The 576,716-nt window shown below is 45.0% G+C and overlaps 2 protein-coding genes across 6 annotated transcripts; both read left to right on the top strand.

Moving 5' to 3' along the window:
- The first annotated feature begins 33,405 nt into the window (after window positions 1–33,405).
- Window positions 33,406–372,472, top strand: ZC3H4 (zinc finger CCCH-type containing 4). 5 transcript variants are annotated; one of them, XM_033954008.1, is made up of 14 exons: window positions 33,406–33,451; window positions 88,766–88,988; window positions 125,223–125,336; window positions 159,499–159,727; window positions 183,592–183,734; window positions 185,265–185,361; window positions 185,880–186,010; window positions 221,150–221,266; window positions 266,588–266,699; window positions 267,364–267,473; window positions 291,236–292,017; window positions 317,858–318,120; window positions 356,298–356,549; window positions 360,782–372,472. In XM_033954008.1, the coding sequence occupies exons 2-14, from the start codon at window positions 88,830–88,832 to the stop codon at window positions 362,197–362,199; spliced, it is 3,927 nt and encodes a 1,308-aa protein (XP_033809899.1). In that variant the 5' UTR covers window positions 33,406–33,451; window positions 88,766–88,829; the 3' UTR covers window positions 362,200–372,472. The 5 variants fall into 5 exon arrangements, with proteins under 5 accessions (XP_033809899.1, XP_033809895.1, XP_033809897.1 ...); XM_033954004.1 differs by lacking the exon at window positions 33,406–33,451 and adding an exon at window positions 33,495–34,342; XM_033954006.1 differs by lacking the exon at window positions 33,406–33,451 and adding an exon at window positions 33,495–34,342 and having other exon boundaries at window positions 317,858–318,111.
- A 154,466-nt stretch (window positions 372,473–526,938) lies between these two features.
- LOC117366108 (cdc42 effector protein 3-like) lies at window positions 526,939–549,722 on the top strand. Its single transcript, XM_033957234.1, has 2 exons — window positions 526,939–526,958; window positions 548,585–549,722. Exon 2 carries the CDS (start codon window positions 548,778–548,780, stop codon window positions 549,468–549,470), a length of 693 nt encoding a protein of 230 aa, XP_033813125.1. The 5' UTR covers window positions 526,939–526,958; window positions 548,585–548,777; the 3' UTR covers window positions 549,471–549,722.
- The last annotated feature ends 26,994 nt before the right edge of the window (window positions 549,723–576,716 follow it).

Raw genomic sequence — 576,716 nt, forward strand, 5'->3', positions numbered from 1 at the left:
TTCAGGATTTTGAAGGTTTCTATCATGTCTCCTCTAAGTCTCCTCTTCTCCAGGGAGAACAGCCCCAGCATTTTCAACCTGTCAGTGTACGAAAAGTTTTCCATACCTTTTATCAGTTTAGTCGCTCTTCTCTGGACCCCCTCAAGTACTGCCATGTCCTTCTTGAGGTGTGGCGACCAGTACTGGACACAGTACTCCAGGTGCGGGCGCACCATTGCACGATACAGCGGCATGATGACTTCCTTCGTCCTGGTTGTGATATCCTTTTTAATGATGCCCAACATCTTTGAGGCTGTCGCACACTGTGCCGATGCTTTCAATGTTGTGTCCACCATCACCCCCAGGTCTCTTTCAAGGTTGCTCACCCCTAGCAATGATCCCCCCATTTTGTAGCTGAACATTGGGTTCTTTTTCCCTACATGCATGACCTTGCATTTCTCTATGTTAAAACTCATTTGCCACTTTTTTGCCCACTCTTCCAGTCTCGTTAGGTCCCTTTGTAGGTCTTCGCAGTCTTCCGTGGTTCTAACCCTGCCGTAGAGTTTGGTGTCATCAGCAAATTTAATAACCTCACATTTCATCCCCGTCTCCAGGTCGTTAATAAATATATTGAACAGGAATGGTCCCAGCACCGATCCCTGTGGAACTCCGCTCGTGACCCATTGCCAGTCTGAGTAATGGCCCTTTACTCCAACCCTCTGTTTCCTGCCTGTCAGCCAGTGTTTTATCCATCGGTGGACATCCCCTTGCACCCCGTGGTTCCACAGCTTCTTGAGTAGTCGTTCGTGAGGTACCTTGTCAAAGGCTTTTTGGAAGTCAAGGTAAATGATGTCTATGGATTCCCCTTTATCCATCTGGCTGTTTATTCCCTCAAAGAAGTACAGTAGGTTCATGAGGCACGACCTTCCCTTGCAGAAGCCGTGCTGGCTTGCCTTCAGTTGACCATTGTTTTCTATGTGTTCGCAGATTGTGTCCTTAACCAGTGCTTCCATCATCTTTCCCGGGACCGAGGTCAAGCTCACCGGCCTGTATTTTCCTGGGTTTCCCTCATGGTTTGGTGCTCCTGCCGACTCCTTCATGGGCTGCCAGTCCCCGAGCCTCGTTCCGTTCATCCTCCTCCTGTGGTGTGTCTGTTTTGTCCTCATCCCCCTCCTGCAGTGTACCTATCTCATCCTCTGCCTGCATCCCCATTTCTGGATGTCCCTCTGGCTCCGGCTGTTTCCTCCTTTTCACGCTCTTTAGCTTCATTAGTTCCTTGGGCCCCTGCATTGCGTCTATGAGTTTTTTTTCAAAAAATGTCCACTCAGACTCGAGCCCTCTACCGCCTTTTCCCGGTTCAGCATCCTTGTTTGATACTGTAGTCCGATGTGTCGATGTCAGATCGACTATCGGCTTTCCCCTTGTCCTCAGTTTAAAGCCATGTCTATGCCGGTCTGGATGTTACATGCCAGCATCCTCGTCCCAGCCATGCTCAGGTGCAGTCCGTCCCTCCTGTAAAGCTTGTTTTTCCCCAGGAAGGTTGTCCAGTTCCGTACAAAGTGGAAACCCTCCTCTTCGCACCATCTCCTCAGCCAACCGTTTATTGCTTGCAGCTCGGTCTGCCTCCTTGCATCCGCCCTCGGTACTGGCAGGATCTCTGAGAAGGCTATCTTCCTTGTCCTCAGGTTCAGTCTCCTCCCCAGGATCTTAAACTGCTCGGTCAGTGTAGTCCTGTTGTAGTTCCTTCTGCTGACGTTGTTGGTTCCAACGTGGATTATCACTGCTGTCTCCTCCGTCTCAGCTCCTTTCAGGATTCTCTCGATTCTGTCGGAGATATCCTTTGTCCTCACCCCTGGGAGACATGTCACTAGTCGGTCTTCTCTGCCTCCTGCTATGTGACTGTCCACCTCTCTCAGGATTGTGTCTCCCACCACAATTGCAGATTTCCCTTTTCTCAGCTTCCTCTTGGGTCTCAGGTCCGTATCAGTGACTCGATCCTCCAATCCATCCTCCTGGTTCTGATGGGTCTCTGCCTCCTCTGCCTGCTCGGTTCCCCCGCAAGGTCCTTCTCCCCTGGCGTCTGATGGGTTCTGTCCTCCATCTGTTGGTTCCCTTCTGAATTGCTGGAGATCCTGTGCCTCTACTATCTTGCAGGCCTCCTCGATGAATCTCTTGAGCTCTCTAACCTGCTCATTGATGTGGCTCTCTCTGGTGGTATCCTCAGCTGCCTCAGTTGCCCACAGTTCCTCTACGGTGCGGAGTCCCTCCAGCTCCTGGACCTTGACCTGCAGTCTCCCGACCTCCTTCTTTAAGCTATCCAGTTCCTGACATCGACTGCATATGTACGCCTGTCTCCCGGAGGGGAGGTAGTCATACATATGACACTCGATGCAGTATACTGGGAAGCTTCGCTGGGCTTCTGCTGCCTCCATTTCTCTTTTCTCGTACCTAAAGTTCCTTGGTGTGTTGGAGTGTGCCCAGCGTGTAGCTAGCTGCTGCTGGTGTCCTCTCTCTCTTTGCCTGCTGCTGGTGTCCTCTCTGTCTCTCTCTCTCTCTCCCTGCTGGTGTCCTCTCTCTCTCTATGTCTGCTGCTGGTGTCCTCTCTCTCCGCTGGTATCCTCACGCTCTCTTTGCTGGTGTCCTCTCTGTCTCTCTCTCTCTGCTGGTGTCCTCTCTCTCTCTGCCTGCTGCTGGTGTCCTCTCTGTCTCTCTCTCTGCTGCTGGTGTCCTTTCTGTCTCTCTCTCTCTCTGCTGGTGTCCTCTCTGTCTCTCTCTCTGCGCTGGTGTCCTCTCTGTCTCTCTCTGCCTGCTGCTGGTGTCCTCTCTGTCTCTCTCTGCCTGCTGCTGGTGTCCTCTCTCTCTCTGCTGGTGTCCTCTCTCTCTCTGCTGTTGGTGTCCTCTCTGTCTCTCTTTCTCTGCTGGTGTCGGGGGTAGGCGGAGCTATCTGTTCTGCCCATTCCGCCTCTGCTCCTCTCCGCTATCTCTCTCTGCACCCCGCTCTGCTTTTACTGCTTCCTCCTCTCTGCTTTCACCTCCGATCTGCTCTCACTGCTCCTCCGTTGCCACGTGCTCGGCTCAGCCCTCCCAACCTCCTGCTGCAACCTCCTCCTGCAAGCCCGAGTTGTCCAGTTCCGTACAAAGTGGAAACCCTCCTCTTCGCACCATCTCCTCAGCCAACCGTTTATTGCTTTACTTTACATTTCTCAACGTTGAACATCATCTGCCATCTCGTCGCCCATTCCCCTAGTTTGTTCAAGTCCCTTTGCAATTCTTCGCAGTCCTCTTTAGTCCGAGCTCCACTAAATAGTTTGGTGTCGTCTGCAAATTTTATTATTTCGCACTTCGTTCCTGTTTCTAGATCATTTATGAATATATTAAATAGCAGCGGCCCGAGCACCGAGCCCAATAGCAGCGGCCCGAGCACCGAGTTAGTTAAGAAAAGGTGGATCTGTGGATGGAGACGAAAAAAAAGAAAGATGCCAGACCTCTGGGGGAGGGAAGGGAAACGGAAGGGGAGGACAGAGATGGCAGATGGATGGTTACCACGGAGAAAGAAGAAAGAAGGAGACCCTGGCATGCAAGTTATCAGAAGACAACCAGAGCCTGGGACCAACAAGATTTGAATAATGACCAGACAACAAAAGGTAGAAAAACTAATTTTATTTTCTGTTTTGTGATTACAATGTTTCAGATTTGAAATCTGTATCCTGCCAGAGTTGGTGTTAGACCGCAAACGTGAGCTAGGATTCAACAGAGAGAGGAAAAGTCTTTTTGTTTGTTTATTTTGTTTACACCACAGCGCCAGTGTGGTTAGGAGAAGGCAAAGGAGGTGAAGAGGCTATAAAATAATCCACCAGGATGTTTGAAAAAAACATCCAATTGGGCAGGAAAATCGAATCGAATTGAAAAAACAATTCAGTAGGCTGAATCGAATCGAAATTTTTTTTCCTGAATCGGGCAGCACTAATGCCTACATCACCCCATCAATTGATGACAACTTGCTATCATTATTTCTTGAATTATGCTCGTTATTGTCGACACGTAAACACTTTCTTAGCGTGTTTCAAATTCGTAGCCATCAAAATCTTCCTGGAGTCATTTCTGCAGGAAATAATATTACAGACGCTGCAACCAGGAAGGTATTTGCACAATTTACTACCCCCATAGATAGTCATGCATTCTTCCACCAAAATGCAAAAGCCCCAGTAAAAATGTTTAAAATTCCATTAAATCAAGCTACAACAATAGTTCAATCTTGCCCACAATGCACACAGTTTCATTCGGCTGCTGAGTACGGGGTAAACCCCAGGGGACTTGCAGTAAATCAAGTATGGCAAATGGATGTCACACAATATCCCCCCTTCGGGAAATGGAAATATCTACACGTTACTATTGACACTTATTCTGGCTATCTTTGGGTGACATCACAAACAGGAAAAACAACTAATCAAGTAATTAATCATATGTTACAATGCATTGCTGTTATGGGAAAGCCAAAAACTTTAAAAACAGATAATGGTTCTGCATATTCTTCCAATACTTTTTCTGAGTTTTGCTTACAATGGGATATCCAGCTGATTCACGGTTTGCCTTATAATTCTACAGGACAAGCCATTGTAGAAAGAGCAAACCGTACATTAAAATCATATTTATTAAAACAGAAACCAGTGAAACATGCTGTTCCTAATTTGAGACAGGTTCAAATGTTTTTATCCATTGTTTTATTCACTATTAACCATTTGAACTATTTTTCAGAGTATTCTGCACATGAAAAACATCATCAAAAGGCAGTTCCATTACCACAACCTTTGGTTAAATATAAACTGTCTCCTAATCCTGTCTGGCATGGACCTGCTCCCTTAATAACTTGGGGGAGGGGCTATGCCGCTGTTTCAACTCCTACAGGTGCCGAGCAGACACGTCCGACCGACTAGCGCAGCCGCTGACCCGCAGCCTGTTCCTATCTCTGAAACTACAGAAGAAGCTGCTGACAAGCGGCCTGTTCCAGTCTCAGAACTACAGAAGGGAATGTCCTGGCACCAACAATTGCAGAATCCCATTCTTGAATTCGACTTCATCTTACAGAGACCACAACAAATTATCATACCACAGCAAGACAACCGGAAAAGAAAGCATTATTCTAAGACTGATCCTGTGACTTGGGGACACATTAAAAGCTTAAGTGATCAAGCCGTTCTCACATTGATACAAAATGAAATGGACATGACTCCAGAAAATTTTACTGCTGCTATTTTTGCACAGTTAACTTATAATTCTTTAATGATTGTTATTTGCTTGTTAACTTTTCTTAGTCTTCCTTTACCTTCTGCTGGGGAATCATGGGAGCAAAGAATGCAATATAACAATTGGGAAAAAATAGCAGGTATTTTAGGTAATGACAACTTCTGCTTACAGCAGAGCATAGATGCACACATTTTATTAGGTTCTTGTTTAATTCCAGTGTGTAAAGCTCCAGGGGGAATAGGTGATATTTCCCAACTAACCAATTTTAAGATTGAAGATGAAGTATCATAAACCATATTTACATCATGGGGAAAAGTAGCCAGAAAATTACCCTGGGATGCCATGACCATTTATACCCCTATAGTAGCAAATCATAAAAATCTGTCATGTGCTAGGGTACAAAATTGTACTAGAAATTGCATTAACAGTGGACTAGCCTTGTGGAACTGTTCACATTTTGTAAATATTTCATATATTAATAATGCTCACCTTGTCCTGCCTGCAGGTTTGTTTTGGACATGTGGAAAGCGAACATGGAATTACATTCCAGCTAATTTAACACACAATACCCAATGCTGCCTGAATAGACTAGTGGCAGCCTTGGTAAATAAAAAGCAACTGATTAATCCCAGGACTACTAAAGAAAGATGCTCTGTCTCTTTAATCTCTAATAGTTACCGTATTTGCCGGCGTATAAGACGACTGGGCGTATAAGATGACCCCCCAACTTTTACAGTTAAAATATAGAGTTTGTTATATACTCGCCATATAAGACTACCCCTTCTTCCGCACACCTTCTGCACAACAAATAAAACTTAAAAGAACATCAGAATTTATTTCAACAATTTTAATTAATTCACTAAAGCTGAATAGAACAATAAACCCATGGGAGCTGCCATGCTATTTGTTTTCTAAACTGTTAACCAAACTGAAACTGTCAATGATAGAAGGAAGATAACACATAGAGGGAGAGAGCAAGTGCCGGGCAAGTCCCTAGCAAGTTTGCTGGCATGACAGTTTCCCTTTAAAAGCCTTCAAAAGCCTCCTATTTGCCCCCGCAACTTCCTTAAGGGCTAGACTCCACACACGGCCGCATGTGCGAGAGACGTAGTAAAGAGAAAAGGGGTGGGGCCAGAGCACCGCTGCTTCCCGCTGCGCAGGATGAAGGAGCTGGCACCCTTGTCACACTGATGTCCCGCCATGGCCCCGCTGATGTCCCGGCAGGTTTACTAGTACCGTAAGCACCGTAAGGAGGTAAGGAAGGAGATGTTAGGGCATGTAAAGTAAGGGCATGTAAACAGTACCCGGCGTATAAGACGACCCCCGACTTTGGGGAGGATTTTAAGGTACTGAAAAGTCATCTTATACGCCGGCAAATACGGTATATATTAGACAACCAGTGTGATAGTAATGTCGACTTGTTATCAAAAGCTGAATATATTTCTTTGGCAGTTTCTTTAGTTGGTGTACCTGGGTTAGCATTATCTATAATAATAAAATGCTAAGCATGCATGCGCACTCTTACTCCGTGTTCCCTGAGTCCTGATCTGTCGGGCCGTGGCCACAAGAGTGCGCATGCGCGCTTACCGTGCATCTCTCTCTTTCTCTCGCAGCGGGCTTCCCGGCTCCGACCTGACTCACAGCAGGTAACATGCTGCAACTCCCCCCCCCCCCTCCCCGGCGCCGACCATACCCAGCACACCCGAAACCCCCGTTGACCCTCCCAGCCGCACCTCCCACCGCGAGACGAACACAAACCTTCTGGCTCCAGCAGCGTCCAGGCACAGTAAACACGCTGCTTCGCATCCTTCTACTGGCCTGATTTCCTCTGCCGCATCCCTAATGACATCATCAGAGATGCGGCAGAAGAAATTAGGGCAGTAGAAGGCCCAAAGCAGCGTGTTTACTGTGCCTCGGAAGCTGCTGGAGCCAGGAGGTTTGTCGGCTGTCTAGCGGTGGGGGAGTCGGCTGGGAGAGTTAACGGGGGTTTCGGGGGGGGGGGGGTTAAATGGAAACATGGGAAGGAGGCAGGCAGGCTGGCTTTGGGGTGGGGGTGGAGGGGTTTAAAAGGAAATATGCTGCTCAGAGGAATGGGAGGCAGGCAGACAGGCTGGCATGCGGGGGAACAAAGTCTGGAAGATAGTAATGGGGACACGGGAAGGAGGCACTAGGGGCACTGATATAGAAAGGAGGCACTGGGGGCACTAAGGACACAGTACACAGGCACTGGGGCACTAAGGACACAGTACGGAGGCACTGGGGGCACTAAGGACATGGGAAGGAGGCACTGTGGGCATTATGGACACAGGAACATAAGAACATAAGAAGTTGCCTCCACCGGGATCCGACCAGAGGTCCATCGCACCCAGCGGTCCGCACCCGCGGCGGCCCATCAGGTCCATGACCTGTCAAGTGTTCCCTGCCCTAAAAAAACCTATCCTTACTTCTATCTGTATCCTTCAATCCCCTTTTCCTTCAAGAATTTATCCAAACCTTCTTTGAATCCCTGTAGTGTCTTCTGCCCCACCACAACCTCCGGGAGTGCGTTCCATGTGTCCACCACTCTCTGGGTGAAGAAGAACCTCCTGGCATTGGTTCTAAACCTATCCCCTTTCAGTTTCTCCGAGTGCCCCCTTGTACTTGTTGTTCCCCACAGTCTGAAGAATCTGTCCCTGTCTACCTTATCTATGCCTTTCAGGATCTTGAAAGTTTGTATCATGTCTCCTCTAAGTCTCCTCTTTTCCAGGGAGAACAGCCCCAGCTGTTCTAGCCTGTCGGCATATGAAAGGTTTTCCATACCTCTTACCATTTTCGTCGCTCTTCTCTGGAGGAAGGAGGTACTAGGGGCACTAAGGACGTAGGAAGGGGTACTAAGGACATGGGAAGGAGGCACTAGGGGCTCTAAGGACATAGGAAGGGGCACTAAGGACATAGGAAGGAGGCACTGAAGGCACTAAGGACATAGGGAGAGACACAGACAGAAAAAATAACAGACAGGCAGCATTCAAGGAGAGAGAGACAAAGAAAAAAAAAAACCCAGACAGACAGACATCTACTCTAGCACCCGTTAATGTAATGGGCTTAAAGACTAGTATAATCATAAAACTTTAGCCCGATTAGCTTGTGCATTAGCAAAAAACATTAATCATACCTCACACACACTTAGCTTGCTAAATCAAAAACAAAATGAAATACGGACAGCTGTGTTAGACAACAGAGCAGCAATAGATTATCTCTTATTGTTATATCATCACGGCTGCGAATCCATTAAGAATATGTGCTGTTTTAATCTAACCGATAACAGCAATAGTATAAAAGAACAAATTCAATAACTACATTAATTGGTTTCTCAAATGCGTCAAGATATCTTACCACAGTGGTTGAATGCTTTATGGTCCTGGCTTCCATCTGGCCAATGGTTCCGGGTCCTTATGCAATATCTACTCATTGGGATAGGTCTCTTGATTACTCTGTTGTTTTGTGCAATGCCTGCCTTCTTTGTTTACCTTAGGCATAAGGCCATGTCATGGTTGATATCGCAAATTATCCCGAGCAGATTTGCCTTACCTCCGTAAAGCCCTTAAAAATAGTAAAGTAAGGGGAAATGTAGGGATGCCATTCTGAAACAGGGCGAGATCAGCACACTGATTTCCTAGTCCCTGTGAAAGAATGCTGAATCATTCCCTCTCTCCCCCTTACCTGTCTCAAATTAACCCTTATCTTATTTAACTAGTCCTTATTTGCAAAGGATATCAGCTGACAGGCCTTGGATACATGCAGAGACTAAGGTTTTGTCTACGTGTTAATCAGGCATTGCCTATGTGCAGAGTTGAGGGTAACATAATGTAAATGCATATGACTTTGTATCCACCAATCATTAGACATATAATCGAGGGAGTTACTATGATATCATTAGCATAGAAGCATAATAAAAGGGGTTCGGAGCTAGCCACTGGCAACACCTACTTCCCAACTCATATCCTGTGTGTGTGTTCATTGTATTCCATTCCTACACTTGGGTCCTGGATGTGGAACTGGAAGCATTTCTGAAAATGCAACCCTAGAGGATCTGGATTTCAGCTTTCTACCTAAGAGCCTAAATTTGGCTTCCAAAACCCTCCCTCCACATTTTCCTATTGGTACCTACATGTACCAAGACATCTGGCTCCTCCCCAGCACCATCTAAAATCCTATCTTGACCCTGTCAAGAGAAATCTTGTATAGACACTCCTGTAACTCTGAAGCCATAGCTTCATATTGCTTTGTATTGCTTGTGTGCCATTAGACACAGAAACAGTTCTGTCTGAGGCTAAAAGCCGGCTACATTGAAAACTGATAGGGCAGAACTTCAGGACTCATGTGCTTTTCTACTGGAAAGAAGATTATTGAGGTAAGAACCTAATTTTCCACTCCAGTGCAAAAAGCACATGAATCTTGAATATGTGGGATGTATCAAAGCAGTCCCTCGATCTTAGGGTGGGATAGAAGAGCCTTCTTCTAGCACTGCAGACCCAAAATCAAAGTCAGTTTGTGCTGCCACATCCACCTATATACATTTATGAAGTTTGACAGGGATTAAATATACCAGTGTTTTATCATGAAGAATTGGAACCTGTACAGAGAACCAATTTCAACTCTAGATGGACTGTTGAAATTTACTATGTTACTATGAGAAAGAGGATGCCATACAACTAGTGTGTGTGTGTGTGTGTGGGGGGGGGTGGATTTGAAAGCAAGGAGAATGCTGGACTGCTGATGGGGAGGGGGGTTTGAAAGAGAAGGAAATGCTAGACTGCCTTAGATTTACCTTCTGGTTTTATATTTGCGGTATATTAAATAAATTGAACCTGAACTTGACAAAGGGCTTGAGAGAAGGAAGTGGAAGATGAATATCCAACATGAGAGAGTACAGCAGTAAGAGAAAAATGCTTTCCCTAAAGTTATGATGGCTTGGCTGGTAAGGTAGGCTTTTGGTGTCCTGAACCAGTGCCTCACCTGGCCAATGTCTTGAGCTGGCCTTGTATATACTTTAACTTAAAGACTACTACTGTATATATTACACACATACCTGTGGCATTTAGGTGCTAATATTTACACAAGCTCTACAGCCAGTTTAAGTGCACATGCTTAACTTTTAAGCATGTATTTAAGCAGTTACACTAGTATTCTATAAACAAATATGCTTGTTCTTTTACAGAATATGCTCCTAACAGGCACCCTCCAAGCATCTAATTGAAGGCACTCAGTTATAGAATTGTTCTCTGCACACTTACATTTGGAAGCTTCTCTGTCTCCTCCTCCCTTCACAGCTTAGTAAATTAGGCCCTAAATAATCTGTAGTAGGCCTAGGAGGGGAATGTCTTTGAAGGAGACAAAAATGGTAAGGGGTTTGAACCAAAAGAAGTATGAGAAGAGACTGGAAGACCTAAATATGTATACTTTGGAGATGAGGAAAGACATGGCAACATAAGAATAGCCTTACTGGGTCAGACCAATGGTCCATCAAGCCCAGTAGCCCATTCTCACGGTGGCCAATCCAGGTCACAAGTACCTAGCCAAAACCCAAGGAGTACCAATATTCCATGCTACCAATCCAGGGCAAGCAATGGCTTCCCCCATGTCTTTCTCAATAACAGACTATGGACTCTTCCTCCAAGAAATTGTCCAAACCTTTCTTAAAACCAGCTACGCTATCCACTCTTACCACAACCTCTGGCAATGCGTTCCAGAGCTTAACTATTCTCTAAGTGAAAAAAAAATGTCCTCCTATTAGCTTTAAAAGTATTTCCCTGTAACTTCATCGAGTGTCCCCTAGTCTTTGTAATTTTTGACAGAGTGAAAAATCGATCCTCTTGCACCTGCTCTACTCCACTCAGGATTTTGAAGACTTCAATCATATCTCCCCTCAGCCGTCTCTTTTCCACACTGAAGAGTCCTAACCTTTTAAGTCTTTCCTCATACGAAAGGAGTTCCATCTCCTTTATCATCTTAGTTGCTCTTCTTTGAACCTTTTTGAGCGCCACTATATATTTCTTGAGATAAGGAGAGCAGAATTGAACACAATACTCCAGATGAGGTCGCACCATGGAGCGATACAAGGGCATTATAACATTCTTAGTCTTGTTAACCATCCCTGCAGAGCTTTGCATTGTATGATCGTAATCCCAAGATAAAGAGCATTGCAATAGTCTAATTTTGAAATGTATCACAGTGCGAAAATCGAATATCGACATCATTGGCATTAGTCTTCTCAGCAGCTGGAACTGAAAAAAGCAGATTTTACTACAGAAAGCATCTGATCCTTCATACTAAAGGTAATGTCCAACCAGACCCCTAGTATAAGAACATAAGAAGTTGCCTCCACTGGGTCAGACCAGAGGTCCATCGTGCCCAGCGGTCCGCTCCCGCGGCGGCCCAACCCACATCACGTCCACGACCTGTGAAGTGGTTTCTGACTATTTCTGTAACCTACCTCCACTTCTATCTGTACCCCTCAATCCCCTTTTCTTTCAGGAACCTATCCAGACCCTCCTTGAACCCCTGTAGCGTGCTCTGGCCTATCACAGCCTCCGGGAGCGCGTTCCATGTGTCCACCACCCTCTGAGTGAAAAGTACTTCCTAGCATTTGTTCTAAACCTGTCCTTTTTCAATTTCTCCGAGTGCCCCCTTGTACTTGTGGCTCCCCACAGCCTGAAGAATCTGTCCCTGTCCACCTTCTCTATTCCCTTCATGATTTTGAAGGTTTCTATCATGTCTCCTCTAAGTCTCCGTTTTTCCAGGGAGAATAGCCCCAGCATTTCCAATCTGTCAGCGTATGAGAAGTTTTCCATACCCTTTATCAGTTTTGTTGCTCTTCTCTGGACCCCCCTCGAGTACCGCCATGTCCTTTTTGAGGTACGGCGACCAGTACTGGACACAGTACTCCAGATGTGGGCGCACCATTGCCCGATACAGCGGCAAAATGACTTCCTTCGTCCGGGTCGTGATACCCTTTTTGATGATACCCAACATTCTGTTCGCTTTCCTTGAGGCTGTTGCACACTGTGCTGATGCTTTCAGTGTTGTGTCCACCATCACCCCCAGGTCTCTTTCAAGGTTGCTCACCCCCAGCAATGATCCCCCCATTTTATAGTTGAACATCGGGTTCTTTTTCCCTACATGCATGACTTTGCATTTCGCAGTGTTAAAACTCATTTGCCATTTCCTTGCCCAGTCTTCCAATCCTGTTAAGTCCCTTTGCAGGTCTTCACAGTCTTCCTTGGTTCTAACCTTGCTGTAGAGTTTGTTGTCGTCTGCAAATTTAATAACCTCACAGTTCGTCCCTGTCTCCAAGTCATTTATAAATATATTGAACAGGAGTGGTCCCAGAACCGACCCCTGTGGGACTCCACTCGTGACCCATCGCCATTCTGAGTAATGGCCCTTTACTCCAACCCTTTGTTTCCTGCCTGCCAGCCAGTGTTTGATCCATCGGTGGATATCCCCTTGTACCCCATGGTTCCACAGTTTCTTTAGCAGCTCTGTTCGTGGGGTACCTTGTCGAAGGCTTTTTGGAAGTCAAGGTAAATGATGTCTATGGATTCCCCTTTATCCATCTGGCTGTTTATTCCCTCAAAGAAGTATAGCAAGTTCGTGAGGCATGACCTTCCCTTGCAGAAGCCGTGCTGGCTTGCCTTCAGCTGCCCATTGATTTCTATGTGATTGCAGATGGTGTCCTTAATCAGTGCTTCCATCATCTTTCCCGGGACCGAGGTCAAACTCACCAGCCTGTAGTTTCCCGGGTCACCCCTTGATCCCTTCTTGAAGATGGGTGTGACATTTGCTATTTTCCAGTCCTCTGGGATCTCCCCTGTTTCTAAGGAAAGGTTACATATTTGGCAAAATGTTTCTGCTATTTCGTTTCTCAGCTCTTTTAGTAACCTTGGGTGGATGCCATCCGGACCTGGTGATTTGTCGCTCTTTAGTCTATCTATCTGATGGAGGATGTCCTCCCGGCTTATCTCTAGTTTGGCCAGCTTCCCATCCCGGTCTCCATGTAAGATCTCCTTGGGTTCTGGAATATTGGATGTGTCCTCTCTCGTGAAGACAGACGAGAAGAACTTGTTTAACCTGTCAGCTATCTCTGTTTCCTCTTTCACCACTCCCTTCCTGTCTCCATCATCCAAGGGTCCCACTTCCTCCCTGACTGGTTGTCTCCCCTTCACATACTTGAAGAATGGTTTGAAGTTTCCTGCTTTCTCTGCCAGTCTCTCCTCATATTCTCTTTTTGCTTTCCTTATCACTCGGTGACATACCTTTTGGTGCCTTTTGTGTTCATCCTGGTTGCCCTTGGTTTGGTCCTTTTTCCATATTCTGAACGATGCTTTCTTGTTGCTTATCGCCTTTTTCACTGCATTTGTGATCCACACCGGGTTTTTTGTTTGGTTCTTTTTGCACCCTTTCCTAAACCTGGGGACGTACAAGTTCTGTGCTTTGTGCACCATATTCTTGAGTAGGGACCAAGCTTTTTCTACGGTCGCCATCTTCCCTGAGCTGCTGCTGAGTTTCTTTCCCACCATTTTCCTCATGGCCTCATAGTTCCCTTTTTTGTAATTGAGTGCTGTCGTTGTGGTTCTCCTCACTTTTGGTGTTCCTATTTCTAGCTTGCACTGGATCATGTTGTGATCGCTGTTTCCTAGTGGCGCTAGTACTACCACCTCCTTTGCGGGTCCCCCTAGCCCGTTGAGGATTAGATCAAGAGTGGCTTCTCCTCTTGTTGGTTCCATGACCAGCTGTTCCATGAAACAGTCCCTTATAGCCTCCAGGAATTTTGTTTCCCTTGTGCAGTTTGAGTGTCCGATACTCCAGTCTATGCCAGGGTAGTTGAAATCCCCCATCACCACCACACTATCGCTTTTGCATACCTGCCTTAACTCAGCCTCCAGGTCCTGGTCGTTTGCTTCCGGTTGTCCTGGTGGGCGATAGTACAGTCCCAATTTTATGTCTGCTCCATTTCTTCCTGGTAGCTTAACCCATAGTGATTCCAAGTTGTCCGCCCCTATTGCTGTTTCGATCCTGGTTGAAGGGATGGAGTCCTTTATATATAGCGCTATTCCTCCACCCTTCTTGTGTGTCCTGTCCCTCCTATAGAGTTTGTACCCTGGTAGGACCACATCCCATTTGTTGTCTTCGGACCACCATGTTTCAGTGACTCCATTTATGTCTTTGTCCTTCTTTCTGGCTATGACTTCTAACTCCCCCATTTTGGCTCTTAGGCTCCTAGCATTAGTGTATAGGCAATTTAAGTCCTTCCTTGTTGATTTTCCTCGTGCTTTGGTGTTTCTGCCTACCCCCTCATAGGCTGTCTGTCCCTGTGCCTCTCTTTGTTTATCCTCCTCATGTGGTGTGCCTATTTCGTCCTCATCTCCCTCCTGTGGTGTGTCTATCTCGTCCTCAGTCTTCTTCCCCATTTTTGGATGTCCTTCCGGCTGTTTCCTCCATTTCCTGCTTTTTGGTTTCAATTGTATCTTCAGTTTTCTCTGTATCACAAATGTCTGATTACATAGCCCCAACTTCTGTAGGTCAGTGTGGATTGTTTTTTCTCCCAATCAACATAATCTCTGATTTCGCAATATTTAAGACCAGTCTATGTTTTACCATCAACTCATTCACCACTCCCATGCGCACCATGCCTCCCTCTCTATCACTGTCCACTATCTCTCTTTCTCACATTCCCTCCCTTGTTGCAAAGGGAATAGAGAAAGAGAGGGAGAAAGAAGGATCTAGGGTGCATCTCTCCCACCTGCTCTACTGCCACATTCAACATTTCTCCCTCTCATCCTCCGGACCATGTGCAGCATCTTTTGTCCCTGCCCACCAGCCCTATGCCCAACATTTCTCCTTCTATCACCCCCTCTCCTTTGAATCTGTCTCACTGTTACCTCTCCACCACCATATCCAACATTTCTCCCTCTCATCCTTCTCTTCCCAATACATCTCTACTTCACTCCCTTCCTTCCCTATGCTCAACAATTTACCTTTCTTCCATTCCCGATGTGCACCATCTCATTCCCTCTCACTCATACACCCATGCCCAACAATTCTCCCTTTCTATTCCCTCCACCTCAGCATCTCTTTCCTTCTCTCCCTTCTATGTCCCAAGTTCATGCCCCTTTCCTCTTGTGTCCCAAGTTCATGCCCCTCCCTTTCTTTTGTGTCCAAACGCACTCCCTCCCTCCCTTCTGTGTTTCAAGTTTGTGCCCCCTCTCCTTCCTTTCTTCCTCTGCCCCAAGTTCGTGCCCATCCCGTGTCCCAGTGCACTCCCTTCTTTATCCCAATATGCTCGCTCGCTTGCTCCTTCCCTCCAACTGTGGCCCAACTACTCCTTGCCCCCCTCCTATGAACTGTACTGGAGCCGTTCAGGTGGGCTGACTTCTTCTTGCCTTCCAACCGCACTTGCTTCTTTGAAGGGCTGCGGGCGGTGGTTCCTGCACGCTGCATGTGACTGACCCAGAGGCCTTCCCTCTGACATCAGCTCTGACATTGGAGAGAAGGCTTCTGGGTTGGCTGCATGCTGTTTTGTGGAGGGGCAAGTGTGGCTGGAGGGCAGGAAGGAGGCATGCTGCTGAGGTAACACACTGAAACCCCTCGAGGTGCCTCTATTCCCGCAAAATCCCGGTGGAAACCCCATGACCAGGAGGGGGGGAATGACACTCCACAGGATTCCCGTCAACTCCGTTCCCGAGCAGAACAGGGAAGGCATAGTTCAGGCAGACAGATAAAACTCCTGAGCAATGTCAGCCAGAGAGGAGCACCATAGCTTACACGTGCACTATTATTATTTATTTTAAAAATTTATATACTGCTTAAAACTAATCAGTTTACATACTTTATATACACAGTATTTAAAATAAACACATAATAAAACATAGAAACATGACGGCAGATAAAAGCTAAATGGCTCATTATCTAGTCTGCCCATCCACAGTAACCATTATCTCTCTCTCTCTGAGAGATCCAACATGCTTATCCCCTGAATTCAGATAAAGTCTCTGTTTCCACCACCTCTTCCGGGAGACTGTTCCATGCATCTACCATTCTTTCTGTAAAAAAGTATTTCCTCAGATTACTCCGGATTATCACCTCTTAATTTCATCCTATGCCCTCTCATTGCAGTTTCCTTTCAAATGAAAGAGACTCGACTCATGCACATTTATATTATGTAGGTATTTAAACGTCTCTATCATATCTCCCCCTCTCCCGCCTTTCTTCCAAAGTATACAGATTGAGATCTTGTCTGTTCTCATACGCCTTATCACGAAGACCACACACCATTTTAGTAGCCTTTCTCTAGACCAACTCCATCCTTTTTATATCTTTTTGAAGGTGTGGCCCCAGAAGAGTACACAATATTCTAAATGAGATCTCACCAGAGTCTTATACAGAGGTATCAATACCTCCTTTTTCCTACTGGCCATACCTCTCCCTATGCAACCTAGCATCCTTCTAGCTTTCGCTGTCACCTTTTCAACATGTTTGGCCACCTTAAGATCATCACAAACAATCACACCCAAGTCCTGCTCTTCCATCGTGCACATAAGTTCTTCAGCCCCTAACCCCTCGGGTTTTTGCAGCCCAAATGCATGAGCTTGCATTACTTAGCATTAAATTTTAGCTGCCAAATTTCAGACCATTCTTCAAGCTTTGCCAGGTCTTTCTTCATGTTATTCACACCAGCGTGTCTACTCTATTGAAGATTTTGGTATCATCCGCAAAGAGGCAAATCTTACCCAACCCTTCAGCAATATCATTTATAAAAATGTTAAAAAGAACAGGCTCAAGAACAGAACTTTAAGGCACACCACTGGTAACATCCCTTTCTCAGAGCGAGCTCCATTGATCACTACCCTCTGTTGCCTTCCACTCAATCTGTTCCTGACTCAGCCCATCACTTTGGGACCCATCCCAAGGGCACTCAGTTTATTTATTAGACATCTGTGTGGAACACGGTAAAAGGCTTTGCTAAAATCTAAATACACCACATCTAGCACACATCCTCTATCCAATTCTCTGGTCACCCAGTCAAAGAAATTGATCAGATTTGTCTGACAAGACCTACCTCTAGTGAATCCATGTTGCCTCCGGTCCTGTAACCCACAAGATTCCAGAACCTTCACCATTCTCTGTTTTAAAAGCATTTCCATTAATTTGCTTACCGGCCTGTAATTCCCTACTCCTTCCTTACTTCCACTTTTGTGGAGAGGGAGCACATCAGCCCTTCTTCAGTCCTCCGGTACCACTCCCGACTCTAAAGAGTCAGTCACCGGAGCTATCAGAACTTCCCTACTATTAATTATTTCTATAGCGCTACCAGACATATGCAACACTGTACAGAGTGACAAAGAAGACAGTCCCTGCTTGGAAGAGCGCCTTAGGCGCCTGAGCCAATCATGGTCTTAGGCCCTGATGCCGGTGATGCACTAGGAGGAGCTTAAGGCCCCGACTGGCTTAGGCACCCGAGCCAATTTTGACCTTAGGCCCCTTCCAGTACATCCAGGATGCCTCGAGAGGGGGAAGGGCCGCCATTTTGAAGAAGCGGCCCTTCAAGGCATCCCTCCTGCATGATTTTTGACAAAAGGTATTGGGGGGGTGGTGTCGGGGGGGAGGGTTCTTGAGCTGGGTGAGGGTCTGATCCGAACCCCCCCAGCCCACTGGGATTTTGTGTAGGGGGAGGGGTGATCGGAAGGCAGGGGGCACTTGGTGTCAGAGGGGGGGATGTCAGGGGGTCCTGGTTTTGGTGGCAGGGGAGGGGGCACAGAAGTGTGCCTCCACCCTAGGCACCCTCTACTAGTGCTGCCCGATTCAGGAAAAAAATTTTTGATTCGATTCAATTCAGCCTATTGAATTGGTTTTTCGATTCAATTTTCCTGCCCAATTGGGTGCTTTTTTTCAAACATCCTTGTGAGTTATTTTATAGCCTCTTCACCCCCTTTGCCTTCTCCTAACCACACTGGCGCTGTGGTGTAAACAAAATAAACAAACAAAAAAGACTTTTCCTCTCTCTGTTAAATCCTAGCTCATGTTTACGGGCTAACACCAGCTCTGGTAGGATACACATTTCAAATCTGACTTATTGTAATCACAAAACAGAAAATAAAATTAGTTTTTCTACCTTTTGTTGTCTGGTCATTATTCAAATTTTGTTGGTCTCAGGCTCTGGTTGTCTTCTGATAACTTGCTTGCCAGGGTCTCCTTCTTTCTTCTTGCTAACCATCCATCTGCCATCTCTGTCCTCCCCTTCCATTTCCCTTCCCTCCCCCAGAGTTCTAGCATCTTTCTTTTTTTTCGTCTCCATCCACAGATCCACCTTTTCTTAACTACCCTTTCATCCAGCATCTCTCCCTCCTTCCCCACCACCCCAGGCTCCACCATCTCTCCCTTTCTTTTCTCAACTACCCTCCTATCCAGTATCTCTAACCCCCCTCCACACTATCCCTTGTGTCCAACTTCTCTCTCTTTCTGTTCCTTCCCTCCCTAAATCCCATTGTCCATCATCTCTCTCCCTCTCCTCTATTTTCAGACCCATTTCTTCCTCCCCAAAGTCCAGCATATGCATATCTCTTTGAACCCCCCTTCCCTCCCTCCATGTACTTCTACACCAGGGCCCCCTCCCCTGAAGGACTGTCCCCCCGAAGGCCTGCACCCCACCCCTAAAGGCCTGTTTTCCCCTTGAAAGCTTGTCCCCCCCCTTAAAGGCTTAACCCCCCCTTAAAGGTCTGCATCCCACCCCTAAAGGCCTGCCTGTCCCCCCTTAAGGTCTGCCCGTCCCCCTCCCTTGAAGGCCTATCCCACTCTGAAGGCCTGCCTGCCTATCCCCCCTGAAGGCCTGTCCCACCCCCCACCCCAAAGGACTGCTCACTCTCCCCCCCCCCGGAAGGCCTGCATGTTCCCCCTGGCCTCCCACTGGGGTCTGCTTCCCCCCTGGACTCCCCGCACTGTTTACCTTCGAGGAACGCCTGCAAACAAGATCGCGGTGCTAGCAATCTTTGTACTGCCTCGGAGCTGTTTCCTCTGTTGCGGTCCAACCCCTCCTCTGACGTCAGAGGAGGGGCGGGACCGCGACGTTGGAAACAGCTCCCAAACAGTACAAAGATCGCTAGCACCGCGATCTTGTTTGCAGGCTGTTCCTCGAAGGTAAACAGTGCGGGGAGGCCAGGGAGGTGGAAGCCAGACACCAGGAGGGGGGATGCCGACAGCACCACTTCCCAACTGACCCTCCCCCCTTGCCCTCTAAAGCAGGTGTGGCAGCGGCCGGCCAGCAAGAGCAGCACTGCTGCTCCTGCTTTAGGGGGCGAGGGGGGAGGGTCAGGCGAATCGGGAAGCCGATTTTTTTTTTTGTTTTAAACCGATTTGAATCAATTCACCCGAAATAAATCTGTGAACCGATTCGAATCGTGAATCGGACAGCACTACCTTCTACCCTTCGCTACGGCACTGAGAATAACAAATCCAAAATGGTGCAATGGCGCAAATCCAAAATTGGGCCAATTAACCGTTCCATGCATACATTAAATTATCAACAACTTTACACACCTGGGGTCATTTTGACCCCATCACTTATAAGCACTGAAAGTTGCTTCAACTTAATAATTTAGCAAATTCTCACTGTCATGGCACTCAAGTGAAACATTTATGCTTATAAAATGCATATTTAGGCCTACAGCACAACCAGTAATGTTCCAGTAATGTTTCAAAAATGTTTCTTCTCTTATTCAACACACTCACTGTAGAAATGTTGTAATAAATGGCTGTTAGCAGTGTTCCTTTTACAGCAAAACCTAAAATATTTTCATACGTTTTTGACTTATCGTATTTGTTGGGCATTACTTTGGAGATACATTATGACTTTTTCAGTGCTGTATTCCACTGCTGACAATGTTGCCTTCATAAACCTGTGAGGTCGATTTGACCCCAGGTGTGTATAAAGCACAGTTACTTACCGTAACAGTTGCTATCCAGGGAAAGCAGGCAGATATTCTCAACAGTGGGTGATGTCACTGACGGAGCCCCGCAGCGGACAGCCTTGAAAGCAGACTTGCTTGAAGATCTTTGTAAGAGCTTCCGAGTGCTGCACCGCGCATGCGCGAGTGCCTTCCCGCCCGAGTTAGGGCGTGCACCTCCTATGAGGAACTCAGTTCAGATAGCTAGCTAAGAAGCCAACCAGGGGAGGAGGGTGGGTTGTGAGAATATCTGCCTGCTGTCCCTCGATAACAACTGTTACGGTAAGTAACAGTTGTTATCGAGGACAAGCAGGCAGCATATTCTCAACAGTGAGTGACCTCCAAGCTAAGCATAATGGGATGGAGGGAGAGTTGGCAAGTTAAGAAAAGAGATTTTGCAAGACAGATTGGCCAAAATGGCCATCCCTTCTGGAGAAAGTATTCAGATAGTAATGAGATGTGAAAGTGTGAACCGAGGACCAAGTGGCAGATTTCCTCAATAGGAATTGATCTGAGGAAAGCTACAGACGCTGCCATTGCTCAAACTCTGTCATCCTTGACTCAACCCTGCAGAGGGAGACCAGCCTGAGCATAGCAGAAAGAGATGCAAGCAGCCATCCAGTTGGAGATGGTTCGCTTCGAGACAGGATGCCCCAACTTATTTGGATCGAAGGAGATGAAAAGTTGAGAGGCTGTTCTGTGAAGTTGAGTGCGTTGCAAGTAGAAAGCCAAGGCACGCTTGCAGTCCAAAGTATGGAGAGCTACTTCTCCAGGATGAGAATGAGGCTTTGGAAAAAATACTGGAAGAACAATAGCTTGATTGATGTGAAATTCTGACACAACTTTAGTCAAGAATTTGGGATGAGTACGGAGTCCCACTTTGTCATGGTGGAAAACTGTGAAAGGTGGATCCGCAACCAAAGCTTGTAGCTCACTGACTCTTCGAGCAGACGTGAGGGCAATCAGGAAAACTACTTTCCAAGTAAAGTACTTGAGATGAGCCTTATCAATTGGTTCAAATGGAGGCTTCATTAAATGAGCCAGGACAACATTGATATCCCAGACCACTGAAGGTGGTTTGAGCGGTGGATGAACATTAAAAAGTCCTTTCATAAAGCGGGAAACCACAGGGTGTGCAGACAGAGGTGTCCCATCAAGAGACTGATGAAAAGCAGCAATCGCACTAAGATGGACTTGGATAGATGTAGACTGGAGTCCAGACTGTGATAAGTGAAGTAAATAATCCAAAACAGCAGCCAAGGAGGTAGATATTGGCTCCATATGGCGAGTGAACACCAAGCAGAAAATCTAGTCCATTTCTGGCCATAACACTCCCTAGTGGACGGCTTTCTGGAAGCTACCAATATATCCTGGACAGACTGAGAGAACTGTAAAGAGTCCATCAGGTTGAAAGGTGCTAAGCTGTTAAGTGTAGAGTCTTCAGGTTGGGATGTAGCAAGGACCCTTGACTCTGAGTAAGCATAGAGGGAAAAACTGGTAGAAGCAGAGGCTCCCTGGCTGAGTTGAAGTAGAAGGGAGGACCACGGTTGTCTGGGCCACCGAGGAGCTATCAGAATCATGGTGGCATGTTCTGTCTTGAGTTTGACAAGAGTCTTGAGAATCAGAGGGAATGGAGGGAAGGCATAGAGAAACTGACCCGTCCAATCCAGAAGGACAGCATCTGCCTCGAGACGCTGGGGAGAATATATTCGGGAGCAAAATTGAGGCAGCTTGTTATTGAGGGGAGAGGCAAAGAGGTCTATTTGAGGAGTCCCCCAATGAGCAAACACCTGATGTAGAGGCGAGGAATTGAGTGTCCATTTGTGTTGTTGCAGAAGACGACTCAATTTGTCCGCCAGACAGTTGTGCTGACCTTGAATATATGCAGCTGAGAAAGATGTTCTGATGGAATGCCCAATTCCAGAGCTTCTTGACAAAGGGAGTGAGATCCCATCCCTCCCTGTTTGTTGACATAGTACATGGCGACTTGGTTGTCCGTCCGGACAAGGACTACATTGTCGTGAAGAAGGTGTTGAAAAGCTTTGAGAGCATTGAAAATCGCTCTGAGTTCCAACAGATTGATGTGACAAAGACAGTATCCACAGGAGTCCAATGACCTTGAGTCCGTCAAGATGGGCTCCCCATGTGTAGGTTGACGAGTCTGTTGTGAGAACCTTCTGATGAGGGAGATTGTGGAACAGTAAACCTCTGGAAAGATTGGAAGAGAGCATCCACCAGTGGAGAGACTGTTTCAACGAAGGAGTTACTGAAGTTTGTTGAGAAAGCGGGTCGGTAGCTTGTTGCCACTGAGATGCCAGGGTCCACTGAGGTATGCGAAGGTGACGTCTGGCAAAAGGAGTCACGTGAACTGTAGAAGCCATGTGACCGAGCAGAACCATCATTTGTCTTGCTGAAATTGATGTGAGATGAGACTCTTGATGGCAAAGGCGAATGAGGGTATCCCGACGTGGTGGAGGTAAAAACGCTCTGAGCTGGACAGTGTCTAGAGTGGCCCCAATGAATTGGAGAGACTTAGATGGGGTCAGCTGGGATTTTGGAAAATTGACTTCGAACCCCAGACTTTGGAGGAACATAATAGTCTGTTGGGTCGCTGCAATAACCCCTTGTTGAGAGGGGGCCTTGATAAGCCAGTCGTCCAGGTATGGAAAAACTTGAAGACCCTGGGCACGGAGGACTGCAGCTACCACCACCAGACATTTTGTGAAGACTCTGAGGGATGAGGCGAGTCCGAAAGGAAGAACTCTGTATTGTAGATGAAGATTCCCCACCTTGAATCGAAGATATTTGCAAGAGGCTGGATGAATCGGGATATGAGTGTAAGCCTCTTTGAGATCCAGAGAGCATAGCCAATCTCCCTGATCCATCAGGGAATATAAGTTTGGTAAAGAAAGCAACCGAAACTTCTCTTTGACTAAAAATTTGTTGAGGGCTCTGAGGTCCAGAATGGGTCACAAATCCCCCATCTTCTTAGGGACTAGAAAATAACGGGAATAAAAGCCCATGTCCCGTTGGTTTAGAGCAGGGGTATCCAACCCGCAACCCATGGGCTGCATGTGGCCCCGCAAGGAGTTTTGTGCAGCCCAAGCTTCTTCCTCCCTCCCTTCTGTGCCTCCTTCCAGCAGGTCTTTAGTTTTCTGCCCAGTTCCTCGCGATCGATTCGCGGCTGCTTTAAAAAGCTCTCTCACATTCCCTTACCTCTCCCTTACTTCTTTGTCTCCTGGCGAGTGTTTATTTTAAGGTTGGCTCCCTTGCTGCAATCCTCTGCGTGCGGCGTTGACTCCTCGTGCACGATCTATGGCTGTGTCAGAAGCATTCCTCTGACGTCACAACGTCAGAGAGAAGGCTTTGGAAGCAGTCGTGAATCACGCGCGAAGAGCCGACGCCGCATGCGGAGGACTGCATCAAGGGAGCCGACCTTAAAATAACACTCGCCGGGAGACAAAGAAGTAAGGGAGAAGTAAGGGAATGTGAGAAGGCTTTTTAAAGCAGCTGCAAATCACTCGAGCCGACGACGCACGCGGAGGACTGCAGCAAGGGAGCAAGCCATAAAGTAAACAGTCGCTTGGAGGCAAAGAAGGAAGGGAACGCTTCTAGTTCAGGCGCAGATCGCTGACGGCCATAAAATAAATACTCGCCGAGGCACAGAAGGAAGCCGCCGATCGCGTGAGGATCCAGCAACCTCCGCCTGCAGCTTTGACCAGAAAAATTATTGCATCAAGGGAGCTGGGCAGAAGGTAAATACTCTCCGGAGGGAGGCACAGAAGGGAGGGAGGGGACATAGAATGAAGGGAAGGAGGTAGGGGAGCATGGCCATAGGAAGGAAGAATGGAGGGAGTGAGGGAATAGAAATTGAGAATTGGGTGTCAGAGAGGGAAAAAGAGATGGTGGGAAGATGAAGAAAGAGGAGAATTGTTGGGCATAGGGAGGGAGAGAGAATTATTGGGGGAACGGATAAAACGCGGCCCTCAAGCTACCAAAGTAGCCTGGAGGTTAGGGTAGCTGTTTTGGGCCCTGCTGATCTATGTTCAAGAACTACTACTACTAGTAAATATTTCTATAGCGCTACCAGATGCACGCAGCGCTGCACAGAGTCACAAAGAGTAAGAAAACAGTCCCTGCTCAAAAGAGCTTACAATCTAAACAGGCAAGACAGACAAACAGGATTTCATGGATACAGTTAAGGGGAAGGGTTAATCAGTTGGCTGGGTTGGAGGGCAGATGAGTGGTGTTAAGGATTGAAAGCTATATGAAAAAGGTGGGGTTTCAGTCTGCTTTTAAACAAGGGAAGGGTAGGGGCTTGACATAGGGGGCAGATAGATGAAAGGATCGAAAGTATGGAATTGGCAATGGAGGAAAAGGGTAACGTTAAGAGTGACTTAATTAAGGAATGGAGTTCTCTGAGAGGTGTATAAGGTGAGAGAAGTGAGGAGAGATATTGAGGGGCAGCAGAATGAACACACTTGTAGGTCAGCAATAAGATCTTAAACTGTATGTGATGACAGATAGGGTGCCAGTGAAGTGACTTAAGGAGAGGGGTGACATGAGCATAGCGAGGTTGGTAGAAGATGAGACGCGCAGCAGAGTTTTGCACAGATTACAAGGGAGAGAGGTGACACTGAGGGATACCAGTTAGGCATAGATTGCAGTAATCTAAGCGTGAAGTTAAGAACATAAGAACATAAGCAATGCCTCCGCTGGGTCAGACCTGAGGTCCATCGTGCCCAGAGTCTGCTCACGCAGCAGCCTAACAGGTCCAGGACCTGTGCAGTAATCCTCTATCTATACCCCTCTATCCCCTTTTCCAGCAGGAAATTGTCCAATCCTTTCTTGAACCCCAGTACTGTACTCTGCCCTATTACGCCCTCTGGAAGCGCATTCCAGGTGTCCACCACACGTTGAGTAAAGAAGAACTTCCTAGCACTTGTTTTGAATCTGTCCCCTTTCAACTTTTCTGAATGCCCTCTTGTTCTTTTATTTTTCAAAAGTTTGAAGAATCTGTCCCTCTCTACTCTCTCTATGCCCTTCATGATCTTGTAAGTCTCTATCATATCCCCTCTAAGTCTCCTCTTCTCAAGGGAAAAGAGTGCCAGTTTTTCCAATCTCTCAGCATATGAAAGGTTACGAGAGCTTGGATAAGGGTCCGGGTAATGTGCTCAGAGAGGACAGGGGTGACTGGCTTAAACCAAGCAGAAATACATTTTCTGGCTATCGCTCTGGGGTAAAAGGCAGACCTCCCTTAGCTTAAGTGTGTCCTCAAATTAATTATTATTAAGACCATCAGTACAGATTTACAGTGGTGGAATGAGGGGCTAAAACACGGACCTGCAGAAATGAAATCTGAAATCTCAGCTGTCAATAAATGAAGTTAAGGTCTGTGAGGTCTGCATTTTACCCCTTCTGAATTATTGAACATGGTGGTGGGAGAGGAGTGAGGTAAAGATACATGGGAAAGAGAGATGAGAGGCAGTACCGTATTTTCACGCAAATAACACGCACCCGTATAAAACGCGCACACGTGTATAGCGCGCAGAAATCTCGATGATAAGCACAAAAACTTTGGTATAACGCGCTCACGATTATACCGCGCATGCTGCCCGACTCTCCGTTCACCCCCCTGACTTCCGTGCACTGCCCCGCCTCTCCGTGCGCTGTCCCGACTCTCCGTTCACCCCCCCTGACTTCCGTGCACTGCCCCGCCTCTCCGTGCGCTGTCCCGACTCTCCGTTCACCCCCCCTGACTTCCGTGCACTGCCCCGCCTCTCCGTGCGCTGTCCCGACTCTCCGTTCACCCCCCCTGACTTCCGTGCACTGCCCCGCCTCTCCGTGCGCTGTCCCGACTCTCCGTTCACCCCCCCTGACTTCCGTGCACTGCCCCGCCTCTCCGTGCGCTGTCCCGACTCTCCGTTCACCCCCCCCTGACTTCCATGCACTGCCCTGACTTTCCGTGCGCTGTCCCGACTCTCCGTTCACCCCCCCTGACTTCCGTGCACTGCCCCGCCTCTCCGTGCGCTGTCCCGACTCTCCGTTCACCCCCCTGACTTCCGTGCACTGCCCCGCCTCTCCGTGCGCTGTCCCGACTCTCCGTTCACCCCCCCCCCGACGTCCGATTCATCCCCCCCCCCGGCAGGACCATTCGCACCCCCACCCCGAAGGACCGCCGACTCCCCGACAATATCGGGCCAGGAGGGAGCCCAAACCCTCCTGGCCACGGCGACCCCCCTACCCCCACCCCGCACTACATTACGGGCAGGAGGGATCCCAGGCCCTCCTGCCCTCGACGCAAACCCCCCCTCCCCCCCAACGACCGCCCCCCCAAGAACCTCCGACCGCCCCCCAGCCGACCCGCGACCCCCCTGGCGACCCCCACGACGCCCCCACCCCCCTTCCCCGTACCTTTGGTAGTTGGGCCAGAAGGGAGCCCAAACCCTCCTGGCCACGGCGACCCCCTAACCCCACCCCGCACTACATTACGGGCAGGAGGGATCCCAGGCCCTCCTGCCCTCGACGCAAACCCCCCTCCCCCCCAACGACCGCCCCCCCCCAAGAACCTCCGACCGCCCCCCCCAGCCGACCCGCGACCCCCCTGGCGACCCCCACGACCCCCCCACCCCCCTTCCCCGTACCTTTGGTAGTTGGCCGGACAGACGGGAGCCAAACCCGCCTGTCCGGCAGGCAGCCAACGAAGGAATGAGGCCGGATTGGCCCATCCGTCCTAAAGCTCCGCCTACTGGTGGGGCCTAAGGCGCGTGGGCCAATCAGAATAGGCCCTGGATCCTTAGGTCCCACCTGGGGGCGCGGCCTGAGGCACATGGGCTCAACCCGACCATGTGCCTCAGGCCGCGCCCCCAGGTGGGACCTAAGGCTCCAGGGCCTATTCTGATTGGCCCACGCGCCTTAGGCCCCACCAGTAGGCGGAGCTTTAGGACGGATGGGCCAATCCGGCCTCATTCCTTCGTTGGCTGCCTGCCGGACAGGCGGGTTTGGCTCCCGTCTGTCCGGCCAACTTCCAAAGGTACGGGGAAGGGGGGTGGGGGGGTCGTGGGGGTCGGCCAGGGGGGTCGCGGGTCGGCTGGGGGGGCGGTCGGAGGTTCTTGGGGGGGGGACGGTCGTTGGGGGGGAGGGGGGTTTGCGTCGAGGGCAGGAGGGCCTGGGATCCCTCCTGCCCGTAATGTAGTGCGGGGTGGGGTTAGGGGGTCGCCGTGGCCAGGAGGGTTTGGGCTCCCTTCTGGCCCGATATTGTCGGGAAGTCGGCGGTCCTTCGGGGTGGGGGTGCGAGTGGTCCTGCCGGGGGGGGGGGATGTATCGGACGTCGGGGAGTCGGCCGGGCAAGAGGGCTTGGGCTCCCTCTTGCTCCGATCGTGGATGCGGGTGCGGGTGGGAGCGCGTGCGAGTGGTCGTTCGGGGTGGGGGTGCGAGTGGTCCTGCTGGGGGGGTGAATCGGGCGTCGGGCGGGGTGGGAACTATGTTTTAAAACTTTCGTATACCGCGCTCACGCATATAACGCGCGAGGGGTATGCGCGGTAGGTAAAAACGCGTATAACGCGCGCGTTATATGCGTGAAAATACGGTAATGTTGAATGTGGTGGGAACAGTAGGATGGATGGAAAGGGATGCAAGAGGGGCCTCAAGATGTGGAGAAGGTGGGAAGAATACTAGGATCAGAGTTACATACAAATTCAACTTAAGAATGGTTTAAAAAATGGAACCCATTCCTAACCCGGGGACTGCTTGTACTGTGCAGGTGTGGTCGGTGATGTGGGCCTGAGTGAGGGGCAATCAAGAATAATTTTACATTTAGAATGGCTAATCTTCTTAAAGTGGACCAGTATCCTGACTTTTAAATATTGTTTTACATTCCTCTTTCTGCCTCGTGCTGAATTGGCAGCCAAGGTGTGATTTGTGATGGGGCAGTTCTGCAGGTGAGGGGTAGATTTGTTTCAGTGAGATTAAGGTTTTTTTTTACAAAGTGTAAATAATAGCAGCCTATGAAATATTCAGTAACATGGAGCCATCATCATGTTGACCCTAAGCATGTTAATGAATATCTCTTTTTTTTTTTTTTAGTTCAATAATTTTATTGAATATTATAAGTAATATACAGAAAGCAGTTCAAATACATAAAAATTGAATAAGAAATAGTGATGTAGTACAAAAGAAATCATAATTGCAGTCATTTGCATATAATAGATTAGTAAGAAGAATTCAGAGTATTTGAAACTGCTAAGAAAAGAAAGAGAGGATAGAGAAGCAAAGAGGATGAAGTAAAAAGAAAAAAGAGAGATGAAGAAAGAGAGAGAAAAAGAGAGAGAAAGAGAGAGAGGCAAAAGTGTCTACAAGGCAGAATGAACATATGAATCTAAGAATGACCAAGGTGATTTATTTCGCATCAAATTTGTAGAATAACGGGATATCATGTTCTTTTCATATGCATATGATTCGAATTTGTGGTACATGCTCAAGGAGTTCCACCAGAAGGTGTAGTCTAATAGTGCGGGTGACTTCCAGTTTTTCAAAATGTGCATAAGAGCTGTCACAAACATGGTGTCAATAATGAATATCTCATTGAAAGAAATCTACTCCTCACCTGCAGAACTGTCCCATCACAAATCACAATCAGCTGCAGGAGATTTTTTTTTTTTAATAAATAACTTTTTTGCTCTTTATTGGATATTAAGTTCACCAAGGCTCTCCAAACTCAGCTGTCACACCCTCTTCAAATCTTAATAAATTATGAGTGAGCTAGGAAGGGTCATGGAAGTGACTGAATCTGATTTTTGGAACCTCTGCTATGTGCAATTAATGACAAGTGAGGACCCACTCAACACAGCAGTGTATTTAAAAACTTCCCAGTTCAAGAAACAAAAAGCAGCAATTAAATTTTCTGGCATTGGAGCTAAGATGTACAGACGGAAAGAGACAGAAAGATGGGTGGTTGATTTTCCACATTTTGGATGCCTGCAGACTGAGAAGGAAAGATAATTTTTAATAACATGAAATTGCCAATTGACTTGCACCTCAGTTATGTATGTTATATCTGTTTTTAAAGTAGACATTACTTAAAAAAAAAAGTAAAAAATATAAAAAACAATTTTAAATGGACACTGTGGAGAGGAACCCAAAAAAACAGTAATACCCTGACTGAGCGATCCTCCACGTGCGCAGCTGACAGCTGCTTCAGCATCCCTGCTCTTCAGAGGCTTGCCTGAAGAGGCTCACTGTAGCTGTTAAAGTGAATGGGAGAACCAGGCTTATGCTGTCAGCGGAACATGTGGAGGATCTCTCAGTCAGGGTAAGTATTACTGCTTTTTTGGGTTCCTCTCCACAGTGTCCCTTTAATGAAGGTTTATTATTCGATATGTACATCTTCTATATTAGTAATTGCAAATTTAGGACCTGCTCGGCCTTTTTTTTTTTGTTCATCAGCTAGCGTTAGTGTTTGTGCGGCCCCAGACAAATTTTTCTTCCAATGCGGCCCAGGGAAACCCAAAGGTTGGACACCCCTGGTTTAGAGGAACCTCCTCGACAGCTCGAAGGTGAAGAAGAGCTTGAGCTTCCTGAAGAAGGGGAAGTTGCGACGAATTGGAAGGACACTCTCTTGGAAGGCGATCTAGAGGCACCTGAAGAAAGTGAAGTGAGTATCCCTCTCGAAGAATGGTGAGAACCCAGAGATCTGAGGTTATCATCTCCCACTGGTGATAAAAATGGTGAAGACGACCTCTTATGGGCAGAAGAGAATTTTGATGCAGGGAGGTTGGCATGCTCAGACTGGGAATGTCAAAAAGACTAAGCTGGTTTAGTCGCAGTAGGAGTCTGAGCCTTCTGCTGACGTTGTTGTTGTGGAGGCTGTCTAAGTGGAGGACTGGAGAAAGCTGGTGTCGTTTTTTGGAGATAACGACGCGGTGGTTGCTTATATAGCTGAGCAGGAGGAGTCTTAGGCTTCAGCCGAATCAAGGTAGCAAAAGAGCGCTCATGCTCAGGGAGGTGCAGGGAGGCGCTTTGTAGCAGCCTCAATAGAATCATCAAAGAGTTCATTCCCCTGGCAAGGCAAGCTGGCTAGACGGTCCTGCAGATTGGGATCCATATCAACAATGTGGAGCCAGGCTAGATGGCGCATGGCTACAGCAAAGCCAGAGACTCTAGAAGAAAGCTCAAAGGCATCGTATGTGGCTTGCAGCATGAAGAGTCGAAGTTGAGACAGAGTTCTGATGATCTGTTTAAATTAAGGAAGACTCTGCTCCTCAAGAGCAGGGTAGAACTTAGGCATCAATTTGAGGAAATAGTTGAAATAAGCAGTAAAAGTGTAGTTGTAATTGAGAATTCTGTTAGCCATCATGGAATTCTGATATAACCTGCGGCCAAACTTGTCCATGGTACGGCCCTCCCTGCCTGGAGGAACCACAGCGTAGAGCTTAGATGGATGAGCTTTCTTTAGAGAAGATTCCACAACCAAGGACTGGTGGGATAATTGAGATTTCTCAAAGCCCTTGCAAGGTACTGTGTGATACCTGGAATCCAGCTTGGATGGAATGGCTGTAATGGAATAAGGAGTTTCCATATTCCTGAAGAAAGTTTACTTCAATACTGGAGTCATAGGAAGCCTCAAGGTCTCTTTAGGCGGATGAGGTAATTCCATATCGGCCAAGTATTCAGGAGTGTACTTGGAATCTGAGTGGAGATCCAGTTGAAGAGCTTGTCCCATGTCAAAAACAAACTTAGCAAAAGAGGCAGACTTCGAGGTCGAGGCACCTTCAGGAGAAGGAGTGCGAGACTTAGGAACCACCAAATACGAGGGAGAAGCCTCCCTGGAATACTGTGAAGGAGGCTCAGAGTCTAGGCGCACAGTGATTGAAGAAGCTGCACTACTCACGACAGGAGGAGTTAAAGAATGCTTGCGCTTCAAAACCCTCGATGGTGAAGTTCTCGGGGTTCGAGGAACAGAGTGGGTCGAGGCAGGAGGAGAAGAGTCCCTCAGAGGTTGTCTCGATGGGAGAGTCTTCGACCTCGATGGACTGCGAGGAGAAGCAGCTGGTGTAAGGACCTTGCGAGACTTATGCTTAAGTTTGGTAGAAGCCTCAACAGCCTTTGATAAATGAGGCATGGAAGACTCAGTATCCGGAGGAGTTGATGGTTTCTGGTGAAGAAGGGACTCCTGACTGAGCTTGGAAGCAAGATGCCTCGAATAACTCGAGGGATGCTTCGATCAAGGGTGAGGAGACTGATGTCGAGGAGTAGGTGAAGAGTCACTGGAGGAGAGACGACAAGACTTCCGAGGCTTGCCTCTAGGTGCTTCCACCGGGGTCTCAGACTGCTGCTCAGGCTGGCTCGCAGGAAGCAGGTTCGAGGACGGGAGGAGTTGAGCTATGACCGAGGAAATCTGAATGGTCAGAATGGCTTTTAACATGTCCTCAAATATGGGCACCGAGACAAAGGGATCAGGTCTCAAAGGTGCAGCAGTGCGCTCCAAGGAGGGCAACCTCGAGGTTAAGTATTCCCGATGCTTGGAGGCACGCTTAGCTGGAGGTCTCGAACAGGCTGGCAGGACCGTAGGCACGGCCTGGGATGCCTGAGACTCTGGAGGCTTCTTAGAAATGGTACCTGAAGGAGAGACAGGAGACTTACCCGTCGAGGTCTTCAGAGGAGGTGCCGCTGAGGCCTTCGAGGCGAAAGAGTCGAGGTCGAGGCCTTGGCGGAGGCAGAGGCTGGAGTCGAGGTCGAGGACTTAGAGGTCGAGGCCGTCCCCAAAGCCGAGGTCGAGGTCTTGTCAGCCGGCTGGTCCATCGTGCCAAAACGTTGAAGGAGCTTGGCACGGCGCCAACAAAGTGCCCGAGATTGGAGGGTAGCACAGCGCGAACAAGCGTCGGGACAATGTTCAGGACCCAGGCAAACAATACACTGACTATGAGGATCAGTGATTGAAAGGGTCTTGTTGCACTGGCTACACTTTTTGAACCCGGTTAGAGGCCAGGACATAGAAAAAATAAAGGCCGACATATTGAATGAGGCAAGCGGCCAGGCCTAGGCCGCTGGCCGGAAGAAAAACAAAAAGTAAAATAAAAGTTTTATTTTATTTTTTTTTACAAAAGAAAACCGTAGTAAAACGTGAGCACAGCGACTTAATAAAAATAAAAAAGCCGCGGTGAGAGAAGGCAACGAAGGCTGCAGAGCTGAAGTACAGATGACTTCTCGGCTATGCGGAAAACGATGAACTGAGTTCCTCACAGGAGACACGCGCCCTAACTCGGGTAGGAAGGCACTCGCGCATGCGCAGTGCAGCACTCTGAAGCTCTTACAAAGATCTTCAAGCAAGTCTGCTTTCGAGGCTGTCCGCTGCGGAGCTCCATCAGTGACGTCACCCACTGTTGAGAATATGCTGCCTGCTTGTCCTGGGATAATCAGTATACTCACATTAAACTAGGTTAAAGCAAAAAAAATTCTAAAGCTGTATTTATCACAGACAACAGGAAACGCGTTGTCTGTTTCTATCAAAAACAAACCTGGAATATAAAATCAAAATTACAATTTATAAGTGAGCAACTAAACTAATTTGTAAGGACACTTAGTTCATATTGCCTCACTCTCTCTTTATTCTTTCAGAAGCTATCATTTTACTTTGGGCTCCCCATCCCATTTTTTTGTGGAGGGGGGGGGGGAAATGGGGACTTGAATACCACCTTTATGTAGTTCTACAACCACTCTCAAAGTGGTTTTACATACAGGTACTTCAGGCATTTTCCCTCTCTGTCCTGAATGTACCTTGGGCAGTGGAGAACAAGTAACTTGCGCAGGGTCACAGGGAGCAGTGTGAGGTTGAACCTACAGCCTCAGAGTGCTGAAGCTATAACTTAATTTTGGTCTCAGAATTAGCAGTTTCTCCATGGCATGCCACCTCTACGTTCACATCCGCTAAGCCTACAATGCCCTAGCTTCTCCAGTACAATACACCACTAAACTGACATAAACTATAATAACATTACTGTATACCAGGGCCTACTATTCTGCAACTGAACATAACCTTAACCAAACGATCACACTCCACACTAAGAGACCAATGACGCAACCCCTTCCCAGTCACGTGCCCACCAGAGCCACAGAACTCTCTGCAGCAGCTGCGCATGTGCATACACCTCAATCTAATGATACCTTACCAACCCACCCTACGACATATGCGTACAGTCAACGTTAATCGGCGGTATACTTTCCGTAAACATCCGAAGATGACTTCATCTCCGGTAACAAACAACGAAAGAGTTCAACTAGCCACGCCCTAAATCTGATGTAACAAACAGTATGGCGCGAAGTGGGGTAGGGTGGTTTGAAGGTGCACGGTTCCGGAGATGTCCGAGGATGACATCACCTTCGGTTACGACTATCTTTTTCTCCGCCTTCTTTTTCTTGGCGAAAATAGCCGAAGGTGACATAAACTTTTCAGTCCAATGAGGGCTAGATGGAAGGAAGATAGAAGAGTGGTGGGCGAGTTCCGGAAACGACCGAAGATGACATCACCTGCCTCCAACGTCTCCTGACTGCCGGATAATCGCGGCTTGTTGTGACGTTACCACCTTCCGGGCCCGCCCCGCCCCCTTTCCGTCTCCGCCTCAGAGAGCGGTGGCCGCCATTTTATGTGAATTATTGACTGCGGCAAGGAAAAGCGCGGGGTTTGCCTCTCCTTCTTCTTCTCTCGAACTGCAAAATTATCCTTTTTTTGTATAGACAATCTGATATTTTATTCCTACTTCTTTCTACCCCTTAAAAAATACAAAAAAAAACACAAAAAGGCCAACAAAATCTCCTTAAACCCCCCAAGGACTGGAAAAAGTTTATACAGTGACCAAAAAAATATCCCCACAAATTTTATCAACGTCTTCAAAAAAAAAAATACAAAAGCCAACAACAAAAATGTCACCACCGCCAACCGAGGTTTGAATTGGTAAAAGCGACTTAAATTTTTTCGTTATTTTTGTTGGTCATCCGATTTTTTTGTTTTAATTTTTTATGTTTTTCCTGACTGGAGTGTAACTTCTTTTCTTAAATGTGAGGAAAATGGCTGTGGAAAGCACGAATGTCCTGTCCTCCCCAACATCAAACCATGAACACAACAACAACTTCCTCCCTGACGAAAGGTCGAGTAACCTGAACAAATCTCTTTATTCTTCTCTCTTTCAAATCTTTCTATTTTTTTTTTTTATCTCGTGCAAATGAAAATTTCCCCATAAAATTGGTCGTGAATATTCTTTAATATGATACTACAAGGTAAAAAAATGAAAGTGCCAAGTATTCAAGGAACCTAAAAGAAAAATATAAGGTGTCGGAGCAAAATAGTGTCCTTAACATTTTTTTTTTTACATTTTCTGCGAGGGATTATACAATATATATATTTCAGTCAGACGCCATACTGAAAGGCCTCTTAACGGGTTTCACATGCATGCCTGGTTAGAGAGTTCCTTTTATTTAGGTAGATCTATTATGGGGGGTGGGGGTAGGGGTAGCTGAAGGGTGATCAGCCGTTTTTGTATCTAGTCGCTAGATTCGTGATGAAAAATTTTACCTGTTAAGATGTGGGATTTTCCTGAAAGGGAAGTCGGGGGTAGGTAGGGGGGAGGGTAGAGTTGTGGGACAAGGGTTGTGCGTTGTTAAGTTGACCTTTGAACCTGCTCTGTTTTTAAATTCTTTTTCATAATCTCGTGCCCCACTCCATCCGCTTTGTTAGATGTGACTTAATTTTTATTTAAAAAGTGAAATGTCTAAAGTGGGCCCCCAGCTCTTTGGAACTTGTAATTTGGGAAGACTTACTTTAGGTTAAACTGTTCCTAAATATTACAAATTTAATATTTTGCTAAATGTAATATATATTTATTTAATAAACAGCAGGGTAATGATGTTTATTTTCTAGTTTGTGACTACTGAAGGGGGATCAAGTTGCCTGTTAATGTTAATGTATTAGTATGGCCTGAAAAAAGTTAAGACGTTTCCCAGTTAACCACATTTTAGTGGAATAATATATTTTTGAACATTTTTTAAATCAGGCTGAACAGCAACAATTACATTCTGAAATTCTTAATTGGTCATTTTCAGTTTTTTAAAATGTAGATCTAAAAGCGTGTGGATAAAAATTAATTGATTGCATGGTTAAATGCAAAGATTTGCTTAGTACAGTAGGCTTCCACTGCTGACTATTAACGAACCCTGACCTAAATTAGGTGTCATTAGATTGCCAAAAAGTTATAGGAGGACTGTGCTTTTTTTTCTTTTCTTAGAAAGTCTTAGTTGCTTTTTACTTATAAGAAGAATGTCTGATCACATAAAAAAATTAAAAAGGTTTTTTGTTTTGTTTTTAATTTTTTTTATTAGTTCAGTGATCTAGCAATAAATTATAAGTTACTGAAGGTCTAAATTAAGAAACTGTAAACTTGCTTTTTAAGTCAAAACACCTTTTACTCTGGCAAATGCTAGTAATCTAATACTTTAAAAAAACAAGGCTTAAGTTTGGGTAATACTGAGGTAGGCTATCACTAAAATTATTTTGCCCAGTTTTATTTAAGTAGTTTAAAAAGTAGTAACTTTATGACAATATTTTTACAAACTTCTTGATTAGTTATTTTGAAGTTGTAGGCAATTAAAAAAAATAGAGCAGGTATTAGGGTGGGCCAGACTGAAGCTTTTTCTTAATTATATCTTCTTTTCTTTTTTTTTTCCATCCATTCTATCCCCTCCAGATATTTGACCCCAGGTAAACATCTTGATCATTTGTTTGCTTCCTGTGCCATGCTTAACATGATCTCCCACATGGTTGGGAGAACAAAACTGTACCATATTGTACAGGGTAAATACACATTCAAATAATTGGTGCATATTACCTTGAGAGTTTGGTTACTTTTTTGTTTGCTTCAGAGACTCCTCATTTTACTTAATTCATGTTAAACAGCAGCATGTAATTAGTGTCCCATTTGTATAATTTCCAAACTGTATATTAAATGCTTTCTAGTGATTGTTCTGTTTGTTGAGAAAGAAATGCAATTCTTCTTTGTTTCCCCATTTCTTGTGAACCTTAATAGTAAAATACCATTGCTACTGGCAAATATATGAACGTGAAAGCAATTCAAATATTTGCTAGCAATTGGGACATTTCTAAGTATATGGGCACACTTGGGTGCTCAGTTAAGGCCCATACCATGGCATTTTATATTCCTTGTAGGGCAGTACAGTGTGTGTATGTTTTGGGATTTGTTTTCTCTTTAATTGGATAAGGAAATTATATCTTCCTTTTCCCTGCAAATCAGATATAGAGTCCCAACTAATTTTTAATTCACTGAAAATTAGCATGATTCAGTCCAATAATCCTTTGTTGATTTTTGTATTCTATGAGAAATTAGGTGTTTCAGTTGTCACGTTCTAGTCTCGTGTACAATTTTAGTTCAAACTACAGCTTAGTAAAATCATCCCCTTACAAAAAGTCCTCTTTTTCTTAAAATATCTGCTTTTTATTCCTTCTTCCTTCCCACCTAAGTGGTGTATAGAATGCAAAGTGAATGATGGTGTTGGAATTAGCTAGTGGGTTAGGCCTTTGTCCTTAGGTTTGTTTGGATATTTTCATTTATTGAATAAAAGAAATCTAAGCAAGTAGGTTGAAACACTGTGTAATTTAGAATTAGAGCATAATGTTATTAAGATTTGAGGCCGTTTTCAAGTCGCCCTTAACTAACTTTATTAAACTTGTAGCCTCCATATCAAGTGCTACTCATTAACACATATTTATATATGCAAAAACCTTTAGGTGCTCGTAATACTTGGGAGCAATTTCTGCTCGTAGTTATTTGCCTTCCTTTAGTTTGAGTTTTTTCAGTACCTGAGTTGGAATTTGTGTTTAGGATATCCCACCTTAAGTTTTAACTGCTATGTGTAGCTCAGGTTCTTTGTGTTAGACCATTTAGACTGGGTTATTTTTTTCTCATGTGACTCAACCATTATTAGAGAGCTTAAACAGATCAAGGCTTAAATATCAAAATCGATGTCAATTGAACCATAAATAACCAATGCATAAAATCAGTGCAAGCAGCTATAGAAAGATATGTACAGGTTCATATCCTCTCTTAGCGTTCATTTAAATATGGAAAGCCAGGGGTTTATGATCCCCTAAAATAAAGAAGCAAAGAAATTTGTAGTGCCACAAAGACATTTTAAGTTGTATTAGCTATGTGAAAATAGTCTATGAAGTAAAACCCTTTTTTAATGATCATAGTATATACCGGGGAAAAATTGAACTCATTGGCTCTTCTTGATTGGTAAGACATATTCTATTACTAAGAAACCTATGATAAACTTTTCACTATTTTGAAGCACTGGGAATAAAATGGCACTGTAGGACTAGACTTTTTTTTTTTTTTAAGATTTGCTCAGGAAGCATGGTATCTCATCAGTCCACAGCATGACCAGATGTTTTTGCTGATATTGTACTTCTATAATTATTGAGTCTGGCCCCCCAGATCTGCATAGAGAAGCTTCAGAACTGCCAGTACTTAGGAAAGCATCCTGACTGGATGAAATTTCATGTTTGGGCCTGAAATTCATGGAGTTCACAATACCTTTATTGGGCCAGAAGAAAAGATGATGATATATACCAGCCTTCAGGAACACATAGGTTTCTTCATATATTTCTTTTATATTTCAAAACCTATAAAAATTCCTGTTTTGTCCAGGACCTTTTAGCATATGAAGTTGCTTTAGCCTGATGGCTGAGGATTTAGGGGATTCTTTGACTTTTGGACTTTGGTTATGTTCTGAAACATATGATTTATACAGATTTATTTATTATTTAAGAAGGTGGTACTCATAGGTAGGAATGAAGACTGTTGAGGAGATAGGGTTTCTCCTCCAGAAATAGCGCATGGTCTTAAAGGAAGTGAAAATTAAGCGCCTGTTTAGCCTAGGTATTTAGTGTACTGTATATTAAAAAATTTGGCACCCTAGGCAGTTGCCTATGTTGTCGTTGTCAATGCCTATCCAGGCCTGTTGTTTGCTTGGATTTGAAATGTCTTTCTCTGCAAATTTTGCATATTTATCCAGGTAAACAGACTGCCTCAGTCTGGCTATAGTGTATGCAAGAGTTCTGAGGGGGTGGGGGAAGACAGTAAGCTAAATATGGCATTTTAACTTTTGTTGTTTCCATTGTTTTTCTGCCCAGACTATGACTGCAGATAAAGCAAGTGCAAAATCCATGGCTCTTCAGTATTTATGAGCAACTTTCAAAAGGTGTTTGTGGATACAAAGTGCCTGTAGATTGTGCATCCAACCAAATTGAAATTTGCCCTCATAGTTTTTAAGTTTTCTCTTTAGCTCGGTGTCTCCTGAACATGCATATTCCTTGTGAATATCCTGAAAATTAGATTGGCTGGTACAAGCCTGGCAATCACTATTTTAACTCTGAGTGGGCAACTTCAGGTCCTTGACTGCAACCTGGTCGGGTTTTCAAGATTTCCTCAATAAATATGCATGGGATCTGTTTTTATGCACTTCCTTCATTGTGTGCAAATAAACCTCATATTCATTAGAGAAATCCTGAAATCTTGAAGGATTGCTGCCCTTGAAGACCGAGGTTGCCCATCCCTGTTCTAGCTGATTTTTGCTATCCTGACAGATCAGCCCTAATGTTTCAGTTTATGCCACCCTGACAACAGATGGAGACAGAAACCCATTTCTTTTTCAGTGACAAACCTTGGTACGAAGGTGGTTCAATAGTTTTTCTACCTCAGTAGAAAAGAAGCGTTTTCAAAAAATGCTTGTTTTATTTTTCAGTATAGTCCCCTGATAGCTCCATACACTTCATCAACTTTTCCAGCAATTACTTTAACCTCTTTGAAAATAATTCTTCTGTTTGACTTTCAAACCAGGACATCATAACTTCCTTGACGTCTCCTGTCCACGAGGAGATTTCTTCAAAACTCAGAACAGGAAATAATTAGGAGCCAGGTCAGGACTGTAGTATGGATGGTTCAGCTTCTGAAACCCATATTCTTGGATGGCAGCCTGTGATTGTCGTGACATGTACTGGCGGATTGTCGTGACGAAGCAGAGCGCATGATGCAAATTTTCCTCATCTCCTTTATTGACTCATGCAAAGTGATCATTGTGTTAGCGTAACTCTCCCTGGTTATGGTTGTCTTGTGTAGCGTGAACACCAGAAGCAAAAATCCTTCATCATCCCAGAAAACAGTTGCTATGATTTTGCCTGGAGATTTTCTGTCTTGAACTTTTTGGGGTCGAGGATCACTTGTGCTTCCACTGTATTGACTCCATTTTGGACTCGGGATCTCTGTGGTAGACCCAAGTCTCATCTTCGGTCACCAAATAATGAAAAAAATTCACTTGGTCTTCATGGAACATCTCATAGTTCTCTTGACAGCTCTGGAGCCTCTTGTCCATCTGACATGGCGTCAACATTCTTTGAACCCATCTTGCACTATCCTTGCACATGTCCAACTTTCATGAATTATTTCTCAAACCGTACCTGCCGAGATGCCCATTTCTTTAGATATTCGGGAAACTTTAATTCATATGTCTGACAGAATTAAATCCTCAACTTTCCTTAGCGCCGGCAGCAGAAGAATCTAGAGACAAGTGGGCTAGCACACATCTACCAGCAGGTGGAGATAGAGAACTGACTCGCAGGTATATATCTTGGATGGAATCCCTCCTGGCCAGCCAGTATGCTCTTATCTCCAGCAGGTTAGATTAGTTTTCTTCAACCTTTTGACACCTATGGACCGGCAGAAATAAAATAATTATTTTGTGGACCGGCAATTGAAAAACACTGGGCTAAGTTGTGGGCCAGACCCCGCCATTTCCACCCAATCTCTTCCCCAGACCCCACCCCCATAATAGTACTAATTGTAACACCATTTTTTCCATTCATTTTTCATATATACACACACACACACACAATATAATCGTATTAACAACACATAATGGTTAACCACAAAATTAAAATACACAAAGCACACTGTATGCTTCTCAACATTCATTCCTACCAGAAAACTGATAACCCCATGCAAATGCAGGACTAAAAACTAAAAGTACTAATATTTACAAACAAACCCTAAGATGCAAGACTCTGCAAGCAGTACAACCCCAGAGGAAAAGAAACAAATGCATTTCTTCCTGAACACACAGCAGATGTAAATCAATCACTAAATACAAAAATAAAATCATTCCCCCTACTGTTGTTGTCTGTGCTGTGCCTTGCCTTCTGGCCTGCCCCCTGGTATTATCTTCGGGCTGGCTTCCTCTTCCTGAGTGTTGCGGTGCACAAAGCTGTGGGCAGTGGCTCTTTGCGCGTCCCGCGCCTCATCTGGAAGTCTTCCCTCTGATGTTGCGACGTCAGAGAGAAGGCTTCCGTTTCAGGCGCAGGACGTGTGTAGGAGCCTCTTCCCATGGCTTTGTGCACTGCAGCACTCAGGAAGAGGGAGCCGGCCCGAAGACAACGCCTTGTTGATCGCACCGTGGCCCGGTGGCTGAAGAACACTGTCTTGGGCCTGATGCACGTGCCGGCCCTGTGGACCGGCAGGAAATTTCTGTGGACCGACACCGGTCCTTGGACCAGCAGTTGAAGAGCACTGGGTTACATGACTGCTATTCCTCTAGGCTCCTGGCTTCAGCTACCGGCTTCAGTTTCCTGGATCAGAAAGGCGAAATCCTCCTGTGGCTAAGGCCTCAGTTGAGAACTCTTCCTGTGGCTAAGGCCTCAGTTGAGCTGCGGGGTGTTGGCTGAATGGTGCCAACTTTGGGGGGCAACACCTGGGCTCTCCCAGGTCCCTTCCCTCCTCACCTGAATACCTGAGGAGCTTTATTGTTTGAGGGCTTTTTTCCCATAAGGAAAAAAAAAAGGAGCCCAACTCTGGCTTTTCCGGTGGTGTTTGCATTTTGAATTCCGGAGGAGTGTGTACAGCAGTTGTGCTGGGAATGGCGGCAGAAGCGGTTAAGCGAGGTAAGCGCCGCAGACCGTCAGGAGTGGCTTCTACCGTGGAGAGAGTGCCCTTGCGAGAGCGAGCCACGGCAGTGAGTGAGCTCCGCCCATCTTCTTCGATGAGGGCGGTGAGGAATCACAGGAGGCACACAGCTCTTTTCTCCAGAGTTTATCCGGTTGCTACACAATGCTTTTTTGCTGCAATGGACAAACCCGGAGGGGAGGGCTCAGGTGGTGTAATGGCCCAGGTATCTTTGTCCCGACCTCAGTTAGGGGTGGGGGAGGGCCAGCACGGTGCCAAATGGCACAGGGTAGTGCAGGATGCAGAAGCTTTTTGGTCTGCTAACTCTGAGCTCTCGTTTCCCTTGTTTGACCCCGGGAGGCTGATAATGAACAAGATGTGGAGGTGGGAGCAGAGGTGGATGATCCCTCTGTATTGAGACTTTTTCATAAAGAGAAGCTAGCGGCATTTATCTCCAAAGCGCTAAAGTGTCTGCATATTTCTCCACCATCAGGGGTTTGGATACCCTAGGCACCCCAGAGTCAGGTGGAGAAATATGCAGACACTCTAGCGCTTTGGAGATACACTACTGCTGCTAATCATTTCTATAGCCAAAATGGGTATACGTAGCACTATACACATATGTAGGTATCTGTCCCTAGTGGAATCACAATCTAGGTTTTGTACCTGGGCAATGGAGGATTAGGTGACTTGCCCAAAGTCACAAGGAGCTGCAGTGGAAATCAAACATAGCTTGCCAGGATCATGGCCCACTACACTAGCCATTAGGCTACTCCTCTGCCTTCTGCCCCAATTGTAATTGGAGCATTGAAAAATTGATTCTCTCGGCCTTCAACTTCAAAGTAGGATGGCTTCTTGCATGTGGGTGAATGAAGTCCATGGCTATTTTGGAGACATAGTATGACTCAGCTAGTGAGGGCCTATGCCACTCTGCATTCATCAATTTAATTAAGGCCTGCAGAGTTTTCTTCAGTGCACAGGACTTCATGGTCCCAGATGAAATTTCCCTTTTCCTCATTTTCATTTTCTATTGAGTATGTGGTAGTGATACCCAAGACATTGTGCTTCTTACAGAAACCATTGAGAAGTGTCTTGGAGAATATCTGGGTACTCATCTGAGGTAGGGCCTAACCGTAAGAGACCCAGCCTGGCTAGGAAAGTGCTGAGTTGGCAAAAACTCTCAGGATACAGGTTTTCCATTGGGTTTCTTAGCAGAGGAGGAGATTGAGGAATGTGAATGCAGGTGAGGTGAAGCTTGTTTTCATGGAATGAGATGAGGCTTCAGTGGTCAAGCTGTTTTGGAAGGAAGAGTGGTTTTCGCTCATTCCCAGGCCACTAGATCCTTAAGAGTTTCTTAGGAGCCAGCAGAGGGAAAATCAGAAGGAGATTTTGGAATCTGAATTTTGGAATGGATGTAGAAATCTTCTCAGGGCCATCCCTTAGTACAAAACCATTAGAAGCATGATCATGGATGGAACACTTAAATTGAGCAAGTTCTTAGGGAAACTCTTCATCAACCTGGGAGGAGACAATACTGTACTGTAGGTTCATAAAATAGACTGATTTCCTCAGCAGACAGACAGCTGGATCTGGGAGAATGGATGCTGTCTGCCACCAGTGGTCATAGAAGATCCAGATAGCATGGCTCTTGAACATGTGGCGTTAGCACACAAAAGGTCCTCAAAGGTAGTGGCGTAGTAGTTAAAGCAACAGCCTCAGCATCCTGAGGTTGTGGGTTCAAATCCCACACTGCTCCTTGTGACCCTGGGCCAGACACTCAATCCTCCATTGCCCCAGGTACATTAGATAGATTGTGAGCCCACTGGGACAGGGAAAATGCCTGAGTAAGTGAATGTAAACAGCTTAGTTAATTTTGACAGGCAGTATATAAATACCTAAAATAAATAAATAAATACATACAATGCTTAGAGCCAAAAAGCTTACGATGGTCTTTGCTTATATTAAGGCATGGGAAACATCTCAGCACTGGTGCATTAAAGAGAACGCAGAACCATTCTCTGCTCCGATCTTGGTGCTGTTGGCTCTCCTCCAAGCTGGCTTTGATAAGTGTCTTGCAGCGGTGTCCCTCAGAGTCCAAGTGACAGGACTGTATTGTTTCAGGGCCTGAAAGCATAAAGCTTCCTTGGCATCTCATCCAGACATAGCCAAATTCCTAAAAGGGGTGCTACGGCTCACCCGGTAAAATACCTGTTTCCATTATGGAACCTTAACGTGGTTTTGCAAGGCCTCTGTCGGTCTCTATATGAGCTGCTTAAGGAAGTTTCCTTGATGGATCTTGTAAGAACATAAGAACTGCTGCTGCTGGGTCAGACCAGTGGTCCATCCTGCCCAGCAGTCTGCTCACGCTGCGGCCCTCAGGTCAAAGACCAGTGCTCTAAATAAGTTCAGCCTCACCTGCACACGTTCTAGTTCAGCAGCAACCTGTCCAACTTTGTCTTGAATCCCTGGAGGGTGTTTTCCCCTATAACAGCCTCTGAAGAGCGTTCCAGTTTTCTACCACTCTCTGGGTGAAGAAGAACTTCCTTACATTTATACGGAATTTATCCCCTTTCAGCTTTAGAGAGTGCCCTCTCATTCTCCCTACCTTGGAGAGGGTGAACAATCTGTCTTTATCTACTAAGTCTATTCCCTTCAGTATCTTGAATGTTTCGATCATGTCCCCTCTCAGTCTCCTTTTTTCAAGGGAGAAGAAGCCCAGTTTCTCCAATCTCTCATTGTACGGCAAGTGGCAACTCTTCCAGCCCCTTAACCATTTTAGTCGCTCTTTTCTGGACTCTTTTGAGAAGTACCGTGTCCTTCATGTACGGCGACCAGTGCTGGACACAGTACTCCAGGTGAGGATGCACCATGGCCCAGTACAGCGGCATGATAATCAAGATGATCTTCCTCATGGCCATTATGTCAGTGAGAAGAGTCTCGGGAACTACAGGCACTTTTATTTACAGAGCCCTTCCTCAGGATCACAGAGACCGGAGTTTCTGTGCATACGGTTCCATCCTTTTTGCCAAAAGTTATTTCAGTCTTTCATGTCAATCGGGAAGTAAGATTGCTGGAGTTCCAGTTCACAGGATCAAAGAAGAAAGATCTCAGCTTGGGAGCTGACCAGCGGCTTGAGATAGAGAACCTCTCCTGATCTAGGTACACTTAAAGGGAGCTGAAGCAGGCTGCAGCACCATTTCCCCAGCAGCATGATGTGTGAGTACAGGCTGTGACAGCCTATGGGGAAATTTGGGGGGGGGGGTGTCTTGAAAAGTATGTTTAAACTGTTTCTGCAGTTAGGTCTTTGGTTTCCCCTCCTCTAAAATCCTATTTAAAAAATTTTTTTTCAGCCCTGAAGCGTTTTGAAGCCTTTTTTGGTGCCAAAATGCTGCCTTGGTGGCCATCTTGGATTTTCCAATTTTTTTTAAGTTCTCTAACTTCTCCAAAAACGTGTTTTGCTTCAAAACAGTGGCGCAGGATGGAGGAGTGGGAGCTTCTGGCTTAGCCCCTCTACAGTCTCCTAGAACTGTAGAGAGGCAGATATCCTGTTGGGGAAGGGGGGAAAGAAATACCTTCTGGAACCCTGGGTCAGAGGTTCTGCACACAAAAAGGGAATAGATGCTTCACAGTCCAAGAAAAGGAATTTGCTCCTCCCTAAGGGGGGAGAGTTGCCCACTCAGGCTTTTACGCCAGAGTCCATTAATCTCCTCTGGCAGGCTTTTCTTCACAAGGCATAACTCTGCCTGTTAGGTCAGCTGATGAGCGAACTGCTGCTCAGGCCCCTCTAGATGCTCAGAGCACTTCTTCACTGAGAGCAGAGGCTATTCTGGATTCTCAGGGTCCCTCGGATAGAGACTTGGAGGATGAGGGATCAGATTTAATTTCTTTATTGTCCTAAAGTGAGGCTTCTGTGGGGGGGAGAGACAGCCTCTCATTTGGAGGACCAGGAGGTGATATGGGCTATAGACCAGGGAGAGGATCCCTCAGTTCTCTGCCTCTTTAAGTCCTTGGCATTGCTGGAGCTCATTACTGAGTCTCTTTGAGAACTAAAGATAGAACGTCCTCAAACCTCATCCTTCCAGTGGGGTCTTTCCCGTGGCACCACCTGGACATGGGATCGTAGCAGCAGAGCCCTGGGAAACCTCTGAAGGCTTCTTGAAGGTAGCTAAAACCATGACTAAGCTGTATTTCATGAATTGGGAAGTTCAACAAATGTTTGCTATGCCAAAGGTGGATTCCCTGGTATCCTAGGTGACCAAACACACTCCCCTGCCAAATGAGGGAGGTGTAGTTGTAAAGGATCCACAGGACTGCAGAGTGGATATGGTCCTCAGGAGGCAGTTTGAGGCTCTAGCCTTAGGAATTAAGGCTGCAAGTTTATTCAAGTTTCAAGTTTATTGATTTTTGATATCCCGATCATAAAACAAATATCTGACCGGTTAACAATTTAAAAAATAGAATTTCAAATAAGAAAGTAAGAACAAGTTATTGGTGTGTTGGAAGGAGTAACGAAAACATATTAGACATATACTGACAAACATGACTGTGAGGAAAATTTGGAAGGAGGGAAAAAGTTACATAATATTAGAGGAAATGAGATAGAGGGAAGGGATAGAACATGAAGGACAAGGGTGCAAGGTATAGATGATATGCACTGCAATGAAAGAGATCTTTTGAGAAAAGAATGAGTAAGTGAGTGGATATAAAAGATTAAGATTTATTAAAGGCATCCTTGAATAGAAAAGTTTTAAGATTAGTTTTAAATTTAGGTAAATGATTTTCATCCCGAAGAAATTGGGGGAGAGAATTCCATAAAGTAGGGGCTGTTATAGCAAAATTTGTTTTCCTTGTATAGTAAGATTCTTTTAAGGAGGGAATGAAAAGGAGTTTTTGGTCGGTAGATCGTAAGGTACGTGGAGAACTTTGGGGTATTAGTAATTTGTCCAAAAATAGGGGCAGATGTGAAAGTTTGATTTTAAAAGAGAGCAGTAAAATTTTATAAGTTATGCGGTGTGTAACCGGAAGCCAATGAGCCTCCTTAAGGAGCGGGGTAACATGTTCGAATTTACCTGATTGGTAAATGAGTTTGATTGCGGTATTTTGTATAATCTGCAGACGGCGAATTTCTTTTTGGGGTAGTCCATTTAATAATGAATTGCAGTAGTCTAGGTGAGAGATAACTAATGAATGAATGAGAATAGTGATCGAATCGGTATTTAGGGTGGAAGTAAGTGAACGAATGATACGAAGTTTAAAGAAACAAGTTTTTACAACTGTACTTATGTGATCATGGAAAGTGAGATCTCTATCTAGAGTAACCCCCAGTAATTTTATTTTAGTGCCCATAAGTAAGGGTGTGGATTTGATGTAGATTGTTCCTGGTAATGTTTCGGATTGTTTAATGGGAAAGAGTAAGCCACAAGATTTGGCTATATTAAGTGAAAGTTTATTAGAAAACAACCAATCACTTAAGATATCTAATTTAGTGTTAAGATCATTAATATCCGAAGAGTTTGAAGTATTGATGGGATAAAGCAGCTGAATATCATCGGCGTAGGCGAAAATTGAAAATCCTAGCGATTGTGCCAAAGACAGAAGAGGGGATAGGAAAATATTAAATAGAAGTGGGGATAAGATAGAGCCCTGAGGAACTCCGAAAGTTTGAGTTATTGGAGTAGACGTTTGGTTATTTATATGGACTTTGAAGTTGCGTTGATGGAAGTAAGATATAAACCAGTTAAGAGCGGGACCTGTGATGTTGCAGTCAGCTAATCTAGATAGGAGTAAAGAGTGGTCAATGGTGTCAAAAGCTGCAGATAAGTCAAGAGAAATTAGTATAACCGATTTTAGATGGTCGTGAAAGTATTGAATAGTAGAAATGAGACCTAGTAATGATAATTCAGTAGAATGAGAAGTTCGAAAGCCAGTCTGATAAGGATGTAAGGCATGAGTTTGATCAAAGAAATCTGCAGCAGCCACCTCTTTCGTTTCGCATGCCTGTCATTCCTGGCTATGAAATCAGAACCTGGCGGAGGCTGAGCCCCTTCCACAGCTTGTGTTAGCTGGAGTAGACTGTGTAGCAGATGCACTCTGATATACTCAGTCGTGGGGAAAGTCTCTGCATATTCGTTATATACTTTGTATCAGACAAAGGGCGGGTGATTCGATTTCTGAAGTAATGCTGAGCAGACTCCCATTGAGGGGACAGATGCTGTTTGGGAAGGGCCTAGATGATCTTATAGCCAGTGTTCAAGATGATCTAATGGCCATCCAAGATCTTTACCAGACAGCAAACCCTAAGCAGCCAGAGGCCAGATCCAGAGGTCCTTTTGTGGGTCACGGTGCTCTTGCCAGTACTCAACAGTAGCCTCTAACCATAAAGCCTATCAAAGTTCCAGACAGAGATTCTCCAGTAACTGTAGTAATTAAGGTTCCAGTTCCTGCTCCACAGTGCCAGCCAAACAGCCACAGTGATGCCAACCCTCAAGCCACTCCTCTGAAGATTGGAGGTTGGCTCTCGGACAAGATAGACTGGTTCATGGATTTTCTAGCGGGCCAGCCAGAGAAAGCGGAAAAAGTCTGGGTAACCTTATGAAGGTTGCTAGATATTCAAACCATAGAACCAGTCCCTTCAGGAAAGTCGAGCTCTGGCAGATACTCGATATACTTTGCTGTGCCGAAGAAAGGCTCAGAGGAGGGGAAAAACAACCTGGATCTCAAACATGTCAACGCAACCCTGAGAGTTCCTTGGTTCTGAATGGATATTGTTTGGTCTTTCATTGCAGCGGTAGAATTTCTGGCTGCCCTAGATTTGACAGAAGTTTACCATCACATTCCAATTTCCCCGGAACACAGAAAATTATTGAGATTCCATGTGTTGGATAACCACTACCAATTCTCATTGCTTCCCTTTGGGCTGTCAACTCCTTGAACGTTCACCAAAGTTATGGTAGTAGTGGCCGCTCATTTTTGCAGAGTGGGTTAGCAAGTGCCATCCGTACTTGGAAGATTGGTTTATCAGAGCACCGTCCCAAACAGTAGGAGAAAAAAGTAGTTACGACAGTTGTGGAGATGTTGCCAGAGTCTAGACTGGATTGTGAATGTTTGAAAGAGCCACCTAGTTCCGGCACAGTTCCTGGAATATCTGGGGGTCTTACTTAACATGGCAGAAAGCTGAATTTTTTTTCCAGAAGCACACAAAAAGAAGCTGTATGGTCAAATTACAGAACTGTTGACGAAGCCAGCACCTACTGTGTGGCATTATCTTCAGGTCTAATCTAATAATTCATTTCTATACTGCATAGCCAAAAAATTCAATGCGGTTTATATAAATTTTAAGAATACCATACAAAAGGATCAGTTAAGTTAAATGCTAAACAGATGAGTTTTCAATTGCTTTCTAAAATCATAATAAGACTTGTAACAAAGTAATAGGAATTTTAGTTCCTCGTCTCAGAGAGCCGCTTGGTAGGCAAACAAACGGTGATTAAATTTTTTATACCCACATCCTTTTGTTGAAGGAAAGCTAAACAAGCCATGAGCACTTTGCTAGTTAGATCCAATAATAGAAAATGAATAAAAAAGATAAGTGGAAGTCATACCGAAGAGAACTTTATAACAAAAATACCCAAACTTGAATTTAACAGAGCTTCAATAGGCAACCAATGCAATTCTCTGTAAAAGGGACTGACATGATCATACTTCCTCAAACCAAAAATCAAGCGAACCACAGCATTCTGGACTATTCTCAACCTTAAAAAATTCTTTTGAATACCTGCCAAAAGCACTATGTTGCAATGGTCTAGCTGACTCATTACCAGTGATTGAACCAGCAGTTTGAAAGATGCAGCATCAAAATATGATCTGATGCAGCTTCCATAAGGTATAGAAGACCTTCTAGACAAGGGCATCTACATGATTTTGCATCGTCAAATTTTGGTCTAGTATAACACCTAAGATCTTAATAGTAGGTTGTATTAGATAATTAAAATTTTTATCATTAAAGAAGATTCGATGGAATTATGATCTGTGGATGCTACGAAAAATTTTGTTTTTTCCTAATTTAATTTTAGTTTAAATTCTAACATCCAAGCATCAATAGTCTTCTACCTTATGTCTCATGTGTAAAATTGATTGAGAGAAAGCAACATGGTAGTAATATCATCAGCGTAAATGAACAAATTTAACCCTAAGGAAGTCAACTTTGAACCCAAATTGAACCCACATTAAACAATAAGGGGGAGAGTGGAGAGGTCTGCGGAACACCACTTGGGCTTTTCCTCTTTTCTGAGAATTCATTATTAAATTTAACCTTATAAGAACGGGTGGATAGAAATCCACACCAGTTGTAAACTTTTCCGTATATTCCAATTGCTGCTAGATATTTCAAAAGTTTTTCTTGATTCACTAAGTCAAAAGCGCAGCTCAAATCAAACAACATGATCAGGAGGGAGAGAACCAAGATGGCGGTGGAGTAAGTCGCATTTCAGGAGGCTCCCTCTTGTTGGCAAAAATAAGAGTAAAGTTTCTGCTGATTCGGGCTGTTTTGTCTGTTGAGTTTCCTGTGAAATTATGCCGAAGAAAGGAGAGAAACAGAAGGTAAATCCTCCTATTACCTCCTCACCGTGACAAACAGCTATTACTAACTTTGCTGTACCTGTTAATTGGGGTACTTCTGCATTCAGGGGTGGGCAGACCCCAGACTTGGATGACGAGATTTCGTTGAGCCCAGCGACACCAGGAGTGCCTCCACGACCCGGTGTGTCACAGGGAACTCTGACATCGCAGTGGGAGGCATTGGGAGAATTTTCGCCGATGGCTTTGCCAGCTTCTCCTTTGACACCGGAAGGAATTTCAACAGAGTTGAGCATCTTGTCCAAGACTCTCCCACATGGAGGACCTGGCTTGCAAACAATGTTGAGTGGTGGTAAAGATATGTTGGACTTCAGTTCTATTCCGGACTACAGAAATTTCCTCTATTCCACCCCCTTAAACCGTTGACAAAGTCAGCAGTAGTAGACATGGACGCATTATGGGGAGCCATTGAAAACCTGCACCAGGTATGCTCCCTGTTTATTTCCCCTATTATGGATTCTTCTAAACAGATTAAAACTTTGGAGGAAAAAATTCAACAACAATCTACTAGAATGGAATTCATTGAAAAATCGGTCTCTGAAGTGAAAATTCAATCTGCTCAACAGCTAAGGGATACAAATTTGTTAATAAGGAAGATAGAAAATTTGGAAAATGCAAATAGAAATCTTAATTTGAGATTTCTTAACTTTCCGGTTTCAAGATTACAGTCTCCCAAGGACTTGTTTCGGCAATTCCTAATTTCAGTTTTGAAATATTCAGAGACTAATATCCCACCATTACAGAAACTGTATTATCTTAATCTGGTTAAAGAAGAAGTAGTGGTTAATTTGTACTGATTCGTGTTGATTTGGATTTATTTATTTCATATAACAGTTTTAGTGGATGTGTTTTAGAAATGTTAATTTATTTGATGCTTTCAAGCTCTGCCAGTGGCGGATCTGTGAAGTGTGCTGTGCTGGGAGTTGTGTTAAGACCTGCACTAAAATATGACTGTTTGCTATCAGGCCGCTTCAGAGACTTCTATCCCTTAAATTTGTTTTATTTTTAATTTTTTATCTTCTTTAGTTATTTCTATTTTCTATTTCTTTGATTTTTGATCTTGGAAATGTATTATTACTTATTTTTAGTTTATCAGGTACTTTAGTTAGATTGTGAGCCTTCGGGACAGATAGGGTAGTTTTTCTCAAGTACCTAATTTCATTTTAGTTTGATGCATTGTAAACCGCTTAGGTCAGTAAAATGCAGGAGCGGTATATCAAATTTTACATAAACATAGTGGCAGAAGAGCCTGATGGAATAAATTTTACATGATTCTTAGAATCCTCTCAAATGGAAGTTACAGCCAGAGCCACTCTATCAGTGACTTTTGTCTTTATACAGGATAAAAAAGCAATTCTTCGACTATTCTATAGATCTGAAAAGGTTGAGTTTTTTGGCTCTAAAATAGCAATATTTCCTGATGTTTCTAAATAGACACAAATTAGACAAAATAAATTTTTAACCTTTCATCAATCCGTTTTGAATTTGGGAGCAACCTTCCAACTATGCTTTCCATGTAAATGCTGTATTTCCTATCAAAATAATCAATATGTGTTCTATGAACCTGATCAATTACAATTTTTTTATTTAGGCAAGGCTGTTTCAAGAACTCCGATAATGTTGTTAGTGTCTAGAAATCTGGTCATTAGAAATCTGGTCATTAGTATTTCTTTATGATTTTCTTATAATTCCAACTTCCCTTGGATGTGATAGTTCTCTCTCTCCCAAATTAGTGTACTATATTATAGTAATTGATATATGGTACTACTTTTTTGTTTTTTCTTTAAGAGATTCTTATTTCTTTTTCAAAGTTTGTTCTTTGATGTAAATAAAATGTAATTAAAAAAAACCCTTCATGATCAGAGCTATAGAACCCTCACAGGGTTGATGGTATAGAAGAGGTATGCAGGAAGATTGATAGGCTTAAAAATTATAAATCCATGGGACCGGATGGCATCCATCTGAGGGTAATCAAGGAACTGAAAGGGACTATAGCTGAACTGCTTCAACTGATAACCAATCTATCGATCAAATCAGGAAGGATTCCGGAAGACTGGAAGGTGGCGAATGTTACGTCGATCTTCAAGAAAGGTTCGAGGGGTGCGCCGGGAAACTACATACCGGTGAGTCTGACCTCGGTACCGGGAAATATGGTATAGGCACTGATAAAGGACCGCATCATTGACCACCTTGACGGACACGATCTGATGAGGACCAGCCAGCATGGCTTCAGCAAAGGAAGATCTTGCTTGAGAAACTTGCTGCACTTCTTTGAGGGAGTATACAGGCGGATAGACAAGGGTGACACGGTCGACATTGTATATTTGGATTTTCAGAAGACGCTCAACAAGGTTCTGCATGAACGACTAATTAGAAAAATTGCGAGCCATGGAATCGAGGGGAAATACTCACATGGATTAAAAACTGGCTGGCAGATAGGAAACAGAGAGTGGGGATAAATGGACAATACTTGGACTGGAAAAGCGTCACCAGTGGAGTGCCGCACGGTTCGGTGCTTGGACCCATGCTCTTTAACATATTTATAAAGGAAATTGGTACGACGAGTGAGGTGATTAAATTTGCGGATGATACGAAGTTATTTAAAGTAATGAAGACGTGGGAGGATTGCGAAGATCAGCAACGTGACAAACATGCTTGAGAAATGGGCTGCGACATAACAAATGAGGTTCAGCGTGAATAAGTGTAAAGTGATGCATGTCAGTAACATGAATACAGGATGTCCGGGGCGGTATTTTGAGAGACCCCCTCAGGAAAGAGATTTGGGAGTACTGGTCGACAAGTTGATAAAGCAATGTGCGGCAGCGGTGAAAAGGGCGAACAGAATGCTAGGAATGATTAAGAAGGGGATCACAAACAGATCGGAGGTTATCATGCCGCTGTACCGGGCCATGGTACGCCCTCACCTGGAATACTGCATCCAGCATTGGTTACCGTACATGAAGAAGGACACAGTATTCTTCGAAAGGGTCCAGAGAAGAACGACTAAAATGGTTAAGGGGCTGAAGGAGTTGCCATACAGCGAGAGATTAGAGAAACTGGGCCTCTTCTTCCTTGAAAAGAGGAAGCTGAGAGGGGACATGATAGAAACATTCAAGATACTGAAGGGAATAGAATTAGTAGATAGAGATAAAGGTCGTTCACCCTCTCCAAGGTAGGGAGAACGAGAGGGCAGTCTCTAAAGTTAAAAGGGATAGATTCCGTACAAACGTAAGGAAGTTCTTCTTCACCCAGAGAGAGGTAGAAAACTGGAATGCTCCTTCCGGAGGTTGTTATAGGAGAAAACACCCTCCAGGGATTCAAGACAAAGTTAGACAAGTTCCTGCTGAACTGGAACGTACACAGGTAGGCCTGATTTCAAGGCACTGGTCTTTGACCTAGGGGCTGCCGCGGGAGTGGACTGCTGGGCATGATGGACCACTGGTTTGACTCAGCAGCAGCAATTCTTATGTTCTTATGTACTTAACAATTTATGCAGAGTCCTAAGATCAAAGTTAAGGCGGTTTCTGTGCTATAAATTGTTTGAAAGCCCGACTGAGAATCGTGCAGAAGAGAATGAGATTCCAAATAATTCAACAGGGTTGATGGTGTCCATGATAGAGTTGGTGCCTTTGCACTAATAAAGACTTTGGATCCAATTACTGTATTTTTCACTCCATAAGACACACTTTTTTCCCCACCCAAAAGTGGGTGGAAATGTCAGTGCATCTTATGCAGCAAAGATATAAATTTTTAGCTTTTTTTTTTTTTTTTTTTTTTTTAAACCCCGCCCTGTCCTACCATTTAAAAACAACCCCCCGCCTCTTTGAAAACCCTGGGGCTACCAAGAACTAATTGGTGGGCGAAGCTGCTACTCACTGCTCCATGCAAATTTATTTTACGCCTCCGGCACTCAGTTGTGAGCTACAGGTGATTGACAGGGGCCCTGCATGGAAGTGGCGGCCAGTTGGATGTGGGAGGTGACTGGCATTTTGAGTGACACTTGCACTATCCATTCCTAGTGCCAGGAGAGAATGTGAGCGGGGACCGGCTTCCGCTGTGGCTAATTAGTGAGCGGTGGCAACAGGCATCAGGCATCCAGGTCTGGAAAACGGCGGAGGGAAGTGGCTTCGCTGGAGTTCTTGCCTAGACTTTGTTCTCATAGGAATGGAGTAAAAGATGGCAGGCAAAGGCCTGCAAGACCCACCCGCTCATCCTCAAGGCAAGTCGGACCAACCAGCCAGCTGCTCCTGCACATTCTTGCATTATACTTTCTGAGCCCCACCAGCAGAGGGCTGCCCCCACCCTGGGCTAGGCCTGATGAGAGCAACATGCTAGAAGGTCCGCATATGTGCTCCTGTTCTATCCTGCCACGGATGGGAAGCAACCAGATCAGAAAGTAAGGTGGGGCCTCTCACCTCTCCCAGGGCTGATGACCTCTTCACCCACAAAACACAGGCAGGCCTTAATGGATCCCCAAATAGAAAGAGAAAGACGAAAATTGAATCCAGCAAGTACTGCGACACTGGAGAAACAAAAGGTACGGGGTTCTTCTGAGGGGGAAGGGGGGTTCTTCTTCTGAAGGGTAATGCAGACTGTTGTTATTCATCATCTGTGTTTTTTTATGTTGCATTGTATTTTATGCTTGATGTCCTGATGAATATCTGTAGTGTTTCTTTTTCTAAATAAAGAATTGCAAAAAAAAAAAGGGACGGGGGTGTTTTTAAACGGTACAGGGAAATTTATAAAGGTACTGGGGGGGACAGGATGCAGAGCCTGGCAAGGAGTGTGGGGTTGGGTGCAGAGCCTGACAGGGAGTGAGGGGGGCTATGTGCAGAGCCTGGGTTCAGAATGGTTTTTTTTTCTTGTTTTCCTCCTCTAAATCTAGGGTACATCTTATGGTTGGATGTGTCTTATGGAATGAAAAATACGGTAATTTGTACTTATAAAGACTTTGTGGTCCATCCATTAGGTCCAATTGATTGATACTAACAAAGACTTTGGGTCTTAACTAATTTGTGTTTACAAAGACTATTGGGGTCATCCATTTGTATTAATGAAGACTGTATTTTACGAACAAGCCAATACTACCTATATTTCCCAGTTGAAGGATCTGAAGTACTCCACTTTATCCTAGGACAAGCAGGCAGGTATTCTCACTAGTGGGTGACGTCATCCAACAGAGCCCCAATGCGAACATCTCACAAGCATACTTGCTTACAGAAACTTTTTGAAGTTTCGAGATGCCCACACCGCGCATGCGCGAGTGCCTTCCCGCCCGATGCACCGGGCGCGTCTCCTCAGTTCTTACTCTTCCACGGAGCTGAGAAGTCCGTCTTCGACTCTCTGCGCGAAGTCCCTTCACTTGTGCCTTCTGTGTCCGCGGTTTTGAGTTTTCTTTGCTCATTATCATTGGTTCACGTTGCGTTTTCTTGTTTTTTCAAAAAAAAAAAAAAAATTTATTTCGTTGGTTCGACTGGGCAGGCCGTGTGGCTGTGGCCCCGCGGCTTCGATCTTACGGCGGAGCTTTTTCGGCCTATGTCCCAGCCTGTCACTGGTTTTAAAAAGTGTGTCAAGTGCCAGTGCGCGATTTCGTTGACGGACCCTCACCGACGCTGTATTCAGTGTCTCGGGCCTCAACATCGTCCGAAATCGTGCCGGACTTGCTCCACACTTACAGCACGTGCTTTTAAGCGTCGCCGCATCTTGTGGGAGTCGCTGTTCAGCATGGAGGCGTCGCCGGAGCTGCCCTCCTCGCAGAGCGCCACGCCTTCGACTTCCGCTTCAGCCTCTTTGGCATCGAGTCTGCTTAAGCCTGCCTCGTTCGTGCCGGCTTAGACTCCGACGCCTGCTGCGGTGCCTTCCGCTGTCTCCTCAGGTCAGGTAACGCAGCTTCCCATTCCTCCAGTGGTGCCAAGGTGCCCAAGGCTTCTAAGCCCAAGCCCCCTGGCAGCCGAGTTAGCGATGTCCGTGCTGGAGGTCCCATTGCGGATGCGGATCCCTCTTTGCCGGCTTCGTTCCATGCTATGATGGAGAAGTGATTTGTCGAGCTCTTTACTAAGATTGGGCTGATGCTTCTCTCCCAAATCCAGCCTGGGCATGCGGAAACCTCCCGCGAGGTCGAGCCGCCTCCGGTGCCTCCTCGATGCACACTCTCGCTGCTGGAAGCAGAGTCTCGGCGAGTGTCTGGTCTGGCTTCGGGGCATGCCTCGCAAGGAGCAGAGTCTTTGCCCATGCCACCTTTGGAACCGATACACTCGATGCATGGCGCTGAATCCTCCACCTTGCCTGGAGCAGAACCTTCCTCCTCGAGCCTTGGGGGGTGCCTCGAGGGTTTCGTCTCATCCTTCTCTGCTTCGATCCACAGCCTCCAGCCTCATCTACTCGCTGGATGCCTCGTCTGGGTCTCGCTCGCCTCGACGTTCGAGGCCTGCTTCTAGACACAGTTCGGGTCGTCACTCGAGACATTCATCGAGGCATTCTTCGAGGCATACCTCGCCTTGTCGTAAGCAGCCCTCCTATGCCGGAACTCGAGGACATCGTGGGATCGTTCTCTCCCTGCCGGTCCTCGGCCTCAGTGGATCAGGATGCCTCGACTTCTTCAAGCTCGTCTCGAGGCCCGGCCCTGGCTGACCAATTATCTTTCTCATCTTTCCTGCGGCAGATGGCGATTGATCTGAATATTACCCTGGATTTGGGGTCCAAGTTTTCTAAGGAGTATTTGGAGACGATGCAACTTCCCCAACCTCCTGCTGAGTCTCTCCGTCTGCCTCTCCATAAGCTTCTGGACCAGACTTTCATGAGATGTTTCGAGACTCTTTACTCCATCCCCGCTGTCCCCAGGAAGTTGGATGCCAGGTACCGCACGGTGCACCATAAGGGCTTCGACGGTGCACAGCTCTCTCACTAGTCCCTCTTAGTTGAGTCCTCCTTGAAGCGGTCTCATCCCTCCCAGGTCTATGCCTCCACTCCTCCTGGCCGGGAGGGCAAAACCATGGACAGATTTGGCAGGCGCATCTACCAGAACTCGATGATGGCCTCTCGAGTCCTGAATTATAGTTTTCATTTTGCGACCTACTTTGAGTTTTTTCTCTGAATTCTACAAAAGTTTTTGCCATATCTAGACTCTCAGGCTCGCTTCGAGTACTCAGAAGTTCTGGCGTCGTTGTCCCAACTCCGCCTGCAGATGATGCAATCATCTTACGACGCTTTTGAACTCTCTGCCAGAGCTGCTGCTTGTTCAGTGGCCATGCAACGCCTGGCGTGGCTCCGGACCATTGATATGGACCCGAATCTCCAGGACAGGCTGGTGAACGTTCCCTTTGCGGGAGCAGACCTTTTCGACGAGTCCATCGAGGCGGCGACGGAGAAGCTGTCGAAACATGAAAAGTCTTTTCAATCTATTCTCCGCCACAAGCCCAAGCCTGCTATTGCTCGTCCGTCTCGCCCGCCTATGTTCTATCATTGGCGCTACCCCCCCCGAAGCAGGCGCACCCATCTGTCAACCTGTGAAGAGGCAGCACCAGCAGAAGCCCCAACAAAAGCCTCAGCCTTCTGCTGTCCCCAAGGCTCCTCAGCCTTTTTGACTGTCTCGTAGGGAGCATAACTTCCATCGTTCTGCTCTCCCCGTTTTTCCCCATCGGAGGTCGTCTCCATCATTTTTATCATCGATGGACGACTATTACCACCGACCTCTGGGTCCTTTCCATCGTAAGAGAGGGATACTCTCTTCAGTTCCATCAAGTTCCTCCGGAACATCCTCCAAGAGAGTATCCTTCCAACTTAACCCAGAACGCCCTTCTTTCTTCTTCAGGAAGCTCAGGCTTTGCTCCGGCTTCGTGCCGTCGAGCCGGTCCCTGTGGGCCAACAGAACAAGGGTTTTTACTCCCGGTACTTCCTTGTTCCGAAGAAGACGGGCGACCTGCGTCCTATTTTGGACCTCAGGGTGCTCAACAAGTTTCTGGTCAGGTAGAAGTTTCGCATGTTGACCCTGACTTCTCTCTATCCCCTGCTCGAGCAGAACGACTGGTTATGCTCTCTGGATCTCAAGGAGGCCTACACTCATATTCCCATCCATCCAGCCTCCCGTCAATACCTCAGATTTCGGGTGGGACATCTTCATCTTCAATACAGAGTGCTCCCTTTCGGCCTGGCTTCATCACCCAGAGTCTTCACCAAGTGTCTGGTTGTAGTGGCCGCAGCACTCAGGAACCATGGTCTTCAGGTGTTTCCCTACCTCGACGACTGGCTCATCAAGGATTCCACGTCTCAGGATGTCATCCAGGCGACCCAGAGGACCGATCTGGTTTCTGCAGAGTCTGGGATTCGAGATCAACTTTCCCAAATCCCATCTGCAACCTTCCCAGACTCTTCCCTTCATCGGAGCTGTTCTGGATACTATACTCAGAAGGTTCCTTCCTATTCGACACCTGGCAGCTCTTCTTCATCTTTGTCGCTCAGTCTCCTCTCGCCCGTCCATCTCGGCGAGACACATGATGGTGGTTCTGAGCCACATGGTCTCTATAGTACACGTGACTCCTTTTGCCAGACTTCACCTGCGGATTCCTCAGTGGACCCTGACGTCTCAATGATCGTTGATCTCCGACCCTCTGACTCGACACATTCAGGTCACTCCTGCTCTGCTACAGTCGCTTCACTGGTGGATGCTCTCTTCCAATCTCTCCAGAGGTTTGCTGTTTCACATGCCTCCCCATCAGAAGGTCCTCACGACCGACTCCTCGAACTATGCTTGGGGGGCTCATCTGGACGGGCTCCGCACCCAGGGCTATTGGACGAGTGCGGATCGTCTGTGCCATATCAATCTACTGGAACTCAGGGCGATTTTCAATGCTCTCACTGCTTTTCAGCATCTGCTTCACGACATGGTGGTCCTAATTCGCACGGACAATCAGGTAGCCATGCATTATGTCAACAAGCAGGGAGGCACGGGATCGGCCTCCCTCTGTCAGGAAGCTCTGAAAGTTTGGGATTGGGCGATTCGACATAACACCTTCCTCAAAGCTGTCTACATTCAGGGGGCGGACAATGCCTTGGCGGACAACTTGAGTCGTCTTCTCCAGCCTCACGAATGGACTCTCCATTCCACACCCCTTCATCACATCTTCTCCCTGTGGGGAACGCCTCAGATAGACCTCTTTGCAGCTCCCCACAACTTCAAACTGTCTCAGTTCTGCTCCAGGATCTACACTTCTTATCGTCTCGAGGCAGATGCTTTTCTTCTGGACTGGGGGAATCTCTTTCTGTATGCGTTTCCTTCATTTCCTCTCATTCAAAAGACTCTGGTCAAGCTCAAGTCCGACCGGGCCATATGATTCTGATTGCTCCTCGGTGGCCCAGGCAACCTTGGTACTCCTTTCTTCTGCAACTCAGCAGCAGGGAGCCCTTTCTTCTGCCAGTGTTTCCATCTCTGCTTACGCAGCTTCAGGGATCTCTGCTTCATCCCAACCTGCAGTCGCTACACCTGACAGCTTGGTTCCTCTCAGCGTAACTCCCCTTCAGTTTTCACAAGCGGGATGTGCGGGATATTTTGGAAGCTTCAAGGAAGCCTGCTACTAGACAATGCTATTCCCAGAAACGGACTAGATTCTCTACTTGGTGTTTTTCTCATCACAAGGAGCCTCAACATGCCTCCTTGTCCTCTGTTTTGGACTACATTTTGCACCTGTCTCAATCTGGCCTCATGTCTACATCGATCAGAGTCCATCTTAGTGCAATTGCTGCTTTCCATCAGCCTCTTCAGGGGAAACCTCTCTCTGCACATCCTGTGGTTTCCAGATTCATGAAAGGACTTTTCCATGTCAATCCTCCCCTCAAACCGCCTCCAGTGGTTTGGGACCTCAGTGTTGTTCTTTCCCAGCTTATGAAGCCTCCATTTGAACCTCTTAACAAGGCTCCTCTGAAATATCTCACTTGGAAAGTGGTGTTTCTCATTGGCCTCACTTCTGCTCGTCGAGTGAGTGAGCTTCAAGCATTGGTTGCGGATCCACCCTTTACAGTGTTTCATCATGACAAGGTGGTCCTTCGCACTTATCCCAAATTCCTCCCCAAGGTGTTCTTGGAATGTCATCTGAATCAATCCATTGTTCTTCTTGTGTTTTTTCCAAAGCCTCATTCTCATCCTGGAGAATCAGCTCTTCACACTCTGGACTGTAAATGTGCTTTGGGTTTCTACCTGGAACGCACCAAGCCTCACAGAACTGCTCCTCAACTTTTCATCTCCTTCGATCCGAACAAGTTGGGACGCCCTATCTCTAAGCGCACTATCTCCAACTGGATGGCGGCTTGTATCTCTTTCTGCTATGCCCAGGCTGGATTACCCCTTCACAGTAAAGTCACAGCCATAAGGTCAGAGCAATGGCAGCCTCTGTAGCTTTCCTCAGATCGACACCGATTGAGGAGATTTGTAAGGCTGCCATTTGGTCCTCGGTTCACACCTTCATTTCTCATTATTGTCTGGATACTTTCTTCAGACGGGATTGACAGTTTGGCCAAACAGTATTACAAAATTTATTCTCCTAAGTTGCCAACTCTCCCACCATCCCATTGTGGTTAGCTTGGAGGGCACCCACTAGTGAGAATACCTGCCTGCTTGTCCTGGGATAAAGCAATGTTACTTACCGTAACAGTTGTTATTCAGGGACAGCAGGCAGCTATTCTCGCATCCCACCCACCTCCCCTGGGTTGGCTTCTCTGCTAGCTATCTGAAGTGAGGAGACGCACCAGGTGCATTGGGCGGGAAGGCATTCGCGCATGCGCGGTGTGGGCAACTCAAAACTTCTAAAAGTTTCTGCAAGCAAGTATGCTTGTGAGATGTCCGCATCGGGTCTCCGTTGGATGACGTCACCCACTAGTGAGAATAGCTGCCTGCTGTCCCTGGATAACAACTGTTACGGTAAGTAACATTGCTTTTTGTGCTGTTTGACTTTCTATATGGAGATTAGTTTCCTTATACAAGCAGTCCCCAGGTTAAAAATGGGTTTCGTTTTTTAAACCATTCTGGTGAATTTGTATGTAACTCAGATCCTTGTATTCTTCCCAACTTCTCCACCTCCTTGAGGTCCCTCTTGCATCCCTTTCCATCCATCCTACTGTTTCCTCTCCACCACCACATCCAACATTACTCCCTCTCATCTCTTTCTTCCCCATGCATCTCTGCCTCACTCCCCTTCCAACACCATGTCCAATAATTCTCTCTCTCCCTATGCCCAACAATTTTCCTCTTTTTTCATATCCCCAAGTGCACCATCTCTCTTTCCCTCTCTGACACCCAATTCTACCTTTCTATTCCCTTATTCCCTGCATTCTTCTAGCCTATGGCTCTTGCTCCCCTCCATCCTTCCCTTCATTCTGTACCCCATGTTCATGCTCCCTCCCTGCTTCCTTCCATCATTTGTCCGAAGTTTGTTCTCCCTCCAGAGTCCCAATGTGCACCTCTCCCTCCCTCCCGCCTTCCATTCTATGCCTCAAGTATGTTCCTCCCTCTGGCGGGTGTGGCCAGCTCCCTCCTCCTTGCTGCCGCAGTCATTTCTCTGCACAAAGCCACGGGCGGTGTGGCTCCTATGCGCATTCTGCTGCTGAGCCAGAAACATTCCCTCTGACGTTAAGGTAAACACCCGCTGGAGGGAGGCATGTAATTGAGGCACAGGATGGAGGGAGGGAGAGGGGCGTGTTGGGACTTGGGAAGGAGAGGGGTGTGTTGGGACTTGGGAGGGAGAGGGGTGCGTTGGGACTAGGGAGGGAGAGTGGTGCGATAGGACACCGAAAGTAGAACAGAACCCCTGTTTGTAAGTACGAGTCTAATGTAAGTCTGATGTTCATAAAACATAGACTGCCTGTATATTTTTCTTGCATATGTGTCACCTCCAGGACACGTGGTTTCGCTGATTGCATCAGAGAGACTCCTTGCAAGTTCCACTCCCTTGGACAGCGGCAGCCCAAAGAAGCATGAGCTGGTGGCTTCGTCCACAGTCTCTAGTGAATGGAATCTCACTCCAGATTGATTCCTGGGTCACCCTAGCAATGGATTCCAGCTTGGTTGGCTGGGGGCTTATTGAAGTGGTCACCCACGCCAAAGACAATGCCAATGCCACAAAGACAATGCCAAAACAGACGGATAAGTTAGAGTCTCTATGGGTCAAAATTCCAGGAACAAATGGACCGGAAACGAGGAGAGGCATCTACTACCGACCCCCAGGGCAGTTGGAAGAAATTGATGAAGAAATGATGGATGAGAGGAAGTAATTGCAGAATCCACCGTTTTAGGATTTAAGGGTAAACTAGATGCACATCTCCTTAAGAGTGGTATAGAGTAATATGGGTAAGGGTAAATTAGATGCACATCTCCCTTGAGAAGCATACAGTGATATGGGGACTAAAACTATGCCAGGGTAAACTTGGTGGGGCTTCCGCGTGTGCGGATCACCGGACTTGATGGACCCAGGGTCTGATCCGGAGATGGCAATTCTTATGTTATGTTTTTATGAGATTAAACGCAACTGCAAAGGAGGCAACACAGTTATCATGGGCGACTTCAACTATCCAGGGATAGAATGGAACCTCGGCACCTCCGCCTGTGCTAGAGAGACCAAGTTCCTGGAAACTGTAGGTGACTGCTTGTTGGAACAACTTGTCAAGGAAAACACGAAAGGAAACTTAATTCTAAATGGGCTGCGAGGACCGGCACAGGATGTAGAAGTAGAAGGGACACTAGGAAACAGCGATCACAATATAATCCACTTCAAATTGGAAACAGGGACAAAACATCGGTCCAGAATAGAGGTCTGCAAGGGAACGGGGATTCCCCCCCTAACCCACGGGACTCCCACGGGGACCCCCCTCTGGCCCACGGGACTCCCATTGGGATTAGAGAGCTGCACGGGAACGGGGATGACGGGAATCCCGCGGGACCCGCGGGTTCCCCCTTTGAGTCACGGGGATCCCGTGGGGACGCCCCCTAGGGTCGCGGGGATCCCGTGGGGACGCCTCCGAGGGTCGCGGGGTTCCTGCGGGGTTGGATCGCAGTGCACTCGAGCCGCGAGGGTAGTCTCCTTCTCCTTACCTGCCCTGTCGCAGCACACAGCTGAACGGAAATCTTCCCGATGTCAGCGCTGACGTCGGAGGGAGGGCTTAAGCAAAGCCCTCCCTTCCTCCGACGTCAGCGCTGACATCAGGAAGACTTCCGGTCGGCTGTGTGCGGCAGGGCAGGTAGGGAGAAGGCAATGGCGTACGAAAGAGGGGGGAGGGGGCGGTCCGCCCCGAAGAATGTGCACCCGATCGACCGACAACAGGCCCGGCCGACAAATCTCCCTGCCCTGTAGCCGTGAATCTAAATTACCTCTTACAGCAGCTTCACTACTCCAGCTGCTGTAAGAAGGTAATTTAGATTCACGGCTACAGGACAGGGAGATTTGTCCGACCGGGCCTGTTCTGTTGTCGGTCCGGTGCAAAAGCGCCACAAAGGTGGAGGCAGGGAGGGAGGAAAGGTGGAGTGGAGAAGAAAAGACGCTTAAGGGGGGAGAAGGCCGCTGAAAGCACTGGGGAAGACAAAGGGGTGGAAAAGAACGCTGAAAGGACATGGGGTAAACGGGAGGAAGGGGGGGGGGAAGGACCCTGAAAGGGGTGGAGAATGCCACTGAAAGGACATGGGGAAAACAGGGGTGGAGAAGGCCGCTGAAAGGACATGGGGAAGACAGAGGGGGGAGAAGGCCGCTGAAAGGACATGGGGAAGACAGAGGGGGGAGAAGGCCGCTGAAAGGACATGGGGAAGGCAGAGGGGGGAGAAGGACACTGAAAGGAAATGGGGAAGAGGGAATGGGAAGAAGACGCTGGCAGGGAAGAAGACAGAGGTGCCAGACTATGGGGGGAGCGGAGGGAAAAAGATGGGTGCCAGACCAATTTGGGAGGGGGGAGAAAGGGAGAGGCACAGTAACAGAGCAAATGGAAGACACAGAGAGAAGAGAGGCAGTGGATGGAAGGAATTGAATGAGAACATGAAGAAAGCAGAAACCAGGCAATAAAGGTAGGAAAAAAATTCTTTTTTTTTTTTTTTTTTTTGCTTAAGGATAAATTAGTATATTAGTTGTGTTGATAAAAATTTATAAACATTAGAGGTTCTGGTAGAAACCCGTTTACAAAGTATGTATTCTTCCCAATTAATATTTCCAAATTAATAAAGTCTTTTTGCTTATTTTTAAATGGGTTTCTACCAGAGCCTTTAATTCAGTAGCATAATTAAATGAAATAACTATTTCTGTAGTTTATAGGGACAGGCGGGGACGTAGGGGATTCCTTGCAGGGACGGGCAGGGACGGAGGGGATTCCTCGCGGGGACGGGTGGGGACGGAGGGATTCCTCGCGGGGACGGGTGGGAGTCTTCACGGGGACGGGTGGGGACGGGTGGGACTTTGGCGGGGACGGGTGGGGACGGGTGGGATTTCTGTCCCCGCGCAACTCTCTAATTGGGATGGAAGGCTTTGGAAACAGGGTTCGTCCATATAATATAATGGACACGTCAGCCTTAGTAAAAGAGGGGGTTTATAAGTTAATTACCTGAACAGAAAACAAAAAAAGGATTCCACCAAAGAGATTCCACAAGAAACAGCAGCGCAAACACAAAAGAAACTGTGGAATTGATGATCCTGTCGGAAGTAATTGCTGCTTTTTATGGGATGGGTATGGAGGTAATTCCTTTCGGGGACGGGTGGGGACGGAGAGGATCCTGGCGGGGACGGGTGGGGACGGAAAGGATCCTGGTGGGGACGGAAAGGATCCTGGTGGGGACGGGTGGGGATGGAGAAGATCCTGGCAGGGACGGGCGGGGATGGGTGGGATTTCTGTCCCCGCGCTACTCTCTAGTCCAGAACGACGGCCATGGTGCTAAACTTCCGAAAAGGGAATTATGAAGGGATGAGACGCATGGTGGGGAAGAAGATTAAGAAGAAGATAAACACTATAAAGGCGCTAGAGCAAGCTTGATCTCTTTTTAAGGATACAGTCACCGAGGCACAAAATCTATATATACTGCGTATCAACAAGGGATCAAAGAGGAAAAAGAATAAATGGACAATATTCAGACTGGAAAAGCGTCACCAGTGGGGTGCCACAAGGCTCGGTGCTTGGACCTGTGCTCTTCAACATCTTTATAAACGATCTGGACATAGGTACGACGAGCGAGGTAATTAAATTTGCAGACAATACAAAGTTATTCAGAGTAGTGAAGACGCAGGGGGATTGCGAAGATCTGCAACGTGACATAATCAGGCTCAAGGAATGGGCATCGACATGGCAGATGAGGTTCAATGTGTAAGGTTCAAGTGTAAAGTGATGCATGTCGGTAACAAAATTCTCTTGCACGAATACAGGATGTCCGGGGCGGTACTTGGAGAGACCTCCCAGGAAAGGGACTTAGGAATTCTGATCAACAAGTCGATGAAGCCGTCCACGCATATGCGGCGGCGATGAAAAGGGCGAACAGAATGCTAGGAATGATAAAGAAGGGGATCACGAACAGATTGGAGAAGGTTATCATGCCGCTGTACCGGGCCATGGTGCACCCTCACCTGGAGTACTGCGTCCAGCACTGGTCACCGTACATGAAAAAGGACATGGTACTACTTGAAAGGGTCCAGAGAAGAGCGAATAAGATGGTTAAGGGGTTGGAGGAGCTGCTCTACAGCGAAAGATTAGAGAAACTGGGCCTCTTCTCCCTCGAACAGAGGAGATTGAGAGGGGACATGATCGAAACATTCAAGGTACTGAAGGGAATAGACATAGTAGATAAAGACAGGTTGTTCACCCTCTCCAAGGTGGGGAGAATGAGAGGGCACTGTCTAAAGTTGAAAGGGGATAGATTCCGTACAAACGTAAGGAAATTCTTCTTCACCCAGAGAGTGGTGGAAAACTGGAACGCTCTTCCTGAGTCTGTCATAGGGGAAAACACCCTCCAGGGATTCAAGACAGAGTTAGACAAGTTTCTGCTGAACAAGGACGTACGCTGATAGGGATAGTCTCAGTCAGGGCGCTGGGCTTTGACCAGAGGGCCACCGCGTGAGCGGACTGCTGGGCATGATGAACCACTAGTCTGACCCAGCAGCGGCAATTCTTATGTTCTTATGTCTGTCAACCCAAAGGCTGACAGGCATCCAAAAAGCAATTTGGAGAAGCATAAACAGACAAACAGTAGGCAGGCACAGGAAGGACTGAGCGGGAGTCTAGAATGTCTCACCTATCTACTGGAAAAGAGCTTTGTAGCATAATCTCTTCAGTGTTCTCCCTAGGGCCTTTTAGCTGGGCGGTCCGCCCAGCTAATTTAGACGAGTGCCCGGCTATCACCTGCTGCTGCCGCGGCTGCTGAACATTAAAAAAAACCCCAAAAATCCGGCTTGGAGATTTCAGCCCGTAGCGAACTTATGCTCCGGGGCTCTATTGGGGGAAATGCTGCCGGGTCCTGTCTTTGCGGAAACAGAAAGTAGGCAGGACCCGGCAGCAAGAAGAGCAAATGCTTCACTAACCTGTCTCCTGCCTTAGCCCGTAGCGAGCGCTTGCTTCAGGGCTCTCAACATGTGCGTGCCGGCTTCCCTTCTCCCCCCCCCCGGACATAACTTCGGGTTTCGAAGGGAAGCCGGCATGCACATGTTGAGAGTCCTGAAGCAAGCGTTCGCTACGGGCTAAGGCGGGAGACAGGTCAGTGAAGCTTTCCATTTGCTCTTCTTGCTGCCGGGTCCTGCCTACTTTCTGTTTCCGCGAAGGCAGGACCCGGCAGCATTTCCCCCAAAAGGTCGATTGCAATTTTGGGCCGATCAGCCTTCCTCTCCCCGACGGCAGAATTGACGTCGGGGAGAGGAATGCTGGTTGGCCGAAGCAGGGAGAGCTTGGGGCGGCATCGGCTTTCGGTCCTGTTATTGGTGGCGGTTTGGGTCCTGGTCCCCGATGGCAGTAGCAGTAGCTTGGGGGAGGGCAGGGAGAAAGAAAGAAAAAGGGCAGGCAGGGAGACAGAAGGAAAGAAGAGAAATAGAAAAAAAAGAAAGGGAGGCAGAGAGAAAGAAAGGGCAGGGAGGGAGGAAGGAAAAGTTGGGGGAGGGAATGAGGTCTGGAGGAGAGGAAGCATACAGGCTAAAAGAAGGGAAGAAAGATTGGATGCACAGTCAGAAGAAGAAAGTGCAACCAGAGACTCATGAAATCACCAGACAAGGTAGGAAAAATGATTTTATTTTAAATTTAGTGATCAAAATGTGTCTGAATTTATATCTGCTGTCTATATTTTACACTAAGGTCCCCTTTTACTAAACTGCAATAGAGGTTTTTAGCGCAGGGAGCCTATGAGCGTCGAGAGCAGCGCTGGGCATTCAGCACAGCTCCCTGCGCTAAAAACTGCTATTGTGGTTTAGTAAAAAGGGAGGGGGTATATTTGTCTATTTTTGTATGGTTGTTACTGAGGTGACAGTGCATAGTCATCTGCTTTGACCTCTTTGAAAAACCCTGGAATAGGAATGATAATTAACATTTTCTATGCGTACAGTGTGCTTTGTGTTTTTTTAAAATTTTATTGTTGGTAGATTTGGTTTGACTTGGTCATTTTAAAAGTAGCTCGCAAGCCCAAAAGTGTGGGCACCCCTGCTCTAGAACATCGCTCCTTAGTTTTATCAAGTGGTGCAGTGACGGGCCAGCACTTTACATCTTATCACCTCATTCTTTCTTTTTTTCTCCTCATGTACAGCATGGTTCTTTATGCTAAGCAGCTCTGGCACTAACAGTACTACGGGTGCCTTATGCTACTTTCACTACCACTTGCAGTCAGGTTCGGCATTTTATCATGGTTTTGGTTTTTCATTTAGTTTTTCACCAGTATTTTCATTTATTTATTAAAGCAACCTTTTTTAACAGCCCGATGCCCCTCCTCTATCAGTGTGCATTCAATCCACTGCCGACACTGTTTTGGCGCCTCTTTCAACAGATCAAATATCATAGCCCCACTGTCGCGTGTTCACATTTATTCTGCGTACGAGTTTATCTCATCAGTGCAGAGACCTTTTCGTTAAATCCATTTTACTCTCCCTTTTTTGGGCTTGCGAGTGCTGTGGTTTTATTCTTTGGTTTTAATAGAAGCTCATTTGAACAATAATTTAGATCTTTCCCAGGTTTCACTTTTCATCTACCCTGTCTTTTCTGGTTTCCTTTCTATAGCCTGCTTTTCGTCTGGAGTCTTTTGAGTTTAAAATTACATTTTATGACATATTTTTGTGGTTATAATTGTATGATATGTTTAAATCGGTCAAGTTATCCATTCTTTGTCCCCTCATACAGTAGCAGACCGCCCCGGGTGCCAGCCTTAGGGGGGTACACAGCCGGCTGGATCCAGAACCTTCTGAGCTGCTCTAAATGGCACCTACACCTCAGCGCGGCTGCCGTACTTATTCCGAAGCAGAGTCGGCAGCCACACTGAAGTGCAGGAAGGTCCTGCGATGACTGCATTTGCCGCCTCTGCCTCCGGAAGACGTAAGTGGCGTTGGAAGGGGTGGACTGGCAGCTGCAGTCATTGCAGAACCTTGCCACAACTCCCTGCGTCTGCCGGCCCACCCCCACCAACATCACTTACATCTTCCAGAGGCAATAGAAGCAGTCATCATGGGACCTTGCTGGTTTGGAGGGAGAGAGGAGCATAGAAGGGTGGTAGAGGGAAAAAAAGGGGGTCAGGGTGGTATGGAATGGTGGTGGAGGGAAAGAAAGGGGGCAGATGCTGATGGAATTGGTGTGCAGAGAAAGGAGAGAGAGACATAAGGGGGAAGGATACTGGATGGAATTGGGTTGGAGGGAAAGGGGGCAGATGCTGATGGAAGTGGGGGGAAGGGAGAGGAGAGAGTGAAATGCCAGACCATGGGCGTGTGGGAGAGGGAAGGGAAGAACAGGAGAGAGATGCCAGACCATTGGAGGAGGGAAGGGAAGAAGAAGGATGCAGAATAATAGGGGTAAAGGGAGAGATGGAAGGGGAATACAAGGAGAGAAGATGCCATATAGAAGGGGCAGAGAGAGGGTAGACAGTGGATGAAAGGAAGAGAGTGACAAGACTATGAGGAAAGCAGAAACCAGAGAAGACAATGTAGAAAAAAATAATATTTATTTTTTTGCTTTAGGGGAGATGCATCGCTGTTTCTGTGGTGTTGCATTGTATACAGAGTCCAGCTTATTGGTGGTTCAATTTAACCTTTGTCTACGTTTTTCTATTTTATTCCCCCTTTTACAAAACTGTAGAGGTTTTTTTTAGCACCGGCCATGGTGGTAATTGCTCAGAATTCTATGAGAGTCTGAGCTGTTACCACTATGGCTAAAAACCACATTAGAGTTTTGTAAAAGGGAGAGGGGTTATTTTGTGATTACATATTCCATACTAGGCGAAGGTGTTTTCTGTGTTCTGTGTGTTCGAAAGACATGGTTTTCAGTTAGGATTGACTGTGTAGGATTGATCTGTACTAGTCTGGCTTGTTTAGTTTTACAGTGGGTGTATTGATGTTGTACTGCTCACTGCAGTATGTAAGATGCTGCCTTTTCCTAGGTACACTCTTGTGTGATGTGTGGATTATTACTAAAAATCATGTTTTTCATACAGATAGGGGGGGTGTAAAAAAATGATGGGCCTTGGGTGTCACATATGCTATGTACACCACTACCTTCATAGTTTATATCTAATCTACAAGCCTGCTTTTAGGACCTTCAGGGTATATATCCCTCTGATTCATGACAATTTCACTTCTCATGTTATCTTATCCATTCTTTTTATTATACAACTGCCCAGATAAGCATCAGTCTTTGACGTGATTGGACCTTGAAAACTAACGGCAGCAATGTTCTCCCCAGAAATTTTTTCCAGCCATGAAAACTATTTGCTGCATTTAGTGTGCCACAAAAAACATTTGCTCCGTTTAGTGTGCTGGAGTTAAAAAAGTTTGAGAGACGCTGCTCTATACCATTTGAAAGAGGGCAAATATCTAATTATTCACTTCTAGAATTGGATACTTCTTAAATTTAATAAAAAATTATGGAACAAGTGTCAAACCTTAAGAAAGGCTGCCATATTGAGCATTGGAAAATAACTAATAATAATTAACTAATACAAATAGTACACCTTTAGGGCTCCTTTTACTAAGCTGCGCTAGCGGTTTTACCACGCGCTTAGCTCGCGCAGAATTGCCACACGTGCTAGACACTAATGCCAGCATTGAGCTGGCGTTAGTTCTAGCCGTGTAGCGTGGCAATTCTGCACGTGCTAAAAACGCTATTGCAGCTTAGTAAAAGGAGCCCTTAATTTTCCCCACCACCAAATTTCCCCGTCCCGCCCCACCCGGCTACTTTTTCATGCCACCCAGCTGGAAAAAATTTCTGGGAGAACACTGCTCTTTTTCCAGCATAATCTCTTTTTCCAGTGCAGTAGATGAGACATTCTAGACAGATGAAATGTACAAAAGCAGTCCCCAAAAAGCCAGGCGAGTTTGCTTTGCCGGCTCTTAAGACCAAGGACCCGAAGACAGAGTCTTGTCTTGCTGCCACATCCACTTTGTAAAACTTGGCAGTATCCTCAAGGGAGACAGCTCTAGCTTCAGCCCACGAAGAAGCCACACTCCTGGTAGAATGCACCTTGAGAGAAGCAAGGGACTTTTTCCCAGAAAAAATGTATTATGATAAATTGGCCTTATGGATCCATCTGAAAATCGTGGTCTTGAAAACAGGAGTGCCCCACTTAACTGAATGAGTCAGCACTAGAGAATGACACAGGGACAAATTTTTCCCCGTCATAGAAACATAGAAAATGACGGCAGAAAAGGGCCACGGCCCATCTAGTCTGCCCACACTAATGGCCCACCCCCTAACTACCTCCATGAAGAGATCCCACATGCCAATCCCATCTTTTCTTAAAATCTGGCACGCTGCTGGCCTCAATTACCTGTTGTGGAAGATTATTCCAGTGGTTAACCACCTTTTCGGTGAAGAAATATTTTCTGGTGTCACCATGAAATTTCCCACCCCTGATTTTCAACGGATGCCCTCTTGTTGCCGTGGGTCCTTTAAGGAAAAAGAGATCCTCTTCCACCTCGATACGGCCCGTGACATATTTGAACATCTCAATCATGTCTCCCCTCTCTGCGTTCCTCGAGTGAATACAGCTGCAACTTACCCAGTTGTTCCTCATACGGGAGATCCTTGAGTCCTGAGAAAATCCTGGTGGCCATTCGCTGAACCAACTCAACTCTCCACACATCTTTTTGATAATGCGGCCTCCAGAATTGTACACAGTATTCCAGATGGGGTCTCAACAAGGATCTGTACAACGGCATTATGACTTCGGGCTTACGGCTGACGAAACTTCTACGGATACAGCCCATGATTTGTCTAGCCCTGGATGAAGCTTTCTCCACTTGATTCGCTAATAATCACCCTCAAGTCACGTTCTGCTACAGTCCTTGCTAGGATCTCACCATTTAGGGTGTAAGTCCTGCATGGATTTTTGCTGCCAAGGTGCATGACCTTGTATTTTTTGGCATTGAAACTTAGTTGCCAAGTCTTTGACCAATGTTCCAGCAGGAGTAGGTCCTGCGTCGGAACGCAATTTTTCCGTCCCTGCGAGTTTTGTCGTTGTCCCTGTTCCATTCATGTAAGCTGTGCCTTAACTGCACAAGCCTCAATCAAACACTTATGATTTTAAAGTGTTTAAGGCTTGTGCAGATGAGGATGGAACTTGCAGGAATGGGACAGGGACAGGAAAATGAATTCTGGGGATTTGGAAAAATTTGTCCCTGTGCCATTCTCTAATCAGCACTAACAGAAGGTCAAAGAGACAAAAGTCGTTAGTGACCTCCAGATAATGCAGAAGCACTTTGTGCACATCCAGTTTCTTCAACAGGTGATCTTGTGTCCTGGAACCAGTAGGCTGAAAGGCAGGCAAACACACTTCCTGATTATCGTGGAAAGTCAAAACCACCTTCTGCAAGAAGGAACCGTCCATAGGGAAACCCCAGTCTCCGAGATACAGAGAAATGGCTATCTGCAAGAAAGAGCCTAGAGTTCTGACACATGTCATGCCGAAGTAATGGCAACCAGAAAAACGGTCTTCAGCGTCAAGTCCAAGAGGGAAGCCTCTCAAAGGAGCTCAAAAGGAGTCTTGGTAAGGCTAGACAGCACCAGGTTAAGGTTCCAGGAAGGGAATGGTTGTTTAATTAGCAGCTAGGCATACTGAACAGCCGTGTCAAGTCCCGACAGTAAAAAAGGCTGCCTTGCCAGGCTAGCTGAGCATTTAGTCACCTGCTTCAATAGGGGAGAGGCTAAGCTTGACACTGCTGCCTCCCCCGGCTAAGCCATGCAGCACGTGATGCAAGGATGCTCTGAAAGCACTAAATTTCCGCAATCCTGGCAAGAATCCACATGAGGAGAGCCCAAGAACTTCTTCGTAACAAGTTTCTAGCAAAATTTGCAGTTTTGAAGAAGCATGGAGCTTTAGAAAAAAGATAGCAAAAATCCAAGATAGCCACCAAAATTGTTACTTTTTTTTACACTTTTCAAACACAAAAAATGGCAATTTTAGGATTTTAAAGGTGGGGGAACACAGGGGAGCAAACAGAAACACTGAAAACCCCACTTTTCCAACCTCCCTGATTCACCTCACAGGCTGTAACAGCCTGTGCTCACTGTGACCTGTTTGAAGATCTGTGCTGCAGCCTGCTTCAGCTCTATAACAGTGGCCTAATGAGAGAATTACTGCCTCATGCTGGGAATGCCTCTGCAGAACTGATCTCCTGGATGCCAGTCAGACCATAAGTCATAACCCCGCAGACCAATGGAGGCGCATCGGGACAGGCGGAGGCGAGTAGATGCAGCCAGCACTCTGTGAGACACCGCCAAGTCTCCTAAGGGCGCCCAACAGCCTGAGCTCAACCCCTGCTTAACAGAAGGTGAGACCGCTTCAGAGATGGCCCTGAGCTCCAAAGAAAACTAGTAGGCTGGCTAACAATTACCCACTGGGCTTGGCCTGTCAGCTACAGACCATAGTCTGTGTGTTCTCAAAGCAGGCAGAGCTGAAAAAAACGCTCCAAGCACTGGAAACCCCGAAAAAGGGACAAAAAGTACACCAAATAATAAAATGGGGAGAGCAGAACAAACACTCCTGAGGCATGCATGCAGAGGGAAAGAACTGCAGGTGGAGCTAAGGAGTCCAGTGAAGAACAGCAGAGGTAAAAGGAAAAATCCAAAGTGGATTCCTTCTGAAGATGTACGTGGCTACAGGGATACTAGCCATTTGTCTAGAATATCTCGCCTATTGCATTGGAATAACTGTCTTAAAAACACAAACCAGGTCTTTATTATCATTGTTACTTTAACTGCAGATTGTTCTCCCCTGACAGAAGAGCATGCCAGCTGGGCATTCCATTGCTACTTTTAATTTATTTCGGCATTAACAGAGCAGTGCTCCCACCTGGTATAACATGATGAAGCAAACACCTTGATCTCAAAGTCTCATTAGTAATTTAAAAAAATAATAATTAAATAGCACAGGCAGGTGCTGTGGTGCTAACCATTGCTATGTTTAGAGTTTATTCCTCTGGTTATGGTAATGTGCTTGATGAACAGATTCCTGGGGCAGATTCCTACCATATTTGAAATTAGAATTTATTTTACTACTTACAATGAATATATTTGAAAATTATGTTGTCCTCCCACTATACCTAAGAGAAGATAGGAATATTGACCACTTTAAGAGTAATCTTAAAAGCTTCCTTTTTAAGGATGCCTATAATTGCTAAATCTCCTAGGGTAGCATTCCTTCCTAGGACTTACGTACTTTAACCATTTTTAACAATATGACTACAATTTTTATGTAGTGCTATTCCTTTATCAATCCGGTTTTAGACCTTTGTTCAGTACTGAGACAGTAATTGTGGCTATCTTAGATAATCTGCGTCTCTTGTTCAGCAAGGGCCTTAATGCCCTGATCATGCAATTTGATATGAGCTCTGCCTTTGACCTAGTGGACCATGGGAAAATGCTACAATGCCTAGATGCAATTGGTATTAGGGAAGAGGTGTTGGACTGGTTTTGAGGCTTCCTTATGTCCCATACCTATCAAGTATGTTTCAATTATCTCTCTGATACCTGGAGCAATCCATCTGGTGTTCTGCAAGGGTCACTACTATCCCCATTGCTTTTCAATGTCTACATGTCCTCACTAGGTGAGCAATTGACCCAGGTGGGGATAAAATTATTTAGTTACGCAGATGACTTTACGATCATCATCCCATTTGCTAATTCTCTCTCGGAAGTTACTCCCAAGGCATCAGAAGCACTAAATTTGATGGAGCAATGGATGACTGAATTCAAACTGAAACTTAATTCAGAAAACACAAAATTTTTTGTAGCTTTGCCACACCCGCTTGACACCAAAACATCACTATGCATCAATAAACTTAGTTATCCTATTCAGACTACTATGAAGGTATTGGGTGTAACACTAGATCAGTGCCTAACCATGAAAGACCAAGTAGACTCCTTAATCAAAAAGGTTTTTTCACTCTGGAAACTTCGATCCATTAGAGCATATTTTGATATGTCAGCATTTAGAATCCTAGTATAATTCCTCGTACTGAGTCAACTTGATTACTGTAACATCGCCTATTTAGCAATTTCCCAAAAGAATAAGCGACGATTACAATTAATGCAAAATGCAGCGGTCAAACTGATTTTCTGGCTAAAGAAGTTTGATCATGTGACACCTTATTACCGACAGCTGCATTGGCTACCAATGAAGGCATGCGTAAAGTTTAAGTTCGCCTGTCTCTGCTTTAAAGTACTATACGGTCTAGCCCCTAAATGCATAACTGACCTTTTCTCCTTCTCAGTCAACAGACATAAGAGAAGCTCACATTTGAACTTCGTTTCCCCCCCCAGTTAGAGGATGTAAACTCAAAAGACACCATCAACATCTTTTTTCACATCAGGCAGCATTATGGGGTAAAGATCTAGAACAATTGCTTACGTCTACTACTTATGAGGAATTCAGGAAATGCCTAAAAACATATCTATTCCTGAAGTATCTAGACAGCTGACCCGTACAACTCTTTATCCCAGGACAAGCAGGCAGCTATTCTTGACTGATGGGTGACGGCACCGACGGAGCCCCGGTACGGACAATTTTAGAGTGATCTCACTCTAAGAACTTTTAGAAAGTTCTAGCTCGGCCGCACCGCGCACGCGCGAGTGCCTTCCCGCCCGACAGAGGCGCGCGGTCCCTCAGTTTCTTAGTTTCCGCGGAGCTAAGAAGACGCGTTTTCAACGGCTGTTGAAATTTTTTCTTAACTTGCCTTCCCGCTCGCGTAAACGTTTGATTTCTTTAACCTTTCTTTTATTTTGATTAAAAAAAAAAAAAAAAAAACACAATCTTATATTTTTTTTCTTCAATTTCGGTTTTTCCCCGGCGGGGCCTTCTGCCACCATCGAAGCCTCGGCCTTCGATTTGGCGGAAGCCGTTTTCCCTTTCATGCCCCCTCAACCGGGTTTTAAAAAGTGCCAGCGGTGTGCTAGGCCTATATCTCTCACGGACCCACACAACTGGTGCTTGCAGTGTTTGGGTCCTGAGCATCAGGCCTCTTCTTGCACCCGCTGTGCTACTTTAAAGAAAAGAACTTTAAAAAATCGCTTAATTCAACAGCGTTTGTTATTCGGTGCCGAGATGTCCGACCCCGTTCCTTCGATTCCGGCTTCGGCACCGCTTCAGTCGGCACCCTCGTCTTCGACGCCGCGTGATTCCACACCGGCATCCCAACAGTCAGGTAAGCCGGCTAAGAAGCCTTCCCCGCTGGAACGTCTTCCGGCCTCGAGTGCAGTGAGCCCAGTCCTGCCGCCGGTTAGACGCCAGCGGAAGCGCTCCGCCCCTATTGAGGTGAGTCCCTCGACATCGGGCTCCTCATCTCCGGGGCGTAGAGCGGCACCGCAGGTACCGCAGAAGAAAAAAGCGGTACCGGTGCCATCCCTCGATGACCGCATTACGGCCATCCTTCATGTGCAGCTTAAGGAGCAATTAGAACGACTCCTTCCTGCTATAATGACACCGAACCTTCCGGTGCCAGTCCGCACCGAGCCATCGGTACCGGTTGTACATCAACCCGTGTCGGTACCGGTTGTCGAACCTGTCTTACCTGCTTCTACTGTCTCGGTACCGCTTCACCTAACTTCATCGGTATCGATGCCAGTCCTTGCACCGGAGCCGACAGCTCACCATCAATCGGTACAGACTTCGGCACCGGTGCGACCGATAACATCGCCTGACTCGGTATCGATGAGGTCGGGTAAGTCGGTACGCAAAACCCGACACATGCAAACATCGACACCTGAGTCTCGGGACCATTCTTCCCATGTCCGAGACCCTGATCTGTGGGGGGACTCAGAGGAACCCTTTCTTTCTGAAGGAGAATGTTCCTCAGAGGAGGAGGATTCGGCTCTCCCTGACCCATCCTCCAAACAGACCACTTCCTCTTTCTCCAATTTCTTGAAGGAGATGTGTGAGTCTTTGTCCATTCCTTTGGAGGCTGAATCCAAAAAGTCTAAAGCTTTTTTGGATGCCCTTGATTTTGATCAGCCTCCAAAGGAATTTTTGAAGCTTCCCCTTCATGACATCTTGAGGGAAACTTTCTATAAAAATTTAGAGACTCCTTTAACTGTTCCAGGGGCCCCACGTAAACTGGATTCTCTATACAAGGTAATTCCCATTCCTGGGTTCGACAAGCCTCAACTTCCACACGAATCCTTATTTGTCGAATCCACCCTTAAAAAGACTTCAGGAGCCAGTGTATATGCATCTGTCCCTCCTGGCAGAGAAGGAAGGGCCATGGATAAATTCGGTAAGAGGCTCTACCAAAACGCTATGTTAGCAAATAGAGCTAGTAATTATGCTTTTCATTTTTCTTTTTATTTAAAGCATCTCCTTACCACCATGGCTTCCTTCGAGAAGTATCTTCCTTCAAGAAAACATCCATCTTTTCACTCCTGCTTGTCGTCTCTATTCCAACTTCGTAAGTTTATGGTTAGGTCCATATATGACACCTTTGAACTTACATCCAGAGCGACAGCTATGTCGGTGGCTATGCGCCGTTTGGCCTGGCTTCGGGTATCCGAGCTTGATGTTAACCATCAAGATCGGTTAGCCAACGCCCCATGCCTAGGGGATGAGCTCTTTGGGGATTCCATGGACTCTACCACCCAAAAGCTCTCGGCTCATGAGACGCGCTGGGATACCCTGCTCAAGAATAAAAAGAAGCCTCCTCCACCAAGACCATACCGGCAGCAATCGGCTTATCAACGCCGTTTCACAGCCCGTCCATTACCTACCACTGCTCAACAACCTCGACGTCAGAGGCAACAGCAACGTCAGCCTCCCCGACAGCAGCAACAGCAGCAACCTGCGAAACAACCTCCTCAGCAGAAGTCACAGCCCTTTTGACTTCATTCTCCGCAGTATAGCCAGTATCCCTGTTCCTATTCTCCTGCCTCAACCAATAGGAGGTCGACTTTCTCTGTTCTTCAGCCGGTGGGAAGTAATCACTTCGGACCAATGGGTCCTCAACATCATCCGCCACGGCTACTCTCTCAACTTTCAGACTCTTCCACCTCAAAGCCTGCCAAAAGAGTCTGCTTTGAACAGTCCTCAATCAGCCCTCCTTATTCAGGAGGTCCAATCCCTCCTCCTTCTGAACGCTATAGAGGAAGTTCCTCTAGATCAAAAGGGGCAGGGATTCTACTCCCGTTACTTTCTAGTTCCCAAAAAGACAGGAGATCTCAGACCCATCCTGGACCTTCGCGATCTCAACATTCATCTAGTAAAAGAAAAATTCAAGATGCTTTCTTTAGCCATACTTTATCCCCTTCTAAATCAAAACGACTGGCTATGCTCCCTCGATCTCAAAGAGGCTTACACTCACATACCGATCAATGTAACCTCAAGACCATATCTCCGATTCATGATCAATCATTGTCATTACCAGTACAAGGTGCTGCCCTTCGGTCTTGCCTCATCTCCAAGGGTATTCACCAAATGTCTCATTGTGGTGGCGGCTTTTCTGCGCTCTCACCACCTGCAGGTATTTCCTTACCTGGACGATTGGTTGATCAAAGACACTTCTGCCCAAGCGGTCCTTCTGGCCACCAACCAAACCATCCAGTTTCTGCAACTTCTGGGATTCGAGATCAATCTACCCAAATCTCATATCATTCCCACTCAGAGACTTCAATTCATTGGAGCGATCCTAGATACACTCCTCATGAGAGCTTTCCTGCCATCCAATCGACTTCAGACCCTTCAGTCTCTATGTCACCAGGTACTTCCTCTGCCGTCCATCTCAGCAAGACAAATGATGGTGCTCTTGGGACACATGGCATCCACAGTTCATGTCACACCTCATGCCCGTCTTCACCTGCGCACTCCTCAATGGACCCTTGCGACCCAGTGGTCCCAAGCGTCGGACTCTTGCTCACGACACATATCTGTGACATCATCTCTTCGTCAGTCTCTGCAATGGTGGTTGGTATCCTCAAATCTATCCAGAGGTCTTCTGTTCCATCAGCCTCCTCATCAACTAGTCATCACCACCGACGCCTCTCTGTACGCATGGGGAGCTCACTTGAACGAGTTCCAGACTCAGGGTCTTTGGTCAGCCCAGGAAAAGAAGCATCAAATCAATTTCCTGGAACTCAGAGCGATGTTTTACGCCCTCAAGGCCTTTCAACACCTTCTCTTTCCTCAGGTCCTTCTGTTGTGCACAGACAATCAGGTTGCGATGTACTACATCAACAAACAGGGTGGGACAGGCTCTCGCCTTTTATGCCAGGAAGCCCAGAAGATCTGGAATTGGGCCATAGATCATCATCTCTTCCTGAAAGCTATTTACATTCAGGGGAAACAGAATTCATTAGCGGACAAACTCAGCAGAATTCTCCAGCCTCACGAGTGGACACTCGACCCTGTAACTCTACAGTCTATCTTCACTCAATGGGGCACTCCTCAGATAGACCTCTTTGCAGCTCCTCACAATCACCAGCTGCCCCGTTTCTGCTCAAGACTTTACTCTCCACACCGTCTCACAGCAGATGCTTTTCTCCTCGACTGGTCGAATCTGTTCCTGTACGCCTTCCCTCCTCTACCTCTCATGTTGAGAACCTTGTTCAAGCTCAAGAGGGAACGAGCCACCATGATTCTGATTGCTCCGAGGTGGCCCAGGCAACATTGGTTCTCCCTTCTACTTCAACTCAGTTCCAGGGAACCTTTTCTTCTTCCTCTGTTTCCTTCTCTGCTTACGCAACAGCAGGGAACCCTTCTGCATCCCAACCTCCAGTCTCTACACCTGATGGCTTGGTATCTCTCGGGCTGAACTCGACTGATACTCTTTTGTCTCAGCCCGTTCGTTCCATTCTGGATGCCTCCAGGAAACCAGCCACTCTACAATGTTACCATCAAAAGTGGACGAGGTTTTCTTCCTGGTGTCTTCTTCATCATCTTGATCCCACTTCCCTAGCGGTGGAGACGTTGTTGGATTATCTTCTTTCCTTGTCTGATTCTGGCCTGAAGTCCTCTTCCATCAGGGTCCACCTCAGTGCCATTGCAGCTTTTCATGAGCCAGTCCATGGAAAACTTCTTTCAGCTCATCCCCTGGTATCCAGGTTCATGCGTGGGCTTTTCAATGTGAAACCACCTCTTAAAGCCCCTCCGGTTATCTGGGATCTCAATGTGGTTCTTTCCGCTTTAATGAAACCTCCATTTGAACCTTTAGCTACCTCTCCTTTCAAATTTCTCACTTGGAAGGTACTTTTTCTTATTGCCATTACCTCTGCCAGGAGGGTCAGTGAGCTTCATGCACTGGTTGCAGATCCACCTTTTACGGTTTTTCACCGTGACAAGGTGGTTCTGCGTACACATCCAAAGTTTCTCCCCAAGGTTGTTTCTGAATTTCATCTCAACCAATCCATTGTTTTACCTGTTTTCTTTCCAAAACCTCATTCTCATTCTGGGGAACAAGCTCTGCATACTTTGGATTGTAAAAGGGCTCTTGCTTACTATCTGGAGCGTACGAAACCCCACAGATCAGTTCCCCAACTCTTTCTGTCCTTTGATCCGAATAAATTGGGACGTCCTGTTTCTAAACGTACGTTGTCTAATTGGCTTGCAGCGTGCATTTCATTCTGTTATGCTCAGACGGGACTGACACTGGAAGGTTCTGTCACAGCCCATAAAGTCAGAGCAATGTCAGCATCTGTAGCTTTCCTCCGTTCCACTCCTATTGAGGAAATCTGCAAGGCTGCTACTTGGTCCTCAGTTCACACTTTTACATCTCATTATTGTCTGGATACATTCTCCAGAAGGGATGGTCACTTCGGCCAATCTGTTTTGCAAAATTTGTTTTCTTAATGGCCAACCTTCCCTCCATCCCTCTTTTTGTTAGCTTGGAGGTCACCCATCAGTCAAGAATAGCTGCCTGCTTGTCCTGGGATAAAGCACAGTTACTTACCGTAACAGGTGTTATCCAGGGACAGCAGGCAGATATTCTTGCGTCCCACCCACCTCCCCGGGTTGGCTTCTTAGCTGGCTTATACTAACTGAGGGACCGCGCGCCTCTGTCGGGCGGGAAGGCACTCGCGCGTGCGCGGTGCGGCCGAGCTAGAACTTTCTAAAAGTTCTTAGAGTGAGATCACTCTAAAATTGTCCGTACCGGGGCTCCGTCGGTGCCGTCACCCATCAGTCAAGAATATCTGCCTGCTGTCCCTGGATAACACCTGTTACGGTAAGTAACTGTGCTTTCTCTTCAATAACTGTTCCCTTGAGCTGTTTCACCTCTGTTAAGTTCAATCAATTTGTACCATCTTTTAATCTTTGTAAACTGCATAGAACTTCGCGGTCCTGCTGTATATAAACTGTTATTATTATTATTTATTTCTTCTTTCCGTTTTTCCCTGATGTACTTACCTTATTTGTTACTTTTCTAACAAAGATTGTTTTTCTTCCTCTTTTGTGCCTTATGTATCAGTTTGTCACATACCCCTGTCAGTTTTAAATGTTTAATTTATGTTTTAATTTGTATAATTATTGGATTGTTATTCGCTTAGTAATTCCAGATAAGCGATTTTTCAAATTTTATTAAACTTGAAACTTAATCATTTTTTCCATGCTATAAAAAAGCCAGGGTTATATATATCCTCCACCAGCTTCTAAATGTACATTTCTTGCACCTGAATCTCTACTACAAATCATGAGAAACCACAGAACTGAGAAAGCTCTTGAATAACATTGTACATTTCTAATACCAGCACCACTGAGGTACTCAAAACATTCTTTAATGAATTACAGCAAGTAACAAAAGATTAGTTCTTACCTTTGCTAATCTTTGCACGACAGAAGAGCAGGACTTGGGTGTGATTGTATGTAATGATCTTAAGGTGGCCAAACAGGTTGAAAAGATGATGGTGAAAGCTAGAAGGATGCTAGGTTGCATAGGGAGAGGTATGGCCAGTAGGAAAAAGGAGGTATTGATGCCTTTGTATAAGACTCTGGTGAGACCTCATTTAAAATATTGTGTACAATTCTGGATATAAAAAGATATAAAAAGAATGGAGTCGGTTCAGAGGAAAGCTACTAAAATGGTGTGTGGTCTTCATGATAAGGCGTATGGGGACAGACTTATAGATCTCAATCTGTATATTTTGGAGGACAGGTGGGAGAGGGGAGATATGATCATTTAAATAAATAACTACATAATCTAAATGTGCATGAGTCGAGCCTCTTTCATTTGAAAGGAAACTGCAATCAGAGGGCATAGGATGAAGTTAAGAGGTGATAGGCTCTGGAGTAATCTGAGGAAATACTTTTTTACGGAAAGGGTGATAGATACGTAGAACAGTCTCCCGTAAGAGGTGGTGGAAACAGAGACTGGGTCTGAATTCAAGAGGGCGTGGGATAGGCACATGGGATCTCTCAGAGAGAGAAATTGATAATGGTTACTGTGGATGGGCAGACTAGATGGGCCATTTGGCCTTTATCTGCTGTCAAGTTTCTTTCTTGTAAATCTATTCCTGGACTAGTGGGTTATTTTGCCAGAGCTTGTAGGAAGCCTCATTACAGAGTCTTGAGCCCTTCCCCTCTTACCTCAGGATTGCCCCCCAGGAATCCAGTCTGTGACAAAGTAGCCAGAAACATCTGTAGAGGACACAGGGAAAAAAGAGGGGTATGGGGACACACCCTGACAAATAAGTCTAATCTGCTCATAACAAGAAACATAGAACAAACAGCAACAATTGAAACAGGCCATTAAACATTAGGAATGTAAAAAACAAAGCTACAAGGAGACACAGCCTGCACTGTGAGAAGGGGGAGCCTAAACTACTCCTCTCGCCCCCCAACCCCCAAATACTAAGTGCTAAACCCATTCTGCTGGTCAGAAAAAAGAAATCCAGCTTACCAGTACTTGTAAAGGCAGACAGTCGGTGAATCAGGAAATCACAGGGTGGATTTACAAGAAAGAAGATTAGCAAAGGTAAGAACCTAATGTTTCCTTCTTGTACAATCCCACGCTATTCCTGGACTAGTGGGATGTAACAGAGCAGTCGCGGAGAGTCAGGGTGGAACTGATGAGTCTGCTGCCAAGACACAGGAATTAAAAGCAGCATCCTGCTTGGCCGCCACATAGATCCTGTAAAACTTGGTGAAAGTATGCAAGGAGGACCAGGTAGCAGCCCTGCAAATCTCCTCCAAAGAGATCGCTGATAACTCTGGTAGAATGAGCCTGCACCAAGAGGGGGGCTTTTTACTGGCCGCTATATAAGCATATAAGCAATGGCCATACAAATCCATCTGGGAACGATGGTCTTGGAAGCTTGCCTGCCAGTACAGGTATACCTGATGAGCCAGCCTGCTTTGGTTTTCTTCGAGGCTTAAGAGTCCGCTCACCTTCTGATTTATTAGAGGCTTGAGCGCAGGCTGTGGGGCCCCTGTCTGATTCCTCTTTAAGCAGACTGCCCTTCAAAGGGCAGATGCTATTTGGTAAAGACTTAGATGACCTTCTGGCCGGCAGATTGCCAACCTAAATAGTTGCCAGACAGCAGACCTCACTGACCCGCCAGGGGAGGCAGAAGCAATTCTCGTTCCTCACAATGTTCCCACCAGTACTATGAGGCTCCTCTGCTCAGAGATCTTATCAGGGATCCAGACAGAGATTTGGCAACTCCTGACACCAACAACCCTCAAGAGTCTCATGCCAGTGCAACCTCCAATAAGTCACAGTGACATCAGGTCTGCAGCTGCACCCCCGTGCATTGGCAGGAGGCTATCAGCACTCTGGAGGGAGTGGGAACAAATTTCCTTGGATCTCTTTGTCCTAGATCTTATTCAAGAGGGTCATAAGTTCAAAGTCTTCCGCCCTCCTTCAGATCTGTTCATCTCGCCATTCAGATGGCTAGAAAAAAGACCAGGGTCCGAGCAAAGGCTTTTGGACATTCAAGCCATAGAACTAATTCCTAAAGAAGAATCGAGCTCTGGTAGATACTCCATATACTTCATAGTGCCCAAGAAAGGCATAGAAGACTGGAGACCAATCCTGGACCTAAAGTCTGTGAATGCGTCATCGAGAATACCACGCTTTTGCATGGATATGATTCAGTCATTGCAGCAGTGGCACCAGGGGAATTCCTATCCTCCTTAGATCTGACAGAAGAGTGCCTGCATATTCTCATTTTCCCAGACCATGACCTTCAAATGCATTTTCAGTTTGCAGCTCTACCTGCAGGTTGGCAACAACCCCACACACCTTCACCTCCATAGGATGGGTATACAAGTACACCCATACCTAGATGATTGACTGATCAGAGTGCCATCAAGGCCAGAGGGCGAGCAGGCAGTGAGATAAGTTGTGGATCTCCTACAGGATCTGAGCTGCATTGTCAAGTTCAAGAAAAGTCATCTAGAACATATCCAATGCTTGGAGTATTTGGGAGTCTGCTTTGACATGGCAAAAGGACCGTGTCTTTCATCCTGAGCCACGCAAACAGAAATTCAGGAAGCAAATTTCAGAGCTCATAACAATGCCAAATCCCATCCTGGAAGTAGCTCCCTGGTTGAGGACACATATGCGCTCCTCCCAGGGATTCCCTGCTCTCCAGGTGGTCCCCACAGTGACATTCTCTCCATCTGCAGTTTCCCTGTACAGAGGAAATGAGGAAAAGCTTTCGCTGATAGCTCTGAGGAACTCCTTATCGAAGGGTATGCCCTTACGAATCTCCTCTTAGGCAACCCTGTTTTGCTGCAGGGCCCATTACAGTGGTCATCCGGTGCAGGACCAATAGACCCTCCTGCAGAGAAAGTTGTCCATAAATCATCTGACATAAGAACATAAGCAATGCCTCCGCTGGGTCAGACCTGAGATCCATCATGCCCAGCAGTCCGCTCACGCGGCGGCCCATCAGGTCCAGGACCTGTGCAGTAATCCTCTATCTATACTCCTCTATCCCCTTTTCCAACAGGAAATTGTTCAATCCTTTTTTGAACCCCAGTACCGTACTCTGCCCTATTACACCCTCTGGAAGCGTATTCCAGGTGTTCACCACACGTTGGATAAAGAAAAACTTCCTAGCATTAGTTTTGAATCTGTCCCCTTTCAACTTTTCCGAATGCCCTCTTGTTCTTTTATTTTTCGAAAGTTTGAAGAATCTGTCCCGCTCCACTCTCTCTATGCCCTTCATGATCTTGTAAGTCTCTATCATATCCCCTCTAAGTCTCCTCTTCTCCAGGGAAAAGAGTCCCAGTTTCTCTAATTTCTCAGCAAATGAAAGGTTTTCCATATCTTTTATCAGACGTGTCGCTCTCCTCTGAACCCTCTCGAGTATCGCCATATCCTTCTTAAGGTACGGCGACCAATATTGGACGCAGTACTCCAGATGCGGACGCACCATCACCCGATACAACGGCAGGATAACTTCTTTCGTTCTGGTCGTAATACCCTTCTTGATTATACCTAGCATTCTATTTGTTCTCTTAGTGGCCGCTGCGCACTGTGCCATCGGCTTCATTGTCATGTCCACCATTACCCCCAAGTCCCTTTCTTGGGTAGTCTCATTCAGTAACATCCCTCCCATCGTATAGCTGTACCTCGGGTTTCTGCTTCCCACATGTAGTACTTTACATTTCTCAACGTTGAACTTCATGTGCCATCTCGTCGCCCATTCCCCTAGTTTGTTCAAGTCCCTTTGTAATTCTTCGCAGTCCTCTTTAGTCCGAGTTCCACTAAATAGTTTGGTGTCGTCCACGAATTTTATTATCTCGCACTTCGTCCCTGTTTCTAGATCATTTATAAATATATTAAATAGCAGCGGTCCGAGCACCGAGCCCTGCGGAACACCACTTGTGACCCTTATCCAGTCCGAGTAGTGGCCCTTCTACCCTCTGTTTCCTACCCGCCAACCAATTTCTGATCCATCTATGTACGTCTCCTTCCACCCCATGGTTCTTCAGTTTCCGGAGTAGGCGTTCATGGGGTACCTTGTCAAAGGCTTTTTGGAAGTCTAGGTATATGATGTCTATGGGATCTCCTCTGTCTATCCATTTGTTAATTCCTTTGAAGAGCAATAAGTTCATTAGGCACGATCTCCCCTTGCAGAATCCATGCTGGCTGTTTATCAGAAGTTCGTTTTTTTCAAAATGTTCATCGATGTTATCTTTTATCAGTGCTTCTGCCATTTTCCCCGGAACCGGGGTCAGACTCGCCGGTCTGTAGTTTCCTGGGTCACCTCTTGATCCCTTTTTAACGATGGGCGTAACGTTGGCTATCTTCCAATCCTCCGGGATCATGCCTGTTTTCAGGGATAGATTGCAAATTTTCTGCAGTAGTTCCGCTATTTCCTCCTTTAGTTCCTTCAGAACCCTTGGATGGATTCCGTCTGGACCCGGGGATTTGTCAGTTTTTAATTTTTCTATCTGCCTACGTACGTCTTCAAGGCTCACTTCCATGGATGTTAATTTTTCTGCTTGATCTCCATTGAAGATTTGCTCAGGTTCCGGTATGTTGGTTCTGTCTTCATGTTAAGTCTTTCTGCCACTTCTTTCTCCTCCTTCACCACTCCAGAGCTTACAAGCTATTCGTCTAGGGTTGAGGGCATTGGAGAAGTCCCTGGAAGAAAAAGCAATCCTCCTTCACCACTCTGGAGCTACAAGCTATTCGTCTAGTGTTGAGGGCATTGGAGAAGTCCCTGGAAGAAAAGGCAGTCAGAGTGTGGTGCAGTGGTTAAAGGTACAACCTCAGCACCCTAGGGTTGTGGGTTCAAACCCACACTGCTTCTTGTGACCCTGGGCAAGTCACTTAATCCCCCTTATTGCTACAGGTACATTAGATAGATTGTGAGCCCGCCGGGATAAACAGGGAAAAATGCCTGAGTACCTGAATAAATTCATGTAAATCATTCTGAGCTCTCTTGGGAGAATAGAAAAATGAATGAATTAATAAATAAAGTATTCTCTGACATTGCCACCGTGGTAGCTTATGTGAACAGACAGGGAGGCACCAGAAATGCTTCATTATATCTGAAGCCCCAGATGATGTTCAAATGGGCAGAAGCTCATCTTTAGGCACTCGCCACAGCTCAGGTAGCGGGAATGAAAAATATACTGGCCAGCTTTCTCAGCCAGCAGACTAGACCCAGGGGAATGGTCACTGTCCTAAAGAGCGTTCAACCTCATTTTCCAGCATTGGGGAAGACCATCAATGACTTATTAGCCCGCTTTTCTTCCTATGGGTTTGACTGAGCAAAATAAGATATTACAGAGGCTGGATGTGCAAAGAGTTTTTCTCCACTACCTGGAAAGTACCAATGATTCTTGATTTTCCGACCATCTTTTTGTTCTTAACAGTCAGTCAAGATGAGGCAGACCAACCTCCAAGGCTTCTTTCGCCAGATGGATTCACATGGTAATTTTGTTGATGTACATTGGCTGTGGCAAACAGCCACCTATTTCTCTCGAAGCTCATTCAACCAGAAGTGTGGCATCTTCATGGTGTAAATCAAAGATAGAAATTTCAAGCCACAGAATGTAGTCCTGGGCAGTTCATCCGAAGAGATATGTAGAGCAGCTACTTCGTCTCCATACCTTTACAAGGTTCTATAGAGTGGGTGTTGCAGCTCGAGAAAGTGCTACTTTTGGATCCTTGGTTTTGCAGGCAGGCTCCTCTGTCTCACTGTAGCTGTATGACACTGCCAGATCAGTAAATAACAAATACATCATTCTAAAAGACCTCATAGATAAAAACTGGGACATTTTCCTGTTTACTAAAACCTAGATTAAAGATAGTTACACTAGGAATATATCCCTTAGGCCAGGGGTGCCCAAAAGGTCGATCGCGGTCGAGCGATTGACTCGCTTTGCCTTTGCATTCTGTCTTTTCCCCGACGTCACAACAGGCCAGCAGCGACTACAGAAGTGCTGGGCAAGCCGGCCTCCCCCCCCCTCCCTGAAGTCAGAATTGACATTGGGGGGAAGGCCGCTGGCCTGTTGCGGCGTCGGAAAACAGGGAGAACTCAGCGGCAATGTTGGCGGTGGTTTGGGGGCCTGTTCCCAGATGTCGGCAGTGGCTTGGGGGGCCTGTTTCCAGACGACAGCCCGGGTGGTGTCTTGGGGAGAAAAAAAGGGGAGACAGAAAGACAGGGAGGAAGAACAGGGAGACGGAAAGAATGATAGGGGGGGCATGGAGACAAAGAAAAAAGGGGCAGGGAGGCAGAAAGAAAGACAGCAGAGAGAAAGAAAATAAGAAAGGGGGGCAGGGAGACAGAAAGAATGAAAGGGGGTGCATGGATACAGAAAGAAAGGGGGCAGGGAGACAGAAAGAAAGCAGAGAGAAAGAAAGTAAGAAAGGGAGGCAGGGAGACAGGAAGAAAGGGGAGGGGGCAGGGAGAGAGTAAGAAAAAGTTGGACTCATGGAAGGACAGAGATGCTGGTTGGGGAATGGAATGAGGTCTGGAGGAGAGACGAAGCATGCAGGAGGTAGAAAGAGGGAAGAAATATTGCATGTACAGTCAGAAGAAGTGCAACCAGAGACATGAAATTACCAGACAACAAAGGTAGGAAAAGTGATTTTATTTTCAATTTAGTGATCAAAATGTGTCCATTTTGGGAATTTATATCTGCTGTCTATATTTTGCACTATGACCCCCTTTTACTAAACCACAGTAGTGGATTTTAGCGCAGGGAGCCTATGAGCGTCGAGAGCAGTGCGGGGCATTTAGTGCAGCTCCCTGCGCTAAAAACTGCTGTCGCGGTTTAGTAAAAAGGGAGGATTAAGAATATTTTGTATTTACTTTTTTGTGTGTGTGTGTGGGGGGGGATCAGTTTCCTTCTAGCCTAGTCAGAACCAAGGCAGAGATCCATTACCTTGAGTCTTCATAGCTACCCAGTGATTGGTTTTTTGGGTTGTTTTATTTTTTCTTTTGTTTTACTGTAATCCGCTTTAAATAAAAGCAGAATATAAATAATAAACTATAATCTATATCCCATCCCAACTCCTCTAACTCAGTCATTTTAGCAATATTCTTCAGTAAAGGCTGTGCACCTGGGCTCTTTCTGAAACTTGGTAATTAAGGGCTGTAAATTTGGCCATTAGGTGTTGCACCTTGGTCCTCTTGTGTGGCAGTTTTAAGCCACCAGCCCCAAAATTCTTGAAATACCCCCAATCCTGAACAATTTTTTGTAATAAAAGCCATTTTCTTGGATGAAATCTCACCCACAGTGGAGCAACCATATATTTGCTTCAGTGTAGTGAGTATTAAATAGGACAATTTATCATTTCCCTCTCTTCCTCCCAGCTTTTGACGCATTTATTTCACAAGATTAAAAATGTCTTTGCCTGTCTTTATCTCCAGGGAGGATGGTGAGCTTGAAGAGGGAGAACTAGAAGACGATGGGGGTGAAGAGGCACCCCAGGATATGCCAGAGCCACAAGAAAAGAGCCAGAAGGATAAGAGTGAGAAGCACCACAGTGATTCAGATGAAGAGAAAGCCCACCGCAGGATGAAACGAAAGCGGAGAAAAGAAAGAGAAAAGGAAAAGAGGAGAGCCAAGAAGAAACGGAAATCCAAGCACAAAGTAAGCATGATCCAGATCAAGGTTTTTGTAATGTTCTATGTCGTCCTTTCCTCCTCCTACTGATTGTGTGGGCCTGAGTTTTGTGTCTTTTTATGGCATTATTCAGTTAAAGATTTAGTAGGACTAATTAGCTTATAATAACATAATAATAATAACTTTATTTTGTATACCGCCATACCCAGAGAGTTCTAGGCGGTTCACAACAATTAATTAAGATTACAAACGAAGATAACATTGGAATTAACAATTTTTGGAATGTACATGTCATTGAAGTTGACAGGAATTAACAATTTTTGGAGTGTATAGGTCAATGAATTTGACAGGAATATACAAGAGTGTACAATAGGAATATACAAGAGTGTACAATAGGAGGGTAAATTTTTTTATTTACAGGGAAAAAATACCGGTCAGAGAAGTTAATTGGTTTAGTGGGTACAGTAGGGGTGGAAGGTGGAGGTTCATGTGTATTGAAGGTACAGTAGGAGGGGAAGGTGGAGATTCATGTGTATTGAAGGGAGTAGAAGCAGCGAGTGGGAGTGTTACGGGTTCTGTCTGTGGAATAAATGAGTTTTGAGTTTTTTTCTGAAGTCAAGGTAGGTGGGGGCGTCAAGTACAATTTGGGCAAGCCATGGGTTTAGTTTGGCCGCCTGGAAGGAGAAGGTTTTGTCAAGGAACCTTTTGAGGTGACATAATTTTAGGGAGGGGAAGGCGAACAGATGAATTCTGCGAGAGTTCTTATTGTTATGATTTAATTTAAAGTGGGGGATGAGGTAGCTTGGGGATAGACCAAACACAGTTTTGTAGCTGAGGCATGCGAACTTGAATAGTACTCTGGATTCAAATGGTAGCCAGTGCAGTTTATGGTAGAAAGGGGTGATATGTTCCCATTTGTTTAAGCCAAATATAAGTCGGACGGCAGTGTTCTGAATCAGTTTTAGTCTTCTGGTGGTTTTCTTCATGGAGCCTAGGTAAATGATGTTGCAATAATCCAGGATGCTGAGAATGGAGGATTGTTCTAACAGTCGGAATGAGTTGTCGTCGAAGTATTTTTTTTTATGGTGCGGAGTTTCCAGAGCACCGAGAAGCTTTTCCTGACGGTAAGATCAGTGTGCTTCTCAAGGGATAGGTGTTTGTCTAGGGTGACTCCTAGTATTTTTAGGGTTTGTTCTAGGGGGAAGTCCAATCCATTCACTTGAATTGAGGTATCTTTGATTTTATCGTTGGGGGAGGCCAGAAAGAATTTAGTTTTGTCTGCGTTTAGTTTTAGTCTATAGGATAGCATCCAGAGTTCTATCTGCCTGAGTAAGTGTGATAGAGTTAAGCAGCTCTATGGTGAAACTGGTTAGTGGGATGATTATTGTGATATTGTCTGCGTAAATGAAGAATTTGAGGTTGAAGCTGTGCAGGAAGTTTCCCAGGGAGACAAGATAGACATTGAATAGGGTGGGGGATAGTGGTGAGCCCTGAGGAACCCCACAGGAATTGTCCCAGCTGTGGGAGAAAGAGTCGTTCTTGATCACTCTGTAAGATCTATTACTTAGAAACCCGTGGAACCAGCTGAGAACCTGTCCGGAGATGCCGATGTGTGCAAGGCAGTTTAGGAGTGTGGTCAATGAGGTCGAAAGCACTGTTTAGGTCAAGTTGCAAGATTAGGGCGCTGGAACCCTGGCTGAAGAGTGAGTGCAGGTAGTCGAGTAGAGAGGCTATGATGGTTTCGTTGCTATGGCCAGAGCCAAAGCCCGATTGGTTGTCATGTAAGATGTCGAATTTGTCCAGGTATGTGGTGAGTTCTGCATTTACCGCCCCTTCAGTTATTTTGGTGACTAGCGGGATGCTGGCGATAGGTCTGTAATTAGATGGGATGTTGGGAGGTTCTTTTGAGTTTTTTATAATTGGAGTTATCAAGATGTGGCCTTGCTCTGCTGGGAAGTTTCCGGCGGATAGTAGAGCGTTGACCCATGTCAGCATGTTGGCTTTGAAGTGGATTGGGGCAGTTTCCATGAGATTTGCGGGGTAAGTGTTTAGTCTGCAATAGGAGTTATTATATTTGTTGTAGTATTTGTTTAAAGGATTGCCAATCTATGGATGTGAAGTGGTTCCAACTTAGGTCGGTTCTGGACCCTGGATCAGTTGGATGTGTTTGTGTCATGGAGGATTGGAAAGTACCTGTGGGGATTGGTAGGGGCAGTTATTGATGATCTTAATTTTTGTATCTTGGAATTGAAGAAGTCTGCTAGGGTGCTGGCTGTTAGAGTGGATTCCTCCTGGGTGTTAGTGAGTGTCTCGAGGTTGTAGAGGTCGTTGACCAGGTTGAAAAGGTTTCTACTGTTGTTTGTAACGTTTCCTATTTTTTGGGCGTAGAAATTTTTTCGTTTTTCCTTGGAGAGGTTTTTGTAGATTTTTACTTTTGACCTCCACATAACCGTGCTCCTGAGTACCAGATTTAGTCCATAATCTTTCTGACTTTCTTAGGTCTCTCTTTAGCAGTAGTAGCTCAGAATCAAACCATCCCTCTAGATTTGTGCTTTTAATTCTGCGGATTTTTAAGGAGGCAATTTTGTTTAGAATGTTAGTGCTGTCTTTAGTCCAGGAGGACATGAATTGATCTGTTTCTGCATTCTGTATAGTGATATTCTCATAGTGGGACCAGAATTCTATTGGGTCGATCTTACCTCTGGAAGTGTGGGTTTTATTAGTTCTTGTTTTATTGTTTATGTTAGTTCTTTGCTGGCAGTCAATAGTGAAGTTACATAGTCTATGGTCGGACCATAAGGAATCTGACCAGACATCTGCAAGCATATTAATCACTAATGTTTCATTCTTGATTCCAAGATATCTTTAATAGAGAGGCTAATATAAAAGTGAGATTTGTTAATGCGATGTCTGTGCCTTTTTGCAGGCAACACCAAACTATTGATCAATTTCTAATATTCCTTTCCTTGTTATCAGCAGTAGATAAATCCAGAGACTTGTAGGTTATGACCATCTACCATCAGGTGGAGATAGAGAACATTAAACTAAACTCTTGTCACAAAGTAAGGCATGTTCCTTAGCCAATATTCTCTATCTCCAGTAGACAGATAGATGGTCTCTCACAAGCTCCTGGTCTTCTTTGCTACTTTGCTCCTGGTTCTGAGTTTCTCAGTTCAGTTGAGTTGCAGGTGTTTAGGCTAAGCGGTGCCTACTTTAGAAGGTACAATTGTGGCGCCAGGTCTCTCCCCTTCCTCCCTCCATGCCGCTGTCCTATTATCCTTCCTCATGGAATAAAAAGAACATTTTTTGGTATCTTCTAAATGCTTGTGGCCACAGTTTAGAGGGAGTTGAATTGATTCTAAACCACTGAAAACTGCTTCAGGTCTGTTATCCCTTTACAGTGGTGAGCACACCTTTTCCTTCCTGTCTTGACTGAGACTGTTGAGCACTGTTCCCATGCTGGGACGCAAAGAGCAGCAGTAGGGCACGGTTCAGGATGTTCCTCAGTGTCAGAGCCTTCAGATTTGGTGGTGGTGATGGGGCCATCAGATACCCGTGCAGTCTTGTAGCTCAGTCACCGGCACCCGTGGCCATTTTGAAAACCTGCTTTTCAAGCTCTGCTGGTGAGAGCTGTCCCTGCTCTTTTCTCATCCAGCTAGTTTCAACGTGTGCACAACTTGCTGTGCCTCTTTCTCCTATGGCTAATATTACTGCTCCTCCCTTGAGTTTATTTTTTTAGCTTCAAGTTTATTTTTATTCAGACACTTCTGCTTGGGCTTTCAGGGTTTATGTCAAAGCATCTTTTTAAGGTCCTCTCCTCCAAGGAGATGCCTGGATTCTGTTCTTGAGCTTGATATTTTGCTGTCCCTTTCCAGTCTCTTTCCAGAGATTCCTCTTGATATTTCCGTCAGCCAGTGTTTCTGCATCTAGTTATGCTGCCTGACTAACTCTGGACCTTTAAAATAATAATGAAACTCCCTAAGAGAGAAAGGATAATTTTTTTTTTTAATAAATCTTTATTCATTTTTCATCTTACAACAAATACATATATATAAAACATTTGTCAATGAATACATCATTTGAAATTCTATCATTTATGATACTAATAGATTAAAAAAATTTTTTATCCCATCCCTCCCACCCTTCCAATCTTACATTCAATCAAATATATCACATAAATAATCTCTAGAAAACTAATCATTAATAAATTCAAATTCCCCTTCCCATCTCTTCTACCTAAAATTGTATCTATAATGTAAAATGGTATCTACTCATTGCAATATTTTGTTAATGGCTCCCATATCTCTTTAAATTTATTAAAATTCCCTTTTTGCACAGCTATTATCATCTCCATTTTGTAAATATGACATATCGAATTCCACCAGAAGTTATAATTGAGTCTATTCCAATTTTTCCAATTACTTGTGATCTGTTGTATGGCGACTCCTGTCATAATCATTAAACGTTTATTATTCTTTGATGAAATTTGGCTTTTTTTCCTCATTGACATACCGAATAAAATCGTATCATAGGATAATGCCACATGATTCTCCATAAAACAATTAATTTCGGGCCAAATTGATTTCCAAAAGGCCATAATAAAGGGACAATAAAATAATAAATGATCTAGAGTCCCTGCTTCAAGATTACAGTGCCAGCATCTATTAGACTTAGAGGAATCTAACTTTTGTAATTGAACTGGGGTCCAAAATGCTCTATGCAACAAAAAGAACCAAGTTTGTTTCATAGATGCGGACACTGTACATCTCATCCTCCAAGACCAAATTCGTGGTCATTGAGACGCATTGATTTGATGCTTAATCTCAATGCTCCAAATGTCTCTAAGACCTGTCTTTGGTTTTTTATTCATATATCCAGATATCAATTTATACCACTGTGCAGCCTGGTGTCCCAGGAAGTCCACCTGAAAGCACAAGAATTCCAAACTATACTGATTATTAAGATTTTTCCATTCAGGGAACCCCTCCTGAATAGCCTGCTTCAGCTGCAACCATCTAAAACAGTGTTTCCCAAACCTGTCCTGGGGGACCCCCAGCCAGTCAGGTTTTCAAGATATCCCTAATGAATATGCCTGAGAGAGATTTGCATATAATGGAAGTGACAGGTATGCAAATCTCTCTCAGGCATATTCATTAGGGATATCTTGAAAACCTGACTGGGGTTTGGGAACCACTGTTCTAAAACTTTGTGATTTATTAAGGCCATATTTATGTTGCAACTTGAAAAATCAAGCAGTTTACCATCTGAAATGACATCACCTAAAATCCGTATACTTGCAATAATCCAATGCTTCCAAACGACTTTAAATCCGCCAATTCGAATCTTGGAGTTTAGCCAGATCATTTGATTTATTGATTTATGAATTGGTATAGGTGATAAATTACTAACAAAGTGTAATGTTTTCCATGTATCTATTAATATTCTATTCTCTTTATATAATAATAATAATAATAATTTTATTTCTTATATACCGCTATACCCTAAGTTCAAAGCGGTTTACAATGAGAGTCATGTTGAGAGAGCAAGCAGTGTTTACAATAGGAGACATATGTTTACAACAAGATACATATGTTTGGAGCAGGATTTAAGATACAAGCTTTTGGAATCAGAAATCTAGGATACATAAGTTTTGGGATAAGATATCTAAGATGCATAGGCTTGGAACCAGAAGTCTTGGATACATTATCTTTGGAATAAGATATCTCAGATACATAGGCTTGGAACAGGGTACATCTGGATGTGAACAGGGTACATCTGGATGTGAACAAGATATTTACAATGTGAGTAAGATTTTTACAAGATATTTACAATGTGAATAAGATACAGGGTATTACCATGTGAAAGATACAGGAAGATTTTACAAGATACAGGATAATACGATTTGAAAGATAGAAGAGATCAACGCTGTTTACAGGAATAAATTTACCATGTGAATAAGAGAGGATAATGGCAATATACTACGAAAGGGGAAGGGCAGGGGATGGGCTTTCGGGGGGATTACAATTGGGAGAGGAGAAAGACTTAGGTAGCGTTAAAGAGACGTGTCTTCAGGGATTTTCTGAAGTCAGCGTATGAAGTGGCCTCGAGTATTGGTTTTGCTAGCCATGTGTTTTGCTAGCTGCCTGGAATGATAGCATTCTGTCTAGGTACTTCTTGTAGTGACATGATTTCAGTGAAGGGTAAATAAAGAGGTTTGTTCTGTGAGAGGTCTTATTCTGGCAGTTGGTGAAGAGTTGGGAAGCTAGGTAAGTTGGTAGCATCCCGAAGATCACTTTGAAGCTGATGCAGGCAAACTTGAAAAGTATTCTGGATTCAACTGGCAGCCAGTGGAGTATTTGGAGATATAGGGAGATATGATCCCATTTTTTTAGTCCGAAGATGAGTCGGGCTGCGGTGTTTTGAATTAATCTTAGCTTGTTAAGTGACTTTTTGTAGGCTCCCAAAAATATGATGTTGCAGTAGTCCAGCATACTCAAAATGGAGGCTTGTACTAGTAGTCGGAAGGATGATTCATCAAATAATTTTTTGATGGTGCGGAGTTTCCATAGAGTAGAAATGAATTTTTTGAATATTAGATCTGTATGTTTTTCTAGTGTTAGGTGTCTGTCAAGGGTAACCCCTAGTATTTTTATAGATTGAGCAATTTCGTAATCTCTGCCGTTCACGTGAATCTTGTTGTCTTTTATCTGCTTGTTGGGAGAGGCCAGGAAAAATTTTGTTTTTTCTGTGTTCAGTTTGAGTTTGAAGGCCTTCATCCAAAGTTCTATTTGGTATAGGATATTGGATAGGAGATTAATGAAATTAGGCGACATATCAGATAGTGGTAGCACGATGGTGATATCATCAGCGTAAATGTGGAAGGTGAGATTTAAGCTCTGTAGTAGGTGTCCCAATGAGATGAGGTAGATGTTAAAAAGGGTCGGTGACAGCAGGGAGCCCTGGGGGAGTCCGCAGTTGTTATTCCAGCTGAAAGAGAGATTGTCTTCTTTAAGTACTTGATAGGATCTGAGTTCAAGAAATTCCCGGAACTAAGTGTGAGTGTTTCCTGAGATGCCTATTGATTCCAGACAGTTCAGCAAGATGGAGTGGTCAACTAGGTCAAAGGCGCTGCTTAGATCCAGTTGTAGAATCAAAGCATTGGAGCCTTGACTGAGAAGGGAATGTAGAAAGTTTAGAAGAGAGGCCATTATAGTTTCGGTGCTGAAGCCGGGTCTGAAACCAGATTGGTTAGGGTGCAGTAGGTTAAATTTGTCTAGATAGTTGTTTAGATCAGCATTTACCAGGCCTTCCATTAATTTTACAACCAGAAGGATGTTTGCGACAGGTCTGTAGTTGGAGATGATGTTGGATGCTTCTTTTTTGTTCTTTTTTATAGGAGTTATAACAATTTGGCTCAGGTCTTCAGGGAACTTTCCAGTGGATAATTGTAGGTTAATCCAGTTTAGAAGTTTGGTTTTGAAGATAATAGGGGCAGATTTCATCACGATTGGGGGGCAGGGGTCTAGTCTGCAATATGATTTGGCGTATTTGTTGTAGTACTTGGTGAATGTTAGCCAGTCAGTTTCCTTGAAGTATGACCAGCTCATGTCGGCTTTTGAAGAGGAGTCAGGGGGATGGCGTAGTTCCAGTGGGAGTCTTGTGTGCTAGGAAGGGCATGTCTTGAATTAGATATTTTTGAGTTGAAAAAATTGGCCAGGTCATCTGCTGAGATCGTGGAATCTTCTACTGGGTTTGTGTAAGGGTGGGTATCGAACAAGTCGTTGACTAGTTTAAATAGTTTGTTGCTGTTTAAGGAGGTGTTACCTAGAATGTTGGCGTAGAAGGTTTTTTTCTTTTTTTGAGATAGTGTTTTTGTAGTTAGATAGCTTTTGGCGCCAGGCGTCTCTAGACTCTGGTGTTCCTAACTTTGTCCGTTTCCTTTCTAATCTTTTTAGTTCTCTCTTTATCCCAAGGAGCTCTGGGTCAAACCAGCCCGATAGGTTTCTAGGTCTGATCCTTCTTTTCTTCAGAAGGGCCATTTCGTTTAGGATTTGGGTGCTGGTGGAGATCCAGGAGTTCATGAAGAGGTTAGGGTCCTCGTCGTGGTTGTGGGTAATGTCGTAATGGGACCAGAATTCTACGGGGTTCAGTTTGCCTCTGCTTGTTTTAAATAGTGTGGGTTTGTGTTTAGCTTTCCTTGTGGTTGATATCTGTTGCCATTCCAGCTCGAAGTTGCATATTTTGTGGTCAGACCAGGTTTCTGATATCCATCAGATCGTAGGGTTTGATGACTGTGATTTAGTCAGTAATACAATGTCTAGTTGGTGGCCTTTTGAATGGGTTGATATTGGAGGGGAGTGAGGAAAGCCTAGAGAGGTTAGAAAGGACCAGAATTCGGTGGTCTCAGGTAGATCTGGATTCTCTAGATGTAGGTTAAGATCTCCGCAAAAGAGGTTGTAAGGACCCGATATATTCTAGGCATCTTAATGCTGAGAACATGACATAAACATAAAGGGAACATGAGTCGCTATTCCAACCGTAGCCAATTTGGAGTATCTTCCATGAGCTCTGGGAAGACCCAATACATACCCTGGCGTAAAATATAGGCTTAATGATACCTATAAAAATTTGGAAAATTTACCCCATCCTCCGTAATTGGTTTTTGTAAAGATACTAAAGCAATTTTAGGCATTTTACCTAGCCAAATAAATTTTGTAAGAATACGATTTAATTTTTTATAAAAGGACCCTTGGAAAAAAACTGGTAACATACTCATTTGATAACAAACCACAGGCAATATCATCATTTTGATTGTTTTAACTCTCCCCCACCAAGAAAGATGTAAAGGATTCCATTGCTCACACATTTCTGTAACTTTCTTTAATAAAAATTTTTCATTCTCTTTCATTGTGTCCTCCAATGTATTTTTAATCCAAATTCTTAAATATTTTAATCCATCTTCCTTCCATATAAAAGAGAATGATTCAAACAAGCCCTTTGTACAATGTACATTAAGTGGAAGAATTTCTAATTTACTCCAATTTGATTTGAGACAAAAATATAATCTGTTCTTGAAAAAGATTTATGAACTTGTGAGCAAAATGAAAATTCCCAATCATCAAAATGAAGTATCAGCCATATATCTTTCAAATCACAAGATTGCACTAAATTATCTAATCCTAATGATTTCATAATTTTACTTGGTTTTTTATCCATAAATGGATCCATTACAGCATTAAAAGCTCCAGCCACTACTAAATTAGAAGCAGTGGGAGAATTATTTGTTGCAATTCTTTGAAAAATTCACCTTGACTCGAATTTGGGGCATACAAATTAAACAATTCCAGGGTATTATTTCCCATGCTCATTGTCACATGTATCCATCTACCCCTTAGATCAGCATCAATCAATTGAAAATTAGCTGTACATTTTTTGTTTATTAGTATGGCAACCCAGCTTTTTTCCCAATTGCAGAGGGAGAAAAACATTGCTTCACCCAACCCTCCCCCCCTAACTTTTTTGATTCTATAATATATATCAGCATTCTGTTGCTTTAAAAAGGCCAGCATTTTTTTCCTTTTTATTTGATGGTTAATACCATTAACATTTAATGAAAAAATTTTAATCTCCATTATAAATTTTTATTCCCAAAAATATAGTCCAACATGAAAATTTAAATTTATTTAAATTACAATGAATAGACACCATTACCCAGCTTATAAATTTTTTAAAAATAAATATTTCCTTACAAACTCCCCCCAAACCCTCATTTAACCAATCCCCCACCCTTTTCCCTCCCCCACCTCCCACATATATTGACTGCCTTGGAACACACAAAAGATTAATAATCACAATACCCCCTCCCCCAGGCAAATTTATCACATCCTTCCCTTATCAATACTAAAAATTAATAAGTTTATACTCTAATTGTTACATTCAAATACTCTTTCATTACCCACCCATACAACAATAAAATCCCTATTCATTCATTTTAAGAAACATTTCATAAAGCCCTCTTCCTATTAAATCATTCTTATATTAAAAAAAATTGAATAAATAAGTTCATAGAGCATTCATTTTCCCATTAATTGTTATTATCACAATGTATTTCTTCCTTCCCAATATATCATCCTAAAACCTTTTAATATTTAAAATTAAGAAACTTCATAGCAAGTCAAATCAATTAAAATTCCCCTTAGAAAGTCTAAGTTAATCATTAATATTTAAAATTTTATATATTACTTCCTAGAAATTCATATATTTCTATTTTTCCCTCCCTAGATCAAAACTATATTAAATATTTAATAAAGGTCATCTTTATATCTTTATCTGAAATTAATATCTCATCTTTTTTTTTTTTTTATTAACCATATAGTCACAATTAATCTATAGTTTCAAGTTTTATCCCAGGACAAGCAGGCAGCATATTCTTGACTGATGGGTGACGGCACCGACGGCCGGTACGGACAATTTTAGAGTGATTGCACTCTAAGAACTTGGAAAGTTCTAGTAGGCCGCACGCGCGAGTGCCTTCCCGCCCGACAGAGGCGCGCGTTCCCCAGTTTCTTAGTTTCCGTGGAGCTAAGAAGACGCGTCTCTTTCAACGGCTATTGAAAGATTTTTTTCGGTATCGCCTTCCCGCTCGCGTAAACCTCTGAGGAAATAATATTTCCTTCATTTTATTTCTTCTTTTCTTTTAAAAAAAAAAAACAACAAAAAAAACAGTTTTTTTTTTGTTTCTTTCGGTTTCGCCCCGGCGGGGCCTGTTGCCACCATCGAGGCCTCGGCCTTCGATTTGGCAGAAGCCGTTTTCACGTTCATGCCCCCCCAACCCGGGTTTAAGAAGTGCCAGCGGTGTGCACGGCCCATTTCTCTCACCGACCCACACAACTGGTGCTTACAGTGTCTGGGTCCAGACCATCGGGCGTCCACCTGCACCCGCTGTGCCACTTTAAAAAAGAGAACTTTGAAAAACTGTCAAATCCAATAACGGTTATTATTTGGTGCCGATATGTCTGAACCTACGGCACCGACATCGGCTCCATCTCAGTCGGCACCCACCTCGTCGACACCGCACCGGCGTCGCACCCTTCAGGTAAGCCGGCTAAGAAGCCTTCCCCGCTGGAGCGTCCTCCGGTCTCAGTAGCAGCGAGCCCAGTCCTGCCGACCTCGAGGCGCCCGCGGAAGCGCTCCACCCCGATTGAGGTGAGCCCCTCGACCTCGGGTTCCTCATCCTCGGAGCGTAGAGCGGCACCGCAGGTACCGCAGAAGAAAAAAGCGGTACCGGTGCCTTCGCTTGACGAGCGGATTGCTGCCGTCCTGCAGGTACAACTTAAGGAGCAGTTACAACAGCTCCTTCCTGCCTTACTGACACCGAGCCTTCCAGTCCCAGTCTGGTCTGAGCCACCGGTACCGACAGTGGAGCAGCCTTTATTGTCCGCGTCCACTTTGTCGGTACCGGTACATTCTGCTTCCTCGGTCTCCATGCCGATCCTGGCACCGGAACCGAGATCTCTACACCAGGCTGTGCAAACTTCGGCACCGATACAGCCCTTAACATCTCCCGGTACCGTTTCTCAGAGGTCGGGTAAGTCGACACAAAAAACCCGACACCTGGAACCCTCCACACCGGAGTCCCGGGACCGCAGCTTCCAAGTTAGGGATCCTGATCTGTGGGGTGACTCCGAAGAACCTCTTCTCTCTGAGGGGGAGTGTTCATCTGGTGACGAGGATCCTTCTGCTTTAGATCCATCCTCTAAGCCAGATGCAACCTCTTTCACCTCTTTCTTGAAGGAGATGTGTGAATCTCTTTCTATCCCCTTGGAGGCTGAGTCCAAAAAATCCAAAGCATTCCTTGATGTACTGGATTTTGACCAGCCTCCAAGGGAATTTCTGAAATTACCCCTCCACGATATCTTGAGAGAGACTTTTAACAAGAATCTGGAGACGCCTTTAACCATCCCAGGAGCCCCTCGTAAACTGGACTCCTTATATAAAGTCATCCCCATTCCTGGTTTTGACAAACCGCAACTTCCACATGAGTCTCTCTTAGTGGAATCCACACTAAAAAAATCCACGGGAGCTAGTGTGTACGCCTCAGTCCCTCCTGGCAGAGAAGGTAAGGCCATGGATAAATTTGGCAAGAGGTTGTATCAGAATGCGATGTTGGCTAACAGGTCAGGGAATTATGCTTTTCATTTTATCTAAAGCATCTCATTCAAAATCTGACTGCTTTTGAAAAGTACCTCCCTGACCGCAAGAGATCTGCGTTTCGCCAAACTTCTTCATCTCTCCTACAGCTTCGCAAATTCATGGTCCGGTCGATCTACGACACATTTGAACTGACCTCTCGAGCCACGGCCATGTCGGTTGCCATGTGTCGTCTGGCATGGCTCAGAGTCTCAGAACTTGATGGCAACCATCAAGATCGACTAGCTAATGCGCCTTGCTTAGGCGATGGGCTCTTTGGAGAATCCATGGACTCCACTACACAAAAACTCTCTGCTTATGAGACTCGGTGGGATACTCTTCTCAAAACTAAAAAGAAGACCCCACCTACCAGGCCTTTTAGGCAGCAATTGGCCTACCAACGCCACTATGTGGCTCGTCCTTTACCACTGGCTCCTCAACAGCCTAGACGTCAGCGCCAACAACAACGGCAAACTCCTAGGCCAGCACAGCAACAACAGGTAAAGCCTCCTCCACCACAAAAGTCTACCCAACCCTTTTGACTTGGTTCTCCAGGGCATAGCCAGTATTTTACCATCTGCCCATCTTCCACGACCCATAGGAGGACGTCTTGCTTTTTACATCAGCCGTTGGGAAATCATCACCTCGGATCAGTGGGTCCTCAACATCATCCGCCACGGCTATTCTCTCAACTTCCAGACTCTTCCTACCCAAAGTCTGCCAAGAGAGTCTGCTTTGAACACTCCTCAGTCTTCCCTCCTTCTTCAAGAGGTTCAATCCCTCCTCCTTCTGAACGCCATAGAGGAGGTTCCTCTAGATCAAAAGGGGCAGGGATTCTACTCCCGTTATTTTCTGGTCCCCAAAAAAACAGGAGATCTCAGACTCATCCTAGATCTTCGCGATCTCAACAAATGCTTGGTCAAGGAGAAATTCAGGATGCTCTCTTTGGCCACTCTTTACCCTCTTCTCACTCAAGGCGACTGGCTATGCTCCCTCGATCTCAAAGAAGCATATACTCACATACCGGTCAATCTGGCCTCCAGACAGTACCTCCGCTTCATGGTCAATCATTGTCATTACCAATACAAGGTGCTGCCCTTCGGTCTTGCCTCCTCTCCAAGAGTGTTCACCAAATGTCTGATTGTGGTGGCTGCTTTTCTACGCTCTCACCACCTTCAGGTCTTTCCTTACCTGGACGATTGGTTAATCAAGGCCACTTCCTCTCAGACAGTGTTCCTGGCCACCAACCAAACCATCCTGTTTCTACAACTTCTGGGGTTCGAGATCAATCTACCCAAATCTCATCTCATCCCCACTCAACGACTTCAATTCATTGGAGCGGTGCTGGACACAGTCCTCATGAGAGCATTCCTGCCGTCCAACCGTCTTCAAACTCTTCAATCTCTATGTCAGCAGGTGTTTCAACATCGTTCCATCCCTGCCAAGCAAATGATGATACTTTTGGGTCACATGGCCTCGACAGTTCATGTCACACCCTTCGCACATCTTCACCTGCGCACTCCTCAATGGACCCTAGCTACCCAGTGGTCCCAAGCTACGGATCCTTGCTCACGACACATATTTGTGACATCATTTCTTCGTCAGTCTCTACAATGGTGGTTGATGTCCTCAAATCTCTCCAGAGGTCTTCTGTTCCATCTACCTCCTCATCAACTTGTCATCACCACCGACGCCTCCCCTTATGCCTGGGGGGCTCATTTGAACGAGTTCCAAACTCAAGGACTTTGGACAGCCCAGGAAATGAAGCATCACATCAATTTCCTGGAACTCAGAGCGATGTTTTATGCCCTCAAGGCCTTCCAACATCTTCTCTTCCCTCAAGTCCTACTACTGTGCACAGACAATCAAGTTGCGATGTACTACATCAACAAGCAGGGTGGGACAGGCTCTCGCCTCTTGTGCCAGGAAGCCCAGAAGATTTGGGCTTGGGCCAAAGATTACCAATTATTCCTGAAAGCTATCTACATTCAGGGAGAACAGAATTCCTTAGCGGACAAACTCAGCAGAATTCTCCAGCCTCACGAGTGGACTCTCGATCCTTTAACTCTACAGTCCATCTTCGCTCAGTGGGGCACTCCTCAGATAGACCTCTTTGCAGCTCCTCACAATCACCAGCTGCCCCTCTTCTGCTCCAGACTCTACTCTCCTCACCGTCTGGCAGCGGATGCATTTCTCCTCGATTGGTCCAATCTGTTCCTCTATGCTTTCCCTCCGCTACCTCTCATGTTACGAACCTTGTTCAAGCTCAAGAGGGAACAGGCCACCATGATTCTCATCGCTCCACGATGGCCCAGGCAACATTGGTTCTCCCTTCTACTTCAACTCAGTTCCAGGGAGCCTATGCTTCTTCCACTGTTTCCTTCTCTGCTTACACAATATCAGCAGACCCTTCTACATCCCACCTCGTCTCTGCACCTGACAGCTTGGTATCTCTCGGGCTGACTTCGAATGATACTCTTTTGTCTCAGCCCGTTTGTTCTATTCTGGATGCCTCCAGGAAACCGGCCACTCTGCAATGTTACCATCAGAAGTGGAAAAGATTTTCTTCCTGGTGTCTGCTTCATCATCATGATCCTAAGTCCCTTGCAGTGGAGACCTTGTTGGATTACCTTCTTTCTTTGTCTGACTCTGGTCTCAAGTCTACTTCCATCAGAGTCCACCTCAGTGCTATTGCTGCTTTTCATGAGCCAGTTCATGGAAAACTCCTTTCAGCTCATCCTTTGGTTTCCAGATTCATGCGGGGTCTTTTCAATGTGAAACCACCTCTTAAAGCTCCCCTTGTAGTCTGGGATCTCAATGTGGTTCTCTCCACCTTAATGAAGCCTCCGTTTGAATCTTTGGCTACGACTCCTTTCAAGTTTCTCACTTGGAAAGTGGTCTTCCTTATTGCTCTAACCTCTGCCAGGAGGGTCAGTGAGCTACATGCACTAGTTGTGGACCCACCTTTTACAGTCTTTCATCATGACAAGGTGGTTCTGCGTACACATCCAAAGTTTCTCCCGAAGGTTGTCTCTGAATTCCATCTCAACCAATCCATTGTTCTCCCTGTCTTCTTTCCGAAACATCACTCTCATTCTGGAGAACAGGCTCTGCATACTTTGGACTGTAAGCGGGCTTTAGCTTACTATTTAGAGCGCTCTAAGCCCCACAGATCATCTCCCCAACTCTTTCTGTCCTTTGATCCGAATAAATTGAGACGTCCTGTTTCTAAACGTACGTTGTCAAATTGGCTTGCAGCGTGCATTTCATTCTGTTATGCTCAGTCCGGACTGACACTGGAAGGTTCTTTCACGGCCCATAGAGTTCGAGCTATGGCAGCATCTGTGGCTTTCCTCCGTTCCACTCCTATTGAGGAAATCTGCAAAGCTGCTACTTAGTCCTCAGTTCATACTTTTACATCTCACTATTGTCTGGATGCATTCTCCAGACGGGATGGACACTTCGGCCAATCTGTTTTGCAAAATTTGTTTTCCTAATGGCCAACCTTCCCTCCATCCCCCTTTTTGTTAGCTTGGAGGTCACCCATCAGTCAAGAATATGCTGCCTGCTTGTCCTGGGATAAAGCACAGTTACTTACCGTAACAGGTGTTATCCAGGGACAGCAGGCAGATATTCTTGCGTCCCACCCACCTCCCCGGGTTGGCTTCTTAGCTGGCTTATCCTAACTGGGGACCGCGTGCCTCTGTCGGGCGGGAAGGCACTCGCGTGTGCGCGGTGCGGCCTACTAGAACTTTCCAAGTTCTTAGAGTGCAATCACTCTAAAATTGTCCGTACCGGGGCTCCGTCAGTGCCGTCACCCATCAGTCAAGAATATCTGCCTGCTGTCCCTGGATAACACCTGTTACGGTAAGTAACTGTGCTTATTTGATTAAACGCCTATCCAAAATACTAAGCGTTGTACAATAATAATTAAAACATTAACAAAAGTACACAGAGACTAACATCTTAACATACTTCGGGTTTTTTTTTGTGTGTGTGTTAATCTACAAGGACACAATAGGAAAAAAGGGGGGAGAACTACAATATTTATTAAGAAAAGATACAGCAAAGGAAAGAACAATGGGAGGGGAAATCAAGAGTTGCTGGACTTAAAACGAATAGTCAATTGTAGGCATCTTTAAAAAAGAAACATTTTAAACTATTTTTAAATTTCTGTAAATTGTGTTCAGATCGTATATATATAGGAAGAGAATTCCAAATCGTGGGGGCAGTTACTGAAAAGATTGTATTACGTCGAGTACCTATTATTCTTAAGGATGGGATATTAAGAGTATGTTGTGAGGTGGATCTTAGAGCTCTCGGAGGGTCATATGGAATAAGAAGTCTGTCAATAAATGCTGGGACATGTGTTTGTATTGTTTTGAAAGTTAGAAGTGCTATTTTAAATGTTATTCTATATATGACGGGTAACCAGTGGGCTTTTTGTAGAAGAGGAGTGACATGATCATATTTATTTGAACCTGATATAAGTTTGATAGCTGTATTTTGAATCAATTGTAAACGTTTTATATCCTTTAGGTTTATCCCTTTCAGTAGAGAATTACAGTAATCCAATTTGGATATCACAAGGGAGTGAATTAATGTAGTAAGGGATTTGGCATCGAGAAGGGGGGCCAAAGATCTAATCATCCTTAATTTATAAAAACAGTTTTTGATTAGAGCACTAATTTGTGAGCGAAATGTGAGTTTATGGTTGATTAGCACATCTAAAATTTTTATAGTAGTGGTTGGTTTAAGTGGAGTGTTATCAATTGAGATAGGAGCAGTTAAATGTAACCCTTCTTTCCATGAGAATAGCATGATGTTAGTTTTAGTAATGCTTAGAGAAAGCATATTTGTATTTAACCAGTCATGAATAATGGATAATTTTTGATTAATAGAAAGAATGTCATTTGGACTTGCAGGGTCTATGTTGTGTAATAGTTGTAGGTCATCGGCGTAGGCATAAGCTGTAAATCCGATTGATTGACAGAGAGTTAGAAGGGGTGCCAGATAGATATTAAACAGTAAAGGAGATAGAATAGAGCCTTGAGGAACACCGAAGTTGGAAGAAAATGGTTTTGAAATGGAATTATTAAAATGAACTATGGAAGATCTGTCAGTGAAATAAGATCTAAACCATTCTAGAGCTTGATCAGTTAATCCAATGGAAGCAAGTCTTTGTAGTAGCAAGAGGTGATCAATAGTATCGAAAGCAGCCGCAAGATCTAAAGAAATTAATAATACACACTTGTGTTGGTCAAGGTTGTACTGTATAGTTGTTGTGAGGCCCAATAAAGAGTGCTCTGTAGAATGATTTTTACGGAATCCTACTTGATTAGGATGCAGTACCTGTGTTTTATCAATGAAATCCGATAATTGCTGAAATACAAGTTTTTCTGTTAGTTTGGCTAAGAACGGGAGATTGGCTATTGGACGATAATTTGAAGTTTCTGTGGGAGAGTTTTTTGAATCTTTTATCTGCGGGAGAAGGATTGAGTGCTTCCAATCTGGTGGGAGACTTGCAGTGGAAAGGCATTTATGAATAATTTGAAGAATGTAAGGTCCCAGTATAGAAAAGTAGCGTTTATAGAAAAAAGGGGGAAGAGGTTCAATATTAGAACCTTTGATATTGATGGATTGGAGGACGTTTTCTATATCTTTTAAAGAGGGAAGAGAGAAATTAGAGCATGTAGAGTTTAGTATTGAAAATCCAGTCTCTTCTGAATTTACGGAACATTGTGGAGAAATAATTTTACTGATGATGTTGGATCTTATTGATATTACTTTGGTTTGGAAGTAATCAGCCAAACTTTGAGCGGACGGAGCATTATTTTTAGGAGTACCAGGTTTGCGTTTAAATATTGTTAACTGTTTAAGAATTTTTAAAAGAGTAGATGAGTTTTTTGTTAGAGAAATTTTTTTGAGTAATATTGTTTCTTTGCAGTATTAATTGATTGGCGATAATGGTTAAATTGGTTCTTATAATTATCCAGGTTAGTTTGAGAAGGTAGTTTACGCCATTTGCGTTCAGCAGAGCGCAATTGGCGTTTCAATAGTAAAAGTGAAGAATTAAACCAGGGGTTTCTTTGTTGTTTAGAAGAGATTATTTTAGTAGATAAAGGTGCTATTGATTCTAGTAATGATTGACATGCTTTATCCCAAATGGCAAGTTGTTCAGTTACAGTTAGCGAAAGAAATGTTTTGGAATCGATAGTAAGAGCCGATGAGACAAGGGACTCATTAATGTTCCGAAAGTCTCGTATGAGAATAGTTTTAGTAAGTTCAGGAGGTATTGAAGTAGTTTGTAGTGTATAAATTGATTGGATAAGACTGTGATCAGACCATGGAACATCAATTATTTTCGGTTTAGAAAACTGCGGGAAGAGTTCATTGGAAACAAAGATCATATCTAATGTGTGGCCTTTGATGTGTGTAGGGCCAGAGTTTAAAGCAACAAAGTTAAGATCATTAAAATAAGTAAGTGCTTCAGATGTATATGAATTAGATAGATCATCAAAGTGAAGATTAAAGTCTCCCATAAAAAGGGGAGATTGAGAAGATATAGTAAAATCAGAGATAACAGACAGCAGTTAAGAAATTGCAGATTGATTTATTGGTGGCGGGATGTATAATAATAGTAAATCGATAGTTGGGTTAGTATTAATTTTTAGTTGTATACTTTCAATAGTGTTATTAGAAATAGTATTTTCTACAACAAGGAATAAAGCAGACTTATAGATGATGGCCAGGCCACCTCCCATTTTGGCTTTGCGGTGGTTATAGCAAAAATTATAGCCTGGAGGGCTAGCAAAGGTGAGGTAGGCCTCGTCTCCATCGGTAAGCCAAGTTTCCACAATACAGAGAAGATCTAAAGAATGATTTGTTATAAGATCTTTAACAGTGTGATGTTTCTTACGTAATGACCTAACATTGATTAGGCCTATATTAAGTGTTTGAGGTCGTGTAGTGACTGAAGAACTGGAAACTGTATCAGAAGAAACTTTAGTCAAATTACTTAGTTTTGAACCGTTTAAGGTGACTATTGGTGAGGGTCTATACCCATAACTACTTTAAATATCTATATGTCTATATCCAGTATGACAAACAATTCATATCAATAACCAAGAAATAAATACATATTTAAATTTCTTTCTTGTAATGAATGAAGAGACCATATATCAATTCCCAACATCAACTTAAATGTTTTAATAATGAAATTCAAATATTATCAATGACAAATCTAATTAATAAAACCTACTCAGGTATATTTGATCTAGAAATTCCTGTCAGAACGAGAAGTAGAACGAGACTTAGGGGTGATTGTCAGTGAGAACATGAAGACTGCCAATCAAGTGGAGCAAGCTTCATCCAAGGCAAGGCAAATCATAGGTTGCATACGCAGGAGTTTCGTCAGCCTGAAGTCATTATGCCATTGTATAGATCCATGGTGAGGCCCCACCTGGAATACTGTGTGCAATTCTGGAGGCCGCATTACCGTAAGGATGTGCTGAGACTGGAGTCGGTCCAGAGAATGGCCACCCGGATCTTTTTCCCCATCTAGATCCCCGTCCTCATTGGATGCAGAAGCCTCAACATCCTCGGGCCCCTCTCGAGGCCCTGCTTTGGCTGATCAGCTGTCTTTCTCTTCCTCGGTCCAAATTTTTGAAGGAGTATCTCAAGACAATGCATCTCCCTCAACCTCCTGCTGAATCCCTCAAGCTTCCTTTTCATAAGCTTCTGGATCAGACCTTTGTCCGCTGTCTGGAGACCCCCTATTCCATCCCCGCTGTTCCGGGAAAGTTGGATGCCAGATAACGCACGGTTCATCATAAGGGGTTTGACGGTGCCCAGCTTTTGGTGGAATCTTCATTGAAGCGGTCTCACCCCTCCCAGGTATATGCCACTGTTACACCTGGCAGGGAGGGCAAGACGATGGACAGGTTGGCAGGCGCCGTTTACTTACTGTTTTAACATAACGGTTTGTTGCATCCTGTATGGTGGCTTTCAAAGTCGACCACATTTCTTCCACGTTATCGGTTTCTGCTTGGCTTTGTAGCGCCTGGTGAACGAAGTCTCCCATTTTTTTGAAGTTTGTGTCCAAGGTCCTCAAATTCAAGGACACAAACTTCAAAGAAATGGGAGACTTCGTTCACCAGGCGCTACAAAGCCAAGCAGAAACAGATAACGTGAAGGAAATGTGGTCGACTTTGAAAGCCACCATACAGGAAGCAACAAACAGCTATGTTAAAACAGTAAGTAAACGGCGAAGGAACAATAAGCCACAGTGGTTCTCTGCGGAGATTTCAGACCTCATCAAGGAGAAGAAAAGAGCATTCATCTCTTACAAACAATCAGGGAATCAGGACTCTAGAGAAGTATATCTGGCCAAATCAAAAGCCGTCAAAACAGCAGTTAGGGAGGCCAAATTCCACATGGAGGAGTCACTAGCGAAGAACATCCAGAAAGGAGATAAAGCCTTCTTCAGGTATATCAGTGACAGAAATAAGAACTCAGGCGGGATGGTACGTCTTTGGAAACCAGACGGGGACTATGTAGAAACGGACTCAGATAAAGCCCAACTGTTAAATGAATACTTCTGCTCAGTCTTCACCCGCGAGGCGCTGGGACTCGGCCCTCAGCTACAGACAAGGGTTGACGCAGTTGACCCGTTTAGTAATTTTGAGTTTACACCCAGCGGTGTCTACTGCGAACTGTCAAAGCTTAAGGTTAACAAGGCAATGGGGCCTGACAACCTACACCCCAGGGTGCTCAGGGAGTTGTGTGATGTCTTGGCGGAACCGCTATCCGCACTCTTCATCTCTCCCTTAGTACGGGTAACGTCCCGTTGGACTGGAAGTCGGCTAACATCATTCCACTCCACAAGAAAGGCTCCAAGATGGAGACAGCAAACTACAGACCGGTGAGTCTCACATCAATAGTGAGCAAACTAATGGAAACTCTAATCAAACGCCAGTTGGATACAATCCTGAATGAAGAGAATCTACGGGATCCCCGTCAACATGGATTTACAAAGGGGAGATCCTGACAATACAACCTGATCAGCTTCTTTGACTGGGTGACGAGGAAGCTGGATGCCAGGGAGTCCCTGGACATCGTATACCTGGACTTCAGTAAAGCATTAGATAGCATACCACACTGCAGGTTGCTGAGCAAGATGAGTTCTATAGGATTGGGCGACACATTGACGAAATGGGTTGGGAACTGGCTTGGAGGTAGGCTTCAGAGGGTGGTGGTGAACGATACCCCCTCCAAAATGACTGAGGTGATCAGTGGAGTGCCGCAGGGCTCGGTCCTGGGCCCGATCCTATTCAATATCTTTATAAGAGACTTGGCAGAAGGGCTGCGAGGTAAAATAACATTATTCGCTGATGACGCCAAACTAAGCAATGTAGTGAGCAAAAACACAACAGACATAAATTCTATGCCCGACAACATGATGCACGACCTACTCCTACTGGAGCGCTGGTCTAGGTCCTGGCAACTCAGCTTCAATGCCAAAAAATGCAAAGTCATGCACCTGGGCAGCCAAAATCCATGCAAGACTTACACCCTTAATGGTGAGACCCTAACAAGAACTGTAGCAGAACGAGACTTAGGGGTGATCGTCAGTGAGAACATGAAGACTGCCAATCAAGTGGAGCAAGCTTCATCCAAGGCAAGGCAAATCATAGGTTGCATACGCAGGAGCTTCGTCAGCCGTAAGCCTGAAGTCATTATGCCATTGTATAGATCCATGGTGAGGCCCCACCTGGAATACTGTGTGCAATTCTGGAGACCGCATTACCATAAGGATGTGCTGAGACTAGAGTCGATCCAGAGAATGGCCACCCGGATAGTCTCGGGACTCAAGGATCTCCCGTACAAAAAACGGTTGGATAAATTACAGCTATACTCGCTCGAAATCGCAGAGAGAGGGGTGACATGATCGAGACATTCAAGTATCTTGCGGGCCGCATCGAGGTGGAAGAAGACATCTTCTTTTTCAAGGGTCCCGCGGCCACAAGGGGGCATCTGTGGAAAATCAGGGGCGGGAAACTGCACGGGGACACCAGGAAATTCTTTTTCACTGAAAGGGTGTTTGATCGCTGGAATAGTCTTCCACTTCAGGTTATTGAGGCCAGCAGCGTGCCTGATTTTAAGGCCAAATAGGATAGACACGTGGGATCTATTCACAGAAAAAGGTAGGGGAGGGCCATTAGGTGGGCAGACTAGATGGGCCGTGGCCCTTATCTGCCGTCTATTTCTATGTTTCTATGTTTTTATTTACCAAAACTCTATGATGACGTCCAGAGTTCTCAATTTTCATTTTATTACCTATTTTGAATTTTTCCTGTCTGTCCTTCCCAAGTTCATGCCCTACTTGGATTCTCGAGCTCATTTTGAATTCCAGGAAGTCCTGGCTTCTTTGTCCCAACTCCGGTTGCAACTGATGCAGTCCTCATACGATGCCTTTGAGTTGTCTGCTCGGGCTACTGCTTGCTCGGTGGTCATGCGACGCCTGGCGTGGCTCCGGACCATCGACATGGATCCCAATCTGCAGGACAGACTGGCTAATGTCCCGTGCGCTGGTACTGACCTCTTCGATGAGTCTGTTGAGGCGGCAACCAAGAAGCTTTCGGACCACGAGAAGTCTTTCCAATCTATCCTCCATCCGAAGCCCAAGCCAGCTCCTCCTCGTCCTTCACATCTGCCTTTGATTTACCAGCGGCGTTTTCCACCTAAACAGGCTCCTGCCATCCGTCAGCCTGTTAAGAGGCAGCATTCACATAAGCAGCAACAGAAGCCTCAGCCGTCTGCTGTCCCCAAGGCTCCTCAGCCTTTTTGACTGTCTCTCTCAAAGCATAACGTCAGTCGTTCTGCCTTTCCCCGTTTTTCCCCCTATCGGAGGTCGTATCCATCATTTTTACCACCGATGGACGACTATCACCTCCGACCTCTGGGTCCTTTCCATCGTAAGGGAGGGATACTTTCTTCAGTTCCATCAAGTTCCTCCGGAACATCCTCCAAGAGACTATCCTTCCTCCTCTGCCCAGACTGCCCTTCTTCTTCAGGAACCTCGAGCTTTGTTGCAGCTCCGGGCTGTCGAGCTGGTTCCTTTTGCTCAACTGAACAAGGGTTTTTACTCCCAGTACTTCCTTGTTCCGAAGAAGACAGGTGATCTGCGTCCTATTTTGGATCTCAGAGTGCTCCACAAATATCTGGTCAAAGAAAAGTTTCGCATGCTGACCCTGGCATCTCTGTATCACCTCCTCGAGCAGAACGAGTGGTTATGCTCTCTGGATCTCAAGGAGGCCTACACACACATTCCCATTCATCCGGCCTCCCGTCAATACCTCAGATTTCGGGTGGGACATCTTCATCTTCAATACCGAGTGCTTCCTTTCGGCCTGGCATCGTCACCCAGAGTCTTCACCAAGTGTCTGGTTGTGGTGGCCGCAGCGCTCAGGAACCATGGTCTTCAGGTGTTTCCCTACCTGGACGACTGGCTCATAAAGGATTCCACGTCTCAGGGAGTCGTCCTGGCGAATCAGCGCACTATCTGGTTCCTGCAGAGTCTGGGGTTCGAGATCAACTTTCCAAAATCCCATCTACAACCTTCCCAGACTCTTCCCTTCATCAGAGTTGTTCTGGATACTATCCAACTCAGAGCGTTCCTCCCTCCGCAACGTCTGGAAGCTCTTCTCCATCTTTGTCATTCAGTGTCCTCTAGCCCATCCATCTCGGCGAGACTCATGATGGTTCTTCTGGGCCACATGGCCTCTACAGTACACGTGACTCCTTTTGCTAGACTTCACCTCAGAATTCCTCAGTGTACACTGGCATCTCAATGGACGCAGGTTTCCGACCCTCTGACTCGGCACATCCAGGTCACTCCTGCTCTGACAGTCTCTTCGCTGGTGGATGCTCTCTTCCAATCTATCCAGAGGCTTACTTTTTCACATCCCCCCTCATCAGAAGGTGCTCACGACCGAATCTTTGACTTGCGCTTGGGGGGCTCATCTGGATGGTCTCCGTACTCAGGGCTATTGGACCAGTACGGATCGACAATGTCACATCATTCTCCTGGAACTCAGGGCGATCTTCAATGCTCTCAATGCTTTTCAACATCTGCTTCACGACCGTGTAGTACTTATTCGCATGGACAACCAAGTCGCCATGTATTATGTCAACGGGATCAGCCTCCCTCTGTCAAGAAACTCTGAAAGTTTGGGATTGGGCAATTTGCCACAACACCTGCCTCAAAGCTGTCTACATAAAGGGGGCAGACAATGCCTTAGCAGACAACTTGAGTCGTTTTCTCCAACCTCACAAATGGACTCTCCATTCCACACCCCTTCATCACATTTTCTCTCTGTGGGGAACGCCTCAGATAGACCGCTTCACAGCCCCCCACAACTTCAAGCTGCCTCAGTTCTGCTCCAGGATCTACACTCCTCATCGCCTCGAGGCAGATGCTTTTCTTCTGGACTGGACGAATCTCTTTCTGTATGCGTTTCCTCCATTTCCTCTCATTCAAAAGACTCTGGTCAAGCTGAAGTCCGACCATGCCATCATGATTCTGATTGCTCCTTGGTGGCCCAGGCAACCTTGGTACTCCCTTCTGCTTCAACTCAGCAGCAGGGAGCCCTTCCTTCTACCAGTGTTTCCATCGTTGCTTACACAGCGTCAGGGATCTCTACTTCATCCCAACCTGCAGTCTCTCCACCTAACAGCTTGGTTCTTCTCAACGTAACTCCTCTCCAGTTTTCGCAAGCTGTGAGGGATGTTTTGGAAGCTTCACGGAAGCCTGCTACTAGACAATGCTATCACCAAAAATGGACTAGATTTTCTACTGGGTGTTTTTCTCATCATCAGGAGCCCCAACATTCCTCCTTATCTTCAGTTTTGGACTATCTTTTGCACATTTCTCATTCTGGTCTCAAGTCTACATCGATATGAGTCCATCTTAGTGCAATTGCTGCTTTCCTTCAGCCGCTTCAAGGGAAACCTCTCTCTGCTCATCCTGTGATTTCCAGATTCATGAAAGGACTTTTCCATGTCAATCTTCCTCTCAAACCGCCTCCAGTGGTTTGGGACCTCAATATTGTTTTCTCACCTTATGAAACCTCCATTTGAACCTATTGACAAAGCTCATCTGAAGTATCTCACTTGGAAAGTTGTGTTTCTCATTGGCCTCACTTCTGCTCGTCGAGTTAGTGAGCTTCAAGCATTGGTTGGGGATCCACCTTTTACAGTGTTCCATCATGACAAGGTGGTTCTTCGCACTCATCCAAAATTCCGTCCTAAAGTTGTCTCGGAATTTCATCTCAATCAATCCATTGTTCTTCCTGTGTTTTTTCCAAAGCCTCATTCTCATCCTGGAGAATCAGCTCTTCATACTCTGGACTGTAAGCGTGCTTTGTCTTTCTATCTGGAACACACCAAACCGCACAGAACTGCTCCTCAACTTTTCATCTCCTTTGATCCGAACAAGTTAGGATGTCCTATCTCTAAGTGTACCATCTCCAACTGGATGGCGGCTTGTATCTCTTTCTGCTATGCCCAGGCTGGATTACCCCTTCACAGTAAAGTCACAGCCCATAAGGTCAGAGTAATGGCAGCTTCTGTAGCTTTCCTCAGATCTACACCTATTGAGGAAATTTGTAATGCTGCTACATGGTCCTCAGTTCATACCTTCACTTCTCACTATTGTCTGGACATCCAGACGGGATGGACAGTTTGGCCAAACAGTATTGCAAAATTTATTCTCCTAAGTTGCCAACTCTCCCACCATCCCGCTGTGGTTAGCTTGGAGGTCACCCACTTGTGAGAATACCTGCCTGCTTGTCCTGGGATAAAGCACAGTTACTTACCGTAACAGTTGTTATCCAGGGACTGTTATCCAGGCAGCTATTCTCACATTCCACCCACCTCCCCTGGGTTGGCTTCTCTTCTAGTTATCTGAACTGAGGAGACGCGCCCTGCGCTGGGCGGATAGGCACTCGCACATGCGCGGTGCGGGCGACTCGAAACTTCGAGTTTCTTCAAGCAAGACTGCTTGTGAGGCGTCCGCATCGGGGCTCCGTTGGATCACGTCACCCACTTGTGAGAATAACTGCCTGCTGTCCATGGATAACAACTGTTACGGTAAGTAACTGTGCTTTCCCGGGTCACCTCTTGATCCCTTTTTAAAGATGGGCGTAATGTTGGCTATCTTCCAGTCCTCCAGGATCATGCCTGTTTTCAGGGATAGATTGCAAATTTGCTGCAGTAGTTCCGTTATCTCCTGCTTTAATTCCTTCAGAACCCTTGGATTCTGTCTGGACCCGTGGATTTGTCCGTTTTTAGTTTTTCTATCTGCCTGCATACATTTTCAAGGCTCACTTTCATGGATGTTAATTTTTCTGCTTGATTTCCATTGAAGATTTGCTCAGGTTCCGGTTATGTTGGATGTAATGTAATGTAATGTAATGTAATTCATTTCTTATATACCGCTACATCCGTTAGGTTCTAAGCGGTTTACAGAAAATATACATTAAGATTAGAAATAAGAAAGGTACTTGGAAAATTCCCTTACTGTCCCGAAGGCTCACAATCTAACTAAAGTACCTGGAGGGTAATAGAAAAGTGAAAAGTAGAGTTAGAGGAAAAATAAAAATAAAATAAACATTTTAAAAAGACAGCATTGATCTAAATAGTTTGGAAGGTAGAGGAGAGGAGAGAAAGGAATAGAAGCAGAATGGGTCAGCGTCAGTGATGAAGTGGAGCAAGTAAGTTTAGGAGGAGCGATTGACGTATCCAGAAAGGGCTTCTTCAGGGAAGAGACTTGGCCGACAGTCCCAGGATGCCTATGTCTCCTCCCCTGCGATGTTCTCCCATCCATGCATTCCCTCCCAGACACACTGCCCGTGCCCCAGCCGCTCCAAGGAGGCTGCCCCAGATGAGGTCCACGGTGAATGCAGGATTCTCTCCTCTGCGGGAAAGCCGTGTCTTAATTTGTAAATACAGATGAAAAGAACATGTTAAGTCTTTCTGCCACTTCTTTCTCCTCCTTCACCATTCCCTTCCTGTCTCCGTCATCCAGCGGTCCCACCTCCTCCCTCGCCAGTTGCTTCTCTTTAACATTTCTAAAGAACGGGTTGAAATTTCGTGCTTTCCTGGCTAGCCTCTCTTCATACTCTCTTTTAGCTTTTCGAACCATTCAGTGACATTCTTTTTGATACTTCCTGTGCTCTTTCCAGTTCCCCTCAGTTTTGTCCTTTTTCCATTTCCTGAATGAGTTTTTCTGATTGCCTATCCTTCCTTCACTATTTTAGTTATCCACGCCGGGTCTTTTGGCATACTCTTTTTTCACCCCTTTCTGAATCTTGGGATATGATAGAGGATAGTTTCTCGAGGGTGGAAGGGATCATGATTGGGCAGACTAGTTGGGCCGTTGGCCCTTTTCTGGTGTCATATTCTATGTTTCTATATAGATTTTGCACCTCGCTCACCGTGTTCTTGCGAAAAGACCAGGCATGTTCTATCGTTTACCATTTTTTGGAAGTGTTCCTAAGTTTCTTCCTTACCATTTCTCTCATTGCTTCGTAGTTTCCTTTCCTAAAGTTGAAAGTTGTCGCTATGGTTCTCTTTCCTTTCGGTATTCCTACCTCAACCTTGAACTTGATCATGTTATGATCGCTGTTTCCTAACGGTCCCACTACCTCTACTTCCTTTGCAGGTCCCCTTAACCCATTTAGAATTAGATCCAGAGTGGCATTTCCTCTCGTTGGTTCTCTAACAAGCTGCTCCATGAAACAATCTTGTATAGCCTCCAGGAATTCTGTCTCCCTAGCGCATTTTGAGCTTCCAAGACTCCAGTCTATCCCGGGGTAGTTGAAGTCTCCCATAATAAGTGTGTTACCGCTTTTGCATTCTCGCTTCATCTCGGCTTCCTTTTCTTCATCGATATCTCCGGTTTGCCCGGGTGGACGATAGTATAGGCCCATCTTTATTTCAGGCCCTTTCCATCCCGGTATTTTAACCCATAGCGATTCCAGCTTCTTGGTCGTCTCTGCTGTGTCCATTTTTGTCGATTGTATGCTTTCTTTTATGTATAGGGCTATTCCACCTCCTTTCTGTCCTGACCTGTCCTGGCGATAGAGCTTGTACCCCGGCAGTGCTGTATCCCATTTGTTTTCTTCATTCCACCACATTTCAGAGACTCCAATGATGTCTATGTCCTCTGCATTGGCCATGGCTTCTAATTCCCCCATTTTGTTTCTTAGGCTCCTTGCATTAGTATATATGCAATTTAGATCCTGGTATTTTCTTGTCTTCATTTCCTTTCCCAGTGCTTCAGTCTTTAGTTTCTTCTCTTTTGTTACATTCCTTCTAACCTCCTCTTCTGGGTTAGTCGACTCCTGTAATTTGTCCATTGTTTCTTCCCAGCCTTTTTTCCCCTCGGTATCTTCACGGGATACCTTCTTCCGAATCGTTGACGCTTGGTCGACTGTCGGCTTTCCCCTTCTTCTTAGTTTAAAGCCTGTTCTATTCCTCTCCAAAACAGGCGGGAACCTTCAGAGTCCGGGTTGGGTTCTTATATCTGGACTCAGCCACTCCCCACCCTACAGAAAAATCCCCCTCCCCACCCATCCCACCCCTAACCTACTGGCAATGCGGTTATGTTATTTTAACTTGTAAACCGCATAGATGTTATTACCAATGCGGTATATCAAATATAAATAAAACTTGGAATAGACGTGGCCCAGTGGGATTCTGCATTTGGATTTGCGATTATGGTAGCAGGCTCATCGGTCCCACCCTAAGTGTAAGGGACTGTTGTGTTACGTACAGAAGGTTCAGGAATAATGTGAGATTGTACAAGAAGGAAAGATTAGGTTCTTCTGTAATCTTGTCTCTTGTAAACCCTCACTCTGTTCCTGAAGCCCACCCTCTCAGCTATAAACATGTCTGCTTCCATAGGTAGCAGCAATTTGGACTTCTTGTTTCTTTGTCTAGCGTTAACAATCAGCGTATTCCACATTGTTCAATCTAAGGGGTATCTATTCAACATTCTCCCATACTTTTAGGGCAGGTTGAGCTCTAATTGTTAAATTGTTTGTTCTGTTTTCTTGCAAATGTTTGAATTTAGTTATTTGTTTTGATGTGTGATAATATGAGCAGATCAGATGTGTTTCTCAGAGAGTATCTTGTGTCCTCTTCAGGTATAGCGGTCTGCTTTGTTACGTACTGAGGAGTTGAAGGACAGCCCAGAGGTAAGAGAGGATTAACAAAAGTATAGTGGTACCTTGGTTTAAGAGCATAATTCGTTCCAGAAGCATGCTCTTAAACCAAAACACTCGTATATCAAAGCAACTTTCACCATAGAAGATAATGGAAACTTGAATAATTCATTCCACGTTCCACCAACCCCTCCCCCCCCCCGAGGCTACCGGCGCTGCTCCATCTCCCCCTCCCCCCCGCTCTAACCGGCATCGCACCCCCCGAACCGGCATCGCAACCCTCCCCCCCCCCCCGTGAATGCCCCCCCGCGACAACCGCAAAGCACCCCCATGCTGAAAGCGGCATCCGCCCGCCCTTCCTCCCAAGCACGGTCCTTCTGCTCATTGTAAGGGTGAATGCGAGCTCTTGCCTGGGCTGGGCCTTGAGCATCTGCGGTTAGAGCGGGGGGGAGGTGCTCGTACACCAGAACATGCTCGGTTTGCGAGGCAAAAGTTTGCTGAGTGTTTTGCTCGTCTTGCAAAACACTCGCAAACCGAGGTTCCACTGTATATAAATGAAGCTTCCTACAAGAGTTCTTGCGAGAAGGAATTTTACTACCTGAAAGTTCAGGAATAGAGTGAGAGTTTACAAGAAAGAAGATTACCAAGGTAAGAACCTAATCTTTCCTTTTAGTAATCTACCTCTGATCATTGTCACAGGGGGCAGATATCCTTGTTATCCCAGGACAAGCAGGCAGGTATTCTCACTAGTGGGTGACGTCATCCAACGGAGCCCCGATGCGGACATCTCACAAGCATACTTGCTTGTAGAAACTTTAGAAGTTTCGAGTTGCCCACACCGCGTATGCGCGAGTGTCTTCCCGCCCGATGCACCGGTCGTGTCTCCTCAGTTCTTTCTCTTCCGCAGAGCTGAGAAGTTTGCTTTTGAAACTCTCTGCGCGAAGTTCCTTTTTGCGCCTTCTGTGCCCGCGGGTTTGGGTTTTTTGTGCTCATTCCTGTTGGCTCACGTTGCGTTTTGTTGTTTAAAAAAAAAAAAAAAAATGTTCGATTGTTCGACCGGGCAGGTCACATGGCCGTGGCCCCGCGGCTTCGACCTTGCGGCGGAGCTTTTTCGGCCTATGTCCCAGCCTGTTACCGGTTTTAAAAAGTGTGTCAAGTGCCAGCGCACAATTTCGTTGACGGACCCGCATCGACGCTGTCTTCAGTGTCTCGGGCCTCAACACCTTCCGAAATCGTGCCGGCCTTGCTCCACGCTTACAGCACGTGCGTTTAAGCGTCGCTGTATTTTGTGGGAATCGCTGTTTAGCAAGGAGGCGTCCCCGGTGCTGCCCTCTTCACAGAGCGCCATGCCTTCGACTTCCGATTCTACATCTTCGGCCTCGAGTCTGCTCAAGCCTGCCTCGTTCGTGCCGGCTTTGACTCCGACGCCTGCTGCGGTGCCTTCCGCTGTCTCCTCCGGTCAGGTAGCGCAGCCTCCCATTCCTCCAGTGGTGCTTAAGGTGCCCAAGGCCTCCAAGTCTAAGCCCCCTGGTGGCCGAGTGACCAATATCCGTGCTGGAGGTCCCATTGCTGATGCGGATCCCTCCTTGCCGGCGTCGTTTCACGCTCTGATGGAGAAGCGATTTATCGAGCTCTTTACCAAAATTGGGCCGACGCTTCTCTCCCAGATCCAGCCTGGGCACGCGGAAGCCTCCCGCGAGGTCGAGCCGCCTCCGGTGCCTCCTCGGCGCACACTCGCTGTGGGAGCAGAGTCTCGGCGAGTGTCTGGTCTGGCTTCGGGGCATGTCTCGCAAGGAGCAGAGTCTTTGCCCATACCACCTTTGGAACCGATACCCTCGATGCACGGCTTGCCTGACCCGGACCCTTTCTCCACGATGCCGGGCCTCGAACCTTGGGGAGCGCCTCGGGGGGGCCTCATCTCAGTCTCTGATGCTTCGATCCACAGCCTCCAGTCCCATCTACTCGGTGGCTACCTTGTCTGGGCATCACTCACCTCGTCGCTCGAGGCCTGCTTCTCGACACAGCTCCGGTCGTCGATCGAGGCACTCATCGAGGCATTCATTGAGACACGCCTCGCCTCGTCGGACGCATCCTTTCAGGGAGTATTCCCCGGAGTACTCGCCCCCTCCTCCTATGCCAGAACTCGAGGACTGCGGGGGTTCGTTCTCTCCGTGCCGGTCCTCGGGATCGGCGGACCAGGCCACCTCATCATCTTCGAGCCCGCCTCGAGGCCCGGCCCTGGCGGACCAGTTGTCATTCTCGTCCTTCCTGAGGCAGATGGCGGTGGATCTGGATATCACCCTGGATTCGGGTTCCAAGTTCTCAAAGGAGTATCTGGAGACGATGCATCTTCCTCAACCTCCTGCCGAGTCTCTACGCCTGCCTCTGCATAAGCTCCTGGACCAGACTTTCATGAGATGCTTCGAGACCCCATGCTCCATCCCGGTGGTCCCAGGGAAGTTGGATGCTCGATACCGCACGATGCACCATAAGGGCTTTGACGGGGCCCAGCTTTCACACCAGTCCCTCTTGGTGGAGTCCTCTGGTCTCATCCCTCCCAGGTCTATGCTTCCACTCCTCCTGGCCAGGAGGGCAAAACCATGGACAGATTTGGCAGACGCATCTACCAGAACTCGAAGATGGCCTCTCGAGTCCTGAACTACAGCTTTCATTTTGCAACCTACTTTGAGTTTTTTCTATCCATTCTTCAAAAGTTTCTACCCTATCTGGACTCTCAGGCTCGCTTCAAGTACTCGGAGGTGCTGGCGTCTTTGTCCCAACTCCGCCTGCAAATGATGCAATCGTCTTACGACGCCTTTGAGCTCTCGGCCAGAGCGGCTGCTTGTTCGGTGGCCATGAGACGCTTGGCATGGCTTCGCACCATTGATATGGACCCGAATCTCCAGAACAGGCTTGCGAACGTTCCCTGTGCGGGAGTGGACCTTTTCGACGAGTCCATCGAGGCGGCAACGGAGAAGCTATCCAAACATGAAAAATCTTTTCAGTCTATTCTCTGCCAGAATGCCCAAGCCTGCTATCTCTCGTCCGTCTCGTCCTCCTATGATTTATCAAAGGTGCTACCCGCCGAAGCAGGCCTCCGCCATTCGGCCGCCAGTGAAGAGGCAGCAGAAGCCCCAACAAAAGCCTCAACCTTCTGCTGTCCCCAAGGCTCCCCAGCCTTTTTGACTGTCTCGTTGGGAGCATAACTTCCATTGTTCTGCCCTCCCCGCTTTTGCCCATCGGAGGTCGTCTCCATCATTTTTACCATCGATGGACGACTATTACCACCGACCTCTGGGTCCTTTCCATCGTAAGAGAGGGATACTCTCTTCAGTTCCATTATGTTCCTCCGGAATATCCTCCAAGAAAGTATCCTTCCAACTTAACCCAGACCACCCTTCTTCTTCAGGAAGCTCAGGCTTTGCTCCGGCTTCGTGCCGTCGAGCCGGTCCCTGTGGACCAACAGAAGGTACTTCCTTGTGCCGAAGAAGACGGGCGACCTGCGTCCTATTTTGGACCTAAGGGTACTCAACAAGTTTCTGGTCAGGGAGAAGTTTTGCATGTTGACCCTGGCTTTTCTGTATCCCCTCCACGAGCAGAACGACTGGTTATGCTCCCTGGATCTCAAGGAGGCCTACACTCATATTCCCATCCATCCGGCCTCCCGTCAATACCTCAGATTTCGGGTGGGATACCTTCATCTTCAGTACAGAGTGCTTCCTTTCGGCCTAGCTTCGTCTCCCAGAGTCTTCACCAAGTGCCTGGTTGTGGTGGCCGCAGCACTCAGGAACCATGGTCTGCAGGTGTTTCCCTACCTCGACGACTGGCTCATCAAAGATTCCACGTCTCAGGGGGCCGTCCGGGCCACTCAGAGGACAATCTGGTTTCGACAGAGTCTGGGATTCGAGATCAACTTTCCCAAATCCCATCTTCAACCTTCACAGACTCTCCCCTTCATCGGAGCTGTTCTGGATACTATTCAACTCAGAGCGATCCTTTCTCCTCAGCGCTTGGCGGCTCTTCTTCAGCTTTGTCACTCTGTCTCTTCTCGCCTGTCCATCTCGGCGAGACACACGATGGTGCTCCTGGGCTATATGGCTTCTACGGTTCACGTGACTCCTTTTGCCAGACTTCACCTGCGGATTCCTCAGTGGACCCTAGCTTCTCCGACCCTCTGACTTGTCGCATTCAGGTCACTCCTGCTCTGCTGCAGTCGCTTCGCTGGTGGATGCTCTCTTCCAATCTTTCCAGAGGTTTGCTGTTTCACAAGCCTATCCATCAGAAGGTCCTCACGACCGACTCCTCGACCTATGCTTGGGGGGCTCATCTGGACGGGCTCCGCACCCAGGGCTATTGGACGAGTGCGGATCATCGGTGCCATATCAATCTCTTGGAACTCAGGGCGATTTTCAATGCTCTCACTGCTTTTCAGCATCTACTTCAAGACATGGTGGTCCTCATTCGTACGGACAATCAGGTAGCCATGTATTATGTCAACAAGCAGGGAGGCACGGGATCGGCCTCCCTCTGTCAGGAAGCTCTGAAAGTTTGGGATTGGGCGATTCGCCACAACGCCTTCCTCAAAGCTGTCTACATTCAGGGGGCGGACAATGCCTTGGCGGACAATTTGAGTCGTCTTCTACAGCCTCACGAGTGGACTCTCCATTCCATGCCCCTTCATCAAATCTTCTCCCTGTGGGGAACGCCTCAGATAGACCTCTTTGCAGCTCCCCACAACTTCAAACTGCCTCAGTTCTGCTCCAGGATCTACACTCCTCATCGTCTTGAGGCAGATGCTTTTCTTCTGGACTGGGGGAATCTCTTTCTGTATGCGTTTTCTCTGTTTCCTCTCATTCAAAAGATTCTGGTCAAGCTCAAGTCCGACCGGGCCACCATGATTCTGATTGCTCCTCGGTGGCCCAGACAACCTTGGTACTCCCTCCTTCTGCAACTCAGCTGCAGGGAGCCCTTCCTTCTGCCAGTGTTTCCATCTCTACTTATGCAGCATCAGGGATCTCTGCTTCATCCCAACCTGCAGTCGCTACACCTGACAGCTTGGTTCCTCTCAGCGTAACTTCCCTTCAGTTTTCACCAGCTGTGCGGGATGTTTTGGAAGCTTCAAGGAAGCCTGCTACTAGACAATGCTATTCCCAGAAATGGACTAGATTCTCTACTTGGTGTTTTTCTCATCACAAGGAACCTCTACATGCCTCCTTGTCCTCTGTTTTGGACTACCTTTTGCACCTGTCTCATTCTGGTCTCAAGTCTACATCGATCAGAGTCCATCTTAGTGCAATTGCTGCTTTCCACCAGCCTCTTTAGGGGAAACCTCTTTCTGCACATCCTGTGGTTTCCAGATTCATGAAAGGACTTTTCCATGTCAATCCTCCCCTCAAACCACCTCCAGTGGTTTGGGACCTCAATGTTGTCCTTTCTCAACTTATGAAGTCTCCATTTGAACCTCTTAACAAGGCTCCTCTGAAATTTCTCACTTGGAAAGTGGTGCTTCTCATTGGCCTCACTTCTGCCCGTCGAGTGAGTGAGCTTCAAGCATTGGTTGGGGATCCGCCCTTTTACAGTGTTTCATCATGACAAGGTGGTCCTTCGCACTCATCCCAAATTCCTCCTCAAGGTGGTCTCGGGAATTTCATCTGAATCAATCCATTGTCTTCCTGTGTTTTTTCCGAAGCTGCATTCTCATCCTGGAGAATCAGCTCTTCACACTCTGGACTGTAAGCGTGCTTTGGCTTTCTACCAGGAACGCACCAAACCTCACAGAACTGCTCCTCAACTTTTCATCTCCTTTGATCCGAACAAGTTGGGATGCCCTATCTCTAAGCATACCATCTCCAACTTTATGGCGGCTTGTATCTCTTTCTGCTATGCCCAGGCTGGATTGCCCCTTCACAGTAAAGTCACAGCCCATAAGGTCAGAGCAATGGCAGCCTCTGCAACTTTCCTCAGATCGACACCGATTGAGGAGTTTTGTAAAGCTGCCACTTGGTCCTCGATTCATACCTTCACCTCACACTATTGTCTGGATACCTTCTCCAGATGGATGGACAGTTTGGCCAAACAGTGTTACAAAATTTGTTCTCCTAAATTGCCAACTCTCCCACCATCCCATTGTGGTAAGCTTGGAGGTCACCCACTAGTGAGAATACCTGCCTGCTTGTCCTGGGATAAAGCAATGTTACTTACCGTAACAGTTGTTATCCAGGGACAGCAGGCAGCTATTCTCACGTCCCACCCACCTTCCCTGGGTTGGCTTCTCTGCTAGCTATCTGAACTGAGGAGACACGCCCGGTGCATCGGGCGGGAAGGCACTCGCGCATGCGCGGTGTGGGCAACTGGAAACTTCTAGAAGTTTCTACAAGCAAGTATGCTTGTGAGATGTCCGCATCGGGGCTCTGTTGGATGACGTCACCCACTAGTGAGAATAGCTGCCTGCTATCCCTGGATAACAACTGTTATGGTAAGTAACATTGCTATCAGGGAAAAGTTGACCATATAGTATGTTTCTTAAATATTAAAAGGAAGATGTCCCACACGCTCTAGAAGTCGTGGCCATACTGAGTCAGCAATTATACCTTTCTTGCACAGTGTCATGTTTAGTCAAGTTCTTACATGGCAAAATCTGAGAAAAAAGAAAGTTATTAAGAATATATTGTAGTAGTTTTCAGTCTGTCATTGTGAGCCTGAAAAAGGTTTGTGAAGAGAACTGATAATATTAACTTTGAAAAGTAGTTATAGCTTAATAATCACCTGTCTTCAAAATAATTTGTTAAAAGATTTAAACAGGTGAAGAAAAATGTCTGACTGTTTTCTTACCGTTATATTTCAGCGTCATGCTTCTTCAAGTGAAGAGTTTTCTGATTATAGTGATGACTCTGACTTCAGTCCTAGTGAAAAGGGACATCGGAAATACAGGGAATACAGTCCCCCTCCTTATCCTCCGGTGAGTATCTGTTCCACTATAACAGGGGTAGGCAATTCTGGTCCTTGAGAGCAGGAGCCAGGTCAGGTTTTCAGGATATCCACAATAAATATGCTTGAGATAGATTTGCATCTCAAGGAGGCAGTGCATGCAAATCCATCTCATACATATTCATTGTGGATATCCTGAAAACCTGATCTGGCTCCGGCTCTCGAGGACTGGAATTGCCTACCCCTGCACTAGAACATCAGGCATTTACTTAATCTTATAGTTTGTGATGAAAAAAACACCCTTTGCATAGAAACACAGACATTAGCTATAATGTATATTTGCATAGACATTAGATATAAAGACTGCCAGGTCAAGTTAGTAATCACCTGCAGTTTGCAGATCCATTTCCTTCACTTCCCTCTCTGTGCTTTTCACAGCCTATCATCAATTCTAATACCATTTTCTCTGAGGACAAGCAGGATTGCAAGTCTTTGAAAGTGGGGGACCTTGTTGATGGAGCCTGGCACGGGAAAAGGCTCTAATAGCTTAGAAAAAAAATCTGGAAGCTTTATGCAACACACCATACATGTGCACCACTTCATATGTTTCATCATTTCAAGCGCCTCCTCATTCTCTTCATTTTTCTGCAAATCCATTAAGATGCTTTTCTCTTGGCAATCTTTTTTTCTTCAATTCATGTAATTATGTACAAGAAATTGTGTTGCGTACTTTGGCTTCTTTCACCATTTTTTCACATTCACCTTCTGTTACCCTCTTTAAGGCTCATTATTTTTCCCTCGGTACCAATCCCATTTTATTTTGGTACCAGTGAACATAGACATCGTTCTCAAGCAACATCTTGATGGTCAACATGAGAAACCTTGCCAAGCGTCGTCGCATCCATAGCATCGAGTCACTTGATGCATGCTTTATAGTGACACCATCATTCTTCAATGCAGGCTGTCTCTTCTGAAGCATGCCTCTTTCTTGAGGTTACCAATGCTTTGACACCCTGCTTCATCTTATGTGCCAGCTTCTTAGCATACCGTTCCAGTGCATCCACTTCAGCATGTATAACAGAAGTTGTACTGAGGAGGGCAGGCCAAAACGCTGCAATGCTTATTTTTTTCTCTTTCTTTGCTCATTGCCACTTTCCTTACGGTGGGGCCTGCGTTCTCACCTCAGCCTTTGACTTTCGATTTTGGCTGAGGCGGTTTTCCCTTCCATGTCCCATCCATTGACTGGCTTTAAAAAATGCGGCAGATGCCAGCACACTATTTCGTTGATAGACCTGCACAAGTGGTGTATTCAGTGCCTTTGCCCTGGCCACTGTGTAGAGTCTTGTACGTGCTGTTCAACTTTACAGAAGCGATCTATCAAACCGCCTTATTCAACAAAGACTACTTTTTGGTACCATGGAAGGTTCACAGGTACCACTGACACCGTCCAAGCCAACAACGTCGAAGGCATCACCATCGTCTGAGGTACCTAAGTCCATGTTGGTGTCACAGACCATAGCTCCATCAGGTAAGCTAGCTAAGAAGTCACCAGCTTCCCAGACGGTGTCTCAGGCCACTAAGGTATCAAGTCTAGTCGTACCAGCCATTGAAGAGCTGTTTCTTCAGGCTGAGAATGAGGCTTGGAAGAAAAATCGATTGAGATGAAACTCAGTGACAACTTGGGACCATTGATGCGGCTTGCTTCAACTTCAAGGGGTGCATCTTAATCCATGTCATCCTTTCCGGAGTGCGCCATGGTTCCGTTGATACTGGCGTTAGTGCAAGCTTTTAAGGAGAAGCTCGATTCTCTCTTTCAATTGGAGTTTGGGGACATGTTCCAACTGGTTACCCCCATGTTGGCTCCTTTGGTACCGGCCCAGCCTGAGCATTGCTTCATGCGAGATGCTTCATCGGTACCGCGTCATTCTCAGCACCAGTCATCATCATCCAGCCATGCCTCCAGACATCGCTCTTCAAGGCACCGTTCTCCTTCTCAGACTCAGAAGCGTTATTCTTCTGGACATTGTTCCAGTCATTCATGTCATTCTTCTCCAAGGCTGCATTCAAATAAATCTGGCAAGCACTCTTCCAAGTCAAGGCACATCTCTCCCAAGTTCTCAGACAAGTGCAAGAAGTCTCTCTTGCGTACTCTAATGGATCAGTACCGAGCCAAGCGCCAGTACCGTTCTTCAATTTCTGTGGATTCAAATCTTCATCTTAATTCTCCTCATGCTGCCTCTCCTTCCAAACATTCTCAAACCACTTCTCACAGTGAACCATCTGCTTCTGAGCCGGTCTCTCTTACTCACTTTATAAGGCAACTGAATAAAGGCATGGCTGTTAAGTTGGAAGCAGATTCTAAGTATTTGGAAGTATTTTGAGAAATTTATAGAGACTATGGACTACAAACATCCTCCTAAAGAGCTTATTAAGCTTCCTTTACATGGCATCCTAAAGGAAACTCTCTGAAAAAATTGAGAGTCTCCTTATTCCATTCCGGCTATTCCTAGGAAGCTTGATTCTCAATACAAAATCATTCCCAATCCTGGTTTTGATAAACCTCAACTTTCATATCAATCAGATTTCGGGTGGGAAATCATCATTACCAATACAAGGTTCTGCCTTTCGGTCTCGCATCATCTCCCAGAGATTTCACCAAGTGCCTTGTGGTGGTGGTGGTGGCAGCAGCAGCTTTGCAGACTCACAGTTTTCAAGTCTTTCCCTATCTAGATGATTGGCTCATCAAGGATCCTTCATCTCAGGGGGTTATTATAGCGACACAACATATTTTATTGTTACTGCAAAATTTGGGATTCGAAATCAACTCCCCAAATCTCAACTGCAGCCTTTTCGGACTCTTCAGTTCATCGGAGCTCTCCTAGATACTGTTCAACTCAGGGCGTTTCTTCCTCAACAACGTCAAGACGCTTTGATAGAACTTTGCCATTAAGTGACCCTCCTTCCTTCACTCAGCAAGGCGCATGATGGTTCTTCTCAGTCACATAGTCTCTACAGTTCATGTGACTCCTTTTGCCAGACTTCACCAATGGATCCCTCATTTGTCGCTGGCTTCTCAGTGGCTACAGGCTCTCAATCCGCTTTCCCAGCATATTACAGTAACATCTTCTCTAAGGCAATCTCTTCAGTGGTTCATGCTCTCTACCAATCTTTCCAGAGGTTTGCTGTTTCAAATACCTCCTCATGAAAAGGTTTTCACAACAGATTTGTCAACCTACACTTAGGGAGCTCATCTAGATGGTCTCTGCACTTAAGGTCTGGTCTTCTAGAGATTGTTGCCATGACATAAATCTGTTGGAACTCAGAGCAATTTTCAATACTCTCAAAGCTTTTCAGCATCTTCTTAAAAATCAAGTCATTCTCATCTGTACAGACAATCAAAAAGTTATATACTATGTGAACAAGCAGGGAGAACAGGATCTCTTCTTCTCTGCCAAGAAGCTCCAAAGATTTGGTATTGGGCAATTCTTCACAACATCTTCCTGAAGGCTTTCTACATTCAAGGAGAGAAAAATTCACTAGAGGATAAACTAAGTTGCATTTTTCAACCTCACGAATGGATGCTGAACTCAGCAACTCTCCATCCAATTTTTTCTCATTGGGGAACTTCTCAGGTAGACCTTTTTGCGTCTCCCCATAGCAACAAGCTGCCTCAGTTCTGTTCCAGACTCTATTTCCACTAATTCTCAAAACGCTTGTCAAACTCAAACAGGAATCTGCCACCATGATTTTGATAGCTCATCAGTGGCCCAGACATCCTTGGTTCTCCCTTAAACTAAACTGAACCTTAAGTTTGTATACAGCATCATTTCCACAATCGTAGGGCTCGGCACGGTTTACAGGAACTAGTATAACGAAGGAACTCCATAAGAAGGGTTACAGGAACTTTGTATAAAGAGGGAACACCATAGAGGGAAGGAAGTGTTACATTTTTGAGAATAGCCAAGTTTTCAGATGTTTTCGGAATAGTTGGAAGGAACCCAGATTCCAAAGTGGGGTAGTAAGGTTGTTCCATAGCTCTGTGATTCTGAAAGAGAGAGATGTCCCTAATTTTCCTGCATGGAAGACGCTTTTTAACAAGGGGAAGGATAGTTTGAATTTTTGGGTGGATCTGGTGGTATCAGGACTCGAGGAATTCCAAGATAGTGGAATTAGGGAAGGAAGGATGCTGTGTAGGATCTTAAAAGTTAGGCAGGTACTTTTAAAGTGAACTCTGGAAATTACTGGAAGCCAATGAAGTTTGGACAGAAGCGGGGAGACTTGGTCAAATTTACTTTTTGCGAAGATTAGCTTAGCCGCAGTGTTCTGAATCCGCTGAAGTCTTTGAAGGCTTTTCTTGGTTAGACTTAAGTAGATGGAGTTACAATAGTCCAGTCTGGAAAGGATGATAGATTGTACAAGGACAGCAAAATGTTGTTGTCAGAAGCAGGATCTCACTTTCCTCAGCATGTGAAGGCTAAAAAAGCATTTTTTTTACCAAGGAGTTGAGATGCTCATTAAAGGAAAGTGTAGAGTCAGTGATGATGCCCAGAATTTGCTTGGGAACTCAAGCTGCAATGTGGCACCAGAAGACAATGAAATGGGTAGCTGATCTAATTTTGGGCCGAGCCAAAGTAGTTTTGGTTTGGACTTGTTCAGTTTCATTTGTACAGTGAGGGCCCAGGATTGGAGGTTCGTTATACATGCTGTTATGTTCTCAGAGAGATTAGTAAGGTTTGAAATCAGATGGAAACTACGCAGAATCTGATACTACCAAAGCAGAACTGCTAAACGAATACTTCTGCTCAGTATTCACCTGTGAAGCACCGGGAGATGGTCCGCAACTACAAATAAGAAACAGCCAAAATGACCTGTTTCGGGATTACGAGTTTACACCTAGTAATGTCTACCACGAACTTTCAAGACTCAAAGTAGACAAAGCCATGGGACCAGACAATCTACACCCCAGGGTACTCAGAGAGCTGAGTGAAGTTCTGGCTGAACCACTATCCGTACTCTTCAATCTTTCCATGCGCACGGGAATAGTACCCCTAGACTGGAAAACAGCTAACGTAATTCCACTCCACAAAAAGGGCTGCAGAACGGAGACAGGAAATTACAGACCGGTGAGTCTTACATCCATAGTGTGCAAACTCATGGAAACACTGATCAAACAGGAACTTGACAAAATTCTAGATGAAGAAAATCTACGTGATCCACATCAACACGGATTCACCAGGGGAAGGTCCTGCCAATCTAATCTGATTGACTTCTTTGATTGGGTGACCAGTGTTCCCTCTAAGCTGCGCTGGCATGCGCTGGCGCACAAAATATTAGGTCGCAGCGCACAAGTTTCTCGTCACAGCGCAGGACCGGCAAGATTGACTAATTTGAACTTCCTGCCGGTCCGCGCAGGACCGGCAAGATCAGCATCGGAAGCGTGCGCTGGGCCGGAGAGATCTTGGGGAGCCTCCGACAGTGGCTTTCTCCCCTCTCTGCAGCTCTCCTTTACTTCCCAGCACAGCGATTCACGAAGGCAGCCTCGGGGCTTTTGCTGAGTCGCGGCTGCCTCTGATGATGCAACTTCCTCTTTCCTCAGAGGCGGCGCGACACAACAAAGGACCCGAGGCTGCCTTCGTGAATCGCTGCGCTGGGAAGTAAGAAGAGCTGCTGGGAGGGGAGAAAACCACTATCAGTCTGGGAAGCTGCTGGGCAGGGGAAAAAAGGGACAGCTGCTACTGGAAAGGGAGAAGGAGAGATGCTTCTGGGAGGGGAGGAGGGAAAGGAATCTGGGAAGCTGCTGGGCCAGGAAAAAAAAGGGACAGCTGCTACTGGAGAGGGAGAAGGAGAAGGAGAGATGCATCTGGGAGGGGAGGAGGGAAAGGAATCTGGGAAGCTGCTGGGCCAGGAAAAAAAAGGACAGCTGCTACTGGAGAGGGAGAAGAAGGAGAGATGCTTCTGGGAGGGGAGGAGGGAAAGGAATCTGGGAAGCTGCTGGGCAAGGAAAAAAAAGGGACAGCTGCTACTGGAGAGGGAGATGGAGAGATGCTGCTGGGAGGGGAGGAAGGGAAGAGAGTTACTGCTGGACAGGAGGCTGGGAGAAAGAAAGAAAGGGGGCAGGCAGGGAAACAGAAGGAAAGAAGAGAAACAGAAAAAAAGAAAGAAAGGTCAGGGAGAGAGGAAGAAAAAGTTGGGGGAGGGAATGAGGTGTGGAGGAGAGAAAGCATACAGGCTGATAGAAGGGAAGAAAGATTGGATGCACAGTCAGAAGAAGAAAGTGCAACCAGAAATCACCAGACAAGGTAGGAAAAATGATTTTATTTTAAATTTAGCAAAGTGGAGGCAGTATTACCACAGTTTTCAAAGGAATTTGCCCAAATAACTTAATAGTTAACTGGGTAAATTCCCAGAGATGAAAACTTCCCTTCACTTACTATGCACAGTTCTGAATTTATATCTGCTGTCTATATTTTACAATATGGTCCCCTTTTACTAAACCGCAATAATGGTTTTTAGCGCAGGGAGCCTATGAGCGTCAAGAGCAGTGCTGGGCATTCAGCGCAGCTCCCTGCGCTAAAAACTGCTATTGTGGTTTAATAAAAAGGATGGAGGGTATATTTGTCTATTTTTGTATGCTATAAAAACCAAATACAGAGAGAGACTGAGAGCTGTTGACGAAGAGCTACGTGTGTGTCTTTCTTCCATTCCAGCCAGAATATCAGCTTTGTGTTCAGCCAAACAGGCCCAGGTTTCGCACTGAATAAAGTATTTTATAATTTTTATAATTTTTATTTCATAATAAAGTAATTATAAAATACTTTCTTTGTGTTTATTTGATTCCTATTCAAGAGAATTACTTTATATATAGTCAATATAGGCAGAGAGTTAAATTTTTTAACATTTTCTAATGGTGGTGTGCCTCGTGATTTTTTTCATGAAACAAGTGTGCCTTTGCCCAAAAAAGGTTGAAAAACACTGGTCTAGAAATTGAAAGCATCAAACGTATTGTCTTCTGGACTGTTTTTAATTTACAGTTTACACATATGGATGTAACAGACATAACTACATTTGTTGTAAAACATTTATTAAGATATCATTTCATCCCTACAATTTCTGTGTTCTTAAAAATATTATTTAACGTTATTTAATTTAGCGTGTAGGCCTAAAATTCCTTTGAATACCTCGTCCTCATGTATCAGCAACTTTGACAACATATTTATTTGGCTCATAACTTGCTGGCGCCCGATATTTTTAGCTCACAGTGAAAAAAGTTTGCTCACAACACCCGCCCGCTTAGAGGGAACACTGACCAGTCATCTGGATGCCGGTGAGTCCCTTGACGTGATATACTTGGACTTCAGCAAAGCTTTTGATAGCGTTCCACACCGCAGGCTGTTGAACAAACTAAAATCGATGGGATTAGGGGATACATTCACAACATGGGTAAGGGATTGGCTAGATGGTAGGCTTCAAAGGGTGATGGTAAACGGTACCCCCTCCAAAACATCAGCAGTGATGAGTGGAGTACCTCAGGGCTCCGTCTTAGGGCCGATTCTATTCAATTTATTCATAGGAGATATGACCCAAGGACTTAGAGGAAAAGTATCACTGTTTGCCGACGATGCCAAACTATGCAACATAGTTGGCAAAAGCAGTGTGCCTGACTTTATGACGCAGGACCTAAGACAGCTTGAACAGTGGTCATCAACTTGGCAGCTGGGCTTCAATGCTAAAAAATGTAAAGTAATGCACCTAGGCAAAAAAAATCCACACAGAACTTACACACTAAATGGTGAAATCTTGTCCAGGACCACGGTGGAACGTGATTTAGGAGTGATCATTAGCGACGATATGAAGGCTGCCAATCAAGTAGAGAAGGCATCGTCCAAGGCAAGACAAATGATGGGCTGTATCCGTAGGGGTTTTGTCAGCAGAAAACCTGAAGTCATAATGCCGCTGTACAGATCCATGGTGAGACCTCATCTCGAGTATTGTGTTCAATTCTGGAGACCACACTACCGAAAAGATGTGTTGAGAATTGAGTCGGTTCAGCGAATGGCTACCAGGATGGTTTTGGGGCTCAGGGAACTCACGTATGAAGAAAGGTTAAAAAGACTGCGGATGTACTCACTGGAGGAGCAAAGAGAGAGAGGGGACATGATTGAGACCTTTAAGTATATTACTGGGCGTATAGAGGTGAAAGATGATATCTTCAGTCTTACAGGGCCCTCAGTAACCAGAGGACACTCGCTGAAAATCAGGGGAGGGAAATTTCAGGGTGATGCGAGGAAGTACTTCTTCACTGAAAGGGTGGTAGATCATTGGAACGAGCTGCCTCAGAGGGTGATTGAGGCCAGCAGCGTGTTAGATTTCAAGAGAAAATGGGATATTCATGTGGGATCTCTAGGAGAGTAAGAATCAGGGAGTGGGTCATTGGTATGGGCAGACTCGATGGGCTATGGCCCTTTTCTGCCGTCAATTTCTATGTTTCTATGAGTCGGTCTCGAGGAGGACAAGGATGTCATCAGCATAAGTGTAAAGTGTTTCAAGGGGGGATAAATAGAAAAGTTTCAGGGAAGACATATAGATGCTGAAAAGAATAGGGGATAGAGGTGAATCCTGCGGGACTCCACATATCTGTTTCCAAGGAGAAGACGTGGTACCATTCATGTTAACAGTGTAAGAGCGGGATCGTAAGAATTTTGAGAACCAGGAGAGAGGCAGGGGGGGCCCAGTGTACTTGGGTGCCTAGGGGCCCTCGAAGAATTAATCCTGCCCTGATCAGAGGAAAGACTTAACATCTACTCAGGGAAAAAGCTTAGCGTGTATAAGTTTCCTGTATACAGAATTAAGTCAAAGTAAGACTTAGTACTTGATTGTTTCTTGTAAGACATAAACAGAGGTAAGACTTGGCACCTATTCAAGGGTAAGCCCTAGCTCCTATTTGATTCCTGTATAAAGACTTAGTCAGGGGTGACACTTAGCACCTGTTTGTTCATTGTAGAAACTTAATCAGAGGTAGAACTAGTTGCCTATTTGGTTCTTGTTGAGTACATAATAGTAGATGGCTTAGGACTTGTTTGTTCTCTGAATAGCAGCTTAAATCAGATGAAAACTTAGCACCTAATTGTTTCTAGTAAAACATAAACGGAGGTAAAGCTTAACATCTATTAGTTTCATGTAAGAACTTAATCAGAGGTAGCATCTATTCAAGGTAAAACTTAGCACCAAGCCCGATCCTTCCTGCACAAGCGGTGTTGGGCGGAGGAAGGAGGGACAAGATGGAGGGAAGCTTCCTCCTTCCTCTGCCTTGAAGAGTCACTGGGGGAAAAACTTTTGGCGGCCCTCAAATGGGCTGAAGAGGAGCAGGAGTTCTGACGTGGGTGGAGCCAAGCCCGATCCTTCTTGCACAAGTGGCATCGGGCGGAGGAAGGAGGGGCCTTCTTGGTCGATCAATGTCTTGGAGACCAGAGCCATCCGTCTGGTGTTGCTAGTCCAGTCCTTTCTGATGGGCAAGTCATTCTAGGTTCTGTCGGACAATACCACGGTGGTAGCCTAAGTCAATCATCAGGGGGGCACCAGGCACTTTGGTGGCGCAGGAGGTGACTCTGCTCATGGTCTGGGTGGAGTCGCACATTCAAGAAACATCAGCTTCCCACATAGCAGGAGTTGAGAATATTCAAGCGAACTTCCTCAGTTGTAACATGCTAGATCCTGGAGAGTGGTGTCTCAGCCCAGTGGCTTTTTAGTTGATAGTGCAGTCTTGGGTCAGCCCCTCATGGACTTGATGGCCACAAGTGTCAATGCCAAAACACCCTGCTTCTTCAGTCATTGCAGAGACGGTCAGGCCGAGGGCCTGGATGCTCTGGTTCAACCATAGCCAACAGAGGGGCTGTTGTATGTGTTCCCTCCATGGCCATTAGTGGGCAGAGTTCTTCTCCACATAATTCGAACATCTGTGCCTCGTGGTTCTGGTGGCTCCGGATTGGCCTCAATGACCATGGTACGCGGATCTGGTGAGGCATCTGGTGGCGGATCCTCTTCCTCTGCCTCTCTTGGACGACCTTCTGACTCAGGGCCCCATGCCAATGTTCGATCCGGGTCCCTTCTGTCTTACGACTTGGCTCTTGAAAGGGGTCGCCTAGGTAAGAAGGGTTATTCAGATAATGTGATCTCAACTCTCTTGGGGTCCTGGTGGCTGTCCACCTCTCGGGCTTATGTGAGGGTTTGGCGTCTCTTTGAGGAGTGGTGTGATGTGCATGGAGTGGTCTCTCTTCGTGCTTCCCTGCCTAACATCTTAGAGTTCTTGCAGGATGGCCTGGACAGGGGACTGGCTTGGTCTTCTCTCCAGGTTCAGCTTGCGGCCTTGTCAGCCTTTCGTGGGCTGTTGATAGGTCAGCGTTTGACTGCCATTCCTGATGCGATTCGCTTTGTGCGGGCGGACAAATTGCTTAGGCCTTCCGTTCAACCCTCTGTTCCATCTTGGGATCTGAATCTGGTTCTGCCTGTTCTAGTGTGCCCACCTTTTGAGCCATTGGGCGACTGTTCTTTGAAGGCCCTTACTCTTAAAGCGGTCTTCTTGGTGGCCATTACTTCAGCTAGAAGTATTTCTGAGCTGCAGGCTTTCTCATGTAGGGCTCCCTTCTTGGAGTTTTCTAGGGAGCGGGTTGCCTTGAGGCCTGATCCTTCCTTTCTGTCAAAGGTAGTTTCTCCTTTTAATGTCAATCAGGCAGTGGTCCTCCCGGTGTTGGGTAGCCGGGAGGGCTCTTCCGAGCAGAGAGAGTTGCGAGAGTTGGATGTTAGTCGGGTCCTTTGTTCTTATGTGCAGAGGACCCAAGAGATCCAGAAATCAGATCATCTCTTTGTCCTCCTAGCGGGTCCTCGTCAGGGGGATGGCGCTTCTAAGGCTACTATAGCAGGATTTACCTTCTCCCTCGAGGGAGACCCCTCGTCTGCCTCTTAATAAAGTCCTCCATCAGACCTTCCTGAGGAACTTGGACTCCCCTCTTACAGTCACAGCGGTTCCATCTAAAATGGAGTCGAAGTACCGTACCATCCCATGTAAGGGCTTCGAGAAGGCACAACTGTCTCACCAGTCGTTGCTGGTGGAGTCGGCGTTAAAGAAGTCCCAGCCTTCTAGGGTCTCCGCTGCGGTCCCTCCCGGGCGGGAAGGGCGGACTTTGGACAAGTTTGGTCGCCACCTCTATTCCAATTCCATGATGGCGGCCAGGGTCCTTAATTATGCTTTCACTTTTTCATCTTATCTGAGGCAGATGGTGAAGGCATTACCCCGTTATCATGGGGTCATGCGAAGGACCGTCTTTGTCACATCAATGTGTTGGAGCTTCGCGCCATTTTTCTGGCAGCTCGAGCGTTCTGCCATCTGCTGCGCAATCAGGTAGTCCTGGTACGGACGGACAACCAAGTGGCAATGTATTATGTAAACAAGCAAGGGGGGACGGGCTCTTGGTCCCTGTGCCGGGAAGCCTTGCGCCTTTGGGAATGGGCGGTCTCCCAGAACATCTTCCTGCGGGCGGTTTACATTCAGGGAGAGAAGAATTGTCTGGCCGACAAACTCAGTCATCTTCTCCAGCCGCACGAGTGGTCGCTCAACTCCCGAGTTCTGCGAGAGGTCTTCGACCGCTGGGGGACTCCTCAGGTGGATCTGTTTGCCTCCCCGGAGACTCACAAACTCACCTGCCCTTTTTTGGTTGGCTTGGAGGTCACCCACATGTGAGAATATCATGCCTGCTTGTCCTGGGAAAAAGCACAGTTACTTACCGTAACAGGTGTTATCCAGGGACAGCAGGCATATATTCTCACAACCCGCCCTCCTCCCCGGGGATGGCTTCTTTGCTGGATATGGAACTGAGGACCACGAGGTGGGGATGCGCCTTCTAGTGGGCAAGAAGGCATGCACATGCGTGGTGCAGCATAGCAAACTTGAAACTTCAATCAAGTTTGCTTGAAAAGCTGTCCGCGCTGGGGCTCCGTAGATGACGTCACCCACATGTGAGAATATATGCCTGCTGTCCCTGGATAACACCTGTTACGGTAAGTAACTGTGCTTTATAAGTATTGGTTGTTTTTTCCACTCCTGTTCGGAGTGTGTTATACTGTTTTCAGTTGAAGTCTTTTCTAGGTTCTGCTTGGCTATTAGGCAGACTGAGTTGCTGGACAGATTCTAACCTGATATACAAGTTTGTGCTCAGTCTCCACCTGCTGGTAGCGGTGAGGCATATAACCCATTCGCAAGGACTATACCAGTCTACAAGCTAACAGAAAGAAAATTAGCAGGTAAGAAACTAATTTCTCCTTCTCACATGTGGGTGATGTCATCCACAGAGCCTCGGTACGGACACTTTAAAAGTGCATCGTCACTACAGACTACACCTCTCTTGTGTATTTGTGGAAATTGCTCCTTTCTACCAGGTATGAGAGCTGCCAGATTTCTGGCGGATAGGAGGGGATACCTTTCCTATTTGTATCAGATCCTTACTGATGAGGGTACTCTACCAACCTTTTCCCAGTTGCGCACTGCTTATGATTGGACCAGTTTGGATGTCTTTTATACCTACAACTCAGGCATTATGTGACCTCTTTGCCTTCTTTGGCATTGCTCATTAAAGTGTACAAATCCCTGTCAGATGTTTATTGGTTAGATGCCCAGCTGATGGTGCCCTTAAATATTTTCACAATTCCTTGTTGGAATTCTCTCCTCCCCTGGACTATGCCAAAGTGGCCCAGGCTTGGTGTACAGAATTGAAGATTAAATTGCAGGGCCCTCACATTCAACGCTTCTTGAAATTGCTTCATGGTCTTCTGCCTGACATTTCCTATTCTGAAGTGGGCTACAAGTTTCTTTGTATAATATACATAGCACCTTGGCGTGCTTATAGAGCAACACTCATCTCTGCGGGCTCTTGCCTAAAATATGGTCACCCTAAAGCCACCCTGTCTCACATGTTCTTGGATTGTTCCCTGGTGCGCTATTTTTGATCTGCTGTCTTCTCCAAGGTCAGTTGTATGTGACACCCCAGATGGCACTGTAATGGTTATAGTCTGTTTTGGCTTTTTAACCTTCAGCATCCTATAACCAGATGCCTTAAAGGCTTTCTTCAACGAGCGATTCTCTCAGGCCTGAAGGTTATACTTTCCTTTTGGATAGGACTTATGGTCACTGGCATTCGCATATGCTACACCTCCTGACTATGGAAAACATGTATCTGTCTGACTGGGACACTAAACAGGGATGAGTGTTGCTTTCTTTATCCCAGGACAAGCAGGCAGCATATTCTCAACATGTGGGTGACGTCACCGACGGAGCCCCCTAGCAGACGTTTTTGCAAGCAGACTTGCTTGAAGACCTTCAACTTGCGATTGGCCCGCGAATGTGCGCGTGTCCCTCCCACCCGACCTAGGGCATGCGTCTCCTCAGTGTGGCCTCAGTTCTCTGTTTTCTGCGGAGCCAGAAGCATTGCTCTCTCTCTTCACACAATCTCGTTGTTCCTCTTGCACCGCGGCTTTTTTGGTTAGTTTCAGTTGAGTCGCTGTGCCTGCGTCTTTGTTTTCCTTTCTTTTTCGTTTTTTCAGTTCGTATATTTTTGACCGGGTTACCCGGTCTTACTCTGGCCGCCTGGCCTCGGCTGTATTTTTTCTTATGTCCTGGCCTCGTTGCGGCTTTAAAAACTGTACTAAGTGCAACCAGGTTATCTCCATCACCGACCCTCATCGTTGGTGTGTGGAGTGCCTGGGTGCAGAGCACCGCATTGATTCGTGTCCCCGTTGTGCGACTTTGCAACTACAGGCTCTTTGTAGGAGGGTGGCCAAGATTCTCCAACTCTTTGGCTCCATAGATCCTGCGGGACAGGCCTCAAGCTCGGCCTCGGCACCCTCATTGGATGCCGAGGCTTCCTCGTTAGGTGCCTCGGCCTCGAAGTCCCTGTTGGCCTCGAAGGCTCCGGCCTCGGGTAAGTCTCCTCTTTCCTCCTCAGATATGCCGGCAAAGAAGCCTACCTCAGAGTCTCATGTTAATGCCGCCTTGTTGGCGTCTTCGAGACATCACTCTAAGCGTGCCTCCTCACGTAGGGAATACTCTTCCTTGAGGTCACCCCCGAAGGAGCGCACTGCTACACCTAAGACCCAACCACCTTTGGTCTCGGTGCCTATGTTCGAGGACATGCTTAAGGCTATACTTACCACGCAGCTTTCATCGGTGGTGAGCCAACTGGTCCCGACTTCGACGCCTCTGACCTCGGTCTCGACCCAGTCTCGGTCTGACCAGCCTGAGCGTCCCCTCATATCTCGAGGCCATGCCCGCAAGACTCGCCAGGTTTCCTTGAGCGATTCTTCATCCCCCGAGTCACCTGTGACTTCCCCGGGGCCCTCTTCGGCGACTCGGCAGGGGCAGCGATCAAGACAGGCTGCTGACGTCGGGCATTCCCTCTCTGAGTCTCGCCTATTTTGTTTCAACTTCCTGTTTCCGCATAGGCGAGACTCACAGAGGGAATGCCCGACGTCGGCAGCCTGTCTTGATCGCCCGAGGCTGGGAGGAAAGGAAGATTTCCGCGAACACCACCGGGGCAGGAAATTTAACGGTGTCCATCTCGCCAGCCCTGCGCGGACCGGCAGGAATTTTCTGCGGACCGGCATCGGTCCGCGGACCAGCGGTTGAAGAACTGCTCATTTCTTCTAATATTATGTAACTTATCCTCACCTCCCCACTTATCCTCACTTTCTAGTTTGTCTGTATACGTTATATATGTTTACTCTAAATATTCAATACACCTAACTATTCTCCCTTCTACCTATTTTAAATTTTATTGTTAACCGGTCAGATATTCGTTTTATGATCGGGATATTAAAAACTAATAAACTTGAAACTTGAAACTGTGCTCTATTTCATCCCAACCTTCAGTCTCTACACTTGATGGCTTGGTTCCTCAAGACTTAATGCCCTCATTCCTGTTCTCCTAGCCCGGGGGTCGGCAACCTGCAGCTCCAGAGCCGCATGCGGCTCTTTTCCACCTTTGCTGCGGCTCCGGTAGTGTGTCACGCAGGCATGCAGCTTACAAGTCCGGCGTCGCGGCAGGAAATAGCCATGCTGAGCAGTGAGCTCAGCACATACACAGATGAAAGCCTTGCTTGCTGATTGGTCCGGCGGCCCCGCCCCGCCGTGCCGCCGGACCAATCAGCAAGCAAGGCTTTCATCTGTGTAGTGCTGAGCTCACTGCTCAGCATGGCTATTTCCCGCCGCGACGCTGGACTTGTAAGGTGCACGCCTGAAAAAGAAATCATCCTGGCCGGGGTCGGTGTCATGCTCCTGAGATCTACAGCCTTCCTATCTCCCTCTCCCTTCTACCTGCTTCCGGCCACATCCCCTGCTCCGCGGCTCTCTTCGGCAACTCAGCAGCAGCGATCGACACAAGCTTCTGATGTCGGGGCCTACCCTCTGCGAGTCCCGCTTGTTTCAACTTCCTTTTTCCACAAAGGCGGGACTCGTAGAGGGAAGGCCTCGATGTCGGCAGCTTGTCTTGATCACTGCTGCTGACGAGTTGCTGAAGAGAGCCGCGGAGCAGGGGGGTGTTGCCAGGTGCAGGTAGAAGGGAGAGGGCCAGATGCAGGACTCGTGGGTGAGGGAGGAGAAGAGAAAGAGAGAGGGGAGGGAAACAAAAGGAAATATTTCATACTGGGCTGGGCCGGAGTGGAGGGAGGGTGGAAAGATTCTAGCTACAGGGTGCAGTAACAAAGGAAAAGGGGGGAAAGCTGAAAATGGAGATAGTGACACAAAGAAGAGAAAGGGTAAGCAGGACCTACTGAATAAGGATAGAGATACAGAGGGGACATGAAGAGGAGGTGAAATAGAGACATAGAAGTAATGCTGAAAAAGTGTGTGGGGGGAGATAAAGACATTGAAAGGGCAAATGGTGAACATGGCGTAAAGATAAGGACAGAGACAAATGAAGATTCTGAAAAAGTGGTGAGATAGGGATATAGGTGAGATGGACACAAAGAAGGGTGATGCTGGAAAATAGGTGGAATGGTAATTCTGACAGACACAGAAGGGAAATGCTGGATCAAGGAGAGATGGGGCTCAGGCTGGATGGAATGAGGAGAAATGCCTTGTTGGCCCGGAACTTCCTCTCCTACGTCAGAATTGACGTCAGGGAGTGGAATGCTGGTCAGCGCAACACTTCTGCAGGGAAAGCTTGGGACGGCGGTGGCTTGGGGGCTGTTCCCCGATTGCGGTGGCAGCAAACCGAGTGGCTTGGGGGACGGCACGGAGACAGAAAGAAGGGGGAACAGGGAGACAGAAAGAAAAAGTTGGGGGAGAGAATGAGGTCTGGAGGAGAGGAAACATACAGGAGACTGAAAGAAAGGAAGAAAGATTGGATGCACAGTCAGAAGAAGAAAGTGCAACCAGAGACTCATGAAATCACCAAATAGCAAAGGTAGGAAAAATGATTTTATTTTCAATTTAGTGATCCTGTATATAGCATTAAGATAAGAAACAATATATGCAGTGTTAGATTTGTTTTATAATGGTTTTGCGGCTCCAAGTTTTTTTTTCTTTTCGAAAACGGGTCCAAGTGGCTCTTTATGTCTTAAAGGTTGCAGACCCCTGTCTTAGCCTGTGCTGGATGTCCTGGAGGCATCTCGGAAGGAGTCCACTCGCCAATGTTACCATCAGAAGTGGACCCGCCTCCTTATCTGCTGTACTGGACTATCTGTTACACTTGTCTGGCGCTGGACTCATGTCCTCTTCAATTCGAGTCCACCTTAGTACCATTGCTGCTTTTCATCAGCCGATTGACGGGAAGCCTAGCTCTGTTCATCCTGTGGTTTCCCGCTTCATGAAAGGCCTTTTCCATGTTCATCCGCCCCTTAAACCTCCTCCTGTGGTTAGGGATTTTAACGTGGTCCTTGCTCGCTTGATGAAACCCCCGTTCGAGCTGCTAGTGCTGGCTCACTTTAAGTTTCTTACTTGGAAGGTTGTGTTTCTTACTGCTCTAACTTCTGCCCGTCGGGTCAATGAGCTTCAAGCCTTGGTAGCGGACCCACCTTTCACTGTCTTCCATCATGATAAGGTGGTTTTCCGTACCCATCTTAAGTTCTTGCCTAAAGTTGTTTCTGAGTTTCACATCAACCAATCCATTGTTCTTCCTGTGTTTTTCCCGAAGCCCCATTCTCACCCTGGAGAAGTGGCTCTGCATTCTCTTGACTGTAAGTGTGTGCTGGCCTTCTACTTGAAGTACACCACTCCACATCGTTCTGCTCCCCAGCTGTTCCTCTCTTTCGATCCTATTCGCTTGGGTCGCTCTGTTTCTAAGCGGACCATTTCTAACTGGTTGGTCGCTTGCATCTCTTTCTGTTACACTCAGGCTGGTCTCTCCTTGCCGGGTCGAGTCACCGGCCCCAAGGTCAGAGCGATGGTGGCGTCTTTTGCTTTCCTCCGCTCTACTCCACTTGAGGAAATCTGTAAAGCTGCCACTTGGTCCTCGGTTCATAGGTTTACCTCACATTACTGTCTAGATACTTTCTCCAGACGTGATGACCATTTTGGCCAGTCTGTTTTGCATAATCTGTTCTCCTAAAATTGCCAACTCTTCCTCCATCCCATTCTGGTTAGCTTGGAGGTCTCCCACATGTTGAAAATATGCTGCCTGCTTGTCCTGGGATAAAGCACAGTTACTTACCATAACAGGTGTTATCCAGGGACAGCAGGCAGATATTCTCGCAACCCACCCAGCTCCCCGTGGTTAGCTTCTTTTCTAGCTATCTGAACTGAGGCCACGCTGAGGAGACGCGCACATGCGCGGGCCAATCGCAAGCTTGAAGGTCTTCAAGCAAGTTTGCTTGCGAAAACGTCCACTAGGGGGCTCCGTCGGTGACGTCACCCACATGTTGAGAATATCTGCCTGCTGTCCCTGGATAACACCTGTTACGGTAAGTAACTGTGCTATTTGGCAGCCCTTTTTGGACACTTTAACCCTGCATGCTCGTAGTCGTGTCTTAATTGGCAGACCCTGACTTGAGTTTTTGGTGTTCTTTGTCTTCACAGTCCTGGGATGGAGGGGGGGATGGGTGTTACGATGGAAAGTTAAATGCACTGATGATCTTTGTCATACTGTTTTGGTGAGTGTTTTGTTCTCTTTGATAGCTTTAATACTGTGCTGTATTGTACTTGACTGTATTTTGGTTGAGTGTTTTGTTCTCTTTGATAGCTTTAATACTTTGCTGTAAACTAAACTAAACTAAACCTTAGGTTTGTATACCGCATCATCTCCACATTAGTAGAGCTCGGCACGGTTTACAGGCGATGAGATAGAAAGGAACTACAATGAAAGATAGAGGTTTACAGGAGATGGGAAAGAAAGGAGCTACAATGAAGGGTTAGAGGACCAAGTATGAAGTGTTTTTTGATAGAGAATGACACGGTGGCGGTTTACCCGCGGCTACCGCATTTAGCCGCGGGTAACCCGCCGAAACGGTGAAAGAAATATAGCAGTGGCTGCGGGGACGGGGACAAGGCCATTCACCACCCCGTGGAGCGGTGAATGGTCTTTTCTCCGCAGTGAGGCATCAAGGATCGCGCGATCCCCGCAGCCCCCACCCGCCCGATGGTAGCGTTTAGCCCGCTCCCTCCCTCCAGCTCACCTTAGTTTGCAGGCTTTCTTTTTCGGCGACCTGCACGTTTTCAAAGAGCTGCGCACGCGCGGCTGCTCAGTATTGAATCTTCTGCTCTGACGCAACCGGAAACAGGAAGTTGCAGCAGAGCAGAAGATTGAACACTGAGCAGCCGCGCGTGCGCTGCTCTTTGAAAGCGTGCAGGTCGCTGAAAAAGAAAGCCTGCAAACTAAGGTGAGCTGGAGGGAGGGAGCGGGCTAAACGCTACCATCGGGCAGGCAGGGGCTGTGGGGACCGCGCGATCGCTCGTGTTACTGCCTCTGTTTAGCATTTCTTGTAGGAGTATGTTGTCCCATTTTGTTGTTTTATTTTGGTCAGATTGGTGATCTGATTTTTATAACCCCCCCAATGATTCTGTAATCCTATAATTCCTTCTCTGACCTTCATCCCTCAGCCTGACAGCAGTATTTGTTTTTTGTTTTTTAAATTGTGAAATAGTTTTATCTAATCAACGTGCTCTTTATAGTGGTGAGACAAGGGTTCGAGCAGAAAGCAGGAACAGGCTTTCCTCATTTAGGTCCTGAACCAGGCCTGCTCAAAGATCTGTTAACCAACCTTAGCCAACACCTCAAACAAATTAGTTATTTAAAATATTATATTGTCAGCCAGTTCCAGCTCACACTGGAAGGAGGGAGTGAAAGGGAAAAGAGGGAAAGAAAAACTCACAGCAGGAAAGAAAGGGGAGGACAGGCAGGTGAGCCAGATGCTGGAAGCAGGGGGGGAAGAAAGAGGGAGAGAAGCTAGATGGGGTTGAAAAGCAGAGACACACTGGTATGGAAGAGGAAGATAGGGGAAATCTGGACACAGGAAGGTAACAGAAAGAGGGGAAATTATGTGCATGGGGCATAGGGACAGAGACATAAAGGGGACATGCCATGGGGATGGTATATGAACACAGGGGGGGGGGCAATGGCACATACATAGGGGAGATATTAGAAATGGGGAAAATAGGAGCACAGAAGCGAGATGGTTTGTGGGGATGGGACAGGGACCGAGCTCGCAGGCTCCAGTGGCTTGCACAAATTACATTGTAACGTGCCACGAAAATAAGAGTGAGGAAGGTAGATAGATAGGCCACACGAGAGGAGCTGTAGGGTGGTAGAAAGGAACAGATGGTAAAGGAGAGAGGGAAGGGTGGTGGTGGAAAGGAATAGAACAGACATTGAAGGAGGGTGGAGAGGAACAGACCCTGAAGGGAAATGTGGAAGACAGAGTGGGGAGAAGATGCTGGAAGGGAAAAAGACAGATGCCAGACTATGGGGGAGCTGAGGGAAGAAGATGGGTGCTAGACCAATTGGGGGGGGGTGTGAAGGGAGAGGCACAGTAACAGCAAATGGAAGACACAGAGAGAAGACACACAGTGAATGGAAGGAATTGAATGAGAAGATGTGGAAAGTAGAAACCAGACAACAAAGGTAGAAAAATAAAATATATTTATTTATTTTTTTTTTCTTTAGGATAAAGTAGTATATTAGTTGTGTTGATAAAAATTTATAAACAAAGCCCTACCAGCTGAACATCTCTTTCTCTAGTTTAGCAGCAGGAGCTTTGATTTATAAGAAAGGAATAAGCTAAATATTACAGTACTAAGGCTTATATGGATGCTGCGGGGACGGTGACGGGGCGGTGAATGGGATGGCAGTGGCGGTGACGGGGCGGTGAAATGGATGGCGGTGACGGGGCGGTGAAGGGAACGGCGATGACGGGGCGGTGCAGAGGATGGGGGGACGGGGACAGGGCGGTGACGGGGACAGATTTTTTCCCCGTGTCATTCTCTAGAGGCTTAGGATATTATAAATGGAAAAAGAATCAGGTTTTTGAGAATAGCCAGGTCTTCAGATGTTTGCGGAAAAGTTGGAGGGAGCTCATGTTCCGTAGAGGGGAAGAAAGGTTGTTCCAGAGCTCGGTGATTCTGAATGGAAGGGAGGTCCCTAGTTTTCCTTTATGGGAGATGCCTCTTACTGAGGGGAAGGATAGTTTTAATTTGTGGGTAGATCTGGTGGTATTAGAGTTTGAGGAGTTCCAAGAAAGAGGGATACATGAAAGGAGGATCCCATGTAGGATTTTGAAAGCTAGACAGGCGCATTTGAAGTGGACCCTGGCGATTATTGGTAGCCAGTGAAGTTTGGACAGAAGCGGAGAGACATGGTCAAATTTACTTGCGAAAATCAGCTTGGCCACGGCATTCTGAATCCGCTGGAGTCTATGAAGGTTTTTCTTAGTTAGGCTTAAGTAGATAGAGTTGCAATAATCCAATCTGGAAGGGATGATGGATTGGACAAGGACGGTAAAGTGATTTTGATGGAAACAGGATCTAACTTTCCTCAGCATGTGAAGGCTGAAAAAGCATTTTTTTACCAAGGAATTGAGGTGGTCTTTGAAGGACAATGATGAATCAATAATGATGCCCAGAATATTGCTTGAGAACTCAAGCTGCAGAGTGGAGCCAGAGGGCAGAGAGAAGGAGGAGGGTAGTTGGTTAAGTTTTGGACCAAGCCAAAGGAGTCTTGTTTTGGACTCGTTTAGTTTCATTTGAACAATGCGGGCACAGGATTGGAGGTTCGTTATACTGGAGGCTATGTTCTCAGAAAGGTTGGTGAGGTTCGAATCAGTCTCCAGGAGGACGAGGATGTTGTCAGCATAAGTGTAAATAGTTTCAAGGGGGGATAGGTGGAGGAGTTTTAGTGAGGTCATGTAAATGTTGAAAAGGATGGGAGATAGAGGTGAACCTTGCGGGACTCCACATAACGGTTTCCAGGGGGAGGATGAGGTGCCATTCATGTTGACAGCGTAAGAACGAGAAGGTAGGAATTTTGAGAACCAGTCAAGGACTGTGAAGTTAATACCTACCTCAGAGAGTTGGTATACGAGAATGTCATGATGGACAACGTCGAAGGCGGCGGAAAGGTCGAATTGTAGGAGAACGGCAAACTTATTTCGAGAATGAAGTTGTTGAACCTTTGAGATCAAGGAGGTCAATAGGGATTCGGTGCTGAAGTTGGGACGAAAGCCATATTGGTAAGGGAGAAGAATAGAGAATCTCTCTAAGTATGATGAGAGTTGGGTAGATATGATAGACTCTAGCATCTTGGTTAAGAGAGGAATATTTGCTATTGGGCGATAGCTGGATGGTGTGGAAGGGTCTAGGTCAGATTTTTTCAGTAGAGGGGTCAAGGCAATATGACCCATTTCTGGGGAAAAAAGGCCCGAATGTAGGGCGGAGTTTATGAGTTTGGTAATAGCAGAGATGGCCAGTGCGGGAATTTTCTCGTATAGGTAGGAGGGGAATGGGTCCAAGGAACAGTTGCAGGATTTCAGTTTGAGGCAGAGTTTGAAAACCAGGGATTCAGATATGTGCTCAAAGGTGGTCCAGGATCTGTCGGCTGGGATAGAGTTGGAGACCGTTTGGGTAGAACTGTAGTCGGCGGTTATTAGGGAGTTGTAGGAGACTGAAGGTGGGAAGGAGCATCTCAGGGTAGAGACCTTTTCGTTGAAGAATTTTGCCAGAGCATCAGCTGAGGGAGAGGAGGGGAGCAAGGTGGGACCTTTTTTGGAGGTTAAGGAGCGCCAGATATTAAATAGTGTACTACTCTGGTTGTTGGATCTGGAGATTTTTTCGCTGTAGAAGTTCTTCCTAGCTTTTTTTACCACTGTATTGTACAGCTTAATATTGACTCTCCAGGACTGTCTATCTATAGGGGATTTAGATTTTTTCCAAATGCGTTCCAGGGCTCAACATTTTTGCTTTAGTTCTCTGTGATATGGGAGGTACCAAGGGGCCTTGCGGGGGTAGGAGATGGATTTAGTGGAGAGAGGGGCGAGGGAGTGGTAGGTGGACTCAGAGAGAGCAACCCAGTTATGCCAATTAGCTTCTGAGTCTGCAGGCTTAGGAGCGGAGGAGAATAGGTTGAGAAATTTAGACCAGAACAGATCGCTTATAATTTTTTTGCGGTAGGTAATGGAATTGGAACTGCGGGGTGGAGCCCCAAGGTGCGACATGAAGATGGGGAGACAGAAAGCCCCTAGGAAGTGGTTGGACCAGGGGACATGATCCCAGTGGATGTCATCGGCTGAAGTTTTGTAAGTGGTAAGATCGAGGAAACTAATGAGGTCTAGTGTGTGTCCCTTTTCATGGGTTGGGGATGGAGCAGGGGGGGAGGGGAAGCCAAGGGAGGTGAGGAAGCTAATAAACTCAACCGTATTCTTGCTGGTGATGTCATCTAGGTGGAGATTGATGTCCCCAATGATCAGTAGTCTTTTGAAATTTGAGGAAGGCATTTGTTATGGTCTAGAGGACGAGATTGGAGGATTTGTTCCAAGGTGTAGGTGGGCGATAAAGAAGCAGGATGCCCAGTGGGTGAGGGTGGAATTCATCATTGACAGAGGCTAGCATATATTCTAGTGAGGTGTGGCTATCCTTTTCGAGGAGCTGGACATCGAAGAAAGATTTGTAGAGAAATGCTAGGCCACCTCCTTTACGGTTAGTTCTGGGTGAGAAGAGGCCTTGGTAGCCGTGGGAGCAGAGTTCGTTTTGTGTAAAAAGATCATCTTTTGAAATCCATGATTCCGTGATGCATAGGAATCTGGGGTCAGAGTCCTCGAGAAGATCCTTCAGAATTTGAATCTTGTTGCAAGCGGATCTGACGTTGCAATAAAGTGTTGGGACTAGGGTGAGAGAGTCGAATGCGAGGTTGGGGAGATTGGCAGGGGGAACAGACTTTAAAGAGGCATGGTTAATTCTACGAAGGTTTTTTTTTTTTGGAGGGATGAGATCTGGTGCGAATCAGAGTGGGGATTTTGAGGCCAGGCCAGATATTATTGAAATTCGTGGAATCCAGGAGGTTGGGAGATGGAGGTATTAAGCAGAGAGTGGTGTTACGAGAAGAGCACAGTAGAAGGAGGAAGAGCCAAGAGGGGGGCTTCATGGTGAAAGAAGGGGAGCTTTGGGGTTGGGGGGGTTTGGTGGTTTTTTTTGTTTGTTTTTTAGGGAGAGCTTGAACGGAGGAAGGACTAGGCGACTTGGCATCTGAGCAGGGAAAGGCTAATGCAGGATCCGATCCTTAGTGGTGGAATCACTTTAGTATATACATTGTTTTGTGGGGGGACCTGGGAAGGACGTCAGCTCAAGGTGAGGCTAGGGCTAAGCTCAACTGATATCTGGTGGTTTCGAGAGGGATCAGGGTCGGGAGGGATCTAAGCGACTAGGTAGGGAGAGGACTAGACACCCTTAACAAAGCCAGGGGAACTTATGGGTAAAGGAGAAAACTTATACTTAGCAGGTGGATAGAGTCATGTAAGAAACATAGAAAAAAGGTCAAGTATAGCATCAGATCCCGGGGGGTAATTCAGACAATCCTTCGGAGGAAGGAGAGAGCAGGATGGAGTTGAGTTTCCTCCTTCCTCTGCCGTGGGAAATTGTTGGGGAGGAAACTTTCGGCAGCCCAGGGCTGAAGAAGGATCAGACGCTAAGGTAGAATCCGACGCTGGAACAAGTAGAGTCAGCCTGAGCAATCCTGCGAGGCAGGAAGCTTTTTCTGCAGTCTCGGTGGGCTGGAGGGAAGCAGGGGCTCTAAGAGAACAGAGGCAGAGCCTTCCTGCTTGAGCGGCACCAGGCGGAGGAAGGAGGGACAAGATGGAGGAAAGCTTCCTCCTTCCTCTGCCTTGGAAAAGTCGCTGGGGTGAGACTTTCGGCGGCCTTCAGAGGGCTGAAGAAAAATCCAATGCTGATGAATCCAATGCTGGAATGAGCAGAGTCGGCCCGAACAATCCTGCAAAGGCAGGAAGCTTTTTCTGCGGTCCTGGTGGGCTGGAGGCAGCAGGGGCTTTCTTGATTTTGGCTTTCGTTTGCAAAAGCAGAAATCTAGGGCTGCTCGAGGGAAACCAGCGGAGGAGGAAATTGCAAGAATAAAAACTTTCCCCCCATCACAAAGTTATTCTAGGCAAATGGTCGTTTGGATTTCCATACAGGTCGTAGGTTTGCAGCTGATTTTGGCTGTATTGTTGTACTTGACTATATTTTCTTGCAAATTTAATAAATATGATTGGAAAAAAAAAAAGTGCATCGCCACTTTAAGATATTTAGAAAGTTTGCGATAGCCCGCTGTGGCTCCCAGAAAATAGGACTCTCTGTACAAAATCATTTCTTCTCCTGGGTTTGACAAACCAGCAGCCTCAGCATCAAATTGCACGAGAGAAACAAAATTCCTGGAGACGGTGAAGGACTGTTTCATGGAACAGCTGGTCACAGAACCAACATGAGGAGATGCCACTCTTGACCTAATCTTCAACGGGCTAGGGGGACCCGCAAAGGAGGTGGTAGTACTAGCCCCACTAGGAAACAGCGATCACAATATGATCCAGTGCAAGCTAGAAATAGGAACATCAAACTTGAAAAGAACCACAACAGCACTCAATTTCAGAAAAGGAAATTACAAGGCCATGAAGAAAAAGGTGGGAAAGAAGCTCAGCAACAGCTCAGGGAAGATGGAGACCATTGAGGAAGCCTGGGCCCTACTCGAGGGCACGGTGCACGAAGCACAAAACCTATACGTCCCCAGGTTTAGGAAAGGGTGCAAAAAGAATTGAACCAAAAACCCGGCGTGGATAACAAATGCAGTGAAAAAGGTGAAAGTGACAAAAAAACATCTTTCAGAAAATGGAAAAAGGACCAAACAAAGGACAACCAGAAGGAGCACAAAAGGCACCAAAAGGACTGTCACCGAGTGGTTAGGAAAGCAAAAACAGAATATGAGGAGAGACTGGCGGGGGAAGCAAGAAACTTCAAACCATTCTTCATGTATGTGAAGGGGAAACAACCAGCCAGGGAGGAAGTGGGACCATTAGATGATGGAGACAGGAAGAGAGTGGTAAAGAAGGAAAAAGAGATAGCTGAAAGGTTAAACAAGTTCTTCTCGTCAGTCTTCACGAGAGAGGACACATCCAATATCCCAGAACCGGAGGAGATCATAAACGGAGACCATGATGAAAAGCTGGTCCAACTAGAGGTAAGCAAAGAGGATGTCCTCAGACAGATAAACAGACTGAAGAGCAACAAATCACCAGGTCCGGACGGTATCCACCCAAGGGTACTAAAAGAACTGAGAAATGAAATAGCGGAAACACTTCACCAAATATGAAACCTATCCTTAAAAACTGGGGAGATCCCAGAAGACTGGAAAATAGCAAACGTCACGCCATCTTTAAGAAGGGATCAAGGGTGACCCAGGAAACTACAGGCCAGTGAGCTTGACCTCGGTTCTGGGAAAGATGATGGAAGCACTGGTTAAGGACACAATCTGCAAACACATAGAAAACAATGGTCAACTGAAGGCGAGCCAGCACGGCTTCTGCAAGGGAAGGTCGTGCCTCACGAACCTGCTGTACTTCTTTGAGGGAATAAACAGCCAGATGGATAAAGGGGAATCCATAGACATCATTTACCTTGACTTCCAAAAAGCCTTCGACAAGGTACCTCACGAACGACTGCTTAAGAAGCTGTGGAGCTACGGGGTGCAGGGGGATGTCCACCGATGGATCAAACACTGGCTGGCAGGCAGGAAACAGAGAGTTGGAGTAAAAGGCCATTACTCAGACTGGCAATGGGTCACGAGCGGAGTTCCACAGGGGTCAGTGCTGGGACCACTCCTGTTCAATATATTTATTAACGACCTGGAGACGGGGACGAAATGTGAGGTTATTAAATTTGCTGATGACACCAAACTCTGCAGCAGAGTTAGAATCACGGAAGACTGTGAAGACATGCAAAGGGACTTAACGAGACTGGAAGAGTGGGCAAAAAAGTGGCAAATGAGTTTTAACATAGAGAAATGCAAGGTCATGCATGTAGGGAAAAATAACCCGATGTTCAGCTACAAAATGGGGGGGATCATTACTAGGGGTGAGCAACCTTGAAAGAGACCTGGGGGTGATGGTGGACACAACACTGAAAGCATCAGCACAATGTGCAACAGCCTCAAAGAAAGCGAACAGAATGCTGGGTATCATGAAAAAGGGTATCACAACCAGGACAAAGAAAGTCATCATGCCGCTGTATCGTGCAATGGTGCGCCCACATCTGGAGTACTGTGTCCAGTACTGGTCGCCGTACCTCAAGAAGGACATGGCAGTACTTGAGGGGGTCCAGAGAAGAGCGACTAAACTGATAAAAGATATGGAAAACTTTTCATACGCTGACAGGTTGAAAATGCTGGGGCTGTTCTTCCTGGAAAAGCGGAGACTTAGAGGAGACATGATAGAAACCTTCAAAATCCTGAAGGGCATAGAGAAGGTAGACAGGGACAGATTCTTCAGACTGCATCTTAAGGGGTAGGGAGAGACCTTGATCAAAGGGAAGATGAAATGGAACAGATGAACTGGAGGGGGAGAGGGAAAAGGGGCTGCTTTGGGGGGAGGGGTGTGCTGGGAGGCAGACAGCTTTGCTTGGGAGGGAGAAGACAGAAGGGGGGCCACGGAGAGACAGTCAGGGAGGAACTGGAGGGGGAGAGGGAAAGGAGGCTGCTTTGGGGGAAGGGGTATGCTGGGAGGCAGACAGCTTTGCTTGTGGGGAACCACAAGTACAAGGGGTCACTCGGAGAAACTGAGAGGGGACAGGTTTAGAACAAATGCTAGGAAGTTCTTTTTTACCCAGAGGGTGGTTGACACATGGAACACGCTTCCGGAGGTTGTGATAGGCCAGAGCACATTACAGGGGTTCAAGGAAGGTTTAGATAGGTTCCTAAAGGATAAGGGGATTGAGGGGTACAGATAGAAGTAGAGGTAGGTTATAGAAATGGTCAGAAACCACTTCACAGACAATAGACCTGATGGGCCGCCGCGGGAGCGGACCACTGGGCGCGATGGACCTCTGGTCTGACCCGGTGGAGGCAACTTCTTATGTTCTTATCAGTCCCTGGTGGTAGAATCAACTTTGAAAAAATCGTCTCCATCCAGAGTTTTTGCCTCGGTACCCCCAGAACGAGAGGAGCGCACTATGGACAAGTTTGGCCATCGCCTATACCACATTGGCTAATAGAGTCTTCAACTTCAATTTCTATATTTCATGCCATGTCAAGCATTTAGTTAAGAAATTGTCTTCTTTTGAAAGATACATTCCTTCAAGCAATTGCAGAATTTTCATCACATTTCTCGTGCTCTTGCCCTGGCCAGGAAGTATATGATGAGATTGGCTTATGATGCCTTTGAATTGTCTTCCAGAGCCTCGGCTATGTCAGTGGCAATGAGATATGTAGCATGGCTCAGAGTTTTTGATATGGATTTCAACCTCCAGGATAGATTGGCAAACATTCCATGCTTGGGTGATGAGCTATTTGGTGACTCTGTTGAAAATGCCACTCAAAAGCTTACGGATCATGAAAAACATTGGCATGCTTTAGTGAAATCCAAGTATAAGCCTTCAACTGCCAAGCCTTTTAAGTCTTCCTATCAGAATATTGTTTCTTTTTATACTTTAATTAAATAAGTTCAGTATAAAATCATAACTATTTGAGGCTTGTGCGGATGAGATCAGACGGTTTGTGGGGACGGGGCGGGGACTGAGCTTGCAGGGATGGAGCAGGGACAGGAACTGAATTCATGGGGACAGGAACCAAGCTCGAGGGGATGTGGACAGATTTTTCCCCCGTTATTCTCTATTATTAATCACTAGTGTTTAAGCCCGTTACATAAACGGGTGCTAGAAAGCAGCCCCCTTTCCCTCTCCCCCTCCAGTTCCTCCCTGACTGTCTCTCCGTGGCCCCCTTCTTTCTCCCCCCCCAAGCAAAGCTGTCTGCCTCCCAGCACATCCCTCCCCCCAAAGCAGCCTCCTTTCCCTCTCCCCCTCCAGTTCCTCCCTGACTGTCTCTCCGTGGCCCCCTTCTGTCTTCCCCCCCAAGCAAAGCGGTCTGCCTCCTAGAAGACCCCTCCACCAAAGCAGCCCCTTTCCCTCTCCCCTTCCAGTTCATTCCTGACTGTCTCTCCATGGCCCCCCTTCTGTCTTCCCCCTCCCAAGCAAAGCTGTCTGCCTCTCAGCACACCCCTTCCCCCAAAGCAGCCCCCTTTCCCTCTCCCCCTCCAGTTCATCTGCTCCATTTCATCTTCCCTTTGATCAAGGTCTCTCCCTACCCCTTAAGATGCATTATCTCTCACCTCCCAATTCTGGCCCCCGTAATTTAGCATAGCTGTCTCATTACCGCCACAGCTCTCTTCCCCTGTCCAGATTTTTTCCCCTTGTCTTTCTTTGGTTAATCCTCTTCACTCAGGAAAAAGATCGGCACTCTTCCTTGCTCTTCCCTCAATTTCTCTCCACTTTGGTCCAGTATTTCATACCCTCTTCTCCCCCTCCCCTTTCGCGGGTCGGGCGTCATCCTTACATTGTCCACTCCCCGCTGGTATGCAGGTCGGCGAGTCACTGGCAGAGCCAGCAAAATACAGGCTGCTTCCGGGAATCATGGAAGAGAGGCTGCCGCTGTTCCTCCTCGCCTGCCTTTGTGTCCCCTTGCTGCTGGACGGCGGCAGCGCCCTGGAGCTGCACTTTTTGGGCCTCGAGGCCGAAGTGGCACTCAACCTGTCGCTGAGGGCGGACTGGACACGAAATTTGTGGTGTCGGAAAGGCTCTGGACGCGAGCTGGGAGGAAGAACGGCAGTTGCTGAGGCTGCGGCCTCCCGGAAACTGCGCTTAGCTGCCCAGGAACCCCGTTACACTTTCGGTGCGCCTCCGGGTCCACATGCATGGCCCGCACTGCACACTCCAAAGAGGGGAGCAGAAGGAACGGCGGCAGCAACAGCGGTTTGTTTCGCAGTGAGAGAGGGCAGGAGGGGGGAGAAGCTCACTGCCGCCGCGTTCTAAAATAGAATCCGGCCACGGATCACAAAACACAGCAGCAGGGAACACGAAACCCTAAGTGCGCATGTGCGCTTAGGATTTTATTATATAGGATTGTTCTATTTTCTGAGTTTAAAAGCAGAGCAGAATATATTGCTGGGGGAGTTCCCGTGCCTCTCCTTCTCTTTTCTTTCGTTTCAGTGGAGTTCGATTGCTTTGGTACCAACTGAGAAGGATGCTGTTCTCTATTGCAGAAGGAGAGGAGTTTCAGGTTCTTAAAGTGATACGCACCTGCAGTTCATGGGAAATGGGAATCAACAGCTCAAGTAGGGACTCCTGTGTATCCTAACAGAACCCAGATTATAGATATATTGAAAACCAGAGCAACTTTGGGGTCTCCAGAATAAGTTTGGGAAATCCTTTCTTATATCTAAAAAAGTCTTCAGGGATCCAAGATGGTGGCCGCATCAGCGTGAGTGGTAGCTTGCCTTTTACTTTTGGATTTTCCTCTTGGGCAAATGTAAAGGTGTTTAGCAGTCATCAGTAGTTCGTTAGGATGATTATTTTCTGAGGCAGTGGAGAGACAAGTAACTCATCCAGAGTGTAGCCCTCTAGAACTGTTGGCTATTGGAGGAGGCCTGGGATATTGAGACCTGATGAGCCCATGTGGAAGGAGCTCACCAGTGGAACCAGTAGCTGTAAGTTCCCCAGTTGGTGCAGATGGGTTTCCATGGTTGAAAGGGACCATGGGAAACCGGCGCAGGGAATGAACATCAGTGTGAGAAGAAGCACTGGGTAGAAAAGCCACAGAGCTATCAGCAGGTGCAACTGGAGTAGAGCAGTCTGAGAAGTAGAGGCCCCCAGAACAGCCTGAGAAAGAAACATAAGTAGGCTTTGATGTGCTGAGTGATGTCATAATCAATTTGGCTATCTGTCTCTGATTTAGCCAAGACTGTTCTCCCGATAATAAATATATCACCCCTCAAGTTAAAAGTTTGGAATCTAGAATGACAGATAATGAATCTTTTTGATGGAATTACCTACTGCTGCAGAGAGAGACTTACAAAGCCGCGCTAGTGGCTGCCTTGCGCTAATGGCCCCGAAGCCCATAGAGATTTAAAGGGTTTTGGGAATGTTGCTGCGCGGCAGCTGCTAGCGCGGCTTTGTAAAAGAAGCCATTAGATTAGCAGCAAGCTATATCTGAATTGCAAGCTCTTTAATCTTCCCCTGTTAAGGATATTCCTGGGTAAAGTTTAAAACAGAAACTTTAGAAAAATATATGAGACTTTTTTGCATATTTTTATTAGACTTTCCCCATGTTGTGAAGAAATCTTAGAAGGAAATGCTATAGCAGTATTTTATTCCAGAACAAGCAGGCAGCCTATTCTCACATATGGGTGACGTCATCCACGGAGCCCGGATGCGGACAGCCTTGCAAGCAGATTTGCTTATAGAAACTAGAAGTTTTGAGTCAGCCGTACCACGCATGTGCGAGTGCCTTCCCGCCCAGCGCAGGGCAAGTCTCTTCAGTTCTCATTTTCTGCGGAGTCGAGAAGTCCGTCTTTGACTCTCTGCGTTTAACTTTGTTACTTTGTGCCTTCTCTCACCACAGTTTGTGTTTATTTTCTTCACGAATCGCCGTGTTCTTTTATTTATTTCTTGTTAAAAAAAAAAAAATTTTTAATTTAATTTCTTCAGTTCAACTGGCGGGGCAGGCCGCTTGGCCGCAGCCCGTGGGCTTCGACTTTGCGGCGGCTATAATTCCTTCTATGTCCCGGCCAGCAACAGGCTTCAAGAAGTGTAGCCAGTGCCAGTGTACGATTTCCCTCACAGATCCACACTGTTAGTGCCTCAAGTGCCTTGGGCCGGACCATCAACTGAAGTCGTGTGAGCGCTGTGCTACTCTTCAACCTTGAGCCCTTAAAAGTCGTCGGATTTTAGTGGAGAAGCTTTTTGGGATGAATTCTTCAACCACAACCTTGACTTCGAAAGCAGCCTCGGTTCCACCTTCGACCGAAGGTCCTCCTGGCTCCACAACTCCAACTTCGAGTCTCATCAGACCTTCCTGGTTTGCAGCAGCTCTTTCCTCGAGTACACCTGCTGTATCTTCCCCTGCATCCTCAGGTCAGATAGCTCAGCAGAAAGTTCCAGCAGTGGTAATCAAGGTTGCTAAGACTTCCAAGTCGAAGCACATTTCCACTGCCACTTTGGAACATCCAGCCAAAACAGGTGGTCCAGTTTCAGACGCGGATCCATCCTTGCCGGCTTCTTTCCAGACCATGTTAGAGAAGCAATTTATTCCGTTCCTAACTAATATGGGACCGAAGCTAGCTACTCTAATCCATCCTGGGCATTTTGCAGACTCCCGCAAGGTCGAGCCTCTTCCTATGCCTCAGACTGAAGCTACACACACTATGCAGGGAGCAGAGTCTCTGCGAGTGTCTGGTCTGGCATCTATGCACTTGAAGCAAGGAGCAGATTCTTTGCAAGTGCCTTGACAGGAATCCTCACACTCCATACAAGGATCAGAGTCTTTGGGAGTGCTTCGAGATTCCTCCACCAAGCCTCATGAGCTTCGATGGTCAAATACTTGGCAACTGAGTTTTAATGCCAAAAAGTGTAAGGTTATGCACCTTGGTAGCGGTAACCCCTGCAAACATACACCCTGAATGGTGAAACCTTAACAAGAACTGTCGCAGAACGGGACCTGGGTATAATCATTAGTGAAGATATGAAGACTATCAATCAAGTGGAGAAAACTTCAACCAAGGCTAGACAAATGCTGGGTTGCATCCGAAGAAGTTTTGTCAGCCGAAAGCCTGAAGTTGTACCGTTGTACAGGTCCTTGTGAGACCTCATCTGGAGTACTGTGTTCAGTATTGGAGGCCACATTATCAAAAGAATGTGAAGAGAATAGAATCGGTTCAGCGAATGGCCACTAAGATGGTCTCAGGACTCAAGAATCTCCCATATGAAGAACGTCTAAGCAGGCTGCAGTTATGTTCTGTCGAGGAACGCAGAGAGAGGGGAGACATGATAGAGACGTTCAAATATCTTTTAGGCCGAGCTGAGGTGGAGGAAGATATCTTTTTCCTTACAGGTCCCACGGCAACAAGAGGGCATCCGCTCAAACTCAAGGGTGGGAGGCTTCATGGCGACATCAGGAAGTATTTCTTCACCGAAAGGGTGGTTGATCGTTGGAATAATCTTCCACGCCAGGTAGTCGAAGCCAGCAACGTGCTCGACTTCAAGATGGGATAAACATATGGGTTCGCTCCAGGGAAATGCTTAGGGGAGGGTTCTTTGAGTGGGCAGACTTGTTGGGCCGTCGGCCCTTTTCTGCCGTCATACTCTATGTAATCACATTGACATCTGTACATGCGCAAAGGACCTTCAGATAGGCCCCGAGACGCCAGTGGGACATGCCAGCAGGGAAGAGGGCCTGGAGAGAAGGAGGCGCGCTGGTGCAAGCTGATTGCCTACAGGACGTGCCTCTTGCCACAAGAGGCACATCCTGTAGGCAGTCAGCCGGCGCCTCTCCTCCCCAGTGTGCCGTGGCACACCTGAAATCTCAGGAGGCACACAGTTTGCAATACAATGTCCTAGAGGAAAGGAGAGACGGGGAGATATGATTTAGATGTTCAAATACTTGAAAGGTATTAATGTAGAACAAAATCTTTTCCAGAGAAAGGAAAATGATAAAATCAGAGGACATGATTTGAGGTTGAGGGGTGGTATGGAGAGGGTGGTTGATGTCTGGAATGTGCTCCCAAGGGAAATGGTGGAGAAGAAAATGGTGACAGAGTTAAAAAAAAGTGTGGAGTAAACAAAGAGGATCTCGAATCAGAAAATAATGGCATATATTGAAGAACTAAGGCCAGTACTGGACAGACCTGCATGGCTATGTATATGGCCATTTATTTGAGGATGGATGGGGAGTTTTAGGTGGGCTGAAATGAGCTTTGATGGAGAATTCAGTAGATGGAACCTAAGCACAGTACTGTGCAGAGCTTTGGGTTCCAGCCTAGAAATAGCTAAGAAGGAAAATTTAAATTAAATCAGTAATTTTAAAGAGAGGGTAAGGTTGGGCAGACTGGATGGACCATTTGGGTCTTTATCTGCTGTCATCTACCGTGTTGCTATGCTATTCACTTATCTAAAAGGTACTGATATCCTACACACTGTACACTACACCTGGAATAATTTATTTATTATTTATTTAAAGTGCATTCAAAATGTTGACATCTAACTCATAATGAGGTGCAATAGGATGTACTTCAGCAATTGGTTAAAAGAGCAGATGTTCCTTCTTCTGTTTTATAACAAATGATTAATCACCAGCCATAGAGGAGCAGTGTATGAGGCATCTCTATCACAGAGTATAATCGCAGATACTGTAACAGCTGCTAGACCTCTCTGTCACTGCCCATTTTTCCTTCTCATACAATACTACAAACCCTGTTTGACTTTGGGCCATGCGATGATCTTTGACTAATGATTATTTAATTTCAGTTGAAACATTTTATAACTATACATCTATAAATTGAAAACTATCCTATTAAGTGATGTTACCTTTCATCTCTGCAGTAGATCTATTGTTGTCTTCATGCTTAAGAACTTCATTGATGATTTCTTTTGGATATTATAGAAGACTTTGTCCTCAGTAATTTTTTTTTCTTTTTCTTCAAAGTCCCACCAGCAATACCCTCCTCCCCCACCACACAATGCTCCATTAACGAAGAAGGGGTATGCTTCCATGGACAACAAGGGCTATGGCATGTATGAGGAATATGAGGGGGACCAGTATGGCGAGTATGAAGGCGAGGAAGAGGAAGAAATGGGGAAAGAAGACTATGATGACTTTACAAAAGAGCTGAACCAGTATAGAAGAGCCAAGGAAGGTACCAGCAGAGGGAGAGGTAACATCCTTTTAGAGGTCAAGGTCTATCTGAAAAGAAATGCTCAGGGTCAGAATTAAATCAAGCAAAAACATAAATTTATGTGTTTCAGTTCTTGTACAATAACCTCTGGAAGTTTCACGATAGGATTGTGTAACTCTTTCAGCCTTGACTGCAGGGAATTCACAATCAAATTCCAGCCCCTCCCTCTGAGGTCATATCCCTGTACACTCCCCTGGACTTCTAGTCTAGTTTCCTGCAGCCCAGCTGCAGGGTCTTGTTTCTTCTGCTTGTGATTCATTTTCAATTTCTAATCACTTTAATTTGTTTTTGGCGCAGGTCTTGCTTTTGTGTTGTAGATTCATCCTGCGGAGACATCCTTTGGCGGGAGATCGCAGTCTCTTATGTTTAGATTGTCTGCTTCTGAGGGGTTATCTGTTAGTAAAACTGCAGTAAGCCTCCTGGACAGCCTGCAGGACAGATCAGGGCTCCGATATCAGGAGCTAACTCACCCCGGGTTTGTCCGCTATGGGGAAGAGTGCAGGCTGCATAGTTCTGTGGAGTCTGGATCGGGAATTGCCGCTGCTGGATCAGACCAGTGGTCCATCATGCCCAGCAGTTCGCTCATACGGCAGCCCTCTGGTCAAAGACCAGTGCCCTACTGAGACTGAGACTAGCCCTACCAGCATACCTCCTTGTTCAGCAGGAACTTATCTAACTTTGTCTTGAATCCCTGGAAGGTGTTTTCCCCTATGACAGACTCCGGAAGAGTGTTCCATTTTTCTACCACTCTCTGGGTGATGAAGAACTTCCTTATGTTCGTACGGAATCTATCCCCTTTCAACTTGGAGAGAGTGAACAACCTGTCCTTATCTACTAAGTCTATCCCCTTCAATACCTTGAATGTTTCGATCATGTCCCCTCCCAATCTCCTCTGTTCAAGGGAGAAGAGGCCCAGTTTCTCTAATCTTTCGCTGTATGGCTGCTCCTCCAACCCCTTAATCATCTTAGTCACTCTTCTTTGGACCCTTTCGAGTAGTACCGTGTCCTTCTTCATGTACAGTGACCAGTGCTGTACGCAGTACTCCAGGTGAGGGCACACTATGGCCCGGTACAGCGGCATGATAACATTCTACGATCTGTTCGTGATCTCCTTCTTTATTATTCCTAGCATTCTGTTTGCCCTTTTTGCCGCCGCTGCCACTGCACATTGTGTGGATGGCTTCATCGACTTGTTGATCAGAACTCCCAAATCCCTTTCCTGGGAGGTCTCTCCAAGTACTGCCCCAGACATCCTGTATTCGTGCATGAGATTTTTGTTACCGACATGCATCACTTTACACTTGTCCACGTTGAATCTCATCTGCTATGTCGATGCCCATTCCTCAAGCTTGATTATGTCACATTGTAGATCTTCGCAATCCCCCTGCGTCTTCACTACTCTGAATAACTTCGTATCGTACCTTCCCTTTTTTTTGGGAGGTCCGAATAGTCACTGACTGGGGTGACCGGGCAGGTGAGGCAGTCAGAATAAGTTAAAAATCCAGTTTTCCCAGCTTCCTGAGGTAATAGATCTCCGTTCTTGCTTGTTAGCTTGCCTGCCAGTTCTGTTAATTGCAACACAGACACATTGAGTCCACTGCATGCATGTTTGTATTGGTGATTTTGGGGGTCTCCAAAAGTGGGTTTTGGGTGTTACCTTGCATGCCCTAACCCCCTCCCTCCTCTAAAAAAGCAAAATCGCTGTTTTCCCGGATTCCTTTTGTTTTTCCTTGGCTGTTTTAGGGTAAAATCGGCACCTGCGGCGGCCATCTTGGATTTTCTTCAAACTTTTTAAAAGTATATTTTTTGCACTTAGGAGCTTCGTTTTCGCAACAAACTTCTCAGATGGCCTCCTTGGGACTTGATGGCATGAATTTGTGCTTCATTTGCAGCGGATAGCTGGCGGTTTTGCAGCTGTGTATCATGTGCGCCGCGGGCCGTGAGGGGGGCGAGGTGTGAGTGTTTCTGCGCTGCGCTTCCCTCCTCCGGAGAGGCCCCCCTTGCCTCCTCTTCTACAGGAGACGAGTTTAGCACATCCGTACACCTCAAAAAGGGTGCGAATGGTGCAAAGAAACATAAGCGCAGTTCCAGGGGATAATCTCATACTTCTGCTAAGCACTCTAACCTGAGCCACGCAGAGCGTCCCTTGCCGCCAATGTTTATTTTCCACCTGAATTTGTAAAGTGATGTTTCAGGCTTTTCTGGTTAAAAAGTCTGTGCCTGCTTCTTCCACTCAGAATCCTGGGCAGCAGATGTGATCTGCCCCACCTCTGGATTCCTGCCTGTCTGGATGACCTCATGGCCAGTGTTCAGAACCTTAAGGCAAGGGTACTACACAGTTCTAAACCTCGCCCATCAGTTTGGGATAGCAGAATTTTTGGCCCTGTTGACGCCCTCACCGGGCCTCTGGCGAAAGGCTAACAATTAGATGCCCCCTCCAGACCTCACATTGGAGGTCCAGTACGACAACACTCTTCCAACATAACGTTGTCCTGCCCCCTTTAAGAAGCAGTTCTGACGCCAAGATTCTGGCGCTTCTCCCTTGTACTGGGGAGCGATTTTCGGCCTACCTACGAGAGTGGCAGAGGGTGACTTCGGACCGATGGGTCCTTGAGGTGCTCAGAAAGGGCCTCCAACTGCAGTTTTATCCATCCCTCGTTGGATTTCTTCCTGACTTCATCCACGGGCACGAAGTGTGCGGGCCACAGTTCGTAGATTGCTAGATCTGGCAGCAATAGACCCTGTCCCAAAGATTACTTGGACTCAGGGGGGATAATCATTATACTTCTTCGTGCCAGAGAAAGGCTTCACAGTTTGGAGACCTATTTGGGACCTAAAGGCAGTGATTGTCTTCCTGCAAATTCCGCATTTTTGGATGGCACAGGTGCGTTCAGTTGTAGCAGCAGTGGCGCCTGGGGAGTTCTTGGCTTCCTTGGATCTCACGGAGGCATTCCTCCACATTCCAATCTTTCCGGAACTCAGGAGGTTCCTGAGCGTCCATATGCTTGGGCAGCATTTCCTTTCGCAGTGCTGCCCTTTGGCTGGCATCAGCGCTCAGATCCTTCACCAAGGTCATGGTGGTACTCGCAGGGTGTGCTAGTATAGTACCGGGCCATAGTGTACCTGGATGACTGATCAGAGCTCCCTTGCTAGAGGAGGGCTGCAAGGAAGTCCACCAAGTGGTTCATCTGCTGGAGCGCCTCGGCTGGGTGATCAATCTGAAGAAGAGCCACCTCAACGCAGGAATTGGAGTATCTGGGAGTCTGGTTCCACATGGGCAGGAACCAGGTGTTTCTGCTGGACTCCAGGAAGTTCAAGCTACGGAGTACCATTCGGGCCATGTTGGAGGTTCAGGCTCTTTGGCCTGGGAGTACCTGCAGGTACTGGGTCTCATGGTTGTAAGTCTGGCCTCTTCAGCTGTCCCTCCTGACTCGATGGAATCTCCAGCGGGATTCGCTGGGTGTGACTCTGCTTTGGTTGGTGGTAGCCCACAGCAGCATGCTGTGATGGCTGATTCCTGTGACTCTGGACAGAGGGTTTCCTCTGCGAGTCTTGGTCTGGATGACCCTGACAATTTACGTAAGTCTGTCCGGCTGGGGGGCAGTTTGCAGATCTGTCCCGGCGCAAGGCCAATGGGCTGGGCTGGAGAGCAGATGGTCTTTAAATCGCCTGGGACGTCGAGCGATCTGCTTGGCCTTGTTGCAAGTTCAACAGTGTATTTATCCATCGGCAGGCTGTTTGCGTCTTCTCAGACAATGCGATGGCTATAGACTGTTATCTGTCAGGGGGATGTAAAGAGTCCGTTGCTGAGTCTGGAGGCTCAGTTGCTATTTTCTGGGGTGGGGGAAGCTTCTAGTGGTCTTGTTCGCTGCCCACAAGGCAGGTGTAGACAAAGTTCAAGCAGACTTTCTAAGGCCACGGATTCTGGACTGGGGAGAAGGGTCCTTGTCCAGATTGCCATTCCAGACAATCATCCGGTGGTGGGGCCATCCATCCATCACTGTGATGGCGTCAGTCAGGAACTGGAAGGAAAACTGATTCTTCAGCTGCCCCAGATAGGTCGGCAGCGAAGGACTGGATGTTCTGGTCCAATCTTGGCCCAGGGGGAGCTTATCTATGTTTTTCCCCCATGGCCCATGATAGAGTGTGTTATGAGCCGGATGGCCCTCATGTAGGCCTGGTGATTCTAGTGGCCCTTAACTGGCCCACTAGGCCATGGTCTGCAGACCTGGGGCAGTTGAGCATAGAGCAGGGTCTGCAGCTTCCCGGTCCTTAGCGGTTGCTCAGGCAGGGCCCATAGCGCTCCAAGGTCCGGACTGCTTTGGTCTTAGGCTTGGCTCTTGAGCGCATGGCATTGTCAACTAGGGGCTATTCTTCTGCGGTCCTCCCTACGTTTCTTCTGAGTAAGCGGTAATCGACTGTGTCAGCCTATGCGAAAGCCTGGAGGTGCTTTCAGGCTTGGTATGAGAGGGTTCCGGTGGATCTCTTGGCCCCTCCAGTGGCACAAGTTCTGGACTTCTTCAGGCTGGCCTCAGGATGGGTCTGGCGGTTTCTTCGCTCTGTGTTCGGATTGCGGGACTCTTGTGTTTGGGTCCTGCTGCTGCTCTCAGGGGTTCACTGGCATCTCACCCGGATGTTGTCCTCTTCTTGCGGGTGGTAGGGACACTATAGCCTCCTTTGCAGCTACCTTGTCCAACGTGGAACTTGAACTTGGTTCTCCATTCGCTGGCTAGCCTGCCCTACGAGCCCCTGGATCAGATCTCTCTCAAAGATATTGCCATCAAGACTGTTTTCCTTGTGACGGTCACTTCTGCGCATAGAGTGTTGGAGCTCCAAGTGCTTTCGTGCAGAGATCAGTTTCTCTGCATTGCAGCTTCTACTACCCGGTTGACTTTGTATATCTGGATTTTCACAAACAAAGCAGGTGCCATAAGGCAGTAAGAGGGGCCAAAAGAGACTATGAGAAAAAAATAGCCAAGGAGGCAAAAAACTTCAAGCCGTTCTTTCGATACATTAAGGGGAAATAACCCGCGAAGGAAGCAGTGGGGTTGTTGGATGACCATGGGATAAAGGGAGTGCTAAAGGAGGACAAAGCCATCTCGCCAAACTGAACACATTTTTTTGCGTCTGTATTTACAGAAGAGGATATACACAACATACCAGAAGCCGGCAGGCTTTACACGGGAAACAAAGACGGGAAACTCACTGGGTTGACGGTCAGTCTAGAAGATGTACGCAGGCAGATTGATAGGCTTAAAAACAAATCCCCTGGATCGGATAGCATCCATCCGAGGGTAATCAAGGAACTGAAAGGGGTTATAGCTGAACTGCTTCAACTAATAACCAATCTGTCTATCAAATCAGAAAGGATTCTGGAAGACTGGAAAGTGGCGAATGTTATGCCGATCTTCAAGAAAGGTTTGAGGGGATTTCCGAGAAGCTACAGACCGGTGAGTCTGACCTCAGTACCGGGAAAGATGGTAGAGGTGCTGATAAAGGACTGGGGACGCTACATCAAGGATCACCTTAAACGGACGTCTTTTCAAGGGCCAGCTTCTTGTTGGTATAGGTCTGGATGACCTCTGTATAGGTGTTCCGAGTGCTGTCCTAAGTCACTCCCTGTGTACAAGTTTTACCGGATGTCGGGAGGGGGTCGTAGTGCCCTTCGTTCTTCCCGCAGGTGTCGTTAGGGTTAAACAGATTTTTCCTCCCAGAGACATTCCCAGGGCTACACCTGCGTTACAACAGTTCCAATTCCAGACGTCCTTAGGTTCCAGGGCAGTGGCTGTGCCTAATAAGCCCGATGACGCCAGGGGTCGTAGGTGTGGCTTCCACATCTCGAAGGCTAACCTCAGTTTTATCAGGAGTGGATTCTACTTTCATTGGACTCTAGTTAGTCCTCCTTTGCCCACCTCCAGCTTGGTTTATGAATTCCAGTAAGTCGACAAGAACAGAGTCCAGGGTCCGTGATTCTCTGCAATGCTTCTTAGACATCAGGACGCTGGAACCTGTTCAACACGAATCAGGCTATGGCAGATAATCCTTATGCAGTAGAACCTTGGATTGCAGGTAACTTGATATACAAGTGTTTTGCAAGACAAGCAAAACATTTTATTAAATTTTAACTTTATATACAAGCAGTGTCTTGCAATACATACATACATCACAACATCATAACTGAGATGATGGTTCTCTCTCTGACACTGCAAGAGTGTAGTGACTGTTCTAAACGAGTGAGGTCTTGCAATACAAGTACATACAGTATTTTGTTTTAAAGTTTTTGGGTTGTGGAACGAATCGTCTGAGTTTCCATTATTTCTTATGGGAAAATTTGCTTTGATATACGAGTGTTTTGGATTACAAGCATGGTTTCAGAACAAATTATGCTCGTAAACCAAGGTATTACTGTACTTCATTGTACCCCATGGTGGCTTGGAGGATTGAAGACCCATTCTGGATCTGAAGTCGGTCACCCGCTTCTTGTGAATTCCTTTTTTCCGAAACGGAGTACACAGTGATAGGTGCTGTCTCTCCAGGAGAGTTTCTAGTGTCCTTGAATCTCCTCGAGACTTACCTCCATATTCCAATCTACCCGGAGCATCACAGGTTTCTGTGTTTCCTTGTTCTGTGACAGCATTTCCAGTTCGTAACTCTGCCCTTTAACCTTGCGATGGCACCCCGCACTTTTGCCAAAGTGTTTGTAGTTGTGGCGGCTTTCCGCTAGCAGGGAGTCCAAGTCCACCCTTACCTGGGACAGCTGGTTGATCAGAAGTACAAAAGTGGAGATGATAGTGTCTCTGCTTTGGCAATTTCAGGAAGAGATGCTTGGCGTCCTCCCAGTCCCTGGAGTTTCTGGGCCTTTTCTTCATCTCTAGACAGGATCATGTATTTCTTCTCAAGACACGGAGACAGAACCTTTGACAACAGATCAGAATTCTGTATCATCCGGCTCCCTTGGCCTGGTTTATCTGCAGGTTCTGGGATCTCAGGAAGCGATCCCCTGGGCCAGAGTGCCCATGTGCCTTTTACAGGAGTTCCTCCTATCTCAGTGGTCTCCAAAGAGTTTTCCACATCAGATGCTGCTCCCCTGGACTCTGTCATCTAGCAGTACCTTGAGCTGGTGGCTTCAGGGGGAGGCTCTTTGCCAGGGCTGGCTTCTTCGGATTTCCAAGCAAATGATTCTTATGATGGATGCAAGCCTGTTGGTTTGTTGGCTCATTGTGGGGCCCACTCCATTCAAGGGTAGTGGTCTCTTAGTCCAAAACATTGGTTGATCAATCATCTGGAGCTTCGGGTAATTCGGCTGGTGCTACTCGCTCTCCAGCCCCTTCTGAAAGGATCAGTGGTTCAAGTTTCTCCGACTATGCCATAGTGGTGGTGTAAGTACAGCACAAAGGGGCTCTAGTGCTCTCTCTCTTGGGCCAGAAGGAGTTCATGCGCTCCACTGGGTGGAAGCACATCTTCTGTTTTTTTCGGCGGCACATGTGGCCGGAGTCGACAATGTTCAGACAGGCTTCTTCGGCCTACAGATCCTGGACCAGGAACATGGTCCCTCTCACATGAGGCATTCCATCTGATCGTATAACGCTGGGGTCAGCCCTAGATGGACTTGTTGGTTTTGGCAGAGAACTCAAAGGCTTGGCGCATTTTCAGTCGATGAATAGTGAGGAAGCTAGGGCAGGATGCCTTAGTTTGGCCCTGGTTGGCTCACGAGCTCCTGTATGATGTTCCTTCTATGACCTCTGGTCGTTCGGGTCCTCTGCCGGATAGCAACACATCCTTGCCTGGTGATTCTAGTAGCTTCAGACAGGCCTCATCGCCCATGGTATGTGGATCTCGTCCGTCTTCTGTGGGTTGAGAGACTTAGGCCCCTTCTTCATCGATATTTTCTCTGTCGGGCCGGTGCCCATGAAGAACCCATGGCGCTTTGGTCTTACGGCATGACTTTTGAGTGCTCAGCTTTGATGAAGCGCGGTTTTTCAGTTGCGCTTGATGAAACCCTCTACTATGATGTCTTATGTCAAAGCCTGGAAGACTTTTCAACAGTAGTGTGCTAAGAATCACGTGGAGCCTGAGAGGGCTCCCTTTTCGGTGGTCCTGGTTTTTCTTCAGGCGGGCCTGAACCCCCCAGAGAAAACCAAATAAATGCATTTCTTTCTGAATAGACAGCAGATGTAAAATCACTAAATAAAAAAAATAAAAGCATTTCTCCTACCGTTGTTGTCTCTCTCCCTCCATGTGCCTTGCCTTCTGGCCTGCCCCCCCCCCCCCAATGTTAGCTTCAGGCCGGTCCACGGTGCGATCAACACAGGATCTTCAGGCCGGCTCTCTGAGTGCTGCATTGCACAAAGCTGTGGGAAGCGGCTCCTCGCGCGCGTCCCACGCCTCATCAGGAAACTTTCCCTCTGACGTTGCGTTGTCAGAGAGAAGGCTTCCGGGTCAGTTCGCAGGCCGCGGGTAGGAGCTGCTTCCCACGGCTTTGTGCACTGCAACACTCAGGGAGTTGGCCCAAAGACACCACATTGATCGTACCGAGGACCGGCGGCTACAGAACAATCTCTTGGGCCCGATGGAGGCACCGACCCTGTGGACCGGTGGTTGAAGAATGCTGGTCTATTTGTCCTGACTGCTGCGCCTCGCCATGGTCGGCTAGCAGCCAAGGCTTCGATCGCTCAACAGATTCGAATGGCCATTTCCATGATATTCATCGCCCACGGCAAGCACCCGCCGAGTTTGCTTAATGCCCACTCGACTAGAAGTGTGGCTGCGTTGTGGGCGGAGTCTCACATGATTCCTTCTGATAAACTTTGCAGGGCGGCTACTTGGTCCTCTCTTCATAATTTTATCGTTCTGATGCCGCTGTTTGAGAACTCTGTGTTGAGGGTAGGCTCTTCTGTCCCTCCCTAGATGTTACCATTTCTTTGGTGCGTCACTTAACATATGAAATCTGGGTCGGACATAACAGAATGGAAGAGTAGGTTTACATGTTCAATAATCTTCTTTCTGTTAGTTCCTGTAGGATTCCATGCAACCTGCCCTCTCTGTATACACTCAGTTTGAAATGGCCTGCTTTCCACTCAGTTGTTTGAAACAGCCTGCTTTCCAGCCAGTTGACAGATCCTGTGGAGCGTTTTCTGTGAGTATACGCATTACTAAAGGCCTTTCGGGTGCTCGTTGCACACAGCAGATTAGTTCTACATTGTTTCTCAATGTTTTTCTGGGTTGCCTTTGTGCCTGTTTATAGCTTGTTAATATTTTGCAGAGCAAACCAGTTCAAAAATTACTTATGTTTCTGGGGATCCTCCCCTGTACCTCCTTGTCATGGATTTGTTCAGGTATGTTGCTTGGCTTTGAAACTTACCTGGATATGTTTGCTAGCTCTCAGGCTAAGGGGGTGGAGCATACGCTCAGAAAAGTTTGTGGATTTCCTTCCGCAACTCCTGGATTGTGGGTTGGGATTGAACACCTAGCGTATGGAATGCTACAAGGACTAACAGAAAGAAGGTTGTCAAAAGTATAAACCTAATCTTACATACTTTTCCTTCCCTTCCCATCTATCCATGCGCATAGGGCATAGGATGAAGTTAAGAGGTGATACGTTCAGGAATAATGTAAGGAAATACTTTTTTACAGAAAGGGTGGTAGATGCAAGGAACAGTCTCCCAGAGTGGAGACAGAGACCGTGTCTGAATTCAAGAAATCTTAGGATAGGCATGTGGGATCTCTTAGAGAGAGGAAGAGATAACGGTTACTGCAGATGGGCAGACTGAATGGACCATTTGGCCTTTATCTGCCATCATGTTTCTCTCTCTGCCTTTCCCATCATCAATGTGTGCCCTTTCCTTTCTCTTTCTTCTCCCCTATTCCCATCTATCCATAAAGAGCATTTTTTCCTTCTTTAAGTCTGTCCCCATACGCCTTATGACGAAGACCACACACCATTTTAATAGCCTTCCTCTGGACCGACTCCATCCTTTTTACATCTTTTTGAAGGTGCGGCCTCCAGAATTGTACACAATATTCTTATAAGGTCTCACCAAAGTCTTATACAGAGGCATCAATACCTCTTTTTTCCTACTGGCCATATCTCTGCCTATGCATCCTAGTATCCTGCTAGCTTTCGCCCTCACCTTTTCAACTTGTTTGGCCACATTAAGATCATCACATACAATCACACCAAAGTCCCGTTCTTCTGTCATGCACTTAAGTTCTTCACCCCCTAAACTGTACCGTTCCCTCAGGTTTTTGCAGCCCAAATATATGACCTTGCATTTCTTAGCATTAAATTTTAGCTGCCAAATTTACCTTTCTTATAACTTCGCCAGGTTTTTCTTCATGACTCAAATGGGGCACTGGTCTTTGACCTAAGAGCCGTCGCATGAGCGGACTGCTGGGCACGATGGACCACTGTTCTGACCCAGCAGCGGCAAATCTTATGTTCATGTTATTCACACTATCCAGCATGTCTACTCTATTGCAGATTTTGGTATCATCCACAAGGAGCTAAATCTTACCCAACAACCTTTCAGTAATATCATTTATAAAAATGTTAAAAAGAATAGGCCCAAAAACAGAACCTTGAGGCACACCACTGGTAAACATCCCTTTCCTCAGAGCAATCTCCATTGATCACTATTCTCTATCGCCTTCCGCTCAACCAGTTCTTGACCCAGCCCATCACTTTGGGACTCATCCTGAGGGCACTCAGTTTATTTATTAGATGTTTGCATGGAACATTGTCAAAGGCTTTGCTAAAATCTAAATACACCACATCTAGTTCACTCTCTCTATCCAATTTTCTGGTCACCCAGTCAAAGAAATTGATCAGATTTGTCTGACAAGACCTACCTCTAGTGAATCAATGTTGCCTCTGGTCCTTTAATCCACAGGATTCCAGAAACTTCACCATTCTCTATTAGCGTTTCCATTAATTTGCTTACCGGCCTATAATTCCCTACTTCTTACTTACTTCCACTTTTGTGGAGAGGGACCACATCCATCTCCACAAAAGTGGAAGTAAGGAAAAAGTAGGGAATTAAGTCATGTAAATAGTGTGCCACCAATACCTGTGCCAGCCTTGTAACCATGATTTATTCCAGGACAAGCAGGCAGCATATTCTCACATGTGGGTGACGTCATCCACAGAACCCCAGTATGGACAGCTGCTAAAATGTTCATGCTCTTTAAGAACTTTAGAAAGTTTGCGACTGACTACACCACGTGAATGCCTTCCTGCCTGATGTAAGCGCGTGGCTCCTCAGTTCTCCGCGGAGCTACGAAGTCGTGTGTGAAACATTCTGTGTTTTTTCTTGCCTCCCCGCTCGTGCGTTTTTGTCTTTTATTCTATTTTTCTTTCTATCTTCTGTTCTTAAAAAAAGTTTTAAAAAAAACAACTTATTTTTCTATTTTTTCACGACCAGTTTTCTTACGGTGGGGCCTGCGTTTTCGCATCATCCTTCGGTTTTCAATTTGACTGAGGCGGTTTTCCCTTCCATGTCCCATCTGTTGACTGGCTTTAAAAAGTGCCGCAGGTGCCAGCGCACTGTTTCGTTAACAGACCCACACAAGTGGTGCATTCAGTGCCTTGGCGCAGACCATCGCGTAGTCTTTTATGCGCTGTTCAACACTGCAGAAGCGGTCTATCAAAAGCCACCTTATTCAACAAAGATTACTTTTCAGTACCATGGAGGGCTCACAGATACCTTCGACACCGTCCAAGCCAAGTAACCTGTTTCCATGTCAGTGTCGCAGACTCTAGCTCCGTCAGGTAAGCCAGCTAAGAAGTCACCAGCTTCCCAGATGGTGTCTCAGGCCACTAAGGTATCGAGTCTAGTTGTAACGGCAAAACAGAGACCATTGATGCGGCTCGCTTCAACTTTAATCATGTCATCCTCTCCGGAGCGAGCCGTGGCACCGTTGATACCAGCGTCCAAATCACAGGCGTCAGTGCAAGCTTTTAAGGAGAAGCTCGATGCTCTCTTTCAATTGGAGTTTGGGGACATGTTCCAAATGGTTACCCCCATGTTGGCTCCTTCGGTACCAGCCCAGCCTGAGGATCACTCTATGCGAGATGCAGGAACCACCACTGCTTCATCGGTACCACATCATTCTCGGCACTGATCATCGTTGAATCATGCCTCCAGATATTGCTGTTCAAGACACCGTTCTCCTTCTTCAAGGTGTCACCATCAGAAGTGTCATTCGTGTGGACATCGCTCCAGTCATTCATGTCATTCTTCTTCAAGGCTGCACTCAAGTAAATCTGATAAACACTCTTCCAAGTCACAGCACATCTCTCCCAAGCGATCAGACAAGTGCAAGAAATCTGTCTTACCTACTCCATCGGATCGGTACCGAGCCAAGCGTCGGTATCGCTCTCCTTCAATTCCTGTGGATTCAGATCTTCGTCTTGTTTCTACTCATGATGTCTCTCCTTCTATTACAGAGGCTTACAATTCTCATGCAGAGCATTCTCCTCACACCACTTCTCACAGAGAGCCATCTTCTGAGCTGGTCTCATTTACTCGCTTTATCAAGCAAATGAGTAAAGACATGGCTGTTTAGTTGAAAGCAGATTCCAAGTAATCGGAGGAATTTATAGAAACTATGGGCTACAAACATCCTCCTAAAGAACTTATTAAACTTCCTTTACATGGCATCCTAAACGCTCCAAAAAATTTGGGAGTCTCCCTTTTCCGTATCCAGCTACTCCTAGGAAGCTTGATTCTCAATACAAAATCATTCCCATTCCTGGTTTTGATAAACCTTAACTTTCACATCAATTTCTCATGGTTGAATCCATTTTCAAAAAATCTGCTCCTTGTAAAGTCTATGACACAGTTCCTCCAGGTCGAGAAGGGCGATCGATGGACAAATTTGGTAGATGTCTCTACCAAAATGCCATGCTGGCCAATAGGGTCATTAATTATAATTTTTATTTTACCTGTTATCTCAAGCATTGGGTAAAACAAATGCCTAACTACTATAAGTATTTTCCATCCCATCGAAAGTCAGAGTTTCAACATATGTTTCATACTCTCACTCAACTCAGATAGCATATGATACAATCTTCTTATGATACCTTTGAGCTGTCTTCTCGGGATTCTGCAATCTCTGTGGCCATAAGAATGCTGGCGTGGCTTAGGATAACGGACATGGATGTTAATCTCCAAGATTGCTTAGCCAACATTCCTTGTCTGGGAGATGAACTTTTTGGGGACACTATTGCAAATGTAACTCAAAAACTCTCATAGTAACAGAGTAAATTATGGCAGATAAAGACCTGCATGGTCTATCCAGTTTGCCCAACAATCACATTCATTTGAACCACCAATCAAGTAATTATTCATTTTACTTGCTAAGTTCCCATTTAAGATGTCTTCCCCTCCCCCAAAATGTAAGGCCTGTACTCAGACGATATGAACGTGGTATAAGATACACATACTTGCTCCTGATCTGTCTTATCACATATGGATACAGACTGTAGAAGTTCATCCGGCATCAGCTACACCACCCCACTGCTGGAGTCACCATGAAAGCTAAATTCAGCCTGTCCCGATCCATCTTATACTGGACGCAGACCGTATAAGTCTGTTCAACATCATATTTGCTTCCACATTGCTGGGGCTTCAATTTAAGCACTGCTCCTGCCCCACTGCTGGAGTCACCGTCAAAGATAACTCCAGCCGTCTCAACCTGTCTTGCCATATACTGAACACAGAGAGGGGCATAATCAAAAAATACGTCTCAGCACATGAAAAGTCTTTCAATTCATTGCTTAGACCTAAGCCTAAGTCATGTACTGCTAAACCTTTTAAACCCTCTTCTTCTTATCAAAGGCATTATACATAATGTGAAATACACTGAATCAAACAATGGATAAAGTCCTTTTCTCAACAAGCAATTGCAAACAAGGACTTTGAAAATATATCATCAAAATAGATGCAGGTCTCTTAAGCTCTCAGACGCCTGCGTTAGCTTTATCATTGTCTATAGGCCAACATAGCAGACATAATGGTATCTTTCATCGAGCTGTAAAGAGTTTTTAGCGTTGTTATAAGTATTTTACAATTTTTAAAATTTTTTACTATGCAAATAAAATTTCATGCATCGAATTAAAAATGCATTGAGAGGTCAAAAACCGGCACTTAGCTTTAATGTGATGTTCGCCGGTGTAATCCTCTATTAATCACCCAACGGGCCCCGTTTCACCCAAACAGCGGGCTTCATCAGGGGTCGGATTACTGTTCTAGAAACATACAAACAAATAATTAATATCCACCCTTCTATCTTAACAATAACTAAAAAGCTGTCGGGTACTTACCGAGCTGTTAAGGCTCGTTATGTTAACTTGTGAAAATGGCGATTGCACCAAAGCAACGCCACGCATGCGCTTTATATCACATTCTTTTTGCATCACCTTCTTTTTTGCGCATGTGTAGATCTTTAAATCGGATTTTCTTAATGAAATACAACAATGTCAAAAGTCTGACTCTTTCTTATAATGTTGTTATGCCTCCACGAGGGCTTTAGAAAAAAGAATTCCATTCTATAACAGAATTTAAACCCTTAGGTTTTAACGTGTTGAGGCGGAAAATCCAACGGGATTCTCTTTGTAAAAGTTTTCTTTTTCTATCTCCACCTCTGGGATTCGTATTTTCTTTATCAATACAAAAGAAACGAAGATCAGAGAAACTATGAGATTTCAAATTACAATGTTCCACCAAGGGGGCATTCGGTCTCTGACATTTAAGGCTGGATTTATGCTCTGCAATTCTTGTTTTAAAGGAACGTGTTGACATACCTATGTAAAGCAGCTTACATGGGCATATGATCACATAAATTATATAACTAGAGTCACAAGTCAAGAAGTGTTTAATGTCGTATTTTTTACCTGTTTGTGGATTTTGGAAAGTTTTTTGTGTGATGGTAAGATGACAAATACTACAATGTCCACATTTGTAGAAACCTTCAGGTAAAATTGCTAGGGGTTTTTTTGTGATCGGAACCACTGCTGGTGACAAAAGATCTTTGAAATTACTCCCTCTTGCAAATGCTATTTGTAAATCATGTTCCTGAAACAATGGGTGAGTTTGAACTATTTTCCAGTTGTTTCGGAGAATATTCGCTACATCATTCCCATAGGAGGAATACCGTAGTGTGCAAGTACATTTATCAGAAGGGTTTTCTGCTTTCTGCTTTTTTTGTAGTAACCATTCTCTTTGATAATATTTTGATCTTTTAAATGCTTTGTTAACCACATCTTTTGGGTATCCTCTGTCATCTAATTTTTTGCATAAAACTTTTGCATGTTTTTTAAAGGTTTTATCGGAGGAACAATTTCTTTTTATCCTTAGAAATTGAGAAAAAGGTAAATTTTTCTTTAGACTCAGAGGGTGACAACTTTTGAAATTCAATAGAGTATTTCGATCAGTTGGTTTAGTATACAATTCAAAATCAAAGTGATCACTATTCTGGATGATGAGCAAATCCAAAAACACTAGTTGTTTACTTGAAAAATTCATTGTAAATGATAGATTAGGATCACAATTGTTAAGCCAAACATTAAAGTTTTTCAAATCTTCTTGTGTGCCCTTCCACAAAACTAGAATGTCATCGATGTAACGATACCAGCACTCAATTACGGACTCAAATGGAGAATGTTTAATCCAATTGTCTTCAAAATCTGCCATGTAGAGGTTTGCGATGGAAGGTGCAAACACAGCTCCCATTGCCACTCCTTTTAGTTGCTTGTAGAACTTATTGTCATAGATGAAGAAATTTTCTTTCATCGCGATTCTGGCTAATTGTAATAAGAAAGATGTAGGAATCATATGTGGTCTCTCTCTGGTGTCCAGTATTTTCTTGATGATAAGTAACGCTTCATCCTGCGGGATTGACGTGTACAAGGATGTCACATCAAACGTGACTAACAAATAAGGAAAATCTTTGATTGTATTCTTCATAAGTTTTGAAATTATGTCTCTTGAATCTTGTATATATGTGTCAGTCTTGACTACTTCATACTTTAAAAATTCATCAATGAATTTTGATAGAGGTTCTAATAAAGAACCTCTGGAGGACATGATAGGTCTTCCTGGAGGGTTGATTGGATCCTTATGTATCTTCGGGAGTACATAGAACACTGGAACTATAGGTGCATATTTATTAAGAAATTTATGGTCTTTGATCGTCAAGAAACCATCTTGTCTCCCTTGATTTGTTATTCTCAAAATCTGTCGTTGGAGTCGTTTTGAAGGATCTAAAGCTAATTTTTCATAGGTATCTATTATGTTTAATTGCTTTAGTATTTCTTTATGATAATTCTCTTTCCCCATTATAACGATTGCTCCACCTTTATCCGCTTTTTTTATGATTATAGATGTATCATTTTTCAGGGCATCAATAGCTAATCTTTCATCTTTTCTTAGATTACTGAACGATCTTATATCAGTTTGTTGCCACTCCTTAATGTCTTGTAATACACAGTTCTTAAAAGCGTGTATAATCATATCTAAAGGAGTAGGTGGAGACCAACTAGATTTAGGACACAAGATGGTACGGTCATTCTTATTTTCTCTTTCACCAAAGAATGTCTTCAAATGTAGTTTTCTTATGAATTTTTCAAAATCAATATGAAATTGAAATTCGTCAAACCTTATAGAAGGCACGAAAGAAAGTCCCAAAGATAAAACTTTCAATTCAGTTTCACTCAAAACTTTTTCGGAAAGGTTTACTACCACTGATTTTTGCGTGTTTGCGACCTGGTCGTTGGTCTGGATCGTTGTATCGATCTGTAACCTCTTGTTCTGCCTCTGCGGCTGTTTTGACCTCCTCGTAAAAAATGTGGATTAATATTTCCACTTTTACCACTGCTAGATGACGAAAACGAGGAAATATCAGAATTGGAACTTTTGTCTACATTATTGTCTGTCTGATCAAATGAGGACATCCAAGGATACACCTTATTATTCAAATAGTCCTGTTCATCTCTTTTGAACTTTTTTAATTTATTTTTCTTTAACCCTTCCTTGAACTTATCCATGTTCTCATTGAGATCTTTCAAATTTTTACTGAAGTCATTCTCTGACAGTTTTATTTTAAGGTCATTGATATCTTTATCCAATTGTTCTTTTTGTTGGTTGATGGTCTTATTACTATTATCAATAATTAAAAGCATAAGATCCAAAGAACATTTATTTAGAATTTTATTCCAAGTATCAAGAAACTGGCTATCCTCTTTGAAAATTTGGGGTGCCTTGTTAACACGTAACCCCCTGGGTATTCGTTCTTTTTTGCAATATTCTATGAGGATGTGACTATTAATCTCCATCCCTATCATTGATCTAAAGTTCTTAGTAATATTGGCCCATTGTGAGGTGTCATTATCAATAGATTGAATCGAGTCAAACTGTGTAGATACATCTAAAAGTCTTCCCACACGCTCTGTGGTAAAACTAAAAACACTCTTCCACCCTTCAGCTGCCATGACTTTAAAGTGAAATACACTGAATCAAACAATGGATAAAGTCCTTTTCTCAACAAGCAATTGCAAACAAGGACTTTGAAAATATATCATCAAAATAGATGCAGGTCTCTTAAGCTCTCAGACGCCTGCGTTAGCTTTATCATTGTCTATAGGCCAACATAGCAGACATAATGGTATCTTTCATCGAGCTGTAAAGAGTTTTTAGCGTTGTTATAAGTATTTTACAATTTTTAAAATTTTTTACTATGCAAATAAAATTTCATGCATCGAATTAAAAATGCATTGAGAGGTCAAAAACCGGCACTTAGCTTTAATGTGATGTTCGCCGGTGTAATCCTCTATTAATCACCCAACGGGCCCCGTTTCACCCAAACAGCGGGCTTCATCAGGGGTCGGATTACTGTTCTAGAAACATACAAACAAATAATTAATATCCACCCTTCTATCTTAACAATAACTAAAAAGCTGTCGGGTACTTACCGAGCTGTTAAGGCTCGTTATGTTAACTTGTGAAAATGGCGATTGCACCAAAGCAACGCCACGCATGCGCTTTATATCACATTCTTTTTGCATCACCTTCTTTTTTGCGCATGTGTAGATCTTTAAATCGGATTTTCTTAATGAAATACAACAATGTCAAAAGTCTGACTCTTTCTTATAATGTTGTTATGCCTCCACGAGGGCTTTAGAAAAAAGAATTCCATTCTATAACAGAATTTAAACCCTTAGGTTTTAACGTGTTGAGGCGGAAAATCCAACGGGATTCTCTTTGTAAAAGTTTTCTTTTTCTATCTCCACCTCTGGGATTCGTATTTTCTTTATCAATACAAAAGAAACGAAGATCAGAGAAACTATGAGATTTCAAATTACAATGTTCCACCAAGGGGGCATTCGGTCTCTGACATTTAAGGCTGGATTTATGCTCTGCAATTCTTGTTTTAAAGGAACGTGTTGACATACCTATGTAAAGCAGCTTACATGGGCATATGATCACATAAATTATATAACTAGAGTCACAAGTCAAGAAGTGTTTAATGTCGTATTTTTTACCTGTTTGTGGATTTTGGAAAGTTTTTTGTGTGATGGTAAGATGACAAATACTACAATGTCCACATTTGTAGAAACCTTCAGGTAAAATTGCTAGGGGTTTTTTTGTGATCGGAACCACTGCTGGTGACAAAAGATCTTTGAAATTACTCCCTCTTGCAAATGCTATTTGTAAATCATGTTCCTGAAACAATGGGTGAGTTTGAACTATTTTCCAGTTGTTTCGGAGAATATTCGCTACATCATTCCCATAGGAGGAATACCGTAGTGTGCAAGTACATTTATCAGAAGGGTTTTCTGCTTTCTGCTTTTTTTGTAGTAACCATTCTCTTTGATAATATTTTGATCTTTTAAATGCTTTGTTAACCACATCTTTTGGGTATCCTCTGTCATCTAATTTTTTGCATAAAACTTTTGCATGTTTTTTAAAGGTTTTATCGGAGGAACAATTTCTTTTTATCCTTAGAAATTGAGAAAAAGGTAAATTTTTCTTTAGACTCAGAGGGTGACAACTTTTGAAATTCAATAGAGTATTTCGATCAGTTGGTTTAGTATACAATTCAAAATCAAAGTGATCACTATTCTGGATGATGAGCAAATCCAAAAACACTAGTTGTTTACTTGAAAAATTCATTGTAAATGATAGATTAGGATCACAATTGTTAAGCCAAACATTAAAGTTTTTCAAATCTTCTTGTGTGCCCTTCCACAAAACTAGAATGTCATCGATGTAACGATACCAGCACTCAATTACGGACTCAAATGGAGAATGTTTAATCCAATTGTCTTCAAAATCTGCCATGTAGAGGTTTGCGATGGAAGGTGCAAACACAGCTCCCATTGCCACTCCTTTTAGTTGCTTGTAGAACTTATTGTCATAGATGAAGAAATTTTCTTTCATCGCGATTCTGGACGCAGACCGTATAAGTCTGTTCAACATCATATTTGCTTCCACATTGCTGGGGCTTCAATTTAAGCACTGCTCCTGCCCCACTGCTGGAGTCACCGTCAAAGATAACTCCAGCCGTCTCAACCTGTCTTGCCATATACTGAACACAGAGAGGGGCATAATCAAAAAATACGTCTCAGCACATGAAAAGTCTTTCAATTCATTGCTTAGACCTAAGCCTAAGTCATGTACTGCTAAACCTTTTAAACCCTCTTCTTCTTATCAAAGGCATTATACATAATGTGACCATTTATTTTTTCCCTCAAGACAGAACCCCCCCTCCCCCCAGACCCTCCTGCCCGGTACCTTTTTTTAATCCCGGTGGCTGCCTCCTGTTCTGATGTCTTCTGGCTGCACACGAGGCAGGCATGAGCTTTTTGCGCGCCTGCCTGATCCCGTGCCGCTCACTGAATGGCTGCCCTCAGTTCTTGTGGGACTCGCAAAAACTGATGGCAGCCATTCATTGAGCGGCGCAGGACCAGGCTGGTGCGCCGCTCTGCCACTGCCTGAAGATAGGACAGGGGGCAGCTGCTGTGATTAAAAAAAGGTACCGGGGGGAGCTGTATTTGCTACAGTACTTGTTTCTTCAGGAGGCCCCTGAAAACAGGACATTTGAGCATCCCGAAGCTGTACTTGGGAACAACGGGGCAGGCTACCTATAAACGGGATGGTCCTGTTCAAAACGGGATGTATGGTCACGATAGTTATACAGCAAAACCCCTGCCTCCTAGGCCGCAGCAGAAAAAACAGCAACAACAGTGTCCTCAAAAGTCTCAGCCTTCTGCTACTCCCAAGTCAAATCAGCCTTTTTGACTGACTACTCAAGAGCATAACTTTAATTGAGGTAACTATGCCTCTCCCTCTTCCTATTGAAGGTCGTCTAAAACATTACCATCATTGGTGGCTCTTAATCACCTCCGACCTCTGGGTTCTTATATCATTCGAGAAGGTTACTTGCCATTTTTCAACATTCCTCCAGATCATCCTCCAAGAGAGTTTACTTTCAACCCTCTACAGTCCTCTCTTCTTCTCCAGGAAGTCAAATCTCTGCTCATTCTCAATGTCGAGTAGGCTCCTTTAGATCAGCAGAACATGTGGTTTTATTCCCGATATTTCCACGTCCTGAAGAAGACGGGAGGTCTTCGGCCAATATTGGACCTCAGATCTCTCAACAAATTTCTTGTCAAAGAAAAGTTTGGATGCTTCCTCTGGCATAGGTGTACCCCCTCCTGGATCTCAACGATTGGTTATGCTCTCTGGATCTCAAGGAAGCTTATACTCATATTCCCATTTAAACAGCCTCTCGCAAGTTTCTTAGATTTCAGGTGGGAAATCATCATTACCAATACAAGTTTCTGCCTTTCGCTCTCACATCATCTCCTAGAGTTTTCACCATGCTTGATGGTGGTGGTGGTGGTGGTGGTGGTGGTGGCAGCCTTGCGGATTCATGGTTTTCAAGTCTTTCCCTATCTAAACAATTGGTTCATCAAGGATCCTTCGTCTCAGGGTATTATTATAGCGACACAGCAGACTATATTGTTCCTGCAACATTTGGGATTCAAAATCAACTCCTCCAATCTGAACTGCAGCCTTCTCAGACTCTTCAGTTCATCAGAGCCCTCCTAGATATTGTTCAACTCAGAGTGTTTCATCCTCAACAATGTCAAGACGTTTTGATAGAACTTTGCCATCAAGTGTCCCTCCTTCCTTCACTCTCAGCAAGGCGCGATGGTTCTTCTAGGTCACATGGCCTCTACAGTTCACATGACTCCTTTTGCCAGACTTCACCTATGGATCCCTCAGTGGTCGCTGGCTTTTCAGTAGTTGCAGGCTCTTGATCCGCTTTCCAAGCACATTACAGTAGCATCTTCTCTACGGCAATCTCTTCAGTGGTGGTTGCTCTCTTCCAACCAATATTTCCAGAGGTTTGCTGTTTCAAACACCTTCTCATCAAAAGGTTCTCACAACAGATTTGTCAACCTATGCTTGGGGAGCACACCTGGATGTTCTCCGCACTCAAGGGCTTTGGTCCACCACAAATTGTCGCCATCACATAAATCTGTTGGAACGCAGAGTGATTTTCAGTGCTTTCAAGGCTTTTCAGCATCTTCTTCAAAATCAAGTCATTCTCATTCGTACAGACAATCAAGTAGCTATGTACTATGTGAACAAACAGGGAGGAACAGGATCTCTTCTTCTCTGCCAAGAAGCTCAAAAGATTTGGAATTGGGCAATTCTTCATAACATCTTCAAGTTTCAAGTTTATTAAATTTTTGATTAATCGCTTTGTCATATTTTCAAAGCGATGAACATAAATACAAAGTAATAGAAGTGAATATAAAAGACATGAAGGCTGTTTACATTCAAGGAGAGAAAATTCAATAGTGGACAAACTAAGTCGCATTCTTCAACCTTATGAATGGACGATGAACACAGCAGCTCTCCATCCAATTTTTTCTCAGTGGGGAACCCCTCAGGAAGACCCACAACAACAAGCTGTCCCAATTCTGTTCCAGAATGTATTCTCATCACCTGGAGGCAGATGCTTTTCTCCTGGACTGGACGAACAAGTTCCTCTATGTGTGTTCAACATTTCCACTAATTCTCAAAACGCTTTTCAAACTCAAACAGGAATCTGCCACCATGATTCTGATAGCTCCTCAGTAGCCCAGACAACCTTGGTTCTCCCTTCTACTTTAACTCAGCATCAGGGAGCTACTTCATCTACTAATTTTTCCATTTCTTACACTTTTCTTCAGTCCTTACACCTGACAGCTTGGTATCTCTTGAGCTGACTTCATCTCACCTTCAGTTATCTCAATCTGTAAGGGACATCTTGGATGCTTCTAGAAAACCTGCCACAAGACAATGTTATACTCAGAAATGGACTTGGTTTTCTACTTGGTGCAATCTTCATCATCACAAACCACAATCCACCTCCTTATCTTCAGTTCTAGATTTTCTTTCCCATTTATCTCAGTCTGGCCTCAAATCCACTTCCATTAGAGTCCATCTTAGTGCAATTGCTGCTTTTCATTAACCATTGGATGGAAAACCTCTCACTGCTCACCCTGTGGTTTCCAGATTTATGAAAGGACTATTCAATGTCAAACCACCTCCAGTGGTTTGGGATCTTAATGTTATACTTGCTAAACTGATGAAACCTCCATTTCAACCAATGTCTTCAGCTCATCTTAAATATCTTACTTAGAAAGTAGTTTTTCTCATTTCTCTGACTTCTGCTCATAGAGTCAGTGAACTTGAAGCTTTGGTAGCGGATCCACCATTCACTGTTTTTCATCATGATAAGGTGGCACTTCACACTCATCCGAAGTTCTTACCCAAAGTTGTCACTGAGTTTCATCTCAATCAATCAGTTGTTCTTCCAGTATTTTTTCCCAAGTCTCATTCTCATCCTGGAGAAACAGCTCTTCATACTCTGGACTGTAAACGAGCATTGGCCTACTATTTACAACAAATTAAATTGCATAGATCGTCTCCACAACTTTTTGTATCCTTTGATCCTAACAAGTTCGGGCACCCTGTTTCCAAGAGGACAATTTCTAACTGGTTGGCTGCTTGCATCTCAATTTGTTATGCTCAGGCTGGGCTGCAACTGGAGGGTCATGTCACAGCCCCCAAGGTTCGAGCTATGGCAGCTTTAGTAGCTTTTCTCCGCTCTACTACTATTGATGAAATATGTAAAGCTGCTACTTAGTCCTCGGTTCATACCTTCAATTCTCATTACAGTCTGGAATCTTGTTCCGGACGGGATGGGCACTTCGGCCAAGCAGTATTACAAAATTTATTTTCTTAAAGGCCAACTCTCCCACCATCCCATTTTTTATTTAGCTGTGAGGTCACCAAAATGTGAGAATATGCTGGCTGCTTGTCCTGGGATAAAGCACAGTTACTTACCGAAACAGGTGTTATCCAAGGACAGCAGGCAGATATTCTCACAACCCACCCACTTCCCCTGGTTGGCTTCTTAGCTGGCTATCTGAACTGAGGAGCTGAGCGCCTACATCAGGCGGGAAGGCACTTGTGCATACGCAGTGCAGTCAGTTGTGAACTTTCTAAAGTTCTTAAAGTGCACAAACACTTTAGCAGCTGTCCATACCAGGGTTCCGTGGATGACTTCACCCACATGTGAGAATATCTGCCTGCTGTCCCTGGATAACACCTGTTACATTAAGTAACTCTGCTATTTTGATCCACAGGGTCAAAGTCTGCTGAGAAGTCATTTTAGACATTTCCCTGTTGTTTTTTAATGTTTAGTTTTAAAAATATTAAACAAGTCCACTGAGAGACACTTCTTGTGAAAGGAAGGGCAATTTGTTAATAAAAATTTTGATTCAGCAGGTTCGCGAGGACGTGGAAAGAGCTACAATGGCCCAATGAGAGGAAGAGGCTCAATGAGAGGAAGAGGTAGAGGAGGAAGAGGGCGGGGTTCGATGGGAGGAGAGCACCATGAGGATGACGACATGTATGGAGAAGAGGAGGTAAATCTGCTGTCTGGCCCACCTTCACCTGTCTTTTGCTCTTCTTTTAGTGTCAAAGCTGATCCAGAGCCTGACTATTCTGCTTTGAGCCAGCAGAAGGATAGGCAAGGTGCAAAGCTATCTCTCTGCCCTTGCAGGAAATATGTGCCTTCTCCAATCCAGCATTGAAGCTTAATTCTTAAAGTTCCTGAGCTCAGGCTTGCTTTAAGTGTACCGTACATTGATAATTATTTGCCACTTGAATTACCTTAAGAAAAAAACTGGAGTGAAGAAGGAAGAAAATCTTTTGGTTCTATTTTAATGTTACTGAGGAAAGCTAATAGTAATCTATGTCATCTTGGGGAGAAGTGCTAAAACATCATAGTACAGTGGTGCCTCGCACAGCGAACGCCTCGCACAGCGAACGCTGCGCACAACGAACTTTATGTCTTGATTCGTACAACGGACTTCGTTTCACACAACGAAGTCCGGGGTTCCTGCGGGGTTGGATCGCAGCGGGGTTGGTCGAGCCGCGAGGGTAGTCTCCTTCTCCTTACCTGCCCTGTCGCAGCACACAGCCGAACGGAAATCTTCCCGATGTCAGCGCTGACGTCGGAGGGAGGGCTTAAGCAAAGCCCTCCCTTCCTCCGACGTCAGCGCTGACATCAGGAAGACTTCCGTTCGGCTGTGTGCGGCTGCGGCAGGGCAGGTAGGAAGAAGGCAATGGCGAACGAAAGAGGGGGAGGGGGCGGTCCTCCCCGAAGAATGTGCACAGCTGGTCAGGTCCCCCGATCGACCGACAACAGGCCCGGCCGACAAACCTCCCTGCCCTGTAGCCGCGAATCTAAATTACCTCTTACAGCAGCTTCAATAATCCAGCTGCTGTAAGAAGGTAATTTAGATTCGCGGCTACAGGACAGGGAGATTTGTCCGACCGGGCCTGTTCTGTTGTCGGTCGGGTGCAAAAGCGCCATAAAGGTGGAGGCAGGGAGGGAGGAAAGGTGGAGTGGAGAAGAAAAGACGCTTAAGGGGGAGAAGGCCGCTGAAAGCACATGTTGGAGCAGGGGATGAGAGGGAGGGAGAGAAGGGGAAATATTGGACAAGGGCAGAAGGGATGCTAAATCATAGGGTGACAGGCAGAGAGAACAACAGGAAAAAGAGTGGAAGCAATCTTGAACCCTGAGGGTGAGGGCAGAGAGAGGTGGTGAGATGATTGATCATGGGGAGAGGGACAAAAGGGAATAGAGATGGGATAGGAAGATAGTGGAAGTAAAAGGACAGGGAGATGTATGTTTTTAGATGTATCTAAATAAAAATAATAACAAAAAATTTATCTTTTTTATGTCATCTTAGCATATTTTATGCTGCAGAACGAATTATTTTTTTTTACATGTATTCCTATGGGAAAACGCGTTTCACATAACGAACGTTTCACATAACAAACTTGCTCCTGGAACCAATTAAGTTCGTTGTGTGAGGCACCACTGTACTGACTTTTTAACTATTCTTCACCATCCACCTCATTAATAATGTCTGTTTAATTTATCACAGTACTGGGAAAATGAGGAGCCACTGGGAGAGGAGGAATATGATGATTATTCCAAGGAATTGAACCAGTACAGGAGGTCAAAGGAAGGCAGAGGACGAGGTGAGAGATGCCTGAAGAATACATTTCTACAGGCTGTGCTCTTAGGTTCACTGTGGTTTTCTAGCCCCTTTGGAGGGTTGTCTTTAAAATATAGTTACAATGCAATAAATGTCTTAAAATTAAGTAAACTAAGAACCAGATTGATAGCTTTGGAGTGCCCCACAGCTAGTCTGGTTTTCAGGATATCCACAATGAATATGTATGAGATAGATTTGCATAGATCAAAGATGAAAAAAGCAAATCTATCTTGGCATGAGAAATATTGTTCTAATTACCCTGTAATGAAATGCTGATTAGAGATATTTTGGGTGTTTGTGCTACTCTTTAGGGAATAAATTTTAGCCTGAGACTAATTCAATTATATAAAATTTTAGTGGATAAAAGAGACATCCTGACAAATGGATCAATTTCACAACTTTCTCTGCTAAGCTTCAGCAATGTTACATGATCATTCTGATAATTGGACCTTATGGAACAGAAATGTAATTTTTTTTCTATTGCCAATTTTTTTTCTGCAGGATTTGGTCGAGGCCGTGGTCGTGGCCCCCGAGGAAGAGGTTTCAAGGGAATGGGAAGAGGCAGGGGACGAGGTGGCCATAGAAGTAAAGGAGGAAATGACGAAGAAGACTTTTGTGATGAGGACATAGGAGTAAGTTGCCACTCCCACTTCTTTCAGTTTACCTTTAAACAGATTGATAAGAGCTAGCCAATCAGTTTGCAGCTCTCACTAGTAGTATCGAGCAGTTCTATCTGTTATCCCAGGACAAGCAGGCAACATATTCTCACATGTGTGTGCCCTCATCTCGGAGCCCTGGTACGGACACTTTAAAAGTGCATTGCCACTTTAAGATTTTTTTTGAAAGTTCGCGATAGCCTGCACCGAGCCTTCCCGCCCAACGTAGGTGCACGGCTCCTCAGACCTTAGTTTTCCGCAGAGCTAAGAAGTCATGTTTTTGAACATTGTTCAAAATTTTGCCTTTGCCTTCCCGCTCACACGTATTTCTTAGTAGTATTTTTTTATACTTGTATTATATATGTGTTTTATTTATGTATATCCACACCATCCACTCTACTGATAACCACCCCAGACTACAAGATGTTCAGAAAATAAATAAAAACTATACTCTTCAAGAAATCCCTGAAACAGTCTTAACATCACAAATACCTTCCTTCCTCCCACCTTATTCCTGCCCCACAGATACTACCTGTCCTACTTCTCTAGAAATCACCAATTGATCTTCTATTGTAACCCTCCGTTTATTACTCTTTTGTAATCCGCCTTGAACCACAAGGTAATGGCGGAATAGAAATTTGTAATGTATATTAAAAAAACACAAAAACTAACAATTGAGGTTATATTTTTCTTCACTGTTCTTCCCTTGCGGGCTTTGCCTTTCGAGGCCTCTCCTTTTTCCTCAGCCATTGAATTCAGTTTGGCTGAGGTGGTTTTTCTGTTGATGTCTCAGCTATTAACTGGTTTTAAAAAGTGTTGCAGATGCCAACGGCAAATTTCCATCACTGACCTACATAGTTAGTGTTTACAGTGCCTTGGCCTGGAACATCATGTCGAATCCTGTGCGCGATGTTCTACCCTGCAAAAACGTACAATCAAAAGTTGAAAACTTCAACAAGAAAAGTTGTTCGGCATGGCCACCGAGATGACATCACAACCTTTAACATCGAAAGCGTCGGCGCTGGAAGACATCGCATTGGGTAAGCCAGCTAAAAAGCTACCAGCTTCCCAACAGGTTTCACAGGTCGACCAAGCAACGACCGCCCTTATGTCTTGCCTCTCCTACATCAAGGTGTGCATCCTCTTCACGATCATCACCCTTGCCGAGGCCAGATAGGGCACCAAGGGCACCTGCAGAACACCAAACAGTACCGGTGCCCTCGTACTTTGAGAAGCTCGAAGCGCTTTTCCAAGTTAGTGACATGTTCATGCTTCTTCCTCTGACACTGGCTCCATCGGTACCAACCCAGCCAGAGCATAAAGCCACTAGGTCCTGTAGTACCGATACTGGATCTCCGGTTCCACGCATAAAAGCATCGATGCTTTTCCTCACGATGTCGATCCAGCTCTTCAAGACATCAGCGTTCATCGTCATCATCTCGACAATCCAAGTCTGCTCAGCATCGTTCATCTTCAGCTACTTCGAAGTGTAAACACTGATTTCCTTCCCGCTCTTCTACGCATGAAAGGAAATCATATTCATCATCATCTTCATTAGATAGACACCAGTCTCACCATCATCAATCCCGACACACTCCACCAAGGGGCTTTTATGATTCGGACTTACAGTCTGACTCAGCAGATGATATCCCTGAATCTATTACAGAGGCTTATGGGCCCGTGCTCTTCTCATATTTATAAACAACCTGGAAATTGGTATGACGAATGAGGTGATTAAATTTGCAGACGATATGAAGTTATTCAGAGTAGTGAAGACGCAGGAGGATTGCGAAGACCTGCAACGTGACATAAACATGCTTGAGAAATGGGCTGCAACATGGCAAATAAGATTTATTGATTGATTTATTTATTTGATTTTTAGCCCGTCCTCCCAAAGGAGCCCAGAACGGGTTACAAAGTACATCCATAATAATCCAGACAGAGCAGAGATGACAGTTTACATAAATTACAATATAGACATGACAATAAAACATATGTACTAAGTAGCATCTGGTGAAATTAAGTGACATAGGTGCATTGACTGGGTGGCATTTCAGGGTCAATGACTTTAAGGCGCTGGGTTAGTAAAGAGGAAGGTTTTCACGGCCTTCCTGAAGTTCCAGAGTCCATCTAGTGATCTGACAGATGGAGGGATTGTGTGCCAAAGTTTGGGTATGAAATGTGAGTAGGAACGTTTGCGGGCAGTTTCAGTTTTGAGGGAGCGGCCAGAAGGTATGGTCAGTCGTTTTTCTCCTTGGGACCTTAGTGGTCGTTTTGGGAAGTAGATTTGTAGTTTAGTTTTCATGTAGTACGGAATCGTTTCATGGAAGGTTTTGAAAGCGAGGAGCAGGGCCTTGAAGGTGCAGCATTTTTGAATGGGCAGCCAGTGCATGGAAGTTAATGCAGGGGTAACATGGTCGCGGATGCCTAGGTTTTTCAGAAGGCAGTGGATAAGTGTAACGTGGATAAGTGTAAGGTGATGCATGTCGGTAACAAAAATCTTATACACAAATACAGGATGTCCGGTGCAGTACTTGGAGAGACCCCTCAGGAAAGAGACTTGGGTTGACAAGTCAATGAAGCTATCTGCACAATGCGCGGCAAAAAGGGCGAACAGAATGCTAGGAATGATTAAGAAGGGGATCATAAACAGATCAGAGAAGGTTATCATGCCGCTGTACCAAGCCATGGTAAGCCCTCACCTGGAATACTGTGTCCAGCACTAGTTGCCATACATGAAGAAGGACACAGTACTATTCAGAAGGGTCCAGAGAAGAGCGACTAAAATGGTTAAGGGACTGGAGGAGTTGCCGTAAAATGAGAGATTAGAGAAACTGGGCCTCTTCTCCTTGAAAAGAGACATGATTGAAACATTCAAGATAATGAAGGGAATAGACTTAGTAGCTAAAGACAGGTTGTTCACCCTATCCAAGGTAGAGAGAACGAGAGGGCACTCTCTAAAGTTAAAAGGGGATAGATTCTGTACAAACGTAAGGAAGTTCTTCTTCACCCAGAGAGTGGTAGAAAACTGGAACAGTCTTCCGGAGGCTGTTTTAGGGGAAAACACCCTCCAGGGATTCAAGACAAAGTTAGACAATTTCTTGCTGAATCAGAATGTACGCAGGTAAGGCTAGTCTCAGTTAGGGTACTGGTCTTTGACCTAAGGGCTGCCGCGTGAGCGGACTGCTCGGCACGATGGACCACTGGTCTGACCTAGCAGCGGCAATTCTTATGTTTTTAAGTCTCCTCGAAAGTCTCCACAAAAGCTAAGTCTCCTACTGAAAGACTGTCTTTCACAAAATTAATCGGGCAAAGAGCTTCCAGTCAAATTAGAAGCTGATTCTGATCATAGTGCTGAATTTTTGGAGGCTTTGGATTATGATGAGCCTCCTAAAGAACTTCTTCGTCTCCCTTTACATCAGTGGTCTCAAACTCGCAGCCCGCCAGGTACCATTCAAGAAGTGTAGCTGGTGCCAGCAGGCTATCTCCCTCACTGACCCACACAAGTTGTCTGTATAGTGTTTAGGACCTCACCATCATCTGGAGTTGTGCGCCCGCTGTGCTACACTTCAAACTCGAGCCCTTAAACGTCGTTGAATTCAGGTAGAAAAAATATTCGGAGGCATGGATCGGCCTTGACCTAAGGCCCTGACCCCGATTCCTTTTTTTTTTTTTTTTGTAAATAATTTTTATTGATAAAGCAGCCAACAGCAATACAAGAATCAGAGTCGAGAGCCCTGTAACAATCAATAAACAAGAGGTCTAGGACAAGACAGCATGTCCAAGAAGGCTTCAGACATAAACTACCAATAAGCAATAGGAACAGAGATTCAAGGGCAAACAGGTACACTCCCAGAAGAAAATACAACAACAGAGCCTGGATGCTAAGAACAATGGCCTCCCAGCAGTGAAAACAAAAGAATAGAAAAATTCTCTCGTGGGAGAGCAAGCCATGGCTGCAATAAACATTTAAAATATGTCAACCCCGGAACAGCCACACCACACAACCAAACCACTACCATGCACCACCCAAACATACCATAACATACTAGTCACAGCACAGGAAACCCATACAACTCCCCATGCATCCACAGTCGTACCAACCCATGCATACCAGCTTGATAGTGGAGACAGGAAGCACCATTGCCTAAGAATCAAGAGAACTGAGTCAGGGAGAGGCAACAGAAACAACCGCCTTTGCCGCCAGTTTGGCCACTCTCCACAAGGAAACATAAGATCTGTGGTCACCAAAAAGGGCATTCTGGTAGATTCGTATTTCGAAGGAAGCAACTTCTTGCAGTCTCCGGAGCCACTGAGGAAAAGAGGTAGGAGTCAACGTCACCCAGTGATGCAACAGAAGCCTCTTCACTAACAATAGCGCAGAATACAGAAACTTCCTTTGCGGGAGGGAAAAGCCACCAAGAAGAAGGTCCCTCTGGTCCCCCAATAACAACAAGCCGTAATCCCGAGGCTTTGCTAGTATGGCGGCCAACAATTTAAAGCAAAACTCAAAAGTTTCTTATTTGAGGATGCTTTCGGTTAAAACTGTCCTTTTCAGGACTAAACTATTTGTTATCTTTCTCCCTACCTATTGTTTTAGCCCTTAAATGTGCTTTATTTTAAATGCTGTAGTTCTTCCCTTTTCCCTATTTGTGTGTAGTTTATCTCCTTAGTCTCAGTCTATGGTTTGTTATTTGTTGCTTTTAAATATTGTCTTGTTTTTAATATATCAATACTAATTTCTTTAGTTATTTTTAATATTTCAATACTAATTTGTTTTGTTATTTTTAAAGTCCCCTCTTTTATTATTGCTGTACACCGCCTTGAAATTTGTATAAGCGGTATAACAAATTTTTTAATAAACTTGAAACTTGAAACCCTTCTCCCAACCAGGTCATCCAAAAAGGGGAGGACCTGGAGCCAAATAGCCAAAAACATGTGAACCAGGGTGCCCGAGGCCTTCCGGTAGTGGGAACAAAGATTGGCCTCCCTTAGACCCATAATCTTGCCCCTAGTTCTGGAGATATAGGCACGATGCAGGATTTTGAATTGTATCTCTCGAAGATCAGCAGACCCCACCAGGAGAAAAATGTTGGCAAAAAGATCCAACACTTGGGCCCCAGTGTATTCACTATCCAAATCCCGAGACCACAGGCCAGCCACCCTCTCCAAATAAGGCACTGTAGGGGCGAACTTGAGGACCCTGTACCAGGTGGCCAACCGGTTCAAATGCGCTGGTACCAACACCAATTGGGCATCCCAGCTACCCAAGGACTACTGCGTCCCATTGGTGCTCCAGGGAAGAGCATTAGTGACGCGCCTGTAAATAGGCCCAGAAATTAGTAGTGGGAAGGTCCCAACTGGTCCTGAGCTGATCAAAGGTGGGGAAAACCCCCCTGCCCGCCTCATGAATATGGCGTAAACTGACACAGCCCTGGGCCTCCCACAGCTTGAATCCCGAGGCGCATATCCCCGGAGGAAAGGCAGCATTTCCCACCAAAGGAAGAGAAGCCTGAGGGGTACGGCACTGTCTCTGGTGCCACTACCTCCACGCCATGCGCAAAGGATGTAAAAAGGCGAACCGAAGACCCGCCCCCAAAACCCTCCGCTACTCCACGTGCAGCAGAGAAAGAAAGGAGTGGGGCTCGCACCATGCTAACATCCATCCCATAGGGGAAAATCTACAGTCTCCCGTGATACCTTCGTGCACGAACCGCATCAAAAATGCTACATTGTACAGGCGGATATCCGGCATATTCAAACCCTCCAGCCTGGTGTCCAGGGACAAAGTACTGGAGCTAATTCTGGCCGCCTTGTTCCGCTAGATAAAAGAGCTCAAGATAGATTTAAAAGCCTGCTCGTCTTTAGTAGTGATCCACAAAGGAATAGTCTATAAGGGATATAACAGTTTAGGGAGCAAAACCATCTTTAACAAAGCCACCCGCCCCCATAAGGTCAGCGACAAATCTTTCCACTTGATACAAAGGGCTCGGATAGCCTCAAGATGGTGAAGAACATTACAGCGATACAAAAGAAAGGGTTGGGTACTCAAATAAACCCCCAAATAACGCTTGGGCTTCCGTAGAGGAGGGATGGGGAGCCCATCATACCAATGTTCAGGGCGCTCGGAAGCCAGGGGGATCAGCTCTGATTTGGCACAGTTGACTCTAAGGCCCGAAATGTTCCCAAATGCCTGAACAACCTGTAGAGCCAGGGGTAGATGGAGCGGAGCATTATCAAAATAAAGGAGAATGTCATCTGCAAAGAGATTGAGGCGGGCCTCTTGCTCTCTTATCCTTATGCCTTGAATAACAGGATCCGATCGAATCTTAACCGCCAAAGGCTCAATAGCAAGGAGAAAGAGAATTGGGGATAGCGGGCAGCCCTGGCGCATCCCCTTCTCCAGAGGGAAAGGGGAGGTAAGATGACCATTAACCAGAAGCCGAGCCCGGGGAAAAAAGTAAAGACCACACACCCACTCCAAAAAAGCGCTGTCCAGTCCATAGTGTCCCATAACCCAAAAAAGGTACGACCACGAAATGCTGTCGAACGCCTTTTCCATATCTAATCCCACAATAGCCGCTCTACTGTCTCCCCCCCCCCCCCCCCAAGAGTGAATAGCCATGAGCTCCGGGTCAAATTCATAGAAGTGTATCTACCAGGCACAAAGTCCACCTGATCCTCATGGATGAGGAGCTGCAGAAAAACATTCAAGTGCTTTGCAAGTATGGCGGCCAACAATTTCGCATCTTGGTTAAGAAGGGATATGAGCCGATAGGCGCCCACCTGGGATGGGTCCTTGCCAGGTTTGGGCAGTAGGACAACATGGGCCATATTGTAACTGTCGAGGGCTCTCTGAGAATGTGTATTATTATAAGCTGCTCTTAGAGATGGCGCGATGACATCCGATAGAATCTTAAACTAAACTAAACCTTAAGTTTATATACCGCGTCATCTCCACGGAAGTAGAGCTCGGCACAGTTTACAAGAACTTAAAAATGAGAAAGGGTAGGAAAAGGTTTACATAAGTTTATAGATCGAGTGGTAAAGTAAGGGAAAAAATAAATTACATGTTAGAGAAGAGCCAGGTTTTTAGTTGCTTGCGGAATAAGTGGAGGTTATTCAGGCCCATAACCGTCCGGGCCTGGAGATTTGGTAAGTTTGAGCCGCTTGATACCAACTGACACCTCCAAGCTCATAATAGGAGCGTTCAGCTGCTGGATCTGATCCTGCGTGAGCTTGGGAAGCACGACATCCTGGAAAAACAAATCTTTCTCTCCTACCTCAAAAGGTCGATGGGCGTACAACTCCCGATAATAATTCACAAATTGTTGATGAATAGTAGCTTCAGTGGTATACGTTCGACCCTGCGAATCAGTAATAGACGTGATCACCTGCCTCTTACGTGATGGTCGGATTAAGCGTGCCATCAAACTACCCGCCTTGCCTCCCCAGCGATGAAGGCGATAGCGATGGAAGTAGATATCCCATTCTGCTTGGGCCGTGAGAATAAGATCAACCTGCTGCCGAAGTTCCTGCAATCTAGATTTGTCTGTAAGGGATAAACTACTCTGATGGCTGCGGCGCAACTTTTGTCGCCGCCGCTTGCCCACAGTATATGCTATGATAAAACCCCAGATAACAGCTTTGGATACCTCCCAAAAGAGGCTCGGATCAAGATCTGGTGTGTAATTGTGATCATAGTACACCAACCACTGATCACGGAGATACTGGTGAAATGCAAGATCCTTGTACAGGTAACAGGGGAATCACCATGTTCTATCCGCAGGGTCCGCCGTAATCTGAAGAGAAAGCAGTACCGGAGAATGATCCGACAAGGGTGTGTCTTTAATATCAACGTCGGCGACCACCGGGAGCAAGGAGGGGGACAACAGAAAATAGTCTAAACGAGTATAAAGATTATGGGGGTTAGAAAAAAAGGTATAAGTGTGTTCCGTAGGGTTTAACAATCGCCAGATATCCAAAAGCCCGAGCTGGTTGGTTAGAAAATTCACCCCTTTACCATCGTGGCCCCGCGGGAAAACCTTCGAGGAGCACAGTCCAAAGTTGGATCAGCAGTAATATTAAAGTCCTCTCCAAGCACTAATCGGTAGCCCGGGTACTGTGTCAGCCGTGCCAGCAACCCTGAGAAGAAACGGTGAGTGTAAATATTGGGTGCATAGATATTACAAAACAACAGTTTATGTCCCCCAATACCAGCACAAATCTACTGTCCCCATCCTGAATGACCTTATGCAAGTGAAAGGATAGCTGCCTGTGGACCAAGATAGCGACCCCCTGATGATGGTTGCAGTAAGAAGAAAAATAGACTTCACCCACCCAGTCCCGTCGTAGTTTCTCATGTTCAATGGTGTTAAGATGTGTTTCCTGCAGGAAGGCAATATCAACATGTGCCTTACGCAACCAGGTCAACACCTTCTTCCGTTTGATATGGGAGTGAATCCCATCCACATTAAAGGTGGAAATTTTCAATTGAACCATACTCTATGCGCTCATGGTGGTAAGAGAGAAAAACAGTTCCATCCCGCAGAAAATTGGAGAAAGACCCCCCAGCCAGGTCCCTCCCCCACAAACAAGTAGAGAATCAGACATTCCAGGATCCTCAGAAAACTACAAGGCAGATCCGTAAAGGAAACAGAACTCCATACTCTCAAGCCATCAATCATACATTCCCCATGCACACTTCCATGCACACAGCCCCATACATACTCCCCCCTCCTGCCCACAATCCTAACCCCCTCCCAAAAACACATCAGCTAAATAGGCCACCGTCCACCCTATGTATTCAAAATACTACAAAAAGTCCCCCTCAGCCCCCCCCCCCCATCAACAGAAATCAGGGGCAAGATATCCAAGCTTGTCAGCATACAATAGGTCCAGCACTGGAGAGATGTCTGCAGGGTGGAACAACTAAGAAGCCCAACAGCCAGATCATACATAGCTATCCGCCCCGGAAGCGAGGACCTAAGATGTCATCAGGCCAGACTGTCCCCAAACAGTAAACAGGAAAGAAATCCCAGCCATGCTGTAGAAGTCCGCAGCAGTCAGCTAAGAAAATGTAAGTGCCCAAAACAGGGCTCTACAATGAAAGCTGGTGCCAGGAGATTCGCGCCCATTCCGGCTACACAGTCCATGGTGTGCACAAGGGTCCCCAGTTAGGGCACAGGCAGCTTAGCCAGAAAGGATTGACGATCCTCATGGTTGTCCAAGGTGACCGTCCCGTTGTTGTGCTGAATACGAACTTTAGCAGGATATTGAAGTGCGAATCGAATCCCCCTAGAATGTAGTTGAGAGCAGTATGGAGTAAGGGCTCGGCGACGTTCAGAGAGCTAGGCGAAGAAATCCTGGAACAGCAGGAGCCGAGAACCGTGGTAAGCCGAAGTGCGGGTCTGGCGATAGGCTTCCAGGATTTTTGCCTTTGTGGCATAATTGAGAAAACATGCTATCACCGGCCTGGGTCATGCACCGTCCACCCGCGGTGCTCCGATGCGATGGGCCCGTTTCACCTGCACCGGGCTCAATGTTGCGGCTAAGCCCAGGGTCTGCTCTCAGAGCTCTCAACAAATTTCTTGTCAGAAAAATTTTGGATGCTGTCTCTAGCATCCTTATATCCCCTTCTGGAGCAGAACGATTGGTTATGCTCTCTGGATCGCAAAGAAGCTTACACTCATATTCCCATTCATCCAGCCTCTCGCAAGTTCCTCAGATTTCGGGAGGGAAATCATTTTCAGTACAGAGTGCTACTCTTCGGCCTGGCATCATCTCCCAGAGTGCTCACCAAGTGCCTTGTAGTAGTAACAGCAGCTGTGCGCATCCATGGCCTTCAGGTTTTCCCGTACCTGGATGATTGGCTCATCAAAGACTCAACATCTCAGGGGGTTATTGTAGCGACCCAACGAACTACTTGGCTTCTCCAAAGTCTGGGGTTCTAAATCAATTTTCCAAAATCCCAGCTCCAGCCCTCTCAGACTCTACAATTCATTGGTGCTATATTGGACATGTGCAACTCAGAGCATTCCTTCCTTAACAACGTCAGGATGCTCTCATCCAACTTTGTCAAAAAGTATTATTCCTCACTTGACTTTCAGCGAGGCACATGATGGTTCTCCTCGGTCATATGGCCTTTACTGTTCACATGACTCCTTTTGCCAGACTTCACCTCAGAATTCCTCAGTGGACCCTGGTATCTCAGTGGGCGCAGGCTTTCGACCCACTCTCTCAGCACATTACACTGACACCTTTGTTGAGACAGTCTCTCCACTGGTGGATGCTCTCTTCCAATCTCTCCAGAGGTTTACTGTTTCACACGCCTCTTCATCAGAAGATCCTCACGACAGATTCCTTGACCTACGCTTGGGGGACTCATCTCGATGGTCTCCGTACTCAAGGCCATTGGTCCAGCACAGATCGTCAGTGTCACATAAATCTGTTGGAAAATTTTCAATGCTCTCAAAGCTTTTCAGCATCTTCACGATCAAGTAGTCCTCATTCGTACAGACAATCAAGTCGCCATGTACTACATCAACAAGCAGAGAGGAACAGGATCTCTCCCTCTGCCAGGAAGCTCAGAGGGTTTGGAATTGGGCAATTCTTCACAATACCTTTCTGAAAGCGGTCTACATTCAAGACTGTCTGGCGGACAAATCGAGTCGTCTTCTGCAACCTCATGAATGGACACTCAATTCCTCGCCCCTCTATCATATTTTTTCTCAATGAGGGACTCTTCAGATAGATCTCTTTGCGTCTCCCCACAACAACAAACTGCCTCAGTTATGCTCCAGGATATACTCTCCTCATTGCCTCGAGGCAGATGCTTTTCTTCTGGAATGGATGAATCAGTTTCTGTAATTCCTCCATTCCCTCTCATTCTCAAGACACTCGTCAAACATGCCATCATGATGCTGATAGCTCCTCGGTGGCCCAGACAACTGTGGTTCTCCCTTCTTCTTCAATTCAGCAGCAGGGAGCCACTACTTTTTCCTGTTTTTCCTGTAAGGTTTAGCCACCCAAATGTAAGGTTTGGAGGGGTAATGTTGAGGCAGCCTTACAATCTGACAGGTCCCGGGTTCAATACCCTCGCAGAAGATTCAGTAGGAAGTAAAATCAAATGACAATCACAGCCAAAATTGATTACATAGAGAATATAATGTAGAAATAAGCTTAATATTACAGAAAATCAAGATTCATAAAGATACATCAAGCATTACATTATATTACATTACATTAGTGATTTCTATTCCGCTTGTACCTTGCGGTTCTAAGCGGATTACATTAGAAGATGGCTGGTCATTTCCAGGCGATGACAATACAATACTTTACATTACTTTACAAACTTTGCATACCTTACTTTACATAACTTTTCATACATTACTTTACATAGCTTTACGTAGATTTACTTTGCATTACTTTACATTACCTTACAGTACTTACATAACTTTACATTACATTATTTTACATAGCATGACTTTACATTACAGAAAGCTAGATTCAGTTTATAAGTAGAGGTATCGGACGTTTTGAGATATTTAGTGGTTACAATGTTTCCGGGTATGTATTGACGTATCGTCATAGAGACTTGATTAGATGTTGCCTGAAAGGGAGGAATTAATGAGAGAGAAAAGACAGTTTCCCTTACAGAGTCCAGAGGAAAGACAGAGATGAAGGTGGTGATGTTCCAGACAGAGAGAGATGTTGCAGAGAGAGTGGGGGAAGGGGGAGTTCTAATCTCCCATATTTATACATTTGAGGCTTGTTCTAAAAATAGAATCTATTGAAATTAAGTACCCCTATCTTTTGTTAACTGTTTGAAACAATGGTGAGTGAGGTGTGAGAGACTGGAGAAGAATAGAGGGAGAACATGTCCCTTACAGACTGGAATCAAATGTAATTTCCAGTATGCCTCTGACAATGGTTTCTGATTACCATAACTATCTGTGCTAGAACATGCAGCTAAGTTTACTGTATATCTTAAGCTGTTCATCTTAAGCACCAGACATTAACACATCTTAGCACATCTTGGCTGTCTTTAGCACCTCTTCGCTGTACCAAGGTCCTTTGTTACCTTTAAGCACTGATTTAATTTAGGCTGGGGCAATCTGAGGCTGTTTGCCCTGACATACCCTAAGATCAGACATGAATGATATGATCTCCCTTAGGCCTTTGCTGACATTGGTACAGCCAGCAAGTTAAGGCAGGGCTGACAATAATACTCCAAGTGCGGCCTCACCAATGACCTATATAGGAGCATCAACACCTCCCTTCTGGTGGTTACTCCTCTTTCTATACAGCTGGCATTCTTCTCGCTACATCCACTGCCTTATCACACTGTTTACATACCTTTAGATACTCAGAAACAGGGGGCGTGGCTTAACGCGAACACGAATGGACGTGTGATCGCGAAGCTCCTCTTCATCTAGGCAACGGAAGATAAAAATATAATTCCCTTCTTGATGATTTCATCAAAAAATAATTACTAACGACGCTGAACTCATGAAAGATAGATATTACCCTCTTACGCCGAAGTTGATGTGAAGCCTGAGAGAATAGGAGCGGAGAAGTCAGAGCGCCGTTTTTCCTCAGTGCTGGAACGTGGCGGTGTTGAGGCTTGAATCGTTGATTCGTGAGGGATATAAGTTTTAAAGGATCTTGGAGTTCACTGAAGAGTGAAAAAGAGGTACTGCTGAGATTCGGGTGAAGTCTGGTGGAGGAAAGTCAAGAGAAAAGGTCTGTTTCTCTTTTGCCGGTTTTTTCATGACAGGATGATGACTGTTGCTGGAGCGACGAGGCATATTTGAAAAAAAAAAAAAAAGCTCACAGCGTGAATGACACCAGCATGATATTACACCTTGCCAGACCTAGGTGGGGTACTGAGAAAAGAGAAGCTAGAAAAATTAAGAGCGTTGTTATTTCTCTGTGCTGAAGGTTTAAACTGACTAACTTTGAAGGGAAAAAGTTAGAGAGAGACCGATCTCGTTGTGAGGCTGCTGGCAGTTGATTTATGGAATTGTGGCGGTTTGTTACAACCCTCTCTTGCCGGCGCTGAGTCGGAGCCCGGAGGGTGGAGAGTCAAGGAGATCAGTTAATCCTTCACCGGCTTCTTTTTGTGATATAAAAAAAAAAAAAAGTCTGAAGGCAGACAATTGAACATTAAATTAGCCAACAACAGAAAAGAAAGGAAAAAAAAAAGTTTCTCCCTTCAGACTGATTTTGGTGGAGGGATGGTGTCTGCCAAAGATAAAAATATGGCAGTTTGATGTAGTCCTCCCCTGCCGGTGTTAAAGCAAAGCCCTGAAGATAAAAAACTAATTGTTTTTCTTCTGTGCTGAATGACATAAAAAATAAAACAACTGAGGAGAAATAAAACCGGCGAAAACTGTGGCAACTGATACTACCCTCCACCTGACGAAATTAAAATAAAATAAAGCTCTGAAGGAATAAAAGCCAAAAAAGAAAATTTGTTATTTTCCTCACTGGCAAAACAGAGAAAAGAAAAATTAAGAACGTTTTTTTCTCTCAATTTAATCTAATTTTGGTGAGAAGACAATGCCTGTCAGTCTGTAATTAATGACAGCTTGAAATAGCCCTCATCTGCCATTTTTGAAGAGAAATCCTGAGGGTAAGGATCTGATTTTTCTTTGTGAGGAAAAAAAAACAAAAAAAAACTGGTGAAAATAGTGCCAATTAAAATCACCTTCCAAGAAAATTAGACAATAACCCTGAAAGACAGGGATCCAAAAAAGTTTGCTATTTCCTCAACAGCATAACATCGAAGGCAAGCTATAGTACATTGTTGTGGACAAAAATCTCATTGAACATAAAGATTGTGGAAAAGGTAAAATCAGTAAAAATATAAAACAAATTCAGGAAAATGGCAAGTACCAGACAAAATAAAAATGAGGCTGGTACGTCAGCAAAAAGACAGAAACAGGATCAAATTACACCAAGTAAGATCCCACTTCCTGCTGAAGAACCTGATATATTGAGTAAAGCAGAAGTTATGGAAGAATTGAGACAAATTAAACAGATGCTTAAGGAAACTGTGACCAATATGGCTGAAATGAAGGAAGAGATACTGAACATCCACAGACAAATGGAAGTAAATAATAAAAGAACAACTGTATTAGAAACCAAAATGGAGGTCATAGAAGGTGAAACAAACAGATGCAAAAATGACAGTCTGGAATTGAATAAATTGAAAGATCAACTGGAAGACTATGAAAATCGAGGAAGAAGGAAAAATATTAAACTTTTTGGAATACAAGAAAATTTAGAAGGAAAAAATGCTATACATTTTCTAGAAAACTTAATTCCAAAAATACTACAACTGGATTTAAAACAACCACTAGAAATAGAAAGGGCGCATAGGATCCCAACAAAAAATGTAGAAAATCAAGGCAGACCAAGACCACTAATATTCAAAATGCTTAGATATCAACAAGCATTAGAAATATTAAATGCTGCCAAGAAAGACAAAAATCTAAATTACAAAGGATCCAGAATATGGTTTTTGCCGGACTTTGCTAAAAACACAGCAAATAAAAGAAAGAGATTATTAGACATGAGACCTCAACTAAAAGAAAAAGGTTTTAAATACGGATTATATTATCCGGCAAAAATGAGAGTATCATCTGGAGACAAATCTTTGTATTTTGAAGATCCAGAAAAACTAAAAGTCTTTCTTTCAAAATCAGAACCTATGTCGTTTTAATATAAAATATCAAGATTGATTTTGATGATATTGTGAAAAACTTTAAAAATATGAGATATTGAAATACTGAAGAAAGAAAAACATGAACTAAAAAAAAAAAAAAAAGACAATAAAAATATAAAGAGAGAAAGTATAAGATATAGGAAAAATAACAATACCATTTTAAATACATGTTTAAGATAAATTTTTATGATGTAAACTATAATACTAGGGAAATATAAATTAAAAATTGATGAATGGATAAAAGATACATTAATGAAATGTTTAGAAGTAAAAAAAAAAAAAAATGACTAAAGATATTAAAGGTTAATATAGATAGTTAGAAGGGGATATTTGATAGAATATTGGTTGCCTAGAGGGGAGGGGAATGTTCGGGTTGCTATTCCAATGTGTGTCCTTAAGCAGTCATTAAATTGGGTGGGAAAGGGAGGGAAAAAGATGAGATTTACTAGAATGATTAAGGAGAAAGTAAATAAGGGATTGGATACTTCAAGGGTAAATATGTGTGTCATAGAAAATATTTTTTGGATTTTAAATATAAAAGAAGAAGGGAAAAAGATTACACTGATAAGTTTTAAAATATATAATGTCTTTTAAGATATATTCTATTAATGTCAATGGCCTGAATCATGTAATTAAAAGAAAAAAGGTATTAGCATTTTTAAAAAAGCAAAATGCGGATATTTACTGTCTGCAGGAGACCCATCTTAATACAAAAGAATCACAGAAACTAATGGGTGGGTGGGTAAAAGAATGTTTTTTTGCTCCAGCAGAGGGTAAAAAAGCAGGGGTAGCAATTCTTATTAATAAAAAATGTATGGCCAAGATTAAGGTAATAAATTCAGACCCACATGGAAGATGGATACATGTTGATATAGGTATGGGAAATAATGCCCTGACGTTGTTTAATATATATGCCCCTAATTCGAATCAATCAGAATTTTTTAAAAAATTACAGAATATGTTATTACCATTGGCTGCTTCTAATTTAGTGGTGGCTGGAGATTTTAATGCTGTAATGGATCCATTATTGGATAAAAAACCAAGTAAAAGTATAAAATCTTTAGGTTTAGATAATTTGGCTCAATCATGCGATTTAAAGGATATATGGCGTATTCTTCATTTTAATGATCAGGAGTTTTCATTTTGCTCACAGGTTCATAAATCATTTTCAAGAATAGATTATATTTTTGTTTCAACAAATGAAGTGCAACAGGTGATTAAAGCTTCCATAGATCCTATTATTATTTCGGATCATGCGGGAATATGGATAGAATTACAATTGGATAAATTGGAAAAGGGTAGACCTCTTTGGAGATTTGATAATACACTGCTTGTGGATGATAAATTTTTGGAAAATTTTAAAACACAAATTAATGATTTCTTTCAAATGAATTTAGTGGAGGATACATCTATTGAGAATGTATGGGATGCATTTAAAGCAACTATGAGGGGTAATATTATATCATATTCAGCTTTTATTAGGAAACAGAATAAAATTCAATATATAGAGTTAGAGAAAGAAATCAAAATATTAGAAGCTAAATTGATAAATAAATGGGAAAATGAGATATTGCAAGCTCTTTTGAAAGCAAAAGGTAAATATAATGAATTATCTTCAAAAATGATAAGAAGAGATTTGTTTTCCAAACAAGCAGTGTATTATGGAAATTCTAATAAGGCGGGGAGATTATTGGCAAATTATCTTAAAGCAAAAAAAAGGAAAACTAATGTTAATGGGATAAAAGATGATAATGGTACAATAACAAATCAAACAGATAAAATTTTAAAACAATTTCTAAAATTTTATAAAGATCTATATTCTTCCGAGCCTTATTTGGAGAGACAAAAAGATGGTAAAAATTTTTTAGATTTAATTAATGGACCTAAGGTTCCTGATCATATAAAACGGAGTTTAGATGAACCTATATCATTAAAAGAATTAGAAACAGCATTGAGATCTCTTAGAGTTGGATCCGCTCCAGGTGGTGATGGTTATACAGTAGAATTTTATAAAACATTTCAAAATATTCTTTCCCCACATTTACTAAATTTATATCAAACACAACTTATAAAAGGTGATATTAAAGGTACTATGGCTGAATCAATAATAATTGTTCTACCTAAGCCAAATAAAGATCCTACTTTGGTTTCGAACTACAGGCCTATATCTTTAATAAATGTGGATAATAAACTTTTGGTGAAAATTTTGGCGTTAAGATTAGCCAAAGCTCTCCCACATATTATAGATATGCATCAGACGGGTTTCGTTGCTAAAAGACATTCCTCTAATAACTCTAGATTATTGTTTCATATGTTAAATTTATCAAAAAAAATAGATGAACCGACTTTTACAGTTTCCTTGGATGCAGAAAAAGCGTTTGATAGGGTAGAATGGAATTTTATGTATCAAGCTTTAGAATGGTTTGGTATAGGTTCTGGATTTATACAAATGGTAAAAACTTTGTATAGCTTCCCGATTGCAAGATTAAATATTAATAATATGATATCTGATGGATTTCAATTGCGGAGGGGAGTTAGACAGGGTTGTCCTTTATCTCCTTTGTTATTTGATGTTATATTAGAACCCTTATTGTTAGCAATACAACAAACGGGGGAGATACAGGGTATTCCATATTCAGATATGGAATATAAAATTTCAGCTTATGCTGATGATATTTTGCTTTATTTGAAAAATCCAGAATCTACCTTATCTTCTTTATTGGAATTAATTGATAAGTTTGGTAAATTTTCAGGTTATAAAATTAATTGGAATAAATCTGAAATTATACCCTTAAATGTTCATTGTGTAAAAGGACTATTTAAAGATTTTCCATTTATATGGAAGGAAGAAGGATTTAAATATCTTGGCATTCAAGTTAAAAATACAATTGAAGATACTGTAAAAGAAAATGAAAAATTTGTATTAAAAAAAGTTACGGAATTGTGTGAGCAATGGAACCCTTTACATATTTCTTGGTGGGGGAGAGTTCAAACTATTAAAATGATGATGTTGCCTGTAGTTTGCTACCAAATGAGTATGATACCTATTTATTTTCAGGGGTCCTTTTATAAAAAGCTTAATAGCATTTTAACGAAATTTCTTTGGCTTGGTAGAACACCTAGAATAGCTTTAGTAACTTTGCAAAAATCAATCAAGGAGGGAGGGGTAAATTTTCCAAATTTTTATAGGTACCATCAAGCCTATATTCTACGTCAGGGTATGTATTGGATCCTCCCAGAACTTATAGATAATGCACCTGATTGGTTATATTTGGAATGGCGCCTTATGTTTCCCCTAAATTTAGTTCACCTTCCAAGTATTAACATGCCTAGAAGATACAGAGAAAATAAAATTTTAATGGATACTTGGAAAACGTTGAGATTTATAAGTAAATTAACACCTATCCCAATAAATAAATCAACTAATCAATCTTTATGGATAAACTCCAAGATCAAAATTGGCAGAGCTCAAATCCTTTGGAAGAACTGGATTATTGCAGGCATTAGATCTTTAGATGACGTAATTTCAGAAAGTAAACTGCTGGATTTTTCACAATTGCAACATAGATTTGGTCTTAATAAAACACAAAGTTTTAAATGGTTGCAATTGAAGCAGGCCATTCAGGTTGGGTTCCCTGAATGGAAAACATTGAATAATCAATATAGTTTAAAGTTCTTATGTTTTCAAGCAGACTTCCTAGGACATCAAGCCGCATTGTGGTATAAATTAATATCTGGATATTTGAATAAAAAACCAAAAAATGGTCTAAGAGATATTTGGAGCATTGAGATTAAGCATCAAATTAATGCATCTCAATGGCCACTAATTTGGTCTTGGAGAATGAGATGTACAGTGTCAGCATCTATGAGACAAACTTGGTTTTTTTTATTACATAGAGCTTTTTGGACCCCTACACGTTTGCAAAAATTAGACAGTTCTAAGTCCAATAAATGCTGGCACTGTAATCTGGAACCAGGGACATTAGATCACTTACTGTATCATTGTCCCTACATTAAAAGTTTTTGGAATTCAATTTGGCCACAAATTAATAAATTGATGGAAAATCATATAGCAATATCATACGATACAATATTATTTGGAATGATGATGAGAAAAAAAAGTCAAATTTCACCAGAAAATAACAAGCTTTTATTGATTATGACAGGGGTGGCCATTCAGCATATAACCAATAATTGGAAGAATTATAATAACCTAAATTATACATTTTGGTGGAATACAATATGTCATGTATTTAAAATGGAAAGAACAATAGCAATACAAAGAGGGACATATACTAAATTTATAAAAATATGGGGGCCATTGACAAAATACTGCAATGAATAAATAGCAGGATTTTTCTTCTTCTTTTCTTCTTTTAAATATCTTTTTTGTGACACACATAGAGGGGGGGTAATGAAAATAATTTCTACATAATATGTTATAATATGTTATACAATATGTAATGTATGAATGAAAAATAATAGAAGGGTAGGGGAGGGAGAGGGGGAAAAACATAGTTAGAATATGATGTATTAGATATAAAAGTGATATTTTGTATTTATCAATTATATTATAATATTTTGTACACTTTATGTAAAACTTGAAAATAAAAAATAATAAGGAAAAAAAAAAAGATACTCAGAAACAATCACCCCAAGGTCCCTCTCTCCATCTGTGCTTATCAGCCTCTCACCTCCCAGCACATATGGTTCCCTTGGATTTCTACCCCCCAAATGCATCACTCTGCACTTCTTCGCTTTGAATTTTAGTTTCAAGACTTTTGCAGATCCTTTTTCATGTTTTCCACTCTCTCTGGGGCAGTGGTCTCAAACTCAAACCCTTAGTGGGGCAACATTTTGGATTTGTAGGTACTTGGAGGGCCGCAGAAAAAATAGTTAATGTCTTATTAAAGAAATGACAACTTTGCATGAGGTAAAACTCTTTATAGTTTATAAATCTTTCCTTTAACTGTTAAAGGAAAGATTTATAAACTATAAAGAGTTTTATCTTATGCAAAATTGTCATTAACTATTTTTTCTGCGGCCCTCCAAGTACCCTATTTTTTCTGCAGCCCTCACATTTAAAGTTTAATATCTTTCCTTTCTCAAAACTGACACATTTCAATCACTATATTGAAAATAAAATCATTTTCCCTACCTTTGTTGTCTGGTGACTTTATTTTTCTGTGCATTTAACTGTTTCCAGGGTCTTCTTGTCCTTTGACTGTTTTTCTCTCCGTCTTCACTTTCTACCTTGCATCCATCTTTGGCATTAACTTAATATTCAATTTTTCTGCTTTCTTTTCAAAATCTGTTTCCATGTCTTACCTTCCCTTCTATCTCTCTCTTCTTCTGTCCCTATTTCCATGGTCTGACATCTCTTTCTTTCCTTTCTCTCCATCCCTCTTTCCTTCCTTTCCCCTGGTCTGGCATTTGTCTCTATCCCTCCCCCAACTTTTTATTTCTGTCACCCTGCCCCTTCTTTCTTTTTCTCTCTATCCATGCCCCCATTCTTTCTATATGTCTGTCTTTCTCTCTCTCTCTGTGCCCCCTTTCTTTCTTTTTTTCTTTCTCCATGCCTGCCCTTTCTCTCTCCATGCCCCTTTCTGTCTGTGTCCCGTTTCCCTTCTTTCTTTCTGTCTCTCTGTCCCCCCCCTTTCTTTCTTTACTTCTCCCTGCCCTCCCCCAAGCCACCACCATTGGGAAACAGGCCGCCACCGCCGCAATCAGGTAACAGGCTGTCACCGCCGCAATCGGGGAACAATCTGCCGCCACCACAATCGGGGAACAGGCCGCCATTGCCGCAATCGGGGAACAAGCTGCCGCCGGCCCAATCGGGGAACAGGCCAGTGCCGAGGTCTTAGCTCTCCCTGCATATCTTCCCCAGCTCGGGGCCAACCAATTCACGCCACCCGACGTCAATTCTAACGTCGGGGAAGAACTTCCGGGCCAGCCAGGCAGCAATTGGCTGGCCTGGAACTTCCTCCCCGACATTAGAATTGAACGTCAGGTGGCGAGAATTGGTCGGCTCCGAGCTGGGGAAGATATGCAGGGAGAGCTAAGACCTCAGGCGCTGGCCTGTTCCCTGATTGCGGTGGCTTGGGGGAGGGCAGTGGGAAGGGAAGCAGATTGGGGACCCCTGCTTTAGGCAAGGACAGATTGCGGGCCGCAAAATAGTCCCTGGGGGGCCGCATGCAGCCCATGGGCCGCGTGTTTGAGACCGCTGCTCTGGGGTGTCCACTCTGAGTAAATCTTGGTATCATCTGCAAAAAGGTTAACCTTATCCTCTAACCCTTCAGCAATGTTGCTCACAAATATATTGAACAGAATCGGTCCCAGCACTGAACCTTGAGGCACTCCATTACTCACCTGATCCTCCTCTGAGCGAATTCTATTTACCACTACCCTCTGGCGTCTGTCCGTCAACCAGTTTCTAATCCAGTTCACCACTTTGGGCCCTAACTTTAGCCCATGAAGTTTAAGAGCCTCCTATGAGGAACCATGTCAAAGGCTTTGATGAAATCTAAGTAAATTACATCTAGCGCACGTTCTTGATCCAATTCTCTGGTCACCCAGTCAAACAGTTCAATCAGATTTGTTTGGCACGATTTACCTTTAGTAAACCCATGTTGCCTCGGATCTTGTAATCCATTAGAGTCTAAGAACTTTTTTATTATGTATGTAAACTTGTAACCTGTGCTGAGTTCTTCTGGGAGGACGGGATATAAATCCAAATAAATAAATTCACTATCCTTTCCTTCAGCAACGTTTCCATTATTTTTCCAATAACTGAAGTGAGGCTTACTGGCCTGTAGTTTCCCGCTTCATCTCTACAACCACTTTTGTGAAGAGGGACCACATCTGTTCTTCTCCAGTCCTGTGGAACCTCTCCTGTCTCTAAAGATTTATTGAACAAATCTTTAAGAGAACCCACCAGAACCTCCCGTTGCTCTCTGAATATCCTGAGATGAATCCCGTCCGGTCCCATAGCTTTGTCCACCTTCAGTTTTTCAAGTTGTTCATAAACACTTTCTTCTGTGAATGGTGAAGTATCCATTCCATTCTCAGGTATAACTTTTCTGACCAATTGCAGTCCTTCTCCATGTTTTTCTTCTGTAAACACCGAACAGAAGTATTTGTTTAGCACATTTGCTTTTTCGTACCTTCTTTCAGTCTTGTAATTCCATTTTTTGTCTTCCTCCTTTCACTAATATATATGAAAAAAAATTTGTCTCCCTTTGTTATATTTATAGCCATTTGCTCTTCCGCTTGCGCTTTCGCCAGATGTATCTCTCTCTTAACTTCTTTCAGTTTCATCCAATATTCCTTTCTGTATTCCTCTTCTTGAGTTTTTTTATATTTCACAAATGCTAATTCTTTTGCCTTTATTTTTTCTGCCAGTAGTTTGGAGAACCATTTCGGTTTCCTTTTTGTCAGTGACTCTTTTTATTGCACCTTTCAACTTGGACCACAGTTTTTCCACTTCCCTTATGTCTTTCCATCCAATCAGCTCTTTCTTCAGGTACTCTCCCATGGTACTAAAGTCCGCAACGTTTGAAATCCAGGACTTTGAGTTTTTTGTGGCCATCCTCCTCTTTGGCTGTTATATCAAACCAAGCCAAACCGTATAATGATCACTACGTCCCAGGTGGGCCCCTATTCGGACATTAGAGACACTGTCACCATTTGTGAGTATAGATCCAGTATTGCTTTTTCCCTCATGGGTTCTGTCACCATTTGTCCGAGCAACTTGAAAGGCATCCAAGATTGCGCTACTTTGTTCCGATTCTGCAGACGGAACTTTCCAGTCCGCATCCAGCAGGTTGAAATCACCCAGCAACAGCACCTCTCATTGGCCTACTATTTGCAGAAAACTCAATCTCATAGAACATCTCAACTTTTTGTCTCCTTTGATCCAAACAAGTTGGAACGTCCAGTTTCCAAGAGAACAATTTCCACGTGGTTGGCTTCTTGTATCTCTTTCTGTTATGCTCAGGCTGGGTTACAACTGGGAAGTTGTGTCACAGCCCACAAAGGTAAGAGCTATGGCAGCTTCAGTTGCTTTTCTTCGCTCCACTCCTATTGATGAAATATGTAAAGCTGCTACTTGGGCCTCAGTTCACACATTCACATCTCATTACTGTCTGATTCCAGATGGGATGGTCACTTCGGCCAAGCAGTATTGCAAAATTTATTTTCCTAATGGCCAACTCTCTCTCCATCCCATTCTAGTAAGCTAGGGAGTCCCTAGTGTTATCCAGGGACAGCAGGCAGATATTCTCACAACCCACCCACTTCCCCTGGTTGGCTTCTTAACTTGCTTAACGAACTGAGGTGCCGTGCACCTACATCAGGTGGGAATGCACTCCTGCATGCGCGGTGCAGGCTATCGTGAACTTTCTAAAAATCTTAAAGTGGCAATTTACTTTTAAAATGTCTCTACCGGGGCTCCGAGGATGACATCACTCGTGTGAAAATATCTGCCTGCTGTGATATAGTGGAGATATTTGTGGATATAGTGGAAATATCTGCCTGCTGCTTTATGATATAGTGGAGATTTTCCATGCAAAACTTTCTCCCCATTACCCACCCAAATTGTGGAATTGCCTGTCTAGAAGAATGTTTATTTACTTTTCTTTGCCTCACTCATGTGCTCTCTGAATTCTGTTTCTAGTGCAATGTGTCTGGTTCTGAATGCTAGGGTCTTATATCTGAACTAGCAATTTGCTTGCAGAAAACAGTCAATAATGTTTTCCAACTTCACCTCCTTCCCAGGGAGCTGCTCCTGCCCCCTCAGTTTGTTTTCTGAAGGCGAGTTGCTCAGAAGTGTTGTTGATCTGCTCTGCAGTTTTATTATTTTTGGGTATATTTTCTTAGTATTCTTTGGAGGCTCGGTGCCCTGAGATTCCCACTTGGTGGGACCTCTGCCTGGTTGAAGACACAGACTTGCATGGCAGAAATCTGCTAGCAGGATCAGCCACTCGGAGACACCTAGCTAGCCAGCCTGCTGGTATATTTTAGAGCTCAAGAGCTGTCCCTTGTGTAACTGCTCGTATCTCTGGTTCAATCAGGAGCTTGAGTGCAGACTGTTTGGGCTCTTCCCGGCTCGGCCGGGACTAACAGTGGGCTGGCTTCCCCCTTTCACGCACGGTTTTCTGGCGGTTGAAGTTCAGTCCTACTTTGGTCCAACTGACAGCCAGAAGACCAGGTTTATTCAGCGAATCTGTGAAGCAGATTTCTTCTCCCTGGATTCTAGTTGAAATCCTTTGCTGAAGCAGGCAGGCACTACATGGCATAGTGAGTAAGGCTATTGAAGTCTATGGGGAAAATCAGGGAGGGGGGTCCTAAAAGTTGAATTTGAAGGTTTCTTTAGCATCCCTCTAGACCCAGCACATTAGTACAAGAGGGCTGTGCAGTCCCATCTACAATAAGTCTGTTCTCAGTCTCCAGCAGGTGGAAGTGCTAAGCCTGGTCAGTCTTTCCCTTTGATAGTTAGGGCCTGTTGGATCTGATTAGTGACCTTTTTATTGTCCCCTTTCAGAAGTTCCGTCCGACCTCAGGGGTGCCACACTCGACAAGTTGAGTCTCTCCCCCCATTTCCCCCAATTTTATTTCTTTTGAAGAGCCTCAGCTGTACGCCTGGCTACCCCTCAGGCACAGACTACAGCTTTGAGAGCCTGTGGGGTCTGCTCTCTTATCCTTTACATCTGTTTACCGTGGGAAAAATCGAAGAAGAAAAAAAAAGGCCCGAGGCAGCCGGTCTAAAGGAAGCTTTGAATTGGCTTTATTTGTTTTCCTTTTTTCTAACCAGTGGTTTTGTGCATTGGTCTCCTGTGTGTACACTATGAGCACTTTTAAAAAGCAGAAGTGTGTTTTATGTGCGCACCAAGCAGTGGATTCGGCTGGCATGTGCACGAAGTACTCCGGTTGCTATGAGGGGGAATCTGCTTTGGGTGCAGGTGTCCCCTTTGTGCTTGCACCGCTCGTTGACTGTGGGTGGTGGAGAAGCCTGTGATTCCTCTGTGGCCCACGCCAGGGTTTCCTTAGCCGCCGATGGTCAGGGAAATCAGGTTACCCTTGCTGCCAATGGTGCTGGGGATTCCCTTATCACTACAGTGGCTGTGGCTTGTGGTTCTGGTTTAGCAGCTTGGTCTAGTCGGGCCTTGTTGCCGCTCCTGGCATCGGGAAACAGTTTATCATCAAGCTTTCCTCCGGTTTTGGCAGGAAGCTCTGCCATTTTGCCTGTGGCCTCAGGTGACCTTCCTCCTGTTTTAGAGCAGCAGGAACAGGTCCTAGCTTGTACTTTGGCACCTGAAGTGAGTTCTGTTATGCCACCGGGTTTTTTTTTGCCCTGACTTTGTTTTAGCCATGCACAAGGCTTATTTGCAGGCAGCTAAGGGTCCTCCTTCTTCCCTGGGGGTCTCCGGGTCTGCTGGGGGGTCTCTACCTTCCACATCTGCCCCTGTCCAGTCTCCCCAGCCATCATCCAGCTGACTGCGAGTGTCTTGGAACAAGGAATTTTTTGGCTTACCAGGTTTCTCGGGATGAGGACTTTGTTCTTGGGGTGGACCCCCAAGATCTTTTAGGGGGGACAGATGATGTGGACTGGAGGCACTGGTTGACGAGGATGTGTTGGTTGTGTGCATTTTTCACTGGAATGAGTTACAAGAGCTTATTCTCCAGGTGTCTTCAGTTTTGCATTATGAGGAGGAAGCTAAGGACTCCCCTCAAATTGTGGACCCTGTGCTTTGGGAGATCTGGTCAGCATCCCACTCTTTTCCTATACATCAGGATATTCAATTGTTATCCCAGGACAAGCAGGCAGGTATTCTCACTAGTGGGTGATGTCATCAGAGCCCCGGTACGGACGTCTCACAAGCACGTGTTGCTTGTAGAAACTTAAAAGTTTCTAGATGCTCGCACCGCGCATGCGCCGGTGCCTTCCCGCCCGGAGGTCCGGGCGTGTCTCCTCAGTTCTTTTCTTTCCGCGGAGCTGAGAAGTTCAACTTCATCATGCGCTAGCTGAATTCAGTTAAATTTGCCTTCCTTGTCCGCGTTTTCGCTTTCTTTTAATTACAGTTAACAGTACTTTTCTTTTTCAGTAAAAAAAAAAAAAAAAAAAAAAAAAAAAAGAAGATTATTTCCTCCGGCGGGTCGAACGGGCCGGCCACGTGGCTCAGGCCCACTGGCTTCGACCTCACGGCAGAGATTTTCCGGCCTATGTCCCGGCCAATCACCGGGTTTAAAAAGTGCAGCAAGTGCCAACGCGCGATTTCACTCACGGACCCTCACCGGCGCTGTTTGCAGTGTTTGGGCCCTGACCACATTCCGAAATCGTGCAGGCCTTGCTCTACCCTTACGGCACGCTCATTCAAGCGGCGTTGCCTATTGTGGGAATCGATGTTCAAGATGGACGCAGCTAAGGATCCCTCAGCCTCCACTTCATCTGATACCTCCCCGGTTCGGGCGAAACCGGTATCGACCCCTCCTGCATCGAGTGTGGTGAAACCGGCATCGTTCATCCCGACACCATCCACGAGCTCGACGTCGGTGCCTGCCCCGGTCTCCTCGGTTCAGGTACCTCTTCCTTCCACAGTGCCACCAGTGGTCATCAAAGTGCCGAAAGCTACTAAGCAGAAGCACTCGGCCTCGAAGGAGCGTGATGACCGTGCAGGAGGACCCCCTTTCGGTGCGGATCCCTCCTTATCGGCTTCGCTACGGTCCGTGCTGGAAGCTCAATTCGTTGAGCTCATGCAGACCATCGGACCCGGGCTCATCACTGCCATACAGGGTGACCTCCCGGTACCGGTCCAAAGGGGCGGTCCGCCCCCTCCCCCTCCTCCACGCCGTTCGACCTCGAAAACCGACGAGGATGAACGGGGGAGGGCGGCGATGCCCATGCGGCAAGCCTCGCTTACCGATATGCCGCCATTAGAACCCATTACGCCTCCGCGCCAACATGGGACCAGACCTCCGATCGATACTCAAAGCCCTGGGCATAGTCAGGAAGAGTTCTTCCGTACTCCTTACCAGACTTGGGTAGCATCGCAAGAATCCGCATCGCAACCCCAGTTGCGATCCACCGCTTCCAGCCCTATCCACCACTTGGGGGCCTCGGGAGACCATGCTATGCACAGACGATCCCGATCCCCGTCCCGCCACCGAGACGGGCACCGATCAAGACACTCATCCTGGCACTCTTCACGCCATTCGGAGGTGTCACCGCAGAAAAAACTGCAACGTAGGGGATACTCCTCATCAGAGGTGTCCCCTCCGAAGGGCCCGGAGTACGAGGAGACACCGGTGCCCGATTCTCCTTGCCACTCCCCGATGTCCATGGACCCGGAGGCCTCCTCCTCCTCCAGCCCGTCCCACAGACCGACGCTGGCGGATCAATTGTCCTTCTCATCATTCCTCCGACAAATGGCGGATGATCTGGATGTGACCCTTGACACGGGCTCCCGATACTCCAAAGAGTATCTGGACACCATGCATTTACCTAACCCTCCAACGGAGTCGCTTCGGCTCCCCCTGCATAAATTGCTGGATCAGACCTTCATGCAGTGTTTCGAAACACCGTACTCCATACCGGCGATTCCCAGCAAACTCGATGCTCGATACCGCATCGCGCACCATAAAGGGTTTGAGGGCCCTCAACTCTCCCACCAATCCCTACTGGTCGAGTCCTCTCTTAAACGCTCTCATCCCTCCCAGGTCTACGCCTCTGTACCGCCGGGCCGAGAGGGGAGAACGATGGACAAATTTGGTAGAAAATTCTATCAAAACTCCATGATGGCGTCACGGGTGCTGAACTACAATTTCTTTTTCTCTTCCTATCTGGAGTTCTTCTTGCCGGTGCTCCGCAAGTTCACTCCGTTCATAGACAACCAAGCTCGATTCGAGTTCGAGGAAGTGGTAGCCTCCCTCTCCCAATTACGCCTCCAGCTGATGCAATCCTCCTTCGATGCATTCGAACTCTCGGCACGTGCTGCCGCAAGCGCGGTAGCCATGCGTCGCCTGGCATGGCTCCGTACAATCGATATGGATCCCAACCTCCAGGACAGACTCGCCAACGTACCATGTGCTGGAGCTGACCTGTTCGATGAGTCTATCGAAACTGTTACCAAGAAGCTGTCGGATCATGAAAAATCTTTTCAATCCATCCTGCGGCCCAAACCCAAACCTCAACAGTCTCGACCTTCCAGGCCACCCCTGATTTACCAGCGGCGTTACATGCCCAGACAAACGCCTGCTGCGAGACAACCTGCGAAGAGACAACCTCCCCAGAAGTCTCAGCAAAAACCTCAGCCACCGGCTGCACCTAAGGCTCCCCAGCCCTTTTGACTCCCCTCCCGGGAGCATAACCGACACCGTTCTGCACTCAGCCTCTCCCATAGGGGGCCGCCTCCATCTTTTTTACCATCGATGGGAGGCCATAACCACGGACCTATGGGTCCTTACCATCATAAGAGAAGGATACTCCCTGCAATTCCATCGGGTCCCCCCGGACCATCCTCCAAGAGAGTATCCTTCAAGCTCGACGCAGACCGCCCTTCTTCTTCAGGAAGTCCAAACCTTACTTCAGCTTCGGGCTGTCGAGCCGGTCCCGTCAGACCAATTGAACCGAGGGTTTTACTCCCGGTACTTCCTCGTCCCGAAGAAAACGGGCGACCTGCGACCCATTTTAGACCTTCGGGCCCTCAACAAGTTTCTGGTCAAAGAGAAGTTTCGCATGTTGACTTTGGCTTCTCTATACCCCCTCCTCGAGCAGAACGACTGGTTATGCTCCCTGGATCTCAAGGAGGCCTACACTCACATCCCCATTCACCCGGCCTCCCGAAAGTTCCTCAGATTTCGGGTGGGAAATCTGCACCTACAATATCGAGTGCTACCATTCGGCCTATCTTCGTCCCCCAGAGTCTTCACAAAGTGCCTGGTGGTAGTGGCCGCGGCACTCCGGGACAGGGGTCTACAGGTGTTCCCATACCTCGACGACTGGCTCATCAAGGCCCCGTCAGCCCCAGAGGTCACTTCGGCGGCCTTGGCTACAACCTACTTCCTCCAGAATTTGGGCTTCGAGATCAACTTTTCCAAGTCTCATCTACAACCCACCCAGTCCCTCCCCTTCATCGGAGCGGTCCTGGACACCACCCGACTCCGAGCATTCCTGCCTCTGCAACGCATGGAGTCTCTTCTTCATCTCTGCCAGTCGGTGTCTACTCGCCAAACCCTACCGGCGAGACAACTGATGGTGCTCCTGGGCCATATGGCCTCCACAGTACATGTGACACCCTTTGCCAGACTCCATCTCAGGATCCCCCAGTGGACCCTGGCATCACAGTGGAATCAGACGTCCGATCCACTATCCAAACACATCTTAGTCACACCTGCTCTTCGGCAGTCTCTACTTTGGTGATGACCTCTTCGAATCTATCCAGAGGTTTGCTGATGCACTCTCCCCCCCATCAGAAAGTTCTCACAACCGATTCGTCGAATTATGCATGGGGGGCCCACCTGGATGGTCTCCGCACCCAAGGATTCTGGACCAGTGCGGAAAGACTACACCAAATCAATCTACTGGAACTCAGAGCCATCTTCAATGCGCTCCAAGCTTTCCAACACCTACTTCACGACATGGTAATCCTCATTCGCACAGACAATCAGGCCGCCATGTATTATATCAACAAGCAAGGAGGCACGGGCTCGGCCCTCCTTTGCCAGGAAGCTCTACGAGTCTGGGACTGGGCGGTGCGCCACAACGCCTTCCTCAGAGCAGGCTACATTCAGGGGGAGAACAACGTCTTAGCAGACAAACTGAGTCGTCTACTACAACCGCACGAATGGACTCTCCTTTCCAGCCCCCTTCACCAAATCTTCACACAGTGGGGGACGCCTCAGATAGACCTCTTTGCGGCTCCCCACAACTCCAAACTGCCTCAGTTTTGCTCCAGGATCTACACCCCTCATCGCCTCGAGGCAGATGCTTTTCTACTGAACTGGGGGAAACGATTTCTATATGCGTTCCCACCATTCCCGCTGATCCAGAAGACTCTGGTCAAGCTGAAACTCGAACAGGCCACCATGATCCTAATAGCTCCTCGGTGGCCCAGACAACCTTGGTTCTCCCTCCTACTTCAACTCAGCAGCAGGGAACCAGTACCACTTCCAGTGTTTCCTTCACTACTTACTCAACATCAAGGATCACTGCTTCATCCCAACCTGCAGTCTCTCCACCTGACAGCTTGGTTCCTCTCAACGTAACCCCTCACCACTTCTCTCAAGAAGTGAGGGAGGTCTTGGAAGCTTCCAGGAAGCCCGCCACTCGACAATGCTACTCCCAGAAATGGACTAGATTCTCCTCATGGTGTGTTTCTAAATCAAAGGAACCTCAGCGAGCTTCCTTATCCTCCGTGCTGGACTATCTCCTACACCTATCTCAATCCGGGCTCAAGTCTACATCCATACGAGTCCACCTGAGCGCTATTGCGGCGTTCCACCAGCCCCTACAAGGGAAACCCCTCTCGGCCCATCCGGTGGTCGCCAGATTTATGAAAGGACTCTTCCATGTTAACCCTCCTCTCAAACCACCCCCAGTAGTTTGGGACCTCAATGTAGTCCTTTCCCGTCTCATGAAGCCCCCGTTTGAACCACTCAACAGGGCCCCTCTTAAGTATCTCACCTGGAAAGTGCTTTTCCTGGTAGCCCTTACGTCCGCTCGCAGAGTCAGCGAACTCCAGGCACTGATGGCGGATCCACCATTCACAGTATTCCATCATGACAAGGTGGTCCTCCGCACTCACCCGAAATTCCTGCCTAAGGTGGTCTCAGAATTTCATCTCAACCAATCCATTGTACTTCCAGTATTCTTCCCTAAGCCCCATTCTCACCACGGAGAATCGGCCCTTCACACTCTAGACTGTAAACGTGCGCTGGCTTTCTACCTGGATCGCACCAAGCCACACAGAACCACTCCTCAACTTTTTGTCTCCTTCGACCCTAATAAGTTGGGAAGACCCGTATCAAAGCGCACCATCTCTAATTGGATGGCGGCTTGTATCTCTTTCTGCTATGCCCAGGCTGGATTATCACTTCCTTGTAAGGTCACAGCCCATAAGGTCAGAGCAATGGCAGCCTCAGTAGCATTCCTCAGATCAACACCAATCGAGGAAATTTGTAAGGCTGCCACCTGGTCCTCGGTTCACACATTCACCTCACATTATTGTCTGGATACTCTCTCCAGACGGGATGGACAGTTTGACCAAACAGTATTGAAAAATTTATTCTCTTAAGTCGCCAACTCCCCCTCCATCCCACTGAGGTTAGCTTGGAGGTCACCCACTAGTGAGAATACCTGCCTGCTTGTCCTGGGATAAAGCAATGTTACTTACCGTAACAGTTGTTATCCAGGGACAGCAGGCAGCTATTCTCACGTCCCACCCACCTCCCCTGGGTTGGCTTCTCAGGCTAGCTACCTGAACTGAGAGACACGCCCGGACCTCCGGGCGGGAAGGCACCGGCGCATGCGCGGTGCGGGCATCTAGAAACTTTTAAGTTTCTACAAGCAACACGTGCTTGTGAGACGTCCGTACCGGGGCTCTGATGACATCACCCACTAGTGAGAATAGCTGCCTGCTGTCCCTGGATAACAACTGTTACGGTAAGTAACATTGCTTTATGAGTGCTGTTTATTGTATCAATTTGTTGTTAATCTGTTGCACTTTATGTTGGCTTTTAAAACAAATAAAGAATTGGAGAAAAAAAAAGATTAATAAATTAAAATTAATTAATTTAAAAAAATAATAAAATTAAATAAATTCCAGTCAGATACTCCAGTCCAGTGGAGACAGAGGCCTCTCGATGCTGCCATGGAATGTAGCCGTTAACAGCCAATAAAAAATAACAGAAAATAGAACAAACAAAAAATGCTTTCCTAATAGCGTTTCATCAGACTCTTTTTCACTCCGGTCTATTGTATGCTAAAATGTACAGCGATGCTTATGCCTTTTCAGCGCTATAGAAATAATAAATAGTAGTAGTAGTGGTACCTGGCGGGCCGCAACTTTGAAACCACTGGTGTAGAGGTATTCAGTGATTTACTTACCTGAGTGCTTATATTCACCTGGGGGCTTTGATCACCCTGCCTGGGGGCTTTGATCACCCTAGTTTAAAGCCCTTTTCAGTAGGTTAGCCAGCCTGCTGCCGAAGACACTTCAAGGTTTTATTAAAATTTGATTTAATCGCTTATCTAATTTCTAAGCGAGTTTACAATATATATAAAAAAAGAGCATGAACATAATAAAAATGCCATTAACAATACCATTAATAATTAATAATTTATGTATTTAAGATGATAATAGAAAAGAATTTTAAGTGATGTGTATGATTCAATTGATGTAATATTGTACACTTGATGTAAGATGAAAAAATGAATAAAGAATTGGGGAAAAAAAATTACAAAGAAACATCAACTAATAATTGGCATATTAAAAAGGGATAAATGAGACAGACAGACGGGAGACAAAAAGAAATAGAATTAGAAATACAATTTGGATAGGAACGAAAGACAAATAAGGAAAAAAACAAAAGGAAAGGGCTCGTTGCTGCTTAATTCCTTAAGGGAGTTAAAAAGGATACTGTAAAATTTAAATCAAATGTTAAAAGCTTCTTTAAATAAATGACTCTTGAGTAGGCTTTTGAAACGTTTGAGATTAGCTTCTTCTCTAACAAGAGCTGGTAAGGTATTCCAAAGTTGAGTGACTACGATTGAGAAAATGTCATGCCTTTTGGTTCCTATTATATGAAGGGAGGGGACCATCAGCAATTTACGATTAGATGATCTAAGACTGCGGGGTGGGTCCTTCTTTGATAGATGCACACACCATCCCTACTCAGCAGCCCTTGGAAAATCATCCCATGGTCCAGGTAGCCAAAACGTTCTCAACAAACCCCCTGAAACAAAAAAAAAAAAAATATTGTTATACTGTAAAATGACAGCCAACAATAATTTGTTGTCCAAGTATATCATGACCAACTGGGCAGTACACAAGTGCTCTTCGGACCACCAGCAACGTGAGTGAAGCTTTCCATTTGCTACTGCTTTGTGCCTAAGTGGGACAAGGAAGCAGTAGCAAATGGAAAACTTCCAGCTGCGGAAGGCAGCGTGTTTACTTCACTCACACTGCCAGCGGCCCGAAGAATGAAACAGTGGCTGCAGTAATGGATCCTACCATCCCCAGATCCACCATCTCTCCTTTTCTCAACTACCCTCTCATCCGGCATTTCTCCCTCCTTCCCCACCACCTCTCCCTTTCTCTTCCCAACTATCCTCCTATCCAGTATTTCTACCCCCGCCTCCACCCCATCCTTTAGGTCCAACTTCTCTCCCTTTCTTTTCCCTCCCTCCCTCAATCCCATTGTCAACCATCTCTCTCCTTCTCCTCTGTTTTCAGACCCATTATTCCTTCCCCTTCTCCCCACACTCAATCCGGTATATGCCCCTCTCTTTGGACCCCCTCCCTCCCTCTGTGTACTTCTAATAGCTACACCAGAGGGCCCCCCGAAGGCCGGCATTTTTTTTTTTTAATAATTTTTTTTTCCACTTCAGTGAATCGATTCATTTTCTTAAAAAATCTGATTCTCTTATTCAGTGACCAATCCTCCTCCCTGCATACCCTCGGGCCTCCTAAAGCAGGAGCGGGAATGCTCTGGCAGCGAAAAGCCTGTCCTAAGCGCAGCCTCTTGCTGGCCGTCCACTGCCTCTCCTGCTTTAGGAGGCCCGATGTCAGATCACACGGTGGGGGTAGGGAGAGGGGGGGCGGTCGGGAAGTGGCAGCATAGGCGCCAGCGCTGTGGGTACCCTCAGCGCTACAGCTTTAGAGGGCTCCCCGAAGTCCGGCATGTTTCCCCCTTCTCTCCACCATCGTCCGGCGTTCCCCTGGCCTCCTGGTCTCACTTTAAAAACTAATTACAGCCTGCAGAGGATCACCAGTGCAGTAACGATTCTAACATGCAGCTGTCGGCCTCCACTGACGTTCCCTCTGCTGCGGTCCTGCCCCTCCTCTGATGTCATATCCTGTTTTGGTCTGGGACAGACCACAGCAGAGGGAACCTGCAGTGGAGGCCGACAGCAGCCTGCTATAATCGCTACAGTACTGACAATTCTCTGCAGGTCGTAATTAGTTTATAAGGTGAATGGAAGTCGGTGACTCCAGGGAGTAGTTGGCCCCATACATGGTCAGCGGATCAGCAGCGGCACCCAGGAGTATATGGAGGTCAGTGGCTGGGGCTTGGAGGCATGTATTTTGAATATTAACTTCATTGAGGGGGGAGTGCTACAGAGCAGCTCAAGTGGGGGGGGGGGGGGGGTTTGGCCTGCAGCAGGAGGGTGATGCAGGAGTTCATTGGGAAGCAGGAGGACAACCGGTGCTGGTAGTCAGGTGGTGGCTCGAATATAAACCGAGACCCCCATTTACGGTAGGTAAATCTTCATGACCATACAGTCTGGCTTAAGTGTCTTCTTGATAGCAGGTCATGTGAATAGCTACAAGCTCTATACATAAGTAGTGCTGGTTGCACAAGTTTCAGTGTTATGTTATTTCCTATGAGGATTCTTGAAAGCTAAGTTTTTCTGCATATTACATTCTATGGAGAAAACTGTTATATTTAAGAACTGTTAACATGTTTTCACTGATACACTATTGACTTACTTGATTCCAAACTTGCACTTGGCACTTTATTATTTATTGATTGTTTTATATATGAAAGACACTTTGATATTTAAAAAGGTTCATGTGGAGACTGAAGGTGATGTTTGTGGGTATAATCCTGGAGGGCACTTCTTGCGTTCATGTGCTGAGGATACTCCCAGGTGAACTCCTTTGGTGCTTTTTCTCTCAGGGAACTTCCTGATTAGTCTCCCTGTGTTCACCATTATATAAATTTAATGCTTCTCAATTCTTTTTGAATAGAGTGAGTGCTGGTGCATAGTTGGAATGCAAGGAACTGAAGCAGGTCTGTGAGAGTGGACTATATGAAATTGACCCCTTCATATGAATATAGAATTTTAGGCTTTTTGATATTTTTGAATTTCCTGTGTTTGCTACAGAGCAGAACCAAATTTAGTGTCTGAGATTTTTCCCCGTTTTCCTCCTTCCTGATATGCTTTTTATTTGATTGATTTTGTACAAACTGAAGGGGCAGGAGTAGCTCCCTGAGAAAGGAGGTGGAGTTGGAAAACATAATTGACAGTATTCTACAAGCAGCTTGCTAGTTCAGATATAAAACCCTAGCATTCAGGACCACTAGACACATCTACAAGAAAGAAGATTACCAAGGTAAGAACCTAAACTTTCTTTTTTGTTCATTCTTTTTTCTATTCATACTAGGATGGCGGAGGTGGAAGTATGTACAGAAGAAATGACCATGATAGATCACATCATCACCGCTCAGATAAGAAAGGGAAGGTCATTTGCAAATATTTTGTGGAAGGTCGATGTACCTGGGTAAGAAAAAATTGAAAATGTCTACAAAACTGCAGTGCATGTTTGCTCAAGAAAGTTTCAGATAAACTGAATTAATGTTGTTTTAGCATTTTCTACACATATGAATTATAGACACGTAACCTCTGTTTTATCCACTTCACATTCCAAATCTCAAATGGGTCACATGGATTGTGAAGATCTCTATGGTCACACTGATGGTGGTGTCATTGGGGCTGTAACCAAATTAGGATTAGCTCAAAAAACTCTGAAATAGTTCCTACACTCCTGCTTGTGATAGTTGCCATCAGTTATTATTTATCCACTGTCACAGTTAATCAGAACTTAGTGCTCCTCCCAGACTGGATCAGACTGATGTGTTTTAAATGTCTACTGACTGAGAACATAGGAGCCAACTTTTCAAAATGATTGGGGGTACTCAACTCGGCACACATTATCATATCTGTAAAAAGGAAAGCAAGGTTTCCTTAGCATCAGCAGCAGATGGATCCAGAAGTTAGCTGGCCATGATCAACTTTCAGAAGAGGCACCTCATTTCGATGCAAGAGTTGGAATATTTGGGAGTCCATTTTGCCATAGGAGTGACAAAGTATTTCTTCTGGAGGCACAGAAGGCGAAGCTTCTCATACAGATCCGAGCTTTTTAGCGCTCACCCACTTATCAGGAGACCATGATTTGGGGGGATTCGCTCTGCATCCCACTCTTTTCCCAAGCATCAGGATATTCAGGATATTGTCCTGATACAGTGGAAGACACCAGAGGTGCCTTTTCATTTTGCGCCCTCCATGGCTCATCTGTATCTCAGCCCAGAAGGGGATAGGGATACCTTGAAGTCGCCAGTGGTGGACGCAGTGGTCTCAGCTATCGCCAAGTGGCATATGGTGCCCATAGAGGGCGGCTCAGCCTTACGGGACTCTGAGGAGCGTAATTTGAAGGCCCTTTTTAAGCAGAATTTTGATGTCTCTGCCTTAGGGGTCTAGGCAGCCATATGTGGTGGTCTTGTGGCTCCTGCCGTGTTTCGGTGGGCCAAGCGTGTCCTTGACTGTGAGTCTGATGACTGGTCCTTGGTAGATGGGGAGGTGGCGAAAATTGAGATGGCTGCCTCTTATCTTATGACTTGTTGCGGACATCGGCCAAGTCCATGTCTCTCGGGGTGGCCATATAGAACAGAGAAAGGGCGGACACTGGATGGAAAGGGCAGAGAGGGTGGACAGAGAATGCAAGGGGCAGAGAGAGGGTGGACAGTAGATGGAAGGGGTAGAGAGAGAGAGGGCAGAGGCTGGGTGGAAAGGGCAAAGAGAGGACAGATGTTGCATGGAAGGGAGCGAGGATAAACGCTGAAGAGAAGATAATTAAAACAGAAACGACAAAAGGTAGAAAAAAATTTTTTTTGTTGCTTTACGTAGAATCAAGTAGTATTGTAACTGTATTAATTAAAGTTTATAAATAGGAAATTGAAATAAGGCAGTTTTTTTTGGGACTAAACCCCTTTCCTCAGGTCAGGACAGGATACCATAATAGCAGGGGTGCCCAAATGGTCGATCGTGACCAACCAGTATATCACAAAGGCAATGTGAGTCGATTGCGTTGCCTTTGCAATCTTTTTCTTCCTGCCTGCCCGAGCCAGGCCAGGCGCCAGACTCACAAGACTTCACCTCTGATGTCAATTCTGACGTCAGTGAGATAGTTCTGGGCCAGCCAATCCCTGCCTGGCTGGCCTGGAACTTCCTCTCCGACGTTAGAATTAACGTCAGAGGTTAAGTCTTGTGAGTCCGGCGCTTGTACATGCCTGGCCTAGCTCAGGGAAGCAGCAGGGAGAAATCGGCGTGGTGGCTTAGGGGGTAGGGAAAGAATGGGGGAAGTGGAGAAATCGACGTGATGGCTTGGGGGGGACAGGGGGAGAGAGAAAGAAAGACAAGGCAGGGGGAGAGCGAGAGAGAAAGAAAGGCAGAAATAAAAAGGGGGCAGGGGGAGAGAGAAACAGGCAGTCAGGGGGGAGAGAGAAAGAAAGAGAGACAGAAAGAAAAGAGAAGTGGCAGAAAGAAAGAAATATTGGATTTACAGTTAGAAGAAGGAAGTGCAACCAGAGACTCATGAAATCACCAGACAAAAAGGTAGGAAAAATGATTTTAGTTTCAATTTAGTGATCAAAATGTGTCCATTTTGAGAATTTATATCTGCTGTCTATATTTTGCACTATGGCCCACTTTTATTAAACCGCAATAGCGGTTTTTAGTGCAGGGAGCCTATGAGCATCGAGAGCAGTGCAGGGCATTCAGCACATCTCCCTGCGCTAAAAACCACTATTGTGGTTTAGTAAAAAGGGAGGGGGTATATTTGTTTATTTTTGTACAATTGTTCCTGAGGTGACATTGCATAAAGTCATCTGCCTTGATCTCTTTGAAAACTCGTGGAATATAAATGATAATTAACATTTTCTCTGCGTACAGTGTGCTTTGTGTTTTTTAAAATTTTATTGTTGGTAGATCATTTTGACTTGGTTATTTTAAAAGTAGCTCGCAAGCCCAAAAAGTGTGGGCACTCCTGCTGTAGAGCCATTCTTGTATGACTGGATGAGCAATATTTATCTTTTTTTTTTAGTTGTTTAAATTCATGCAGAAATAAATGGCTAAATTGAACCTAATGACTTCATTAACGCCTTTCCCTTTTTTAAACCTCTATACCAGGGGTCTCAAAGTCCCTCCTTGAGGGCCGCAATCCAGTCGGGTTTACAGGATTTCCCCAATGAATATGCATGAGATCTATGTGCATGCACTGCTTTCAATGCATATTCATTGAGGAAATCCTGAAAACCCAACTGGATTGCGGCCCTCAAGAAGTGACTTTGAGATTCCTGCTCTATACCATTTGAAAGAGGGCAAATATCTAATTATTCCCTTCTAGCATTGAATGCTTCTTAAATTAAGTAAAAATATTCTGGCACAAGTGTCAAACCTTAAAAAAGGAAGTCATATTGAGCATTGGAAAATAATAATAATTAACTAATAAAAATAGTACACATTTAGGGCTCCTTTTACTAAGTTGCTAAAATGGTTTTAGCATGTGCTTAGCGCGCACAGAATTATCACACTCGCTAGACGCTAATGCCAGCATTGAGCTGGCGTTAGTTTTCCCGTGTAGCGCGGGAGTTTGCGCGTGCTAAAAATGTTAGCACACCTTAGTAAAAGAGGGGGTTAATTTTCCCCACCACCAAATTTCCCCATCGCGTCCCACCCGGCTACTTTTTCATGCCACCCGGCTGGAAAAAATTTCTGGGGAGAACACTGCACTATGTATTTCACTTGGTAGATGATGATGGGAAACTTAAGTCCTTCGCACAGTTGCGAGAAGAGTTTGACCTCCCGCCCACTGATTATTTTGCTTATCTGCAAATCCAGCATTATATTTCTTCATTACCCTCTAGTTCATTGCAAGTCTCCTGCCAGGAGTTGCTATCCACGGCTTTTACCATTGGTTCCCAACTACCGATCCCCCTTAAGTTCCATCATCGCCATTTGAAGGATGAGTCCCCTTTGTTTGACCATTCTAGGTTGCGAGATGTTTGGTCCCGTGATCTAGCTGTAGAGTTGCCAACTGATGTACTGTTGCAGGCTGTCCGACAGCTGCCTGCCTTTCGAAAATACACCACCTTTTGGGAGCAACATTACAAGTTGATTTTTCGTTTGTATGTTTCTCCTAAAAGGGCTTATTTATCACGCTTCCGAGAGACTGCTGCCTGTCTTCGCTGTCAGGCTCCGGAGGCGGGCTTGGGACACATGTTCTGGTCTTGCTCTGCTGTTCAAGACTTTTGGACTGCTATTTTTAATAATAATAATAACTTTATTTTTGTATACCGCCATACCCAAGGAGTTCTAGGCGGTTTACATTTGATTAACAAAAAAAATTACAAGTGGTTTAAAAACAATTGAACACTATTAGAAGCAAGCAATAAATTACAAGTGGTTCGAAACAATTGAACAATATTAGGAGCAAGGAAGTAGTTGAAGTTAGAGAGAGAGGGGGGAGTGTAGGTCGGGGGGGGGGGGCATTTGGAATATTACCATTCGCCGCTCCCCTTTGCTCTTATTTGGAACTGTTCCACATTATTTTCCTCGTGCAAAGGGAGTTGCAGCTTTCCTCAAGTGGACACTTCTGGTTGCTCTGAAATGTATTTTGTTGAAATGGCTTGAGGCTGATGCTCCGGACTATTCACTATGGAGATGTCAGATGATCACTCTCCTAATGTGGGAAAGGAAGAATGTGAAGGATCTCTCTTCTCTCCCAGGCCGCATTTTTCAGCGCACTTGGGAACCTTTTTGGACTATCTTGACTCCTCTGGCTCACAGCCGAGTACTTAACTGTTGAATTTTTGTTTTGTGACTCATTTTGTTCTGATTGGTAATCCTAATTTCTTTGGTGTTTCATTGGTTCTGATTGTTTGGATGGAGGACCCGGGGGGGGGTTTGTTTGGGTTTTTTTAGGGGCGGGGGGGAGTTGTTAGGGGGGTTTATGATCTGTGGGGTTCGGTTTGCCTTCCTAAAATGTTGAGCTGTCTTGTTCTTTGCATCACTGCTTTGTTGCGGTTTTTGTTTGCTCAATAAAATATATTTGACATATACCTTGCCCTATATTCAGCGACCCAAGGTGCTTCTTCTTTCCTTCCATGATATTTTACCGGAGATTTTTTTCCCAATCTTTTGAACCACTGGGGATGTTTCAGTGCATCTCTACTGGTAGAGTCAACTCTACAGGATAGGGTGTAGGCCTCTGTCTTTCTGGGCAGAGTGGGCAACGCGATGGTCTGGTTACCCTAACGGTTTATCAGTATCCTATGCTGCCTAACTGGTCCAGTAACCAGTTTACTTGGCACACATCATTTGCCATGTTCCATGTTGCCACGTTCCACTTTTCTCTGCTGCACGTATGGTGCTTGTAATTTCCAGCAACTCTTTGCTGTCTCCTGGACCTACTCTGTCTTCGAGTGTCAACATCACCCACCAATTTGGGCTAGCAAACATGCTTTGTTTGGGAGGCCACCTCTTTGGTGCTTCCATGGACACACTGGGACATGCCTAATCGGCAGTTGTCTGTCCACTAGACCAGGTGGGACACTCTGGTCAAGTCCAAACAGCACTTACTCACTCTTCTTCTCAATGAAGATTTGGGGCTCAACTTTTTTCCTATCTTCAAGACATAGTCAATGTCAACGTTCTTCAGTCTGGTCCTCATCCTTTTGGAGGCCATCTTCTGTTTCTCATGCAGTGCTGAGAGCTCCTCACTTTAGCTCTCTGGTTTCTCACCTTCATAAGGAGCATCTGTTTTGGGCTGTCCTTCCTTCTGCTGCTTGCCATCACAGAGTCCTCCTCGATTAGTGGAGTCTGGGATTCTAATCCCTTTTCTACTTGGTTCCCAAGAACACCGGGTGACTGAGTTTTTTTCTTGGCTCTCAGAGCTCTCCTCTTTTTCTAGTTGAGCAGTTCTTCAGGACTCATTTCTCCTCATTCAGACCGACTGGCTATGCCCCCTGGATCTCAAGGAAGCCTCCCCTTATCCCTTTTTTCTCCGACTTCCAACAATACATCAATCACTGTCATTAGCATATATGGTCCTTCCTTTCGGTCTGGCATCTTCTCCCAGAGTCTTCACGAAGTGTTTGCTTATGGTGGCCGCATCTCTCCGGTCTTTCCTTTTCTGGATGGCTGGTTGATCCAGGCTGTTTTTTCTCAGGCAGTGATCCAAGCAACATCTCAGACCATCTCCTTTCTTCTAGTTCTAGGCTTCGTAGGCAAATTCCCCATGGCCTTTCCATTGGGGTAATCCTAGCCACCATTCTCATGAGAGCGTTTCTTCCTCCAGATCGCCTTCAGGCTCTCATCTGTCTGTGTCAGCACCATTTCTACCTGACACATGATGTTTCTCTAGACCACAGGGCTCCCCCTGTTCATGTCACACCACTGGCAAGACTATATCTTCACACTCCTCAGTGGACCCTTGCTCCCCAGTGGTCTTAGGCGAGGGATAGTCTTTCACAGCTTATATATCTGTCTCATCGCCTCTTCTGCAGTCGCTTCAATGGTGACTGACCTTTCATCTATGCAGAGGTCTCCTTTTTCACTTGTCCCCTCATTACAGGGTCATCACGACACACATCTTCTTATGCATGAGGGGCTCATTGCTCAGGTCAAAGCTTTCTGCCCCTTCTGGATGAGTCTCTGCGTTCTTCTGATGCAACTCTGGCTGTCCAGGCTTTTACCCATGACCTGCTTGGAAGGCAAGTGTTCTGTTCAGATATCTTTTGTAACAGCAGGCCTTTAGTGATGGATGGTTAAACAGGTGAACTCTGCGTGTGGGTCTGGATGAAGTCCTCCTCCTCCTTTGCACAACCAATAGCAATGTACTAACTCAAAAAGCAAGGAGGTACGGGCTCTATCCTGTTGTGTCAGCAGGCCCAGAACATCTGGACTTGGGCGACAGCTCGCAATTTGTTCTTGCAGCCTATCTGTATTCATGGGAGCAGAATTCCCTAGCAGAAAATTTCAGCAGAATTCTTCCACTTCACGAATAGACTCTACAACTCTCCAGTCCATCTTTGCTCAATGGGGCACCTCACCAGTGGACTTTTTTGCGTCTCTTCACAATCACCAGTTGCCCCACTTTTGCTCCAGACTTTACTCCCCTTTCCATCTGGCAGAAGCTGCTTTTCTCCTGGATTGGACGGGACTGTTTTCTCTAGGCATTCCCTCCTCTCCCTGTCATGTTGTGACCTTTATTCAAGCTCAAAAGAGCAGCAGCCACCATGATTCCCTTTACTCCATGGTGGTCCAGGCAACATTGGTTCTCCTTCAACGCAGCTTCAGAGAATCTTTCCTACTCTGTTCACTCAGACTCAGAAATTACTGATACAGCCCAATTTGTGATGTTTTTTCCTGATTCCGTGCAGTGCTGGACTTGAGGAAATGTTTAAGAACATAAGAATTGCTGCTGTTGGCCGCTTGCTGCTGCTGAGAGGACGCTTAGGAGTGTCTTGCTTACCTTTGGAGAAATGCCTAAGAGAAGGGGAAGAAGCGTTGGTGGAGCCTCCCGACGCTCGGAGACCCCTTTGCCCGCAGTGGATGCCATTTTCAGGCGTCTTTTGAATGAGCAGGTTTCGTCGGGGAATCGCCCGCTGGGAGCGCCGGCAGAGAGTAGTGCCGCGGCGAACTCCCTTGGGCTGGAAGTCTCGCTGAGCCCCGACGTGAGGTCACCGCCCCTACAGCCGTTGCCGCTGGGAGCAAGCTCACCGCGAGAGGAGAGCACACCGGAGGAGGAAGTGTTTTCCTCTCGAGAGGCCAGTATGTCGGAGGGCTTGCTACTGAAGACAGCTGAAACTGAAAGTGAATTATTCCTTTCAGAAAAACCGGCGGCAGGAACAACTTTAGTTAAAGGGGATCAAGGCTCCAGAGAGGTAAAACAACCAAGTGGACATTCATTAATGACACAAGAAATTTTTGTTTCTCCTGTTAGACCTTCTGAAGTCACTCTAGACTCTCTTTGGGATTTAGTATCCAATTTTGGAAATGCCCTTAACTTACAGGTAAAAAATTTGGATAAAGAAGTACAAATCCAGAAAGAAGAGATAAAAACTTTAAAGGATGAGACTGTATCACTGAAATTAGATATCCAAGAAGAAAAGAAGAATTTAAAAACAATTAAGAGTAATCAAGAGTTATTTGTTAAAGATAATACGATTATGAAGAGAAAATTGGAAGCTTTAGATAACAATATTCGGATTAACAATTTGCGTTTAATTAATTTTCCTAAAGTATTATCAATTTCTCCACGAGATATGATAAAGCGGTACTTTCTGGAAATCCTTAAGATACCTGAAAATTCCTTACCACCTCTTACAAAGGTTTATTATTTACCTATAAGAAATCAGGATCCTCAAAAGAAAGAAGATGAAGAAATACCACAGAAAGAACCCTTGGACGTTTCCACTTTGTTAGAGAAATCAGATAGAGAACTGGCTACTCCAGCCACTCTCTTATTGACTGTGGCTTTGGCCCCAGACAAGGATTGGATTCTTAAACTTTTCTTTAAAAATAGGGCCAAGGACTTTCTGGGTTTCCACATCCAGATATTTCCTGATGTCTCGAGAGAGACTCAGAAGAGAAGAAGGGAATTCTTAATGTTAAAATCAGGAGTGACTAAAATAGGGGGTTTATTTTTTCTTAGGTACCCTTGTAAATGTGTCATAAGATATCGTTCTTTGAAATATGTATTTGTAGAACCAGCTCACTTGACTGCTTTCCTTTCTGCGAAACGTCTTGAATTTGTAGAACCATCAGTACCATTGTGATAATAATTAGCTCATTTCCCAGTAGCAGTTTAAGCGATCTTTCGTGTTAAAATGTTTTTTTCTTTAAATTTCTACTCTTATTATTAACCTTGGATCCTAAATTGAGGACTAGTGTGTGATTAAGTTATGATGAATATCTTCTTTTATTTATTATTTTGAATTACTTTCAGGTTGGAGAGTAAATAATATTATGTTTTCTTGATCTCACTTTCTGTACAAGATTATGCTTGATAATAAATGTTTAAAAAAAAAAAAAAAAAAAAAAAAAGAATTGCTGCTGTTAAGTCAGACCAGTGGTCCATCATGCCCAGCAGTCCACTCACGCGGTGGCCCTTGGTCAAAGACCAGCGCCCTAACTGAGACTAGCACATGTTCTGCATATGTTCTGGTTGAACAGGAACTTGTCTAACTTTATCTTGAATCCCTGGAGGGTGTTTTCCCCTATTACAGACTCCGGAAGAGCATTCCAGATTTCTACCACTCTCTAGGTAAAGAACTTCCTTACGTTTGTACAGAATCTATCCCCTTTTAACTTTAGAGAGTGCCCTCTCATTCTCTCTGCCTTGGAGAGGGTGAACAACCTGTCCTTATCTACTAAGTCTATTCCCTTCAGTACCTTGAATGATTCGATCATGTCCCCTCTCAATCTCCTCTGTTCGAGGGAGAAAAGGCCCAGTTTCTGTAATCTTTCACTGTACGGAAACTCCTCCAGCCCCTTAACCATCTTAATCGCTCTTCTCTGGACCCTTTCGAGTAGTACAGTGTCCTTCTTTATGTACAGCGACCAGTGCTGGACGCAGTATTCCAGGTGAGGGCGCATCATGGCAGCATGATAACCTTCTCCGATCTGTTCGTGATCCCCTTCTTTATCATTCCTAGCATTCTGACGACAACGCACTTTGCATGGACGGCTTCATCGACGTTGATCATAACTCTCAAGTCTCTTTCCTGGGAGGTCTCTCCAAGTACCGCCCCGGACATCCTGTATTCGTACATGAGATTTTTGTTACATACATGCATCACTTTACACTTATTCACGTTGAACCTCATCTGCCATGTTGTTGCCCATTCCTCGAGCCTGATTATGTCATGTTGCAGATCTTCGCAATCCCCTTGTGTCTTCATACTCTGAATAACTTTGTATTGTTCCCAAATTTAATCACCTCACTTGTCGTACCAATGTCTAGATCATTTATAAAGATGTTGAAGAGAACGGATCCAAGCACCGAGCCCTATGACACCCCACTGGTGAAGCTCTTCCGAGTATTGTTCATTTACCCCCACTCTCTGTTTCCTATGATCCAGCCAGTTTTTAATCCACGTTAATATTTCACCCTCAATTCCATGGCTCGCAATTTTCCGAAGTAGTCGTTCATGCGGAACCTTGTCAAACGCCTTCTGAAAATCCTTACACCAAAAAATCCTGGATTCAACTCCTTTGACAGGATGTTTGTCTTTACTTACATTTTTCTCAGCCTGTTTGTTACCTTTTGGCTATCTCCAGGGAACCAGCCACTTTCCACTGTTACCATCAAAAATGGCCTCGCTTTTCTTCCTGGTGTCTTCTTTATTTTCAGTGGAATTGATCTTGGCTTATTTTCTTCTCTTGTTTGACTCTAGTCTTGAGTCTATATCTCTCAGACTTCTTTTCACTGATCTTGCAGTTTTTTCCTCTTAGGCGAGGGTCACCTCTTCGTGTTTATCCTTTGGTTTCCCAATTTCTGACAGGGGGTTTTACTGTATAACCACACCTCATGCCTTCCCCTGTCGTTTGGGATCTCCTGTAGTCCTTTCCTCTTGATTTTCAGGTCTATGATATGATTTTTTCTCTGCAACCACCAGTCTCCACATGTCGTTTGGGTCCTTACTGTAGTTCTTTCCAGTTTGTTGCAGCCACTTTTTGAACCAATGAACATACCTCATCTTCAGTTGCTTACCTGGAAAGTGGTCTTCCTTATTGCTCTCCCCTCCACCTGGAGGGTCAGTGAGTTCCACACATTAGTAGCAGATTCACCCTTCCCAGTCTTTCATCATGTCAAGGTGGTTCTGCGTACACGTTCAAAGTTTCTTTCTTTTTTTTCAAAATTCTTTATTCATTTTTCCATCTTACAACAAGTGTACAATATTACATCAATTGAATCATATATATCACTTGAATTTCTTTACTAATATCATCTTCAATACATAAATTAAGCCCCTTCCCCACCCTCCCTTTCCACAAATATTATAAATCAAACATATCTTACATATAATATATTCAAAAATATTGATTAAACCAATAATATAGCTATATATCCCCCCTTACCCATAATTATAATTATACTTTTAGTGTAAAAAGGTGTCTAATCATTACAATATGTTATCAATGGCCCCCAAATCTTTTTAAAATTATTATAATTCCCTTTTTTATGGCAATTATTCTTTCCATTTTGTATATATGACATAACGAATTCCACCAGAAAGTGTAAATGAATCTGGTGTAATCTTTCCAATTTCTGATGATATGTTGAATGGCAACTCCTGTCATTATTAATAAAAGTTTATTATTACTAGATGAAATTTGACTTTTTATTCTCATGGACGTCCCAAATAGAATTGTATCATACGATAGAGCTACATGGTTTTCTAATAAACAATTAACTTGAGACCAAATTGATTTCCAAAAGGCCATGATACAGGGACAAAAATATATTAAATGATCTAGAGCACAGTTCTTCAACCGCCGGTCCACAGAAAATTTCTGCCGGTCCGCACAGGGCCGGCGAGATCAAGTCGGCAGTTAAATTTCCTGCCGACTGCAGTTCTTCCCGACTATGGTTCCTGCTGACTAATGTTCCTCCCAGCCTCAGGCGATCAAGACAGGCTGTCGACGACGGGGCCTTCCCTCTCTGAGTCTCCGCCTGTTCGGAAACAGGAAGTTGAAACAAAATAGGCGGGACTCAGAGAGCGAAGGTCCCGACGTCGGCAGCCTATCTTGATCGCCGCCCCTGCCGAGTTGCTGAAGAGGGCAGCGGGGAAGTTGCGATTAGAATGGAGAGAGCTGCAGATTCAGGTGCAGGTGGAGGGAGATGGTCAGCGTGTGCGAGCAAGATCCTGGGGAGCCTTCATAGTGGCTGTCTCCCCTCCCACCAGCTTGCCTACTTGCCAGGGCAGTGCTTTACCGGCAACTTCCTGCAGGCAAGTACTGAGAGCTGCTGGAAGGGGAGGAAGCCACTGTAGGAGGCTGGGAAGCTGCTGGATAAAGGGAGAGCTGTTACTGGACTTGAAGGGAGTTAGAAGGAGAGATGCTGCTGGGAGGGGAGGAGGGAAAGGGATGGAAAGAGAATTAATGTTGGATAGAGGGAGGAGGGAAGGGAGAAGAAGGAGAGATGCTGCTGGGAGGGGAGGAGGGAAAGGGATGGGAAGAGAATTAATGTTGGATAGAGGGAGAAGGGAAGGGAGAAGGAAAAAAAGGAAGGAGGGAAGGGAGAAAGAAAAAAGGAAGGAAACAGCTGGCAGGGAGATTACAGAAGGGGAAGGGGGTCAGGGTGGAATGGAGAGATCAGATGAGGGAAAGGGGAGAGAGAGGAATGAGAAAGTAGAGAGACATTGATGCTGGAAAGGAGGTCAGCAGAGAAATGAGAGAGGGATAAAGATGCTAGATCTGGTGTAGGAGAGATAAAAATGAAGAAGGCAGTGAAGCTGGAATGAATGATGTAAAAAGGAGAGAGGAGGAACAGGCTGGATGGGCAGGGAAGAGGGGCATAGAAAGAAGTCAGATACATATGGAAGGGGAAGAGGGCAGACATTGGATGGAACGGGCAGATGCTGGAAGGAAAAGAGTGAAAAGAAGATGAAAGCAGAAACCAGAGACAACAAAAGATAGAAAAAAATAATTTTATTTCTAATTTGTCATTAGAATATATCAGATTTGAAATATATATCCTGCTAGAGACATAACTGGGGACTGTAGTATTTTGTTAGCATGATATTTCTATGTAGCATTCTATAATAACTTGGCTTGTTCAGTTTTCTTGATAGTAGAGGGGATATATGTGAAGGGGAGGGGAGACAGGGGTTTTGTTGGTCCGTGCTCTGTATATTTGTATTTATAAAATCACAATTGTTCAGAATATTGTTTCTTTTTATACTTTAATAAAATACGTTCAATATAAAATCATAATTGCGGCTTGTGCAGATGGGATCAGATGGTTTGCGGGGACCGAGCTCGCAGAGATGGGGCGTAAACAGGGTTTTTAAATTTTAGTCCTAGTAGTTTGCCGGTCCACAAAATAATTCTTTTATTTCTGCCAGTCCACAGGTGTAAAAAGGTTGAAGAACACTGATCTAGAGTCCCTGCTTCCAGATTACAGTGCCAGCATCTATTAGACTTAAAGCTATCCAACTTTTGTAATCTAACTGGGGTCCAAAATACTCTATGCAACAAAAAGAATCAAGTTTGTCTCATAGATGCAGACACTGTACATCTCATTCTCCAAAACCAAATTCGTGGCCATTGAGATGCAGAAATTTGATGCTTTTTTTTTTTTAAAGTTCTTTATTCATTTTAAATTTCTTACATCAAGTGATAAATATATAATACATATAATTTTCAATATACACTTGAATATCCATCAATATATATTTTAATACAAACATATATAAAGACCCCTTTTGCAATAAATTATAAATCATCTGTTATTATAATATTGTACCCACCCTAACCCCTATTATATGATCTATCCTTGTGCTATGATATCTGATCTTTAGAAAAAAGAGCCAATGGTCCCCATATTTTATTAAATTTTTTAATATAACCATGTTGTAACGCTATTGCTTTTTCCATCTTATATATATGGCAAATAGAATTCCACCAAAAAGTGAAATTTAATTTTGTATGATCTTTCCAGTTTTGAGTAATTTGTTGTATGGCGACCCCTGTTAATATCAATAAAAGTTTATTATTGTTTGCTGATATTGGACTCTGTGTTCTCATTGCTGTTCCAAATAAAATTGTGTCATATGTAAGTCCAACATGATTTTCTAATAATATATTAATTTGGGGCCAAATTGTTTTCCAAAAGGCATTTATACAGGGACAAAAATAGATTAAATGATCTAATGTCCCAATTTCTACCTTACAATGCCAGCATCTATTAGATTTAGAACTATCTATTTTTTGTAACCGAGTAGGGGTCCATAAAACTCTATGTAATAAAAATAACCATGTTTGACTCATAGATGCTGACATTGTAGTGTCCAGGACCAAAATTTTTGCCATTGAGTTGCAGAAATTGTCTGTCCTATCTCAATACTCCAAATGTCCCTAAGTCCTGTTCTTTTTTTTTTATTTAAAAATCCATATAATAATTTATACCATTTTGCGGCTTGGTGTCCCAAAAAATCTGCCTGAAAGCAAAGGATTTGCAAACTATATTGAGTATTAAGATTTTTCCATTCAGGGAACCCTTCCTGGATGGCTTGCTTCAATTGCATCCATTTAAAATATTGTGTTATGTTCAATACAAATTTCTGTTGCAATTGTGAAAAACTAAGCATGGATCCATTTACTATAACATCATTTAAAGACCGTATACCTGCAATTATCCATTGCTTCCATATTATTTTGAATCCACCAATTTTGATCCTGGAGTTTACCCAAATGGATTGATTTAACGATTTAGTTATTGGATCTGTTGTAATATTACTAATAAATCTTAATGTTTTCCATGTATCTAATAAAATTCTGTGATCTTTATATCTCTTGGGCATTGTTATACTTATAAGATGTTCCGGATATAATGGAAACAGGAGTCGCCATTCTAAATATAACCAGTCTGGTACATTCTCCATGAGGTCTGGGAGGATCCAATACATACCCTGTCTTAAAATATAGGCTTGATGATACCTATAAAAATTTGGAAAATTTACCCCTCCCTCTCTAATTGTTTTTTGTAATGTTGCTAAAGCGATTCTTGGCCTTTTCCCAAACCAAACAAATTTTGTAAGTATTCTATTTAATTTTTTATAAAATGACCCCTGAAAAAATATCGGAATCATACTCATTTGATAACAAACCACAGGTAAGATCATCATTTTTATTGTTTGAATTCTTCCCCACCATGAAAGATGTAAAGGATTCCATTGCTCGCACATTTCTGTTATTTTTTTTAATAAAATTTTTTCATTTTCTGTTACTGTATCATCAATTGTATTTTTAATAACAATTCCTAAATATTTTATTCCTTCCTCTTTCCATTGGAATGAATATGAATCAAATAATCCTTTGGTACAATGGACATTAATTGGAAGAACTTCAGATTTTTCCCAATTTATTTTGTATCCAGAAAATTTACCAAATTTATCTAATAAATTTAATAAACATGGAATGGTATCTTCCGGTTTCTTCAAATATAAAAGAATATCATCTGCATATGCAGATAATTTATATTCCCAATTTGAAAATGTGATCCCCTTTATTCCCTTAGTTTGATTTATTGCAATTAATAAGGGTTCAAGAACAATATCAAAAAGTAAGGGAGATAAAGGACAACCTTGTCTAACCCCCCGTAACAAGTTAAATCTTTCTGAAATGTTATTATTTATATTTAATCTTGCTCCAGGAGAGCTATACAATGTTTGAATCATTTTAATAAAAAAGGGACCTATTCCAAACCATTTTAAAGCTTGATACATAAATTTCCACTCCACTCTATCAAATGCTTTCTCTGCATCTAACGATATTAAGAAAGCTGGTTCATTCATATTTTTCGCTAAGTTTAAAGAATGAAGTGCCAGTCTGGTATTATGTGAGGAATGTCTTTTAGCAACGAATCCTGTTTGGTGTACATCTATAATAAAAGGAAGAGCTTTTGCCAATCTTAATGCTAATACTTTAGCAAGCAATTTTTCATCTACATTCAACAATGATATGGGCCTGTAGTTTGAAACCAATGTAGGATCCCTGTTTGGTTTTGGTAAGACAATAATTACAGAATCTGCCATAGTACCTGATATATTTTCATTATGTATCTGATATTGATATAAATTTAATAAATAAGGCAATATAATATTTTGAAATGTTTTATAAAATTCAACAGTATATCCATCTCCACCTGGAGCGGATCCAACTCTAAGATTTCAATGCTAGTTCTATTTCTTTTAATGATATATGTTCTTCTAAACTTCCTTTTATATGTTCTGGAATATTTGGTCCAATAATTGAATTTAAAAACTCTAAGCCATCTTGTTCTTTATTTTCACAAGAATCTGAAGTATATAGACTCTTATAAAAATCAAGAAATTGTTTTACAATATCTTTAGTGCTGGTGTGTGTATTACCTTTTGTATCTTTTATTGCAATAATTTTAGTTTTTCTTTTTTTTGCTTTAAGAAAATTTGCTAACATTTTTCCAGCTTTATTTGAGTTTCCATAATATCTAAATTGCTGACAGAACATTTATTTTCTAACAAATTGTGAAGAGAGTTCATTATATTTAGTTTTAACTTTTAATAGTTTTTGTAATACTACATTTTCCCATTTAATAATTAATTTTTTTTCTAATGATTTAATTTCTTCCTCTAATTCCATAAATTGTTTTTTAAGCTGTTTTTTCATAAAAGCCGAATATGATATAATGTTACCTCTCATTGTCGCTTTACAAGCATCCCATATAATTTCAATATTCATATTGTCTGTGCTATTAATTTGAAAAAACTCTTTCATCTTTACTTTTAGGTCTGTTACAAAATTTTCATCAGCAAGTAAGGCATTATCAAATTTCCAAATTGATGTAAAATTTGTTTTTATATCATTTTTTAGATCAATCCACACACCAGCATGATCAGAAATTATAATAGGATCAATAACTGCTTTCATAACTTTTTGTGCTAAATTACTAGAAACAAATATATAATCAATTCTTGAAAATGATTTATGGACCTGAGAACAAAAAGAATATTCCTGATCATTAAAATGAAGAATACGCCATATATCTACCAAATCACAAGATTGTATCAAATTTTCTAGCCCTAATGATTTTATAATTTTACTAGGTTTCTTATCCAAAATAGGATCCATAACAGCATTGAAATCTCCAGCTACTATCAAATTTGAAGTAGCCAATGGTAGTAATATCTGTTGAATTTTTTTAAAAAACTCCATTTGATTTGAATTAGGAGCATATAAATTAAATAAGTCCAGGGTTGTATTTCCCATTATCATTTTGATATGTACCCATCTTCCTAATGGATCAATTTTTATAAGTTTAAAATCAGCAGTACATTTCTTATTAATAAGTATGGCTACTCCTGCCTTTTTCCCTAAGGCAGGAGCAAAAAAACATTTAGATACCCATCCCCCAATTAGTTTATTAGATTCATTCCCTGTAAGATGTGTCTCTTGCATGAAATAAATATCCGCATTTTGCTTGTGAAGGAAACCTAACATTTTTTTTCTTTTTACTGGGTGATTCAGACCATTGACGTTAATGGAAAAAATTTTAATTGTCATTTAATAATTTGAGTAAAATTAAATATCTTCTTAATAATAAAATTTTGATCAGATATCTGCACTTTTCTTTAATTATTCTAGATTTAATTATTAATTTTCCCCTCTTCCTATTCCCATCCCCCACCCCACCCTCCCTTTTAATTAAAAATTGTGTATACTTGGTAGCACGCATCTTAAGTCGATAATAAAGCACTCCATAAGACCTGTTCTTATTGTATTCTATAAATTAAAACATTTGTTATTTAAATGAAATATAATATAATTTAGCCATGTTACACACATATATATATATATATATATATATAATATTCAAAGCATATTATATTGTTAATTTATCTAAATTGTTATTTTTGTAATAAATATATATCAATAAATAATCCCTTATTTGTTTTATTTTAAATAATATGGGAATTCAATGATATATAATTAAGTATTTTATGATCAAAAAATCCCCCTCCTATGGAGGAACCCACCGTAAAAGCACATCTCGATTTCACATATATATTTCTTTTACTTTTATGTTAGTTGAATCCAGAAGAGAGAATAATTTCAATACAAACTCATTTCCTTCAAGTATATCTCAGTCCACCTTTATTCTTGATTGTAGTTTTCTATTTCGTTTTGAATTTTCATTTTCTCTTCTTTTCTTCTTTTCCCAATGTATGTAGTTCTTCTCTTTATATGATCAATACGATGCAACAACAAGATCTGTCCATAAGTTCAACGGTTATACAAAAGTCTTTCTTTATAGTTCCGGTGTCTGCTCTGTCCATCACATGTAGTTCCCTCGCTTTGACATCTGGGAATCTGAGTCTTTATTCTCTCCTCTGTATCTAGTGTTATATATGTTCGAGATGCATCCCCACTGCGCATCCCCCCATGGAGGAAGATCTTTACTTTATATTGTATTAAATTAATTAAAATTATAAAGTAGTCTTTCAAATATTTTCTATTTTTCTAAAAATGAAAATCATTTATCTGAAAATTATTAATTAATATTGAATGTTCCTGAACATCTTTCCTTATAAATTCATTCTTTAATATTATATTATATTTTCCTTTAATACATTCATATCTTCCTTTAATAAACTTAGTTCATGTTTAAAACATTCACTTATTCCCTTAATAGAAGTTTTTTTTTTTTTTTTTTTTTTTTGGAATTTTGATTTCATTTGAATTCCATTTTTGAATATCGTTAGTGTAGAATATTTGAATTGATTTGAATATATTACATTCTATATAGTTTTTCCAAATCAATTTATAATACCTTTTTATCAAATTAGTTATTTAACTATATTCAGTTATCTATATATAGGAACTAAAATATGATAAACAATTTAAGAAGACATTGGTACTTCCTGGTTTTGAATAAATTTTTCTAATTTCTCTGGATCATTGAAAGATAAAGTTTTGTTTCCAATTGTCACTTTCATAGTAGCAGGGTATACCAATCCAAACTTCGCTCCTAATTCTCTCAGCTTTGGTCTTAAATCCAATAACTTCTTTCTTTTTACAGCTGTATTTTTTGCGAAATCCGGCACTAGATGTATAAAAGCATCCTGATACTTCAAACCTTTATTTTTCTTGGCCAGTTGTAATATTTCTATGGCCTGTTGGTGTCGCAATAGTTTAAAAATAAAAGGTCTTGGTCCTTGCTTGTTTACTGCTCTTTTTAACGGCACTCTATGTGCTCTTTCTATTTCTATGGGAAATTTCGTTTGCAAAGGAAGTAGCTTGGGAAGTAATTTTTCAATGAAGGTGACAGGATTTCCTATTTCTGCTCCTTCCGGCAAGCCAATCAGACGGATGTTACTTCTTCGTTCACGATTCGAAAAATCTTCCAGGTCTTTAATAAGTATTTCAATTTTTTTCCTGTCTGCTTGGCTATAACAGATTTCCTCTTCAACTGTCAGCATTCTTTCTTCTAAGTTGTTAGATTTCAATTCAAGCACATCCATCTTCTTATTTATATTTGAAACCTCTTCTGTTAAATCGGTAACTTTTTTAGTAATAATAGAAAGCATTTCTTTAATTTCTTTTAACTCTTTCATAACTTCTGTGTCTGTCAGTTTTAAACTGCTCTCCTGCTCCGGTTTTGCCCTTTTGCTACTTCCTGATACAGCGAAGTCGTTTTTATTCTGTTTACCAGTTGCCATCCTTTTTTTTTATTATTCATAGGACCAGTGAAATTTTAATATATCTTCCGTTTTCATTCAATTTATTTAATCTTTCAAGGTCTTTTTAACGGAGCTCTTCAATTACACGACTTTCTTCATGCGTGTCCAAGCCACGCCCCCAGAAATTTGATGCTTAATTTCAATGCTCCAAATGTCTTTTTATTCATGAATCCAGATATCAATTTATACCACTATGCAGCCTGGTGTCCCAAGAAATCTGCCTGAAAGCATAAGAATTTCAGACTATATTGATTGCTAAGATTTTTCCATTCAGGGAACCCCTCCTGAATAGCCTGCTTTAGCTGTAACCATTTAAAACTTTGAGATTTGTTTAGACTATATTTATGTTGCAACTGTGAAAAATCAAGCAGTTTACCGTTTGAAATAACATCATTTAAAGTTCTTATACCTGCAATAATCCAATGCTTCCATACGATTTTAAAACCGCCAATTTGAATCTTGGAGTTTAACCAAATAGATTGATTTGTTGATTTGTGTATTGGGTTAGATGATAAGTTGCTGACATAACGTAATGTTTTCCATGTATCCATCAAAATTCTATTCTCTTTATATATTCTAGACATTTTTATACTGAGAACATAAGAAAGATGTAAAGGAAACACGAGTCGCCATTCTAAATACAGCCAGTCTGGGATGTTTTCCATGAGATCTGGGAGGACAATTATTACTCCCACTGGCTACTTCTAATTTAATAGTTCAAAGTTTCTTTCAAAAGTAGTCACTTTTCCTCTCACTCAGTCACTTGTTCTGCCTGTGGCTTTTCCTATGCCTCATTCTCATGCTGGCGTACCTGCTTTGCATACTTTGGACTATAAGCAAGCTTTGCCCTTCTACATTGACCGGACAAAGCCACAGTGCAACGTTTCCTTTCTTTTGATCCAAATCAGTTAGGGCGCTTTGTATTCAAGCAAATGATTTTCAACTGGCTGTCTCCCTGCATCTCGTTCTGTTATGCTCAGACTGGACTGGCACGGGAGAGTCATGTCGCAGTCCACAGAGTTCGAACTCTGGCAGCTTTTGTTGTTTTCCTTAGATCTCCACCTTTGAGGAATTCTGTCAAGCTGCCTCCTGGTCCTCAGTAGAGAGTTGCGCGGGGACAGAAATCCCACCCGTCCCCGCCAAAATCCCACCCGTCCCCGTGAGGAATCCCTCCGTCCCCACCCGTCCCCGTGAGGAATCCCTCCGTCCCCCCGAGGAATCCCCTCCGTCCCCACCCGTCCCCGCGAGGAATCCCCTCTGTTCCCACCCGTCCCTGCGAGGAATCCCCTCTGTCACCATCCTTCCCTATAAACTTCAGAAATAGTTATTTTATTTAATTATGCTACTGAATTAAAGGCTCTGGTAGAGACCCATTTACAAATAAGCAAAGAGACTTTATTAATTTGGAAATATTAATTGGGAAGAATACATACTTTGTAAATGGGTTTCTACCAGAACCTCTAATGTAAATATAAAATATAAATACTCAGCTGATGAGAACCCACAAACTGTCAGCTGAGGACTTCCTTTGCAGTTGGCCGGGGGTCCCTTTTGCCAAGCTTGGCAGGCAGCAGTAGCGTCCCTGAGTCACAGATGCTGGCACCTCAGTGGCTCATGGATGCTGCCAGCGACTCCTGCGCTTGGTGGAGGGGAGTTCTGGCCATCTCTAGAGGAGGTCCTCTGCTGGCGGTGCTTGGGGATCCCCACCAGTCACAGCAAGGGTCAACAAGTACTTCAACACTGTAGAAATAAAACCAGAAATGTATTTCCTTTTCTTTTGAACACAAAACAAAGACATCTGCCATATACATTTCCCAAAGCTAACATATTTTAGTCAATAAATTCCGTTTTTTACCTTTGTTGTCTGGAGACTTATTTTTCCATAAAGTTGGTCCCAGTTTCTTTTTTCCGCTTTCCCATCTTCTGTAAATTCTTCTGTTGCTGTCCATTGGTTCCCCCTACCATGGTCCAGCATTTATCTCTTTCTCATCTTTCGTGCCTGCCCACCAGCCCCATGCCCAACATTTCTCCTTCTATCACCCCTCTCCAACACTATGCCACATCTCTCCCTCCATTCCCTTCACCACTGTCCAATATTCCTCCCTCTTGCATCCCTTTCGATCTGTCCCATTGTTCCCTTGCCACATTTCTCACTCTCATCTTTTTCTTCCCTATCACATTCTGTACCTTCCTCCCTACGACCAAAAATTCTCCTCTTTCTTCCATTTGCCATGTGTACACAACCATCTCTCTTTCCCGCTCTTTGACACACCCACACCCAATTCTCTCTTTCTATTCCCTCCCCCACCTCAGCATCTCTTTCCCTCCCTTCCTCTCTCCCCAGTTCATGACTTCTGTGTCCAAAAATGCATTCCCTTCCACCACTTCATTCGAGTCCAGATAACAGCAGGGGTTGGAGGCAGCCTGCAGCAAGCCATATGTAGCCGACCTAGAAGTCTTCCCCTGAAGTCAGAGCTGACATCGGAGGGAAGGCTTTGCATCAGTCTGGCGGTGGCTGAGGTGTCAGGTGGGAGGGGATAGATACTGGATGTAGGAGGTGAGAGGAGACAGACTGTAGATAGAAATGGGGAGGGATCAGCCACACTGGATGAAAGGGGAAAGATAAGACAAGCTGGAATGCCTGGGGAGAGAGAAAAAGACAGATGATGGATGTAAAGAAAAGGAGAGGAGGAAGACATTGAATGGAAAGGAGGAGAAGGGGAGGATACGGATGGAAGGGAGGAAAGAGAAAGATGGAGCACACACTGAATAGAAGGGGGAGAAAGAGAAATGAAGCAGATGCTGGGCTGAAAGGGGGGAAAGATGGGCAGATGCTGGATGGAAGGGGGAGAAAGAAGGATGGATGGGATGACAGAGGGGGCAGAAAGGAGGAAGAGAGGAGACAGATCAGATGCTGGGCAGAAGCAGCAGACAGAGGGGCAGATGCTGGATGGAAAGAGGAGGAGGGGCAGATGCTGGATGGAAAGGGACCTCAGGTCAGCATCTGAATGGCCGTGCAAGTCTACATGGGTCCAAATGGTGCCACACACTGCTAGACCCCTCCCCCCAGTCCATTGTGCTTTCTAGAAGCCAGTATTGTGGTGCAGCCTTGTCCCTGCTAGGTTTTCTCCCCCTAGATTGGGACAGACTGTGCTTTTGCCAGCAGAGGCAGAGTGGTGAGCCTGCACGATGGCGCAAACTAGCCCCCCTCCCCACCCCACCCCACAAGTGTCCTCCACCCAGAACAGGGCCGAATCTGGGTTCCCAGTGGCTGAGCAGTGAGCCTACCAAGGCATCCCCTACCGAGAATGGAACCAACTCTGCATTCCCGGCCTTTGTATGAGGGAGGTCTGGTGCCCCAGAGTAAGAAGACTTAGAGCAGGGGTGCCCACACTTTATGGGCTTGCGAGCTACTTTTATAATGACTAAGTCAAAATGATCTACCAACAATAAAATTTAAAAAAAACACAAAGCACAATGAAAGGCAGAGAAAATGTTAATTATTCATATTCCGGGTTTTTTCAAAGAGGTCACGGCAGATGACTATGCAATGTCACCTCTGTAACAAAATACAAAAATAGACAAATACACCCCCTCCCTTTTTACTAAACCACAATAGTAGGTTTTAGCACAGGGAGTTACGCTGAATGCCTCGCGCTGCTCTCAATGCTCATAGGCTCCCTGCGCTAAAAAACGATATTGCGGTTTAGTAAAAGGGAGCCATAGTGCAAAATATAGACAGCAGATATAAATTCTCAAAACAGACACATTTTGATCACTAAATTGAAAATAAAATCATTTTTCCTACCTTTGCTGTTTGGTGATTTCATGAGTCTCTGGTTGCACTTTCTTCTTCTGAATGTGCATCCAATCTTTCTTCCTTTCTTTCAGCCTCCTGTATGTTTCCTCTCCTCCAGACCTCATTCTCTCCCCCAATTTTTTCTTTCTGTCTCCCTGTTCCCCCTTCTTTCTGTCTCCCTGTCTGCCCCTTTTCTTTCTTTCTCTGTGCCCTCCCCCAAGCCACTCGGTTTGCTGCCACCGCCATCGGGGAATAGCCCCCAAGCCACCGCTGTCCCAAGCTTTCCCTGCAGAAGCGTCGCGCTGACCAGCATTCCGCTCCCTGACGTCAATTCTGACGTAGGAGAAGAAGTTCCGGGCCAACAAGGCATTTCTCCTCATTCCATCCAGCCTGAGCCCCATCTCTCCTTGATCCAGCATTTCCCTTCTGTGTTTGTCAGAATTACCATTCCACCTATTTTCCAGCATCACCCTTCTTTGTGTCCATCTCACCTATATCCCTATCTCACCACTTTTTCAGAATCTTCATTTGTCTCTGTCCTTGTCTTTACCCCATGTTCACCATTTGCCCTTTCAATGTCTTTATCTCCCCCCCCCCCACTTTTTCAGCATTACTTCTATGTCTCTATTTCACCTCCTCTTCATGTCCCCTCTGTATCTCTATCCTTATTCAGTAGGTCCTGCTTACCCTTTCTCTTCTTTGTGTCACTATCTCCATTTTCAGCTTTCCCCCATTTTCCTTTGTTACTGTACCCGGTAGCCAGAATCTTTCCACCCTCCCTCCGCTCCGGCCCAGCCCAGTATGAAATATTTCCTTTTGTTTCCCTCCCTTCTCTCTTTCTCTCTCTCTTCTCCTCCCTCACCCACGAGTCCTGCATCTAGCCCTCTGCCCTCTACCTGCACCTGGCAACACCCCCCTGCTCCGCAGCTCTCTTCAGCAACTCGTCAGCAGCGGTGATCAAGACAAGCTGCCAACATCGAGGCCTTCCCTCTACAAGTCCCGCCTTTGTGGAAAAAGGAAGTTGAAACAAGCGGGACTCGCAGAGGGTAGGCCCCAACATCAGAAGCTTGTGTCGATCGCTGCTGCTGAGTTGCCGAAGAGAGCTGCGGAGCAGGGGGTGTGGCCGGAAGCAGGTAGAAGGGAGAGGGAGATAGGAAGGCTGTAGAAGCTCCAGAGCATGACACCGACCCCGGCCAGGATGATTTCTTTTTCAGGCTGCTGCTGCCGCTGCCACCCCCCCCCCCCCCCCCCGAAATGACAAAAACAGCCTAATGCCTGCGTCGGCGTCTTTGACATCGGGGAGAGGAAGGCTGATAGGCCCGGAAGATCGGGACGGCAACACGAGTCTATCACGGAGCCCGGGATGGGCTCTACGGTCGACTCACGTTGCCTTCCTGAACTACCGGTTGATCGCGATCGACGTGTTGGGCACCCCTGACTTAGAGCCATAGCGCACGAGAGAGACTCCCACGGGGATGAAAACAGCCTACCTAAATTCTGGCGATGCAGGCATGCAGCTTACAAGTCCGGCATCGCAGCGGGAAATAGCCATGCTGAGCAGTGAGCTCAGCACGTACACAGATGAAAGCCTTGCTTGCTGATTGGTCCGGCGGCGGGGCGGACATACATTCACTTCTCACTACTCTCCAGATTCTTTCTTCAGACGCGGTGAGCACTTCGGCCACTCTGTTTTTCAACATATATTTTCTTCGGCCAACATTCCCACCTTCACATCTCTGTTAGCTTGGAGGTCACCCATACGTGAGAATATGCTGCCTGCTTATCCTGGGATAAAGCATAGTTACTTACCATAATAGGGTGTTACAGGGACAGCAGGCAGATATTCTCACAACCCACCCACCTCCCTGGGTTGGCTTCTTAGCTGACATATCTTAACAGAAGGACCGCGCACCCTCATCGGATGGGAAGACACTCGCGTATGTGCGGTTCGGTCTATCATGAACTTTCTAAAACTCTTAAAGTGGCGATGCACTTTTAAAGTAGTCCGTACTGGGGCTCCATCGGTGATGTCGCCCATACGTGAGAATATCTGCCTGCTGTCCCTGGATAACACCTGTTATCCCAGGACAAGCAGGCAGGTATTCTCACTAGTGAGTGATGTCATCCGACAGAGCCCCGATACGGACATCTTGCAAGCATGTCTTGCTTGAAGAAACTCAGAAGTTTTGAGATGCCCGCACCGCGCATGCGCCAGTGCCTTCCCGCCCGATGCTCCGGGCGTGTCTCCTCAGTTCTTTTTCTTCCGCGGAGCTGAGAAGTCTATCTTCAATTTGCGCCCATTGAATCTCTTTTTTTGCCTTCTTTTTTTGCTGCGGGTTGAGTTCTTTTGGCTCTCCTGTGCATTTATTTCTTTCTTTGATTTCTTTAAAAAAAAAAAAAAAAAAATTTTTCCTTCCGATACCGGGTCGGCCGCGTGGCTGGGGCCCCGCGCCTTCGACCTTGTGGCGGAGCTTTTCCGGCCTATGTCCCGGCCGATCACCGGTTTTAAAAAGTGTAGCAAGTGCCAGCGCGCGATTTCGCTCACGGACCCTCATCGACGCTGCTTACAGTGTCTGGGACCGGATCACTTCCCGAAATCGTGCCGGCCTTGCTCCACTCTGACGGCGAGAGCGTTTAAGCGTCGCTGTCTGCTGTGGGAGTCCATGTTCAAGATGGAAGCTTCATCGGATCCTGCAGCTTCGACATCGACAGGTGCTTCGACTCCTTCTGGGAAGCCCTCTGCCTCCCCGGCTGCTTCGGGCCTCCTGAAACCGGCGTCGTTCACACCGGTTTCGGCCCCGGCTTCGGCGCCGGTGCCTTCATCCGTCTCCTCGGAGCAGGTATCGACCCCGACAGTTCCTCCGGTGGTGCTCAAGGTGCCGAAGACTGACAAGCAGAAGCACGTAGCACCCAAGGAGCGCGGAGACCGTGCGGAAGGGCCCCCTTTTGGTGCGGATCCCTCCATATCGGCTTCGTTGCGGTCCATCCTGGAGGCTCAGTTCGTGGAGCTCATGCAGACCATGGGGCCTCGGCTGATTGCCACCATCCAGGGTGACCTTCCAGCTTCGGCTTCGAGGGGCGGACCGCCCCCTCCTCCTCCTCCTCGCTGCACTACCTCGTTACTCGGCGAGGAGGAGCGGCGAGCGGTGTCCGGGTCCTCGAGGAGGTCCTCCGTTAGCGCTGTACCTCCTTTGGAACCGATTTCCTCGAGGAGGGCCTCCCTTAGTGATATGCCTCCCTTGGAGCCCATCCCCTCGAGGAAAACCTCGTTTAGTGACCTGCCTCCCTTGGAACCGATTACTCCGCCCCATGACTCAGTGTGGCGTCCACCTTCGGGGCCACCCAGTCCTGGGCATAGCAGGAAGCAGGACGAGTTCTTCCGAACCCCCTATCAAACCTGGGCGGCGTCGGGGGAGCCTCAGACTCTGCCGCCTCTGCAATCGACGGCATTGAGTCCAATCTGCTCCTTGGAGGCGTCTGAGCCAGTTTCTCACAGACGGGCTCGATCCACTTCCAGGCATCGGGAGGGGCATCGATCCAGACATTCTTCGAAGCATTCCTCTCGACACTCGATCGTCTCGCCTCAGAAGAAATTGCCTCGGTTGGGGTATGCTTCTTCGACTGGGTCTCCTCCTCCGGGGCCGGAGTTCGAGGACCCCGAGGTTTTCTACTCGTCCTGTTGCTCACAGGCCTCTCTGGAGCCTGAAGCCTCTTCTTCTTCTAGTCCGTCTCGCAGACCGGCGACGGCAGACCAACTGTCCTTTTCATCGTTCCTCAGGCAGATGGCGGATGACATGGACATTACTCTCGATGCTGGGTCTCGATATTCCAAAGAGTACCTCGATACCATGCACTTGCCTCGTCCTCCGGCAGAGTCCTTGCGGCTTCCCCTGCACAAGCTCCTCGACCAGACCTTCATGCGATGCTTCGAGTCTCCTTACTCTATCCCTGCGGCCCCTGGCAAATTGGATGCGCGGTACCGCACAGTGCATCATAAAGGCTTCGAGGGTCCTCAGCTTTCTCACCAGTCCCTCCTGGTCGAATCCTCGCTCAAGCGGTCTCATCCTGGCCAGGTCTATGCTTCAGTGCCTCCGGGCCGCGAGGGCAGAACCATGGATAAGTTTGGTCGACGCATCTATCAGAATTCGATGATGGCGTCTCGAGTCCTGAATTACAATTTCCACTTTGCAGCCTACTTGGAATTTTTTCTACCTGTGCTTCGGAAGTTCACGCCATACATCGAATCCCAGGCTAGGTTTGAGTTTGAGGAAGTGGTTGCTTCGCTGTCCCAACTTCGGCTTCAGTTAATGCAATCTGCCTATGATGCGTTCGAGCTCTCCGCCCAAGCGGCGGCCTGCTCGGTGGCGATGCGCCGGTTGGCCTGGTTGCGGACCATTGATATGGACCCGAATCTTCAGGACCGCCTGGCGAACGTCCCGTGTGCTGGGGCGGATCTTTTTGACGAATCCATCGAGACTGTCACGAAGAAGTTGTCTGACCATGAAATGTCCTTCCAATCTATCCTTCGGCCGAAGCCGAAGCCTCAGCAGTCTCGACCTTCTCGTCCGCCGTTGATTTATCAGAGGCGTTATCAGCCGAGGCAAACTCCTCCTGCGAGGCAACCGGCGAAGCGTCAGCCTCCCCAGAAGGGTCAGCCTAAGTCTCAGTCGCCTGCTGTCCCTGAGACCACTCAGCCTTTTTGACTGTCTCGTCGAGGGCATAACCAACCTCGTTCTGCCTCCCCCTGTTTTTCCCATCGGAAGGAGCCTCCATCATTTTTATCATCGCTGGGAGGCCATAACAACCGACCTCTGGGTCCTTACTATCATCAAGGAAGGATACTCTCTTCATTTCCATCGGGTCCCTCCGGACCACCCTCCAAGAGAATATCCTTCCAACTTGACTCAGACCGCCCTTCTTCTCCAGGAAGCTCAGGCTTTGCTCCGGCTTCATGCCGTGGAGCCGGTCCCGACGGACCAACTGAACCAGGGGTTTTACTCCCGGTACTTCCTTGTTCCGAAGAAGACGGGCGACTGCGACCCATTTTGGACCTCAGGGCCCTCAACAAATTCCTAGTCAAGGAGAGGTTTCGCATGCTGACACTTGCTTCTCTCTACCCTCTCCTCGAGCAGAATGACTGGTTATGCTCTCTGGATCTAAAGGAGGCCTACTCTCACATTCCCATTCATCCGGCCTCCCGCAAGTTCCTCAGATTTCGGGTGGGACATCTACATCTGCAGTATCGAGTGCTTCCATTCGGCCTGTCCTCGTCTCCCAGAGTCTTCACGAAGTGTCTGTTGGTGGTGGCCGCTGCACTCCGGAACAGGGGTCTTCAGGTATTTCCATACCTCGACGACTGGCTCATCAAGGCCCCGTCAGCTCCAAAGGTCATTTCGGCGACCTTGACCACGATCTGCTTCCTGCAGAGCCTAGGCTTCGAGATCAATTTTCCCAAATCTCATCTGCAGCCTACCCAGTCCCTTCCCTTCATCGGGGCGGTACTGGACACCTTCCAGCTTCGAGCATTCCTTCCTCCTCAGCGCATGGATGCTTTTCTTTATCTCTGCCAGTCTGTATCTTCTCGCCAGTCCATCTAAGCGAGACACATGATGGTCCTCCTGGGCCACATGGCCTCTACAGTTCATGTGACGCCCTTTGCCAGGCTCCATCTCAGAATTCCTCAGTGGACCCTAGCTTCTCAATGGACTCAAGTGTCAGACCCGTTGACTCGACACATCATAGTCACTCCTGCTCTTCGGCAGTCTCTACTTTGGTGGATGACCTCTTCGAATCTATCCAGAGGTTTGCTGTTTCACACTCCTCCTCATCAGAAGGTTCTCACAACCGATTCCTCGACCTATGCCTGGGGGGCTCATCTGGATGGGCTTCGCACTCAGGGATTCTGGACCTGTGCGGACCGACTCCATCAAATCAATCTTCTGGAGCTCAGAGTCATCTTCAATGCTCTTCAAGCTTTTCAACATCTGCTTCACGACATGGTGGTCCTCATTCGCACCGACAATCAGGTCGCCATGTATTATGTCAACAAGCAAGGGAGCACGGGCTCGGCCTCCCTCTGCCAGGAAGCTTTCAGAGTCTGGGATTGGGCGGTTCGCCACAATACCTTCCTCAAAGCTGTCTACATTCAGGGGAAGGACAATGTCTTGGCAGACAAACTGAGTCGTCTTCTCCAGCCTCACGAATGGACACTCCACTCCAAGCCCCTTCATCAGATCTTTGCTCAGTGGGGAACGCCTCAGATAGACCTCTTTGCGGCTCCCCACAATTTCAAGCTGCCTCAGTTTTGCTCCAGGATCTACGCTCCTCATCTCCTCGAGGCAGATGCTTTTCTGCTGGATTGGGGGAATCGCTTTCTGTATGCGTTTCCGCCATTCCCTCTCATTCAAAAGACTCTGGTAAAGCTGAAGTCCGACCATGCCACCATGATTCTGATAGCTCCTCGGTGGCCCAGGCAACCTTGGTTCTCCCTTCTACTTCAACTCAGCAGCAGGGAACCTTACCTACTTCCAGTGTTTCCTTCACTGCTTACTCAGCATCAGGGGTCTCTGCTTCATCCCAACCTGCAGTCTCTCCACCTGACAGCTTGGTTCCTCTCAACGTAACTCCGCACCAGTTTTCCCAGGCGGTGAGGGATGTCTTGGAGGCTTCCAGGAAGCCTGCTACTCGTCAATGCTACTCCCAAAAATGGACTAGATTTTCTTCATGGTGTATTTCCAATTCTAAGGAGCCTCAGCGAGCCTCCCTATCCTCTGTTTTGGACTATCTTTTACATCTGTCTCAGTCTGGTCTCAAGTCGACATCTATACGAGTCCACCTGAGTGCTATTACGGCTTTCCATCAGCCTCTACAAGGGAAACCTCTCTCTTCTCATCCTGTGGTTTCCAGATTTATGAAAGGACTTTTTCATGTCAATCCTCCTCTCAAACCGCCTCCAGTGGTTTGGGATCTAAATGTTGTCCTTTCTCAGCTTATGAAACCTCCTTTTGAGCCTCTGAGCAAGGCTCCACTAAAGTTTCTCACTTGGAAAGTGGTTTTTCTGGTGGCCCTCACATCTGCTCGCAGGGTCAGTGAGCTTCAGGCCTTGGTGGCGGACCCACCTTTCACAGTATTCCATCATGACAAGGTGGTCCTCCGCACTCACCCGAAATTCCTGCCTAAAGTGGTCTCTGAATTTCACCTCAACCAATCCATTGTACTTCCAGTGTTCTTTCCAAAGCCTCATTCTCATCCTGGAGAATCAGCTCTTCACACTCTGGACTGTAAATGTGCTTTGGCTTTCTACTTGGATCGCACCAAACCACACAGAACTGCTCCTCAACTTTTCGTCTCCTTTGATCCAAACAAGTTGGGACGACCTGTATCGAAGTGCACCATGTCCAACTGGATGGCGGCTTGTATCTCTTTCTGCTATGCCCAGGCTGGATTACCCTTTCCCTGTAAGGTCACAGCCCATAAGGTCAGAGCAATGGCAGCCTCTGTAGCCTTCCTCAGATCGACACCGATTGAGGAGATTTGTAGGGCTGCCACTTGGTCCTCGGTTCATACGTTCACCTCTCATTATTGTCTGGATACTTTCTCCAGACGGGATGGGCAGTTTGGCCAAACTGTGTTACAAAATTTGTTCTCCTAAGTTGCCAACTCTCCCTCCATCCCATTGAGGTTAGCTTGGAGGTCACCCACTAGTGAGAATACCTGCCTGCTTGTCCTGGGATAAAGCAATGTTACTTACCGTAACAGTTGTTATCCAGGGACAGCAGGCAGCTATTCTCACGTCCCACCCACCTCCCCTGGGTTGGCTTCTCTGCTAGCTACCTGAACTGAGGAGACACGCCCGGAGCATCGGGCGGGAAGGCACTGGCGCATGCGCGGTGCGGGCATCTTGAAACTTCTGAGTTCCTCCAAGCAAGACATGCTTGCAAGATGTCCGTATCGGGGCTCTGTCGGATGACATCACCCACTAGTGAGAATAGCTGCCTGCTGTCCCTGGATAACAACTGTTACGGTAAGTAACATTGCTTTACGGTAAGTAACTGCTTTTTCTTCTAGCCCACTCGATTAGACATGTTGTTGCCTTGTGGGCGGAGTCTCGAGTGTTTCATCCAGATGAACTTGGCAGGGAGGCTACTTGGTCCTCTCTTCATACCTTTGTCCGGTTTTACCGAGTGAATGTGACTGTTCGCTCTGAATCTGCTTTTGAGACTTCAGTGTTGTGGGCAGGCTCTTTTGTCCCTTCCTAGACACTACCATTGCTTTGGTACCTCACCTAGAGTATGGAATCCAGAAGGGAAATTACAGATGGAAGATTAGGATTTATCCTTTGATAATCTTCTTTTTGTCAGTCCCTGTAGGATTCCATACGACCTGCCCTCTGTGTAAGCTCAGTTCTTCTGAATCACCTGTCTTGGTGATTTTCTCCTTACAAGCTTTAGGATTTTCCAACCAGTCGACAGATTTTGTGGGGAGTTCGCTCTTCTGTGAGTATGTATCTTGCTAATGGCTGTTTCTTATGGGTGCTCATTGCACACAGCAGGTTAGTTCTTCATTGTTACTGGTTGGGGGTTCTGTGTTGCCTTTTGCCTGTTTATTACTTGTTTTTATATTTTGCAGCGCAGACCATAACAGAAATTGTTTATGTTGCCAGGGAGGTTCCACTGTGCCCCCTTATTTGTCATGGGTTGGTGTCTTTGGGACTGAACTATAGAGGGCTCTAACTCTCTCTCTCTAAGGTAGGAGGAGCACATGCTTAGAAAAATGTTTGGATTTCTGCAACTCCCATATTGTAGGAATGGATTGAATACCTAGATTATGGCATCCTACAGGGACTAACAGAAAGAAGATTTATTGATGGTAAAAACCTAATCTTCCAGTATCCTCATTGGTAAAGACTTAACCTAACCCTCCAAACTGATCCAAATGCTTGGGTTATACACTTCTACCAGAAATGGAGACTGAGAAGTTGACTGCAGACTACCCTATAACTATCCTGAGCAGTCTGTCTAGTCAGTATTTCTCATTCTCCAGCAGATGATAGACATAATATGCCTATGCAGTCAAATTAGGTGGGGGGGGGGGGGCTGGCTGGCTGGCTATATCAATGGTTACCTTTGACTCACTGTTTGATTTAAATCTCTCCCTTTCAGTGATTCTGGCTTACCCAAGGCACTACCTTGTGTGGCAGATATCTGCAGGCTCTCTCTTGCTGAGGGTGTGATACTTGGGTGATTGAGTCCCTCATCTTTCCTTCATTGCTATCCCCTTGCTTAGCAAAGCCCCCCCCCCCCCCCAAGGCAGGCGAGCATGGTCCTCAGGATTGTCTCATCAGTCCCTTCTGGTTGAGTCTTCTTTGAAAAGATCTCACCCTTCTCAAGTGTATGCCACTGTTCCTCCGGGAAGAGAAGGTAAAACGATGGACAGATTTGGTCGTTGCATCTACCAGAATTCGATGATGACCTCCAGAGTCCTCAATTATAATTTTCATTTTATCACCTATTTTGAGTTCTTTCTGTCCATTCTTCCAAAGTTCATGCCTTACCCGGACTCTCGTATGCACTTTGAATTTCAAGAAGTCCTTGCATCCCTGTCACAACTCCGGCTGCAGCTTCTTCAGTCGTCCTATGATGATTTTGAGCTCTCTGCTCGAGCTGCTGCTTGCTCTGTGGCCATGCGACGTCTGGCTTGGCTCCGTACTATCGACATGGATCCTAACCTGCAGGACCGGCTGGCGAATGTTCCTTGTGCAGGCAATGACCTCTTTGACAAGTCTATAGAGGCAGCCACCAAGAAGCTCTCAGACCAAGAAAAGTCTTTCGCTTCCATCCTCAGGCTAAAGCCAGCTCCTCCTCGTCCCACACGCCCTCCTCAAATTTATCAGCAGCGTTTCCCTCCAAAGCAGGCTCCTATTCGTCAGCCTGTCAAGAGGCAGCATCCCAGAAGCAGCAAAAGCCTCAGCCACCTATTGTACCTAAGGCTCCTAAACCTTTTTGACAGTCTAGAACGGAGCATAGCCTTAGTCGTTCTGCCATTTCCCGTTTTTCCCCCTATCGGAGGTCGTCTCCATCATTTTTACCACCGATGGACGACAGTTACTACCGACCTCTGGGTCCTTTCCATCATCAGAGAGGGATACTCTTCAATTCCATCAAGTTCCTCCAGAACATCCTCCAAGAGAGTATCCTTCCAATCCCTCCCAGACCACCCTTCTTCATGAAGCTCAAGCTCTCCTTCAGCTTCGAGCTCTCGAGCCAGTTCCTCTGGCTCAGCAAAACAAGAAGAAGACGGGTGATCTGCTGCCTATTTTGGATCTCAGGGTGCTCAACAAATTCCTAGTCAAAGAAAAATTTTGTATGTTAACCCTGGCATCTCTTTATCCCCTCCTCGAGCAGAACGACTGGTTATGCTCTTTGGTTCTCAAGGAGGCCTACACACACATTCCCATCCATCCGGCCTCCCGTCAGTACCTCAGATTTAGGGTGGGGACTCTACATTTTCAATACAAAAGCGGAAGTGTGGTGGTGATGGGGGACTTCAACCACCCGGGAATAGACTGGAGCATCGGGCACTCAAACTGTATGAGGGAGACCAAATTCATGGAGGTCACGAGGGACTGTTTCATGGAACAGCTGGTCACGGAACCAACACGGGGAGATGCCACTCTTGACCTAATCTTCAACGGACTAGGGGACCCGCTAAGGAGGTGGCAGTACTAGCCCCACTAGGAAACAGCGATCACAACACGATCCAATACAGGCTAGAAATTGGATCATCTCCCGTACGAAGAAAGATTGAGCAAATTGCAGCTCTACACTCTCGAAGAGCGTAGGGAGAGGGGAGACATGATTGAGACTTTTAAGTACATCACGGGACGGGTCGAAGTGGAAGAGGATATCTTTCTTCTCAAGGGACCCTCGACCACAAGAGGACATCCGCTCAAACTCAAGGGAGGGAAGTTTCGTGGAGACGCCAGGAAGTACTTCTTCACGGAGAGAGTGATTGAGCATTGGAACAAGCTTCCAGTACAGGTGGTCAAGGCACGCAGCATCTCAGACTTCAAGAACAAATGGGATACCTATGTGGGATCCCTACGAGGTCATGCCAAGGGATAGGGTCACTAGGACTTGAATAAGCGGGTCAGTAGAATGACAGTATAATTATTGTACTTTAGGGGTCAGTAGACTTAAGAGGGTGGGTAAATGGTGTGGGCAGACTTGATGGGCTATGGCCCTTATCTGCCGTCATCTTTCTATGTTTCTATGTTTCTAAAGGTGAAAAGAACCACAACGACAGCACTCAACTTCAAAAAAGGAAATTATGATGCCATGAGGAAAATGGTGGGAAAGAAACTCAACAATACCGCAAGGAAGATGGAGTCCGTAGAAAAAGCCTGGACCCTACTCAAGGGCATGATGCACGAAGCACAGAACCTGTGCATCCCCAAGTTCAGGAACGGGTGCAAAAAAAATAGAACAAAAACCCCAGTGTGGACAACAAATGCAGTGAAAAAGACGATAAGTGATAAGGCATCATTCAAAAAATGGAAAAAGGATCAGACAGAGGACAACCAAAGAGAGCATAAAAAACACCAAAAGGAGTGTCACCGAGTGGTTAGGAAAGCAAAAAGAGAATATGAAGAGAGACTGGCAGGGGAAGCAACGAACTTCAAATCATTCTTCAGGTACGTCAAGGGGAAGCAACCAGCTAGGGAGGAAGTGGGACCCTTGGATGATGGAGACAGAAAGGGAGTGGTAAAGGAGGAAAAGGAGATAGCGGACAGGTTAAATGAGTTCTTCACGTCAGTTTTCACGAAAGAGGACACAACCAACATTCCGGAACCCGAGGAGATCGTAAAAGGATATCAGGATGAAAATCTGGTCCAACTAGAGGTGAGCAAGGTGGATGTCCTCAGGCAGATAGACAGGCTAAAGAGCGACAAATTGCCAGGTCCAGACGGCATTCACCCAAGGGTACTCAAGGAACTAAGGAACGAAATAGCTGAGCCACTTCGACAAATATGCAACCTATCCTTAAAAACTGGAGAGATTCCGGAGGACTGGAAAATAGCAAATGTCACGCCCATCTTCAAGAAAGGCTCAAGGGGAGAACCAGGAAACTACAGACCTCGGTCTTGACCTCGGTCCCGGGAAAGATGATGGAAGCGCTGATTAAAGACAGCATCTAGGATCACATCGAAAACAATGGGCAGCTAAAGTCGAGCCAGCATGGCTTCTGCAAGGGCAGGTCATGCCTCACGAACTTATTATACTTCTTTGAGGGGGGTAAACAGCCAGGTGGATAAAGGGGAATCCATAGACATCATTTACCTTGACTTCCAGAAAGCCTTCGACAAGGTACCACACGAAAGACTGCTAAGGAAGCTATGGAACCACGGGGTGCAAGGGGTGGTCCACCGATGGATCAAAAACTGGCTGGCGGACAGGAAACAGAGGGTTGGGGTAAAGGGCCATTACTCAGATTGGCAATGGGTTACGAGCGGAGTTCCACAGGGGTCGGTGCTGGGACCGCTCCTGTTCAATATATTTATTAACGACGTGGAGGTGGGAACAAAATGTGAGGTTATTAAATTTGCAGATGACACTAAACTATACAGCAGGGTCAAAACCACGGAGGACTGCGAAGACCTCCAAAAAGATCTGACAACGCTGGAAGAGTGGGCCAAAAAGTGGCAAATGAGCTTCAACATAGGGAAATGCAAGGTCATGCATGTTGGAAAAAAGAACCTGATGTTCACTTACAAGATGGGGGGATCACCGCTAGGGGTGAGCAACCTTGAAAGAGACCTGGGAGTGATGGTAGACACAACACTGAAGGCGTCGGCGCAGTGCGCCACAGCCTCAAGGAAAGCGAACAAAATGTTGGGTATCATTAAGAAAGATATCACGACCAGGACGAAGGAAGTCATCCTGCCACTGTATCATGCAATGGTGCGCCCGCACCTGGAGTACTGTGTCCAGTACTGGTCGCCGTACCTCAAGAAGGACATGGCGGTACTCGAGAGAGTCCAGAGAAGAGCAACTAAGCTAATAAAGGGTATGGGGGACCTCTCATATACTGACAGACTGAAAAAGCTGGGGCTTTTCTCGCTGGAAAAGCGACGACTTAGAGGAGACATGATAGAAACCTTCAAGATCATGAAGGGCATAGAAAAAGTGGACAGGGACAGATTTTTCAAACTATGGGGAACTACAAGTACAAGGGGGCACTCAGAGAAATTGAAAGGGGAGAGCTTTAGAACAAACGCCAGGAAGTTCTTTTTCACCCAGAGGGTGGTGGATACATGGAACGCGCTACCGGAGGATGTGATAAGCAGAAGCAAGCTACAGGGCTTCAAAGAAGGTCTCGACAGGTATCTGGAGGACAAAGGGATAGAGGGGTACAGATAAGAGTAGAGGTAAGGTTATAGGGATAGGATTAGAGGTAATTTATAAAATTTAGTCAGAGACCACTGTTCAGGCAGTGGGCCTGATGGGCCGCCGCGGGAGCGGACCGCTGGGCGAGATGGACCTCTGGTCTGCCTCAGCGGAGGCAACTTCTTATGTTCTTATGAGTACTTTCTTTCGGTCTGGCCTTCTCACCCAGAGTCTTCACCAAGTGCCTGGTTGTGGTGGCCACTGCTCTCAGGAACCATGGTCTTCAAGTATTTCCATACCTCGACGACTGGCTCATCAAAGACTCCACATCTCAAGGCATCGTTGTAGCGACCCAACGGACTATCTGGTTCCTGCAAAGTCTGGGATTTGAAATCAATTTTCCCAAATCCTATCTACAGCACTCTCAGACTCTTCAATTCATCGGAGCTGTTCTGGACACAGTCCAACTCAGAGCATTCCTTCCTCAACAACGTCTGGAAGCTCTTCTCCATCTTTGTCATCCAGTGTCCTCTCACCCATCTATCTCGGTGAGACACATGATGGTTCTTCTGGGTCACATGGCTTCCACAGTACACGTGACTCCTTTTGCCAGACTTCACCTCAGAATTCCTCAGTGGACCCTGGCATCTCAATGGATGCAGGTTTACGACCCTCTGACTCGACACATTAAGGTCATTCCTGCTCTGACACAGTCTCTTCGCTGGTGGATGCTCTCTTCCAATCTATCCAGAGGCTTACTTTTTCACATGCCCCCCCATCAAAAGGTTCTCACGACCGATTCTTCAACTTACACTTGGGGGGCTCAACTAGATGGTCTCCGTACTCAAGGCTATTGGACCAGCACAGATCGGCAGTGTCACATCAATCTACTGGAACACAGGGCGATTTTCAATGCTCTTTCAGCATCTACTTCACGACCGTGTAGTCCTCATTCGTACGGACAATCAAGTCGCAATGTATTATATCAACAAACAAGGCGGCACGGGATCTGCCTCCCTCTGTCAAGAAGCTCTGAAAGTTTGGGATTGGGCGGTTCACCACAACACCTTCCTCAAAGCTGTCTACATTCAGGGGGCGGACAATGGCTTAGCGGACAACTTGAGTCGTCTTCTACAGCCTCACGAATGGACTCTCCATTCCACGCCCCTTCATCACATCTTCTCTCAGTGGGGAACGCCTCAGATAGACCTCGTTGCAGCCCCCCACAACTACAAACTGCCTCAGTTCTGCTCCAGGATCTACACTCCTCATCGCCTCGAGGCAGATGCTTTTCTTCTGGACTGGACGAATCTCTTTCTATATGCGTTTCCTCCATTCCCTCTCATTCAAAAGACGCTGGTCAAGCTGAAGACCGACCATGCCACCATGATTCTGGTTGCTCCTCGGTGGCCCAGACAACCCTGGTACTCCCTTCTACTTCAACTCAGCAGCAGGGAGTCATACCTTCTACCAGTTTTTCCCTCTCTGCTTACACAGCTTCAGGGATCTCTGCTTCATCCCAACCTGCAGTCTCTACACCTGAAAGCTTGGTTCCTCTCAACGTAATTCCTCTCCAGTTTTCTCAATCTGTGAGAAATGTCTTGGAAGCTTCCCGAAAGCCTACTACTAGACAACGCTATCACCAAAAATGGACTAGATTTTCTACTTGGTGTTTTTCTCATCATAAGGAGCCTCAACATTCCTACTTATCTTCAGTTTTGGACTATCTGTTGCACATTTCTCATTCTGGCCTCAAGTCTACATCAATACGAGTCCATCTGAGTGCAATTGCTGCTTTCCATCAGCCTATTGAAGGGAAACCTCTCTCTGCTCATCCTGTGGTTTCCAGATTCATGAAAGGACTTTTGAATGTCAAACGTCCTCTCAAACCGCCTCCTGTGGTTTGGGATCTCAATATTGTTCTTTCTCAGCTGATGAAACCTCCATTTGAACCAATGGACAAAGCTCATCTGAAGTATCTCACTTGGAAAGTGATATTTCTCATTGGCCTCACTTCCGCTAGACAAGTCAGTGAGCTCCAAGCCTTAGTTGTGGATCCATCTTTTACAGTGTTCCATCATGACAAGGTGGTTCTTCGCACTCATCCAAAATTCCTTCCTAAAGTGGTTTATGACTTTCATCTCAACCAATCCATTGTTCTTCAAGTGTTTTTTCCAAAGCCTCATTCTCATCCTAGAGAATCAGCTCTTCATACTCTGGACTGTAAACGTGCTTTGGCTTTCTATTTGGAACGCACCAAACCACACATAACTGCTCCTCAACTTTTTGTCTCCTTTGATCCAAACAAGTTGGGACGTCCCATTTCTAAGCGTACCATCTCCAACTGGATGGCGGCTTGTATCTCTTTCTGCTATGCCCAGGCTGGATTACCCCTTCACAATAAAGTCGCAGCCCTTAAGGTCAGAGCAATGGCAGCTTCTGTAGTTTTCCTCAGATCTACTCCTATTGAGGAAATTGCAAAGCTGCTACCTGGGCCTCGGTTCATACTTTCACTTCTCACTATTGTTTGAATACTTTCTTCAGACGGGATGGACAGTTTGGCCAAACAGTATTGCAAAATTTATTCTCCTAAGTTGCCAACTCTCCCACCATCCCACTTTGGTTAGCTTGGAAGTCACCCACTTGTGAGAATACTTGCCTGCTTGTCCTGGGATAAAGCACAGTTACTTACCGTAACAGTTGTTATCCAGGGACAGTAGGCAGTTATTCTCACATCCCACCCACCTCCCCGGGTTGGCTTCTCTGCTAGCTATCTGAACTGAGGAGACGCGCCCTGCGCTGGACGGGAAGGCACTCGCGCATGCGCGGTTTGGGCGACTCAAAACTTCGAGTTTCTTCAAGCAAGTCTGCTTGTGAGGTGTCCGCATCGAGGCTCCGTCGGATGACGTCACCCACTTGTGAGAATAGCTGCCTGCTGTCCCTGGATAACAACTGTTACAGTAAGTAACTGTGCTTTATGAGCAGCCACCTAAGGGTTTTCTTCGGCTTCCCCTTCATGACATCTTGTGGGAGATCTTTTACAAGAACTTAGAAACTCCTCGCAAGCTGGATTCACTATATAGGGTGGTACCCATTCTGGGCTTTGACAAGTCTCAGCTCCCCATAAGTCTTTCCTGGTGGAGTCCACACTTTAAAAATCTGCTGGAGCCAGTGTCTATGCTTCTGTACCTCCTTGCAGAGAGGGTAAGGCAATGGACCGTTTTGGCAAACAATTTTATCAGAATGCCATGCTTGCCAACTGGTCTGGTAACTATGCTTTCCATTTCTCCTTCTATCTCAAGCATTTAGATACCCAAGTGGCTACTTTTCAGAAGTACTTACCTGTCGCAAATTACCAGCTTTTCAAAATTATATTTCTGACTTGCTACAGCTGCGCAAATAAATAGTACGCTCTATCTATGACACTTTTGAGCTAACATCTCGTGCTACGGCTATGTCGGTAGCAATGTGACGCCTAGCCTGGCTCAGAGTCTCGGAGCTTGATGTTAACCATCAAGATCATCTTGCTAATGCTCCTTGTTTGGGCGATTAACTTTTTGGAGCTTCCTTAGATACAACCACCCAAAAGTTATCAGCTCACGAAACCAGGTGGGATACTTTGGTTAAAAACAAGCAAAAGCCTCCACCTGTTCACCCTTTCAGACAACAATCTTCATATCAACATCGTTTTGCTGCAAAGCCTCTGCCGCCATCTCAGTCTCAACCTCGCAGGCAGAGGCAGCAACCCCGTCAACCTCAGCAAAAACAGCAGGCTGTTCTACCTAAATCTACACAGCCTTTTTGACCTGTTTTTCAGGAGCATAGCCAATCTCAGCATTTCTCAACCTTTGCCTCAGCCCATTGGAGGTCGTCTTCAGCTTTTCATCAGTCGTTGGGAACTCATCACATCGGACCTATGGGTCCTCAACATCATTCGTCAGGATTACTCTCTCCATGGTCACAGCTCATCTCAAGTTTCTTACCTGGAAAGTGGTCTTCCTTATTGCTCTCACCTCTGCCAGGAGGATCAGTGAGTTACAAGCATTAGTAGCAGATCCACCTTTCACAGTTTTTCATCATGACAAGGTGGTTCTGCTTACACATCCAAAGTTTCTTCCAAAAGTTGTCACTGAATTTCATCTCAATCAGTCAATTGTTCTACCAGTGTTTTTTCATAAACCTCATTCTCATGCTGGAGAAACTGCTTTGCATACTTTGGACTGTAAGCAGGCTTTGGACTACTACATTGACCGGACAAAGCCACAACGAACATCTCCCCAACTCTTTTGATCTAAACAAGTTGGAGCATCCTATATCCAAGAGAACAATTTCCAACTGAATGGCTGCATGCATTTCGTTCTGCTATACTCAGACTGGACTGGCAGTGGAGAGTTATGTCACACAAAGTTAGAGCTATGGCAGCTGCTGTTGCTTTCCTTAGATCTACGCCCATTGAGGGAATCTGTAAAGCTTCCACTTGGTCCTCAGTTCATACATTCACTTCTCACTATTGTCTGGAATCTTTCTCCAGATGTGATGGGCACTTCGGCCAATCTGTATTACAAAATTTATTTTCTTAGCCAACACTCCCACCATCCCATCTCTGTTAGCTTGGAGGTCACCCATTCGTGAGAATATGCTGCCTGCTTGTCCTGGGATAAAGCACAGTTACTTACCGTAACAGGTGTTATCCAGGGACAGCAGGCAGATATTCTCACATCCCACCCACCTCCCCTGGTTGGCTTCTTAGCTGTCTTATCTTAACTGAGGGACCGCGCACCCTATGTCGGGTGGGAAGGAACTCGCGCATGCGCAGTTCGGGCTATCGCAAACTTTCTAAAGACTTAAAGTGGCGATGCACTTTTAAAGTGGTCCGTACCAGGGACTTTAATTAGTTGACTTTAGTTGGTTTTGGAAGTGGAGGAGTAAGCCAATGTGTGGCGGTGGCCAACAAAGCAAATAGGATGATAGGAATTATTAGGAATGGGATGGTAAATGGAGAAACAAGATGGCCGCGATGTAGAGAGGACGCTGAGTTGCGCTCTCCTGCGAAATACTAATTTCCTACCTTTTATCGGGTTTATTCCGTTGCTTACATGCCGAAAAGACGAGGCAGAGCGGCTGCTTCAGCCCGGCAGACGGGATCTGCCTCAACGAGGCAGGAGGAAATAACTCGCTTCTTCACATCTTCGCCCCAGGGCATGCCGGCTGAGCCGAATCGGAGAGAGATTTCGGCTCTCGGGAGCGAAGTCTCGCTCATCTCCGCGGGACCTCCATCTCCTCTGCAGCCGCGAGACTGGGGAATAGAGGCGGTTCCACAGGGACGGATGGCGTCGCCGATGGAGCTGGAGGGCTTGCCTAACCCTCAAGTGCTCTCGGCAGGAACAACTATATCGGAGGAGGTGGCTGATATTTCAGCAATTGAAGGACAAGCTTCAACAGTCCTTCCATTGGTAAGACCTGCTGAAATAACTTTAGAGTCTATTTGGACTGTGTTAGACTCTTTGTACAAATTATGTGCAGGAACCCTTCCTCAGGTGACTCATCAAGAAAGCAGATTGGACAAATTACAGGAGGAATTGAAGGATCAGGAAGGGAAGGTTAAAAATTTGGATCAGAAAATTCAAAGTTTACAAGCTTCTCAGATTGTTATACTGCAGGATAGACTACTCTACACTAGGAAAATGGAAAACTTTGAAAATTATATGAAAATGCTGAATTTAAGAATTCTTAATTTCCCAAAGGTGTTAACAACACCTCCTAAGGAAATGTTTTATATATTCTTGAAAGAAATATTTAAATATCCTGAAGCCGGACTACCTCCTTTACATAGAATATATTATTTGCCACCATCAAAACAGAAAATCTCAGGTCCAGAAGTTTCTTCTGAACCTCCTAAACCTTTGAATTTAACAGAAGTCCTTGAAACTTCAGTGGATGAAGTAATCTGTCGTACTACGCTTGTGGTGGCGTTTGTTTTTCAACAAGACAAAGAGGCACTTCTTAGACTGTTTTTCAGGTTGAAAGAAGTGACCTTTTTGGACAGTAAGATCAGTATGTTTCCAGATGTCTCAAAAGCAACTCAGACCAGACGGAAGAGGTTCCTTGAACTGAGACAGTTTGTAATACAGTTGGGGGCTAAATACCAATTGAGATACCCTTGTAAATGTAAGATCCTTTTGGATCAACATTCATACATATTCTTTGAACCCTCACAATTACAATTTTTTCTCGAAGGAAAGGGAATAACAACTTCAAATATCTCTGAAGGGAATGTAGGATCAATCCCATAGTAATGTAAGAAGAAGATGTACTCTACAAATATGGTTTATTGAATTAATTAATTATATATCTCTCACAAATGTGAATTGTTTCTCCTCCAGAACCCAGAATGTGGACTAACTTAAGAGCGAAATTTTGTTTAATTATGAAATGGACAGTATCCAGATATATTTTTCCTTTAAAAAATATGTGGAAGTTCTCTCTTTATTTTCTTATACAAGCAATGTATATGTATCTATATATAAAATGATAAATAAAAAATGGAAAAAAAAAAAGGAATGGGATGGTAAATAAGGCCAAGAATAATATAATGCTTCTATCACTCGATGATGTGGTCTCACCTTGAATGTTATGTTCAAATCTGATCGCCATATCTCACAAAACATATGGCAGAATTAGAAAAGGTTCAAAGAAGAGTGACCAAGATGAAGAAAGTCTAAAGATGTTAGGACTCTTCAGCTTGGGAAATTAAACAGCCAAGGGAAGATATAATTGAGATCTACAAAATCATGAGTGATATAAGGGTACAAGTGAATTGATTTTTTTGCTCTTTCAAAAATTACAGACTAGAGGACACACAATACTTTTAAAACCAATTGGAGGAAATATTTTTTTCTCTCAAAGAATAGTTAAGCTCTGGAACTTGTTGCCATTGGATGTGGTAACAGAGGTTAATGTAGCAACAGAGGTTAATGTAGCTGGGTTTAAAGAAATGTTTGGACAAATGTTTAGAATGTTGCTTCTATTTAGGTTTCTGCCAGGTACTTATGACTTGGGTTAGCCACTAGGAAACAAGATACTGAGCTAGAAAGATTATTGGTCTGACCCAGTATGGCTATTCTTATCTTCTTATGTTCTTATGATTAGTGAGTGGACTTAACACTTGGGACAGAGAAAGTGCCTGAATACAATATATAAACTGCTTTAATTACACTACATAAAGGTGGTAAAGAATCAAACTTTTAAAAAATTGTGAAAGTCCATTTAAAGATGTACAGATGTAATTCTTTGATCATTTGCAATTCACTTCCAGTGTTCCCATGCCCTGTGAAACAAAAAATCAAAAGCTTAAAAGGAGAGTAAAATTGAAAGCACCTTTCTTCAGGCCTCATCTAAAGCAAAGAATATTGGTGTGCATGAGCATAAATGCCAGTAGAAACCTACTATAGCGGGGGTGTGACAAGATGGCGGGGTGGGGGGTGTGACAAGATGGCGGCGGTGAGTGAGTTACAGTGAAGCGGGGAGCAGGAAGATCGGGATGATTGCAGGCTTTTTTCTTCTTACCTTTTCCTGAGCATAGATGCCGCCGAAGAGGAAAGGGGCGTTCCCTCGCCGGCCCTCTCTTCGACACCCATGCAGCAAGCCATCCAACAAACGGTTGACCGCTTTTTTGCGGCTCAAACGACGGCAACCCGAACTATAGGAGGAGGTGACCCGGTTTTGGGAGAAGGCGGTGGAGAGTTTTTCCCCCTTTCGGGGAGCGAAATATCTTTGTCCCCTCCGGATCCATTCACCCCCGTGTGTCCAGCTACTGCCGGAGTTCAGCTGCGGGAGAGCCATGACCACGGAAGGGAATCCATGGGGCTGCCCGGTGAGGGCGTTGAACCAGAACCAGCAAGTGCAGGGAAGCTGAAAGAACTAACAACAAGTACATCTACACCAACATCAACGGAGGCTTCCTTGGGAGACATTTGATTGCTTCTACAACGTATGGAGGCTTCTATGGCTAAAAACACTGAGGAGGTAACAAATATTAACTTTAAGATTGATACTTTAACTAAAACTATTGACTCAGTTAAATTGGATTTCTCAAGCCAAAACAAACAGATACATGAGGATATACAGCAGCTTCAAATGTTTAAAACAGCAATAATTAAAGATAATTCCTCTATACATAGGAAATTAGAGCAATTTGAAAATTATAACAGGAGATTGAATCTTCGTATACTGAATTTCCCAACTTCACCTGGTATTCCGCCTATTGATTTCTTCAAAAGATATTTGATTGAGAACTTGGGAATTTCTTCTGAAAACATTCCTCCTTTAAATAAGATTTACTATTTGCCAAACAAAAAAATTCCTCTGGAAAAAAACATTGGACAAGAGAAAAATAATGGACAAGAGGAACAGATTGATTTTGCTAATGTTACTGCTCTTTTAGAACAAACTCTGAATCCAGATACTGCGAGAACTACGCTTCTAATATCTTTTATTTTTGAGCAAGATTTAAATATGATCTTAAGATTATATTTTTAAAACTCTCAAAAATTATTTGGAGTACAACGTATTTGGATTTATCCAGATGTCTCTAAAGTGACTCAGGAGCGAAGGAAAGATTTTCTTTCCTTACGACAAGTAACTCTTAAATTGGGTGCTACATTTCTACTAGCTTACCCTTGTAAATGTTTGGTAAGGTACTTGGGAGTCAAATATGTTTTCTTTTCTTCCGAACATTTAAAGGAGTTTCTAAGAGTTAAAAAGATTACTAAGAGTTAAAAGACTACCAAGGTATGATGTAGAATGGAATATAATATAATTAGAGGGTAGCCGTGCCTCACTAAGCCTTTTCCTCTGAATTAAATTCTTTAATTTATGTCTCCAATATTATATGATTATCACACCCCTTTCATTGTGGTCTAAGGAAAGGATAAAATATTTTATTTCAAATTTGAAATGTTTTGTTCAAATCTGATATATTATTTTGGTGAAATCTGTTTTCTTTCTCTGTATTGCATGGAACAAGATTATGCTTGTGAATTGTTGTTTAAAATTTAAATAAAGAATTAAAAAAAAAAAATTTAAAAAAAAAAGAAACCTACTATAACCTAGCTTTCTTTCATCCTCTACCACAGGGAGATCATTGTAATTTCAGCCATGATATTGAAGTTCCACGAAGAAGAGGACTCTGCAAGTTTTACGTGACCGGATTTTGTGCCAGAGCTGAAAACTGCCCATATATGCATGATATCCTGTTTCTCATATTTCTGCCTGCTTGAGTATGGGGAGCTGTGCATTAGTGATATGCAAAATGTGTGTGTGTAGGGGGGAGAAATAGTGCCTCTCGTAGTGTAGAGCAATTGTTTTTATTTTTAGATGGCATACAGTATCAGGCAGGGTTAGAGTGTGAGTTCTGGTTGATTGGTATTGGGGAGGGGGGCGGGGAACCTGGAATAAGTTTCAGACAGAAGAGGGAGGGAGAGAGAAGGGGTCTGCAAAATTAGGAGAGCTTTGTGTTGAACATGTGGAATAGAATGGGTCTTAAAATCTGGGTATCATATAAGAACAAAAGTAGAAATGATTTTGTCTCCCCCCAGCAAAATATGTATTGTTGAAGAATATATTTAGTATAAGAAGTTGGTCCTCTGTGGCTCTGTATACAAAAATTGTTTTCCAAATCTCAAAATGACTAAAGTGGGATTAAAGTATGCTTCCCTAGAGAAAGGAAAAGGATGGGATAGAGCACAGACTAATTCAAATAGTGGTACCTGTGGAATCCTGGCACCTTTTAGGAAAATGCACATGTATAAGGAGCCGCTCCACTTAACTGTGTGAAGAAGAACATAATTTATGCCTGTATTAGCATTCCTTGATCGTTACAAATCTGTTTTCTTTAACACCTACTTCTTACGTGAATTTCCCTGTAAACTATTCCATACGACCGGAAACTGTGTCAATGGAGATGATTGCATGTTTTCTCATGAGCCTCTCTCAGATGAAACCAAGGAGCTTCTGGACAAGGTAGGTGTGACAGTAGTCATGGAAGGTAACTAATCATTCTGTTGCAAAGACATAGGATTCTGTACTGAAGCTGTTGTCTTTTTTTTAGTCTTGAACTTTGCAGAAGGATGTCACTCAAAACTCTCAACTCCTCCCCTTCAGCAGTGGAAAATAGCTCCCTCTTGAGTTTTTCCTTCTGCAATCGAGCTGAGAAAGTGTGTTGTGATCTGTTCTGTTTTCATTTTATTATTTTCAGGTATTTTTTATCCATCAGGTCCTTTTTTTCTTGCGTGGCTTTGGTGCGTGGAGGTTCCCTTCTTGGGTTTACTCTGCCAGGGAAAGGACGCAGACCCAAGAGAGCTGTCTGCTGCTCGCAGACTAATCTCTTCAAAGTACCTGCTTTGTGGTCCATCGAGAGCTCGGGGTCTGTTCCCCTGGGATCTTGCTCGCCTGCTGATTTATCAGAGACTTGAGCGCAGGCTGTGAGTCCCCTGTGTAACAACCCTTTAGGTATCAGGGAACTGGCTGCAAATTTTCTCCCCCAATGCGTCACGTGGATTTTCAGGGTTCGGAGTCCTTGGTCAGGGTCCGCCTCACAGGCATTCAGAAGAATTCCAGTGGTGGATTGGATCCCAGCAGTTTCTGAGGCTGTAATCCTTTCTCTGCAGATAGGCTGTGTCAAGCTGACAGACAAGCCTCAGAAGTCACAGTGAGTACACCTATTAATCCCTAGGGGGAATATTGGGGGGGGTCTGTAAAAGGTTGATCCAAGGGTTTCTGGGGTTAGAATTAAGTTCACAATAATCAATACAGCTGCAGGTGTTACTATTATAATAGTAAAAAGCAAAAATCACCAGTGTGAGCTATCAAACAGATGCACAGCATGAAGGGGAAAAGACCTCAGAGACCTTTTAAGGCAACATTGCTTCTTGTCTTTAGCAAATGTAGCAGGTAATGTCTCAGTCACTGGTTAAAACCTTAAATGCTGGAGGGCTGGGGATGGAAGCTGAAATCGGCAAGGGGGATGGAAGCTGAGATTCAGCAGGGGGGCTGGTGAGTCTTGGGGGCTGGAAGCTGAAATCGGCAGGGGGGCTGGTGAGTCTTGGGGGCTTGGGATGGAAGCTGAAATCGGCAGAGGGGCTGGTGAGTATTGGGGGCTGGGGATGGAAGCTGGGAATTGGAAGGGGGACTGGTGAGTCTGGGGGGCTGGGGATGGAAGCTGGGAATCGGCAGAGGGGGCTGGTGAGTCTGAGTGGCTGGGGATGATTTTTGATATGATATTGCCTTGGTTAAATAAAATGTTTAAACTTAAAAAGCTGTGTCGTTAACAGTGAATCAAATTGAATTGAAAAATCGATTCAACAGGGTGAATCAAATTGAATCGAATTGAAATATTTTTCTCTGAATCGGCAGCACTAGCCCTGATTGTCCGGATTTGGAGGTGCTGATTCTTCTTCACATTTTCAGCGGGCCTCTGTCCACCTCTTTACAGAGCTGAAAGAGCTCCATTTGGATTTTCCATTTTCCCATTCTCTGGATTCGGTCCTGGTCTATTCTGTACTTTTTTCCATTCAGTCCACAGATCCTTGGTCTGACTTCAGAACACTGTGATTCCCGGAAAGCTTTTTCCGCTCTGCTAGAGCTATGTCTATGCTTTATCTCCTGAATCCTGATTTTTGGCAAGTCTGATCAGCCTGAGGTAGATTCCACCGTGGTGCAGGTTTCCCAGTTTCCAGCCCCCCCTCCCCCAGTGATGGGGGAATGAGGTTTCAGGCCTCTCAGAATCACAGGGTAGATGTTATTTTAACAAACTATTCTTTTCCAGCATCCTCAGGTAGCCAAGTGGCGGTAACCTCTTCCTTTATGGTGTGTGCCTATTATTCCGGCCTGCGCAATACGTCCTCTGTCAAGGTGCATGTCTGTCCTCCACTGGTGCTGGTTTGGTGTGGAAGCGCCATTTATGTTCTCATTTGAGTTCTTAGTACGTTCTCTGATGCAGTGTCTGAGCACCGAATTCCTTGGATTCGTCTTTGGATGAGGAAGCTGCCTCGGAGATCACCTTCAGCGGCTGCCTTTTTAAGGGCCAGATTCTTGTTGATATAGGTCTGGATGTCCTCTACTAAAGTGTTGCGAAGTACGTTCTCTGATGATGCAGTGTCTGAGCACCGAATTCCTTGGATTCGTCTTTGGATGAGGAAACTGCCTCGGAGATCACCTTCAGCAGCTGCCTTTTTAAAGGCCAGATTCTTGTTGATATAGGTCTGGATGTCCTCTACTAAGGTGTTGCGAACTCCACTCTATGATGCTCCCTGTGAACCTGTTTCACTGGGTGTTGGAAAGGGATTGTAGTTCTCTTCGTTCCTCCTGTGGGTGTCGTCATGAATACTCAGGTTTTTCCTCCTAGACACGTTCCAAGGGTTACGCCCACATTTTTACAGTTCCAATTCCAGACGTCCATAGGTTTCTGTGCAGTGGCTACGCCTCACAAAAAAATGAAAGCGCCAATGTCACCAGGGGTCAAGTGTGGCTTCCTCATTTGCAGGCTGTCTTCTACAGTTTTGTCAGGAGTGGATTCGACTTTCATCGGATGCTTGTTAGTCCTCCTATGTCCACCTCTGCCTTGGTTTAAGGACTCCGGCAAGTCGACCGCAACATGTCTGCGCTACTCTACAATGACTCTTAGTCTTCGGGATGCTGGAACCTGCTCCAGACCACGGATACTCTTGATACTTCCTTTTACCAGAAAGGCTCAGAGGATTGGAGACATATTCTGGATCTACAGTCAGTCACCCACTTCTTGCAAATTCTCTTTGTTCAAATGGACAAAAAGTACATGGTGCTAGCTGCTATCTCCAGGGGAGTTTCTTGTATTCTTGGATCTCACAGAGGTTTCCTCCCTTTTTCAATCTGCCCAGATCTTTACAGGTTTCTGCGTTTCCATGTTCTGCAGCAGCATTTCCAGTTCACAGCTCTGCCCCTTGGGCCTCAAGATTGCTCCTGAACTTTTGTCACTGTGATTGTAGTTGAGTGGGCTTTCCGCCAGCAGGAGGATCCAAGTCCACCCTTTCTGGGACAGCGGGTGATCTGGGCTCTGTCTCGTTGGGTGTATGAAGGTGCGGTGGGAATGGTAGTATCTCTGCTTCAGGTTGGCTTGGCTTCCTCCCAGTCCCTGGAGTTTCTGGGGCTTCTCCTCGTCTCCAGTCAGAGTCGTATGTTTCCTCTCTGGGAAAGTGGACAGCACCTTAGTCAACAGATCAGAATTCACTTGGACTGTCTGGCTCTCTCGGCCTAGTTTTATTTGCAGGTTCTAGGGTCTCAGGCAGCCTCCTTGGAAGCAATACCCTGGGCCAGAGTGCCCCTGTGTCCTTGACAGGAGACCATCTCCTATCTTGGTGATCTCTGCCGATTTTCACCCTTCAGATGCCACTCCCTTGGATGGAGCCAGCTAGCTGCAATTTGAGCTGGTGGCTTCAGGGGATGGCTCTTGGCCAGGGCTGACTTCTTTGGATTTCCAAATGGATGCCAGCCTGTTGGGTTTCGGGAAAACTGCGGGGCCTCCTTCATTCAGGGGCAGTGGACCCCGGTCCGCAACGTTGGTTGACCTACCATCTGGAGCTTCGGGAACTTCGGCTAGTGCTACTCGCTCTCCAGACCCTTCAGCAAGATCAGTGGTGCAAGTTTTTTCGACTCCACGGTGGTAGCATATGTGATCTCTTCCCCCCCCCCTCTCTTGGGCCAGAAAGATTGATAGCGTTCCACTGGGCGTAAACGCATCTTCTGTCTTTCTTGGGGGACCATGGGGCTGGAGTTGTCAATGTTCCGGCAATCTTCCTCGGCCGACAGTTCCTGGTCTCAGGAGCATAGTCCCTCTCGCAAGAGGCGTTATATCTGATCTTACAAGATCTGGGGTTTGCTCCAGAGGGTCTTGGCTTCAGCAGATAACTCAAAGTCCAGGTGCTTTTTCAGTCAACGAACAGCGCGGAAGCTAGGGCCTGATGCCTTGTTTTTTTGCCCTGGCCTGCTCACGAGTTCCTGTATGATGATCCCTCCTTAGCCTCTGGTGGTTGGTCGGGTCATCCGCTGGACAGCGACACATCCCAGCCTGGTGTCTCTAGTGCAGGGGTGTCAAACTCAGGCCCGCGGGCCAAGTCTGGCCCTCAGTGTAATTATATTTGGCCCGTGAGAAAATACCAAATGTCTACTAGAGCTGGCCCACTTGGTATGTCAATTGGGTTTTAATTCATCATGTGACCATCGATTTATTTAGCGTCCAACCTTTTTATTCAGATCTTTGGGCATTTTTTTGTGCCACTTTTTGCTTATGATACGGTTGTGACTATGGCACTTGTCATGTGACAAACCCCCCCCCCCCCTTTTTAAATTGACGGCATTTTTCAATCCAGTTTTGCTTTCAGTTTGCTCAGCTCAGAGCGCTACAGATTGTCTCTACTAGGAAAGAGCCACCATTGCTTTATTTAAGAACATAAGAATAGCCTTACTGGATTAGACCAATGGGCCATCAAGCCCAGTAGCCCGTTCTCACGGTGGCCAATCCAGGTCACTAGTACCTGGCCAGAACCCAAGAAGTAGTAATATTCCATTCTACTAATACAGAGCAAGCAGTGGCTTCCCCCAGGTATTTCTCAATAACAGACTATGGACTTAAGAACATAACATAAGAATAGCCTTTTTTAAACGTGCACATAGTTATTTTAAGTTATCTTAAAGTTCCCAAAAATATTAGTGATGGTTTTTATGTTTTCTATAGTCTATTATCTTTATTGGATCACAGCTTTTACTTGGCTTACAAACTTGTATGTTAAAACCTAATAACACACTCTCAGCAACATTGCATAGATTCAGCTTCCAATAATCTATGCAATGTTGCTGAGAGTGTGTTATTAGGTTTTTAACATACAAGTTTGTAAGCCAAGTAAAAGCTGTGATCCAATAAAGATTATTGTTAATTCATCACAGAGTACTAGAAAATTTATCCCTACTAGTAGTTACATTCTATAGTCTATTGCCACACTGCAACATTTGTTAGTACAGGACAGCTACACTTTTTTCACGCACTGCAGTAGAAACTTTTTATTTTTGCATTTTTAATCCTTTCCACAAGCAATGTTTTGTTATTATTTATTTTTCACTATTTATATTATATTTTTTATGTTGTGTTTTAGTTTATTATGTGCCCGTGATGCTTCTTTGGCCACTTTTATGTTTACACTCTTTTAGTTTCTTTTGCCGAACCTTGTCCTTAAACATGGTTATGACCACGGCACATGTTTTGTGCCCCCTACCCCTTTCTTTTAGAGCGCTGAAGATTGTCCTCACCAGGTAAAGGTAAATATCAAGGTTGGCCCGCGACTTTGTCCAAGTTTTTAATTTTGGCCCACTGTGTATTTGAGTTTGACACACCTGCTCTAGTGGCTCCGTATTGACCTTGCCACCCTTGGTATGCAGTTCTCATACATCTTCAGCAGGACAAGAAGCTCTGGCTCCCTTTTCATTGATATCTTCTCAGTCAGGGACCAGTGTCTATGGAGAACCCACGGCATTATGGTCTTATGGCATGGCTTTTTAGCTCTCAGCCTTGATAATACACAGTTATTTGGAGGTAATTTTCTTGACTCTTTTTGCTCAAGTAACCCTCTGCTATGGCTGTTTCTGCCAAACCCTGGAAGGCTTTCCTACAGTGGGGTCCTAGGAAGCAGGTGGATCCTGAGAAGGCTCCCAGTTAGGTAGTCTTGGCTTTACTTCAGGAGGGTTTAGACAAAAGTCTGGCAGTGGCCTTCCTGAAATGTTCAGGTTGCAGGCTTTTTGTATTTTCGAGCATGCAGAGGCGCTAGTTCGCAAACTGCTCTTCGAGATGTGATCAGGTGTACAAAGGAGGTTCTTCATCTACGTCCTCCCTTGTGTCTTCCTTTCCCTTTGTGGAGTCAACATCATTTTACAGGGCCTTGGTGAAGCTCTTTTTGAACCACTCCCTTATGGATACCGTCAGACAACACCTTAGTACAGGGAAAAAAATGCTTCTCATACAATTGGACTTAACTGCGGCATTCGACTTAGTGGATCACAACATCCTTCTACAGATCTTAGACGCAATAGGCATCTCAGATAAAGTATACTCTTGGTTTGAAGGATTCCTAAAACTCAGAACCTACAGTGTAAAATCAAACAAAGAAAAGTCAGAATCCTGGTCAAACCCCTGCGGCGTACCACAAGGATCTCCACTATCCCCCACCCTCTTCAATCTCTACACTGCTTCTCTAGGAACGCATCTGGACAATATGGGCATAACCACCTATAGTTATGCTGATGACATCACCATCCTCATCCCATACGATCATTCTAAACCTACCATGACAGACAAACTTCACCAAACACTTGAAACAGTCACAACCTGGATGAAAAATCACAAACTTAAACTCAACCAAGACAAAACCAAATTCATCCTTCTCGAAAATGACAAGATCCAAACCACAACCAACTTAGACATAAACGCAATCAAATATCCCATCCAAACCACCATAAAACTACTTGGCATGACCATAGACAGATGCTGTACTATGCAACCGCAAATAAATAAAACAATTCAGAAATCATTCGCAATCATGAGAAATCTGAGACAAGTCCGAAAATTCTTTGAAAGAACACAATTCCAACTTATAGTACAATCCCTAATACTTGGTATATTGGACTACTGCAACATCCTCTTCCTTCCTTGCCCTGCAACTACGATTAGACAACTCCAAACAATCCAAAATACAGCTTTGAGACTCATCTACTCATTGAAAAAACATGACCACATCACTGAAGCCTTCATCAACTCACATTGGCTTCCAATCCAAGAAAGAATCCAATTCAAATTCTACTGCATATTATTCAAAACCCTACACGGAGACAGCCCATCATACTTGAACAATCGCCTCATCCAAGCACCCACTACAAGACAAAGAAAAACGCACGCCCCATTCATACCCCCCCCAATCAAGGAAGTAAAAAGAACAAAACTACACGACGGCCTCCTAGCCACCCAAGCCGCAAGGCTGGACAACCAGATCTCCAACCTCTTGATGACCACCCCAGACTACAGGACGTTCAGAAAAGAAATAAAAACCACACTTTTCAAGAAATTCCTGAAGCAGCAATAACATCACGACCGTTTAGTAACTCTAAAACTGACACTTGATCTACCCATTACTGCACTAATAATAACAAAAGAACTTCCACTATGACCACCTATTAACTCGTTTACAAACCACCTCACCCTCAACAACCTGCTAAATGTTTATAAGATCTACAACTTACCTCTCTAGCTAATCATTGTAACTCTGTTTTTTTTAAACTAACCTTTTGTAATCCGCCTTGAACCGCAAGGTAATGGCGGAATAGAAATCCCTAATGTAATGTAATGTAAAGGATGAATTTCTTCTGGACCTAACGATCAAGATGTTTTTTTCTGGTCGCTATTGCCTCTAGTTTTTTCATTGAAGCATTGATGAACATCAAGATTTCATGCAAGTGAGCATCATCATGGTATCGATTCTCCTTCCCCCTTGCCGTCATTGGTCCGGTGCTACCATCATCGAAACAATCCTTCTCAATGCTTCTCAATCCTGAGGTACTAGATTTTTATTCTGACCTGTCTTCACACTGAGTGTGAGCCTTTATTATCTACCCCAGAATCATATGGAATCCATCTTCTCCTTCTTTTTCCTATCTATATCAGACAGATGGTGCAAAAGCTCTTTATCAAATTGGACTGAAACTAAATCCAGAGCAGAGCTCCTTGATGCCTTAGATTACGATGAGCCTCCTATGTAGGGATGGGACACAGCAAACACACACGTAGGCTAAGGAGCTCCTTTTATTATGCTTCTATGCTAATGACATCATAGTAACTCCTTCGATTGTATGTCTAACGATTGGTGGATACAAAGGTACATGCTTTTACATCGTGATCACCCTCCCTTTACCTCGTGATCACTCTTCAACTCAGCACTTAGACAATACCTGTGTTTTTGCACATACTCAATGCCTGTCAGCTGATGTCCTTTCTAAATAAGGGCTGCTTAAATAAGATAAGGATTAATATGTAACAGGTAAGGGGGAGAGAGGGAATGATTCAGTATTCATTCACAGTGTGCTGACCTCGCCCTGTTTCAGAGCTGCGTTCCCTACACTCATACAGAACTTCTTAAGTTGCCTCTGTACTCTACTTAAGGATGCACTTTTTAAGAACTGGGAAACCTCTCTCTCTGTTACTATTGCTCCCAGCAACATTAACTCTCTTTCGAACTTCACACCTTGTTAAGAGCTTCTGGACTTCCAGCTGTGGATACTGATCTTACTAACCATACCATTGCATCAGTTCATGGACTTTTCCACGTAGTTCTTCGCTGCGCATACATTAACAGCACCACTGAGAACTACTGGAGGGATCCACCATGGGTGTAGATCCTGTAAAGTGGGATCCCCTTCTTTGTTCAGTATAACAATTCATTAACCAGAGGTGTTCTGTATGGATATAGCACCTATTAAGCATGAAACGATTTCTGTTATCACTAAACACACTTTCAACTCTACTACTTATATTACCAGAACTCTGACGGTGAGATCCATTCTGGGTGTAGAGCCTGCTAAGTTGGATCACCTGCAATTTTCCAGAAGGCAACCACTATCAGTGTAGAGCAGTGTTTCTCAACTTCTTCAAGCCAAGTACCCCATAAGCCTAACAAATGCCAACCGAATACCCTCACCCAAGCTCCGCCCAGACCTGTCCAAGCTCGGCTCCTGACTCCACCCCATAATAATAATACTAATTGTAATGCAATTTCTTCCATCCATTTTTCATATATACACAATATAATCTTATTAATACATAATGGTTACCACAAAATTAAAAAAAAACACAAAGCACTCTGCATTGTATGCAGAGAAAATGTTAATTATCATTTATATTTTGGGGGTTTCAAAGAGGTCAAGGCAGATGACTTTAAAGTATACAATGTCACCTCAGTAACAACTATAGAAAAATAGACAAATATAGTGCAAAATATGGACAGCAGATATATTCTCAAAACTGACACATTTTGATCACTAAATTGAAAATAAAATCATTTTTCCTACCTTTGTTGTCTGGTTATTTCATGAGTCTCTGGTTGCACTTCCTTCCGACTGTACATCCAATATTTCTTTTTTTCTTTCTGCGTCCTGCATGTTCCCTTTCCTCAAGACCTCGTTCCATTCTCCAACCAGCATCTCTCTAACTCCATGAGACCAACTTTTCTTCCTCTCTCCTCCTCCCCTATTGACAAGTCTCCCTCTCTCTCTCTCTCACTATCCATCTGTTTTGAGAGATCTAGGCATCTCTCCATCCCCTCTACTGCCACATCCAACATTTCTCCCTCTCTCATCCCCCAGATCATGTGCAGCATTTTTTACCACTGCCCACCAGCCCCATGCCCATTTCTCCTTCTGGCACCCCTTTCCAACACCATGTCACATCTCTCCCTCCATCACTATGTCCAACGTTCCTCCCCCTTGCATCCCCTTCAATCTGTACAAACAAAAAAGCGTTCCACTGCCTATGGCACTGACTAACCTTTCTTGCTTCTAAATAAAGACCCATGAAGCAACTCTAACTCACAGGCACATCACCTCTTTACATTTCTTTTATCCTCAGCCTCAATTCTATGGTGTTACATCACCTTAAGTTAATATTTCTTGGCTCCGGGGTACACTCTAATAATTTGGATTGCAAGCATCCATGCTCAAATTGCAGATCACTTCTAATAGTAAATTAGACACATGCAGGGCCGCCATCAGGGCAGTACTACCAGTCCTGCATTCAGGGGCCCGGAGCTGACAGGGGGCCCGGGCTCCCCCAGGGTCCTAGGCAGTGTTCTAAGGCAGGGGCGCCAGTAGCTCGCCAAGGCAAAGTGAGTCGATCACCCAGGACTCACTTTGCCTTGGTGATTTATCGGGCCGATCAGTCTTCCTCTCCCCGACATCAATTCTGCTGTCGGAGAGGAAGTTCGGGCCAGCCAATCGCTGCCTGGCTGGGCGGAACTTCCTCTCCGACGGCAGAATTGACGTCGGGGAGAGGAATGCCGGTCGGTTCGAAGCAGAGAGAGCATGTGGCGTCGTCGGCGTTATCAATTGGTGGCGTTTGGGTCCTGTTCCTCGATGGCAGTGGCAGAGGCTTGGGGAACGGCAGGGAGAAAGAAAGAAAGGGGGCAGGCAGGGAAACAGAAGGAAAGAAGAGAAACAGAAAAAAAGAAAGGGGGCATGAAGAGAGGAAGAAAAAGTTGGGGGAGGGAATGAGGTGTGGAGGAGAGAAAGCATACAGGCTGAAAGAAGGGAAGAAAGATTGGATGCACAGTCAGAAGAAGAAAGTGTAACCAGAGACTCATGAAATCACCAAAGGTAGGAAAAATGATTTTATTTTAAATTTAGCAAAGTGGAGGCATTATTACCACAGTTTTCAAAGGAATTTGCCCAAATAACTTAATAGTTAACTGGGTAAATTCCCAGAGATGAAAACTTCCCTTCACTTACTATGCACAGTTCTGAATTTATATCTGCTGTCTATATTTTACAATTTGGTCCCCTTTTACTAAACCGCAATAGTGGTTTTTAGCGCAGGGAGCCTATGAGCGTCAAGAGCAGCGCTGGGCATTCAGCGCAACTCCCTGCGCAAAAAACTGCTATTGGGGTTTAATAAAAAGGATGGGGGGTATATTTGTCTATTTTTGTATGGTTGTTACTGAGGTGACAATGCATAGAGTCATCTCCCTTGACCTCTTTGAAAAAAACCCAGAATAGGAATGATAATTAACATTTTCTCAGCGTATAGTGTGCTTTGTGTTTTTTAATTTTATTGTTGGTAGATCATTTTGACTTGGTCATTTTAAAGTAGCTCACAAGCTCAAAAAGTTTGGGCACCTCTGAGCTAGAGCGTTGAAACTGTGTATTTCTATTTTATCACCCCTTTTACAAAACTGTGGAGCGTTTTTTAGCGCCAGCCGTGGTGGTAGCAGCTCTGATGCTCAGAATTCTATGAGTGTCAGAGCTGTTACCACAGTAGCTAAAATCCACACTACAGTTTTGTAAAAGGGGGAGGGGTTAGTTTGTGATGACATATTCCATACTAGGCGAAGGTGTTTTCTGTGTTCTGTTTGTTCAAAAGACATGGTTTTCTGTTAGGATTGACGGTGTAGGATTGATTTGTGCTGGTCTGGCTTGTTTAGTTTTACAATGGGTGTATTGATGTACTGCTCACTGCAATATGTAAGATGCTGCCTTTTCCTAGGTACTCATGTGTGACGTGTGGTTTGTTACTAAAAATCATGTTTTTCTTACAGATGGGGGGGGTGCCAAAAAATGATGGGCCCCGGGTGTTACATATGCTACGTACGCCACTGTATGTAAAGATACCAGAAAGCTGGCGTAGCAAAAACTTTAAGTAAATTGTTATTCTTCTAAGTTTTGAGTATTTAACCCTCCCACAATCTCACGGGCACTAGTTTCAAGTTTATTGAGATTTTGATTTAAACGCAATATAAAATATTTTCAATGCGTATAACAAAAATAAATTTGGGGAAATAAATAAAACCATTTGAACAATAAACATACAAACATATCCATAGATGATTAAAATTACATAAGGAGTACAAGGATAAACTACATTTGTTTAAAAATGCGTTCTCCGTGCCTGCTCATAAATTTGTTGACTGGAAGGATCCAGCAATGTGGCCAGATATCATTCAGGAGAAAGACAGAGAAAGAATTGTGCAATTTGGATTAATGATGGAAGATGATTTAAAGCAAATGGCACAGTCTATGAGTAAAGATCTTGACGGACGTTCTTTTTATGAATATCTCCTCTATGCCAAATCACCCAATGGACGTGAGAAGATTTTAAAGGACTGGCTTAGGTGGAGCATTAGCAGAAAAGTATGTGTGTATTCGGTTCATGGAAGAAGGGGGGGTGTCGGGGGGGGGAAGGGGTGCGTGGGGGGCCCAATAGGATTGCTCAGTAAGGGGCCCAGAAATTTCTGATGGCGGCCCTGGACACATGAGTTCACATCCAGAAGACTGCCTTTACTATCTGCCTTTACTATTCTCATGTTTAAAAAAAATAATGAGAAGAGACTGGAACTGTCCTCCAATCATTCTGCAGTTCACTTCCATTGGTACACGTGTTTTTTCTTGCTGTACTTCTCAACCAGATTCATGGTAGCTCTTCTTTCCACCATGCCTTTCTTTAATTAGGAAACGGTCCTATCTCTCTTACTTGATCTTCAAGTTTCTAAGCTCACTACTCTCCTCTTCTTTTCAGTAGTAGATGAGGCCAATTTCTGCATATAACTTTGCATATCTCTCTTTGCTTTCCTTCCCTGTGGGGATATCCAACATTTCCATTCCCCGTTCACCATTTCTTTACTGACCTTCTTTGCTGGTTTCCCTTTTTTCCAGCATATCTCTTCAGAAGTACTACTTCCTCTTTGCAAGCCTTGCACTGGGCTTTGCCCCCAGTCCATCTCTATTTCTTTCCATTTATTTTCTATAATCTAAAGTATTGACTTTTTCTCCTTACTAAGGTGTTTTTTTCCTATAAAACTATTTTATTCAATGGGAGACATGCTGTCATTTTACTTGGCAATATTCCCTTTCACTAGCCATCTTGTCTACCTGAGACATGACTTATTTCAACTGCTCTTTTTGGTCTGGTCATCCATATATGTACACTTGCCAGTATCCATTTATTCTTTTCTTCTTGAATCTTTATGGCATCTCCTTCGCCTATGCTTGGATTCTCCTGCCGCTATGAGGTCATTTATTATTTTACAACCTCCATATAGTTTTCCCTGGGTTTTTACAGCCTCCATACATAAAGTTTTCCTGGGTTCTTCCTTTTTTTTCTCTTGTTGAGGACTGGTTTCTTCTAATTACTCTTTATTTCTTTTCCTTCTCTTGCCGCCTCCTTCTCATATCAGATGGTATATCTGATTTTCTTGCGAGGCAACAAGTGTTTGTTTCCTTAGAGGCCAACTCTCCCTCCATACCCTTTACTAAAGCTAGAGAGTCCCACATGTGAGAATATGCTGCCTGTTTGTCTAAGGATAAAGCAAGTTATCTACCATAACAGGTGTTATCCAGGGACAGCAGGCAGATATTCTCACAGCCCACCCACTTCCCCTAGTTGACTTTTTCACTCGGCCATAGAACTGATGACCTCGAGAGCCGGCATCGGGCTGGAAGGCACTTGCGCATGCGCAGTGCGGACAGTGTCGAAGCGTTGCAAAAAACTTAGTGATAGTACACTTTACCACTGTCCGTACTGGGCTCCATGGATGACGTCACCCACATGTGAGAATATCTGTCTGCTGCCCCTGGATAATACCTGTTAAAATAAATAACTGTGCTTTCTGTTATAAGAAATAGGATTCTCTATGGTCCACCTGTGCAGAATTCTGATTCGCCTGTTTACTGCCTTGGACTTGCTGATCTCCGTTACAGGATTTCTTCTCCTGTCATTTGGATGAGTGCAGACAAAAAAAAATGAAAATAAAAAGCTTTTCTCTTTACCTTTGGGGTCCTTATAGGATAGTGCTTGTTGCACATAGCAAGTTGATTCCTCGATACTCCTAAGAGTTCAAGTTCATGTTATTATTTATTGTTGAAAAGACAAACAGGAGAAACTGCCTTCACAACAGTGAGGGGCACAAAAGCAACAACGAAGGAGACCAGATGGTGCTCGATCCTTTTAATTATGAAACAGACTCAACACGATCGTTTTTCGGCCCAAGAAGGCCTACCTCAGGAGTCTAAGAAATGAGACGATTATTAAAATTATACAATTATATCAAGAAACCTTCACATAAATCAAATACATCCACATAAAACAAATGAGACGATATGTATGATTTGGTTTTTGTGGAGGTTTCTTGATATAATTATATAATTTTAATAATCGTCTCATTTCTTAGACTCCTGAGGCAGGCCTTCTTGGGCCAAAACATAATCGTGTTGAGTATGTATCATAATTAAAAGGATCGAGCACCATCTGGTCTCCTTCGTTGCTGCTTTTGTTATTACTAATTGTTAACCATGGTTTTTGTCTCATGAGTTACAGAGCAGAATAGAAATGTAGTTTGTCTCAGGAAATTCCCCGTACACCTCCTTCTCTTTTCTTCTGTTTCAGTGGAGTTCGATTGCTTTGGTACTAACTAAAAAGGGAGCTATTTTCTCCTGCTGAAGGGGAGGACTTGAGAATTTTGAGTGGCATCCTTCTTCAAAGTTTGCGACTAAAGAAGGACAACAGCTTCAGTACAAAATCCTATGTCTTCTAACAGAAAGAAGATTACCAAGGTAAGAACGTAATCTTTCACTTAGACAGCACTGTTCTTCAACCGCCGGTCCGCAGACCAGCGCCAGTCCACAGGAACTTTCTGCCGGTCCGCGCAGGGCCGGCAAGATTAAAGTGACCATAGGTCCGTTTTCAGACCTCCTATTCCGTTGTCCCCACACACAGCTTCGGGACATCGTCCCAAAGCTGTGCTCGGGGACAACAGGACAGGCGATCATTTCCTGTCCCTCCCTCCTTCCTTTCCCCGGGTCCCCTTCTCTTACCGCCCTGCCGCTGCTGCTAAAGCCGACAGGAAGACTTCTTTCCGACGTCATTTCTGACGTCAGAGTGGACGTTCTGGGCCAGCTAATCACTGCCTGGCTGGCCCAGAACGTCCTCTCCGAAGTCAGAATTGACGTCGGAAAGAAGACTTCCTGTCGGCTTTAGCAGCAGCGGCAAAGCGGTAAGAGCAGGGGAAAGGAAGGAGGGAGGCTTTTTTTTTTTTTTTGCGGGGAAGGGAGGGATAGTGGTAGCCAGACAAGCAGGCTGGCTTTGGCCAGGGAGGAAGGGAGAGAGGTAGACAGGTAGGCAGGCTGGCTTTGGGGATGGGGGTGGGACAAAGTGTGGAAAGCAGTGAGAGGGACATGGGAAGGATGCACTGGGGGTGCTAAAGACAAGAAGGGGCACTAAGGACATGGGAAGGAGGCACTGGAGGCACTAAAGACATGGGAAGGAGGCACTGGGGGCACTAAAGACAGGAAGGGGCACTAAGGACATGGGAAGGAGGCACTGGGGGCACTAAAGACATGGGAAGGAGGCACTGGGGGCACTGAAGATAGGAAGGGGCATTAAGGACATGGGAAGGAGGCACTGGGGGTACTAAAGACAGGAAGGGGCACTAAGGACATGGGAAGGAGGCACTGGGGGCACTAAAGACATGGGAAGGAAATACTGGGGGGCACTAAAGACATGGGAAGGAGGCACCGGGGGCACTAAGGACATAGGAAAGAAAGAGGGAGGGAATAGAAAGGGACAGTTCTTGGGCCTGAGTGCAGAAAGAAAGAAATGAAAGAAAGGATACACAGACAGAAGGAAACGCAACTTGAGACTCATGAAATCACCAGATAGCAAAGGTAGGAAAAATGATTTTATTTTCAATTTAGTGATCAAAATGTGTCAGTTTTGAGAATTTATATCTGCTGTTTATATTTTGCACTATATTTGTCTATTTTTCTATAGTTACTGAGGTGACCGAGCTTGCAGAGATGGGGCAGAAATGGGGCTTTTAAATTTTAGGTCTAGTAGTTTGCCGGTTCACAAAATAATTCTTTTATTTCTGCCGGTCCACAGGTATAAAAAGGTTGAAAAACACTGGTCTAAAGTAAAAAGGTTCAGATCCCAATACTGCCTCACACACATACTCTGTCGTTTCTGGTACCGATGCATCGGGGGGGGGGGGCATCTCATTCGAAAGAAAAGAACACATATGCAGTTGCATGGCCAAAGAAATGTCCTGTTTATTCAGAGTACTGCATACATATTTATAACATTTTTTAGCATAAGTCTGTAGGAAAGACCATATTTGGTAACAGGATACATAAAAGCAGCTAGAAAGTAGTAGCAAACATAAGTGGGGGGGGGGTTAGTGGGAAGTTTCCATAACTATGGCATATAATACTGTCTTGTTTGTCTAAATTCTAGCAAATGTTTCTTTTTTAACAAATGTTTCTTATCAAAACAAGTCAACTACAGAGCAAAATGGGGACACAGAGCTCAGAACACAAAAAGAAAAGACCTTGTGGTTTCCTGGCAAAATGAAAACTGTTTCAGTAGTTCCTTTTTTTTTTATATGCTACACAAGCAGGAATAGAAAAACTTACAAAGAATATGTACCTCTTCAATCCCCTCTTACGTCATGAAAATGATGTCATAAGTGCATAGCATGAGCTTGGAGAGATATTCCAGATATGTCCTCCGATATATATTTCAATAAGAAGGTGTTTAACCCATCCTTGCATCCAGCTAAAGTATTGGTCCCAAGGATTAAATAACCCAGAATTACGTTTGAGCTCAGCAGAGAGGTCCTCCAATTTAAGGCGGGAGACAACACATGAACAGGTGGAAAACAACATAAGCAATGAGAATACAAATAATGAGAGAACTATAAGTAATCCAAGCAACATTGGCTTGTACCTAATCCTCGGCCTTGTACCCATCGGGGACCCCTCTTGGGACACCGAGAGCAGCAATATAGACATGGGGGTCAAAACTTCCGGGAAGGTTGGGGGTCTGTGGTTGGGACCGGTAGGTGCTAACCAGGGCTGCAGTAGAGCGATGAACAGCAGAGTTGACTGTACTATTTAATCACAGGGACCAGGCAGGGCAGGCAGCCAAGAGCTAGAGAGTCAGTCAGCAGGGAGGCCACACAAGATTCGGAGAGAAACATGAGCCAGTTTGGTGATGCGATCCACATCTTCCTCGAGCATGGTACCATCATCATCAAGGTCAAGGCAGCAGTTACAGAGATGGAACTTGCCACCGACGCCACCCTCCACAGCCAGCAAGTAATCTAGGGCCAGGCGATTCTGGTACATGGCAGTGCACCTTTTTTTTTTTTTTTTTTTGCATAAATAAGTTAAAGAACAGCCTGCAAGCTAATTATGCAGTTGAGCATGTAGATTGGGGTCCGATAACCCCAGGAGCCATCTTCGGCCCACGTAGCAGGTCCATAAGCAGCAATGATCCGTTCAGCAGGCCAGTTGTCACCCCATTTTCCAATCCGTATGGGATGGAGAGTGCTAACCGCTTTTGGTGACCCCTAGTGTCAAACACAGGGGCTCCCAGGCGTTCGCCGTCGGCCAGCAGTAGCAGGAAGGAGCTGGGTTGGATCATACCAAGTACAAATGTACCAGTCCGGTTAGCAGGCAGCCAATGGTAAGCAAACAGGCCAAAGAGCCAATATCAACCATCAGGAGCTAGCCATCGGGCGTAGAAAGTTCCATGGAGCAGGTGCTGAAGAGGAAGTCCTGGTAAATTGAAGATGCAATAATGTAAGTCCGCAAGGCCCACAGTAGAAGTTGTGGGGTTGATGTGAAAGAGAGGTGCTGTGAAGGCAGGTCTAGTATATCCAGCTGTGTTCATGGCCACTGTTCTCCCATACCGGTCCCACCACAGACAAAACAATTGCTGACATTAAGAGTCTGGTCTATAGATTCAGCAAATTGTATAAACAGATGGCTAGTGGTGACAGGATAAACAAAATCTACTTTCATATGTGCATAAAAACAGGGGAAACACAACAGAAAATAGCACATGAGACACATTCCCATAAAGGACAGGCTCCATCATGAGTGAAGGTTTCCTCATAGGGGCATTGCTTGAAAGACATTAAGCTATATAACACATTTGATATAATAATGCTGCCAATCGAGGAACAGTATGAGGGGCAGTACCAGGACCGTAAGCAACATCAAATAACATGCATGCATCACAATACAAAGGCGCTGGGCGAGAAGGATAATGAGGGGGCCCTCAGCAGCTGCTAAACTAGGTGGGGATTGCGATAAACTACAAGCTGCCAGTTACACTCAAACACTTGTAAACAATTCCGGTCCAAGAAATTAAAAGGTCAGGATGTGGCGTTGCAGGTGTATCAGTCTCTTTAAACTGGTAAGGTGCATACTCAGAGAGAAAGATGTCTGCACAGACAGGGAGGGACACACCAGCTTGAAGTCCAGGGAGGTGAGTCAAAGGAGGAAATTTACTTGGTATAAGTACGGAAATGAGAGACAATATGCAGATACACAATGTTCATAAGAAGACAGGGTGATAAGTTTGTGTGGGTTGCGCACAACTAGTAAGGCATTCAAGAGAGACAATAAGAATATACTCAGTGTAGGGCACAAAAAACCCCCCATTATGCCAGAAATGTGTGAATTGATCATATCCAATGAGCACCATGGAATAAACACTGTATAAAACCTTTGTCTTAAGAATATAACCCCTAACTAAGCAGCGCTCAGGCCATGGAATACAAGAACTAAAAAAGAAATTGTGCAATTTAGATAGGAAAAAGCAAAAATGGGGATAAAAAAACACCAAAAATGGCCAATGGTATGTCTTCCTGGATACCCCACAAACCAAACAGACAACACAGAGATTACATGGCACAAACAAACAGAGAGCTCCAGTAGGCCTTAAACTGTCTTTCATCCATCATGGAGTCAGGGCAGAACTTAAATCTGCAAATAAACACAGTTATACAAAAGGAGGAAGGAAAACAACATCATAGAACCATACATATATGTGTGCACACATTAGCAAAGTAAATTTCCTGAGAACACATGGCACAACAATCAATAATCAGAAAAGGCATAATCAACTGGTCTAGAGTCTAACGTCTGTAAGAGAAAACAAAAAATAGAGTCAATGGGCTCCATTGTCAGGCATAGGGCATGTCATCAGTCAAGTCACACAGTCAGAGGAGAGAATGCAATCAGCTAGTCTGACCAGGTAAAACAGATCTGACTAGGTAAAGCAAGATACAGTGTACAGGTTGAGGTACAGAGGTAGTTTGAAGTATTACAGTGTCAATGCTAAGAGGCAAAAGAAACATTGTAAATCTTAAAGTACAAGGGCATTTCAAGGTCACTTTAGGCACAACTTTTTCTTCTTTGTTATTTCGTTTCGGTTCAGCAAAAAAATTATTTGTGCCAAAACTGGTCTAAGATAGCTGTGCATGTATACCAACTGACTGCTAAGAGAGAGAAGAAACATTTCAAATCATCATCATAAGGAAACGCAGACTCTTTGGAAAGAAAAAAGTGATAGGGGAAACGCCCCTTGCCAGATACCGGTGGTAAATTGGCTGCCAACAATCGGCATCTCCCAGACCTGTTAAAGAGACTTGTACAGAGTACTGTGAAACAAAAAAAAGTGAAACACTACAACAAGGATAATGCAATCCACTGGTCTTAACCTAGTAAATTATTAAATTACACTTTCCACTAGAACATATGACGGTGCTTTATACATTTCCCAAAGAGCTTACCTAAACAAAAATAACTGAGAACTTTGCGCACACCCGCCTATTCCAACTAGAATATACTTTCAAACACATGACACATACCCTGTTTATCAACGTACGCTATCCTGTCTGCAACGTTCGGCAACAATCATGCTTTCTTGCTTCACCAAATCCACATTAGCCACAAAGCAAACCTGAATCTGCAACCTTTCCCATGTTTCCAAACCAAATTATTTTTCCATCTCCCCTGGTAATTTCTCAACATCACCAATTTCTCTTTCTCTGTATCTTGTCTTGTTTCCCCAGTGCTTTCTTGTTCCAAGTTTCCAAATTTGTTAAAAAGTTGATGAACTTCCAAATACTAGATTCACTCGTGAAACAGAAATATGAATTTAAAAAAACATTCAGGAAACTTCTATCTAGCTAAATTATCACACGGATTGTGGGTTCTTTTTTTCCCTTTCTACTCAAACTCATTCAACATTGATGCTCCATAATTACCCAAGTAAAGATTGCATTGTATTGTATTGTCTTCTGCAAGCCTGTCGTAACTGGCAGGGTTGAGAGGTTTCATATCATGATTAAAATCAGCACGATGTTCGATATATATTCCCCCGTCTTGTAAGAAGAAAAAGAGGGACAGGCTGGAATGCTGGCCAGGGGGGTGGAGGGAAAACAGAAAATCCCCTACAAATACGGTATGCATGCCACAGTTAGAATAAAATCAATTTCCTTTTGAAATCACAGGGGTAATACTAGTTGAAAACTAGTAGAAGTCAGAAAAATGCTAGGATCCAAAAACGTGAACTGACCTCACATTCAAAATAGTAACCTAACCATGGACAATGACCAACAATTTCTAAGTCACTCAGAGACCCCTAACCCTTCATAAAGCTAAGTCACTATGTCATAACTTATTCATTATTCATTTCAAAGTGATGTTTGTTTGACAATATAAGAAAGAAAGAAAGAATCTTCACTCAAGTATTTGAAAGACTGTAATAATCTTTATTTATTTATTTATTTATTTTTGTAACCACCCTTGGAGCGTGACCAGCATTGAAACAGTTGCAATGACTGGAAGGCAAACTCTGGTTCACCACTAGGGGGGTGCGGTCCCCCCTTGAAGAGTTTCACGTTTCTGAGTGACTTAGAAATTGTTGGTCATTGTCCATGGTTAGGTTACTATTTTGAATGTGTGGACAGTTAGAATAAAGGCACATAAGAACAGTTCCTCTAAATATAAATTTGTTAAGAGAAGGACCTGCAAATTCCTGACACGGGATGAGCATTGTGCTACTGCATCAGAGCAGTGTGTTCTAATAATTCCCTGTGCCCTTCTGCTAAGCACAACACAAACAAAATAATTGACAATCTCCTTTCAAATATGCAAAAGGGGTCCTAACTACTGGTAAAAGGAATTGAATTCCAAAGCAAACACTATCTTCCTTGCTTTTGGAAATTCTGTTCGTATTAGCTCAACTACTAAAGCTTTCTTTCTGTCTTCCTGAATCTTATGTGTTTCAGCTTACTACTCACAAGTCCTATTCTGAATTTGAGAAAGTGTAATAAGTATCAACTCTAGTCAGAAGTGCAGTATAGATTCTGACTTTTAACATCTAAATGAGTGAATGGTTTCTCCCCCCTGGTTCTGGCCGAGGAGAAGCCATTCAGCTCCTCCCATCTCTGTTTAAGGCACTGTCTCAAAGTATTGTCCTATGTAACTAGACACACTGTCATTATCACTGCAGGATCCTCTCTAAGGGGCTTTTCCAAAGGATTGCTGTCCGGGGGGGTCTCTACCACCTAGCTTTTTACTCCCCATTCTGTCCCCTCTTCCATCTCCCCTCCCTCCCAGAGAAAAAAACTCTGTGGAGAAAAAGGGAGGTGGCCAAAAACCCGTCTTCTGGAAAAGGAGGAGGGGGTGAAAACTCTCACTGCCGCCCAGAGGCATAGCGTGGGGAACTTGTTTCAAGTGAACAAAAGAAAATCCAGATGGCATTTTTTACAGCGAGCACAAACAGAGTTAAAAGATACCAAAACTGCAGTTTTTGATGGGTTTTTATCCCATTTCTTTTTTACAAGGCTCGTCTTTCTTAGGAATGGGAGGATTCTTAGTGCCTGTCTGACCCAGAACAAAGCAAATCTCGCTTACCGTACCTTATAAGCAAGACATAGGAATATACAATACAATACTCGTGATGCCCTTCTTTATCATGCCCAACATCCTGTTTGCTTTCTTTGCCGCCTCTGCGCATTGAGCCGACGGACCCTGAAACCCTGAGGACGTCATAATGCCGCTTTATAGAGCAATGGTCAGACCACACTTGGAATACTGTGTCCAACACTGGTCTCCCTACCTAAAGAAGGATATAACCCTGCTGGAGAGGGTGCAGAGACGAGCCACGAAGCTAATAAAAGGTGTGGAGAATTTGAGCTACAAAGAACACCTCGAAAAACTGGGATTGTTCACCCTCAAGAAGAGAAGGCTGCGAGGGGATATGATAGAGACTTTTAAAACACTAAAAGGTTTCGACAAAATAGAGCAAGAAACTTCGTTATTCACATTGTCAAAAGTGACTCAAACAAGAGGTTATGGACTGAAACTGAGGGGCGGCAGACTCAGGACTAATATCAGGAAGTTCTGCTTCACACAGCAAGTGGTGGACGCTTGGAATGCTCTCCCAGAGGAGGTTGTGACAGAGACCACCATTCTGGGATTCAAGGGCAAGTTGGATGCACACCTTCTTGCAAATCACATTGAGGGATACGGGTGAGCAAGGTGTCCATCAGAGAACACCTAGCTTAGCCTCTGCGTGTGCGGGTCACCGGACAGGATGGACCTAAGGTCTGATCCGGTGAAGGCATTTCTTATGTTCTTATGATACAAAGCTTATACTTCAAACCTTATCTTCTAAGCGATAGACAGATTAAGCACATGCAAAGCTTTTACCCCACAGACGACAGAGCAGGCAGGCATGTCTGTTAATATCGTTCTTCCCAAAAGAACATGTGACCACATACTACAGGAGTTCCCTAAACTCCGTGAGCAACAGGAGTTCCCTAAACTCCTTGAGGCTTGCCAAAAGCCTCAATAATCATATAAGGGCTTGGAAGAGGATAGAGACACCAGTGAGAGTCAGAAATACTCACTGGGGTCCCGGCACCGTCTCCATCCCGGACGAGGTCCCCAGCTGAAAAGGTTCAGATCCCAATACTGCCTCACACACATACTCTGTCGTCTCTGGTACCGATGCATCGGGGGGGGGGGGGGGGCATCTCATTAGAAAGAAAAGAACACACATGCAGTTGCATGGCCAAAGAAATGTCCCGTTTATTCAGAGTACTGCATACATATTTATAGCATATTACATGGGTCAGTTTTTTCAGCATATGACTGTAGGAAAGACCATATTTGGTAACAGGATACATAAAAGCAGCTAGAAAGTAGTAGCAAACATAAGGGGGGGGGTTAGTGGGAAGTTTCCATAACTATGGCATATAATACTGTCTTGTTTGTCTAAATTCTAGCAAATGTTTCTTTTTTAACATATGTTTCTTATCAAAACAAGTCAACTCCAGAACAAAATGGGGACACAGAGCTCAGAACACAAAAAGAAAAGACCTTGTGGTTTCTTGGCACAAAACTGTTTTATATAAAACTGTTTTATATGCTACATAAGCAGGAATAGAAAAACTTACAAAGAATATATGTGCCCCTTCATAAAGCACAAACATAAAAATAACTATTTTATCTGAACAGATGACTTCTTTGTATAAGATAACATGGTTGTGCTACATTCCTTTTTTTTTTTTTTCAAAGTCTGTCATAGACTTGGAATGACCTGGAACTCAGTTCCACTACTTTTTTTTCAGAGTTCAGAGTAGCAGGGGTTCTTCCTCCAATCCCTTCCTTTATAGTCAACCCACAGGGAAGAAGAAGGGAGGGGGATGAGCCTAGGGAGAGCAAAAAAATCAGTCACTATTCCATAGTCCAATCCATCTTCTCCTGTTGCTTCTGCCCCTGGCCTTCTGCCTTCTCCCCTGGCTTCATAGTTACACTTTGTTTCTGTCTACAAATTAAGCTTTGGTTAACACAATGCTAGCAATTCCACAGATGGGATTACACTCACTACTTGAGATAATTGCAGCTATTCTGTATTTCAGAGATGGTGCCATGCCCTTAGCAGCAAAATTGATACAACTACATTTTTCCATATATAAGCATTTAAGCCAGCCTTTTCAACAAGATCTTTTTGTGACTTGTCACTTCAACTGTTGTGAGGCTAGTATGACTGCATACCTTTTTGTCTGCTGAGAATAGTTAGTTATTTCTTGGTTGTAAAGAATGAAGTAGTCACATGTTTATCATGTATTTCTTTTTTATTACATTAGATGTTAGCTGAGGATGCTGAAGCAGGAGCAGAGGATGAGAAAGATGTGGAAGAGTTGAAGAAGCAGGGCATCAATCCTTTGCCAAAACCTCCTCCTGGAGTTGGTCTCTTACCTACACCTCCTCATCCTCCTGGGCCCCCGGGGCCACAGGGGCCTGCAGGACCACTCCCAGCTCCAACATCACCTAATAGCAGGCCAGGTCCCGGAGGTCCGATTCCTGGGGGTCCTGGTCCCAGCCCTGGACCAGGCCCTGGCTCCAACCCCAGCCCCGGAGGTCCAATTCCGGGGGCTTCTGGCCCTGGAGGTCCAATCCATGGAGGTCAAGTCCATGGAGGTCCTGGGCCTGGAGGTCCAATTCCTGGAGGGCCTGGGCCTGGGCCTGGACTTGGGCCTGGGCCTGGGCCTGGGCCTGGACCTGGACCTGGGCCTGGGCCTGGGCCTGGACCTGGACCCGGGCCAGGTCCAGGTCCAGGTCCCAGCCCCAGTGGTCCAATTCCTGTAGGTGGCCCAATTCCTGCTTGTTCAATTCCTAGTGGAGGACCAATTCCTGGAGGTCCAATACCTGGGGGTCTTCCACCACCACCACCTCCTTTTCCAATGCCTCCCCCATCTGGACCCATGCCTCCTTCACAACAGCAACAGCCACCACCTATACCACCACCACCACTGCCACAACAGCAGCAGCAGGACTTACAAGACCAGTTGTGTCAGAAGAAAATTCCATCTCTATTTGAAATTGTGGTCCGCCCCACTGCACATCTAGCACACAAACTGGGTGTCAGGTATATACAAAACATTTTCTCTTTATAATAACTACTAGAAAGAAGGATTCTTGTAGATGAAGCATTTATTGCCAGTATAAAGCATAGTATTAGAGAATGTTGCTACAGGGCAGATAATACTGGGTTAAATACTTTATCCCAGAACAAGCAGGCAGCATATTCTTGACTGATGGGTGACGGCACCGACGGAGCCCCGGTACGGACAATTTTAGAGTGATTGCACTCTAAGAACTTGGAAAGTTCTAGCAGGCCGCACCGCGCACGCGCGAGTGCCTTCCCGCCCAACGGAGGCGCACGGTCCCCAGTTTCTTACTTTCCGCGGAGCTAAGAAGACGCGTTCTTTTCAACGGCTGTTGAAAAGATTTTTTTGTATCGCCTTCCCGCTCGCGAAAATCCTGTGAGGAAATATTTTTTCCTTTTTCTATTCTTACTTTATTATTTTCAAAAAAAAAAAAAATCCTTTTTTTATTTCGGTTTCGCCCCAGCGGGGCCTCGGCCTTCGATTTGGCAGAAGCCGTTTTTACTTTCATGCCCCCCCAGCCAGGGTTTAAGAAGTGCCAGCGGTGTGCACGGCCCATTTCTCTGACCGACCCGCACAACTGGTGCTTACAGTGCCTGGGTCCAGATCATAGGGCTTCCACCTGCACCCGCTGTGCCACATTGAAAAAACGAACTTTAAAAAACTGTCAAATCCAGCAACGGTTACTTTTCGGTGCCGATATGTCTGACCCTGCGGCATCGACACCGACATCGGCCCTGTCTCAGTCGGCGCCCACCTCTTCGACACCGCGCCGGCGTCGCAAAAGTCAGGTAAGCCGGCTAAGAAGCCTTCCCTGCTGGAGTGCCCTCCGGTCTCAGTGGCAGCGAGCCCAGTCCTGCTGACCACGAGGCGCCCGCGGAAGCGCTCCGCCCCTATTGAGGTGAGTCCCTCGTCCTCAGGCTCCTCATCCTCGGGGCGTCAAGCGGCACCGCAGGTACCGCAGAAGAAAAAAGCGGTACCGGTGCCTTCGTTGGACGAGCGAATTGCGGCCATCCTCCAGGTGCAGCTTAAAGAGCAGTTGCAACAGCTCCTTCCTGCTCTATTGGCAACGAACCTTCCAGTCCCGGTCCGGTCTGAGCCCCCGGTACCGACGGTGGGGCAGACTCTATTGTCCGCTTCCACCCTATCGGTACCGGTTCATTCAGCTTCCTCAGTCTCCATGCCAGTTCTGGCACCGGAGCCGAGAGCGCTGCATCAGGCTGTTCAAACTTCGGCACCGATACAGCCTTTGACTTCTCCTGGTACCGCTTCTTTGAGGTCAGGTAAGTCGGTACGTAAATCCCGGCACCTTGAACCTTCCACACCGGAGTCTCGGGATCGCAGTTCCCAAATTAGGGACCCTGATCTGTGGGGTGACTCCGAAGAGCCTATTCTCTCTGAGGGTGAGTGTTCATCGGCTGATGAGGATCCATCTGTCCCAGATCCATCCTCTAAGCCAGATTCTGCCTCTTTCACTTCTTTCTTGAAAGAGATGTGTGAATCTCTTTCTATTCCTTTGGAGTCTGAGTCCAAGAAATCCAAAGCGTTCCTTGATGCACTGGACTTTGACCAGCCTCCAAAGGAATTTCTCAAATTACCCCTCCATGATATTTTGAGAGAAACCTTTTATAAAAATCTTGAGACTCCTTTGACTATCCCAGGAGCTCCGCGTAAATTGGACTCCTTATACAAGGTCATCCCCATTCCTGGATTTGATAAGCCGCAGCTTCCACACGAGTCTCTTTTGGTGGAATCTACGCTTAAAAAGTCTGCAGGAGCTAGTGTGTACGCCTCCGTCCCTCCTGGCAGAGAAGGAAAGGCCATGGATAAATTTGGCAAAAGATTATACCAGAATGCTATGTTGGCTAACAGGTCAAGGAATTATGCTTTTCATTTTTCCTTTTACCTCAAGCATCTCATCCACACCATGGCTTCCTTTGAGAAATACCTCCCTGACCGCAAGAGACCTGCTTTTCACCAGTGTTCTTCCTCTCTTCTCCAGCTTCGTAAGTTCCTGGTCCGTTCAATCTATGACACGTTCGGACTTACCACCAGAGCCACGGCCATGTCTGTTGCCATGCGTCGTCTAGCTTGGCTCAGAGTGTCGGAGCTTGATGTCAATCATCAAGATCGCCTGGCTAATGCTCCATGCCTGGGGGATGAACTTTTTGGTGATTCCATGGACTCTACCACCCAAAAACTATCCGCCCATGAGACTCGATGGGATACTCGTCTGAAAACCAAGAAGAAGACCCCACTTACCCGGCCTTTTCGGCAACAATCTGCCTACCAACGCCGCTATGTGGCTTGCCCTTTACCACCAGCTACTCAACAACCTAGGCGTCAGCAACAACGACAAACCCCTAGGCCACCACAGCAGCAACAAGTGAAGCCCCCTCCACAACAAAAGTCTACCCAACCCTTTTGACTTCGTTCTCCAGGGCATAGCCAGTGTTCTACCATCTGCCCACCTTCCTCAACCCATAGGAGGTCGTCTTGCTTTCTTCATCAGCCGTTGGGAGATCATCACCTCGGATCAATGGGTCCTCAACATCATCCGCCACGGCTACTCTCTCAACTTTCAGACTCTTCCTGCCCAAAGTCTGCCAAGAGAGTCTGCTTTGAACACTCCTCAGTCTTCTCTCCTTCTTCAGGAGGTTCAATCCCTCCTCCTTCTGAATGCAATAGAGGAAGTTCCTCTAGATCAAAGGGGGCAGGGATTCTATTCCCGTTACTTCCTCGTCCCCAAAAAAACAGGAGATCTCAGACCCATTTTAGATCTTCGAGATCTCAACAAATGCTTGGTCAAGGAAAAATTCAGAATGCTTTCTCTAGCAACTCTTTACCCTCTTCTCACTCAAGGCGACTGGCTATGCTCCCTCAATCTCAAAGAGGCATACACCCACATTCCGGTCAATCTGGCCTCCAGACAGTACCTCCGCTTCATGATCAATCACTGTCATTACCAGTACAAGGTGTTACCCTTCGGTCTTGCCTCTTCCCCAAGAGTGTTCACCAAATGTCTGATTGTGGTCGCTGCTTTTCTACGCTCTCACCACCTTCAGGTCTTTCCTTACCTGGACGACTGGTTAATCAAAGCCACTTCCTCCCAGGCAGTGCTCCTTGCCACCAACCAGACCATCCTGTTTCTCCGACTTCTGGGGTTCGAGATCAATCTACCCAAATCTCATCTCATCCCCACTCAGAGACTTCAATTCATTGGAGCGGTCTTGGACACAGTCCTCATGAGAGCGTTCCTGCAGTTCAACCGTCTTCAAACTCTTCAAACTCTATGTCAGCAGGTGCTTCCACAACGTTCCATCCCTGCCAAGCAAATGATACTCTTGGGTCACATGGCTTCGACAGTTCATGTCACACCCTTCGCACGTCTTCACCTACGCACTTCTCAATGGACCCTAGCTACCCAGTGGTCCCAAGCGACGGATCCTTGCTCACGTCACATATTTGTGATATCATCTCTTCGTCAGTCTCTACAATGGTGGTTGATATCCTCGAATCTCTCCAGAGGTCTTCTGTTCCATCTACCTCCTCATCAAATAGTCATCACCACCGACGCCTCCCCTTATGCCTGGGGAGCTCATTTGAACGAGTTCCAAACTCAAGGTCTTTGGACAGCCCAGGAAAAGAAGCATCACATCAATTTCCTGAAATTCCGAGCAATGTTTTATGCTCTCAAGGCTTTCCAACATCTCCTCTTCCCTCAAGTTCTACTACTGTGCACAGACAATCAAGTTGCAATGTACTACATCAACAAACAGGGTGGGACAGGCTCTCGACTCTTGTGTCAGGAGGCCCAGAAGATTTGGTCTTGGGCGACAGATCACCACTTATTCCTGAAGGCTGTCTACATTCAGGGAGAGCAGAATTCCTTAGCGGACAATCTCAGCCAAATTCTCCAGCCTCACGAGTGGACTCTCGATCCTTTGACTCTCCAGTCCATTTTCACTCAATGGGGCACTCCTCAAGTGGACCTCTTTGCAGCTCCTCACAATCATCAGCTGCCCCTTGCTCCAGACTCTACTCTCCTCACCGTCTGGCAGCGGAAGCATTTCTTCTGGATTGGTCCAATCTGTTCCTGTATGCTTTTCCTCCTCTCCCTCTCATGTTACGAACCTTGTTCAAGCTCAAGAGAGAACAAACCACCATGATTCTAATTGCTCCATGGTGGCCCAGGCAACATTGGTTCTCCCTTCTACTTCAACTCAGTTCCAGGGAGCCTGTTCTTCTTCCATTGTTTCCTTCTCTGCTTACACAGCATCAGGAGACCCTTCTGCATCCCAACCTCCAATCTCTGCACCTGACAGCTTGGTATCTCTCGGGCTGACTTCACATGATACTCTTTTGTCTCAGCCCGTTCGTTCTATTCTGGATGCTTCCAGGAAACCGGCCACCCTGCAATGTTACCATCAGAAGTGGACACGGTTTTCTTCTTGGTGTCTTCTTCATCATCATGATCCCACTTCCCTTGCAGTGGAGACCTTGTTGGATTATCTTCTTTCTTTGTCTGAAGCTGGTCTCAAGTCTACTTCCATCAGAGTCCACCTCAGTGCTATTTCTGCTTTTCATGAGCCAGTTCATGGGAAACTTCTCTCAGCTCATCCTTTGGTTTCTAGATTCATGCGGGGTCTTTTCAATGTGAAACCACCTCTTAAGCCCCCTCCTGTAGTCTGGGATCTCAATGTGGTTCTTTCCACCTTAATGAAGCCTCCGTTTGAACCTTTGGCTACAGCTCCTTTCAAGTTTCTCACTTGGAAAGTGGTCTTCCTTATTGCCCTCACCTCTGCCAGGATGGTCAGTGAGTTGCATGCACTAGTTGCTGATCCACCTTTCACAGTCTTTCATCATGACAAGGTGGTTCTGCGTACACATCCAAAGTTTCTCCCTAAGGTTGTCTCTGAATTTCACCTCAACCAATCGATTGTTCTGCCTGTATTCTTTCCGAAACCTCATTCTCATTCTGGAGAACAGGCTTTACATACTTTGGACTGTAAGCGAGCTTTAGCTTACTATTTGGAGCGTACTAAGCCCCACAGATCAACTCCCCAACTTTTTCTGTCCTTTGATCCAAATAAATTAGGACATCCTGTTTCTAAACGTACGTTGTCCAATTGGCTTGCAGCGTGCATTTCATTCTGTTATGCTCAGTCCGGACTGACACTGGAAGGTTCTGTCACGGCCCATAGAGTTCGAGCTATGGCAGCATCTGCAGCTTTCCTCCGTTCGACTCCTATTGAGGAAATCTGCAAGGCTGCTACTTGGTCCTCAGTTCATACTTTTACATCTCATTATTGTCTGGATGCTTTCTCCAGACGGGATGGACATTTCGGCCAATCTGTTTTACAAAATTTGTTTTCCTAATGGCCAACCTTCCCTCCATCCCTCTTTTTTGTTAGCTTGGAGGTCACCCATCAGTCAAGAATATGCTGCCTGCTTGTCCTGGGATAAAGCACAGTTACTTACCGTAACAGGTGTTATCCAGGGACAGCAGGCAGATATTCTTGCGTCCCATCCACCTCCCCGGGTTGGCTTCTTAGCTGGCTTATCCTAACTGGGGACCGCGCGCCTCCGTCGGGCGGGAAGGCACTCGCGCGTGCGCGGTGCGGCCTGCTAGAACTTTAGAGTGCAATCACTCTAAAATTGTCCGTACCAGGGCTCCGTCGGTGCCGTCACCCATCAGTCAAGAATATCTGCCTGCTGTCCCTGGATAACACCTGTTACGGTAAGTAACTGTGCTTTCTCTGAGTACAATTAATGGGTGTATCACTGACAGAGCTTTGGTGTGTGGAGACCGCTACCCAGTGTTCTCTTTTCAGAAGATTTTTGAAGTAACCAGCAATAAATGTGCGTGTCTTCCTGCCCATCATCATCATATGGGACCAGGTCAATCTTCAGTTTTTCCTGTGGTCTAGTGAAGACACTATTTTAGTACTTCTCCTTAGCTCATGTCCAACTTTCTGAGGTGGTTTGTCTTTGATTTCATCTCAGTTATTTTTCGGATATGTCCCTTAAAACTCCTTAACTCCCTACTTCTCCTGTTTATTTGATTAGATTGTAAGCTCTACTGAGCAAAAACTCTCTCTTGAATGTTTTAATGTACAGAGCTACGTACTTCTAGCAGCACTATAGAAACAGGTAGTAGTAAAAAGTGCATCTGATGCAATGTAACAGTATAATTGATGTTTGCAATGCCTGGGGCCTGACTATAATCCCTCTTTATCCCAGGATAAGCAGGCAGCATATTCTCACATGTGGGTGATGTCATCCACGGAGCCCCAGTACAGATAGCTTTAAAAGTGCATTGCCACTTTAAGAACTTAAGAAAGTTTGCAAACTACCCGCATCGCACATGTGTCTTCCCGCCTGACACAGGCTCGCGGCTCCTCAGTTCTTAGTTTTCCGCGGAGCTAAGAAGTCATGTCTCTGAACGTTGTTCAGTTTTTTGCTATTTGCCTTCCTGCTCACATGTTTTTCTTTCTTAATTTGTGTTTATTTCTTTTTAAAAGCAAAGAGGAGGAACATTTTTTCCTTTGTGGCTTCGGCTGCCGAGACTTTCATTTTCCTTAACCATTGATTTGGCTGACACGGTGTTTTCAACCACTTTTCAGGCTGCTAATGGGCTTAAAAAAAAAAAAGTGTATTCTTCCTGACAGTTGGTGCTGCAGGTCTTTTTCCCCAGACCACCATGTGGGACTTATGCCCAGTGTACTACTCTGCAGAAATGTTCAAGAAACTTCAACAGGAAAGATTGTTCGGGACTGGCATGGGCATCGATCAGAAACCTTCGTCGGTGAAGACATCGACACCGGCGTCGGGAGACATCGCTCCGTCTAGTAATCCAGTTCAGAGGCCGCCAGCTTCCCAATCGGTGTCGCAGGTCGCTTTGCATCGAGTCTCTTGATACTGACTAAGCAGCAATGACCACTTTCTGGTTTGCCTCAATCTCGAGGTATGCATCCTTATTAAGGTCATCCTCTTTGAGGCAAGCCGCGACACCAATGGTACCTGCAGATAAGCCAGAGGTACTGGTGCTTTCCTTCTGGGTACAGCTCGAAGCGCTGTTCTGAAGGGACTTGGGTGATGCATGTAAACTGCTTACCTCAGTATTGACTCTCTCAGTGCTGGTCCAACCTAAGTACAGGGCTACCAGGCCTTACGGCACCACAGATGGTTTCTCTGGAGTGACATCAACAGGCCATGTCTAAGTATCGAACCTTTCACCACCAGTCCAGTTCTTCATCGACAATCCAATGAGCATTGTTCCTTCTCGGATGCTTCAAAGAATAAGCACCGCTCCCTCATGTTCTTCGAAGAGAACAGCATCCTACATCTTTCTAGCATTGCATCGGTACTGGTCTCGAAGTAAGCATCGATCTTCTCAATGGATTTGTTCATCAATACCTTCATATCCCTCGGACTTACAATCTGATTCAATTCAGAACCTCTCTGAGTCTGCAACAAAGTTCCCACTCAACTGTCCACCAATGGCTAAATCTTCTTCTGAAATACTTTTTATCACTATATTTATTAAGCAGTTGGGGAAAGAGCTACCACTCAACCTAGAAGCTGGTTCTGTCTACAGTGTTGAATACTTGGAGGATTTAGATAACGATCAACCTCCTAAAAGACCTTCTTTGATGTTCCTCTTTCTCAGCCTCTTTCTCAATTGCTCGGGCTTGGATCCAGCTGTATGATCCTCATTGTCTTTATATGTAACCAGTCACAAGTAGTAGAGTTGATTTAAAATAATTAAATAAATAACTTTACACCATCGAGACTCTATACCTCAGTGCCACCAGGATGTGAAAGACGCACTATGGGCACATTTGGCTGTCCCTTGTACCAGTACTCCATGTTGGTGATCAGAGTCCCAAATCACAGTTTCTATATCTACTGCTATGTGAAGCATCTTGTTCGGAGATTGCCTTCTTGTGATGGATACCTTCCTTCTCAACATCTACAGAAATTTCAGCATATCGGGCTGGATTCATTTATCCAGTCACAAAAAGTCACCATGGTCTAAGGAAGAATCTAATAATCTCTCACTGTATGGCCATTGACGCAACAATAATTTTGGCCTCGTTTTGCGAGGTCGCTGAGCGGTCTTCGGAGCGACCTGCAGGATCTTTTGTTGAGATTATTTTGGATTGCTTAGTTGGAGTCGAGTCCTTTTTCTTCACGATGGATTACAATCATCGGTTGATTTGAAGACTTGGTGACTTTTTGTGACTGGATAAGTATTGAAGAGATGCCTTAAATAGTAGTGAAAAACTTAACTACCATTTATATATACCCTTATGTGCTGAAACTTTTTTCGTATTCTTCCAGGATCCTCAGCGGCACCAGTTGGAGCTCAATTAGATCTCATTGCTCCAAGCTTTATGTGTCAACTCGTCATCAGGTCCTTTTCTTATGTTTGAACTTATTAATTTCTCTTTGCTTTTGTGAATTAATTTATAATTTAGTACATAATTAAATATTCATTTATAAGCATTATACTTAGCTTTATCGCGTGGTCTCTGGCTAGGGATTGTTATACCAACATGTTTCGCTGTTATAGCTTTATCAAGGATTGACCCCTAACTGTTTTACCGCCAGAAGCTGTGACCACTATGTCCTCAGAACAAGTGGTGCCGCTGAGGATCCTGGAAGAATATGAAAAAAAGTTTCAGCACATAATGGTATATATAAATGGTGGTTAAGTTTTTCACTACTATTTAAGGCATCTCTTGGATAAAGCACCCTTGTGAAGTTTAGTTGGTTGTGGATAAGTATTGAGTCATCAAGCCTGGATGGTTCAGCTGGCCAGCTAAGTAATGTTATATAAAACTTTTTTGCAATCATATATTTTTTTTAACCCTCTATTTGATTAAGCCTTGTGCTGGATAGACTATTTGGATTTGTGGTTTAAATACGTTTTTTTTGTGGCATGACTGATTTTTTTTTCTCCTTGGTGATTTCAGGGGAGTTTTTTACTTCATGCCTTTTTACTTATGGCCTGTGATATTAGAAAGACTCTTAACTTGAGCCTTGAGCTTATGGTGGAGCAGTATCCTTTGGATTTTGAGGCCATTGTTGTAAATGTGTTGGTTTACCGGTGGTCTTTTTGGCACAAGACTTTTTGCTTAAGACACATGAAAGTTTCCTAGTCTACCCATCATAACAACTTGGTTTCTCACCATAACAAGCTTCTGTATAGAAGGATCCACTCAGGGCATAGAGCCTGTTAAGCTTGGATCTTCTTGTCTATTTTGCAACAGTTTTCACTCTGGTGTAGCCCCTATAAGTGGATTACTTTGTTTTTCACAGTTCTCTGCCTCAACAGCTCATTCATACCATCACTGTTACTATCTTTATCAAATAGATCAATAGGAGGTTCTCCATACTTTATTGAGGATTCTAAACTTCCCTAAAAACAAAAAAGACAAAAGAAGAAAACCTCAATTCCTTCGTTATTCTAATGACCTTGGAGGTCTGGGAGTGTCTGTAGGGAAGGAGGACGCCACTAACACATCCTATTAAGGATATTACTACACTTTTCAAACCTCATTTGCATTCATTTTGGTCTACCTGCAAAATTTCTAGTCCTTGCTTAATCCTCTGATTATTCCTTAGTAATGTACTGTAGCTCACCAGAGCTGGTTTTTTTTTGTTACTGGTGTATGGGGCTCAAGTTCCAATCCCTTCAAGGGTCAATCCTTATATTGCTAATAAAGGAACTTCATCTGTTTAGTGTAGTTACTTGCATCTATTATGTCGCATGTCGTACTACTATCTTTACAGTTTTCTTCATTCCTCTTCTTTTTACTATCAGGAATGGCTGTTGTGTTATTTCTAGTTCAGACCTTTTCTCTATCTGTCTGTCATATATTATTCTGCTTCATGGCTCACTATTATGTATAGCCAGCATTATTCACAATTTTTTTTATTACTCTGAGGAAATAAAAACATCCTCACCCCAGATGGGTTGTGTGCCTCACTGGTGGAGCTGCTGCCCCTATGCAACTGGGTCCCACTACTGCTCCTTGTGACTCTATGATGTCATGGTCTCACTGGCAGGTCTCAAATGATGTCATGCGCTCACTGGCACCTTTTCTCTTTTATTCCTTCCAAAACAGTCGAGTTTTTTTCTCCTTTACATTTCTTCCTGCAATGCATTCTATTCTTTCTTGCTGACCCTTTCATTACTTTTGCCTATGGCACTCCATTCTCTGGAACCTTCAGCAAACCCAATATTTGGTACAGTTTCCATTGGTTAGAGGATGTAAATTTAAAAGACATCATCAACATCTTTTCTCATATCAGGCAGCATTATGGGGTAAAGATCTGAAACAATTACTCATGTTTGCTAATACTTATGGGGAATTTAGGAGACACCTAAAAACATATCTGTTCCTAAAGTACTTAGTAGCTGATTTGCACAATCTTTCCCAAAATAACTGATCTCTAGACTTAACTCTGTTAGTTCTACTCAATCTGTAATATTTTTAATCAATGTAAACCGCATAGAACTTCACGGTCCTGCGGTATATAAACTGTTATTATTATTATTATTTCTTTGACACTCTAGAGCACAGGTGTCAAAGTCGGTCCTCAAGGGCCAGAATCCAGACGAGTTTTCAGGATTTCCCCAATGAATCTGCATGAGATCTATTTGCATGCACTGATTTCAATGCATATTCATTGGGGAAATCCAGAAAACCCGACTGGATTCCGGCCCTCGAGGAGGGACTTTGACACCCCTGCTCTAGAGTAATAGAGTTCTTTTTTCCCTGTTGTGGCTATTTAGGCCTCTGACTTTTTCTCCTACCTATCTATGTACTCCTTCATGCTTACAACCTGCCATACATTCAGTGGAATAGTGGTCTAGTGCTTAGACCAGCTGCCCTCACCACCCTGAGGTTCTGAGTTTAACTCTCAGTGCAGCTCCTTGTGATTCTGGGCAAGTCACTTAACATTTAAAAACTGCCCAAATAGTTATTCCTATGTACTTCTTTTTCCAAATTTCCAGCAACTGCTATGTTGGATTTTAATTTCTATGGTGCTGTTTTCTATTCTTCAAACACACAACATACTTTCTTTCCACTAGTGGCCTTCATGTTCCATCACCACTATTTTTCTCTTCTTCATTTGGGTATACCCACATTCTCCTTTCACCACAGCCATTAGGATGGCAAAATGGTTTAGGTGCTCATCTTTTATAAAAATGTGTTCCCATGGATTTGAGCTGTACTCCTAGTAGCATTTAAATTTCCCTTATGATTGTCAGGTATTTATAACTTTTCTAGTTCTTCACAGCCACCTACATTCTTTGGTGGCCTTGACCTCCTTTCTCGGAGAGAGGTGGGAGCCAGAAGGCCTTGAGCATGCGCAGATGCTCAAGGCCCAGTTGGAGAAGAGGCACGATCTTCTGGCACCGGAACCTCCTGTGGGTTGGTGCTGCGTGCCGGTGCCATATTGGGGGGGTAAGCTTTCAGTTTGGGCGGGTGGGGGAGGCCAGTTTTCACGGGGGGGGCAGGTGTTCGCAAGGGGGGGGGCGATACCGGTTCACAGGGGGCAGTGTTTGCGGGTGGGGGGGAGATGTGGAGGTGCACCAGTGTTCTCGGGAGTGGGGGGGTCTTTTGGGGGTGGGGTGGGGTGAAGCAGCGCCAGTGGCCGGGGGGAGAGATGGGAGGTGGAACGAATCAAGTGAGTTTCCCTTACTTTCTATGGAGAAACTCGCTTTGATATACGAGTAAATTGGTTTACGAGCATGCTTCTGGAATGAATTATGCTCGTAAACCAAGGTTCCACTGTATTATGAAAACAACTGTTTCTCTTCTGTTTTCTTCCATTTGCACTGTTCTCCTTACAAAACATTCCAGAGCTCTTACACAGACTGCTGGCAGAACTGTTCATATATGACTTATTCTTCAGTCAGATAGTCTTTCTTTTCATTTCTCTTCTAACACCCATAGTACAGAATTTCTTTCCTTTTCTATGCTTTTGTTCCCAGTTTCATCCTACAATATTAGTCTATTCAAAGGGAACCATCCTTTCTTTTTCCAGTTTTTTTTTGGGGGGAGGGTTCTTCTCATTTCTTGTCTTCTCAAGAGGAAACGAATTGGCTTTCTGGGATTTTCTCATTTGGCACTTCTATATGTGCCATTTTTTCTCTTACCCTTTCTATTTTTCTCCTGCAGTCCTTTTGGTGTCTTCCTCGCCTGCCGTTCTGAAGTCTCTTCTTGTTAGAGCCTCCCTAAACGTTGCTATTCTTACCTTCGTGCCTTTTCCTCTCGGAGGATGGGTTGTATGCATCTTATTCTCATTTCTTTTTCTTCCCTTGCTGTACCTACTCGAATGGGACAATATATATATGCCCAGGTAAGTAAATCACTGAATACCTCTACACAGATGGCAAAAAGGGAGCACTGTTTGGAAAGCAGTATATACTAATGCTCAAAGTATGGGAAACAAGATTCTGGATCTAGAAGCTGTGATGGACGAAGAGGAGTTGGATATAGTGGCGATCACGGAGATGTGATTCACGGAGAACCATGACTGGGATGTAGTTATACTGTTAAGGAAAGACAGGGTAGGAAGAAAAGGAGAGGGAGTAACATTATATGTTAAAGACCATATTAAAGCCACACAATTGCAGGATCTGCAGGGCAAGGAAGAGGAACTGTGGATCAATTTGGAAAGAGGGAATGGTGAATATATTTACATTAGTGTGATATACAGGCCTCCTTCATAGACAGAAGAAGTAGATAGAGATTTAATAGTAGATATTCAGAATATATCTAAAAAAGGGGAAGTTTTGCTAATAGGAGATTTTAACGAGTCATGTGATGTGTTGAGCCGAGCAGGACGTCCCTAGCTCGAGCTCCTGGGCCCCACGATGCTTCCCGCCCCATCTAGCCTGCATTCGTTCTCTGCTTTTCCTTCCCGGGGCTTGGATCAGTACATGGATCGGTTCGTATACCCCACTAGCCCTGCTATGAGCGGACAGACCACACGCAAAGACAAAGATAAGGAACCACGGCCTCCTAAACCTGACGCCAAGATGGCGACCGCGGACTCGGGTTCCACGCTGCCTCTCTCCGAAGCGCATATTGAGGCCCTTTCGGCATCGGTGGTTCGCGCGCTTGATTCGCGTTTTGAGGGTCTGTCTGGGCAGCTTACATCGCTCGAGTCCCTGCTCACAGAAACCACGAGGCGCATGGGGGAGCTCGAGTCGCGGGTGGCGCTAGTGGAGGAGGCGCACACTTCTTCAGCGGCTGACCTCCTCTCCCTTAAAGATCTTGTGCAGTGTCAGGCAGAGAAACTTGACGACCTGGAGAACCGGTCGCGCAGGGATAACATCAGACTGATCGGTTTTCCAGAGTCTGTGCCCGATCCTCGCCTTCTGCCTACCCTTGAAGCCTGGCTAAATGCAGAATTTCCCTTGCCGGCAGGGATGGGGCCTGTTCGTTTGGACCGGGCTCACCTGTTGGGCCAGCGCTCTGAAGATCATACGCGTGCCAGGGTCACGATTGTGAAGGTACACAACTCTGCACACAAGGCTGAGCTGATGCGGGCTTACAAGCAGCGGCGCAATACCCTTGCAATACCCAGACCTCCAAGGTCATTAGAATAACGAAGGAATTGAGGTTTTCTTCTTTTGTCTTTTTTGTTTTTAGGGAAGTTTAGAATCCTCAATAAAGTATGGAGAACCTCCTATTGATCTATTTGATAAAGATAGTAACAGTGATGGTATGAATGAGCTGTTGAGGCAGAGAACTGTGAAAAACAAAGTAATCCACTTATAGGGGCTACACCAGAGTGAAAACTGTTGCAAAATAGACAAGAAGATCCAAGCTTAACAGGCTCTATGCCCTGAGTGGATCCTTCTATACAGAAGCTTGTTATGGTGAGAAACCAAGTTGTTATGATGGGTAGACTAGGAAACTTTCATGTGTCTTAAGCAAAAAGTCTTGTGCCAAAAAGACCACCGGTAAACCAACACATTTACAACAATGGCCTCAAAATCCAAAGGATAATGCTCCACCATAAGCTCAAGGCTCAAGTTAAGAGTCTTTCTAATATCATAGGCCATAAGTAAAAAGGCATGAAGTAAAAAACTCCCCTGAAATCACCAAGGAGAAAAAAAATCAGTCATGCCACAAAAAAAACGTATTTAAACCACAAATCCAAATAGTCTATCCAGCACAAGGCTTAATCAAATAGAGGGTTAAAAAAAATATATGATTGCAAAAAAGTTTTATATATGAGGGTTCTCCGATTCGGCTATTTCAAGATTACTCCCCAGCTCTTCAGGATCGTCGGAGACGCTTCTCCAGGGTGTGCTCGGCCTTATTTGACCTCAAGCAGCGTTTTATGCTTCAGTATCCGGCACACCAGAAGATCTGGACCGGCACTGGATGGAGGAGCTATGCCACCGTGGAGGATGCTCAGGCCTTTTTGGATGCGTTGCTGGCTGACCCGGATCCAACCTCGGTGCCCTGATTTTGCCTTTTGTGGGACATGACTCTTTTGGTGATCCTCTTTGGGAACAATTGATCTTCAGCTTTAGCGTGCCTGTCTCTAGCTTTGTGGACTATGGCTCTGCTTTCTCTTGTCTACTCCTTTTACTCCCTCAAGTGGGAGTGGTATGGTTTATATGGGGTTTGATTGGATCTGTGGTTGGATGCCTGTGGGTCACTACTCTTTGGATGTTCTGGATTTGGTGAGACTGCGGGGTGGGGTTTGAGGTTCGCTGGGGATTGAGTGTTTGCTGTTGGCCAATCAGACCTTAGACTTAGTGGGGATGGGCAGACCCACTATGCTTAAGGCCTGATTGGTCCAGGCTTCTAGAGCCTGGGCCAATCAGGCCTTAGGCTTCGGCGGGATGGACCGGGAAGGGGCGAACCCGCCTCATTTCGATGAGGCGGGCTTACCGGCTAGATGGGCAAGAACCGTCTGGCCTGAAGAACAGGTTAGTTTGGAGGTTTGGGGGTTGTTAGCGCCGGGGGGGGGGGTGCATCTTCGGGCAGGAGGAATTGGATACTCTCCTGCCAGCGATCGGTAGTGTCGGGGTGGGAGGGAGATCGGTAATATCGGGGGGGGGCGGTCGATAGTGTCGGGGGGGGGGTCGGTAGTGTCGGAGGGGGGCATCCGATCGGACAGGCCGCGGCCCGCTATACTTATAGCGGCACAGAGATCATTTGTCGCGATAAGTATAGCGGGCCGTGTCTAATCTAACCCGATTCTCTAACCAGCGTCTGTAACATGGACGCCGGTTACAGAATCGGGGTTTTAGTGTAGGCTGATTCTGAATAGGACGCCTCTCCCTGGCGTCCTATACAGAATCATGGCCTAGGTGTCTTGCGGGCCTCGCCTTCAATATAGGCGGCCTGCCTGGGGAGCATTTTTTTTTAAAAACGTGCATCCCGATTGGCTGATTAGACAGCTGTAGGACGCCTACAGCTGCCTAAAATCGGGACACAGTTTTGGAGAATCAGGGCCTTAGTGCTTACAAACGGGGAAAGTATTTCTGATGTTACATAGTAACATAGTAGATGACGGCAGATAAAGACCCGAATGGTCCATCCAGTCTGCCCAACCTGATTCAATTTAAATTTTTATTTATTTATTTATTTATTTATTTTTATTTTATTTTATATTTATTTTTTTTTAATTTTTCTTCTTAGCTATTTCTGGGCAAGAATCCAAAGCTTTACCTGGTACTGTGCTTGGGTTCCAACTGCCAAAATCTCTGTTAAGACTTACTCCAGCCCATCTACACCCTCCCAGCCATTGAAGCCCTCCCCTGCCCATCCTCCACCAAATGGCCATACACAGACACAGACCGTGCAAGTCTGCCCAGTAACTGGCCTAGTTCAATATTTAATATTATTTTCTGATTCTAAATCTTCTGTGTTCATCCCACGCTTCTTTGAACTCAGTCACAGTTTTACTCTCCACCACCTCTCTCAGGAGCGCATTCCAGGCATCCACTACCCTCTCCGTAAAGTAGAATTTCCTAACATTGTCCCTGAATCTACCAACCCTCAACCTCAAATTATGTCCTCTGGTTTTACCATTTTCCTTTCTCTGGAAAAGATTTTGTTCTACGTTAATAGCCTTCAAGTATTTGAAAGTCTGAATCATATCTCCCCTGTCTCTCCTTTCCTCTAGGGTATACATATTCAGGGCTTCCACTACATTGGGTGATCATCTGGCATCCAGTGATCACTGCATGGTATGGTTTAATATTAAGATAGGTATAGAGAGGGCTCATTCAAAAGCAAAGATTCTAGACTTTTAGAAAACTAACTTGTTCGGATGGGGATTTACGTCAAGGAATTGTCTTGGAGGGAACGTCTGGAAGGAGTGGAAATGGGGCCAAAACTGAAAGGAGCAATTGTAAGGGCGACAAACCTTTTTGTGAGGCAAGTAAGTAAAAGTAAGAGGGAAAGAAGGCCATTTTGGTTCTCAAAAGTAGTAGCTGAGAAGGTAAGGAATAAGAGTTTAGCTTTCATAAACTACAAAAGATCGCAGAAAGAGGAAGACAGGCAAAAATATCTGGAAAAGTTAAGAGAAGCTGGTCATGTAGTCAGGAAAGCAGAGATGTAAATGGAAGAAAAAATAGCTGACAGGGTAAAACGGGGATACAAGACATTTTTTAGATATATTAGTGATAGGAAGAAGTGCAAAAGTGGCATTGTGAGACTCAAAGGTGAAGGGGAGGAATATGTAGAAGCTGATAAAGAAAAGGCCAAATTACTTAACAAATATTTCTGTTTGTGTTCATGGCTGAAGCGCCGGGAGCAGGACCACAGAAGACAAACGTGAATAGGGATGGGGGAGTAATAGACACTGATCGTTTTTCAGAGGGTTGTGTTCATGAGGAGCTAGCTAAAATATAGGTAGACAAAGTGATGAGGCCAGATGGTGTACATTCAAGGTTGCTGAAGGAATTTAGGGAAGTTCTGGGTAGCTCCGCTGACTGACCTTTTCAATGAGTCTTTAGAGTCGGGAGTGGTGCCGGAGAGGAACCACATCCGCCCCTCTCCACAAAAGTAGAAGTAAGGAAGAAAAAGGGAATTACAGGCCTGTAAGTCTGACTTCTGTGGTAAGCAAATTAATGGAAACGCTTTTAAAACATGGAAACACTTTTAAAACAGTCAAGTTTCTGGAATCCTGTGGATTACAGGACCGGAGGCAACATGGATTCACTAGAGTTAGGTCTTGTCAGACAAATCTACACAGAGACATAGCAAACATAAGGTATGGAGGGCTATGTACGTTAATGCCCACAGTTTGGGCAATAAGATTCTGGAAAAAGAGACGGAAATGAGGAACGCCGACCTAGATGTGGTGGCGATATCCGAGACTTGGTTCACGGACTCCCATGGTTGGAATATGGCTATACCGGGATACAACTTACTTCAGCGGGACAGAGAGGGCAAAATGGAAGGAGGGGTAGCACTATACACTAAAGAGGACATCAAAGTTACCAAAATTGCAGATGTCAAGTACACCGTGGAATCCCTCTGGGTGAATTTGGCTAGGGGGAAGGACAAATGCCTGTATCTTGGTGTAGTATACAGACCTCCAAGACAACAGGAGGACATGGATATAGAATTAGTCAAAGACATTGAGAATATCACTTTGCGTGGAGACACAGTATTGTTAGGAGACTTCATTATGCTTGATGTGGATTGGAACACACTTTCCGCTACGACCAGCGGCAGCAGGAAGCTATTAACCTCTATAAAGGGAGCGAGACTCAGACAAATGGTATTAGAGCCCACTAGGGATTGGGCGATACTAGACCTAATACTCACCAACATAGAAAGTGTCACAGAGGTCTCGATAGGCGATACGTTGGCCTCCAGTGACCACAACATGATATGGTTCAACCTCAGGAAAGGTTTCACTAAGTCAAGCACATCAACCAAGGTCCTCAACTTTAAGGGCACAAACTTCAAAAGCATGGGAGATTTCGTCCATTGGGCACTGCAAAACCATGCCGAAACAGATAATGTAGAGGTAATGTGGTCAACTCTGAAATCAAACTTACATGAAGCAACCAACCGCTACGTCAAATCAGTAAGTAAACGGCGTAGAAACAATAGACCGCAGTGGTTCTCTGAGGAGATCTCAGACCTCATAAAAAAGAAGAAAAGAGCATTCATCCTCTACAAACTATCAAGGAAGCGAGAATCCAAGGAAGACTATCTGGCCAAGTCAAAAGCAGTCAAAACGGCAGTCAGGGAGGCCAATCTCCGAATGGAGGAGAACCTTGCGAAGAACATCAAGAAGGGCGATAAATCCTTCTTCCGGTATATTAGTGACAGAAAAAGAAACACAGATGGGATAGTACGCCTTAGGAAATCCGATGGAAACTATGTAGAATCGGACTCCGACAAAGCCAAACTTTTAAATGAATACTTCTGCTTGGTCTTCACTTGCGAGGCGCCAGGATCCAGCCCTCAGCTGCCGACAAGGGAAAACTTGGAAGACCCGTTTCGAAATTTCGAGTTTACGCCCAGCAGTGTCTACGAGGAGCTATCAAGACTCAAGGTGAACAAAGCTATGGGACCGGACAAACTACACCCCAGGGTGCTCAGGGAGTTGAGTGACGTCCTGGCGGAACCGTTATCCGCACTCTTCAATCTTTCCCTAGTACAGGAAGAGTCCCGTTGGATTGGAAAATGGCTAACGTCATTCCACTCCACAAAAAAGGATGCAGGACGGAGGCTGAGAATTATAGACCGGTGAGTCTCACATCGATAGTGAGTAAACTTATGGAAACACTAATCAAATGCCAATTGGATACGATCCTGAATGAGGAGAATCTACGAGATCCCCATCAACCTGGTTTTACGAAGGGAAGGTCCTGCCAATCAAATCTGATCAGCTTCTTTGACTGGGTAACAAGAAAGCTGGATATAGGGGAGTCCCTGGACGTCGTGTACTTGGACTTCAGCAAAGCATTTGATAGCATCCCACACCGCAGGTTATTGAGCAAGATGGGTTTGATGGGACTGGGTGAAATATTAACCGCATGGGTTTAGGGACTGGCTTAGAGGTAGACTTCAGAGGGTAGTGGTAAACGGTACCCTCTCCGATACGACGGAGGTGATCAGCGGAGTGCCGCAGGACTCGGTCTTGGGCCCTATCCTATTTAACATCTTCGTAAGAGACTTGGCTGAGGGGCTTCGAGGTAAAATTACATTATTCGCCGATGATGCCAAACTATGCAACATAGTAGGCAAACGCACAACAGATGAAAGCACAGTGCCCGACAAAAGCTCAATGCCCGACAGTATGACGCAGGACTTACTCCTGCTGGAGCATTGGTCAAAGACTTGGCAACTAAGTTTCAATGCCAAAAAATGCAAGGTCATGCAAAAATCCATGCAGGACTTACATCCTAAATGGACTTACATCCTATAGCAGAACGTGACTTGGGGGTGATTATTAGCGAAGACATGAAGACTGCCAATCAAGTGGAGAAAGCTTCATCCAGGGCTAGACAAATCATGGGCTGTATCCGTAGAAGTTTCATCAGCCGTAAACCCGAGGTCACAATGCCGTTGTACAGATCCATGGTGAGACCCCATCTGGAATACTGTGTACAATTCTGGAGGCCGCATTATCAAAAAGATGTGCGGAGAGTTGAGTCGGTTCAGCGAATGGCCACCAGGATGGTCTCAGGACTCAGGGATCTCCCATATGAGGAACGACTGGAAAAAGTTGCAGCTGTATTCACTCGAGGAACGCAGAGAGAGGGGAGACATGATCGAGACGTTCAAATATGTCACGGGCCGTATCGAGGTGGAAGAGGATCTTTTTTCCATGGCAACAAGAAGGCATCCGTTGAAAATCAGGGGTGGGAAATTTCATGGCGACACCAGAAAATATTTCTTCACCGAAAGGGTGGTTGACCGCTGGAATAATCTTCCACAACAGGTAATTGAGGCCAGCAGCGTGCTAGATTTTAAGAAAAGATGAGATTGGCATGTGGGATCTCTTCATGGAAGTAGTTAGGAGGTGGGCCATTAATGTGGGCAGACTAGATGGGCCGTGGCCCTTTTCTGCCGTCATTTTCTATGTTTCTAATTTCTATAACTGAGTGACCAGAGAATTGGATAGAGGATGTGCACTAGATGTGGTGTATCTAGATTTTAGCGAAGCCTTTGACATTGTTCCACACAGACGTCTAATAAATAAACTGAGTGCCCTTGGGATGGTTCCAAAGTGACAGGCTGGGTCATGAACTGGTTGAGTGGAAAGCAACAGAGGGTAGTGATCCATGGAGATCGCTCTGAGGAAAGGGATGTTACCAGTGTTGTGCCTTAAGGTTCTGTTCTTGGGCCTGTCTTTTTAACATTTTTATAAATGATATTACTGAAGGGTTGTCAGGTAAGATTTGCCTCTTTGCGGATGATACCAAAATCTGCAATAGAGTAGACACGCCGGATGGTGTGAATAACATGAAGAAAGACTTGGTGAAGCTTGAAGAATGGTCTGAAATTTGGCAGCTAAAGTTTAATGCTAAGAAATGCAAGGTCATGCATTTGGGCTGCAAAAACCCGAGGGAATGTTACAGTTTAGGGGGTGAACATAAGTAATGCCTCTGCCGGGTCAGACCAGGGGTCCATCGTGCCCAGCAGTCCGCTCCCGCTGAGGCCCTCCAGGTCCTTGACCTGTAAGTTCCCACCACCTGAATTGTTTATGCCCTAATCCTGAAGTACCCTGTATAGTACCCCTCTATCTATACCCTGTAATCCCTTTCTCCTTCAAGAAGTCATCCAAGCCCTTTGTGAAACCCATTATTGTACTCTCTTATCATCTCTCCTAGAAGCGCATTCCAGGTGTCCACCACCCTTTGAGTGAAGAAGTACTTCCTAGCATTCGTCTTGAATCTGTCTCCTTTCAGTTTTTCCAAATGCCCTCTTGTTTTTGATGTCCCCGCTAGCCTGAAGAATCTGTCCCTCTCCACCTTCTCTATACCTTTCATTATTTTATAGGTCTCTATCATGTCCCCTCTAAGTCTCCGCTTTTCCAGGGTAAAGAGTCCCAGTTTCTCCAGCCTTTCGGTATATGCAAGGTTTTCCATGCCCTTAATCATTTTTGTTGCTCTTCTCTGGACCCTCTCGAGCATCACCGTATCCTTCTTAAGGTGCGGCGACCAGTACTGGACGCAGTACTCCAGATGCTGGCGCACCATTGCTCTATACAGCGGCAGGATAACTTCCTTCATTCTGGTAGTGATACCTTTTTTGATAATGCCCAACATTCTGTTCGCCTTTTATGAGGCCACTGCACATTGTGCCGCTGGCTTCATCGGAGAAATGGCAGATGAAGTTCAACGTGGAGAAATGCAAGGTAATGCATTTAGGCAGTAAGAATAAGGAATATGAGTACAGAATGTCAGGTGCAAGTCTGGGAAAAAGTGTACAAGAAAGGGATCTGGGTGTACTGATAGATAGGACCCTGAAGCCGTCAGCACAATGCGCGGCAGCGGCAAAGAAGGCAAATAGAATGTTGGGCATGATAAAGAAAGGAATCTCGAGTAGATCGGAGAAAGTTATAATGCCGCTTTATAGGGCAATGGTCAGACCCCACTTGGAATACTGCGTCCAACATTGGTCTCCCTACCTAAAGAAGGATATAAAACTGCTGGAGAGGGTGCAGAGACGAGCAACCAAACTAGTGAAGGGTATGGAGAAACTGGTATATGAGGATCGACTTAAAACACTGGGATTGTTCTCCCTTGAGAAAAGGAGACTGCGTGGGGATATGATCGAGACCTTCAAAATACTGAAAGGAATCGACAAAATAGAGCAGAGAAGATTATTTACATTGTCCAATTTGACACGGACAAGAGGACATGAAATGAAGCTAAGGGGGGACAAGTTCAGGACTAATGTCAGAAAGTTCTGCTTCACACAGAGAGTGGTTGGCATCTGGAATACTCTCCCAGGGGAGATTATTGCAGAATCGACAGTCCTAGGCTTCAAAAGCAAACTAGATGCATATCTCCTTGAGAGAGGCATATAAAGTATGGTTGGCTATAAAATAAACCAGGTGTATACCTGGCAGGGCCTCCGCGTGTGCGGATCGCCGGACTTGATGGACCGAAGGTCTGATCCGGAGATGGCGCTTCTTATGTTCTTATGTTGTATCCACCAATACTCCCAAGTCTTTTTCAAGTTTGCCTTCCCCCAATACCCTCCCTCCCATCGTATAGCTGTACATCGGATTCCCTTTCCCTACATGCAAGACTTTACATTTCTCTACATTGAGGCTCATCTGCCATCTTTTTGCCCACTCACCCAGCTTGTTCAGGTCACTTTGTAGATCTTTGCATTCCTCAACAGTTCTGACCCTACTGGAGAGTTTTGTGTCGTCCGCGAATTTTATAACTTCACACTTCGTCCCTGTTTCCAGGTCATTAATGAATATATTGAACAGCAACGGTCCCAGCACTGACCCCTGTGGGACACCACTCGTTACCCCTTTCCAGTCAGAGTAGTGTCCCTTTACTCCTACCCTCTGCTTCCTGTCCGCCAGCCAATTTTTGACCCATCTGTTCATGTCCCCTTCCACCCCGTGGCTCCACAGCTTCTTTAGTAGGTGCTCGTGGGGTACCTTGTCAAAAGCGTTTTGGAAATCCAGATATACAATGTCTATAGGGTCACCTCTGTCCAGTTGTTTGCTTATCCCCTCAAAGAAATGCAGTAGTTTCGTTTGGCATGATCTTCCTTTACAGAAACCATGCTGGCTTGTTCTCAACAGATTATATTTTTTCTATGTGCTCATTAATACTTTCCTTGATCAAAGATTCGGCCATTTTCCCCAGAACTGAGGTTTAAGCTCACCGGTCTGTAGTTCCCCAGGTTGCCTCTCGATCCTTTTTTGAAGATAGGCATAACATTTGCTATCTTCCAGTCCTCTGGGATTATCCCTGTTCTCAAGGATAGATTACAAATCTGTCGCAGTAACTTTGCTGTTTCGTCTCTGAGCTCTTTCAGTATTCTTGGGTGGATTCCATCTGGGCCTGGAGATTTGTCAGTTTTTAATTTATCTAGTTGCTTGAGCACGTCTTCGAGGCTTACCTCCAAGTATGATAGTTTTCCAGAACTTATGTGCACGACAGAAGAGCGGGACTTAGGCGTGATTGTATATGATGATCTTAAGGTGGCCAAACAGGTTGAAAAGGTGACGGCGAAAGCTAGCAGGATACTAGGATGTATAGGCAGAGATGTGGCCAGTAGGAAAAAAGAGGTATTGATGCCTCTATATAAGACTTTGATGAGACCTTATTCAGAATATTGTGTACAATTCTGGAGCCGGGAAAAAGGCCTCAGAATCGGAGCCTACACACAGTCTTACTCACAGACTGAAGGTGTCAGCGTAGTTTTTTTAGCTCCTTAGCTCAAGTCATTGGCCAAAAAATCCAAGAATATATTTTAAATATTTTTAAATAGTTTTTGTAAATATTTTTAAATACTTTTAAATAGTTTTCAATAAATATTTTAAATAACTTAGTCTTAAATAAGTAGATGCAACTATTCCTCAGTAATGAAAAACACCAGCAACTGAGCACTTATCTTGATCTTATGTATTGCCTCAGCTTTAGATGTTGCATTGTTTGCAGGGTTTGAAAAACGTCTGGTGGCTTGAATAATGCCTAATGCTGTTGCTGTTGGCCCTGAAGCAGTGGAGTAAAATACTGTATCCACGAAACGGCAATTTCACAGCAAACAATGCAACATATAAAGCTGAGGCAATACATAAGATCAAGATAAGTGCTCAGTTGCTGGTGTTTTTCATTACTGATGAATAGTTGCATCTACTTATTTAAGACTAAGTTATTTAAAATATTTATTGAAAACTATTTTAAAGTATTTAAAGTATTTAAAAATATTTACAAAAACTATTTAAAAATATTTAAAATATATTCTTGGGTTTTTTGGCCAATGACTTGAGCTAAGGAGCTAAAAAAACTACGCTGACACCTTCAGTTTGTGAGTAAGACTGTGCGTAGGCTCCGATTCTGAGGCCTTTTTCCCCGAGTCTATTTTCTATAAAAACTGATGTTAGTGGAGGCACTGTTCGTATTAAGTGGTATGTTTATGCATATTGAATAGGTTTAATCCTTTGAACCACTTCGGGTGATAATTTTTGAGTTTTTTTGTACAATTCTGGAGGCCACACCTTCAAAAAGATATAAAAAGGATGGAGTCGGTCCAGAGGAAGGCTACTAAAATGGTGTGTGGTCTTCGTGATATGGCGTATGGGGACAGACTTAAAGATCTCAATCTGTATACTTTGGAGGAAAGGCGGGAAAGGGGAGATATGATAGAGACGTTTAAATATCTACGTAATATAAATGTGAGTGAGTCGAATCTCTTTAATTTGAAAGGAAACTCTGCAATGAGAGGGCATAGGATGAAGTTAAGAGGTGATAGGCTCCAGAGTAATCTTAAGAAATACTTTTTTACAGAAAGGGTGGTAGATGCGTGGAACTTTCTTCTGGAAGAGGTGGTGGAAACAGACACTGTCTGAATTCAAGAGGGCCTGGGATACATAAGTGGGATCTCTAAGAGACAGAAACAGATAATGGTTACTGCATATGCGCAAACTAGATGGCCATTTGGCCTTTATCTGCCGTCATGTTTCTGTGTTTTGAGCTGAGACCTTCCTATTTGTGTTTTATTTAGAGGCCAACATTCCCTCCATCCCATTTCGTAAGTTTGGGAGTCCCACATGTGAGAATATGCTGTCTGCTTGTCCAGGGACAAAGCACAGTTACTTACCATAACAAGTGTTATCCGGGGACAGCAGATAGATTTTCACATCCCACACACCTTCCCTAGTTGGCTTTTTCACTTAGGCATAAAACTGATGACCTCGCTAGCCGGCGTCAGACAGGAAGGCATTCGAGCATAGGGAGGCAGTTTTAAAGCTTCTAAAGTTTAAAGTGACCATACAATTTTACACTGTTCATACCGAGCTCCGTGAATGACATCACCCACATGTGAGAATATCTGTCGGCTGTCCCCGGATAACACCTGTTATGGTAAGTAACTGTGCTTTATGAATGGGAGCCAACCAACAGAACAAACCAAAATCTATACCTTCTTGTTTCTCAAAGTGAAATAAGTTTTAAAAGGTATGGGACGCTCCTCCTAATTGACTGTCTTCTTACCTTTTAGAGTGGAAGGCTAAAAAGAAAAAGTTAATACTATGCCACCTTGATGACTGATACTGTGCATGTAGCATAAAATAATGAACCGAAGATGGAGAGTCAATATACTCATTAAGTGTTCCCAAATGGTAGCTTTATTGATGCAAGACAATTCTTTATTTAAAGGAGCGACTCAAGACGATTCGTGAGACCTGCCTCAGGAGTATAAATGTAGATGCTCACTGTTAAATCATTCAGGTGCTTAATGGAGAATATAATTCATTATTCATCCGCTCAAATAAATGATCAAAACTAAGTCCAGAAAAGTGGCTGTATGAAGCAGGCCTCTCTGTAACAAACACAAATCATCTCGAGTCGCTCCTTTTAATAAAGAATTGTTGTTTTGCATCAATAAAGCTACCATTTTCTCTGATGATCTGTTCTTTGCTTGCTATTTTATGGAGAACTTTCTTTTCTCTCTCTCTCTTTTTTTTTTTTTTTTGCATAAAATAGCAATAAACTCAAGGATTTCTTGAAAGGAGGAAGTATTTACCTACTATGTCTATGTAAAAGCTAGCATCAGTATTCACTTTGTGCTTTTGAAAGTTTATTTACCTGAGTGTGCTTTCTCCTAGGCAACCAGGTGCACCTCCTCCTAGATTCCCTGGGCCTGGCGGATCTCCAGGGCACCCAGGCTCTGTGCCTCATGAGATGCCTATGGGTCCTGGAATGAATCAAGGACCGCCAATGAGCTCAGGCCCCCCAGTGATGCCCTTCGATCCAGACGATCCAGCAAACTCAGGAATGATGCCACCGGGCCCTCCAGAACAGAGCTTCTATGATGATTTCTACCAAGATCCAGGCCTGGAAATGGACCCAGAAATAATGGGTAACCCAAGTGTGTTTCCCTGCCCTTTTTTCTGGACTTTTTGCTACTTGACAAATTTTCAAAGAAAATTGCTGTGCTGGTTCCCTTTGAAAATCTGTGGCCAAAAGTACTAACAGAGCTTGCAGATTGAGACATCTATACATACTTTGTTGGGACACTTTTGGCACCATCCTTTATCCTTCTTTTTCTTTTAGTGCATAGATACCCATTATCCCAGGACAAGCAGGCAGCCTATTCTCACATATGGGTGGCATCATCCACGGAGTCCGGATGCAGACAGCCTCGCAAGCAGACTTGATTGTAGAAACGTAGAAGTTTCGAGTCAGCTGCACCACGCATGCGTGAGTGCCCTCCCTCCCAGCACAGGGCGAGTCGGAGCCCAAGAAGTCTATACTTTGACACTCTGCGTTGAACTTCATTCGCTTCGTGCCTTCTCTCACCACGGTTTGTATTCTTTTTAGTCACGAATCGCTGTGTTACTTTCTTTGTTTTCTATTTAAAAAAAAAAAGAAGACTTTATTTTATTTTCTTCGTCGACTGACTGGCAGGGCAGGCCACGCGGCCGCAGCCTGTGGGCTTCGACTTCGCAGTGTCGAAGCCCATCTATCCCTCCTATGTCCCGGCCAGTCACGGGCTTCAAGAAGTGTAGCCAGTGCCTGCTTGCGATTTCTCTCATGGACCCAAACCGCTGGTGCCTCAAGTGCCTAGGGCCTGACCATAATCCTAAGTCGTGCGAGCGCTGTGCCATTCTTCAACCTCGAGCCCTTAAACGTTCTCAGGTTATAGTGGAAAAACTCTTCAGGATGGACTCTTCAGTGACACGCTCGAGTGCTACCTTGGTCCCACCTTCCACAGAGGGTCCTCCTGCTTCCACGACTCCGACCTCGAGTCTCATTCGACCTTCCTCGTTTGGATCATCCTTAGCCTTGAGTGCACCTGCTTTATTTTCTCCTGAGTTCCCCTCGGGTCAGATACCTAAGCAGAAGGTTCCGGCGGTGGTCCTCAAGTTTTCCAAGACCTCCAAGTCGAAACACATCTCCACTGCCACCTTGGAGCTTTTAGTCTCAGCAAGTGGTCGGGTTTCAGATGCGGATCCACCTTTGCAAGCTTCACTCCAGCAATTTGTTCAGTTATTGAGCAAATGTGGTTCTGCCTCGACGCTGCTTTCTGTAATCCAGCCTGGGCAATCAGCAGTCTCCCGCGAGGTTGAGTCCCTGCCTGTGCCTTGAGCTCAAGCTTCACACTCTATGCAAGGAGCAGAGTCTTTGCAAGTACCTGGTCTGGCATCTACCCACTCTGTGCAAGGAGTAGATTCTTTGCGAGTGTCTCAGCAGGAATTCTCACACTCCATACAAGGAGCAGAGTCTTTGGGAGTGCTTCGAGATTCCTTGATCCAAACCACTGAGTTACGATCTACAGCTTCTAGCCCTATCCATTCATCAGTAGCATTGCCTGTTTCCATACATAGGGCAAAGTCTCTTCGATTCTTGAGACCTGCTTCCAGACACCACTCTCGTCGTCGATCAAGGCCTTCATCGAGACATCCATCGAGGTGCAGATTTTCTTCTATAGAGCAGCCTTCTTCATCTAGGCCTCATTCTAGACCTTCCATCTCTTCGAGGCCTCCAACTCCTCGTTCGAGGTCACAGCTTCCGGACCCTGAGAAATCAGCTGCTTCCATTGCCTCCTCTAAATCTCCATATTCTTTTGGAATGCTACTTCTCCAGAGAGGCTTCACCTTCATTCTCCACCCGAGACGCCTCGAGGTCATCGAGTCCCTCTCGAGGCAGGGCCTCGGCGGATTAGCTGTCTTTCTCTTCCTTCCTTCGTCAGATGGCTGATGACCTGGAAATTCAGTTAGATCCTGGTTCTAAATACTCTAAGGAGTATCTCGAGGTCATGCATCTACCTCATCCTCCTGCAGAGTCACTTAAGCTTCCTCTTAACAAGCTTTTGTCTCAAACTTTCAAACAATGTCTGGAGACTCCTTATGCTGTACCTGTTGTTCCAGGCAAATTGGACTCGAGGTATAGAACTCTGCATTGCAAAGGGTTTGAGAATTCGCAATTATCTCACCAATCCCTCCTTGTGGAGTCCTCTTTGAAAAGAACCCATCCTTCCAGGGTCTATGCTATAGTTCCTCCTGGAAGAGAGGGTAAGACCATGGGCAAGTTTGGATGTCATCTATATCAAAATGCTATGATGTCCTCCTCCAAAGTCCTCAATTACAACTTTGTCTTCATTACTTATCTCAAGTTCCTCATTGATCTTCTTCCAGGCTTTCTGAAGAACCTGGATCAACATAGACATTTTGAGTTTCAAGATGTCACTGCTACTCTGTCACAACTCAGATTGCATCTTTTCCAGTCATCTTATGATGCCTTTGAGCTGTAAGCTAGGGCCACTGCTTTCTCTGTAGCAATGCGCCCGCTTGACCTGGCTTCGCACCATTGACATGGATCCTAATCTTCAGGACCATCTGGCTAACATTTCTTGTCAGGGCAATGACCTCTTTGATGAATCCATAGAGGCTGCCACTAAGAAGTTGTCTGAACATGAAAAATCTTTTGCTTCCATTGTCAGACCAAAGCCAAAACCAGCTCCTGCAAAACCTACACGCCCTACTCCGGTTTTCCAGAGGCGTTATACTCCAAGGGTGGCTCCTTACACTCGAGCACCTCCCAAGAAACCGCAGCAGCAGAAGCAACAAAAATCTCAGCCTTCTGCTGCACCTAAGGCTGCGTAGCCTTTTTGACTGTCTAAAACAGAATATAACCTCCATCGTTCTGCCTCTGTCCTCCCTTCCCCCCATAGGAGGTCGTCTCCATCATTTTTACCACCGATGGGAGACCATTACATCCGACCTCTGGGTGCTGTCAATAATCACAGAAGGATACTCTTCATTTCACTCAGGTTCCATCAGACTTCCTCCAAGAGAGTATCCTTCCAATCCATCCCAGACTGCCCTTCTTCTTCAGGAAGCTCAAGCTCTGCTTCGTCTCTGTGCCTTCGAAGAAGTTCCTTTGGAACAGCAGAGAAGGGGGTTTTACTCCCGTTACTTCCTAGTTCCGAAAAAGATGGGCGATTTGAGACCCATTTTGGATCTCAGGGCTTGCAACAAATTTTTAGTCAAAGAAAAATTTTGCATGTTGTCCCTGACGAACCACTCTCTCGACATATTACGGTCACTCCTTCGTTGAGACAGTCTCTCCATTGGTGGATGCTCTCTTCCAATCTCTCCAGAAGCTTGCTGTTTCAAACGCCCCCTCATCAGAAGGTCCTCACAACAGATTCCTTGGCCTACACTTGGGGAGCTCATCTCGATGGTCTCCTTACTCAAGGCCACTAGACCAGCACGGATCGTCAGTGTCACATCAATCTGTTGGAACTCAGAGCGATCTTCAATGCTCTCAAAAGCTTTTCAACATCTTCTTCATGACCAGGTAGTTCTTTCTATTTCAACTCAGCAGCAGGGAGCCATACCTTCTACCAGTTTTTCCGTCTCTGCTTACATAGAGTCAAGGATCTCTACTTCATCCCAACCTGCAGTCTTTGCACTTGATAGCTTGGTACCTCTCAACATAACTCCTCTTCAGTTTTCTCAACCTGTAAGAGACGTTTTAGAAGCTTCTAGAAAGCCTACCACTAGACAATGCTACCACCAAAAATGGACTAGATTTTCTATGTGGTGCATCTCTCATGATAAGAAGCCTCAAGTTTCCTCCTTATCTTCTGTTTTAGATTATCTTTTGCACTTATCCTCCTCTGGCCTCAAGTCTACATTTATCCGAGTCCATCTCAGTGCAATTGCTGCTTTCCATCAGCCTATTGATGGAAAACCCTTCTCTGCTCATCTGGGGGTTTCCAGATTTATGAAAGGTCTTTTCAATGTCAAACCTCCTCTCAAACCACCTCCAGTGGTTTGTGATGTCAATGTTGTTCTTGTTCAATTGATGAAGCCTCCATTTGAACCAATATCTACGGCTCATCTGAAGTATCTCACTTGGAAAGTGGTGTTTCTCATTGCCCTCACATCTGCTCAATGAGTCAGTGAGCTGCAAGCATTAGTTGCTGATCCACCTTTCACAATTTTCCATCATGACAAGGTGGTCCTCCATACTCATCCTAAATTCTTACCTAAAGTGGTTTCAGAATTTCATCTCAACCAATCTATTGTACTTCCAGTATTTTTAACAAGACCTCATTCTCATCCTGGAGAATCAGCTCTTCATATTCTGGACTGTAAACGTGCTTTGGCCTTCTATTTGGAACGCACCAAACCACACAGAACTGCTCCTCATCTTATTGTCTCCTTCGATCCAAACAAGTTGGGACATCCAATCTCTAAGCGTACCATCTCCAACTGGATGGCTGCTTGTATCTCTTTCTGCTATGCCGAGGCTGGACTACAACTACAGAGTCGAGTCACAGCCCACAAAGTCAGAGTTATGGCAGCTTTGGTAGCTTTCCTCAGATCCACTGCTATTGAGGAAATTTGCAAAGCTGCTACTTGGTCCTCGGTTCATACTTTCACCTCTCACTATTGTCTGGATGTTTTCTCCAGACGGGATGGCCATTTTGGCCAGAGAGTATTACAGAATTTATTCTCCTAAGTTGCCAACACTCCCACCATCCCATTCTGGTTAGCTTGTAGGTCACCCATATATGAGAATAGGCTGCCTGCTTGTCCTGGGATTAAGCACAGTTACTTACCGTAATAGTTGTTATTCAGTGACAGCAGGCAGCTATTCTCACAACCCACCCACCTCCCCTGGTTGGCTTCTTTGCTAGCTATCTGAACTGAGGAGACTCGCCCTGTGCTGGGCGGGAGGGCACTCACTCATGTGCGGAGCGGCTGACTCGAAACTTCTACATTTCTACAAGCAAGTCTGCTTGCGAGGCTGTCTGCAATCGGGCTCCGTGGATGGCATCACCCCTATGTGAGAATAGCTGCCTGCTGTCCCTGGATAGTAACTGTGCTTTTCCCTGCAAAGAATTTCTTTGAAAATTGACCTTGTAATATTTAAAATTATAAGATCCTTTATTATTAAAGCTTTTATTAAAGGTGTTTCAAGGTCTCTGGAAAGAGGATGAGGAGTTAAGAAAGGGCTGCTGATCTACCATTTTGCCAGCAAGCATTTTGAGGTCACCCTAATAAGAATTGCCGTTGCTGGGTCAGACCAGTGGTCCATTGTGCCCAGCAGTCTGCTCACGTGACGACCCTTAGGTCAAAGACCAGTGCCCTGAGTCTAGCCTTACCTGCATACATTCTGATTCAGCAGGAACTTGTCTAACTTTGTCTTGAATCCCTGGAGGGTGTTTTCCCCTATAACAGCCTCCGGAAGAACGCTCCAGTTTTCTACCACTCTCTGGGTGAAGAAGAACTTCCTTACGTTTGTAAGGAATCTATCTCTCGTTCCTCTCGTTCTCTGTACCTTGGAGAGAGTGAACTACCTGTTTTTATCTACTAAGTCTATTCTCTTCATTATCTTGAATGTTTCGATCATGTCTCCTCTCAGTCTTCTCTTTTCAAGGGATGAAAGGTCCAGTTTCTCTAATCTCTCACTGTACGGCAATTCCTCCAGTCCTTTAACCGTTTTAGTCGCTCTTCGCACAGGAAATGCCAAAAGGAATGCCACCGAGAGGTTAGAAAAGCAAAAGGGGAATACGAGGAGGGGCTGGCCAGTGAGGCAAAAAACTTCAAGGCATTCTTCAGTTACGTAAAGGGGAAGCGACCAGCGAGAGAGGAGGTGGGGCCGTTGGATGATGGGGATAGGAAGGGAGTGATTAAGGAGGATAAAGAGGTAGCTGAGAGGTTGAACACATTCTTCTCGTCGGTTTTCACGAGTGAAGACACATCTAATATACCGGACTCAGAGGAGCTCATGAGTGGGGAACAGGCCGAAAAATTGGAGCACATAGACGTAAGTAAGGAGGATGTCCTCAAACAGATAGACAGGTTAAAATGCGGCAAATCACCGGGCCCAGACGGGATCCACCCAAGGGTTCTGAAGGAATTAAGACAAGAAATAGCGGGCACAATCCAGCATGTTTGCAACCTATCCTTGAAAACTGGAGAGGTACCAGAGGACTGGAAATTGGCGAATGTCACACCTATCTTCAAGAAGGGATCAAGGGGTGACCCCGGGAACTACAGGCCGGTGAGCCTGACTTCAATTATAGGGAAGATGGTGGAAGCTATGATCAAGGACGGCATTTGCGAACACATCGAGAGGAATGGCCTACTGAGAACTAGCCAGCACGGATTCTGTAAGGGAAGGTTGTGCATAACGAACCTTCTGTACTTCTTTGAGGGAATAAGCAGTCGGGTGGACAATGGGGAACCCATAGACATCATTTACCTCGATTTTCAAAAGGCTTTCGACAAGGTGCCACATGAAAGGCTGCATAGGAAGCTGTGGAACCACGGGGTGGGAGGGGATGTGCACAGATGGATCAAGCACTGGTTGTCGGGTAGACTGCAGAGGGTCGGAGTAAAGGGCCAATATTCTGACTGGCGGGGAGTCACGAGCGGTGTGCCACAGGGATCGGTGCTGGGGCCGTTACTCTTCAATATATTTATCAATGACCTGGAAAAGGAGGCAAAGTGCGAGGTTATAAAATTTGCAGACGATACCAAACTGTGCGGCAGAGTTAGGTCCAGGGAAGAGTGTGAGGACCTGCAAAGGGACCTTGACAAGCTGGAAGACTGGGCAAACAAATGGCAAATGCGCTTTAACGTGGAAAAATGCAAGGTCATGCATATAGAGAAAAAGAACCCGTTGTTCAACTACAAATTGGGGGGGGCATTGTTGGGAGATAGCAGACTAGAGAGAGACTTGGGTGTGCTGGTGGATGCATCACTGAAGCCATCTGCACAGTGCGCAGCAGCCTCAAAAAAAGCCAACAGGATGCTGGGCATCATAAAGAGGGGCATAACAACCAGGACGTGGGAAGTCATCTTGCCATTGTATCGAGCGATGGTGCGTCCACATCTGGAATACTGCGTTCAGTATTGGTCGCCGCACCTCAAGAAAGACATGGCGGTACTTGAGAGAGTCCAAAGGAGAGCAACGAAACTGGTAAAAGGGCTGGAACACTGCCCATACGCTGAGAGGTTGGATAGGCTGGGGCTCTTCTCTCTGGAAAAAAGGAGGCTCAGGGGAGATATGATAGAGACCTTCAAGATCATGAGGGGCATAGAGAGGGTGGATAGGGACAGATTATTCAGACTGAGGGGGACAACAGGTACGAGGGGGCATTCGGAGAAACTGAAGGATTCGGAGAAACCGCTTAGATAACCTTGATAGGCGGTATATAAAATCCTAATAAACTTGAAACTTGAAGGGAGATAGGTTCAAAACAAATGCAAGGAAGTTTTTCTTCACCCAAAGGGTCGTGAACACTTGGAATGCGCTACCGGAGGAAGTGATCAGGCAGAGTACGGTATATGGATTCAAACAGGGATTGGACGGATTCCTGAGGGATAAAGGGATCATGGGATACTGAGAGAGGTGCTGGGATGTAACACAAGTATAGAAAGCTAACCAGGTAATAAGTATAGAAAGCCAACCAGGTCGTGCATGGGCAAGACCAGAGGGTGAGGACTTTGATGGGAAGATAGGACTTTAATGAGAAACCAAGGTGGCAAGGGGCCCCTTCTGGTGATTCAGACAGGTCGTGACCTGTTTGGGACGCCGCGGGAGCGGACTGCTGGGCAGGATGGACCTATGGTCTGACCCGGCGGAGGCACTGCTTATGTTCTTATGTTCTCTGGACCTTCTTGAGTAGTACCAGTCCTTCTTCATGTACAGCGACTAGTGCTGGACGCAGTATTCCAGGTGGGGGGCGTACCATGGCCCGGAACAGCGGCATGATAACTTTTTCCGATCTGTTTGTGATCCCCTTCTTAATCATTCCAAGCATTCTGTTCACCCTTTTCGCCGCTGCCGCACATTGCACAGACGGTTTCATTGACTTGTTGACCAGTACTCCCAAGTCTCTTTCATGGGGGTCTCTCCAAGTACTGCACAGGACATCCTGTATTCGTGTATATGATTTTTCTTACTGACATGCATCACCTTACACTTATCCACGTTAAACCTCATTTGCCATGTCGCAGCCCATTTCGCGAGTATGTTTATGTCACATTGCAGGTCTTCGCAATCCTTCTGCATCCTAATTACTTTGAATAACTTTGTATCGTCTGCAAATTTAATCACCTCGCTCGTCGTACACAACTAAACTAAATAAACATGAGTTAATTGTAGTTGTATGCCTATAGCAGTATCCCATATCCACACAGTTGGTGATATCATTGAATGACAGTGCCAGATCAGGTTTAGTTTCTAAAGCCCAGAGAGCTCTAAAAACCTGTGCAGGAATTCCCATGTTGCTGTCAGTGCCTGTTAATGGCTAGCCTACTTCAGTAAATGAATCCAGAAACCTCAATTTCCCTATACACAGTGGTTTTACATTGTGGATCCCAATGTTTTTTAACAAAACAGCAACTTCACTCTGTTTTCCATTGATTTGTAACCCTGAGCCTTTTGTTTGTTGGATTTAGTGGCCAGTGTCTGTTCAGGAAGCATGCGATAGCAAAGTCCTGTATTGTCGCAATTGTAAATTTGCTGTGGAACATAATCTCTTCTTCTTATGATAGCTTTTAATTTGGTGGATACTCATCTGCTGTCTGAGTGTTGGCCAATTTAACTTCTGCAGATGCTGTGCCTCTTTATAAATCAGATAAGCCCACCCTTACTTGCTTCAAATTCCTTTTCCTCTACTTGTAGCCCACGCTGGTGGTCAAGTTCCTTTTTTAGTTTTTCTTCTTGACTCAGTTATTTCTTCAGATAGTTGTTCCTTCTGTTCTTTCTATGGTAAACCAAGTGAACACTGCTTTATCCAGGGGGCTATCAATTGCTTTAGCTGTTTTTTTTGGAGACCTTCATAAGCATCAAAATCATTTTTTGTTTCTCATAACTTTGATTCTTGTATGTCTGGTAGCTTCTGCTGCAGGGCTACTAAAACTTGATCCCTCCCCTTTGGGCTACCTGCCTGTGAGTTTCCTGTCATGCTCAGTTTTTTACCTGCAGCTTCACTGCATGGTTGAAATCAGTCTATTCTGCTCATGATTTGTTTTCAATTCCTAGTCTTTTTTTATTTATTTTGCGGGTTTGCCCACGTGCTGTGGATCAACTCTGTGCAAGTGATCCTTCGGCGGGAGATCGCAGACAATTTAAATTTTGTCTTCTTCTGGAGGTTGCTCTGTAAGCTTGAAACTGCAGTAAGCCCTCTGGACAGCCTGCAGATTGGATCGGGTCTCCGGGATCGGGAGCCATCTCTCCCCTGGTTTGTCCATAAAGGGGTGAAGCGCAGGCTGCTGCAGTTCCGTAGAGGTACGCCGGGATCGGAACTGCACCAAGTGTCTTCCCTGATTTCTCTGAGCGGTCCTGGTGGTGGTGATCTGAGGTGACAGGGAAGGTGAGGCGGTCAGAAGACCTGAAAAAATCCAGTTTAATCGGCTCCTGAGGTACTGATCTCCTTGCTTGTACTGTGTATTGCAGCACATTGTCTCTGTGGTGTCTGTGAATCATAGAGTTTGCCGGTTTTAGGTGGTTTCCCTGCATGCTCTGGTCCCTCCCACTTGTAAAATCCTAAGTTTTTCGCATTTTCCTGCGTTTTTAACGGGGGTTTACAGGCAAAATTGGCACCCACAGTGGCCATCTTGAATTTTCTTTAAAGTTTTTAAAAGCATATTTTTTGGTCTTAGAAGCTTCGTTTTTGCTTCAAACTTCACAGATGGCCACCTCAGGACAGGATGGCATGGATTCATGCCGTAAATATGGCGGATGGCTGATGAATTTGAGCCTTGTATCACGTGCACCGCAGCCCGTGAGGGGCATGAACTGTAAGTGGATCCTGCACTATCCTGCGGGGAGGCCCTGCTTTCCTACGATTCCGCAAGAGACACGATTCCAGCGTCCGGGACGCCAAATTTGGGCGAGGAGGGTACTTCCGTGAAATGCAAGCGCAGTTCCAGGGAAATGTCTCATAAGTCTTCAAAACATTCCAAATCTGAGTCCCGCAGATCAGCTCTGGCTGCCGGGGACTATTTTCCGCCAGAATTTGTGGATATGATGTATCAGGCTTTCATGAGAAAGCGGGCTATGCCTGTATCTCCCTCTCAGACTCCGGTGCGGCAGTCTGCGCAGCCTTTGGATTCCAGCATATCAATCTGCTCCTTTGCTGGTCCGCCTGAAAGCTAGCAGCAACTTCCCGCTATTGCTTCGGTGCCTGCATCAATTTCTATGCCATTGCTGTTGCACAGCTCTTTGGCAGGCTCCGCTGACATGACTAGCCTAGCAGATCTCGGGGATTCCCAGAACACTGATATCCACGATTTGGGAGAGGATCAGATGGTGCGCAGTCTCTTTTAAGTCCAGTCGCCTTCCTGATCTTATCTCTGAATCCCTGCGGACATTGAAACTTGATTCAGACTCGGTGGTTCAGGCGGAATGTTCCATCATGAGTTCCAAGTTCCCGCTTTCTGCTGCATTGCCAGATCACGCGGATTTGGCGGAAATGCTCTTGGAAGTTTGGGAGGCTCTGGAGGGTCCCCTGAAGTGCGCTAGGGCCATGGCTAAATTGTATCCCATGGCTTTGGAATTTTCCAAGTGCCTAGTCCCGCCGAGGGTGGATTCGGTGGTGGCTCATATCACTAAACGTACCTCTTTGCACTCGGATGAAGGAGTTGTCCTGAAGGATGTCCAGGACCGAAGACTAGATTTTGTCATGAAGTGTCTTTTTGATTCCGCTGCGACGGAAGTGCGAGTTGCAGCAGCCACTTCCTTTGTGGCCCGGGCATGTCATACTAAACTTTGTCAGGATCCTGAGGAGGTTGTCCTTCGGGATCACGACTTCCTGGTTTCTGGAGTGAATTATTCGGCAGACGCACTCTATGATATTTTGAAAGTTTTTGCTAAGCTCAGCTCTGGAACAGTCTCCCTTCCCCTCTCCGCAATTTGAGCCCCCTTCTACCATTCCGTAAGCTTCTGAAGACCTGGCTCTTCTCCAAAACGTAACCCCGTCCCTTTCCTGGCACTCTCACACCTAACCTCTCTTCTCTCTTACTTATATAATTCCACTGGAGTTCCGTTCCTTCCCTAACCATGTAAACCGTGTCGAGCTCCATCTGCGGAGATGATGCGGTATATAAACCCAAGATTTAGTTTTAGTTTAGTTTAGTTTAGTTTTTGCTAAGCTGGGAGTTTCAGCTAGGAGAATGTTATGGATTCGCCAGTGGTCGGGTGATTCTTCATCCAAGGCTACACTGAGCAAATTACCCTTCAAAGGTTTGCTCTTATTTGGCCAGGGTTTGGATGACCTGATGGCAAGTGTGCAGGACTGTAAGCCTAAGGCGCTTCCTGGCTCTAGCCCTCGTCCGACCAGGGGGATGGGACGACCGAATTCTGAAGAACCTCACAGTGCACTGGATCCCCTGCAGTGGGACAGCGTTTCGGAGCGTCCTACAGACCTTGCTTTGGAGGTGCAGCGCACCAACAGCCTTCCAACTCTAGACCTTTTGTCCCTTCTAAGAGAAAATTTTGATGCCAGATCTCTGGCGAGGTCCCCCCCCCCCCCCGAATTGGGGGGCGGCTTTCGACCTTCCTTCCGGAATGGTTAAAGATAACCTCGGACCAGTGTGTCCTAGAGGTACTCAGGGACAGTCTTCGACTGCAGTCCTTTAGCCGCTGCCGGACTTCTTCCTGTCCTCTCCTGAGGAGATTTGGCGGGCGGCCAGTGGGCTTCCCTTCATACTTTTTCAGGTTTTATCAGCTTGATGTGGTGATTAAGGGTGATACAGCTTTTGGCTCATCGGGCCCCTCCTGAGATTTGGGACTGCTTTGATACATATGAACATAAGAATTGCCACTGTTAGGTCAGACTTGTGGTCCATCAAGCACAGCAGTCTGCTCATGCGGCGTCCCTCTGGTCATAGACCAGCACCCTAACCAAGACTAACCTTACCAGCGCCCGTTCTTGTTCAGCAGGAACTTGTCTAACTTTGTCTTGAATCCCTGGAGGGTGTTTTCCCCTGTGATAGACTCCGGAAGAGCGTTCCAGTTTTCTACCACTCTGGCTGAAGAAGAACTTCCTTAAGTTTGTTCGGAATCTATCCCCTTTCAACTTTAGAACGTGCCGTCTCGTTCTCCCTACCTTGGAGAGGGTGAGCAACCTGTCCTTATCTACTAAGTCTATCCCCTTCAGTATCTTGAATGTTACGATCATGTCCCCTCTCAATCTTCTCTGTTCGAGAGAGAAGAGGCCCAGTTTCTCTAATCTTTCGCTGTACGGCAGCTCCTCCAACCCCTTAACCATCTTAGTCGCTCTTCTCTGGACCCTTTCTAGTAGTACCGTGTCCCACGAGTTCACCCTCCAGAGGGATTGTACAAGAATGAAAGATTAGGTTTCTTACCTCTGCTAATCTTCCTTGTAAATCTCCTCTGGAGGCTGAACTCACACTCATCTGTTTTGTCTGATTCGCAAGTCTCCTCTTCAGTAACTGGTAAGCTGGATTTCTGTCTTTGATCAGCCTCACTAAGATTTACATGCATATTCCCCTTTATAAGGTTTAAGAGTTGGTGGGGTTCCTAGGGAGTGCCCCTTCTGATCTTCAGGCTGTGTCAACGTTCCATAAATTTCCTATGTTTTGCAGTTTTATAATGTTTGCATTATGTGTTTGATTACAGTTGGCCTTTTTTGGCCGTAGTCTTTAGTATAATAATTTCTTGAGCAGAATTGACTGGTAGTAGGAGTTCCCGCGCCCTCTCTTTCTTTTCTTCTGTTTCCTGTTGTCATAGATCTACCTGGCTTTTCTACTATCTGAGCATGATAGGAAACTCACGGGCAGGTAGCCCAAAGGGGAGGGATCAAGTTTTAGTAGCCCTGCAGCAGAAGCTACCAGACATGCAAGAACCCATGAGTTCAGCCTCCAGAGGATATTTACAAGAAGGAAGATTAGCAGAGGTAAGAAACATAATCTTTCATTCATCATTGATCCACCCCTCTTTAGAGTGGACTCACCAACACCCTTGTGACCGCATACCTCCACTTGTGTTTTAACTGATTTTCTGTATTGCCTGGTAGACCAGTATAGTTTCTTTACGGATGGGTATTATACCTCACTGCTACCAGCAGGTGGAGACTGAGATCAAACTTGTATATCAGTATAGCTTCCCCTCTACTAATCCAGTATTCCTCAGTCTACAGTAGCAGGTGGTAAGGTTTTTCGGCTCCCCTCTTAGCACTGTTGGAACTTTGTTTTTGGACTCCTGGTTCCCCTTTTGTGCCGGATAGAGCGTGGACGGATCCTGTTGGGGATCCATCTGACCTCGGGGGTGTTACACCAGGCGGGTCTCATGCTGGGTGTAACACCCCCTTCCTCCGCCTCCCCATATTTTTGTAGAGGTGCCTCAGCGGGCGGCCTGGTCCCCTGTTTGGTCAGCCCTCCAGCTTGAGAGCTGTGGAGTCTGTTCTGATTGGGAAAAAAAAAAATCCTGAGGTGTGCCGGTCTACAAGGCTCATTTCCCTGTGAAACTGCCTGTTTATTTGTATTTGTCTCAACTAACCGTCACTTTTTCTTTCAACTAGGGCGTTTTCTGGCACAGTGAGCACTTTTAAAGGGAAAAAGTGCTCATTGTGATCCATACGCGAGGTACTCGCGGCCGGCATGTGGAAGCATTGTCAGGCCAGAGCAGTAGGGCAGCCTCTTTGGCAGCAGATGCCAGCGGCCATGGTGCCCCACTGATGGTGCCTCGCAAGTCGGCTTCAGATTACAGGGAAGCCTGGGCTTCCCCCAATGCCCTTGCGGAGGGTTCCCCAGCCGCCAACAGTCCAGGAGAAAGGATTCCCTTACTGCCGGTCTAGCTGGGGATTCCCTTTTCGCGTCAGTCGGTTCCTCGGCCTCAGCATCAGGAAAGTCCCAGGCTTTTCAGATGCGGTAGGCCGCAGGAACTCCTATTTTGGCGGTTTAGGGCCCATTTTCGGCAGGAACCTCCTCCTTCCTCTCATTTACCTCAGGTGACCTTCCCCCTGTTCTGGAAATACAGGGGCAAGGTTTGGGGCAGGGAGTCCCTTGGGGCCGCCATGGGTCTATCCCCCTGATTTTATGTTAGCACTTTGTAAATCTTATGTGCTGGTGGCAGAAGGTTCTGTGTTCACTCGGGGGGGGGGTGGGTTACCCTCAAATTCTTCCCCGGCATGGCCCCACACAACGGCAGTTTTGCCCCCCTCTACTCCTTTCTCATCCAAACGCCTGAGGGTCTCTTGGGATGAGGATTTTTACCTAGAGGAGCAAGATGTTATTGATGAGAACCTGGACCCTTTGGGAAGAATTCCAGGATCCTCTTGGGGGGTCGGATTCCGCCAGTGAGGGGTTTGAGCACCCTCCTAGCTGGCGAAGATGAATCTGTGGTGCGAATTTATCAGTGGGACGAGCTTCATGAATTAATTCTTCAGATTTCCTCGGTGTTGCACTTTGAGGAAACTGTGTCGGAGCCCCTGCGTACGGTGGACCTCTTGCGTAAGGGGATCCGCTCTTTTCCTATGCATCAGGATATTCAGGATCTTATGCTTGCACAGTGGCAGGTGCCAGAAGCCCCTTTTCATTTTGCGCACTCCATGGCCCGCCTGTATTCCATTCCTGAAGGAGTTAGGGTCACTTTGAAGTCACCCGTAGTGGACAAGTGGTCTCGGCCATTTCTAAGAGGCATACCATGCCTATTGAGGGCGGTGCGGCCTTGAAGGACCCGGAGGAGTGTAAGTTGGAGTCCCTCCTTAAACAGAGTTTTGATGTGACAGCTCTGTCGGTCCAGGCGGTGATGTGTGGTGGGCTAGTGGCTCAGGCTTGTTTTCGTTGGGCCCAGCATGTACTTGACAATAAATCTGAGACTTGGGACTTGCTAAAGCAAGAAGTTGCCAAAATTGAATTGGGTGCTTCTTATCTCTCGGATGCCCTGTATGACCTCTTGCGAGCTTCTGACAAGCCATTGGCCTTTGGAGTGGCAGCACGCCGTACCTTGTGACTTCGCACTTGGTCAGTAGCTTCGACGTCCAAAGTTAAGTTGACAAAGTTTCCTTTTAAAGGATCTTTCTTGTTTGGTGAGGACCTGGACAAGTTGGTTCAGGCTCTCACTTATTCCAGAGACCGTTGCTTGCCTGAGGATAGGCCTAGGCCGCTGGCTTGAGGTGGCGCTGCTCATGGGTGTGATTTCTGCCGCTTCCGCCCTGGAAGAGGGGCTGCCTCTTTTTTCCATCTTCTGGGTTCTCTAGAGGCAGATTCTTCCAGCGCATGCAGTCCTTTCGTGGGGCCTGCTAGGGGGCTGGTAGTGCCCCTGCTGCCCATCCTGCCCAATGACTCCTTGCCGGCGTCTGTCTTGGTTCTGGTGGGCGTACAGCTTCGATAATTTTATCCAAAGTGGGCAGACATCACATCCGATCAGTGGGTTCTGGGAGTGATCCAGGCAGGGCAGGATTAATTTGTCGAGGGCCCGTAGGCACACAAGTATACTGGGCCCCTGCCCCGCCCGACCCCACCATGCACCCAGGCAGAATCAGGAAGCTGCATCAAAGGGAAGCTTTGGGCAAGCAGCACCACTTGCACAATTACAGTTCCCGTTGCCTTTCTTACCCACATTGCTTGCTTGTCTTACTTTCCGTCGATGGGGGGTTGCCGATCGGGGTGGGGCCTGCGTTGCTGATTGATGCTGGAGGGGCCCATCACCATTTGGAAAAAACAATGTTGATGCTTTCCTTCATCGGGCCCCCCTGACCATTTCGGGCCCTAGGCACATGCCTACTTGGCCTATTGGTTAATCCTGCCCTGGATCCAGGACGGCTATGCTCTGGAGTTCGCCCAGTCCTTGCCAGACCGTTTTCTAGCTTCTCCCTCGCAGGTGGCGTGGAAGCAGCAGGCCTTTCGCCAGATCCTACAAAGATTGTTAGCTCTCCACACGTTAGATCCAGTTCCCCTGCAGGAGTGGGGCACAGGTTGGTACTCGATTTACTTTGTGGTGCCAAAGAAAGAAGGGACCTTTCGGCCCATCCTAGATTTGAAGGGGATCAACAGGGATCACGTGCCTTCCTTCCGCATGGAAACTCTACAGTCTGTAATTCTGATGGTTCAGCCAGGGGAGTTTCTGACCTCTAGATCTGACTGAGGCCTACTTGCACATTCCCATTCGAGCCTCCCAAAATCACTTCCTGCGCTTTGCGATCTTGGGGCAACATTATCAGTTCTGTTTACTTCCCTTTGGTCTGGCCACGGCTCCGCAGACGTTCACCAAGCTGATGGTGGTCGTTGCGGCAGCATTGCAAAAAGAGGGCATTCTTGTTCATCTCTTCAGTGTAAACCACCCAGAAATCGTCTGATTGTGGCGGTATAGAAGAATAAAGTTATGTTATGTTATGGATGACTGGTTGATTTGAGCGAAGTCGTTCCAGGAGAGCACTCGGGTCACGGCTCAGGTGGTGGAGTTTCTGCAGTCATTGAGATGGGTAGTCAACCTTGCCAAGAGCCAGTTGTCACCATCTCATTGCCTGGAATATCTAGGGGTCTTGTTTGACACCTCCTTGGGGAAGGTCTTCCTTCCGGAGGCCCAGGTAAGCAAATTACAATCTCAGATTCGCCTGCTTATGGTGTCCCGGTATCATCGGGCGCAGGATTTTCCTCCAAGTCTTGAGGTCGATGGTGGCTTCCCTCGATGTAGTGAGGTGCTCACGGGCCCACATGCGTTCTCTTCAGTATGCTCATTGGAGGTGGTCACCTCGGAGGCACAGTCTGGATCACCCTGTTCCGCTTCTGGGCTTAGCTTGGGGCAGTCTTCATTGGTGGTGCCAGGCCCACCCCCCCCCATCTTGTACAAGGGGCAAGTCTGGACCAGCCGCAGTGGACGGTGCTGCTCACGGATGCCAGTCTTCTCGGTTGGGGAGCTCAGTGTCTAGGTCACTTAGCTCAGGGCACTTGGTCCACAGAGAAGGCTTTTTGGTCGATCAATATCTTGGAGACTAGAGCCATCTGTCTGGCATTGCTGGCTTTCTAGTCCTTTCTGATGGGCAAATCAGTCAGGGTTCTGTTAGACAATGCCACGGCGGTGGCCTATGTCAATCATAAGGGGGGCACCAGGAGCACTTTGGTGGCACAGGAGGCTACTCTGCTCATGGTCTGGGTGGAGTCGCACCTTCATGAAATATCAGCATTCCACATAGCCGGTGTGGAGAATGTTCAAGCGGACTTCCTAAGTCGTCACGTGCTAGATCCCGAAGAATGGTGTCTAAGCCAGGTGGCTTTTCAGTTGATAGTGCAGTCTTGGGGTCAGCCCCTCATAGCAACAAGTGTCAACGCCAAAATTCCCCGCTTCTTCAGTCGTCGCAGAGACGGTCAGGCCGAGAGCCTGGATGCTCTGGTTCAACCGTGTGGTAGTTGGAGAAGGCGGCGGTTTGAGGAAGGAAGGGTGAGGTAAGAGCAAGAGGCAGCAGGAAGAAAGAGGGAAGGAGCCGGGCCGGCAGCGGCGAGGAGCGGGCAGCGGCGAGAGTTAGCTCCGGCTACCCGCACCATGTCACCAGCGGCATCAGCGCCCAGACTCCCCCTTAAAAGGGGGGGAGCCAACGGTACGCAGCCGCTTGCGAAGAACCTTAAGAAGGGCCGGGCCACTGCATCCAAGAAGACAAAAAACAGGTAAGCCCAGGGGGGACAGCACCCAAATAAGAGCAAAGAGGAGCGGCAGGCACAGAAGGTAAGTAGCAGGAACCGAAGATAGGAGAAGGGTAGACCCAAGAGGTAGTATACACACACCTCAGCAGAAGGGCAGCAGCAGAGAGATAACACACAAGCAAAAAAAAAAGAGAACACACACAGACAGAGAGAACACACACAAGCACTAAGTAACGGAAGAGGGTTAAGGAAAGGTAAACTCAAGAGAAAAAGCACACACATACACAAGCAGAAGGTACTGGCAGGCACAGAGGGTTAGGAAGAGGAGGACAATGCGACGCACAAGCGGAAGGAAGCAGAATACGAAGAGGACTAGGAAAAGTCAGGAACAGGAGGGAACACACAAGCAAGGAGTACAGGAATTTCTAGAAGGCAGACAAGAATGGAGGCTGCAGGAGCCCAGGGGTTGAGCTTCCCAGTGTACTGCACGGGCTGCCACATGTACGACTACCTCCCCTCGGGGAGACAGTCGTATGTGTGCGGACGATGTCAGGAATTGAAGAGCTTGAAGAATGAAGTCAGCCATCTAAAGCACAGGATCCGAGAACTGGAGGGACGCTACACCTCAGAAGACCCTCTCCAGACATCCGAATACCCTATAAGAGAGGTGCATCGAGGAACAGGTCAGGGAACTCGAGAAGTTCATCGAGGAATCCTACAGGAGAGTGGAAGAACAGGAACACGAGCAGCACAGGAACGAGGAGGATGCACTAAACGGAGGACAAGAACCATCTGACACCTAGACAGTAGGATCCCATGGAGGAAACGCGCAAGAAGAAGAGGCAGGATCCTGCCAGCGCTTTGAGGGAGAAGTAACGAAAAGCACCATGGACACTGATCTGCGACCACAGCGGAGGCTGAAAAAGGGGAAATCTGCAGTCCTGGTGGGAGATTCGATCCTAAGACAGGTGGACAGTCACATAGCAGGAGGGAGAGAGGATAGGCTGGTGACCTGTCTCCCAGGAGCAAGAACTAAGGACATCGCCGACAGAATTGATAGGATCCTGGAAGGAGCAGAGACGGAGGAGACAGCAGTGTAAGTCCACGTCGGGACAATGTCTCCAGGAGAGACTACAAAAGGAATGCACTCACCGAACAGTTCAAGATCTTGGGAAGGAAGCTGAAGATGAGGACACAGAGGATAGCGTTCTCGGAGATCCTACCAGTACCGAGGGCTGATGTGAAGAGGCAGTCGGAACTACAATCAATTAATGTGTGGATGAGGAGATGGTGCGAAGAGGAGGGTTTTCACTTCATGAGAAACAGGACAACGTTTTTGGGCAAGAACAAGCTCTTCAGGAATGATGGACTACACCTGAGCACGGTGGGAACTAGACTACTAGCAAACAATGTCAGGAGAGGAATAGAACAAGCTTTAAACTAAGAAGAAGTGGAAAGCCGTCAGTCGACCAGGCGTCGATGATTCGGAAGACAGTATCCCAAAAGGATACTGGGTGGGAAAGTGCTGGGAAGACACCGAAGACACAAAACAGGTGACGAAATACCAACAGAATCAGACGAATCATGAGGAGGTTAAGAGGAGTCTACTACAAGGGGAGGACGAAAAGAAACAAGAGGAAGGGAAGGAACAAAAGGAGGAAAATAAGAACGTATCACAGGGGGATAACATAAGTGACAATGAACAAGAATCTGCAGGACAGGAAGGGGACTGCAAGGACAACAAACCGCAAGGGAAAGTAACAAAAAAACAAAACTATCAAGACTTAAATTGTATGTACACTAACGCAAGAAGCCTGAAGAACAAAATGGGCGAACTAGAAATCATGGCCAAAGATGAGAACCTAGATGTCATAGCAATAACAGAAACATAGTGGAACGAAGCAAACAAATTGGACATAGTACTGCCAGGGTACAAGCTCTACTGAAGAGACAGGACGCATCAGAAAAGGGGAGGAGTAGCACTTTATATAAAAAATACCATTCACTCGACCGGAGTGGACACAGCAGTTGGAAATGACCAACCGGAATCAATAGGGGTTAAAATACCAGGAAGAAAGGGAACCGAGATAAAGATAGTACTGTACTACCACCCACATGGACAAACAGAGGCAATGGATGAAGAACTGAGGGCCGAATTGAGACGAGAATGTAAAAACGCAAACGCCATAATTATGGGAGATTTCAACTATCCCGGGATAGACTGAAGCCATGGAACTTCAAAACGTTCCAAGGAAACGGAGTTCCTGGAGGCTGTACAGGACTGCTTCTTGGAGCATCTTGTCAAGGAACCAACAAGAGGGGCAGCTATACTGGATTTAATCCTCAGCGGGCTGGAAGGATCTACCCAAGAAGTGGAAGTAGTAGGACCACTGGGAAACAGTGGTCACAACATGATCCGATTCAAAGTGAAAATAGAAATGCCAAAGGGGAGGAGAACCTTTGCAACAACATAAGAACATAAGAAATTGCCTCCGCTGAGGCAGACCAGAGGTCCATCTCGCCCAACGGTCCACTTCCGCGGCGGCCCATCAGGCCCATTGCCTGAGCAGTGGTCTCAGACTATCCCTAAAACTACCTCTACTATGACGCCATGAGGCAAATGGTAAAGAGAAAACTTAAGAACAGCTCCAGGAAAACACAAATGGTGGAGCAAGCCTGGACCTTATTCAAGGATACGGTAAACGAGGTGCAAAACCTGTATATACCCAGATTTAGAAAAGGGAGCAAAAAGAATCAAACAAAAGACCCGGCATGGATAACTAATGAAGTTAAGAAGGTGATAGGAGACAAGAAAAAATCATTCAAGAAGTGGAAAAAGGATAAAACCGAGGAAAACTGGAAAGAGCACAGGAAACATCAAAAGAATGTCACCGCGTAGTCAGAACAGCGAAAAAAGAGTATGAGGAGAGACTTGCCAAGGAGGCACGGAATTTTAAACCATTCTTTCAATATGTGAAAGGAAAACAACCGGCGAGGGAGGAAGTGGGACCCCTGGATGAGGGAGGCAGGAAAGGAATGGTAAAGGAGGTGGCAGACAGACTAAACACGTTCTTCTCGTCAGTCTTCACAAAAGAGGACACATCCAACGTGCCGAATCCGGAAAAAACCTTTAGGGGGGATCAAGAGGAAAAATTATTATCAATAGACGTGAGTCTCGAAGACGTACTCAAACAGATAAATAGATTAAAAACTGACAAATCGCCGGGACCAGATGGAATCCACCCAAGAATACTGAAGGAGCTCAAAGACGAAATAGCGGAGTTACTACAGAAGATTTGCAACCTATCCTTGAAAACAGGGGTAATCCCGGAGGACTGGAGGATAGCGAATGTTACACCTATCTTCAAAAAGGGATCCAGAGGCGACCCGGGGAACCACAGACCAGTGAGCTTAACCTCAGTTCCGGGAAAGATGGCCGAATCATTAATCAAGGACAGCATCAATGAGCATATAGAAAGAAATAATCTGATGAGAACCAGCCAGCATGCTTTCTGTAAAGGAAGATCTTGCCAAACGAACCTGCTGCAATTCTTCGAGGGGATAAACGAACAATTGGACAAAGGAGACCCCATAGACATCATAAATCTGGACTTCCAAAAAGCCTTTGACAAGGTGCCCCATGAGCGCCTGCTAAGAAAACTGTGGAACTACGGAGTGGAAGGGGACGTGCACAGATGGATCTGTAATTGGCTGGCGGACAGGAAGCAGAGGGTAGGAGTAAAGGGATACTACTCTGAATGGGAAGCAGTTACGAGCGGTGTCCCACAGGGGTCAGTGCTGGGACCACTGCTGTTCAATATATTCATTAATTACCTGGAAGTAGGGAGGAAGTGCGAAGTTATAAAATTTGCGGATGACACAAAACTCTCCAGCAGGGTTAGAACTGTTGAGGAAATTCTAATAAGGCGGGAAGATTATTGGCAAATTATCTTAAAGAAAAGAAGAACCAACATTAAAGCAATAAAAGATGTTAAAGGTATTATTAATAATCAAACTGATCAAATATTAAAGCAGTTTCTGAAATTTTATAAAGACCTGTATTATTCTGAGCCTTATATGGAGAGGCAAAAGGATGGTTTAAATTTTTTAGATTTAATTGTTGGACCTAAGGTTCCAGATCATATAAAAAGAAGTTTAGATGAACCTATATCTATAAAAGAATTAGAATCAGTGTTGAAATCTCTTAGAGTTGGATCCGCTCCAGGTGGTGATGGATATACGGTAGAATTTTATAAAACATTTCAAAATGTCCTTTCACCTTATTTATTAAATTTATATCAGACACAATTTATAAAAGGTCATATTAAGGGTACTATGGCTGAATCATTAGTAATTGTTTTGCCTAAGCCAAGCAAAGATCCCACTTTGGTTTCAAACTACAGGCCTATATCTTTAATAAATGTGGATAATAAGCTTCTGGCGAAAATTTTGGCTTTGAGATTATCTAAAGCTCTCCCTTATATTATAGATATGCACCAGACTGGGTTTGTTGCTAAAAGACATTCCTCTAATAACTCTAGTTTAGCGTTCCATATGTTAAATTTATAAAAAAATTTGGAAGAGCCGGCTTTTGCTGTTTCATTAGGGTAGAATGGGATTTCATGTATCAAGCTTTAGATTGGTTTGGTATAGGTTCTGGATTTATACAAATGATGAAAACATTGTATAGCTTCCCTGTTGCAAGATTAAATATTAATAATACGTTGTCTGAGAGTTTTCAATTGCGGAGAGGAGTTAGACAAGGTTGTCCTTTATAGTATTAGAACCCTTATTGCTAGCTCTGCAACAAGCAAAGGGGATACAGGGTATTCCTTATTCTGATATGGAATATAAGATCTCGGCATATGCAGATGATATTCTGCTTTATTTGAGAAATCCAGTGCCTACCTTACCTTGTTTGTTGGAATTGATTGATACATTTGGTAAATTTTCAGGTTATAAAATTAATTGGAATAAATGAGAAATTTTACCTTTAAATGTTTATTGTCTAAAAGGATTATTTGATTCTTTTCCATTTATATGGAAAGAGGATGGATTTAAGTATCTTGTTATTCAAATTAAAAGTACAATTGATGATACAGTAAAGGAAAATGAAAAATTTGTATTAAAAAGAGTTACGGAGTTATGTGAGCAATGGAATCCTTTACATCTTTCTTGGTGGGGGAAGAGTTCAAACTATTAAAATGATGATTTTGCCTGTGGTTTGTTACCAAATGAGTATGATATCGATTTATTTTCAGGGGTCCTTTTATAAAAAGCTTAATGGTATTCTTACAAAATTTCTTTGGCTTGGTAAAATGCCTAGAATTGCTTTAGTGTCCTTGCAAAGGTCAATTGAGGAGGGCGGGGTAAATTTTCCAAATTTTTATAGGTACCATCAAGCCTATATTTTACGTCAGGGTATGTATTGGATCCTCCCAGAACTCACAGACAATGCACCAGATTGGTTATATTTGGAATGGCGCCTTTTGTTTCCTTTGAATTTAGTTCATGTTCCAAGTATTAACATGCCTAGGAGATATAGGGAAAATAAAATGTTAATGGATACTTGGAAAACGTTGAGCTATACCAGCAATTTAACACCTATCCCAATTAATAAGTCAACTAATCAATCCTTATGGATAAACTCCAAGATTAAAATAGGCGGAGCCCAAGTCCTTTGGAAGAACTGGATTATTGCAGGCATTCGAACTCTAAATGATGTTATTTCGGATGGTAAACTGCTTGAATTTTCACAACTACAACATAGATTTGGTTTTAATAAAACACAAAGTTTTAAATGGTTGCAGTTGAAGTAGGCCATTCAGGTAGGGTTCTCTGAATGGAAGACTTTGAACAGTCAGTATAGTCTGGAGTTCCTATGCTTCCAAGCAGACTTCCTAGGACATCAAGCCGCATTGTGGTATAAATTATTATCTGGATACTTGAAGAAAAAAACAAAGAATGGTCTGAGAGACATTTGGAGCATTGAGATCAAGCATCAAATTTCTGCATCTCAATGGCCACGAATTTGGTCTTGGAGAATGAGATGTACAGTGTCAGCATCTATAAGACAAACTTGGTTCTTTTTGTTACATAGAGTGTTTTGGACCCCTGTTCTTTTACAAAAACTAGATAGTTCTAAGTCCAATAAATGCTGGCACTGTAATCTGGAACCTGGGACATTAGATCATCTACTTTATTATTGTCCCTATATTAAGATATTTTGGAATTCAATCTGGTCTCAAGTAAACTCATTATTGGAAAATCATGTTGCACTTTCTTACGATACAGTGTTATTTGGCATAATGATGAGAAAAAAGAGTCAAATATCATCATATAACAACAAGCTTTTATTAGTTATGACAGGGGTTGCCATCCAACATATAACCAATAATTGGAAAAATCACAGAAACCTTAGTTACACATTTTGGTGGAATTATTTATGCCATATATTTAAAATGGAACGAGCAATAGCAATATAAAGAGGGACATATACTAACTTTATAAAAATATGGGGGCCATTGGCAAAATATTGTGGTGAATAGTCATCAATTCTTCTCTTCTCCTTTTCTTTTTCATTTTTAGCACACTAAGGGGGGGAGGGAGTAGGGAATAATTTTACATAATATGCTATATAATATGTGATGAAGGGTGGGTGGTTGGAGGGGGTTATTGCTTCACTAGATTTTTATGTGGTAGATATTAATGTGTTATTGTGGTATAATTTGTATAACATATTCTTTTGTGCACTTGCTGTTCAATTTGAAAACGAATAAAGAATTATTTAAAAAAAAGAACTGTTGAGGAATGTAAAGAACTACAAAGGGACCTGAACAAACTGAGCGAATGGGCAAATAAATGGCAAATGTGCTTCAATGTAGAGAAATGCAAAGTCTTGCACATAGGGAAAGGAAACATGATGTACAACTACAAGATGGGGGAAATGGTATTGGGGGAAAAGCAACCTAGGAAGGGACTTGGGGCTTTTGGTGGACCAAACAATGAAGCCGGGGGCACAATGCACAGCAGCCTCCAAGAAGGCGAACAGAATGTTAGGCATTATCAAAAAAGGAATCACTACCAGAACCAAAGCAGTTATCCTGCCGCTATATTGGGCAATGGTGCACCCGCATCTGGAATACTGCGTTCAATACTGGTCACCGTACCTTAAGAAGGATATGGCAACACTCGAGAGAGTCCAGAGAAGAGCAACAAAAATGATGGGCATGGAAAACCTTCCATATGCTGAGAGGCTGGAGAAACTGGGGCTCTTTTCCATGGATAAACGGAGACTTAGAGGGGACATGATAGAAACTTACAAGCTCATAAAGGGTATAGAGAAGGCAGAGAGGGACAGACTCTTCAGACTGGTGGGGGAAACAAGAACAAGAGGGCACTCAAGAAAATTGAAGGGAGACAAATTCAGAACGAATGCTAGGAAGTTCTTCTTCACGCAGAGGGTGGTGGATACCTGGAATGCGCTTACAGAGGAGGTGGTAGAGCAAAGTACGATTTTGGGTTTCAAGAAAGGGTTGGACAAGTTCCTGAAGGAAAAGGGGATTGAAGGGTATAGTTAGAGGGGTACTACACAGGACAAAATGTCTTAAATAAAGGATCACTTACCGGTCACTGACCTGGGGGGCCGCCAGGGGAGCGGACTGCTGGGCACGATGGACCTGTGGTCTGACTCAGCAGAGGCGATGCTTATGTTCTTAACCATGGCCAACGGAGGAGCTAAGAACATAAGAAGTGCCTCTGCTGGGTCAGACCAGAGGTCCATCGTGCCCAGCAGTCCGCTCGTGCGGCGGCCCGACAGGTCCAGGACCTGTGTAGTAGTCCTCTATCTGTACCCCTCTATCCCCTTCAGAAAATTGTCCAATCCCTTCTTGAACCCTAATACCGTACTCTGTCCTATCACGCCCTCTGGAAGCGCATTCCAGGTGTCCACCACCCGTTGGGTGAAGAAAAACTTCCTAGTATTGGTTTTGAATCTGTCCCCTTTCAACTTTTCAGAATGCCCTCTCGTTCTTGTAGTTTTTGAAAGTTTGAAGAATCTGTCCCTCTCTACTTTCTCTATGCCCTTCATGATCTTGTATATGTCTATCAGATCCCCTCTAATTCTCCTCTTCTCCAGGGAAAAGAACCCCAATTTCTCCAGTCTCTCAGTGTATGAAAGGTTTTTCATACCTTTTATCAAACGTGTCGCTCTCCTCTGAACCTGCTTGAGTATCGCCATATCCTTCTTAAGGTACAGCGACCAATATTGGACGCAGTACTCCAGATGCGGACGCACCATCGCCCGATACAACTGCAGGATAACTTCTTTCATTCTGATTGTAATACCCTTCTTGATTATACCTAGCATTCTAGTCGCTCTCTTGTCTTGTCCACTATTACCCCCAAGTTCCTTTCTTGGGTACTCTCACTCAATAACATCCCTCCCATCGTATAGCTGTACCTCGGGTTTTTGCTTCCTACATGCAATACTTTACATTTCTCTACATTGAACTTCATCTGCCATCTCGTCGCCCACTCCCCTAAAGAAAGGCAGAAGAAGCCCCCGGGCTAGACCTGAGAAAAAGTGGCCCTAAATACATGCTTAAAAGATTTAGTTATAGCTCCACACTACACCCTTAATAAACCAGCCTTTAATGTCCCTTGCTCACCATGATGAGAAGTCGTTCCCGGCCCCTGCACGCGCCCCGCCCATCTACACTGTTGCAGTATACGATAGCGGCCCATTACATCTCCAAGGCAAAAGGACACGAACCAAAACATGCGCGCGCCTGTTGTATGTTTTCCCATCTTGACCATTAGTGGGCAGAGTTCTTCTCTGCATAAATCACCATCTGGGCCTCGTGGTTCTTGTGGCTCCGGATTGGCCTTGACAACTGGTACGCAGATCTGGTGAGGCATCTGGTGGCGGATCCTCTTCCTCTGCCTCTCTTGGATGCCCTTCTGACTCAGGGTCCCATTCCAATGTTTGATCCGGGTCCCTTTTGTCTTACAGCTTGGCTCTTGAAAGGGGTTGCCTAGGTAAGATGGGGCATTCAGATAAAGTGATCTCAACTCTCTTGGGGTACCGGAGGCTTTCCACCTCTCGGGCTTATGTGAGGGTTTGGCGTCTATTTGAGCAGTGGTGTGATGCGTGTGGAGTGGTTTCTTTTTGCGCTTCCCTGCCTAACATCTTAGAGTTCTTGCAGGATGGCCTGGATAGGGGACTGGCTTGATCTTCTCTCCGGGTTCAGCTTGCGGCCTTGTCAGCCTTTTGGGGGTTAGTGTTTGACTGCCATTCTTGATGTGATTCGCTTCATGCGGGCAGCCAAGTTGCTCAGGCCTCCCATGCAGCCCTCTGTTCCTTCTTGGGATCTGAATCTCGTTCTGTCAGTTCTAGTGCACCCTCCTTTTGAACCGTTGGGCTACTGCTCTTTGAAGGACCTTACTCTTAAAGCAGTCTTCTTGGTGGCCATTACTTCAGCTAGACGTGTTTCTGAGCTGCAGGCTTTCTCTTATAGGGCTCCCTTCCTGGAGTTTTTCTAGGGAGCGGGTTGTCTTGAGGCCTGTTCCTTCTTTTCTGCCAAAAGTAGTTTCTCCTTTTCATGTCAATCAATCTGTAGTCCTCCCGGTATTGGAGGGCTCTTCTGAGCAACGCCAGCTGTGCAAGTTGGCTGTCAGTCGGGTCCTTCGCTCTTATGTGTAGAGGACCCAGGAGATCGGAAAATCAGATCATCTCTTTGTCCTTCTAGTAGGTCCTCATAATGGGGATGGTGCTTCTAAAGCTACTATTACTCGCTGGATCAAGGAGACTATTGCTTCGAAAACATGTTGCCTGTACTGAATGTAGAGAGAGAGAAACCAGGTTGCCTGTACTGAATGCATAGAGAGAGAGAGAGACTAGTTGCCTGTACTGAATGTGGCAACATGTAACAATATTAATGCATTTATAGTTATGGCAAAAGACAGACAATAATCAGGTACTTAAGGTTCTTAATCAGACATTTCAAAAAGATATGTTTTTTTGTGTGCTGCATATAACTATTATGGCAATTCAGAGAGACCATAATTCTGTATTGAATGTATTTAAAAAATTATGTCAGAAATGTGTACTGAATGGTTCATATCAAGTGAGCACCATAGAATATAGATATAGAATAAAACCTTTTCTTAAAATATAACCCCTAACTAAGCTACATTTAGTATATGCAAATTATAGGGAAAAAAGAACATTGCGCAATTTGGCTAGTTAAAAAAATTGGGGAAAAGAGCTAGCTTTAGAAATGGCCAATATTATATATCCTGGGGTACCCCCTAAACTAAAACAAGTAGACAAAACACAGACCACATGGCATAGACAAAACACAAAACACATAGCTCTAGGCTTCAAACTATTCTTCCATCGGTCAAGTGTTCGGAGCTGAACTTATCTCTGGAAATAAACACATTGTTATAGAAAAACAAAACAGAGATGAAATGCATATCATAGCCATCTCATATTTAGAAAAGCTAATGTCTCTTTGGATCGTCTTTATCTCAATACCGAAACTCTGTGGGTGATATGGGAGATGAAATTTCCACTCAATGCGGAATGCGATAGCTAAATCTTTGCATACTCTGGCAGTGAAAGCAGGACCATTATCTGTTGATGTGTGTGGGACATCCCCACCTAGGGATGATTTCGCGAAGTAAAATGTTTACCATAGTCTGAGCAGTTTCATTTGTAGTGGGAAAAAACTTCAGGTTATCGGGAGAACATGTCAACAATAACAAGGGCAGCTGGTATACAGGGTTTCCCCTCTTTGCACCAAAGTCCGTCCGAAGGGCGGCTTTGGGCACCGGCCAGATGGGCATTGATTAAGCCAGTGACCAGGGTCTCCGCAATTAAAACATCCAGTACTTCTAGATGGATTATTACCATCTCAATCGGAGACAGGGGCCCGCCCGTTACGAAACCCGTGACCCCTTCTTCCGCGAGGAGCGGACAGGCGCGGTCCCCAGGTAGGTAGCTGGCCCTAATAATGCAGGATTTCCCAAGGCTTAGAGATCTCAAAGCGTAGGAGAGTGTTGCGTAGTGGTTAGCGCTACAGCCTAAGGAACCTGAGGCTTGGGGGTTCAAACCCTTCACTGCTCCTTTTTTCAATCTGAAATTATGCACGAGAACTAGTGGGCCATTCTGAAATCATTTGTTTGACCAGAATCTGCAAAGGAGAACGGAGGTTAGAAAGGAAAGTCTGAATAAGTAGGGAATCCATATTTGCATGGGCACTAAGACTCATTAAGCCTCTTCCACACCTATCAAGCTCTGTCTGCAATCCTAATCGAATCACATTGGATTCCTGTTACTCATCGCATTACCTTTAAAATCCTACTTTTAGTTTTTAAAACACTGTCTCTGAACAAACCCCAATTCATTAATAACTATTTATTCCCCATAGTATATCACTTTCTTTAAGATCCATTAATCAAAAACTCTTAACAATTCCATCACTGAAAGTAAAATAGGTAGGTAAATTCATTCTGAATTAGTTCTCCCACTGAATTAGCTCTTGGCACCTGGCACTTTGGTCTGTAGGAAAATTTCTGTTTAGTTTCTGGACTTCCCTTCTATCTCAGGGGTGAGTGTGCCACTTTTCTCACCAAGATATAAACTTGTAGGATTAGAAACAATTATAAAAAATTATTGAAGAAGAAAATGACCTAAACCATTTTAAAAGCAATCTGAAGAGCTTCCTTTTTAAAGACGCCTTTAATTTATTTATTCCCTATTCCTATTGCCCTCACCATTCACGTCTTCCCTTGTGTTCTATTAATACAATTGTAGTTCTGCCCTTTCTTCCTTATGCATCTGTTAGTTTGTATGTCAATATGTCAGGCTCATGTAATTTACTATAAATAAGCATATGTGTACACCTTTTGTTTTTTATGATCATATTAGCATTATAATTAAATCTACATTTTACAGATTACGTAGGATACGATCTATTGCAAAATTCCTATGTCAGAACATATCCATTAAACTCATCACTAAGTCTAGAAAATATGACCACGTTACACCCCTTTTGATAGATGCACATTGGCTTCCAGTTAATTTCGGATAACGTACAAACTCTGTCTGCTTGTTTTTTAAATCTCTTCTTCATAAGACCCCAGCATTCATATTTAAACATTTAATTCCTTATCATTCAAACAGAACCCTGAGGTCTAATGAGCAAAACTTATTAACCATTCCATCACTTAAAATTATTAACACTAGACGTCAATTTATTTTTTTTCTGTAATTGCTCTTCAAACTTGGAACGATCTTCCCATTTATCTGCGGAATGAGCAGGATTTAGGAAAATTTATTTTACCCAATGTTATTATTTAAAGTTTGTTTTTGTATTGTATTGTCCTTATTTGACTATATAATTTGATTAAGCGATTAATCAAGAAAAATAATAAACCTGAAACTTGAAACTTGATTTGTAAATCGCTTAGCAAATTAAATTAAGCTATTCAATAAGTTAAAAATAAACGTGAAACTTGAATCTCACAAATTTCCATATTTTTCTTGCTCTATCTGTAAAACTAATTCTGGCCCCTGTATTAATTAAAGTTAATTTATCCTGACCCTCTTTAAGACAATTGCCTCCAAATTATTCAGAATACTGCCATTAAAATCATTTCACCTTAAAAGCTCAAAAATTTGATCATGTCACACTACTTTTGATTAACTCCCATTGGCTTCCCATAGATCATTGATTTACTTATAAAATAATGTTACTGATACATAACAGCACAAGAAAAGGCAGAAATTTAAACCTATAGGCAGTGCAAACACATACGGGAAAGACAAGTGCTGAAAAGTTCTCAGCCGGCCTTTGTGCTGAAAAGTTCTCAGCCAGCCTTTGTGCTGAAAAGTTCTCAGCCGGCCTTGGTTCACTCACATTCAATTCATATTAAGTCCTACAGGGTTCACCACTTTCACCTACCCTATTCAACATTTACATATCCTCTCTAGGACACCCACTGCAAAAACCAAACCTGATCCAATACATATTGTGACAGGGAAGTGCCTGTCAGCAGTTTAAACCCGGTTTTAAACCCTGCCTTGCAAAGGGCTGTCCCTATTCCTAAGCCCAGGAAACTGCCTAGTAACCCTGTGCCTATCACTAAGAGCCAACAGGCAGGGCAAGGCAGAGAGGCAAGGACAGAAACCATAGCCTCCCTTAGTCTAACTGTGAACTAGTATGAATAAATTACTTAGAGCCTGAGAGGAAAGCCGGAGGTGAGAACCTGTAATTAACCTCTCCCGAAAGCTTGCACGGAACTTAGAGTCTCGAGAATTCTTAACCCTTAAGAGCAGTCTGAAATGGTTGGGTAATAAAGTTCCCTAACCCTACCCTGGGAGTTTGGGGTAGTGGGGGCATTGGGCTTCAGGTGGGACAGTGCTAAAGCCTCCTAAAGATTTCTCAAACAGAAAAAGCAAAATCAGGAGAAAACGTTTTTGGTTTTATTTTTTTTGGCTTTTCTGCCTGGACAGCAGGCTGGACTGTATGAAAGTATGCTTTTGTCCAAGTCTCCTCAACACAGAGGGACTGCTGGAACCCCAGTGCTGCAAAGTGAGGGAAATAAAGAAAAGCTGAACTTTACCACTAACGCAGCCTCCACTAATTATTTCACTGTTTCCCAGTGGGAATCCTCCTGGGAGCGCCTGGTCCCCACGCCTGGGGCGGGAGCTGGGTTGCCAGCGCTAGGCTTAACCCCGGCCCCGCCACAATATATGCAGACGACATCTCCATCCTAACAGCATAACAAATGAAATCTCAAAATACATTACTCATATAATGACTGAAATAGAACATTGGACAAGCAACTTCAAACTGAAACTTAACACAGAAAAAACAAAAATCTTCCTTGCAAGCCCAACGGATAAAATTACCAATTCAACGCTACATATAAAAGACCTTCGTTTAGATTACTAGTGCAATCACTAGTGCTTTCTACCCTGGACTATTGTAATATCGTTTATTTGGGTATCATTCAGAACTCAGCTGTCCGCTTGATATATGGATTAAAAAAAGAATGACCATGTCATCTCCCATCACAAACCACTGCACTGGCTGTCAGTCGAGGCAAGAATATTATTCAAGTTCTCCTGCATATGTTTCAAGCTAGTCACATTAATAAAGCCGAACTGACCTACAATGCCTTTAGAAAACTCATAAAAACTACCCTATTGGACAGATACGTCACCTAAACAGAACCTCACCAAGTACTCTTTTTTTTTTTTCACATTGCTCTCTGAAATCCTAATTCTTGCTGTTTCTGAATCTCTAAACAAACTGTACATTGTAATTTTTTCCCTTTTTTTTTTTTTTCTCAGGAAAGCTGTGATTTTTCTTTACAGGTCAGCTCCGAAATTCTTAGCAAACATTATATTTTGTAATTTCGATTCCCAATAGTCTGTGTACTCTGTACTCCCTCTACATTTTGTAAATCGCTGAATGTTCAGCTCTCTTAAATGCAAACCGCCCAGAGTCGCAAGATTGTGGCGGTATAGAAGAACAAAGCCATTACCATTATTATTATTATTACTGAAGCGAACAAAGTCTCATCTGTCTAGGAGGTGGAAAATCCTAAGTGTCTTTATGACCCATTAGAAAAACAATATCACAATGCAGGAATTTTTTCAATAAAAAAAAACAATGTAACAATGCAGAAATTTTCGCTTACCTTACCTTATAAGCGAGGTACATTAATAATATACAATATAATCTTATACTCTATAAAATCTTATCTAAGCAATAGACGAGAAAGCGCATGCAAAGAATAGCACAGATGACAGAATGCGCAGACGTTTCTATAAATCCACAATAGAGACTTTCCAAAAGTCTTCACTTAATTTCATTCTTCCCGAAAGAATGGCAGCTGCTTATTTTCGCGGCAGGAATTTACCGAAAACTCCACATTAATATTTGTCCTTACCAAAAAGACAATAACCGCGGCGGGTTTACCGAAAACCCTGCAATTTAAATAAAGGGTTGGAACATGATGCCAATACCTGTGAGTATTAAAGAACAGAATTCAAAATTCAGAAATACTCACAAAATATTGGTAATGTCAAGTCCATCACGGACAAGCCCCCAAATTGAAACGGACAAGATCCATTTTTAGGTCCCGAAATCGTTCTGCAAAAGCATTCTGTCATCTGGAGGCAATTTCCCCCAGAAAGAAAGATAGATAGCCAGTTTTCTAAAGAGATTTTTGCCTGATTTATTATGAGTCTGCAAAACATTTATATATCTGTTACATGGGTCAGTGGTAACTATCACAACAAAAGGGGATGGACAAGAGAGGGGAAGGGGTGCGTGAGCAGGATATGTACTTCATTGTTTAAATCTTAAAGGTGTTAAGAGCTGTGGGGGGTTGAGCCTTCCTGTCTCAGACAACTAACCTAGTTAACATAAATTAAATGACCTCTTCCCAAACCATTAAGAGAGTAAATACCCAACATTCTACATTTGATTACTTCCAGCACAGGCAGGAACAAAAGACATAAAATATGTGTGTCCTTTTCAAATGTGTCCTTTCATAGACAGAGACAGAAAATCTATCCTTTCATTACACCGCTTATCTTCTGAAGCAGAAGCCTGTTCCAGACTTTCTCAAGGCTCATTCCACTAGGGGTCAGGCAGCTTCTTGGACTGAGTCTTCTCTAGTGCCTCCAGTGGATATTTGCAAGGCTGCAGTTTGGTCTTCTCTGCATTCCTTTGTCAGACACTACCATGTGGATGTTCAAGCGTATCGGGACACAGTATTCAGTGAGCATGTTCTGGTGTCAGCCCTTCGGGAGTCCCACCCTTGATGGGTACTGCTTTGGTATGTCCCATCCGTAAAGGAACTATATTGGTTTACCAGGCAATACAGAAGGAGAAATTAGGTTCTTACCTGCTAATTTTCTTTCTGTTAGCCTCTAGACTGGTATAGTTCCCCACCCTATCTGTCTTTGTGTGGTGAATGCGGGTTTTTGATCACGTGCAGATTTTGAATTTTTCTGCGGGTTCTAGTATTTTTCTAGGGCCAGGGAGAATTAAGAACAGCGGCATTGGCTCAGCTAGCTTAGCTAGTGAGCTGTGGGGATGTTTTATTTTCCAGGATAAAGTTCTTTCTACACAATTTCCAACAGTTGTTTGCAGATGTTTGTTGTTTTTCCACTCCTGTTCGGAGTGTATTTTACTGTTTTCAGTTAAGAATTTTCCTAGGTTCTGCTTAGCTAATTGGCAGACTGGATTAATAGAGGGGAAGCTATACTGATATATAAGTTTGATCTCAGTTTCCAACTGCTGGTAGCAGTGAGGTATAATACCCATCCATAAATGAACTATACCAGTCTACAGGCTAACAGAAAGAAAATTAGCAGGTAAGAACCTAATTTCTCCTTCTAGTTCAAAAGCCATATGAATCTTGAACCAGTAGGTTATTCACCTCTACTTGAGAGTTTGTGTAGAAGGCGTCATCTACATTTTTCAGCTCTGCTTCCTCTGACCCTGCTCTGTGCCCCTCAGTTTCTCCTTCTAATTGCGAGTTTAAGGTATCATTCTGATTTGCTCTGTTTGGTTTATTATTTTATCTAGGACAAGCAGGCTGCTTATTCTCACATATGTGGGTGATGTCATCCATGGAGCCCAGTACGGATAGTATGAAAAGTGATCTGTCACTTTAAATTTTAAGAAACTTTGCGACTGCCCACACCGTTAGCATCTCTCCAGATCGGTACAGTTGACTGATGGTTAATAGCTCACTATGACTAGCAGGTGGAGACTGAGACAAAATGTTTATAATACTAATAGCTGTGCTTCCCTCTAGTCTAACCAGTCTGTTCTCAGTCTCAGCAGATGTGCCAGCCTTTCCTTGGTTAGTGTAGGCCTGTTGGAAGTTGTATAGTGGATATAATAACACTTTCACTTAGACAAAGCAATATGAAGGAATACAACTACAGCACAAGCCAGAAATAAACCCAAATGGGAGGAAAAAGCCTCAGAAGAGAGCCCTCCCACCGCCACAAAAGTGACTTAAGGTGTTCAGGCAAAAAAACCTCAAAAGCATAAAAAACCTCTCCTGGGAAAATAAAAAGCTCTGTGTGGTGCAATGAAAATTCAATGTGGTTAAAGTGAAATGAACTCAACTTATCTCAAACCACGATCGGTACACCAACAGTGGCCAGCGTTTCATATTTCTGCTGCCTCAGGGTGTAACCAGTCCGATTGTAAGCATTTCATCATGACAAAGTGGTGATTCGCACTCATCCAAAGCTCCTTCCAAAGATAGTCACAGAATTCCATCTCAATCAATCCATTGTGCTGCCAGGCTTTTTTCCCAAGCCTCATTCTCACCCTGGAGAAACAGCTCTTCAAACTTTGAACTGTAAACGAGCTTTGGACTACTTACAGTGTACTCAACCTGATAGGACATCTCCTCAACTCTTCGTTTCATTTGATCCTAATAAATTGGGACAACCTGTATCCAAAAGAATTATTTCTACCAGGTTGGTTGTTTGTATCGCCTTCTGTTATACTCAGGCTGGGCTACAACTAGAGAGTCGAGTCACAGCCCATAAGGTCCGAGCTATGGCAGCTTCAGTTGCTTATTTACGTTCCACTCCTGTTGATGAGATCTGTAAAGCTGCTACTTGATCCTCAGTTCATACATTCACATTAGAGAATGACACGGTGACAAAATTCATCACCGTTCCTGTCCCCGCGGATAACCGCGGGAAATAATCCCATGTCATTTTCTAATGTCTATTTCAACCTCGGTCCTTCTACACCAGCATTCTTCAAAGCAAAGCTTGCAGGTCAGTGGTTGTGGCCATTCATACTCTGATTCTTCCCTCTCTCTTTAAAGAATGACATGAAGATGGTTTCCCGCGGTTATCCGCGGGCATGGGAACGGTGATGAATTTTGTCACCGTGCCATTCTCTAATTCACATCTCAGTACTGTCTGGAATTTTATTCCAGACGGGATGGTCACTTTAGCCAAGCAGTATTATAAAATTTATTTTCGTAATGGCCAACATTCCCTCCATCCCATTCTAGTAAGCTAGGGAGTCCCACATGTGAGAATATGCTGCCTGCTTGTCCTGGAATAAAGCACAGCTACTTACCGTAACAGATGTTCCAGTGCAATAGGTGAGACATTCTAGACCATACGATTATTTCCCTTTACCTGCATGGACTGCAGAAGAGAACCATTCCAGGTTTTCCACTCTGCCTCTAGAGTACTTCACAGGCTAGTTTAGCTCCTCCCATCAGTCTTTCACTTCTACATGCATGGCTGCAGGTGTTAGAGTTCTGCTCTCTCACATTTATTATTTTTAATTTGGTGACGTTTTGTTCCCTTTTGCAGTTCTTTCGTGTTTCAAGCAATTTTAACAGGCTACCTGCTTGAGAATTCACAGACTTCGGTCTGTTAGCCAATCTGCTTAGTCTTCCTTGGAGTTCAGGGCCATCCCTGATCTAGTCTTACTCCCTGTTAAGCGGGGGATCAAGCGCAGACTGTGTAGCGCGCTTAGGAGACTCAGCAGTGTTCTGCAGCGCACTGTCAGCATTTTTGCACCTATGCCCATCCAGATGCACATCCAGTGGTCCGCAGGGGTGGAGGCATAGTCAGACAGGTGTGTTTGACTAGTAGCCCGAAGATCAGCTTGAAAGATGAATTTCCAGCAGTGTGGAATTGAATTCTAAACCGGCCATTGAAAAGGCTGGAGGAAAGCAGCAGGCTGTCTGTGTCTCTGTAACTGTGAGTAAAGTGGAGCAGACAAGCTCCAAAATCGATTTTTAAAAAAGTAATTTTGAGGGATTTTGTAGGTTTCCTGGTGTTCCTTCCACAAATGCAAATCACCCTACTTCAGAGTGTCAAATATAAGAAAGGGAGGGTAAAGGGTCTCAGAAACCCGCTTGATTGAACAAATAGATGTGTAATATCAAGACTAAATGGGTTAAAGTCCTAATCATTGACCCATATCTCCACCTCCTTAGTGTTTTGCTTAAATCTTACTGTTATTGATTTATTATATAATTAACTTTTAATAACAGTAAGTATTTTGACTTATCTTTAGTGTACAGTCATTAGCCTGCCCCGACGGGACCCGTTTTTCCATACACAGGCTTTGTCAAGGGTTCTAAAGGAATGGATCAGGTTTTGGTGGTGTGCTCAGAGAGGAAAGGTCAGATTTTGGTTATGTTGTAGAGAAAGAAGTAATAGGCTTTGGCAGTCTGTTGGATTTGCACAAAGGTGAGAGAAGAGTCAAAAATGACACCAAGGTTGCAAGCTGATGAGACCTGGAGAATGAGAGTGTTAGCCACTGAGATAGAGAGAGTGGGGAGGAGGAGATGTACAAGGGTTCTTCAAAATGTTTTCACACTTTCATATTTTTGCGAGAAGTGGTAAGAGGGTAAAATGTATTGCAAAACAGGGTGATTATGTGGAAAAGTGATGTAATTTGCTTTTGAGGTGTTTAAAAAATAAAAGTGCAGAAACTTTTTAAAGATCCCTCATAGGTTTGGGCGGAAGGATAAGTAGTTCAGTCATGGTCATGTTTAGTTTTAAGTGACTGCAGAACATCCAGGCAGCAATGTTGGACAAGCAAGCTGAGATTCGGGCTTGAATTCCTGTAGAGATTTCAGGTGTAGAGGTGGATCTGGGAGTCTTCAGCATAGAGGTGATATTGAAAACCATGGGAGGAGATCAGGGCACCAAGGGAATGAATATAGATGGAGAAGGGAAGGGATACTAGGACAAGAGCCCTGGAGTATTTCAATCAATAGTGGGAGAGTAATGGAGGAGGATCCACCATTGCAATCACTACAGGTGCAATGTGAGAGATAGGAAAAGAACCAGGAGAGAACGGGGCCCTGGAATCTACATGAGGACAGGGTATCACCAAACAGAGATTCTTAACAGGGTGATAACATTGTTTCAGTAGTTCTCAGTCTCCATCTGCTGGTAGGAGAAGATAAACCCGTGGTTCTGGATTGTCTAGTAAGGAAAATAGCAATGCTACTGGTTATGACAGTATAATTACTTTTCAAGGAAAATTCATAGTGCTTTTATGTATAATTTTGGCCATTTAATTTTCAAAATGGTCAAAATTTTATATTTAGAAAAGGAGTATGGTTTGTGAAAAAAGTTAAATATTCAGTAGTTGAATTCAGCTACTAAACATTTAACTTACACATCCAAGTTCATGATGCCTAAATGGCAGGTCTAACTTTAAACAAATAGTTATATGCTTAAAGTTATTTGTGGATTTTCAATCTGGCACTTACATGTATTTATTTTCAGCAGCATTGTTCCTATAACTTTAAATATATAGGTGACATGTTTAAAGTTAAACAGCACCTACACTGCTGAATATTGTTGTTTTGACTGTGCAGTGCTATCTTTCTACATAAACTTAAGGGTAGGTGATTCTTTTTTTTCCTGCTACAGAGAACTATGGAGACTATGAGGAAATGGAAGAAGTTACCGGAGGCTCTCAGTTCCCAGAACTTCCTCTGGAGGATGAAACCATATTGGAGGAAGGTGTTACAGACACACAGAACCCTGCAGGGAATATTCCGGACTTTTTACCCTCTGCACAGCGTGCACTCTTCCTAAGGATTCAACAGAAACAGCAGGAAGAGGAGGAGAGGGCCCGCAAACTGGCTGAAAGCAGCAAGCAAGAGAAGGAGAATGAGGAAGGTGAGTAGGTATTTCTGAACTTATTTATAATCATAGTAACATAGTAGATGACGGCAGATAAAGACCCAAATGGTCCATCCAGTCTGCCCAACCTGATTCAATTTAAATTTTTTCAATTTTTTCTTCTTAGCTATTTCTGGGCAAGAATCCAAAGCTCTACCCGGTACTGTGCTTGGATTCCAACTGCTGAAATCTCCGTTAAAACCTATTCCAGCCCATCTAAACCCTCCCAGCCATTGAAGCCCTCTCCAGCCCATCCTCCCCCAAATGGCCATATACAGACACAGACCGTGCAAGTCTGCCCAGTACTGGCCTTAGTTCAATATTTAATATTATTTTCTGATTCTAGATCCTCTGTGTTCATCTCACGCTTCTTAGAACTCAGTCACTGTTTTCCTCTCCACCACCTCTCTCTGGAGCGTATTCCAGGCATCCACCACCCTCTCCGTAAAGTAGAACTTCCTAACATTGCTCTTGAATCTACCACCCCTCAACCTCAAATTATGTCCTCTGGTTTTACCATTTTTTTTCTCTGGAAAAGATTTTGTTCTACGTTAATAACCTTCAAGTATTTGAACGTCTGAATAATATCTCCCCTGTCCCTCCTTTCCTCTAGGGCAGTGTTTTTCAACCTTTTTACACCTATGGACCGGCAGAAATAAAAGAATTATTCTGTGGACCGGCGGTTAAAGAACACGGGGCTAAGTCGTGGGTCAGACCCTGCCCATCTCTACCCAATCTCCACCCCAGACCCCGCCCCCATAATAGTACTAATTGCACCTTGCAAGTCCCGTGCCTCATCTGGAAGCCTTCCCTCTGACGTTGCAACATCAGAGAGAAGGCTTCCGGTTCAGACGCAGGATGCCCGTAGGAGCCACTGCCCGTGGCTTTGTGCACTGAATCAGTTAGGAAGAGGGAGCTGGCTCGAAGATAACGCCGCATCGATCGCACCGTGGACCGGCGGTTGAAGAACACTGTTTTGGGCCTGATGCACATGCTGGCCCTGTGGACCGGCAGGAAATTTCTGTGGACCAGCACTGGTCCATGGACCAGTGGTTGAAGAACACTCTCTAGGGTATACATATTCAGGGCTTCCAATCTCTCCTCATACGTCTTCTGGCGCAAGCCTCCTATCATTTTCGTTACCCTCCTCTGGACCGCTTCAAGTCTTCTTACGTCCTTCCCCAAATACGGTCTCCAAAACTGAACACAATACTCCAAGAGGGGCCTTACCAATGACCTGTACAGGGGCATCAACACCTTTTTCCTTCTACTGGCTACGTCTCTCTTTATACAGCCCAGCATCCTTCTGGCAGCAGCCACTGCCTTGTCACACTGTTTTTTCGCCTTTAGATCTTCGGACACTATCACCCCAAGGTCCCTCTCGCCGTTCGTGCAAATCAGCTTCTCACCTCCCACCATATACGGTTCCTTCTGATTATTAATCCCCAAATGCATTACTCTGCATTTCTTTGCATTGAATTTTAGTTGCCAGGCATTAGGCCATTCCTCTAACTTTTGCAGATCCTTTTTCATATTTTCCACTCCCTCTTTGGTGTCTACTCTGTTACAAATCTTGGTATCATCTGCAAAAAGGCACACTTTTCCTTCTAACCCTTCAGCAATGTCACTCACAAACATATTGAACAGGATCCAGCACCGAACCCTGAGGGACTCCATTACTCACCTTTCCTTCCTCCTAGCGACTTCCATTAACCACCACCCTCTGGTGTCTGTCTGACAGCCAGTTTCTAACCCAGTTGACCACTTTCGTAGTGGTGAAATCAGTAGTGAAATAATGGTTTAAGTCTAAAATGTTGTTTTAATTAGCCATACTACTTGGATACATATCATGCCCTTCAAATTTGAGTAAGTAATGTAGAAAAGACTGGTGTCTGATAATAAGAATTAGTATATAAAATATTGAAAGAAGGGCTAAGGGTTATTTGTGTACTAGTCTTATAGCCCGTTACATTAACGGGTGCTAGAATATATGTGTGTGTGTCTCTCTTTATTTCTTTCTCTCTCTCTCTCCTTAGCCGCTTTCTTTCTTTCTGTCTTTCTTTTTCCTTGGCTGTCCATCACCACCCCTTGCCTGCTCCCCCTGTCCATTCTCCCTTCCTTTTACCTCCCCTGTGTCCACCACCACCCCTTCACAGCTCTCCTTATGCAGCAGCAGCCCTTCTCCCTTTGTTTTACCTCCCCCCCCTGTCCAGCAGCACCTTCCTTCTCCCCCTGTCCAACATTAGGCCTCCGTTCCTTTTTCTTCACTCCCCCCTGTCCATCAGCACCTCTTTCCTTCTCCCCCTGTCCAGCAGTAGGCGTCCCTTCCTTTTTCTCCCCCTCCTCCTTCTTATCCCTATGATACACTTACCTTGCTCTGCCCCTGATCAGAGGTTCCCGACAGCCGCCCAGTTGCACCCATTGGAAAAGTTCCCTCTGCGGCATCCCGCACCCCTCCTGATGCGACTCCCGCTGTCTTTCTTTCTGTCTGTCTCTGTCCCTGGCCCCCTTTGTCTGTTTGTCTTTCTGTATATCTCCCTGCCCCTGTGTCTTTCTTCTTTTCTTTATGTCTCCTTTCCTCCCTCTGGCTGGCTGTCCGAAGCAGCATTCTCTCCCCCTCCATTTCCCTCCCCCCACACCAGTTCCCTGTGCACCTGCCCCTGTGTCTTTCTTCTTGTATTTCTGTCTCCCTTCCTCCCTTTGTCTGTCTGTCCGAAGCAGCATTCCCTCCCCCTCCATTTCCCTCCCCCCACACCAGTTCCCTGTGCACCTGCCCCTGTGTATTTCTGTCTCCCTTCCACCCTCTGTCTGTCTGTCCAAAGCAGCATTCCCTCCCCCTCCATTTCCCTCCCTCCACACCAGTTCCCTGTGCACCTGCCTCTGTGTCTTTCTTCTTGTCTTTCTGTCTCCCTTCCTCCCTCTGTCTGTCTGTTCAAAGCAGCATTCCCTCCCCCTCCATTTCCCTCCCCCCACACCAGTTCCCTGTGCACCTGTCCCTGTGTCTTTCTTCTTGTCTTTCTGTCTCCCTTCCTCCTTCCTCCCTCTGTCTGTCCAAAGCAGCATTCCCTCCCCTTCCATTTCCCTCCCCCCAAACCAGTTCCCTGTGCAGCAGCATTAGCGTTTCCTCTACCCCCTTTCCCTTCCCACAGTCGCGACTACAAACGCGGGCCCGAGTCCTTTGCCGCCCCCCCCCTCCCTTCCCGTGGGCCCGACTACACATGGCGATTCAAGCAGCATGTGCAGCAGTCTTCACACGCTGCTTCGGGTCCTTCTACTGCCCTGATTTACTCTGGCAAGTCCGGAGCAAATCGGGGCAGTAGAAGGGCCCGAAGCAGCGTGTGAAGACTGCTGCACACGCTGCTTAAATCGCCAGTCGGGCCCGCGGTAAGGGAAGGGGGAGGCGGCAAATGACTCGGGTCCCGGGCAGCGGAAAGTTGCTGGGCTCCTCCGTGGGGGCGCTGAGTGGCCGCGATCTCTCTCCTCCCAGACCCCCTCCCCCCCCAGAGGAACGGAGATCGGCGGCTACAGCCGCTGGCTTCGGCGTCTTCTATCCACTGCGACCAACCCTAGTGGAAACAGGAAGTAGTCAGAGAGGGCGGGCCGCAGTGGACAGAAGGCAGCAAAGCCAGCTTTAGCGCGGTGCAGCGCTTTTCTCTTCATTTAAAAGCGGGTGAGCCAGCAAGAAGGAGGAGGTGGTGGTTTTGGCAGTGAGTGAGGGCGGGAGGGGGGAGTCGCCGGCTGTGCTGTGCTTTCCCGATCTGTCCGCCGCATACGCACTCTGACCACGGACCTACGGATAGCAGATCAGGGATCACAAATCACGCAGGTCTGAGTGCGCATGCGCGGCTAGCGTTTTATTATATAGGATGTACCTGGAGAATATTAAAGGACTGGAGAATACTAGTTATCATGATAGAATTTGCTTTTGCCGGGTTCTAAAAGAAGCCATAGTTTTTCTCACAGAGCCAGAAGAGTGCTGCCATTGCCAGAGTAGACAGGAGGGGACTAAGAATTATGTCTACCAAATTTTACTTAGAAAAGCACTGTGTTCTGTTTTCATGGGCCTTATGTTTGGTACACACACAGAGGAATCTGCTCTAGTCACCATTAAGGGCACCTCAGTGAATACCATTAATTTACAGCATTACTGGATGCAGAATGCATTTTTGAGTTTGCTGTTTTCCTGTCTTGGTGCAGATTATTATTCCCTGTAAATATTTTTTCTATAGGTGACACTGGGAACTGGTATTCAAGTGATGATGATGAAGGTGGAAGCAGTGTAACTTCAATTCTAAAAACCCTAAGGCAGCAGACGGTCAGCCGGTCTCAGCCACAGCCCCATCCAGTGGAGCAAAACAGCACCACTGTCTCTGGAGCACAGGGGGTTAATGATCCTCGATTGCAGAAAGGGGGTAACCGACCCACAGATCCACGCCTTTCACGAGATCCTCGATTGGCTCGGAACCAAGATGTAACCAATACTACCTCTGTGGTCAGCACCACAGGAGACATGGGGACTAGCAATCCTAGACAAGCTCGCCAGGTCCCCACACCCAAAGTGGATATGCCTCATGCCAGTCAAAAGACTGGACTAGCATCTGAGGAGGAAGAGGGTGAACGGGCACCACGGGATAAAGCAGTTAACATCCCTCTGGACCCCTTGCCGGGTGTCCTACTGAGAGACCCACGCTCACAACTTCAGCAGTTTAGTCACATCAAGAAGGATGTGACCCTGCAGAAGCCCAGCTTCGCCCGTATGGTGCTGTGGAGCCCAGAGGATCTCATTCCTTTACCTTTCTCCAAGCAAGAGTCTGTACCAATCCCAGCTGCTCTCCAGGTGTTGCCTCCACTGGACCCACGCCTGAACCAGCTAGCCCCTATAGGTTCTTCTGAACTGAGGCAACGTGGCCCATTGCAGCAGCCAGAACCATCTGGTGGAGGTAATGTTCCAGATTTGGAACTGCTATCTCGGATATTACAGACTGTAAATGCAGCCGCTGGAACAGCTACAATTCCAAGTGAGAAGCCCAGTGATCCCCGGGTGCGCAAAGCACCAGCTGACCCTAGGCTACAAAGGGTTGCAGACACTGCGACCCCCCGAACCATCTCTGAGAGTACTCCCACCACAATTGCTCCTTATGACCCCAGGCTGCTAGCAGCTGGTGGACTCAGCAAAGCAAGCGGCAGTCCAAGCAGTGTCCTGAGCGGTATTAGTCTGTATGATCCCCGGGAGCCCAGCAGTGATGGAGGCAATATTCAGCCTAAGGGCACAGATAGCGCCAAAGGCAGCAAAGCTAAGGAGCCCTTATTTGTTCGCAAATCTGCCTTGGAGCAAACAGAGGCTGAGCCAGCCATGGACAGGTACAACAGCTACAATCGCCATCGTGCCAAAACAACTGCAGCAGCCACAGTGGCACCTGCTGCAACACCGTCCCATGAACCTGGCCTACAGCAGCAACCACAAGCAGGAGTACACAGCCTCCCTGTCCCCCCTGTATATGGCCTAGTAAAGCAAAGCACTGCAAAGTCTGGAGCCAGCAGCCCTTTCACAGGCAGCAGCCCTGCCCAGGACAGCCAAGAGGATGCCGGCTCCCTGAAAGACGTGTTTAAAGGTTTTGATCCCACCGCCTCTCCGTTCTGCCAGTAACAGTGAAGAACTGCAAAGGACCTTTTTGCATTCAACAGCAATCGTACAGTGTTGAAAACCTACATTTTTAAACTATTTCTTCCATTAGTGTTCATGTCATATATGTATATATGTATATCTATATATATACATATATATATGTATACATACACTCATATAACCCTGTAACTTGTACATAAAACCACAGTTCCATGTCTCTGCTATACTTGCCTATAATCTGACAAGATCTGTTTTTAATGAATAATCAGAGTCCTTGTGTGGTAACAGCTCATGGATTATTTGTTTTGTTCTAGGTTGGGGGGAGCAATTTTGACCACCCAGCACCTCTTTTTAGCATGTACACAGTGAACAGAACTGAAATCAGTCTTGATAAAACAAATCCTTTTTCCATTTTGTAATATTTTCATAATATTGATTTGGGTAGGTTATTTTTCAAAACTTCCTAATGCTTGCCCCTCTTTTTGTGTTGTAAATAGATTTTGTAAAAAAAACAAAAAACCCAGGGACACTGTCCTGTTAATTTCATCAGAAAAAAAAAATGCTTCAGAAAATCTTGGATTGTGATTTGAGTTCTTGATAGTTTGGAGAATCACTCTTGCCAGTTTTTGTTAAATGTGGGCTGTCAAATTTCAGTTCTGCAGGGTCACAGACAACTTTGATTTTCAGTCTAGCCATAAAACAAGGCTTAACATCTGTGTCTCTTAAGAGACTGGAGTTTGAAATCTCATTTTTCTATTAGTAGAACAAAAAAAAATGTTTTAGGAGTGCAGTGTGACACTAACCTGGAAAGACACTGTTAAAAAAAAATCTGACAGTGATGGTGAAGCACAAGTCCATAGTCTCACTGACTACAAGTAATACTTGTTGCAAACTTATGTTTAATTTCTATCTCTACCCAAAAATATGTTGTAATTTTCTGCCTAAATGAACTCTGGTGTGCCTCAACTTTTTGTCCTAATTTTGTCATTATTCAGTTTTGTTTTTTCCTCCTCAGAATAATTTAATAAGTAATTTATTGAAATTGTGAAGATGGGAAGAATGACCAAACTAAAGGGGAGATGCAATCATATTTCTAAAGCATGAGAAAATAAAGCATTTGTAGGGATGATCAAAATAGAAAGTGACATTTACTGATTACTTCGATTATAAATTCTTGGGAAGTTTATTTTTCTATTAACAAGCAGGTTAATATCAGCCACTCAAATGGATGAAGTCATCAAACAGTACTGAGACGGATTAGCTTCCTTAAAGCTTCAAAACATCAAGAAAAATTTTCTGAGTATTCATTCCTGTGCATTCCAGTGCTACTACCTGCCTTGCGAGCCTTCTCAGTCAATTTTTATCCACTGAAGTAAATAAATATGTTGGATCACTCACTACCTCACTTAATAGTTTTGGCAATGCTTTTCTTTTTCCTTCTTCAGGCCAATCCATTTTCCCCTCTTTTTTCAGTGTTTACTGGTCCTGTGTTTTACATATTTAAAAAAAACAATTTCCTTTCTTCTAGAAATTTCCTTCATTTCTTCTCATTATTGAATTCAGCTTCACCCTTCTGGAAAGGAAGCCTGATATTAAACTGTGTCCAAACATAACTGCAGGATGGCCATAGTAGTCACACTTGATCTCTGTGTGCACAATATGGATTTATGTCTCATCATGTGAAAGAGGCACATAGATTTCCCCAAGGACAAGGAGAATATGTTTTTATATGAATGAACATTCATGGCACTAGATCCCACCTGATTCTGACTAAGCTGAAAAGAAAATAAGCATGAAAGAATTGCCTGGTGGTAAGAAAAAGAAAGTATTCCCTCATTCTATTTGAATACAGATATCCAGTCTATCTTTACAAATAACTGTTCTTTTGATGTAGATAATGGCTCAGATTACTCCAGTACATAAGAACATAAGAATTGCCGCTGCTGGGTCAGACCAGTGGTCCATCACATCAGAGGTAGTAAATATCTCCCAAAGAGGGATCCAGTTTTAGTCCATACATTCCAAATCTCCATCTGAAAATAAAGCCCTGAAAGTCCAGATTTCCTTTTTAAAATGTTGCAAGAAATCATAAAAGAAACTACAAAGATAATATGATTCCAGGAATGCCTTAGACACCTAAAATTAATTTTAGAATCCTATAATATAGCAGAATACTTTTTGTCCCAGACTAAGACCTCCATTGATTCATTCTCAGAAAGATGATTTTACTTTAAAAAGATTATGAAAGCAATCTACATGAATATCATTGTTCCTACTATGATGCTTCTGCTTCATGATGATATGACCAGCATAGAGATTTCCCACAGATCCCCTCAAATTCATCATCACCACAGCCTCAGAAAAACTCTCTTGCAGAAAATATAGTGCATTCCAAATTTCTGAGAGAGATTTCAAAGAAGGAACCAGAAGAACCAGATCCGAGATGCAACATTTTTGGGATTTGTACATCATACCTCAAAAGGATTTTGATAGCTGTACTGGTCCATCTGATTTTCCAGCAATCTCATACAAAGATCTGGCAAACATCCCTTTCCATATATTTTGTATCATAAAAGTTGGAAAGTAAATACAAGATGCAGTCAGCCTCTGGGCATATGATAACTTCATTATCAGTTTGTTCTGGTAGAAGCAGCTATGAAGAATCTCAAGAGTTTTTGAATTTACTTCAACATTTAGCTAACCAGTGGACACTGGTGATTTAAAAGACCTTCCAGGTGATGTTGAATGTTGCCACTAATTTATACAAATGATGTAGGACTACCATTCTCTGATACAAGTATAATTTTTACTGGAAGCCCAATTCTCCAAACCCCTGTTGGAGATGGTTAATGTGGAATGCACATCCACGCAGTAGCAGTATCCATAACAGCTAAAATTGGTTCAGAGCCTTAGAGGAGATGTACATGATAAACTGGCAGATGTTTATGTTTATTTCATACTTAATATACTGCCTTTACTGAGAAAAAAGCAATCTTTTTGGTGAAAGTAATCATCAACATAATAAGACTACTGAGCCACCTTAAAGCCACCCACTACTGTTACAATGAAGCAAATTTCAGCATCTTCGGGAGAGGGGATCAACACTTTCAATATAAAAATCCCTTCTACTTTGCCACGCATTGGTAGCAATTTATATTCTCTCATACCAAAATCAGGGATAAAACAGTATCAACAGCAAAGATAAAGCTCTAGAAAAAGAGAAAGGGATGCAGCAGACACAACCTTGCAGTAAAAAATATTCCCAGCTTGTGACGATTATTGGGCAATGGCTATTCCGGTGGGTTGCTGATTGTTCTGCTTCAAGGAAGAGTGGCCAAAGATTATTTCACACAAATGGATATCAAGGATCTACCCTTTCCCTAAATCATCCATTTGTTTTCACATGCAAGAGAGAATAAGTTAAGATTTTTTCAGCAAAACTCCAGCTACAGCTGTTAGCCAATACAATAGAACCAGGCTAAAAGGGAGAAATGCCAGATATTTTACTCCAATTATTTTCTCATTAAAGTTCAAGATGAATTCTTTTGGCTCCTTTCTGCTTCTACTGAAAAACAATTGGTCAGGTGCTTTATATCTCAAAGATATTTACATACACATCCTAATCTATCCAGTGCAGAGGATATAATTTGTTTTATACGCAAAAGAAGATGAACACTACAGCAGACAAACAGAGCTTGATCCTCACAAATGGCTGCTGGATTTGAGTGGGGAAATACCTGAAAGAGAATTATCCATAGCATTCAACAACAATAAACTTCCTCTGTTTTACTCAGTAAGACCACAGCAAACATCGTAGCCTTCAGGGTCTGTCAGATACACCAGGAAGAAAGGCTTAATTGCCTAACCTTTGAATGATTCAAATCCTGAAACATAGGACAAGGCCCATCTAATATTGATTGTTCCATATCTGTTTTATCAGAAATGGTTTTAATTGTTAATATTACTAGCTCTACAGGATCCAGTCAATATTCAAGTTGCACCCCAGTCCAAACACTCAACAGGATGGACAAGCTTTATAACCCTAATCACTAGCTCTGTCGGCATGGAGGTTGAAAGGCCATTAACCCTCAAACTTGCAGCTTTCACAAGAGATATTGGGCAGTCTCCTAGAATCCAGAAAGATTTTTAACAGATGATCATACGTTTTTAAGGGGAATAGATTCATAACATGCTATGTTCAGTTATGATCCTTTAACTTGCCCAGTGCAAGTGCTTCTTGAATACTTATTATTATTTTCTAGGTTGGATTCAAGATTACTTCAGTTAGTCTACTTAAGTTCCATAGTGGCTTATTATGTGTGAGTATATGGAGGATGACACTTTATTTAACCTATAAAGCTTAGATCAGTGGTTCCCAAACTTGTCACAAAGAAACCCTAGCCAGTCAGGTTTTCAGCATATTCACAATATTTATGAGCTACATTTGCATGTACTGCCTCCATTGCATGCAAATCTAACTCAGTATATTCATTGTGGGCATCCTGGAAACCTGACTGGCTAGGCTTTCTCCAGGACAGGTTGGGAAACCACTGGCTTAGATTAATGAAAGGCTTCATGCACACAAAACCACAACTATTTAGACCACCAGAAGCATGGGATTTGGAATATTGTTCTAGCACAGTTAGTGAAATATCTTTTAAACTAATAGAGACCTTGCTCCTGAAATTCTAAGATGGAGGACCCTCTTTCTGGTGGTAATCAAGGTAATCACAGCTTCAAGCCCTAATAATTTTCTCCACTTTACATACATTTCCCAAAACAGTGTGCTAAGAACAAATCCCAAATTTCTTCTGAAAGTGTTAACTGAAATTTTACATTAATTAGTCAATAGTTCTTTCCAAACTGTTTCTAAACATTGCTGGGCTATCCTCTACTGCAGAGGTCAAAGCTTCATCAAAAACCGCAGAGAGTGTTTTGTCTTTTGACACAATTTAATTTAATACAAAGTCCTTATAGTGTGGGTTACAAAAGCTACAACTATGATGTAGAGACTTCAAGAAAATGTTATCCGAGGATTCCAGATTGTATCACTTTCTGTTACCAACAGGCTCAAATTCACCTGCCTAAAAGAATAAAAATTAATCAGTAAGCTACAATGAGCTTGCTTTCCTACAGAAATATGAAAGTGGCCATAATATCATCTCTTCACACATTTGGCCAGGCAGTCCTAAAATTGTGTTCGGTTAATAACTTCAGAGAAACAAAAAAGTAGGGTAAACAAGATGACCAAGAGATGTTTCTTCAGAACACTTTGCCAAGAGATGTTTCTTCAGAACACATTATATTTCCAAAAAGACCCAACATGGATCCACATTAATGCACAATCGGGCCTTCATCAGGGATAGACAATAAAATCTGCAAAGACAATAGCAGGATGCATCAGACATCTGTACATATAAGTTGATATTGTATCCCTTAAACATTAGACTTCTGTATATATATGAAGAAATAAAATAAAAACCAAAAATGTAAAGAAGAAATAAACGTCAAGATTGAAACGATGAGGAAAAAGACTAAAAACAGGCAAAATAATAAAGTTAATAACTTCAACCATCCATTTATTCCTTCTCAGAGTTGTTGATCTGGATCAAGGTGGTTCAGTTTTCAACCAAGAAGCACCCCTCAGCTTGAGAGACTCTATTTGTGTGGCTGATAGGATCCTGCTTACCAGCAAAGTTGCTGACCTGTAACAGTGGTTCTCTGTAGACAGTGGGATAAATTATCCACACAATCCCAACCACCATCAAACAGTTACTTACAGAAATGACTGAGTGGACTCACAAGACAAGTGATAACCTATGCACTTGCTCATTAAAACATTTTTTTTTGTTTTTCTGAACTTTGCGAGAATTAATCTGTCTCTGCATTGTCAAATGGCATCATCTAGTTGTACATCTGATTTATGTTTTGTTTATGGAGAAGCTATGTTATAAGTAACAAGTTTTGCTTCATTTACAAAGAACTGGTTTTCTCAATTTTCAGAGATATGTTCTGAAAATGTATTTACAAGCAAGAAAATAGCAAAGCACTTGTCTATTTCTGTAGGGATGACTAGAGCTTAGCAGGTGAGCATGTTTAACAAGTATCCTAAAGGCCTGGTCGAACCAATCTTCCTGACTAAAGCAATGACTTTTACCCCCAAAACAAGTCATTTTTCTCCCATGAAGAATTAGTGTAATCTGAATGGTAGCTAAAGGTGCTTTCAGCATACACAAGCCTATATTTCCAGGGTTTCTTTGCCTCTAAATTATTTTTATTTTCATTTGTACATTTCAAAAATCAGTAATACATAAATTAATTCCAGCTTGTAGTGCCAGCCTGCATGTACCAATTATTTCCAAGTTAGAAAAATAATCCTAGCTTCTCTGAACTGAAATGGTGTGTGTGTATGTATATATATGTATATACACAGTCATACAAATTACAAATTCTGGTGGGGAGAAATATATACATTTATTTCTCTATATAGATATATTTCTCCTGACCAGTTTCTGTCCTTAGTTTCTGTGAAACTTGGTTGAGAATTAACTGTCCTCTGTGTATTGAAGAGCTATTTTAAACTAGCCAAATTGCTGGAATGCTGTATAGAATACAGCAGAGAAAGAGCTGTAGGTAAGGTAGGAGTGTCTTTGTTGGTGGGGTTTTTAATTAATTTATGATAGGAAGGGAAATATTAAAAAAAAATCATCCTAATTCATTGATGCTATGCACATGTTTCTTGAAGCCTCCAGAGCCTTAGCAGAAACTCTTGAATTTTAGCCTCTTTAAGTTATGGATTTTGTTCAAGATCATGCTCTGATTTACATTTTGTGGGCACTTGTACTTTCTGGAAGCAATAGTAGTAAGCCTTGAGATGCAATTGTAATTTATCCCAATACAGAAAAAAATACAGAGATAGTTTGATAACAGTTTATTTCATTTTTATTTTATTTATTAATTTGAGGCATTGACTATTGCTAGCATAAGGTGAGTTACACAAAGCAATCACATTAAAAATGTGAATGAAAACAATCATATTTCAATACATTTTAAAACTTCACCTCCTGTAACAATTTTCCATAATTCATATGATTTATTTTATTAAAAAGCTATTAATTCCGTTCTACCACCTACCTATTCACTTTTCCAGTGCAAACAGCATGAGTCCGGATTTGTGGGTTTATGCATCTTCACCCACAAGGGCTTGCTGAAGGCATCATCTACTTTTTCAGTTTCGACTCCATGGGTCACTGGCATTGCCCTCTCTCCTCACTTTTTCTTCTGCATGCAAAATGCAAAGGTGGTAGTGATGTCTTTTCATCTGCTCTGCTTCTGAATTTTTATTTTTGGGTTTTTAGTCCAAAGTTTGTAGACAAGGCCTGACCATCCCAGGTAGATACGTGCTGATACCTTCCAGAGGCCAGGGTTGTGGTATTTAGATATCTTGTGGTGATGCAGCAGTGCCACCAGGAAAGACAGGTGTGACTTATTCACACTCAAGCAAAAATACTTCTGCACACTTTTGTGCATAGGCCTGGTGATTTAGCACTATGCATATCATGCAGGGCAGGGGGATAACAGAAAATTATTTTCCTTTTATTTTTATGTTTCTGGGTTTATATAAGTAGTTGCAATTCTGTCTTACCCCTCCCTGGCCATGATTTTTGAAATCTAAATTTTATAATCCAGTAGCCTTTATTATAGAGAAAAAGGCAAGTTTTCAAATTTTTAAAGTGCCAGAGTTAAAAATACACACATATATATCATATACACACACATATGGTTAAAAGGACATACTATATGTAGAATAGTTTAAAGAGCTACCACTAAGACAAATTATAAATATATGTAAGTATTTTACTGAAAACAATTGGTCAGGTGACTTTTCTAAATTTCTGAATTTTTGTATAAGGTGTAACTGATACACTAGGGTGACTGCCTCTTGTTTTTCAGGACAAGCTAATGTGGTCCTGGTTTTACCCCTAGTTCACGCATTAACATATAGTTGCTTCTTGTTTTAAAGGAAATAAGAATTCTAGGTCCCTGTATGCAGTGGGACAAAATCAGGACTGTGTGAAAATATTAAGTTAATTGATAGCTCTAATCTGAACTGCTGTCCTTCTGTTTCCCTGCTCCATTCCTCTTGTGTTCATGCATAATATGGCTTGTGGCTTCATAGCCATTTCTGGATGGCACAATGTGACATACATAGAGGTATAAGGATGACCTAGTAGAGGGAATAAGAGAGAGAAGTCAGATCTACCACCAGATGGAAGAAACCAGAGAGGGGTTAGCACAGTGGTTTACTTTCTGAAAGCCAGTACATCTCTTTAGCTGCCTCAGAAGTGCTTTGTTTTACAGAAAAATAAATTACAGGTGCTTTATAGAAATTTTAAAAATTTAAATATGATAGAATAGCCCTTGCACACTTCTGTAATTAGGTCAGTTATTCCAGAGTCCGATTAGTCTATTAAGACATAATGTAACCAAATAACTCCACTGCAGACATGAACTTGCATTTCTGATTTCCCTATAAAAAGCCATAACTGTATCTTCATGCATGTCCAGGAAGGGGCATCCAAAATCTAGACAGTCTCAACCTTTCCTAGATCATTTGGGGTTATCTGGTAAAAACTCCTACCGCCATGTTTACATCAAGTAAAACATTTCTTGCCTTTTCCTTACTCTGTCCCTGTAAAATAATGCCAGTGTTCTGTGTAGTCCTGTATTCAGGATTGTTGTAAAGGAATGTTTCCCTAGTGCCTGAGTAGAAGTGGATTCTGGTTAGAAGTGATTTTGATGTTGCTTGGTACGAGCCATGGGTGCTTCATTTTCAAGCTGAAATCTTTCTCCTCTACACCCAGTCCACTTATGCGGCTAAACTCCATAATTGTTGGAGGGAAGAGAATCAAGTTGATCTCTCTATCTCCCATAGTGCCCGGACAGTTATGAAAATATTCTGCCCTGTTAAAGTACAAAAAGGCTCAGGAATTTGTTAGAAACTGAGCAAAGCCATTACACTTGGACTAAGATTTGGTTACTCTTCTGACACAGTGGCAGGGTTCAGATTTAACCTTGTCTGATCTCCCATCCCAAATTGTGTCTTGTTTTTAATAAGAGATATTTAGTCTATTTGTCTTGTCTTATTATACCACTGCATAAATATCTTTTTAGCTAATGTGCTTATAATGCTTTCCCATGCTTTCCAGCTCAGTTTATTTGGTTCAAATAAACTATTTCATGTGGTTTGTTACTGTACTGAAAAGACAGCCACTGTTGCCAAGGCTGTGTTCATTTTGTGCCCAATATCGCTGGCCAGTATGATCATGGCACAGAATGACCCAGTGTGAGTTGGGTGCCTACATGCTTTGAGGGCCATACAAGTTATGGTCCCCTTTCACCTCACTGCATTGCTATAATACAGGGGTTCTCAATCCAGTCATTGGGGCCATCAAGCCAGTCTGGTTTTCAAGAAAGCCACAAAGAATATACTTGAGACAGATTCAAATATAATAGAAGCAGTGCATGCAAATTTTTCATGCATATTTATTATGGGTATTCTAGAACCCTATGTGGCTTAATGTGTCCCAAAGACTAGGTTTAGAACCCCTGCTATAATACAAACAAAAATTGCCACTTCTGCTGACATGGCCATAGTAAATTCTAAAATACTTAATATAAATGGAGTACCCATTCCAGAGTGAAAAGATATTTTGTATAGTTCTATTTGGGAGGAGAGAGAGACAGCAGATAAAACTAGGGAAATATTTGCAATCTTTAAATTATAAAGCAGAAAAATACTAAACACTTTTTTCTTTTATTTGTAAGGTGACAGTGTCATGAGGGACAAGGCGATAAATTGGACCCAGATGACAATTCTTTCGGGATAGACTGAAAAAGTCCAGTTTTATCACTCACTGTAATTATGGACTTGTAGTTTCTACCTTTCTCAGGGAAAATGGAGCTACAAGGCATAGGGCCTTGGTCTTCTCTCCCAGTCCTTGAGGACTGCCAACAGATCAAGTTTTCAGAACATCCCAAATGAATATGCATGAGAGTTGTGTGCATACTACTTGTCGCAAATATTTTCCATGCATTTTCATTAGGAGTATCCTGAAAGCCTGACCTGTTGGCAATACTTGATAACTGGGAATGAAGACCAAAGCAGTAGGGCAAAAACCAGGACTAGGTCAATATAGCCCTGATGATAGAAGTTTATCTGTTTACCTTATTGATTTCCTATCTTGCTAATTTTTAGCACTAATTGATTCTTCTGGTGCAATCAGTGCACCAGGCACCATATTACCTCCTACTGTGTATGTTCGGAGGCTTTCAAGATGCAGTGTGCTATGAATTTCTCGCTTGGTATATGCGATGAGTTAGCTGGTTTAACTTTTTTTAAGGGAAAAAAAAGCCTTTAAATGAGAATTTTGCATTTATTGTGGGATGTATATTAAGTAGTATTTTGTAAAATAAAGTGGGTTTTATAATTTCAAAAATATAAAAATAATGGAGGACCCAGTTCAAACATCGGTTGTAGGGACAGCATTACAAGCTGGAAATGCCACCAGTTGGGGGCCCCTGAATAGTTAGAATTGGGATCCTGAAATACATCTGTATAATCGAATCCAATTCAGTATGAGGAAGGTAGGGGGTGGTAGGTGAAAATAACTTTCCCCTGCTCTCTGTTTCTTAGGTGTGAGGGAAGAATGTATAGCTCATTAACATCTTTTCTTCTTTATCATGCCAGAGTTTTTAAAACAATAGCTCTTTATTTAAAAATAAAGAAAAATTAAAAATAAAACATTGTAAATATAAATGCCTAAAGTATATTGAAGCCGCAAGTGCAAATGTGTATATGTTGTACTGGTATTTTTACAGCATCTTATGTTGCATGCCTTTTTAGATTTATGATATATATATATATATATATTTTTTTTTTTTTTTGTATGACACTATTTGTCTTCCGGATACATTGTTCTGCTGTCAAACCCCGTTATTCTTCTGTAATTGTGTAAAACAGTGTACAATTGTATTAAACAGTGCTGTTTCTTTTTAATGGTTTCTGGATTGCTCTGATTCCCCTGCAGTGATGAAATAATTTAAGACTCCCAATTCTTGGCAGTTTGAGCTATCCTGGATTTTACTGTGATCTTAATGAGCTGCGCTGAAATTCCCTGCCTGACCAGATACAGCTTAGGGTCATACTTTAAGCTATCAGTAACACCCAAATGAGCTGAAAGTGCAATGATGTGACCCAAAACAACATCCTGCCTGATCAGATACAGCTTAGGGTCATACTTTAAGCTTTCAGTAACACCCAAATGAGCTCAAAGTGCAATGATGTGACCCAAAACAGCATCTGGCAATGAGGTAACTTGTACCAAGAGGCAGTTACAACCTCAAACAGCAGTGGTATGACTTTATCAGGTTTCCATGATAGCTGGTGTAACCTGCCCAGAGAGACCATGGTTAAAACCCAGATGTTAATGGGACACTGCAGTTTTTGAACAAATGCCTCACTAATTTTGCTGGTGGTGGGAGATTATTACAAAACCAGGTTATAAGACATGGATCAAAGCCTGGATATTGGTATAAGTATTGGTCTTGTAGTAATCAAAGTTGATCCTGACAAGTCCAGAGGTAGCCTCCTATGAAGGTGGTTGAGGCAAACACAGTAATACATTTTTTTTGAATGTTTGGAACACTTGGAAGGCAGAAGGGGGTAAATGGGTTGAGAAGTCAAGTAAGAAGAGGTGGCGCTAGGTGGCATAGGAATATATTTGTATATGCTTTTGTATAAAAAGCGAAAAAATTTCAACTAGGCAGCCAAGATGAGCTAATTTGGTCTTCTGTGTCACCTGATAGACCGGAATAGTTAAATCTTCACAGATCGGTTATATCTCACTGTAACCAGCAGGTGGAAACTGAGACCAAATCTTGTATATTAGATGAGGCTCCCCCTAACCATTCAGTCTTTCTCAGTCTCCAGCAGCGTGGTAAGACTAATTTGGCTCCCCCTGTTAGGGCTGTTGGAATTTGTTTTAGGACTCCTGAATCCCCTTTAGTGCCGGACGGAGCTTGTACGGGTCTTGTTTGGGGATTCGTCCAACCTTGGGGGTGTTAAACCCGGCGGGTCACATGCTGGATCCTTCCCCCCACCTTCCTCCACCGCCCCATATTTTTGTAGAGGTGCCTCAGCTGACAGCCTGGGCACCGATACCGGTCAGGCCTCTAGCTTAGAGAGCCAATGGAGTCTGTTCTGAAAAAAAAACTCCAAGGCTGTGCTGGTCTAAAGGGCTGTTTTTGCTGTATTTTCTCATCTAACCACTTTTTTTCAGCCAGAGCGGTTTTCAGCACAATGAGCACTTTGAAAGAGAAAAAGTGCTCATTGTGCTTCAGAAGCGAGGTACTTGCAGCCGGCCTTTGTACAGGCTGGAGCGGTGGGGGGGATCCTCGTCGGCCGGGTGCCGGCGGCCAGGGAACCCCGCCGCAAGTACCTCGTGAGTCGGCTTCGGATTGTGGGGAATCCCAGGCTTTCCCTGACAACCACACAGGAGGTTCCCCAGCCGCCAATGGTCAGGGTAAAAAGGATTCCCTTACCTCCAGAGCAGCTGGGGATTCCCTTACTGCGATGGCAGGCTCGTTGGCCTTAGCGGCAGGAAATGCCCAGGCTTTTCAGAGGCTGCAGGCTCTGGAACCCCAATTTTGTCTGGAAACATGTCCATCATTTCAGTATCCTCCCTGTATTGGAGAAACGGGCAAGGTGGCGCTGGGTCCCCTGCTGTGACAGGGAGCCCTTGGGGCCACCAGGGGTCTTCCCCCATAAATTTATGTTGGGATTTGCCCTCGACGTCCTCTCTGGTTTGGCCCCAGACAGCGTCGGTTTGGCCCCGTCTACTCTCTCGGCCAAGCAGCCTCGTGTCTCTTGAAACGAGGATTTTTGTCAAGAGGAGCAGGATGTGGTTGATGAGAACCTGGACCTTTGGGGGGGGGGGGGTTGGATTCCGCCAGTGGTGAATTTGAGCGCTCTCCTGCTGGTGAAGATGCATCCATGGTGCGCATTTTTCAGCGGGACGAGCTTCACGAACTAATTCTTCAGGTCTCCTGTGTGTTGAAATTTGAGGACACCCTGTCGGAGCCCCCGCATACAGTGGACCCCTTGCTCCAGGGGATCCGCTCTGTTTCCCGCTCTTTCCCTATACATCAGGATATTCGGGATATTATGCTCGCATGGTGACAGGTGCCAGAAGCACCCTTTCGCTTTATGTTTTCAATGGTTCACCTATGTCCCATCCCGGAAGGGGATCGGGACACTCTGAAGTCACCACTAGTGGACGTGGTGGTCTCGGCCATTTTGAAGCAGCATACCGTCCGTGCTTGTGGAGGGCAGTTCTGCCTTTGCGGGACCCTGAGGAACGTAAGTTGGAGTCTCTCCTTAAGCAGAGTTTTTATGTGATAGCTCTAGAGGTCCAGGCGGCGATGTGTGGCAGGCGGATTGCTTAGGCGGGTTTTCGTTGGGCCAAGCATGTCCTTGACCATGAGTCTGATAATTGGGACTTAGTAGAGAAGGAAGTTGCCAATATTGAGATGGGTGCTTCTTATCTTTCAGATGCCATGCAGGACCTCTTCAGAGCTTCTGCCAAGTCTATGGCTTTTAGAGTGGCAGCACACCGTAACTTGTGGCTTCGTGCATGGTTGGCGGATGCGGCGTCCAAAGCTAAGCTGACAAAACTCCCCTTTCGGGGTCTTTCTTGTTTGGTGAGGATTTGGACAAGTTGTTTCAGACCTTAACAAATTCTAAAGTGCCTCGTTTGCCTAAAGATAGAGCTAGACTGCTCGCTCCGGATGGTGCTGCTCACGGGTGTGGGCGTGATTTCCACCGTCTCCACCCTGGTTGAGGGGCCCCTTTTCAGACCCCTGGGCTTTCCAGAGGCTGGTACTTCAAGCGCATGCAGTCCTTTCATGGTAGTGCCCCCGCCAGCTCCTGTCCAATGACTCCTTGCCAGCACTTGCTCTAATTCCAATAGGCACCCAGCTGCGCGACTTTTATCCAAAGTGGGCAGAGATCACGTCCGATCAAGTGATTCGGGACGGTTACTCTCTGGAGTTCGCCCATTCATTGCCAGATCATTTTCTTGGTTCTCCCAGTCAGGCAGCATGGAAGAAGCAGGCCTTTCACCAGACTCTGCAAAGATTGCTAGATCTCAAAGCTATAGTTCCAGTATCCCCTCAGGAGTGGTGCACAGGCAGGTACTCCATTTACTTTGTGGTGCCCAAGAAAAAAGGGACCTTTCGGCCCATCTTAGATTTGAAAGAGGTCAACGGGCTCTCAAAGTTCCGTCCATCCGCATGGAAACTCTGCGGTCTATGTTTCTGGCTGTTCAGCCAGGGGAGTATCTGACTTCTTTTGATCTGACGGAGGCCTACTAGTATATTCCAATTCGGGCTTCCCATCATCGCTACCTGCATTTTGCGATTTTAGGGCAGTACTATCAGTTCTGTGCGCTTCCCTTTGGTCTGGCCATGGCTATGTGGATGTTCACCAAGGTTATGGTGGTCATCACAGCGGCGTTGCGCAAAGAGAGCATTCTGGTTCATCCCTATCTAGACGACTAGTTGATTCAAGCAAAGTCGTTGCAGGAGAGCACCCGGGTCATGGATCGGGTGGTGGTTTCTGCAGTCCCTGGGTTGGGTTGTTAACCTGTCAAAGAACCGATTGGCCCCCCTCTCAGCACCTGGAGTATCTAGGAGTTCTGTTCAACACCTCTTTGGAGAGGCCCGGGTAACCAAATTGCAATCTCAGATTCGCCTGCTTATGGTGTCCCGGTGTTCTCGGGCACAGGTTTTCCTCCAAGTCCTGGGGTCGATGGCTTTCCTAGATGTTGTGAGGTGGGCTTGTGCCCATATGCGTCCTCTTCAATATACTCTTCAGAGGTGGTCACTTCAGAGGCACAGTCTGAATCATCCTGTTCCTCTGAGGGGCTTAGCTCGCTGCAGTCTTCGTTGGTGGCTCCAGACCTCCTATCTAGTGCAAGGGGTGAGTCTGGATCAGCCACAGTGGATGGTGCTGCCAGTCTCCTCGGTTGGGTAGCACAGTGTCTAGGTCACTCAGCTCAGGGCACCTGGTCCACGGAGGAGGAATCCTGGTCGATCAATGTTCTAGAGACCAGAGCCATCTGTCTAGCGTTATTCACCATCTGGTCCTTCCTGATGGGCAAGTTAGTCATGGTTCTTTCTGACAATGCCATGGCAGTGGCCTATGCCAATCATCAGGGGGCACCAAGACCGCTTTGGTGGCACAGGAGGCGGCTCTGCTTATGATCTGGGCAGAGTCTCAACTTCAGGACATTTCGTCCTTTCACATAGCAGGCCTGAAGAATGTGCAGGTGGACTTTCTGAGTCATCACGCCCTAGACCTAGGCAAGTGATGTCTAAGCCACGCAGCTTTCCAGTTCATAGTGCGGTCTTGGGGTCAGCCCCTCATGAACCTGATGGCCATGAGTGTCAACACCAAAACACCTCGCTTCTTCAGTCATCACAGACAGGCCGAGGGGCTGGATGATCTGGTTCAACCATGGCCAACGGATGGTCTGTTGTATGTGTTCCCTCCATGGCCATTAGTGGGCAGAGTTCTTCTCCCCATTGTTTGACATCCAGGCCTAGTGATTCTGGTGGCTCTGGATTGGCCCAGGCATCTGGAACGCGGACCTGGTGAGGCATCTTGTAGTGGATCCTCTTCCTCTGCTTCTCTCGACTGATCTTCTGTCTCAGGGCCCCATTTCAATGTTTGATCCAGGTCCCTTTTGTCTTATGACTTGACTCTTGAATGGGAATGCCTAGGTAAGGAGGAGTATTCAGATAAGGTGATCTCAACCCTATTGGAGTCCTGGAGACTGTCTACTCATCGGGCTTATATGCGGGTTTGGTGTATTTTTGAGGAGTGGTGTGCTGCACGTGGAGCAGTGGCGTACCAAGGGAGGGGCGGTCCGCCCCGGGTGCCAGCCCTGAAGGGGTGCTCCCGGCCTTGCCGTTCAGTCCCCCCACACCCCCGAAGGACCGCTCGCCCCACTGACCTTCCTGCACCACCTGTGAAGCAGCAAGCAGCAGGATCGCGAGATCAACTATCCCTGAGCTGCTTGGGCGCTGCTTCCTGCACCGCGGTCCCGCCCCTCCTCTGACGTCAGAGGAGGGGTGGGAACGCGGCGCAGGAAGCAGCGCCTAAGCAGCGCAGGGATAGCTGACATCGCGATCCTGCTGCGGCTGCTTCATAGGTGGTGCAGGAAGGTCAGTGGGGCGAGCGGTCCTTCGGGGGTGGTGGTGGTGGTGGGGACTGAATGGCAAGGCCTGGAGCATAGGTAGTGCTGCTTCATAGGTGGTGCGGGGAGGCCAGGGGGGCGAGCGGTCCTTCGGGGTGGGGCGGGTGGGCAGGCAGGCAGGCATTCAAGGGGAAGGGGGGTGACAGGCAGGCAGGCCTTCAAGGGGGGGGACAGGCCTTCGGGGGGGTGTGCAGACCTTCAAAGGGGAGGGACAGGCCTTCAAGGGGGGGCAGGCAGGCCTTCAAGGGGGGGGCAGGCAGGCCTTCAAGGGGGGACAGGTCTACAAGGGGGTGGGCAGGCCTACAAGGGGGTGGGACAGGCCTTCAGGGGGGGTGCAGGCCTTCAAGGGGGGGGACAGGCAGGCAGGCCTTCAAGGGGGGGACAGGCCTACAAGGGGGTGGGACAGGCCTTCAAGGGGGGGACAGGCCTACAAGGGGGAGGGACAGGCCTTCAAGGGGGGGGACAGGCTTACAAGGGAGTGGGACAGGCCTTCAAGGGGGGTGCAGGCCTTCAAGGGGGACAGGCAGACCTTTAAGGGGGGACAGGCCTTTGGGGGGGACCCTGGTTTAGAAGTACACGGAGGGAAGGGGGTGTTCAAAGAGACGTGCATATGCCAAACTTTGGGGGGGGATGAAGAAATAATGGGTCTGAAAATAGAGGAGAGGGAGAGAAATGATGGACCATGGGATTTAGGGAGGGAAGGAACTGAAAGGGAGAGAAATTGGACACAAGGGATGGTGTGGAGGAGGGATAGAGATACTGGATAGGAGGGTAATTGGGAAAAGAAAGGGAGAGATGGTGGACTCTGGGGTGGTGGGGAAGGAGGGAGAGATGCCGGATGAAAGTGTAGTTAAGAAAAGGTGGATCTGTGGAGGGAGATGAAAAAAAGGAAAGATACCAGACTTCCTGGGGAGGGAAGGGAAATGGAAAGGGAGGACAGAGTTGGCAGATGGATGGTTAGCACGCAGAAAGAAGAAAGAAGGAGACCCTGGCAAGCAAGTTATCAGAAGAAAACCAGAGCCTTGGACCAACAAGATTTGAAATATAACCAGACAACAAAAGGTAGAAAAATTAATTTTATTTTCTGTTTTGTGATTATAATATGTCAGATTTGAAATGTGTATCCTGCCAGAGCTGGTGTTGGACTGCAAACGTGAGCTAGGATTTAACAGAGAGAGGAAAAGTCCTTTTTGTTTCTTTATTTTATTTACACCACAGCGCCAGTGTGGTTAGGAGAAGCCAAAGGGGGTGAAAAACCTATAAAACCCACCAGGAGTTTTGAAAAAAATCACCCAACTGGGCAGGAAAATCGAATTGAAAAACCAATTCAATAGGCTGAATCGAATCGAAATTTTTTTCCCTGAATCTGGCAGCATTAGTTTGCGCTACTGTCTTAGACTTTAGGACCTGGGATTGGGGAGAGATGGCATCCTCAGTACTTTATAATGCAAGTGAAACGAGGATTTGGTCAGACTTTTGAAGGGTCTGCAGAAAAAAAATATTGTATAGGCCGGGGACATGAAACAGCAGGAAATGGGAACTTTTCTTCCTTCTATTTTTGTGAATGGAAAGGCTGAGGATGTCAGAGAGTTCAGTTAAAATATGTGCTTTATAAGAAAATATAATAATGTGTTTTATAAAGTTTATAGCATAGCTGGCCTACCCAGTGAGGTGTTTCTAGTGGTGGTGGTGGCAGCGTGTCAATGTGTTGAGAGGAAGAGGTGGTCTGGGAAATTCTGCTGAGCAAACTCCGGGCCCATTTCCACCCCCCAGTTAGTCCACTCCACTCAACTGGTTCACACACTGAGTGGGTCTTTGGGTGTTGTATTGGGATCTCTTCCAGTGGTTTATCAGTATCTCCTTCTGGTCCAAGGAAGGAAACTTTGTTATCCTTAGCATTGACCTACAGAATATGTTTGTAACAGCGCTGCTTGTGTGGCATTAGGCTATGTAGTGATCGAAAGAAAAAAACAGACCTTTGCACATTTTTGCACTATATGGTAGGTGTATGAGGAGATTCACATTTCCTGCACAGCTAAGTCCATGTGAAGTTACCTTGTGCTGTATTTGACATCTAGCAAGGTCTCTGTTTGAAAGGAAAGATCTAAACTTAAAAATGAAGTGGCCAGAAGTTATGGTAAAAGCAGATAGTGTAGCTGGTTTTAAGAAAGATTTGGACAAATTCCTGGAGGAAAAGTCCATAATCTGTTATTAAGACATGGGGGAAGTGTCTGCTTGCCCTGGATCGGTAGCATGGAATGTTGCTACTCTTTGGGTTTTGACCAGGTATTAGTATCCTGGATTGGCTACCATGAGAATGGGCTACTGGGCATGATGGACCATTGGTCTGACCCAGTTAGGCTATTCTTATGTTATGTTCTCATCTGTAGGGGCCTTTGTTTTCACTTCTTATTTTAATGTATTTTTTTTCTGGGAACTTATCAGTGTTTTTTATAATGGGAACAAAAATGGAAGAGAATTAATGTGTGTGGGATGAGGGGGTAACTGATTTCTTCAGCTAAATAATTCAATCCACTTCAAACAGACATAGGAGAACTCACGCACCATTCACACACCCTCCAACCAAAAACGTCAAAAGAAAAAAACTGTTCGACAACCTCCTAGCCATTCGAGCTACAACACTCGACCCCCAACCCTACAACCAATTGACATCGACCACATACTGCAAAACCTTCAAAAAGAAATAAAAAAAAAAAAACCCTTCTATTCAAAAAACACATAAAACCGAACTAACACAATCAGAACTGTCCCAAGCATCACCTGCAACTACTCCATATGTACTTCTGATGTCATGACAATTCAGACATAATTTATGTTATGTTATGTTTGGAATATAAGAAAATTTTCACTGCCTGTTTCTATTCTGACCATTTATTCCGTTTCATGGTCATTACAAAAAATATTTTTTTACATGGGGGGGGGTCAAAAAATGATGGGCCCCGGGTGCCACATACCCTAGGTACGCCACTGACGTGGAGTGATCTCTTTTAATGCTTCCCTGCCTAACATCTTAGGAGTTCTTACAGGATGGCCTGGACAGTGGCCTGGCTTGGTCTTCTCTCCGGGTTCAGCTTGCGGCCTTGTCAGCCTTTCGTAGGTTGTTACGAGGTCAGCATCTGACTGCCATTCCTGATGTCCGCTTCTTGCGAACGGCCAAATTCTGTCTGTTCCTTCGTGGAATCTGAATTTGGTCTTGTCCATGCTGGTGCGCTCACCTTTTGAGCCTTTGGGTGCCTGCTTGTTAAAGGACCTTACTCTTAAAGCTGTCTTCTTGGTGGCTATTACATCTGCTAGACGTGTTTCTGAGCTGCAGGCTTTCCTCTTGTAGGTCTCCTTTCCTGGAGTTCTCTAGGGCAGTGATTCCCAACCCTGTCCTGGAGGAACACCAGGCCAATCGGGTTTTCAGGCTAGCCCTAATGAATATGCATGAGAGAGATTTGCATATGATGGAAGTGATAGGCATGCAAATTTGCTTCATGCATATTCATTAGGGCTAGCCTGAAAACCCAATTGGCCTGGTGTTCCTCCAGGACAGGGTTGGGAACCACTGCTCTAGGGAGTGGGTTGTGTTGCGGCCTGTTCCTTCATTTCTGCCAAAGGTAGTCTCTCCTTTTCATGTCAGTTGTCCTTCCAGTGTTGGGTAGTCGGGAGGGATCTTCTGAGCAGAAACAGTTGCGCAAGTTGGATGTCACTCGGGTCCTTCGCTCTTATGTGCAGAGGACCCAGGAGATCAGGAAATCAGATCATCTCTTTGTCCTAGCGGGTCCTCATAAGGGGGATAGCATTTCCAAGGCTACCATTGCGTGCTGAATCAAGGCAACTATTGCTTCCACTTATCTTCTGAAGCAGAAACCTGTTCCAGACTTTCTCAAGGTTCATTCCACTCGGGGTCAAACAGCTTCTTGGGCTGAGTTTTCTCTAGTGCCTCCAGTGGATATTTGCAAGGTTGCAGATTGGTCTCTGCATTCCTTTGTCAGACACTACCGTGTGGATGTTCAAGCGCATTGGGACGTGGTATTCGGTGAGCGTGTTCTGGTGTCAGCCCTTCGGGAGTCCCACCCTTGATGGGTAATGCTTTGTTAAGTCCCATCTGTGAAGATTTAACTATACCGGTTTATCAGGCAACACAGAAGGAGAAATTAGGTTCTTACCTGCTAATTTTGTTTCTGTTAGCCTGTAGACCAGTATAATTCCCCACCCTATCTGTCTTTATGCGGTGATTGTGGGTTTTGCTCGTGTGCAGATTTTGTTTTTTCTTCATGATCTAGTATTTTTCTAGGGCCAGGGAGATATAAGAACAGCAGCTATGGCTCAGCTGGCTTAGCTGATGAGCTGTGGGGACATTTTTCTCTGCAGGATTTCAGTTCTATATATGTTCCAACAGTTGTTACCATGTGTTTGTTGTTTTTATCTTCCTGTTCGGATTGTTTTTACTGTTTTCAGTTAGTTTTACTAGGTTCTGCTTGGCTATTCAGCAGACTGGATGGTTAGGAGGAGCCTCATCTAATATACAAGTTTATAGTCTCAGTCTCCACCTGCTGGAAGATTTAACTATATCAGTCTACAGGCTAATAGAAAGAAAATTAGCAGATAAGAACCTAATTTCTCCTTTATCTGAAGACAAACATGATATGATGTCCTCACAGATAGATGAAATCATCCAGTGGTGATGGAACAGTAAAAACATGCAAAGATCCACAAGTTTGTAGAATTTGATCCTCACATGTTTAGAGCTTTACACATCAGTATGGCTGCACAAAGCCACCACAATCCCTGTTCCATTGCAAAGACATAGGATTCTGTACTGCAGCTGTTGTCCTACCTTAGTCACAAACTTTGCAGAAGGGTGTTGCTCATATCTTTCAACTCCTCCACCAGTGAAAAATAGCTCCCGCTTCAGTTTTTCCTTCTGGAAGTGAACTGAGAAGGTATATTCTGATCTGCTCTGCTTCATTTTATTACTTTGGGGTATTTTTGTCTGCTGTTTCTCTTTTTCTGCTTGGCATTGGTGGCCAGATGTTTCCTTCTTGGGGTACTCTGCTGGGGCAGGCTGCTGCTCGCAAACCAATCTCTTGGAATACCTCTGGAGTCAGCCTACTTTGTGGTCCATTCCCCTAGGAGCTTGCTTGTCTGCTGATTTATCAGAGGTTTGAGGGCAGGCTGTGAGGCCCCTGTAAAACAACCCTTTGGGTATCAGAGAGCCAGCTGTGTATAATCTCCCCTCATGCCACGTAGATTTCTGGGATTTGGAGTCTTTAAATTAAGGTTTAGTTTAGTCTTTGGTCAGAGTCTTCTTGGCCAGCAACCAGAAGATTTCCAGTGGTAGAGTTGTTTTCCAGCAGTTTTCTGAGGCAGAAATCCTTTCCTTGCAATACAATACAGTGGAGGATAAGCGAGTGTCTATAGAGAGAAGAGATATGTCTTAATTTTCTTCCTAAAGTCAAGGTAGGTGGTGAGTTGTCTTAGGTGTGTTGGCAATTTGTTCCAGATGAGGGTATTCAAAGGTAGCCTCAAATATCTTCTTCTGCCATACTTGTTAAGGTGATGGAAAGGGTAGATTGGAGCATTACGATGCACATGAAATCAAGGAGGAGTGTGGGACTTTCTGAAGTTAGTCCCATTGAGTTTTCTCCATAGATCGCTTTGTGAACCATGCAGGCTATCTTGAATTGGATTCTCTCTTTCATCGGCAGCCAATGCAGTTGCTCTAATGGTGGACTTGCCCTTTCATATTGATTCCTTTTGAGAATTAGTCTTGCGACCGTGTTTTGTAGTAGTTGTAGTCTCTTGTGTTCTTTTTCTGTAATACTATAGTATAATGAATTGCAATAGTCCAGGTAAGGTATTAGGACAGGTTGTGCTACTGTCCTGAAACTGGTCTAATTGTCCTCATTTGTCTCATCTTAAAGGAGAATTTTTTCACTAGAGAGGTGACATATGTGTTGAAGGTTAAGTTCGAGTCTAGTGTAATTTGGAGGAATTTTCTATCTTTAGACTCTCACCTGTGGACAGTTCTAGTTCTGTGCTAGGTAGTGAGTTATAATCTCACCATAATATTTTTGTTTTAGATTTGTTTAGTTTGAGGAAGTTTCTCATCGTCCATGCACTTAGGTTGTTGGTAGTATTTTTCATAAGAACATAAGAAGTTGCCTCCACTGGGTCAGACCGAGGTCCATCTTGCCCAGCGGTCCGCTCCCGCGGCGGCCCATCAGGTCTGCACCTGTGAAGTGGTTTCTGACCACTTTTATAACCTACCTCAAGTTCTATCTGTACCCCTCTATCCCTTTATCCTCCAGGAACCTATCCAAACCCTTCTTGAACCCCTGTACAGAGTTCTGGCCTATCACTTCCTCCGGAAGCGCGTTCCATGTGTCCACCACCCTCTGCGTAAAAAAGAATTTTCTAGCATTTGTTCTAAACCTGTCCCCTTTCAATTTCTCCGAGTGACCCCTAGTGCTTGTGGCTCCCCTCAGTTTGAAGAATCTGTCCTTATTTACTCTCTCTATGCCCTTAAGGATTTTGAAGGTTTCTATCATGTCCCCTCTAAGTCTCCTCTTCAGGGAGAACAGCCCCAGCATTTTTAACCTGTCAGCGTATGGAAAATTTTCCATACCTTTTATCAGCTTAGTCGCCCTCCTCTGCACTAAACTTTCAGATAGTTTAGGGTGCTATTAAAGGATTCTTTGGCTGTACAAAGAACGAAGATATCTGTGTAAGAGAAGATGTGATCTTGGATCGAAAGTAGGTTATTTCCCAGTGCTCTTAGATAGATGTTAAATAGCACAGGTGATAGTGGTAAACCTTGTGGAATACTGCAGTTGGCCTTCCATTGTTGGGATCTCTTGTCATCTTTCCAAACTATTTTTTAAGACCTGTGAAAACCATTGTACCACACCTTGTACTTTAATTTCATTTAATTTGAATTGAGAGATGCAACTGATCCTTGAGATAAAGGCATGGAAAGGAACTTCCAGTCCTGCTCTAATTGGTCACAGATGATTCAAGCCAGCATGTTCCGAGGCAGGGAAAGCCTTCTTAGGAAGGAATTATCCCTGTTCTGCTGCTGGCGCACTCATAGGTAGTGCAGTGCTCCCCAGGCACATCAGGCTCGCCACAAGAGACTAACGAAGTCTGAAAAACCCTGAACAGGTGACAAGGCATCAGAGAAGCCACAGTGAATACTCCCATTATTCCCTATGGGGAAAATTGGAGTGGTCCGAAAAAAGGTAGAATTAAGGGCTTCTGGGGTTAGGATTAGGTACCCAACTTCTAAAACCACTTTTTCAGAGTTGTTTTTTTTTAGTCTCAGGGAAGCTGCCACAAGCCATTGGCACGATTTTACTGACAGTGACCATGTTGGATTTTCAGCTATCTTTTTTTTCAAAAGCGTCCATCTGCTTCAAAGCCCCTTCCATCTGCCTCAAAGCCCCTCAACAGAGATCACCTGTAATGGATTTCTCAGACTAATCTACCCCTCTATCATGTTCTTTTTGTGCAGTTTTGTTGACAGAGCAGCCACGTTTCACATGCCACAGCATGCAGGAGCTTTGGGCTCATCCTCCTTAGAATCCTCCAGGGTGGGAGAACCCCAAAAAGCCCAGCCAACTGGGCAGAGATTCCACTTAGAAGCCACATATAATGAGAGTGCAAAACTCAAGTGCGTGGAGGCGGCGGAGTTCCAACAACCACAGTCAGAGGTCCTGCAAAGGCCCTTGGGGGCCACCTGTTCAGGGTATTTCAGATTTGTCAGTCTCTTGTGGAGAGCCTATTTGATGAACCCAGGGAGTGCTATGCTGCTTCCAAGCACACCAGCACCAGAACAGGGAGAGTTCCTTCCTAAGAAGGCTTCTATGCCTAGGAACAAGCGAACTCCAAGCATCGGTGACCAATTGAAGCAGGACTGTGAGAACTGGAAATCCCTTTCCATGCCATTATTATCTCAAGGCTCAGCTACATCCTGGATGATTTAGGGTTCCTGTCCGGTGCTGGAGGTCAGGAGGCTGTGGCTGCTCTCAACCAGGGTGATGATCCCTCAGTGCCCCATCTTTTCAAGTCCACAACTATTTCACATGTTATTTCAGACACATTCTGTGAGTTGAAGTTGGTCCCTCATCAGCCCTCCACCTCCCAGTATTCCATCATGAGCGGCACAAACACACAGACTACCTTCTTTCCAGCAGATCTGGACTTCACCTAATTGGTCACCGATCAATTGGAATCCCAGAAGTCTCCCTAAAGGTGGCAAAAGCTATGTCTTGGCTTTACCCTATGGCTCTGGAATTCCAACAGCTGTTTTCTCAGTCAAAGGTGGATTCTGTGGTAGCTCAAGTGAGGGAGGGGTGATGCTGAAGGATGCACAGGATTACAAAGTGGACGTGGTCGTGGTCCTTAAAAGACAGCTTGAAGCACCAGCTTTGTGAATCAAAGCAGCAGAGGTGCAGTCCAACAGAGCTGGAGAGTGCCTGTTCACACTTGATTATGGAAGGAGTGTATTATGTGGCTCTTTATGATATCATCAGAGTCATAAGCAAAGTATGTGGCTCTATGACAACAGAGTCATGAGCAAGGTATTGGTGTATGCTGTTTCTGCCCACTGGATGCTCTGGATTCAGCAGTAGGCAGGCGATTCAGCCTCCAAGACTACTCTAAGTAGATTACCCTTTAATAGGCAGATGCTTTTTGGCAAACACTTGGACAACCTCAGCTTGGAAAAGAGATGGCTGAGGGGAGATATGATTGAAGTCTACAAAATCCTGAGTGGAGTACAAGTGGATCGATTTTTCACTCCGTCAAAAATTACAAAGACTAGGGGACACTCAAAGTTACATGGAAATATTTTTAAAACCAATAGGAGGAAATATAGTTTCACTCAGAGAATAGTTAAGCTCTGGAACATTTTGTCAGAGGTGGTAAGAGTGGATAACATAGCTGGTTTTAAGAAAGGTTTGGACAATTTCCTTGAGGAAAAGTCCATAGTCTGTTATTGAGAATGACATGGGGGAAGCCACTGCTTGCTGAGAATCTTTATTATGGAATGTTGCTACTCCTTGTGTTTTGGCTAGGTACTAGGAACCTGGATTGGCCACCCTGAGAACGGGCTACTGGGCTTGATGATCCATTGGTCTGATCCAGTAAGGCTATTCGCATGGCCAGCGTGGTGGATCGCCTTCCCAAATCTCTACCAGACAGCAGAATTTGACATTCCACTGGGGGCGGCAGAGGCAATTTTCATTCCTCTTGGAGATCCCACCAGTTCTATGATTCCTCTTTTCCCAGAGACCTTTCCAAGGTTCCAGACAGAAATTTGGTCATTAAAGATTCCAACAATCCTTGGGGTCACATGGCACAGCCGCCAAAAAGCCATAATGAAGTCAGGTCAACAGCAACAACTCCTCGCATTGATGGGAGACTGTCAACTTTCTGGAGAGAAAGTGAACAAATCTCAGACCACTGGGTCCTGGACATCATTTGAGAGGGTCACAAGATTGTTTTCTTGTCCTGCTCCAGATCTATCCCTCAACTCCCCTGCTGGACACCCAGAAAAGGAGGCCAGGGTCCAAGCGATGATACAACTTCTCTTGGACAGTCATGCTATAGAACCAATTCCCAAAGAAGAAATGGGCTCCGGCAGATACTCCATATACTGCATAATGTCCAAAAAAGGCACAGAAGACTGGAGACCTATCCTGGATTGGAAAGGAGACCTATCCTGGATTGGAAGTCCATAAATGCAGCACTGAGAGTCATGATCTTCTGCATGGAGACAGTCCGGTCATTCATTGTGGTGGTGGCTTTGGGGGAATTCTTAGCCTCACTGGATTTAATGGAGGCATATTTTCACATTCCCATTTTTCCAGATCACAGAAAATATCTGAGATTCCATGTTCTCCAAAGACACTTTCAGTTTGTGGCACTGCCTTTTGGATTGGCCACAACCCCACACACCTTCACTAAGGTGATGATGGTAACACTCAGCTTCATAGGATGGGCATACAGATTCATCCATTCCTGGACGATTGGCTATTCAGAGCCCCTTCAAGATAGGAAGTCAAGCATTCAGTGAAACAAGTGATGGATCTCCTCCAGAGACTGCTGGATAGTCAGCTTCAGGAAGAGTCAGCTAAAGCCGATTCAGTGCTTGGAGTATCTGGGAGTCCGCTTTGACACAGTGAAAGGCCGTGTCTTCCTTCCTGAGCCATGCAAACAGAAGTTCAGGAAGCAGATCACAGAGATCTTATGTTTTTATGATGACCTGGCACTACCTTTAGGTGCTGGGTTCGATGGCAGTCACACTGGAAGTCATCCCCTGGACAAGAGCACATACGCTTCCATTCCAGGATTCCTTCCTCTCCAGGTGGTCCCTGCAACAGCATTCTCTTAAGATGCAGCTCCCCTGGAGGCAAGTAGCAACTTATGTTGGTTTCAAGTTTTATTAAAATTTGATGTACACGCAATATCGAACGTTTCAATGCGTATTACAAATTAAAAAGGGGACATACGATAAGACAATTTATTACAAAAAAAAAATGTATATATATATATATATATATATCTTCATACAAACATATCTATACAAAAGGAAAGGGAGATGAACTACAATCATTGAAGAAAAGAGACATCTATGGGTAACACATCAGGGGGAAACGACAAATGAAGAAAAAGAAGGAAAGAAAAGAAAAAGGAAAAATAAGGGAATAGGATTTGAGTCCTGAGAATAAGGGTTGATTGAAACTGTGGATGACTCTAAGCGAGTTATCTATGTCTCAAATGCATCTTTATACAAGAAACTTTTCAAAAGACTTTTGAATTTTTCCAATGCGGGTTCAGCACGCAAATAATTTGGTAGATTATTTCAGAGCTGAGGAGCTACAACCGAAAAAATAGTAGATCTTATACATATTACTTTTGAGGCGGGGATAGTCAGCAACGCTGTTCTATAGATCTAAGTATCCTAAATGGAGTGTATGGTATCAAAAGACGGTCCAGAAATATTGGTGCATTAGATTGTCGGATTTTAACAGAGTGATTTTGTATGTAATTCTGTGTGAGACTGGTAACTAATGTGTGTTTTGCAGAAGTGGTGTTACGTGGTCATATTTGGTAGCTCTAGAGCAGGGGTGTCCAATGTCGGTCCTCGAGGGCCGCAATCCAGTCGGGTTTTCAGGATTTCCCCAATGAATATGTATGAGATCTATTAGCATACAATGAAAGCAGTGCATGCAAATAGATCTCATGCATATTCATTGGGGAAATCCTGAAAACCCGACTGGATTGCGGCCCTCGAGGACCGACATTGGACACCCCTGCTCTAGAGGGACTGCTTATTGAAGGGCATGCCCATCAGAATCACCTCATGAGTGACTCCAAGCTGAGCAGCTGGGGAGCACATTGTTGTGGCTGCCTGCTCCAGGGCAAGTGGACGCCAGTTGTTGAATAAGTTGTTCATAAATCATCTGGAACTGAGAGCCATTCATTTTTATTTTATTTATTTTAAAAATTTCTATACTATCTTAAACCTAAATGTTAAGAGCTTTAGTGACTTCCCTAGTAGGAAAGGCGGGCAGAGTATTCTTTGACAATGCCACTGCAGTAACTTATGTGAACAGATAAGGCACTAGAAGTGCCCCATTGTGCCTGGAGGCACAGATGTTCAAGTGGGCGGAAGCTCACTTATAGATGCTTCCTGCAGCACACGTAGCAGGAATAATGTCTAGGCTGACTTTCTTAGCTGGCAGACTCTGGATCCAGGGGAGAGGTCCCTGTCCCAGGGAGCGTTTGACCTTATTGTACAGTGCTGGGGAAGACTGGAGATGGATCTCAAGGCCTCAGCTAAGAACAAGAAGGCAAATCACTTCTACAGTTGAAGAACCGCACCAGGAAGTGCAGGGCTGAATACCCTAGTTCAGCCCTGGCTCACAAAGAGTCCCCTCTATGTTCCCATGGTGGGCCAGATCATCCACAGATCATGAGCCACCAGGATCTGGTAATACTGGTAGCTCTGGACTGGCCTTGTCGGCCTTGGTATGCAGATAAGAACAGCCTTACTGGGTCAGACCAATGGTCCATCAAGCCCAGTAGCCCGTTCTCACGGTGGCTATTCCAGGTCACTAGTACCTGGCCAAAACCCAAGGAGTAGCAATATTCCATGCTACCAATATAGGGCAAGCAGTGGTTTCCCCCATTTCTTTCTCAATAACAGACTATGGACTTTTCCTCCAGATCTGGTGCGACTACAAAGAGGCAGGTGTTTCATGCTGACAATTCATATAGGGATCCTCAGTCAGGGTCCAGTCCCCATGGCGAATCCGGAGTGCTCTGGTCTTTCAGCATGGCTTTTGAGTGCACAGCCCTAATACGTAAGGGTTACTCGGAAGTAGTTGTTGCAATTCTACTTAGAGCAAAGAAGCCTTCAACGTTTACAGTTTATGCTAAGTCCTGGAAGGCTGTCCAGCTATGGTGCGAACAGGTAGAGCCTGGTAAGGCACCAATTCCTGTAATCCTGGCATTTCTGTAAGCCAGGCTAGAAAAGGCCCAGCGCTGGCCTCCCTCAAAGTACAGGTGGCAAGCCTCTCGTGCTTTCGGGCTTGAAGAGGTAAGCGGTTGTTGGTGTCTTACCCAGAGGTCACTCAGTTCTTGAAGGGGGGAGCTCAGATTGTGTCCTGCATTGCGCTGGCCTTTCCCGTCTTGGGACTTTAATATCATTTTGAAGGGACTCTCTGTCCCTATATGAGCCTCTACAAGATGCTTCTCTTTTGGGCCTTACAGTCAAGATGGCTTTTCTGGTGGCCATAGTCTCTGTAAAGCCAATCTTAGAATTACAGGCACTCTCCTGCACAAACCCCTTCCTCAGATTTACAGAGGCTGGTATTTCACTATGGAAGGTACCTTCCTTTCTACTGAAGGTAGTGTCAGTCTTTCACGTCATCCAAGAGATATGTTTGCCCACTTTTCACCCTATGGATTCAGCTAAACAGAACAGGATTTTGTAGAGGCTGGATGTGTAAAGAGTTTTACTTCACTATCTGGAAAGGACCAATGATTCACGTCTCTGACCATCTTTTTGTGTTGACCAGTAAATCAAGACAAGGCAGACCAGCTGCTAAGGCTTTGATTGCCAAATAGATTTGCATGGCCACCTATTTCACAGCACATTCAACTAGAAGTGTTTCCGCCTTCTGGGTGGAGTCCCTGGGCTGTTCCACCCAATGAAATCTGTAGAGCAGCTACTTGGTCTACGCTCTATACCTTTACAAGGCTCCACAGAGTGGATGTGGTGGTTTGAGAGGATGCTGCATTTGGGGCCTTGGTGCTGCGGGCAGACTCATCTGTCTCTCCCTAGATGTCTGGCACTGCTTTGGCATGTCAGCTTCAGTACAGAATCCTATGTCCTTAAAACAGAATGGAAGATTTAAATTTTTACCTTGGTAATCTTTCTATTATAAGACATAGGATTTTGTACAGCCCGCCCTGTGCAGATTTACAATTGGCTTGTTTGCTGCCTCGGACAATGCTGGGGGTCTGTCATGAAACAACTCCTGTCATTTGGATGAGCATGTTAAAAAAAAAAAAATACCCCCCACGCACACACATGAGGAAAGAGTTTATTAAGAGCAACACTATTTTTACTGAACCTTGGGGTTTCTTATGTGATAGTGCTAGTTGCACACAGCAGGTTGGTTTCTAGATACTTCTAAGTTGCAAGTTCATGTTGATTATAGTTCTTTTTTCATGAAATAGAACAGAAATGTATGTTGTCTCTGGGGAAGTTCCTCATGCCCCTCCTCTGTTCTTCTGTTTCAGTGGAGTTCAGTTGCTTTAGTACTAACTGAAGAGGGAGTTATTCTCCACTGGTGAAAGGGAGGAGTTGAAATATATGAGTGACACCCTTGTGCAAAGTTTGCGATTAAAGGAGGACAACAGTTTCAGTACTGAATCCTATGTCATATAATAGAAAGAAGGTTGCTAAGGTAAGAACCTAATCTTCCATTTCTAGACCTCTTAGAAAGTGCATATGTGTTCAAATTGTGGCAATCAGACTTCTAAAAAACCTTCAGGCCCACGACCCTATCTCTGAAGCTCTTTTTACCCAGCACACTGGCTACCCATAACCAAACGCTGTGTCTTTCAGAGTTTGATGCTAGTATACAAATTCCTAAACAACATGGCGCTAAACTAAATGTCAGCCAAGTTTCCTCCATATGTGCCAGACCACTCCACTTCTGGGAAGAAACATACCTCCAAACTGCCCCTGATCATGCCTTTCAACTACAGACCGACAGATGACAATCCTCACATTTCTTGCCAAGCTACTGGAATCAACTACCCCCGCGGATCAGATCCCTCAAAAGACTCCTGAACAGGGCCGGATTTTCCTATAGGCTAACTAGGCTTTAGCCTAGGGCCTCAAGATCAAGAGGGGCCTACATTCAAATTGTTAGCAAAATTAAAATTACACTATTCTAAAAACAGTGAACACTAAAACACTGAACCGAAAAGGAGAAATTCTACGCTTTGGGATCGGGGAGGGAAAGACGTCAGTCCAGAAATAGCTGGGCAAAGCCCAGCCCCGCGGGGAGAGAGGCAAAACATGGATCCATCAGGACAGGGCGGCCCAGACTGGCATCGGAGGGGGGTGGGGGGGTTTAATGGAAGGCAGGCAGGCAGGATGGCATGGGGGTGTTCAATGGAGGGGATGGGAGGCAGGCGAGCATCGGAGGGGGAGTGAGGTGAGGAAGGATGCACTGGGGGCACTACGGATATAGGAAGGGACAATGTGTGTTATGTTTGATTAGTTATTGTTACAAGTAGTATATATGGTGCTGAGAATAAATGTCCAAATAAATGTTCTCGACTTTTTTTTATTATCCGTGTCACATTTTTTATAAAGGTTAGTACCAATAACAACATGTTTCATTTAACATATTGATATATATCACAGTAATGATGTATTTTATTATCTCTCATGTAATTTACAAACTTAAAAATGGGAGGTGAAAGGGCCTCATAAGTGGAATAGCCTAGGGCCTCTTTTCATCTAAATCTGGCCCTGCTCCTGAACTTTAAAACGGCAATTAAAACCACTTCACCTGATCCTCTGCCTATTGGAACAAGATACTCTGTAAAGATCAGTTAGGATAAACACATTGTATTGTAAATATGGCAAAATGTACGATAATCACATTGTATATATGGCAAAATGTAACCCATTTGTAGTTTACCTTATATATGTTATCCTGTAACCCATTCTGAGTTTGGGAGAATAGGATAGAAATGAATTAAATAAATATCCAGGCAATATAACCTAGGGTTACCATATGGCTCCAGAAAAAGGCGGCAGGATTGAGATATCCGGGTTTTACTTCCATTGAAAGCAATGGAAGTAAAACCTGGATATCTCCATCCTCCTTTTTTCTGGAAGCCATATGGTAATACTAGTATAACCTCTTGCACATCAGCATGCACAATAAGTCTTTGTTTTTTGAAATTTACTTTATTGAATAAATGTAGCTAACAGGCCCAGATACACTAAAAGTAGAGCAACACACCTACTAAGAAAATATAGTTATATAACTACTCATTCAGAAACTTTACATATACAGTCAAACCTCGGTTTACGAGTGCCGCAGTTTGCGAGTGTTTTGCAAGACGAGCAAAACATTCTCGCAAATCGTAACTTGCAAACCGAGCATTGACTCGATTTGTGAGTCCCCCGCCCGTGAACTGGCATGGCCCCCCCCCCACAAATGCCGCCCCCCCCCTGTGAACCGGCTTCCCCCCCACCTGCGATCCGGCATCCCCGCCTAAACTGAAGGCTTACCCCAATGAGGCACCAGTATGCAGCATCAACCCACAGGAGGTGCCGGTGCCCGAAGAGCATGCCTTTTCCCGGTCTGGGCCTTGAGCATCTGGTTCCCGCCTCTCTCCGAGATTCTTGGAGAGAGCAAGAGTCAGAAGGCCTTGAGCATGCACAGATGCTCAAGGCCCAGTCCGGGAAGAGGCACGATCTTCGGGCATTGGCACCTCCTGTGGGTTGGTGCTGCATGCCGGTGCCACATTGGAGGTAAGCCTTCAGTTTGGGTGGGCAGAGGATGCTGATTCACGCAGGGTGGGGGGGGGGGGTGCTGCGTACTGGTGCCTCATTGGGGTAAGCCTTCAGTTTAGGCGGGGATGCCGGATCGCAGGTGGGGGGGAAAGCCGGTTCACAGGGGGGGGGTGGCATTTGTGGGTGGGGGGCCATGCCAGTTAACGGGCGGGGGCAGCGTTTGTAGGCGGGGGGGCGATGCCGGTTTGCGTGGGGGATGTGGAAGCACACCAGTGGCCTCGGGGGTGGGGGGGTCTTATGGGGATGGGTGGAACAGCGCCGGTGGCCAGGTGGGATGGAAGGGAGATGGAACCAATCAAGGGAATTTCCCTTACTTCCTATGGGGAAACTCGCTTTAATATACGAGTAATTTGGTTTACGAGCATGCTTCTGGAATGAATTATGCTCATAAACAAAGGTTCCCCTGTATATATACATATATATACTGTCTTATGTAATTTTTAAATTGTTACAGTTTTTTACTTCTCACATCCAGTTCTCATGATGTAGAAGTAGAAGGGACCCTGGGAAGCAGCGATCACAATATGATCCGCTTCAACCTGGAAATAGAGGCGAAACATCAGTCCAGAATGAGACGCATGGTGGGGAAGAAGATTAAGAAGAGGATAAGCACTGTAAAAACGCTAGAGCAAGCTTGGTCTCTTTTTAAGGATACGGTCACCGAGGCGCAAAATCTATATATACTGCATATCAACAAGGGATCAAAGAGGAAAAAGAATAAAGAACCAGCGTGGCTCACTGTAGAGGTAAAGGAAGTGATCAGAGACAAGAAAAACTCATTTAAGGAATGGAAAAGATCAAAAACGGATGAAAACTGGAATAAGCACAAACAACATCAACGCAGGTGCCATAGGGTGGTAAAAGGAGCCAAAAGAGACTACGAGGAAGAAAATAGCCAAGAAGGTGAAAAACTTCAAGCCGTTCTATCGATATATTAAAGGGAAACGGCACGCAAAGGAAGCGGTGGGACCGTTGGACGACCAAGGAATACAGGGAGCACTAAAGGAGGACAAAGCAATCGTTGACAGACTGAACACGTTTTTTGCAAGATATACACAGCATACCGGAACCCATTAGGCTATATGTTGGGAGTGAAAATGGAAAACTGACAGTAGCCCACAAGAGAATTTATGCCACCACCCCCTCCTACATACAATCCAAGCTTCCCATCTACACCCCCACTCGCACCCTCCGCTCAAAATCGGAAATACGCCTATGCATTCCCCCTGGAAGGTCCCTCCTCTCAGAAACTGCCCGCAAACGATCCTACAGCCACTTCATCCCACATCTCTGGAATCAACTCCCCCCCCAACTCAGGCAACAGAACTCTTTATTGACATTCCGTAAAATGGTAAAGACCCTCCTCTTCAACTAAAGGTCTCCCTCAGTCTACACCCTCCTTAAACCCCACCTCTCTCTTCTCTCCCCTATTTAACTTCTCCCAAAATTTCAGTATAGTCCTCTCTTAGTCTGTACTCTGATAAATTGTCTGTACTCTGAAAAATTGTTTGTACTCTGATAAATACTGCACAGTCTTGTATGTCCAAGCATCTAAACCTATTGTACATCTTATTTGTCTAATTACTTCTACTGTGTATGTTTACTTGTAGACTGTTCTGAGCTACTGGGAGGACGGGATATAAATCTAAATAAATAAATTGACGGTCAGTCTAGAAGAGGTATGCAGGTAGATTGATAGGCTTAAGAGCGATAAATCCCCAGGACCGGATGACATCCATCCAAGGGTCATCAAGGAACTGAAAGGGACCATAGCTGAACTTCAACTAATAGCCAATCTGTCGATCTTATCAGGAAAGATTCTGGAGGACTGGAAAGTGGCGAATGTTACGCCGATCTTTAAAAAAGGTTTGAGGGGAGACCCGGGAAACTACATACCGGGAAAGATGGTAGAGGCGCTGATAAAGGACCGCATCATTGATCACCTTGACGGACATGGGCTGATGAGGACCAGCCAGCACGGTTTCAGCAAAGACAGATCTTGTTTGACAAACTTGATGCACTTCTTGAGGGAGTAAACAGGCAAATAGACAAGGGCGACCCAGTCGACATTGTATATCTGGACTTTCAGAAGGCATTCGACAAGGTTCCGCACAAACGACTACTTTAGAAAATTGCGAGCCATGGAATCAAGGGTAAAATACTCACGTGGATTAAAAACTGGCTGGAGCATAGGAAACAGAGAGTGGGGGTAAATGGACAATACTCGGACTAGAAGAGCATCACCAGTGGGGTGCCCCAGGGCTCAGTGCTTGGACCTGTGCTCTTCAACATCTTTATAAACGATCTGGACATAGGTACGACGAGCGATGTGATTAAATTTGCAGACGACACGAAGTTATTCAGAGTAGTGAAGAAGCAGGGGGATTGCGAAGATCTGCAATGTGACATAATCAGGCTCGAGGAATGGGCATCGACATGGCAGATGAGGTTCACTGTGGATAAGTGTAAAGTGATGCATGTTGGTAACAAAAATCTGCATGAATACAGGATGTCCGGGGCAGTACTTGGAGAGACCTCCCAGGAAAGGGACTTGGGAGTTCTGATCGACAAGTCATTGAAGTTCGCGTAATGTGCGACGGCGAAAAGGGCGAACAGAATGCTAGGAATGATAAAGAAGGGGATCATGAACAGATCGGAGAAGGTTATCATGCCACTGTACCAGGCCATGGTGGGCCCTCACCTGGAGTACTGCGTACAGCACTGGTCGTCGTATATGAAGAAGGACACTGTACTACTCGAAAAGGTCCAGAGAAGAGCGACTAAGATGGTTAATAATAATAATTTATTTTGTATACCGCCATACCGAGGGAGTTCTAGGCGGTTCACAGCAGTTAATCAAAAATACATACAGTAAAGTCATTGAAGTTAACAGTTAGAAGGGCAACAAAATAAATTGGCGGGAAGGATTACAGGTCATAAGGGGATGGGATAGCAGTCATAAGGTAATGATGAGGGAATAATAATAACAGTTTATATACTGCAGTACCTTGAAGTTCTATGCGGTTTACAAAAGATTAAAATAAGGTACAAATTGATTAAACTTAGGAGGGGTGTAAGAAAGAGATTAATAGGTCAAGAAAACCATTGTTGAGGAGTAAGAGATATATGGGTCATTTGTCTAGATACTTCAGGAACAGGTGTGTTTTTAGGCGCTTCCTGAATTCCTCATAAGTAGTGGGCGAAAGCAATTGATCTAGATCTTTACCCCATAATGCTGCTTGATGTGAGAGAAGGTGTTCATGGTGTTTTTTTCAGTTTACAACCTCTAACTGGGGGGGAAACGAAGTTCGAATGTGAGCTTCTCTTGTGTTTGTTGGCTGAGAAGGAGAAAAGGTCAGTTATGTATTTAGGGGCTAGTCCGTATAGTACTTTAAAGCAGAGGCAGGCGAATTTAAACTTTACACGTGCTTCCATCGGTAGCCAATGCAACTGCTGGTAGTAAGGTGTCACGTGATCGAATTTCTTTAGCCCGAAGATTAGTCTGACCGCTGCATTATGCATTAATTGTAAACGTCACATATTATTTTGGGAAGTTGCTAGATAGGCGATGTTACAGGATTCTGAATGCTGACGTATCGAAATAAGATTTAATGGATCTAAGTTTCCAGAGAGTGAAAAAAACCCTTTCTGATTAAGGAGTCCACCTGGTCTTTCATGGTTAGGCATTGGTCCAGAGTTACACCCAGTATCTTCATGGTAGACTGAATAGGCATAGTTGTGTTTTGGTGTCAAGCAGATGTGGCGAAGCAACAAAGAAATTTGTTTTTTCTGAATTAAGTTTGAGCTTGAAGTCTCATTCATTGCTCCATCACATTTATAGCTTCTGATGCCTTGGGAATAGTTTCCAAGATAGAGTTAGCAAATGGGATGATGATCGTAAAGTCATCTGCGTAACTGAATAATTTTATACCTAGCTGGGTTAATTGCAAGCCCAGTGAGGACATGTAGACATTGAAAAGCAGTGGGGATAGTGGTAACCCTTGCGACACACTGGATGGATTGCTCCAGGTATCGGAGAGATCATGATAGAAGCGTACCTGATAGGTACGGGATATAAGGAAGCCATGAAACCAGTTCAACACCTCATCCCTGATACTGATAGCGTCTAGGCATTGTAGCATTTTCCCATGGTCTACCAGATCAAAGGCAGAGCTCATATCAAATTGCATGATCAGGGCATTGAGGCCCTTGCTAAACAACAGGCGCAGATTGTCTAGGATAGCCGCAATTACTGTCTCCGTACTGAATAAAGGTCTAAAACCGGAGTGAGTTTCATGTAGGAGAACTGATTAAGATATTCCATCAATTGGGTGTGTACCAATTCCTCAATGATTTTTACAATGAATGGAATGGAAGCTACTGGTCTGTAGTTGGTTACTAGAGCTGATGATTCTTTATTAATTTTTAGGATTGGGGGTTATTATTATGTGACCATTATTAGTGAGGAACTTCCCATATTGCAGCAGCGATAGTTTAAATTCTAATGGCGCCGCTTTCATAACTTCTGGGGGGCATGAGTCCAGAGCGCAATAAGATTTAGAGTATTTGTTATATAGTTTGGTATAATTATTCCATTCTAAGTCTTGAAAGGAACTCCAGATCATGTCTGCTGGTATTTCATTTCCTCGTTTGTTAACTATTTGATGATCACAAGGGTCGTTTGTTGAACAGTTGTTTCTTAGGTTTTTAATTTTCGAATCGAAATACAGAGGGTAACTTAGTGTTGTGTACGGGTATAGTGTAGCAAGCGGTGGTCAAATAAATTTGTGATCAGGTTGAACAGCTCTTTTGTATTGATTCCTTTTGAGCCATTGCATGATGAGTTGATCATTCGCAGAGGGTAACTTAGTGTTGTGTACGGGTATAGTGTAGCGAGTGGTGGTCACATAAATTTGTGATCAGGTTGAACAGCTCTTTTGTATTGATTCCTTTTGAGCCATTGCATGATGAGTTGATTTTAGTAGAGTAGAATGCTTTACGTTTGTCTTTTATCAGTTGTTTGTAGATTTTTATGTTAGCTTTCCATTTGTTACGGTCTGCCAATTCACCTATTTTTTTCCAAATTCTTTCCAGTCGTCTGGCTAGTTTCGTTTTTAGAAGTTCGGTGTCAAACTATTTGTTGTTTTTATTTGCATTGCTTTTGCTATTACGTTTAGGGGCAATTTTATCTAAAATGGAAGTGCTGGTTGTCGTCCAGTGATCCCAGAAATCGACTCCTTCTTCTATCTCCACTTGCAGTATATATTGTGACCATTATTCTTCTGGATTAATATAACCTCTTGTGTAATGTTCTCTTTTTGATATTGGACGTGTTTTAGATTTTCGATGGGACCAGCAGGGCCGCCATCAGAAATTTCTGGGCCCCTTACTGAGCAATCCTATTGGGCCCTCCACGCACCCCTTCGCCCCCCTGACCCTCCCTTCTTCCATGGGCCGAATACACACATACTTTTCTCTGTCGCCACACTCTTTGACCAAAAGATTTGTAAGCCTGCAACCACGTCAAGCTAGACTCTTTCAGCAGCTCCCCTCCCTCCCCCTTACCTTTGTGGCCAAGTTAAAATGATCTACCAACAATAAAATTTTAAAAACACAAAGCACGCTGTACGCAGAGAAAATGTTAATTATCATTTATATTCCACGGGTTTTCAAAGAGGTCAAGGCAGATGACTTTATGCAATGTCACCTCAGTAACAACTATACAAAAATAGACAAATATTCCCCCTCCCTTTTTACTAAACCGCGATAGCAGTTTTTAGCGCAGGGACCTGCGCTGAATGCCCCACGCTGCTCTTGAAGCTCATAGGCTCCCTGCGCTAAAAAACGCTATTGCGGTTTAGTAAAAGGGGGCCATAGTGCAAAATATAGACAACATATATAAATTCTCAAAACGGACACATTTTGATCACTAAATTGAAAATAAAATCATTTTCCTACCTTTGGTAATTTCATCAGTCTCTGGTTGCACTTTATTCTTCTGACTGTATATCCAATATTTCTTCCCTTCTTTCAGCCTCCTGTATGCTTCCTCTCCTCCAGATCTCATTCCCTCCCCAAACTTTTTCTTTGTTTCACTCTGCCCCTTCTTTCTTTTTCTCTCTCTCCATACCCCCTTTCATTCTGTATGTCTGTCTTTCTCTCTCTCTCCGTGCCCCATTTTTCTTTGTTTCACCCAGCCCCCTTTCTTTTTTTTTTTCTGGCTCCCTGTCCCCCCCTTTCTTTCTTTCTCCTTGCCCTCCCCTGTGCCACCACCATTGGGAAAATGCTGCCACCGCCACTGGGGAATAGGCTGCCACTGCCGCTATCGGGAACAGGCCGGCGCCGAGTTTGCCCTGCTTCTCTTCCCCGCAGGGCCGACCAACTCTCGCCACTCGACGTCAATTCTAACGTCGGAGAGGACGTTCTGGGCCAGCCAGGCAGCGATTGGCTTGCCCAGAACATCCTCTCCGACGTCAGAATTGATGTAGGTGGCGAGAGTTGGTCGGCCCCACAGGGAAAAGCAGGGAGAACTTGGCACCGGCCTGTTCCCAATGGTGGCGGTGGCACTCAAGTGGCTAGACGCAGTTTGCCAGCCTAGGGAGAACACTGGAGGGTGGCCAGCTGTGCACCACCTTGGGGCGTAAACCCGAGGCAGACCGCCCGCATCCCCACCTTGTTATGCCACTGTCTGTACCTCCCTCCCTATGACCAAAAATTCTCCTTTCTTCTATTCCCCGTGTACACAACCATCTCTTTCCCTCCCTTCCTCTCTCCCAAGTCCATGCCTTCTGTGTCCAAAAACCCACTCCCTCCCCCACCTCAGCATCTATTTCCCTCCCTTCCTCTCTCCCAAGTCCATGCCTTCTGTATCCAAAAACCCATTCCCTCCCCCACCTCAGCATCTCTTTCCCTCCCTTCCTCTCTCCCAAGTCCATGCCTTCTGTGTCCAAAAACCCATTCCATCCCCCACCTCAGCATCTCTTTCCCTCCCTTCTTCTCTCCCAAGTTCATGCCTTCTGTGTCCAAAAATGCATTCCCTCCCCCACCTCAGCATCTCTTTCCCTCCCTTCCTCTCTCCCAAGTCCATGCCTTCTGTGTCCAAAAATGCATTCCCTCCCACCTCAGCATCTCTTTCCCTCCCTACCTCTCTCCCAAGTCCATGCCTTCTGTGTCCAAAAATGCATTCCCTCTCCCACCTCAGCATCTCTTTCCCTCCCTTCCTCTCTCCCAAGTCCATGCCTTCTGTGTCCAAAAATGCATTCCATCCCCCACCTCAGCATCTCTTTCCCTCCCTTCCTCTCTTCCAAGTCCATGCCTTCTGTGTCCAAAAACCCACTCCCCTCAGCATCTCTTTCCCTCCCTTCCTCTCTCCCAAGTCCATGCCTTCTGTGTCCAAAAACCCATTCCATCCCCCACCTCAGCATCTCTTTCCCTCCCTTCTCTCCCAAGTTCATGCCTTCTGTGTCCAAAAATGCATTTCCTCCCCCACCTCAGCATCTCTTTCCCTCCCTTCCTCTCTCCCAAGTCCATGCCTTCTGTGTCCAAAAACCCATTCCACCCCCAACCTCAGCATCTCTTTCCCTCCCTTCCTCTCTCCCAAGTCCATGCCTTCTGTGTCTAAAAACCCATTCCATCCCCCACCTCAGCATCTCCTTCCCTCCCTTCCTCTCTCCCAAGTTCATGCCTTCTGTGTCCAAAAATGCATTCCCTCCCCCACCTCAGCATCTCTTTCCCTCCCTTCCTCTCTCCCAAGTCCATGCCTTCTGTGTCCAAAAACCCATTCCATCCCCCACCTCAGCATCTCTTTCCCTCCCTTCCTCTCTCCCAAGTCCATGCCTTCTGTGTCCAAAAATGCATTCCCTCCCCACCTCAGCATTTCTTTCCCTCCCTTCCTCTCTCCCAAATCCATGCCTTCTGTGTCCAAAAATGCATTCCCTCCCCCACCTCAGCATCTCTTTCCCTCCCTTCCTCTCTCCCAAGTCCATGCCTTCTGTGTCCAAAAACCCACTCCCCTCAGCATCTCTTTCCCTCCCTTCCTCTCTCCCAAGTCCATGCCTTCTGTGTCCAAAAACCCATTCCCTCCCCCACCTCAGCATCTCTTTCCCTCCCTTCCTCTCTCCCAAATCCATGCCTTCTGTTTCCAAAAACCCATTCCATCCCCCACCTCAGCATCTCTTTCCCTCCCTTCCTCTCTCCCAAGTTCATGTCTTCTGTGTCCAAAAATGCATTCCCTCCCCACCTCAGCATCTCTTTCCCTCCCTTCCTCTCTCCCAAGTCCATGCCTTCTGTGTCCAAAAACCCATTCCATCCCCCATCTCAGCCCTTCCCTCCCTTCCTCTTTCCCAAGTTCATGCCTTCTGTGTCCAAAAATGCATTCCCTCCCCCACCTCAGCATCTCTTTCCCTCCCTCCCTCTCTCCCAAGTCCATGCCTTGTGTCCAAAAATGCACTCCCTCCCCCACCTCAGCATCTCTTTCCCTCCCTTCCTCTCTCCCAAGCCCATGCCTTGTGTCCAAAACGCACTCCCTCCCCCTTTTGTGTTCCCCGTTTGCCTCCCAGCCCATCTTAGCAACTTTCTCAGCAAAATGTAGCTCGAGCCGCGTAGGCTTGTCTTCTATTTCCTGCCTGTCCCGTCGCGCACACATAGCCGACCAGAAATCTTCCCCGACTTCAGCGCTGACGTCGGAGGGCGGGTTTTGCTTAAGCCCTCCTTCTGACATCAGCGCTGACGTCGGGGAAGACTTCCGATCGGCTGTGTGAGCGGCAGGGCAGTCGGAGTAGAAGACGAACCTCGCGGCTCGAGTTATATTTAACCCCGCAGGTCCCCCATCGTCCCCGTTCAGCTCTCTCTCCTGTGCACCCCCTTGGGGCGTGCACCCGGGGCGCACCCGGGGCGCACCTCCCCCCCTAGGTACGCTACTGGTCCGGGCCCCCTGTCAGCTCCGGGCCCCTGAATGCAGGACTGGTAGTACTGCCCTGATGGCGGCCCTGGGGACCAGATTAACTTGAAATAATAAGTAAATGGTCAGACCAGATATCATGGCACCAGGTGCCTTCAGGTAGAGAGATGACAGGGTCTAGGATATCCTTTGTGGACATGGCTACCACATCTAAGTGATGGCCTTTTTTGTGTGTTTGTGTGGGTACAGGGAGGTTGTAGTTAAGTAGGGATAGAAAGTTTTTTAACTCTTTCGTGTTTGTATTGTCCTCTTCATCTAGGTGTAAGTTTATGTCTCCTGCGATGATATTGTAGGAAGGACCAATTGAATTGTGTAGGACAAATTCACAGAAGTCCTCTTTGGCTTTTGGCCAGCTTTTTGATGGGACATAGAATAATATGCAAGATAGGGATTCTTCTAGTTGACTGTTACTGATTTTACAGGCTAAAATTTCTAGTTGGTTGGTCACTTTGGAATCCAGTAGTTCGAACTCAAATCCTTCTTTAAGAATAATTGCTAATCCTCCTCCTTTTTTTTCCGTGAGGAAAGGGAGTAAAAAGATAGTAGTGGTACAATGCATTAGGAGTTCATTCTGTGGAGTTGCTGCCGTAGTTGGAGGAGCTGCTGTACAGCGAAAGATTAGAGAAACTGGGCCTCTTCTCCCTCGAACAGAGGAGATTGAGGGGACATGATCGAAACATTCAAGGTACTGAAGGGGATAGACTTAGATAAGGACAGGTTGTTCACCCTCTCCGAGGTAGGGAGAACGAGAGGGCACTCTCTAAAGTTGAAAGGGGATAGATTCCTTACAGAAAGTGGTAGAAAACGGATAGATTACGTACAGTGGTAGAAAACTGGAATGCTCTTCCGGAATCTGTCTAGGGGAAAACACCCTCCAGGGATTCAAGATAAAGTTAGACAGGTTCCTGCTGAACAAGAACGTGCGCAGGTAGGGCTAGTCTCAGTTAGGGCGCTGGTCTTAGACTGGAGGGCCGCGGCGTAAGCGGACTGCTGGGCATGATGGACCACTGGTCTGACCCAGCAGTGGCAGTTCTTATGTTCTCAGAGTTGCATTACGAGTCATACAGGGAATTTCTCCAAGCTCCTTTTGTTTCTTTCATTGGCATAAAAACTTCCTCTGGCACCATGTCAAACCAATTACAGTAAAACCTTGATTTGCGAGCATAATTCGTTCTGGAAGCATACTTGTAATCCAAAGCACTCGTATATCTTAGCGAAATTCCCCATAGGAAATAATAGAAATAGACGATTCGTTCCACAACCCAAAAACTTTAATACAAAATATTGTACTGTATAAAATAAAAATATATACAGTAAAACAAATAACCTGCACTTTACTTTTGAATAGAATCTTGTCTGGTGTGAGGGAGATGAGAGAGGAGAGGATGAGGGTTATTGTGTAGGATAACTTTCACTATAACTAACAGAATCATTGCTCACTGAAATATTTCTATGTGACTTGAACAAGGAACCTATCCAATGATAGTTGCTTCTGCCTTCTTTTGAGGATTTAGCAGAAATGTGACATTGCATTGATTGCACTGCTACAGCCTTATTTGGGTGGTGCTTTTCTACAAAATTTTGCACTCTCCCATATTTTAAACATCTCTCTAATCTCATTTGAAGTGAGAGATTCCTCTGTTTATTTACATTACATTACATTAGAGATTTCTATTCCGCCATTACCTTGCGGTTCAAGGCGGATTACAAAAGAGTTATAAACGAGGGTTACAATGGAAGATCATTTGTCATTTCTAGAGAGATAAAGATGAGATCTCCTCCATAACCTCTTGCTGTTCTGTATGATGCAGATCCATCAGTTCATCAGTGGTCAGCTTCTGGCCATGTTCCTTCACCAGCTCTTGGATGTCATCCTCATTCATCTCTAATCCCATGGTTGTCCCCAAGGATACAATTTCATTGACAACTGGTGGCTCCTGTTCTTGAGCAAACCCCTCCAAGTCATAGTCAAGAACGCAATCAGACCAGAGTTTTCTCCAAGCAGAATTGAGGGTTTTCATGGTGACCCCATCCCAGGCTTTATCGATGATCTTGAGGCAATGATGTGGAAATGATTTTTCCAAAACTCGGAGGGTAAGGTTTGTTTCATCGGTTACCTCAAAGCATCACTGAAATAGTGATTTTGTGTAAAGCTTTTTAAAGTTCGAAATGACCTGCTGGTCCATGGAGTCGTGTTGGGAGGAAGGAATTTGACCTTAATGAACTTGAATTCCTCCAGTAAATCATCAAGGCCTGGAGGATGAGCAGGAGCATTATCCATAATAAGCAAGACTTTTAGTGGCAGATTCTTTTCTAAAAGGTATTTCTTCACTGCAGAACTGAAGACCTCGTTGATCTACTCAACGAACAAGATACAAATGACCCAAGTCTTGCTGTTGGACCTCCACATCTAACTGGCTTTTCTGCAACTTGCATTTCTTGAAGGCTTGTGAATTTTTGGAATGATACACAAGCAGGGGCTTGACTTTGAAATCCCCACTTGCATTAGCACAGAACAAGAGGGTGAGACGATCTTTCATGAGCTTGTGACTGGGCATTGCATTCTCTTCTGCTGTAATGTAGGTCCTCTTAGACTTTTTTTTTTTTTTTTTTTAATCTTTATTCATTTTTAAAACTTATAAGTGTGACAGCAAATAATAACATTTTAACTTAAATACAATACTTAATATTCTTCAATAATCCATCTTAAAACTTATCTCCCCCCTCCCTCCCATTCCATTATAAAATTATTAACTCACATAAAAGCATACAATAAATTCCCTTCTTAACATTCCTTATAATTATACAGAAACCAAAATCTACCCTTCCCCCCCTCCCCCAACCTTGGACATAAACAATTAAAGGAAAAAAGGTTTTTACTCATTACAATATTTTGTTACTCATTACAATAATTTGTTAAAGGCTCCCAAACATCCAGAAATTTTTTTAAATACCCCTGCTGTGTAGCTATTACCCTTTCCATTTTATATATATGACACAGAGAATTCCACCAGAAACTATAGTTTAGTCTATTCCAATTCTTCCAATTATTCGTAATTTGTTGTATGGCAACCCCTGTCATAATAAGTAAATCTTATTTGATGATATTTGACTCTTAGCCCTCATTGACATGCCAAATAATACAGTATCATATGACAATGCCACCGGATTTTCTAATAAACAATTTATTTGATCCTAAATTGATTTCCAAAATGCCAAAATGAATGGACAATAGAATAATAAATGATCTAAAGTCCCTGCTTCGAGATGACAATGCTAACATCTATTAGACTTAGAGCTATCCAACTTTTGTAACCAAACTGGGGTCCAGAAAGCTTTATGTAATAGAAAAAAACAAATTTGTCTCATAGATGCAGACACTGAACATCTCATCCTCCAAGTCCAAATTTGTGGCCATTGAGACGCAGTAATTTGATGCTTAATCTCAATGCTCCAAATATCCCTAAGACCAGTTTTTGGTTTCTTTTTTATAAATCCAGCCATCAATTTATACCACTGAGCGGCCTTATGTCCCAGGAAGTCCACCTGAAAGCACAAGAATTCCAAACTATACTGATTATTAAGATCTTTCCATTTAGGGAACCCTACCTGAATGGCCTGCTTCAATTGCAACCACCTAAAATTTTGTGATTTACTAAGACCAAATTTATGTTGCAACTGTGAAAAATCAAGCAGTTTACCATTAGAAATAACATCATCACAAATACGTATACCTGCAATCATCCAATACTTCCAGATAACCTTAAATCCACCAATTTGAATCTTGGAGTTCAGCCATATTGTCTGATTCGTTGATTTGTGTATTGGAATAGGTGTTAAATTACATACATGTCTTAAAGTTTTCCATGTATCCACTAATATTCTGTTTTCTTTATATAACTTAGGCATTTTGATACTAAGAACGTGGCATAATCGCAGAGGAAACATGAGTTGCCATTCCAAACTCAACCAATCTGGGAACTCTTCCATGAGCTCTGGGAGGATCCAATACATACCCGGACGCATAATATAGGATTGTTGATACCTATAAAAATTTGGAAAATTTACCCCACCCTCTGTAATTGGTTTTTGTAGAGATACTAAAGCAATTATAGGAATTTTACCCAGCCAAATAAATTTTGTAAGAATACTATTTAAATTTTTATAAAAGGACCCCTGAAAAAAAACTGGCAACATACTCATTTGATAACAAACCACAGGTAAAATCATCATTTTAATAGTTTGTCTTGCCATTGCTTCCAGTTCCCCCATTTTGTTTCCCAAGCTTCTGGCATTCGTGTACATACATTTGAGCTCCCTTTGCACATTTGTGTACACACAATTGAGTTCTCTTGGGGGAACCTTCTTGGATTTTTTAGTCTTCTCATCCCTTTTTGTATCCATTTGTGTAAATAGGTCATCTTTTTTAATCCATGATTAAATCCTGAACCTATACCAAACCAATCCATTGTTTGATACATGAAGGCCCATTCCACTCGATCAAAGGCCTCTGCATCCAAGGAAACAGAAATGGCCGGATCTTTCATGGCTTTTGTTAAATTCAACATATGAAAAGCCAACCTGGTGTTATTAGAAGAATGTATCTGAGCAACAAACCCTGTTTGGTATATACCAATCATAAAAGGGAGAGCCTTAACCAAGCGTAAAGCCAACGTCTTAGCTAAAAATTTTCCATCTACATTATTTAACGAAATAGGCCTGTAATTTGAAACCAATGTGAGATCTTTATTTGGCTTCGGCAAAGCTATAGTTAAAGATTCTGCCATAGTACCTATAACGCAATCAGTTGAGCCTGATATAAATTTAACAGATATGGTAAATAGGGTATTTTGAAATGATTTATAAAACTCTAAGAACATAAGAACATAAGAAATGCCTCTGCTGGGTCAGACCTGAGGTCCATCATGCCCAGCAGTCCGCTCACGCGGCGGCCCAACAGGTCCAGGACCTGTGCAGAAATCCTCTATTTATACCCCTCTATCCTCTTTTCCAGCAGGAAACCGTCCAATCCTTTCTTAAATCCCAGTACCGTACTCTGCCCTATTACATTCTCTGGAAGCGCATTCCAGGTGTCCACCACACGTTGGGTAAAGAAGAACTTCCTAGCATTTGTTTTGAATCTGTCCCCTTTCAACTTTTCCAGATGCCCTCTTGTTCTTTTATTTTTTGAAAGTGTGAAGAATCTGTCCCTCTCTACTCTCTCTATGCCCTTCATGATCTTATAAGTCTCTATCATATCCCCTCTAAGTCTCCTCTTCTCCAGGGAAACCATCACCATTTGGAGTGGATCCAACTCTAAGGGACTTCAACACTGTTTGCAATTCTTTTCTAGACTTCCTTTTATATGTTCAGGAATTTTCAGCCCCATAATTAATTTTAAAAATTCTAAACCATCTTTTTCCTTGTCTAAATAAGGCTCAGAAGACTATAAAGTTTTTTTTAAAAATTAGGAATTGTTTTAAAATAGGTCCAATTTGAGAATAAGTATTAACTTTCTCATCTTTAACTGCAAAATTTTTGTCTTTCTTTTATTTGCTTTGAGATAATTTGCCAATAATCTTCCCACCTTATTTGAATTCCCATAATACAGTCTGCTGAGAAAACAAATCTTTCCTTACCAATTGTGATGAAATCTCATTATATTTACATTTTGCTTTTAAAAGAGCTTGGAAAATAGATTGTTCCCATTTATCGACTAATTTTAATTCCAAAACCATAATTTCTTGTTCCAAATTAGAAAATTGTCTTTTAATCTGCTTCCTAACGTATGATGAATATGAAATAATTTGTCCTCTCATGGTTGCCTTAAAAGCATCCCATAAGGTTTCCATGGAAATTGATTCAATTTAAATTTTTAAATTTTTTTTCTTAGCTATTTCTAGGCAAGAATCCAAAGCTCTACCCGGTACTGTGCTTGGGTTCCAACTGCCGAAATCTTTGTTAAAACCTACTCCAGCCCATCTACACCCTCCCAGCCACTGAAGCCCTCCCCAGCCCATCCCCCACCAAACGGCCATACACAGGCACAGACCGTGCAAGTCTGCCCAGTACTGGCCTTAATTCAATATTTAATATTATTTTCTGATTCTAGATCCTCTGTGTTCATCCCATGCTTCTTTGAACTCAATCACAGTTTTACTCTCCACAACCTCTCTTGGGAGTGCATTCCAGGCATCCACCACCCTCTGAGTAAAGTAGAATTTCCTAACATTGCCTTTGAATCTATCACCCCTCAACCTCAAATTATGTCCTCTGGTTTTACCATTTTCCTTTCTCTGGAAAAGATTTTGTTCTACGTTAATACCCTTCAAGTATTTGAACGTCTGAATCATATCTCCCCTGTCCCTCCTTTCCTCTAGGGTATACATATTCAGGGCTTCCAGTCTCTCCTCATACGTCTTCTGTCGCAAGCCTCCTATCATTTTCGTCGCCCTCCTCTGGACCACTTCAAGTCTTCTTATGTCCTTCGCCAGATACAGTCTCCAAAACTGAACACAGTACTCCAAGTGGGGCCTTACCAATGACCTGTTCAGGGGCATCAACACCTTCTTCCTTCTACTGGCTACGCCTCTCTTTATACAGCCCAGCATCCTTCTGGCAGCAGCCACTGCCTTGTCACACTGTTTTTTCGCATTTAGATCTTCGGACACTATCACCCCAAGGTCCCTCTCCCCGTTCGTGCAAATCAGCTTCTCACCTCCCACCATATATGGTTCCTTCTGATTATTAATCCCCAAATGCATTACTCTGCATTTCTTTGCATTGAATTTTAGTTGCCAGGCATTAGACCATTCCTCTAACTTTTGCAGATCCTTTTTCATATTTTCCACTCCCTCTTCGGTGTCTACTCTGTTACAAATCTTGGTATCATCTTCAAAAAGGCACACTTTTCCTTCTAACCCTTCAGTAATGTCACTCACAAACATATTGAACAGGATCGGCCCCAGCACCGAACCTTGAGGGACTCTACTACTCACCTTTCCTTCCTCCGAGCGACTTCTATTAACCACCACCCTCTGGCGTCTGTCCGGCAGCCAGTTTCTAACCCAGTTCACCACTTTGGGTCCTAACTTCAGCCCTTCAAGTTTGTTCAACAGTCTCCTATGAGGAACTGTATCAAAGGCTTTGCTGAAATCTAAGTAAATTACATCTAGCATATATCCTTGATCCAGCTCGCTAGTCACCCAATCAAAAAATTCAATCAGGTTCGTTTGGCACGATTTACCTTTTGTAAACCATGTTGCCTCGGATCCTGTAACCCATTAGATTCAAGGAAGTACACTATCCTTTCTTTCAGCAACACTTCCATTATTTTTCCAACAACTGAAGTGAGGCTCACTGGCCTGTAGTTTCCTGCTTCATCCCTGTGACCACTTTTGTGAATAGGGACCACATCCGCTCTCCTCCAATCCACTGGAACCACTCCCGTCTCCAGAGATTTGTTGAACAAGTCTTTAATAGGACTCGCCAGAACCTCTCTGAGCTCCCATAGTATCCTGGGATGGATCCCGTCTGGTCCCATTGCCTTGTCCACCTTCAGTTTTGAAGGAGAGATGTTCCTGCCGTAAGCAGGTTGTACAAGAGTTGCGCAGATTGAAGCATAAGTGGCTTAAAAGTGCATCATTGTCAGTATATCGTGATTCTCTCAAGGTTTATAAGAGTGTGACTTTAGATGCTAAAAGAGAGTATTTAAACCGTAAAATAGGGATAGCCACTAATTCATCGTGGGAGTTTAAAGCTGTCAACAATCTTACAGTGGCTCCATTGACATGTGATGAATGTGCTTTTTCTAGCCAAAATTTGTTACAATTTTACACTTCTAAGGTTCAGAAGCTCTCACTAGAGTTCTGTAATTTGCAGTTATCATTGATAGAATTTCCTCAAGAGATGTTGTGGATTGAATTTGAAGTGGTAATGGAATTGGATGTGAAACATATTATTCAATGTTTAAACAAGGCAACCTGCTTGCTCGATCCTTGCCCAATAGGTGTATTGGCTCTATGATGGATTCAATATCGCCATCAATTTTACAGATTGTTGTGCAATCATTGGTGACAGGATGTGCTCCTTCTCGACTTAAGAAAGCCATTGTTCAACTGTTATTAAAAAATCATATGAATGGGACAGTTTTGGAACATTTTCGCCTGATCTCGTCGTTAAATTTGTGGCTAAGGTCCTAGAAAGGGTAGTGTTAAAGCAATTGCAGGACTTTTTGGATAGACATAAGATCTTGCACTATTTTTAGTTTGGTTTTAGATCTAAGTATTCAATAAAGTTATTGTTGCTCTCTGTTCTTGATATTGTGTGTTATGGGTTGGATCATGGGGTTTCTTAATTCATGATATTGCTGGACGTTTCTGCAGCTTTCAGTACAGTTAATCACCACATTTTGTTGGCAAGGCTGGATATCAGAGGAGTAGAATTAGATTGGTTTTGATTATTTTTGGAAAATAGAATGTTTTGTGTGGAGTTAGGTTAGGAGAAGTCCAGTTGGTCCCCATTAAAGTTTGGGCTACCGCAAGGGTCAGCATTGTCTGTGGATTGTTTAACATCTATTTGCTACCTTTGTGTAAGAAGGTGAGGGAACTGGGTATAAGCTTTCATCTTTATGCAGATTCCCATGGACAAATCAATGACTGAGGCTTTGGGATGCCTTCACAATTGTTTGCAGGTTATTCAGGACTGGATGCAAAATTTTGTGGCCAAACTAGCAATAATGCCGAGTAGCATTATTGCTAGTATGGCCACAATATTTCACACACAGTATATTGTTTTGCTTATTTGCATTGCATTTCCTATGGTTAATATCAACAACGGACCCTGGAAGAAGGTCTTATGTGACCGAAACACAGGCCATGTTGGGTCCATACTACAATTCTTTTACTATGTTGTTTTTGTACTGCTCCGCATTATTGCTAGTTTGGCCACAATATTTCACACATGGTAAATTGTTTTGCTTATTTGCATTGCATTTCTTGTGGTTAATATCAACAGTGGACCCCGGAAGAAGGTCTTTTGTGACCGAAACACAGGCCATGTTGGGTCCATACCACAATTCTTTTACTGTGTTGCTTTTGTACTGCACTTTGTATACTACATTGGTTGAATAAAAGACTGTATCAAGAACATCGGCTCCACAGTTCTCCTTGGTTTTGCTCTCCAAAGGATAGAGTTGCCAGATTTCCTCTTTATCACTCCCCTCCATCTCTTAACTACCTATGTTCAATCTGCTCACTTTAATTTAGAATCACATATGTAATCCTTCTTGCTGTAAGCAGCAATGATTCCCTGTCAAAAATTGTGGGATATTAGAACATAAGAAATGCCTCCACCGAATCAGACCTTTGATCCATCCAGTCCGGTGACCCGCACACACGGAGGCCAATCCAGGTGTTCCCTGTTTACGACCTAGGTGTTCCCTGATGAAGACCTTATTTTCCCGTATCCTTCAATGTGATTTGCAAGGAGGTGTGCATCCAACTTGCACTTGAATCCCATAATGGAGGTTTCCATCACACCACTCGCTGTGTAAAACAGAACTTTCTGACATTTGTCCTGGGCCTGTCGCACCTCAATTTCAGTCTATGACCTCTCATCCGAGTCACATTTGACAACGTCAATAATGATGCATCTTGCTCTATTTTGTCAAAACCTTTTAGTATTTTGAAAGTCTCTATCATATCCCCTCGCAGCCTTCTCTTCTCGAGGGTGAACAATCCCAGTTTTACGAGGCGTTCTTTGTAGCTCAAATTCTCAATACCTTTTACTAGCTTCGTGGCTCGCCTCTGCACCCTCTCCAGCAGGGTTATATCCTTCTTTAGGTAAGGAGACCAGTGTTGGACACAGTACTCCAGGTGTGGTCTGACCATTGCTCTGTAAAGCGGCATTATGACTTCCCCCTATCTACTCGTAATACCCTTCTTTATCATGCCCAACATCCTGTTCACTTTCTTTGCCGCCGCTGTGCATTGTGCCGATGGCTTCAGGGTCCTGTCTATCAGTACCCCCAGGTCCCTTTCTTGTTTGCTCTTGCCCAATGTCACACCTAACATTTTATAATCATGTTCCTTATTTTTCGTACCCAGATGCATCACTTTGCATTTGTCTATATTAAACTTCATCTGCCACTTTTCCGCCCATTTCTCCAGCTGGTTCAGATCTCTCTGGAGTTCTTCAATGTCCTTTTGTGATCCAACTGATCGACATAGTTTCGTGTCATCTGCGAACTTGATTATATTACTCGTCGTTTCCTCTTTCCAGGTCATTTATGAATATGTTGAATAATATTGGTCCAAGAACTAAGCCTTGGGGCACACCACTTGTCACCTTTTCCCAGTCTGAGAACTTCCCATTTATGCCTACCCTCTGCAATCTGTTCTCCAGCCAATTTTCTATCCATCTTAGTATATCCCCTTCAATCCCATGGCTTTTTAGTTTCCTCAGAAGCCTAGCGTGTGGAACCTTATCGAACGCCTTCTGGAAATCCAAGTATATTATATCCACCAGGTCTCTGCTATCAATTTGTTTGTTCACCTTCTCAAAAAATTGAAGTAAATTTGTCAGGCATGACTTCCCCTTCCTGAATCCGTGTTGACTAGCTCTCATCAGGTCATGATTCTCCAGGTGTTGCACTATACTATCCTTGATTAATGCTTCAACCATCTTCCCAGGAACCGACATAAGACTCTATAGTTGCCCGGTTCTCCTCTCAATCCTTTTTTGAAGATTGGAATGACATTTGCTATCTTCCCGTCGTCTGGTATTCTTCCGGTTCTAATTGACAAGTTAGCTAGGGTTTGTAAAAGCTCTCCGATTTCTATCTTAAGTTCCTTTAGCACTCTCGGGTGAATTCCATCCGGTCCAGGGGACTTGTCACTTTTTAGTCTATTGATCTGATAGTATATCATGTCCAAGTCCACATCCACTGTAATGAGGCTATCCTCAATTTCTCCCCTGAATGTTTTCCCTGGTTCGGGCATTGATGTAATGTTCTCCTCGGTAAAGGCAGATGGCGAAGAATTAATTTAACCTATCCGCAATCCGTTTGTCTTCCTTGATGCACCCTTTTACTCCTTGGTCATCGAGAGGGCGCACTGCCTCCTTTGCTGGTTTTTTCCCTTTTATGTATATTAAAAAGGGCTTGAAGTTTTTGGCTTCTTGCGCTATCTTTTCCTCATAGGCCTTTTTTGCGTCTCTTACCACCTTGTGACACTTCTTCTGATTGACCTTGTGACTGTTCCAGGCCTCCGTTGTTCCTTCACGTTTCCATTTTTTAAACGAGTTCCTCTTTTCCCTTACCATTTCCTTCACCCCTTTAGTTAGCCAAGCTGGTTCTCCTTTGTTCTTATTTTTCCTTCCTTTGGATATCTGCGGAATGTAGAGAATCTGCGCTTCAGTGACGGTATTCTTTAGTAGGGACCCATACTTGGTCGACCGTTTTGATTTTGGCTGTCATTTTCTTGGGTCAGTTTTTTTTACCATGACTCTCATGCTGTCATAGTTCCCTTTTTTGAAGTTAAAAGTTGTGGTTTGGGTCCTGGTTCGCTTCCCCTTCCCGATGCCAATTTTAAAATTGATCATGTTGTGATCGCTTGTTCCCAGCGGGACCGTGACTTCCACGTCTGTTGTCCTTCCAGTTATGCCATTTAGGACTAAGTCCAAGGTTGCGGTTCCTCTTGTCGGTTCTCCCACCAATTGTTCCAGGAAGCAGTCCCCTATTATTTCCAGGAACTTTGTTTCCCTGCCGCAATTTGAGGTTCCTAGGTTCCAGTTTATCCCCAGAAAGTTGAAGTCTCCAATGATGGTTACGTTACCTGTTCTACATTCATGGTTGATTTCCTCTATCATTGCTGTGTCTGCATCTTCCGTCTGTGCTGGGGATCGATAGTAGAGGCCAATTTTTGTGTCTGCTCCGTTCTGTCTTGGAATCTTTATCCAGAGGGACTCTAGTTTTTCCTTTCCTTCCGTCTTCCCTTCTCTGATGGACTCTACTCCTTCGTGGACATACAGGGCAATACCTCCCCCTCTTTGCCCCATTCAATCTCTTCTGTATAGTTTGTATCCCTGCAGTACTGTGTCCCATTCATTCTCTTCATTCCACCAAGTTTCGGTTATTCCAATGATATCTAGTTCTTCTCGTCTTGCTAGTGCTTCCAGTTCCCCCATTTTATTTGATAAGCTTCTGGCATTCGTATACATACATTTGAGCTCCCTTTGTGATGTCTTCTTGGATTTTTCAGTCTTTATAACTCTTTTTGTTTCATTTTGCTATGAGAGCAATGGTAAGGAAAAAACTCAGAAAGAGCTCAAGAAAAACAGAAACCGTAGAGCAAGCCTGGTCTCTATTCAAGTGTACAGTGCAAGAAGCACAACATATGTACATCACCATATTTAGAAAAGGGTGCAAAAAATACCGAGCAAAAGATCCCGCATGGATAAACGATGAGGTGAAGAAAGCGATAGGAGACAAGAAAAAATCATTCCGGAAATGGAAAAAGGACCAAACTGAGGAGAACTGGAAAGAACACAGGAAAAGTCAAAAAGAGTGTCATCAAGTGGTTAGGAGAGCGAAAAGAGAATACGAAGAGTGGCTGGCCAGGGAGGCAAAAATCTTCAAATCATTCTTCAGATATGTTAAAGGGAAGCAACCGGCGAGGGAGGAAGTAGGACCTTTGGATGATGGAGACAGAAAGGGAGTGATAAAGGAGGAAAAAGAGGTAGCCGACAGGTTAAACAAATTTTTCTCGTCAGTCTTCACAAGCGAGGACACATCCAGTGTACCAGAACCCGACGTGATCTTCCATGGAGACCAGGAAGAAAAACTGTCAACAATAGAGGTGAACCTTGAGGATGTCCTCCAACAGATAGATAGATTGAAAAGCGACAAATCACCAGGCCCGGACGGTATCCACCCTAGGGTACTAAAAGAACTAAGAAATGAAATAGCGGGAATACTCCAACGAGTTTGCAACCTATCCTTGAAAACTGGAAAGATCCCAGAGGACTGGAAGATAGCAAATGTTACACCTATCTTTAAAAAGGGGTCAAGAGGAGACCCGGGAAACTATAGGCCGGTCAGTTTGACATCGGTTGCGGGCAAGATGGTAGAAGCACTGATAAAGGATAGCATCTGTGAGCACATCGAAAAAAATGGGCTGATGAAAGCGAGCCAACATGGCTTCTGCAAGGGAAGATCGTGCCAAACAAACTTACTGCACTTCTTTGAGGGGGTAAACAGTCAATTGGACAAAGGGGAACCCATAGACATCATTTACCTCGACTTCAAAAAGGCCTTTGACAAGGTACCCCATGAGTGGCTACTTAGGAAGCTGTGGAACCACAGGGTGGAAGGGGATGTGCACAGATGGGTCAAACACTGGTTGGCAGGCAGAAGGCAGAGGGTTGGAGTGAAGGGTCACTACTCGGACTGGAGGAAGGTCACGAGCGGAGTTCCACAGGGGTCTGTACTCAGACCGCTGCTGTTCAATGTATTTATCAATGACCTTGAAACGGGGACGAAGTGTGAAGTTATCAAATTTGCGGATGACACTAAACTCTGTAGAAGGGTTAGAAATGCGGAAGAGTGTGAGGACCTACAAAGGGACCTAAGCAAACTGGAGGAGTGGGCGAATAAATGGCAGATGGACTTCAATGTAGGGAAATGCAAGGTCATGCATTTAGGGAGAAAGAACCCGATGTTCAGCTACCAAATGGGGGGATTAGTGTTAGAAAGAAGTAGCCTTGAAAGAGATTTGGGTGTACTGGTGGACACAACAACGAAGTCAACAGCACAATGCGCCACGAAGAAGGCAAACAGAATGTTGGGTATTATTAAGAAGGGTATTACGACCAGAACGAGAGAAGTCATACTGCCGTTGTATTGGGCAATGGTGCGCCCGCACCTGGAGTACTGTGTTCAGTATTGGTCACCGTATCTTAAGAAGGATATGGCAATACTTGAGAGGGTCCAGAGGAGTGCGACACGAATGATTAAGGGCATGGAAAACCTTTCATACACTGAAAGATTGGAGAGACTGGGGCTCTTCTCCCTGGAAAAGCGGAGACTCAGAGGAGACATGATAGAGACCTACAAGATCATGAAGGGCATAGAGAGGGAAGAGAAGGACAGATTCTTCAAACTTTCAAAACATAAAAGAACAAGAGGGCATTTGGAAAAGTTGGAAGGAGACAGATTCAGAACGAATGCTAGGAAGTTTTTCTTTACCCAGCGTGTGGTGGACACCTGGAATGCGCTTCCAGAGGACGTAATAGGACAGAGTACGGTACTGGAGTTCAAGAAAGGATTGGACAATTTCCTACTGGAAAAAGGGATAGAAGGGTATAGATAGAGGGCTACTGCACAGGTCCTGGACCGTTGGGCTGCCTCGTGAGCGGACTGCTGGGCACGATGGACCTCGGGTCTGACCCAGTGGAGGCATTGCTTATGTTCTTATGTTTTCCGTCACTTTCAATTTCTGCATGATCTTCCCATTTATCTGAGCTGTTATTTGTAGATCCATCTTTGGGATCACCTTATGTCCGAGCCATCGACAGGATGTCGACTGTCGGCTGTCCCCTGTTCCTTAGTTTAAAGCCTTCTCAAAGGTCTTCTTCATGTTTCAGCCAAGACTCTTGCTCCTTGCTTGGTGAGATGTAGGCCGTCGTTCCTATAGTATCTGCTTCCCCAGAATGTCGTCCAATTGCGCACAAATTGGAACCCTTCCTCATCGCACCATCGTCTCATCCAGGCGTTGATTGCTCGCAGCTCCTCCTGCCTCTTTCCATCTGCTCTCGGTACTGGGAGGATTTCTGAGAAGGCCGCTTTCACCTCCCTGACCTTCAGCTTTCTTCCGAGTGAGTAGAGTTGTCCCTTCATTTCTTCCCTGTTGTACTTCCGTCCGCTCACATCATTGGTTCCCACGTGGATAATCACAGCAGTGTCCTCTCCTCCCACGCTGTCTATGATCCTGGTGATCCTGCTGGCCACATCCTTCAACCTAGCGCCAGGCAGGCAGGTGAACAGTCTATCTTCCCTTTCTCCTGCGATGTGGCTATCCACATTGCGTATGATGGAATCTCTAACGATGATCCCTATCTTCTTTATTCGGAGGTTCTTAGGAGGACGCAAGTCTGTATCCAAGGTGTAGGACCTGTCTTCTCTCTTCTGTGGTGGATTCCCAGACGGGCTCTCATATCCGCTAAGTGTGTGTTCATCTTTTACCTCTGCTTCAGTCTCTTCATCTGATGTAACGGTGCCTCCTTCCATATCGCCTGGGCCCTCCACTTCAGTCTTTTCTTCAGTTGTAGCAGAGCCTCCTACCGTATCGCCTGGGCCCTCTTCCATGGTTGCTGGGATCTCCAGTCCTGGGACCTCCACATGTTGCTGGTGGGCTTCCTCGATGAATCTCTCCAATTCTACGATCACTTCACTGGTGTTGGACTCTCCTAGCAACTTCTCCTGCAAGCGGTTTTCTTCTCTCTTGGCAAGGAGTTCTTTCAGCTCTATCACAGTTCCTTCCAGTAGCCGAACTTACAGTTTCAGGCTGTCCAGCTCCTTGCATCGGCTGCAAAAGTATGCCCTAGTCCCCGAGGGGAGGTAGTCATACATTCCGCAGCCGGTGCAGAAGACTGGAAAGCTCAACTTCTGTCTTCTGTGGGTGTACATATCCTTTTCTCCTTCTTAGTTGTGTGACCTGATCTCCTGTTATCTGTCTTTCTGTTGGTTGTCGGTTTCGAGTTGTGATGATGCTGCTGAGTTGATTGCGAGTTCTTGTCTAGGTGTGTGTTGTGCCGCTAGATAAAAATAAAACAACAAACAAACCAGAATGTTACTTACGTTTTGGGGCTCTCAGCTTCCTGGCTCCGTCTCCAGGCTCCTTCGCAAAGGCGCACTCGCTAAGGCGAGCGCCTTTGCCGCCGCACGCCGAATGGCTGCGCGCCATTGGCCCCTCCCCTTTTAAGGGGGAGTCCGGGCGCTCTGGTGATGATGCTGGCGGTGACAATGGGGGTGGGAAGAGCTTCCTCTCATCGCTACCCCACGCTGCCTGCTTCCTTCGCTGACTGCTCTGGCTGCTCTCTTCTCTCCCTCCTGCCGCTGTCTTCGCCGGTGCCTGCTGCCTCCCGCACCGGCTGAAGTTGTAGCAGTATTGTATTGTAAAAAAAAAAAAAAGAGGACACCTTTCCCTGCCTCATTCCATCCCCAGTCCTTCCCCATTCCACCCCAGCCCCACCCCCACACATACCTCGTATCTGCTTCCCCAAGCTCGAGACTGCATCTGGAGTATATCTGCGCATGAATGGATGTCAACTCATTGACATCCCTTGCATCCATGTGATGTCCTCATGTCAACATTGCACGTGCGCAGACATCTTCCAGACGTGGCTTTGAGCTTGGGGACTTCTGAAACCTGGACAAACTGCCGGGTTTGGGAAATTCCTCCAGGCACCTGAACTGTCCTCTAAAAAGAGATGTCTGATAACTATACTAGAGAAAAGAGAAGCCCTCTACTACAAAAGAGGGCTGTTAAGTATTTTCCCACATGTGATTTCAGCACTGCTGACCAGCGTGTGCCAGTGACATCCATCCTCACTAGCCTACATCTCTCTCAAAAGAACACCTATACCAGCCCTTACACCACAACTCCCTACCAAACCTTCCCCACCCGGTACCCGCTTACCACCAAATTCCTTGTCTGACTCACTTTCTCTCAATCCCCAACTTGTAATAAAACCAAAAGTATCTCTCCCCTCTCCCCCTCCCCAAGCAAGCATCAAGCCAGCAACAAAGATAAGGAAAGTTGGTGCTTGAACTGAGCTGGCTGTTGCTTCTTGGAGCAGACAATCTACAAAGCCACTGGAGGGACCTGTTGTGACAACTGCGGTCCCAAGGACAGAGGCAAAAGACCAAGCTACCACAAAAAAACAAGAGACATCCACAAAGCACACCACGTGGAGCATGTTCCTGGACACAGGAGTATAAAGTTTAAATCTTTATTTCAAATTCCAAACTGCATCAATGAAACTGGAGCCTAGACCCAACATGAGCTGTGTTTCGGGGGTCTATTGAAGGTACAGAAATCCATTACAAAAAACAAAAGTAAAAGAATAATAAATAAAGGTAAAATCATCAATGATATAAAAATCAAGACACATTACTCCACAGGGCTTTAAACTAGGTAAGTCGGGGGAGGGTACAGGCACAAACAACATACCAGGCGAACTAAATTGCCAATACATTTATGAGGCTGAGGAAAGTAGACACCGAAATTCTGGGTCAGGGGTGAGTGCACACACTTTTGAGTCGGGAGTAGGGTCACATCATATTTATGGGTCACATTGTAATTCCGGGTCTAGGGGGAGTACACACTGTAGTTCTGGGTATATGGGGAGTACACATTGTGGTTCTGAGCCTCAGGAAAGCACAAATAACACAAACAATGCTAAAGGTGTTCAAATAGCTCAAACAGGAATATCCCCACTGAGACATAACAAAAATATAACATGGAGGGCTATGTACGTCAACGCACACAGTTTAGGAAACAAGATCCTGGAATTGGAAACAGAAATAAGGAATGCCGACCTGGATGTGGTGGCGATATCCGAAACCTGGCTCACAGACTCCCACGGGTGGGACATGGTCATACCGGGTTACAACTTGCTTCGCCGGGACAGAGAGGGTAGGAAGGGAGGGGGTGTAGCATTATATACTAAAGATGACATTAAGGTCACGAGAATCTCAGATGTCCAGTATACTGGGGAATCCCTTTGGGTTAATTTGGCCAGAGGGAAGGACAAATGCTTGTATCTTGGCATAATTTACAGACCCCCAAGACAACAGGATGACCTGGATATGGAAATAATCGAAGATATAGAAAATATCACCTTGCGTGGGGACACAGTATTGCTAGGTGACTTCAACATGCCTGATGTGGACTGGGTTACACTTACCTCTGCTTCCGGCAGCAGCAGGAGGCTATTAAACTCTATGAAAGGAGCAAGCCTCAGGCAACTGGTGTTGGAACCGACAAGGGATCAGGCAATACTGGACCTGATACTTACCAATGGAGAAAGTGTCACAGAGGTCTCGGTGGGCGACACATTGGCCTCCAGTGACCACAACATGGTATGGTTCAATATCAGGAAAGGTTTCACTAAATCTACTACACTAACCAAAGTCCTCAAATTCAAGGACACAAATTTCAAAGAAATGGGAGACTTCGTTCACCAGGCGCTACAAAGCCAAGAAGAAACCGATAACGTGGAAGACATGTGGTCGACTTTGAAAGCAACCATACAAGAAGCAACAAACCGCTATGTAAAATCAGTAAGTAAACGGCGAAGGAACAAGAAGCCACAGTGGTTTACTGCGGAGATCTCAGACCTGATCAAGGAGAAGAAAAAAGCATTCATCTCTTACAAACAATCAGGGAAGCAGGACTCTAGAGCAGACTACCTGGCCAAATCAAAAGCCGTCAAAACAGCAGTCAGGGAGGCTAAATTCCTCATGGAGGAGTCTCTAGCAAAGAACATCCAGAAGGGAGATAAATCCTTTTTCAGGTATATCAGTGATAGAAGAAAAAACTCAGGCGGGATTGTATGTCTTAGGAAATCAGACGGAGACTATGTGGAAAAGGATTCGGAAAAAGCCCAACTATTAAATGAATACTTCTGCTCAGTCTTCACCCGAGAAGCGCCAGGGCTCGGCCCTCAGCTACAGACAAGGGTTGGCTCAGTTGACCCGTTTAGTAACTTTGAGTTTACGCCCAGCAGTGTCTACGGTGAGCTGTCAAAGCTCAAGGTTAACAAAGCAATGGGGCCGGACAACCTGCACCCCAGGGTGCTTAGGGAGCTGAGTGATGTCTTGGCGGAGCCACTGTCCGCGCTCTTCAACCTCTCCCTTAGTACAGGCAGCATCCCGTTGGACTGGAGGACGGCTAACGTCATTCCACTCCACAAGAAAGGCTCAAGATGGAGACAGCAAACTACAGACCAGTGAGTCTAACATCGATAGTGAGCAAACTAATGGAAACTCTAATCAAACACCAATTAGATAAGATCCTGGATGAGGAGAATCTACGGGATCCCCGACAACATGGATTTACTAAGGGGAGATCCTGCCAATCCAACCTGATCAGCTTCTTTGACTGGGTAACGGGGAAGCTGGATATTGGGGAGTCCCTGGACATCGTGTACCTGGACTTTAGCAAAGCATTCGATAGCATACCACACCGCAGGTTACTGAGCAAGATGAGTTCTATAGGATTAGGTAACACATTGACGAAATGGGTTGGGAGCTGGCTTGGAGGTAGGCTTCAAAGGGTGGTGGTGAACGGCACCCCCTCCGAAATGATGGAGGTGATTAGTGGAGTACCACAGGGCTCAGTCTTGGGCCCAATCCTATTCAACATCTTTATAAGAGACTTGGCAGAAGGGCTTCGAGGTAAAATAACATTATTCGTCGATGACGCCAAACTGAGTAATGTAGTGGGCAAATGCACAACAGACGAAGATTCAGTGCCCGACAACATGATGCACGACCTACTCCTACTGGAGCGATGGTCTAGGACAGGGGTGCCCACACTTTTTGGGCTTGCGAGCTACTTTTAAAATGACCAAGTCAAAATGATCTACCAACAATAAAAAAATTTTAAAACCCCCACAAAGCACACTGAAAGGCAGAGAAAATGTTAATTATCATTCATATTCCGGGTTTTTTTCAAAGAGGTCAAGGCAGATGACTCTATGCAATGTCATCTCAATAACAACCATACAAAAATAGACAAATATAGCCCCTCCCTTTTTACTAAACCACATAGCAGTTTTTAGCGCAGGGAGTTGCGCTGAATGCCCCAAGCTGCTCTCGATGCTCATAGGTTCCCTGCGCTAAAAACCGCTATTGTGGTTTAGTAAAAGGGAGCCATAGTGCAAAATATAGACAGCAGATATAAATTCTCAAAACAGACACATTTTGATCACTAAATTGAAAATAAAATCATTTTTCCTACTTTTGTTTGATGATTTCATGAGTCTCTGGTTGCACTTTCTTCTTCTGACTTCTTCTCACTTCACTCTGGCTGCACTTCTTCTGACATCTTCTGATTTCAGCCCACTCCTTCTTTCAGCCTCCTATATGCTTTCTCTCTTCCATACCTCATTCTCTCCCCCAACTTTTTCTTTCTTTCTCCCTGCCTCCTGTTCTTTCTTTCTCTCTCTCTCTCTCCATGCCCACTTTCTTTCTGTCTCCCTGCTTGCCCCCTTTGTTTCTTTCTCCCTGCCCTCCCCCAAGCCACTAGGTTTGCCGTCGCCACCGGGGAACAGGCCTCCAAGCCACCGCCCCCCAAGCTCTGCATGCAGAAGCCTTGCACTGACCAGCATTCTGCTCCCCTTCAATTCTTACATCGGAGAGGAAGTTCCGGGCCAGCCAGGCAGCGATTGGCTGGCCCAGAAATTCCTCTCCGATGTAAGAATTGATGTCGGGGAGAGGAATGCTGGTCAGCGTTAGGCTTCTGCAGGCCCAAATCTCTGGATCCCCAGGGCCGAGGAAATGAAAAGAAAAAAGCCAATCTTCCATGAGAGCCGTTCCAGTCTCTTTTTAGCAGGACACAACTTCACATTTTCAGGCTCAAGACGTCAGAGCAGCAGCAGCAGCTCCGGCATTTTTGGGCAGAGCACCTCCTGCTCCCGACCACCTTTCTCCAGTCTGGCTTGTCAATTCCGCCAGGGGCAGCCGGCGCTCAGCTCTCAAGAGTCGTGACTTCCCTAGACCTCCCTCCCGCCTTCTCCCAAAGGAAGTGACTTCATCCCCCAGTCGGAAGACGGGTTCTGGCAGTCGGGCAGGAAGGGCGCAGCAAGAATGAGTGTGCGTGGGGAACCTTGGGGAGATTCCGGTGGGGAACCTTGGGGAGAGGAAGGCTGATCGGCCGGCCGATTGGAACGGCAACACGAGATCGACTGGCGTTGCCTTCCCGATCGACCGGTCGATCGCGATCGACGTGTTGGGCACCCCTGGTCTAGGACATGGCAACTCAACTTCAATGCCAAAAAATGCAAAGTTATGCACCTGGGCAGCCAGAATCCATGCAAGTCTTATACCCTTAATGGCGAGATCCTAGCAAAAACGGTAGCAGAACAAGACTTGGGGGTAATCGTCAGTGAGGACATGAAGTCTGCCAATCAAGTGGAGCAGGCTTCGTCCAAGGCAAGACAAATCATGGGCTGCATACGAAGGGGTTTCGTCAGTCGTAAGGCGGAAGTCATTATGCCATTGTATAGATCCATGGTGAGGCCCCACCTGGAATACTGTGTGCAATTCTGGAGGCTGCATTATCGCAAGGATGTGCTGAGACTGGAGTCGGTGCAAAGAATGGCCACCCGGATGGTCTCGGGACTCAAGGATCTACCATACGAAAAATGGCTTGACAAATTACAGCTATACTCGCTCGAGGAGCGCAGAGAGAGGGGGGACATGATCGAGACGTTCAAGTATCTTACGGGCCGCATCGAGGCGGAGGAAGATATCTTCTTTTTCAAGGGTCCCACGACAACAAGAGGGCATCCGTTGAAAATCAGGGGCGGGAAACTACGAGGTGACACCAGGAAATTCTTTTTCACTGAAAGAGTGGTTGATCGCTGGAATAGTCTTCCACTACAGGTGATTGAGGCCAGCAGCGTGCCTGATTTTAAGGCCAAATGGGATCGGCACATGGGATCTATTCACAGGGCAAAGGTAAGGGACGGGACATTAAGGTGGGCAGACTAGATGGGCCGTGGGCCCTTATCTGCCGTCTATTTCTATGTTTCTATGTTTCTATTAATATGAGAACAATTCTATAAACATTGATACATTATAATTAAAAACATTCACAAATCTCATTGGTTTAAACATAGTAATAAAACATAACGAATGCAATATAATAGTAAACATATAAACGTCAAAACATCATGTGAAAAAAAGAGAAGGTAAAAGATAGAATAATGAATAATAAAAGATAAAGGTGTAACCATAGAGGCAACCATTGAAATAAAAAGAGGTGAACCACCAAACAGAAACCAAAGTAATGGAGCAATACATGAAATAAGAAAAGAAATAATAGAGAAGTGAGAGGACACCAGTAGAGTTGCTAGATAGACATTTCAGAAGTCAACCAACAAAAACCTTTTGCCTTACATCCCCCCTCTTCAGGATCACCGAGCTGTGGAACAGCTTTACGGCCCGTCTTCGGAGTTCGACCTCCCTCCAACATTTCAGAAAACATCTGAAAACCTGGCTTTTCTCCAAAATGTAACTACACCCTCCCTCTCCATTATTCTAAGTACCCTCTTCCGTCCTTGTTCACCTTGCCTCTCTCTCCTTCCATTGTAGTTCCTCCTCTTTGTTTTTAATCCCTGTAAACCGTGTCGAGCTCCACTTCCGTGGAGATGACGCGGTATATAAACTTAAGGTTTAGTTTAGTTTAGTTTAGTTTACTTTGAACAATACAAAACCAAGGACAGCTAGAGGCAGACCATGTCAATTAAAGCTAAAATAGAGCACGGACTTAAAACGAACCTGGGACATTGGATAATTTATTATATTATTGTCCCTTGATACATCAATTTTGGAGATCCATTTGGGATCAGGTAAACAAAGTAATGGAAAATCCAGTGGCACTAACATATGACACTGTTCTATTTGGCACTATGATGAGAGCTAAAAGCCAAATATCATCTTACAATAATAAACTTCTCTTTATTATGACAGGGGTTGCCATGCAGCTTATTTTAAGGAATTGGAAAAACTGGGATAGATTGAACTATACCTTTTGGTGGGAGTCTCTCTGTCACGTTTTTAAAATGGAATGTATTATGCCTATACAACAGGGACATTACAAAAAGTTTCAGAAGATTTGAGAGCCATTGACAAAATTTTGCAAAGAGTGATTGTTGATTTTGCTCTTTGGTCATACACGTCCAGGGTGGGTTGGAATATATTTTTAATTTCTTAATTTGAGTGTACTTTTTGAATATAATCATGGGGGGAGGGGTGATATATCTATTTGTCATAGATTACAATTTTAATTGTATTTAAGTGCTTTTATAGTGTAATATGATCATTGTATTATATATTTGATAAAATCCAGCAAGATGCATCGTTATTCACGTTGTCAAATGTGACTCGGACGAGAGGTCATGTACTGAAATTGAGAGGCGACAGGCCCAAGACAAATGTCAGGAAGTTCTGTTTCACACCGAGTGGTGGACTCTTGGAACGCTCTCCCGGAGGAAGTTGTGACGGAGATCTCCATTATAGGATACAAGGGCAAGTTGGATGCATACCTTCTTGCAAATCACATTGAGGGATACAGATAAACAACGTCTCATCTGGGAACACCTGGGTCTTCATTAGGAAGCACCTAGTTGGGCCTCCGCATGTGCGGGTCACCGGACTGGATGGACCAAGGGTCTGATTCGATGAAGGCATTTCTTATGTTTCTTAATTGAGAGGCACAGTTGGAGATGGTTAATTTTTAAAAAAAGAAAAAAAAGTAAGCAATGTTAATATTCTATCATAGATTCCTAGCCCTAATGCCAGTTTTCAACACTCCCTATTGGATATAAAGATCAGTACGTGATTGGATTTGGGAGCTGTCAATCTCTAGAAGACTATGAAGTCAGGAAAATGGGGGTGGATAATATAATGGAAGTTTACTGCAGATGCCTTACTTTAGTGTGGTAATGTGGTATCCAACTGTACAGAGCAGCTTTAAAGAATCAATAATGTGAGTTTAGTGACATCACCCTGGATTAACTATGGCTAAAAATACTTGGTTTGTGAGTGAGGCTTGGCAAGTGGGTGTGGAGCAAAGATTCCCCTGAGTTCTACAGTGTAGCTGAGGACTGACTGTGTACAACTATGAGACTATGTAACATGTACAACACAGAGAGAGTGATTTTATCCCAGGACAAGCAGGCAGCATATTCTTAACGCATGGGTGACATCACCGATGGAGCCCCGGTACGGACACTTTTACTAGAAAGTTCTAGTTGGCCGCACCGCGCATGCGCGAGTGCCAACACAGAGAGAGTGATTTTCTGGTCTATAGTCAACTTGGCCATAATGTGTCTGCAGTACAAGTTTACATGCTGAGGAGTCTCTTTGAAGACAAGAGGAGCCACTATGGTCAGAACACCACCTGTAGCAAAGAAAAGAAACCAGAAGAGAACAACTGCTGCTTGTCTCTAATATCACTTTGCTGGAACAGTCTCTTATCAAAGTTTCTGATTATATATAACTTTGTACAGAACTACTAGGTTTCTGTGCATAAGCTCATCTTCCAGCAGACAGTGGAATTGTACCGTGCTTACTTTGTAATGGTTTTCTTAGGGAGTATGAAATCCTTGCAGTATCTGAACATCAGAGGAAACCAGGTAGGCAGAATGAGGGAGCTGCAGAATTTGGGCTGTCTGAGAGGACTGCGGGCCCTGGCAATGCAGGATAACCCCTGTACAGAGGCCGATGACTATAAACATGGAAGCCCTAATTACAGTGCCATAGCTCAATCGCCTTGACAAGGACTTCTTCCAAGAAGAGGAGAGAAGAGCAGCTGATGAGAAGCAGGCTTTGCGCCTGGAGATGGGAGAGGACGAAATCAAAGGATCTGTAGATCTAGAATCTTTGCTGGATGTGTGATTCTGCGGTTCCTCTATACCCTCCTGTCTGTGGTTCCTCTATACCCTCCTGTTTCTTCCTCCTCAAACGGCCAAAGCCCAGACTGCTAATATGTAAAAATGTTTTGGTGGCGGTTCAGTGTATAGCCACCAAGATGGTCTCAGGACATAAGGATTTCCCATATGAAGAACGTCTAAGCAGGCTGCAGTTATATTCTCTCGAAGAACGCAGAGAAAAGGGTGACATGATAGAGACATTCAAATATCTTACGGCCCGTATTGAGGTGGAGGAAGATATCTTCTTCCTTAAGGGGCCCACGGCAACAGAGGGCATCCGCTCAAACTCAAGGGTGGGAGATTTCATGGTGACATCAGGAAATACTTCTTCACCAAAAGAGTGGTTGATCGATGGAATGGTCTTCCACACCAGGTAGTTGAGGCCAGTAACGCACTTGACTTCAAGGGATGATGGGATAAACATGTAGGTTCGCTCCGGGGAAATGCTTAAAAAGAGGGTTCTTGGAATGGGTTTGCTCTGGGAAATTCTTAGAGGGAGGGTTCTTCGAGTGGGCAGACTTGTTGGGCCAACAGCCCTTTTCTGCCATCATACTCTATGTTTCTATGTAAACCTCTGATGTATTATTCCTACCCGCTGGCTGTTAAAAGGGGAACTGGCATTTTCCTAATTAAGGGAAGGAGTTTAATATTATAAAATTGTACAATTGAAAGCTGAATATAGTTTATGTAAGAAAGGGGGGGTGGAGGTTTGTCTGATATAAAGTTTGGGTATTGGCTTTATCTCAGAATGGAGTGAATGAGTTGAATGGTTGTTTAAGGATAAGGTACCAAGACTTCTGGAGGCATAAGGGTAATTGGATAATAACAGGGGAAAAAATGAGGGAAAAGGAGGGCAGGGGGGAAAATATGTTATGCTATTTTTCTGTATAAGAAACTAATAGTATAATAGTTGTGGATTATAATATACAGTAGTTGGAGGGGTTTCATATTTGCAAAATATAGACAGGATATGATATATGTGAATGAGAGGCAGATATATTGATATATATAAGATAGGAGGGAAAGTTAAGGAATTATATTTTGAAATAATAATTATTCTGTAATTCTTGTTTTATATTCTTTGTTTATGTTTCTAAGTGATGCTGAATAAGAAAGATTTGTGTTGGATAGATGTGCCTGAGGGGGGTTGGTAGTGGCTAGTCGTGATGCACACTCCCAAGTCTATGAGGTATTTTAAGGAAGGGTTTTGGGAGGGTTGGGGGAAGGGATTTAATTTGGGTTCCTGGATGTGGGGGGAAATTATATCTATTTATGTGTTTAAAGGGAAAGCAAGGAAATATTGGGCTGAATGGTATAATCACTTGCAATGGATTTAAAAATATTCTCGTTGAATGTCAATGGCCTTAATCATCCAATCAAGAGAAAAAAAGCACTTAAATTTCTAAAACAACAGGATGCGGATATTTATTATATACAAGAAACACACTTATCAGCAATAGAATTGAGAAAATTAGAAGGGGGTGGGTAAAGCATTATTTTTTCGCCCCTGCGGTAGGTAAGAAGGCTGGGGTGGCTATCCTGGTTCATAGGAAATGTTTGGCTGTATTCAATCAGATTTCCGCGGATCCTGCGGGCAGGTGGATTCAAGTGGATATGAGCTCAGAGAATAATACGGTGGTGCTCTTCAATATATATGCCCCTGGACCCATGCCTAGGAAGTGACATCAGAGGAAGTGCGACAGCAGCTTGGGGGTTGCTGCTCGCACCAGGAACGTCACAGAGGTATGGGGGAAGGAAAGTGGCACACATGCGGCAGGAAGGGGCAGGGAAGGAGCGTGTGGAGGTGGGGGGGAGGGTGGAGGAGGGATGCCACTGTTCCAGGCACCTCTCACCCTCACTACACCACTGCTAAACATATATTAACCCCATACCTAGACTATCTTGCTGCATAGTGTGTAACTTAGAGCAGGTCCTCATATATTGTTTTATACATAGAACTTGCCTGAATTTAGCAACCCATCTATTTATCCCAATTGACTTTGTTCTACTCATCTTGTTTCCATCTATATATATTGACCCTTATCCCTTGGTTACATACAATGGCATAGCGAGGGTGAGAAGTGCCTGGGGCTGTGGCGCCCCTCCCCCACCCTCATATCCACACCTTATTTTCCCCCAATACCCCCTGCCATGCACACCCCCTTCCCTCATACTTCTAGTCATTCTCCGCCGTGAGCAACAAGAACTTCAATGTGCTCCTTGTGACCCCATCGGTTCTCCCTCCGTCACTTCCTATGTGTGGCACCTGGAAGTGACATCAGCGGGAGAGCACATTGAATTTGTTGCTCATGGCGGTGACCAAACTAGAGGTATGAGGGAAGGGGTCCTGAGTGGGGAGAGGTGGAGTGGAGAGGAGGACGGGTGCCGGCGACCCCACCAACATGGTGCCCAGGGCGGACCGATTCCCCCTTACTAAACTACTGGTTACATACTAGGATGTCTCATTGTGTTGTAAGAGCATTATTAGCATCATATCTATGTTATCTGAATATTCTAATGTATGCTTATTAAGTTTTCCATTGTTGTTTTGCTGACATCTTATTATATCTATATTATTTAAATGTTCTTTCATGATGTCTATTATAGTATTGTTTGTATTGTACTGACATTTATTATATTTCTGTTAGGTGATTGTTCTGCAGTGCTCTTAAATATTTCTGTTACATACAATTTGCCATTTCCAAGTTTACCTCATCTATTGAATTTGGTCAATTTATTATTGTTATGCTGATACCAAAATTGTAAATTTTATGTTAAACTGTTCCTTCTGTACACAACCTTGAGTGAATCGCTTCATAAAGACAGTTATTAAATACCAATAAATGGTTTATCATATCTAATGCTGTATGGAATATTCTTATTTGATTCGGCTACATATAGTGCACTGAATACATCAGCGTAGTGAGGGAGGTTGGCATCCCACATTGCCATGCCGTGTGCCCCCCATTCCTTCCCATTGTGCCATGTGCCCCCCACTTTCCCCACCAATTGAGTGGCCCCGCTTCCACATACCTCTTGAAATATTCACTGGTGTGAGCAACATCTCCCACTTGCTGCTCACATCGGCCTCGGCTCTCTTCTGACGTCATGTCAAGTTTGTTTTAAGTTCAAGTTCAATATATTTAATATACCGCAAATATAAAACCAGGGATAAAATCTAACCAGTTTACAAACTCATATAAAAGGAGGGTTAAGAAACAAACTAATACCAATACAAGGACAAAAACAACCAACACCAAATAGGAACATGAGGAGAGAATGAGAGGTTAATTACAATAAAATCTGAGGTGTGGAGAAGGGAAAAGGTTAAAACATCAGGCTAGGGAATAAAATGAGTCCCTATTTATCTTGGTTTATTATTATTTTTTTGTTTGTTTTTGGATTTTAATATGCTCTGTCAGATTCTGAATGAAAGGCCTGTGAGAAGTAATAAACTTTTTCAGTTGTGCCTTAAATCTTGAAAACGAAGTTTCATTGCAGATGTAGTGTGGTAAGGAGTTCCAAAGTGTAGGAGCCATGACCAAGAAAGAAGAGTTCATGTGAGTATCAAGAAATAACTGTCTAAAATAAAGTATCATATCTCCCCATCCCTCCTCTCCTCCAGAGTATTTCAAGAGGTACGCAGGGGGGCATAGAGGCACTGGCCCCAGCACACCTGTGAAGACGGCGCCTGGGGCAATCCACCCCACTCCCCTTAATATGCCTCTGCCTGAATACATTATTTGTATTCAACCAAATAGTGATTTAACTTTGAATATGGATTATCCAGAGCTCTGATTTGATCTCTGATTTCACACAACTTCTTTTATTATTTGTAATGCTAAAGCTCAGTACCCATTATTCATATTTGGTATTCGGCTGAATAATATTTTTCATTATTCATATTCAGCCAAATTTGGGGCAGCTCCATTTATATTTTCCTTCAGTCATCTCTTCTCCATGCTGAGCCCTTACCTCTTTAGGCTTTCCTTCCATCTCCTTTATCATTTTTGTCTCTTTTCTCTGCACCTTTTCTAATCTAGCTATAGCTTTTTAAGGATGCAGTGACCAGAATTGAATTGTAGCAGTCCTGGCTAGGTGACGCTCAAGGGACACAAAAATGCTATGAGTCAATAGTGTATTTGATTAAAGACCTAGTCTCGTGTCTCTGGGCCATGGAATACCGGCCCCAGTTTTGCTCCCTCACAGCCCACTTAATAACAGAGCAGGTTTTACCTTCTATTTTCTACCAATGCTCAGAGAGACTGGTTTTATTAGGATGTTGTGTCCTCTGAGAGTTGATCATTTACCTGGCAGGGAAAGGACCCAAGCTTGGTCATATGAAATAGATATGCTTAACCATAGAAATTACAGACTATCTAGGATGCATATAGGTTTATGGTTGAAATCTAACAATTTTTCACCAAGAGAGGTGAAAAAACTCCTTTTTCTTGCCATTTTTCAAGGATGCAAAGTCATATGCCATCACTAAAATCTTTTAAAAACAATATTGCTTCTGTGACTCAAGTGTCACTAAATCCTGGTATTGACTCATAGTTCTAGATATGATAGATAATGCAGTGGAGATCTTTGCCCTAGAATCAGAATGAGTTCTTTTCCATAAAACAATTATAACCATCCCCCCACCCCCATAGGAGGGATTGGAAAAGTAGAGAGACTATATATATCCATTATTTTATTTTATCATTTTTTATTGTTTTAATTGTACTATTTTTTTTTAATGCTACTTTGTATAATCTTATTGTTGTAATGCTAATGTATAATTTTATTTTATGTAAACATCACTGATTGTCCAGTTCTTCTCTCTGAATAATAATAATAACAATTTATATACCGCAGGACCGTGAAGTTCTATGCGGTTTACAATGATTAGAAATGTTACAGATTGAATGGAATAAACAAAGTACAGACTTAGTGATTGATAGTTCTAGAGATCGTTTGTTGAGGACTAAGATTGTATAGGTTGGTTTCCTAAATATTTCAGGAACAGATGTGTTTTTAGGCATTTCCTGAATTCCCTATAGGTAGTAGGCACGAGTAATTGTTCTAGGTCTTTACCCCCCTAGTGTTGCTTGATATGAGAAAAGATGTTGGTGATGACTTTTAAATTTACAACCTCTAACCGCCTGGATCCTCTTTGGGTAGGCGGTAGAGGTCTGCATGGAAACAGGGATTGCGGGAATCCTGCGGGTCCCGCGGGGGTTCCACGGGAATCCCCCCTGTCCCACGGGATTCACACGGGGACCCCCCTCTGGCCCACGGGACTCCCACAGGGACCCCCCTCTAGCCAACGTGACTCCCACGGGGATGGAAGGCTTTGGAAGCAGGGCTCGTCCATATAATATAATGGACACGTCAGCCTTAGTAAAAGAGGGGGTTTATAAGTTAATTACCTGAACAGAAAACAAAAAAAGGGTTCCACCAAAGAGATTCCACAAGGAAAACAGCAGCAGAAACACAAAAGAAACTGTGGAATTGATGATCCTGTCAGAAGTAATTACTGCTTTTTATGGGGACGGGTGAGGATGGAGGTAATTCCTTGTGGGGATGGGTGAGGATTGAGAGGATCCTGACCGGGACGGGTGGGGATGGAGAGGATTCTGGTGGGAACGGGCGGGGATGGGTGGGATTTCTGTCCCCATACAACTCTCTAGTGGGCGGTATACAAGAATAAAAGTTATGTTATGTTATGGTTTGGGAGGAGAACACATCTTTTTCCTGAACCCTAAGAACCAGAATGATAAAGTATGCCCTAGAAACTAATACAAAATTGCTTTGTTTACTTCACTTAGCAGGGCCTGGAATTAGGAAACACTATCCCCCTCTTTTACAAAGGTGCACTAAGCTTTTTAGCGCATGCTAATGTATGTATATTATCCAATGGACGTGTTAGCACATACGTTGATTTAGCACGCGCTACATCCATGCTAAAACGCTTAGCACGCCTAAGTAAAAGAGGGCCTATGTTACAATAAGAGAAGGAAGAGTAAGGTGGCTACTTAGCTTTGTGATTTTACCTGGAAACTTTGACTTGGCTCTCACATCTAGCTCAGCATTACTCCCAGTGCAGTGTGGAAAAAGCTGAGTGGAACCTAAGAATTGCCATATTGCGACAGACCAAAGGTCCATCAAGCCCAGTATCCTATTTCCAACAGTGGTCAACCCAGATCACAGGTACCTGGCAAGATTGCAAGGAGTAAAACAGATTTTATGCTACTTATCCTAGGAATAAGCAGTGGATTTCCCCAAGCCATCTCAATAATAGCCTATGGACTTCTCTTTTAGGAAATTATCCAAACCTTTTTTTAAACTCTGCTATGCTAACTGATTTCACCACATTCTCCGGCAACGAATTCCAGAGTTTAATTACACACTGAGTGAAGAAATATTTTCTCCAGTTTGTTTTAAATCTACTACTTAGTATACTGCTTAATTGTATGTCCCCTAGTCCTAGTAATTTTGGAAATAGTAAACAAGCAATTCATATCAACCCTTTCTACTCCACTCACTATTTTATAGACCTCTGTCATATCTCCTCCGAGTTGTTTCTTCTCCAAGCTGAAGAGCCCTAGCTGCTTTAGCCTTTCCTCATAGGGAAGTCATCCTATCCCTTTTATCATTTCCGTTGCCCTTCTCTGTACCTTTTCTAATTCTACTCTATCTTTTTTGAGATTCAGCCACCAGAATTGCACACAGTATTTGAGGTGTGTGGTCTCTGAGCTTGCAAGGAGTAGAGACAAAAGAAAAATAATGAAAAAGGTACCTGGAAGTCCCTATATATCCCAAATTCAGGAGAGGAAGCAGCATTAGAGCCTCATGTAGACCTAGTTCCAAGTGGGAACTCCTACAACTCATAAGGGAAGAGGATCCTATGCCAACTAACTGAACTAGATCCTGGAAACTGCCTGTAATGCCCAAAAAGGTGTGAGTGAAGGAGTTAGTGCAGCAGAGTTTGACCTAGTGAACTAAGTTCAGTTCCCACTGTGGCTCCTTGTGATCTTAGGCAAGTGTACAGTGCTGTGTACGGCTAGTGGTATTATAAAAATGATTAGTAGTGATGATTTGTCATCAATTTCTGTATGGTACATTATCCCAGGACAAGCAGGCAGCCTATTCTCACATATGGGTGACATCATCGATGGAGCCTGGATGCGGAAGCCTCGCAAGCAGACTTGCTTGTAGAAACTAGAAGTTTTGAGTCAGCCGCACCGCGCATGTGCAAGTGCCTTCCCGCCCAGCGTAGGGCACGTCTCCTCAATTCTCAGTTTTCCACGGAGCCGAAAGTCCGTCTTTGACTCTCTGCATCTAACTTTTTCACTTTGTGCCTTCTCTCACCACGGTTTGTTATTTTCTTCATGAATCGCTGTACTTACTTTATTTCTTTTATTTCTAGTTTAAAAAAAATATATTATTTCTTCCATTCGGCTGCCGGGGCAGGCCGCTTGGCCGCAGAACAGGGGCTTCGACCTTGCAGCAGCTGTTTTTCCTTTTATGTCCCGGCCAGCGACAGGCTTTAAGAAGTGTAGCCAGTGTCAGCGTGCGATTTCTTTAACGGACCTACACAGCAGGTGTCTCAAGTGCCTTGGGCCACAACATCATCCAAAGTCGTGCGAACGCTGTGCTACTCTTCAACCTCGAGCCCTTAAATGTCGTCTACTTTCAGTGGAGAAGCTCTTCCAGATGGATTCGACCACTTCTTCAACTCCGAAGCCGACCTCAGCCTCGCCTTTGACGGAGGCCTCTCCTGCCTCCACTGCTTTGACCTTGAGTCTCATCAGACCTTCGTTTACAGCGGCTCTTTCCTCGATGACGTCTGCTGTTTCTCCTCCTGTATCCTCAGGTCAGATAGCTCAGCAGACAGTTCCACCGGTGGTACTTAAGGTGCCTAAGACTTCTAAGTCGAAGCACATTTCCACTGCCTCGGTGGAACCTCCAGCCAAGGTAGGTGGTCCGGTTTCAGATGCGGATCCATCCTTGCCGGCTTCTTTACAGACCATGTTAATCAAACACCAATTAGATAATCAAACACCAATTAGATAAGATCCTGGATGAAGAGAATCTACGGGATCCCCGACAACATGGATTTACTAAGGGGAGATCCTGCCAATCCAACCTGATCAGCTTCTTTGACTGGGTAACGGGGAAGCTGGATATTGGGGAGTCCCTGGACATCGTGTACCTGGACTTTAGCAAAGCATTCGATAGCGTACCACACCGCAGGTTACTGAGCAAGATGAGTTCTATAGGATTAGGTAACACATTGACGAAATGGGTTGGGAGCTGGCTTGGAGGTAGGCTCCAAAGGGTGGTGGTGAACGGCACCCCCTCCGAAATGACGGAGGTGATTAGTGGAGTACCACAGGGCTCAGTCTTGGGCCCAATCCTATTCAACATCTTTATAAGAGACTTGGCAGAAGGGCTTCGAGGTAAAATAACATTATTCGCCGATGACGCCAAACTGAGTAATGTAGTGGGCAAATGCACAACAGACGAAGATTTAGTGCCCGACAACATGATGCACGACCTACTCCTACTGGAGCGATGGTCTAGGACATGGCAACTCAACTTCAATGCCAAAAAATGCAAAGTTATGCACCTGGGCAGCCAGAATCCATGCAAGTCTTATACCCTTAATGGCGAGATCCTAGCAAAAACGGTAGCAGAACGAGACTTGGGGGTAATCGTCAGTGAGGACATGAAGTCTGCCAATCAAGTGGAGCAGGCTTCGTCCAAGGCAAGACAAATCATGGGCTGCATACGAAGGGGTTTCGTCAGTCGTAAGGCGGAAGTCATTATGCCATTGTATAGATCCATGGTGAGGCCCCACCTGGAATACTGTGTGCAATTCTGGAGGCCGCATTATCGCAAGGATGTGCTGAGACTGGAGTCGGTGCAAAGAATGGCCACCCGTATGGTCTCGGGACTCAAGGATCTACCATACGAAAAACGGCTTGACAAATTACAGCTATACTCGCTCGAGGAGCGCAGAGAGAGGGGGGACATGATCGAGACGTTCAAGTATCTTACGGGCCGCATCGAGGCGGAGGAAGATATCTTCTTTTTCAAGGGTCCCACGACAACAAGAGGGCATCCGTTGAAAATCAGGGGCGGGAAACTACGAGGTGACACCAGGAAATTCTTTTTCACTGAAAGAGTGGTTGATCGCTGGAATAGTCTTCCACTACAGGTGATTGAGGCCAGCAGCATGCCTGATTTTAAGGCCAAATGGGATCGGCACATGGGATCTATTCACAGGGCAAAGGTAGGGGAGGGACATTAAGGTGGGCAGACTAGATGGGCCGTGGGCCCTTATCTGCCGTCTATTTCTATGTTTCTATGTTTCTATGTTAGAGCAGCAATTTGTTCAATTCCTCACCAAAATGGGACCGAAGCTAGCTACTCTAATCCAGCCTGGGCATTCTGCAGACTCCTGTAAGGTCTAGCCTCTTCCTATGTCTAAGTCTGAGTCTACACACTCTATGCAGGGAGCAGAGTCTCTGCGAGTGTCTAGTCTGACATCTAAGCACGTGAAGCAAGGAGCAGATTCTTTGCAAGTGCATCAGCAGGAATCCTCACACTCCATACAAGGAATAGAGTCCTTGGGAGTGCATCGAGGTTCCTCCATCAAGCCTCTGGAGCTTCGATCCACAGCCTCCAGTCCTATCCATTCTTTGGTGGCATCGGCTGCTTCCCTCTCCGGGGCGAAGTCTCCTCAATCTTCGAGATCTGCTTCCAAGCACCATTCTCACCGACGATCAATACCTTCATCTAGGCATCCTTCTAGGCATAGTTCTTCTTCAACTAAGCCTCGATCTACACCTACTTCTACTAGACCGCTGACTCCTCATTCGAGATCTCCACTTCCACACCTCGAAGACTAAGCGATTTCGATTGCCTCATCCAAGTCTCCCTATTCTTTCGATGCCTTTTTTCCAGCCGAAGCTTCATCTTCGACCCAGGCTGCCTCGACGACCTCGAGTCCTTCTCGAGGCAAGGCATTACCGTTCCAGCTATCTTTCTCCTCTTTTCTTCGTCAGATGGCTGTAGACTTGGACCTTCAGTTGGATGCTGGTTCCAAATACTCTAAGGAGTATCTCAGAGTCATGCATCTTCCTCAACCTCCAGCAGAGTCACTTAAGCTTCCTATTCACAAGCTTTTGTCTCAAACTTTTACCAGATGCCTGGAGACTCCTTATGCAATTCCAGCTGTTCCAGGCAAATTAGACTCCAGATATAAAACTCTCCATTGTAAGGGATTTGAGAATTCACAGTTATCTCACCAATCCCTACTTGTGAAGTCTTCCTTAAAAATATCCCATCCTTCCAAGGTTTATGCTACCGTTCCTCCTGGAAGAGAAGGGAAAACTATGGACAAATTTGGACGTCGCATCTATCAAAATGCCATGATGTCCTCTAAAGTCCTCAAGTACAATTTCCATTTTGTCACTTATTTTGAGTTCCTGATTGCTCTTTTGCCTAAATTTCTTACTCATTTAGATACTCAAAAGCACTATGAATTTCAAGAAGTCATTGCTTCTCTATCACAACTGAGATTACATCTACTTCAGTCTTCTTATGATGCCTTTGAGTTGTCTGCCCAGGCAGCTGCTTGTTCTGTAGCAATGCGCCGCCTTGCCTGGCTTTGTACCATTGACATGGATCCTAATCTTCAGGACCGCTTGGCTAATATTCCTTGTGCAGGCAATGACCTCTTCGATGAATCTATCGAGGCAGCCACCAAGAAATTGTCTGAACATGAAAAATCCTTTGCTTCTATTGTCAGACCTAAGCCAAAGCCAGCTCCTGCCAAGCCTACACGCCCTCCTCCCATTTACCAGAGGCGTTTTGCTCCGAGGACGGCTCCTTACACTCACCCTCCTCCTAAGAAACAGCAGACTCAGAAGCAACAGAAATCTCAACCTTCTGCTGCACCTAAGGCTACCCAGCCTTTTTGACTGTTTAAAACAGAGCATAACCTTCACCGTTCTGTCTCTGAATTATCTTCCCCTTATAGGAGGTCGTCTCCATCATTTTTATCACCGATGACAGACAATTACAACTCAATCAAATGGTATTAGAGCCCACCAGGGAAAAGGCAATACTGGACCTGGTACTCACAAATGGAGACAGTGTCTCGGAAGTATCAGTGGGAGACACGCTGGCCTCCAGTGACCACAACATGGTTTGGCTCAACCTCAGGAAAGGCTTCTCTAAATCAAACTCAGCAACAAGGGTCCTCAACTTTAGGGGCGCAAACTTTGACCATATGAGAGACTTTGTCCATCAGGAGCTGCAAAATCATGCAGAAACTGGCAATCCGGAAACTATGTGGTCATATATAAAATCCATTCTGAACGAAGCATCTAACCGCTACATAAATACAGTAAGCAAACACCGGAGAAACAAAAAACCACAATGGTTCAGCAATGAAATTTCTGGCCTCATTAAAAAGAAAAAAGAAGCATTTATCACCTACAAACATCTTGGAAAAAAGGAGGCAAAAGAAGACTATCTGGCCAGATCTAGAGCTGTCAAGAAAGCAGTCAGGGAAGCCAAACTTCAAACAGAAGAAGATCTAGCACGGAATATTAAAAAGGGGGACAAATCATTCTTCAGGTACATTAGTGACAGGAAGAGAAACAAAGATGGGATAGTACGCCTTAGACAATCAGACGGAAACTACGCAGAATCTGATAATACCAAGGCAGAACTGCTAAACGAATACTTCTGCTCAGTATTCACCTGTGAAGCACCGGGAGCTGGTCCACAACTACAGCAAAGAGACATCCAAAATGACCTGTTTCATGATTACGAGTTTACACCCAGTAGCGTCTACCACGAACTTTCAAGACTCAAAGTAGACAAAGCCATGGGACCAGACAATCTACACCCCAGGGCACTCAGAGAGCTGAGTGAAGTTCTGGCTGAACCACTAGCCGTGCTCTTCAATCTTTCCATGCGCACGGGAAAAGTACCCCTAGACTGGAAAACAGCTAACGTAATTCCACTTCACAAAAAGGGCTGCAGAACAGAGACAGAAAATTACAGACCGGTGAGTCTTACATCCATAGTGTGCAAACTCATGGAAACACTGATCAAACAGAATCTTGACAAAATTCTAGACGAAGAAAACTTACGTGATCCACACCAACACGGATTTACCAGGGGAAGGTCCTGCCAAACTAATCTGATTGACTTCTTTGACTGGGTGACCAGTCATCTGGATGCCGGGGAGTCCCTAGACGTGATATATTTGGACTTCAGCAAAGCTTTTGATAGCGTCCCACACCGCAGGCTGTTGAACAAACTAAAATCGATGGGATTAGGAGATACATTCACTACATGGGTAAAGGATTGGCTAGATGGTAGGATTCAAAGGGTGATGGTAAACGGTACCCCCCTCCAAAACGTCAGCTGTGACGAGTGGAGTACCTCAGGGCTCCGTCTTAGGGCCGATACTATTCAATTTATTCATAGGAGATTTGACCCAAGGACTTAGAGGAAAAGTATCACTGTTTGCCGACGCCGCCAAACTATGCAACATAGTAGGCAAAAGCAGTGTACCTGACTTTATGACGCAGGACCTACGACAGTTGGAACAGTGGTCATCAACTTGGCAGCTAAGCTTCAATGCCAAAAAATGTAAAGTAATGCACCTAGGCAAAAAAAATCCACACAGAACTTACACACTAAATGGTGAAACCTTGTCCAGTACCACGATAGAACGTGATTTAGGAGTGATCATTAGCAATGATATGAAGGCTGCAAATCAGGTGGAGAAGGCTTCGTCCAAAGCAAGACAAATGATGGGCTGCATCCGTAGGGGTTTTGTCAGCAGAAAACCTGAAGTCATAATGCCACTGTACAGATCCATGGTGAGACCTCATCTCGAGTATTGTGTTCAATTCTGGAGACCACACTACCGGAAAGATGTGTTGAGAATTGAATCGGTTCAGCGAATGGCTACCAGGATGGTCTTGGGGCTCAGGGATCTCACATATGAAGAAAGACTAAAAAAACTGCGGATGTACTCGCTGGAGGAGCGAAGAGAGAGGGGGGACATGATTGAGACCTTTAAGTATATCACGGGGCGTATAGAGATGAAAGATGATATCTTCAGTCTTACAGGGCCCTCGATAACCAGAGGACACTCGCTGAAAATCAGGGGAGGGAAATTTCAGGGTGATGCTAGAAAGTACTTCTTCACCGAAAGGGTGGTCGATCATTGGAACGAGCTGCCTCAGCAGGTGATTGAGGCCAACAGCGTGTCAGATTTTAAGAGAAAATGGGATATTCACATGGGATCAATAGGGGAGTAAAAGTCAGGGAGTAGGTCATTGGTATGGGCAGACTCGATGGGCTATAGCCCTTTTCTGCCGTCAATTTCTATGTTTCTATGTTTCTAATTACATCCGACCTCTGGGTGCTGTCCATCACTCAGGTTCCACCAGAGCTTCCTCCAAGAGTGTATCCTTCCAGTCCATCCCAGACCGCCCTTCTTCTTCAGGAAGCTCAAGCTCTGCTTCGTCTCCATGCCATCGAACCAATTCCTTTGGAACAGCAGAACAGGGGCTTTTACTCCCGTTACTTCTTTGTTCCGAAGAAGATGGGCGATCTGCAACCCATTCTGGATCTCAGGGCTCTCAACAAATTTGTAGTCAAAGAAAAATTTTGAATGTTGTCCCTAGCATCTCTTTATCCCCTTCTAGATCAGAACGACTGGTTATGCTCTCTAGATCTCAAGGAGGCCTACACTCATATTCCCATTCATCTGGCCTCCCGTCAATATCTCAGATTTCGGGTGGGGCCCTTTGGCCTCGCTTCCTCTCCCAGAGTGTTCACCCTCTGCCTGGTAGTGGTAGCAGCAGCTCTACAGAACCATGGTCTTCAGGTATTTCCCTACCTAGGCGACTGGCTCATCAAAGATTCAACATCTCAGGGGGTTATTGTAGCGACCCAACGGACTACGTGGTTCATACAAAGTTTGGGATTCGAAATCAACTTTCCCAAATCCCAACTTCAGCCCTCATAGAATCTACAATTCATCGGAGCTGTCCTGGATACTGTCCAACTCAGAGCATTCCTTCCGCAACAACGTCTGGAAGCTCTCCATCAACTCTGTCATACAGTGTCTTCCCGCTCTTCCATCTCAGCGAGACACATGATGGTACTCCTAGGTCAAATGGCCTCCACAGTACACGTGACTCCTTTTGCCAGACTTCACCTCAGAATTCTTCAGTGGACCCTGGCATCTCAATGGACACAGGTTTGCGATCCACTTTCTCAACACATAACAGTCACTCCTACATTGAAGCAGTCTCTCCGTTGGTGGATGCTCTCTTCCAATCTCTCCAGAGACTTGCTTTTTCAAACGCCCCCCCATGAGAAGGTCCTCATGACAGATTCTTCGACCTACACTTGGGGCGTTCATCTCGATGGTCTCCTTACACAAGGCCACTGGACCAGTACAGATCGTCAATATCACATCAATCTGTTGGAACTCAGAGTGATTTTGAAGGCTCTCAATGCTTTTCAGCATCTTCTTCATGACCAGGTAGTCCTCATTCGGACGGACAACCAAGTCGCCATGTATAACATTAGCATTCGCATTCCTGTCACCTGCAACTGAAAGCTGATCACCATCAATCAATAATCACACAACTCAGTTTTATTGGAATAAATATTTGGCCGCAGCTTTATTATCTATCTGAATATTATCTTCACTTACAATACAATCTGTGTCCAAAAATCAACAAACTCCCAATGCATATTCACACACCCCCAGGGAGCTATTCGGTGTCGAAACCAGCTCCCGTTAAGTCTTTAAATTTATAACATTCCCCCAAACATGGTCCACGGTGATGCAAGGCCATGCTTCCCCTCCCATCCCCCCAAACATGACCCACGGTGACGCAAGGCCATGCTTCCCCTCACAGCTTATTGAAGGTAAACCTCTCTGCTCATTCAGTGGTTTCCAGATTCATGAAAGGACTTTTCAATGTCAAACCTCCTCTCAAACCGCCTCCTGTGGTTTGGAACCTCAATGTTGTTCTTGCTCAATTGATGAAGCCTCCATTTGAACCAATGTCTGCGGCTCATCTAAAGTATCTCACTTGGAAAGTGGTGTTTCTCATTGTCCTCACTTCTACTCGAAGAGTCAGTGAGCTGCAAGCTTTAGTTGCTGATCCACCTTTCACTGTGTTCCATCATGACAAGGTGGTCCTCCATACTCATCCTAAATTCCTCCCTAAAGTGGTTTCAGAATTTCATCTCAACCAATCCATTGTTCTTCCAGTGTTCTTTCCAAAGCGTCATTCTCATCCTGGAGAATCAGCTCTTCATACTCTGGACTGTAAACGTGCTTTGGCCTTCTATTTGGAACGCACCAAACCACACAAAACTGCTCCTCAACTTTTTGTTTCTTTCGATCCAAACAAGTTGGGACATACGATCTCTAAGCGTACCATCTCCAACTGGATGGCTGCTTGTATCTCATTCTGCTATGCCCAGGCTGGATTACACCTAAAAAGTAGTCACAGCCCATAAAGTCAGAGCTATGGCAGCTTCAGTAGCTCTCCTCAGATCTACACCTATTGAGGAAATTTGCAAGGCTGCTACTTGGTCCTCGGTTCACACTTTCACTTCTCACTATTGTCTGGATGTTTTCTCCAGACAGGATGGCCATTTTGGCCAGAGAGTATTCCAAAATTTATTCTCCTAAATTGCCAACGCTCCCACCATCCCATTCTGGTTAGCTTGGAGGTCACCCATATGTGAGAATAGGCTGCCTGCTTGTCCTGGGATAAAGCACAGTTACTTACCGTAACTGGTGTTATCCAGGAACAGCAGGCAGCTATTCTCACAACCCACCTACCTCTCTTGGTTGGCTTTCTCTGCTAGCTATCTGAACTGAGGAGACGCGCCCTACGCTGGGTGGGAAGGCACCCGCGCATGTGCGGTGCAGCTGACTCAAAACTTCTAGTTTCTACAAGCAAGTCTGCTTGCGAGGCTTCCGCATCCGGGCTCCGTCAATGACGTCACCCATATGTGAGAATAGCTGTCTGCTGTCCCTGGACAACACCTGTTACGGCAGTGGTCTCAAACATGCGGCCCGCCAGGTCATATTTTGAGGCCCTCGGTATGTTTATCATAATCACAAAAGTAAAATAAAACAGTTTCTTGCTCAAATGTCTCTTTAGCTATAAATTACAATATTATTATTAAGACTTAGCCAAAAGGAAATATGTATAAACTATAAAGAGTTTTACCTCATGCAAAATTATCATTTCTTTAATAAGACATTAACTATTTTTTCTGAGGCCCTCTAAGTACCTACAAATCCAAAATGTGGCCCTGCAAAGGCTTTGAGTTTGAGACCACTGTGTTACGGTAAGTAACTGTGCTATTCCTGAACTCTTTAAGAGTAAGATGGCTAATTACCAACCAAATAGATCATTGCACTCTGAAATTTCAGCACTATTAAAGGCAAATGTCTACCCAAAACACATAGAAACCAGCGCAATGACCTTTTGTTGTGCAGAGGTATAATTGTAGAACTCACTTGTGGGGCAGATATGGAAATGTGGTAATAGAGTTGCATTTAGGAAACCACTCAAAACACAATTGTTTGTAAAAAGCCTTTTTTTAGGCATTGATTTTTCCTGATTGCTGATTTTCTGAGGATCTGATTATGTTTATTTGTTTTTTTATATATTGTCTTAAAACTTATGTATGTAAGATTTTGTAAACTGTTTAAGCTATAGACGGTATAGAAATTTTTTTAATTAAATAAATAAATAAATAAATAGTAGTATAAGCAGGGCTAGCTCAATGGACTGTGATGCCCTGATCAAACCTTTGCATTGGCACCGCCTACCCTGACAAACTAGTATCTCTCTCATCCCCCTAACCTGTGATCTAGTTTCTCCCCCTACTCTCTCTCGTCTCCCCCCTCCTGCTGGATCAGGTGAGGCACTGATGAAAAAGTGTGTCAAAATCCCAGTCCTGCATCTATCCCTCTAGAAGTCTGAAGGTGGATAAGTCTGGGATTTTGGTGACTTTGTCACCATCACTCTGGACCAGGGCCTCACCTGATCCCTAAGTTGAATCGGTCCTTGTCAGAAAAGGAGAATAAAGCTGTTGAGTAAACTACCATACATTTATAGAAGACACTGAAACTACTGTACCTCAAGTTCTACTCGTCTTGAATATTGACTTCTATGAATATGACCCCTATTAGATAACTATTAATTTCAGAGTTGTAGTTACCTAACCGTGGAGTTGATTCATTTACAGTAACACCCTCTCAAGGTGGAGAGCAGAGTGATAACTAAAGACCTAGAAGGCTATAAAGAGTATGGGCCTTCAAGATAATTCTTTCCCCTACCTTATAGGACTCATCATCTTGTTGTTTGTGTAGCTCCAGAGGATGCTCTTGACAGGGGTCCATCTGGTATATATAGCCTTTCTCTGGGGCCTCTTCAATCATAAACAGGTCACAAAAATATTTTTATAAAAAAGATCCCCCAAACAATAAACATATCCCCCATACTACAGCTTTTTACTAATGAACCACATGGTCCAACAAAAAAAATAGTCACTCAGTGGCAGAGTTGACATTGGGTCAATGGTTCAAATGGGTCAACAATATTGGTTGGGTCATGCAGGTCACAGTCCAGTGTCCTTGACCCACTGACCCACAATAAAATTTATCCGCAGCAGTTTGAAATTTTAATATAATGCTGAAAATAATCATATTTTTCTTCTGATTTCAGTGTAATAAAATGCAAAATGCTGCAGAATTATTTAGGCATACTTACTTATCTCTAGGATGATAGACCGATAAGTTTAATTCTATGTGTACATGTTATGACGTGCACATGACCATTTTGACATCACATTGTTGATCGCCATTCTAACATTAGCTGTGTAAGAGTAATGAAATATCAGTCAAGATGTCTAAGAATGATTGACTGTAGCAGCCTTATCTGATGCGTCTGGATCCAGGAAAATGCAACATGGGTCATGGGTACAAAGGATGGCTCACTGCCTGCCCAGTGGTAAGACTTAGGGTGCATGATTACTGGGCTCTCAAAAGTCCCCTAGTGTAAAGCCCTGCCATGTTTTGCTCCTTCCCTCCTCTTGCAGAAGACTGCCACTGGGCTGGGTCAGTTGGGAAGTATAGAAAATTAGGGAGTAAATCCCCAACTAATTGTGAATGAAGATTTGTGGCACTGGATCCCAGCCCCAATACTGATTAGTTACAGGCCCAAAGTTGTAGGAGGAAACTGCCTATTTAATTTAAAATCTCTTTTATTGAACATAAGAACATAAGAACATAAGCAGTGCCTCTGCCGGTCAGACCATAGGTCCATCCTGCCCAGCAGTCCGCTCCCGCGGCGGCCCAAACAGGTCACGACCTGTCTGAATCACTAGAAGGGGCTCCCTTGCCACCTTGGTATCTCGTTTAAGTCCTGCCTTCCTATCGAAGTCCTAGCCCTCCAGTCTTGCGCATGCACGACCTGGTTGGTTTATACTCATTACCTGGTTAACATTCTATACTTGTGTTACATCCCAGCTCCTCCCTCAGTATCCCACGATCCCTTTATCCGTCAGGAATCCGTCCAATCCCTGTTTGAATCCCTGGACCGTACTCTGCTTGATCACTTCCTCTGGTAGTGCATTCCAAGTGTCCACGACCCTCTGGGTGAAAAAAAACTTCCTTGCATTTGTTTTGAACCTATCTCCCTTCAGTTTCTCAGAATGCCCCCTTGTATTTGCTGTCCCCTTTAGTCTGAAGAATCTGTCCCTATCCACCCTCTCTATGCCCCTCATGATCTTGAAGGTCTCTATCATATCTCCCCTGAGCCTCCTTTTCTCCAGAGAGAAGAGCCCCAGCCTTTCCAGCCTCTCGGCGTATGAGCAGTGTTCCAGCCCTCTTACCATTCTCGTTGCTCTCCTTTGGACTCTCTCAAGTACCGCCATGTCCTTCTTGAGGTGTGGCGACCAATACTGAACGCAGTATTCCAGATGCGGACGCACCATCGCTCGATACAATGGCATGATGACTTCCCGTGTTCTGGTTGTTATGCCCTTCTTTATGATGCCCAGCATCCTGTTGGCTTTTTTCGAGGCTGCTGCGCACTGTGCAGATGGCTTCAGTGATGCATCCACCAACACACCCAAGTCTCTCTCGAGTCTGCTATCTCCCAACAATACCCCCCCCAATTTGTAGCTGAACAACGGGTTCTTTTTCCCTATATGCATGACCTTGCATTTGTCCACGTTGAAGCGCATTTGCCATTTGTTTGCCCAGTCTTCCAGCTTGTCCAGGTCCCTTTGTAGGTCCTCACACTCCTCCCTGGTCCTAACTCTGCCGCACAGTTTGGTATCGTCTGCGAATTTTATAACCTCACACTTTGCCTCCTTTTCCAGGTCATTTATGAATATGTTAAAAAGCAACGGCCCCAGCACCGATCCCTGTGGCACACCGCTCGTGACTCCCCGCCAGTCAGAAAATTGACCCTTTACTCCAACCCTCTGCAGTCTACCCGACAACCAGTGTTTGATCCATCTGTGCACATCCCCTCCCACCCCGTGGTTCCACAGCTTCTTAAGTAGCCTTTCATGTGGCACCTTGTCGAAAGCCTTCTGAAAATCGAGGTATAAAATCGAAGTATAAACCACCAAGAATAAAATGCAATTCACAACTTTGAGCAACACATCCATTAACATTCTAAAAGAGAAGAACTTCCACCCGAAATACATTTCATAGCCCCTCTTCTCTTTAATTGTTATCTAATCAAAATGGGTAAAAGATCCTGTGTTTTGTGAATCTCCTTACCACATTGCGGAAATTCCATTTCACATCCCTATTCCCTCCCTCCCATCATCTTTTACCCACCTTCCCCTCCTCTTTCCTCCAGGGATTTTAATGGCTGGATAGTGTCAGCAGCTGTTATTCATCATCCTTCCCATCTGTTTGTCATCTACCCAGCCTTCCATCTCTTGCAGCTTAAGGAGAAGACTTCTTGCCTGTGGCGTTAGTGTGATAATGTAGGTTTCCCAATAGAAAACCCTTTTTTCTTATGGGAGATTGAAATGCTTCCTGTCTTTCTGTCATCATCAGGAAAAGTAGGTTATTTCACCAGTGCCAGTAAGTTCAGGGTTCCTCCAGTATCCTTTATTGCAAAATGCAGTGTGCACTTGATATAATTGCTTTCATAATGAATAGTCTTTCTCCTCTTCCCACAATTCTTAATTTCTTTGTGTGTCAAAAACTAAACCTAAAGGGTTTGATTTTTTTCCAATGTTTTATCAAACAATTCTTCCTAATTAACTCACCAGTCAACCAAGAAATCTCTAAGTAGTTCCAAATTAAAGTATTTAAATTTGCCTTTGGATCTTTTGCCTTTTAAACACATCTTTGCTGAAGTGCGGTGTGCATTGGAGCTAGCTCTGTGGGTGCTTTAGGTTTCAAGTTTAATTAATTCTTGATATACAGGCAGTCCCCGAGTTACAGATGCCCAACTTCAGTACAACTTATACTTAAGAATGCAGTTGCGGCTTCATTTGATTTCAGTGGCATAGACTCCTACACTTCTGTAGCAGATTCAGGAATGATGCATGGTCACATTAAGAACACTGTGTGGTTGTGCATGCTGTACCTTAGAGAGAACAGTGGTAGGGACAGTTGGCCCTTTTGTCAGCTGGGAGCAGAGGTAGGGTTACCAGATGTCCTTTTGAGGACATGTCTGGGGGGTCCGGACGACTTTTCAAACCCCGGCACTTTGTCCAGTTTTTGAAAAGCTTCCAACCTCGGGACAGCATCCACGAACACATGGATGCAACGCGGTGATGTAATGCGCACATGCGCAACATCATCGTGTCACATCCGCTCAAGCACGGATGCTGTCTCAATGCACAAACAGGTTAAGGGGACGGGATGGGGCGGGACGTGGATAGGACTGGGGGTGTGGCCATGGTCTGGATTTTCCTTCGGGAAAATCTGGTAACCCTAAGCAGAGGTAAGCAGCAAGAATCTTAAAATATACAAGTTCTGAGTTGCATACAAAACTCATTGGGCTGCAGTGGGGGTATGCAGTGCTGCTACTGCTGCTGGTGGAGGCCTGAGTTCTTCTGCCTGCTGCAGGATGTAGCTGCCTGCTGCTGCAGGGAGACAATGTACAGTGGTGCCTCGCATAATGAACGCCTCGCACAGCGAACGCTGCGCACAACGAACTTCATGTCTTGCTTCCTACAACAAACTTCGTTTCACACAACGAAGTCGCCCGAGCTGCATCCTTCCGCGCAGGCACTGCGCTTAACTGCCCTCTCTCCGCCTGGCTCCCTGTGCAGTGGCGAACCGTTGGCTCGCAGGGGCCCGGCGCCTACTGCTGATGCGTTGGGGGGGCGGAGCTACTCTCGCCGCTTCCCCGATGCTAGAAAAAAAAAAAAAAATGAACAGTTAAGTCCCAGTTTTTGCCGCTGAGACTCTGCCCTCTCTCACTGTAAAATTAGACTCTACTTAGTCTGTCTTTAAATTTAAAAAATGTGTGTTGTTTTAAAAAACAATTATGTTTTTAGATGTATCTAAATAAAAATAATAACAAATTTATCTTTTTTTATGTCATCTTAGCATATTTTATGCTACAGAACGAATTATTTTTTTTAACATGTATTGTTATGGGAAAACGCGTTTCACATAACGAACTTTTCGCATAACAAACTTGCTCCTGGAACCAATTAAGTTCGTTGTGTGAGGCACCACTGTACTTTGGATCCCTGAAGCTGCAGTGGGAAATGCCTGCACAAATTAGCTGCACTGCGGCGAGAAAGAAAACTGTGATGAGACAACTGAGCAGGTACAGCCCAGCTCTGACATGGACCCCCCACTCCCCAATAAAAACAAAACGCCATTTCTGTGCACTGTGTATGTCTTTATGTTTGAATACTGTTCTTTTAAAACTACTAGGTTCTTTTTTACTACATCATGCAAGAGCTTCTTACCGCAAGCCGGTGAGGTAAATGCTCTGACGCTCATTCAATTCCTATGAGCATCGATTTACCTCGCCGGCCCACAGTACGAAGTTTTTCCGTGGTTTAGTAAAACACATCGACCGTTAGCTACATTCTTATGGAACAAGAAAACTCCAAGAATCGCCTTAAGCAAACTAAAATTTCCCACAAATAAAGGTGGAGTTAATCTTCCACATTTTAAATACTACCACTCTGCCTTTAGCAGTGCTGTACAGTAACTAAGTAAATATAATTAATTACTATACTTAGAAGTAAAATCTTATTACTTTTACTTGTAAAGAAGTACAGGATAATATTTGTTACTTTTACTGAAGTAGTAATTTCACCAATTTTCACTACTTGTACCTAGTTACATCTTGCAGTTAAAAGTAAAAACAGAAGCAAGATGTAAATGATGATTCTTCAGTAAATCAAATGAAACGGCAAAATCTGGAACAAAGAGTTTACTTCCAGCTCCTCCTGCCCAAAAGAAGGACTATGTTCTCTTCTTCCTCCAAGTGGTAAATGGAAAGCTACCGATTCAGATGAACTTTTTGTAAGTACTTTAAATTCCATCTTCAATAAGTCTACAGAGGATCTTGAAGCCATCTTGGTAAGTTGAAAAATCTTAAATAGACATTGAGTGGAGAATTAGCTTAATGGTTAGAGAATCAGGCTGAGAGCGAAGGAATCCCAAATCTTGGGCAAGTCATTTAACCCTGCATTGCCTCAGGTACAAACTTAGGAGATCTTTTACAAAGCTGTGGTAGTGATACTGCTTTGGTACATGCACCAAAGGCCATAGGAATTGAATGGGCTTCAGTGCATCGCTACCATGGCTTTGTAAAAGGGGCCCTTAGCTTGTGATCCCTCCAATTTATTTATTTATTTAGCCTGTCCTCCCAAAGGAGACTAGAACAGGTTACAAAGCTTTTGGGCTTGTAGGTAGTATATTTAAAAAAAAAAAAAAAAAAAAAGCCTTGTTTGCTTTTCTAAATGGCCTGATCCACCCCCTGCACCAAGTACTAGTTTCAGTTCCTCAAGAACTCTAGTATGGGTTTGTATGAAGGTCTGATACTGGGTGGTTTTCATCCAAACTGCTTCAATACACTTCTCCCTCCATATTCGCGGTTTCAGCAATCGTGATTTTGATGATTTGTGGTTTTTAGCTTGCTGGCTCCTCCCCCCAAATTACATCAGCTTGCAAAGAGAAATCACCGATTCTAAGCGTTTACAGAAAAAAATCTCTGATTCCCAGCACTTTCTTCACCGTGTTTTGCCTCTCCTTCAGGCTGAAATCTAAAACAGGCTAAGTCGTGGGCCAGATTTTTTATTAAGATACTTACCCTCTCCTTTGCTGATGCACAGCACGGATCCCAGCGCCAGTGACTGCTCCGATGCTCACAAGACTTCTGTGAGCATCAGATCAATTGCTGCCACCGCCAAAACCTACGCTGCGTGCCAGTAAAGGAAGGGGTTAGTCTTAGTAGAAGTATAGGGATATAACCTCTCCAACCCCATGCTAGCTATGTGTTACATACAAAATATCCTCACTTTTAGGTCCTAGTTCATGCTTGCTGTCTAACCAGCTCTGGCAGGATACACATTTCAAATCTGACATTGTAATCACAAAATAAAATTATTTTTTCTACCTTTTGTTGTCTGGTCATTTTGCTTTTAGTTCCAGTTTCTCTTTCTGATTTTGTCTATCTTCTAATTCTTTTTCCAGTGTCTGCTGTCCATTTTTTTTCTCCTCTTCTCTTTTGCTCCAGTCCCTGTCTCCAACATATTGATTTTTCTCCTTTTTTTCTTTTCTGCCTCTGTCCACTCAAATCTCACCCTCTGTCTCATCCTTCTCCTTTTTAAATTTTCAGCCCTATCAATTTTCCATCTCCAGATCCAATTTCTCTCCTTTTCACTAACCAACTTCCCCCCATCCCATCTCTCCCCTTGTCTGCCTGCCTGCCTCCCTCCCCCCCCCCCCCCCCCTCCGCTCAGGTCCACCATTTCTTCCTTTCTCTTCCCAATGGTTTTCACTTCAAGTATCTTTTTTCCTCTACCTCCACACTACCCCAGGTCCAATCTCTCTCCCTTCTTGTCGCTCTCTTCACAGCGCAGCATACCTTTCCCTCCAGCCTGGCATATCTTTCCCTCTGGCACCGGTCCAATGTCGCTGCTAAGCCGAGGAATTTGCCGGCCTCAGTGATTTGGCAGTGTTGTACGTGGCTCCCCCTCCTGCTTTTCGCCTGCCACAGTCTGTCTCCAATGATGTGCAATTTCCTGTTTCCACCCGGGTGGACCGCAGCAGACAGAAGGCAGGAGGGAGAGCCACGGACAACTCTGCCGAATCGCAGATGAGCTGGAGACCCAAAGAATGCATACTTTTTCATGTTTTCTTCAGCTGTCTGGGGAACAAGGCCATAGCGAACTATGTGTGGACAATGCAGGCAGGAGCTCCAAAACTGAGTCCTTTCCAGCAGACTTTCCAGCATGATGGCGATGGACCGGCGTGGGAGTTCATGCTGGCCTGTGAGAAGGGGAAGTTCGGGAGCATTGCCGCGGGCCGCATTCAGCCCACAGGACTTGTGTTTGACACATGTGGTCTAGAGCCCAACCAGAGATTGTGAGCAGAGAAGGATGTGCTAAAGCTATTTATACCAAAGCACAACCAAGGTGGGAAAACTTAACATTTTGTTACCTGCTCTAATGTTGCAGTTCTTCCAAAGAGAGAGTCTGAAATCATGCTTTGTTAACATAATTGCCTCTCCAACTCCAGACTTGCAACAATGCTGTTGTCCCTTGTTGGCCACATTGAGGGCCAGCCTTCTGTAGCCTCGCATCTTTTCAAAAGCTAAGGGTGTCCCCACAAGTCCTATTCTTCCCTTTTTTTTATGTTTAGTGAAGATTTTCTGTACTGCTCTAGCTGATGAGCATGTTAGAGCTGTCTACAATAAAAATTTCTGAAAAAGCAGAAAATGCCAATTTCCAGATAAGACTGAATCTATTCTATCATACCTTCATAAAAGATAAACAAACAAAGGCATAGATTAAAAGCATTAATTAAAACTAGTAGCAAGGACATGAAGAAGCCTCCCTCTATTTATCTGTCTTTAGCTCTAGGGTTGCCAGTTGGCTCCAGTTTGCTCAACAGGGTTGATCCAGACCTGGGTTTACCTCATTGCATGCAGGGACTTGTAGTCCTGCTTTTCTTTCTTTTTTTATTTAAGAATTTATTGCATATGTGTGTAAAGGATAACAGCTATATTGGGACTAGACATTAATTTTGTCACTGAAATTCATTACAGTAAAACCTTGGTTTACGAGCATAATTTGTTCTAAAACCATGCTTGTAATCCAAAACACTCGTATATCAAAGTGAATTTCCCTATAAGAAATAATGGGAACTCAGATGATTCGTTCCACAACCGAAAAACTTTAATACAAAATACTGTATGTACTTGTATTGCAAGGCATTGCTTATATATCAAGTTTAAAAATGTAATAAAATGTTTTGCTTGTCTTGTAAAACACTTGCATACCAAGTTACTTGGAAGCCAAGGTTTTACTGTATTTGGAAGTCCTTAATTCTTTCAGCTACTATTCCACAGTCTACAAAGAGTGTTTTATATATATTTTTTAATTATTTATTTAGTATTTATTTCTTTACAATCAAGTATAATACAACTTGAAACAGATCCATAATTTCAAAGAAAATACAAAGAAAAATGAAGAAATAACTACTCCAGTATTTAGTCCACAATATTGTGAGAGAAGTCAAGAAAATTAAAACATAGGAAATCTAAATATTCAAATGAGAAACAGCAATGCTCAACGTATCCTACAGCCGGTTTATGACAATGTACCAGCCTCTCTTGATTCTATAAATTCTAACAGCTGTTTGGGCTAAAAAAAAAAAAAAAAAGAGGAAATTCTTAAGTCTGATAAGTAATAAAACATTTTACAGGAAACTTCAACAAGAAAATTCCTCCCAAGGCTAGGACTCCTGGCTTTAACGCCAAGAACTCCTTTCTCCACCTTTGGGATCTCTGAGACATATCTGGAAATATACAATCGTTAGAACTGATCATTTATATGTCGGAAATACAATCGTAATATATATTCGCTATCGCTTTCCAAGGCTAAGGTTATCAGCAGAGTTCTTCTCTCTGTTATAACCTGAAGTGAACTTTCCAAAAAAGTTGATAAATTAATTTCTATCAGCATTAATTTCATTCTGAAGGTAATTAGCCCTTACTATAGCAGGTAAATTTTATGATGGTATAGCAAGAATTTCTTTAAAATATTTGCTAACCATCTCCACTGGTGAAATTAAAGGACATTTAGGAAAATTTAAAAGTCTCAAATTATTTTTTCTTAGTTGGTTTTCAAAACTTTCCATCTTCCTTGCCACAAAAGATCTTTCTTTCACCAGTTAAAGTTCTAATGCTCTCATTTCAGAAATTTTTTCTTCCTGTTTCTCCAACCTTTCATTTACCTTTCTTAGAACCAAACCCTGTTGCTCAACTTTCGAAAAGATAGTCCCAGTGGCGTACCTAGAGTATGTGACACCCGGGGCCCGTAATTTTTTACACATACCCCCGGCCCATCATTTTTTGACACCCCCCCTCGACCCATCATTTTTTTGACACCCCCCAGCCCATCATTTTTTTGGCATACACCCCCGCCCTTGGTACGCCACTTGCTACATTTTGAAAAAGGCTAAGAAGCCAGCGGGAGCGGTGAAAGTGTCCTTTAAGGAACACCTTCCCAATCTGGCTCTATCCCGCCCCCTTCGTGATGCCACCGGACAGCATTCTCAACCATTGTTCGACCTTGCCTGGATCAACCAATGGCTGAGAATGCTGTGGCATCATGAAGGGGGCGGGATAGAGCCAAATCGGGAGGGTGCTCCTTAAAGGACACTTTCGCCGCTCCTGCCGGCTTCTTAGCCTTTTTCTTGGCCGCAGGGGTGGACCGGCAGCCGCGCTGAAGTGCAGGCCCCAGGAGGTTCTGGACCCGGCCGGCTGTGCAACCCCTTGGGCGTGCACCCGGGGCGGTCCGATCCCCCGCCCCACCCTTGGTACGCCACTGGATAGTCCCATAGTCAGTACTCAAAGTTAAAAATGACAATTTGAGGTTAGCATCCATAACCAATTTGGCTTGCCATAAAGCTTCTAAGTCAATCTTTACTGGCTTCTCCAATACACCAAATTGGATGGTGTTTCCCCCTGAAGCACCCCTCACCTCTGTCCCGGTATAGGGTAGATGTAGTAATGCTCCTACTGCTCCTTCTCCAACAGGGGTTAGAGCAGGGGACCCTCCATCGCCAAGGCTCGGCGTTTCCACTCTGGGCTCCACTACCTCAGTCTTTCCTTCCACCGGCTTGCTTCTGGGTTGGGGCGGGACAAGCTGCTGATCCAGGCTCAATGATGCTTGGTCAGACTGCACGCTGGATTCACCCACAGACATCAGGCTCTCCCCCAAGGTAGGAATTGTGAGAAAAAGCTCCGGACAAAGTCATCTGCCTCAGCCGCTAAGAAGGGGTCACTGCTGCCGGAGGGATAGAACGCGGGACTCCCTTTCTCTTTCCTATGACAAATCAGGGAAAAAGGCTGTTACACAGTGATCAGAAAGTCGGCTGCATGGAGCCTCCCTCTCAGGCGTCTGCACTCAACACCATCTTGAATTCTCCTTCGTGATTATAGTGCCACTGTAATTGAAAAAAAATATATAAAAAGACTATATATATTTTTTCAATTACAGTGGCAATATAATTTATTGTAAATCATTGGAAGGGTAATAGTGATATATGTATGTTATTCTGTGGTGGCAATGGGTCTGTTTATTTAGAAAGTATGAGAAGATAATAGAGGAAAGGGGCTTACTGGGGCTTACTGATACCTAAATGAAAAAGCAAGTTTGAGTTGGGAGAATCACACAGAAAGCATGAGAAGTCAAGATAATATTGCAAACATATGTAGTAAATAAAAAACACAGGCACTTAAACTATTAAAAAAACCATTTCAATAAGATCTCTCCCGCCTAACTTACTGAACCACATTTTTACTCTGAATAGTAGATTTATTGAAAAAGAAATTATCCAAGGGTGTAGGATCCAAAAAAGTATAGAAATTATTTCCATATGCGATCAAACATTTATTTACAGGGAAACTTTAGGAAAAAATGTTGCCTATTTTGCTAAAGCTTTAGGATTTAGCTTCAGAAAGGCTTTTAATTAAGTAAGTTTGACCACATCTGGAAATAACATTATAGCCACAAAAAGGGCAAATATTTGTTAAAAGAATAAGGTGGTTATTTCCAAAGCTCTATTCCTGTTTTGGACATCTGAAAAACAGCATTTCGATGTCCATATTGCAAGGACATCCAAATCTTGATTTTACAATGAATATGGACATTTAAAACTTCAGTGCATTCATAGGGCAAGTGGGCGTGGTCTAGGTGTGTGTTTGGTAGGACTAGGGATAAGAGAAAAAAATGGAGGTGCAAATCTGATTGCAGAAGGGGAAGGGGTGTCCATGTTAAAAAAAAAAAAAGATGTCCATATATAGACCTGGTACTTGGCTAAAAAGTGCTGCTAAAGTTTACTTTAAATACTTTATATGCCGCTTAGCTAAAGTACAAGATCAAAGTGGTTGCCCCAAATAATCCCTAAATCAAATTGAAAAGGATTCCACCGAGATAGACAAGATCACATGCAACCACACAGAATTATGAAGATGCATCACAGGACAGGCTCGAGGGAACTGCATGTATTTCTGTAGGGGGTGGGGGAGCAGCCCCCTCCTGATCCAGACTACAGGAGCCAACTTTTCCAAAACTCTAAACCCTAATGGAAATGACCTTTGCCCGGGCTCAAGCAGCCACAAAGCCTACCCCTCTGCCCCGGTAAGCTGACCGGTGCACTTACTGCCTGGGCAGCTGCAGTGCCAGTGCACACCTCCTCTGGAAGACCCCGTCCACGAAGATGCTGTTCTTGCCCAGGCAGAACAGGTAGAAGTGCGACTCCTAGAAGCTGAGCTGTGGTGTGATATGAAGCTCAAATAACTCATGTTCATGTCCACCGAGCCCTGGCTCGAATTGCGGCCTGATCACCACTAGCTGCCGCATCAGGGCTATTTAGTGTTGGCGCTCTTCTCTTACCGACGGCGGCACAGGTCTTTCTCAAAGTCAAAGGTCCCGCCGCCAGAATTTTCATTGGCTCAGCTAGGGTGCAATGGACCAATCGCAAACGATCTCAGAGTTCTAAGGTCGTTTGTGATTGGCCTGTTGTGCTGCAGCTGAATCAATGAAAAAAAAAAGCCCCTCAGCTATAGGAGTTCCGGAACTGGCCAAAGAGTAGCCCAAAAAATTGCAGAGATTTGTGAGCTTCTGTAATGAGAACTGCTGTAGTCTGTCGACTAGATTTTGGAAAGGTAATTGTTGTTTCACTATTTAACAAGTGCCGCTCCAGACTGTCTGTCTGAAATTCACACCGGGCGCTCACTTAAATTAGCTGGGCGGAGCACCCGGCTGAAAGTCGCTAGGGAGAACACTGAATAGAGTTCTCTCCTATCAATCAAATTATATGAGGATTTTAAGTAAAGGCCAACTAACTTTCAGTTTTGGTTTTAGATTTGGCACTGAAACCGACCTGAAATCTGGGTTTGGGTCCTGTGCGTTTTCAGTGGAAACTTGAAACAGTAGCCCTGCTCCACTACTGTCGCAAGCCAACCTCCCTCACAGCAAACACCCTCCCCCCCCCCCAGCTGCCCACCATTCCCCCCTCCCCCCCAGACCTACCTTATAAAGGTCCTTCTGGTCTAGTAGTGTCTTTGGGACGGGTGCATCTAGAGTTCCTCCTGCCCCCATCAGCTGCACTGGAAAAATGGCAATTGTTACTTCCTGCTGCAGCCTCATGAGACACCTGCGGGAGGTTGTGGCTGCTATTTTGGAATTGGGAATGGACTGAGCAGGAACTGCTGTTGAGGCTATTTGCAATTACAAAATGGCATCCACAAGGAGGCTGCCATGGGAAGTCCCGTCTACCATTGTAAGAGTGCAAACCATGGGGACAGAAGCAATTTGGGATGCTCCTGACCCAAAGACCATCAGGGCCTTTACAAGGTAGGCCTAGGGATGGCCTAAAGGTGGAAGGGATGAAGGTGGAATGGCCCAAGTGGAGGGGAATATGTTTTCTGTCAGGTGTGGGGGAGGTTGACTTGCAGCGGTGGTGGTGGAGGCGGGGCAAATTTCAGTTACAATTCTGGGTCTGGCCAAAACCAAGCTGCACATTTGGTTTTGGCCAGAACCAAACTCGCCTTTTTCTGTTGGCCTCTAATTCTACAAACCTAGAAGCATCCAAATTATTGGTTGAATTCATTTGAATCTAATTCTTCTTCCTGATTCACTACTCATGAGGCAATTGGAAAATAACAAATGCTTCCAATTACCAATGATTCTGGAGAAATTTGCATAATGATATTAAATACATTTTAAAAAGCTCAAGAGGAGCTAAATAGTTTCTAGCTGGGAAATTCATAAGTCTTAAATTCCCTGCACAAAATACGTTTTCCAGATCTTCCAGTTGGAGATGAAAAGCTAAACTGTCTTTCGTAACAGTGAAAGATCACTTTGGGCAGCCACAAAACTTAGAGACTTGAAGAAAGTACAGATGTTTATTAGCATATATATGCGACTCCTGAGCTCCAAGCTGGCTTCAGAAGTCCTGAAAACAGGAAGTTACAGAGATATTTATACATTCTTCTGGCTATACAACTGAATTCTAGAAAAAACTTTTCACGTGTTACTTTTCTTAACAATCATTGGTGCTAAGCTCACACTAGCATGTCATTAGCAGGTCACTTATCTAAGCCCTGCAGTCTTTCTGTTACATGTCGTTTATGCTGAGATAGCCATAAGAAGTTAGAATGTCCAAGCTAACACCCAGTACAGGCAGCTAGAACATGAGATAAAGTTAGGTCTGCAGCTAAACATAATTCAGCATTTTATTAAAGAGAAAACTTAGTTCAACACTTAGGAAAACCAGTCCCAGACTCCTTCAACAGCTGTAACAACAGATAACAAATTAGAAACATGAGCAGGGCTGGATTAAAGGGTAGGCCCAGTAGGCACGTGCCTCGGGCCTGAAAACATCAGGGGCCTCACCGGCGTTAGGGGAAGGCAAACAGGGCAGCTGTCTGGGCATCTCTTCCCCTTCCCCTCACCTTCATGATGCTTTTCCAAGTTCTCTCACAGAGGGGCCCTCACTAGTTGCATGCGTGCGGCTGATGCAAAGCTTCTCCTCTGATGCGATCTTGCAGAAACCGGGAGTTGCATCAGAGGAAAAGCTAAGGGGGAGCCGCATACATGCAACTTGTGATAATGGCTTCCCCATGAGGGCCCGTCTGAGAGAGAGAACTTCGGTTTTAGAAAGCAACTGTGAAGGTGAGGGGAAGGAAAGGAGATGGCCCAATAACAGGAAGAGGTTGAGTGGTGCTTTAGGTTTAGGAGGACAGACACTGAATGGAAGTGGGAAGAGGGTGAGAGGGGGAGCAGACCCTGAATGGAAGTATGGGGAGTGGGGGAGGGGGGACAGGCATTGAATGGAAGAGTGGGGGAGGGGGGACAGGCATTGAATGGAAAGGGGGATGAGAGAGGGGAATAGATGCTGGAATTAAGTGGGGAGAAGAAAGAAAAAAGGTGCATGCTGGATTGGGGGAAGAGGATAGAGTTAGATACTGGAAGGGGTGAGTGAAAGAGGTGGCAAGCTGTAAGTAGACACAATGAAGGAGGGAAATTGAGGACTGAATAGTAAGAATTTAGACAGAGGCAAAAAATAAATTGAGAAGGAAAACCGGGGAAGAAAAGGAGGAAGGGAGGGGAGAGAGAGATGCCAGAGCATGAAGGGAGCGGGAGGAGACAGATACTAGACCTGGGAGGAGGAAAGGGGGAAGGAGACAGATACCAGAACTGAGGGGAGGAAGGGAGGTGAGAGAGATATGCTAAAATCTGCTGGGAGGGAGAGATGGAAGGGAGAAGCAGACAGTTTCTGGAAGAGGCATAGAAAGAGAGAAGATGCCATATGGAAGAGGCAGAGAAAGGGCAGTCAGTGGATGGAAGGAATGATGAGATGAGGAAAGCAGAAACCAGACAAAAAAGGTATTTTAAAAAATTCTATTTGTTTTATTTATTTATTTTTTCTTTAGGATAAAGTATTATTGTAGCTGTGTTGATAATCATTTATTAATAGAAAATGGAAATAAGGTGATCTTTTTTATTGGACTAATTTTAATACATTTTTTACTAATTCAAAGACCAAAACTCCCTTCCTCAGGTCAGGACAGGGATACTGTAACAGCAGTATAGTTTACTGACCTGAAGAAAGAGGTTTTAACCTCTGAAAGCTAATTGAGAAATGTATTAGTCCAATAAAATGGCAAACACTAAATTTTCTTCCTGCCATGCCCCATGCCTCCTACCCAAATGCAAAATATAAATTGGTGGAAGCAAGCATAGATACTGTAACACTAGGAGGTTTTTTGAAGCCAGTGAGGTGATCTCCCTTTCAAGTATAGCCTGCATACTTATGGGTGTCTGAGTCTTTTTCATCCTATAGAAATAGGTCACTTAAAAGAGAAATGTGTTTACTGGTGGCCTTAGTTTAATGGTGTTAAAAGACATACAATATTAGAAGACACTATAGAGAAGAAGAATATACTTACATTTGATTTCTCATAGAAGACACATTTTTGAATTTATCAACTGGGAGGTTTGTAGTGGTGGTTGATTATTCTCTCAGAATCCTACATATATAATTTGTGATTTGGAACCCCACTATTTACCCTTTTCATTGAGAATATTGACCATTTAAACCCACTCTCTGTTTTCTGTCTTTCAATGAAGGCATCTGAAACAAAGACTTCTATGACATACACAGATTTCTAGAGGGAACATATCCCTCCAATTTATCCAAAAGATAAAATGAGGCACCCATATGAAGAGTCTTTAACTACCAGGCACAACACAAATTAAATGCAGTTCCTGCAGCAATTGGAAGTCAATGTAACTTCATGAGAACAGGAGTCACATAGTCAAATTTATTTTTCCCAGTATTAAACTGGCCCCAGAGTTCTGAACAAACTGAAGCCTTTTCAGACTATTTTTGGGCAGCCCTTGATATAATGAATTACAGTAATCCAATCTGTTAGTAATCAATGCATGAACCATTTTTACCAGATTACAGAATATAAGAAAGAATAATTTTTAGATGAAAAAAGCAAGAACAAACCACAGAGTTTATTTGAGATTAAAATTCATTGAGGTTATCTAATAGGTTTAACTGTTAAAAGCTTATTTTTTCCTAGATAACCACATTGAAGATGACTTATGTAAATTCAGAATCAAATCATAACAACCAATTAATGTATACAAAATACCATTAAAACTGGACATAGCTTCCATCTGATCATCCTTCATACAAATCAGTGTCATCTGCAAAAAGTTGAAAATCTAAATCAAGGGTGGGCAACCATGGTTTTTCAAAGGCTACAACTCAGTTGGGTCTTCAAGGTTTACACAATCAATATTCATGAGATATATTTGCATACAGTGGAAGCAATAACTGCAAATAGATCTAAAGCATGTACTTGTTAATACTTTGAGGCTGCTGTTATAGGTTGTGGTGGCAGCAATCTTAGAATACCTACGTAACTTATTTAGTAAGGGCCACAAAGCCTTAGTGATGCAATTCGACATGAGCTCAGCCTTCGACTTGGTAGATCACAAAAAACTACTACAATGTTTAGATTCAATCAGCATCGGAGGCAAAGTGCTGGACTGGTTCCGAGGTTTCCTTACGACCCGCACCTATCAAGTCCGCTTCAATTACAATCTCTCTAAAACATGGAGAAACCCATCAGGCGTTCCACAGGGGTCCCCACTATCCCCACTACTCTTCAACGTCTATATAGCTTCACTAGGCACGAAGCTAACCCAGCGAGGCATAAAAGTATTCAGCTATGCAGACGACTTCACAATCATAATCCCGTTTACAGCATCCCCCTCCGAAATCACCCCCATAGCAACTGAAGCGCTAAACACAATGGATCAATGGACCACAGATTTCAAACTGAAGCTCAATTCAGAAAAAACTAAATTCTTCATAGCCTCGCCACACGCACAAAATACGACAATATCATTACACATTAACAATCTAAACTACCCCATTCAACCAACGATGAAGATTCTAGGAGTAACACTAGACCAAGGACTAACCATGAAAGACCACATAGACTCCTTAATCAAAAGAGGGTTTTTCACTCTCTGGAAACTTAAGTCCATTAAGGCGTACTTCCACACTTCAGCATTCAGAATCCTAGTACAATCCCTAATACTAAACCACCTGGACTATTGCAACATCACCCATCTGACAATCCCCCAGAAGCAAATGCAAAGACTACAACTGATACAAAATGCAGCAGTCAGGATGATTTTCGGGCTGAAGAAGTCCAATCACATAACCCCTTCCTACCGACTCCTACACTGGCTGCCGATGGAGGCGCGCACAAAGTTCAAGCTAGGATGTCTCTGCTTCAAAGTATTAAATGGTCTAGCCCCAAAATAGAAACATAGAAACATAGAAATTTAGAAATTGATGGCAGAAAAGGGCCATAGCCCATCGAGTCTGCCCATACCAATGACCCACTCCCTGATTCTTACTCTCCTAGAGATCCCACATGAATATCCCATTTTCTCTTGAAATCTAACACGCTGCTGGCCTCAATCACCCGCTGAGGCAGCTCGTTCCAATGATCTACCACCCTTTCAGTGAAGAAGTACTTCCTAGCATCACCCTGAAATTTCCCTCCCCTGATTTTCAGCGAGTGTCCTCTGGTTACCGAGGGCCCTGTAAGACTGAAGATATCATCTTTCACCTCTATACGCCCAGTAATATACTTAAAGGTCTCAATCATGTCCCCTCTCTCTCTTCGCTCCTCCAGTGAGTACATCCGCAGTTTTTTTAACCTTTCTTCATACGTGAGTTCCCTGAGCCCCAAAACCATCCTGGTAGCCATTCGCTGAACCGACTCAATTCTCAACACATCTTTTCGGTAGTGTGGTCTCCAGAATTGAACACAATACTCGAGATGAGGTCTCACCATGGATCTGTACAGTGGCATTATGACTTCAGGTTTTCTGCTGACAAAACCCCTACGGATACAGCCCATCATTTGTCTTGCCTTGGACGAAGCCTTCTCTACTTGATTGGCAGCCTTCATATCGTCGTTAATGATCACTCCTAAATCACGTTCCACCGTGGTCCTGGACAAGGTTTCACCATTTAGTGTGTAAGTTCTGTGTGGATTTTTTTTGCCTAGGTGCATTACTTTACATTTTTTAGCATTGAAGCCCAGCTGCCAAGTTGATGACCACTGTTCAAGCTGTCTTAGGTCCTGCGTCATAAAGTCAGGCACACTGCTTTTGCCAACTATGTTGCATAGTTTGGCATCGTCGGCAAACAGTGATACTTTTCCTCTTAAGTCCTTGGGTCAAATCTCCTATGAATAAATTGAATAGAATCGGCCCTAAGATACATCACAGACCTCTTCTCATTCCCAACCAATAGACATGAAAGAAAAACACACATGAAATTTGTCTCCCCACCGGCTAGAGGGTGCAAATATAAGAGACACCATCAACAACTGCTATCATATCAAGCAGCCATATGAGGTAAAGACCTAGGAAAACTAATTGCGCACACAAACAACTATGAAGAATTCAGGAAACACCTAAAAACTTACCTATTCTTGAAATACCTAGGTAACGAACCGGAACATCAACCCCCCTCGTAACATCACCACATACCCAAACTTGCAAACTGTTAACCCCAACCCCTAATCACTAAATATGAACACTCTATTCAACTTACGGAACATTTCTACTTCTGTGTAAACAACTTGGCACTTCCTGGCCTTGCAACACACAAACTGACGTTAACATTATTAATGTTATCAGATGTACATTGCTATACTCTTTAATTCGTTGTACGAGATATTAACTGCTATACTCTTCAATTCGCTGTACGTAAAGTTTCTCTTTATTTTATTGTATTTACAGTTTCTTTTATTGTAAACCGCCTAGAAGTCGCAAGATTGTTGGCGGTATATAAGAATAAAGTTATTATTATTATTATTATTATTTTGAAAAAGCAGCTGAGACAGAAAGGAGTGAGTGGGCATTGTTCCTACCCTTTGGATCCCATTAGACTACTAGGATTCTACTAGATTGGCCCAGTGGGGGGGGGGGGCTTGCTTGGCTCTTCTTTACATCAGAAGTGAGAGAAAGGGGGATTGAGATAATGGAGGAGGGATATGTAGATGGTGATTAAAGATAAAACAGAATTGCTGAACAATTATTTCTATTCTGTATTTATAGCTGATGAGCCAGGAACAGGACCACAGAAGACAAATGTAAAGAGTAATGGAGTAATGATTTTCAGAGGACTGTGTTTGCGAGGATCTAACAAAACTATAAGGCTTTCACATTCTTTGGTATTTACTATGGAGAAAATCTGGAATGATCTTCCTTCAGATATTAGAACTTTCTCTTCGTTGACTTGCTTTAGAAAAACCTTGAAAATGTATATGTTTAAGAAATATCTCACTGATAACTGAAAGAACTTTCTAGCTGATAACTGTATGTTGATATTTACTGATCTTTCTTCTATTATTGTTCATCACTGTTTCTTACGATTAAGTTTTGTTAACCGGTTCGAATTCCTTAGGGGAATGAGGCTAAAGATTAGATTAGAACAAAGCTAAGGGGCCAGATGGCATACATTCAAGGTTCTGAAAGAACTTTAAAAAAGTTCTGGTGGCTCCACTGGCTGATCTTTTAAATGCTTATCTAGAGCTGGGAGTGGGCCTGAAGGACTGGAGAAGGGAAGATGTGGTTCCTCTTCACAAAAGAGGAAGTAAGGAAAAGGTTAGGAACTGCAGGCTGGTAATTCTGACTTCTGTGCTAGGGATACCAGATGTCTGGATTTGGGATGTGGGAGTGTGTGGCACAGTGGTTAGAGCTACAGCCTCAGCACTCTGAGGTTGTGGGTTCAAATCCCTCGCTGCTCCTTGTGACCCTGGGCAAGTCACTTAATCCCCCCATTGCCCCAGGTACACTAGCTAGAGTTTGAGCCCGCCCGGACAGATAGGGAAATATGATAAAGTACCTGAATGTAAAACCACTTATATAAATTTTTATAAAAATACTTTTTTTAGTGGACTGTCCAGGCGTTCAGATGGGTTTTCAAAAGCCAGCAGTTTGTCCGGGTTTTGAAAATCATTGAGCTTGGGGCCAAGTCTGGAGGGCATCTGTGCATGCATGGAGGCAACATGATGATATCACACACATGCTCATGATGTTCTCACAACACATTTGCGCATGCATGGATACCCTCCAGAATCAGCTCTGAAGAGACAAGGTTTGTGTGAAGCCCGGGGATGGTTGGCAGAACAGGGAGGGGCTGTGGGTGGAATGGGGCGGGGCCACACATCTTCTTTCTTTTTTTTTAATATGGTAACCCTAGTCTGTGGTAAGTAAATTAATGGAAACACTTTTAAAACAGAGACTAGTGAAGTATCTGGAATCCAGTGGATTACAGAACCTGAGGCAAAATGAATTCACTAGAGGCAAGTCTTGTCAGACAAGTTATCTTGTTGTTACAGCCACTGGTGTTCAAGACTAGCCACAAGGGGGAGGGGTCTGCCTACCAGGGAGAAGGCAGGATCTGTATGGGTAGTTGGTGGGGGAAAGCACAGGAACTTTATTTCTTTGCATACAGGTACCACCACATGAAATCCAGTCAAACTATGGGAAAGGGTTCTATATTTCTAAACCCTTCCTTTACTCTCGGGTGTTAATACTTCATTACTTCTCTCTCACCTCAGAAAAATGCCACCTCCTCTTCCATCCCTCATTTCCCAACAAATGATCTTGCTTCCATCTGCAGAGGTGCAGCCCCGTATTGTGACACAGACACATGTAAGAGCACTGAAGAAGGGCTAAGAGAAGAGCTTCCATAGTTGGCATGGGCACATATGGCAGTGGGGTAGATGATCCATATGGAGTTAACAAAATTGAAAATGAAAAAGCAATGGCATAACATAACATAAAAATGTATTTGTATTCTGCAATACCTTCCAGTTCTATGTGGTTCACAATTTGAAAAGGCTGAACAAATTCAGAGAAATCCAAATCTTATTCTTATAAAAATTTATCAACAATTTCCTAAAATGTTGATAAGATGAAGAATTAACAATTAAATAACTAAACTCCTTATCTCATTGCTGCTTGGAATGAAAATAATCTAAGAAAGTATTTTCTCTATCGACAATCCTTGACTGGAGGAAAGGCAAAAAATGTAAGAGAATGTTGAAAACGTCTAGAGTTGACAAATATGATCCAATGGACAGACAGAATATATCCCAGGACATTAAGAGGATCATTTTCATCTCTTGGAGCTCCCCAACCCCCAGTGCAGTGGGAAGAAACCCCGGCAACGTCTGCAGCATCAGCACAAATACCACTTTGATCAGCCCCTGGAAGCATCTGAATTGATTGCCCAATATGTCATGTGATGAGGAGAAAAGCCCCACCCTCCAATGTAGGTGGTGTTGTGTGGAATTTATCAGAATAAGAGCAAGAGTTCAAAAATTGTCTATGTGTCCCAGTAATAATGTTATCTTTTAATCCCCTATTTTATCAGATATGTTTTTATTAAATTTACTAGTATTTTAGCCCGTTACATTAATGGGTGCTAGAATATATGTCTGTCTGTCTTTCTTTATTTCTGTCTCTCTCTCCCTCCCGCTGTCTTTTTTTTCTGTCTGTCTCTCTCCCTGGCCCCCTTTGTCTTTCTGTGTCTCTCCATGCCCTGTGTCTTTCTTCTTTTCTTTCTGTCTCCCTTCCACCCACTCTCTGTCTTTCTTTCTATATATCTGTCTTTCTCCCTGCCTCCTATGCAGCAGCATTTCTCTCCCCCCACTTCCCTATGCAGCAGCCACAGCAGCATTCCCTCCCCCTCCATTTCCCTGTGCAGCAGCATTTCCCACACCCTACTTCCCTGTGCAGCAGCAGCATTTCGATCCCCCCCACTTCCCTGTGCAGCAGCCACAGCAGCAGCATTCCCTCCCCCTCCATTTCCCTCCCCCCATACCACTTCCCTGTGCAGCCGCAGCATTTCCCCTACTCCCTCTTTTCCCTTCCTGTGGTCTGGCCGGCTCCCTTAGTCCCTTGCTGCCCCCCCTTCCCTTCAGGCAGCCCCTACAAATCTGCCTACTCCAGCAGCGTCTGCAGCACTCTACACATGCTGCTTCAGGACCTTCTACTGCCCTGATTTACTCTGGCACGTCCCTGATGACATCATCAGAGACGAGGCAGAGCAAATCAGGGCAGTAGAAGGCCCCAAAGCAGCGTGTGTAGAGTGCTGCAGACGCTGCTGGAGTCGGCAGGTTTGGAGTCGGGACTGCGGGAAGGGAAGGGGGCAGCAGCAAGGGACTACGTGAGCCGGTCAGACGTCGGGAAGGGATGGGAGGGTCAGACAGCAAAGAACTTACTTTTTTAAGTTTAAAGGTGTTGCCGCGGCTCCTCTCGATCCCCGCCAGCGTCAGAAGCCTTCTCCGACGCTGGCGCAGCTCGTGAGAGGAGCCGACACCGCGATCTTGTAGAAAGCAGGGAGCCTAGTGTTGGCGGCCAGTCCTGCCGGCGAGGGTATTTAGGTGCTGTAAGGCTGGGGGCTCGCGCCTGCGCACTCCTGCGGCCACAGACCTACTGATCACAGATCAGAGATCACAGAAGCACGCAGGTAAGAGTGCGCATGACGTAATGATAGGTGATATACCAAATAAATAATAAACTTGAAATTTGAAAAGCTATCCTAAAGTTGGCCACCAGAATGATTTGTGCATAGCGCACATCCTATAATGGCAATTGCACGCACAATATAATACTAGCGTAAGTCTGCAATTTCGCATGCTTAACTGTTAGGTGCTGGCATGTACACCAGCCAAATGGTTGCTGTAAATGCTGACCCGTATAGATAGTTATACATGCAAATGTAATTATTCTATTATTTGCATGTGGTAAGCATGCCTCTCCCAAGTCCATGCCCCTCCCAGGTAGAGAATAACACAGGGACAAAAATATGTCTCTGTCTCTGTGGGATCTATCTCCATCCCTGTCCCGCCCCCGCAATTTCTGTCCTTGTCCCATCCCTGCAAGCCCTATCCTCGTCTACACAAGCCTTGAAAAGTTTAAAATCATAAATGTTCGAGGCTCGTGCAGATGAGGACAGAGCTTGCCGGGATGGGACAGGAACAGAACTTGCGGGGACGGGAAAGGAGATAGATCCCACAGGCAGTGGCGTACCTAGCATATGTGACACCCGGGGCCCATCATTATTTGACTCACCCCCCCCCCCATCTGTACGAAAAACATGATTTTTAGTAACAAGCCACACGTCACATATGAGTACCTAGGAAAAGGCAGCATCTTACATACTGCAGTGAGCAGTACAACATCAATACACCCATTGTAAAACTAAACAAGCCAGACTAATACAGATCAATCCTGCAGTCAATCCTAACAAAAAACCATGTCTTTCGAACATACAGAACACAGAAAACACCTTCGCATAATCACAAACTAACCCCTCCCTCTTTTACAAAACTGTAGTGTGGATTTTAGCCACGGTGGTAATAGCTCTGACGCTCATAGAATTCTGAGCATCAGAGCTGCTACCACCACGGCTGGTGCTAAAAAACGCACCACAGTTTTGTAAAAGGGGGGATAAAATAGAAATACATAGATAAAGGTTAAATTGAACCAGTAAGAAGCTGGACTCTGCATACAATGCAAAACCACAGAAACAGTGACACATGTCTCCTAAAGCAATAAATAAATAGAAAATTTTTTTCTACCTTTGTCTTCTGTGGTTTCTGCTTTCCTCATCTTCTTGTAACTCTCTTCCTTCCATCCACTGTCTGCCGTCTCTCTTCCCCTATATGGCATCTTTTCTCCTTCTATGCCCCTTCCAGAAACTGTATGCCTCCCCCTTCCATCTCTCCTTTCACTCCCATTGGTCTGGCATCTCTCTCCTCTCCTTCCTTCTCCCACACCTCTCCTCTGCAATCCCTTTCCCTTTTTTCCCTCATTTTCCTTTTCAATTTATTTTCTGCATCTGTATAGATTACATTCTTACTACCCTCTCATCAATGTCCTTTTTTACTGTCTACCTAAAACTTGCCACCTCTTTCCCTCACCCCTCTAGTGTTTCCCTTACTCAATCCTTTTCTCCCTATCATGTGCCCTCCTTTTATTTATCCCCTCCTTCCATCATGTACCCTCTTTCTCCAACCCTTCCATCTAGTACCTTCTCCTCTCTTTGTCCACTTCCATCCAGTGTCTGCTCACCTCTTTCTCTCCTCCCATTTCCTTCCTGCATTTGCTCCCTTATCTCTCCCATGTGCACTTCCATCCAACATAGGCTCCCCACTACCATCCAATGTCTGTCATTTCTCTCGCCATCCACCCCTCTTCAATCAGCACCTGCCCCCTTTCTTTCCCTCCAATATCCTTCCCCTTATGTCTCTCCCCTTTCTCTGTACATCAATTCCATCAGCACCACCTTTCCATACCATCCTTCCCCCTTTCTTTCCCTCCACCACTCTTCCATTCCAGTAGTCCTGCTCCTTTCTCTCCCTTCATGCAGCAAGGTCCCACGATGACTGTAGCTGCCGGCTGCCAGTCCACCCCACTCCGACGTACTTGCTCTGGAGCGGACTCAGCAGCTGCATGCTGGAAGGTCCCACGATGACTCGTCTGCTGGCTCTGCTCTGGAAGAAGTAAGTTATGTCGGAAGGTGTGGACCCGGCAGATGCAGGGAGTTGTGGCAAAGTTCCGCAATGACTGCGTTAGCCGGGTCCACACCCTCTGACGTAACTTACTTCTTCCGGAGCAGAGCCAGCAGATGAGTCATCACGGGACCTTCCTGCACCTCAGCGCGGCTGCCGACTCTGCTGCAGAGAAAGTAAGTCAGAGGTAACGTGACCATTTATTTTTTTCATCAAAAGGGGACATCTATTAATTGACTGTGTATCCTTTCATTTTTTCTTTCTGCACTCAGGCCCAACAATTGTCCCTTTCTATTCCCTCCCTCCATCCTTCCCATGTCCTTAGTGCCCCCAGTGCCTCCGCCCTGTGTCCATAGTGCCCCCAGTGCCTCCTTCCCGTGTCCTTAGTGCCCCCAGTGCCATTGTCCTGTGTCCATGGTGCCCCCAGTGCCTCCTTCCTGTGTCCATTTTGCCCCCAGTGCTTCCTTCCTGTGTCCTTAGTGCCCCCAGTGCTTCTTTCCCATGTCCTTAGTGCCCCCAGTGCTTCCATCCTGTGTCCATGGTGCCCCCAGTGCCTCCTTCTTATGTCCCCCCCACTGCCTTCCAGATTTTGTCCACCCCCAAAGCCAGCCTGCCTGCCTACCTATCTCCCTCCCTCCCTGCCGCGAAAAAAAAAAAGCGACTCTCTCCTTCCTTTCCCCTGGTTTGTGCCGCTGCAATCTTACCTCCCCACTGCTGTTGCTAATCGCCAACAAGAAGTCTTCTTTCCGATGTCAATTCTGACATCGGAGAGGACGTTCCGGGCCATCCAGGCAGTGATTGACGTCGGAAAGAAGACTTCTTGTCGGCGATTAACAGCAGCAGCGGGGAGGTAAGACTGCAGCAGCACGGACCGGGGAAAAGGAAGGACAGGAGGACCTGGGTAGTAGGGCAGGAGGACCTGGACATGGCTGGCTGTGCACCCCCCAAGCCATGCACCCAGGGTGGACTGCCCCTCCCCTTGGTATGCCACTGCCCACAGGGACGGGGACAAATTTGTCCCCATTTCCTTCTCTACTCCCAAGCCCACACCCTGAGCAGCCTACACCCCTCCCAAGTCCATGCCCCTAACCATCCCATGCCCCTCTCGGGTTCATACCCTGAGCAGCCTATGCGCCTCCCAGGTCCATGACCCAGACCAGACCATGCCCATCCCAGGTCTATGGCCCTGACTAGTCCCTGACCCAGTCCAGACCCCTGATTATCTCATGCCCCTCCGAGGCCCATGCTCTTCCCTTTTCCATGCCCCTCCTAGGTCCATGCCTCTCCATGGCCCACACCCCTCTCCAGCCGATGTCCTTCCTAGGTCCATGCACCTCCCAGGTCCACATTCTTGACCAGCCCATGTCCCTCCCAGGTCCATGACCCATTGAAATTTTGAACTCTAGAATTTGTGCACATGGGTTATAGATCACCAGCTAGTGGCAGTGGAGCACATAACTGCTAATTAGTCAATTAGTGCCAGCCAGTGGCGTACCTAGGGGGGGGCGGGCCGCCCCGGGTACCAGCCCTAAGGGGGTGTTCCCGGCCTTGCCGTTCAGTCCCCCGCCACCCCCGAAGGACCGCTCGCCCCACTGACCTTCCTGCACCACCTGTGAAGCAGCCCGCAGCAGGATCGCGAAGTCAGCGTCAGCATCCCTGCGCTGCTTCCTGCGCCGCGATCCCGCCCCTCCTCTGACGTCAGAGGAGGGGCGGGACCGTGGCGCAGGAAGCAGCGCAGGGATCGCTGACGCTGACTTCGCGATCCTGCTGCGGCTGCTTCATAGGTGGTGCGGGGAGGCCAGGGGGGCGAGCGGTCCTTCGGGGTGGGTCGGGGCATCAGGCCTTCAGGGTGGGGCGGGCGGGCAGGCAAGCAGGCTTTCAAGGGGGAGGGGGTGACAGGCAGGCAGGCAGGCCTTCAAGGGGGGACAGGCCTTCGGGGGGGGGGGTGCAGACCTTCAAGGGGTGCAGGCCTTCAAGGGGGGGGGGGACAGGCCTTCAAGGGGGGGTGCAGGCCTTCAAGGGGGGTGCAGGCCTTCAAGGGGGGGAAAGGCAGGCAGGCAGGCCTTAAAGGGGGGACAGGCCTACAAGGGGGGGACAGGCCTACAAGGGGGTGGGACAGGCCTTCAAGGGGGGGGGACAGGCCTTCGGGGGGGTGCAGACCTTCAAGGGAGTGCAGGCCTTCGGGGGGGGGGGGGCAGGCCTTCAAGGGGGTGCAGGCCTTCAAGGGGGGGAAAGGCAGGCAGGCAGGCCTTCAAGGGGGGGACAGGCCTACAAGGGGGGGAGAAGCTACAAGGGGGTGGTACAAGCCTTCAAGTGGGGGACAGGCCTTCGGGGGGGGGTGCAGACCTTCAAGGGAGTGCAGGCCTTCGAGGGGGGTGGTGCAGGCCTTCAAGGGGGTGCAGGCCTTCAAGGGGGGACAGGCCTTCAAGGGGGGAAAGGCAGGTAGGCAGGCCTTCAAGGGGGGACAGGCCTACAAGGGGGGGGGGGAGAAGCTACAAGGGGGGGGGACAGGCCTTCAAGTGGGGGACAGGCCTTCGGGGGGGGGCAGGCCTTCGGGGGGTGCAGACCTTCAAGGGGGGGACAGGCAGGCAGGCCGTCAAGGGGGGGACAGGCCTACAAGGGGAAGGGACAGGCCTTCAAGGGGGGTGCAGGCCTTCAAGGTGGGACAGGCAGACCTTTAAGGGGGGACAGGCCTTTGGGGGGGGACCATGATTTAGAAGTACACGGAGGGAAGGGGGTGTTCAAAGAGACATGCATATGCCAAACTTTGGGGGGGGGAAGAAATAATGGGTCTGAAAATAGAGGAGAGGGAGAGAGATGATGGACCATGGGATTTAGGGAGGGAAGGAACAGAAAGGGAGAGAAATTGGACACAAGGGATGGTGTGGAGGAGGGATAGAGATACTGGATAGGAGGGTAATTAGGAAAAGAAACGGAGAGATGGTGGACTCTGGGATGGTGGGGAAGGAGGGAGAGATGCCGGATGAAAGGGTATTTAAGAAAAGGTGGATCTGTGGAGGGAGATGAAAAAAAGGAAAGATACCAGACTTCCTGGGAAGGGAAGGGAAATGGAAAGGGAGGACAGAGTTGGCAGATGGATGGTTAGCATGCAGAAAGAAGGAGACCCTGGCAAGCAAGTTATCAGAAGAAAACCAGAGCCTTGGACCAACAAGATTTGAAATATAACCAGACAACAAAAGGTAGAAAAATTAATTTTATTTTCTGTTTTGTGATTATAACATGTCAGATTTGAAATGTGTATCCTGCCAGAGCTGGTGTTGGACTGCAAACGTGAGCTAGGATTTAACAGAAAGAGGAAAAGTCCTTTTTGTTTCTTTATTTTATTTACACCACAGCGCCAGTGTGGTTAGGAGAAGCCAAAGGGGGTGAAAAAGCTATAAAACCCACCAGGAGTTTTGAAAAAAATCACCCAACTGGGCAGGAAAATCGAATTGAAAAACCAATTCAATAGGGCTGAATCGAATCAAAATTTTTTTTTCCTGTATCTGGCAGCATTAGTTTGCGCTACTGTCTTAGACTTTAGGACCTGGGATTGGGGAGAGATGGCATCCTCAGTACTTTATAATGCAAGTGAAACGAGGATTTGGTCAGACTTTTGAAGGGTCTGCAGAAAAAAAATATTGTATAGGCCGGGGACATGAGACAGCAGGAAATGGGAACTTTTCTTCCTTCTATTTTTGTGAATGGAAAGGCTGAGGATGTCAGAGAGGTCAGTTAAAATATGTGCTTTATAAGAAAATATAATAATGTGTTTTATAAAGTTTATAGCATAGCTGGCCTACCCAGTGAGGTGTTCCTAGTGGTGATGGTGGCAGCGTGTCAATGTGTTGAGAGGAAGAGGTGGTCTGGGAAATTCTGCTGAGCAAACTCCGGGCCCATTTCCACCCCCCAGTTAGTCCACTCCACTCAACTGATTCACACACTGAGTGGGTCTTTGGGTGTTGTTTTGGGATCTCTTCCAGTGGTTTATCTCCTTCTGGTCCAAGGAAGGAAACTTTGTTATCCTTAGCATTGACCTACAGAATATGTTTGTAACAGCGCTGCTTGTGTGGCATTAGGCTATGTAGTGATCGAAAGAAAAAAACAGACCTTTGCACATTTTTGCACTATATGGTGGGTGTATGAGGAGATTCACATTTCCTGCACAGCTAAGTCCATGTGAAGTTACCTTGTGCTGTATTTGACATCTAGCAAGGTCTCTGTTTGAAAGGAAAGATCTAAACTTAAAAATGAAGTGGCCAGAAGTTATGGTAAAAGCAGATAGTGTAGCTGGTTTTAAGAAAGATTTGGACAAATTCCTGGAGGAAAAGTCCATAATCTGTTATTAAGACATGGGGGAAGTGTCTGCTTGCCCTTGATCGGTAGCATGGAATGTTGCTACTCTTTGGGTTTTGACCAGGTATTAGTGTCCTGGATTGGCTACCATGAGAATGGGCTACTGGGCATGATGGACCATTGGTCTGACCCAGTTAGGCTATTCTTATGTTATGTTCTCATCTGTAGGGGCCTTTGTTTTCACTTCTTATTTTAATGTATTTTTTTTCTGGGAACTTATCAGTGTTTTTTATAATGGGAACAAAAATGGAAGAGAATTAATGTGTGTGGAATGGGGGGTAACTAATTTCTTCAGCTAAATAATTCAATCCACTTCAAACAGACATAGGAGAACTTGTGCACCATTCATACACCCTCCAACCAAAAACGTCAAAAGAAAAAAACTGTTCGACAACCTCCTAGCCATTCGAGCTGCAACACTCGACCCCCAACTCTACAACCAATTGATATCAACCACAGACTGCAAAACCTTCAAAAAGAAATAAAAACCCTTCTATTCAAAAAACACATAAAACCGAACTAACACAATCAGAACTGTCCCAAGCATCACCTGCAACTACTCCATATGTACTTCTAATGTCATGACAATTTAGACATAATTTATGTTATGTTATGTTTGGAATAATGGTTACATATATGAGGTTCAATAAAAGAAAATTTTCACTGCCTGTTTCTATTCTGACCATTTATTCCATTTCATGGTTATTGCAAAAAAAAAAAAAAAAAATTTTTTTTACATGGGGGGGGGGGGGGGGGGGTGTCAAAAAATGATGGGCCCCGGGTGCCACATACCCTAGGTACGCCACTGGTGCCAGCTAACACCAATTAAAGTCAATATTTGATTAATTAAGTTAAACAAGCAACTGATTCTATTCCATAAATTGTACATGCAATTTTATAGAATTAGAGTGAAAGGGGGGCCGAGAGAGATTTTGGCAAGTCTGCTAGCAAATCTGTTCAATAGATATTTTTGAGACAGGAGTGGTTCATTGGCCACTGGTGAATGTGAATATCAGGCTGTAAGGTCCTTTAACACATTCTGCTCTGAACCAGCAGAGGCTGGGCAGAAACATTAAGGGTTAGATTCACTAAGCAAACCGATCGTGTACCGATCGGTTTGTGACCTGATTTTCCTCCAACCTGAGTCACTAACCTCTCCTCCGATCCAATTCCGATCCTTGCATGCAAATGAGGGGAAACGGCATGCAAAATAGGAAGGACGCGATTCACTAAACATTTTGCTGGCACACCAACTGGTGAGGACCGGTCGCTTGTGCAAAAACCCTGCTCTCAGCCCTGATCTCCTGCTCTCTGCCCCGACTCTCCTGCCCTTCCCCTCAGTGCAAGACCGTGGTTTTAACCTGCCCTTTAAAACCACAGGCTGGCAATGAGCTTTTGCAGAATATATAAAAAAGGAATTCTTCCTTTTTTTATATATTCAGCAAAAACCTACCCCCCACGCTGATGCCCCCTGCCGATGACCCCCCACGTGCCACTGCCTGCTGCCATCACTGCCTATGGCAGGAGGGATGCCAACTCCCTCCTGCCACTCAAGGGAGTCAGCCTTCCTCCTGCCGTTTGTTTGTTTTTATGGGGGGGAAGTCGGGAGTGGGACTGGCTGCGGTGACGGCAGGGCACATTTTTTGGGGGGGTTCGGGTAGGGAGGTTAGACAGGGCACTTGTTGGGAGAGGGGGGGGTTAATTTTTTTTAAAATTGGGCTGATATTTTGCGTGTGTAAAACACACAATATATCTGCCCGATTAAAAAAAAAATTTTTAAAGCCAGCATATATAAATTCTCAAAACGGACACATTTTGATCACTAAATTTAAAATAGAATCATTTTTCCTACCTTTGTTGTCTGCTGATTTCATGAGTCTCTGGTTGTACATCCTTCTGACTGTGCATCCAATCTTTCTTTCGCATCCAACATTTCTTTCACAATCAAGCCCCATAAGAACATAAGAACATAAGCATCGCCTCGGCCGGGTCAGACCGTGGGTCTATCATGCCCAGCAGTCTGCTCCCGCGGCGGCCCCCCCAGGTCCATGACCTGTAAGTGATCTTTTACTTAAAATATGTTATTCCCTAATCATTTAATATCCTGTATAGTAACCCTCTAACTATACGCTTCAATCCCCTTTTCCTTCAGGAAATCATCTAATCCCATTTTGAAACCCAAAATTGTACTCTGCCCTACCACCTCCTCTGGAAGCGCATTCCAGGTGCTCACCACCCTCTGAGTGAAGAAGAACTTCCTAGCATTTGTTGTGAATCAAGTTTCAAGTTTATTAAGTATTTGATTAATCACTTACTCAAATATCTAAGCGATGAACAAATCATTCAATTTACAGATAATACAGGGGTGATAAAAGATGGACACTAAACAAAACATATTAAATTAACGACTAACAGAATAAACAAATCTGTCTCCTTTCAATTTTTCTGAATGCCCTCTTGTTTTTGTTGCCCCCGCTAGTCTGAAAAATCTGTTCCTCTCTACTTTCTCTATACCCTTCATGATCTTATAAGTTTCTATCATGTCCCTCTAAGTCTTCGCTTTTCCAGTGAAAAGAGCCCCAGCTTCTCTAGCCTTTCAGCATATGAAAGGTTTTCCATGCCTATTATCATCCTTGTTGTTCTTTTCTGGACCCTCTCGAGTATCGCCATATCCTTCTTAAGATACGGCGACCAGTATTGAACGCAGTATTCCAGATGTGGGCGCACCATCGCTCGATACAGTGGCAGGATAACCTCCTTCATTCTGGTAGCCCCATCCCCTTTGGATCCAGGTCTCTCTCTCTTTTCCCTCTGTTACCCTCCCTAGATCCAGTGTCAGTTCTCATTTGTACTTTTGTTCCAGGTCTCCCTTTCTCCCCCCTCCTCTGTTATGATCTTAAATCTCCCTGTTCTTCCCCAGGGTCTCTCCCCCTCTGTCTGAACCTCCCATAGTCCTGCATCTGCCTCCTGTCTTTCCCCTTTGGTTCAGGCTTTTCTCTCTCTAGTCTTTCTAATCTGCTTACAATCCCCCCCTTTCTCTGCCTCTTTCTCGCCTCCCTTCCTCCCTCCCTCCTTCCCTCCCAGCAGATTTTAGCATATCTCTCTCCTCCTTTTCTCCTCTCAGATCTGGTATCTGTCTCCTTCCTCTTTTCCTCCTTCCAGGTCTGGTATCTGTCTCCTCCCCTTCCCCCCTGCTCAGGCATCTCTCTCTCTCTGCTCCCTTCCTCCTGTTCTTCCCTGTTCTTCCTTCTCAATTTATTTTCTGCCTCTGTCTAAATTCTTTCTTACTATTCAGTCCTCAATTTCCCTCTTTCATTGTGTCTACCTATAGCTTGCCACCTCTTTCCCTCACCCCTTCCATTATAACTCTATCCTCTTCCCTCAATCCAGCATGTGCCCTTTTTTCTTTCTCCTCTCCACTTCCTTCCAGTGTTTACTCTCCTCTCTGACCCTCTTCCATTCAATATCTGTCCCCCTCCCCACACTTCCATTCAGCACCAGTCCCCCCTCTCTCTACCCCTTCCATCTACTGTTCACCCTCTGTCTCGCCCCTCTCATCCACTGTCCTCTCTGCCCTTTCCATCCAGTGTCCACCCTCGCTCTCTCTTCCATATGGCAATTTCCCTCTTTCTATGTCCCTTCAATAAGCTGTCTGTCCTGTCTCCCTTTTCTCCTTTGTACATGATTCATTTCAGCTTCACCCCTCTTCATTTTTCTGTCTCCACCCTTTCCCCTATGCTCTGGCATCTCTCTTCTCCTTTCCTTCCTTCCTTCCCACTCAACCCCATGGGCCTGGCATCACACACCTTTTTTCTCTTCTACCCCCCTCCCCCTCCATGCTCTGGCATCTCCTCTCCTTCCTATCCCTCTGGTCTGGCATGTCTCCTTAGTTTCCCTTCCCTTATACCATGGCATCTCTTTTCTCTCCTCTTCTATCTCTCCTTCCCCCTCCATTATCTGGCATTTTCTCTCCTTCCTTTCTCTCCCTCCCTCCTTCCTTGCCCCTGGTCTGGCATCTGTCTTCTTCCCCCTCCATGTGCAAGTGATGGGTAAATGCAGATGCTTAGTTAGAGAGTTGGCCTTAGAGTGCTGGTAAAAAAAATTGAAAAATAGGACTTTAGAAGTCCTTTGACAAGGTACCCCATGAGCGCCTGCTGAAGAAACTGTGGAACCATGGGGTGGAAGGGGACGTCCACAGATGGATCCAAAATTGGCTGGCGGATAGGAAGCAGAGGGTAATATTAAAAGGACACTACTCTGACTGGAAAAGGGGTCACGAGTGGTGTCCCACAGGGGTCTGTGCTGGGACCGCTGCTGTTCAATATATTCATTAACGATCTGGAAACGGGCACGAAGTGTGAAGTTATCAAGTTCACGGACGATACAAAACTCTCCAACAGAGTAGAAACTGTTGAGGAATGCAAAGAATTACAGAGCGACCTGAACAAACTGTGTGAATGGGCAAAAAGATGGCAGATGAGCTTCAACGTGGAGAAATGTAAGGTCTTGCACATGGGGAAAGGGAACCCCATGTACAGCTATACGATGGGAGGAAGGGTGCTGGGGAAAGGCACCCTAGAAAAAGACCTGGGGGTAGTGGTGGATACAACAATGAAACCACCGGCGCAATGTGCAGCGGCCTCAAAGAAAGCAAACAGAATGCTGGGCATTATCAAAAAAGGTATCACTACCAGAACGAAGGAAGTTATCTTGCCATTGTATCGAGCAATGGTGCGACCATATCTGGAGGACTGTGTCCAATACTGGTCACCGTACCTTAAGAAAGACATGGCGGTGCTTGAGAGGGTCCAGAGGAGAAGCGACTAGGATGATAAAGGGAATGGAGAACCTTTCATATTCCGAAAGGTTAGACAAACTGGGGCTCTTTACCCTGGAAAAGCGGAGACTGAGAGGAGACATGATACAGACGTATAAAATCATGAAAGGCATAGAGAAGGTGGATAGGGGCAGATTCTTCAGACTAGCGAGGACATCAAAAACAAGAGGTCATTCAGAAAAACTGAGAGGGGACAGATTCAAAACGAATGCAAGGAAGTTTTTCTTCACTCAGTGGGTGGTGGACACCTGGAACACGCTTCCAAATGAGGTAATAGGACAGAGTACAATACTGGGTTTCAAAATGGGGCTGGATGACTTCCTGGAAGCGAAGGGGATTACAGGGTATAGATAGAAGGTTACTCTACAGGTCATAAGCGAAAAGCATATGACAGTTTTAGGGTATGAGCACTATCAGGTCTTGGACCTGAGGGGCCTAAGCGTGAGCGGACTGCCGGGCTTGATGGACCTCCGGTCTGACCCGACAGGGGCAATTCTTATGTTCTTATGTCCTTTGAATACTGGCTACACTTGTAAGAGAGCCCATAAAACCCTGGCTTTGTAGAATGGTCAGTCACACTGGATGCTAATCGTTTTGAATCCTTCCTTAAGGTACATAAATAATTCTTACAGGAAGGAGAAAAAGAAAATCAAAAACGATTAGCATCCAGTGTGGCTAATTAGAAGTCGACTGCTTGAGTCTTGTACAGTTGAGTCTTGTACGCTTGAGTCTTGTACAGTTGCTGTGGCCCTTGCGGTGTAGCGGGCAGTCTGCTACCCTCACGAGCTCTCTCTCCGGTCTGGGCCCATCTCCGTTGCCCGGTAACCCCAGTGGAGAGACACTGAGACAGGTAGTGGGCGGGAGATGGGAATTTACTTACTATGCTGTCTCCATAGTAAGTAAATTGAACTCAAGCCACGGGGCTCTAACACGGCACGCACTGGCTTCCCTTCTCCTCCAAAACAGGAATGACATAAGGGAAGCCAGCACGCGCAGTGTTAGAGCCCCGTGGCCTGAGTTCAGTTTGCTTGCAGTCGAGAGGGTAGTGAGGTAGTAGAAGGGAGGGAAGAAGACTTCACCAGACAGTCGAGGGGCCCCTGCCCTTTTTGTTTTCCCCCCCTAATGCTGGTCATGGGGCAGGGAGACAGCCCATTCTCTTGCGATCCCCTGTCCCGTTGGCCCCACACACAGCTTTGGGACGCCGTCTCTGAAAATGGGACAAGCATGGGGACAATGGGACAGGGGATCTGAAAAAGGGACAGTCCCGTTCAAAATGGGACGTATGGGCACCTTAAGCATAGACCACGGTGAGAAGCATACATGTGCGCATGTGCCGGGAAAAGCTATGCCGTAGGCACACATATTGTGTGCATGCCTTTTTGGAGCATAATATATGTGAACGTCAACAGCAAACGCTATGTCACTGTGTCAATCATTGGTATGCCAGCGTTATTGGATGAAGGGGAAGGGAGGGGAGGTGCAAGCATCGCCTTCAACAAGCACACATAAGACACGCCTTTAATACAAGCGTTCGAGAAGCGTGCTTTTGAGATCTTTTTCCCCCCAAAAAACTACTATAATTAATGTGAATGGTATATTTTTTTTTAAAGAAATTTATGATGAGCCACAGCCAGAAACACATACTTGAGACACACTTTGCACAGTACTGGCACCCCTGGTCCAGCCGGTAATATTTGGTTGTCAAAAGCTGGCACTGCACTTGGGGAATCACCCGGCAATGATAGAGAATCACTCAGAGTGCTCCTTGTTATAATACATTTGTTGTAATACATTTGCATGGCAGAGTTGGAGTCTGCCAGGAAGCTTGGAAAGGACCATGGTGAGCTGTTCTGATAATTGGCCGGTAAAATTCCGCCACACTAAACCGTCTGGAGATGGTTTAGCGACCATCGTTAAAGGCACGGTAAGTTTTGAGAATCTTCCCCTGAGTGTTCCTTTAATACATCCTGCTCTGCCTTTAACAGGGACTGTGCAGAAGTGATAAGTGTTCCTGTAACTTTTTTCAAATACGTTTCTCCTGCAGAATTCTGTTTAAATCTTTATTGATTTTCAAACTTTGATAAATTGGTAATTTGGTAAATTGGTAAATCATAAATACTGCATAAAACGCACTAATAACTATACAATTATTACATTAAACAATAATTTACTTCATCCTCATCTTAATTATTAATATTAATAATACATATGATGTGATTTCAATATTATCCTATATAATAAAACTCTAGCCGCGCATGCGCACTCCTATCTGCATGCTTCCGTGATCAGTAGGCCTGTGGCCGCAGGAGTGCGCATGCGCGACTCCCCAGCCTTACTTCCCAGCATCCGCAAACTATTGTTTTGTTTTTCTCCGTCCCCTTCAGTCCCTCTAAGCTGCACAAGTGCGTTGGATCGAGCTTTGGACTAAGGACCACAAAGCCGCCGTGGCTCCTCTCATCTTCCGACGCAAGTGCCGCTCATGAGAGGAGCCGCGGCAGCGGCGGCTTTGAAACCGGCTCCCTTGCGGCGCTTTACAGAGAGTCACAAAGGCGACAGTCCCCCGACAGATATTCTCGGAGTGCCCACCCCCACCTCCTTTTTTTGCGATCCATCGAGAGGCTCCCCATCCTTCTTCCAACACCTACCGAGCCCCCAGCGCTGCTTTCAGCTCCTCCTGCATGGGGCCCAAGCCGAGCCAGCCAAGCCGAGCCAGCGATACAAACAGCTGAAAAAGGAGGCCACTCTTCCCCCACCCGAAGCCCTACGCCCGCTGCTCACATATGCCAAACTCCCACACAGCCGACAGAAAGATCTAATAAGATCAGCATAGGCTTTCAAATAGCTCTTTTAGGCTGCAGTTCAGTTCCTCTTTACAAACAATCTGAAAAGCTGCTGTCATGGCAATTCCTCTACCATTCTTCAAATAGAAGACGTAAAAAAAAAAAAAAAAAAAAAAAAAAGAAACAAAGCGGCTAATGCTGCCCCTCCCCTGCTGGGGAGAACAGGAAGCAGGTATACAGACGTTGGCCACATGAGAGCCTGCCCTGCCTCTAAAACAATATCCTCCAGTAGCTATTACTGCCCGGTAAGTCCCTCTCGAGAACCCCAATACCCCACCTCTTACAATCCCAGTATACAATACCCCCTCCCACCTGGCGGTTTAGTAAAAGTTTACTTTCACTTAATATTGTGTTAAGAGAAGGGAGGGGCCGAACGGAGCAGGACAGCTCGCGGTAAGAGAAGGGAATGGGGGTGGGGGAAAATGCTGCTACTACTTCACAGGGACCTGGAGGGGAAGGGAAATACCGCTGCTGCTTCTGCAAAGGAAAGTGGGGGGGGGAGGAGGGAAATGCTGTTGCTGCTGCACAGGGAAATGGGGTGAACATGCTGCTGCACAGGGAAAAGGAGGGAAATAATGACAGACAGACAGCGGGAGGGAGGGAGACAAAAAGAAAGGAAGAAAGACACAGGGGCAGGGAGAGGGACAGTAAGACAGACAGAGAAAGGGGGCAAGGGAGAGAGAGAGACACAGCAGGAGGGAGAGAGATAGAAAGACAGACAGACATATATTCTAGCACCCGTTAATGTAACGGGCTTAATGACTAGTAATTAAATAATTTAACTCCTCAACGTACATTTCCCTTCCCCCACCCACCCTCCCTGGATGTGTAAAGCAATCTAATGAAAAGGGAAGAAACATGACCCTTACTGTAATGCAACAAAAGTAGACAATGGACTCCATACATCATTAAAGGACTCACTAGTCCCCAAACGTTCCGCCAAGTGATGTATTGTATAAATTGATTTTACAGTAATGTTTTTAAGTGAAAGCTTCTCAGCACACAAACTGTCATTTTTTAATTCCATGGTTCCCCTCTTTACTAACAGCTAAATTCACTTATACCCTAGGGAGACAAGGCTTCAAATTTCTGCAGAAAGAATTTTTTTCCCATGGAAATCTATTTTCTCTGTAAATGTTTTTAAGTGGAAGTGAGGGAGGGAATGATTTAGACTGGAAAACTGCTGCCAAGATTTTCAGTGTGGTACAGTGAGAGGCGAGAGGAGGCCGGGAAAGAAGGAGCTGGAGCAGGGGCCTATTCGGTGGAGAAGCAGGATCAGTCATCCTGCCGTTGCCACAGATGGGTAACTTCACTGTTCCTCACCCATCCTGCTCATCATAGGAATTTATTTTAAAATTTTCTATCCCACTTATCAACTAAGCGGGTAACAATTAATACTTACATAGAAGTAACAAACATTACATATCAATTAATATATTATCAAATAAAAACCTCAATAAGAACCGCCAGCTTTTCTTCAAATAATATAGGGATCTACTAGCATCTAATCGATCAAGGAAGGAAGAATCTCACAAAAATAACCTCATTATCCTTCAACAAACCTGCTGTTGTTTTCACAGGTAGACAATCTCTCTTGCTCTCAGCCATCCTGCTTTTTTTAAAAAAATAATTTATATTTCACATATCCTACAATTCTATGCGGATTGCAAATTATTCAGCTATTCAAGCATTATTCCCTAACTGTCCCAGCGGGCTTCCACTCTATCTAATGTACCCAGGGCAATGGGGATTAAGTGACTTGCCTAGGGTCACAAGGAGCAGTGCAGGATTTGAACCCACAACCGCAGAGTGCCAAGGCTGTAGCTTTAACTACTGCACCACACACTCCCACACTCCCAAATAGGTAACCTCACTGTTCTTCAACCAAACTGCTGTCTTCTGAGAACCCCCATTACAGATGTGGCATAGGAAGAACTGATTTTTTGGTGGGGAGGGAAATTTACATGGAGGGGCACTAGGGCATACCAGTCTGTCTTATTCTGCACCACCATCCCTGCCCCATTCATGCCATCCCCCAAGCCACACATCATTACTTTCACCCGCAGGAACCATCAAGCCAGCCTTGCCACTAGGTGATCTAGGCATCTATCTAGGTAGCAGAATTTGTGGGGCAATGGTGTGGTCCTTAATGCAGGGATTGGGCAACCATGGTCCTCGCGGGTTACCACCCAGGTGGGGTTTTAAAGATTTCTGCAATGAATATGCATGATAATCTATTCCCTACAATGGACATGGCATGTGCAAATCAATCTAATGCAGTGTTTTTCAACCTTTTTATACCTATGGACCGGCAGAAATAAAATAATTATTCTGTAGACCGGCATCAGTACGTGGACCAGCGGTTGAAGAACACTGGGCTAAGTTGTGGGCCAGACCCCGCCCATTTCTACCCAATCTCCACCTCAGACCCAGCCCCCATAATAGTACTAATTGCACCTTGCACGTCCCGTGCCTCATCTGGAAGCCTTCCCTCTGACGTTGCAACGTCAGAGAGAAGGCTTCCGGTTCAGGCGCAGGATGCCCATAGGAGCCACTGCCCGTGGCTTTGTGCACTGAATCAGTGAGGAAGAGGGAGCTGGCTCGAAGATAACGCCGTATCGATCGCACCGTGGACCGGCGGTTGAAGAACACTATTTTGGGCCTGATGCACGTGCTGGCCCTGTGGACTGGCAGGAAATTTCTGTGGACCGGCACAGGTCCATGGACCGGTGGTTGAAGAAGACTGATCTAATGCATATTTATTGCAGACATCTTGAAAACCCAACTGGGTTGTGGCCACTGTTCCCGCTAAGCTGGGTAGGACTCCTCCAACTGCATTGTTGCCACTGGAGGGCAGTGCTTCAATATTGCATCTTCCATCCCTAGGGACAGGCAAATTCACTGGAGTCTTACAGAACTTGCCTGTTTCTCACTATTAAAAATGTGATGGTGAACCAGCACCTCCTACTGGCAGGACTATAGATGGAGGACTCCTCCTTAGCTTAGAGGGGACAGTGGTTGTGGCCCTTGCAAATTGTGGTTGCCCATCCCTGCTCTTTTACTTGGAAGAGCCTTCCCTCCTGCTGCTGCCGCCCCCTCTGCCTCTTCCTATGCCAATCATGAACTTGTAGGGCTAGATTCACAAAGCAAAACGATCATGTACAAGTACAAGGGGGCACTCAGAGAAAGCAAAACGATCATGTACAAGTACAAGAGGGCACTCAGAGAAATTGAAAGGGGGAAGGTTTAGAACAAACGCCAGGAAGTTCTTTTTCACCCAGAGGGTGGTGGATACATGGAACGCGCTACCGGAGGATGTGATAAGTAGGAGCACGCTACAGGGCTTCAAAGAAGGTTTGGATAGCTACCTGGAGGACAAAGGGATTGAGGGATACATAGGAGCACGCTACAGGGCTTCAAAGAAGGTTTGGATAGGTACCTGGAGGACAAAGGGATTGATGGGGTACAGATAGGAGTAGAGGTAGGTTATAGGGATAGGATTAGAGGATTAGAGGCAGTTACAAAATTAGTCAGGGACCACTGTTCAGGCAATAGGCCTGATGGGCCACCGCGGGAGGAACCGCTGGGCAAGATGGACCTCTGGTCTGCCTCAGCGGAGGCAACTTCTTATGTTCTTATGTACCAATCGGTTTGTGACTCCTTTGCGACCAGATTTTCCTTCTGCACTATTCACTAACCTCTCCAATGATTCGTTTCAAATCCGTGCATGCAAATGAGGGGACACGCATGCAGAGTAGGCAGGGACACAAGTCACCAAACAAATTTGGGACACCGATTGGACTGGCTGATCAAGAATAGAAGCGACTGCTGGGGACCAGTCGCACACATCTCTGCCGACTCTCCTTCTCTGTTGCCCTGCTCTCTGCCCTAATGCTATGTAGGAAGAAAGGTTTGCAGAACTGGGGGAATAAACACATTCCTCCTTGCGGCTCCTGTCCCTGCTCTGCTCTCTGCCCTGAGCTCTGCCCCGATCTTCCAGCCCTGCTTTCTCCCCAAACTCCTACTCCCTGCTGCCTTCCCTGCAGTGCGAACCTGCGGGTTTAAAGCAGGGCTGCATGCCGCAGTGCAGGAGATTCTGGGCAGCAAGAGCAGGGCTTGGCTGGAAGGGGAGAGTTGGTGCGCGTAAAAAAACAAACCAGCAATTTTTTAAAAACCCGGACACAAAACGCATGTGCAGACCATCTGCAGGGAGAGCAGATGGTCTGCGCATGCGTGGGGATCGCACACCAGCGATTCGTGCCAGCAGATGGGGGCGTTCCTCCGATCGCCCTCATCTGCATATTGAAGTTTCAAAAATTTGTCGGACCTGCCCGAATCGGACACGGAGTGGTCCCGATAGGGCAGGTTCGTGAATCTAGCCCCTAGTAGCACCTATAGACAGAAATATTTGAGGTGGCAACTGGGGGCAAGCGAGGTGTGACAAGGGGCAAGCCAAGGTTACATTTCTGCACCCACCATCATCAAGCGGAGACTCAGAGGAGACATGATAGAGACATATAAGATCATGAAGGGCATTGAGAATGTGGAAAGGGACAGATTTTTCAGCCTACAGGGAACTACAATAACAAGGGGGCACTCGGAGAAACTAAAAGAGAACAGGTTGTGACATTTCCGCTCCCCGAGACGGTCATGTCAGAGTGAAACCCCGGTCTCAGTCTCTTACTCGAGACCAGACTCTCCCTGAGAAGGATCAGGAAGAAGATCCTGAAAGCCCAGCTGCCTATCCTGAGCCTTCTAACCTAGAGCAGTACCCAGAGTATAGGTTAACTCCATGGCCCAGAAAAGCTTCCAGTCACACTAATAGGTTTAATCAATCTCCCAGTGGTATTCTGCCCTGTAGCCTGAGGGGGAGCCCAAGAACACACAAACTAGGCACACAAACACCCAGTGTAGGGCGTGGCCCTAAGCCTTTTAAGCAGCTCTCCAGAGCATTAAAGGAGGCTGCCCAAGAGAGTCTGGCAGAGAGAGTTCTCCGGGCCAGGAAAAGGCCAGACCTCACTCCAGAGCCAATGGAGTGTGAGGCTTCAATGCCTCAGGAACCAGCAGAGCAGCTGGATACACCAGAAAGCATGGACCTGGATGAAAGGTGTATGCCAGAGACCATTATGGAAGAAGCCTTGGATGTGGGCTTAGCAACTTTCCACTAAACAATGCAGGTACGAGGCTGTACAGGAATAATAGTGGAGAGGAGTTTTTGAAGAACTAATTTTGATTGTTTGTGCTGTAACACAAGCTTAGAGCAGTGCTGCACCAGCTTGATTATCTGGCTACACTGCAGCTGTGCAGAAGCTCAAGAGAAGCCAAAGGACTGTGAGCTAATCAGGGCTGGAAGTTTAGGAGCCTGCAGTAAGGCTTCAGTTTTGTCTTTTGTTCCGGCTTAAAGTTTACTTTTTTTCCAAGAATGTAAATACCTGGTGAAGAAACTGGACTGTGTTAATTGGTAAGCCCAGGACTTCAGCTCAAGGCTGGATAATTTCTTAAGAGACTAATTATGCTGTGTTTTTTTTAGAGACTGTGTGCCCAGGTAGAACAAGCCCTAAAACCTGGACTGGACTTATACCTGATAGAAAGCTTGCTGTGTTTTCACTGGACTGGGGGAAAGTTAAAAGTCTTTTTATTTGCTGTTTTTTCTTTCTTTTTGCCCTTGTTTGGGAAGAAAGGAAACTTGGACTATAATAATATCTGATATGATTTATAGTTTTGTGTGTTAAGTGATTAATTAAACTTTACACATTATTTTTGGTTCAACTTGACTCATGGTGCTTTATTTTTAGCAAAGCCCAAGATAGTGAGACACCAGTGAGGTCTTCCCCTTTGGGAGCCGCGTCGAGAGTGTGCTACCCTCTACCGGGGGTCCTCTTAACCTTACCGAGACCCCGGCAGGTGACAAGGTTTAGAACCAATGCCAGGAAGTACTTCTTCACTCAGAGGGTGGTGGATACCTGGAATGCACTTCCAGAGGGTGTGATAGGACAGAGTACTTTACAGGGTTTCAAAGAGAAATTGGATAAATTCTTGGAAGAAGAAGTTATTGAGGGATATAGATAGGGAAGATATAGGATGAAGAAGGGTACAGTTAGAAGGATATAGACAAGGTAGAAAAAAAAAAAGGATTGAAGGGATAGAGGGGTACATACAGAAGACTACTATGCAGGTCCTAGACCTGATGGGCCGCTGCGCGAGCGGACTGCTGGGCACGATGGACCTCTGGTCTGACCTATCAGAGGCACTTCTTATGTTCTTATCACTTCACAGCCCACTCCTCCATCTGTTTTGAAACCCCCTCTTTTATGAAGCCACGTTAGGGTTTTTTTTTTATCGCTGGCCGCAGTGGTAAAAGCTTTGACGCTCATAAGAATTCTATGAGAGTCGGAGCTTTTGCTGCTGTGACTGGCAATAAAAAACCCTAACGCGGCATCTTAAAAGAGGAGGTTGGGGGGTAAATTAGCAATATAAGATACTTCAAGAAAAAAGTACCCAGGGCCTAGGAATAACCCTTCCTACAGTTTCATCACCCAGTTAAACTGCCATTATAATTAATAGCTTTATGGAACCGTTGCGTTTAGGTGGGAGTGATCTTTGGATTCTCTTCAGGACTGGATAAAATCTCAATAAAAGCTATGACTCTCTAGTTCTGTAATACCTTATCTATTTCATATTTGTTTGCAGAATTTCTTTGTTTTTCATGTGTATTTTTTTTCACATACTCATTTTAATTGTCACTTGCATCTAAATCTTTTACATGTTGTCATCAAATGAATCTCTGCTCTTGTCTGATAACTAAATGTCAGTGTATCAGATCTCGTCTGGTTAGGGTTTCCAGGCATCCAGATTTCAGTGGACATGTCCTCCTTTTCGAGGGCATGTCTGGGGTCCGGACGGCTTTTCAAAACCCAGAACGCAGCTTCAAAACCCTAACACGGCATCATAAAAAAGCGGGGTTAAAGACAGATGGTGGAGTGGGCTGTGAAGTGATGATGGTGGGTTTTGAAAAGCTTCCTGTCAAAATCACTTCGAGAAGGGGCATCCACGCATGCACAGATGCAATGTAGTGACATCACGCACGTGTGCGTGACATCACTGCGTCACATCCGCACCTGTGTGGGTGCTGACTGGGAGCAGGGCCACTGCTTCTTGCCTTCGTCCCAAAGTCAATTTTGATGTCGGAGAGGAAGTTCCGGACCAGCCAATCACTGCCTGGCTGGCCCGGAACTTTCTCTCCGACATCAAAATTGACGTCGGGAAGAAGGCAAGAAGCAGCGGTGGTGGCTGGGGTTTGAATTGGCGCAGCAGGGAGGGTGGTTGGGCAGGCAGCAGCGGTACACGGACGGACGGTCGGGCAGGTGGGGGGGATTTGAATCTGTGCTGGGGGGTTTGAATCATGCACTGGAGGGAGGGAGGGTAGGAGGTAGGTAGGCAGGCTGGCTTCGGGGGAGAGGTGGGACAAAGACTGGAAGGCAAGACATAGGAAGGAGGCACTGGGGCACTATGGACATGGGAAGGAGGCACTGAGGGCACTAAGGACACAGGACAGAGGCACTGAGGGCACTAAGGACACAGGACAGAGGCACTGAGGGCACTAAGGACACAGGACAGAGGCACTGGGGGCACTAAGGACATGGGAAGGAGGCACTGGGGGCACTAAGGACACAAGAAGGAGGCACTGGGGGCACTAAGGACACAGGACAGAGGCACTGGGGGCACTAAGGACATAGGACGGAGGCACTGGGGGCACTAAGGACATAGGACGGAGGCACTGGGGGCACTAAGGACATGGGAAGGAGGCACTGGGGGCACTAAGGACACAAGAAGGAGGCACTGGGGGCCCTAAGGACACAGGACAGAGGTACGGGGGGCACTATGGACACAGGACGGAGGCACTGGGGGCACTAAGGACATAGGAAGGAGGCACTGGGGGCACAAAAGACATAGGAAGGAAGGAGGGAGGGAATAGAAAGGGACAATTGTTGGGTCTGAGTGCAGAAAGAAAGAAATGAAAGAATGGATGCACAGTTAGAAGGAAACACAACCAGAGACTCCTGAAATCACCAGACAGCAAAGGTAGGAAAAATGATTTTATTTTCAATTTAGTGATCAAAATGTGTCAGTTTTGAGAATTTATATCTGCTGTCTATATTTTGCACTATATTTGTCTATTTTTCTATAGTTACTGAGGTGACATTGCATATTTTAAAGTCATCTGCCTTGACATCTTTGAAACCCCCCCCCCCCCAAATATAAATGATAATTAACATTTTCTCTGCGTATTGTGTGCTTTGTAGTTTTTTTTTTTTAATTTTATGGTTACCATTATGAATTAATAAGATATTACGTGTACATGAAAAATGAATGGAAGAAATTGGGGGTGGGGCTAGGGTGGGGTTGGGGGCAGGACTGACAATTAATAGATGTCCCCTTTTGATGAAAAAAATAAATGGTCACCTTAATCTAGCCCTAAGTGACTTGCCCAGAGCAAATCTTGAAGCAGCACTTTATAGACAAAAACTACAATGTTATCTTGGGATGCAGTTCATGGATTGGATGTGAATTTCATGTTGGATCTGTTCATTCCCATGTAGCTTGCCTGGCACATGCTGGGTTAACACAGCCATCTAACTGCATCTGTTAACTGTTAAACAGAATGTGTTTGCAGAAGGTTTAATATCTTGCTTACCCTTTTGTGTTAGAGAACCCTCCTGTTGGGTAATCTTAAGAATGTGGGACTGGGTGAAGCTTTGGTCCTCTTTACGCTAAAGGGCCATGTCTCTGGTCAAAGAAGCCTCTTTTGTCTCCTGTATCTTCAGAGTTTAGCACCTTTGCTAAAATAGTCGATCAATAACCTTTAGGGCTAGATTCACTATGCTTACCTTTGCTGGGCGATCCGTGGCCAATCCTGGGCGATCGATTTAGCAAGCCTCCTCATGCAAATTAATGCAATTGGAGGCACGCCCCACAGTGACTGAATGGATCGCTGCAGAGCGATCGTGACACATGCGCAGACCATCTTCTTTTCCTGCAGATGGTCTGCACATGCATTTGCTCTCAGCACAAGCGTGGGAGGGAGAGGGGGGCATCGAATTGTACAGTCTTCTACTGTAAGGAGACATCTAAAAACACATCTGTTCCAGGAGTACATAGGCAGCCAATTTGTACAATCTTTCCCACTGTAATTGATCTCTAGAGCCGCTATTCACTAGTTTTACTTGTCCGTTCTACTCAATTTGTAGCATTTCTAATCATTGTAAACCACATAGAACTTCACGATCCTGCGGTATATAAACTATTGTTATTATTATTATTATATTGATAATAATGCTGGGAGCGGAGGCTTTTTTAAAATACAGGCATACTTGGAGAAACATAACGAAGCCCTCCCTAGTCTTCCTCCCTGCCCCATAAACACATGTCGGTTACCCTAGAGTGGCCATGCGACTCTTCTCACGCTAGGGAACGGGGAAATGCCAGGTCAGGGCATCGTGACACCGCACGCTGAGATCAGCCGGGGCTGGTGGCGAGAAGTGCAGCCCCACTTTTAACCCGTGGGTTACAAACACGGGTTCGCAGAGAGGCAGGGCGGCATAGTGGAATAGAGCAGAGAGGAGAGCGGCAAAGAGCTGGGAGGCATGGTGGAATAAGGGAGAGAGGCAGGGCGGAAGAGAGCAGGGCAGCATGGCGGAAGAGAGCAAAGAGGAGAGCAGCAGAGAGCAGGATGCTTTTTTGATGGTTTCAGGGCTGCAGGGCTGGGATTTCAGACAGAGAGCAGGACAGTCGGAAAAGACGTGAATGACTGGTCCCTAGCAGTCGCTTCTTTTGATCAGCCAACCCAGTCAATGTTCCTGATTTTTATTTTTAGTGAATCGCTTCCTTCCTACATTTGCATGCCATTCCCCCTCATTTGCATGTGCAGATCGGATCGGGAGTAAGGTTTGTGAATTGGGCCAGGGTCGCAAAGTGACCTCGTTTCCGTGAACGATCTGTGGTCGATCCATGCAGGCCCGACCAATTCACAACACAAAAAAATTAAAATGAGGGCAATCAAAGGAACGCCCCCTCTGACCACATGGATCGCTAGTGTGCGATCCTGACGCATGCACAGACCATCTGCTTTATCTTTATCTTTATTTAAGTTTTTGATTAAACGCTTATCCAGGAGTACAAAGCATTGTACAAAATATTTAAAAATAGCTGGAAGATAAACATTTCCACTTATTAGACATATATAAACTATTTATTGGACAAACATGAACAATGGTCTGCGCATGCGTTTTGGCTTGTTTTTTAAGTTGGTTTTTCTTTTTTACTGGCCCTGAGTCTCCTGCTCTGGAAGGGCGGTCCCTGGCGCTTAAAGCAGGCAATTTTTGACTCTCCTGCTCTCTGTCACCCTTCCCCGCAGTGCAGCCCCGCTTTAAAACCACAGGCCCGCACTGCGGGGAAGGGCAGCAGAGAGCAGGAGAGTCGGGGAAGCCAGAGAGAGTCGGGGCAGGCAGCAGGAGAGTCAGAGGAGCCAGAGAGAGCAGGAAAGCCGAAGAGCCAGAGAGAGAAGAGTCGGGGCAGGCAGTACTCCGAGTGGAGCCTCACCAAAGACAGAGCAGTTTTTTACACAAGCGACTGGTCCTCACCAGTCGCTTGTTCTTGATCGGCCAGCCAGTCGGTGTGTCAGGAAAAAAGGGTAGTGAATCGCGTCCTTCCTGCTTTGTATGCTGATTCCCCTCATTTGCATGTACGGATCGGGATCGGATCGCTACACAGGTTAGTGAATTGGGTCGCAGGGAAATCAGGTCGCAAAGGGCTTGCAAAGGGCTTGCAAACCGATTGGTACATGATCGGTTTGCTTAGTGAATCTAGCACTTAGTTAGGTATCTTAACAGTGAAGAGATCATTTTCAGACCTCTCTTGCAAAGTTTTTCCATTGGAGAGAAATCCTAACAATCTCCCTAGAAACACAAACACATAAACCCTGATTCTATAAATGGTGCCTACCAGTGGGCACCTAAATCAGGACGCTTATTGAGGTAGGTGCCTAACTTACCCCCTCTTTTACAAAACCGTGCTAGTGTTTTTAGCGCTGGTCATGGCGGTAGCAGCTCTAATGCTCATAGGATTCCTATGAGCGTCGGTTTTGTAAAAGGGGGGGTTGATTATTTAATTGGTTCAGTCGACACTGTTAATTAAACAGTGCCACTAAAAATTCAAAAATAGGCGTCTAAACCAAGGCGCCTACTGGCACCAAGAACATAAGAATAGCCTTACTGGGTCAGACCAATGGCCCAATCCAGGTCACTAGTACCTGGCCAAAACCCAAAGAGCAGCAATATTTCATGCTATCGATCCAAGGCAAGCAGCGGTTTCCCCTGTGTCTTTCTCAATAAAAGACTATGGACTTTTCCTCCAGGAACTTGTCCAAACCTTTCTTAAAACCAGCTACATTATCCGCTCTTACCACATCCTCTGGCAACACGTTCCAGAGCTTGAGTATTCTCTGAGTGAAAAAAATTTCCTCCTATTGGTTTTAAGAGTATTTCCCTGTAACTTCATCGAGTGTCCCCTATTCTTTGTAATTTTTGATGGAGTGAAAAATCGATCCACTTGTACCCGTTCTACTCCACTCAGGATTTTGTAGACTTCAATCATATCTCCCCTCAGCTGTCTCTTTTCCAAGCTGAAGAGCCCTAACCATTTTAGTCTTTCCTCATCCGAGAGGAGTTCCATCCCCTTTTTCATCTTGGTCGCTCTTCTTTGAACCTTTCCTAGCGCCACTATATCTTTCTTTATAAATATTTAAATGTACAAAAAGCTAATTTCAAAATAACTTAATCCATTTATTATACATCAAATCCTAATTTTATAACTTACCATTTACATCATATCCCACCATACATTCATTTTGAAATTATATTTTTGTATATTTAAATATTTATATATTTTTTGAAGCTAATGAGATGTATTGAAAAGTCCCAAAAGGATAGTAATTTCATCTTTCTTGAGGTAAGACCAGAATTGAACGCAATACTCCAGATGAGGTTGCACCATGGAGCGATACACCCCAAGATCCACACATGATCTGCTCCTAACTATGCCCACTTTCTGGTGCTTCAGTCTAGATGTCGATCTGGAAGTTGTAAGTGCCTACCAAGTTAGGCACCTACAATTTAATTAATATTTTTAAATTACAGGCTACAGGTTACAGGTTTATTTATTTAATATGCTGCTATGTCACTTTACAGAGAATATAACCAGTTTACATTAAAATTTATTTATTTTAAACTTTTCTATTCCACTTATAGACTAAGCGGATTACAATATTCACATACATAACTTGAAATAACATACATTTACCCCCTCCTTTACAAAGCCACGCTAGCATTTTTAGCGCAGGCAGCCACAGTAACAGCTCCAACGCCTTAAACAACCTGAGCCAATCAGAGCCTCGGGCCCCTCCACGGATGCATTGGGAAGGGTTCTAAGGCTCTAATTGGCCCAGATGCCTAAGGCCCCCTCCTATAGGGTGTCCGCATCAATCAGAGTCTTAGGACCCTTCCAGATGCACCCAGGGAGGGGCCTGAGGCTCTTATTGGCCCAGGTTGTTTAAGGCCCCTCCCACAGGATGTCCCATAGGAGGGGGCCTTAAACAACTTTGGACAAACAGAGCCTCAGGCCCCTCCCCAGTGGGAGCCACCAAAGTCTCGCCCAACCCTCCCCGCCCAACCCCCCTAGAATAGAGATGAGATAGAAGAAACCAAAAAGCAGTGGAGAACAGAGTAGACTTAAAGCAAATTCAAAATTTGGCTGCGCTTTTGAGGTGGTAGAGAATTAAGATAGGGATCCCAAACAGCTAAAAACTGCTAAAAACCTCATGCATCCTTAGCCTCCCAACCCAATAACTCAAGGATAGCCAGTCTCCAACCCCAATATGAAGGGGGATCCAGTGAGGTCCACTCTTTCAAAATCGCTTTCAAACCCAAAATACCAAGCTTCCAAACCCACAATCAAGTTCCCTTCCCTCGAACCCCACAGGAACCCAAGCAGCCCAAAAGGAGCACCTCAGGAGAGAGCAGCAAAGGCTGGCCCAGAATGTGTCTAATAAAGGCTCCAGCCCGCTTCCAAAAGGTTTGCACAGAGGAACAATGCCAAAAACATGAAAGAAAGTGGCCTCTGCCATGGCACATTTCAAACAAAGAGGATCTGGGGCATAGCCCATTCTATGAAACTGGGAGGGGGTAATATAGTCCCTTTGTATGACCCGCAAGGCACATTCCTGTAACGAGCACAACTGACTTCAGAGGGAATACGCGATATACTAAGCTGAATCTTCCAGGTAGACACCGCACTCCCATCGACCACGGAGCGGCAGGAAGTCCTTAGCAGGACTCAACGCCAGCAGTGCCTTGTGAATAAGGGAAATAGAGAAGAGTCCCTCAGAGATCGGATCAAAAAACTCACGTAACCGCTCCCCCAAAGGAAAGCTCTGCACCGTCTTATCCAAGGAAAGGTAATAATGTTTAAGCTAGCAGAAAGCATTACAGTTCCCCCAGGTAACCTCTATCCTGCGAGAAAAATCAGTATAGGGAAGCAAGGTCTCCTCCCGGCCCGTAAGATGTTCAAGCAAGGTAATGCCAAACTCCTCCCAGCGCTGAAAAGAAAATAAGATTAAATATTGAACTAAGGCCAGTACTGGGCAGACTTGCATGGTCTGTGTCTGTATATGGCCGTTTGGTGGAGGATGGGCTGGGGAGGGCTTCAGTGGCTGGGAGGGTGTAGATGGGCTGGAGTAAGTCTTAACAGAGATTTCGGCAGTTGGAACCCAAGCACAGTACAGGGTAAAGCTTTGGATTCTTGCCCAGAAATAGCTAAGAAGAAAAAAAAAAAACAAAAATTGAATTGAATCAGGTTGGGCAGACTGGATGGACCATTCGGGTCTTTATCTGCCGTCATCTACTATGTTACTATGTTCTCCCGTCCCGGCAAAAAATCCACATTGCCCCTAATGGGCAATAAAGACGAAATCTGCGGATACCAAGTCTATTGGTGGTTTAAAGTAAAAGCATTGAGAATTCAGGCAAACACTCCTCACTGTTGAATTCCTCGGGTTAATCACAATCCTGTTGTGTGAAACCAATATTATGACAGCTTTCAGCTCAACCCAGTGCAAGTAGATTGGAAATCAATCTTGATTGCTTCATCCTTTTGTAAAGAATATGTTTTTAACAGATATGGGGGGGGGGTTTGGTTTTTTTTATTTATCAAATTTTATATTTTACAGATCAAGTATCCACTTGTACAGAAAGTTGAAGAAAAGCAAGCAAATAAAACTCAAGAATTAAAATACATAATAATCAAATAACATAAATATTTAGCTTAAATTCAGCTCAAGTCCTCCATTTAGATCCAAGAAAAAATAGGCGAACATTTTAACAAATATTAACAAAATATTTGAATCAAATATATAAGAAAAGAAGATCCCTTTAGCTGAGAGAGGATACCATTAAATTCAATTTGCACTTCACTTTTATTTCCCTTAATCCAGTCGAGTTCCTGCCAGAAAGGCTGTCAACTGGAAGGGCTCAAAGAAAACATATTTTTTCATACGATATTGTATTAAATATTTACAAGGGTGCCGTAGAAAAAAAGTCCCTCCAAGGGATGTAACCCTGGCTAGATATGGTTTTTGCTGTAAAAAAAAAACTGCAATTATTGCAAAAGTTGTTTAAACTCTATTTGTGTTCTGTAACTGTTCTCATAGATCTCGTATTTGCTTCACAAAACTCTTTCTCCATAAAAAAGCAACTTTCAACGTCCTTACTAAGTCCAACTTCACCATACTCCTTTCCCTGCTGGAAATGAGATAATACAATCCATAAATTGAGTGTAGGGTGTGGGGGGGTGGATTTAAATTGCATATCAAAAACACATTGAGGGAAACCCACAGGCCACAGACCATAGACCGCAAAATAAATTCAAAGTAGCAGTCTGGAGACTCTGCCAGTAACATCTTTATCCATTTTTATCTTTATGGGAAACATTTATACAACACATTATTAACAAAGAGTCAAATCAAGTCGGTTTACAATTTAAAACATATACAAAATCAGAAACCAAATCTTTTTTATGTCATCTGTCATGTCTCCCTGATGTACCACTGACTTTTCCTATTCAGCAGGAAACAAGTAGGTTGTACATTGCTTATATTTTTTCCAACCATAAACGGTGCTTATGAAAATTTAATTATATATAAATTTCTCATATAATCATAGCTATATATTATTATAGTAATTGTGAGTGGCTCAGTAACCCAGCACACACCGGTCATGTGAAATAGAGACCAATGATTCAGAGAACCTTCATTGCTCCACTCTGTTCTCTTTAATCCTCACCAAGGCCCTGATTCTATAAAGGATGCCTAAGCGTGCCTAAATCCCGCCTACAGTTAAGCGGAACTTAGGCAACCAAACTAAGTAGTTAATGAGCAATTTAAGGGTCTTAACAAGCGATAATTGGCACTTGGACGTCCAAAGAATGTGGACGCCCTTCGGGAAAAACTGTACCTAACTACATAGGCATGGGAGAGGCTTCTATGTGGATGTCTGTTGACTAATTTACATGTCGTTGAGCGTCCTTGTGCATCCATCTAATGCTTACATTGTAGGTGAATGAAAATCAGGTCTACTTTTCAGCATGGTTAGGGCTTCAGATAGACGTGAGTTAGCTGGACGGGACTTAGGTGGCTTTGGATGTACTTAATGCGACCTGCTAAATAAGTTTCTACATTTTTATTTTTGCTTTATTAAGTTCAAAATACATTTAATAAGCCACCACATAAAACGAAAATAAAAATCCAGAAACCTATTTAGCAGATCGCATTGGAAACATCCAACGCATGCCTATGTCCCGTCCACAGAACTCACGTCTTTCAAACTCACGTCTATTTGAAGCCCAAACCACACTCATAAGTAGACCTCCTTACAATGCCTATAAGACCTATGCAGTTTGTTAGCTTACTCTGTAGCACACTGGTTAAACCTACAGCCTTCTACCCTGAAAGCATTTGAATATTGACCTCAGAAGTGTTTAATGAACTGCTGTACTCTACTACTATGAATTATTTCTATAGCGCTACCAGACACACACAGTGCTGCACAGAGCCACAAAGGATAAGAAAACAGCCCCTGCTTGAAAGAGCTTACAATCTAAACAAGCAAGACAGACAAACAAGATGTCATGGATACAGTTAAGGGGAACGGTTAATCAGCTGGCTAGGTTGGTGGGCAGAAGGAGTACAGGACAATCTAGCCATTGTGACATCACTGATGAGGTTATCTCTTATTGGTGGAAGGAGGCATTATGACATCACAATCTCAGCTCTGCTCCCCATAGACAAACAGGATGTCATGGATACAGTTAAGGGGAACGGTTAATCAGCTGTCTGGGTTGGAGGGCAGAGGAGTAGGGTTAAGGATTGAAAGCTATATCAAAAAGATGGATTTTCAGTCTGCTTTTAAACAAGGGAAGGGAAAGGGCTTGATGGACAAACTCAGGTAATTTATTCCAGGCATAGGGGGCAGCAAGATGAAAGGAACGAAGTCTGGAATTAGCAGTGGAGGAGAAGGGTAACGTTAAGAGTGACTTATCTGAGGAACGGAGTTCTCTGGGAGGTGAATAAGGAGAGAGAAGCGAGGAGAGACATTGAGGGGCAGCAGAACAAACACACTTGTAGGTCAGCAATAAGATCTTGAACTGTATGCAATGGCAGATAGGGAGCCAGTGAAGTGACTTAAGGAGAGGGGTGACATGAGCGTAAAAAGGTTGGTAGAAGATGAGTTGAGTTTTGCACAGATTGCAAGGGGGAGAGGCAACACTGAGAGAGACCAGTTAGGAGTAGATTGCAGTAATCTAAGCATGAGATTACGAGAGCTTGGACAAGGGTCCGGGTAGTGTGCTCAGAGAGGAAGGGGCAAATTTTGGCTCTAAAACTCAGAACAGGCCCAAGAATCCTTGAGGCACACCCTGGTAACATCCTTTTCCTCAGAGCAATCTCCATTAACCATGATCCTCTGCTGTCTTCTGTTCAACCAGTTTTTGACCAAGCCCGTCACTTTGGAGCCCATCCCGATGGCACTCAGTCTATTTATTAGACATTTGTGTGGAACATGTCAAAGGCTTTGCTAAGATCTAGCGCACTCCCTCTACCCAATTCTCTGGTCACCCAGTCGACCTACCTCTAGTGAATCCATGTTGCTTCTGGTCCTATAATCTACCAGATTCCAGAAACTTCACTGTTCTCTGTTTTAAAAAGTGTTTCCATTAATTTCCTTACCACAGAAGTCAGACTTACTGGCCAGTAGTTCCCTACTTCTTCCTTACTTCCACTTTTGTGTAGAGTGACCACATTCGCCCTTCTCCAGTCCTCCGGTTCCACTCCCAACTCTAGAGAAGCATTGAAAAGATTTTTAAATCCAGACACATTAACTTTTTTTTACCACTTGCTCCTGTAATGAATTCCAGAGATTGACCCCAAATTATATATATGGTACCTTACATTGTGAGCCCATATTGGTGTGAACAGCTAATTTGCGCACACAACTCAATTGTTTAACAAGCCTAATCGGTGCAGCTAATTGGAAATTAACACCTCATAATTGTCACTAATTAAGTTATACAACCAACTTAGGGCTAGATTCACAAACCTGCTCGAACAGGCCCAATTCGGGCCCGATCCGGGCAGATCCGATGAATTCTCCAAAGCCCAATATGCAGATGGGGCGATTGGAGGAACGCCCCCATCTGCCTGCCTGGATCGCTCTAAAGTGATCCCAGCACATGCGCAGACCATCTGTAGATGGTCTGCGCATGCGCTGGATCTCCGGGCCTGGCAGAGATTTCTTTTTTTTTTTTTTTTTTTTTTTTAACAGAGCCCGTGGTTTTAACCCGCTTAAGCCTGCGGATTAAAACCACGGGCTTGTACTGTGGGGAAGGGTGAGAGAGTTGGGGCAGGCAGGCGATCGGGGCAGTTCAGGGCAGGCAGGAGATCAGGACCATACAACAGTCGCCCAACAAAATGTTAACCCAGTGAGATCTACCAGTGGATCATGGACCTCTTCCCTTTCTACCGCCAGAATCAGCAGTGGTGGCAGAACTCCATCCGCCACTCCTTATCCTTCAATGACTGTTTCCTCAAAGTGCCGAGGTCTCCAGACAAGCCCAGCAAAGGCTCCTTCTGGAACCTGCACCCGGACTCAGGGAACATGTTTGAGAACGGCTACTACCTCTGCCAGCAAAAGCGTTTCAAGTGTGAGAAGCAGCTCTCCCTGAAGGAGAGCGGCAAGAAGCTCTCAGAGGGGGCCTCCAGCGTGGGCTCGGCCACCACCAGCAGAAGCTCGGACAGCCCTGGGGGCAGTGACTCCCTCCACTCTGGCTCCCCGTGCCAAGAGCAGAAAAGGGCCTTGATGGACCTGAAAGCGAGCAGTTCGGGGTAGGCAGGAGAAGAGAAGCTTGGGGGAAAGCAGACAGGAGAAGAGCATCAGGGCAACAGAGAGCAGGGCTTCAGAGAGTCGGAAAGATATTTTTGACTAGTCCCCAGCAGTCATGTCCTGGGAGGATCGGCCAGCCCAGTCGGTTGGTGAATCACGTCCCTGTCTACTTTGCAAGCGTTTCCCCTCATTTGCATGCACGGATTTGAAGCAGATCACAGGAGAGGTTTGTGAATTGGGCCGGAGGGAAATCTGGTTGCTAAGGGGTCGCAAACCGATCGGTACACGATCGGTTTGTTTAGTGAATCTAGCCCTTAGTATGTGTATGCTATAAAGTGCTGTGCTCCACTTCCAGAGTACAAATCAGAAAAAACTCTCAATCCACTCTCAACCCACTATTTTTTGAAGGGTAGCGCATGTGCTTCGAACAGTGGGTTGAGAGAGGAAGTGATTCTCCAATCACAGTAGTTTTAGAAATGTCCGCCATTGGGTTTTTATTGCGCATGTCTGGCGTCCTATAGTCACCGGCGCCATTTTTTTGAAAGTTAGCATATGAGCTGCAAACAGCGAGCACTACATTGTTTAAGTCTACAGTTTAACAATTTGAGAGTTATGTTGAATATAATTAAATGTATTATCATTTTTCATAGTTTTCAAAGACCCCCGAGGAAGCCATTATTCTTTGGGCTAAACTATACCACACACTATTGCATTTTATAATGAAATTTTAAGATGAGTGCATTTTCATATATTTATTGATTGCTTATGTTATTTTAAAAAGTTTTTTAAAACCTAACAAAAAAAGAAGTGAGAGGTGTTTTGGTCGATGAGTGAAAACCTGACCTGCTTAAGCTTTTCAAATGATTACTCATTGAAAGCGCAGGAGTTCTGAGACTTTTTCCTCTCATTATTTATAAACACTTGAATTTTTGTTATTGAAACCTGTTTTTTCATTGTGTGACTTTTCATTTCGTTTCTTTGAAATGAAAAGTGTTGAATAACTTGCAAGTTTTATGGCTCCACATCATTCTCTTCATGGTTGGGCTGAGAACTTTTCAGTGACCCCTCATATTGTGATGTCATAATGCCGCATTCCACCAGTGCCTATGAGCCAACCTCATCAGTGATGTCACAATGGCTTGGTTTCTCTATACTTGTGTTTATTTACTAGATGCATTTGCCTCATTGAAACGAAACATGTCAAGAAAAGTGTGGAATAACTTGTAACTTTCATGGCTCCGCATCATTCTCTTCATGGTTCCGCATCATTCTCTTCATGGTTGGGCTGAGAACTTTTCAGTGACCCCTCATATTGTGATGTCATAATGCCGCATTCCACCAGTGCCTAAGAGCCAACCTCATCAGTGATATCACAATGGCTTGGTTTCTCTATACTTGTGTTTATTTACTAGATGCATTTGCCTCATTGAAACGAAACATGTCAAGAAAAGTGTGGAATAACTTGTAACTTTCATGGCTCCGCATCATTCTCTTCTTGGTTGCGCTGAGAACTTTTCAGCGACCCCTCGAATATGGTGCCCAAAACTGGGTTCCGATCCAAGCTGTGCGCCCAATTGAATTGTCTAACAAGCTAATTAGTGTCAATAATTAGATGCTAATTGGCAGTAATTGACACCAATTTGAATTTGCACAAACATCTTGCTAAACGCTATTCTATAACAATGTGCATCCAAATCCCATAGCATGCAACTCAAAAGGGGGTGTGGTCATGGGAGGTGCATGGGCAAGTTAGGGGCATTCCTAAAATTCACGAGCAGTTCTTTTAAACATCATATATTAAATTCAGTCCCATTTGGGTTATTCTTCCCAGTGTGCATCACTTTGCATTTGTTCACATTGAATCTCAAGGGGAGCCTCAAGGGGAGTGTGTGGCATAGTCTGGTCACTAGAATAAAGTCTGTGATTCTCCACTGTAACCTACTTGTTATCACGGCGAGTACTCTTCACTGTGACCAGTCTGGGCTCTAGAATAAGCTCTGTGATTGTCTACTGTAACCTTTTCAAGTTTCAAGTTTATTAGTTTTTTAATATACCGACCATCAACAAATATCTGGCCGGTTAACAATAAAATTTTAAAAAGAGAAAGAAAGAAGAAAAATAAAATAATAAATATTTGGAAATAAATAGAGTGAACATCAAAGACATTAACTGGACAGACTTGAAAGTGAGGGTAAAAGGGAATGGAGGGGAAAAGTTACATATTTGAGAAGAAGAGGAGAAAGTAGGAGTAGGATAAAACATATTGGGTAGGGTTGCTTTTTTAAAGCGGTTGGTTGCTTAAGAGAGAAAAAGAAAATGAAAAAGAAGAGAATAAACAAAAAAAAAAAAAAAAAAAGGAGAAGAGAAGATAAGTCTAAACACAAGTGAATGCGTCACGAAATAAAAAAGTCTTCAGGCTTATCTTGAATTTGTCTAGATGTTGTTCATCTCGGAGTTGCTGTGGCAGAGCGTTCCATAACGTTGGGGCGGATACTGCAAAGTTTATTTTCCGGGTGTAATAGAAGTCTTTTAAGGAAGGAATTAGCAGGAGTTTTTGATCTGTTGACCTTAGAGTACGTGAAGAACATTGAGGAATGAGAAGTTTATCAAGATATGAAGGCTGGTGGGAGAGTTTTATTTTGAAGGTCATGATTAGTCTGTCTTCAAACGATTGTGAATGTCAATTTGTAACCCGTTCTGAGCTTCTGGGAGAACGGGATAGAAATCAAAATAAATAAATAGTGGTTAGAACTACAGCCTCAGCACCCTGAGGTTGTGGTTTCAAATCCCATGCTACTCCTTGTGACCCTGGGCAAGTCACTTAGGGCTAGATTCACTAATCTTACTAAAGCGTTCCAATCCATGGCCAATCCAATTCCGGGCGACCGATTCACAAAAGACTGCATATGCAAATGCTCTAATCTCAAACACGCCCACAAGTGAGCCCACAGGTCACTGCGGAGCGATCCTGATGCCTGTGCAGACCATCTTCTTTGCCTGTAGATGGTCTGCGTATGCGCTGGCTCTCCTAACTTCCCTCTCGTTCCCCGAGTGCAAACTGACCAACTTTAACTGCCACCTCTGCAGCCCAGAAGTAGAAGGCTGAGCTCGGCTTCCATCCCGAAGACTAACATTTGCAAACAGGCTTTCAGAGCATCGGGGAAGGAGGAGGGGGGGGGGAGCACGTGCAGGGCAGCAGAGAGGCAGTTCCTTTTTTATAAAAGCTTTATTGTCGCGAGCCCGTGGTTTTAACCTGTGGGTTAAAACCACAGGCTTGCGACAATAAAGCTTTTTAAAAAAAGGAACTGGTAACTTGCTTTCCTCCATCCTTCCTCAAGGCGTGTTCTTATTAAACCATGGGCTCCCGAGTATGGCTGCTACAAGAGTAGGGCATGGTGGCAGTTGGAAAGGACGTCAGCGACTGGGCCCCAGCAGTCGCTTCTTTGTTGATTGGACAGCCCAGTCGGTGTTCCATATTTTGGTTAGTGAATTGCTGCCTTGCCTATTTTGCATGCCTATTTTGATCATCCTCCAATCCTCATTTCCATGCGTGGATTGGAGGATGATTGGCACACAGGTTAGTGAATCGGGCCGGAGGAAAATTCCACATTGCCCCAGGTAATAATAATAACAGTTTAATAATAATAATAACAGTTTATATACCGCAGGACTGTGAAGTTCTATGCGGTTTACAATGATTAAAAGGTATTACAGATTGAGTGGAATAAACAAAGTTCAGAGTTAGTGAATAACAGTTCGAAGATCATTTGTTGAGGACTAAGATTGTATAGGTCAGTTACCTAAGTACTTCAGGAACAGATGGTAGAGTGTGAAACCACTGGGACAGATAGGGAAATATGCCTGAGTACCTGAATGTATCACATATCTCAGTATTATTACAGATTACACTGGTTGACAATAGAAGCCAGAATAGTTTTCAAATTTGGTTGTGTATGTTTTAAGGCTTTGAATGGACTTTTGAATTGTTTCAATTTTGCTACTAGAAAGCATTCGCGTATGATACGATTTTTTTGACTTACCATCTGTAAAGAGATGTGTTTATAAACAATTCCTTAGTAAAACTTTGGCATATTTGGTAGTTTTGTGGGACAAACAAATTAGCACTACTTATATATCCGTCTCAACCCCTTATCTAGTCTTTAGAAAATCGCTGAAAACCCACTTGTTTGGTAAATATTTTGATTCATTTATTATGATTATCCTAAAAAGGGTGACTATCTCTTAGCTATTAACCGCACTGAACTGCAAGGTAGCTGCAGTATATAAGAATTGATATAATGTAAACACTAATAATATGTTCTCCTGCAATTTTTCACAATCCCCATGTGATGTAACAGCTTTGAAAAGTTGTGTGTTATCTTCAGATTTGATCACTCATTGTTTCCATTTGCAGATCATTTATAAATGTGTTCAAAAACACCCATCTCAGCACACATCTCTGGGGTACTCCACTATGGTGTCAGGTCAAAACCACGGAAGACAAAGGCGCGCGCCGATAACCAAGCGCAGCGTGGAGGCGCGCGCCGAAGAAAATAACTGGTTTTAGGGGCTCCGACGGGGGTGTGGGGGGGGAACCCCCCCACTTTACTTCATACAGATCGCGCCGTGTTGTGGGGGGATTTGGGGGGGTTGTAACCCCCCACATTTTACTGAAAACTTCACTTTTTCCCTAAAAACAGGGAAAAAGTTAAGTTTACAGTATAATGAGGGGGGTTACAACCCCCCAAACCACCCACAATGCCGCTGCGATCTGTATTAAGTAAAGTGGGGGGCTCCCCAACAGAACCCCCCATCAGAGCCCCTAAAAACTGTCATTTTCTTTGGCACGCGCCTCCGTCTTGCGCTCAGTTGTCGGCGCACACCTTTGTCTTCCGCGGTTTTGTCTATAAACCCGCCACTATTTACCTTCCTTGGTTGTGAGAATTGGTTTTTCACTTTGCTCTGAGTCTTTTAACCAGCTCCCAATCCACAACAGAACACTTCTTCCTATCCCAAAACTTTTTATTTATTTATTTGGTTCATTTTATATCCCGTCCTCCACAATGAGTTCAGAACATATAAAACCAGAAAAAATAGAAACATGATGGCAGATAAAGGCCATATGGCCAATTTAGTCTGCCCATCTGCAGCATCCACTATCTCTTCTTTTCCATATTGGCCAAGGCTCTTAACATTTGCATCTCCTCTTTCTATAGGCTAAGACTCTTTGCACCTGCATTGTGAGGTCATAGAGCTGCCCTTCCGCAGTAACCATTATCTCTTTCTCTCTCTGAAAGATCCCACGTGCCTATCCCAGGCCCTCTTGAATTCAGACAGAGTCTCTGTCTCCACCACCTCTTCCAGGAGAATGTTCCACGCATCTACCAACCTTTCTGTAAAAAAATTATTTCCTTAGATTACTTTGGAGCCTATCACCTCTTAACTTCATCCTATGCCCTCTCATTGCAGAGTTTCCTTTCAAATTAAAGAGACTTGACTCATGTGCATTTACATTATGTAGTTATTTGGTTTCAGGGGTTCCTACAAAATAGATCATACAAGGTACTCAAGAATAACTCTTTCTCATACTGCTGGGACAACACCTGCGGGGTCCCACAGGGCTCCCCCCTATCCCCCATCCTATTCAACATATACCTAGCCTCACTAGGTAAACTCTTACACAACCTAAATCTCAAATTCTTCATTTATGCAGACGATATCACAATAACCATCCCATTAACCAACTTTTCACAAGAACTACTCGACCACATCTCAAACACTCTCAACCAGATAGAACTCTGGATGCTTTCATTCAGACTGAAATTAAACCCAGACAAAACAAAATTTTTCCTAGCCTCCCCCAAAGATAAAATTAAGGAAACCACAATTCAACTAAAAGGAAAGACCTTCTCCCTTGATCCGACCATAAAAATTCTGGGAGTCACGCTGGACAAAAACTTATCTCTAGATAACCATACCGACCTCATAATTAGGAAAAGCTTCTCGGTACTTTGGAAACTTCGCACCATAAAAAAACACTTCTATGACAATGCATTCCGCCTACTTGTACAATCCTCCATCCTCAGCATCCTCGACTACTGCAATATCATCTACCTTAACGCCACTAAGAAAACTACCAGGAGACTAAAAATAGTCCAAAATACCGCGGTGCGCCTCATCTTTGGCCTAAAGAAATGGGAACATGTCACCCCTTTCTATCACCAACTACACTGGCTACCATTTGAATCTAGAATTCTTTTTAAATTTGCATGCTTCTGCTACAAATCGGTTAACGGCTCCTCCCCAAGTTACATAAACACACACTTTAACCTTTACTGCAGCAACAGGACATCACGGAGAACTCAATTGTTCGCCTTCCCTTCGCCTAAACACTGTCCTCTCAAAAGATTCCTTGATAGAACTTTTGCCTTCCAAGCAGCCAAGTCGAACCCATGGCTAGCACAGATGATACTCGAGGCCCCCACTTACCTATCATTCAGAAAACTACTAAAAACGTACCTTTTCAGCAAACACGACCCTTAATAATCCATTCACCTCACATGACACTTACCCCACCCCTGCCCCCTTCCTCCTTCACCAGTCCCTCCCTCCCCCACTCTCTACCTCCCCTACCTAGCTCGATCAAACCTGCAATTTCTGTAATATTGTTGTAAACCTGCCCTCTTTGCAGACAGTTAAGAATCGCTGTAATTTCACGGCTGACTGCGGCAAATCACTGTAATTTATCGTAATTCAGCCTGCAATTTGCTGTTAAAAATACTTCTAATTATGCTGTAAATCTGCTTATAATTTTGTAAACCTACTTCTAATTTTGTTGTAAATCTGCTATTCAATGCAGATCATTTGCTAATTGATGTAAACCGCCTAGAACTCACTGGGTATGGCGGTATATAAGAATAAAGAATAATAATAATAATAATAATTTAAACGTCTCTATCATATCTCCCCTTTCCCGCCTTTCCTCCAAAGTATACAGATTGAGATCTTTAAATCTGTCCCCATACGCCTTATGATGAAGACCAAACACCTTCCTCTGGACCGACTCCATCCTTTTTAAAAACATAAGAACATAAAGAATTGCCACTGCTGGGTCAGACCAGTGGTCCATCATGTCCAGCAGTCCGCTCATGTGGCGGCCCTCTGGTCAAAGACCAGCACCTTAACTGAGACTAGCCCTACCAGCGCCCATTCTTGTTCAGCAGGAACTTTTCTAACGTTGTCTTGAATCCCTGGAGGGTGTTTTCCCCTATAACAGCCTCTGGAAGAGCATTCCAGTTTTCTAACACTCTCTGGGTGAAGAAGAACTTCCTTACATTTGTACAGAATCTATCCCTTTTCAACTTTAGAGAGTGCCCTCTCGTTCTTCCTACCTTGAAGAGGGTGAACAACCTGCCCTTATCTACTAAGTCTATCCCCTTCAGTACCTTGAATGTTTTGATCACGTCCCCTCTCAATCTCCTCTGAGGGAGAAGAGGTCCAGTTTCTCTAATCTTTCGCTGTACGGCAGCTTCTCCAACCCCTTAACCATCATAGTCGCTCTTCTCTGGACCCTTTCGAGTAGTAACGTGTCCTTCTTCATGTACGGCAACCAGTGCTGGACGCAGTACTCCAGGTGAGGGTGCACCATGGCCTGGTACAGCGGCATAATAACCTTTTCTGATCTGTTCGTGATCCCCTTCTTTATCATTCCTAGCATTCTGTTTGCCCTTTTCGCCGCCGCACATTGCATGGAAGGCTTCATTGACTTGTCAATCAGAACTCCCAAGTCCCTTTCCTGGGACGTCTCTCCAAGTACCGCCCCGGACATCATGTATTCGTGCATGAGATTTTTGTTACCGACATGCATCACGTTACACTTATCCACGTTGAATCTCATCTGCCATGTCGATGTCCATTCCTCGAGCCTGATTATGTCACGTTGCAGATCTTCGCAATCCCCCTGCGTCCTCACTTCTCTGAATAACTTCATATCGTCCGCAAATTTAATCACATCGCTCGTCATACCTATGTCCAGATCGTTTATAAAGATGTTAAAGGGCAGGGGTCCAAGCACCCAGCCCTGCGGCACCCCAATGGTGATGCTCGTCCAGCCTGAGTATTGTCCATTTACCCCACTCTCTGTTTCCTATGCTCCAGCCAGTTTTTCACCCTCGATTCCATGGCTCGCAATTTTCCGAAGTAGTTGTTCATGTGGAACCTTGTTGAATGCCTTCTGAAAATCCAGATATACAATGTCAACCGGATCGCTCATGGCTATCTGTCTGTTTACTCCCTCAAAGAAGTGCAGCAAGTTCGTCAAACACAATCTGCCTTTGCTAAAACCGTGCTGACTGGTCCTCATCAGCCCGTGTCTGTCAAGGTGATCAATGATGCTGTCCTTTATCAGTGACTCTACCGAGGTCAGACTCACAGGTCTGTAGTTTCCCGGATCTCCCCTCGAACCTTTCTTGAAGATCGGCGTAACATTTGCCACCTTCCAGTCTTCCGGAATCTTTCCCGATTTGATTGACAGATTGGCAATTAGTTGAAGCAGTTCTGCTAAGGTCCCTTTCAGTTCCTTGATGACCCTCGGATGGATGCCATCTGGTCCCGGGGATTTATCGCTCTTAAGCCTTTCAATCTGCCTACCCACCTCCTCTGGACTGACCATCAATCCTGTCAGCTTTCTGTCTTCGTTTCCAGCATATAGCCTGATGGGTTCCGGTATGCTGTGTACATCTTCTTCAGTAAATACTGACGCAAAAAATGTGTTCAGTTTGTCAGCAATTGCTTTGTCCTCTTTTAGTGCTCCCTTTATTCCATGGTCATCCAACGGTCCCACCGCTTCCTTTGCGGGTCGTTTCCCCTTATATATCGAAAGAATGGCTTGAAGTTCTTCGCCTCCTTAGCTATTTTTTCCTTATAGTCTCTTTTGTCCCTTTTTACTACCTTATGGCACCTGCATTGGTGTTTGTGCTTGTTCCGGTTTTTGTCCGTTTTTGACCTTTTCCATTCCTTAAATGAAGTTTTCATGTCTCTGATCGCTTCCTTCACCTCTACAGTGAGCCACGTCAGTTCTTTGTTCTTTTTCCTCTTGGATCCCTTGTTGATATGTGGTATATATAGATTTTGCGCCTCAGTGACTGTGTCCTTATAAGGGAACCAAGCTTGCTCTAGCGTTTTTACAGTGCTTATCCTCTTCTTAATCTTCTTCCCTACCATGAGTCTCATCCCTTCGTAATTCCCTTTTTGGAAGTTCAGTGCCATGGCTGTCGTTTTGGACCGATGTTTCTCCCCTGCGTCCAGATCAAAGCGGATCATATTGTGATTGCTGCTTCCCAGCGTCCCTTCTACTTCTACATCTTGTGCCGGGCCTCACAGGCCATTTTCCTTGACAAGTTGTTCCAGGAAGCAATCACCTACAGCATCCAAGAACTTGGTCTCTCTAATGCAGCCGGAGGTGCCTAGGTTCCAGTCTATTGAAGTCACCCATGATAATTGTGTTGCCTCCCTTGCAGTTGCGTTTAATCTCATCTGTCATTTCTCCGTCAATTTCTTTGGACTGCCCGGGGGGTCGATAGTAGATGCCGATCTTCGTTTCCAGGCCATTTGTTCCTGGAATTGTGACCCATAGGGATTCAAACTTATCCGTCAGTTGTGGCGTGTTCTCTCCAGTAGATTCAATCTCCTCTTTGACGTATATGGCAAAGCCCCCACCTTTTTGAGCCACACTGTCTCTGCGGTATAGCACAGTGTCCCAGACATTTTCCTCAGTCCACCATGTTTCCGTGATGCCTATGATGTCAACGTTATCTTTTTGTGCCATGGCTTCTAATTCACCCATCTTATTTCTAAGGCTCCTTGCGTTCGTGTACATACACTTGAGTTTGCGGCCTGTTCCTTTCTTGCATTTCCTTCCTTCTTATGTCCTTTTCGATCTGTCTTGCCTGTAATCCAGTGAGTCTTTCCCTCTATCTTCTTGCACCGAACCATCGACTCTCTCTCTCAGTCGACTGTCGGCTTTCCCCTTCTTCCTAGTTTAAAAACTTGTCCACTTCTCTCTTGATGTTGCTTGCAAGTAGCCTCGTTCCGTCTCTGCTAAAGTGGAGTCCATCCTTCCTGTAGAGCTTGCTCTTCCCCCAGAACGTTGTCCAGTTCCGCACGAAGTGGAATCCTTCTTCCTCACACCAGCGCCGCATCCACGCGTTGACTGCTCGCAGCTCCATCTGCCTTTTCTCAACTGCCCTGGGTACCGGCAGGATCTCCGAGAATGCTATCTTCTGCATTCTGGTCTTCAGCTTCCTTCCTAGCATCCGGAACTGGTCCTTCAGTACTTCCCTGTTGTAGTTCCTGTTGCTCACATTGTTCGTCCTCGCATGGATCACCACCACCGTATCTTCTTCTTCCACACTGTTGAGGATCCTGTCGATGCGGCTCACTATGTCTTCTACCTTGGCTCTCGGTAGGCAGGTCACCAGTCGATCAAGTCCTCCTCCCGCTATGTGGCTGTCAACTTGTCTGATGATGGAGTCCCCACGATGATTGCTGTTCTCTCTGTCTTCTCCTGATTCTCCAGCTACAGGTCCCTGTCCCTAGTGTATGTCCATCTCTCCTGCTGCAGGTCTATATCCTTCGTTCTCTCTGCTGTGTCACCCATTTCTTCCTGGTGGTTGTCTGTCAGGTGGTCCACACTCTCTGTAGGTGTCTTTTGGCAGTTCTACTGGTGCTAGTGATTTTCCACGGCCTCCCTGTATGCCTCCTCTATGAACTTCTCCAGCTCTCGGACTTCTTCCTCGATGATGTCCTCTGACTTGTTCTCTGCTTCCTCTGTCTGGAAGTTCTCTGCATCTCTGTCTCCCTCCTCTGCTGCTTGAAGTGCCTCCAGTTCCAGTATTCTACCCTCCAGGAGTCTGACTTGTCTCTTCAGGCTCTCCAGTTCTCCACATCGAGCGCATACGTAAGACCGCCTCCCAGAGGGGAGGTAGTCATACATATGGCAGATGATGCAGAAGGCGTGGCCTCCAGAATTGTACACAATATTCTAAATGAAGTCTCACCAAAGTTGACATACATAATGCATAGATAAACGGGTTATAAATTTACATGTGTACAGTATAGATTGATCTTCTTACGTTGACATACACAGAAAGTCAAATTTAGCTAGCTGGTCCAGAGGGCTTCCTCGAATGGCATGCCTTGCCCTTCTTTCAGCGTCAGTCCGACGTCACCGTGTCTTCCCATCCTGCTGACAAACTGGCCAGAGCACTGCCCATGGACTCCTCCACGCGTTCTTTCCACTGTGTTTTGCCCCCAATGACGCAAATTCCTATTTCTTCTTGGGCTCGGACTGCAACAGAAAGAAATACGGAGGAGTCCGTGGGCAGCTGTTCGGTCACTTTGTCAGCAGGACAGAGAAGACAGTGGGCCGACGCCAAAAGGAAAAGGCATGCCGACCCAAAGGGGCCCCTTCCCCGAGCCGCAGGGCCCTAACACCAGCCCTGTTCCCATCCCCCTGAGTAGCACCTCCAGACCCGACCAACCCCCCCTCGTGAAATTTTTTGCAGCTCCACCAGGGCTTCTCTCTGCCACATCATCAGTGATGTGGCAGAGGGAAGATCCTGGTGGGCTACAAGAGGTAGAGCGTTCTTTCATCAGCAGCTTTAACTTCCTGTTCTGCTGGCATCAGGTCTTCCTCCCGCTTCTGCGAAGGCAGGACCCTGCAGAAAGGAAGGCTAGACTCCCGCAGAGCAGTGAAGTTCCTGGACCATGATGCCGACCCCAGGAGCACCCTTTATGGTCTGTACCCAGGGCAGACCACACTCCCTGCCCCCCCCCCCCTTTGGTACGCCACTGCTATTTGGCCATCTTAAGTTAACAAATGGTTTTATCATTATAAGTTCACATATACAGAGTGGATTTAGTTCAGCGTATATTAAGCATACGTTTAATTGGAAAGCAGTGACTAGATAGTCAAAGATTGAAGGAGGTGGATGGTGGATGTGATGATCCATTAGCCCATCACAATGATGAGGACTATAAGGTGCTGGGGTTAAGGTATTGTACTTGGGTGTTCTACTAAAAGGATACTAAGGGCTGGATTCACTAAGGCCATGGATCCGATCCAATCCATGAGCGATCCGATCTGTGGCCGGGGGAGCTGATTCATGAAGTGTCCTCATGCAAATGAGGGCGATCAGAATCAAGCCCCCATCCGACTGCATGGATCGCTCTCCAGCAATCCTGACACATGCGCAGACCATCTTCTTTGCCTGTAGATGGTCTGCGCATGCGCTGGCCCTCTGTGCCCGGCAGAGCTATAAACTTTTTATTACTTTTTTTTTTTTTTTTTTTAATGTTCAATAATTTTTATTGAGTTAAAAAAAATTCTTTATTTAATTTTTCAATTTACAGTTTCCAAGCGTAATTGTCTTGAACAGAAAGATTTTTTTGTTCAATAAGTTTTTTTTATTATAGTTTGAATAATACATTATCCAATAATATAAAGGAAAAAAAAAAGAGAATCTACAAACAAAATACGTAATACATCATGCATAAATCCTTTTTTAAGCCCACTAAAGGGGGAGACTGGATACAACATTCAACAAAAAAAATAAAGAAAAGATAAAGGAAATAATTCTCAGTTCACCTACATGAACCTTGTATCATTCCTTACTATTTTAGGGGTACATTCCTCCTCAATAACTTAGGGATGAAACCTACAAGAAAAATAATACTCATTTCTGCTCCTGAGCAACTAGAAATTGTTGTAATTGAATGGGATCCCAGAAGACATATTCAACATCATGTAACTTAACTAAACATTTACAAGGAAATTTTAAATAACAAGATGCCTCCAGAGCCAGAACTCTAAGTTTTAACCTCAAAAACTCTTTCCTTCTGCATTGAGTAGCTCTGGAGACATCAGGGAAAATCCTGACTAAATCACCACAAAATTTAGTTAACCTATTTTTAAAGTAAAGTTTCATGATTAACATTGTATCTATCTCACTCATGCATGTTATCACCAATGTAGACCGACTCTGAATCACATCTTGAGTATCTTCCTAGAATTCAGTTAAATTAATTTCTGTAGTGACCAGATGGTCCTCCTCTTGGGTGGATTCTTTTTTTTTTTTTTTGAGGTACATAGTAATAATTATTTACTGGAAAATTCTCCGCATTGGGCAATTCCAGTACTTCTTTAAAATATTTTTTTAACAATATTTCAGGTGATAATAAATGAGTTACAGGGAAATTGACCAAGCGGAGATTTCTCGCTGAATTCATATTTTCCATGGATTCTATTTTAGCATGTATCACAGTAGAATCTTTAACAGCAGAGACTGAGAAAGCTTGTAATGTATTACATTGAGCTTCCATAACATTTAAACGTTTATCCAAACAACTTAAATTGGAATTCACATTTTCTAATTTACAAGAAACAGATTGTGAAAAGTCCCCCATTTGTTTCATCGTTGATCTAAGAAGCCCTTCAACCCTAGTAATACCTAACCACAAATCTTTAAGGGTAATATCTTGTGCTTCCACCATAGGAGATTGTTCCTCCACTAAACCTGAAAAAACCAAAACTTTAGGTATTTCAGAATATACTAGCTTATTAGTCTGAGTGGAGGTTACCGCCTGTTCGGGGGATATAGCAAGAACAATGTTCCTACTTTCACCAGATACTGGATGAAGGGGAGGAGATCGTTTGAGGGGACTCATAGAGGCACCCAACAAGGAAGAGTTCATATTAATTGGTGCAACAGCAAAGTTTTCAGTTGCTAATGTTAGATGCCTATCTATGGGGCCAGAAATGGCTGGTGTAGAACTCTTCAGTTTAATTTTCCTTTTCCCCATGTTGACCAAACATTAGCTTTATATAATTACCATCAACATTCAATTCCGGCTCCACAGCTCCTCGTGGCTCCCAATGGGGCTTGGCATGCCTCTTTGGGCATGCCCCTTCGGCTGCAGCCGCAACCGTGGCGACGGCTCAATTAAATCCAATACGAGATGGACCCAGTGACGTCGAGGGTCCGTCTCAGTCAGTGCCTGCGGGTATGGCCCAAAAAATTGCTGCTACTGCAGGAGACAGGAGGCATGGAACAGCCACGAAAGTCCTTCGTTCCCTCAGGTACTTGTTCTCCAGTTCCCAATTTTATTACTTTTTTGCTTTACTTTTTTTTTTTTTTTTACTTCGCGAGCCTATGGTTTTAGCCTGCTTTAAACCCGCAGGTTAAAAACATGGGCTTGCACTGTGAGGAAGGCAGGAGAGTCAGGGCAGAGAAGAGCGGAAGAGAATTGGGGCAGAGAGCAAGGCGGCAAGAGCAGAAAGCAGGGTGGCAGAGAGCAAGGCAGTCGGAAAGGACCTGAGCGACTGGTCCTCAACAGTCGCATATTTTTCGATTGGCCAGCCCAGTCAGTGTCCCTCTTTTTTTGTGTGTGAATCGCTGCCTGCCTGTATTTGCATGCAGTTTCCCCTCATTTGCATGCACGGATTGGATCTGATCGGGAGTAAGGTTAGTGAATCAGGTCGGGGTCGCTAAGTGATCGAATAGTGGTCGGGACACGATCCTTAGTGAATCTAGCCCTAAGTGTTCTACTAAGAGGATACTAAGTGAAGGGATTTATGAGAAGAGCTAAGTTTTTATTGCTTTCCTAAAGCTCAGAAGCCCTTTAAAGGATCTGATATGATGAGGCAGTTAATTTTTTTTCAGTTAATTATCTCAAGATACCAGTTTGAATACATCTTGAACTTTAAAATCCATTGTTTTTGCAGGAATTGAGAAAAAAAATAAAAGATTTTAATCTGTAAAAGCAAATACTACTCAAAGGGCCTGTTTTACGAAGCCATGCTAGCGGCTGCGCTGCAGTAACGGCCCCAAAGCCCATAGAGATTTAAAAGGCTTCTAGGCCGTTGCCGCGTGGCTTCGTAAAACAGGGGGAAAGTGCCTGCTTACAGCTGTTTTAAATTAATATGCTGTTTCTCGGCTCTTTGAGGTAATATACTGTATATTACCTTTAAACGTGGACTAACACGGCCACCACACCATTTTACTCAGCTCTTTGAAAAACAAAGTTTGTGCCAGACATACTCAGGAAGTTTCCTCTGAGGCCTCTCATGAGAAACTTAATAAGCATCTTCCAAGAAGGTACTGTATCCATTTGAAGTTCTCATGTTATCAGCAAAGTTAAGTTTTCAGTTCTACGGTACCTGCTGTGGACTTTTTTTTTTATAAGCCACAGCAGAAAGGAGAGACTGAGAAAAATGGACACCTAGGCCTAACACCTAGGCCTAACACCTAGGCGGGTTACAATAAAAACACACATAATTGATTCACAACAAACAACTCACCGTGTGTAACTTTTTGTACACCGTTTTGGATAAAACCAGAATCGAAATTTTAAAAATAAATAAAATATTTAACTCCACATTACATCCCTCTTTCTTAATATCAATATTCAACCACAGTACTTGCCACAAACGAGTTTTAAGAAATTGCCTAAAATGTACAGCATTTCTGCATGATCTTAAATTACCCATCAATGCCATTCCATAGTCTTGAGCCTTAATGTGGTTTTGTAAAAGAGCCCCTTAATAATGATCAAAAGTCTTAAAAGTCTGCAGCAACCAGCATTTACAAAAACACAGATCACTTCCGGCTGAATACTGCCCCTTTTATTTTCTGTTTTGTGATTGGAATATTGGGGAGGGTCCCTCCTTGTGGTTATTGCTCAGCACAAGAATAAGTGCATTTGGCTTTCTCCCTCCTGTGTTGCATTGTATGCAGAGTCCAGCTTCTTGGGGGGTTCCAGTTCAGCTTTCATCTACACATTTCTGTTTCTAATTTGTGGTCCCTTCTTCTGTACTTGATGAAGGTCTGCATGTGGAATTGTGCTGAGGGATTTGCTCATGTGCAGTTTCTGTGGAAGGTCTATTGCAGTCTGGATTGTTTTGCTTTGTCCAATAACAGGTGTGTTGATGTTACATTACATTAGGGATTTCTATTCCGCCCTTACCTTGCGGTTCAAGGCGGCTTACAAAAGATTTATAAACTGGGTTACAATGGAGGAACCGATGATAAATTAGGGTGGTAAATAGATAATTTCGGGCAAGGATAAGTACAGTTTACAGGAAGTGTGTAAATGGAGGTTACATTAGTAGCATAGTTGTTATTGCTGGTGTAGTGAGGGTAGATTTTTGTCTATTTTGGCGTTGTTAATAGTAGGTGAAGTTAGGGCTGATTTAGGAATTTCTTAAAAAGTATTGTTTTTATTTCTTTTCTGAATGTCTTATAGTCTGATGTGGTCATCAGCAGGTTAGAGATCCTGGTATCCAGTTTTGCGGCTTGAGTGGCTAGGAGGCCGTCATGAAGCTTTGATCTTTTTACTTCATTGATCGAAGGAGGTATGAATGGGGAGTGCGCTTTTCTGTGCCTGAGTGTGGATGCTTGGTTGAGGCGGTTATTCAGGTAAGAAGGACTGTCTCCATTTAGGGATTTAAATAGCATGCAGTAGAATTTGAATTGTATTCTTTCTTGGATTGGTAGCCAATGTGAGTTGATATAAGCTTCTGTGATGTGGTCATATTTTCTCAATGAGAAGATGAGTCTCAAGGCTGTATTTTGGATTGTTTGAAGTTGTTTGATCATAGTAGCAGGGCATGGGAGGAAAAGGATGTTGCAGTAGTCTAGCAGTCCTAGGATTAGGGATTGTACTATAAGCTAGAATTGATTTCTTTCAAAGAATTTCCGGACTTGTCTCAGATTTCTCATGATTGTGAAGGATTTCTGGATTGTTTTGTTTATTTGCGGTTGCATGGTACAGCATCTATCTATGGTCATTCCTAGTAGTTTTATGGTGGATTGGATGGGATAGTTGATTGAGTTGAGTTCTAAATTGGTTGTTCTAGGGCAGTGTTTTTCAACTCGGTCCTGGAGTACCCCATTGCCAGTCAGATTTTCAGGATATCCACAAAGAATATGCATAAACTAGATTTGCATACACTTGCTCCATTATATGCAAATTTATTTTATGCATATTTATTGTGGATATCCTGAAAACCTGACTGGCAAAAGGGTATACTCCAGGGCTGAGTTGAGAAACAATGTTCTAACACTATCTTCAGAATTAAGGACTAGATTCATTAAGCCCAAGGATTGGATCCGATCTGTGAGTGATCCGATTTGATCTGTGGCTGGGGTGCTGATTCATGAAGCGTCCTCATGCAAATTTGTAGATTAGGGTCTCAAAGTCCCTCCTTGAGGGCCGCAATCCAGTCGGGTTTTCAGGATTTCCCCAATGAATATGCATGAGATCTATGTGCATGCACTGCTTTCAATGTATATTCATTGGGGAAATCCTGAAAACCCGACTGGATTGCGGCCCTCAAGGAGGGACTTTGAGGTCCCTGCAGAATGGTCTGCACATGCTTACAGAGCAGCAACCTTTTTTTTATTTATTTACTTACTTATATACTTTGCGAGCCCATGGTTTTAACCCGCTTTAAACTCGCGGGTTAAAACCACAGGCTCACACTGCAGGGGAAGGCCAGGAGAGTCGTGGCAGAAGCAGAGTGGCAATCGGGGCAGAGGGCAGGAGATGCAGTCGGAAACGACGTGAGCCACTGGTCCCCAGCAGTCTCTTGTTTCATGATCGGCCAGCCCATTCGGTGTTCCAGTTTTTGGTTAGTGAATTGCTGCCTGCCTACTTTACATGCCATTTCCCCTCATTTGTATGCGCGGATTGGAGGATCAAGTTTCCAGTTTCAAGTTTAATCAAATTTGATAAATCGCTTATTACATACTAAGCGAGTGACATTAAAATATATGTTGTACAGCTTTAAAAGGGGATAAAAACAAACTGACAAAACAGACAGACTCAGATACATGAGGGAAGGGAAAAGGTAAGGGAAAAGTTACAAAATTACTGTTATTCAAATGAGAAGAAAGAAAAAGCCAGGTAGGGGAAAAACATAAGGATTGGGATAAAATTATTAAAAAGGATTGTTTAAAGATTAAAAGAAGCTTTAAAAAGAAAAGTTTTTAAATTGGTTTTAAATATATTAAGGTCTTTAACTTCTCTTATGTATAAAGGCAGGGCATTCCAGGTAAGAGGGGCCACCACTGAAAATATGACATGACGTCTGGTTCCAATAATTTTCAAGGAAGGAACCATAAGCAACCCTTGAGTTGTAGAACGCAGAGAACGTGTCATGTTATGTGGAATTAGTAACCGGTCTATAAATTGAGGTTCATCGGCCACGAGGTTAGTGAATCGGGTCAGAGGGAAATCGGGTCGCTAAGTGGTCGCAAAGTGGTCGGGATTTGATTGGCGGGCTTTGTGAATCTAGCCCTAAGTGGAGGAGGCGAAGGATAGTGTTCTCTAATTGAAATATATGTGAGCCATCAGTTCAGGTGATTAGAAACCCAGTAGAGCTGCAGGAGTGCAATTTGCATGTCTCTCACTAGGAGCTGGGTGGAGACTGCTAGTCCATTCCTGATAAATCCTTAATCCTATTTTACTACAAAGATAAACAGTTTCACAACCAGGAGGCTGAGATAAAAAAAGATATGTGTTAGGGTGTGGAGGACAAGGCATTCAAAAATGGATTTTATCAGGCTCCTCGAAACAAAATGTGTATGGTTGAGACCCTGAGGAGGTGAATTTCAAGAGGTAAGAAAGATTAGATAGCTTGCAGTGGTACAGAGCTGAGTGAAATTGTACAGTAATGCTATTTTTTTTTTTTCCTGTGAAACCTTTGTATTCTGCTCTTTGCATTTGAGAGGTGTGTAACTGGTAGAACCGTTATGACCACAACTAGCAAATGAGGAGGCCCAGTTATTTCAAACTTGGGCAGTGTATTCACAATATTCTTGCTACCGGTACTTAGCGCTTAGGCCAGGATTCTCAAACAACCATGTTAAAAACCGATGGGGCGCTGTCACAGCCGTTCTTGCAGTGAATTCAAAATCACGCTTGTAAATGAGGTCGGCGGACAGTAGCGAAGGAGGCATGAATGTGCGCAAGTGCCGGGAAAGCAACGCAATAAGCACAGCGTGAGCAGTTCGTGTTGCAAAGCCCAGCGTGAAAATAAAGCAAGATAGGAACGACGTTGGCTTTTAACAAACCCGCATAAAACATACCTTTCTCTCCCCAAAACTACTATAATTCAGGTAAATCTTTTTTTTTGGAAGTCGATATGGGGACATATTAATAACATACTGGAATCATCGATTCCATTAACCTATGATGTAGTCATCTGTGGCACACTATTGCATACTAAACCCCCATTGGACCGGTATAAATGCCGGCTTTTCATTATTATGACCGGGATTGCCAAGCAAATGGTTACTCACAATTGGAAAAATTGTGATCGGCTTAGTTTTACCTTTTGGTGTTTATGTTATAAGTATGAGAAAATGAACGCTGACATGTTGGGGCATAATAATTTATTCAGATTAGTTTGGGGTCCATTAACGACTTTTGTTACTTCGGTATAGTTGTCTTTTACCTTTAATTTCCTTTAGATTTATACACACATCCAGGGAAGGGTGGGAGGAGAAGGGTTATCTCTTTTGTTTTATTCCTTGATTGAATGTACTGGAAGGGAGGGGGGAGGGTAGTTCATTTTGTATTGTTATTGACTGGTTGTAAATGCTGATTCTGAGTATTACTGTATGTATAATATATATACACTTCCCCCTAAATATTCACGAATTCCATATCTACGGATTCGCTTATTTGCGGTTTTAAACGAAAAAAATTACTTTCATTTTTCGGGCTATTTTAAGCCTTACCTGGTGGTCTAGTGGGTTTTTGGGGCAGGAGTGATCTTCCCATGCTCCTGCCCCGTGCAGATCACTCCCAGGAAATGGCTCGAGAGACTACGGGAGCTCAGGGCAGCCATTTCCTGGGAGCAATCTGCATGGGGCAGGAGCGTGGGAAGATCGCTCCTCCCTGAAAACCCGCTAGACCACCAGGTAAGGCTTAAGAGGGGGGCTCACAGGGCTAAAAATAGCTGGGGGAAACAGGGGATAAGGGCAGAACCGGCCCAAATATTATTCACGGTTTTTCTATATTCGCGGGCCAGCTCTGCCTCTAACCCCCACGAATACGGAGGGGGAAGTGTATCTTGTAATTTGTTTTTAATGTAAAATTTTATCATGAAACACAGCCAGAAACACATAAGATGTGGGTATCATACACGCGCTCAAGAAGCATGCTTTTACCTCACCCACTGGAAAAAACCCCTACAGTTTATGAGAATCATGTAACTTTTAGTTTTTTCATTAGCCAATGTAAAACACACACCACAAGATGCACTTTTAACAGTGCTGGCAATGTACTGGCACCCATGGATCAGTCGCTGATTTTTGTCGCCAAAAGCCGACGCCGCACTTAGAAAATGGCTCGGCGATTTTCAATGATTCACCAGAGTGCTCATTTCAATGTTGAAGAGCCCATTTGCATGGCATTGTCAGAGACTGCTTGAAAGCTCGCTAAAGACAGAGATAATCCATTTTGATAATCCGCCGCTGAAATGTGTGCAGGCTAAACCGCCGGAAAACAGTTTAGAGACGGCGTTAAAGTTTTGAGCATCTGGCCCTCAACCCTTAGGGCTAGATTTGCTAAGGGCACGGATCAGATCCGATCTGTGAGGGATTTGATCCGATCCGTGTCCGGGGGGCTGATTCACGAATCACCCTCATGCAAATGAGGGCGATCGGAATCACGCCCCCATCCGACTGCAGGGATCGCTGAATAGCGATCCTGACGCAGGCACAGACCATCTATAGATGGTCTGCGCATGCGCTGGCCCTCCGTGCCCGGCAGAGCTTTTTATTTTTTTTTTCTCTCGAGCTCGTGGTTTTAACCTGCTTTAAACTCACGGGTTAAAACCGAGGGCTTGCACTGCGGGGAAGAGAGCAGATGAGGCAGAGAGCAGGAGTTTGGGGCAGAGAAGCAGGGCAGCAGAAGGCAAGGTAGTTGGAAAGGACCTGAGCGACTGATCCTCAGCAGTCGCTTATTTTTGGATCCCTCATTATTTTTTTTTTTTTAGTGAATTGCTTCCTACTTACATTGGAATGCCGTTCCCCCTCATTTGCATGTGCAAATCGGAGGATGATCAGGACAGAGATGAATGAATCGGGTCGGAGGGAAATCGGGTCATAAAGGGGTCGCTAAGTGGTCGGAAGTTGATCGGTGGGCTTATTGCAGTGGTCTCAAACACGCGGCCCGCGGGCCACATGTGGCTCTCCAGGTTTTATTTGCGGCCCGCAATCTGGAGGCCATCATTCTCTTTCTTTTGGAGCAGCAGCCGGCTCGTTCGCTCAAAGCCACGGGTTGGCGGCTCCTTGCGCTATCCGCGCCTGCGTCAGAAGCCTCTCTGATGTCACAACATCAGAGAGGCTTCAGACGCAGGCACGGATCTCGCAAGCTTTGAACGAACCCCGCGGCTTTGAACGAACGAGCCGGCCAGACATGCTTCTGCTCCAGTGGCGTACCAAGGGGGGGGGGGCGGTCCACTGTTCTCTTCCCTGCAGGGCCGACCAACTCTGGCGGCCCGACGTCAATTCTGACGTTGAGAGGACGGTCTGGCTAGCCAATCGCTGCCTGGCTGCCCGGAACGTCCTTTCAGACGTTAGAATTGACATCGGGCAGCGAGAGTTGGTCGGCCCCGTGCAGAAGAGAAGCAGGGAGATGGCCTGTTCCCGATATCGGCAGAAGCAGTAGCCTATTCCGCGGCGGCGGTGGCATGGGGAGGGCAGGAAGGAAGGAAGGAAGAAAGAAAGAAAGAAGGTGGGGTGGGGATAGGGAGCCAGAAAAAAAAGCAAAAAATGGGGCACGGAGGAAGGAAGAAAGAAGGAGGGGGGACAGGGAACCAGAAATAAAGCAAAAAATGGGGCACGGAATCAGAGAAAGACAGACAGAGAAAGAAAGAAAAAGTTGGGGGAGGGAATGAGGTCTGGAGGAGAGGAAGCATACAGGATGCTGAAAGAAGGGAAGAAGTATTGGATGCACAGTCAGAAGAATAAAGTGCAACCAGAGACTCATGAAATTACCAAACAAAGGTAGGAAAATGATTTTATTTTTAATTTAGTGATTGAAATGTGCCAGTTTTGAGAAAGAAAAGATATTGAACTTTAAATGTGAGTGCTGCAGAAAAAAATAGAATACATGGAGGGCCGCAGAAAAAATAGTTAATGTCTTATTAAAGAAATGACAATTTTGCATGAGGTAAAACTCTTTATAGTTTATATATATTTCCTTTTAACTGTTAAAGGAAAGTTTTATAAACTATAAAGAGTTTTACCTCATGCAAAATTGTCATTTCTTTAATAAGGCATTAACTATTTTTTCTGCGGCCCTCCAATTACCTACAAATCCAAAATGTGGCCCCGCAAAGGGTTTGAGTTTGAGACCACTGGCTTAGTGAATCTAGCCCTTAGTTCCTTGGCTTAAATGCTAGCAGGAAAGAAGTGGCTCCGTTATCACTTAGACAAAACAAATGTGGACCCGAACACACAATTGTTTCTAACTCAAGTGTGACTAACAGCGCCACCATTTTCTATTTAGAAACACTAGTAGAGCTGTCCACAGTGAGTACCTGAAGTAAAATGGATTCATATTTTGTTTCCTTTATAGTTTATGTTCAAGCGAATTAATAAAAAAAATTTATTAGTTTTTAGCATGAACATACAGACCCCCGAAGAAGCATTAATTGGCGAAACGGATCCCGTCAGGCCAGCGGTCAATACTAAAAACTTTAAATTGAATGAACGGCTAAAAGATATGTGCCGGTTCTTTTGACATTAAGCATTTGTATATTTATCTGGCAAAGCTTAGATAAACAAGTATCATAAGTATTATAATTTAATAATCACATTTAATCTAGGGAGAGTAGATTAGTGTTTCTCACTAATTGTACTCTGTAATCACTGACTATTCAGTGACATCGTCCCTATTTGTACTCTGTAATTCACTGATTGTCCAGCTCTCTTCACTGTAAACCGCCTAGAAGTCGCAAGATTGTGGCGGTATAGAAAAAATAAAGTTATTATTATTAGATGGTGTTAGAAGCTCGATGAAAGACACCATGAAACCTGCCGAACAGCTGCAGCAATGAGAGTGGATAGAGGGGAAGCGGGGAGATGGGGAAAAAGATGCAAACATGGGGGGGGGGGGGGGGGGGTTAAGAAAATGAAGGGCAGATGCTAAATAGAGAATGACACGGGGACAAATTTTTCCCCAGGAACTCAATTTTCCCATCCCAACTCCATGAGTTATGTCCCCGTCCCTGTTCAATTCCTGTAAGCTCTGCCTTAACTGCACAAGCCTCGAACACTTATGATTTGAAAGTGTTTGAGGCTTGTGCAGATGAGGATGGAGCTTGCAGGAATGGGGCAGGGACAGGAAAAGAACTCAATTAGTTGGGTAGGGAGAGTAATGGTTAGTACTGGTGGGGTGGGGTGGAGAGTACCATTGGGAGGGAGGGGAGGGGGAGGTTTGAGGAAGGGAAATGGGGGGTATTGAAAGGTTCTGGTAATTAGTTAAGTATTGGATAAGTGGTTTAGGTGGGGGGAGGGGTGGTGTGGCATCTTCAGGGCTTATAAGAGTCCAGGGCCTTGGAGTGCCTTTCCGCCCTTATTAATTTCGCTTGCCCTATGTAGAGTAGGAAAGGGGGGGGGGGGATTTAGTTGATGTTTATTCTCTACTGTATTTGCTTGTATTATTATGATGCATCATTGTTTGCACTGTAGTGTTGTATTTGTTGTTATTTGCATCAATAAAAATTGTTTGAACCTAAAAAAAACAACAAAAAAAACTCATGGGGATGGGATTGGAAAATGAGTTCCTGCAGGGAAGTGGGAAAATGTGTCCCCGTGTCATTCTCTATTTAGCATCTGCTCTTCCTTTTAGCATCTAGCCCCTCCTCCCCATGTTTCCATCTTTTTCCCCCATCTGGCTGCTTCCCTTCCCCTTGCCAGGCCTACCTCACCCCTCTATCCATTTTCATTGCTGCAGCTATATCTTGCTTCTGACAAACTTCCATGCTGGCTCACTTTTGTTTAGTGTCATGACTGCCATTCTAGTGCCACCCCACAAATTGTACCACCTTAGGCAGATACTTAGGGCTCCTTTTACGAAGCCGTGGTAGCGGCTTTAACGAGCGCGACTTTTAATTATGCGCTACCCCCACGCTAGCCGAAAAACTACCGCCTGCTCAAGAAGAGGCAGTAGCGGCTAGCGCGGCCGGTGGTTTAGCGTGCGCTATTACGTGCGTTAAACCGCTACCGCGGCTTCTTAAGGAGCCTTTAGTCTGCCCTGCAAGTCTTATATCCTTTTATAACCTTGAAATAGAAGCAGCAAGTTTCAAGTTTTTCAAGTTTCATTAGGATTTTATATACCGCCTATCAAGGTTATCTAAGCAGTTTTACAATCAGGTACTCAAGCATTTTCCCTATCTGTCCCGGTGGGCTCACAATCTATCTAACGTACCTGGGGCTATGGAGGATTAAGTGACTTGCCCAGGGTCACAAGGAGCAGCAGCGGGGTTTGAACCCACAACCCCAGGGTGCTGAGGCTGTAGATCCAACCATTGCGCCACACACTCCTCCTTGCGCCACCATTTATTGTGACCATATCTTTTGAGAAATCACTCCAGCTGTTCATGCCTAGATGTTTCATTGTATTAACATTAATATTATTTGAATGTTCTAATGCTTGTTTATTAAGGGGAAATGGGATGGAGCTTGTATACCAATTTTTTGTGGTTACAGATTCAAAGCAGTTTACATATATGCAGGTCCTTATTTTGTACCTGGGGCAATGGAGGACGAAGTGACTTGCTCAGGGTTACAAGGAGCAGCCTCAGGGTGCTGAGGCAGAAACTCTACCACCACTAGGCCACTCCTCACCTCTTGTGCTTCATTGGTATTATGTGGACATGGTATCTATCTTACGGTTTACCACAGGGGTAGGGAACTCCAGTGCTCGAGAGCCGTATTCCAGTCGGGTTTTCAGGATTTCCCCAATGAATATGCATTGAAAGCAGTGCATGCAAATAGATCTCATGCATATTCATTGGGGAAATCCTGAAAACCCAACTGGAATACGGCTCTCGAGGACTGGAGTTCCCTTCCCCTGGTTTACCATATGTATGCTGATGACACACAATTTTTTCATAGTTGCTAGGGGTGAGGATTTTGCTCTAAAAGTAGCTCACTGTATAGAGCACTATAGAAGTGATAAATAGTAGTAGTAGCAGCCAGATCTTCTTCTAGAACAGACATGGGCAACTCGAGAGCCGGAATCCAATCGGGTTTTCAGGATTTCACCAATGAATATGCATGAGATCTGTTTGCATGCACTGCTTTCAATGCATATTCATTGGGGAAATCCTGAAAACCCGATTGGATTCCGGCCCTCAAGGACCAGAGTGTCCCATGTCTGTTCTAGAACCTTCCACTCAGGGATCCTAAATGCTGTCACTAAGGATCATCACTACACAATAGCTAATACTTTCTTCGGTGGGGGTGGGAATAGTGCTGCCTGGGCCAGGAATCGAATCCTTCCTAGCACTTTCGGCCCTCACAATATGCATCGATTTAAAAAAAGGTGAAAACAGGTAATCAGAAGAAACTGTTTCAGCACCAATTTCTCTGTGCGAAATACAGTGCAATCGAAGAAATGAAAAGAGCAACTTTTACTTGTCAACAAAGTCAGCTAATATAAAGCAAACCACCATTTTTATGTAGTGCTGCGCCTTTCAGGAAAAAGAGAGCGTTTAATAAACTAGGATATTCCGGGAGGGCGGAGCCATCTCCGTCGCCGCCCCCGCCCACCCGGGCAAGGCGCAGCAGCAGTAGATGGAGCGTTCTTGTCCAGTCGCCAGGCAGGTCGGGGCGGTGGGAGGAGCGTTTTCCTCCCTCTGCCACGCCCACTGAGGTAGGGCGCTGAAGTTAAGCCCTCGCTTATGCCGAGCGGAGATTTCGGGCTCGCATAGCTCTGCGTGCGCTGGGTCCAGGCGGCAGTTTCCAGCGAAAGGCAAGTGGTTGATCCTAGATTACTAGACTAGTTTATACGCTAAATATGGTCAGCAGTTATAGGACTGAAGAAGCCTCTCGTGCTAATGTTTTGGGTTTTTTACATTTCTTTTTCTCTGTTTCCTCCTTAGTTTAGGGCGTGTAGGTAAGCCGTCCAGGTGAAGGCTGAATTGGTAGACTCATCTTTTAGGCTCTTATTCAGAGAGGCTTTAGTTTCAGGGGGGGGAAGGGAAGATTATTTTCAGAATGCTCCTCTTCCAGCCTAGATTAAGTTATAGTCTATTTACGATTAGGGAGTGAGACGCAATTAAGACAACTTTAAAAAGCCGGGTTTCCTTTAAATGCAAATCCTGGAGGATGGGGGTGGTTCCTGGTTGCACTTCAAGTATCTCAAGGGTCTAAACGCAGAAAACATTTGTCACTGGGAAGGAAATTCAGGAACCAGGGGTCAGGAGAGGAAACTCCAAGGGGGCTGGGAAAGGGTGGGGTGGATGCGTGAGATGGTCTCGCTAGGGAGGTGGGGGGAGGCGTGGAGGATCCTTAGCGCCGAGGGACGGGAAAGGAAAGCTGGAGCCGGGGGGGGGGGCAGAAGTCATCGACTGCCTTGTCCCCTTGGACCCGCACCCCATCTGTGTCCTATAGTGACCTGGGCCCCGGGGGGGGGCTCATATGTCTATGTGAGAGCTAGACTTTCACCCCTGAAAGAAGTTTCACGTTGGTAGAGCAGAAAATGCCAGATAAAATATTGAGGTAGGAAACCAGATTCCAAGAAAATCACTAACAAATCGCCTCTTCCCTTGCTTCGAACCAAAGCCTCAGACTTAGGAACACGGGGTTGTTTCTTGTTTAGTGACCCCCAGAAATGTTATTGCGCTTTTTTCTCTTCTCCAAGTGAGAGGCTGTGATGGGCAAGTTTATCCCATGGGGAGGGGAGGGACTGAAGGGAATAGCCTGGAGAGAGCTCCTTAGAAAAAAGATTTTTACCATGGTCTCATGTTCCAAGATATTCTTCTATAGGGTTGTTGGAAACATGATCAATACTTTCCCGAAAAGAAAGGGGGGGGGGGGGGGAAATTGATATGTGAATTCTCTTTTTACATGAAAAAAAAAAACAAACCCCACAAAACTCAAGAGGAAAAACGCATCGTGCAAGAATGTTCCCTGACTGGGCCAGGGAGAGGGGGCTGGGTGTGGCCCTGTTAAAGTGCACAGCTGAAGCTTTGTCATTTGTTTGGGAGCATTGTTTAGGAGGAAGGTCCCACCACATCCTTATCCCCTTCTGATTATCTTAGCTCCTGCTCTTTCTTTTTTTAATTAGCTGTTGAACGCGGGGGTGCCCTCCATAAATTCTGTGTTTATTTCATTCCCTTTTGGATAAAACTGGTATTCTGCTTGGATGTTTTAAACTTGGTTTTAGCTCTATGCTCTACTACAGAAATGTATAAGAAGATGGAGTTTCTCTGTTGTGATCTCTCTTTTTCAGGTTCCCTTTTCTGGGCTTAGCAGTTTCTTTTTGGACTTCCAGTTCAACTAGAACCAGAGCTGGGATCTGGTATCTTACCTTTCATTTGCTGTTACATCACATCCCAGTTTATTTTGGTCCAGTCATTGCAGTAATGGTTCTTTGGCTGCTGGCACTGTGGCATCTTTTATTCATGAGCCTCTAGTCCAACCACTAGGTGTCACCATTGCATAGTGACGAGGGTGTTCTCCCACAAGGTGTGAATGGTTTAGGTCAGGGTGTTAACTCTTTCCACTGTGACTGTGAAAATCCTGATACTGTGGTTGTTAGTGGGAAGCACTAATCACTTCATTAATTTTATTCATGTTCCCCTGTGATATTGACTGATTTGCCTAGGCCTTTTCTGCACAGCCTAAAAGCCTCTGGCATTTTTAGCCACTGCATTGTACTGGCTCTTTTTTTTTTATTTCATCCCTTTTTGCAATGTGACTTACCTTTCACATGCCCCTAGGGCAGAGGTTGGCAAGTCTGGTCCTCGAGAGCTGGAGCCAGGTCAGGTTTTCAGGATATCCACAATGAATATGTATGAGATGGATTTGCATGCACTGCCTCCTTGAGATGCAAATCTATCTCATGCATACTTATTGTGCATATCCTGAAAACCTGACCTGGCTCTGGCTCTTGAGGACTGGAATTGCCTATCCCTTCCCCTAGGGGGAGAGTGTTTAACTCCAAGCTGCCCTCTGAGTTTCTTTCCAGATTTTAATAAAGGTAGCAGGGAACTGTCTCTTAAAATTCAGAGCCTTTCCATGACAAGGTGAAGTTACCACTAAAGCAGTGGTTCCCAAACCTGTCCTGGGGGACCCCCAGCCAGTCAGGTTTTCAAGATATCCCTAATGAATATGCATGAGAGAGATTTGCATACCTGTCACTTCCATTATATGCAAATCTCTCATGCATATTCATTAGGGATATCTTGAAAACCTGATTGGCTGGGGGTCTCCCAGGACAGGTTTGGGAACCACTGCACTAAAGGAACAATTTTTCGTCTGTGTGTGTCTGGTGCTTTTCACTGAAGGGACACTCGGCAACCCCTGCAGAGTAGATCTGCTTGTAGCTTCATCAAAAGGTAGATTCAGCTTATCTTTGCCTGTTTTGTTGAGAAATCTAATTATCCTATTCTCTCCACCCCCCCAGAAAGCCCGCATCGCTCCCACAGCTGATAATTTACCTCCTGGGTTTCTTCAGTTCACTGTGATTCTACTTCCTCTCAATTTTAGTAAGCATAAGGGCACGTTACCTTCATATTTCCCATCATGCTGCAGCACTGCAACCTTGGTCTTGGGGTCATGTACCTTTGGCATTGATGGACAGGGGCAAAATTTAGTTTGATTTATATTCAGAGGGTTTTGTTTTCTAGGATCAAACAGTCTTTCTAGAGGTCTAGAATCTTGCTGCCACTTCTGCTGTTGGACAGTCCTGACACCTGCTGGTATGGTTTCAAATCAAACTGCGAAAAAATACATATATCCTTCTCTAAAAGAGAGCTACTGGCACCATGGTATACCGTAGGCAGAATGCTGCCAGATGGGAGGAAATGTGCTAGATTTAAAGTCTGTTTTTCATTGTCATTTATGGGACTTCTGAAGGATATGTGATGCCTAGAGGGGCGTTTTTGAAAGAACGTCCAAGTTGGAATTGAGATGTCCTGCTCCTAATGTCCAAATAAAGGTCTATCTCACAGCCATTTTCAAATTGAAAAAAAATAGGATGTCCTATTGGAAATTGCATGAGAAGGATGTTCTTGTGCTGAAAAACTTCCAAAATATGATCTCGCACACACAAACGGGCACAAAAACATTTGTCTGGTAACATTTGTACAAAAATAGCCATATAAACATCCCTGTAGAGCAGTGGTCTCAAACTCGCGGCCCGGGGACCACATGCGGCCCGCCAGGTACTATTTTGAGGCCCTCAGTATGTTTATCATAATCACAAAAGCAAAATAAAAGTTTCTTGATCCTATGTCTCTAGCTATAAATTACAATATTATTATTAGGACTTAGCCAAAAGGAAAGATTTATAAACTATAAACCTTGTAACCCATTCTGAGCTACTGGGAGGATGGGATAGAAATTGAATTAAATAAAATAAAGAGTTTTACCTCATGCAAAATTGTCATTTCTTTAATAAGACATTAACTATTTTTTCTGAGGCCCTCCAAGTACCTACAAATCCAAAATGTGGCCCTTCAAAGGATTTGAGTTTGAGACCACTGCTGTAGAGGAACAGCCTAATGGTCAGAGCAATAGAGTATAAATGGGATCCAGGCACATATCCTACCTTCCTCTTATATATTGTGAGGCCTCCAGGAATAGATAAAAACCTACTACATACCTAAAGACACATAGAAACATGATGGCAGATAAAGGCCAAATGGCCCATCCAGTCTGTCCATCTGCAGTAACCATTCTCTTCCTCTCTCTGAGATCTCATGTGCCTATCCCAGGTTTTCTTGAATTCAGACCCAGTCTCCATCTCCTCCACCTCTACCAGGAAACTGTTCCATGCATCTGCCTTAGATTACTCCGGAGCCTATCGCCTCTTAACATCATCCTATGCCCTCTCATTCCACCTTCTTTCAAATGAAAAACTCAATTAATGCGCATTTACGCCATGTAGGTATTTAAACGTCTCTATCATATCTCCCTTCTCCCGCCTTTCCTCCAAAGTATGGAGATTGAGATCTTTAAGTCTGTCCCCATATGCTTTATGACGAAGACCATGCACCAATACCCATCACGCTCGCAGATGTCTTTAAAATTTAGGTGCAATAGTTATTTCTATGTTAAGGAGGTCTCCGTATTTGTATATAAATAAGAGTTAAAGTGGGGAGTTACAAAATTCACTACGCTGACCACTAGGCCACTCCTTACTCTTGGTTGCTGCTCTGTTAGAAGGTGACCCATCAAATGCGCGCAGGGCATTAGTGCTCTGACAATTCTTCCCCGACATTTGTGCTCAGGACAAATGTGCACTGCCCCAAGTGCCTTCCTGTTTGCGCTCTGAAGGAGAGGTTTGACTCGCGCTTTTGTTGAGGGTGTGTGTGTGTGTGGGGGGGGGGGAACCCCCCAACTACAACACGTGCTTTCCTCCCAAAGCCTTACTGTTTTCGCTCTGAGAGGGGTGGGGGAAGCCCCCCCCAGTACAATTGCACTCTCCTTCAAGGGGATGTCGACACGCTCTTAATTTGAAGATTGCTGCAAACCCTCCCCCATTACACTTACAATTGTGCCCTGAAAATCCCACTCCCTTCATGCGCGCACTTGTCGATGCATGCATTTGACGGCGCAGATGTACCCTATTAGAAATATCTTTAATACCTAAAGCTGTCATAAAGCCTGGTATCTGCTGTCACCTTTTTTTTTTTTTAATGCTGATTGGGGGGGGGGGGAGTCAACAACCCCTGAGAAAAGGTGGGGTCAGTGATCAGCTGCTCAGTCAGGCTCTTTTTTTGTACCCCGGACAAGACTGAAACAGGTCTAGATAATGGAACAGGAAGAAACATCAAAGACAAAAAAACAAACAAACTTATCACTGGAAGATGACTTAATTTTGGGCCCAAGCTAGTCCTGTCCAGAACATGCCTCCAACGTGCCCCCTTGCTATTAAGACAAACTGCAGTGTAAGACATCCAAATTCTTTGAAAAATGTCCATCTGCCAAAAATGTCCAAATTGCTATCTCAAAATGGCCCAAAAACCCAAAACCAAAAGTCCAACAAATCTGCAGTAAAAGTCAATCAACCAAAGGGAAAAAGAGAACTATAAAGTTGATGTGCAAAGTACAGAAAATTCATTGGAATAAGTAAATAGTGATAATCCAGCTGGTGGTTCTCATAAATGAGAAGTTGGGACCCAACACGGTCCGTGTTTCGAAAAACACTACTTCCTCAGGGGTCCTGATTCTGTAAACTGTGGAGATGTATAAATGTGTGACACTTCTCTTTTAGTCGTTAAAAAGACTTTTTTATTTGTACGTCTGTAGGCAAAGTGTGGTTGTCTGATATGAAATGAAATTCAATATCCACCTTGTAACATACATAACATAACGTTGCGCTTATTAACCGTGTAACTGTAAGTTCAACGCGGTTTACAAAAGATTATAAACAGTTAACATAGTAACATAGTAGATGACGGCAGATAAAGACCCGAATGGTCCATCCAGTCTGCCCAGCCTGATTCAATTTAAAATTTTTTATTTTTTTTTTAATTTTATTTTTTTAAATTTTTCTTCTTAGCTATTTCTGGGCAAGAATCCAAAGCTTTACCCGGTACTGTGCTTGGGTTCCAACTGCCGAAATCTCTGTTAAGACTTACTCCAGCCCATCTACACCCTCCCAGCCATTGAAGCCCTCCCCTGCCCATCCTCCACCAAACGGCCATACACAGACACAGACCGTGCAAGTCTGCCCAGTAACTGGCCTAGTTCAATATTTAATATTATTTTCTGATTCTAAATCTTCTGTGTTCATCCCACGCTTCTTTGAACTCGGTCACAGTTTTACTCTCCACCACCTCTCTCGGGAGCGCATTCCAGGTATCCACTACCCTCTCCGTAAAGTAGAATTTCCTAACATTGCCCCTGAATCTGCCACCCCTCAACCTCAAATTATGTCCTCTGGTTTTACCATTTTCCTTTCTCTGGAAAAGATTTTATTCTACGTTAATACCCTTCAAGTATTTGAATGTCTGAATCATATTTCCCCTGTCTCTCCTTTCCTCTAGGGTATACATATTCAGGGCTTCCAGTCTCTCCTCATACGTCTTCTGGCGCAAGCATCCTATCATTTTCGTCGCCCTCCTCTGGACCGCCTCAAGTCTTCTTACGTCTTTAGCCAGATACGGTCTCCAAAACTGAACACAATACTCCAAGTGGGGCCTCACCAATGACCTGTACAGGGGCATCAAAACCTTCTTCCTTCTATTGACTACGCCTCTCTTTATACAGCCCATATAACATAGTCTAGAAGATAGGAATAAGTTAATTAACCAAACACTTTGAAAAGAGATAAGTCTTCAACTGTGTTCTGAAATGTATATAAGAGTAAATAAGAACATAAGAATAGCCTTACTGGGTCAGACCAATGGTTCATCAAGCCCAGTAGCTCGTTCTCACGGTGGCCAATCCAGATCACTAGTACTTGGCCAAAACCCAAGGTGTAGCAATATTCTATGCCACCAATAAAGGACTATGGACTTTTCCTCCAAGAACTTGTGCAAACATTTCTTAAAATTAGCTACGCTATCCGTTCTTACCACATCCTCTGGCAACGCGTTCCAGAGCTTAACTATTCTCTGAGTGAAAAAAATTTCCTCCTATTGGTTTTAAGAGTATTTCCCTGTAACTTCGAGTGTCCCCTAGTCTTTGTAATTTTTGATGGAGTGAAAATTCGATCCACTTGTACCCATTCTACTCCACTCAGGATTTTGTAGACTTCAATCATATCTCCCCTCAGCCATCTCGTTTCCAAGCTGAAGAGCCCTAACCATTTTAGTCTTTCCTCATCCGAGAGGAGTTCCATCCCCTTTTTCCCTTGGTCGCTCTTCTTTGAACCTTTTCTAGCGCTACTATATCTTTTTTTATAAATATTTAAATATACAAAAAGCTAATTTCAAAATAACTTAATCCATTTATTATTATACATCAAAGCCTAATTTTATAACTTATCATTTACATCATATCCCACCATACATTCATTTTGAAATTATATTTTTGTATATTTAGATATTTATTGAAGCTAATGAGATGTATTGAAAAGTCCCAAAAGGATAGTAACTACAGTGGTGCCTCACACAACGGACGCCTCGCACAGCGCACGCTGCGCACAACGAACTTTATGTCTTGATTCGTACAACGAACTTCGTTTCACACAACGAAGTCGCCCGAGCTGCATCCTTCCGCGCAGGCACTGCGCTTAACTGCCCTCTCTCCGCCTGGCTCCCTCTTGCTCCCCCGACTCCCCGACACGATCGGGGCAAAAAGGAGCCCAAGCCCTCTTGCCCCGCCGATTCCCCAACTCCCCGACAATATCGGGCCAGGAGGGAGCCCAAGTCCTCCTGGCCACGGCGACCCCCTAACCCCACCCTGCACTACATTACGGGCAGGAGGGATCCCAGGCCCTCCTGCCCTCGACGCAAACCCCCCCTCCCCCCAACGACCGCCCCCCCCAAGAACCTCCGACCGCCCCCCCAGCCGACCCGCGACCCCCCTGGCCGACCCCCACGACACCCCCAACCCCCTTCCCCGTACCTTTCTGTAGTTGGCCGGACAGACGGGAGCCAAACCCGCCTGTCCGGCAGGCAGCCAACGACGGAATGAGGCCGGATTGGCCCATCCGTCCCAAAGCTCCGCCTACTGGTGGGGCCTAAGGCGCCTGGGCCAATCAGAATAGGCCCGGGAGCCTTAGGTCCCTCCTGGGGGCGGGGCCTGAGGCACATGGGCCCAACCCGACCATGTGCCTCAGGCCCTGCCCCCAGGAGGGACCTAAGGCTCCCGGGCCTATTCTGATTGGCCCAGGCGCCTTAGGCCCCACCAGTAGGCGGAGCTTTGGGACGGATGGGCCAAACCGGCCTCATTCCGTCGTTGGCTGCCTGCCGGACAGGCGGGTTTGGCTCCCGTCTGTCCGGCCAACTACAGAAAGGTACGGGGAAGGGGGTTGGGGGTGTCGTGGGGGTCGGCCAGGGGGGTCGCGGGTCGGCTGGGGGGGCGGTCGGAGGTTCTTGGGGGGGGCGGTCGTTGGGGGGAGGGGGGGTTTGCGTCGAGGGCAGGAGGGCCTGGGATCCCTCCTGCCCGTAATGTAGTGCAGGGTGGGGTTAGGGGGTCGCCGTGGCCAGGAGGACTTGGGCTCCCTCCTGGCCCGATATTGTCGGGGAGTTGGGGAATCGGCGGGGCAAGAGGGCTTGGGCTCCCTTTTGCCCCGATCGTGTCGGGGAGTCGGGGGGGCAAGAGGGCTTGAGCTCCCTCTTGCCCCGATCGTGTCGGGGAGTCGGGGGGGCAAGAGGGCTTGAGCTCCCTCTTGCCCCGATCGTGTCGGGGGTGCCAGGGACCACACGGAGTCACCCACCGTACCACCCGATTCGGGTAAGCGCAGGTATCGGTGGGTGGCTTATTTGCGGGGGGGTGCCTTATTTTACATTTTTTTCTAAAAAGGGGGGGCTGTCTTATTTGATGGCCCTGCCTTATCATCGGGGAAACACGGTAGAAAAAAAAAAAAAAATGAACAGTTAAGTCCCAGTTTTTGCCGCTGAGACTCTGCCCTCTCTCACTGTAAAATTAGACTCTACTTAGTCTGTCTTTAAATTTAAAAAATGTGTGTTGTTTTAAAAAACAATTATGTTTTTAGATGTATCTAAATAAAAATAATAACCAAAAATTTATCTTTTTTTATGTCATCTTAGCATATTTTATGCTACAGAACGAATTATTTTTTTTAACATGTATTGTTATGGGAAAACGCGTTTCACATAACGAACTTTTCGCATAACAAACTTGCTCCTGGAACGAATTAAGTTCGTTGTGTGAGGCACCACTGTATATCTTTCTTGAGATAAGGAGACCAGAATTGAACGCAATACTCCAAATGAGGTTGCACCATGGAGCGATACAGGGACATTATGACATTCTTAGTCTTGTTAACCATCCCTTTTTTAAATAATTCCCAGCATCCTGTTTGTTTTTTTAACCACCGCTGCACATTGGGCTTGAGGTTTCATCATATTGAGTACCCTAGTCTGTTACACTTGTCAAAGCATCTTTCAACAGTGTGCCCTATAGGAAGGGGACCTGAGTGTCTGGAAAGAGTGCAGCTGGTTAAGTTGATTGGACTGTAAATGGAAATCACTAAAATTTGCCCCAGGTACAAAATAAGTACCTGTATATAATATGTAAACCGCTTCGATCGTTACCCTAGAAAGACAGAATATCGGTTCATAGACAACGGCGCGAAAGACAAAAGCGCGCGCCGACAATTGAGCGCAGCGTGGAAGTGCGTGCCGCACAAAATTACAGTTTTTAGGGGCTCCGACGGGGGGTTTTGTTGGGGAACCCCCCCAGTTTACTTAATAGACATCGCGCCGGCGTTATGGGGGGTTGTAACCCTCCACATTTTACTGTAAACTGAACTTTTTCCCTAAAAACAGGGAAAAAGTTAAGTTTTCAGTAAAATGTGGGGGGTTACAACCCCCCACAGCGCGGTGCAATGTCTATTAAGTAAAGTGGGGGGGTTCCCTCCCCCGTGCGCGCCTCCGCGCTGCGCTCAATTGTCTGGGCGCGCCTTTGTCCCGGCGTGCTTTTGACCTGACGCCCAGAATATCGAATCCCATCCCCCATTCCCTTTTCTCGTCGTGAAAGAAATGACGTTTCGTTTTGATTTAATGAACTGTGTGCTGCGTTTGCATTCCTTCCTTATCCAGTTTTGTTTCTCTTCCTGGCTCCCACTTTTTACAGCCCGTAAAATCTGGCCAGGGCTGTGGGGAGAGATCCCATGACTATAGTGGAGCTTTATGTCCACTGTCCATAAGGAAATGTTTATTCTGTGAGGAAATTCTCTGAAGCAATTCTCTGAAGCATCTTTCATAGAACTGGAAAGCAGGTTTGGCGAAGGAGAGATTTCTTTTGACTGCAGATATTAGAGGCTCTGGGAAGGGCACTCTTGTCTCATCTGAGCTTTTATCCCTATTGCCCAGCGAACAAGCCCACTATCTGTGCAGTAAACCAGTGATTCCCAACCCTGTCCTGGAGGAACACCAAGCCAATCGGGTTTTCAGGCTAGCCCTAATGAATATGCATGAGAGAGATTTGCATATGATGGAAGTGATAGGCATGCAAATTTGCTTCATGCATATTCATTAGGGCTAGCCTGAAAACCCAATTGGCCTGGTGTTCCTCCAGGACAGGGTTGGGAACCACTGCAGTAAACTATTCTCAGTCAAATGGCCATAACCTGAGACAAGCAGTCCTGGTAAGATAACTGAAGACTAGATGTGGCTTTATGCATATTTATTCATTAATTCAATTTTCTATACAGTTCTCCCAGGGCAGGGGTAGGCAATTCCAGTCCTCAAGAGCCAGAGCCAGGTCAGGTTTTCAGGATATCCATAATAAATTGCATGAGATAGATTTGCATCTCAAGGAGGCAGTTCATGCAAATCCATCTCATACATATTCATTGTAGATATCCTGAAAACCTGACCTGGCTCCGGCTCTCGAGGACCGGAATTGTCTACCCCTGTTCCAGGGGAACTCAGTACGATTTACATAAATTTATTCAGGTATTTGAGTATTATCCCAGGACAAGCAGGCAGGTATTCTCACTAGTGGGTGATGTCATCAGACAGAGCCCCGGTACGGACGTCTCACAAGCACGTGTTGCTTGTAGAAACTTAAAGTTTCTAGATGCCCGCACCGCGCATGCGCCGGTGCCTTCCTACCCGGAGATCCGGGCGTGTCTCCTCAGTTCTTTCTTTTCCGCGGAGCTGAGAAGTTCAACTTCTTCATGCGCTAGCTGAATTCAGTTAAATTTGCCTTCCTTGTCCGCGTTTTCGTTTTCTTTTAATTACAGTTAACAGTACTTTTCTTTTTCAAAAAAAAAAAAAAAAAAAGAAGATTATTTCCTCCGGCAGGTCGAACGGGCCGGCCACGTGGCTCAGGCCCACTGGCTTCGACCTAGCGGCGGAGATTTTCCGGCCTATGTCCCGGCCAATCACCGGGTTTAAAAAGTGCAGCAAGTGCCAACGCGCGATTTCACTCACGGACCCTCACCGGCGCTGTTTGCAGTGTTTGGGCCCCGACCACATCCCGAAATCGTGCGGGCCTTGCTCTACCCTTACGGCACGCTCTTTCAAGCGGCGTTGCCTATTGTGGGAATCGATGTTCAAGATGGACGCAGCTAAGGATCCCTCAGCCTCCACTTCATCTGATACCTCCCCGGTTCGGGCGAAACCGGCATCGACCACTCCTGCATCGAGTGTGGTGAAACCGGCATCGCTCACCCCGACACCATCCACGAGCTCGACGTCGGTGCCTGCCCCGGTCTCCTCTGTTCAGGTACCTCTTCCTTCCACAGTGCCACCAATGGTCATCAAAGTGCCGAAAGCTACTAAGCAGAAGCACTCGGCCTCGAAGGAGCGCGATGTCCGTGCAGGAGGACCCCCTTTCGGTGCGGATCCCTCCTTATCGGCTTCGCTACGGTCCGCGCTGGAAGCTCAATTCGTTGAGCTCATGCAGACCATCGGACCCGGGCTCATCGCTGCCATACAGGGTGACCTCCCGGTACCGGTCCAAAGGGGCGGTCCGCCCCCTCCCCCTCCCCCACACCGTTCGACCTCGACAACCGACGAGGACGAACGGGGGAGGGCGGCGATGCCCACGCGGCAAACCTCGATTACCGATATGCCGCCATTAGAACCCATTACGCCTCCGCGCCAACATGGGACCAGACCTCCGATCGATACTCGAAGCCCTGGGCATAGTCAGGAAGAGTTCTTCCGTACTCCTTACCAGACTTGGGTAGCATCGCAAGAACCCGCATCGCAAACCCAGTTGCGATCCACCGCTTCCAGCCCTATCCACTTGGGGGCCTCGGGAGACCATGCGATGCACAGACGATCCCGATCCCCGTCCCGCCACCGAGACGGGCACCGATCGAGACACTCATCCTGGCACTCCTCACGCCATTCGGAGGTGTCACCGCAGAAAAAACTGCAACGTAGGGGATACTCCTCATCAGAGGTGTCCCCCCCGAGGGGCCCGGAGTACGAGGAGACACTGGCGCCCGATTCTCCTTGTCACTCCCCGATGTCCACGGACCTGGAGGCCTCCTCCTCCTCCAGCCCGTCCCACAGACCGACGCTGGCGGAACAATTGTCCTTCTCATCATTCCTCCGACAAATGGCGGAGGACCTGGATGTGACCCTTGACACGGGCTCCCGATACTCCAAAGAGTATCTGGACACCATGCATTTACCTAACCCTCCAACGGAGTCGCTTCGGCTCCCCTTGCATAAATTACTGGACCAGACCTTCATGCAGTGCTTCGAAACGCCGTATTCCATACCGGCGATCCCCAGCAAACTCGATGCTCGATACCGCATCGTGCACCATAAAGGGTTCGAGGGCCCTCAACTCTCCCACCAATCCCTACTGGTCGAGTCCTCCCTTAAACGCTCTCATCCCTCCCAGGTCTACGCCTCTGTACCGCCGGGCCGAGAGGGGAGAACGATGGACAAATTTGGTAGAAAATTCTACCAAAACTCCATGATGGCGTCACGGGTGCTAAACTACAACTTCTTTTTCTCTTCCTATCTGGAGTTCTTCTTGCCGGTGCTCCGCAAGTTCACTCCGTTCATAGACAACCAAGCTCGATTCGAGTTCGAGGAAGTGGTAGCCTCCCTCTCCCAATTACGTCTCCAGCTGATGCAATCCTCCTTCGATGCATTCGAACTCTCGGCACGCGCCGCCGCAAGCGCGGTAGCTATGCGTCGCCTGGCATGGCTCCGTACTATCGATATGGATCCCAACCTACAGGACAGACTCGCCAACGTACCGTGTGCTGGAGCTGACCTGTTCGATGAGTCTATCGAAACTGTTACCAAGAAGCTGTCGGATCATGAAAAATCCTTTCAATCCATCCTGCGGCCCAAACCCAAACCTCAACAGTCTCGACCTTCCAGGCCACCCCTGATTTACCAGCGGCGTTACATGCCCAGACAAACGCCTGCTGCGAGACAGCCTGCGAAGAGACAACCTCCCCAGAAGTCTCAGCAAAAACCTCAGCCACCGGCGGTACCTAAGGCTCCCCAGCCCTTTTGACGCCCCCCCCGGGAGCATAACCTCGGCCTCTCCCATAGGGGGCCGCCTCCATCTTTTTTACCATCGATGGGAGGCCATAACCACGGACCTATGGGTCCTCACCATCATAAGAGAAGGATACTCTCTTCAATTCCACCGGGTCCCCCCGGACCATCCTCCAAGAGAGTATCCTTCAAGCTCGACGCAGACCGCCCTGCTTCTTCAGGAAGTCCAAACCTTACTTCAGCTTCGGGCTGTCGAGCCGGTCCCGTCAGACCAATTGAACCGAGGGTTTTACTCCCGGTACTTCCTCGTCCCGAAGAAAACGGGCGACCTGCGACCCATTTTAGACCTTCGAGCCCTCAACAAGTCCCTGGTCAAAGAGAAGTTTCGCATGTTGACTTTGGCTTCTCTAAACCCCCTCCTCGAGCAGAACGACTGGTTATGCTCCCTGGATCTCAAGGAGGCCTACACTCACATCCCCATTCACCCGGCCTCCCGAAAGTTCCTCAGATTTCGGGTGGGAAATCTGCACCTACAGTATCGAGTGCTACCATTCGGCCTATCTTCGTCCCCCAGAGTCTTCACAAAGTGCCTGGTGGTAGTGGCCGCGGCACTCCGGGACAGGGGTCTACAGGTATTCCCATACCTCGACGACTGGCTCATCAAGGCCCCGTCAGCCCCAGAGGTCACTTCGGCGGCCTTGGCTACAACCTACTTCCTCCAGAATTTGGGCTTCGAGATCAACTTCTCCAAGTCTCATCTACAACCCACCCAGTCCCTCCCCTTCATCGGAGCGGTCCTGGACACCACCCGACTCCGAGCATTCCTGCCTCGGCAACGCATGGAGTCTCTTCTTCATCTCAGCCAATCGGTGTCTACTCGCCAAACCCTACCGGCGAGACAACTGATGGTGCTCCTGGGCCATATGGCCTCCACAGTACATGTGACACCCTTTGCCAGACTCCACCTCAGGATCCCCCAGTGGACCCTGGCATCACAGTGGAATCAATCGTCCGATCCACTATCCAAACGCATCTTAGTCACACCTGCTCTTCGGCAGTCTCTACTTTGGTGGATGACCTCTTCGAATCTATCCAGAGGTTTGCTGATGCACTCTCCCCCCCATCAGAAAGTTCTCACAACCGATTCGTCGAACTACGCATGGGGGGCCCACCTGGAGGGTCTCCGCACCCAAGGATTCTGGACCAGTGCGGAAAGACTACACCAAATCAATCTACTGGAACTCAGAGCCATCTTCAATGCGCTCCAAGCTTTCCAACACCTACTCCACGACATGGTAATCCTCATTCGCACAGACAATCAGGCCGCCATGTATTATATCAACAAGCAAGGAGGCACGGGCTCGGCCCTCCTTTGCCAGGAAGCTCTACGAGTCTGGGACTGGGCGGTGCGCCACAACACCCTACTCAGAGCAGTATACATCCAGGGGGAGAACAACGTCTTAGCAGACAAACTAAGCCGTCTGCTACAACCGCACGAATGGACTCTCCATTCCAGCCCCCTTCACCAAATTTTCACGCAATGGGGGACGCCCCAGATAGACCTCTTTGCGGCTCCCCACAATGCCAAACTGCCTCAGTTTTGCTCCAGGATCTACACTCCTCATCGCCTCAAGGCAGATGCTTTTCTACTGAACTGGGGGAAACTATTCCTATATGCGTTCCCACCATTCCCGCTGATCCAGAAGACTCTGGTCAAGCTGAAACTCGAACGGGCCACCATGATTCTAATAGCTCCTCGGTGGCCCAGACAACCTTGGTTCTCCCTCCTACTTCAACTCAGCAGCAGGGAACCAGTACCACTTCCAGTGTTTCCTTCACTGCTTACTCAACATCAAGGATCACTACTTCATCCCAACCTGCAGGCTCTCCACCTGACAGCTTGGTTCCTCTCAACGTAACCCCTCACCAATTCTCACAAGAAGTGAGGGAGGTCTTGGAAGCTTCCAGGAAGCCCGCCACTCGACAATGCTACTCCCAAAAATGGACCAGATTCTCCTCATGGTGTGTTTCTAAGTCAACGGAACCTCAGCGAGCTTCCTTATCCTCCATGCTGGACTATCTCCTACACCTATCTCAATCTGGGCTCAAGTCCACTTCCATACGAGTCCACCTGAGCGCTATTGCGGCGTTCCACCAGCCCCTACAAGGGAAACCCCTCTCGGCCCATCCGGTGGTCGCCAGATTTATGAAAGGACTCTTCCATGTTAACCCTCCTCTCAAACCACCCCCAGTAGTTTGGGACCTCAATGTAGTCCTTTCCCACCTCATGAAGCCCCCGTTTGAACCACTCAACAGGGCCCCTCTGAAGTATCTCACCTGGAAAGTGCTTTTCCTTGTAGCCCTTACGTCCGCTCGCAGAGTCAGCGAACTCCAGGCGTTGATGGCGGACCCACCTTTCACAGTATTCCACCATGACAAGGTGGTCCTCCGCACTCACCCGAAATTCCTGCCTAAGGTGGTCTCCGAATTTCATCTCAACCAATCCATTGTACTTCCAGTATTCTTCCCTAAGCCTCATTCTCACCACGGAGAATCGGCCCTTCACACTCTAGACTGCAAACGTGCCTTGGCTTTCTACCTGGATCGCACCAAGCCACACAGAACCACTCCTCAACTTTTTGTCTCCTTCGACCCTAACAAGTTGGGAAGACCCGTATCAAAGCGCACCATCTCCAATTGGATGGCGGCTTGTATCTCTTCCTGCTATGCCCAGGCTGGATTATCACTTCCTTGTAAGGTCACAGCCCATAAGGTCAGAGCAATGGCAGCCTCAGTAGCATTCCTCAGATCAACACCAATCGAGGAAATTTGCAAGGCTGCCACCTGGTCCTCGGTTCACACATTCACCTCACATTATTGTCTGGATACCCTCTCCAGACGGGAATGGACAGTTTGGCCAAACAGTATTGAAAAATTTATTCTCTTAAGTCGCCAACTCCCCCTCCATCCCACTGAGGTTAGCTTGGAGGTCACCCACTAGTGAGAATACCTGCCTGCTTGTCCTGGGATAAAGCAATGTTACTTACCGTAACAGTTGTTATCCAGGGACAGCAGGCAGCTATTCTCACGTCCCACCCACCTCCCCTGGGTTGGCTTCTCAGGCTAGCTACCTGAACTGAGGAGACACGCCCGGATCTCCGGGTAGGAAGGCACCGGCGCATGCGCGGTGCGGGCATCTAGAAACTTTAAGTTTCTACAAGCAACACGTGCTTGTGAGACGTCCGTACCGGGGCTCTGTCTGATGACATCACCCACTAGTGAGAATAGCTGCCTGCTGTCCCTGGATAACAACTGTTACGGTAAGTAACATTGCTTTTTTTCCTGTCTGTCCTGGTGGGCTCTCAGTCTATAACCCAATCATTCTGTCTTTTGAACAACGGACGCCGTCAAAGTCCTACTTTGACGTTGCTGCTATTTTGCACTGATCTTTATAAAATTTAAAAAGTAAAAAACACTTTAAGAAAATTGAAAAATCAATTTATTTAAAACCACAAATAGAATTATTATTATTATTATTATGGTCTAATTGAGGGGGGGGGGTTTGTGGGTTTTTTTTTTTTTTAGGTCTATGAAAGACATTGGAACCCCAGTTTATGCAGACTCATTTTATCCCTTGAGATTGTTTGTGGGGTTACCAAGACCTTTTTCCTCTCAAAAGAAAAGTATTAGTCTTTGACTGTTTCAGGAGATCATATTCTAAGCTAGTTATATGTTATAAGCGAGTTGTATGTTATAATTATTTCTCTTTATCCTATGCTACATCGAGTTATAGGGCTCATAATCTATCTAATGTATCTGGAGCAATGGGGGAGATTAAGTGACTTGCCCAGGGTCACAAGGAGCAGTGTGGATTTGAACCCACAACCTCAGGGAGCTGAGGCTGTAGCTTTAACCACTGTGCATAGATGAGATTTTTATAGTCTACTAACTTTAAAAAGCTCTTCCCAGCCTGGACAGAGCTGAGTGGATTCAAACTTGTTTGTAAAATAAACATTGTCTCTGGGTTGGCTCCCCAGTGGCATTGCCACATGCTGCTGTGTGGAAGGACCTGGGTTCAATTTCTGGTTCAGGTCAGCCAGGCTGAGGATTCTACAGAGGCAGTGTCCACTACCTTGGAAGGGGAGCGAGCCCACTCAGAGCAATAGAGCCCTTGAAGGCATCCTGGTACGTGGCCCACGACTGACAACTTGCTGCAGTAACTGGGCTTAGTGACTTTTGAAGGGAATAAGTTTCAAGTTTATTAAAATATTTGTTTGACCGTTTAATCTAATTTCTAAGCAGTTAACATAATAGAATTACATAAAAACAAGTTAAACAATTACTTTGAAACGTATATTAAAACAGGAAAAACAAGTGACTTGCACAGACATACGACAACAAAGGGACGGATGGGGAACAACTACAATTGATATAGGATAGGCAAAACATAAATGGCTAAAACAATAGGTTAGGTAAAAAATTATTAATAAAAATTAAGATTTAATTATAAACTTGGCCCTTAAAAGGGCATTTTAACCAAAAGCGTCTCGGAATAAAAATGTCTTTAATCCTGTTTTAAATTGTTTTATATCTGATTCGTTACGAAGATATATAGGCAATAAATTCCAGAGAGAGGAGCAGTAACAGCAAAATTGTTGGTGCGTAAAGTATTAATTGATTTTAAAGAAGGTATAACTAAAAGATTTTGAGAAGTTGAGCGGAGGGATTTTGACGTAACATACGGGATTAAAAGGCTATTAATAAAATCAGGTTGGTTATTCAGTCTGGTTGTAAATGTTAAAAGTGAAATTTTATAGTTAATCCTATGTTCGATTGGCAACCAATGGGCGTTGATTAGGAGAGGGGAGACGTGATCATATTTCTTTGCCCCGCTAATGATTTTAATAGCGGTATTTTGGACGATCTGTAGTCGTCTGATCTCCTTTTTTGTAATGCCCTTATAAAGGGCATTACAGTAATCTAAACAGGAAATTACCAATGAGTGAATTAAAGTTTTCAGTGCGGCAGGTTCCAGTAACTTAGAAAGAGAACGAATCAAAATCCATGAGTAGCACGAGAATCCCAGCGCCAGCTGTGACCAAGCTGGATGTTCAAAGAAGCAGGGTAGTTAAGTTCTGTGCTCTGGAGGGAGATAAAAATGAATTGTTCCATCTTGCTGCCCAACTGGTATCTCCTTTTGATAGATGCTTAAGTTTGTACATTTAAAAAAGGTTGCTGCTCTTTAAGCATGCGCAGACCATCTACAGATGGTCTGCGCATGCGTCGGGATCGCTATTCAGTGACATTCACTAACGCCAAGGATCGGGTGCGATCTGATCCGTGGCCGGGGGGGCTGATTCACAAATCGCCCTCATACAAATGAGGGCGATCAGAATCACGCCCCCAACCGCGACTGCTCGGGTCACTGAATAGTGATCCCGATGCATGCGCAGACCATATGCACATGCTTAAAGAGCAGCAACCTTTTTTATTTTTATTACTTAACTTTTTATGGCGAGCCCATGGTTTTAACCCGCTTTAAACAAGCGGGTTAAAACCATGGACTCGCACTGCGGGGGAAGGCTGGGGCAGAAGCAGGACAGCGCTGTGCTCTGAACCCTGGCTTTTAAAACTTTACTTTTTTTAATAATAATAACAACAGTTTATACCGCAGTACCGTGAAGTTCTATGCGGTTTACAAAAGATTCAAAGAAGGATACAAATTGATTGAACTTAAAAGAGGTGAAAGATGGTGGTTAATAGGTCAAGAGAACCGTTATTGAGGAGGAGGAGATGTACGGGTCAGCTGTCTAGATACTTCAGGAACAGATGTGTTTTTAGGCACTTCCAGAATTCCTCATAAGTAATGGATGAAAGCAATTGTTCTAGATCTTTACCCCATAATGCTGCTTGATGTGAGAGAAGGTGATCATGGTGTTTTTTCAGTTTACATCCTCTAACTGGGGGGGACACGAAGTTCGAATGTGAGCTTCTCTTGTGTCTGTTGGCTGAGAAGGAGAAAAGGTCAGTTATGTATTTAGGGGCTAGTCCGTACAGTACTTTAAAGCAGAGGCAGGTGAACTTGAAACTTTACGCGTGCTTCCATCGGTAGCCAGTGCAACTGTCGGTAGTAAGGTGTCAACGTGATCAAATTTCTTTAGCCCAAAGATTAGTCTGACCGCTGCATTTTGCATCAATTGTAAACGTTGCATATTCTTTTGGGAAATTACTAAATAAGCGATGTTACAGTAATCAAGTTGACTTAGTACGAGGGATTGTACCAGGATTCTGAATGCTGACGGCATCCAGAGTCGAGGAGGCAGTGAGCAGGAGATCGGGGCAGAGAGCAGGGCAGTCAGAAAGGACCTGAGCGACTTGTTCTCAGCAGTTGCTTATTTTTGGATCGGTCAGCCCAGTCGGTGTCCCTCTTTTAGTGAATCACTGCCTGCCTATATTTGAATGCCGTTATCCTCATTTGCATGTGTGGATCAGAGGATGATCAGGACAGAGGTTAGTGACTTGGATCATTGGGAAATTGGGTCGCAAAGGGGTCGCTAAGTGGTTGGAACTTGATTGTTGGGCTTAGTGAATCTAGCCCATAGTTGGTTGCCAGATTAATCTGTCTCTACCTCTGAACCCTTTGTGTTATCACTGTCCTCTAAATCTGTCCCATTGCCATGGTGACCTCCATTATTTCTGGTATACTGTTCCTGATGTTATCAACTTCCTTTTTGGTTCTTATAGGCTCCATATTGAACTGAACACCTTGCCCCTTCCACCCCCCCCCCCCCCCCCCTCAGCTGCAAAGTGTTGTAATTCAAGCAGCCACAAAATCTACTGAGGTAGTGGTGGTTGTCTGAAATATCTGGCCACTCTGTACCTTTTCATAGGGTGACTATTGTTACTAATTATTTCTAGAAGGGAATGGGGACTTGTATACTGCCTTTTTTTTTTTTAAACTTTGACATTTCAAAGCTGGCATTCAAAGTGGTGGGCACTGGAGGATTAAGTGACTTGCCCAGGGTCACAAGGTGCAGCACTGGGATTTGATCTCACAACCTCTGGGTGCAGAGGCAGCAGCTCTACCAGTGAATCACATCTTCCACTACAAGACATACAGTGCTAGACACACATATGTAATTGTAACACCAGCTGCTCTATGCCATCTCTTTGGAAGCCTGAGAGCTGTACCAACTCGCCACTTCATGGGGGGTTCTTGATTGCCTCATTTTCTTCACTTATCTTGAAGATGCTCCTGAAGCCTAAGACCCTAATCTGAGGTTAATGACACTCTCCGTTCATCAGTACCAGATCCAATATGGGCTTTTCCTCCAGGCAAGATGAAGAGCTCACTGCAACCTCCCCCCCCCCCCACCCACACACATCATCCAGGCTGACACATTTCCTAGTAGATGCTGCAGAAGTGAAGCTACTAGATGTAGACTGGACTCTCCTACAAGCAGAATCTCTCCTGGTTGGTCAACTTTTTATGTTAAGGTGAACAGGACGCCACACAAGGATCGATATCAGGAGCCCTGGCTGTTCCTAGTTCACTTGCATAGTCTGAAACTTTCTGGCTTAAATCTGCCCCGATTGATGCAAAACAGAAGCACCACATAATGGCAGGTTGTGTTAGTGGGGGACCCTGCCTGTATTTTCCTTTAGTTATCTAATTTTGGGTTTCTTGGGGGGGGGGGTATTTTTTTCCCCCTTGTATCTTGTGTGAACCTTTTTTATTTTTATTGAAGTTCCATCTCTTGAATGTGAGTTGTGATTTCTATATATTTGTAAACTATTCTGACTTGCTAGGTGCTACATTAACCCCCCCCCCCTTTTTTTTTTTTTTTTAGAAAACCGCGATAGCGTTTTTTAGCGCAGTTCGGAGCACTGAATTTTCTGCGCTGCTCACAACGCTCATAGCATTCCTATGAGGATTGGTTGGGAGCAGTGCAGAGCATTCAGCATGCTGGCCTATGCTAAAAACCGCTATCGTGGTTTTTGTAAAAACAGGGGTGGGGGAGAGAGGGGGTTTTAAGTTTTCTAATAAACATAAAATTGAAATTTTTTTTAAATAACCAAATATATGGGTTTTTAAAATCATATTTTGGTGTACTTCAGGTTTAATTACCTGTCTCATCAGAGAAGAGAACCATTTAGGGAATCCAGGCTTCGCGCTTTGATTTAGCATTGCCATTGAAACTTGAAACTCATTACCAAGAGGTCTTGTTTCAGTTTTCAAGTAGTTCACACTTCTGTGTCGGGGCACTGGTATAAACTGTGTGCATCCAAAAGCTGAAGGAGTTAGGAATTCACACAATCCTCTTGGGCCTAATCGGAATCTCAGAGTAATGGAATTAGGTTGGAAACACTTCTCCCAAAATGTCTCTGAAAGTGTGATTTACTCAAGACCCTTTCGTATCATGTACCTACTTTTACCTTTTTCCTCTCATTGCAGGAGGAAGAAAACTTTAAGCTGTGATTTATAAACAGAAGCAACTGGGAGCATACTGGAAACTTATTTCCATTGCATCATCACATTTAAGCTTGTACTGTACATCGGTTCTTGCAAGACACAGAGTTTTGGAAAGAGTCTTCTGATTCTACCATTCTTTGAAGAGCCACGAGATTTGGAATAATTTGCCTCCAACATGCCAGCTAAAACCCCCATCTACTTAAAAACCTCCACTCCCAAAAGGGGTAAAAAGGTCAAGCTTCGAGATGTGCTGTCTGGTGATATGATCAGCCCACCTCTGGGGGACTTCCGTCACAGTGCCCACATTGGCCTGGATGGAGAGGGAGATATGTTTGGTGAACTCTCCTTCTTACAGGGGAAGTATGATTTGCTTCCAGGCTATTCCCAGAGACTGGCTTTCCAGAGCGCTGATGGGAGCCTGAATGCAGAGCTCAGTCCAGGGGCGTACTGTGGGTTCCTCAAGAGTGCAGTATCGCTCCCCGTCTTCAGTGGCATCCCCAGTCAGGATCAGGCTCCTCCCAAGCCTCCCAGGTTACACCTGGAGGAAGACACCACTCGGCGGTCCATGTTTGTTACGTTCCATAGTCAGGAAGACATTTCATTCTCGTCCAACCTTCACTATGAACCTGTAACTACCTCTCTGTCCTTTGCTGCTTCCTCAGAAACTTCTCTCTTAGGCAGCAAGACTCCTGACCATAAGGAAAGACTGACCGTCTCCTCCCATGCAGGTCCCGTAAACCAGGATGGCAACATACCACCCCTAGAGTCTGCGCTAGCCCTATCAGGATCCCTAATTGGCCTTGATCTAGATCTGGGGCCTTCAATTCTGGATGACGTGCTCAGGATTATGGATGGATACAAGGCTTGACGTTCCCCCAAAGAATTTTGGAGCATGATGCTTAGAACATTGTTCACTATTTATGAAGGATTATTTTTTTTAATAAGCTCAAATGGTCCATTGAGTGGTCATCCCTAAATCAACACTAACAGTTTGAGACACGACTTGGAAGATGCTATAGACCTTTAAGAGTTACTAGAACATTTCTTGTCCCCTCTTTCATTAAAAGTTCAAATCGTTAATGTTATGTCTCTGACTGTAAAATGAAGGCATTGAAAAACATTTCGTATTCTTCTGGGGTAGGTGGGGGAGGGTGACCCATGCATGCGGTGAGCAAAGCAGAGCCAGTTCTGGTTTTCTCCCAGACTTTCTTTCTATCCATATGACATGGTGTGCTAGCTGCCCTCTGGGGTATATCAGCCAAGAGATGCCCTGGTTTGGGTCTTTTTGGAGCAGAGGTAGATAGAGCTTCGGTCCCTGTGCTCTCCCTAATAGAAATGTACAGTGATCTCAGGCATATCCAAGCAGTGCTGTCTCGCACACCTGCAGTAGGAATAGCCTGAAACCCCATACTGATTGATATGGGAGGGAGAGGAGGGGCAGAAGCATAGCTGGGTTTTGCCATCAGCAGGAGCAGATGTTTTGTAAAACAGGTGTCGATGTGAGGCTGCAGGCCCAATTCACCTAGGCACCCATTTCATTCAAAATCCTGGGGGGGTGGGGGTGCGGTGGCTGCTCTCTTTGCACCCCAACTAGCTCTGCCTCTGACTGGGGGTTGTCTAGTGCTGTGTTTGTCACCCTCCCTCTTGGCCTAGCTCAGAGATGCTGACGTGGAAGAGTACATCCTGTCTATGCCTCTATTTTTATATCCTGACCTTCTCATGCTCTTTATGGCTAAATATTTTTATACATTTAAAATGTGCTTTTTTAACAAAAATAGGAATTGTATGTCTATGCGGGTCTGACACATCTCTTTTTAGGATTTCTGTAATTTAACCTTTGGTCATTCCTCAGGTCTTGGTAGCGCTCCATGTGACCTCAAACACAGCAGGAAGCAGAGGGTATCCTTTTGGAGGATACAATGTATTTGCACACTTTCTGACCACAGCTGTGTAGCTTGGTGCCGTGTTAAATTTTTCCTTGGGGTTTATAGATGATGTATCCTGCCAGTGTTGCACCAGGTCCATAGACCCCCCTTTTAAAAAACTTTTAGAAACTCCTATAAGACAGCACTGTAAACCTGGATAGGACATCTACCTTTTTGTCCATTTTCAGACAACAAATTTTATAAGCTAACTGCACCATTTCTTCTATTTCATATTTCACGCTCTGTAAAACAGCTTTCATGAGGAGCCTTCATGGTAGACAGAGCTGAGTAGTTTGGCATCTTAGCAGCAGTTGCTAAAACACTTTAAATGCTTTTGGTTTAACTGACTTCTGGAGTCAGGGGTTATCAGGGGCTCCAGGAAAGTTGGTAGAGGAGTTGTGTGAATAGCAATAAAGGCTTGAGAGGAGAAAACAAAGGTGTGTCTTCAATACTCAGAATAGAGGTCTGCACGGGAACGGGGATTGTAGGAATCCCGCGGGTCCCGCAGGAGTCCCACGGGAATCCCCCCTCTAGCCAACGGGACTCCCACGGGCAAGGAAGGCTTTGGAAGCAGGGTTCGTCCATATAATATAATGGACAAGTCAGCCTTAGTAAAAGAGGGGGTTTATAAGTTAATTACCTGAACAGAAAACAAAATAAGGGTTCCACCAGAGATTCCACAAGGAAAACAGCAGCAGAAACACAAAAGAAACTGTGGAATTGATGATCCTGTCAGAAGAAATTGCTGCTTTTTATGGGGACGGGCGGGGACGGAGAGGATCCTGGCAGGGACGGGCGGGGATGGGTGGGATTTCTGTCCCCGTGCAACTCTCTAACTCAGAAGGCAGCCAATAATTCACAAGTTGAGTTGTCTTGGTGATGTACTAAGCCATCTTGGCGTTTGTAACTGATTTGATTATAAATCAGACGAGGCTTATGCCCAAAACTGCTTTCATTAATGAAAACGGATAAGCCTGGGATGTTTGTACTAATTAAAGCAAAAAAAGTTGCTGCAGCATTTTCGTTCTGGAAAAAATTACACGCTGCACTGATTTGGGGGTCTGAACTTTCCACTGGCAACTACATTCAGTTTTTACTAATCAAAGTTATGGGTGTATCTACTCCTACCGTGCCTGAATTTTTAGATTGATTGATTTAGATTGATTGGTTGGGCAGTAAATAACTCTGCCAGCTTAAAATGTTACCAGTGGAAAGGGCTTAGATTAGCACCCTGGAGATAACTGGGAAAGGGTTGGGTTGTTTTTTTTTTTTTTTTAAATCCAGGTGAGTACCAGATCATCAAAGCACAATCCAAGCTTAATAAACCTGCATGACAATGAAGTAGTTTCCTAGCTGATGGTCAATAGGTACAGTTCAGGAGAAGACTCTACAATCATAGGTTGAGTGACAGATGCTCACATACTTTTTATCACTTGGCTAAGGGTGTTTGAATCATGTAACAGGACCTAGTATGTATGTTAATGACGGTGAGAGGGAAATAGGTGCAAACTAAGCTATATGCACTCGGGATAGAGTTTGGAAGAGGTGAGGTGTACAGGGATTGATTGGCCTGTCTAGCTTTGTAGGGTGTTAATAAAGTGGTGGACTGCTTTCAACAGGAGGACCACTCTCCTTGCGATTAAAAAGGGCTTTTCGGAGCCCCCTTAACTTTTTTTTTTTTTTTTTTTAGTTCATTAATTTTATTGAATATTATAAGTAATATACAGAAAGCAGTTCAAATACATAAAGATTGAATAAGAAATAGTGATGTAGAAACAAAAGAAACCATAATTGCTGTTATTTGCATATTGTAGATTAGTAAGAAGAATTCAGAGTATTTGAAACTGCTAAGAAAAGAAATAGAAAGGATAGAAAAGCAGAGAAGATGAATTGAAATAAAAAAGAAAAAAGAGAGATAAAGAAAGAGAGAGAGGCAGAAGTGTCTACAAGGCAGAATGAACATATGAATCTAAGAATGACCAAGGTGATTTATTTCGCACCAAATTTGTAGATAAACGAGATATCGTGTTCTTTTCATATGCATATGATTCGAATTTGTGGTACATGCTCAAGGAGTTCCACCAAAAGGTGTAGTCTAGTAGTGTGGGTGACTTCCAATTTTTCAAAATGTGCATAAGAGCTGTCACAATCATGGTGTCAATAAGTTTAGGAGGACAGTTTGATAGTGCGAAACAAGGGTGTTGAGAACGAAGGATTATAATGTCTATGGAAATAGCTTCTGAACATTTGGTAATAGATTTTATGGTGTCCCCTTAACTTTGAAGTGGGACATCTGTCAATTAAAACGCAAAAAAGGGAAGCTTATCATAAGATTTCCTGTTGAGGTTGGGCAACAAGAACTGTGCTGGGCTCCAGTTCTTTTCACGTTTCAAGTTTATTAGGTTTAATATACTGCCTATCGAGGTTATCTAAGCGGTTTTACGATAAGGCACTCGAGCATTTTCCCTATTTGTCCCGGTATGCTCACAATCTAACGTACCTGGGACTATGGAGGACTGAGTGATTTACCCAGGGTCACAAGGAGCAACGTGGGGTTTGAACCCACAACCTCAGGGTGCTGAGGCTGTAACTCCAACCACTGCACCGCACACTCCTCTTGTACCTGCCAGCTCTGTCCTCATCTGCACAAGCCTCAAACACTTTAAAATCATAAGTGTTTGAGGCTTGTGTGGCTAAGGCAGAGCTTACAGGAATGAGGCAGAGACGGGAAAAATTTGTCCCCATGTCATTCTCTAATTAGAGCTACAGCCTCGGCACTCTGAGGTTGTGGGTTTTAACCCCATGCTGCTTCCTCTGAACCTAGTTAAGTTGTGTAATTCTCCACTGCGCCAGGTACATTAGACAGATTGTATGTAAACCACTTGAGTGTGGTTGTATAACTACAAAAAGGTGGTATACAAGTCCCAATCCCTTTCTGTTAGCTGTAGTACTTACCTTTTTCCACTGGAGGACAGCCCTCAACACTTGCCAGTCTAGTCTTTCCCAGCAAAGCTCCTGATCGAACAGGGCTGCACAACCTGTGGGCAGAATATGACCCACAAGACCATGAAAAGGTCACCAAATAGTTCCACAGTGAGCAGGAGAAAAACAAAAGCAAAAAAGAACTGGAAATGATCTCAATAACCAGTTTATTGTTCAAAGTAAAAGTGGTGCAAATGCTTGATACATCCAGATAATACATAGTAAAGAGTCCATGGCATGGACCCGACACGGCCTGTGTTTCGGTTTGTTGACAACCTTCTTCCAGGGTCTGTTCCATTTGAGCATAAAAATGCTAAATTGCATCCAAAATACTGTGTGGTGCGGTCGGGCCGCAGGCAGCGTAGTGAGAAATGGGCAGTAGTAGCGATCCACAAGACCATGGCAGATATATGTGGCTCTCTTAAATATTGCATTTTGCAAATATTTCAAAATAACCACTCCAGTCGTATGTTTCTGTTTTGCCCCGAATGTTCCATGGAGTTCTGCACACTTCCAATTTTGACATTACGTAATGTAGCCTGCTAGAGCTACTACTGACATCCATGCAGCCCTCTGTATGAAGGTTGCCATCCCAGCAGTAGTGTCTTAGAGGGACATGACCTAGCCCAGTAAGCTATTCATTTGCCTCTGGTTTCATACAGCTCCAATTCTGCAAATGGTTGCCAGTGGTTGTGATGGGCATGTCTTGACTGTAGCATCAACCTGAATTTTTTAAAATCCATGTATATTTAATCAGAATGTGACTTGATGCCAAGTTTCAATCCAGGCTTTGCTGCAGCTGGTGCCTTGGCAAGAATCAGAAGTAAAGCTGTTTTCACTCTGCTGAGCTGTGTTCTGGCATTTTGTTTGGACTTCTGTCTTATAAAAAAGTAACATTTTAGGATGCTAGCACCATTTTGCTTTCCATTGGGTTCCAGTCACTGTGTAAGAGTTTGGCCTCGGCTACTATCCTGGCACTTGCCCTCTGAATGCTTCCAGATACAGCAGTGGTCTCAAATTCAAACTCTTTGCAGGGCCACATTTTAGATTTGTAGGTATGTGGAGGGCCTCGGAAAAAAATAGTTAATGTCTTATTAAAGAAACTAGTCTTTAAGCCCATTACATTAACGGGTGCTAGAGATTCCTCGGCTTCCTCCCCCCTCCCTTTCCGTCCCGTCAACCCCCTTGTTTCCCTTTGCGCAGTCTCCCTGCTTCATCCGCTCCTTCTGCGCGGGCCACCGGAGCAGAGAGGACTGGGCAGAGGGGGCTGCCAGCCAGGGCCGGCGGAGAGGAGCTAGGCGGCTGGAGGAGTAGCAGCAGCCGCTGCCGATTGCAGCCTCCGTCCCGCCTTCGCCTTGCTGGATTTGCTAGAGCGGCCTGCAAGGTTCGCTACAGTGGCTGGCGAACCTCAGCAGGTTGCTTTGAAGAGGACCGGCAGTGGGAGGGAGGAGTCACTGGCACACGCGCTAGCGCAGGCGCCGTGAGCACTGGCACAGAAGCACAGCTCACGCCACCAGGACTCATGGATTTTCGACAGCGCATGCGCGCTTAGCCTCTTATTATTATGGATGACAATTTTCCATGAGGTAAAAACTCTTTATAGTTTATGAATCTCTCCTTTTGGCTAAGTTTAATAATAATATTGTCATTTATAGCTAAAGTGACATATGCTCAAGAAACTGTTTTATTTTACTTTTGTGATTATGATAAGCATACCGAGGGCCTCAAAATAGTATCTGGTGGGCCACGAGTTTGAGACCACAAAGATACAGAGCTCAGGCTTGATTGGAGGCATTGGGGACTGAAGGATGGGTGAATAGGTGCTTCTACTTCGAGATCACAGAGTTAAGGGACAGAGCCAGCAATTAGAACTGAGACACAGGGAGAGAAACTGATTTCAACCTGAAGTTACATTTATTTATTTTCATGCTTATTTATTTAATTTTCTATACTGTTCTCCCAGTGGAGCTCAGAATGGTTTACATGAATTTTTTCAGGTACTCGAGCATTTTTCTCTGTCCTGGCAGGCACACAATCTAGCTCAGGGGTCCCCAACCCTGTCTTGGAGGACCACCAGGCCAATTGGGTTTTCAGGCTAGCCCTAATGAATATGCATGGTGCAGATTTGCATGCCTGTCATTTCCATTATATGCAAATCTCTCTCATGCATATTCATTAGGGCTAGCCTGAAAACCCGATTGGCCTGGTGGTCTTCCAGGACAGGGTTGGGGACCACTGATCTAGCTAATGTACCTGGGGCAATGGGGGAATTAATCACAAGGAGCGGTGTGGGTTTGAACCCACAACCGCAGGGTGCTGAGGCTTTAGCTTTCACCACTCTGCCACTCTTCCCTCCCCATTCTCGTCTTGCCTGGGCTGAGAACTTTTCAGCAGCCCCTCATTTTGTGATGTCATAATGCCTCATTCCACCAATGCCAAAGAGCCAACCTCATCAGTGATGTCACAATGGTTTGGTTTCCATATACTTGTGCCCTTGTACTAGATGCATTTGTCTCACTGAAATGAGAAATGTCAAGAAAAGTGTGGAGTAATTTGTAAGCTTCATGGCTCCACATTATATTTATTTAATTTTCTATACTATTCTCCCAGGGGAGCTCAGAACGGTTTATATGAATTTATTCAGGGACTCAAGCATTTTTCCCTGTTGGTCCTAGTGGGCTCACAATCTATCTAATGTACCTAGGGCAGGGGTAGGCAATTCTGGTCCTCAAGAACTAGAGCCAGGTCAGGTTTTCAGGATAGCCACAATAAATATGCATGAGATAGATTTGCATCTCAAGGAGGAAGTGCATGCAAATCCATCTCATACATGTGGATATCCTGAAAACCTGACCTGGCTCTGGCTCTGGCTCTCGAGGACCGTAATTGCCTACCCCTGATCTGTGGCAATGGGTGGATTAGGTGACTTGCTCAGGGTTACAAGGAGCAATGTGGGCCTGCACCTACAACCTAAAGAGGCTGTGGCTTTCACCACTGTGCCACTCTCCCCATTCTCTTGCTTGGGCTGAGAACTTTTCAGCAGCCCCTCGTTTTGTGATGTCATAATGCCTCATTCCACCAATGCCTAAGAGCCAACCTCATCGGTGATGTCACAATGGTTTAGTTTCCCTATACTTGTGCCCATGTACTAGATCAGGGATCTCAAAGTCCCTCCGTGAGGGCCGCAATCCAGTCGGGTTTTCAGGATTTCCTCAATGAATATGTATGAGATCTATGTGCATGCACTGCTTTCAATGCATGTTCATTGGGGAAATCCTGAAAACCCGACTGGATTGCGGCCCTCAAGGAGGGACTTTGAGATCCCTGTACTAGATGCATTTGTCTCACTAAAATGAGAAATGTCAAGAAAAGTGTGGAATAATTTGTAGGTTTCATGGCTCCACATTATATTTATTTAATTTTCTATACCTAGTATAAGAGGGTACGTATGTATGCATGTGTTTATGGGTGAGCACTTAACGCCAGTCACTACATTGGGGTGTGTGTATGCCAGAGAGCCACAGTACTCTATCGGCTATCTTCCAAATTCTCTATATGGTGCTTTTATATTGTGCTACAAAAAGAACCAAAAATATGCCAAAAATGCTAATAACTTCAACCAAGAACAATTGGCAATAACTTTAAATCCCGCAGAGCACAAACACCGGCATCTTAGTATCAGATAATTATCAATAAGACTTCAGTACGGGCAAACCCAACCCTAGTAGTATAAAGTTGTGGTCAAGACTGATGGTGTTTCACTACTAGGGACCCAGCCTTGAGAAAGCATTTGTCGCGAAAAAATAAAGCTAAGTTCTTATGAATTAGAATATATTAAGCACGAAGCAATAGTTATAAAGTTAAAATAAGTGTTTAAAATTAAAAAAGTAAATTGATTCAGGGCAGATTCTGCACATCAAGCTTAGCGTGTTGAAAATTGTTTGGAACGTGGAATGGTGCATCTGCGGATCAAAGTTAGCATTCAGTTGGCTTGATTCTGAGGGGGTCTGTGTGAGATATCTGCTTTCATCCTTAATATTAGTCCCATTGCATAGTTAACCCTTTCAGGACCATAAGGATCGTAGGCCAATTTTTGTGGTTTTGACAACATTTTTATGGTAAAAAGGGCTTGCAGATGCCAAAAAATTGATTTTTTTTGTGAAATATCATTATTTTTATTTAAAAATTCACACTTCTGGCTTATGGACAGTGTGGCAAGTGAATCTTCTCGTCAATCTGGCAACGACGCTAATGAATGAATGTCGGAACCGGTTTGTTTACATAAAGGCAGTATCATATGGAATCCGTACATATCAAATTTAGAACTGTAGACTATCCCAATCAAATTTATAGGATTTTAAAGTTATGGGACAAATAGGTCCCTTGGTCCTGAAAGGGTTAAATACATTTTCAAATGATGAAACGTCACATAATATGTTGTATTTCCCAAAACGCTTGGAAGGTCCATAGTTCAGCCCCTTTACCTAATAATATGTGTCTGTTCTGTACTTACTAATCGACAGACATTTCTTGATAGTCTAATTAGTTTCAAATATAGTTACGTTTTTAAAGCTGTTCTTAAGTCGGATTTGTATGTAACTCAGAACTTGTAGATTTTAAGATTCTTGCTGCTTACTAGAGAGTGACATGGGGACAAATTTTGCCCCATCCCCGTCCCATCCTCATGAGTTATGTCGATGTCCCTGTCCTTGTTCCATTCCTGTAAGCTCTTCCTTAACCGCACAAGCCTCAACACTGGGCTACATCTATGGGCAATAGCTGTCATTTTAAGGTGTTGGAGGCTTGTGCAGATGAGGACAGCTTTCAGGAATGTGGTAGAGATAGAAAATGAATTTGACAGGACGGGAAAATGAGTTCCCACGGGGGTGAGAAAAAATATGTTCCCGTGTCATTCTCTTTCCAGCTGACAAAAGGGCCAACTGTCCCTACCACTGTTCCCTCTAAGGTACAGCATGCATAAGGTCCCGTTATTACATTGTCTGTCCCGTTGTCCCCACATATCACTTCGGGACGCCAAAATGTCCCGTTTTCAGTGGTGAGGGCGATCTAATAATGGGATGGTCCCGTTCAAAACCCTGGAAATATAGTTACTGAGGTGAGATTGCATATTTTAAAGTCATCTGCCTTGACATCTTTGAAACACCCCCCAAATATAAATGATAGTTAACATTTTCTCTGTGTATAGTGTGCGTTGTAGTTTTTTTAAAAATTTTATGGTTACCATTATGAATTAAACTAAACTAAACCTTAAGTTTGTATACCACATCATCTCCATAAAGATAGAGCTCGACACAGTTTACAGGTAATTCAATAAATGAGAGTTTACAGGTAATTCAATAAATGAGGGAAGGACATAATAAGAAATTAGAGGTTATGAAGAGGATAGCTAGCTTTACATTTTAAAAAGATAGCTTTACGTTTTGGAGAAAAGCCAAGTTTTCGGATGCTTTCGGAATAATTGGAATGAGCCTAGGTTCTGCAGCGGGGTAGAGAAATTATTCCAAAGCTCAATGAATTTTAAGAAAAGGGATTTCCCTAATTTACCTGCATACATGATACCTTTTAACGAGGAGAAAGATAGTTTGAGTATATGGGCGGTTCTGGTAGTGTCAGGTCTCGAAGAATTCCAGGATAGTGGGATTAGGGAAGGAAGAATGCCATAAAGGATCTTGAAAATTAGGCAGGTACATTTAAAGTGAATCCTAAAATCAGCGGAAGCCAGTGAAGTTTTGAGAGAAGGAGGGAAACATGATCGAATTTGTTTTTTGTGAAAATCAACCTAGCCACAGTGTTCTGGATCCGCTGAAGTCTTTGAAGATTTTTCTTGGTTAGACTTAGATAGATGGAATTACAATAGTCCAGTCTGGAAAGAATAATTGTACAATGACAGCAAAATGTTGTTGGCGGAAGCAGGATCTCACTTTCCTCAGCATATGAAGACTAAAAAAAACAACTTTTTTTTTACCAGAGAGTTGAGATGATCATTAAAGGAAAGTGTATAGTCAATAATGATGCCTAAAACTTTGCTTGAGAATTCCATCTGCAGTGAGGGACCAGAAGGTAGTGGAATGAGTGGAATTAATAAGACAGTATGTGTACATGAAAAATGAATGGAAGAAATTGGGCATGGGATTGGGGGCAGGGCTAGGGTGGGATTGGGGCGGGGCTGACAATTAATAGATGTCCCCGTTTGATGAAAAAAATAAATGGTCACGTTAAGCATGCACATGTGGTCATACATCATTCTTGAATCTGCTGCAGGAGTCTATGCCACTGGAAATCCTGCTCAGTGAAATCAAATGAAGCCGCAATTGCGTTCTTAAGTACGAGTCATACTTAAGTTGGGTGTCTGTAACTCGAGGACTGCCTGTATATATACAATAGAATCCCAGTTAGCCTGGCTCATTAATTTATTTGGGTGTAGATCTCAGGCTCACACACTATTTTGGGTTCCATTTATAGATGCTGGGCGGTCACATGTGGTAATGGAAAAATTAGCACAAAACCTGCAACAATAAAAAGAAAAAAAAACCAACCACCCTCATTTGTGAGCCATGTTAAAAATGGGCTTAGCGTGCAGGAATTCTGGAGGCCGCATTACCATAAGGATGTGCTGAGACTGGAGTGGGTCCAGAGAATGGCCACCCGGATGGTCTCGGGACTCAAGGATCTCCCGTACAAAGAACGGCTGGATAAGTTGCAGCTGTACTCACTTGAGGAACGCAGAGAGAGGGGTGACATGATCGAGACATTCAAGTATCTCACGGGCCGCATCGAGGTGGAGGAAGATATCTTCTTTTTCAAGGGTCCCGCGGCAACAAGGGGGCATCCGTGGAAAATCAGGGGTGAGAAACTGCACGGGGACACCAGGAAATTCTTTTTCACTGAAAGGGTGGTTGATCGCTGGAATAGTTTTCCACTTCAGGTTATTGAGGCCAGCAGCGTGCCTGATTTTAAGGCCAAATGGGATAGACACGTGGGATCTATTCACAGAGAAAGGAAGGGGAGGGTCATTGGGGTGGGCAGACTAGATGGGCCGTGGCCCTTATCTGCCGTCTATTTCTATGTTTCTATGAAAGCTCTATGTTGAAATGCACTAAGTCCATTTTTTATTGCAGAGGTTCTTCAAACATGTCCTGGGGTACCCCCAGCCAGTCAGGTTTTCAAGATATACCTAATGAATATGCATACCAAAATAACTTACAGTAATGGGAATGCTCCTTCCCCACTGCCATGCGTGCTCATGCCCCATGCTCCTTCCCCACTGCTGCTTCCCTTCCCCCGTACCTCTGTAACGTTCCTGGAGTGAGCAGCAACCCCCAACCTGCTGTCATGACAGCGTTGGCTCTTCCTCTGATGTCACTTCCTGGACTAGCGCCTAGGAAGTGATGGAGGAAGAGCCAACGCTGGAGCGAAAGCTTGGGGGATGTTGCTCATGCCAGGAATGTTACAGAGGTACAGGGGAAAGGGAGGGGCAGGAAAGGAGCGTGTGGAGGGCAGAGGAGGGGCTGTCACTGGTTAGTAAGGAATGTTATTGATATATTTTACATATGAAGTTATATAATAAACAGTATTTTTGGAATTAAAAATAATGGAATAGCTTCTTTAGGTCATGCATATTCATTAGGGATATTTTGAAAATGCAACTGGCTGGGGGTCCCCCAGGCTAGGTTTAAGAACCATTGTCTTAATGCAATATCGTAAAAAGGCTCCTAATGGCCTCTTACCCTGTGCGTTGGTGAAGGTAGTCCATGGAGAATTTATGGACAACAGCTGTCATTTGTTCACAGATCTAGTACAGCAGAATCAGGGGAGCAAATGGGGTACGGCTTGTCAACATGTAAAGGTGAGTTAAACCCTCCTTTTCAGACAGTCCTTGAAAGCTAATTTTGCAAACAAAATTAGGTAGTATTTTTTTTGTACTTTCTGTGATCAGCCCAGGCTATCTGGTGTAGAGAATGACACGGTGACAAAATTCATCACCGTTCCCGTCCCCGCAGATAACCGTGGGAAACCATCTTCATGTCATTCTTTAAGGAGAGAGGGAAGAATCAGAGTATGAATGGCCACAACCACTGACCCGCAAGCTTTGCTTTGAAGAATGCTGGTGTAGAAGGACTGAGGTTGAAATAGACACTAGAAAATGACATGGGATGATTTCCCGCGGGGACGGGAACGGTGATGAATTTGTCACCGTGTCATTCTCTAATCTGGTGTCTTTCAGCAGGACCATAAGTGTCCTGATGGAGCTTCCTAGTGTTTGATTACTACTTTAGAAATATTTCCCTACAAAGGATAACTGGAATCCAGAAGGACAGAAAACTTCTCTTAATGTATTCCTTTTCATAATTTGGCATTGACTACCCATGTAATATGGAGTCACAGTGCTCTTTCTTCTTGTTTGTATTTATTTATTTTTTTTTGGGGGGGGGGGGGGGTGGCACAAATGGTTGATAATATGAAAAATACCAGTGCACATCTGTTCTTCATCTGCATGGAGATACAAGAAAGGCATCAGTGGGCTTGCTGTGGTTAACTCTAATGCAGCCATGGTTTTCTTCTCAAACCAATCACATACACTCAGCACTCTACCCACCTAACTTTCTTTCAGTGTTCATACCCTCTGATCAAGAAGCTTATTGTAAACCACATTGAATCCTAGTTGAAACTTGCGCTATGGAAGAAAAATGTATGGTATGGACTGGACTGAAGAAAAAAGGCCAGGTGTGGAGGAATGTGATCAATAGATAAAAGCGTAGCACTGCTGTGTTGTAAAACTAAAATTGTTTATTGATGAATAGACAAACCATAACCAGTGACCCACCACACGCATGTCCATGTCTTCGTGTTTCTTGAATACAGATTCTTCAGGTAAATGATGGCAGAAAAGGACCCTCACAGTCCATCCAGTCTGTCTTACAAGGTGGCCAGAGCAGTGCCTGCCATTCCGTGCAGGCCTCAGTCAGCCATATTTAAAGGCTGGTTGTGAAATCACCACCATACCAACCATATAGGCAGCCAAACATAATGGGGGACTGGATTGTAGTGTTGACTTAACAATTAGTAGCAGTCTTTATAACTGTGTAGGGCTTACTGGTTCTGGTTTGTCTATGTATGAATAAATGATTTATCTATGCCATATTAGTTAACTGCACTTTCAATATTGAATGAGTTTCTCCACTGCTGGTCCTTTTTCCTTAGACCAGCCTTGGTGTTTCCCCGCCTCCCCCTCCCCCCCCCCCCCCCCCCCCGAATCCTGCAGAGAACTAAAATGATACACATATGTTCTGTGTGTGTATAGGCCAAGATCCCCCTCCTCTTGTGCATATGGCACTGAGGCTGCAGGTTCCAGAGGAGCTGTAACTGAATATTGGAAGAAGGCAGCTGGAGCAGTGGTACTGAGGCCAGGGGGATCTTTAGGCTTTGCAGCTGAAAAATAGGAGGGTCCTGGAATTGTGTTGCTGATCATCTGTGCAGTGACGAATCGCTAGTGATAGTGATTGGCACATGTGCAGAATATGCCATGAAAAGAGGCCTACATGTGCGCATGTGCCGGGAAAAGCGACGATGTACATTATCATCTTCGGGTCTCATCACTTATCTTCTCATCAGGACAACAGGAAAAGTGCGAGGATAAGAACCACCATCCGTAATGCCGTCTGCTATGCGGCTCACAACCATCTATAATTGAGTTTTGTAATTTTTTTTTAATGTCAAACTTTAGCATGAGACACACCTATAATACATGCACTCAAGAAACATGCTTTTGTTCCCCCCCCAAAAAAAAAACCACCCTACTATAATTCATATGAATCTTCTTATATTTTAGTTTTAATGTCAAATTTTATCATGAATAAGTAATGTGTACAGCAGTCCTTTGTACTGTTATGCTATCACTCGTGTTTTCCACAAACAGTACTTCATAATATATTCATTTATAATTTTTACTTATTCATTGGTCTTCAGAAGTGCCAGTATTAGCTAATTGGTTTGAGTGGCCAAATACTATGTGGCACTAGCCTCCTCATCAGACCGTTATGTTTTATATAAAGTGCTTTAGTGCTTCTATACTTCAGTGCTTGAGTAAATAAATAAATAATCTTTCAACTTATCTTTTTTTCTGCATTTTTGAGTTTTCCCTTTGTCAATAGTTATCGGGAAGGTCGGAAAAGACCGCAGTGAGCCGTTTTGATAATCGGCCGTTAAAATACATGCACTCTAAACTGTCTGGAACAGGTTATTTGTTTTAAAAATTTATAGACTGCTTAAATCTAAGTGGTGTACCTAAGAGCATCTAATATAATAAAACGGTAAGCCGCGCATGCGCAGTTCCTATTCGTGGGTCCGTTTTCCGTGAGCTGCAGCTAGGAAGTGGCATGCGCGGCTTACGGTCTGGCCTCGTGGCCAGAGTGCGTATGCGGAGGACAGATCGTGAAAGCACAGCCGGCGACTCCCCCCCTCACTCACTGCCAAAACCAACACCTCCTCCTTCTCGCTCACTCGCGGGCGGCTCACCCGCTTTTAAATGCTGTCTTCTGTCCACTGCGGCCCGCCCTCTCTGACTACTTCCTGTTTCCGCTAGGGTTGGCCGCAGTGGATAGAAGACGCCGAAGCCAGGGGCTGTAGCCGCCGATCTCCGTTCCTCCGGGGGGGGGGGGGGGTCTGGGAGGAGAGGGATCGCGGCCACTCAGCGCCCCCACCGAGGAGCCCAGCAACTTTCCGCTGCCCGGGACCCGACTCATTTGCCGCCCCCCCTCTTCCCTTACCGCGGGCCCGACTGGCGATTTAAGCAGCGTGTCAGCACTCTTTACACGCTGCTTCGGGCCCTTCTACTGCCCTGATTTGCTCCGGACGTGCTAGAGTAAATCAGGGCAGTAGAAGGACCCGAAGCAGCGTGTGAAGAGTGCTGACACGCTGCTTAAATCGCCAGTCGGGCCCGCGGGAAGGGAAGGGGGGAGCGACAAAGGACTCGGGCCCGCGTTTGTAGTCGCGACTGTGGGAAGGGAAAGAGGGTAGAGGAAACGCTAATGCAGGCACAGGGAACTGGTGTGGGGGGAGGGAAATGGAAAGGGGAGGGAATGCAGCTTTGCACAGACAGAGGGAGGAAGGGACACAGAAAGACAAGAAGAAAGACACAGGTACAGGTGCACAGGGAACTGGTGTGGGGGGAGGGAATGCTGCTTTGGAGAGACAGACAGAGGGAGGAAGGGACACAGAAAGACAAGAAGAAAGACACAGGGACAGGTGCACAGGGAACTGGTGTGGGGGGAGGAAATGCTTTGGACAGACAGACAGAGGGAGGAAGGGAAACAAAGACAAGAAGAAAGACACAGGGGCAGGTGCGGGACAACGGAAGTCGCGTCAGGAGGGGTGCGGGATGCCGCAGAGGGAACTTTTCCAATGGGTGCAACTGGGCGGCTGTCGGGAGCCTCTGATCAGGGGCAGAGCAAGGAGGGGGGGGGAGAAAAAGGAAGGGACGCCTACTGCTGGACAGGGGGAGAAGGAAAGAGGTGCTGATGGACAGGGGGGGTGAAGAAAAAGGAACGGAGGCCTAATGTTGGACAGGGGGAGAAGGAAGGTGCTGCTGGACAGGGGGGAGGTAAAACAAAGGGAGAAGGACTGCTGCTGCATAAGGAGAACTGTGAAGGGCTGGTGGTTGACACAGGGGAGGTAAAAGGAAGGGAGAATGGACAGGGGGAGCAGGCAAGGGGTGGTGATGGACAGCCAAAGAAAAAGAAAGACAAAGAAAGAAAGCGGCTAAGGAGAGAGAGAGAGAAAGAAATAAAGAGAGACACACACACATGTATTCTAGCACCCGTTAATGTAACGGGCTATAAGACTAGTACATAATATTAGAACAAACCAACATATGGCTCAGATTTTAACAAAAACACTACTGTTTACATTTCTTAGTAACACGATGTCATAGCTACTATATCAGATTCAAAATCCTCCCTTCCTTTACTTCTCTCAGTCTCATGATCATAAGATAGCCATATCGAGGTCAACATCCTCTCCTTGTGTATTACATGAAAGCATCCACAAATATGTCTTCAGCAATTTCTTAAAGGTCAAGCAATCCAGGCATAGTCTCAAGGTTCCAGGAAGAGAGTTTAGCGACCATCGTTAAGGGCACGGTATGTTGTGAGAATCTTCCTCTGAGGCTACAAGTGCAGCCCCAAGGGAGAATAAGGCAAGCTGTTTTGCCCCTGCTTATACAGAGAAGCAGCGGTGCGGCCAGGATGGCAGTGGGAAAGTGCTGCTCCTGGTGCACGGCAGTCCTAAATTGCTGTGCGGGGTCTTCAAATGAGGTATGCAGCCGTGCAGTTTAGAGGGAACAATCCTCCCAACCTAGGGTTACCAGATTTTCCTGAAGGAAAATCCAGACCTGTGGCCACGCCCACAGGCCTGCCCAGTCCCGCCCTGTTCTGACTGTCACGCCCTGTTCTGGTCCCCTAGCCCCACCCCCAGAAGGCATCCTCGCATGCATGGACACGATGCGATGACATGTGCATGCATGCATGACGTCTTCGCATTGCATCAACGCATGCACAGATGCTCCCTCATGACCCAGTTTTTACAGAAAGCTTTTACAAAACCCGGACAAAGTGCCGGGTTTTGAAAAGCTGTACGGATTTCCGGACATTTCCTCGAAAATGAGGACATGTCCGGGGAAATCTGGATGTCTGATAAGCCTACACACTTCTATTATTGAGCCTCTGCTCTTTTGGAGACCTTCACCCCCTTTCACCCCTGCACCCATCCTCCCTGAGCCACTTCATCTAATGCTCATTTTATCTGTCTGGAAGCAAAAGGAGCTTGTCTTGGATCTGGTGGCAAGTTCTGGATGAGCACTGTGAATTCACAGGCCCAACTTCTCATGTGGAAATTGAGGGGCAGGGCCATCTGGAAGCCCGAAACTGTATGTCAGTGAGCTCGACATGTTAACTTGCAAGTTGCAACCCTCTACCATCTCTCTAACGAAAATTACCTGTATTCTGTCTCCCCCTGCTCCCAAGTTCACCACCTGCAACCTTTCCTCTTCTTCCATCACCTCTGACATATTCCATTTATCATACCTTTGTCCCTTCCTCACCTCACTACTGTCTCTGGCGTTTTGCATTTCTCCCTTTTACTTGCTCTTGCTTTCTTTCACACAGATTCTCTTCCCTCCTCCTCCCCCCCCTCTCTCATGCCTTTGCTTCATGTCTAACTAGGGTTACCAGATTTTATGTCAGTAAAATTTGGAAACCCTAGACCCATCCCCAGTTCCACCCACCCCCGCCCTGTTACACCCCAGCCCTGCCCCCTGCTGCCTGTTCGTCAGGCAGAAAGGCATCCGCACATGCGTGGATGCCCCTTCCTGATGTGATTTCTTTTCAAAGCCTGGACAAAGTGAATGTCCGGGGAAATCCAGACGTCTGGTAACCCTATGTCTAACTCTTTTTCACCCCTCCCCCAGGTCTTATGCCTCTACATTCCCTCCCCCAGGGCAACCTATCATGCAGCTCTCATGCATTCTCTATCCCTCTGCTGAAACTTCCTGTTTCCGACAGGGCAGATTTCTGCAGAAGGAAAGCTTCGGGGCAGCTGCTGGCAGTTTGTGAGAATGACTGCCATGTCGGGGCCCCTCTGAAAAGGAACCTGTAGCTTTTTAATGAAGATCGGGAAGGTGAGGGGAAGCGAGGGAGATAAAGAGAAGTTTGGATCTGTGGGGCCCAGGGCAACTGCCCTGTTTGCTCCCCCCTAACGCTGGCCCTGGGACCCCCCCTGACAATTTTGAGTCCTAGGCATGTGCCTACTGAACCTACTCTTTAATCTGGCCCTGCTGTCAGCTAATACTGAGATGAATCTCCAGCCTAAATTGTGTAATAGTGTGACCTCTAATGTTCTGCCTTGCTTAAATGGCAGAGACCTCTAGTGGCCTAGGAGCATATTGAATGGTGTACTTTTTGTGCCACCTATAATTTCCTTGTTTTGGTTGTGGAAGTAGTTTATAGAAGTGGGTATGAGTGGCAGTAAGAGTGAATCCAAGGAGCCAACAGCCTTTCAGTTAAATAGATCCTGACCAAGGACCCATTATCTCAGTGAAGTAAACTCCCCAAAAGACAGTATTGCTTCTCTGAAGATGTACCTTTTATCATCTGCACTCAAAAATAAGAGGCTGTGAAGGACTTAAGTTCAGACCAGTAGAGGTTGTACCTGGATAGTTTTTGCCAACACCTATAGATTAGGGTTTCAATTTGTAGTTTTTTCCTCTCAAAATGATTAATGGTTCACCATTCACCGCTTGTACTGCTTTTCATATGTGTTTGCTTCTAGTGCACATATTTTCCTGATGATTCACCTGCTTGGGAAGGGTAGTCCTTTTCTCTAGTTGCTATTTGGATTCCACCTGCTGCCCTAGCTCGGAGGAGTCAATGCAGAAAGCCACAGCATGCCTAGCCACGAGCTTGTATGCATGCATTAATAGCCCAGCAATGTACAGAGGGGTTCAGTGCAGATGTTAAGCCATGCAGAAGGCATGGCTGACGATTGTATTATAATATAGGCAATGAGGCCATTAACTATTCCACAGCAGGCAGAGAAGGGAGCATTGTTTATTTCCCCATTGACAGTGAGAAATATTTTGGCAGGTCTAGCACAGTGTGAAAGGGTTACTGGAGAGGATTTAATATCAGGCTGTAAGGATTAAGAGCCTGCCTACAAGTTTAAAAATCCGCCAGGAGGTAACAGAGCTCGGGCGCATGTCCGAGCAAAAATGAAAGTATTGCCACACGATGGCACCTACGGTATATTCTGCACATAAATATCAGCTTTGCAAAATTTTTGTATGCAAGGCTGGCACTGGTGTGCAAACACTTCCATTTTTGATCTGTCATGGGCACAGGAAGCTGCACTTATACAGAAACCGAGGTGTCGAGGTGGAAGATGACATCCTCTTCCCCAGGGGACCCTCGACCACAAGAGGGCATCCGCTTAAACTCAAAGGGGGGAAATTTAGGAGTGACACCAGGAAGTATTTTTTCACGGAAAGGGTGGTAGATCACTGGAATAAGCTTCCGGTGCAGGTAGTCAAGGCCACAGGCGTGCTTGACTTTAAGAGCAAATGGGACATGTACGTGGGATCCCTACGTAAGACGATTCACTAGCATCTAGACTTATTGGGGTGGGTCAGTAGTGTGGGCAGACTTGATGGGCTATGGCCCTTTTCTGCCGTCATCTTTCTATGTTTCTATAAACCTTTCTGTGCTCGTTTTGTATGCATACAATTTGCATAGACTTAGCTTTCTACAAGCCAAGGTATTACACTTGTGGTAGGAGGAGCCAAAATCTGCATATGCTCCACCTGTGACTTTCTGCTTTGACTCCAAAGAATCTAAAGGCCTCAGTACTTGTGCTTCACCCTACTGCGTTAACTTAAAGACCCCTTCCCAAGACATGTTTTATCTATCATTCTTGTCTGTCTCTAGTAGACTGCTGTAAACTTCAAGAAGCAAGGACTCTCTAATACGTGTGCCTGCAAAGTGCTGTGTACATTTGGAGTGGAAGTGCGGCCTAGTGGTTAGGGCTGCAGCCTCAACATCCTGAGACTGCAAGTTCAAGTCCATGGCTACTCCTTGTGACTCTGGGCAAGTCACTTAACACTCCATTTCTCCAGGTACATTAGCCAGATTATGAATCACCTGGGACAGATAGGGATAGGGTTGCCAGATTTCTTTAAAAAAGAGGACACCTGGCTCTGCCTCATTCTGCCTCCAGCTCTGCCCTGCCCCCCCTTTGAACCTCTTCAAGCTCAGGGCTGCTTACAGAGGGCCTCTGCACATGTGCGAACGTATGATGTTATTGAATTGACATCTGTGCATGCATGACAAACTGTCGGGTTTTGGAAATCCTTTCGGATACCCAGACAGTCCTCTAAAAAGAGGACATGTCCAGGTTTTCCCGAATGTCTGGTAACCCTAGATAGGGAGAAATACTTGAGTATCTGAATGTAAACTGCTTAGGCCATAAGCAGTGTACATAAGAACATAAGAGGTTGCCTCCGCCGAGTCAGACCAGAGGTCCATCTCGCTCAGCGGTCCGCTCCCGCGGCGGCCCATCAGGCCTAGTTGCCTGAACAGTGTCCCTAACTAATTCTGTACTGTCTCTAAACCTATCCCTATAACCTACCTCTACTAAAGAAAAAAAAAATCAGACTAAATGAACTGAGCATATAAAAATAATTATTATCCTAATATATTTAATAAATTGCTCAAAAAAGTAAGTATTCCAAAATAAATGAATAGTTCACAGAAAAAAAAAACAGCTAGCTCTTCCTGGAAGTGTTTATAAAAGACTAAATAAAAGCCATCTGGCCCTGGACCCTTCCCAAAAGATAGATAATACTCCCAAGGCCTTAAGGTCCTCCAGCTCTGAAACGGAGGCATGTGGAAGATAATCTTATTACAGGGCATCTAGGATAAGGAGGTAAGAAAGTGCCTACTTAAGTGCTATTTAAATGACAAGTGCAGACGTTTACAACAGCCCCAGAGCAGGTGTAAATGCCCTGACATTTGTAAAGTTTGTGCACATATGATGGTATTCTGTAATCTATGTGCATACTTTCCTTCTGTGTCCAAACTCTACCCTTATGCGCACTCACTAGTTAAGCAAGTGCCAACACTTCAAGGTACATACATTTGCGCTAGTTGGAAATCTATAAAGGATCATTGATGCATGCATGTTACCGCATCCATATGGAGTTGACCAAGTGGGTATGCACTTTACCACTTAATGTATGCACCACTTTATAGAATTACCCCTTTATAGTCTAGAACCCTTTTAATTTCATCTTCTATCTCTCACTCAGGTGCTCTCTATATATACATTTATTTATTTAAAATATTTCTAATATGTATAAAAACATAAGCAGCTCATATTCCCATCCACCACCACTATAACCCCATCATAAATACAGGTGTATTTTCCTCAAAATCTCACAAAACTTAATTGTACCTTAACGGTTCAGATGAAAGCTTGGTAGAATAAAATATTACACAGTAAATGAGGGCAGAAAAAGACCCTCATGGTCCATCCAGTCTGCCCTAGAGAATGACATGGGGACAAATTTGTCCCTGTCCCCACAGGAACTCAATTTCCCTGTCCCATCTCTGTGACTTTTATTGCCATCCCTGCCCCAATCCTGTAAGCTCTGTCTTAACTGCACAGGCCTCGAACATTTATAATTTTAAAATGTTTGAGACTTGTGCAGATAAGGATAGAGCTTGCAGTAATGGGGCAGGAAGAGGAACTTGCCAGAATGGGAAAATGAGTTCCCGTGAGGGATGTAGAAAATTTGTCCCCGTATCAATTTTCAAGTTTTATTACCATTTGATGAATTGCTTATACAAACTTTCTAAGCGATGAACAACTTAAAAAGCCACTAGTTAGTGGTCCAACAAATAATAGGGTACAAAAGACAACGTACATAATAAATATAAACAACTAACAATTTTTCTTGCAGACCAGAGCCCCGCCCACCACTCCATGTAGGCCCAGGTCAGCCATGTTTAAATGCTGGTTATGAAGTCACCATATGTCATCCATACAGACAGCCACATATGATAGAGATGATACTGCTGACAGTATTCAACTTATCAGTCAAGATGTCTTCTCCTTCCTAAGCTACACAGTCTCCCCACTCGCAATTGTGACAATAAAATGATCAACACACCGGAGTTGTGTTGAACCTTCACCTGTCTCTGGCCACAGGCAGATCACCGACTATACAAGTCTGTCCGGTATTGGTAGGGTTGCCCGATGACCAGATTTCCACAGACATGTCCTCCTTTTGAGGACATGTCTGGGGGTCTGGATGACTTTTCAAAACTTTGTCCGGGTTTTGAAAAGCTTTCCCCGAAATTGTGTCATGCGCAGATGACCTCCTGCCTGACCAGAGCAAGCAGCGGGGCTGTGGCTAGGGCAGGGCTAGGGCGGAATTAGGGGCAGGACTGGGGCATAATGGGCGGGCCTGGAGGCAGGTCTAGGGGGGGTCCCTCATGCTGAATGTGGCCACTCTTCTATGCCTCTCACTATTTACAGGACAGATCATTCAAGTCTGTTTGGCATTGACCTCAGATCCTACTATTCTTACACTTTCACTTTCTTACAAGAAGACAGATTATTATTTGGTTTTTGTAAATTGCTCAGTAATTCATCCCACATAATTGGCCCTGTTATGGAAAAGATTTGTTCATTTATCTTCACTGATCTAACTAATTTCAAAGAGGGAATTTGCCATCATCCCTGACCCTCGAATCCTAAAGTCCCAGAAAGCTTATAAGGCACTAACATATTTACCACACATTGTGCTGTTTCTTTATGTAAGATTTTATAAATCAGTGCTAGCATTTAACCTTCGCTTTTCACTAAATCAGGAGCCAATGGAACAAAATCAAAATGGAGGTAATATGATCACAATGGCGCACTCAGGAATAACCCTTGTGTTGCCACAGTATGAATCAGTTGTAAAATGAACCCCCAAATCTCTTGCCAGTCTCTAATGGTAAAATCCCAAACATGTCCTGGCTGTGCACTTTGACCGCATAGATTAGTATTGAAACAGCCTTTTCTTTCTTTTATAAAACTTTTATAAAACTTTCTTTCTTTTATAAAACTTTGTAGGAGGGACCTTAAACAACCTGGGCCAATCAGAGCCTTAGGCCCTGCCCTGGTGCTTCCCAGGATGCACTGGGGAGGGGAAGGCTTGCCATTTTGAAGAGGTGGGTCTGCTGACCGGAGGAAGTAGGCATACCTCCGACCAGCCATTATAAGCATGGTAAAGAGGAGGGGGTGGGGGGTTGTATGATGGCGGGAGGGAATGGGCAACTCTCTCACTGGCAAGTGGGGTGTGTTGCTTGGCGGTGGGAGGAGTGGGCATCTTTCCCGCTGCCGGGGAGGGGTGTATCAGGTGGGGGGGGGGGGGGGGTTGCATGACTTTGGTGGCTCGATTTGTTTTTGTTTTATTTGCATTTATTCTGTGCATGTGCCCATCGCTATCACCAGTGATGGGCACTTGCAAATTTAGCAAACCTTCGATACTCTCTGCTGACTTCATTTGCATGAGCGTCTTTTGGAGAATGATTTATTTTTTAAAAATCTCTACAATAACAGCTGCGACAATGGCCTATCGGTTTTTAATGCAAATTTTTGGTAATTTAGCCCTGAGTCGAAGGTGGAACAATACAAACCCCAAAAGCCAATGTAACCACAGGCATAGCACTGCCAGAGCTTGCAACCTCTCCTTGTAGTTACTCAGAAATGGAGGCCAGGGAGGGGTCCATTAACCAGCCTGGGACAGTCTCCAAAACAGGCTCCAGAATTTTTAGAGAAAACAATTTTCAGCAATTCGAAAATACGGAATACATGCTTTTCTCCAATTCCTTCCAAAAGCAGGAATGCTGCCTATGTGTTTGCAGGTAAAAGTAGGCCCAGGGTCGGACACTCTGTGCATACTTTTAGGTTTGAAGAGATACCAAGTTACCCAAGCTGGAGACCTTTTAGCCAGTTCTGGTTTTAAACTTACAGCCCAAAGCAGTGTGGGATTTGTAGTGCCTGAATGTACCTATTGAAATCAGTGCTGAAAGCCCCATAATGCACCAGATGGGGGTTGCCTGAAATCCAGAACAGTACCAAAATCTCCAATCTGGAGCAGGGTAACTTGACATCTCTTTGATTGAGGGAGGGAAATGTTCAGATACCTAATTTATCCAGGTAAATCATTTCCACCCATGGAGCTTTTCCTAACTGTGATGCGTTTGCTTACTTCACTCCTCTAACTAAAACTTTTACCACAAATGGCACTACAGATTCCCATGCAACCAACCAAGGCTGAAAGAGTGAAAGCAAAGAGAAGATGTAGATGTAACATCCTGACCCTGCTTCTTGAGTCATATTGGCTCCTCACTGGCCATTTGCCTTCCTTGTCTATAAGCTCTATTGGGCAGGGTCTGTCTTCTCCACATGTCCATAAAGCTACAGAAACATTTGGGAGCACAAACAGTACTAGTAAATGACTTTCAAAACTGCTCTCAGAATGCTTATTTCAGGAAACCACATATCTTAAAATCGGGAAGGGATCCGTCATCCCTTCTGACACAATGATGGGAGACACCCAGTGAGTGATAGAACAGTTCCTGTGCAGATGATACATGGACTATTTTTATCCTTTTATCTTATCATATTTCCTGTTGTTATCTAACAAAACAAAATACCCTGCATAGTGTATTGAGCTAGAGCAAAGAACAGTGCTGGGGTCCTATGAAGGATGGAGACCTGAGCTGGATTGCAGGGTCAAGAGCTAGAGATATACAGATGCAGCATCATTAGATAAAGGTTTGGCTCTCATTACCCATGAGTGAGGGGCAGGGGTATTTATTGTTGTTGCATGTTAGAGATCTACCACAGGGGGCTGAACAGTGATTATCACAGGGAAAGAACTGCAGGCACTATCATAGACAGCAGCATGGGGTCAGCATTGTCAGTGTAATGGAAACCAGCATTAACTGTTGCTAGGATCCCTCGCTGATGCCTGACTGAGGGGAGTAAGTAAGGCTTGAAAAATAGAAACATGATGGCAGAAAAAGGCCAAATGGTCCATCCAGTCTGCCCATATAATATTAATAATAATAACAGTTTATATACCACAGGACCGTGAAGTTCTATGCGGTTTACAATGATTAGAAGTTACAGATTGAGTAGTACTAACAGAGTGCCTATACCATTATCTCTTCCTCTCTCTAAGAGATCCCACGTGCCTATCCCATGCTTTCTTGAATTCAGACACAGTCTCTGTCTCCACCACCTCGTCCGGGAGACTGTTCCACACATCTAGCACCCTGTGGTCTGCAGCAACACCTGGAATAAATTTGATTGCAGTGTTGAGGACCTGTAGAGAATCCCTGGTGTTTTGTACAGCACAAAAAGATTAGCAGTGGTCACAGAACAGGCTCCACCATGGCCACAGAGGTGTGGCGTGGATGTGCAAGATCAAAGCAGCAGCTCTGCCTGCTCCCACAACTGAGACGATGTGCCCAGATATCAACTTCTGATGCCCCCCGCCCTTTGCTTTCCATGCTGCCTAGTGTCAATGCCAAATCTGTGAAGCTGTAGGGCAGAGTTTTTCAACTTCTTCAAGCCAAGTACCCCCTAAGTCTAACAAATAGTACCCCCGCCCAGGCTCCACCCCAGACCCGCCCTGGCTCCGGTCCTGGTCCCACCCCCATAATAACAATACTAATACCCCTCTCCAGCACAATGCCACATCTCTCTCTCCATCACTATGTCCAACATTCCTCCCCTTGCATCCCCTTCTGTTCCCTCTCCATCACCATATCCAACATTTCTCCCTCTCATCCTTCTATTCCCCATGCATCTCTACCTCACTCCTCTCTCTCTCTCTGCCCAATTTTCCTCTTTCTTCCTTTCCCTATATTTTTGTAAAGAATCATTGAAAGGGATACAAATTGTAATATCAGCATTTGTGAAATTGAAAAATTCTTTGTTAGAAAGATTTAATCCTAATTGCAATATTAACACATATGAGTGATAATGGGGGATCCATGCAGAACCCCACAATCTGGAACCCAAGGTATTGACATACCATTCTTTTTAACCTGGTGTCTGTATCTCTCCAGCCCTACTCCCCCTCCTTCCCCTGGCCTGGCTGTGGCTACACCTCTGCTCTGTATGCAACCCCTCATCCTTTTCAGGCTGCTCCTGATCTCTGTTAATAAATCAAACAGCAATTAAAAAAACAACAACAAAAAAACCACACCCAAAACACAGTCCAGCAGGTGGCAGCAGATTCTCTGTGTTGACTGGGAACAATGGGATGATGTTACATTTTGTAGAACTGGCCCCTTATACCATTGCTAAACAAGACATTTTATGCTTCAGCTTGTGGTCGAAGGTAGAGAGTGAAATAATTGGAAATAGCCTCAAAAGATATGAGTCACTAGGTCTTGACATAGTAAGAAGATATTCTAGGTCTTAGGAGATTATCAGTAAGGAGCAGCTAAAGAATTTTTCTTTGATCTTGTTTCTTGTGTCTTCTACAAGAACTTTTGGTTTTTGGGGGGGATTTCTTAGCTATTTTATCTTTACGGGAGTAGGGTTACCATATTTACAGAGAAAAAAAAAGAGGACACATGTATGGTTGCTAACTTTGCTAAAGAAATATTTAGTCATAGTAAATAAGTAAATCGATTTTATTTACAGAAAACATTACAATACCCCAATCAGCTATGTGCATGGCCACATTAAAGCCAAAAATCATAAACAGTGACATAACAAGGGTGGGCCTGGGCCCACCCAATGACGGTGCAAACTTATTGGCCAGCATAGAATAAAATTCCTTGGTCCTGCACCTCCCTTTAGCAGAAGCAATTCCTATTCATTGCCTGCAGCTGACCCGGAAGCCTTCTCTCTGCAGCATCCCAGCAGCAGAGAGAAGGTTTCTGGGTTAGCTGCAAGCAGTGAGTCCTACTGCTACTTCTACTACTTTTCTATAATGCTGCTAGACATATGCAGCGCTGTACATTTAAACATTCAAGAGACAGTCTTTGCTCAGTAGAGCTTACAATCTAGTCAAACAGACAAACAGGCCAAGGAGGGGGTAAGGGAGTTTCTCAGGCATGGGTGCTTAATGAGCGAGTGGTGGTTAGGAGTTAAAAGCAACCTTGAAAAAATTAGCTTTTAGGCTGGATTTGAATACTGCCAGGGATGGAACTTGATGTACGAATCACAACCACTGCTGCTGGCTTTTTGAAGAAGTTAGTTGCTGAAGGGAGGGAGCGAGGGAGGTGCCCACTGTCAAAGCTTTTTGGAAAAGCTCATTAAGGTAGATATGAGGAGAGGGGTGAGGAAAGGCTGGACAATGGGAGGGAGGAAGGGAAGAGAGGGAGAATTGTTGGACACGGGGAGGGAGGGAGGGAGGGAGGGAGGAAGAGATGCTGCATAGAGGATCAAGAGAGGGAGAGATGAGAGCAGATATTTGCACTTGGTGCACCTGCAGTAGTGCAGCTACCTCCTGCAACAGCATGTGAAGATGTTCTTGCAGAGATGGTGCCAGTACCATCATCAGTACATTAGGCACTTGTTGTGTTGGATGTCGAAGCACGGGTCACCCCAGTATCAAGGCACGC

The sequence above is a fragment of the Geotrypetes seraphini genome, chromosome 8 (assembly GCF_902459505.1).
Source record: "Geotrypetes seraphini chromosome 8, aGeoSer1.1, whole genome shotgun sequence".
Lineage (NCBI taxonomy): Eukaryota > Metazoa > Chordata > Amphibia > Gymnophiona > Dermophiidae > Geotrypetes > Geotrypetes seraphini.

Bases quoted from the DNA above. Each gene is read 5' to 3' on its own strand.
- ZC3H4 (XM_033954004.1), top strand. From the start codon at position 34,263: ATGGCTGTGGAAAGCACGAATGTCCTGTCCTCCCCAACATCAAACCAT. The intron at 159,728-183,591 runs GTAACATCCTTT...ATTTTGATTCAG, and splicing joins AGGTACCAGCAGAGGGAGAG to CAGGTTCGCGAGGACGTGGA. The intron at 267,474-291,235 runs GTAGGTGTGACA...TTATTACATTAG, and splicing joins CCAAGGAGCTTCTGGACAAG to ATGTTAGCTGAGGATGCTGA.
- LOC117366108 (XM_033957234.1), top strand. From the start codon at position 548,778: ATGCCAGCTAAAACCCCCATCTACTTAAAAACCTCCACTCCCAAAAGG.